At 39.9% G+C, this 535,017-nt stretch overlaps 16 protein-coding genes and 1 long non-coding RNA gene across 33 annotated transcripts; 8 read left to right on the top strand and 9 right to left on the bottom strand.

The window, feature by feature from the left end:
• Positions 1–3,350: 3,350 nt before the first annotated feature.
• On the top strand, positions 3,351–49,970 carry pax7a (paired box 7a). Of its 6 annotated transcripts, none has more exons than XM_058631370.1 (9): positions 3,351–3,678; positions 4,821–5,056; positions 5,677–5,821; positions 6,180–6,308; positions 24,339–24,538; positions 32,489–32,654; positions 33,048–33,244; positions 45,362–45,611; positions 47,176–49,970. In XM_058631370.1, exons 1-9 carry the CDS (start codon positions 3,591–3,593, stop codon positions 47,289–47,291), a joined length of 1,527 nt encoding a protein of 508 aa, XP_058487353.1. In that variant the 5' UTR covers positions 3,351–3,590; the 3' UTR covers positions 47,292–49,970. The 6 variants fall into 6 exon arrangements, with proteins under 6 accessions (XP_058487353.1, XP_058487355.1, XP_058487354.1 ...); XM_058631372.1 differs by having other exon boundaries at positions 5,677–5,806; XM_058631371.1 differs by having other exon boundaries at positions 5,680–5,821.
• Positions 49,971–70,172: 20,202 nt separating this feature from the next.
• Positions 70,173–76,075, top strand: park7 (parkinson protein 7). Its single transcript, XM_058631384.1, has 6 exons — positions 70,173–70,378; positions 70,932–71,033; positions 72,618–72,677; positions 73,730–73,799; positions 75,185–75,271; positions 75,613–76,075. The coding sequence occupies exons 1-6, from the start codon at positions 70,289–70,291 to the stop codon at positions 75,771–75,773; spliced, it is 570 nt and encodes a 189-aa protein (XP_058487367.1). The 5' UTR covers positions 70,173–70,288; the 3' UTR covers positions 75,774–76,075.
• A 254-nt stretch (positions 76,076–76,329) lies between these two features.
• kcnab2a (potassium voltage-gated channel subfamily A regulatory beta subunit 2a) lies at positions 76,330–147,930 on the top strand. 7 transcript variants are annotated; one of them, XM_058631380.1, is made up of 16 exons: positions 76,330–76,409; positions 99,073–99,240; positions 101,610–101,651; positions 129,798–129,841; positions 130,088–130,125; positions 130,566–130,645; positions 134,062–134,106; positions 134,633–134,677; positions 135,109–135,152; positions 135,368–135,454; positions 136,722–136,807; positions 137,181–137,301; positions 137,571–137,665; positions 138,842–138,962; positions 141,834–141,922; positions 144,050–147,930. In XM_058631380.1, exons 2-16 carry the CDS (start codon positions 99,164–99,166, stop codon positions 144,137–144,139), a joined length of 1,104 nt encoding a protein of 367 aa, XP_058487363.1. In that variant the 5' UTR covers positions 76,330–76,409; positions 99,073–99,163; the 3' UTR covers positions 144,140–147,930. The 7 variants fall into 7 exon arrangements, with proteins under 7 accessions (XP_058487363.1, XP_058487362.1, XP_058487364.1 ...); XM_058631379.1 differs by lacking the exon at positions 76,330–76,409 and adding an exon at positions 83,748–84,056; XM_058631381.1 differs by lacking the exons at positions 76,330–76,409; positions 101,610–101,651 and adding an exon at positions 83,748–84,056.
• On the bottom strand, positions 147,928–206,949 carry megf6b (multiple EGF-like-domains 6b). The gene is given in 38 exon segments (XM_058631369.1): positions 147,928–148,757; positions 149,104–149,232; positions 149,702–149,830; positions 149,955–150,083; positions 150,782–150,910; positions 151,027–151,164; positions 158,099–158,227; positions 158,324–158,452; positions 158,544–158,675; positions 158,799–158,927; positions 160,254–160,382; positions 160,472–160,600; positions 162,896–163,024; positions 163,099–163,227; positions 163,527–163,655; positions 164,340–164,468; positions 165,319–165,450; positions 165,577–165,705; positions 166,016–166,147; positions 166,273–166,398; positions 166,517–166,651; positions 166,885–167,019; positions 167,317–167,445; positions 167,519–167,647; positions 167,724–167,855; positions 168,432–168,602; positions 169,190–169,312; positions 169,467–169,589; positions 170,759–170,896; positions 171,121–171,243; positions 171,535–171,657; positions 172,325–172,450; positions 173,442–173,564; positions 179,973–180,095; positions 200,382–200,486; positions 204,199–204,308; positions 205,100–205,234; positions 206,537–206,949. Coding segments are annotated over 38 exon segments (4,812 nt in total). The 5' UTR covers positions 206,635–206,949; the 3' UTR covers positions 147,928–148,692.
• Positions 206,950–209,111: 2,162 nt separating this feature from the next.
• On the top strand, positions 209,112–212,209 carry akr7a3 (aldo-keto reductase family 7, member A3 (aflatoxin aldehyde reductase)). Its single transcript, XM_058631285.1, has 7 exons — positions 209,112–209,590; positions 210,425–210,612; positions 210,734–210,838; positions 211,032–211,128; positions 211,335–211,434; positions 211,518–211,647; positions 211,847–212,209. The coding sequence occupies exons 1-7, from the start codon at positions 209,293–209,295 to the stop codon at positions 212,006–212,008; spliced, it is 1,080 nt and encodes a 359-aa protein (XP_058487268.1). The 5' UTR covers positions 209,112–209,292; the 3' UTR covers positions 212,009–212,209.
• Positions 212,210–212,601: 392 nt separating this feature from the next.
• Positions 212,602–215,460, bottom strand: mrto4 (MRT4 homolog, ribosome maturation factor). Its single transcript, XM_058631286.1, has 8 exons — positions 215,341–215,460; positions 214,309–214,367; positions 214,099–214,202; positions 213,437–213,518; positions 213,285–213,352; positions 213,052–213,203; positions 212,884–212,960; positions 212,602–212,786 (listed from the first exon to the last, which is right to left on the bottom strand). Exons 1-8 carry the CDS (start codon positions 215,366–215,368, stop codon positions 212,637–212,639), a joined length of 720 nt encoding a protein of 239 aa, XP_058487269.1. The 5' UTR covers positions 215,369–215,460; the 3' UTR covers positions 212,602–212,636.
• Positions 215,461–217,025: 1,565 nt separating this feature from the next.
• LOC131460640 (uncharacterized) lies at positions 217,026–217,756 on the bottom strand. Its single transcript, XR_009240401.1, has 3 exons — positions 217,669–217,756; positions 217,433–217,541; positions 217,026–217,351 (listed from the first exon to the last, which is right to left on the bottom strand). It is a non-coding gene; the product is annotated as an uncharacterized LOC131460640 (long non-coding RNA).
• On the top strand, positions 217,345–244,297 carry iffo2b (intermediate filament family orphan 2b). 2 transcript variants are annotated; one of them, XM_058631282.1, is made up of 8 exons: positions 217,345–218,177; positions 236,949–237,009; positions 238,241–238,336; positions 239,585–239,755; positions 240,733–240,881; positions 241,299–241,500; positions 241,652–241,750; positions 242,621–244,297. In XM_058631282.1, exons 1-8 carry the CDS (start codon positions 217,705–217,707, stop codon positions 242,867–242,869), a joined length of 1,500 nt encoding a protein of 499 aa, XP_058487265.1. In that variant the 5' UTR covers positions 217,345–217,704; the 3' UTR covers positions 242,870–244,297. The 2 variants fall into 2 exon arrangements, with proteins under 2 accessions (XP_058487265.1, XP_058487266.1); XM_058631283.1 differs by having other exon boundaries at positions 241,329–241,500.
• A 2,425-nt stretch (positions 244,298–246,722) lies between these two features.
• terf2ip (telomeric repeat binding factor 2, interacting protein) lies at positions 246,723–254,240 on the bottom strand. Of its 2 annotated transcripts, none has more exons than XM_058630605.1 (9): positions 254,191–254,240; positions 252,801–253,043; positions 251,317–251,462; positions 251,021–251,226; positions 250,283–250,390; positions 249,681–250,191; positions 249,468–249,571; positions 247,738–248,193; positions 246,723–247,570 (listed from the first exon to the last, which is right to left on the bottom strand). In XM_058630605.1, exons 2-9 carry the CDS (start codon positions 253,031–253,033, stop codon positions 247,349–247,351), a joined length of 1,986 nt encoding a protein of 661 aa, XP_058486588.1. In that variant the 5' UTR covers positions 253,034–253,043; positions 254,191–254,240; the 3' UTR covers positions 246,723–247,348. The 2 variants fall into 2 exon arrangements, with proteins under 2 accessions (XP_058486588.1, XP_058486587.1); XM_058630604.1 differs by having other exon boundaries at positions 251,012–251,226.
• A 6,797-nt stretch (positions 254,241–261,037) lies between these two features.
• Positions 261,038–293,150, bottom strand: pparg (peroxisome proliferator-activated receptor gamma). The gene is made up of 9 exons (XM_058632168.1): positions 293,044–293,150; positions 275,646–275,942; positions 275,380–275,552; positions 272,611–272,749; positions 266,901–267,100; positions 265,184–265,301; positions 263,844–264,037; positions 263,456–263,699; positions 261,038–262,496 (listed from the first exon to the last, which is right to left on the bottom strand). The coding sequence occupies exons 1-9, from the start codon at positions 293,144–293,146 to the stop codon at positions 262,249–262,251; spliced, it is 1,716 nt and encodes a 571-aa protein (XP_058488151.1). The 5' UTR covers positions 293,147–293,150; the 3' UTR covers positions 261,038–262,248.
• Positions 293,151–299,809: 6,659 nt separating this feature from the next.
• Positions 299,810–357,356, bottom strand: syn2b (synapsin IIb). Its single transcript, XM_058631265.1, has 13 exons — positions 356,398–357,356; positions 327,178–327,235; positions 325,594–325,685; positions 321,310–321,466; positions 320,471–320,560; positions 309,783–309,845; positions 309,506–309,648; positions 308,703–308,777; positions 308,054–308,156; positions 306,738–306,914; positions 306,334–306,400; positions 301,659–302,481; positions 299,810–301,306 (listed from the first exon to the last, which is right to left on the bottom strand). The coding sequence occupies exons 1-13, from the start codon at positions 356,832–356,834 to the stop codon at positions 301,153–301,155; spliced, it is 2,439 nt and encodes an 812-aa protein (XP_058487248.1). The 5' UTR covers positions 356,835–357,356; the 3' UTR covers positions 299,810–301,152.
• On the top strand, positions 310,727–319,526 carry LOC131460628 (metalloproteinase inhibitor 4-like). 2 transcript variants are annotated; one of them, XM_058631267.1, is made up of 6 exons: positions 310,727–310,880; positions 311,070–311,365; positions 316,719–316,816; positions 317,225–317,339; positions 317,577–317,701; positions 318,000–319,526. In XM_058631267.1, exons 2-6 carry the CDS (start codon positions 311,227–311,229, stop codon positions 318,195–318,197), a joined length of 675 nt encoding a protein of 224 aa, XP_058487250.1. In that variant the 5' UTR covers positions 310,727–310,880; positions 311,070–311,226; the 3' UTR covers positions 318,198–319,526. The 2 variants fall into 2 exon arrangements, with proteins under 2 accessions (XP_058487250.1, XP_058487249.1); XM_058631266.1 differs by lacking the exon at positions 310,727–310,880 and having other exon boundaries at positions 310,939–311,365.
• A 7,518-nt stretch (positions 357,357–364,874) lies between the features above and the next one.
• Positions 364,875–369,597, top strand: tamm41 (TAM41 mitochondrial translocator assembly and maintenance homolog). Its single transcript, XM_058631757.1, has 8 exons — positions 364,875–365,274; positions 366,452–366,634; positions 366,780–366,872; positions 367,944–368,094; positions 368,269–368,414; positions 368,505–368,670; positions 368,877–368,939; positions 369,308–369,597. Exons 1-8 carry the CDS (start codon positions 365,137–365,139, stop codon positions 369,400–369,402), a joined length of 1,035 nt encoding a protein of 344 aa, XP_058487740.1. The 5' UTR covers positions 364,875–365,136; the 3' UTR covers positions 369,403–369,597.
• A 1,234-nt stretch (positions 369,598–370,831) lies between these two features.
• vgll4b (vestigial-like family member 4b) lies at positions 370,832–407,545 on the top strand. Of its 2 annotated transcripts, XM_058631540.1 has the most exons (6): positions 370,832–371,003; positions 372,916–372,989; positions 393,814–394,042; positions 401,891–402,155; positions 402,345–402,462; positions 403,194–407,545. In XM_058631540.1, exons 2-6 carry the CDS (start codon positions 372,926–372,928, stop codon positions 403,448–403,450), a joined length of 933 nt encoding a protein of 310 aa, XP_058487523.1. In that variant the 5' UTR covers positions 370,832–371,003; positions 372,916–372,925; the 3' UTR covers positions 403,451–407,545. The 2 variants fall into 2 exon arrangements, with proteins under 2 accessions (XP_058487523.1, XP_058487522.1); XM_058631539.1 differs by lacking the exons at positions 370,832–371,003; positions 372,916–372,989 and adding an exon at positions 387,658–388,038.
• Positions 407,546–408,250: 705 nt separating this feature from the next.
• atg7 (ATG7 autophagy related 7 homolog (S. cerevisiae)) lies at positions 408,251–454,926 on the bottom strand. 2 transcript variants are annotated; one of them, XM_058631896.1, is made up of 19 exons: positions 454,488–454,926; positions 452,449–452,641; positions 452,240–452,294; positions 451,943–452,060; positions 451,725–451,802; positions 451,479–451,595; positions 450,666–450,806; positions 450,171–450,259; positions 449,010–449,131; positions 447,925–448,015; positions 447,668–447,812; positions 446,402–446,560; positions 444,083–444,277; positions 443,004–443,249; positions 441,276–441,391; positions 440,442–440,517; positions 437,383–437,463; positions 432,465–432,587; positions 408,251–409,303 (listed from the first exon to the last, which is right to left on the bottom strand). In XM_058631896.1, exons 2-19 carry the CDS (start codon positions 452,618–452,620, stop codon positions 409,271–409,273), a joined length of 2,157 nt encoding a protein of 718 aa, XP_058487879.1. In that variant the 5' UTR covers positions 452,621–452,641; positions 454,488–454,926; the 3' UTR covers positions 408,251–409,270. The 2 variants fall into 2 exon arrangements, with proteins under 2 accessions (XP_058487879.1, XP_058487878.1); XM_058631895.1 differs by lacking the exon at positions 454,488–454,926 and adding an exon at positions 452,754–452,892.
• Positions 454,927–457,201: 2,275 nt separating this feature from the next.
• Positions 457,202–459,053, bottom strand: hrh1 (histamine receptor H1). Its single transcript, XM_058631897.1, is given in 1 exon segment — positions 457,202–459,053. A coding segment is annotated over 1 exon segment (1,677 nt). The 3' UTR covers positions 457,202–457,376.
• A 34,212-nt stretch (positions 459,054–493,265) lies between these two features.
• On the bottom strand, positions 493,266–504,403 carry slc6a1b (solute carrier family 6 member 1b). The gene is made up of 15 exons (XM_058630587.1): positions 504,188–504,403; positions 502,474–502,906; positions 502,040–502,171; positions 501,700–501,800; positions 501,143–501,252; positions 500,585–500,717; positions 499,629–499,763; positions 498,867–498,970; positions 498,486–498,610; positions 498,112–498,224; positions 497,779–497,910; positions 496,432–496,534; positions 496,161–496,261; positions 495,152–495,319; positions 493,266–493,701 (listed from the first exon to the last, which is right to left on the bottom strand). Exons 2-15 carry the CDS (start codon positions 502,715–502,717, stop codon positions 493,588–493,590), a joined length of 1,815 nt encoding a protein of 604 aa, XP_058486570.1. The 5' UTR covers positions 502,718–502,906; positions 504,188–504,403; the 3' UTR covers positions 493,266–493,587.
• Between the last annotated feature and the right edge of the window lie 30,614 nt (positions 504,404–535,017).

Below are 535,017 nucleotides of genomic sequence, written 5' to 3' on the forward strand. Positions count from 1 at the left end.
CCTTGTCCCTGTTGTGTCACTGGATGACAGTTCCTCTGTTTTTTTGAGCTGTGTCCACTGTCATCAACTTCCCCCACTTTTAATTTTAGGAAGATATTCATTATGAACACTGTTTAATTACATGCAGACACCTTCTGTGTGCAGTTCACTTCAACTTCAACAGAGGTGAGGTCACCTGAGACACTACACACAGATGAAATAATACGTTCATATAAACATAAAAAGCGTCAAAAAGCTTTTTTTAATTGTCTCAGACACACAAGTGACGTATTTGTCTGAACTTTTTAGTGTAATTTGAGTCATTTTTTTCTTAATCTAAACTAGTTTTACATGTTTGAATGTCTCTCCTATCCATTTAAAATTGTAATCCCTTAAGCATTTCCCCTTTTCATGGTTAATATACCATTTGCTAGGTATATAGACAAAAGTGTTGTTTGTTTGGATCCAATACAAGAAGGAATACAAGAAAAAAAAAAAACAACCCCAGAACTATTCAAATGAAAATGTTTACATGCACTTAATGTCTCCACTTATCTCCTTCGTTCAGCTCTGAGAAAAAAGATAAAGTGTAAACTGAGGCCTCTCAACAAAGGTGTTTTTTTGTCTTTTGTGCTTCATAACGTGAACGGCGAAAACATTGGGTGTAGAAAAAAAAAGAAGAAGGAAAAATACATGTAGATGAAGAGGGGAGGTTCACCTACAAGCTGAAAAGAAACTTTGGTAATTGCCATAACGCAAATAATGAGAGGCTATGGGGGGAAAGTGTTTGAAGATCACTGTGATCAAGATAAGATTGGAGACACAGTATCATGAGGCTGTGCGTGTGTGTGTGTGTGTGTGTGTGTGTGTGTGTGTGTGTTGCAGCAGAGACGTACTTACGTGAACCAGGCACTGAGCTGAACCCTGCAGAAACGACCAGGATAAACGGCGTAAACTTCAGGGTGCTGTTGTGACGAGGACGGGTGTGTGTGATGCAGATGCTGTTTGTGGTCAGACAGCTCAGACACATAACACACACACACATTCATGCACATGTTGGGTCTACAAAGCTGGTGTTTAAGAGCAGCAGAAGGTGCCCAGGCATGAGTTATGTGCCATTTTAGGCAATATATCAACTGAACAACACATGAAGCAGGAGTCGCCCACTAGTGGACATGGTTCGGTGGAGTTTCACACTGTGTTTATATACATATATGGATGGGACATACCACTTTTTTGTGTTTTTGTGTACCACCATTTTACATTTTAAATCACTTTTAAAGACCCTTCTCTTCTCCTTGGCTTTCACCTCAGGATAAAAATAGTCAACCCGGACACCTCTTTGTAGTTTTTACCATTTTACTATTTTATTATGTCACTATTTTTTTACGGTTTTGCTTCTATTTTTATTGATTTTATGTTGCCGTGCCTTTAAATCTGTAGAGCACTTTGTTCAACCTTGGTTGTTTTTAAATTAAGTGGACTTGACTTGACCAATATCACAAACTCCATACCGATACAGTCATTTTAGGCCAATTTATGAACGCTGTGAACAAAGATGTAATTCTCCAACTGTGTCACAAATATTGTTCACCCAATAAAAAGAAATAACACGACTCAGCTAAAATGCTTTTGCTGATTTTTAATTTACATTTTCTTCAGCCTATGCAGAGTGAAGCATGCTATATTTTACCTTTTTTCTGTCCGATATCTGATCCAGCGATTTTGACCGATACCAATGATATACCAATATATACATACTACACATGACACTTTTCACTTGGGTGTAATTATCAGCAGCTGCATGAGAAAATCAAGGGTTATATGCGAAAGCAGGACCTGTCCTATTTAATTTTTATTTTAGTTTGTTTTTTTAAAAGAACATATACCTGTTGAAGCTCTCAGGCGGAGATGTGGGGCACTTGCATTCAGTATAAGAGAAATTCGCCATTGTCTGCCTCTCACATGATTGATGCTTGACTTAATCCAGTGCTGTCTGCGTCTTCCCAGGAGGGTGAGCCGCTCTCTTTGTGCTTCTCTGTCCCATGTGAAGCAAAGCAAAGCGGGAGAGTGAGGGTCACAGCTATTCGGCAGGGCACTAGATCCTTCCCACCGGCACATCTGCATGTGAAATCGCCATTTCACCCCTCCACACTCCCTAATTGTTGCTAAAATTATTTGTGAAATTGCCTTCCACCAGGAGTGTTTTCCACGGCAATTGTGACAATTTTATATGCACGGTGGGCCCACAGAGTTGACACATGCACCTCTTCTTTTCTGCCATATGTGCTCTTTTTTTTTACTCCAGCCTAATGGTGGCGCGTCGTTTTTTAACAATTACCTTTCAGCAATTACTCGTGTGTTCTCCGGGGCAAGTCGACCTGTTGTCATCAGCAGCGGGTCGATCCACTGTTGTAATTATGGCACAAAAGCTGTGGGAGCGATTAAGATGCTCACGCTGCGCACATTTACTTAATTGAAAAGGTTAACAAGGCAACAGTCTGTAACTTTCACCACACTGCTTTGTCCATTCACACACGACGCCATAAATTCCTGCCTCCGATTATAGATGGTGCGATTTTTTTTTTTATTTGTTTTTCCACGCGAAGCAAGTGGCTGCACGTGCATGTGGTCAGGTTTGACCGAAAATGTGCATTTTCGTTCATTTATTCTATTATTTGTTTAAAAACAAAACACGACATTTTAATTTATTATTTGCCTAAATACAATACGATAAATTCATTTTTAACTGTGTTCGCTTTTATAATTACATTGAACAATTATTTACTTTAAGTAGAATTAAAGAAAGAAAGAAAGAAAAAAAGAAAGAAAGAAAGAAAGAAAGAAAACCTAACATCCTAAAAGCATTAATATTCCACAGGTATGAACTCCACATTTTGAAAAATGCATTAATATTTAGATGTAACATTTTGAACAGGTTGTGATGTGTGTGCGCGCGCGTGCGTGTGTGCGTGCCCTGTGTGTGTGTGTGTGTGTGTATGAGTGAGTGAAGGGTCTTATTAGGGAGGCAGCAGTGAATTAAAAGTGGAATGCGCGGCTGTGATTGGTCCGCGCGCTCCTGGCTAAACCCACTCTCTTTCATCCATAAAAGAAAGGCCAGTGAGCCTATGGGAGCGCGCGCCTGTCTCCTCCTACGACATGCAGGAAAAGTTGGCCACTTAAACTACTTGTCCTCCGCCGTCAGACATTACACTGAACCCCATCCACATCCAGAGAAAAGAATAACATTGCAATCTTTCCAAATTCAGACTCGCAACTTTTGGTGCAACTCCTCCACATTGTGCAGCTTCTTTTGCGCAGAAGGCTTTTTTCAAATATTACTTGACTCTGTCTTGATTTATTTAATTTTTTTCTTGGTACATTCATCGCACCGGAGGAGAGCAACACTTTTATTTCCCCCCGGTGGACGAAGGGTTTATCCAGTGTCTCCGCCTGGGATTGGGATTTGACAGCAAACAGAGCGTCTATTTTTTTTTTTTTCTTTTGAGCGCATTTTGAAGACACCCCGTGTTTTGACTTGGACTTTGTTTGGACAGAGTGGTGTTTGTGTGTGTGTGAGTGTGAGTGTGTGTGTGTGTGTGTGTAGCTCCATGATGGCTACTTTGCCAGGAACGATGCCTCGGATGATGCGCCCTGCGCCGGGACAGAACTACCCCCGAACCGGGTTCCCACTGGAAGGTAAGACACATGACAGTATGATGTTTGAACTTGTCCTGCGCGCGCGCGCGTGCGTGAGTGTGTGTGTGTGTGTGTGACAGAACTCGTGTGTCACCGTGTGTTTGTGTTCGAGGTCACTTTGTTTCCGGCGACATGCAGTGAACCAACACGACCTCCAGTTAGCGATGATTTAACTTTACAACTTTCATTTTTAATTTTCCAAAAAAAGGCAGCATCTCACAGGTTTTTACAATTTATTTATTCATGTTTCAGTCTCATAAATAAATAAATAATCAAATCCTGTATTTAACCGCTTGTCTCAATAATCCCTGTTTTTATATAATAGCAATATGTAATATTTGTATTTATATCTTTAATAATTGATGCAGTTTTTTATTTCTTTTTTTAAATGGCAGAATAATTGATTTACTAAATGCAGGGCCTTTTCTCATTTATTTTAAAATGTTATTAGACACAACCCATCAATGATTTACCATTATTATAATTTAGATGATATGATAATATAAGACCTACTTTATAGTTTAAGGGGCTCTTTTGCTGCCTCGATTGTTATTCATACGCACACACGAACACGCGCGCGCACAGAAGCGATTTAATTGGTAATTTTCTTTCTTTTTTTTAAATAAACTTGTATACCCACCGCACTCAAGACGTCTGGACATATGGGCGTAAAAAAGATCACTTTGTATTTGCATGCATTTATGGGAGCAGTTTTCCCATTACGCCTCGTTCGTGCTCAAGTGCTCTGGAGCGAAACGCGCAAAAACCACGTAGCTCGCAAGTGACTCGAGCTGCGGGATTTGCTCAAGTGTCCTGTTGCTGCAAATGGCAATAACACACAGAGCAGAGAGACGGCTCAAAGGATCACATCAATATTTGTACAGCATGACTAGGAATAATCAAGGTGGGAAGTGTCAGCGTGTTTAGTGTTTCTCGAATGTGAAACTGCGTCCTGGAGTGTCCTCGGATTCATCTCGTCCTCCAGACTGACGCTGGATGAATTTGGCTCTCATTGCTCTCACGCGTCCTGCTAGAAGTCTGTCGCAAAACATCACACATGAGACAACGTGACAGCTCCATGTGAATAAAGATGATCATGATGTTTGGTTGTTTTTTTGTTGTTGTTGTCTGTTGTGGCGCAGTCTCTACGCCTCTGGGCCAGGGACGAGTGAACCAGCTTGGCGGAGTGTTCATCAACGGGAGGCCGCTGCCAAATCACATCCGACACAAGATAGTGGAGATGGCCCACCACGGCATCCGACCCTGCGTGATCTCGCGACAGCTGCGAGTTTCCCACGGATGCGTGTCCAAGATCCTGTGCCGGTACCAGGAGACTGGATCCATCCGTCCGGGAGCCATAGGAGGCAGCAAACCCAGGGTGAGTGGCGGCCCTGCACGAGCGAGTGTGACACAGTGTCATAGGGTCACAGCAGCGCGAGGGAGAAGCACATGACACCTGAGGAACTCGAACCATCACAGTCTGATGGTGCGAGAAAAAATACACACACAAAAACATGTTAAAGCTCCTCAACAATAATAATAATAATTACTATTATTATTGTTATAATAACTATTAATATTATAAGACCCATCTAGTTTCCATCATAACACATTTTAGTTATTCATTTTTTTTCAACATCCATCATATTATAGGATTGATAAAACTAATAATAATCATAATAATACATTAAAAAACATTGATAGGTCAGAGCCCATAATAATTGATTTGCATGTACAGCGTGCAACGATAAATAATATTATATAATATATATATTATAATATAATATTCCACATACTTTTCCACTGGTGATCATTATGCATCGTGGCAATATTCCTATGTAACAATTTTACACAACTATTACATTTATTCTGCAGATTTGTTTTATATTACCATCTTGTTTTGCCAATCCTTTTTAATTAAAAGTGCATTTCCTTCCTCTCTTCACCCCCTTTTTCCTCGCTCCCCTCCTTCACCTTCACACCTTTTCGAACCTAAAGCAGGTGGCAACTCCTGACGTGGAGAAGCGGATCGAGGAGTACAAGAGGGAGAACCCGGGTATGTTCAGCTGGGAGATCCGGGATAAGCTGCTGAAGGACGGGGTGTGCGACAGAAGCACAGTTCCTTCAGGTGAGGCTTCATCTGGTAAGCTGCACTTTTTCCTTTCCCCCCCATTATTACCAGCGAACACTGCAGCGTCAGCCATGAATGAACTTCAATGTCAATCCAACCTGTTTTAAACCCCAATTACTGATAATAATAATTATTATTATTATTAGTATAACAAATGTGTGGAGCAAGACGCAAGAAGTGTGGTTCTCTCTATGTTGTTGTATTGATACTTAAATATTGCTCATTTTGTTCTATAATTTCTTTTATTTATTATTATTTCAACGCAGCTGAACTCATGTAAAGCTTTACCTGTGCTACTATCTTTGTTGTGAGGTTTATTTCTATGGGTTTTAAGGGGCTAATCACCCATTTACCTCTTTGTTGCCATTAGTGAGCTCCATCAGCCGCGTATTGAGGGCCCGATTTGGCAAAAAAGATGACGAGGATGACTGTGATAAGAAGGATGAAGATGGAGAAAAGAAAACAAAGCATAGCATCGATGGCATCCTCGGTGATAAATGTAAGTTAACAGATAGTAATATGGCCCTTTTTGTATATATATATAGGCCTATATATATATATATATATATATATATATGTATATGTCTGAAAGTAACTCATTATGAGCATCGCAGATTGTTATTATATTATAAAGTAAACTTCAGCAGGGAAATGCTTAATTCCTTCTTCACGTTCCTCTTGGGAAAAAAAGCTAAATGGAGAATTTATTCCTGCCTCTTTTTTTTTGTTTTGTTTTTTAACTCCGAGCCAGCAGTTGATCATTTACTCAATTATTTATGAGCCTTTGGCAGAAGGTATTTAACTGCAGAAAATTAATTTGTGTAGCGAATTCCTTCCTCATCCATTCACTCCCTTTAACGAGCCCTAAACGACAGCTGACAGTTTGACCCATTTCACAATCGATGTCAGCGCGCTGACATTTCACCACTTGTCAGTTTAAGAGGAAATCAATGTCCATATTATTATTGGATGTATTAGCGATGCTGCGAGGAGGGGAATAAAGCCTTTTTGACGCAGGTATTCGCTGTCAGTGATGATTTCACGAGCTTTTATATCTAAAAAACAAAACAAAAACCATAAGATGCTTTTTGTTGTGTCATGTGGCTTTCACATTCTGCGGCATGTTCTTTCTTTTATTATTATTTGACTATAAATGAGTGGAACATAATTGATGTTTTTGACATTATAGGACGATTTTTCTTATTCTGCATTTATTCAAAAGCGGAGAAACATGTGTTTATTGTTTTATTATTGTTATTATTTAGACTATTTGGATGGGACTTTTTTTGTCATGTGGAGTGAAAAGTGCGCACATCCTCACAAACATTCAAATATTCTGATGATCATAGATGTGTTTAGAGATAGTCCACACACATGCACGCGCGCACACACACACACCCCTTCAAAAGGAGACTGCCCCCCCCCCCCCCAAAAAAAAAATCAAACTTGAATTTGGACTTCACAGTCAAAAACAAACAAAAAAACCTCACCTTCTTTGACGCTTTTCTAAAGTTCAGAGTCCGAGGTACAAAAGTAAATCCCGGAGAGAGAGGGGAAAAAATGGCAACCGAAAAGAGGAGAATGTGGACGCGTCCATTCACGTTGAAAAAAAGCGGGTCAAAAAGAGAGAGAGAGAGAGAAAAGTTTGGACAAAGGGCAAGAGGAGACATAAAAGAAGATGAATTATTCAGTGCGCCCCGCTGGTAGATAGTTTTGTAATTTTGGATAATGGCGTCTGAGAAGAATCGCTTGATAGCGTGAAAACGGTCTCCCCTTTTTTCTGTCACACCACACTTTTGTGTTTGGAGAAAAATTTCACCTTTTTTGTAGCAAATAGCGCCAGTGTTGCACGCAGTTAGTGAAGCGCGCTGGTGACAAATGAACAACATGGTGTTTTTTGAGCCGCTCAGTAAATTATTTCTGGATAAAGTGACTTATAATATAAAATATGACATTATTGTTATTATTATTATGTTGGTGCAAAAAAAATCCCCACAACGTTTTTCTCTCTGCTATTTATGTTTAAGTCAGGACAGAATTATGTGGGAGTATTACTGCAGTTGACAGTTTTACCTGCATCCGGATGGCATTTTAATAAGGTTAATACTTAAATGAAAGTGGGGACGATGGCTGCTGAATAGGTGGCTGTGTTCGTGCCGGGTGTAATAGCTCGCAGGCACAGTGAGAAATGTATTTATCCCCAATCAGCCGCTCACTCTCCGCGTCTGAGGCGCAGCTCTTATGTGGAGAAGGCTTTTAAAACAGATTAAACAGAGCCTTTTATTTCTTTCTCTTTTTTCCACTTTCATCTCAGAGCGCAGCTCACAGTGGGCTCGCCCTGGGCACTAAATTCATGAGATTTTTTTTTCGTTTACTTATCCAGCTTTTAAGATGTTATATATTTATCTGTTTGTTTATTAGGTCTGTGTATTTTCTCAGCGCGTGTACACGACGGATTTATCCCAGCTCTGGCTTTATTAATGCAGATTTGTGCAATTTGTTTTGAACTGTAATTTCTCAAGAAGGGTGCAGTGGGAGGTGACGCAAACCCAGGGTTAATGCGCTGAAAATAGTTTATCTTTTGATATTGTTGGGTAATCGTTGGTGATCAACGAGCGCACATCCTGCTCCACCCAAACACTCTGTGCCAAAGTTTTTATACGCGCAAAGAATCGGGGAAAGGCTTCTTGAACAAACTTGGACATCCTTGTGTTTTGCGCCACACTCGAAGAGGGAGAATTTGAAGCAGCTGTTCCGCGACGAGCTGAGCTGCCACATGGATGCTTTCAACCTGAGCGGCAGATGAGACACAGGACAGACACAGACAGGAGACAGGAGATGGACACTTGAGCAAATCGCAGTCTTACCTGAGTTCTTCAACCCTAATTAAACAGATGCCACGTGGGATTATTCCCGAGCATCAGGGGAGGGAAAGTGACAGAGCGATGGAGACGTGTGACTGACAAACCAGGGGACTCAGGTCAGGAGGAGGAGAGGAGGAGAAGAGGATGAGGTTACTGTTAGGTTAATAAATTATTACCTACACACGTAATTGTTACAGAAATATTTGGAGAAAATATGAATCACTTTCTGCATCGGTGTATTGTTTATCTGCGAATGTTTTCAAATTTATACAAGAAATTACGCGTTAATATCAAGTTTATTGCTCATATTGCCAATTATTATTATTAATATTAAGTGATTTAAGGTAGGGCAAAAATACGCCCCTCCATCTTTTCAACGTCACAAACACACGTGGGCCCTCACTAACGGACACACACACGCACGCACGCGCACTTTAAGTGTATGGTAATACAATGTAACTATATTTCGGGTCTAAATCCGTGCTGAATGAGAAGGACAGGGGAATGAAGCGAGAGACCACTTCAAACAAATCCATCTGGAACAGTGTGTGTGCGAGAGATTCAGTGAAAGTATGGGCAAGTTATTTAGCTATTAATAACGTTTTTTCCTCGGGCATTGAGAGTGACTCCATCTGCACTTTCTCGCAGCTATTTGGCGGGGTGGAAATTGAGGGAGACCCAAATGTTGGGCAGAGATAACATACCCATCATAGACCAGACCCTGCGCTGTGCTTCACTGCATTAAACTCGGATTAACCTCCTCCTGTCCCCGCAGCCACTCAAGCCATATTTCACTGGAATTTATATCGGGAGGCATTCTTTTTTTTTTTTAAATATATATCTATATATATATATATAGATATAGATATATATTAATATGAAGGGGACAGTGTGTGTGTGTGTGTGTGGGGGGGGGGGGTGCAGGACATGATCGATACATTAAAATAATAACAAAAAATAAATATAGCTCTCATAATTTTATGGTTCGATATGGTAACAGTTTAGTAAAGATTTAAAAAAAAAATCAAATCCAACGTTTCAGATTAATATATATATAAAAAATGCTCAAAAATAAACACTAAATCCGTTCGTTAATCACACTATTAGCCAACTCTGACCCGGGCATTAAACAGTAAAAATGGTGTCAATCTAATCAAAGTGAGTTATGTCAGATTACAGTGTACACTCCGACATAAGTCCCATTAACATCAATAGCAGGTAATCCAGTATACAGCCTACTATGGCTGTTGCTTAGTAACGACTAACTTGATTAAACGCTCTCTCTGTTAGAGGCCTACATACGTCTAAAATGCTGTGACAAATTCCAATTTTAGTTAAGTAATTGAGCAGAACTGTAGGGTTTGGGTTTTTTTGACACACTAAATTCAAAATAAATAAAATTATCATTTATTTCTCAGTTAGGCTACTTTTTTATTTGTTTCCCCGCGTGACTATACTTTAATTAAATAAGTATATCTTTATATAGCTTATTGCAACACGCTTTGTGTTTCTATTATTTCTAAAAAAAAATTTTAAAAAGATGATTGTCAGCGCTACTGCAGCAATTCCCTTAAAAAAATAAAATAAAACATGTTTTATAAATCAAATTTAATGGCGCCATTAATCGCAATATTCGATCCGTGTGACAAATTCGCAGGTAACACGAGCGAACTGTGCAGCGGGACAACACGAAACCCGCTGTTCAGGAGTAATGAAGAGCACATCAAGTTTTAAAGGAGAGCACTTAAAGCTTGTGTAGTCTTATGGAGAGAGGTGTCAGTGTCGACAGCATTAGGCTAAATAAAATCCACCCCCTCCCCAACAAAAAAAATGGTGTAGGCTTAAATTCATTTTGTGCTGGCATTTTTGACTTTGATCACATCAGAAAATATTCATGGAAGCACAAACAGTGGCTGTGCCGCCATTATCCCGGCTGACAGTGATACCTCTCAAGGCTGTCTATTAATTAAAGTGGCGCTTAGCATGTGGGACGACTCCCTATCTGGGCGCAAAAAAAAAAAAATGGCTTTTTCCATCTCTTGTGGGGCTCTTGAAAAGGAGCAATCTTTCCTCTCCAGCTTCTTGTGGGAAATTTAAAAAGTGTACAGAGGAAGACATGGGGATTTCTAGCTCATTTATAAAGACGAGTTTATAATCCTTTCCTGCTTAATAACTTAAAAGGATTCAATTTCTAACCCCCCCCCCCCCCCCCCCCCCTCCTCCACCCCATTTATGGGGTTATGATCACACATTGTTACACGCAGATAGTAGCATTTCAAGGTTAACATTTCCTGCTCGAAACATCAGAATATAAGCTGTAAGCCCATAGGTGCCCTTTGTTTCGCGTGCACGTTCTCCTCCTCACAAATGCCCATTTTAGATGATGTAAATATTAATGTGATAACAACAGATGCCTCTAAAACCAAAAAAAAAAATACATATGATATGATATTTAATTATAGCATATAATTCAAGCATCGAGAATTAAAAGGCTTATGTAAACTCCAAGGACTGGATGTCTGGTTGGGGGTCTCAAACCATACGAGACAAATTAAAGAGGAAGTGTTGCCCTCCAGGTATCCTGTCACAACAGTAGGGTTTTCTTCAGCGCGTCTGCGTCTCTGTCTGCGTTTTATTTCGCCAATTTTCACTCTGGGGCTCCGGGATCCCGCGCTTTGTCTGCACCACTGAAGTCCAGCATAAGTAAATAAATATAGAAGTCACAGTTTTCCTCTCTCAGGTTCATGCCAACAGGTGTGGGTTCACTGGTAAAAGCATATGTGGCTGATTTAGCTTCTTTTTTTTTCTTGGTGGAGTTTATCTAAAAAGATATGGCGTTACGATTCATTTTTAATCTAAATATCATGTTCCATGGATCAGATTAATAACCTATAATTCTACATTTCGTGGTTTTCTTTTTTTTTTGTTCAAAGTTATTTTTGGGGGGGGGGGAATGCAGATTAATCCAGAAAATGCTGCCCCTATCATACGTTTTAGGACCATATTAAACCTGTTATATTTAAACGAAGTTGTGACTCAAATATAAATATCATTGTATACTATTATTATTGTTGTTGTTGTGGTGGTGGTGGTGGCGATGTGGGGGGGGGGGGGGGGACGGGGTTCAGCCTCAAACATTCACGTTCCCCCACTTTTAAAATGACGCTTCCCTGCATGCGCGTTGTTGGCGCTGCTGATGGTTAATTGGCTGGAAGAAGATGAATGAGGCTGACAGGAATCAGCTGTCCACGGATTCCCCTGTGAGTCTGACTCGGAAATCATAACCTGACCAGCTTTTCCTCCCCTGAAACCAGCTCGTTGAACTTGTCACATCTAATTAGGGTGTTAGAACGCACCGAGTGCATCGGTGGGAAACAGTAGGTGGTTGCAGCGGGGGCAGCCAATGAGTCCTTTCTGGGTCAGATGGTGGTGGTGGTGGTGGAGGGGAGAGTGCAGCCTGGTTGGATGATGTTTTTTGTTGAATTGGACTGCATGCGGCTTTTATTTCTAAGTTGCATGCAGCGGGCTAAAGAGGCAGGTCTGCCCCATGTAGCCTTGTTTTAATTGGGTATGAAATTAATTAGAGCAGACATCTATTAAAGAGTTTTAAGTTTAGCTAATTTTTTTTCTCCCCCCACAGAGTTTAAAGGTATGACAGTGGATTAATGGCTTACAGCCAAAGTGACATTTTATTGCATCCCGTCACTTCTTCTCTGCAGCTCGTCTAACAGGTGTCAGGCAATTTTTCAACGAAGCAGAAAAACCAATAATTTCATATAATTCAGTTTTTGACTTATTATGTGGCACAGTGTAAAAGCGTTGCTTTACTGTGGTCACATCACAAACACATATCTGAAGTCGAAAATTGGTCTTTACAAGAAACATTAATTACATTTTTTTAACATGATTATAAATCTTTTACACACACACATTTCATTTTATGAAAATATATTATGCTGCCTGAGTGCATGGCCTTTATCTTCCATGCAAATGTGAAAAATACAACTTTTTATATATACTTTTTTTCAATGCAGATTCACTTGCACTCTTTTTTTTTTCTTGTATTGGCACAAAAAAGCCCTGTGATGTCTGCCTGCTCTGTGACAGCCTACTCTCACCATTGTTAAAAGAACAGCCACTAGAAAAGGACGAGAGAAAGAAGAGGGAGGAGAAAAGGCCCTTCTGTTATTTTCTGTTTTTGAGACTTGCTGCATGGGCTATTCAGGCAGGTTGATGAACTCCTCCAAAAAGTTTATTAAGGGGCCGAAAACAATAAGAACTAAAGCCTTTGGGTGCCCGGGCAGACAGTTTATAAACTAGCTGCTATTGTGCCTCAAAGGCAGATGCATGAATACTTTTGAATAGGGGCCTTCAAACTGACACGATCAGGCTGGACAGCAGCGGGTTTTAAAGGGAGATGGAGCTTCTGCAGCGGCAAAGAGCCGCTGCCTTTTTCTGCATTAATGTACATCTGCAAAAAGAAAGGGGAGGAGGAGGAGGAGCTGAGCACTGTCTGTCATGGTCATGCTGGTCTGCTGCTTTTCCCTTGGCCTTTGCACTTCATCTGTCAAAAAATATATAAATTACATATCATTTCATGTTTATTTATTCTGATATTTAGTCTGAATCAGAAGCGTTTAAAAAATAAAATAAAAATGCTGATGTATGAATATAGAGAGTGCACAAACTGAGTTACTCAATTGACGTTTTCTCTTTAATGCATAATTTTAAACAAATATTTAAAATAATCCCAACCGTTTATGCGCCCTAAAGCAAGACAGAGCGACGTGGACTCACTGTTGATTCCTTTGGACGGGACACACTGCTTAAGCACACTCAAGAAGATACATTATTCCTCTCCTTTTCACCAAACAATAGACTGTCACTCTTTATCCTCCTTCCCTCCTCTGTTCCTCCCTCTGCAGCTTTCCCTTTTAGTCCGCTCACTCTCTGGCTCTGTGCCTCACAACATCAGAGGGAGTCCAGTGATTTGTGACCCCAGCAACCCACACTTAATCTTGCTAAAGAGGGGGAGCATCCAGTTTGCAGCTTGGCGGGCCCCAAATAGACCAAGCCTGCTCTGGCAGGTGTCAACATTAGCAAACAATTGGTCCCTAGTCCCATGCCCTGTACCCCAGTGCGACACTGAACCTAAACTATGTGAGGCACACTGAAAGAAACCACATAATAGGGAATGTGGATGGGGAGGAGAAGAGGGGGAGGACAAGGGAGAGATTACACTCTCAGACAGCTATTAGCAAGGATGAGGCTTTTCTAAACAAACAAAAAAAGATGGCGATCAATACTGCGTTAGTTTACAAAGTGGAGTCATCACTGTGGCTTTGGAGTATTTATTTTCTGCTCCATTGTTTTTTTCTCGACTTCTCAAACGTCTGTGGGCTGTATTGGCAATCCAATTTAGTCTGGAGGGGGTCCCTTGGATGCCTATTTCTTCTCCCGGGCAGATGTGCGCTTGCTTTTCGCGGTGGACACTTCATTCATAGATTTAGCCCTGTAATGAATCCCAGTAGTGGACACTGGCCTGCTGTCCACAGGGAAAACAACTCACAGGGACGACAGTCCCTCTACTTCATTAGACACAAGTGTCTCAGCAAAGAGAGCAGAGGAAATGAGAAGAGAATGAGTTGACATGTGGACTGCTGCTGCTCTTGAGTGGGAATGTAACTTGACAAGAGGGTCAGTGTTTTTCCAAAGGCCATTTATTTATCGCTCACTGCTGATTCCTTGCAATACCACAAGGAGAGACAAGTGTTCTCAGTGGGGAAGATCAGTCGCAAAGGTTTTAATGGGGGAAAATAACCTATGGACAGAAATCCCTTTTAATTGCTTTGAGATGTCCTCTTGCCGTCTTGATGCCTCGTCTCCAAATAAAAAAACAAATAACTTCAGGTAGCAGCCGCTAAATTCAACCTCCTGCTGCACACATTGTTAGATAAGCTGCCATCCATTTGCTACAATAAACAAGCGTAATTTACAGACCTCTTGACCTTAACACACAATGGCGACTGTTGTCGCAAAAGAACCAATAACAATGTTAACAGGCAATAAAATGATTCTGAACATTTATGGCATTAGGGTATTCAAACTCCAAACTTGTCCTCATTTAGTTTGGTCTTGACTAGGTGAACTGCCAAGGGGGGGCAGACAGTTTACAGAGTAATTTCAGCTGTAATCAGGATTTAATTAACCATGTAATTTCATAAATTGAAGTTATTTCGCCTGATAGGTTATCCACCCAACAACCAATGTTGCTGCGGGTTCACTGACGTCAAATAATGACTAAGCCCTTAAAAACTCAGAGGTCCAGCAGTAATTCTGCAGGACAAATCGGTCAGGAGACACAAGTTTGCACGTCCGTGATTGAAGCCAAATAAAAATGACAAAAACAAAAACAGTCAAGCATAGAAATCACTGCCATCTTTGGCTCAGACTGACTGAACGTAGTGTGCTTTTAAAACCATGTAATATCAAATGTTATTGATGTCATAATACCACTTAATGCAGGTTAAACTTATATAGTAATTTAGTTAGTATATTTTTTGTCAACCATTTGTCTGCATTTATCACTGGTAATCATAACATTTATTTTTGTGGTTTAGAAAATATAAAAACATGTCAGGAACTGGGGGGGGGAAGAGATCTTTGTCTTGGTGATTATAAGCAATTGTTTCATTTCTTCCATAATAAAGCGGAGAGTAGAATGAGCGGATGTAGAGCAAATCAGAACATCTCAAGCTTTATTATGTCCATGTTAAATTTTGCAATGGATGAGCAGGTCAGAGTCATAATAGTTTATTGAAAGAAATGTACTTTCCTTCAATTTGCCTTGGCAGCTAAGGTTGTCAAACTCTGACAGCTGGCACAGATCAGTGCAGTGTGTTGCATTATGGCCGTCCACTGGTTACCATGGAGCGGCATTAGAAAAGACAAAAAGCATTTCTGGCTAATTTTATTACAATACAGGAATAGCCCACATAATGTGCAACAGTAATTACGTTTAGCACAGTCCGTGTTCTCCCCCAGTGATGAATGAGAGACACCGACCATGGTCTGCTAGTTTAAAAATCGCCATTAGCCTATGCTACTTAACGCCAGAACATTTCACATTTTATGCTCTTGATGTGCTTCACCACTGAAATATTCATTTGTTTTAATTGTGTGCGGGGATTTTTTTTTTTCCACAACCACAAAGACAATAAACATGTTCCCTCACTGTTACAAATCAGAAATGTGTTTTTTTGCCACCAAGTGAAAATGTGAACGCTGTTGTCCAAACAGTGGGGTGGAGCTCCTGTCCTATAGCCGACAAAATAACAACTTCAAATGTTGTCCCCTATTTTCTACTAATGGGCTTATTTCTGCATCGTCAGTCATTCCCTCCTTGGGGAATATGTAGTCTCAGTATAAAAAGCTTTGCTACTGTGCCACATTACCAACCCTCAGTATGGAGGAATATCTGAAATTAATGCCAAGCAAAATAATGCTCTGCTGTTCCCAGAAAGAAAATTGCTCCTTACAGGAAATACTCAATTTCATTTTTGGACTTAAAAATGCCTCATTTGGAAAAATGTGTTTACTTACAATGTACTAAATGTCAGTGGACTTTAACACAGTTTAGTATGTTTTTTTTTTTTTTAACACAGATCTTTGTAAGTTTTTTTGAGGTTTTTAAATTAACTGTATGGTATTTATTTATAGTTAATTCACATTGCTCACAGTAGTAGGGATAAAATAACATTCATTTACATAGACCAGAAAAACAAAAATCAGAAGTTTCATTCATATAGTTTTTTTAGTTAAGCTCACATTAGTTTTCTCTCAGTCTTTACAGCTCTTCTCTCCTCTGTGGTGTCCTCTACATCACTAAACTTTTACACAATATTTGCTGCCGAGCCTCATCCTGAAAATTGGGAAACTTCCCTGGGGCACATAAAAATGTCCGCTGTGCATTCCTATACTGTGTCCAGTAATCTCTCTTTGGCCTTGTTGAGAAAATGATTTGTTCCTCCAGGAGACCTCAGCTCATGGCCCTGAGACATTACTGTTTGATTTCCTGTGTAGGTTTTCAGAGCTTTTTGCTGGGGGACGGCAGCTCTGGCTCCAATGCCATTTGGCAAAGACCCCCAATGGGCTTCTTTTTACTTTCTTGTGCTCTGTTAATTTCATTACTTTCGCTGTGACCTTAATTAGCAAAGACTTAAGCTCAGGCGATGACATTCTGCTCTATATGAGAGGAAGAAGGAACCTGGTGGGGAGGTGATTGGCAGCATCATACTTCCTAACAAGGTTCACATTTTGTATCCCAGTCTTTAAGGCTCCATGTGGCGCCGTTAGATCCTCTGTAATCTGGCTTTGTTTTAGAAAACTGCACAGTTGAAGAGCATGGGATGAATTAGCAAGTAAATGCACATTTATCCTTGTAAAAAAATGTTATGTTTTTTTTCATTATATAATCGTGCATACATGCTGATATTATGTGCACACAAATAAGTCTTAAAAAATAAATATTAAAAAAATGAAAAATACTTAACACCAGAAAAAGAGAGCCCTTGTGTCGGAGCCAAAAGCAAAAATTATACTGTCACTAAACTGCAAGTTTTAGTTTTAGTATTAAAGAAAAAGAATCCCGCCCTTCACGCTTTCACACTCAGGCAGTGCAGAGGCATGGGGAGTCAATATGTCAGCGTTTATGGATGCCCTGCAGAGCTGCACAGTGCTGTCAGGCCCCTATTCATGCTCTAATGGCCCCCTGAGGAGCTCGTCTCTCCAGGCTGAAAAGGCCGGGAGGCCCAGTGGATGCCCTGTTGTTGAAGGTGAGCGCTCTCATGGACGCGCTGCGCCTTCATCCATATGACAAGAGCCATAAAAGAGCATCGCTCTCGCTGCTTCTCCCTGTCTGTCTCCTCTGCTTTCTCTTGTTCCCCCCCGCCCTCTTCTCTGCCACTTTTCTCCCCACCTCAAACAGAGAAAAGCAGGCTAATTGTTTGTTGTGAGAGCCAAAGATGATAGAGCCTCCCATCTTTCTTCCGTCTTTGCATATTTTCCCCCTCTTTTTTTCCAAGTGCCTCTGTTCCTTTTCTAAAGAATGTGATTCTGTCCATGAGACAAGGGAAGAAAAGTGTTGGAATTTTCTTGAGGAATGCTGATGTAAAAGCGTCTAAAACTCTGACACTGCCAGTGAGAGGTTGTACAGTTGCAAAAGAAGGCAGCCTTCTCTTAGAATTTTCATCAGATAGTTGTTGAGCTTTTTTGAAGTTTTTAACAGCTGTCTATTTTTGAAGAGTTGCTTTTTTATGGATTTTCTGAGCAGGTTGTTGCTCTTGTTCACAATTGTAACTGGAATTTTGGGGAAAATGCCTTTGGCCCTCATTCACCTGTTAGTAGAACAACATGAGGCATGAGACATTGAATCACATGGCAACCATCCATGAAGGTGAGAATTATTTTATTTTAGATAGATGGATCTTAAATACCCTTATAAAATGTATATAGTTACACATCTCATCCAGATTGAATTTTGGCTAAATGTCAAACCAGTGCCTGGAGAAGGTCACTGATAACCAGTGGAAAAAATGATTATGCTTTCTGACATGTTACCAAGTAACTCGATCTAAACACATTTGCGCAGTTTTTTTTTTGTTTTGTTTTTTTACAAATTCTTTGGTATGGTGATCATAATATAACTGCAGAAATAAACATCCTCATGTTTAGTTTTGTTTTTCTTTAGCTTGGTGATAACAACAGGAAAAGATTATTCATATGGAATTTGTCTTTAAACCATTCTGGTTATCGCTGTCGTCAATCTTGTATTCACATAAGGTTCCTATCTCAGATACATCCTTTGGTAAATGCCTTGAATCACATACCTCCTTTTACTTGGCAAACCCCTTTGGGATGAACAGGCAAGTGCATTAAGCATTGATGCCACACCATTCTCAGAAAAATGCAAATTGGGAAGTTGTTAGCTATTTGATGTTGCTGCGCGATCCCCCACCCCGCCCCCAAAACATCGCTCCACTCCAGTGTTAGTGGTTGAATTGCATGCAGTCCTGGGGACAGGCTGTTTATATGCAGGCCCGGAGCAGCAAAGACAGCAGAGAGACAGATGCATGTCAGAGATAGCAGATCCCATCTCAGGCAGATGCCTTTTATCACAGGCCTGTTTGCATAATTAGGCCTTTTGATATTCACCCCCTCTGACTGACAAAAAGTATAATTGCAGTATCAACTACGACAAAAGGTAGGCACAAAATAAACAAGTCAACATAAATAGGGAGAAAAGAAGCGGTGTTATTTTTGTCCTGTGGGGAAAATAGAGGGAGGGAAAAAAACAGCATTTTGAACTAAATCTGCTGTCAATCACAGTCAACTGGTGTGACTCGGTGCTCAGAGGCTGGTCCTGTAAACGCTTGCAAAACACAGAGCATGAGGCCTGATTGTAATTATGCTGGAACTAATATGATTTTCAAAATGAGCCATTATGAGCTAATGCTGCACTGCCAAAGCCCTGTCTGTTTTTGTCCCTCTGCATTGGATAGTTCTGCAAAGGTATGGCTGATATCAAGGCCATGGGCTTTGAAATGTGACATCTTTGTTTTGTAATGAATATTGCAAGTATTTTATTTTAGAACAGAGCCAATAAGTTGAGTATTATTATTATTATTATTGTTATTATTATTATTAAATTGCTGAATACACTGGATCTTTTTGACAACCTGGTAGACATAGAGTTTATTACTGTTGTTTTGCATGTCAAATGTGGAGCTGTGCAGATCACTTAGTTCATTGCTGTCTTTAAATGGACAGCTGTGTGTTTAATCAGCATTACCTCTGCATCTTGGGGGTAAAGGTGGAGGATTGAGGAGCTTGAAGGGTTGAAGGAAGAAAATGAGGAGTGCAGGAGGAGGTGCAGAGGGGGTCAATATGAAGAGGGTTTTGAGGAGTCAGGGTGTTGATGAGGATCCCATCTGCCTGTAGTCTGAGGAGTATGTGTGTGAGGTCAGAAACAGAGCATCAGAGCAGGGAGCAGGCTTTAAACCTCAGAGTAACCTTAAATCTATTAACTAGTCCTTTAAGAGTATGACTCTGTTTTATCGAAAAGGTCTGGTCGGAATTACAGCCTCATTCAAGCGAAAGCACAGCAGGATGGAAGGGAAAATGTGGTTCTCCACATCTGTGGGGTTTTTAATACAAACCCTCCCTCGGTGATACGAGGCAATGTTACTTGTAAGCGTTTAACCACTGTACAATCAAGACTGGGAGTGAGAATAACGATGCCCGCATAAACACATGACTCTGTTTATCAGTCATGTCCTGAAATGATAATCAATCCAGCATGTCTATACATAAGGCAGACTAAAAAAAAACTTCATTTATAACAGTGCACATTATTTTTTACACAATGCATAGTAGTGTAAGGAAAAGTTATCATAGCCGGAAAACATTTCAAACTAAATGTTAATGTGAACTGTTAAGTTGCTCCAATGACCTGAGATTACTTTGTTTTGTCAAATTATCTGTTAGAATGAAGCAGTTAAGTTCTTCTCCATGTATGCTATAATTACTTTTTATAATATATGCAAATGTGCACATTTGGGAAAAAACTGTTATCTTTCTTGGCAGATGTTATCAGGTATCTTACAATCATGTTTGGTGTATCAATATAGAGCATTTGTATCAAAGGTCAGTGACTGATCCTCCCCAAACCCTGTCCCAGAGCCATGTCTTTCATAAGTCATGGCATTTTTATGACAATTTAGGTTAAGATGGTTTTTACCTCAATAATACCCAGTGTTATCATCAAGCTTAATCAAGCACTTACCCAGACAAAGCATTGTGTTGCCCTGATGAATTCTCATTTATAATGGGCACAATATTAAATCAATATCAGGGCATAAGCACAGAGGGGCCCCTGGAGGAGAGTACATGGCAGTAATCATGCCCACTGGATGGCACATAATTAGATTCTAATTGGATGGTAACTAATGAGACAAGGCATGAGCGGTTTATCAATACCCCTTTGAATGGAAATTACATCAGTTGTATTATACAAAGGTCTAATCAGAAAGTACCTTTTTGTGCTGAGTGGACAAATGAGCTGCTGACCTCGACTGTCCTGGAGGGATATTTGTTTGCATATCTGCTTAGTGCTTTCCAGCCACTAAAATCACTAAATCACCCACTGACAAATGACAGACTTGTCCTTTGCTGTAAAACCAATGTATATGTAGCTACTATAAGTCTGCTTGGTGTAGTAGTACTATGAGAAGGTGCCTAAGCTCTTTGGAACTTCTTAACTTTACTTGGCACTGTTACCCATTTTAGCTTATGACTTAAATACTTCTCTATATGAAATTTGAAGAGTTTTTTTTATTTTAACCCTTTTTATCCTCTTTTTAACAGTTACCAAATATGAATTACCTCTTGAAATACCAGCCAATTATACTTTAAAAACAAACCCACAATTTGGAATTTATTTACAAATTGTACACAAATAATAAACAGGTTTTGGTATCACAAAATTAAATAAAATTAGGCTATATAAATTGTTTCCCAATGTTAATAAACACAAAAATATCTCTTTAAGGGAAAAACAAAAATAGGTACACAAAAACAGTGTACTTTTAATTTCTTTAAGTCCCGTTTGACTTTTCATGTAACCTTAATTCGTGCTTCTGAAGAATCAACTTAAAATGAACCTATAATTCGTAAACGTCAATAAAATGTGGGCCCACACCTATTCCTGAGTCGTAGCTTGGAAGCGTGGAAGCCGAAAACGATGGTGGCCGTTTCACTTGTTATACAAGCGGTAAAACACAATGCACGTGCAAAACGTAATATGGACTCACGAATCCTGGATGTATATAACGAACAAACTGGTAACTGGCAGCAGTTAAAAAGAACGCAGCAGTAGACAGTCTGTAACACCTGTGAGACCAGCAGGCTCTCTGTGCTGGGGGGTCCAACGGAGCCTTCCCGGTCCTCTCGCTCTCATTCACGGTTACTTCTCAGTCACGGTCACCAAATGTCCGTTGTCCTGAAACGAATAATTCAGCTAAGCGTAAGTACATACAGCATTCCAAAAAGAACTAGCAGTAGCTTATTTTAGCAACACCTTTCACACGTAAAGCTAACAGTCCGAAACATGAATATGCTAATGCTAACGGCAGTTAGCGACACACCCGTTTTTTTAAACTATAACAGTTAGTCACAGCATATTAGAACACATGCATGTATATTTACCTCCAGTAGAATCGCAGTAGTCCAAACCACAGCATAACTGACCGTCAGCCACTTTCCGGCTGCCCGATGATAGCTCTCCCCTGCGTTAGCTCAGTGAGTGCTACGGCTAAATCCTGCCCCTCTACCTGGGATGATAATTAGCTTGGCTTCTAGGTCATGACCTTCCAATAATAGTAAAGAATACCGATGATTGACAGGTCATGCTGTACAAACTATGTTAACTCCACGAACCATATTATTTTAACTGCAAATAATGAACTGTGCATATTATGTCGTACATTTTAAACATCTTGTTAATTTAAACAGTTTAACATGTATTTGTATTTTAACATATTAATATATACCGTATTTTAACATTGGAACTGAATGGATCTGAATTTTATGAAATTGCTTCTAAATTAAATTTAGCCAGGGCTACATCAGATCAACGTGGACAGCAGCCAGTGTGTGGCTGCATATACATGAGTTTTACATTCAACCCCGATCCCAGTTGGCCCCATGCAGCGTGTGCCATCTTCCATTTTCCCTTACTCATTACAGGCAGTGCTGTCGACCTTGTGCTCCTGGTTCATGTACAAGAGCAGATGTGTTGGTTCTGTGGGGCTTAATTGAGAGCAGCAATGCAAGCTATTGTCTTTTGAGGTTTATCAGTCATTAGCCTGATAGCATGCTAAATGTGACACAGATTATCACAGCGGTTTACTTGCAAAATAAAGTCTGAGAAAGTACCTCAAACAAAGCAAGGGGAAAGAAAATGATTTGAGGAGGGGAAGACTTTGGTGTACTTTCTCACAGCCTCTGGAGTGAACTCATACTCGAGGGGTTCTCCCCATAGGACACAGAGGTGACTTTGGAAAGTGATCTGTACACTGCTGTCTGCTGGGCTGGTCTCAAGTGTTGTCATGGCAAGTTAACGGGCAAATGGATATACGCATCCTCATGAAAACCAACAAAGGGATATGTGGCGTATGTACATATTCAACTTTGTATGTTCAAGGGTGTTCTGCAGAGGAGAGAGCCTGTGCTTCAAGAATCAATCTTTATTAAAAAGGATAAGACTGGAGAATTGATTTAATGAATGCGGCCTCATGTCCTGCGGCCACATGTAATCCACAGAGAATCACTGAGCATGAGCTCAGGGGGACAAAAAATGTTCGTCGAAGACTCATGGAGTGGCCTGTAATGATAGTCTCCATATAATCCCCTAATTCCTTGTTTAATTAAACTCTGGAGCTGGCCTTGAGACTCTGCCAGCTCTGTTGCTCTTTTGTTCTCACAGTTGTTATTTGGAGGCTATAGGTTTGAGTATTCTTTTGTCTTTCGTCTGGACAGAGCTTGAAACAGACATCAGAGCCATAAAACATTAAATTAGTCAGCAGGACCTCACTCAGGTGAGACATTCAAGTGAGTATTATAGTTCTCATTGGAGATGAATTGCAAAGCGACCACTGTCGGAAGCGTAAATCTCTTCTTACACCCTCTTCTTCAATATCTCCCTTTCTTTCACCCTCTCCCACACTTTCTGGACGGTGCGTGATGCAATCCAACTGGGCCTGGAGCAACGCTGGCACATCACGCCGCCTTGTCACTGTCTCAATGAGGAAATTATGAAAATGTGAATTTTGTGACATGAAATGAAAGGGCCATGTAGTTTGAATAGACATGCAGAGGAGGTGAAAATGATGCAATTTTCTAAATTCAGTTATAACGGTAATGTGCAGTGGTAATGCTTATTTGCTGTCAAGAATTTCCCTGTTGGCCTGGATTGTACATCTTTGTGCTGTATCTAAATTCCTCGAGCAGAAACGCAGCTTAGTTTGAATGCCTAAAAAGTAATGTAAAATTATGTTCTGTTTCATTTAATGACAGCACATGGAAACACACAGTGCAGAATGGTTTTGGTGTGATATTGTGTTCTATTTTATACACTCTGACTGTGATGTATATGAGCAGTCTGCCCAGGGCCAGTGCGAGAGAAAAGCAGGTTGAAGAGCAGCAAGGTGTCCTGTGCAGATTAACCCCACTACCCACGAACACTCTCGCTCCCCCCCTCAGCCCTCTGCCTCCACAGCCTCTGGGGCCCCTTTCACTGGCAGGATTGTGTATCAGGGCCTCTTCTACATTAAATAAGTATCCACAGATTAAGATAATATTCCCCCAGTTGTGTATTGACAGAGGAGTAGCTGTCATTTGAATCTTCTATGTTGCCAGTCTCGATTTCTTCAACAACAAAAGAATCTCCAAATAGCAGATAACACTGTCAGAGCTCATTTATGATCATTTTTACCTCACATTTGATGTTATGTTACTCAAACGTCCCTCAGATAATTCTCACAAAAGACTTTTTGTCATTCCACAATCATATACAGATGGTCCTCTATCCCTTTTTCTTCTCACCTCAGGTAACCGCACAGACGAGGGTTCGGATGTAGATTCGGAGCCTGACTTGCCCCTGAAGAGGAAGCAGAGGCGCAGTCGCACCACCTTCACTGCTGAGCAGCTGGAGGAGCTGGAGAAGGCCTTTGAAAGGACACATTACCCAGACATCTACACCAGAGAGGAGCTGGCTCAGAGGACAAAACTCACAGAGGCCAGAGTACAGGTCAGACTCACTGATAAGTGCCAGAGAACTGGTGTACGCACATAGCTCTCTAACAAACCTGCATGAAAACACATGTTCTCATATCTCCAGTAATACCTTGCCATGCCGGACAGTTTTTCCTCAGTTTGTCCATGTTTATAGAAAACCCATGCCTGAGAAATCTTAGGGATAGAAAGGAGGATTTAGCATTTTAAAAACTAAACAGAAACACATTTTATCCAGAGGCAATGAACCTGATATTTTTGGATAACTCCCAGAGCAAACTGTCAGCAGTTTTTATTGGAACTACATCTTTGGAGGAAATTAGCTCCAATCAAAACTGTTCACAGTGTGATAAGGAACAGCGACACAGAGAGTCAGGATGTCTATGGAGATTTTTAAAATTACATTTAGCTCCATTGCACTGGGTTTGGGATATTGGATATTTCAGGACATGGAGATGACAATATGCATGCCTACTGCTAGAGGTAAGTTGTGCCACATTTAGTCAGTGTGTTCTTTGCTATCTGCGTTAAGTGATCCCTTAAACATATAATTGGTAGCTATGCTCACCTCAAAGAACATTGATGTACTGCAGTAACTTCATCCTGAATATCACTGATGAGACAAATAAACTGCACAAAAGATTAAAGTGAACAGTATAATTGCACATAAAAACTAATTGCACATAAATATTTCAACTGATAAAAATATTATTTGACAACAACACAATGTAACATCCATCAGTGGAAACCAAAATCACCGTTGAGGGCTGGATTCAGAACAACTGAGTAAATCAAATGAAGTGTTCCAATAATATTTGTGAGCTGTGTATTTGGCCTCTGCAGTGGCATGCAGAACTGTTGTAGAGGCTCATACTTGAACACCTTGTGCAAGCCCCATGAGGCTTTCACTATATCAACAGCAAATACTGACTGAATTCACACACACTTACAAAATGTTTTGCTTATTTTTTTAACCTACTGCAATAATGCACTCATCTGTCAGAAAGATGCAAACCATTTTCTGTATTGCACCATGCATATATGGAAATTTGCTGCTCACTGTGAGACTTCATGTTCAAGAGTTTGGACAGTGATACTCCTCCATCTTCACACCTCAGGATCGGGGATCTGTCTGCCAGCCGCTTGCCCTGTGGTTGTATGTAAGATTGAATAAATATGTGTACAGTAGAGTTATGGCAACAGCTGTTCTTTCAAATACTGAGAGAGGGAGAAAAACAGAGGAGAGAAAGGGAATGCATTCCTGATGGATTTCTCATTTCGGCCTTTGGCCAGGATCTCATCCCCAACACTTTCAAGCTTGCCGCTGCTTGTAAAATCTTCCACATATCACACGGGGTTCCTCATCCTCTCTGGGGAACCTATGCCCCGACAACAACATTAATCAATCAGCCGCTAGTAAAAAAATGGTCTGGGGCACCGCTCTCCTCTTACCACAGTCGTTCACACTCCCTCTGAACCCCACCAAAACTCCTCGCTGCATGCTAACTGTTCATCACACTGGAAACATGCAGTTGGGGGGTAACTGATTCCACACATGTCTTTGTCCATCTTAAAACCCCCAACATGCAAGGATGTCCAATGTCTGAGCAGTTAATGCCTCACTCAAGGGAAGAGAAATTTATCTTGTGTCTCTTATGGAGCATAATATTTGTGTTTCGTGTGAGCCAAAGGTGTAGAATTAAAATCTGCATCAATAAAGTTTAATGAAAATAGACAGTCTAATTATATCATTTAGGAAAAAAATGTAATTATGCATTTGTTTTGACTTGGTTCCCACAGTACAGCCATAGCTTGTGTTAGCCACACAACTGCACAACCCAAAAAAAGGTATTTTATCATAAATGTTACATGCATCATTCATATACAATTTATAGTCATCATTAACACCTCAGATTTTAAAGAATAATCCATGCATGTTTAGCTCCATGTGTATTTATGGAGACTGACAAAAATATCTAAAGACGAAAGCAAGAGAAGAAAGAAAATGGAGTGACTGTTGTCTCTTTACTGTGAGATAATAGACTTAAATGATATCATGTGAAAACCTGAGGAATTTGAGTCATGGCTATAATTTGTTAATGCTGTTTCCCTCATAATCTAATTCTCAAAGTCTTTGAAAGTCTCAAAAGGTCAACTCAAACTTAATTTTCTGGGAAGGTTAAGAAAAAGCAATGCCCACAATTGCTCCACAGTGAGGATAAGAGTTTGTGACAAGATATGCTATGAATTTATCCGATTTATCCGAGTTTGATTGTTTTGTCAAAGCACCCCTAAGAAAATTTAAATTCCCAAACTACTGGATTGCAAGCATTTTAACATCTAGATCATGAGGATAAAATAAATACAGATAATTTTCTGGAGCATGCGTGTGTCCACCAACTGGGCTCTCACATAGGTGCCCAAATAGGGCAAAAGAGGGGAGACCCTTTGGCCTGTGAGCAAAGCTTCTCCAGCACAGCTGCAATGACGCATCTTCCAGATGTTGTTTGAGGGAAACTATAGGCAGCGGGGGTCTCACAGACTCATAATTTAACTTGAATTTGTGTCCACAGTCATGCTTCATCTCTCTCCATTTGTCATTAAACATGGGGATAATGTGGAGTGGAGTTTGCTCAGGTGCATTACTTGGGTGCAAACACGGCAACCATCACAGCCCAATGCTGAAGTGTTATAAATTAAACCGCTAAAGTGTTTGGCTTAGCACTGACACACAACCTAAACTCATAAACAGAGCTAATTCCCCTGTGTCTGCCATTTTAAGACCTTTTCACCATCCATCTTTATCAGCACTGCTGCCCCTTTCAGCAGAGCCACCAGTGCTGCTCCACCATCACAGGCCCCACAATGGTTTTATCACCCCGACTGACAAATTGTGGGATATGATCCATATCTCTCGGCAATTAGTTCCAGACTGTCTCATTGGGAGGGGATAGTGCCAAGTCTACCTTCAGCATATGCTCCGCTGATGCAGTGCACACTGTCACTTTTCATCTGATAGCCCCTCACTTTTAACCAAGGCTGGCGGCAAAGCCATTCTCTGAGCTATTAGGAAAGAGAGCAGCGTTTGTGTCCGCTCCCTCCGAGGAGTGGACCAGGTGGGGGGAGCGGCTGGGTGGGTGCAGAATATAAGCTGCAGGCCGCTGTAAATCAGCACTCACAGATTAACCAAATTACATTCTCCTCTATTTAGACCAAAGTTTTTTAAGAGACCAACTTCTGAGTCTCGGCTGAGGCTCATCATCTCAGCATGCCGCCACTGGCTCGATTTACCAAATCTGTCACATAGATCCTCTTTCATTACCAATAAACATTCTACGCGTAGCTATTATAGTTCGTGGAATCTAATAAGGTATAAGCATTGCTTTTTTACGAAGCGTGCAAATCAATTTGGTAAAAAGTTTCTCTCTTTATCTGTGGCTTGTGCTCGCCTGTTGATGTATGGAATGAGCACAGAGTCGGAACTGGTCCTTCTTAGCGTTTTTGTGAAAGAGCAGTTCAGCAAAACCCAAACCCACACTGATGCTTTTTAAACCACTTTTCAATGTAACAAGTGAAAAATGTAATCCCACGGCAAGGTATCAAGAGGTAATACGCCATTTTCTGATTGTTATAATATTAGTCAAGTACCAGCGGCAAGAGAGCAAATCACAATGGGAGCTGAGTGGTGACAACCAAACCCAACAGGCAACGCTATTCCCGCCAGTACGGGTTTATGTTTCATAAAGGAATAAATAGGATTTGTGCAGATTGCAAGGGAGAAATTGTTGCAATGCATCAGTGTGAATGTTCTAACAGTTTCTTATTATTAGAATTTAAATGACTTTGGGTACAGTGCTTCTGTACTCCTGATACTTATCAAGCTAATCCCACTCTCCCCTCAAATTCATACTCCTAGCTACTTTAATTAGCATAGTGCCAGTCTGGAAGGCAAGCAGGGAGGGAATCAGAGAGAGGGGAAGAAGGAGAGAGGAGAGGGGGGATGTGTGCGGGTTCGGGGGGGGAGGTATTGCGTGGTATGAGACAGAAGAGGATTTGTATGTTGAGGCTGGTTGCATCACCCCGCTGTGTTTTTGTGGATATGAAGTCAGCAGCACATTTTGTTTTGTCATTATCTTGGCTCTGAGTATTTATCTACCGAATGTTGCAAATTGGCTCCTGAAAGGTGTCACATATTCTGTACTTTGTCTTTGACAAAATGAATAATTGGAGGATCGACTGAACGGTGAATTTCTTAAATGTGAGCCATCCCGTGTAAGTAACAAGAGAGCGGGGGTTTTAGCGTGTGAGGAAAATTGTCACTGATCATTGATAAGAAAATGCAAAATTCATGGAAAAATGGAAGCTTAAAGGCAACGGAAAGACGCCAGCAGCCAAACTTAAGCTTGAGACTAAAACGCGTCACAATACTGAATGCTGTGTTTTGCCAGGTTTTTCATCCAATTGTATGTTTGAAGTTTTCATCCAAGACCTCCTTCTCCCTTTTGTCCTCATCCAACTGAGTCCTCCTTCAAGCCTCCTCCTTTTGTTTCACAAGCAGAGTTAAGCTTGACTTCTATAAGTTGGGTTTACTGCTCCGGCGGTTTCTATCCTCCCTCCCATAGTTTCTCCACAATGATTCAGAGATATGCTGCAGATGTGTCCAACAGCAGTGTATACAGGGAAACCCTTTTTGTCCATGACAGCAAGACAAAAGTGAGCCCCTTTAATTTGGCTGCACACTTGTAGGTTGTGAGGGAACATGAAGGAGCCTTTGCCACTGCTGCTGCTGCTGCTGCTGCTCTCTGTGCTGCACTGAGTTAAACCGGATTGAGGAAAGTGCAGGATAATCTGTGGGCCAAGGTGACTTTGTGATCAGGTTCCAGAGTGTAGCCTCAAGTCCTCAGCTTTAAGCTGTGTGTTGGACTCTGTGAGAGTGTATGTGTTCATGTCCGAGAGTCCGCTCACAATTTATGCATGTATGTGATACTGTATGGGCAGCTGTGTACATGCACAATGCCACTTGTCTCCAGTCTGTGCTGAGAGACAGATGATTGTTGGAGAAAAGCCCAGAGTGTGTGACTCGTCTCTTGTCCCACTTTAATATACAGTCTTTTGTCAAAGTGGACACATTGCACCTGGTGTTCATGCACAATAACTGAGTAGAGCTGCAACCTCTACCTCTGCTAGTTTAGGTTAAAGCCTTTTTAAAGCCTAATACTACTACTGCCAGTTCCTGTAAAGTTGCTTGTTGCTTTTTGTCCAACATTTCTACCTAGCAGACTCTATATACAAGTTTAATAGCAAGGATAATACATTATATTGTGTTTCTGAAGCAAAATGACTTTCATTACTTAAGTGTTACTTAAGATTATGTGTTTTCCCCTCATATCATCAGTATCTTCTGCATAAAAAACACCATTATGCATCAAAACAATCCACAACAATATGTAACAAATCCTTCATTAGGTCTCAAACTATGGTCTGCTTTAGAGAACATCTTATGGATGTCTCACTAAATTTCACTCCGGTCCTTCCTCCTCCTCCTCCCTATGTCACTTTTGCAACGTATAGATGACACATACTGTAGTGTAGGAAACATCGCAGTTAGTGCCCGAGTGTGTCCATGGGCCACAGTGAAGGACCTTATCAACTCCTGTCCTTCTGCCTAAGAGGATATATGTCCTCATCTGCAAGCTGTAAAATGTCTGACTGTTTCAAACGACTACAGAGACACATCAAAAGTGTTTGACTTATTACATGTGGCTTCCTTACAATGTTTGCTTTCCACAACTAACCTTTCCTAACAATTAACATTTATTTACATTTAGCCACATAAAGTAAAAACAAGCCATTGTGACTTGAGGCAGAAGACACAATAAAAAACCTTAGTCTATTGATTTAAACAAACCAATAATCTCTCCTAACTATTTTAGTCTTAAACGTAGAGACGGGTTTCAGACTGTGGTCTCATGTCTCATGGTGTCCTGCACTCATGCCCTTCTGAACAGCTTTCATGAAGTCCAGGCACTAATTCCATTATCTCCAAGTAATTTGCAAAACATTTCAGCACTAACACACTTACATCATTTTTTGGATTATGATTACTGGCCAGAGGTAGTGGCATATGACACACAAATAGCTGATAAATGTTTGTCTAATGTCTGGTCTCATGAGACGAAACAAGCCCTGTGTTTACAAAGGATTTTGTGATCGAGAATGTGTAAATATTTACCTTTGCATTCAAAGTGTTTCTATTTATGAATTATTATGATAAAGGAAATGTGGCAGTGCAGCCTCAAATCTAATGTAACAGTATTTTGTAAAGTTAAAGAAAACACAAAAAAACAACAGACTAGCGACTTCACCGCTGAAGTGTTTTGTGTCGTCCATGATGGAACACCTCCTTCCTAAAGTTTGGATGACAACAGGGGAAGGAAGTGAAAGTGGACATAAAAGAGGGGCTGGGTGAGTGGATGAGGTCGGAGGTGAAGTGGCCATTCGGGGTGGGGTGAAGGGGAGTGTGTGGAAGGAAGGGGTGTGCCCCCGTGTCCCCTCCCCTGTCCTAGGCAGCTGTTTGTCTGGCCAAGATGCAGCTTAGTTCAGACCATGACCACGCTCCACTACATCCTAATAGCAGACATTTCACTGGAGCCATGCACCACATTTGTTTAGCAATATGTGATTGAGGGACTCAAGCAGGGTCCTGAGAGGCTGAGTTGGTCTGAAATAATGAGATTTCCTGTTGGTTTTTCCCAGTTGCACTGTTGAGGTTTGCTCAGCCCAACCATCACCTGTTGCATCCCGAAAAAGGAAAAAAAAAAATGCATTGCCTGTGTGGAAAAGAAAAAAAAAAACACATTCGAATTAAGATCTCTGTTGGACTGAGATCCCTTGTAGGCCTTTTAACAGTTTATATGTATGTTTGTGTGTACAAAAAAGAGGCAGCCCCTGAAAAGCAGTGAGTATGTCGCTGGGTAAGTCCCCTTGAAAGTGTCCTTCTTTAAGACCTGTTTAAAAGGGACGCCCCCTCTTTGTGTCCACTGTTCTCCGTGGCGTATGGAGGAGCTTTTGTCCCCCCCTTTCATGTGTCCTCACAATAGCCCGGGCCGTTTGAAACACAACAGTAGATGAACTGCTCTGACAGTGTATTAAACTCTGATGAATTGCCTGTGCGAGGCATAGATCACTGTCCTTCAACCCTCAGCACACAGTGAAGCCAGGGCCTTGTCTTGGTTAAATGGAACAGGTTGGCGACTCTTTTCAGACTCGTCTGATTATGTTTGTGTTTTGTTGAAGCAGAAGTCTTTTTAAAATGTGTAAATCTTTGTGGTTCAAAAGAGTTCTATTTTCCCCCCCGTTTCATTCAGGGAGCTGACATTGTGTGTCTGCGCTTCAGTGCTGCTCATTTTGTAAGCGTTTTTTTGCTATTTTCCAGACTCGGGACTCTTGTGTTTGACTCTTAAAGTTAAAACACTTTCTGCAAAGTGACTTTTAAAGCTCTCAAAACAAACCGTGCTGAAGCGGCACATTTTTTTACGCAAGCACACTTAATATTTCTCTGCATCTCCAGAGAAAATGATGGCCTCTCGCAAATCTTTCACACACACAAGCTGTGTGTTGTGGAGACTACTCACCTACGTCTGACCTTTAAATGACTTCTTCCCTCTGAAGGAGGCTTAGGGCAGCGTGTTTACACAGATCACAGCTCCAGCCACTTAAGAACAACAGGGACAGACCACTGAGCCTCTATTGCTGCTCCCACAGGGACCGCTGACTCTCACCACCACTCACACTAACTGGCCGATTAATCACAGGTGGCAGGAGCCAGCACACTCTGCAGAGGGTCTGCTCAAGTCACATACCCACCACTATTAGTATAAACTCAGCTTTCCTGTACACACAAGACATAAGTAACCAGCAAAAAATACACAATTTGTTGATGATTTGTTTTGTTTCTTTGACATAGGTGTGGTTCAGCAACAGGCGAGCTCGGTGGCGTAAACAGGCCGGGGCTAATCAGCTAGCAGCCTTCAACCACTTGCTTCCTGGAGGATTCCCACCCACAGGCATGCCGACTTTACCCACATACCAGCTGCAAGAGTCCGGCTATCCCAGCGCAGCGCTATCGCAGGGTGAGTCTCCGAGCGAAGATCTTCCACTGAAAACATACAGTACCCAGTACGAGGTTAATGTCATTTTGGTAAAGATTACATTAGTGGTTTATTTATTATTTGGGGGTTTGCCATCCATATTTCATGTTCATGTTAACGTCATTACAGACCATGTGCTGCATATAAGAGCCATGCAGCAAGTAGTTATCTTTACAATCACTGCTTTGTCCACCTATTTTTGTATGTTACAAGGCTAATTTTTAATGTACAGCGATGAATGTAATGGATAAAAAAATGAGCAGGCGTTATAATCTGGGATTTATGACCTCATGTGTCTGCACAGACTTTAACGTGATTTGTCTTTGATTTGTTCTCACTTGTGCACTCTTTTGTGTGTTTTTTTCTGTGTGTCAGAGGGCAGCAGTACGTTGCACAGACCTCAGCCGCTGCCTCCGTCCTCCATGCACCAGGGAGGTCTGAGCGCTGACGGCGGCTCTGCGTACGGCCTTTCATCCAATCGCCACAGCTTCTCCAGCTACTCTGATACTTTCATGAGCCCCTCAGCATCCAGCAACCACATGAACGCTGTCGGCAACGGGCTTTCTCCACAGGTCAGTCCATCCGTGCTTTACCTCATACTATACTGTACCACATATTGTCCCCCCCACAGGTAGCTTTACCATCCCTCTGCTTTCCTCCGCCGTTCACTGCTCAGAAATGTAATTGTAATTTGACTGAAATTAAGATTCAGAAACGGCATGTTCAGCAAAATAACTGCCAGTGTGGGCTTTTATGTTCGCCTTCCAAAGCCCTGGATTTACTCTGGCTTTCCTAAATTGCTACATTTGTAAAACAATTGGATTAACATCAACAAATTAAAATTCATCTTGATAGCACTACAAGTGCTCAAGCTGCTCCAAACAGCGGGTTCGACTTTCCTGGGACGTCTAAATCCTGCACAGCACAGCCAGAACACATGCAGATGAAATAATTAACTAAAGCTTATAAATGTACACCCATAATCTTCTTCATGTAATTGTCAGCAGTGGGAAGACTCCAGTGCTATGTGTGATTTTCTTCCTCTCACTGCTGCATTATTTCCTCACAAGCTCACATCGATATTTGTCACGATAAATAGATACTGTTTGTGCCATCTTAAAGCGTAATCCTCTATGTGAACGTTTATTTTACTACTTTACTGCTGGATCTCACATGTTAACCTCCGGTAATGGGCATTAAACTGCAACTCTACGGCTTTAAGTAACACGGAATTAAAAAAAAGAAAGAAAGAAAATGGTATGGTATTTATTGATGCACATTAGGTGTACATAGTGAATTATGCACAATTACCCATCAATACTGGCCACTCTTGCCCACCCTCACCAACAAGATGTGGTTAACAGGCAGAAAATAAGATTGAAATGGTGTGTAAAGAGTTGAAAATGAATTTCAATGCTGCATTTGTCCACAATTACCCCGTCGTTCACACGTGTTTTATTGGGAGTTTTTTTTTTCTTTCTTTCTTTCTCCTTCTTCTTCAAATATTTCTCAAAGCAGATTGGAAACATTCTTGGTATTACCCTCTTTCTTCAGAGAAAAAAGAATTAAGGATTTTGTGACAAAAAAGAGATTTTCTTTGCTGCTGGAGCGACGAAGGATAACATGGAGGCTCACAGCGTGTTTGATTGTTAATCGTGGCACAGGGGCTTTAACTGCTAATGCTCTCACTGCAAACCTGCACAAAAACACCAGGAACAGTCTTTTTTTCCTTTTTTTTTTTTTTTTTCATTAATGGCCCTCTCTAATACTGGCATGGGGTACTCTGGTGCTTTCTCTCCCTCTCTGCACAGGCATTCAAGAATGTTGGGATATTAAACATTTCCTGTCATAGTGAGGATTAGAACAGGAGCCTTTGGGCAACTGTACGTCATGGATTTTCGGTATTCAATTATTTTATCAAGTGGGTTTGATGAAAGTCTATAAAAATCCGATATTAAATGCAGTTGTTTTTTTTTTTATTTGTACTTATTCATTTTCAAGTTAAATTGTGTATTTCTTTTTTACATGCATGTGGTGTGGGTGTTTTGATGTGCCACGTCGTGTTTCCACTGCAAAGAATTGAAATGTATTGAATGCATGCAGAATGCTGTGTGGCATTCCTATCAGTCTCTCAGCATGGAGATGAATGTTCCCACTGACAGCGAAATCAGAGTTCACTCTGTGGTGCAGTGTCCTGCTGTGCCACAGTGTGTGTGTGTGTGTGTGTGTGTGTGTGTGTGTGTGTGTCACTGCTGAAACGTGTAGCTATCAACACAGAAAAACCCACACACCAACAAACACTGAGTATTCCCCGTCCGAGTTAGACCTTGCGTTGTACTTCCAACTTGCATTTAAAGACATTTCATTCAATCTGTATAAGTCAGTGTCAGCTTTGGAGAAGTGTCAACACACATTTGACTGCTTGCGTTTGATTTTTTTCCTGATTTATAGCATGTTTTGCCTTTCCCGGTTTCAGAAAAAAACTTGAGCAGGCAGTCTACCGAGATGGAAATGAGAATTTGATATTGTAAGTTACAGACAGCATCTGTTAGCAGGAGATATGCTTGTGCATTTCTATGTATGAGCTATTTCTTCATGTGTCTGGCACTGATGGCCTTGCTGTAGAGATTGACAAAAAAATTCTCTGATTCCCGGTAAATGGGCTGTGGTGGCAGGACGCCAAGCCTGTAATGGAATCCTGCAGCGTTCAGCAGTCCCGACAGGAGCCCGTGTCCATCCCAGTCCCATAACCTACCCCGACAGCACACATTTGCCCATTACTGTGGTGGAAAAGCTATCCACACTCAAACTGGTTGCTGTCATTGTGGGGGTATACAACGTGTTTGACTGAGGCCGAGGGAGACAGTGTATTAGAGGTGGTGAGAGTGAAGCTGTGCATGGCTGGGAAAAAAAAGTATGAAACCAGAAGTGTGTTTTGTTGTTGGGCTTGTTTCATTTAGCGGCACAGCAGGTGTAGGAGAGAAGGATAGGCAAGGGCATGAAGGACAGGCATGCCAGTATTTTTCAGCCAAGTATACCCGGAGATTTGAGCTTATGTTGGCCTTTTCAGTATGGACTTTTTCATTTTCTATATTTTCTTCTTTAGAAATGGGCTTCTTTAGCGGCTGCAGCAATGCCTCAAAATTGAATTTTGCATTATTCTGACTAGAAAACAATATTTGCAGATGGTGTCGCTTAAGATTACAAAGTCAGGCTTTAAGAGCCCACACAATTATCAGGTTTTTATATATTATTTGTAGCATTTGGCCAGCCATCCTCACTACTGCATGACAGGGACACTTGCTGGGAAAGGAAAGGAAACAGTTGGGTTTGCCTGCTGACAGGGACCTAAAAGAACCAAACCCTTTCTCATGCAGACTAAAAGTGGCAAATGCACTGTTTCCTGGTGTTACGAGATCATTCCGGACCTGTGGGTTAAGTTGGAAGTCAGAGATACCTATAGGTGTCGTGGAAAGAGATTTCATTGCCCGTTTGATGAGGGGAAGTTTGCAAAGTTTTGTGAGGAACTTCTGTTCTGTTTTGCAGTTTTATGAAAAAGTTGTTGTGTTATGGAATGACAAGGATGTGTGTATGTGAGGATGGCCCTTTGGGCTGTGTGAGTGGGCCGGGCCTCCACACATACACATTCACACGCGCACACATACACGGGATCAGAGGCAGAGCGGCTCTCACCCCTGCCTCCCTTTGATCTGTGTCCCCAGGCCTGCCTGCCTGCCCGCGCGGCACTGTACCGTACCACGCATGCTGACACCATGCTCACCAGAGACTCCCCACAACTGTCTGAGAGAGATAAGCCAGGGGAGACTCCAAACTGTGCTGCTCCTCTTCCATTAGCTAGTGCAGACGCTTCTTTTAAAAAGCGGGATGAATTATTTTTAAGAAGCAAGCTCTGCCGTTGCCAAAAAAAAATGGAGAGGGGAAAATGTACGGAACAATCTGGAGCTCTGGCTTCATTCCGCCTCCCTCCCTGACTTCTAACAAGACATTCTGCACCTGAATACCAATGAGAGGGGGAGATTCATGTAGTCCCCCACATTATTAAAACTTGGGCATTAAGCCTCTCACCGGGCACTGTGTCAGCTGGCAGGCTCCACTGACAACAAATCAAAGGGGATGAGCACATAGCCCGCATTCATAGCTCAGCCACTCGCAGTGCAAGAGGGGGAATACATACTGGTTAATTAGAACTCCCATTAAAACAAATACTGTTTCAATTTGGCAAGTATAAAAAAAGATGTAAGAGGCTTTCAGAAAAAAGGGACCTGCTGTCAGCAGCTGCCAAGAAAATCCAGGGACTGTAAATCATATCCACTGGCTATACTGTTTCTGAACAGATTATTAGTGTTTGCTGTTGTTTTGCAACACTTTTGAACTCGGAGGAAAGATTCTCCAGAAACGCACATGTACAGTACAGCTGCACACACTGTGGTCGATGTGTCGTGCTGGCCTGCGTCAGTACAGTACGTATGTGATCATTTAGCTTTTATGACTAACAGCACTTATCAGTACAAACTTTTATGACACTTTATGGAACCAAAGAGTGATACATTATATTCACTGATAATGAGGTTAAGTAGGAAACTACGAGAGCAGAATAAGATGACAAATATAGGGGTTTTATTAGACCAAAATATTTACAAAAACCAAGAATAAGTGATAATACTTTATGAAATTGCCCTAGAGTTTATGTCAAAATAAGCTATGACAGCTCTTTTGACCAAGAGAGACACACACACATCTTCTCTCTGCCTGATATTATATACTATACCGGCCAGTCCGTAGACAATTACAGGGGGGAGAGATGGTCTTCTTTATCTGAGGAGGAGTGTAGCAGGCTGCCATAACGCCCCCCTGGCTGTCACAGTGGTTGAGTCCAATCAACCAAGTTCATCTACTTAAACAGTTGCAGTTCAAGGATCACCTACAGGACACTGTCAATGGTTTGTTAGCACTTTACATTTAAAAGATTGTGTGCACTCAATCTGAACACTGTAGTTCATTAGTCCAGTGCAGTTCAGTAGTCCAGATTCTGAGTGTTAAATTTGAAATTTGAACAGTATAAAACATATTTAAAATAAATAAAAATCAAGTTTTTGTCTCAATGTCCAAAAACTCCAAAAACTGGCCAAAAAAATGGAAACTATTTACAGGCGCTTTTTCCCCCACTTTTTTCCTATCTGGCGACAAAGACACTGATTCGCCAGCTTCCTACAACAGCGCAAGAGAAATGACCGAAATAACCACATGTTGGCTTTGACGACATGTTTGGCAACTTCTCAGCTTTCAGAAACCGTCAGAATTTTTCCGATAGCACAAACCCTTTGCGTAAATACGATAAAGCAAAGTGAGCTTGAGCAAACGTGTCGTTTGCGATACGCAATACGCTCGGTGTCCTGTTGTTCAGCTGGTACTCGCAACTGCCACACTGCTTTAAATGCAAACCTCGTTTGCAGGTACCTGAGACAGTGCTGCAGTTTACCAGCTGCCTGTAAAAACCTGTGACATTTGTCGCTCTCTGCATCATTTTAGTCTCTCAAGCACCTAATTACAGTCATTTTTCTCTCCATTCCAAAATATTTTTGGTCAGAGCTTTGTGTATTCAACTATTTTTCCTCTACCAATGTTCCTTACCTCTATTTGGCATTTTGTCATCCTACGATGCCTTGCCAATAGTAGCTTTGCTCTCTATTTCCCTCTCTCTCTCTCTCTCCCCACCTTCCTCTCTTGCTCCAGCTCTCTCCCCTGGAGAGGCAGCTCTTCTCCCTACGCCCAGATGAAAGGCTACGGCGGACAATAAAAATGCTATTTAAATGCAAGGGTGTTTGTGTGCGGGTGAGATATTTCCTGCTGAAAGTGAGCTGCTGCAACCTGATAAATAGTAAATATAAGGGAATGTGATTTACATTTATCTTGCAGAGGCAGCCAATATGAATTTCAGTAAATCCTAGAAGATGGGGATTTAAAGGAGGAAAATGACTGCGACTGATTCACATGCTGTGTCCCACGCAGCTGAAATGCCTATAAGGTGGAGAGTGCTACTGCCTTTATTAAAGTATAGGCACAGACATCGATCCTATCTAAAATGCCTATTACACACAGACGTACACTGTGTCGCATTCTCATCTGAGGAGATATCAGCCTCACACACACACACACACATAATTTGAAGGTTACTTGCACAAAAAAAAAAACAAGGCTACAGGGCAGGTGAAGTGTCTGGTGTGTACACCGAGTGACCCACCTCTGAGGGGTTCAAGGGTCAGGGTGCAGAGGGTTATGGGACAGCTGAGGGAGAGAGAGAGAGGGCCAGTTTCACTGTGAACCTGCCCATACGAGCCAGAGGTTTGGGATGTTGTCTGGCTGCATGTGGTTCCCGTTAGTTCCAGATGCCACTCTGACAGGTGCATAAGCTGTGATTAATACTCTCTCTGACTTTTTCTCTCACCCTCGTTTTCTCGTCCTGTCCCCTTCTTCCCTCCGTCTCTCATCATCTCTGGATGTCCCTCACTGGTTGCTCATTAACTCAAACACTCACTTTCACATGGACACCTATAGTATATAATTTAGATTGTCCAATCAACGCCATCCAACAATTTGGCATGTTAAAAAGGAAATATGTGGCTTTATTCCATGTGTGCCTTTTCTTTTTCTTTTTTTTCCTCCTCACAATAGGATGAGCGTATGGGAGGTGGTCGGGTCCTCAGCTGGTTGTCTCATGCACAAACTCGCCCCTCTCAGTCTCCAGCTGAGAGCTATTTCACTATGTATTTACATGTAATTATGGCTATGAGGTGGAGATATTAACACTGTCAAGAACAATTTGACCTGACATTTTTCGCTAGATCTGGCCCCTGCTGTTTTTAGCAAACAACCCCCTTCTCCTCCTCCTCCTCCTCCTCCTCCTCCTGCTTTTCTTCCTCCTTCACTCCCTCGATCTGCCTCGCTTTTCCCTCTGTGGCTGCTCCCTCAGACGCACACACACGCACACAGGCCCTGCCTTGCTGAAACCATTCTGCTGGAATCAGAAAATCTGCCGTTTAATTTAGAAGAGGGGTTGGTGCAAGGTGCGGAGAGTCAAAGTGTGTGTGTGTGTGCACTTTGAAGGGGCCTCTCTTGTTCCCAGTGGCTGAATCCATCCCATAGTTACTCAAGCATATCACTAGCAGAGAATAGAGGATTGCTCCCCACACGTTCTCCAATTGCAGTCCAATAGACGGCATATTAACCTCTGGTTAGTGCAGGGCCAAGTTTCTAGCTTATACTGTGGGATGTTTAGGAGGGAGGGAGAGAGGGAGGGGGGGAGACCTTTCTCCTGCATGAGCAGCTGCGTTTTCTTTAACACTGATCCCAGCAATGAACTAAAATGGGCTGAAAATCATTTAGCATGTGCATTTAGTAGAGTAGAGTATACACTGATTAATTAGTTGTCACTTACGGATTATTTTTAATGAGTTGGTTGAGTAAGTTTACACATTTTTGTTCTCCAATAAATGTCATTAATTCCCTTGATTTTTTCATCCAAATGTATATTTTGTAACCCAATGTTAAGTTTATACATTATTCAATACAATACAGTACAAGGTTACACAAATCGATTATTACTTTGCTGTGAGAAGAATAGAATTCTTATTTATGTCTGCCCCTAATTTACAGTCAAAGAATCAGATGGTATCTCAGTTACTATTAACTACACCCTCATCTACACCATTGATTACATTAACAACAACAAAACAAGCCATAAGTGTTCATTTTCAGACCCAAAACAACCCATATGTTAAACATCTAAAAATTTAAACATCCAGTCAAATTTCCAATGCATATTTTATCATTTGTTTCTCTTTATACATTTTCAAAAAAATGAAAAATATTTGTGCAACCCTTCAAATTGTTCTGTTGAGAACGCCATGATTTTACTCCTGGAATTCATGGCATAGATAATCCTGTTCTCTAAAAATCAGCCATAGGAACAGGCAATAATGGTTGGCCTCTAGCATAAATCTGACAATGGACAGAAGATGTGTTTAAAACCTTGAAAAGGCCCTGTGATGGACTGGTGACCTGTCCAGTGTGTACCCGCCTTTCGCCCTCTGTGAGCTGGGTTTGGCACCAGCGACCCCTCATGTGGAGGATAAAGCGATAGAAGATGAGTGAATGAATCTCTTCTGTATGTTTTAACTAAACACGGGGAGAAAGGATGCAGGCGCGGGGAGGCTAACGGGATGTGAGGAGTGACAGCTTGTTCCAGTGCCCGCTAATCGTCTTCATCTGTGCCTGACTTGTCAATGCCCAGATTCTGTCAGTGCCAATCAGCCACTTAATTGAACACAATTAGCACCCTACCGTAACCCCCCCATATGCACCATATTCTTCAAAGGCCAATTTCTCTCCCTGCAGCACCAACACAACCCCCCCCCCCCCCCCCCCCCCCAAACCACCCTTCCACCCATGCTTCCTCTCATTCTGCTCCTGTCTCTTCATCCTCTGGCACTGGTGGAAGACACTTTTCACTTTTTATTAATGTGCTGCGGCCAATTAACGCAGTGGCATGCAGGCCAGAGACAGTCATCTGGTGCCTGCCACCATCGCAGCTCTCCGCTGTGGCCCCGCGCCACCCCTCACGCCACCTCCACCGTGACCAAAACGCTTTAATTCAATTTATGCAATCACTGTTATTTTTAAATAGTCATTTTGTCTGCTCAGATGAGGGGCCTTGCTGCCCGCTGGGCTGGCCCACTCATGTGAGGTTTGGGGGGGGGGGAAGGGTGAGACATTCAGAGACGTTCAGAGCAGGAGTCGACAGACTTGGGGAGTTAGAACCACTGATATTTTTTTATGTGTGATTCCTTTATTTTTTTATTTGATTCAGATTATCAGGGGTGTAAGATTTTATTTTTGTGAAAAAAGATTTGAGTTCATGAAAATGTTCTTAAAGAAGTTATCAAACATCTAGTTTGGCTCTCCAGGAAGCTGTGCCGCTCTCTCTAGTCACTGGATCTGTGTGACTCTTGGGTCACAGAATTAAACACCACTTTCTCCCTGTAATCACACCCTCAGGACTGGCCTTCAAATATTGATCTTAAATTCAGTGTCATCACTGTGGATCTTTAATCATTCCGCCGAAGCGAGTATCAGCCGGGCCGATCTACTAAGGTGCAAGATGCTATTCTGCACCACTCAGATAACTTACAGACACTGGAGTGCTCATTTTTCCCTGTCTGCCCCGGTGACCTCTGCCTAACTTAAAGGTACATCTTGGGGGCATTTTGATTTGGGCAGAACGGGGAGCTATCGGTGACAGAGGAACTAATCCAGTCTTGCGCAGATTAAGAGTATTTGTGGAGTGGGGTGTGTTGGCGCTGGCGCCGGGAATGGAACAGAAGGGGCTCCTATCAGCTCTCCAGGCAGGCTAGCCCTCAGGCCAGTGCAGTCCTACAGGAGTCTTTGTACTTCCCAAAGCCTCCACTTTTGCTCACTCTCACTCTATATCACTTTCTCTTCTCTCTTCTGCCCCCACCCACTCTATTGGCTCTCATATTGTCTCCACTCCAGTTCCTCTCTTTACATTTGTGAATATCTATGGCCCTTTAGTCCATGTGCCCAGTTATTGTTGTCTCACGCTGCTAAAAAGACTATAAAATATTAGCATTGAATTGTCCCACTGCACTAACACAAACAGAGAAGATGCTCCTGCAGCACATTCTCATTCTCGACTGACTCTTCTCCCCTTTTTAGTTTAAATGTCCTTTTGTCTCGCTCGCAGTGCTTCTCTGAGCTCTTGTCTGTCACATTGTTTTATTCTGGAAAAGAAATCCGACAAAGAAACAACTCGTCAAACATTCAACCCAACAAAAAAGAAAAAAAATGTTAATTTGACTGTTGAAGAAATTAGGGAGGTTTGAAAGGGCCTCTTTTTGTGTCTCAAATGTACTATTTATTTATCTGAAAGGATGCACATTGTATCAATTTGCACTTCCCCACTCACTGCGCCACAGGCTGGAGGCTCTGAAGTTGGGAGAATTAATTACTTTTTTATTATTATTTATAAAGTAATCTATCTGTAGAGAGGCAGCAAGGAAAATAGACGGAGAGAGGGTGAGGGGAGGCTTGTGTGTGTGTGTGTGTATGTGTGTGTGTGTGTGAGAGAGAGAGAGAGAGAGAGAGGCAGGGAACGCCCCGGAGCATTGTCCTTTAAACTAGGTCCTGGCTCACATTATCTCTCAAACCAGCACTCACACAACGTCAAACAAAAAACACCAACTCTGGGCTGCTGAGAAAACGCTGTATGCTAGGAAAGAGAGGATGGGTGGGGGGAGAGGAGAGAATGAAATGTCCTCTTTAAGAGCGTTTTGCTCTTTTAGCTCTAAAATATTAGAATCATTCAAACTCCACAAGTGCTGGTTAAATTACCTGTGTCTCTACTGAGACGTGTTATGTAAAAATCTTAGTGACATTTTGGTGCCTCGGGCTTCGCTTTGTGAAAATGCGTCAAATAGTGTATCAACGCTAACCTTGACAATCCCAAATCATGTCTCAATGTCTATAAGGCTGAGCTGAATGTAACAAAAAAGCTTTTCATTCCTCTCTGACAGTAAAAACACTGACTAGGACTTTGAGGGGGATTTTAATCAGCAGGAAAGCTGCACATTTTTACCAGTATTTAATATCTATAACGTGTTGTTTTACAAAGTGTCCAGCTGGTTTTATGACCTTTATGTGACAAAGTATCACTTCAACTGGAAGATCTTCATGGAGACATCAAGGTGGCAAATAAAACTGGCCGGTAAATAAGATAAAAGTATAGGGATGACATTTAGAGGCTGAACTCAGATTGTCAGGATGGTTCACTGGCATTAGGGTTTGTTTTTATTTTTTTTATAAAACAACTGACACACAGGTGACAAACACATGAATACTCCGGAGAAGTGTATGCCTTTCTCCCCCCACCCCACCCCCCCTTTGAGCAAAGCCTTGTTCATTAAGACAGGATCCGCGTTTTCTTTTTGGGGGTGAGGATAACTACCGTCATCGCAGATTAAAACACTTGTCTGACACTAAAGAGGCCGATCCATCATAATTTGCTAAAAGAGCAAAACTGCAACATTGTCGACGATAAGAAGAAGCCTTTTTTTTTTCTTTTTTCTTTTGAAGAACTTTAATGAAGCATGGATGATGATCGAGCAAATTGTTGGCTTCTCTTTTTTCGCGGGGAAGCGATGTAATCAAGCTCCAATTAACCACTGACTAAAATGGACTCCTGGCCTCCAGCGGTCTCTCAGGACACTCGCGTTCTCCTCAACTGCCTCAGTGTGTGTACGTCTCCACGGCCCATATGGAGGGGGAGCATCACATGTGTCCGGCATGAAGAGGGGCCATAATTCTCCCTGTTATGGATCCATGTCATATGCTTTGTCCGCAGATGTGGAGGAGATGATAGAATTAACATGTGGAAATGACTAAGCAGCCTCTATGTTTTCTGATGTGCTGCGAGTGCTTCACATTTCCTGGGAGGCCTTAATGTAAAGATATGATTAATTTGCAGAATACGCTTAATTTCTCCCCTCTGTGGGATTCTCCTGGCTTAGTGCGTCGTTTGCGGACCATTTGGCCCCGAACATGCATTGGGTGCATGTGTGCAAACATATGTGTGCATGTGTGCATCACCCCTGTGTAACCACCTCCATGATGGGCTAATTGGTTTAGCAGCCAAAGGGGCCAAAGGGCAGCGCAGCATAGCGAAACTCAACATGAACCTGATGTTGAAAGGAAGCCTTCCCTGCAATAAGAGGGGAGCATGTCTGGGACAATTCCCTTTTTACCACCCTCTTACACACACACACACACACACACAGACATGCCACTTTCCCATTATCAGCTAAAAAAAAAAAAAAAAAACTTGCAGCATGAGAAAACAAAATTCTTCACAGTGTTCTTCGGACTGGAGAAGCACTAGAGGTAATCTTTCCCATTTTAACATAATTTGAAACCGTCTTCTCGCAAATGTCACATGCTATTACAGTAATCTAGAATATTGAATTGGAAGCTTTTATGCACTATGAATAATGTACACACTGTAATGTGCAGGCAAGCCCCAACCTGCAGTATCAGCGGGCCCCTCAGTAATGTTTGTGGAGCCCACTTTGTGTTGGGATCTGAGACGATCATTTACCAGTTCCAACTCCATTACTATTCATGAGATGGGTAGGCTAGGGGCGAGGGATTATGGACTCCCTTGGTGCTTGTTGTGCTGTAGGCTCAGGCTCAGGCCTCGGGCTCCAGGACAGAGGCTGTCTGGCATGGATGGTGGGTCTATTATCACCCTGGGACCCTTCTGTCCCACAGCACAACACTTACTGGCACTGCCAGCTAATGGAAACAGTCTCTCTTGTTCCCTTTCTCCTTTTTGTGACCTCACCACCCTTCTCATATCCTTTCCTCGGCTCTTGGAGAGAAAATAAAAAAAGATGGGGAAGTTTTCTGCCTTTTCCCTATTTCAAAGTCGAAATGGTTTTATTTCTAGCAGGATCTTCACCGTGAAGCGCTAGGATGGCGCTATATTTTCATGGGGGGGGGGGGGAAATGTACTTTCCCTCAACTCTGTCATTGCTTTGATCCTCAATTTTCCAAATGTATAACATCCTCTGTTCCCCCCCTTTGCCCCCCTCCCCCAGGTGATGAGTATCCTGAGCAACCCCAGCGCCGTACCCTCCCAGCCACAGCACGACTTTTCCATTTCCCCCCTGCACAGCAGCCTGGATAGCTCCAACGCCATCTCAGCCAGCTGCAGCCAGCGCTCGGACACCATCAAGGGTGTGGACAGCCTGGCCTCCTCCCAGTCCTACTGCCCCCCGACATACAGTGCCACCAGCTACAGTGTGGACCCTGTCACTGCAGGCTACCAGTACAGCCAGTACGGCCAGAGTGAGTACACCCCGGAATTGAACATATAATTTAGAACATTTCTGAAACTGACATGACCTTTGCAGGGAAGTAAATATTCAGAATTGAAAACAACGTTGTGATTAAATATCGATGAGAATTAAAAGTTATTCTGCCGCTAAGGAATCTAAAATTGATTTTAGTTTGGGATGGCAGACGTAGGTTTAAACTACTCAGTGACCTTCTTAACGGGGAAGAATAGCTCTAGTGCCTGGGAAATTCAGAGGTTTTAGAACATAACTCAATAGCTCCAGAACGTGATACTCCATCTTTTCTATTCAACTCAGAGGTTTACTGAGAGAAACTTAACCATACAACTAAAGACTTCATAACAGAGAACAGATCATTTGCTACTAAAATAAAATCTCATCAAGGCAATATCAGTAAATGTATGGTTAACATTACCAGTTTATTGTCTTAAAGTGAGTAAGCTATCTGCAGCATTCATAGATATTACAACACCCCTAATGTGTGGGAGTGTCATCAAATTAGTGCTGTAGCAGAGTTGTTTACTTTTTTGCGTGTTGTGTACGTCAAACACCAGGCGGTCATTTGTTTCTACCGTCCTTTTTAAAGTTGACTAAATTTAAAATCCCTATGAAGTGATGCCCGACTCCCGGCTGAGAGAGCCTCATGACCTTTGCACCCTGGTTGGTTGAGGCAGACACGTGCTCTTGATAAAGACCCCTCACCCCTCCCATCGCACCACCACCATCCTCTCAGAAAGCTGCCTTAGTCACACCCCACTCCACTTGGATGGGAAAGAGGAGAGGGCCACTTCAAAGAACGACACACCCTCAGGGGCCACAGTGTCCTCTTGTCCACCTCTCCCTTTCCCTCTTTCACTGGTCTCCATCTCACACACACACACTCATACACCCACAGGGCAGGAAAGAGTTTGCTTTATTAGATTAGCATAATTGACTGATGCTGTCAGCCATTCATAAGAGGTAAAATGAAGCACACATCCCCAGCAGGACGACCAGCATCGGCAACATTTGTTTGTATTTATGTGCAGGTTCTGGTGGTGAGCTGTTGTATTTCTTCCGTGTGCATGCGGTGCATGGGCCTGCGCGCAAGCGCGTGCCAAGCAGTCCCATTTGGCGCGTGTGTGCGTGCGTGCGCATTTTGTCAGCAGCACTAAACTGATGGGAAGCGCGGATGTGAGCTGATGTGGGGTTAATTAAGATGGTGATTGAGCACAGTGGATGAGTAATGAATGGAAGGGGAGGGGAGGGGAGAGAGCTGCTGTCGGAGGACGAAAATGATCGGCCATGTGGAGTGTGGAGGGCATGAAATCAGAGATGCCAAGTGTAATGAAGACTGGCACGTCAAACACACGCGGGGATCCGTCTGAGTGACAGCATGGAGACTCTACCAGGATGCACATGCTCCGTGCCAGCGCTGTGCCAACCTCAGACAAGGGGAAGGGGAATGTTTGGTTTTTTACTCTCCCTATGTGAATTGTTTTTTATTTGACTCACCTGTTTCTGATACTACCTGTCTGACATGTCTTTGCTTTTTCTCTCTGTGATTTTCCATGTAGCTGCTGTAGACTACCTAGCCAAGAACGTGAGCTTGTCTACTCAGAGGAGGATGAAGCTCGGAGACCACTCGGCCGTTCTGGGACTCCTGCAAGTGGAGACGGGACAGGCGTACTGAAGCCCTCTGGACACACCCTGGACCTCTCTCTCTCCTCCACCCTCTCTGCCACCGTCCCTCTACGCTCCATCAAGTCTGGAGTCCAACTCGCTCTCTCTCTGCTGCTTGATCTGACATCAGTGCACAGACAAACAGCTTCGCTGTATATCGGAGAATGTGGCAAGTGGGCGTGAGAAAGGATCATCTGGGAGTAAAAATTAAACTTTTCACACCATTGTCAACCACCAGGCGGCTCTTCAACCTCTTCTTCTCGATATTTGGGCACTTCTGCCTGCTCCTTGTACTCTTACCCCCACCCAACTCCAGCCCCTGTTTTGCTTTGCTCAGAGGACCAGACAGAACCTCAGATGACCCAAGAATTGTGGGCTGCCCAGGACCGGGGTTTCTCTTCGTCCGACAACACATTTTCGAGCCATCAACAACATGTATTTTGACCTTGCTGTTCATAGTAGTTAACAAAGCCAATATCATTTGAGTGACCTATTCTTGTTCCTTTTTTGATATTGTTAAGATTATTGTTGCTGTTATATGATTATGGTTAGTGTGATTTCTGTTGTTCTTTGATTCCATTCGTATCTCTTTTCTCTGTTAGATGTCGGTGTGTGAAACACAGTGGATGAGACAATTTGGAAGCGAGTGTGTTGTTGCCGGGTGTGCATGTTTCGTGTGTCAGCACAGACACACACACGCGCGAGAATAGGATGATAGTTTTCCAAGCTGTTGTTCCTCTCTGCCTGTTCCCCAACGCTCTAATGTTCATGAGCGGTTTGACCTTCCCCCACTTTCATATTCATCTTGACGTTTCCTAAAGAACTTGGCCACACTGTGGGAAGTCTGGCTGGATCAATTCTGCGGGGAATTAAAGCAGCGTTTTGGCGGCCAATAGCTTTCCCCTTCTAACCTCCATCCCATCCTTAGCCATGGTCCGTGGGGAGGGGGGCATTGTTTTGCAAAAAAGGATTGGGGAAATTAATGTATTTTGTTTGGAAATATGGACCTTGCCAAGATGAGCCAACACAAGTCCCCCCTCTACTCCTAAATCCTCAACTGCTAGGGAATACTGTGTGATTTAAACAGTGTAAAGCAGATTAAATCACACCAATATAACGTCAAAGCTAATTCACAGTGACCCTTCTCATTACCAGCCAGGATTCCTGTCTTTATAGGCCAATTAGCACATTCTGTAAATGCACCTTCAGTCGGTTTCCATTTCCAGATGAAATAATCATTCCTTCAAAACATTCCTGCGGCTCTATTTGCAAATGTACTTAGCATTCCAGCAATTTTTTTTTCTTTTCTTATGAGATTTGAGAACGCGCACACAAGCTGTGTGCCATTCACACGCACTCTGGAAAAACCCATATAATCCAGTCAGTTGTGAAAGGGCACAGGTAACACCACTGATATGCCCACCTCTAATCCCCCAACTCTGACTCTGACTCTGACAGAAATGTACAAAAACAAGAAGAAGATGAAGAAAAAAATTCAAGAATAGTGAATATGAGACATTTTTGTAGCACTCATAGTTGACCCGACATGATCCAGGACCTGCTGATCACCTTGAGATGTGTGTAGTTTATTTCTTTGTTTGTTTTTTTGTTTCCATCAGTACGTGTGATATTGATGATGTACACAGAATTCTTAACTTTATCTCAAGACAGATTTAGGTCCTTTTAGTCGCGCCTTTTAAAAAGCTGAGAAATGTACAATAGGTGGAGCAAAAATTGTGTATTGCATTGTTTATAAAGAGTATGTTTTATACTAAAACAGAGCTATGTTGAGTATTAGGTAAGCAAGGGATCTGTGGAAGTAAGTTTTTTTTTTGATTTTGAGTTTTCTCAAATGGCTTGTTTTTCTGTTGTTTTCGTTTTCTTGTATTTAATGGGTTGAATTGGTGTTTTGACCAAACGTTTTGTTTGCTTTGGGCCCAGGCAAGAATGAATTTGTATAAATTAGTAAAAAAAAAAAATAATATGAAAATTCCATGACATATGTTACAAGTAAAATTGTTTGAAAGAGGATCAAACTGAGCTCAACGGAGACGGACTCCACTGGACCACAGGACCACTGTATATTTGAATATGTGGCCAGATGAACGTGTTTTTGACTGCCTGATCTTACACAGACTGATTGTGCAGAGACGGATTGAGACTGAACTGTGAACTCTGAACTCCAGCGATGATATGAAGCTGATGGAGTCAGCCTCAACTGCTTTGATTTGTGGACCAATAAAGATTCAGGAGGAGATTTCAAAGTAACGCCATTGCCGCACTGAATAGCAGCAGCGTCCACTGCTCTGCTTATAGACGCCTCACTCACGTGTATATTTTAAAAAGGAAAACTTTTAGAATTGTCTTTAGTGTATCGAACACCCCCCCCCCCCCCCTTTCTAACACTTGCGTCGAATAAACATTTGGATATTTAAAGCGTTCTGCTCCTTATCCCCATTCTGTCTATTTGACACTTAACCCTTTTTTGTTTAGTTTCTTTCTGACATCTGTGCTTTGCTTTACTCCTTCTTCTGTTCCGCATGTGTATATATTATCATGGTATAATTTATTCTGCTGTATGAAGTATTAGACTAGTGGGAAACTTGTATTGGTATTTACTACCTTCAGCCTGTTGGTGTGTTTACTGTAACACTGGCGTAACTGTTATCAATTAAAGGTCCAAAATTTCTGCCATTTGTCTCTTTTTCACTGCGTGTGTGTTGATATTTGTGTGTATGAAGTAATGTAATTAACTATTTTGATAGTAAAGTAGCCATTTAAATCATGAATCTTAGGGGTAAATTTACGAAAGATCATACATCTCTGCATGCTTCTCTAATCACCGCACATGGGAAATCCCACCCTGCTGAGGTCCTTGAACGCACCTTCGACGTGCCGCTCGGCTCAGATTGAGCGTCTGCTGAAAGGTCTCTGTGGTGTGTGCGTCCATGAAGCCGTGAGTTGCAATGTTTTGCTTGTGTGTTGCACTTTGTTGGTGTTTGGGTTTGTCCATGGGTCTGTTTGATGACCTGGCAGTTGTTTTTTTAACATCAATTATGTGGTGTGATGAGTAATTAGTCACTAATGACGTGGAGCTAGCTGCTAATTAGCAATAATCAGAGAAGTTAGCCTAATAGCATAGTTGCCTAAGTCATATTTGAACGTAGGACGTAGGGAATAAGGTAGGGTGATGCAGCAGTGGTAGGAGAGTTAAGTTAGGCAGATATCACAATTACCAAAAAAATCACTTAGGCAATTATGCTATTAGGCTAACGTTATGTTGCTATATTGCTAATCCCTGTTGTTAATATGTAGCTGTATTTCTGTTGTTATCTGGATAGCTCAGTGTATTTCTATGTCTAAGTTGTACTTTATTTTCTAATCAGTCAGTATTGTGTTGTGCTTGTATTGCAGCAACCACACATCCTCACACAAACTTCGATAAACAGCTTAAACTGTATTAAAGGACTCTGCCTCTTATTAACGTACTCATCAGAACAGTACAACAGTGTCCCGCCCGACACCCCGAAGTGATTGCTGCCACCTAAGATCCCTATAGTCTGTCATACAGTAATAGTGGTGAGGTTTTTTTTCCATGATAGTGGAAAAACAAACAAACAAACCCACAATGAAGATAATTGCATGAACATGTGATTAATTATACGAGCGCATCACATGCATAGATAAGTGCTTGGCTCATGTTCGTGTGGAGCCAGCAGGAGCCACCGGTGACTGTTCAGTGCCGGTGATGTGATTAGGAAGTGGTGAGAGTTCTGACATCTTGAGGGAGTGTGTTGTGTGCTTCTGTCTGCAGCTGTGGGAAGTCATTCATTTTGCCCTCTGACCAGCAGCGCTCTCCTCTCCCACTGCTGGCCGAGGAATGTTGTCTGCACATCCCTGTGGTATGGCGTGAATGCGGGGGAACTAACATGGTGTGCAACGGAGTCATCCGCTCTGCCGTATATTACACGATATATTACACTGCAGCTCATTCAGCACTGTTGGAGGTATGTCCAACACATCTTAGCTACGTCAATTTAGACCTGACCTGATTTTATACACATTTCACAACCTGTTGGAGGTTGTGAAAGACCTTTATTTTATATATATTTATACCACAAAATAAACACCAACTCTGCTCATTTACAATGAAATTAAACTAACTAATGACATCACTCATCACAAGAATGAACGTCATTAAAGGAATACTTCACCAATTTGCATTTAGCTTTGTATTACTCTGTATTACTCAGTTTCCCCCTAGTTGAGAAATATCTTCATTCTTTTTTTTGTCATGTGCCCACCAGTGACACTTGGTCCGAGGCTTGAAACTGCAACTCTAAGTCCGCACTTTTTAGACGCCCTCATAGGGGCACAGGACCTCATTCCCAGAATGTAAACGGTGTCGGCCATCTTTGCTAACAGTTATGCTTGGAGGCTTGCTCCAAGGCTTGGAGCAAGTGTCACTTTTGGGCACGTAACAAAGAAAAGAATGAAGATATTTCTCAACTCAGGGGAAACTGAGGCTGGGAAGCACAATTTTTCCAAATATGCGACCCCTATTCTAGTAATACAAAGCTAAATGCAAATTGGTGAAGTTTTCCTTTAACATCAAAACTGTAGTCAGAGATAAATTCGATGCCAAAGAAGCTACCTATCATTCATACTTCATAATTTGTTATGTATTTGAGCTCAGCGAGTGTGAATAGCTGCAGAGTGTTTAGTTTTCCCGTTGGATCGACTGATTCCAATCAGGAGACAGATTATCCGCTGTGGCGACCCCTAAGGGGAGAAGCCCAACATAAAAAAAAAAACTGCTCTGTTATCACGATGTTAATATTATCAAGGCTCAGTTAGATCTGATGCAAACAAAACAAAAAACATCTTCAGTGTCTAATCACATGTTATTTGTATAGAGTGGGGTCTGCGTATTATATAAACCATATTGCCTGACAGGACTTTCACTGCATCCTCTTAAAAATGTTTATACCCATTGTTCGGTGACATTTTTCCTGCCAAATGTAATCCCTCGTATCTTCCTCTAAAAAGTTTGGGTTCTGGTTGTCCACATTAGACCTTGGCATGTGCCATGGTTGTCCCCTTTGCTCCAGCTTGTCCCCTTAAGGTGCCCGCCCGGGAGTTCTGTCTCCCTCATGGTTTGCTGTCACTCAGCGTGGACAAGGTGGCAGCTCAGGCGCTGCTGTGTGGGAGAGCTTTATGACACTTGCCTCATCTCCTTCTTTGATCCCCTAATTGATTGACTACAGGAGCAGAGGATAAACAGAACCCACAAGAGCCGATTCCACTCGCCTCTCTGGAGTGGTTTAGATAAAGTGCAGAGGCCCAAGCCTCTCCATTCTTCCTCTCCTCCCGCTACAGTATATGGACATGCGGCCATTGAAGGTGGCTCCATGCCATGGTAGCTTAGCTCTGGGCTGTGTCCTCAGGTCTGTGGCTCGCATACTGTCCCGTTGCATAAATGGAGTGGCGGTAATAGGTTTGTTTAGATCACAGGGATGGAAATGAAACTCCTGAGCCTCACTGGAGAGACCAGGAGGCCCCTATCGCTCAGGAAGCAGGGATAAAGAAGTCACAACCTTAGCCTGGTCATACTCACTTTCAATATGAGCCGTGGAATAGAGGCTCTGATTTAGATCTAACTTAGGGCCGAGCTTCCCAACCTGACCATGCAATGATAAATAACTTGCTGCTGAAGAGCAAAAAAAAACCATGAAGAAGAGAAGATAGACCACAAATGGCCACTATGGGCCTTCAGTGAAGAAAATAGGCAAACTTTTACCCCCATTTTAAAACAAAAATATGTTTGATTTATACCAGATATGATAATGATATTCTAATTTTTACAAATCTGTCTTCGGAGAGTGAGTTCGCAGCCGTGTGCAGGTATGCTAAGAAATGATTAAGAGATGTTCAGAGGGTCTTGGTTTTATTCTTTGAGATTATGTGTCACAAGGAGTAAAAAAGCTCCCAGCTGTCGCCATGAAGGCACTTACAGTATAATAATCCCCCCCAAATCCTGTAATTATGCCAGCATACGCCGTGTACCTGAGCCTCAGCTTTGTGCTTGTCACCTTAAGGGTCCGACTGACACAGACGCACAGCTTGGTGTGCATATATCTTCCCTCTGAATGCGTGTTTTGCATAGGGAGGAAAATCTTATTTTCAGAACATTTTAGGCATTTTGAATTTCATGGTCAGGCCTCTCAGGTATTAGACAATCTGTCACATGAGTAAAAAAGTAGAAGCTCAAACAGAGTATTGTCGTATTTTAAAGTCATGAGATTTACCCACAATTTTTTTTTTACCTATATTTTGCACGTGATTGGTTTAAATTGAGTTTATAAGAAAATGACTGATTTATTTGTCGAGTACTGCAAATGCACATCACGCACACAGAGAGTCACACACCGGCGCGTCGGTGCAGTTTTTAAATAACAAAAGGGGGGAAGGAAAAGTGCAAGTTAAGTTGTTAATCTAAGAAATCTGAGTGAGATAAAAATCGCTGTGAAGCCAAAGCTTAATTTACATTTAAAAATCTGAGCGGTGCTCTCAAACTAATTAATATTAATAACAAAAATGGAAATGAGTGCAGTGGCGGCCCTAAGTGAAGAACAAGCTGGGTGCATTCAGTCAGGAGATTCATATAAAAGCCCTTTCTCAGGAGAAGTGGGCTCTAAACAGGCGTGACGGCAGGGCATAGACTGCCATACACAGAGACAATTTTTCTAGATAATAGCCTATCACGCAGGATACAATTTAAATTAAAAAATGCAATTTTCACCTTGAAATGAACAAATGATTACAATTTCTATACAAATTAAGGCATCCAGGCTGTGCCTCAGTACTGTGCCAAGGCCATGAAACCTGACATAATTACCATGAAATACATTTTCAAATATTTGTATTTTGTCCATCACTTTAAAACATGCCACTCTGCCTTCTGTGGGTTTGTGATCTCACCTTCTGGGGGGAAATACATAAAAAAAAAAGTGAGAAAAAAATCATCAGAGATGAAAAGCTCTTCAACAGGAGAGATAAAAAAAAAAAAAAAAACAGCCTCCCATACACCCGGCAAATCAGCGCAGCTCGGCACAGCGGCCCCCAGAGCTATCTCTAAAAGCCAAATTACTGCTCCTTATCTAAGGCATCATATCTACTAGTTATCTGCTCCTGAGATAGGCTTCTCACCCTCTCTCTCTTGTGCCTTGTGCTCAGGAATCGCCAGAAATGCTATTTATTTGTGATTACAGACGCCCTTTGAATAAAAGATGTTTGTGTTTGAGATCCAAAGTTTCGGCAGATTCTGAACTCCACAGATTCTTCAGAGGAGAGCACTGAAGGCAGAACACCTTATTTGGGCAGGGTTGCTAGGGGTGGTCTACTGCAGAGGGAGAGAGGGATGAAAGTGTAGCCGATGGGAAATATGAGACAAGACCTCAAACTTTTCCTTGCTCTTCATATCACATATGCTTTCGGAGGGGGGATTCATACTGAGATGAGGTGTCGAATTGACTTTAAATGCAGAACCTTATGTTTGCAACACACAGAGGTAGGAAGTTTTGGCATGTATTCTGTGGAAAGCCGCCAAAAGCTGCAAAGTTTGAAGTTTTTTTGGAATATCTCTGCTCGGAAAATATAAAGTGCAAGCGACTGAGGAGGAAAAAACATGAAAGTGAGCGAGTAAAAACATAACGATTCTTGCAAATAAATGGAGATTAAAAGTGTGAACGACTGCAGGTGAAGTGCGGGGTAAGCATGAGTGGGAGTGTTTTAGGAGGAAATAAACAAGATGTGTCCAAATGTCGAACATTTGACTCAAATTGTCATTATAATATTCAAACTGAACGACTTTTAGGCTCTTTTTCAATTCATGAAGGTTAAAGAACATCCTCACTTCATTTTCCCATCATGCTGTCATCATGTTTATTCACACATTTTTCCCAGAACTGAAACAACACAGAATAAGTTGATGACTCGTGTCAGATTCTTTTTTTTTTTTGTTAGTAATGCCTCTGTTTTGGACATACATATCATGTATATGATTCTTTCCCCCTTTTCATTTCTTACCTTTCCTCCCTTTCCCTCCATCTGTTGAAGTCCCTCAGCCAAAGAGGCGCACATCAGATTTCAATAGTTGACCTCTTAATGCTGAGGTCAGTACTGCACCGGCAGCGATTTCACACTCAAGATGAAAGGGAAATGAACACTGAGGATGCGAGGGGTGACATGGGGGCCCTGACCACACCAGCTATTGCCACTCTTACCGCTCCACTGCACCGGGCTCAGATGTGAGAGGAGCCGAGGAGGAGGCGGCGCCAAGTTTGAAGTTTGCCACCTGTATATTAATGGTTAAAGTCACTGAACCTAAAACAGATACACGCTGATTGATTTTTGCTTACTCAGCGGCACTATTGATTTCCCACGCGACACAAGAAACAGAGAAATGTACAGAAGCCGACATCTGTCGCCGTGTGTGGAGGGCTGACCTCCCATACAAAAGGCCCCGCAATCGTTTTCCTTTCCCGCCGGTGAGCCGTGGAACCGTCTTAAAAGTGTCCTGATGCTCAGTGTCACACTCCCCGGGCCTGCCTGCTCACTTACATAGGCTCATTATTGGTGCATTTCTCAGAGGCCATTATTGAATGAACACTGAGACAAGACTAGCAGTGAATGGACAGTTTGGTTACACCGCCGTGAGGCTTGAGCTCCTCGGAGTAATGTACCGCTTAAGTACCTGTCAGCTTTATAAAGGAGGGAGTAGACTGTGTAAATGTGTGTGTAAATAGAGTGTCAGATCAGGACCCCAGGGAGCAGAGGTAGGCAGTGTGAATACGTGTGTGTGTGTGTGTGTGTGTGCTTTTTTTGCTCCCTGACACATATGTGTGTGCATGTGAGTGTCACAATAATGATCATTTAACCCTCCTCAGCATTCCCCAGGGCTCCATGTTCCCCTCTTTCGACTTGATATTGCTGCAGCCCTCCAACACCCCCGCCTCTCTCCCTCTCCCTCTCCCTCTCTGTCTGCTCCTCACGGCTGGGCACAGTTGGGGAGCGGCTCCTTATTCATTCATGAGAGAAGCACCGGATAAATAAAAAGGTTCATTACTGTGCTAAAGTGTTACTAATGACATGTACCTGCCACTGAGCACCTCCAAAAATCTAATGTGACACACTAGAATGGAAAATCTATTCTGCCGCACCGAGGGCCTCCAATGGCGCTCGCGCACACTCTATGGAAATTTTCTCCCCGCTTGCCCTCCAATTGTGTCCCTCTAAAACCAATATTTACAATCCCATAGCCATTATGTCCTACTACGCCCTCTGCGCCTGCTGTTGCGACCTCCATATTAGCTGAAAATTGGACTTTGCAAACTTAGCAGGGGAGAAGAGCCTCTTCTTATAGATGAGAGGGGGAAGCGCTGGGGGAACTCAGCGTGAGGCTCATGGTGCCTCTCAACTCCCCGCTGCCCCCAAAACCTTAAACTAGCAACACCCGACAAATGACAAACACATTTTTTAAGTGCTCATTCCAGGCGGAGTCAAACGTCTGACATATTTAGATGTTAATAAAAATGGTAATGTGCTATGAAATGCTGTAAGAGATCCCCTTTAATCAGCGGAAATAGCCGCGAATGCAAGAATGGAGACGATTTCAACATCACTATGTGAAAGTGATGCCAAAAAAAAATGTTTTTATCATGTAAAATGTACTCTATGTAAAATGTAATAATCACATTCCATTTCATATATTATTATATTTTTTTGTGCTTTTTTTAGCATCTCTCGGAAAATAAAGAGTCATGTTATTTCTTCGCTGCTGCTTTTTTCCTCCTATCTACAAAAAGACTTGTTGCATCTTTCGGAGCTCGGTGTTTAATTGAATCACAGCTTCCATCAGTGTCTCAGCAGAGTCTTAAATGACTGTTTGCTCTACATGTCTGCCCATTTCCACTGATTAATTCATATGAAGCCAAACGAAATGTTCTGCCTTGTTTGTCATGTTGTATCCCAGCTCCGCAGTCTTTTTCCCCCCCCCTGTATCAGAAGGACTTGCAGTAACAACCTGGTAATACAAAGAGGAGGATTCATATAAATAATAATAATACATTTCGTTTATATATATATATCTCACTGTTAAATCGCATTAAAATGAAATACATTTGTGGGTTTACAGAGGCAGCGTGAACGCACAACATGTGTCACCGTTAAAGGCCTGAGATCCAGGTCATTAAAATGCATCGTTTGATTGACAAATGAATGGATCTCTTAATATAGAGCTGTGACACAAATCACTCTCATTCATGTTAAATATCTTTATATTTTTTAAGAGGCTGCTCATTCTGGAGGACCACGCGCGGTGGCTGCATCACAGTGGATAAATGAAACCCACCTTGTCAGGTGTGTTAAAATGCAGGAAAAGGGAAACAACAGCAAACAACAGGAAAAAAGAGTGTAAGACTAAAGGCATTCCAGAGCAGAACAGATGTAACATCCCTGCCTGTGAGGTCCCATGCAAATTAAATTATTATTCAGATTATTAAACATTAGGGATGCCGGGTGTCCACACACACACACACACACACACAGATAAATGAGCAGCAGAAGTTTCAGTTTGACATTTCAAAATAAGGCCCACTTATCGTGATACATTTGTGTGGGATTTTTTTAAGGTGCTCTTACATCCTGCTGCTGGTGAATCTGATACAGAGTCAAGCGAGTGTGAGAGGGTTAAGTAATTACAATAACAGGAGGAAGAGGAAGTGTTAACTGAGAGAATAAATATTCAATATCTCCTGACTGATTATCGTATTTGTTAAATACTCAGCGATGTTGTTGGACCTCGTTACAGCCACTATAATGATCTCCCCGCCCAGTGTTTCCCCAAGGGTCCTGTAGACCACTCTATCCATGGTATAAAGCATTTTAAAAAACAACAACAGCTGGAACAAAGTGTCGTACAACAAATAAAATATAGAAACATAAGACCTCATTACAGGGGTGTAAAACTCATCTTAGTTCAGGGGCCACATACAGCACAATTTGATCTCAAGTGGGCCAGACCAGTAAAATAATAGCATAATAACCTGTAAACAACAAGAACTCATAATTTTTCCCTTTGTTTTACAAATCCTATTATGAACAACTGGACATTTCCTGAGAAAAATAAGTGCAATTTCAAGAATATTATGCCTTCATTTACCATTTACACATGTGCATTAAACCCTACAGATCACATAAAGGCACATAACATTTAGTCAGAGGTATCTGGAACTGGTCAAATATAGTATTTCACATTATATTATGTAAATGTTCACAAATTCATCCTGCGGACCGGTTTGGAGCCTCTGGTGGGCCGGTTCTGGCCCACAGGCTGTACGTTTGACACCCCTCAGCTAAAAAACAGACAATAAAACAACAAAATACTGCAGAAAGTGTAAAAACAACACAATAAAACTGGTAAAACCAACTCATGCTGTGTTGAAAGCCACAGAGTAAAAATGGGCACATCATATAGACCAGTGCAGTGATTCATGCAGGATTTGATGCTGCTGTAAAAATAAAAAAATTACGATTTCTTTGCAATGTGGCTGCGTAAACCCGAGCCAATTTGATATTGTGGCACTTTTTCCTGGTAAAGTTTCAAATACAGGACAAGACTCGTCGTTCGCTTCCTTGTAACACAAGAATCTAAAATTATAGCTGGACTGTGCGTACGTTTGTGTCGCCGTGTCCCCTCAGAAAAGCCGCTCGCCTCCTGTTCAGTCGGTGATTGACTTTTTTCCCTCAGCTCCCCCTGCAGCAGATGAAGGAACAGAGCTTAAACCTGTTACTGTCAGCTTCTCACCTGGATCATAAGAACTCCTGCAAACCAATATCCCCCCTATTCTGTGCTCAGCCACCCAGGATTCACAGCAGCAGCTTTTCACAAAGACCAGGGCAGAGCGTGCTCCGTGTTATCTTATTGAGTTACCTGTAGCTAAGCTCTGAGCGAGCGCACACAATGGCAGGCAGTTAATGACAGCACAGAACCTAACCCCTTGTCCCCGGCCTTTCCCTGAGCCTCATTTCCGCGCGGCGGCTGCCATTTCACAGCTGTTAGCCACAGACTCTCTTTGTCATGATTAAGGACAAATTAATAGATGCCTCCTGGTAATCAGCTTTCATTAGGCCTGTCAAACCATCAGTGGTGTTCGCTCAGTGCACTGGACAAGGGATGATCACCTCCCAGTTGAGCGACATCGCGGCCGACTGTGCTCGGCGGCGGCGGCGGCGCTGCCACTCAGCCGCCGTATTTGTGCGCCTGGTGTGGCTAAAGTGTGGGTAACCAGTGCATTAGCACGCTCCTTCGTGGCACAAGTGCTTGTAGTTTGCTGCATTAACAGTGCTCCATGTGGAGCAGCAAGATGGAGGTCATCGTGGGAGTGACATAAAGAGTAGTCTTTCTGCTGGGTGTAATTGGCCCCAGCATGCTGAAAATGGACTGTGAAATGTAAAGGGGGGTCAAATAATTGATTTTCCCCCGAATGCAGAATCCAGGGCAGGGATGTTTAGTGAGTAATTTACAAGAGCAGTTCAGCCCGGGCTGACTGGCATATCTGGTGAAAGTTCCCAGGGGCACGAGAAGAGATAAGACACACCTGAGACCCTGGAGCAGATGGACAGCAGTCAGTGTGCCGCTACTCAGAGGGCAGAGAGGATCCACATCAAACTCACCTCCACACATCTGTGTATGCAAAACCACACACACATATACGCTCAAAGGATAATGGACATCGGCTATTGTACGTAGAAATGGACTTCTCTCACTCCGTCCATCCCTCTCTCTCGCTCTCTCTCTTGCTTGTCCTGATAACCTCCTCTCTTGATGAAATAAACTCATCAGAGTTCCAGTAAGTTTGGCATTGTGCGAGAGAGCTGAAGTCATTTCAGTATGTAGATTTCAGACTTAAACCCATAACCGCGTTGCATGGTGCATGACCACCCCCACCTGCTGGAAAGAGAAGGCTGGGGTGTGCATGATGGGATAGGGACGTCTGTAAGACAGGATATAGCCTGGCCCTCTGTATGTTTAGTGATTTTTTTTCTCTCTCTCTACACCACAGCCTAAGGGAATTAAGACAATAGCCTTATGTCAGATGGCATAATCTAGTGAAAAAAAAAAAAAAAGGAGAAGCCAAAACTGGGCTCAAATACACATGTAAGCTAATTGAGAAGCAGCACAGTTACATTTGGTTTCATCTTTAATTAGGAGAACGCCTCGTAAAGTAAAAGACATCACGATCGTCGACAGCCGCTATCTTTCCAATTCTGCGTAAATGGAAAACACAACGTTTGGCTATTGTTGCACCAGAAAGTCACAAGCAGGTAGGTATTTATGCTCGTCATTTGTATGGCACGCACACACACACACACACACACTGTCACCGCTCTTCAATTTTCATAAGCATCTTGGTAAATTGCACCAAACAATTTTAAAGATCAATTCCGGCGTCAGAAACAATGCACACAAATCCCATTTCTTCAACACACATTGTGCTGGAGAGGGGCCCCTGTTTGCATGAAGGTAATTACAGTGGGATTTGTTGTTGCGATGTGCCCAGAATTCCCCAGCTTTAGATCAGGCTCAGGGTGCTCCACCCCATTAATACTCCATATGGGGAACCCAGCTGTGATCAGAATTGCAAGAGCTGGAGGGGAAATCGATTTCATTTGCAGGATTATTGATGTAACCGAGATGCCGTTTGTATGAAACATAAAGTCTCATTTCAGAGGTTATGGATAAAAGTGGATTGAGGGGCTGTCTGTTTGTTTTATTCAATGAAACATTACAGAAACAGAGAAGTCAATACACACACTGATGTACAGTCCTCGCCCACACTGCACCACATTAAAGCATCGAAAATATCTTTTATTTATATATATATATATATATATATATATATATTGTTTTCTTCTGTTTTCTTATTTACCTGCCCATACCGACACGAACTATACTGCATACAAATGACATATTATGTGATAAAAAAAAAAAAACTGAAGGTGGAGAAATAACTGTGATATAAAAGATATTTTAAAAGGGAGAACATGGGAGAAATTAACTAAATAAAAGTGATTTACAGCTCTGCATGAGGGTTTTAAAGCAGGGTTCAAAGCGTCATATAATGTTGGCAGTGAAGCGCTGACCTGGCATGAGGCCTTTTCCCCCCTTTGCCAAACTTCCCCTTCCACCTGTTCCCTACATTTTTAGGAGGCTTTATAAGTCAGGCTCGCTCATATATTAAAAACAATATCAGACTTTCCCAGGGCTCAGATGGTCTAACAGCTGGATCTTTCAACTGAATCCATCCTTCTCTCCTTCTGTTCCTCTGTCTTTCTTTTGCCTCCTTTTTCTGTGCCCAGTGAAAACCATTGTAGTTCCCACACATGCAGTGTAACAGCAGTTGCAGTGAGGGCAAACCAGATGGGACAGGGGTTTTTGGTGTGTGTGTGGGAGGGGGGGGGGTGAGAGAGATTCACAACATTCCTCTGATGACAACAGCGAGGTCAAGACAAGGTAAAGTCCTCCTCAGTAAAATACTTTTTCCTCACTCACTCTTGATTCAAGTTTATAGCTCGGGAAAGACGCTCTGCTTCTGATAACGCCGACACGTGTAATACATGTGTTATGTCTACTGTAAACGATGTGTTCTTTCAGCAGCTAGTCCTGCTCATCAGATAAGGGTATCGAGGCGTTCCTTGTCCTCGTTCAGAGTCATGCGGTCAGCTGGCTCCCATACGAGCTCCACCCAAGCTCGGCGAGCAAGTCGCTTACAGCCGTTCTTCACAAACCAGGGTTGCAGGGTTGAACAGGTTCTCCTATAAGTAGGTCATTAATTGGACACTGAATACACACACGTGTGGTCTCCCGTGTCAATCCTGGCCCGCACCGACTTTTGTTTTCAGAGAGAATAATTACGGCTTTTAAACAGTCGCAAAATGGGCTTGTTGCGGATGATGACGGAAATTGCAGAATTCCATCAGAGAGCGTTTGTATTTTGACAAGGAGAAAGCTGAGCCAAGTGGAGGAGAAAAAAAAAAAAGAAAAAGAAGAGAGAGAACATGCCATTTTTGTGCGGCATGTCTGTAAGGGGGCCAGTGTTTTGATATATGGGCCTGTGTGGAGCGCGGATGGAAAGTGGGTCCCCGTCTGGGAGAAAAGGACTGAAGCTCTGTTACGGAGCTTAGGCCTCCATCTATCCTAATAAAAAACACTTAAGCCAAACAGCCTCCTCTTGCTCTCCCTGTGTCTGATCCTGGGAGCTACCTGCAGGCCCTCCACAGAGCACATTTAATAATGGTCTCCACCCTGAGCCATGGACAGTTGTAGAGGTCTACCCTTGGAGCAGCAGCAGCAGCAGCAGCAGCAGCATAGCATTCTGGGAAGGCTGGGGGTTGCGCCGTAATGGCGTGAAGGGTGCGGTGAGGGTCTGCTGAAGACATTTTGATAGAGCGATCGTGACGTGTTTGGTATTCTTCCAAACTTTGTCCAATTGAACCGCACTTTCAGCTGACACGTTTCATGTGTGTGTGTGTGTGTGTGTGTGTGTCCCTCTCTTCCCTTGTTTTCACCCAGCCTTCACTGTTCTTTGATGGTGTTTATGGAAGCGGGTTTTGAAGTGGTTTTCCTTTGCCACTGTAATCCAATGTTTGTGTTTCACACAGACCCTGATGTGAATGAGCGGGGAATGTAATGAAAGACTTGTGCTTTCGCCAATTTGAACCTGAATTAAAAGTGGCATTTTTTATTTGTTTTGCCTTGTGTTTGATTCCCGGTAATGCCGACAATCAACAGGGTAGAGGAGTTAAGTGCATTATAAATTACTCAGAGGGAGCCACCTCGCTCTTGGAGCTCATCCTGATGCTGCTGCTGCCACTTTGGGTTATGTGAGGAGTAAAGTACTTTAGAAGAGACCGTGGAGCTGCGCCACAGCACTCCTTTGCATATCAAACAAACAGCAGGGCATGCTGGCTGTGCCAACCCAGACAGCTATTTTACATGTACATAGTGATGCACATGCATGTGCCTGTAAAGGTGCTACTTGAAGTCTATTGAATGTCGCCTGTGATATGTATCATGCTGACACAGTGTCTGAGGCTGAAGTGGGTTTGTATAGACGGGCTGTTTCCAGCAGAAGGAAACACAGGTAATTAAAACAAACGCCCTCACAGAGAATATGAAGAGGGATTTAACAAACGAGAGAACTAGAACACAGTTCCCCAATCATCTGTATTGGTTTTCGTGTTTCAAAGGAATGACATTGTGATGATAAATAGCTACTTTTGAATAGTACATGCTTTTATTCCGAGTGAAAAAGGCAGAAAGAGGGAGAGAGATCAGGATTTCCATGCTGCAATCCCATGTTTATAGTCCCCTTTACTGTGTCCTCAATCCGTAAGGTGACGATCCATGACTCTTATTTTCATAACAAAACGTTCTGGGGTCCAGCAAACAGACTGTTGTATGGATGTACTATTGATTTCACATTCACACGTCCGGACTTAAAGAGACTATAGGATTGCCCATGAATCCCAAATCTGTGTGCTACTCACAGTCTGTCAAGTTGACATCCACTCTTCCTCTGTAAACTGGCAAGATTATTCACTCAACAGGATCTCCCTCTCTTTCATCCTGTGAACTACAGGCCAATCCAGCCACTGACAGCCAAGTGATAGCATACAGATGGAAATGAAGGCGAGCAGAGGGGAATGGTGCTGTTTGTCAAACACTGGAGAAACTTCCCCGGGTGCAGGGAGCAGCAGACTGCTGCTGCTGCTGCTGCTGCTGCTGCTGCTGCTGCTGCTGCTGCAGACTTTAATTTAATTAAATTTTTATTTAATTTAACTTTAATTTGAGGTTTCAGCACCCGAAATCTTATACTTAAACTATACTTAAAAACTCAGCAAGATCCGATTAGCACAAGATACACGTGTGGTTACAGTCATCTGCTAGACGAAAGGAAATATTTGCATGTTTTATCACAAGCGTGTTGCACTCCCCTCACAGTTCCATTTGCTATAGACAAATACAGTCATATAAAAGCAACTAATAAGTCTAATAATACATTAATAAACAAGTCTAGTGGCTGACAATTCTGAAAGAAGAGAAACAGACACACACACACACACACAAAGTTAAATATCTAAAGCCACTAAGGACACTGATGTCAATCACGTAACAACCAAACTGGTCTTAAGAGCTGATTTGAACAATAGTAAAATGTGCTTCCTTCTTCTCCTTGGGCGACAGATACTATGCCGCATTCTTCCCTGTCGTCCACCGAGCAACACAAAGAATGCTTTCTGCCTCTTCGGTGGTAATGTTGGCTTCTGCTTGGAAATGGCAATTGTGCTCCCCCGGATCACAATTCACAGCCACTGGAATGAAACCAATTTGAGCTCCTTTCAAGATAATGCAAATAAATATCAGCCCTGATTTGCCTGTTCCCTTTTTCTTCATAACTTTCCTCTATTCTCTCTCTTATCAGCACACAGAGCATTTCTCTCTTTCTTAAGGGTCGAATGAAAGGTCTCCCTTCTCTTGAGAATCAAGGCAGAGGAGAAGCCTGGTCCAGGACTGATTCATGTCTCACACACTGGTGGGATGTTATGCATGGATAATTGATTGTTGAAGCAGCATGGCCACTGTTGGATCTTGATGGTGCTGCCGAAATGTCACCTTACTGATGTTACAGCAGTGCCCATATTAAAGAGACTGGTCTCAAAGGCTTCCATCCAAGCACAGTCCTCTCCCACTGTGCCTGGGAGAGACAGCGCTGTTTGTCAGGCTTCTATTTCAGAAAGACAGATCTTGCATTTGCAACCTTATCTGCACAGGACAGTGCACCCGCTTCCAGAAGTGCATTGAACATTTCCAATCATAGGAATATATCACCCTGCTTTTAAAGTGGAAATCAAAAGTGTGGGAATACTGAGGGGAGGAAAACAGACATAAGTGAGATTGCATGGGATTTATTTGTGGATAGTTTGCCTCCTCCAAAACCCGGATAAATTACACGACGAGCCGCGAGCATTCCCTCCGACGACAATAAAGGAACCATCACTTTGGCGGGAATGTTTTCATACCAATTTGGAGATGTGTTGGAGTAAATTTGTTAGGAAACATCTCCGACATTAAGTCAAATAATGCAGAATGCTGTTATATGAAAAGTGGGGGATTAGGGCGAGTGGAGTCCGAGTTAATTTCAGAGTTGGGATAGTCAACCAAGAGCTGAGGAGAGACTGGTAAACTGTGTTAATCTATAAAGGCTTATGCAGGTAAAAAATTGAGTACACCTACATGCCTTTTTGCCTCCATAATGGTTTGCAGATGGAGACTATTGAGCGTCCATTTCCATTACAGAAAGGAACAGAAAATGGATATTTTACCATGGTTTTTTTTCCCGAGCGCTTATGGTGCATTGTTCGGTGAATGAAGCCTACAGCTGTCATCACTGCAGAGGCCTGAGCAGGAAAAACCTGACACTTTGTTGCACCGCGTAGTATCCTATGTTGTAAATACAAGAAGTAATAATAATAATAACAACACATAGGGATAAAATGATTGTTCTGTTTCAGTGTTTCTCTGAACAACACCGATATTATACCATGTTCCATACTGTGTATCGCAGGACAGCCGTTCCTTGTTCTGCCTCGCTGCCATACTGAAACCATTCCGAAACGCAGGGCTTCCCCCCATAATCAAGTGTGAATGAACATGTAAACTTAGCCAAGTATTAACAGAACTTGGCCTTTCTTCCAGACACAGCAGTTCATGCTGCTGCTGCTGCTGCGTGAATCCTGGTTTGGCGTGACAGAGGTAAAAGTCAAACAGCTTGTGGAGTGAAGAGGACCCAGAACAGACAGGCGGGGGGGGGGGGGCAGGCCTTATACTGTCGGGCAGAAGGCTGCGGCAGAAAAAGGCAGCATTAATAGCCACCATATGCCTGCATATTCCAGGGGTCTCCGGCGTAAATTTCATTACCCCATACGCACAAGACGGAGCATCTAAAAGATGTGTGTAACGTGGCCTGAGACAGCTACCGTGTGAAAAGCAGACCGTTATGTGTGAGAGCCATGGTCTAATCTGTCATGCTGTGTTTTTAAAAAGGGAAAAAACGGGGATAGCAGCTGTTTGGTTCACCTGTCCTGTCCTGTACACGGCTCTCCATCAAACCAGGGGCTACTGTCCTCGCAGGCCTGCACCCGCAGACGTGTTCCTCCACAGTAATCTCGGATGTAACACTCCTATCAAATGTGACAACAGTTACAAGACACAGCCAGTCTGTTTATCAGGCTTGTACAATTATATGGTGCTCCATTTGTGTAAGCACACGGGTTATAGTGAGGAAGATATCCATAAACATAGTGTACAGGCATTAGCATGCTTTGTGAGTGGGAGGAATCAACAAAAGGAGACACTGTTGTGGACCGTCAGGTGGCCGTGTAGGCTGCACTACACGGCCGTAGGTATTGGTGATGATTTGTAAGCGCCTCGGCTGAGTGAGGGTGAGAAGTGTTCCGAGTTCACTGTGGGAAAGTCGTGCACACAGCGCAAGAATGTGATTGAATTCAATTTGACTGTTTGCACATATGTTCTCTTGTTTAAGAGGGAAAGTTACTACGGCACTGCTTAAGCCACGGATTATCTGTCTGTGTCCTCTGCCTCTTTAGCTTCAACATGTATTCACCCACTCAGAGTCTATCACACATCCACAGAGCTCCCTAAGAGAGAGAGAGAGCGGACCTTAGGGAAGCCCGAGCAGGGGGGGACCTCAGCAGAGTCGAGCGGAGCCGAGCAGGGCTGTGGTTGAGCCCATGGGCATGGCCCTCTCGCTCTCTGGCAGCCACTTTGTTAGGCACACAACACTAATCCTCCTTGTGTCTTTATTGCCCTCTATGTAGAGGAGCAGGCCGGGGCTGGGGCTGTGGGTGAGAGGGAGGGAGCACTGCTGCAGGCCCAATATCATCATCAGCATTCCTGTTTGAAGATAGGCAACACTGTACAGCATTAAGGCATCTAATAGACACAGGCTAAGGGCAAAACAAAATCGCGCTCACTGAGACAGGGAGGGGAAATAAAGAGAAAGAAGAGCCACTTTTGTAAACCATCCCCCCCTCCCAAAAAAATACACGCTGGGGCATAATTTGAGGATAGGCAGATTATTGCAACCAAAAATGACTGTGAGGCACTTCTGCTTCATGTTGCTACACATACTCAATAATCTAAACAACACATTAATGTGCTGCCTTAATTTGTAATACTGCCTCTGTGGTTGAAAACCATTTGTCATGCATTGGATTTGTGGGAATCTCATTTTGTATAAAGCGTTTAACACAGAAGGTTTAATGAAGGCTGAGACATCCGCGCGCATCTTTGTTCACTTTATCAGTTTAGTTCATACACATCTGAAAACTTCTGATGCTCTGACAAAAGACAGCTGATTGCCTTTCGCTGTTGCCTCACAAAGTCAACTTTTGTATTATTTTCTTTTTCATTATTTGCAGAGATGATAGTTGAAAAATGTTCTCAATCAGTTGGCCTTGCTTTTGAACGACCCCACACAAAGTTCAAATCACTCTGCTGGCGCCATCTAGTGTCTGTGCCCGGCTGCTGACTGGCGACACAGGTGTGTAAAATCCAATGTCACCTTTTATCCCATCAACTCGCTGCCCCCCAGCTGTTACCTGGGCACTTGGCATCATAGGGTAATGGCATCAAGATGCAATCAAGATTATATGCTTGTCACTCATCCCGCTGCACTCATTGGCAGACAATGTGTGAAACAGACACAAGATAAAGCCCAGGCGGTAAAAGATAAAATGCTCCTTAATATTCATCAGTTTTCTGGATGCAGCAGTGCCATTAGATCAGTGGGAAGAATAACCACAGAGCAAAAGGTTAGACACAATGAGCTGGAAGGCTGAAGAATGCAAAGAATAAATAGACAGAAAACACAAGTTTCATCTAACCATTGACTGTCAATTTGTGACCTTCTTGCTACAATGATAGCCACTGCTCCACCGTGTGGCCCCAGCTCAATTCATTCATCTTCTACTGCTTTATCCTCCACATGAGGGTCACACAGAGACAAACAATTGTCCACTATCACACTCACACCTACGGTCAATTTAGAGTGTCCAACCTGGAGAAAACCCATGCACACACGGGGAGAACATGCAAACTCGCTGTAGTTGTGTCAGTGTCAATGTGTCATATGTAAAACATTGGAGGAATAAACATCAGGGTTTGTGTAGGTTCAGTTTATTGGTCATTCTAAAGGATTCATTTTCAATAAAAACCATGGAAACCCAACCCTCTCTTTTAATGTGTTGTATTTAGTTTCCAGAAAGTGTTTTAATTAACTCTATATTATATAAAAATGCATTTTTGACCACTTGACCCTTGAGACGACAAAAACAGACACATTGTTTCCCAAGTTGTTACTTAGACTCTTTGTTGTCAGATGTTACTTGTGCGTCACAATATGTGTGTGTGATTCAGAGTGATCATGCACCTTGATCTGTGATTAAGGAATTAGTAAACGCATATAAGTGAATTAATGTATGGAAATTAGCCATTGCAGGTTTGGTTCAGTTGATCCCCAGTTGCATATGTTGGTAATCACCACTGCCTCTTGGATTCACTCTCAGGCACGCAATAAACAACGTGCTGCCAGCTCCCCCACGCCTTTGTCTAATCTGCTGTTTCACCGGGGCTTGAGTTTGATGCACAAATATGAGAGTGGAACTCAGCAGCAGAATGTACACAGACACATTATCTGGGATAGATGTGAGCACGGCAAAGCCCCAGACATTAACCCTGTGTGTTATACTGGGATACATGATTCCCTGACTGTCTTAAGAATTTGCTGCAGGAGTTCTCAGACAGACTCAGAAGAACTTGGTGACCTGCACAAACAGGCTATGTACTTTGTTTACCACCTGCCTGTTGTTCTTTTTGAAAAACCACATTCCTTACCTGACTGAAATGTAATGGGAATGAGTCTGATGATTGAGCTGTTATTAAGTAGCAGATCTCATAGATTTTCAGAAATAAAAAAATAAAGCACAGCATGGATATTTTTTTTTTTTTTTATTTATTGAATCTTGAGTTAATGCTACCACCTTGTGGAATAAATCATGTACTGCCATGTAGAGACCACACTGCAACTGTGTGCTATAGAAACATTTGTTTAATAGATCCAGAGCTACTTATTTGTGCATGTAGTTAAATGGTCTATCCTGGTATTAATCCTGAACAAAATGAACATTGTAAATGCTATTAAGTGAAAGTATCATTTTTTTTTTTTATTTCATTTTTTCAGTCTGTTTCAGGTGTTGCGTATGAAACTTTGAGGACAGAGTAACCTGAGGACCTGTTAGCAAGAGGCGCCTGCAAAATCACAAGACTGTTGATTTGAAATTGTGTTTTTCCACATCAATTTTATAAAATTATTTCATTTATTTTTCATTGCTCTGAAGATTATACCAGCAAGTATCTTACACGCTCAGTCAAAAATGGTGATGTGGACTTTGGTCAGGACATTAACCCTGAACAAAATTAACATTGTAAATGCTATTTAATGAAAGTACCCCCCTTTAATTTCAATGTTTCAGTCTGTTTCAGGTGTTGTGTATGAAAACTGCTATGAGCCAGCAGATGAGCATGTATTTGTTACAACTGATAGACTGAAAGATGTGGGTTAATGGTTTTCACAATACAATCCAACATTGCTTTATCGGTGCCACATCCTAATTATAAGCTATTGCATAATATATTACCATACCACAAAAAAGGACGAAGCACAGGCTGTGAAAGGGGAATACAGGCGCAGACCTGGCAACCCTGCTCCTGTCAAATCCTCGCTCTAGAACATGCCAACTCCTGCTGGAAGTTACTCGCACTCGTCTTCAGTGTAATCGTCTGCTGTCTCTCACACAGTCGCCATGGCAGTAAAGAGAGCGTTAGTGATTCTGTCTAAAGGTGCAGAGGAGATGGAAACGGTTATTCCCGTGGACATCATGCGCAGAGCCGGGGTCTGTAACTCTGTCTGTGACATGCTGCGTGTGTTAGCAGCTAGCTTAGCTAATGCTAGTGACACAGAGCAATACACAAGCTTGGGCAGGTAACTCGCTGGTTTAAGTTAAAACTGAGCAGTCCTGTAGTTCAGGTCACAACAATAACAATAATAATAATAATAATAATAATAATGAGTGAAGTATCTTATTGGTAGCTTTTTGAAGACAATTGAGTATGTGCGTATAGAGCTAACGTTAGCGTGGATAAACCTGCTAACCTTTGATCTAATGATGACAATCACTGCTTTACCAGTCACATGTTTTATTTTTCGTATAATTTAATAAGCTCTTTGGTTAACTAACATAACCCGTGTGGACAAAGGTCAGGTTAAATGTCAGAGAAAGGCGGTGCAGCGCCACCATTTGATAGCGTAGAAAGAGAGTCTCTGAAACGTCATACGCAAACAGGTTGCCACCATGTCCCACATGTATGCTAATTCTGTCCCTCCTGTCATTCTGTTTTGTTTGTTTGTTTGTTTGTTTGTTTGTTTGACACACACCGAACCTATAGATTGAAGTTACGGTTGCGGGACTTATTGGTAAAGAGCCAGTCCATTGCAGCAGAAACGTGGTGATCTGTCCTGATGCCAGTCTGGAAGATGCCAGAAAAAAGGTTGGCCATTGCATCTGCATTTGTGTGTTATGCATAGTTCAACGTTTGACAAAGCCAGAACAAATGTATCATTCGAATTTAACAGATGTGACACAAACATCTACACAACAGACAATAAAACATGAGCTTTTATTTCTTCTCTGTAAAAAAAATAGATTAATTAGAGTAAGTATTCAGAGAGTACAAACCTTAATCAGAAAAAACGTTATTGTCATTGTCCAACTCGCATTGCACAACGGAATTTAAAAGTCATGGTACACACAGTGCCACTACACGCTAGGGGTGTGTGATACTGCAGAATTTGAAATCAATCAGATATCGATACCAATATCAATACTTTCTACTCATCAGAAAGTGGGGGCCGTCAGCGGGTTGTTCTACAGTGCAGGCTACAGGACGGGTTTGTTTATGTACAACACATGCCTCATTGTTTTGGAGAGGAGAGGAGAATTTTTGTGCTTTCATTGGTTTAACTGAATTCTAAACACAAAAACAGCTGTTACAGTCAACACTTGTTCACAAAACAACAATAAACAAAGCTATAACTTATGCAACTCACTCTATGACACCTCAGAATAATCCACTCAAAAGAATATTATAGTTATGAATACAGTTTGCGAGCATGACATATGTTTGTTTTATAACTTACACTCTTCTTTACTTCAGTCTAAGGTTTTTGTTCAGAAACAACAACATAGTAAAACACAGGCCACTGTAACTCTACTTTTTTACAAAAATTGCATTTTGCAATGTCATTTTCTGGCCTAAGATAAGAGGAGTTGTACTCGGTCAGATCGCCTGAGGGAATTGAATTATTTACTGAATGTAGAGAGGAGAAAATTTAACAAAATTATCTATCTGATCACGCTAGTATTGATCTGATACTAATACTGTCTTTGATATTGATAGTCAATATCAATATTTGGACTAATTCGCCCGCCCCTACTACACTCCTCGATCCTGCAAGGGTAAAAACCACAAATATCACCAAAGTCTAATCCTTTTTTTTTGCCTAATCTATGTACATGTTGTGCAGTCAAATGCAGTCAAGACTGACAGAGAGCGAGAGAGAGACAGACAGGTTTCTAAGACGATCCAAAGCAAACCTCAAAATCCACCATGAACTACCTTTTAACAAACACAAGCTGCTTGAAAAGATCCTCACAATCCTCTAACATGAACATTATCTGAAAATCTTTGGGCTGATTCTAAACATGCTGTGTGCTGCTGCTGCAACGGTTCTAAAAATATCTCAGAACCTGAGGTGATTTAGTGCACGAGTGGATGAAAATTCATAAATCAAAAATAGAAAGACGTGGCTTGATGTGGCTACATGCTACAGAAAGCATTTTCACTGTAATAACTGACCTCATGTATCTACTAAAGACGGACGTTACCATATATTGATATAATGTGCATGGCTAAAACGTGGATATGGCCTTTATTGCTTTTTTTTCAAAAATATTTTTAGATATTTTAAATCATTTTTCTGTATTGTGTGTATGTTTTATTTGTCAAAATGATAACAACGTTCCTACAATGTCAAAGGTTTTCAGTTTGCATTTATTATGGTCTGTTCCTCAGGGTCCTTATGATGTGGTGCTTCTGCCAGGGGGAATGCCAGGGGCCCAGAATCTGGCAGAGGTGAGAAAAACAAACACTCTCTCTCTCTCTCTCTCTCTCTCTCTCTCTCTCTCTCTCTCTCTCTCTCTCTCTCTCTCTTCTTTCTTTCTCTCTCTTTCTTTCCCTCTCTTTCTTTCTCTCTCTCTGTCTCTCTGTCTCTGTCTCTCTCTCTGTCTCTCTCTCCACACTTGAACTGCTTGTGTTCCATTCCCGTGTTAATTTCCCTTACCATAGATAAATATGGATCTATGTTTCCCACAACCTCGATGATGTTCTCAATGTCTTGTTTTGTCCACAGACCAAAATGATTTCCTTGTTATATGGAGGAAAGAAATGAGAAAATATTCACATTTAAGAAGCTGAAAAATCAAGAAGCTTGTTTTATTTATTAAAAAAACTCAAACCGATTAATTAATTCTCAAAATAGCTACTGGTTGATTCAGTAATTGATTAATAATTATAATATAATTGCAGCCCTAGATAGGTCAGTCATTTGGTGATGTGAAAGAGATGTTAAACTTTGCATTATTATTGTTAAATAACAATAAGAAAAGTATCAGCCATTTGGTGTGTTAATACAGATGTTTTACTCAAACTGAAACACTGAAAGTAATTGCTGATCAGGTATAATACAGCAGAATACAGTTTTGTATCACACAATAAAAACAAAGTTCTTGATCTAAACTTAACTTGGATTTAACTCAAAAGTTGGCCGAAAGATGACATCACTGAGAGCAGCTTTAAATGTTAATTATTAAATGATTTCCTCCTGTTTTGAGATAGACCATAGGCCCATGTTTCCTGAACAAGATCAGCATAAAAACTGGATGAAAATGTGTCCTCATTATTCAAATTCATATGTATTGTTTCTGGTGTCGATGGTTGATAATACCTTCATAAAGAAAATACATTTAATCAGAATTGAGAGTGCAGCAGAATTACTGTTTCTATTTATGACATTATTCTCTCTTCCGTTGAAAATGTTGTCAGTTTGTTTTCATAATTATACACAGAGTGATCACATGGCCTGCAAATGACTCACACAGCATCTGCTTCCCGTGCTCTCTTTCCAGTCTCCTGTTGTTAAAGAGGTGCTGAAAGAACAAGATGGCAGAAAAGGCCTGATTGCAGCCATCTGTGCAGGTACAGTATTTGAAAACAAACCAAAGTCGTCACATACAGGGCCAGCTTCTGTTATTCATGCACTTCTTGTTGACTAACTTGTGCTTTTAATTAATTAGATTTAATGATAATTCATTTAGCAATAAATTATCCTTATGTGTTCTGTAACATTTTTGACTAGAAACAACATGATAGTTTGGTTTTCAACATAACCGGGCGATATTGTATATGGGATTTTGGTCATTAGTGACCTTTTGGCATTTGCAAAGAAAAGTGTGTGTGTTTGATTAATAACTGTCCCTGAATGACCTCTCAAGCTCATTTGTTTGACAACCTCTGTGTCGGGAGAAAAGGACACTGGAAGGACATTTTGAATAGGACGGGGGACCAGTGCGGCAAAGTGGATTGAAGGGTGTCCTAGAAAATGACTGAAATCCTCTCTGGAATATATGGTTTAATGAACCTGCCAGCGTGAGGGCTCCTTGCAAGACTTATTATTTTTGCCCGAGCATGAAAATGATCTTGCCGTGTGGAAAAAAAACCTCTCTCCAAAAAGGATTTGATTGAAAACCAGATTCATAATAAGGTGCAAAAAAGAATAAAAAAAAATATCAGGCTAGGTGAATCATTATACATTTCATCTTTTTGAGGTATGTGATAATTTGGTCATGCTCACAAAAAACTACAGAAAAAAAAAATGTTATTCCTCTCCAATAACATGAGTGACAACCTTCACAGACACTCCTCATCTGACTCTGCTTCTCAGAAGGTCTCTCTCGCTCTCACTGTGCCAGACTGGTGTCCTTTGGGTGGGGACTATTTGTAACAAGAGTAGCTTGGCTTTAACTGGCAGTCTGCTGTTGTGCCAGGGGAAAGTGTAATCTTTAGACTGCATGGGACGACAGCCAAGAAGCATAATCAATATCTTTCTATTTATTAACAGTTTTTGTATGAGCTCACTGCAGTGCTAGGACACTACCAAAGTTAATGCTGCAGCAGTGTCTTCCACCACTCCTTTTCTCTCCTTCTCTCTTTGGATCTGAGGTTGAAACTGTATACTGGATGTGTTTATATACTTGGAAAACAATGGAACACTCGAGGACACCTTAAGGACAGCATGTTGTCATCAAATATTTTGCCCTCAACACATTTGTTCATGTTGCTAAATACAATCTCTAAAGGCAAATGGCACAGTTTTTCCTTGGCTGAGTGATTTTATCTTTTGTGTTTTGCTTGAAGGGAGAGATTTGAGGACACAGTAATGTTAGCCTTGACCTTGGCTAACCTTTTTAAAACCTGCACAAGGTGAAACACCTGGACTGATACAAGCAACAGAACATTCTGAAGTGTCACTTTGTAGGAGGAGGCTGTTGAAAGGCCCTTAAACAGCTTTTGCCCTTTCATAGGTCCCACTGCTCTTCTGGCACATGGCATCGGCTACGGCAGCACAGTCACGACACATCCTGCCATGAAGGAGAAGATGATGGCTGGAGGTAAAAAGCAAACAAATACACCACCATAAAAATGAGACTAGATACACTGCTGTTCGCTTTAACATAACATAGTTGTAATTAGTAGTAAAGGGCAGCAGATGGCGCTGTAATGGCTCCGTCTTGCTTCAAGACAATCATGTCACTGTGCAGTCTTGGTGAGTGCACCACTCAGAGGTGATTCAGGAATTTGACAGAACATACTAGAACTGGGTCAATTGAAATAGCCTTAATCTACGAGGAAGGGCTTGTGTGTTTGTCAACTTGTCACTTGAATCTCTCATGTTGTGATAATCTTTGTGTGTGTGTGTGTTGTGTTTTTTTTTTTTCTGTTGTTTTTTTAGACCACTATAAATATTCAGAAGCTCGAGTGCAGAAGGATGGACATTACATCACCAGCCGTGGGCCAGGAACCAGCTTTGAGTTTGCCCTGACGATTGTAGAGGAACTTATGGGGACTGAGGTTGTAGCTCAAGTCAAGGCTCCGCTTATGATGAAAGACTGAATGTTGCTGTGTTCGCCTCCTGCCTGCAAACAGCACTGCCAGCTATACAAGCTCACCACTACTGAGACAGCAAATCCAGTGTAGCTGGCACAAAAAGTCAAAGGCACTATAGTGACTAATCATTCTCCCTGGGAAAATGTTGGCGATTCTGTTGTCTTCCTTTTCTTAGTCTGCACTAAAGTGTACCATTATGTCACTGAAACACAATATGGATAAATAGATTTTGTTTAATTTCCCACAAATTGCTTAATTGTCCTGGCTTGTTCTCTTGTTACACTTGCCATTAAAAACATTCATGTGTCCATCTGTCTGCTGTGTATTAATACTGGAGGTCACAGTGGCTTGTTTTCACATGCCTGCAGTGGCTTCTATTGAGGCCTAAATATAGGCTACAAAGTATAATGTATTGTGAGCGCTGCCTGGAACGCGGGAAGTGGAATCCGAATAGATTGGCAGACAGCCTGGCTAATGAGAGGCCCCGGCCGGGCTGCAGTTGTATTCCGATTGACCAGTAGCGGCTCGTGCCTAGCCCGGTGGGCGGGGCTTTAAGGCAGCGCGTGGTAGTTGTGTCAGAGCAACAAAATCCAGAGAGCTGCACACGCTCACTGTGAAAGAAAGAGACGGATTTCATCAAAGGTAAGAGCGTCGAAATGTTCTATTTTAGACGTTTGTACATTTATCAACGACAGAGTTGCTTGTACGTTGGGTGTGCTTGCGCTGTGACACTGCCGTGTCTGCTGTTTAAACAGTTTACGCCACGTTAATCACGGTAACTAGCAAATACGGCATCGCAATTGACTACTTAAACGCGACAACACACGTATTAATCACTGTGTTTAAGTGAGTGTGTGTGTGTTTGGAAGACGCTGACGGTGGTGTATGCTGGAGTGCTGTGCCTGAAGTAAGCCGCAATTCCCGGCTAAACGTATTGGCATACGCCGGTCTGGTGTGCAACGTTTACCCGATACAACGGTCATTAACACTGGCGTTGCTTCCTTTTTTTTTGAGACGGGACGCAGACAAACAGCCGTGCGATCGTTCTACAGATGTACGCAGACATGGAGACGTCAGTGCCCACTGCTCTCCATCCTCAGCAGCAGCTGCAGTCAAACTGTGCTGCATTCACTGACTGTAGCTAATACAGTGCGGCAGAGGCCAGGTTACTTCCGCCTCTAGCCCGTGACATCTCCGTGACAGCAGAGGAAAGAAACTCAGTCAAACACTATGGACTGACAAGATCATAGTAACACACATAACATCATTAATTACGTTTTTTATACATATAAGTCCTTATTCTCGCTATAGCTGTGCTGTATGTCCTTACATTTTATTGTGGAGTATGTTCTGATGTTTTATTGCTTATAATAATGTATGTAGTTACATTTATATTGTGTATTTTATCACCTGTGTTTATTTATTTTTCAAATATTTTAATAGCTTTTGAAGTGTAAAGACGTTTTTAAAAAAATAATAATATTATTATTAGTTTACCTGACTGCCCTGGAGCAGCATTTTGCAACATGGCTTTGGCTTCATCGTAGACATAACCTCTTAACTCAAGGCCTGTCAAGAACATGCTCTTCTTTCTTACTTGAGTTCTTTGAAACAGGAAGAGCACAAGAGGTGCTATCATCACCTCTCTCATTTTACATAGACAGGAAATGTAGTGCAAGTTCTTTGCTGGTCGGCAGCATTTCAGTTGCTCGGAAGCCACCTCTTAGTCATCCTGTGCAAAGCATGCCGAATAAATGGCTAGTGTCACTCAAATTCTGTAGGAGGACAACCAGAGTGGCCTTTTCCAGTGAGGTGAGGCAATAAAAGAGGAGAGAATATTGCTTTCCGTTAGAATGACATACTGCCAAATCATCCAAATGAGTGCCCACCTGTTCAATTATTACCTCTGGGTGCACAGCTGTAAATGCCTGGGCTCACTGTTTGTCCTAAGATGTTAGTTTTTTGATGTAACATCACTTCATTGTGTCCCAGAGCTAATATTTGTGTTTCAAAGTAAAGCACAAATCATTCACGCTCCCTGGAATACTAAAATGAGTGTTTAAATTGTGTCTCAATGACGGTTGTATAGCAGTCCTATTCATGGTATGTTTTTCAATTGGATATTTCTGGAACGTCAACATTTTGCACTGTTGCACATAACATGTTTGCATTATTCTGCTTGAGCAGCTGTACAGTGAAGAGCTTGAGGCTCGACTCCCTATTTCTGGATAGGGCAGAAGAGGGAGCTGTGTGTGTGGGGGGGGGGGGGGGTGGGGGGGTAAGGCAGTAGTCACTATGACTGAGTCATTGGTTTAGCTAATGATGTAATTAGAGTGCTGCACTTTGCATCCCCTGATTAAATCCCCTACTTGCAATGGCCTGCATGCAATGGACACTGAATTTTCTTGCCCCAACTGCTTCAGCAAGGTAATAGGCAGTTTGAAAGTCACTTTGATTTTGTCACAAATCAACAGGCTGACCCCCCGAAAAATGAAGATTTAAATCACCAGTTGAAGACCCATCGTCTGTTGACTTAGATTCTTCAAATTGAGCAGTTACGTTTTGGGACATTCTGGTCCTCGGGGCAGCCATTCCCAAACGTAAAAGTACCGGGGGGACTGCTTTGAAATCTGAAAATCCCAAAGGCCCAACCAAACCTTAAACCCCAACTCTGATCAACACATGAGACTAGGATCAACAACTCCCATATATGTTATGGTTTTCATGTGTACATGGGATACAGAAATTAAGTGCAGGTTAATAATCAGTCCACCACACTTTAGCACATGCATATGGTTAGTATAGCTGTGCTCCATGTAGTATTTGAAAGGTTTGGCTTCACAACAATGTGCTCACTCTCAAAAGTGTGTAATTATCCGTCAACACAAATGACAATTAACAAATTAACACTGAGTGCAAATACTGAAATATTAGGCCTGTATGCTGGCTGGTGGGCTGGCACTAGATAATTACACATAAAATGTCAGAATATCGATATAGATATTAGGTCAGATAAAATAAAAATAACACATAATTTAAATGCCATGGCTTTGTTTTATTCCTTTTAAAAGTATTTCTTAAAATATATCGTACACATTGTACAGCAATTGATTGCAACAAATGAAAATATTTATATTTAATGACCTTTAACAGCCCACCTGCAGTATTGTCATGGCCACAATTTGGGAATCACTACTCTAGGGTAAAATCAAGTCATAGGATAACTTGACTTCATTCTTAAATCATGTGACGTTAATGTCACTGGCATTACACAACAGAATAAATAGTAAAATATTGTTTACCCATAGTGTAGTTACTAAGTATTAAATTTGCTATCGCTGAAGACTCTTCAGTCCTGGAATAACTGGTAATCACATAATTTATAGTCTCTTGTCAAGAACAGATCCAATTGGGATTCATATGTTGTTGTTTTGTTTTTTTATGACTCCCCACAGCCAGTAGTTGTTACTTATGCTGTACTTTCTACTTTTCCCTGGATAAATGTTTTATTTTTGCAACATAATGGGAAGTTAGCCACAGAGTGTAAACCAATCAAGGCATTTCCCTTACATACCTTTTTAGATTTTCTCAGTGTAATACTGGTATCATCTCCCTCCTCTGTGTCAGTCTGATACTGTTACCGGCTCACTATGTCCAATTGGGCAAGTTTAATATCTGTTGTTCCTGTGACTTAACATGCATCTGTCAAATCAGGAGATGATTTAGGATTGTTTTACTTTCTGTGTTTTTATAAGTTTACAGACTTGTCTCTCGGAGCATGTAATTGTTTTTACTTGATGCCTGTGACTTGCTCTGTTCTCTATAGTAATCCCAATGTGACTGTGCAGAGAGTGCCGTGCTAAAAGCCTAATGCTAATGGTCCTCTCCTCTGCAATACTCATAGGACCTCGGTCTACTCGGTATGGTTAGAAAGAATAACCAACCCCATGACAACGGTTGTGTTAAGTGTTATATGTTATCTAGAGTGATAATAATGTGCTGTCTCCGTTTTGATACATGAATTCTTACTGAAATCCCTTTGCTCAATGGTTAATTATATGAATGTCAACAGATAACAGTTTTACATGCATTTGTAGTCTGCAATACTTTTTGAGGAATGTACCGCCTGTGACTTTAAACAACATTTTAGAAGGATGGCTTAAGACAAGAAGGTTCTGACTAATTGGTGAGACACTTAGTGAGATGTTTGCAGTCAGTCTGGATGTCTCAGGCCTTTTTAAAGCAGATAAAAGTTCATAAAACATTGTTTTACGTACATGTAGGGAAAGAAAGACGGTTGCTACTGTTACTTTTGGAGCCTCAAGCATTAATAACTGCAGACATGAGTTAACATTAATGGATATTGAGTATGCTAAATACTCCCTTTAACATGCAGGCAGCATGCTTACTGCTTAGTCATACGGCATGTACCCAGTCCTGACAGTTTTGAATATAAAGTTGATGGTTTAGGAGGTTTGGACAGCCATGTTTGATGGTGTGTTCACAAGTGTATGTGGACAGAATCATACAATTTCATGAATTTTCCAAACAAATATATTAAATGTCATAAAATGAGGACTGAAAGAAGTATGTGTGGATGTGCTATCAACATATGTCATGGATGTAGATGATGGTCTCTTGCTATGCTATGTCTGGTAGACACCATGCCATGCTCAGTGTCACGATTGAAGGAGCGAGCTGTGGAGCTGCAGTCTGGCTGGAAGCAGAAGCTGGAGATGCTGTGTGACTGAGCTCGGAGGGAAATGGCCAGTGACAGTGGTGCGCAACAGTGATGCTAAGGCTGTCCCCTCAGGCTCTCTGCAATGCATGCATGCACACACAGGGCAAGGCAAACCATTAACATAAAGTTAGAGGAAACTGATCTGAGCGTCATACCGAGAGCAAATAACTACAGTGGTAGATCGGGATAGTGTTTCTTCGAGGTGGAGGGATTATAGAGAATGCCATGTTTTGTGGATTTTTCATTCCCCATCATAGTAGTTATGCCACCCATTATGGCTGTTATCATGGCTGACTTTGTCTCATTAGGGCGGTTTAGATTGTCTGAGATCTTAATGACTTAATAAAATTAACCGTGTGCAATAACTTAATAACCACATTCCTACTGGTTAAATAGGCAAGCAGTCATTTAATAATATGAAGTCTGTAGAGCACATGTTTGCCTTATATTGGTCATACACACAGGTCACCAGCTCACTTTGACAACAAAGTGAGCTGGTGAACAAGTAACACAAGGCAAAGCAGCTCACCACCATTAATCCATCATCACTGGGGAGAAAAAGGTGCTTGGTTTATTTTAGCCGTGATGTCCTGCTGAACATGCTGTGACAAAATGTATATGAGCTTGTTCTGGATGGCGGGGCGGAGGTATTTAACTGACCCCTTGTGCCGTTTGATCAGCTCTTGCAGCACAGGGGAAAGACCTGCCAGCTGCTCGACAATTGCAAGAAATCTTCCCCGAAAGGATAAGTTGCAAGTAGCCAGTGTAAGTGTCACATTCACTCACAAATCCGCTCCAGCAGTTCTCTCCAAAAGAGCGCAGCTTTATGCGTGTCCTTCTCCAGCTGCGCATCAATGGTGTGGTGGAGTTTCCACTGTTCATACACCACACAGGCTCCCAACATGTAACTGAGAGGACTCATGGAGTTAAATTTTCATTCACAGGTGCCCCAATCTCTCACACCCTTCACCCGTGCATTATTATAGAGGGGTGGTTGTGTTCCACCCCTCTATAATAATCCGGAGCACAGCATAAATTATAAATCCCAGGCCCGCCTCTCCCCATGGGCCCCCCATCTGCATGGGCCCCCGGTGCGGCTGCACCTGCTGAACTGCCTTTAGTTACACCATTGCTGCCCACCCACTCTGTCTTTTTCTTGCTCGCATCCTTCATTCAATTTTCAAAGAGTAGTCTGTTTCATAATGCTATTTATAACGTCATGGAAACTTCCATCTGCGTTTTGAGAGCAGTGGTTTTTACAGCAGATTTGTGCTAGGATTACATGCATGTGATGAATAGAATCTTAAATCCTCAGTTACAATTCAAATATTCGGGGGAGTAAGTCGGAGTATGTATCCAAGGGCACATTAAATTTGTCATTAAAAACGAGAAAACAAAAATATTTTAGAAATCTTTCAAAAACTTGAACAAATTTGAGGCTGCTCAGTGGGCTTCTTCTCTGAGAGGTCAGAAATTAAGCATAACATTCAACCACTAAAACAATTTTTTCTCTTCAAGTATGCAAGTAAATAACTATAATTTGACATATTAATCAAGAAATAATTCATGGATAACAATAATAATTATGTTTTAGCATTAAAAGAGCTTCTTCATACTGGGGTATTAAGCATTACAGAAATGTAAAAAAAGCTTTTTATAATTACCCGTGCTGTGGCTTTGGGTGGTTGTCTAATAAATGTGTGAAGCACTGTATCTTACAACATATGTTAATCATCTACATATTTGGGCCACACACCATGTGAGGGGTTTTTATAGTGCAGTGGTAAAATGTAGCATCTTTCCAGTCTGTTTCACTCTCACCCTCTAAACTGCATGAGTCAGTTACCCATGGGGATGAGTTGATCCGATGCTCCATATCGGGAAATTGGTCTGAGAACGGCCAAAATCACTGGATCATATATTGTCAAAAGTAAAAAAGTAGTTTTTACTTTTTTGTACTTTATAGTTTTTCAAACTCTAAAGCTTAATTTTGAAGTAAATGCTGGCAATATATTGGAAAGAGAGATGCCCAACACCACCGTCATGTGACAAGGAAGTGAAGGCTGCAAATGTCGGCCACACAGTCGTACCATTTTGTATCTGACATGGCTGGTTAAAGCAAGGTGGAAAATGCATTAGTTCAAATATCTTTTTAACGAGTTAAATGACTAGATTGGACTTATATCGACTTATATTGTCAAACTGAAGCAGTTGTTATGTTCACACCCAGCACCCTGATTGTGTAGATGGCAAACACACTTGCAGCCGTGGTTGTGTTGGCCTTAAAAGTAGGTGAAATTCATGTCTCAATTCAGTGGCACAGTATTTTCATTCTTATATAAAAGGCACATTAAACGCACCTACAAAGGCAGGTTCACAATGCTATACACTCAAGGCTTGTTACAGAGGGTTGTTGTATGTATGCATGTTGAACGTTGGTGCAATCCCTTACCGTGTGCAGTCTAATGGAGCTGTTGATGGGACAGAGGACTGGTAGACGGAGGGTCAACCCTCCAAGGCCCGAGTACCCATTAGCGTGGGGAGGGGACTGCACTGCTTTTATGCACAGCGCTTAAGAGGGCACAGACACAGTGTAACTAGCAAAATTGGAGTCATACACACACTAATGCACTCTGGCCACGCACTTAGACCGTGCCCTATAGATTGTGTAAAGGGGCCTATAGACTTTAAGCGTGGTTACTGTAATATGAAGACGTGAGATGCTTTATGAGGAGAATGACACTGATACTGATCACTTTATTAGGAACAATACGCTAAAACGGGTTCCTTTTATAAGAACCAGCACATTACACTGATACCGCTGACAACACACAGGTGTGATCTAAAGTGCTTGTGCTTGATACAGACTGCAGGTGCCATACTGTGCTTGTCTGTTTTGCATTCTGGCATAATAGGACTTACTCATTGTTTTTTCAGTATCTGCATAGAGGTTGGCAGCACTGCACAGTCACTAACTTTGAGCTGCAAGTAGAAACCATACATTTTAGTGTGAGGAAGGAGTGTCATGTCATTGGTTTTAAAATTACCTTTTGCTTACCCTCCTCTGGCCCACCCTTATTTTTTGTATTACTTTTTTTTACCATTTTACTGAATGCATACCTTCTTGCATGCTGACAGTGCAAAGGGAAGTGTGTGTGTGTGTGTGTGTAGAGGAAAGAGGGAGGGGCATTTCCTTTAATCCATCTGCTCTGCTCAGTGACTCTCCAAGCTCACACATCTCTTCTCACTGTGTGTGTCTCTCTTTCTTTCTCACCCCTGTGCTCCCATTCCTCTTCTGTTTGTCTTGCGTCACTTTTTTTTCTTCTGTTTGTTCTCATGTCAGACATACATGTTCATCTCACTCAGGCACATAGTCTCTGCCTCACAGGATTCCATATTCACCAGTCTCCTATCATTCCACACCTCCCGCTCCTCTCTCTGTTTTCTTGTTCAATCTCTTGGATTTTGGCCACCGCTCCTCCATCACAGCCCCTGTACTCTGCTTGTAGTCCCTGGTTCACTGCGTCAGGAATCGGCAGCAGACTGAGGTGGGTGTTTAAGAGCATCTTCGCTAGGTCTGAGGCTACATCTCTCTCTCCCTCTCTCTCTCACACACACACACACACACACACACACATCCCTCTCTCTCCCAGCCGCTCTCCTCACTTCACTCCGTCTATGAGAGTTGGGATGATTGTGCTTGTCTGTTCCGACTGGGGAGCAAATGCTGTACTATGTGTATGCAGCTGCGTTAATCATTGTCACACACTAGTTATGGTAGCGAGTAGGTAGCATATCAACCTCTCAAGATCTCCCTGACGGTCTTGGTGCCGTCAGCACTGCTGCTGCATTAGAAACAGCCTTTGCATTCCATTATTCTGACATGTATTCTGCTCTCTGTTTTTCTGTCTCTACTCCATTACCGATCTATGTCTGAATGCTCGTCATGTTCGATGCATGCCCCGTCCTTTTGAATTCTTGCCGCATACTTTCAGAATATATAAAGAACTACGTTAAAATTGCCATGGTGAAAGATATGAGTGCAGAGTGCACATGCATACTCGTACAGGAGGTCTGATTCCTTTTTTCACCGTACTGGCGCTGCCGCTCCTGCTGCAGTAGTAGTTCCATCTGTTGCAGCTGCCACAGACCGCAACACACACCCCTGAAGTGAGGCTTTAACTGTTCTCTCCGTGTTGTGTTGTGTGTCGCTGAGAGGTTGTGACAGTCATCTGTGCTTGACCGAATGTGTTACCGAGTCATTTGAATGCGTTTGTATGTGGGTTTTTCATGCCGAGGCTGATTGTTGTGGGCCAGTTTCTCTGCATGACTGTGTTTGCTTGTACACACTTCAGTGTTTGTCTACCCACGGGCTTCGGTCCAAGAACAAAGCACAGGAGAGGCAGGTTGCAGGGGTTCAGTTTGGTGCAGTAAGCTGTTGAATGCTCTGTGAAGAGCAAAGAGAAAAGAAGGCAGATTCATGTGCTGGTGTGTCCTTTCACTGGGCTGATGCATCAATATTGCAGGAAAAACGTGACTTTCTGAAATGTCTGCAGTGACATTGTCCTTGAGTGAATGAGCTGCTTTTAATGTCATACTAACCTATAATTTGTCAGCAGGTAGGCTTATAGCAAGATATTTAGTAATGCATTTATCTTGCACTCTTGTTTTTATCCAGTCAAAGAAATGTCTGATATCCAATGAAAGCATTAAGGGCGATTATTCTTTTTTAAATGTGCAGAAGGGAAGTGGCTTTGATGTTCTTCTTTATACTAGCTGTGGTGGAAAAACAAAGCAGATACTGGTACTGTCACAACAATACTTTTCATCACCGCATGAAAAGAGACATTTTGACTGCATCTTCTTTCTTGTATTGATATATTGTGCGTTTGTGGTCCCGTTGTCACCAGTAACAGCTCTTTTGTGTAGTCTCTTGTCTCTAATATTAGTGTTCTTCTGTTTGCATGTATGGGAAAAAACAAACAAAAGTTGGTATGTGCTTAAATATATGATTCAATGTTGCAAACCCTCGACTGACTACTATTTAAATAACGTACAATACAGTTGCTTCTAAGATGTTGCACAGCCACGGTGCTTTTCCCTACAGTTCTTGCAGACAGCAGCCTCCTCGTCCTCGCTGTGCACTTTTGCGGGCGTGTTGTAAACACACAAAATATTGGGACTTTTGACATCTCAGGTTCAGTGTGGTTTGTCAGTATTTCTGGAAATGAAAAAAAAAGATTATATGCTGGCTGTGTCATCCAGTGGCGTCTTTTCCCCCCAACACAAATGTGTTGATGTCAAGCTGACTGCAATTTGAGCATTAAAATGTAAAGCAAGTGGAACCATTTTAAACTGCAAAAAAAAAGAAAAAGACACGTTTTGAACGAGTCACCGTCATTGACTTTTGTCACCTGCCTTTGCCGCTCGTCATCTACACAATAACAACCATGACAGACGTGATAACTTTATTGGCTGATGCAAACATCCAAAGTATGTTCATATTCTAGATCTTTCAGTGAAAACAGCTAATTTTATCTAGTTTTTGTTTGGTCTGTCATGCCTTTGCTCTGTTGCAGATGACGTGTGTGTATAGTGCGTAACTTAATAAATTAAATCCCTGCTATGGAGACGGTTACTACAGAAATATTCCCACACTGTGCTGATTAGTGTGCTGGTTGGTTAATAATAGTGTTAACTGGTCTGAGTGATGAGAACAGCATATGACGTGTGATTGGTTTGAAACGATCATGATGGGTGAGTAGGTCAGTTCTATCATTTACAGATATTGGTGTAATATATAATTTGTGAGAGTAGACAAATGATGATACACAGCAACACTTCACCAACAGTCCATATGAATGACAGCAAAAGTATTGCAAGTGTGAGTAACAATTTAACACAGACTGAGTCATTGTGCTGTTTGTGATGACTCAGGTATTTGGGGTCGTGTCTTTATTTAGTGCAAATGGTGGACATTTGCGGTATACCAATATACACCAAATTAAGAAGGTAGACTAAAAAAGACGTTAGGGTTGGACTATTAGTTGAAGTTGAAACAACAACACTTTGGTAATTCCAAAGGGTTTAATGTATATTTTCTATTTTTGATGGTTCTATGTTCTATCCATGTTGAAATCTATTATCATATCTTTAAGTTTTCAATGTCTGTATTTGTGTATATAATAGTTAAAGGCCAATTTAGTGAATTTAAAGGATCTATCAACAGAATTTGAATACAATATTTAAAATGGTGTTTTCATAAGTTGAAAATTTGTCTGACACTCAGTTGGAGTCTAGATGCCACAAAATCCCACAGACTGGTCATTCAGTGTTTTGATTTGTCATCTATTACACAGTGAATATTTAACAATGGTGATGGACAGGTTGACAGATGAGGTCAGGCACGAGTCTCCAGGGACTGTGTTGTTTGCAGATGATATTGTAATCTGTAGTGAGAGGAGGTGGAAGAGAGCCTGGAGAGGTGGAGGTGTGTGAGACAGAATACCTGTGTGTGTGTGCGTGCCTGCGTATTGCGGAGGGATAGGTCTACAAGACAGTTGCTATGATTTATGGCTTTGAGATTTAACTTCTCAGCCTGTGTGTTTACCTTTTTTAGCTTTTTATATCACTGACCGTGCATGGTACTTGTCCTCTGAAAACCTTTCTTCTTCTTGCCCCCCCCTGGTGCTTTTGCTCCTCTGCGACACTAAAATCCAGAACCTGGGTTTGTGGATAAAACAAAACACTTGAGTAAGTGAGATTTTGAAATTCTGATCAATATTTTTCTGCATTTTGTGGATGAAACAACTATTCCATTAATCAAGAAAATGATTGACAGATTAATGTATAATGGAACTATTGGGATGCACACTTTGAATTTTCTTTTCTAGCCTTTAACCAATGCCTCAATTGAGTATTATGTTAAAATCATAAGATTAACATTATGTTATGAGGGATTTAATAATAAATACAGTTCCAATAAAATTAAATGTGCACACATGGCCATAAATGGTGAAACATGAGGATTCGGTCATCACACACCTGCATTGCAGCTGCGACACTGAACTGACCCTCAGTCATTCGGACAGTCTAACCTCAACCATGACCTCGTACATGAGGTTCAGCCTCATTAGGTCCAGGCTATGTTCTAATGAGGACTACTGTTCCTTTACAAGGTTAGTCTCTGCCACAGCTGGGACCATTTGGATCATTAAAATACCATAATACATAAGAACACCCACTGAGTTGTATCCAATAGTTATTAATTAGCATAATTAAAATGCTAAAGAACAAAATTCGATGGGCAGTCAAAACCGAACCGAATCCCAAACCGCTGTGTCCCTCGAGTGAGGTAATATATTTTAGTTAAAATAATCATTCATTAAATTCCAGAATAAAAAAACCAAAACATTTACTATAGTAATTGTTGGTGCAGCGCTGCTGCTCACAGTGTTTCACATCTTCACAGTCTTACACATGGCCTGCTGTTAGCATCACAGTTTACAACGGTTACTGTAACAGCATAGATTGGCACACTGACTCACTGTAATGCATAGATGCATTGCACCGCCACGCAGGATCAAAACAAACGCTAGCGCCCGAGTACTCGTAGAAGCACTCTCACCTTAAAGCGTAGCTGCTGTTGCTTCGGGCACACGGATGTCTATCTGTAAACACAAACACCTCCACATTAATTCTACAGTGATTTTATGTGACACAGACTATGTGCAAGCCCAACACTTGCATATATATATAGCACGCTGTTAACATTAATGCCTCAGGAAACCTGGTACTAGCCTCATGCTTGACCACACATGTGCTAAGGGTCTGTGTAGGTTGTTATGTGAATGCATGTGTGTTTGTGTAAAATAGAAAGAGGGAGATCTTCCTCCCGTCTTCCCATAGATGCTCAAAAAGCCCCAATGTTAAAGCATGCTTTGATGCATCCATACACTACCGCACAGTCATTGTGTGGGCACTTGCATGTAGCCATTTACGTTGTCCTACTTCTGATGGAAGTCTCAGTGTATTCTTCTATATGCCTGCTTAAGTACTTCATTTTTTGTTTTCCTGTTGTACATCAGAACGAGGGAGTTGCATGTTCAGAAGACCTGTTCAGTAATACTAGCTGTAGATTCATTTTTATTAAGCGATGAGTTGCTGGAGTCAAAAAGGGTTAGTGAAGGATGTTTTCAATCTGCACTTTACACTATTGTCCTGAGGTGGTGTTGTGTATGTCTATGTATGGAATGTGACCCGGCCAAGTCATCCACGAGTGAGTCTGATCTGCACACATGTATGTGATCAGGAAGCTGGCAGCCATGTGCACTTCATGCTCATCGGTGTTTGCCAACTACTTTCAACGGGAAGTAGTTAAAGCCAGCCGGAAAAGTCGCTAGATGTGGCCAGAACACGTCATACAGTAATTAGTATATTTGTGACATCTGCGCTGTGCAGTCAGTCTCTCTCTCTCTCTGTCTCTCTCTCTCTGTGTGTGTCTACAGTCAGACCAGCTCTCCACCCGCAGTGAATAGAGCCAGATGCAGCTCAATCTTGCAGCAGAACTATTGACTTTCCTCCTTGGAAAGTAGCTCAGGTTTGCAGACAGGCGGATCTGAAAAGTGATTTAAATCTAGCAACAAAATCACTAATATGGCAACTGCTCATACATGAGGATTTTATATAATATGGAGTTAACAATGATGGCTAAAGGAGGTTTTATTAGTGCAGACAGTAACTAATAAAAAAGGGCTTTTATAATCTGTTGCTGAAGATGCCTGAAGACAGCGGTGTGGTGGAGAGCAGTGGACTCCTTTCAATTGAGGGGGCTTTAAAAATGTTATAATAAACTTGGCAACAGCCTTGTGAGGTTGACTGTCTTATTTCCTGTGCACAGCACTCACAATAAGTTGATTGTGGTGAATTTATATTATTGCATTAATCATGAATGAAGAAAAACATCAATATTCCACGTGAGTGACTTGAAAATCCTGTCTAATTCACCAGCATACAGTGATTGTGATCTGTTTCTTAATCTGTCTATTGGTAGCTGCGTCTTTCCTCAAGATTTATTCTTCATTCATTCACTCATTCATTCATTAATTCATCATCTGTGATCTTATAATCTAGATTTTTCAGCTTCTTAAATGTGAATATTGTGTTGTTTCAGAATCATTTTGGTTTGTGGACAAAAAACAGAACATTATTCCCAGGTTACACTGATCAGCGTTTTCTGGACCAAACAATTACTTAATCAAGAAAATATTTGACAGATTAATAGAGAATGAAAAAAATCGTTAGTTGCAGCCCAACTCTGACTCCCCGCCTGTTGCTCCTGGTTGGCTGTAAAGCAGCATCTCTAAGCAATCCCACTGTGTGGGAAACAGCTGACCAGAACAGGGGGATGTGTTGACATACAGTGTGACAGTTGCAGCTGTAACCGATTGATTTTATAATCCATTGAACATTTTAAAAATAACACAGTTAACACCAACTCCTGTAGCTACTCTAGTTTGAATACTGCAATAACATGGTATGATCAACCCTGTGATGGGATATGTCGGGGATTTTTTTGGCCCATTGTCACCCACTAAGCTTCTTGTACCTCCAGGCACAAGGACACCCCATTACCAGTTAATTTAAATAGAAACACATGACAAACAAAAGCTAGGCTACGTCACAGTTAAGACATAGGGCTGCTTTTTCTATTTTTATTGTGCAATGTGCAGCACAACTGTACCGACTCATGTTCCTGCTTTCCTTCTTCCACAGTCATCAGTGACTTTGCATTACTGCCAGGTTTAGCAGAAGGTGCTGTGAATGCAGCTTGGCCTTAAATCCACTCTAAATCAATCATAAAATTATATAATATAATAATAACACCAAAGGATCTGAAAAGTGGTGTGTGTGAAAGCATGTTGTGTTCTACATTGTACGTGACAACGTTTTGAACAAATTTGACTGACAGACAAGCGGTGCAGTGAAAGTCCGGCCTCACATGACTGACAGAGTCATTTTATCTGACACTGTGATGGTGTCAGATAAAAGCCTAAAATACTGGATGTTCTATGTCTATGTTTGTAGGTGATTGATAGCCTCGTCCTTTCTCGAGTCATGTTCAAACGCAACCACTGAAAAGAGGTAACATTGTAAAAAGTGATGAATAGCAAAGCTGTTTTGCATACAAGTCCTCCCTGGACCCGCCCGCTCCGGAGTGCCTCCTCAGCATTTTCTCCTCGATGTCTACTGCAGTCAAATACTCTATCCTCTGCTTGCTTTTCCTTTCTCTCCTGCATGTTAGAAGGCAATTGTTTGGTTGCTAGTTGCTGCTTCTCCCAGGGCCTCTCAGCCTCTGGTCAGAGCCGCCAGCCACTTGCTGCATTCGTGCCAAATTTCATTAAGAACTCTGGACCGCACTTGCAATGTTTTCTCTGTCAGTTAGAGACAGCATGTGTTAGATTAGCATGGTAGCACCCTGAGGGAGATGATTGAATCCTGTGTGGCTGGTAAATGAAATACCCACGCTATCACGGGTTTGAAAGTGAAGACATTAGGACTAAAAAGCCTTGTGAATTATTGAACAACCTATTTAAGTTATTGGTGTAATTGTATGAATAGAAAAACCAGTGTTCAACATATCCAGTCTCACAATGCTGCAGTGGCTCTCTGCCATCTGCAGACACCATGGACTCCTTAGCTATATCTGGCAGATGACTTAAATGCCACCACCGGCTATATTGTCTGTGTTTATGGTTACTGTTGCGTCAACGTAGTAACCTCGCATAGAAGCAGACCCTTCCTGTCAGATGGAGAGATGAGTAAGCTTACTCCACTTGTGCTGGTTATGTTTTTGTGAAAGGCTGTTGTACTGAGTCATTACCAAAATATCAGATGTCCAGCCACAGTTCTATCCATAAAAACATTAAACCCCTCCTCTTTGTGTAGATGCAGAAATATCATAGATGCTTAAGTGTTCCTTTGCAATCTGTGTTACAGTTTGTGTTACAGTTCGCGATTCCGTCTATAATTCTCTTATCACATCATTTGCTCGCGCCAGGACCCTTTCACAAAAGACACTTGGCCGTCGGCCCCCAATTAAAACGTGACTTGCCATCGGGCTTAACAATTTCCTGGGGGACCGAGATACAGTTTAGTGCTGTGTAAAACAACTGATGGTCTAATGATTTTACAATCTATTGCTGCCCTCTTGATCCTCTCCAATGTCTGACTGGATTTAGATGTATTATTTACCCCTGAAACTCAGCCTCTCTCTCTGCCCTGTAAGTAAGGTTTCCACTGACCGAACCAAAAAGTTAGTACACAGGTTGTAAAAAATAAAATAAAGGATGGCTAATTCTACTTAGATGTTTCCATTTCTTGGTCCTGGTATGCAGTCTCATACTGTTTTGTCTTACTGCAGCACTGAAAATCATCTTTAATATCAGTAGCATAAGTGCTTTTTCTTCTGTGACACATCAGAATGTCTTCTGTGGAAAACAAAAGCCTATTTTGAATGGACTGCATTTATATACGGTGCATTTCTAGTCTTAACGGCCTCACAAAGTGCATTGCACTACAAGTTACATTCAACCATTTATACAGTGTTCCTCTCTAATACTCATACAGTGTGGTGTTCATTTTCTTTAGAAAGCACTGTAGTCAGAGATGGACGCATCCCTGCCTTCTGAGGCACAGCCTCTGACGAGGGTGAATAGAGTCTGCATAAACGTGATGCATATGTCAGCAGAACAAGGTGTGGCATTCCAGTACTTTTTCAAAATCTGAAAACTTCTTTTTATAAGATAGTACATCCCTGAATTATGCATTAGGACAAGGTTAACTTGCCTTGCATATATTGCCTTCTGCTCTTTCCCCATGTTCTTCAGTAATTGATCATCTTTGCATTAGCATTAAAGAGGTACATTGCATTAATGTTTTATTACACACGTCTAGTTTTTCGCACGTAGGAAAATGTAAGTCACACACTATGCCTCAACATTTAGCTCCTCAGCCCTTGTCCATGATTGATGGACAGGTGCAGATTTAATTCCATGTGCTACGTCGAAGAATGTGACACCATAAAGAGACAGAGACATATCCCAACATAACACGGGTCTCTCTTTATGCTGAAGGAAAAGTGAGATGGTTTCATATTTCTGCTGCAGTGTGTGCTGCTCCGTGCTCCTGGTTCACTGCAGCATTGGAACTTGGTTCTCTCTCTGCAGTGCTCGCAAAGCTCCCCACAGGCCCAAATTAGCCGTACAATCTATACAGCTGTAATATTCAATTTGCTTGTTTTGAATTTCCATAGGGTGCTGACTTGTCTCTGCAGTGGGTTGTGTTTCTGTTAGCAGCATCTGTAGCACCATGTTTTAATGTCGGGGAATGACACAAGCCCTAAAGGAAATGTTGAACAAGGACACGCATATTGCTGATTCATCTTCATGCTGTCATTGATACAGGCAACCAGGACCATATATCTCATACAGTACTGCTTATCGAGATACTGAGACTCAATGATACTTTATTTGTACTTTCTATAATAAGACACCAAGGATGCCTGAATGCAGAGGTGTGTGGTGGAGAGCTGTGTGGAAGAACGTTCTTAAGTCCATGGTGTCACGTGTATGGATTGTTGAATTTGGAAGTGTTTTGTGGGCTTGCTAGTGTCACCCCTTTAACTTGCAACTATATTTATTTTATTAAAGTGGGAGATTGGTCCAGATAAGGTAAAGATGTCCCTTAACTGACAGGGCTCCTGAGCAATTTTTGTATTGGGTGCTGTGGTGCACCTAACTTTTTCATTCATTCAGCGATGCATTAGCACTATGATCGAGCAAGTCAAGCGTAAGTCCACTCTTCCCTGTGCACACAGTAAAAGCAGCATTGGTTGTCAGATCACCAGGGCAACTACCTACAAAAACACAGTGCACATGGTGAATTGTATTTAATGTAATTCGTTTTCTAATTAAAATAACTGACATCCCAACCTTTTGATTGCAAAAACAAATTGCATAACGGCATATACCCGTGTACCATGCAGACTACACCTCTGGTATAGGCCTATTTCTCTTCGTCTTGAATTACCGCCCTGCACATCTCGTTCGTTCATCCCTGTTCTCATGACTGCCGCACACAGAGAGGGAGCATTGTACAGGAATATCTGGATTAGAGCCTATCAAAAGCAAAGGCTTTTCTCTTCTCTGTCTTTGATTGGTTTTGACCACAATGTCATTCTTGAGTGTGTGAGTGTGAGTTTTTGGAAGAACACAGGCTTCACATTACATTACAGAGGATGAAAGTCCAAGGCGGAGATGTATGAAATGCAAATGCAAAAAAATAAAACATGTACTCACACTTGAAAGGTTTGTGGTCGCACTCTAAAGCCCTGACTGATGTCAGATCAACTAAGGTACAAGCGTATGATATACATGAAAATATGAAGTACAGACCTATGGCTTAATCCTGTTGGTTCTCTGATGTATATTGCCTGACTTTATAGAGCATTGCAGATGAATTCTGATCTATAGGCCCTGTCACATCAGATGATGATGGGCACAGCTTAAACTTTGATTATAATACATGGTTGAACCTCTGTGTAAATCAGCTGTGACTGTTCTAGAATGAAATGATTTCTGACAGCAGAGCTCTCAGATGTGCTTTTAATTGCTCTAAACTGGGGGAGGGCGATTTATCAGAACTTTGCTGCATAAATAGGCTATTTATGTAAATTACTGATGGTTCTTTTTCTCTGCTGGCACCCAGTGACCTACACTGCCTCTGTAATCAAGGGGCCGTCCACAGCTTAACCATTTCTGAAATCACAATCTGTCTGAGTGTAAATGTGATGCACTGACATAGATTCACATCTGTACATCCTCCTGACTTACATTCTTTGATGAATGTCATTGAAGAAGACGAGGAGATTCTGTCTGATTCCCTTTTTGTAGCCTGGCGGAGAACACGCTTAGCTCTTCCTTCTCTCTCTCTCTGCCTGACTGAACTCCCATGTAGGATATCCCTAGCCGTTCTCGTCTGTTAGACTGTCTCCCTTCTTCCAAAGCCATCTGCTCAGGTCCGTGTGTGTTTTCTGCAGCTGCCAACATACTACACAGCACGGTGCTGTGCTTTTCAGGCCAGCGCTGACTGCCTGCCTGCCTTGATCACGTAAGCCCTGTCTCAAGAGGGAATTCACTCAGGCTGTGTGTAGGTGGATTTGTGGATGGAGAGCACGAAAAACTGCTTTTTGTGATTTAATTTAGCATTTTAGACTATGGTGTATGAAACAAGCTTAAAGGCTATAGAGATGCTTATTCTTCGTGACTTCATCTTGCCTGGTAAAATCAACATGGCTCCATTTTTCCCTTTCAATCAAGTCTTCCCTAAATACCACTGCCCCTCTCCAGCTGTAATTATAGCTGTATTATATTATATCTGGCTTTGATGGTTTGAAGCTGAAGGTAATTATATCCGAAATTTGAAATGTTCAAATGAAATGAGCATGCAATATTATTTTTGCAACATATTCCATCCATCCATCCATCCATCCATCCATTATCTACCACTTTATCCTCCACCGGAGGGTGCTGTGCCGAGCTCAGCTGACATAGGGCGATAGGCGGGGTCACACCCTGGACAGTTCACCAGTCCATCGCAGGGCCACAACATAGAGAAAACCCACAAACACACGGGGAGAACATGCAAACTCCATGCAGAAAGGCCCATGTTCCGACCGGGGCACAAACCCGGGTCTTCTTGCTGCAAAGGCAAGAGTGCTAACCACTTCACCAACCGTGTGCAACATATTCCTTAAAATAAATATTATGGGTATTAGTTTTGTGATTATTTACTTATTTACACAAATCTATGTATAGCTATAATTATATTGTCACTTGCCTTGGGATGTCATGTATTGTGTGTTTAGAAAAGTTCAAAAGATCTTCCTAGCATGTTCTTTAAGCACACTGATCATATCATAATTCCTGTATATCCACTGTGGTGTAGTGTAGTAAAACTATTTTTAAAATGAATTATAACCATTTTACAAGTCTTGATGATTGAGGCCATGTTCAAATCGGCAAAAAACATTGAAACAAAAGAGGTTGTGTTGTTACTTGCTTCAGCATACTGGTGAGGAAATACTACACTACTACAACAACAAGCATCTCAGAATTGAGTCATTCCATTTTTTTTCATGAAAAAATTATTATAATGTAATAATGACAAGCTTTTTTCTTTGAGAAACCAAAAGAAACATCTTTTCCTTTTCACTTCCCACACCTTTTAGAGTTTGTAGCTTGTGTCAGAATGGTTGGACACAGGCTGGTTGTACTCAGACATGACCGCTTTTCCCTCCATTTTCTTTGCACTTTCGTCCGTCTGTCTGTCTGCAGTTTTAATCTGTGAAGTGCACCTTTGCCCATTAGTGCAGTAAATCTGAGCCTCTAACTTGAGCCTGGATGAGTTTGTAATATACCGCATTGCTGCAGTCGTCAGGAGCAGCAGCAGCAGCAGCAGCAGCAGCAGCAGCAGCAGCAGCATCCTCCTAAACTGCAGCTCACTACAGTCACCTCTGTGAGACTGGTGCATTGCTCTACAATATGTTACAGTAGTCAGTGACCAGGTGTAAACATGTGCTTTGAACTCACACGACTGTATGTCATGTGGTGTCGTTTCTAATTGATACAACCATGTGGTTAATTGTACAGGTCTGTTCTCTTCAAATGTGATGCACTGTAGTATTTTTGGTATGTCGTGTTTTCCATATATTAGAGTTGTGGGTGTTGACCAGTCGAAGTTGTTTACCTGATATAATGCATATTTGCATGATTATTATTTATATACATGCTCACAACTAAAGTAGCAGAAACAGTAGTTGTTCCACAAGTTTGCTGCAGTTGTCCTAATGTGTCACAAGCTGAATGTTGCTTGCTAAAGTCACCAGTGCCTTTGATTTGGATTGGTATTCTGTCTTTGGTGTACAGCAGTGGTGGCAAAGCAGCTGAATTGCGTCATTAGAGCTGTAACAATGAATTGATTCATCAATTATTCATCAATTACTAAGTGAATCGCCTATTATTATTATCGCCTATTACTATTTCGTTTAACAATTAATTGGTTTGTGTGTGTTTTTTAAGTAAAACTTGAAACATAATTTCAAGCTTTGGTAAACAATGATCAATATTTTTGGACAATTTAACCAATCAATTAATCAAGAAAATAATCAACAGTTATTGATATTGAAAATAATAGTTAGTTGCAGCCCTATATAATGTGGTAAATTGACAACTATCATTTATTTGGTTGTTGTTGTTAAGGCAAGCCTATTGTTTTGTTTTAAACATGTTCAAATACATGAAACAGAGACGAGTAGCAAAAAGATACTGAGGCATGAATTCAGGAATCATATTTGGCTGAGATTTGTACCTTTTCACAGTTGAATAGGCGATATAGATCCCGGCTAATGCCAAAAGTAATCTCACAGAAACTATGCAATTTCTATCCGTCCAGATTAACATCAAATCCTAAAAGCAAATTGTCCTCTAATCCACGTGTGACAAATGATCCAGGAGAATTTGTTGTAGATCTCCTGTCATGCATCACCTCTCGGGGTCGTGCCATCATCATCATCACCTGATAAAAGGGATGAGCAGTATCCCATCATAGCATAGGGGAAATGAAAAGGCAGGGTGAGTTAAATGGGACCTTGGGAACATGGCACTCCATACTGGCTGTCTGGGAAATTGATGGAAGGAGAAAGTCACCTTCATGTTATCACTACCATGTCAGTTATGAGGCATGACTCATATGAGTGCAGCCATTGGTGAAATTGGGATAGCACGGGCTGCTCAGCTTTCAGCTTTGTCAGGTTGAGAGGGGGCCACACTCTCAGCCGATTTCATTTCATTCAATCCAATACAGTAAACCGTTCTGAAGCACCACCAGTGTCTCCATCCAAGGCTCTTAAAGGTCTTTTACTTTGGTGTCATTGGCAGCTGCTCTGTGTTTTTCCTGACCCTCATCGATGCCCAGCTCTCTTGCAGTGGCCTGTTTCTTGGGCAGACACAACAACAGAGGCTATATTGGTCTGATGGTTCTTTCATTCATCTCATCTCTTGGTCTCAGAATGAGAACATCACTCCATCTAGTGGTAGATATATGTAGCAGTGATTACACGGGAGAATTTATGTGAAGGAAACTCACTCACCTCTTTTTTCCTGACTGCTTTTTCTTTTGCTGTTTAGGTGCAGCAGTCCCACATTACAAAGTAAAAACAAACATAATAATCTGTTATTAATATTATTATTATTATTATTATTATTATTATTATTATTATGACGTTATTGAACTGCCTTTTAACACTTGCTATTTACCAACCAAAACCTCTTTTCTCTTTGCTTGAGTGAGTCTTCTTGACATTAAACTTATCCCCAGGACTATGGGCTGGGTTGTTTAGTCATTATGGAGCCTGTACCCCCCCTGTTTTGTGAAAGGCTCAGTGAGCTGCTGTTTAATTACCCTCTCTTATGCTCCTGACCTTGTCTGGGACATGCTGATCGTTATCAAATGTGCTTAATATTTTAACGGGGAGTGGCAAAACAAGCTTGCTACTGCATTTAGCTGTATGTGGATTTGTTCGGTCCTCAGTCTTGTCAACAATGTAATCTCTCTCAAATGAGGTAATTCTCACGTGGGATCATCATATCTTTCACACTACGTGGGTGGACTGAAAGGTTCATAGGCTGACCATGATGCAATGGTTGAATTTGAGCGAATAAGGTTTACTATTCAGCATGCTTCTTCCATCGGTGTTGCAGCGCGTGGATGTCCTTGGTGTGGATGTTGTCTTCCTGATCAGAAAAGTCCTCCACAGCAGATAATTGTGCCTCAAAATGGTTGACCCAACACTCAAGACAGAACGTTTATTTATTTTATGTGACCACGGTGCAATATGAATCATCTTGCTCCGTGTGTGTGTTATATCAAGTATCTCATCCGTGTCCACTCACTGCCATGATCTCCCTCGCCTCAAGTCCTGCATCAGTTTTTGTAGCGTTGTAGCTCTCGGGCTGTAATTGGGCTAAGATGTGTGTGTGTGTGTGTCCTTGGCTCTATGCACATCCCGTATAAAATTTGGGACAGCTGGTGTGTATTCCCAGGGGGAAATTGGTTTACAACAAGGTGTCCGATGCTGCTACATCCTTCTTGGGCAGCAGACAGAAGGCTTTTGCACTCCTCTGGTTTTCTCTGACCCTCTCCAGTGGATTTCTATGATATTTTATGTTATTTCTGGAAAAATATCCATCATTTTGGAATAGAGTGTAGGCAGTCGGTGCAATTAGTGATTACTATGAACACCAGTGAAGTGGTGACAGCACTTAAAAGTGCTGTTATACTCCATATCAACACTCGTGCCACTTGTCCAATCAAATGACTTGGTTGCAACTGGTCGGAACTAGCTGTTGTATAATAAGTGCAGTGACATTTTGCGTTGTATTATTGCTGAAATAAAGCCCCCTTTTGCTGTGTAACAAATGTGTTCCTATCTCTGTTTGTTTCTAGAGCCTCTGGTCATTGACAGACTGTAACCTGTGGTCCTGTTCAGAGAACACCATCCCCGGCAGGCTGGCCACGTCCCCTCCCTCCTGCCTCCATGTATCCTGAATCTACCACAGACTCCCCTGCTCGCCTCTCCCTCCGACAGACTGGCTCCCCTGGCATGATTTACAGGTGGGTTGATGGATATATGGTTTATGCAAAGACTTGACACAGTGTTGTTCATTTCCATGCACATTTTCCATTCTATGCCTACTTTGTTAAGAGTGTTAAGTTTATCCATATTCGTGCTAACACTTTACAATTGAAGATGGACAATTTCACGTTGCCCATACTTATGTGTAAATCTAAAAATGTGTGCATGCACACATTGGGCTGCATGCACTGTGTCATTAATAGCCATACATTACATACTCACCATGCTCACATTTGAACTGCCCTTAAACATGATATGACGCAATGAATTACACACATAAACCAGCTAAACAGAATCTTACCTAATTAAACCCATGTGATCTACTGTTTGATCACCTTGTGAACAGTGTGTACAGTCATGGTCAAGGTCAAATTTATTTATAGCACATTTGAAAACAACCCCTTTTGCCCCAAAGTGCTTTACATGCTTAAATAAAGGAAAGGAAGCAGTGAAATGGAATAAATAGTAAAGTCACCCAATAAAAAATTAGTAAAAACCCAACAATGCAAACAACACAAAAAAATAGAGAAGAAACAATAAGACCCATTAAAAGAAGAAGAATGAAAACTAATAAATAAGAACAACTGGTAGTAAAAGCCAGCGCAAATAAAGTATTGTAAGTACACAGAAAGTACACAGTCACCCTCTGTTACAAATACACGAATGACGTCACATTAATTCCTCGATTTTGCCTTTTATTAAGGACATTGTGATTCATGTTTATTCCTGTTTTAACTTATTTATTTTTTTTGGATATGTAAAGTCATTAGTTGCACTTTGTATACCTTACTGCCAAATCTGTTTAGCGTTCACTCGGACGTAACAGGGGTATGAAGAGCCACTGCACTCTGATAATTCACCAGCAGGTAGTGCCAGAGGTTCGTCAGCTTGTATCACTGAAAAAGCATCAGTTCAACTCCTCTAGCTGCCGCTGTATGGCAGTGTTAGCCATTGCCTTTATTAAAGCCAGATGGATTCTGTCAGCTGATGATGATACTTCACTGATGCTGTTTGACAGCTGTTGGCCTCTTTTCACAATCTTCTTCAAGTGATGGCAGTCATATTATTGTGTGGCAGTAATATTTCATCTGAAGCTAATTGTATAATATAATAAATTATTTTTCTTCTTTTTAATTAGAATAATTTAATGTTACTGTCATCTGCATTTATGATGTGATTTTTTTTGGCAGTATCACTAGGAAGCAGTGTTTTTAAAATTAGATTAAATAAATCAGTCTAAATCTAAAAGAAATTGTCCTTAATTTGTTTCTAACAAACTTTTCAGCTCTCTCTCTCTATATGTATGTATGTGTGTATATATATATATATATATGTATATGTATGTATTGGTATATATGCTGTGTTTGTGTATATGTTGTTTTGATGACTATCGGCACATAGATTATTAACAAAAAAAGTGAAGAAATCACACTCAAGCTGATAGAAATCATAGAATCTCTTGAATAAGGCTGGGTTCAGAAAACATATTTTATGGTTCATATTGATTTATTTTGAAGATATGATATCAAATTTATAAAATGATGCCATTTTATTTTCTGTATCCTCTGCTCAAATCCGTGGAGACTGTCACTGTCAAGTCTTGTGTGATTGTGATAGTCTGGCGTGAATCCATTCGATTCTGGAACTCAGCATCTGGGTTATACTAAGCCCTGCTCTCAAAACAATTCCAAATGCTTCTTTTAAACAAATAGACACTTAGAGAGGATTGTATGGTAAGAGATTTTTAATATTTTCAGATTTTGAAGACTGATGCTGGGAAGGAAATATCACAGCGTGTTCAAACTGTAAAGATTTAAAACCTTTTTTATTGTGCGTTTCTCAAAATATGCACACATACTGTAACTGTAGCTTCAATACTTTACATCGGTGTCAGCAAGTACATTTGGCCTCGGGATAATATGTTTTCTAAGCAATTGAATGCCAGGCCAAAACCTGTTTTTTTTAACTAATCAATATTGTACAAAAGTGGCAAATTTAAGAGATGCGGTGGTTTAAAAAAAGTGACTTGAATTTGCCACAGAATGTTACTCGTGTCTTAAAAATCTTTGATTCAGTTGATCTTTTTTCAGACTCAAGGCTCTGTTGTTTTTTGGGAAGGAAAAACAAACTATTGAGGCCCACGGACCGGCAGTTGCTGACCTTGTGCCTTACATTAAACACCTTCCATTTCTATTTCCTTCCTCTTTCATATTTTGTTCTTCATGTAACGTGACAGCAGTCAACATCCCTCATCACTTTTTCTACATTTCCACATTTAATAACTTCTTCGCTTTCCTGCTTTAATTAATCGCTTTCCTTCTTTCCTCCTTTCTCCTTCTGCCTTCAGCGCTCGTTATGGGAGTCCCAAACGACAGCTGCAGTTCTACAGGTACTTGTCTGTCCAGTTTTCTGTCTGTCTTCAAAGGACAGGGTTATTCATGCTGAACTATATGTTTTTATATATATATATATTATTTTTTTGTGCGTTACGTGTGTGTGTTTGTGTTTCTAACAGTTTTGTGCATTTGCTTTTGTTTTATTTCACTGTAATAATAACCTTGCTGTAGAGGCTCTCTGCTCTGTCATTCAAAACCCTGCGTCCATTAAACCTCTGCAGCACAGATAACACTTATCATCCACTATTTAGCTGGCAATGCACTATGCAGCTTAAACCTGAGAGGGCTGGTGATGGATTTTGCTGCAAGGTTGCTCACAAAACCTTTGAATCAACACTAACTGTCTGTGTTTTTAATTTTTACCCCCCTTCCTCACTTTTTAGCAGTGAAACTTGAGACATCATGTGATTTTTAACTGAACTTGCAATTTCGTGACCATTGTCATGATTTAGCAGAAAGATTTCCTGTATTCCTAATTTAATAGTATAGTGCAGCATCTTTTTCCCTTTACCTCTTAGGCTTTTTTTCTACATGATCCGTCTTGTTACGGCCAGAGAAATTTATTTTGATCAATGTTGGTGGGTAGAGTATGTGATCATGCTCTAATGTAGCTGCTGCTCACTCCTGTGGTGGCGAGCTTTAAGGTGGTCAGTGTTTGTGCAGCTTTAGAGTAGTATCGTGTTTTATGGTCTTATATCAGGACTTATTTTTGCTGATCTAGTTATAAAAACTCCTGACTATGTGGATCGGCTCGTAATGAGCTCACCATTGGATTTTTATCTTGGCGTCTTGCACATTTCTGTCCTTTTAAAGCACAAACCGTCCCGCTAGCTGCTCCCCTGGCCTTTGTACAGAGGATCAATTAAGCCCCTTATCTCTGTGTGTCTATCACTCTGTCAGTCACACTGTGCTGTGAAGGAAATCTCTCTCTTTTTACAAATTCTGCAAACTTTATGGGCTGGCGGACCTTGACACTGTATTCCATGTGATGGAATCCAAGTGCTGCTTTGTTTTGTCTCTTTTTGCCATCATAGTGATCAATGTATATACACTCACTGGCCACTTGTTTAGGTATTATGTGTATCTAATAAATTGGTCAGTGTGGTTTTCTGCTGTAGTCCATCTGTGTTAGGTTTTGATGTATTGTGCGTTCAGAGCTCAAGATTGTGCATACCTTGGTTGTAATGAGTGGTTTATTTGAGTTATTATTGCATTTTGATCATTTCAAACCAGTCTGGTCGTCGTCCTCCGACCTCTGGCTGTGTTTGTCCAGAGAACTGCTCCTCACTGAATATTTTCTCTTTTCAAGTTCATTCTCTGTAAACCTCAGAAAAGTGTGTGTGAAAATCCCAGTAGATAAGAAGCTACTGAAATTCTCAGACCGGTTCAAAGTGACTTAACTTACTTTATTTAACCATTCTGATGCCGGGTTCATATTTGCATGTTGAACAGGTGCACCCACAGCAGTGACCAGGGAATTTATGTTATGTGCATTGTGATGAAATGTTATTTTTAAAGATCCATACTATTTGTAATTATATCTCAGACATTTATGATTCTGCACTAAGAATGCTTTTAGTAAAGTATTTCCGGGTCTGGCCAATAGCCATCGTTAAAGCTTTTTACAGTTTTCAGGGGGCTAAGTACTTTTCTGACAGTTAGGGTCATTGTCTGGACCACAGTTTGTGTCCTCTGTCTGCATTAGCAAAAAATAGAACTGCAAATTCTTGTAAAATATTGTAAATATTTTGGGGTATTACATACCCGTTTTAGTTGACTACATAGCAGAATTTTAAAGTGCTAGTTGGAGGTAATTAAGTTAAAATACTATGATAAATTAAAGTAAAATTTCTACAGAGAGACATGAAGCAGGAAGTACTGACATAATAGCAGTTTGACCGATAATGACATATACACTATGATAATAAAAATAATAATGCATGTATTGTACATGATCACATATAATATTGAATAATTAGACTTAAATGCTGAAAATGTATTACTTTTTAACACTACTGTATTGTTAATAATATTTCAAAAGTGAAAATCTCAGCCAACAATCAATAAATCTGTCTTTTCCTACTGACTGTTGTACTGTAATCGTATATTTACAGATTTTAGGTGTCCATTAGGGTTTTAATTTGGCAATACGGTGGATTATTCAAGCACTTGGCCATTGTGTGTTTTTCGATTCATTTTCATGCGAGCTACTCTGATTCTGACCTTGACCTGAACACACGGATACTGATGTGCTGCAGGCTTTTTTTTCTTTTATCTGTGTGCATACGTACAGTACAGTACACTATATATCTGCTTGACACTGTGTGTGTGTGTGTGTGTTTCATGTGCACACTCAGACCCTCATTATTGTCCAGCTCTTAGTATTCTTTCCTGTGGAACAACAATCAGAGGCTTTTAGCGCAAAAGCTTTGGTGAATAATTCAGGGCTGATATTATTTGCTGCGGTTAGCAGAAACAAGACAGGCCGCTAAATGACATAAATGGATTTCTACCATGAGATCTCATAGGGAGGGGGAGAGGTGTTTGGTTGTGAGGATAGAGAGTATGGTCCAAGCGGTGAGGGGAGGGAAGAGATGCACTCTCTTATTCACTAATTGGTTTAGACGTTTCCTAGTAAGACACTCCCAGTTTGGGTGGATCCGCTTCATCACTGTCTGCAGTGTGTGTTTATAAGAGCAGACCGGCACCCCACGATCCTGCTCATGAGCCGACCCCCAAGAAACCGGGTGAGTTTGAGCAAAGGTTTTCACTCATGACCACAATGAGAGTATGTTTGTTTGTGTGTGTGTGTGTGAGTGAGTGAGAGAATGGCAGAGTGATGAGGTGTGTGTGCGTGCATGCATGCTGCCTAGCTTGAGGTCTCCTTCTTTATTTACATCTTCTGTCTCTACGCAAGGAAAACCAGATGTTTTAGTTGAACTTTAATTCATATTTGAAACTAAAAGGACATTTTTGAGAGCTAGACCCGGGGTATTGCGTTCAGCAGCTTGGACAAATTTTTTGTTCCATATTGGAATTTTTCGCTGTTGGCGTTATTTACATCTGTATTTAAATCAATATAAGTTTTATTAGATGTAATGGTATACTTTTATGACTTAAAAGTCTTGGTTTTTAAAGGCTTGGTGTCATTACTGTGTCTGCTCTGAGAGCTGTTGTTGGAGAGACAAAGGGAGCGCTGTGTTGCATTTGTCAACAGTTTTACATGATCAATATGGATCAGACCTTTCTCAAACTAAATATTTCTATTAAGCCATTATTTATGTGTGAATTTACAGTGACCCAAACTGAGAGTAGTTTGCTTTTAATTAAAATGCTGGTTTAAACATCATGATGAGTAATTTCAGATTTATCTGATCTGTCTGGCCAGAAACTCCCTATTATGTCTTGTGCTAATATTTGTCGGCTAATTTGGTTAAAAATGCTCAGTCATATCATAGGTTGTTGTTGTTTAAGGCTTTGTATGTTTCCTGTTTAGTCACAGATTTTACAAATTATTTACTATTCTTTATGTAAATAATAATAAAAATAATTTAGAATGTACTTTAAGTATTTTGATGGCATTCAATTGGCCTTTATATTAATATAATAAATCATAATGTAAAATAGCAGTTTTGATATTGTGTTCTGTCCTTGCATAGTAAAAGTCTGTGTGTTCTGTGCTTACAAGCACATTTGGCATTTAGCTGCGTTCTTGTAGTGATGATGGAATTGGCACAGTGCTGCCCTCCACTGAACAAGTTCAGAACAACACTCTTTATAGATTCATTATGAAACAATCAAATAATTCCACCAAAAAAAGTGTGCGTTCATGGAAGTAAGAGTTAATGTTTGAAACAAAAACCTTTTGTAAGGTAAAGATATTTTAAGTTCTATAATTACATATGAAGTCGTCACATGAAAGTCTTATTTCAGGATTCTTAAATACATTTGTGTGGAAAACACTTTTATTTGACAATTATATTGACTGCTATAACAAAGTTTGTCCCTATGCTTTTTTTAAAAAAATGTCCAGTCTGGTCACAGAAGTTAAACCAATGACAACAAGGCTGGGCTATTATTCAATTATAGTATATATTTATCATGATATCATTTTTAAAAAGGCATTTAGTATACTGTACATATTGATTTAATATTTGTTCACTGTGCAAACACTTCACACATAATCACTAAGACACAACATATAATTGCTACTGAATGTTTTGCCCTTAGATTTGTGAAATGTGTCTCTGCTTAATAAGAGTTTAAGACCACCACATAACTGCTTTCAAAAACCTAATAAACCTAATATATAATTATGATATTTTCTTACAATAATTCACAATATTGACAGGTTTATAGGTTTTTATCTTGAAATAGTTCAGTAAGTGATTGTTTCTCCTCCTGTTGCTTTGTGCATGTCTGAATGCCTCCTTTTTGAATGTGTCCTTGTTAAGTCCTGCTCCTTAATCACCAGCCAGTCACCTGAATGCTCCCTATCAGTGTAACCCTGCCATTGTGTACCTGTTGAGGAGGGTGGTGCTGCACTATGTTGTGCGACTCTGGTTACAGGATGCATGGCCATGCACTGCCCCAAGCAGGAGAGCTGTTTTTTTTTTTTTTTTCATGGTAGCAGTTGCTATTTGAGGAGGTGGCTGTGCCCTGTCAGATCCTTGCGCTGTTAGTGTCCCTACCTTATTCTTCACCTGCACGGGTCGTCTCAGCATCTCAGAAGGAGGAGGAGACGTGGGGGGGCATGTTTGCTGGGGGATACGCTAGTGGCCCCCAGGGGCCTCCTGGCAGGCGAAAGTCCAGTTATTGTCCTCCTGAAAACCTGCAGATCCCCAAACCTCCAGCGCCAGGCAGCGGTGTTCGTAAGAGCAGCAGCAGTGGCAGCGGCAAGATGCTTTCTATGTCATACAGTGAGAGCATCCGGAGCGGCATTAACCGCTACCACTCAGACCAGGGGCTGAATCAGCCGCCGGCCCGGCCCACCGACCATGCTGAGCTGCAGAGACTGCGGGAACAGAGAGTTGCCGCTCAGATTAAGAACATGGAAGACTTCCTGAAGATGAATGGACTGGCCCTGGAGGAGTGTGTGTCCTATCAGACAGGAATGAAGTACAGGTAAGAGAGAGGCAAAGCTTGACGTGGACTCGGATAAACCAGGGACTCAAACAGTGATGGGTGCTGAAAATCAGCAGGTGGGATTAACTCTGTGGCTGAAGGTGATCCCACACGAAAGGTGTGTGTCACTGCATTTGTATTGCGATTTTGTTGGCCTAAAAATCATTCCTGTCAATGGAAAGAGATGTTAGGAACGTCTGTGTCTTTCTTAATGTCACCACAGTCTTACTCCATCTTCTGGTCACTCTGCACTCATGCAAAGGTACTGGGGCTCAGGTTTTATTTTCATCATCTAGGTCGGTGACATATTTGCTCATCTACATGGGAAGGACAGACTGCTCCATAAGGAGTTACCTGGCCCCTTAAAATCTCACTCAGACTTTTCTTCTCTTCTCCCCTTGATCATATGTAGTCGCCCTTCTCAGGCTGTCCTCTCCCCTTTACAGAACAGGACAAACTACTGCCTCATACATGAACGTACAATGTTAGAGGAGAAAGTGTGTGTGTGTGTGACGCTTATTGTAAGAATGATTTAAATAATCTCAGCATTTTTGCATCATGCAACTGGTGTGATCATGACTGAATCAGAGGGGGAAAAGCATGTGTTCCATTTTGAATTATTCAAATAAATGAATGAATTAAATATTCCTTTAAGCTTGGCAAATTGTTTTGTTTTAAAGCAAAACAAATCATTTAAAATGTCAAAGTTGACTCATAAATGCTTTAAGATTTTAGAAGTCAGAGCCTTTCATAGCCACACTGGTGCAGAACATTATGTATTGATACTGTGCCAAAAAACATTTTTCTCAATTTGTTATTACGCAAAGCTTCTTTTTAATAGTTCTAATCCAAGACTCAAGTTATGCATGTAATGTGTATGTTTAGAAATTTAAACATGTGCTCCTTTTTTGCTGTCAGGAAACCTAACCGGTCATTTTATGGACTGATGGTTTAGAGCCCGTGCAGTGCAGCCGGGCTGACCGGCTGTTGTGTTGGTTACTATGTCCTGTTCCTGTTCTCATTGACATGGATAGCTGAAGTCACATCCAGGCATGGCTGCTGTTGTTTTTGGTCTGAGACCAGTGACCTGAACCGTGGTATGTCTAACTGCTGTTGCCATACCTGGGGCGACATTAGTTTTACTGTCATCTGTTGACAGTGTTGTGTATCACCACTGTTCACATGATAACTTGCGCAGTTAGTGTCAAGGTGTGTAAAGCTCAGCCAGTTGCCTATGACAGGCTTGAGTGCAGCTTTGTGAGCGTGCATGTAGAAAGAGAGTTAATTATTGCAAAGAGCATGTGTTTCTCTTCACTTCCAAACCTCACTGAGCCTCCGACAGTGACTACTTGTGACACACAATGACTACTAAACATGGTGGTATTTTGATAAATGTATCAAAGTCAAATCAAAGTGTGATTGAATGCACAGTTAATTCTTTGTGGTCTTGAATTCAAGTATTCGTGTTGGTTTACCACAGGAGCAGTAACTCATCTGGCAGAGGAAATCCTGCCAGGATCAGCTGTTTCTTGTACTGTGATCGCCTGCAATACTGTAATTACTACCGCAATTGGGTCAGCAAGTAAATGCAGCGTCTGACTCAAACTCATCATTATTTCAGGTGCGTGGTCAGGAAGCGAGGCTGGCATTTCTACTTACACACATACAGTGTAAGTATTATTTACAGTGCTACCGCCCTACCGTCATTCAATTTACCGATTATTAATCAATTACAATTATTTGGTTTTAGCTTCTTTTTTTGAATAATTAAAACAAACTTTCTGATTTTTCGTTGTCTTAAATGTGAATATTTTGTGGTTTCATTGCTCAATTTGAAAAAGAATTTATTAAAACTGAAATATTTTGGTTTGTGGACAAAACAAGACATTCGATAGATTCATTCATTATGCAAATGATCGTTAGTGTGAAGACATATCCTACACGTAACTTCTGATCTGCAAGGATTTTTTAATTTCACCACAGGAATGTATGGTACTGTATTGACAATGAACTGAAACACTAGTCAGTGAAGTTGGAACTAAGCTAAATACTCCCGTCATTGACAGAATTCAAGATTGTAAATATTGTGCAACTTGATGGTAAATGATAATCATATTTTATGGTTGAAACTAGAGCTGCAACTAATGATTATTTTCATAATCGATTAATCTGCCGATTATTTTCTCGATTGATCGAGTAATCGTTTGGTCCATAAAATGTCAAAAAACTTTAAAAATGTTGATCAGTGTTTGTCAAACCTGGAAATGATGATGTTCTCGAATGTCTTGTTTTGTCCACAAACCAGAATGATTCACTTTGAATGATTTCTTTGTTATATGGAGCAAAGAAATGAAGAAAATATTCACATTTAAGAAGCGGAAACAATCAGAAATCTTGTTTCAATCATGAAAAAAGCTTCAAACCGATGAATCGATTATCAAAATAGTTGAGGATTAATTTCGTAATCGATTAATAATCGATTAATCGAGCAATTGTTTCAGCTCTAGTTGAAACTAAATATCTGCAGTGAGCAGGTCCATTAGTGTCCAGGAGAACTTCCCCTAGTGTCATTGTCTTCTGTATAAAGAAGCCAGGCAGCTGGTCAAGGAGTTGGCTTGAGTTGTGTGAGGCAAACAGGAAGCCTCGCGTCTCCTATTAGTGCTACAGTATATGGTGGATGCCTGGGAGATATCGATTTCTGGAGTGACTTAACACTAATGGACGTGGTAATGACCTCCACTCAGGCATTCATAGGTTACATGTTAAGATGTGTTTGACCATAACCTTTACTTGATGTGTCTCTTTTTAACCCTCTCTGCTCATAAAAGCTGGGATGTGCTGGGGGAACACGTACCATCACCGCCACATAGATTCTCCTCATCTGTCCTTAAAGCTACTTGACAAATATTAACTCTCTCCTCTGACAGAAAAGTGTTTTTGCCGCTGGATGTTAAACCGTTTTACCAGATGCTTTTTCGTTTGTTGTTGGTTAGGCAGTGCACGGTGGCTTTATTTCACGCCTTTCATGGATGGATTGACTGTCAATTCGCTAATTTTGATAATCCGTTAGATTGGGACTGATTCATTTCGTATTGTGTACAATCTGACATTTAAGAACATCTTCATTTAGGGTTTGGGCAACACTGATCCTCGCTTTTCAACATTTCAACCAAGAAAATAGATGGATGCATTGATTATAAAAACAATCATTTGCTACAGCTAGGGCTTGGAGGTATGATAACTCGATATTTCCTCAAAAGAATGAGAATACACTGTAAATACTATAAATACACTCTATGATCTGTATTACATGCTTGAAACACAGTTATCTTTTATTTCGGATGATAGAGCTTATTTCTTTGGCTTTTTAATGTTAAATAAGATTTGTATGTGTATTCGATTTTTTAATCAATATACAATATTTAATTTTAATATTTAGTGCATTTCACTAATTTATTCAGTATAATAAATATGATGATGATTATCAATGATTATCAAAATCGAAGATGATATCTTGTCCGATGTCATGACTCATGATATAGATATGATATCGATATGTTGCCCGGCCCTAGTTGTAGCCCAAGTTTATTTGCCGGTTATTAGATTTATTAAGGCTCGCTCTGCTTCTAATGATTTTCAAATGTCTTCATTTCATGATTTCACGTATTAGAGTCAATCAATCCATCGGTAATTCAGTCTTTTATAACATTAAAATAATACCTATGCTCATCCTTTGAGTAGTTCTCTGTCAATACCAACTGATCACCACTAGATGATGCTAGAGTTCCACATTAGCAACCAAGCAAATACAAGGAAACACCCATTCCAAATAGTGGACTTCCATGACTCATTCACTGTGCATACTTATACACTATTAACTGTTCTTGTCCAACCTTTTTTTTTGTTTATCAGTGTCCTTATCAGCATTGCCTTGTATTGAAACATAAGCAGTTCATGAACAGGATTATTTAAAATCACTGCCAATTACCCAGTGGCAGCATGAAGTATCTTTTCTTTTACGTTCAGGCAGGGATTTGAACTAGCAACTGTCCGGTCCCTTCCCACTTGGCCAGGGACTGCATCATCCCGACATTCAGTATTACCGTTCTCTATTTGCCAGTGTCGCTCTGATTTCTCTCTCGTGCACATTTAACACCAGACATTTTGGTGAGGACATAGATCTTCAGTGAGCCACTCTAAACTGTTATATGTTTTTTTTATTCCTCTTAATCTCAGCAGCGTTTCAGCCTAGGCAACGGTGATGTTTTTTTTCAGGCAATCCCCTATTTATGAGCTAAATTTACAGACTCGGATCTACAGCTGCAGCTGGATACAGATGAACGGACTGCAGCCTAACCTGTTCATGTGTTAGTTTATCTTTAGCCAAGTCTAATCTTACTACTCCTGCGAAAGCTGCTGAAATGGCTGGTCTTAATCTCTATCACCAGAGTAGGTGTTGATCTTAGTCCTAATGTATTTGCAATGATATGGATTTGGTTTCCAGTGGTGACCTCTCCTGTTCCTCTCTTAGCTCACACTGGCTTGACTAGCTGATAGCTTGTCAAAATGTTCTACTCAGTGATGGAGTGTGAACACGAGAGGCGTGAATGTCAGAGATGACAAAAAAATCTGTTCATTAATTCGTTATGTACTGCTTTATCCTCCACATGAGGGTCACGAGGAGGTGGAGCCAATCGTGAAAGGCGAGGTACACCCTGGACAGGTCGCCAGTCCAGTCCATCGAAGGGCAAACATACATAGGCAAACAACCCCCCTATTCACACCTATGGTCAATCTAGGGTATCTTATTATGCACCTTTGCATGCATGCATGCAACTGTGGGAGGAAACTGGAGAACCCTGAGAAACCCACACACACACGGGGAGAAAGTGCAAACTCCACATGCATGCCTTTTAAAATTGACAATTCTTATAAGCCTGATATGTCATCGTCCCAATCAATTACAATATAAGATTTCACTAATTTGTAAGCCTGTATGTTTGGCTGTATTATCTTAGTTTTTACTGTTGCTTTTATTTGACAAAAGGCCACTCCTTCGGTTAATGCAGTTTCTGTGTTTTATTATGTTTACAAATGATTGATTCCCTAATTTTCAGTAAATGGTAGGAGTAGTTGAAAGGTGTTGGCATAATAAGACTGATCATTTTTTGCAATGTTAACTTTCATGCGTTCATACATGCGTTTTGCTTTGTTTTGGACTTAATCTGTACATATATATGTTGTGTGTGTGTGTGTGTGTGTGTGTGTGTGTGTCACTGGAGGCTGCAGGCTGATTGCTCTACTGGGTTTTTGAATACGCAGTAGTGACAGGAAGTAGGAGGCTCGCTCCGCTGTCCTCAGCCTTTTAGACACTCAGGCTTTAGAGCTGCGTTGTTGTCGCTTCACATCCCATAAATGTTGTTACTTAACAACATTCAGCATGTATTTCCTGAACTGTCAAGTTCCATCTCCGAACGGCATGTGAGTTTTTGTTTGTTTTTAAGTTCTCTTCGGGTCACATCTATTGCTGTCGCTCGCTCATGAAACAACAGAATATAATGGATAGTTGTGAAACCTGGCAGAAATATCCTGCTTTGTGTTGTTTCGTTGTCTCTCACAATGTTTTTATAATAAATTACAAAGGGAAAAAAAATGGTGGATGTCTTGCAGAATGTGCAGTACTTTATACACATTTAAACTTTATGTGTTGCATATTCATCCATGTAAATTCAATTCAACATTTGACATTTTTATTTCACACTTTGTCTTTGTTAACATATTTGGTCTTTGTGTTGGTGAAGTCTGACGTCAGGCAGCACCCAAAGGAAATCTCTCAGAATACTTAAATGAAAGGATTTACTAATGGCACTAGCTGCATTGTTTCCATATGTTCCAAATGTGGTTGGCAATTCAGTATCACAGAATCAGCCGCTGAGACGAGAAGGGAACATTCTGTTCCGTAACCTTTTGGTTTAACCTTGTTTATTAAGTGCTTGTGTGACGGCGCCATTAAAAGATTAAGCTTGAATAGTGTTTGCTATAAACCATGGGTCATTCATTGTAAACATGCATTCTTGGCCGCCCAGAGTCAGTAACTGTAACAACGGATTAAGCTTTTCAGACCACATTTCTAAGCTCATCAACAATCTGTTTGTTCAGTCAACTGTTTTTCCGGTATAGTGTACTCTATCATACTGTATTTTGTTATTGATTTTGATAGTACTGCTAAACATGATGAGTGCCACCAGACAATCCAGTACAATGTACTGGTAAATGACTGCACTAGTTTTAGTTTTAATGTTTTAGTGAGAATGAAATTATAGATTCTGTATTGTTGTAAAACGATGCATGAATATGCAAAATCTTTGTATACAAGGATTACAAGAGCTTACATTAGCCTCCTCTTTGAGGTTTTAATGCACAAAATAGGTTTGCACTCAACTTGATCAGTATCTAGCCAGTTGCTAAGGCGCCGCCTTTGTGAAAACAAAGCACATTCACTTCCATTGTGCCCCTCATGCATAGTGATTTAATATTCCGTTGCTCTTAAAATGCACAGTTCAGTAGTGTTTTTTTATGGATATTTTATGGATAAATGTAAAATAAACATCTGGACACAGGATTTCAAGTTGCCAAGTGTAAGCCACTGCAGCACGGGCAGTTAGAAGTGTTTCTGCCCAGTGTGAAGATTCTCTCAGGTATGACAAACGCACACAGGCAGGCGGGAAGCTCTTCCGTCGAAAAAGAAAATTTTTCTGCTTTCTCCACTCACTCTCTATTACCTCACATTAGTGGGTGTACTCACTGGGCCTTTTAAGCAAGCCTTGTTTAACAAGCTGTGATAGTGAAATCCCGACATGGGTGTTGAATCACTTCTGGTTTGTGATGGTCAACACATTTACTTATCCTCTCTGTCATAAGCCGAAGCCATAAGGCATCATTATGACTTTGCATTACAGAGCAGGAGTTCCCCAGCCCTCAGCTCTCCTTCTCAGTTAGATTTGTCAGCAGGGACAGCTGATACGACAACTCCTCCTGAGCCCTGTTATCTGCAGGGAATCTGCCGTGTTCACTGGAGAATTAGGAATTGGAGCAGCACACGCCGCTCACAGATGCGACCCGTGTCTCTTTCTTCACTCTTCCTTTCCAAAGGAAATCCCTGAATCTCTTAAAAAAACAAAAACAACAAAAAAAAAAAACAAAATCAGCTTTAACCTAACCCTATGTCTATTTTATTTGTATTTGTAAAGCAACCCTTTAAAAACCTCCAGTGCCTCACTTGAAGCAAAAATAACAGATGAGCCACAACTACGTTAGATATTTTTGCTTTGGTTGATTACGTCCTCATTACATTGATGAAACAGTCTGCCATTACAAATGTTTAGACACAGCTTCAGGATTCATTTAGCTGCTAGAGAGGCATTACCACATCTGTCAGTCAGGACTGTCAGTCTGTCTGACCTCACATCATTTTCTATTAAGTCTCCTAAGCTGTTCACCCACTCACAGACGCACTTATTCCTTTTTCCTCCCAGCATTCATCTCAGGCATGCTTTCCTTTTCACCCGGTTAGTCAAAGCCTCACCAATGCTGTTTAATTAAACCTTCACTAAGTGGAACTTAAACCTCTATTGAACAGCTGGCCAACAGTAACACACGATACAACAGCGGTCATTCTCTCGGTATAGGTGAACGCCACACTTGATCTTGTCCTGGCATGATGCCACTGAAACCTTTTTTTTAAGGTGCACCGATGAAGAAAGATAAATTTGTAAAAAGTAGAATTAAACTAAGAATTAAGTAGCTGGACTAGCTGTGAAGTATTATTCATGAGTGGAGGAGTTAGTTCTGTTTACCAAGCTTGAATCACTTGGCTTTAAGATGTAATGTTTAAGTGCAGTTTTCAAAGGACTTATTTTCAGAGGATAGCTCTTCCCCACAGAGGGCTGCAGAAAGCCAGTGTTTGCTGCACTTACTCGGAGAGATCATGCCAGTTCATTTGCCAGCAACAGCTCAATGGAGGTACTGCCCCTGAGAACAAATTAGTGAAAGACCACATCAGATGCTCATTGTGGTGACAGTCAAATTTGGGAGTCTTTTTAGTTGCTAAAGGCATTCTTTGTGTCTTGTCTGGGCCCACTGTGCAGAAGTGATTCAGAGAGCCAGCGCCTATTTTTAGAGCTAATGCTGCTGTTGTGGTGAAGGATCACTGCTCATCACTGTACTCCACAGAGCACCTCTGTGATCAGACTAGTTTCTAACGCTCAGTCGATCACAGTAGTCGTCTTCCCCTCTGCTACAGGGCTCCCTAGCTGCTGTATGTGGGCTGTAGTTTAAAGAGGTCACTTGTCTGAGGTAAAACTCCTGCACCACTTGAACAGACTCTGGAGGCTTCATTATGGTATGGCATCATTGATTGCCAAAGCCTCTTTCTGATCAGGGCTGGATGGAGGTGCAGAACAAGACCAATTATTGTGTGTGTGTGTGTGCGTGTGTGTGTGTGTGAGCACACTGCTGCAGAAGTAATTCTGTTTTTGCTATTAGTGTTATTTAATTCCATTGTGGTCACGATGAGTGAAAAAAAACACATGGGCTGTATATGTATAGCATTCCTCTCCTCTTCCTCCCCCACATGGTGAATGAAATCCACGGCCCTATCAGTGCTCTGCCTTCACTCACACTGATGGAGTGTCTAAGAGGGATTTCAGCAGCTCAGTAGATTTTTTTGGATAACCATGAATCAGGCACTTAATCAAAGCAAGGAGGGGACATTGTGTTTATGTGCGGTGTGGGAAGACATGGATTTATATCCTTTTATTTGTAACAGCACAGCTACCTGACAACCAGCTTCTCCCACACCAACAATGGGGAGGTGGTAGGATTTGGGTCTCAGGTATTGTTCAGTTATTTCTTCCTGAATTGACACAAAATTGCGTTTTATCATAAAAGAACAGTTGTGCATTGCCTTGACTCCCTGTACTATGTGCACCCCAAACACAATAGAGCTTATCAGTAATTTACCAGTGGCACAGTAAACGCATTATGTAAAGATCAGAGTTTTGTAGGATCCTTTTATGAATACATTTTTCTCGTGATTAATGATGAATAGGTGTTATTTCCAGTTTTGCTCCAGCAGACACGAATGAAATGTCACAAAGCAGCTTATAGTTTAGGCCATTGTTCGTTCAATAATTGTGTTGAGAAAAGAAAACCTCATACAAGTGTGTTTGGTTCAGAATGACCTTGACTGCGGCAGACCAATAGGCACTTTCTCCTCTTACTCCTCTGCAGTGTTATCTGTTGTATCGTGCAAGTTAAAATTTCTTTTAGAGACACTGGCACAGTGGAAATATATGAAGAAAGAATGGCACACAGAAAATACAATTCCCCTGCCTTCACCAATGTCATTTTTGTACTGCAGGTTATGTGTTGAATGGGGAGGGGGGGCAATGTCGAACAAGGCCACAAGGTTCTAACAAAAGATAGGTAACATGTCTTGCTAATCATCTTTTGTTGCTTACAACAATAGCTATACACCCTGTCAAGCATGCTCACTGCGTTGAGGTTTTCTTTATTATTATTATTTTTTTTTTTGCTTTTCTTTCCTTCAACAGAACCACATGTCAAATGTCTGTCATCTTTAATGATCATGTTTTCTATTCATCTGGTCTTTTGGTCCTCTCAGTTTTCTTGATACGGTCAAAGAGAATGAAAGTAATGCTGTCAATCTGCAGAAAGGGCAGATGAGCCTGCTGAGAGCATCATAGTAAATGTGACAGGCCTCGGTTATTGGATTGAAAATATTTATTTCTCACTGCGCTTGCATAATGTCTGTTGTGGTGCATAGCTCCTAGTTTATTTAATAACCACAAGGTTATTATTTATAATTTTAGTTTTAGACATTTTTACAGGACGTTTGAGTGGGGGATCAGAAATGACGGCAATATGTTAAAAAAAAATAGAGGCTGTTCTATTGATTCATTTAGGTGATGGATCGTAAGTCAGTCAGATGATGCATGCCTGTATTGATTACTGTTCCTTGCATTGCGCATTAGTCAATAAATGTGTAGATATTCAGACGCTGATACTGTAAATCAAGGATCAACAATGGAGATGTATGACAAAATATCAGTAGTCACATGGTTTCAGAAGACATGGAAAGCTGTGACAGTTTGACAATATGCTGTATATGTTTTTAATAATGTCACTACTTGATTTGTGACATGGCCGAGGCTTGATGTTGTTGACATGTTTCACGTTGGATTTCTGTCAAGCTTGTAGTGAAGAGCAGAGGACTGACACGGTATCTGAGCAGCCTAAGCTCCTGTCCCTTTCCTCTCACACTTCTCCGCACCTTACTCATTTCATGACTCTTGAGGCCCCCCCCCCGCAGTAGAGGGGAGGGAATTGTGGCATCATGTTTCCACAGCAGTGGAAATGCAAATGCGTGGTCTGCGGACCATGGACCCTGTCGTGGAGAGACTCTGTCAAGATGAGCAGATGGTCGAGGGAATGGCATCATCCCCAAATCTGTTCCCCTCCGTCTGACCCAACGTCAGGACATAACTCTGCAAAGGTGACAAGAGCCCATCGATCTTCCCCATTTCTTCTGCCAGTGCTGTCAAGGTTGATGCATACATACATCCCTTCCAAACTCCTCACTCTGTCTTTGTTACAAGAAGTAGCCCTCTTGTGTCTTGCGCTCTGCACACAGTGTGAGATTTAAATCCGATTTCAGTTGAATTAAACCACCTTTCCCCTCAGGGTTCTATTTAAGTCCAGGAGACCAAAAGGTCATAGCTCCAAGAATAGGGTTGTCAGTTAGCAACAGCCTGTATGCTGGATTCCACTGATGGAGGTCGCTTCTTCTTTACTATACGTGTCTGTTCCTGATGGCATCTCTTTTAATTATCTCCTTGGCGCACTGGCTGGTCCACTTAGATAAGCTTCAGTATTATATTACTGGGAGCGGGGTGTCTCATCTAATGTCTCATCAATCCATAGTCATCGTTGCATTGAGTCCAATTATTGTGGTGTTTACTTTCACCCTGCAGCCACATATTTTTTTTCTATTAACTCTTACCTGTCAGCTATAATAAAATATGATTGAATCATAATATACTAAGGTTTTGAGCATTATCCTGTCTCTTTTTGAATTTTGTTCACTGAATTGGCTGACCTTGTGTGGTTTAAAAATATAATTCAAATAATGAAGTCTGAGAACATGGATTTATATATGCAAAAACAAAGCATCTCAGATATGTCTGTCACATCCCTGCCTTTGACATAACATTGTTACAGATAAAGTTACATAATGAATATTTCATGGGCAGTTGGGCAGACCCACGTGCCAGTGAGCATGTGGCTGCCTCCTTCTTTCCTATATTAAACTCTTTTAAATCTATCTGCAGGGTTAACAGATGGATAAAGAGGGAACACAAAATATGCAATATCCTTTTTTTTTTTTAGGAGCGCTGCTGTAAAAGCAACAGATTTCAATGCTTTGCTCCGTGGCTCTAAATGCTCTCCTCAGCTTCTTTTCATATCCCTCCCACCACATTGTCTCTCTCTCTCTCTCGCTCTCTCTCTCGCTCTCTCCCTCCCCCCTCCCCTCCCATCTCGCCTATGTGCACCATGCTGCTTTATGGCGAGCACAAGGCATACAGATGTAACTTTAATCCAGGCAACAGTCAGAGCAGGGAAGTGTATATGATGTTGCCCCCTTGGTAACATGCAGTAGTATTTGGTGGATTATTGCGCAGCCAGCGCAGTAGTGAAGGTGGGCTTTGAGCGGGAGATGGAAACGTCCTGGAACTGTTCTTCATGTTTCATTCTCTCCATCCTTTTGTCTGGATCTTTGTGTTTCCACTCTTAAAGCTTGGAAGCAAAGAGGTGTTATCTCTAGCACGGAGCTCAGCTTTAAAGGAAATTGCAGGACTAAATCTGCTTGTCAGCTTCTGATCAGACTCCAACTAATAGATAAAGCAAGAGGAGGAGGACACGCGGATGCATCGAGGAAAAACTCGCCACTATCCCTGATTTTATTTTCAACTCTGGTTTGTAGAAGAATTCGATTTTTCTATTCACTGAATTGTGCTGGAAGAACATTTTATGTTTGTCAACTCTGCACTGATTTGAAATTGATTTTTTATTTTCCCACCGGTGGAGGAAATGTTGTGCTTGGATTTTGATGTCCTATAGAGGAGGTTTTTGTTTTCACCTGATCAGCAGTCCTTCAGTGTGTGAATACTTTCTGATCTGCACAGACCACATGCAGGTTTTGAGACTGGGATCAAGTTGATCGCATCCTTACAGACTGAAGAGTGTCCCTCTCCTCTGTGGATCCTCAGACTTTGCTTCCTCTAAGGAGTATCAGCCACTTGGACTAATAAAAAAAAAGATTCAAGATGCAGGTGTCATTGGTGTGCACGGACCATCGTGGGGGAGTGAGTCGGAACACAGAGGACCGGTTAAACCGGCAGAATGCAAACAGCCCCAACACGGGCACTCGCAGCAAGTTCAGAGCGGTGGCAATGGTGGCTCGCAGTCTGGGACAGCTCTCGGTTCAGAGTGTGCCTTCCTCCAGCGAGCAAAGCATGAGGACGGGCATGAAGTATAGGTAGGGCAAGTAGAAACTGTTAACTGGCAAACGTAAATATGGCCCTAAAAGAAAGTAGAGGGTTGGACACCTCCAGTAGTATATTTTTAGGATATACATAGACCCACAGTGCAGTATGTTTTTATAAAATGAGCCAAACCTCACCGGTGTTAAGATTAATGACAGTTAATCTTGCCACAAATCAATGACATATAATAAAAGGGCTTCACAATAATCACCCCCCTTTCCTTTGAGCTGCACATTACTCTTTGTCTGGTATTTATACAGATTATCCTTTATATTAAGCTCCAACTTTTTTGTAGTCATTTACGCAAAGCCACAGTAGTCAGACGTTACCATTAGAGTAATGTCTCTGTCATGTTAAAAAGCCTCTGTAAGTAGAAAGAGAACAAATCCTGATGCTCTGTACAGTGATACATTTTACCCAAAGCTTTGTGTTCTGATTTGATGCTGCAGTGAATGTTTATCCTAACCCTTCACACTGCGTTGATTACTGATTTTTTTGCTTGATGGTAATGTTTACAAGTGTGTTGCTTTCATTCTGTCAGCATGCATAAAAAGTTGTATATTTTATTTAAGGGAAACTATAGCGCCCGTTTGAGCGTGGAAACCCCCATTTACGGTATCTACCATATTCCATATTGAACATTAAGCAGGGAAAGAATTTGTGTGGAAATGTCTTCTATTTTTTGTATTTGCCTTCTGCTTCTTCTTCTTCTTTCAGCCCCTTTAGGGGTTGCCAAAGCAGATCTTCTGCCTCTATCTTGCTCTATCCAATGTGTGGTGAATTATTCAAATTATTCAGGCTTTTATACAGGGGCGAAAAAAACCCAAACACGTATGAAGTGGGATATCTTTCAGGCATATGCAGGAGCTGTGAGTAGAGGCGTAAATGGCAATTGGACAGTCACGGGGAGAGCAACTAATCTGTTGACAGTATCAGTGAAGATATTAGTTTCTGTGCGTGGTAAGGTAGTAACATTGAGATGTGCAGTAAGCTGCCGATTAATGTGATGCGTCTGCCTCACCATTCAGTCTGTCGGGGGTTAATAGGCAGTAATAACCTGCAGTCAGTGTATTTTCCCATCTGTCAACTCCACCTATCGTAACAATTGTTTGACATGAAATATTCATTCTGAAAGATGAGCTTTCGGCAGAAAGCTGCATGTTTATATGTATCATGTTCTGGCACAACCTGCAACCATTTCAATATGTTTACAGCTTGTCATAATACATGGTTAGATATATTTGTTTTTTTCACAATAGAAGAGCCTTATGTGAAATTCCTTCAAAGCAGATTTATTTTATTTCTTTTTTTGGGGGGTGTTTGTGATGAGGTGCAATTAGTGGTATGTCGATTGTTGACTAAGGAGCTGCATCTGATTTGCTCGCGGCAGGCCACACTGTCATTATTGAGGCTAATTATATTGAATGAGTGAAATCATTTTCATCTGGGGGGGGGGGGGGGTGAGCGTCTGTTCGTGTGCTTTGCTTCTGTTGTGTGGACTAAAATACATAAGGCTGTGTGTATGCGTGTGAATCCGGCCTGTGTGATGTAAACTGAAGGTAATGCAGTTCTATATGCAGCTGCCTTACTGCATAACTGCTTACATGCAAATCTTAGGCTCATATGTTTATGAACTGAGAGAACAGAGTGCTTTAAGAAACTGAATGAACGAGAAGGGAAGGAGAGAGCGCTAATGTTCATTCTGGTGAAGGCACTATGCCCAAGAGGAAATCAGGCTGGAATTATCTGTCATGTCAGTCAAATTTGCCTCTTTGGATGTGAATCTTGCAAGCCCCTCTAACGGCAACATATTTCTCTTATCATCCGCAAGCCCAGGATTTGTTTTCCTCTGTTAGAATTTTTCATTTTTGCCCTTTTGAGAGCTGAAGATGTTAGTTTTGCAGCTGTACTGCAAAAGAATATAGTTAAAGGTGTCTTAACCACCGAACAAAACTTTGTGCGATTATCCACGCTGCAGAAAAGCTGCTCAACATTCAGTCTGTGCCTCATTTGCATACAGTTCGCCTATCTCTTTCCTTGAATGGCAGTCTTGAGATTCAATCACGACTGTCGGAGTACATCCGCAGGCAAGGTGGCATTTTCCGTTTGAAGTGACTTTATCCACGAGACCAAGGAAAGCATCAAAGTGAATGTCTTTTCAAGGTGTGGAGGGATTGCAGCAGCTTTAGTGCACTGCCTCAACAGAGAGTGAGCTGTTCTGAAATTCGATCCTTGGTCTGCATGGCTGGACGGTTTAAAATCATCAAGCTCGGCTATAAGAGCCCGCACCACCTCCAAGGAATGATTAAATGGCTTCAGTCAGGACTGAATTAATGATGCACACAAAATGGCTTATGATTATGTAAAGTAGTCTCTCTCAGGGAATGGAAGGATATCTGAGACTGGTGAGGCCTTACGGGTGGGGAGTCGTTCCTGTCAGAGCCATGCTTTTCAATCTGAGAGCAGCTCTTTACTCAATTGATCAAACTTGGGGAAGTTTCTCTCGGGACTGAGTTGCATTTTTTTGGGCTTAGTTGTATAAAACAAACTGCTGCATAGTAAGACTGCATATCACTTTTCAGTTGGACTGATATTTTTGAGCTTTGCTGCACTTTGTTTCCGCTACAGAAAGCATTCTTTACTGCAGATGCCGTGTAATTCGGAGCACTAACCTCCTCCTGGGTATAAATCTACACATAACTTGCCTCAGTCCTGAATCCTCACATTTCTGGAGGTCCACCCTGTTGGTTATAGCATTGACAGTAAGTCACGGTCCCAGTAAATAGCTACTGGCATTGTTGTGTAAGTGGATGACATTTAAATCCCACCACAGCAGTGACTGAGACAGGAGACACTTTGTAAAAATGCCAATTTCTCTGAGTTATCATTTGTGAGTCCACCTTTAAATGAGTTGATGTATCAGATGGCAAAAATGAAGAGAGAAATGTGAGGAGGTTGGCAGCACAGTGAGACTGAGCGATGATTTAGGGTTGTTTAAGGTTGGGTGACAAAAGCCGTGGGTGTGAGACTTGTGGGTGCATGCTGGGATGTTCGTCTCCAATCTACGGGTTCCACGGTGACTCTGAAATAGGCCGTAATAATCAAACAGAATTAACGCAGAGCCGCAGTTCTCTTTGTCACTATGATGTAAATACTAAGATTCGTGTAAGCCACAGATTTCAACCGTAGCCACTTAAGGTATCATCTTAAATGTGCACACATTCACCATCTGCTTGCTCTGTGCGTGTGGAGAGAAATGACCAAATTATGGGCTGGATAATTTATTGATTTAGGATTGAGTTTCACTGAATGCACTCGGATTCTTCTGTGTGGCAAGTAGCATGGTGGAGTTATTTTGAAGTATTTAGCTTACGTGTCTGTAAGTGTGTTTGCATGAGAGACACGCACACGCGTGTGTTATGCTGAAGGAGAAAACGAAGACAGCTGTTGTTTCTTTGCTTCACTAAAGCATGCATGTGTGTGTTTCTTAGTGCCGCTCTTTTTCTGTGCATTTGTTTACTTAAATGCTTTAGAAATAGCCTAGTGTGTATTGATTTTGTTGTACAGTTTGAAGAATAACACATTCTGAATTCACTCATTCATGTTATCAGTGTTGTAGTCACTCGATTCATATTGTTTCATAATAGTGTAGGCGTACAGTTAAGGAAGGGGTTATTTATTTTTATAAATGATTGTTAATGTTTTGACAATTAAATATGTACGTCCAAGGGAAGTATTTTAACCTTTAGTGTGCTGTTAAACAATTTTAGCACTGAAAGCATTGAGACAAAAGTCATATCTGAACTGAAAATGTAGTTTTTTTGTTTACCAGCAAGATATTCTCCTTACAGGCTTTAATCAGGTCTGCAACAAACAACAGTAGTTTTGTTCTTACACTATCATTACTTTACATTGAAAGTAATGTAATGTACATTACTTTCAGTCAATTGTTTGGTATATGGAATATGCGGAATATATGAGATGATTTGTTTGGTCTGACCAGCAGTTCCAAGAGATATTCAACTTACAATTAGAAAAATATTTGAATTCTCAAAGATCAGACCAGGGTATTAGGGCCACTTTTCTTAAAAGAAAAGAAAAAAACATTTATGTTTTTTAAAATAATTGCCAACTAATTTTCTAAACAGAATAATGTGTGCAACCTTCCTCCAGTTAATTAAGTTCAGATTTCTTTCACCTTTTAAAAATAATGACTCTTCAGTTGGAGAGACTTTCAGTGTGCTTTGATCAGTGTGCTTGTGTGAAAGCATGCTGGGTAGTTAGAGCACAAACATACAGTTTAAGAACCGTTGCGTTAGATGTGGAATTCCCCACTGGTTGCAGTAAGTCTCTCTCTCGCTCTCTCCCGCTGTCTCTCGCTCTCTCTCGCTCTCTCTCGCATCTCCAGCATATAGCAGATTTTATCGCTATGGGCAAGTGGCAGATTTATTCACAGACAAGAGCTTCTGAATACATCTAAGTTAGAGGAAAAGCAAATTTAGCCTGAAGAAAAACCCACTGTCCCGGCAATCTGTTTATAAATCATATTAAACTGTCTTTAAGGGTTTCATGGCTTAATGGCTTTATGTTTCCTGCTGCTGCTTCATGTATGAAGTTTTATTTCCACACTCAAATTAAATCACATTTGATCTTGTAATCTTGAACAATAAAAATGAATATGTAAGATGAAAGTAATTGCATGACATGGTTTTTTACAGTGTTCTATTGCTTTCGGGCTTCTCTTGATGGAAGCCTCTCTTTATCCACTTTCTTGTGGGCAATGTTCAACTCTTGCCTTAAAACCACATTTCAACTTTAAAGCGTTTCTTTAGTCGCAGTTGATTTTTTTTTTTTTGTTGGCAGCAAGTAAGCAGAGGCTGGTGTGATGTGCATAACAAAGAATACAATCATTCATCCGATAACACCGAGGTAGACTGGAGGTGGTTGGATAAAGAGGAATCATTATGCTGTATCAATTAATACATAGGAGCAGATATTAATTAACATTTAATTTGGGGTTACTGATGATACTGTGTCCAAGCAACTTTTCAGGCCAAAGTCGTTTCTCTTTTCTTGTCTTATTGGGACATCTTGAGATTTTCTGTTGCTTCATCCCCTCCGGTATTTCTTTAAGTTATAATAGATGTTTCATAAACCTGAATGGAGGAAGAAACCACCTGCTGTGTAAGTGAGTGTGTGTTTTTTTTTAGTTTTGGTAGTATTAATAGTTCAGCTCATCATGTTTCTTTTTACAACCTTGTGACCCTGTTTGCTCATTCATCACCCTCTTCCATCCCCTGACTTCCCAAACTTCAAACTACTATTTCTGACGCTGTCGTCCTTATCCCTCTCACTGTGTGCTCACTTGTACATATCCAGTGTTATTCTTTGGTTTGGATAAAAGAACAGTTTCAAGACATAGACATAGGCATGATCAGCATGTAGGTGATGCCCTGTATACATGAGGCAGTGGGTGTGATGCATCCCATAAGACAAAAGCCAAAACAAGAGGATCAATCAATTAGATAAAGAAAAATGGATTCATACCAGGATTTGCCAATGTGCTGTAGACTTGTGAGTCATTAATGTGTTTTAAATCTTCTGATTCAACATAATGAAAGAAAGTTACTCTTTGAAACTTTGCGAATTGTATTACTTTTTTTGCACTTGGTATTTACTTTGCAGCTATGTTGTCCTCAAGACTGTTGGTTGTAGGTGTTCTTTGTGGTAATATACCGTCTATGTACACTGTAACTAGAACGTTAGTAATCATACATGTCTCTCTTGCTCTTATAATAGAAAAAGTAAAATAGGAAATGATGCAATCCAACATTCATAAACTCATAGAGTTTAAAGATCCTGTAAAGAAAATTCTCCTTTTCTTGTCTTCTTACATATAAATATGTTAGAAAATAGTGGCTTTGATCATGTAAAAAAAAAAATTCATGTGTAGAGTAAAGAATTGCGGAGTTAAAAATGTCCTCTCCAGGAGTCTTTTCTCAAAATATGGCTTCATGACACACAGGAGCCACAATTAGCATAACTCCTCCTCAAACACGGTGTTGATATACAAGCTCTCTGCACCTTTAACTGTGATCTCCCGTTCACTCGTGAGTCACTGCAGCTGCTCTTACACTTGCTGAGATCTTTGTCCTGCATGTCTTACCAGAATATACAAACACACAGAAAACACACAGCTGTGAGGATACAGGTGCTGCTGTTAAAGAGGGAGGGAGGGAGGGAGGAGGACGGCTGCTAAACTACCTCTGTTTATGTGCAACCTGTCGTTAAACTGCCACCAAAATGGTGACAATGTCACTCCTCTACATGTTATCGCAGTTTTTACGTTAATATTACGTACAAACATTGACGAACTGCGACTTTCGCAGACTGGTTCCCACAAAGTCAGAAATGATATATATTTTTTTAGATTATCCATCTGTCGGTCTCTCTTTTCATCTCATTGTTATGATCCACAGTATTTCCACACCCTGAGGGAATGTCTGACTCTGGCACAAGCTTTCACTTCAACTTAGTCAAGGTGGCTGTGACTTCCCAAAAGGTCTTTTGATTGCACAAAGATTCATGCACTTACATAATTAAATGTTATAATATATATTATAATATAACAAATGTGTTTCAATAAATGACAAAGATGAAAATGTGCTTTCTGTTGTTAATATCCCTAACCCACTGTTTATTTTCGTAATCGTATTTCCCTCAAAAGACAATAATCCAGCAGTCGTTAATCTCATAATCACCAATAATAGTAGTCGTCTGGTATTCCCTTGGTATTGTTGACCTTGGTGGAAAGAGAATAATTTGCCCTTTTGTTAAACAGCTGCCAAAGTCAGCAGCAGAGCTGAGTGATGGACTCGGACTCGTAGAATGCATTGTGTCAAGTAACACGGTCCGCGTGTAAACAAGCCACAAATAGATCTGCAAGCCATCCTTAATTAAATAAACCAACATAATAAAATGAGAACACTTGTCCTTGTCCCTTTGGGCTTAGTACTGATTGCATTAGAGAGGTGAGTAAAATGTTACCCAGTTTTTGACGCAAACGGGCAAAACTGGTCATGTGCTGTGGTCGCCACATTCTGGGGATCCTGTCTGACTTTGTCTCTGCGGCTCCAGTGGGTTTGCTGTCCTGCACTGTACCTGCCTCCTTCATTATTGAAGAGGTTGTGATAGAGATGACTTTACCACTGTGGTTCATGTCTGCTGAAACTCAGCGGTAACCCGACCCCCTCGCAATTACAGGACCCAGTAGAGGGTCACTGCAGTATTCAAAGCCAGTCCAGTAAAATATTGAATACAACAGTGTGTTGGCAAAGAGACGGTGAGAACAAAGGCAAGGGCATGAGATGTGTATTCTGAGATCCTTGTAACTTATTTTTAGGCCTGGAGAAGTGCTTAATTCTGCTGGTACCACACGTGCTGTGTTCATAGTTACTGTAAAACATGCTCATGCAACACTGACACAGGAAGTTTCCCTTTGTGATATGCTCTAACACATGCTGATAAAAAGATGCAACTCAATACGCATGACATTTGTTCTTACTTCATCTAATTAGACAGGTTTTTTAAGTCTTCAGAATCACCATCTGGCCACTGCTCTGTTGACGTTATAAAATTTAGTTTATCTTTGTTTAGTATTTAATGCTTTTTTCTTCCTTTCCTTATTTCTACTTGTCTACCTTGTTGTGACTGTTGGCCGCTGTAACACTGCAAATGTCTTATCTTGTCTTATCTTAAATTGAAAGTTCAGAGGCTTCACCTGCAGCCATGCTTCAGTCACAGTGGTGTCCACTCATAATGTGCTGTACTTTATCTCATATTATCCTCTAAATGGAAACATTATTGACAGAGTTGCCATGATGTGCTGTTGAAGAAACCTGAAACTAGTGATTGCGACCATTAACTCATCAGGAAAAATGTTTACTGACGTCATAAATCGAGTGAGAAGTAGACTTTTTTTTATTATTATTGTTATTTTGTTTTTTGTTACCAATGAAATTACTCCCTTGTGGCTTTTAAATATACTTTTACTTCCTATTTGGCTACAGAAGAGCTGAGGGAACTAAGTCCATTTTTTATATACGGTCTATAGGTTTACTATGTATTTTTATATTTAAATCTGGAACTGTAAAAGACTCGGATCACTGTAAAATGTACAGTAGCACAACTGTGTTTTAGAACCCAACCTTGCGAGTTTTACAGCGTCTAAAGAGCACAAACGCAGTGAGGCAGCAAATACAGTGTAGATATTTTGCACTAATGTTCGTCTGTCATTAAAAACACCCACAAACAAACTCCGCTGACAATTTCACTCAGTAAGCGGCTTTTGGTTTCGGAGATGCAGAGAAGAAGCCCCCTCGAGGGGGTATTTTACTCGTGCAATTAAGAGGCAGTTAATTGTAGAGCGGCTCCAGTGGTTTGCTAGAGGGGACTGGTGTTAATGTTGTCACTACAGTGCAACATGAAGGCATGTGCTCCCATCAGAGTGTCTTATCACTCTGTGTTTGGTTTTAACTTTTAAGTCAGCTGGTTCCTTTTTCGATGTCATCACCAGGCTCTTGGATTCTAACTGTAACACGATTACAGACCTCACTGACCATATCAGATTTCTTTTTAATGAGACTCTTTGTAGATAATAAGTTGGACACACTAGCAAAATGCATGTAGTGGATGTGATTTAATTGTTTTTGATTTTTTTTCCTCTAATATGCTGCCTCCTGACTAAGAATATCGAGTAAAATAATATACAGACTCTTCAGTGGTATGTGGAACTAATGTATCGGGAAAATTTTTTCTAAAATAGAAGGTATATGGAGATCCGACACAGAGAAACTAAGAGCACTTAAAGCTGTGAAGAGCAAATTTCCAGCTTCCTGTCCAGATTTTCATATTTACTTTAATTTAGTTTTTGGACTTTGTGTACAGACCACACTGAAAGATGTGTTTTGTTACTCGTGGCAGTAGTCTTATCATAGCTTCACAAAACACCCACACTCGCATATACTGTAGCCCTACACACACTCACAGTGTATGTGTGTAGGGCTACATGTACGGTATACAACATACCTGACCTCTGTCTTTCACTACTCCTTTTCATTTCAGCCTTCTGCCTATACAGGCAGTTTTATAAAAAAGCATGTTGGAAATCCTCCCACATACTTACTTTGACTCTTGCTCATGTTACATCATTCGTGTTTGCAACATTTCTTTTTCTTTTTAACATTGCCAGCATATCGTAAATCAGGCTGACCAGAACTAGAGCATTTTTAATTGTGTGTTTTAATAATTTCTTAGCTCATAAACATTTGGAATTGTTTTTTTTTTTCTATTGGCTTCTCCCTCTATCATCAAGTTGTATATTTATCCAAGGATACACTGACATTTTGCTCTCTGAATAAACTAAGGGAGACAAGTTAGTTCCATTATGATGTTATCTTTTTACCAGGATCCTTTAGGCGTCACATCAAATATTAAAAGCTTGTATTAAAGAATCAAAGACCCAACCAAAACTGTCATTATTAACAGAGGAGGGGCTGTCTGGGCTGCGATAGGCTCTGAGATGCCAGCTTTAGCTGTTCTGAGTAGTCGAGCTACCACGTTGCTCAAGGGGATTTTAGTCAGATGGCAGTTGAGGCATCCTAGTGTGCTGTGTGAAATTTCACTGGATGTCATGGTGGGACTGTTTAAGTCCCACTCCTTCTCTCCTACTCTTTCCTGACATTTCTTTGCACACACAGTGTATATATATATATATATATGTATGCACACACACACACACACTCTCATTGTCAACTCCTTGTGGTGTCCTTCGACTGTGATCGTAAGCTTCCGCTTCATAAAGGACACACTGTTCATGAATTACAAAAGCACAAACTACAGTATATTTGATCATGTAATGTACTGTGCAAAGGTCTTACACTATTAGGTTTGTTGTTATAGCAGCGCTATAATGGCCATATAGTATAATTATTTCTCAGTCACTTTATTGGCACTCAAAAAAACATGCAAACCATGTATTCAGTTTTAATATAACACATTTGATGTATCCGACAATAGGACGACCCTGGCTCTCTTAAAGCTAGAGTGGAATCCTAATTTATGTTACTGGTAAAACCTGTGTATGTCTGCATTGGAAAAAAAGTCTATTATGCTTTTATATAAGACTATACATAACTTTGTCACATCATTCCAGTCCAAATGCAAATGATCTAAAACATTGTGATGCTATATTAATCTATCAACCAATTAAACATTACCATGCTGCTGCTTCATGTCCTTTTCCAATTTTCACAGCCACCAAGATATCACAAATCACTGCCACCCCTCAGTGCTGAATAATGTGAATGTTTTTCTCTCTGTTTTTGATAGAAACCTTGGAAAGTCGGGCCTGCGTGTGTCCTGCCTTGGATTAGGTAGGAGTTTCTTCTTTGTTTAGACACACTAACATACTTTTCTGCAGTTTTGAGATGGACAAGTAACATGTTATCTTAACGGATAACATAAAAACAACGTACAATAAAATACAAGTTTAGTAACAAGTTATTTTGCAGTACGTGCAGTACACACAGTATATAATGCGCCGTGACTTGCTCGTCTGTGTGAACACGTGTGTCTGTGTGCTTTAACACTTACACCCACCTGCCTGTCATCCTCTTTAGGAACATGGGTGACGTTTGGTGGACAGATAACAGATGAGGTGAGAGCAGATGGATTTTTGTCATCTTCCATCAGTCAAGGGTTTGGAAATGGAAACCAACCACATGATCTGGCAGCTCCCGGGAGGCTGTAAACAAACTGCAAAAGAGAGTTAACAGCAATTTGCAACAGCTATTTGTTACATGAAGGCAATTCATTGCATCTTGAGTGCTAAATTAAGTGTCAGCTGTTTTAATAAACAATTTTTAATCATTAAAATGAAACTTCCTGATTTTTCGTCATCATTTCAAGGTTTGACAACTAATCAGTTAGTTGAGAAATGATATGACGGATTAATCGATTACAAAAAAATAGCTGTTGTTTGCAGCCCAACTCTCGGTCTTCAATTTCAAGAAATTGAAAAGCCATCGCTCCTCACATGAGTAATCTCTCACCCCATTGTTTCCCCTGGCTGTTCCTTCTCCCCTGCTCTATTAACAGATGGCAGAGCAGCTGATGACTCTGGCTTATGAAAATGGCATCAATCTGTTTGACACAGCGGAGGTCTACGCTGCTGGAAAGTGAGTATATCCTGTGCCATGGCTCATTTATCACTGAGCGGCAACACAGATTATTATGAAGCTGCTGCTGTGATTAATTAAATTACTATGCAGAGATTACAGACTAGTTTTTGTGCTTGAGTATTGACATCAATTACATGTTATATTTGATGTATTTTGTTGTGTGAGTCTTCGAGAACATCTGCCACCAACCCAGTACAAACACAAGTGAATGAAATTATGTTCAAGCTGCTTCAGAATTGAAAGTAACAATGTTTTTGGACAGTTTAAGAAAGGAAAATTAGATTGTTTTGAATGAAACATTAATGCCATGTGTCCATCAAGTTCCGTCCTCTTCTTGTGTCGTGGTTTACTTTTATCCTAATGAACCAGCTCCTTAATGGATAGAAGCCAGCCTGCATTAATCCCCAGTGCTTTGTTCCCCTCCCAGGAAAGTGTTTAGAAATTGGCAGTGTACATGTGTGGAAACTTAACTTCTGCCAGCAGATTTCTTTGCATTTATTTCCAATTGTGACAAAATGTAGTTGCAGTGGACTGTTAATGGACAGTCAATGACTATAGTCTCTCTCTCTCTCTCTCTCCTGGAAATATTTATTTAATAATTGGACTTTTGTTGTTAACTCCTTCTTGTCATTGTTGTCATAACATTCCTGAGAGTTCATGTTCAAGGACTAGATTTAAATTTACTGGACAGCTAGTGATGATGTTTATATTTAACCTCCCGACAGCAGCCCTGTGTTGCCTTATTACTATAAGTAGTGATGGTTTAAATTCTAGCTTGGATTAATCTGGCTTTGTAGTAAATTGGGCGCTTTGAAATAATCTAAGGGATTATCCTTTTGCGAACACTATCTCTTATTAACAGCACCAAGTCGTTTTTTTAATCCTCCCAAGAATATTCTGGTTTATGTTTGGCGAGATGCACCAGATTACCACTGTCTCAGAGAAGACGTTTCATATTCCTATCTCATCGAGCGCCTCGATGTCATCAGACGTTCACTTTTTTCCCTTGTTTTAGTCGTCATGCTTCCACGAAACGAAACACAAATCACTGGAAAGCACAAATCTGTTTGACGTTGCAAATGTTTTTGTGACAGAATGTCACTTGGCTCCATGTGTGCTGCACAGGTGTTAATCCTAACAGCTTCCCGCGCAAACCAGTGCTGCCACTGAGGAGCTTATATTAACTCTCCTGTGCACCCACACATAGACACAAGGAGTAGAACAAATCACACACTTTGCAAATCAGAATGGAGAAAACCTTTTATGTTAATTCCTTGGTTTGACTTCCTGTGATTTCAGTCTGCCTCAGAGAATAAGAGCAGGTGTCGGTAGCGGAAGTACAATCGGCTGCTGTGGTGTTAATTCTGTTTTGCGACTGTGAACAGAGAATTGTAAGCCGCGCTTATTCTCCTCGACCTGCTTATACACCGCATTTGGCACGTTCCGCCTGTTTGTTTGACATATTTGTCCTGGCTTAGCTCTACAAAGAAGGAAAAAAAATAATGTTTAATTATAATTATTAAGTGTTATTCTAACCACTGAATCCATCCCAGCTTGAAGGCCTTCTCTGAAATATAAATAAATACTTTTAATTGCTTAAAAAAACATTGCGCTCATCCCATGTAGCGATTTACAGCATTTAAAACTGTGTGTCGTTTGCAGACAAAACAAACAAATCCATCTTCGTTCTCATTCAGACTCATTCATTTTTGCTCCAGATGCAGAGTAAAAGCATGACACTGTGTGTGAGCCCAGTGGCAAATTGGTAGCACAATTACACAGAAATCTGAGAGTAATAACATACTACAAAGCCACGAATAATCCAACATTATGTCATCACTTGTGCTGTAAGTCATAACACCGACTTGACACTGAAATAGAGATCTAATTATGGATGAGGAAAGTTAACCTGCTCAAGGCGCCAGGCACCTTATGTTTCAACTCTCAAATGACTCTCTTTTCTGAAGGGCAACACGCAGACAATCATGTGGGGATTTGCCAGAGACACACATGCACACACTGTTACACACATGATTGCTCTCACGGGAGAGGTGAATTCTGGCCGTGTAGAAAAGTGTGCGTCCAGCTGGCAGGGACTGAAGCAGCTTGTACAGTCATGGTGCAGGATCTCTACTTTACTCCTGCTGCTTGTTTGACTGTACCAGATAATTACATCATAATCTGACACTAGACTAATCCAATCAGAATGGCCACAGCTCTGTAAATACGATCCAGGTTAAACATTAGGTGATAGTCGAGTAGCTTTTGTGTATTACAACATTTACAGGTTACAGCAGGAAAAGTAGAAAAGTTGGTGTTTCTTATAACATTATTGAGGACTCTGTTCACTGTCTTTTTATTCTTATTAGTATTATTATTATTTTTTATACATGTGCCTTTCCTACTGTGAACAATAAATCTGTTTTATATCTGTTTATATATCAGCTCAAGCATTACACAGACTTTGTACTGAGGAGCAGAGTTAAGTCCTTTAACACACCTGTTCAGCTCTTCTGGATTATGTCTTGAAAAGGTTGTGGTGCATCCTTGAACGTTTCAATTAAAAAAAAAAGCTTAAATGGTTTGACTTCTCCAAAATCTGACCATTTGACTCACTCGTGCACCACTATGCCAACCAGTCAAAGGTATAACATTCACAGGAAGTACTGTATACAGACATGTCAACGGTATACTGCAAGTTATTAGTAGTCCTGTTTGAGCTCATTATAAAACTTCCCGATTACCTCGCCTGCCTGACTGGACTCACTACTGTCACAGTATTGACACAGCCACACTGTGACGGACAGCATCACTAATGCGCTGTCATTTTCTTTTTTTAGATGAATTCTGGTCATTTTGAGAGGAAATCACTTGAAAAATAAAACATTAATAAGTTAGCTTCTTGTTATGAATGCAGCCATAATTAAACCCACCCAAAAAGTTGTAGTGGCTGTGTTTTTAATGTAGTTTTCAGAATTGTTGATATACATTGTGTACATGTATCTACATTGAGGAGTTGTATTGTGAGGAGGGGGAGTCCGGGGAGGATTATTTGTTGGGCTGAGAGTACTGAGATATCTGACTGACAGGTTTCTGCACAGCTCTAATGAGCCCCGTGTTGAAAGTAACGTCACTCATTATCACCCTGTGGCTGCTAATGAGTGACAGGGGCAGTTCTACAGAACAGCTGGGCTGAGGGCCCCGCAGACTGACTGTCCAGGCAGCTACTTTACTCTCACCAGTCACAGACACATGTGCTTTCCATCCAAAGCTCCATTTTGTATGATACATTACGTCGTCAGGGTTGTTTTTTAATTTTTAGTATACGGCTTCAAATAATCTCTGTGACAGTCGAGGTGTTCATATCTTTCCTGGACTATCTTTATCTGATCCTCTCTCCGTCTGCTTTGCAGGGCGGAGGTGGTGCTCGGAAACATCATAAAGAAGAAAGGATGGAGGTATGAGACACCTTTTTTAATTTTGTTTGGTGTTTTAATTTCCGTCCCAGCCAGGCTTCCTAATCTCTCATCATCTCCTTCCTTACTGGGAGGCTGAGTGTTGTGAACTGGAAAGGTAAGATAGGGAGATGAAAGATTAATGAGGGCCTGTGTCTATCCACACACTCCCGTGTCCCTCCTCAAAGATGCAGAAGAACGGTTCAGCTCCACGTGCCTCGTCTTTGTCTGTGTCCTGGATTGGCATTTGTGTAGCTCTATCACGTTAAGACGCCCACAGCACTCATTCACTGGTGCTGGCCAAGTTCTGGCACAGTCACACTTACTGTGGAATGTGGGTGAGTGTAACTTTGAAGGAATAACTTTAAAGTGCGCGGTTACTCAGAGTATGTATCCGAGCCTTGCATCCTACACTATAGTGGTACAGTCTGTGTAAACACCAACACGGTTTTTTTTTTTTTATTTCTGCGATGACTCTCAGCGTTTGCTTGCTGTTGTGACATATGTGCTTTCACTTTCCATTTTCCAGACGTTCGAGTCTAGTGATAACAACGAAAATCTTCTGGGGTGGAAAGTAAGTTTCATCTGCTTGCCTCTGAATGAGAAATGCTCCTCTTGCACAGTTTTTTTTTTTTTTTTCTCCACTTAGATGATTCTGGAGATAGGATCATGTGTCATCTGAACTGATCTGTCAGGTGCTCTCAATAAACCTGAGACATTTATTAGATCATATTTCACATGGGGGCATTTGATGTATTTCATGCTGGATGGAGAGATAGTTATTTTTTTTATATATATATATATATATATATGTATGTGTGTGTGTGTGTGTGTGTGTGTGTGTATATATATGTGTGTGTGTATATATATATATGTATGTGTATATATGTAAATTTGTGTGTGTGTATATATATATATATATATGTATATATATATATATATATACATATACATATAAAAACATGGGTATATGTATACTGAGTTTTGTTTTTCTGTTTTATCCAGAGCAGAGACCGAAAGAGGTTTATCCCGAAAACACATTATAGAAGGTAAGAAGGAAAGTTCCAAATAACTGGATTAAACACTTCATCAAAGAAACACGCCTGACATACACTTGGCTTCGTTCAAGTTACCAAGAAACATTTCTTGCGTTAACACGGTAAACTGTTTATAACATCATTTCTCTTGGGCGTATTTGAAGATCATGTTAATGAAAGACAGCTGAGATTCACTACTTATTACTAACCCTGCTTCTTATTTCTAGGTTTAAAAGCCTCTCTAGAAAGACTGCAGTTAGACTACGTGGATGTAGTTTTTGCAAATAGACCAGACCCTAATACACCCATGGAAGGTAATTGTTCTTTTTGCCTCCACTTTGTGTTTAATCACTTTTCATTCATTTGCTTTCTTCTTTTCATGCTCTCTCTCTCACTCTATTTAACCATGTTTTCCTTATGTTTTGTCATATTGCACATAACAAATGCTCTTCTTTTCAGTCTCCATGGTTACCGCAACGTGAAGACTTAAACCTCTTGTAACTAAAATGTCTATTTTTAAATGTTGTGGGTTGTCCTGGCGCTCCTGCCTCCACAGTTAGAATTGGGATGGATACTGATCCTGAAGACCTTTTTAAATGGCAAAGTGCTAACTGTGTGTAGGCTCAGCTGGTCACAAGGTATCCATCCGCTCTAGTGTTGGAGCTCCTCTCCGGGTTCGTGTAGGTCACAGGTCATCTTCCGTGCCTTCATCGGCTGATGCTTCATCCACTCTGGCTCTTTCACAGTATTTAAGCATCTTGTCAGGCAGGAGTCGTGGGTGGTGTTTGATGTAAAAGTCCAGTGCAATTCTTTTGCCTTTCTGGCCTTTTTTTTTCTTTCTTTTTTTTCCATGGCTTACAGTTGACGTGGACAGCTCTGAATCTTCAGTCTTGAAATGCATAGTAGTAAAAGCATGTGGTGTATTTAATTCTAGCTATAGCGAAAGGTCAATAAAGGAGGTCAGCAGCTTTTCTGTTTCTGTCCGTTTACAGACAAAACCTTTTAAGTCAAGAGCTGGGGTTTTTTAGACCATGAGCTTTCATAAACGGTACATCGACAGTAGTTGGATAGATGAGTGATGACTGAGACCTGGTACACCCCTGTATATTATAGTCAATGATTCCCTGCTCATTATCTTGCATGTCTGACATTTTGGCCGCGTACAAGCAAATTTAATCATCTATGGAATGTATTGCAATCGAATAATGTCAGATATATCACTGCTGTCACACAGGGTCCGATCTGTTGACTTTAAATATAGTGAGGAGTTGACAGAAAAACAGGACTTTTTCTATAGTTGAATATTTTGTGTGATCTGATTTTTTTTTTTTTTGCTTATTTTTTGTTGCAGATAAAAAAACAGACAGATCTTTTTGATTTAGATCAAGTATTTTAATTCACAAAATCAATTCTCAAGTCCATTTGAATTTTAAATGATAACAAACAGGTTTATGAGAAGATAGAATAAAAGAAACTGATATAAATCTATTAAGATCTCAGGATGTTGACTGCTATACAGCGAGATATAGAGAACATAATGACAGCAAATTGTAACCATTTTCCGTGTATTTTTATTTGCAGAAACGGTCCGAGCAATGACCCATGTGATAAATCAGGGCATGGCCATGTACTGGGGAACTTCCCGCTGGAGTCCAATGGAAATAATGGTGAGTCCCTTTCACACTCGGCACAGAAGGCATCGTCAACTAAGACCCATAACGTCTGACTTCTGTCGTAAGCAGGAAAAGACACCATCAGCTTTAATTCTACTAACTATCCACAGTATCTGTGTCTCGTCTGCTCAGCAGCTTGCTGTTCATTCTGAAAGTTAGGTTAGGTAAACTCCTCTACTGCTCCTGAGGTTTAAGCCTTTAAGTCCACACATACTTGGTACAAATATTATATGTACTGTAAAGAAAAATGGGGTTTTTTTCCCCATCAATCTCATGCTGAACTGTTAACAGTAGGGGTTTAGGACACCGTTCTGTTTTGCACTGTTATGAGCAACGTTGTGTCTCTCTCTTCCATGTTTCCCTGTAGGAAGCATACTCGGTGGCACGACAGTTCAACCAGATTCCTCCCATCTGTGAGCAGGCTGAGTACCACATGTTTCAAAGAGAGAAGGTGGAAGTGCAGCTACCTGAGCTCTTCCATAAAATAGGTGAGCGATCACAAGGCGTGTGATTGAGTATTATCAGATATCTCCAAACACGTCAAGATCCAACGATATGACTAATGACTAAAATACCTCCTTGACTTCTATGCTAGCGCCCCCTACAGCTCCCCATCCACATCTGCTGTGATATTCTATTAATTTCACTGTAGAAGAGATTAAATGATGTATATATCGGTTGTCGTCCCAAGCACTGATATATTAAAAGTCCAGTATCGTGCATCCATACATTAGTGATCATGTGTTTGTGTTCTCAGGTGTGGGGGCCATGACATGGTCACCACTGGCCTGTGGGATCATCTCAGGGAAATATGACGGCAGGGTGCCTCCCTACTCTCGGGCCTCTCTGAAGGTAGACAGACTTTCTTACTCTCTTTGTGGTTCTCTTTTTTTCCTCTCACTTTAATGATCTGTGCTTCTGTCACCATTGTGATGTTTGCTGGTTGTTGTGTTCATCGTGTGTTTGTGTCTTTCAGGTTCTGTAGCACTGTGCACGCTCCCACGTATCTGTGTTGTTTCAGTGCCATGTTGAAACCCTGCACATGTTTACCTCTTCACTATCAGTGCTGTTAGACACTGTTTGCCCTTCTGGTGTCACCTTAACGCGCATGAGCACAAACAGTGCATGTGCACAACGGCGCACTCACACAGAACAGTGACAGTGCCCCGTGTTTGCACAATGAAGGAATTGTTTTTATTTTGACTCTTCACAGCACAACACTGAAACGGAATAATTCGATGAATTTCCTTATTTATCGAAGCAAGTAATGGAAAAAGTCAGTGGAATATTTCCTTTTAAATTACAAACTGAACTCAGTAAATGGATGTGGTTTGATCAGCAATCACACGCCACACATTTGTGTCTAATTTTATCCAAAACAAACAAGACTCTGTCATTCCTCGTTACGACTATGAGCATAAAAATAACCCACCCCTCGGTGACACAAGCTAAGCGTTGACTTAGTGCAGTAGCATGTTGTGTGTGTGTGTGTGTGTGTGTGGACTCTGTGTCTGTCAGTGAGACTTTTTCCTGGCTCATGAATTCAGCTCTACACTTTGGTGTCGTGTCATAGCTTTGATAATTATGTGTGGAATGAGCTGCATCTTGTTTAGTTCCATGTTGCCTGTAGATGTTTGTGGTATTTTGGCACTTTATAGTCGTATTGTGTTACAAATGGCATTATCGTACAGTATAAGTATCTTTTCTGATCCTTGATAATATTAAGTTTTAAAATGGTGGTGTTAAAAATAATTGTTTTATTCAGATACTATATCATTTCAACAAAGAACAATTATGATTAACTTTTCTCTGATGTTTGTATCTTTGTAAGTATCATGAACTCCAACCTCTTCTTTTTTTTAGTATTTATTGAGCACAGTGGGGGGTTTTTTTGTTCCCCCTCTCTGAGGTGTAGACAGCAGGAGACAGAGTCACGTGTTTAAAAACAGGCCCTGGTGACACAGGCGCTGCGGTGCAGCCGTGTGAGCAGGGCTGTGTTTTTGAGCAGGTGTGCTGTGTTTTCGACAGGGTTACCAGTGGTTGAAGGACAAGATCTTGAGCGAGGAGGGCCGGCGTCAGCAGGCGAAGTTGAAAGAGCTGCAGGCAATCGCAGAGCGGCTGGGCTGCACTCTGCCCCAACTCGCCATCGGTATGCTGATACACTCTGCCGCTCTCTCTCTTTCTGTCTGTCTGTCCGTCCCTCTGCCTCGGACGGACCGAGGTCAGCGCCGCTCGCCGCTGCTGCTGCTGTTGCTGCTGCTGCTGTTGCTGCTGTTGTGTGGCTTTGACAGTTGCTGTGTTGTGTTGTCCTGTGAGTGTTGTTTTTTTGTTTAGAAATGAAATGGACAAAAGTGAGAAGGAAACTTAAAAAAAAAAGGAACGAGCCAGAAAATAAAGGACAAGCAACGACTTAAACTCTTACAGGACAACCAGTAACATAAACAGGGTAACACTTTACAGTACAGTAACAACATGGTAAAAGTATGGTGATCATGAGAAGTAATACAAAAGTAATGGCATCTTATTTCTTATGCTCTTTATTTTTCAGCCTGGTAAAAACAATATCATTCACTCAACCTGCTCTTTTTATTATTGGTGTTTACGACAGAAATGAGATGCTATCACCATGATATTATTTTCCTATCACAAAATATTACTGTAATATAAAGTGTTACCAGCGATAGAATGAACAGTGTGTCCTCTCACATCGCGCCTTGAATATATTATGACCTAATAAGGATCTTAAAATGTAATGCAATTGTTTAAAGCGTGAATGTTTGTTTATGCTGGTCTGGGGTTTTTCCCCTCGCCGTTAACGGGTATTTGACATTTCCCAGTTTCAACATAAAAACGAGCGTCCCAGACGTAAATCCACTGAGTGACAGATATTGATTCAGCGCTGAGGAATAAAGTGAGAACGTGCAAAGCCCCAAAGACGCGCACTCCCTGCGAGGGCTCTTAAAGCATCCGACGTGAGGGACGTGTAAATCTGGGACTCCGGTTCCCATCAACGCAGATCACAGCAGATTTTTCACTCTCGCTGTAATGCAATGTCATAGATTAGGTTTCACGGTCCATTAGTGGATGGCCTCCTCTCTCCCAATTACCATAAATCCTTCCAGGGCTCCTGAAGGCAACACCAGATTTATATCTGCAGTACCTTGTGGCGCTGGAGTAATGAACGAGGCTGTGTGCAGGTCAGACAATCGCATACATCTCCCCTGTCATACATTTGAAAAAGGAAAGGGAAATTGTTTGTCTCTGTTGGATTTTGACATCATTAGTTGTACATCTTTTCCTGTGAAATTGAATTAAATGCCACAAAACATCAACAGCAAAAAAGATAATCCAGTAAATGTAGCCGCGAACCGTCCTCCCATCACATTTGGTGCAAATCCTCTCAGTACTTCAGTGCTAATCGTGCCGACACATAAATAAACAGGTAAAAATATAGTCTCCTTGGCGGAAGGTGATGAAAACAATGTGACCTTTCTGCCTTTGGCTCGTCACGGTCGGCGAGTGAGTGCGGCTGGAACAGGCTCTGGAGTCAGACTGTGGTTGAACTCAAGAGAATAGAGTCAGTAGATGATGTGTGAGTATGTCTGTGGCCTCAGGGAAGAGTTTTCTAACATCAGTCTCGTGAAAGAGCTTCAATTGTTTTTGTTTTATTATTATTCTGATGTTTTTTGGTGGAAGATTTGTGCAGAGCCATAATCTCACTTATTTTTTTACATCATTAATCTCGGTCCCCGTATGCTGTAATCTGTCGTCATGTGTATCATCCTCCCTAGCAGAAGCAGACGGTTGTGTTGCGTAATACATCTTAAAATTCTAACTATAATGATACGACAACAACACCACACAAAGTTTGTGTGAGAGGGTTTGTGTATGCGTATCTTTGTGAGGACCAAAATAACTGGTCAATGACAGGGAGTGAGGACATTTTATCTCCTCTTAAAAGTGCTTTTTGAGGGTTAAGATTTTGTTTTAGGATTAAGGTTAGGCATTTAACTGATGGTTAAAGCTAGGGAATGCTTTTAATTGTCCTCACTTTGAATGCTGCTTAAACGTGTGTGTTTCTTTACGATCCCCCCAAATAAATCACATTTCTATGTTAATGGCAGGGAGCCACACTGGCAACTAACAAGTAGACGAATTATCACATTTTATGGTCCAAGATCCAACACATAAAAATTATAATTTTAAGAAATTATGGTGAGCTGTAAGTAATTAAAATTAGGACCGACAATTTATGTCTTAAAATGTGATAAAACATAACTATTGAATAATAATGTATAAATAGTAAAGCCGTAAAACATTGTTTAACTTAAGCTTCTGTTACATTGTAACCAAATAAATATTGGTTGATAGACTAATCAACTACTTGGAGAAAATACTCTTCAGATTAATCAAAATGAATTAGTTGTGTCTTTGTTAACCCTTTAATACCTACGCCTCAAAATGTCCATCTGGACTTTTTTTTTGTTGCTTATTTTAACCATAAAAGGGACAGAAAATGTCTTGTGAGTTAAGTGCTTTTGCCCATTTTTTTCAGAATGACTTTTTACAATTGAATACAATTTACTGCATGCTAAAATAGTGTATTTTCTCTTCTCTGTGGAGACAAAGACGCTGATTCGACGGCTTCCTGCAACCTGTGCAAGTGAAATTACCGCATTAACCACGTACTGACTTTTCAGAAACCGTTATCTGGTAATGCAAACGTGACGTCTTCTATACGCTCGGCATTAAAGGGTTGAATCAGCGTCTCTAAAAGTACATTTTGCTGATAATACCTTTGCTAAAGTTTCACTCCTTTCACACCTGGAGAGTTTCAGTGTTGAGGATTTTCTAGTTTCAAAGGCAAACGCCGCTCATTGTGAACCAAAGTGTTGTGTGCTTGCGGTCGTGTGCAGATGTAGTGCTGTGTGTTTGAATTAGGACTGCTGTGTTATTAGTGTGTGATAGTGTGTCCATAGCCATGGTGGAGATGTCATTGCTGTTTACTGGTTCCCTGCAGCGTGGTGCCTACGGAACGAGGGGGTGAGCTCTGTCCTTTTAGGGGCGTCCAGCACTGACCAGCTGATGGAGAACATAGGAGCGATACAGGTGAGACTACTCTCTGTGTGTGTGTGTGTGTGTTTCCATCAATACGGCGTTATTTATACAACACATATCATCCAAAGGAACCCCCCCCCCATCACACATCAAATTAAAATATAAAAAAATGCAGCAAAGAAACAGGGAACGAGGAACTGAGGAAAAGCTACTCATAGATCTCAATAATCAGCGATTAGAGGCTAAAAATTCAAATGGATGAACAAAAAAAACAGCAGGAATCAAAGAAGAGAAAATAAGTAAATACAAGTTTGAAAACTAAAATGAATGTTGAATATGTTTCAAATGATGAAGTATAAGGCAAGGTAAGTTTATTTGTAAAGCAACATTCTTACACAAGGCAATTCAGAGTGCTTTACAGAAGCAAGTAAATACATTGGAAATTAAAACAAAATCAATTTAAAAAAAAAAAAATCAATTACAGAAATAAAAACAATTTAAAACATTAAACATTTTTAAATCAAGCAGACAAAGAATTTTTCATCTGTTCTGCGTTTGCCCGTGATAAAGGTTCAGATAAATGGACAAGGCACAGGATTAAGAGACATTCAGTCACTTAGTTTGAGAAAATGTTACCTGACCCGTTTCATCAGCTCTTATGTGATTTTACAGTCCGTAGCAGCCTCCTCCTCTTCCTCTTCCTCTCGGTACAGCTGAGCCTCTTGGGCAGTTTTTACCGCTGCACACTTGGGTGCTTTACTGTACCGAGTTAATAAGGTCAGCCGAGTATCAGTTGCCAGGGGGATTGGAAGCAACTGACGGGCTCTTCTTCCTCCTCCTGATAAGATGCACTCCTTTTAATGGGGTTTTCAGACCGGTGGTGGGGGGGGAGGGGGGATACCTCTTCTCCTCTTCTCCTCACATTATGTCTGGCCTGCAGTAAAGATCATCACTGCACTTCTTTTCTGCTACTGTGTGTGTGTGTGTGTGTGTGTGTGTTTAGCCCATTTGATGTTTGGGCTTTGAAATGCTACGCTCACATTTCCCCAGGGCTTTGTTCTTCTCATTTTACTGGGAATTTTATGTCTCAGACCCCGAAATAGACTCGGTCCACATTAGTATTATTATTTAATTTTTTTTCTATGTGTGTTCATGTGTTCTTGCTGTGGATAAAATTAGAGACTAAATTACTTTTTTTTAACTTTTCCAACACTGTAATAATTTGCATTCAATTAAATAATAATTAAATTAATAATAAATAATAATTAAAGGTTAAAAGTTTAATAGAACATATTTATGGGAAGAATCCTGTGTCAATAGGACCTGAAATGAAGCACTCAATTCAAATTTGGCTCCTTTTATTCTCACCATTCGGGTTTCAGCTGAGGGTGCCTTCATACCAAGGTTGTTGCTCCGAAACTGCACATCGTTTTCTCTCCTAGATGGGTTCTAATGCACCGGCACATTTACCCACGAGCCGGTCCGACTAAAAGCGCTGTTGCAACAGAGAAAGACAAAACCTATGGAAACGCAGACTGTATGAACGTGTTTTATCTCGACTCTGAGCATAAACAGTTGATTTGCTGGAGCCAGGAGAAGTCAGCGACAGTGATGAAAAGAAACAAAGATAAATTGCAGACCAGGGTGACTATTCACTGGAGGTAAAGAATGTTAGCGGCAGCTTAACATTTAATTCAAGTCAGCCTTCAGTACTACTTAGTGCTGATTTTCCATTGTCCATTTCCATCCGTCTTGCCTGATTTCACAGCACATGCAGACATGTAATCACATGTACCTTAGCTAATAATTTGCTATACTCAATCATTTTTTTACTAGATATATAAAGCTTAAAGAGAGGGAGCCAAATACAAGAGGCTGAGCCCCCTAATAACCCCCCTCTGGTTCCGGCTCTGTGTTTTCAACGTCCACGTTTAATTTGTTTATTTATTTTCCTGGCCAGGTAACTTGAGAAGTGTGGTACTAATCAGTTATTATAATCAGTTAGCATTATTTTGTGGGCCAAATACAATTGCATGGTGGACCGGATGTGGCCCGCACGCCTTGAGTTTGACACCTGTGACCTAGAGGCTGAGATGTAACACTGTAGAGGATTTTGTCTTAAAGACGGTTAAACGTGAACCAACAGTGACCTTTCTTTGTCGCCGTCTTCCATCACAGGTTCTTCCAAAGCTGTCGTCCTCCATCACACACGAGGTGGACAGCATCCTGGGGAACAAGCCGTACAGTAAAAAGGACTACCGCTCCTAACACGTGGCGCGGCGCGGCCTCGCCCGGCAGGGCTGCTACCCGAGCTGCAGCCGCAGCGCACCCCACCTTTGCCTGATCCTCTGTTTGCTTGAGCTTTTACTAAGCGAGACCCTGGCGCATGAGTCTGGCCACACCAAGGCCACGCAGGGCAACTCGCTTAGAGTTACAGGGATAAAGTTAAGAAAAAGAAAAAATGCAGTCACCTCCACAAGGAAATGAAGGGATTGACAAAGAAAGACAAAAGTGGAAGAGGGATTTGCGCTCATACTTAAATCAGTTACACATTCAACTCAGCTGAACGTATTTTAAAACCATAGAGAAAAATACCTTTTTAAAAAAGTCAAAAAAATAATAATAAGCACACGCTTGCTTGGCAGCCAGAATTCTGTTTTTATTTGTTTGTTTTTTGCTTTTTTTTGTTTTTCTCCTTCCAAAAATGAATGCAACTAAAAGGAAGACGATGTTCACACTGTATGAATATACAAGAACTACTCTGTTGCACATGTTGTACCATTCGTTCCTTGGACGTTGTGATTACAGCCGTGTCTCTCAAGGTTTCTCTCAAAGGAAAAAGAAAAAAAACTGTGTTGTTGACATTATCAGTGTAAGAGCCTTGAATGTGGGCTTTAACAATCAGCACTTTAGTATTGTCAGTATAGGTGCTGGGGGGTTGTTGAAAGGAGAGGAGAGAGGTGGGTATTACCGTAGTTTCTTCTCACAGCCATTGCACTTTTAGAATTGCATCTCCTCGCGACCGCTCCCCTCTCCTCACCCTCGCCTCACCCTCGCCTCACCCTCGCCTCGTGTCTTCACTGGCAGCGCGTTTGTCCAGCCTGAAGCTCTGACACTCCTGTTGTCGAAAGAAAAGAAATAAGTCCTGCTTTGGACAGGGCTGAGAGGACGAGGGGGTTGAAACGACTGCGCTCTGGCTCCTCCTCCTCCTCGTCCTGACCGGTGAACTGTCCACGACAACGAGTCAGAAGTGCAGGCTGCTATGTCGGGGGGGGCAAATGCCACTGAAGAGATAAGCGATTTATCCCCCCCCCTTTACAGAGGGAGCTGCAGCCATCATAAATAAAATGCCCCCCCCCCAGTGTGCATCACTGTGTTCTCCCAAGCCTCCATTCTGTTGCTCAGGCTGAGGAGTTACTGTGCAGGAAGTGATCATCATATCCGAGCTGGCTCCACCTCTCTCCTTGATCAAGTTTTTGTTTGAGTTAATTTTTTGCCTTATTTACAGTTGCGTCAGACTGTGCTGCGGCTCGACCGCTGTCCCTTTGGCCGACCGGTCTCACGGAGGCGGGCGTGTTGCGGGCGAGGACGAGGTGGCGTTTCCGGTGAATCAGAGCGCGGCAGCAGCTCAGGGAAAGGAGCAGGTGGTTTTTCAGTGGAGGTTATAGTAACTTGTCTGTCTTTCTTTCACGCGTGGACACTGGGGGAGAGGACCAGTGACATATTTTAGTGTGGCTTCAGCCAAAGATCTTCTTTGTTTTTCTCTCTCTCTCTCTTTGATGACACACTTTAACTTCCTGCAAGGTTATAGAAACTCATCTTCTTGACGCATGTGCTGTCCAAGTTTGTCATCCATCTATGGTCTGGACTTTACTCCATGTATATCTTTACTTGCCCATGCTGTTTAAACTAGTTAACAAAATGTCCTTCTTATACAGAATGCATAGTACACACAGCTGAATGCTTTTAGGAAACTTAAGGTTTGTTTATAAGCGACACACAAGCTGGAGGCGTGTGTTCAAGCAGAATTTGATGCCGCCCTATTATCACTCGTTCTCCTGTGGGTGCTCTCTTACTGTGATTAAAGCACAAGTGGATAGCATGTGAGACAACCTCGAAGCATGGACTCTCTTCACCTTTGGTGTACAATACCTGCAGGACAAGCGAGGTGATACTGCTCCCCCCCCCCACTTACTTACTTACTTACTAACTAACGCGTGTAGATAACAAATCTTTACTAACAGCTGAAAATATTGAGGGAAAAAAAAAAAATACACTTAAGTACAGTTAAGGAAATTATATAAATGAGATGCGGGTGCTTCTTAGCGAGCGTAGAGGAAATAATCAAAGTGAGCGTCATTTGTGTGGATGAGATTGTGTGAGTGTGTGTGTGTGTGTTGGGGAGGGGGAACAATTAAACTAGTCCCTTGCTGTTTTAGCCTGTTGTATTTAGTTGATCCCTGTATCTGTGTCTTGTGCGTCTGAGTGGATTAAAGTGGTGCAAGCCGATATAATGTTTTCTCGGAGGAAGAAGAAGAAGAAGAAAAAAAAAGGATACGCAAAAGAGCATTTAGTTTGTTAGTTTGTGGAGTTCCTGTGTCTTAATATTTCCATCTGCAGGGAAAAGTAGAGGAAGTTTGAGATTTCAAGGCCACGTTTGACTCTTTTTTGGGTCGGGGTTTTCCTGGAGTTAGAGAGGACTGAAACGTCTGTCCGTCAGAGATGTGAAGCTACAGCCAACAAAATGATCTTTGTAAAATCTCCTTTGTTCTCCACTCACAGGTAGAATTTCCACTTTGTTACGAGCAGCTACAGTGCAGTGAAAAATCATCAATCATCTGTCACGATTTATGAGATGAAAGGCGTTATTAAAACAGTATTGAATATTTAGTGACATAAATGCATGTACAGTACAAACACGTTTCATCATAGAGGTTTTTTTTTAATGCTAAATCAATAGTTGATTATAACCAGAGAGCTGTTTTTCATTGGGTTATTAAAAAAATGTAATGGAGAAAACGATTCTTGAAAGGATATTAAATGTTTCTGTGTTTGCGATGAGACACTGAACACTTGTAAACATTAAATTACAGCAGGAAATTATTTGTGGTATATAAAAAAAAATCACATTATTCATTAACAAAGGTTAGAATGAATATTTCATAGTGTGGTTTTATCATTTTCTGTTGTGTCCGTTGACTGTTGGCTGTAGTTTATACAGAAAACACTTCTAACTCTGGGCAAAGTAAACATGAATATGCAGATTTTACCCCCAAAAAATATATCCCAGCTTCTCCTTTAAATAATATCGCTGTGCATTGTTTTTGTTAAACCACAAGTGTTATTCCACACTGTGCTTACCTGTCCTGCAAAAAAAAAACCTTTTGTGCTGTTTTTAAAGGTTAACGCACACATTAGAAATGACTCTCCATGTTTTTTTTTTTAGTTTGTTAGTTAGGGACAAAGTCATGCTTTAAAGTGGTCCTCGTTTCATCATACGTGCTCTTATCGTTGAAGAAATGAAACCAGGCCCACGCGGTGGACAGAGCTTATTTTACAGAAGGTTCTGGGTTATACAGAGAATATATTTTTTATGTTTTTGCCTTTAATGCAGTAGAGGTCAATAAAAATAGAAGTTTTTATTTTTCTTCATCACGCTGCATTTTTCCTATCTGTATCGTATTGACTTTAAAGACAAGACGAAAAGAAGCAATTCCTTTGTGTTGTGTGTGTGTGTGTGTGCATTATGAGGGGAAAAACATCGTGAGCGCCTGGTTATCTCCTGTACATAGTTTGACCTTTTTATGTATATATATGTATATATATATATATGTATGTATATATATAAATATATATATATATATACATACGTATATATATATATCTGGTTGTGATCACCTTTGCCTTTTCTCTCTCTCTTTTGTTTGTTTTTTTAATTTGATTTCCTTTGGCAGGCGTTGCTATCTGCACTGTGCTTGTATCTGAAAGTTAGACAGGATGTACAGCTTCGATCTTCAAAGAAAAAATGAAATAATGATAAAATAAGAATGATAAGCCAACGTTTGTGCGTCTCTTTATTGGCATTTATGTGTTAAAAACGTACTCATTTTTGGGATGTTGTAGTCTAGATTTGGCAGAGCTGTAACGAGTATATTCAACTGTTAAATATAAATATGAAGCAACTTATACACAAAATCATACCAAAATATTTAGATACAATGAATGCTAGCTGTATGAACCAAAAGAAAAGTGCTTTACTGTGATATTAACACCTGACGTTAAAGCACCATAAGACTGAGGGATAGTACTTCATTTTGTAAAGACGGAAACAAAAACTACTTCATTGCAATGACAAGTTCTATAACATGGATTCCTCAGTGTCAAATCCAGCAATATCATTCACTTTCTTACAAAATTAGAGGTTATTTTATATATGTACAGTAACGGTACCCATAAAAAAAAGGTATTTCAGGAACAAAAATACCAAAAGAGCAGTAAAAACAAATCCTGATGCTGCACTCTGATGATGTGACTCTCATCCTGAAGACAAAAGCTGCTTTAATGTGGTTTTTTTTTTGTGGTTTTTTTCTGCCAACACTGAGAAAAAGCAGTGACAGCACAGGTCCACGTTACAAGGACACTTTGGTACACAAGAAAAAGAAAATGTCCAGCTCAGGTCCAAAAAAACATGGAACTGCAGTTCTCATCAGAGAGTCTATTTCCATGAAACTTCTCCAAATACATCTTGAGCTTTCACTCACTCGAGTCTTTGAGCTGGACGGAGGAAGAGGAGGAGGAGGAGGAGGAGGAGGACGGAGCTGCTATAACGAGTTGTTGTGCCGAGAGTCTCCTCTGCTGCTCCCAGAGGTGAGACGTGGAGGTCCACCTGAAGACACACACACACAAAGAGCTGAGTCCACCTCTCTCCAGACACACACACACACACAGTCATGTTCGATCAGGAAGGAAAAAAAAAAAAAAGACGCCACCAAAGAGAAAGTGCAGCGACGGCAGTTCTGCCTCCAAACGCAGACAGACAGTAACTGGACGCCGTCAGCACTTCAGCCTCTTATTCACTTTTATTTCACAGAGTCAGCGACTTGTGTGCTGACTCCAGAGTCAGCAGAGCGTGTCACCTGACATCCGTGAGGATAGTATGATGAAGTGAGGAGACTCTTCAGAAAGCAGGGACGTGTTTTTGTGTTTGTGTCCAGCGTTAGTCATTACTGTACCTTCCTGACAAGAGAGGCCGATCCAGCTGTGCATGCAGCTGCAGCGGCCGCTGCGTCGGTCGCACTGTGCTCCGTTCTGACACTCGCACGTCTCGGCGCAGTCTGGCCCGAAACGATTCCTTCCACAGTCTGACAACAAAACACAAAAGAGCAGAAGTGGATGAGTCTTTCTACAGTTGCCAGTTTATTAGGCACACCTGCCTTATATAGTATAACATGTGTTTTTATCCTGTCCTTATTGACATAAATGAGATGAATTATAACACAAAACAACATTTTACTAAAATACTGTCAAATTGAACTGCTTTAGAAATTAATTTTACTATAAAACTGGAATATTTCACTAACACTAATCACTATACGACATATTGTTAGTTGTATTTATCTCATACAAAGCCTTATATATTATTGTTATAAAGACAAATCAGTTTCATATATCTGCACATATAAAATGTAACAGACTAAATTAAAAAGTTGTCAACGTTGATGAATAACTTCAAAATGGTTCTACTAGTACTACAAATAAAAAAACTTGTATTTAAGTTGAACACTAGTTAGCACTTTGTTGTTAGTTCGATCAAAGTGACTGAGTGATTACCGATGTCACATCTGGCTCCAGTCTTCCCTGAGGAGCAGAGGCATCTTCCCGTCACGGGGTCACACGGAGCGTCGTCCTCACAGTCACACGCCTTCGCACATCCCTGACCGAAGGTTCCCCGTTCACACCCTGAGGAACAGCCAGAGAAACCAAAAGTAAAATAAAGAAAATGGGTCATTTAGACACAGACGTGTCTGTCTGTGTCTGCTTCTATGATTGTAAAGAGGGGAAAATCAGCAGTAATGTGACCGACCTCTGTGACAGTGAGCTCCGGAATATCCTGGAGGACAGAGACAGTGGCCAGTCACGGGGTGACAGGAGGCTCCGTGCATACACTCACACTGCAGCTGACACAGTGGACCATGGAGACCAGGAGGACACGCTGAAGACAACAAGGTTTAAAGTCCACATTTAGGATTTCAAATATTTTCACTTTGAAAAGTATCGCAGTGTCTCAAGGGATCAGTGTAGACTCGCTCCTGGACCGGTCTGAGCTTTTTTTCTATTTTTGTTTTCATCACACTTCTTATTTTCTTCCCTTTGAATGTTTGTTCTGCCACCTTTTATCTGTGTGAGCTCATAATATTGCGTATAAACGTTAAGACTGCGTTTGTAGGATTAAACATAGTAGTAGTTTGTGAAAATGTCACTATATTAAAGTCATAAAATTACAGTTATACGCATCAAGGAAACATGTTAAATTGAAATACTGTTTTTACTGATGGTGAACAATGGCAGAGCAATGTTTACCCACTGCTGCACACCCAAGGAGGCAGAATAACATGATATCATTTAACATAATAAAGTATATTGTTTTCTTCTATGTGGTTAAAGAGCAGCTTGCATCCATGATGTTGCATCACTGCCATCTTCTGGAAATTTACTACCCAGTACTTCATATTTTCTCTCCTCTCTCATTGTCGTATCTCATAATGAAATCCTTTTCCGCTGCTGCTCTAAATCACTGACACAAAATCTCTGCCTGTAACTGACACTTGAAAATGAACCAAAGAGGATCAATGTTAATTTTTCGGTCTGATCTGTAACACACTTGTTTGATTGAGTGATTTCAGTTCGCACCGTGTTCACACAGATGTCCGTAGAAGCCTGGACCGCACCGGCACATTCCCCCCACTCTGTCACAAGTGCCGTTATTTTGACAGTTACATCTTAGCTGGCAGTTGACACCGAATCTGCCCGCGGGACATTCTGAGAGGCGGACGAATAAAAAAAAAGAAAAACAGGGCGTCAAATTCAGGATCATATTCTGCAGTGATGAGCCCCAAGGAAATGCCACAAGACAGGTTGGACTGCTGTGCTGTTACCTCTGTCGCAGTGAGCGCCCGTCCAGCCCAGACCACAGGTGCAGTTGCCACTCACTGAATCACACAGCCCTCCATTTTTGCAGTGACAACGCTGAACACAGTCTGCCCCAAACCAGCCTGGAGGGCAGCCTGACCCTGCTGAAAAATCCAGTAGAATACCATTAGAAAAAAACCATAAGAACCCATTAGAAACCAAAAAATATTCCTAATAGTTTCTCTGACTTTTTTCAGCATTGGACACACACACACACACACACACACACACACACAAGGTAATGAGTGCCTGCTGCTGCAAGGCATTCTCGTGAGAACCTAGAGTTTTTTGTCAAATTTTGGACGACATACTATACTATGACTTTTTTTTCAAATTTTGGACAACATACTATACTATGACTTTTTTGTCAAAATTTGGACGACATACTAACCTATGACTTCTTTGTCAAATTTTGGACGACATACTAACCTATGACTTTTTGTCACATTTTGGACGACATACTATACTATGACTTTTTTGTCAAATTTTGGACAACATACTTTACCATGACTTCTTTGTCATATTTTGGACGACATACTAACCTATGACTTTTTGTCACATTTTGGACGACATACTATACTATGACTTTTTTGTCAAAATTTGGACGACATACTAACCTATGACTTTTTTGTCAAAATTTGGACGACATACTAACCTATGACTTTTTGGTCAAATTTTGGACGACATACTAACCTATGACCTTTTTGTCAAATTTTAGACGACATACTAACCTATGACTTCTTTGTCAAATTTTAGACGACATACTAACCTATGACTTTTTTGTCACATTTTGGACGACATACAAACCTATGACCTTTTTGTCAAATTTTAGACGACAAACTAACCTATGACTTTTTTGTCAAATTTTGGACGACATACTAACCTATGACCTTTTTGTCAAATTTTAGACGACATACTAACCTATGACTTTTTGTCACATTTTGGACGACATACTAACCTATGACTTTTTGGTCAAATTTTGAACGACATACTAACCTATGACGTTTTTGTCACATTTTGGACGTCATACTAACCTATGACTTTTTGGTCAAAATTTCGGACGACATACTAATCTATGACTTTTTTGTCACATTTCGTACGACAAACTAACCTATGACTTTTTGTCACATTTTGGACGACATACTAACCTATGACCTTTTTGTCAAATGTTGGACAACATACTTTACCATGACTTTTTTGTCAAATTTTGGACGACATACTAACCTATGACTTTTTTGTCAAATTTTGGACGACATACTAACCTATGACTTTTTTGTCACATTTTGGACGACATACAAACCTATGACCTTTTTGTCAAATTTTGGACGGCATACTAACCTATGACTTCTTTGTCAAATTTTAGACGACATACTAACCTATGACTTTTTTGTCAAATTTTGGACGACATACTAACCTATGACTTTTTGGTCAAAATTTCGGACGACATACTAACCTATGACTTTTTTGTAAAATTTTGGACGACATACTAACCTATGACTTTTTTGTCAAATTTTGGACGACATACTAACCTATGACTTCTTTGTCAAATTTTAGACGACATACTAACCTATGACTTTTTTGTCACATTTTGGACGACATACAAACCTATGACCTTTTTGTCAAATTTTAGACGACATACTAACCTATGACTTTTTGTCACATTTTGGACGACATACTATACTATGACTTTTTTGTCAAATTTTGGAAGACATACTAAGCTATGACTTTTTTGTCAAATTTTTGGACGACATACTAACCTATGACGTTTTTGTCAAATTTTGGACGGCATACTAACCTATGACTTTTTTGTCAAAATTTGGACGACATACTAACCTATGACTTTTTTGTCAAATTTTGGACGACATACTAACCTATGACTTTTTTGTCAAATTTTGGACGACATACTAACCTATGACTTTTTTGTCAAATTTTGGATGACATACTATATAGTAAACTAAGACTTCTTAGTCACATTTCAGATATTTGAAGAAACTATACCCCAGGTGGGACTTGAACCCACAAACCTTGGCTTACAAGACAACTGCCTTATCCATACAGCCACTTGGTCAATTGCTGTCAATTGCTGTCAGGCTGCTAACATACTGACCTATAACTTTTACGTTATTCTTGGATGACATACAAACCTATGACTTTTATTGTCAAATTTTGGACGACATACTATACTATGACTTTTCTTTCAAATTTTGGACGACATACTATACTATGACGTTTTTGTCACATTTTGGACGGCATACTAACCTATGACTTTTTTGTCAAAATTTGGACGACATACTAACCTATGACTTTTTTATCAAATTTTGGACGACATACTAACCTATGACTTTTTTGTCAAATTTTGGAAGACATACTAACCTATGACTTTTTTGTCAAATTTTTGGACGACATACTAACCTATGACTTTTTTGTCACATTTTGGACGTGATACTAACCTATGATTTTTTGGTCAAAATTTCGGACGACATACTAACCTATGACTTTTTTGTCAAATTTTGGACGACATACTATGACTTTTCTTTCAAATTTTGGACGACTATGAGTTTTTGGTCAAATTTTGGACGACATACTAACCTATGACTTTTTTGTCAAATTTTGGACGACATACTAACCCATGACTTTTTTGTCAAATTTTGGATGACATACTATATAGTAAACTAAGACTTCTTAGTCACATTTCAGATATTTGAAGAAACTACACCCCAGGTGGGACTTGAACCCACAAACCTTGGCTTACAAGACAACTGCCTTATCCATACAGCCACTTGGTCAATTGCTGTCAGTTGCTGTCAGGCTGCTAACATACTGACCTATAACTTTTACGTTATTCTTGGATGACATACAAACCTATGACTTTTATTGTCAAATTTTGGACGACATACTATACTATGAGTTTTTTGTCACATTTCGTACGACAAACTAACCTATGACTTTTTTGTCAAATTTTGGACGACATACTAACCTATGACTTCTTTGTCAAATTTTGGACGACATACTAACCTATGACCTTTTTGTCAAATTTTAGACGACATACTAACCTATGACTTTTTGTCACATTTTGGACGACATACTAACCTATGACCTTTTTGTCAAATTTTAGACGACATACTAACCTATGACTGTTTTGTCCCATTTTGGACAGCATACTAACCTATGACTTTTTTGTCAAAATTTGGACGACATACTAACCTATGACTTTTTGTCACATTTTGGATGTCATACTAACCTATGACTTTTTGGTCAAAATTTCGGACGACATACTAACCTATGACTTTTTTGTCAAATTTTGGAAGACATACTAACCTATGACTTTTTCGTCAAATTTTGGAAGACATACTAACCTATGACTTTTTTGTCAAATTTTGGACGACATACTAACCTATGACTTTTTTGTCAAATTTTGGACGACATACTAACCTATGACCTTTTTGTCAAATTTTGGACGACATACTAACCTATGACCTTTTTGTCAAATTTTGGACGACATACTAACCTATGACGTTTTTGTCACATTGGACGACATACTAAAGTTTGGACGACATACTAAAGTATGACTTTTTTGTAAAAATTTCGGACGACATACTAAAGTATGACTTTTTTGTCAAATTTTGGACGACATATTATACTATGACTTTTTGGTCAAATTTTGGAAGACATACTAACCTATGACTTTTTTGTCAAATTTTGGACGACATACTAACCTATGACGTTTGTGTCACATTTTGGACGACATACTAACGTATGACTTTTTGGTCAAAATTTGGACGACATACTAACCTATGACTTTTTTGTCAAATTTTGGACGACATACTAACCCATGACTTTTTTGTCAAATTTTGGATGACATACTATAAAGTAAACTAAGACTTCTTAGTCACATTTCAGATATTTGAAGAAACTATACCCCAGGTGGGACTTGAACCCACAAACTTGGCTTACAAGACAACTGCCTTATCCATACAACCACTTGGTCAATTGCTGTCATTTGCTGTCAGGCTGCTAACATACTGACCTATAACTTTTACGTTATTCTTGGATGACATACAAACCTATGACTTTTATTGTCAAATTTTGGACGACATACTATACTATGACTTTTCTTTCAAATTTTGGACGACATACTAACCTATGACTTTTTGGTCAAATTTTGGACGACATACTAACCTATGACGTTTTTGTCAAATTTTGGACGACATATTAACCCATGACTTTTTTGTCAAATTTTGGATGACATACTATATAGTAAACTAATTCTTCTTAGTCACATTTCAGATATTTGAAGAAACTACACCCCAGGTGGGACTTGAACCCACAAACCTTGCCTTACAAAACAACTGCCTTATCCATACAGCCACTTGGTCAATTGCTGTCAGTTGCTGTCAGGCTGCTAACATACTGACCTATAACTTTTACGTTATTCTTGGATGACATACAAACCTATGACTTCTATTGTCAAATTTTGGACGACATACTATACTATGACTTTTTTGTCACATTTCGTACGACAAACTAACCTATGACTTTTTTGTCAAATTTTGGAGGACATACTAACCTATGACTTTTTTCGTCAACTTTTGGACGACATACTAACCTATGACTTTTTCGTCAAATTTCGGACAACATACTAACCTATGACTTTTTTGTCAAATTTTGGACAACATACTTTACTATGACTTTTTTGTCAAATTTTGGACGCCATACTTTACTATGACTTTTTTGTCAAATTTTGGACGACATACTTACCTATGACTTTTTGTCACATTTTGGACGACATACTAACCTATGACTGTTTTGTCACATTTTGGACGTCATACTAACCTATGACTTCTTTGTCACATTTTGGACGACATACAAACCTATGACCTTTTTGTCAAATTTTAGACGACATACTAACCTATGACTTTTTGTCACATTTTGGACGTCATACTAACCTATGACTTCTTTGTCACATTTTGGACGACATACAAACCTATGACCTTTTTGTCAAATTTTAGACGACATACTAACCTATGACTTTTTGTCACATTTTGGACGACATACTAACCTATGACCTTTTTGTCAAATTTTGCACAACATACTTTACCATGACTTTTTTGTCAAATTTTGGACGACATACTAACCTATGACTTTTTTGTCAAATTTTGGACGACATACTAACCTATGACTTTTTTGTCACATTTTGGACGACATACAAACCTATGACTTCTTTGTCAAATTTTAGACGACATACTAACCTATGACTTTTTTTGTCAAATTTTGGACGTCATACTTACCTATGACGTTTTTGTCACATTTTGGACGACATACTAAAGTATGACTTTTTTGTCAAAATTTCGGACGACATACTAAAGTATGACTTTTTTGTCAAATTTTGGAAGACATACTAACCTATGACTTTTTTGTCAAATTTTGGACAACACACTTTACTATGACTTTTTTGTCAAATTTTGGTCGCCATACTTTACTATGACTTTTTTGTCAAATTTTGGACGCCATACTATACTATGACTTTTTTTTCAAATTTTGGACGACATACAAACCTATGACCTTTTTGTCAAATTTTGGACAACATACTTTACTATGACTTTTTTGTCAAATTTTGGACGCCATACTTTACTATGACTTTTTTGTCAAATTTTGGACGCCATACTATACTATGACCTTTTTGTCAAATTTTGGACGACATACTAACCTATGACTTTTTGTCACATTTTGGACGACATACTAACCTATGACTGTTTTGTCACATTTTGGACGTCATACTAACCTATGACTTCTTTGTCAAATTTTGGACGACATACTAACCTATGACTTTTTTGTCAAATTTTGGACGACATACTAACCTATGACCTTTTTGTCAAATTTTGGACAACATATTTGACTATGACTTTTTTATCAAATTTTGGACGACATACTAACCTATGACTTTTTTGTCAAATTTTGGACGACATACTAACCTATGACGTTTTTGTCACATTTTGGACGACATACTAAAGTATGACTTTTTTGTCAAAATTTCGGACGACATACTAAAGTATGACTTTTTTGTCAAAATTTCGGACGACATACCAACCTATGAATTTCTTGTCATATTTCAGGGAACATAGTAAAATAAGACTTCTTAGTCACATTTCAAACATTTGAAGAAACTACACCCCAGGTGGGACTTGAACCCACAAACCTTGGCTTACAAGACAACTGCCTTATCCATACAGCCACTTGGTCAATCGCTGTCTATTGCTGTCAGGCTGCAGACATACTGACCTATAACTTTTACATTATTCTTGGATGACATAAAAACCTATGACTTTTATTGTCATATTTTGGACGACATACTATACTATGACTTTTTTGTCAAATTTTGGACGACATACTATACTATGACTTTTTTGTCAAATTTTGCATGACATACTAAACTATGACATTTTGGAAACATTTTGGACGACTTATTAAACTATTACATTTTTTATAAATTTTGGATGACATAATAAACTATGACTTTTTTGTCACATTTTGGACGACATACTAATCTATGACATTTTTGTCAAATTCTGGACGACATACTAAACAATCCACCCGAATGTTACTTTACCAGCACAAGTCCTGCACCCGACGACATCGGCAGCAACAACAGCAGGCACGCTCAAAATTCCGCCGTAGAATTTTCTAGTCAGTACCACTATTCAAAGTTATTCATGCGGTACTGACACACATAATGATGACAATAATTATTAATTTATTTATACTAACAACAAAAAAGTATAGGAATAATTGGAAAGAAACAGGGTTAAAGGAATACTTACCGATTTGCATTTAAAAACCTTCTTGCTCTATTCATTTAAATTTAAATGTACTTTAAGAAGTTCTGAAATTAATTTACCGAAAAAAAGACTCAAAACCACAGTAGTAACAGCAGAATCAGAGAATAAAAGCACACTTAAAAAAAAAAAGTGTGTTTTGAGGGCAGTTTTAATGAGGTATGAGTTCATCATCCTAGTCTCAGAGACACAGACACAGACTCACCACGTTCACAGTTCTCTCCTTTCGTCCCAGGGAGGCACTCGCACTGACCAGTAACCGGGTCACTCTGGGATCTGTCTCCACACACTGCCACCCGAGCACAGTCAACTCCGTAGCGCTGGGCTGGACATGCTGTCAACACACACACACACACACCCTTGTCCCTCACTGTAACACACGTTTATCTATTGTATTCACAGACATCATCACAGCCTCCACTGGACTCACTGATGTTGCAGCGTGCTCCTATAAATCCTGCCGGACATTCACAGGCTCCAGTGGACGGCACGCACTTCCCTCCATTTTCACACTTGCACACTCGTTCACAGTTGGGACCATAACGACGATCGTCACATGCTAAACGTGGACGACAAGGTGGTTTCATTGGTTCTGAATCAGTTTTTTTTTGCCCAAAAGTTTGTGTGTGTGAAAATGCCTCTCTACGTACCTTGCTCACATTTGGGACCCTGGAAACCTGGGGCGCAGTAACACGAGCCTGACACAGGGTGTCAGTGTTGGTTTGTCTGCGAGCACTGGCAGACGTGGTTACAGTTGTGCCCAAAGGTCCCTGGAAGACAAACTGATACAGAGAGCACAGGTACACACACGTTGTCTGTTAGAGACATCGTTGTTTTCATCAAAGCATTCACATGGATGGACATGGAATTTGAATTAAGACAAATGGACGTCCTGTAGAGCTCACTCTGTTCACAGCCGTTGCCAGTGAATCCAGGAGGACAGCCACACTCTCCAGTAACATGGTGACAGGACGTCCCCGCAGCACAGCTGCAGTGCTGCACACAGTTCGTACCGAACGTACCAGGCAAACACACTGAAAGAAAAGATAAGAATAGCGTCAGATGTGGAAGCATCACTGTGTCACATGAGTTGGATGTGAACACCATGACACTACATTCAGTTTTACCACCATAATGACAAGTTGTCTTTTCATAAAGGTCTCTATTCTAGCTTTAAGGTAAGAAAAAAATAAGGTCTAATGAATGAAAAGTGAAAATGTTTCCTGTAATTCTTTCCACTAAGCGGACAGAGGACATATTTAAAGGGCTATTCTGAGGGTTAAGATTTGGTGTTAAGGTTAGAATCGGGTTCAGGTTAAAGGTTAAAGGTCAGGCATTTAGTTGTGATGGTTAGGGAAGGCATATTTATGAGTGTCCTCACAAAGAATTATCTACAAGAATGTGTGTGTGCGCTTGTATTTATCACCTCTTTAGGATCTTTCCTGGCATAAACTCTGACCTTTTTTAGGACCAGTAGTCCTCATGGAGACCAAAAGTGGCAGAACCTAATTTTTGTGAGGAACTGGTTAAGATTTGAATTGTGGTTAGGTTAAAGTTAGGGTTCGGCAGGAAATGGTTATGATTAATGATAAAGATTATGTTTTCATAGGATACAGGGATGAGATGGGGGTGTGATCAGTCACAGGAGGGGGTTCATTCATGTGCTCAATATATTCTTTATGTTACTGAGCATCCATTTATTTATGTTCTGTTTAAAGTCTGCCTTTTTGTTTGGTCCATGTGATGATGTGTGTATTTCAGGTAGTAGTATTATTAGTATTAGGACTAATTATTAGGGGAGCAGGATAAACATGTAATATAAATAAGGGAGCGTGTAAGTGAGAGTAAATAAGTGTCAACTTATGTTAGGTGTTTCTTTTCCCTTGCGTTGTTGTTTTGTTATTGCTTGTTGACTCCAAGTTCCATCCATCCATTTTCTACCACTTTATCCTCCACATGAGGGGGAGTGCTGTGCCAACCTCAGCTGACATAGGACGACAGTCCATCACAGGGCCACATACAGAGACAAACAACCATCCACTCTCACACCTACACTCAATTTAGAGTGTCCAATTGACCTAATCCCCAAATCTGCATGTTTTTGGACTGTGGGAGGAAACCGGAGAACCCTGAGAAAACCCACACACACACACACACACACAGGGAGAACATGCAAGAAAGGCCCTTGAACCAGGTCTTCTTTCTGGTCAAAATCAAAGGCGTCCTAACAAGAATAGCTGTGCAAACCCGTGTGTAATTTTTTGGAATTGTAAAAAAAATCATTTTGAAAACGCAGACTAACTGTGTCCACCAGGTGTTGCAGAAGCTCCACTGCATCTCAGCGTCTCAAGGTTTTGTACCTTTGTCACAGAGTTTTCCTCTCCAGCCCGGCGGACACTGACACTCTCCAGTGACGTGGTGACACGAAACACCGTGCACACACTGGCATCGCTCCTCACAGCCAGAACCGAACAGGCCCACCTCACATGCTGGTGCAAATCAGAGATTATAATTAACAAAAAAAAGTGCTGCAGGTTTTCACAATGCAGTAGTTACCATGACAGAGTTTCAGACTCACCTTTCTCACAGTGCTCTCCAATCCAGCCGGCACTGCAGCTGCACCGTCCAGTCAGTCTGTCACACTGGCCACCATTCTCACATCGACACTGCTGCTGGCAGTCCGCCCCGAACCGACCCGCTACACATTCTGTATGATGATGATGATGAAGAAGCAGAAACATACACACACACGTGTGAGAAAACACAGAAGCATGACGTGACATAGAGACCTGTCCCACTTCTGCTGAGCACTGAGTGACAGGTTAGCAGCCACAGAGTTTAGAGGGTGAAGACATTCCAGAAACAGGATTAGTGGTTTCCTGAGGAGGGGGGGTGAGCTGGGCCTGGCCTGGCCTGGCCTGGCACGGCCTGGCACGGCCCAACAGGGTGAAGGTTGTAACAGACTCAGGGGAAGGAAAGTGTGTGTGATATGGAGCTCAGAGAGAGAACAAGCTGGAATGTCATCCCCGGGGTCAAAGGAGACTTTAACAGAAACAATGAGCTCAGGCAGACTGATGGATCTCCAGAGCACTGCAGTCAAACAAGCACAGGCTGCGCAGGTTTTAAATATTTACTTCAGTGTTCAGGTAATGTGATTATTCTGCATTTGTGCCCAGACTAAACAACATCATCGTGGCTTTGTTATACATGAAGTCCTGATGGATTTAAGTAAGTCTGGGTTCGGTGTCCATGTGAGTTTGTGACAGGTGGTGATCGAGGGTATTAAAAGTGAACGAAAACTAACGAAATAAACGAAAACTAAAATTGAAAAAGCATTCTTTGTTAACTGAAATAAAATTTAAAAATGAAACTGAACTGAAACTGAATTGTGTGTTTATAAAACTTACTAAAAACTAATTTAAACTCAACTAAAACTAAGCATTTATAAATACAAACTAGCAAACCTGCGCTAAAAACTAATTAAAACTAACTAATTAAAAAAAAAGTCAAAACTAAATAAATGCTAAATAAAAACTAAAACTAATGAAAAAGCCAAAACTATTATGACCCTCAACTCTGCAGTATAGCAAGATTAAATCAGAGTAATATCCTAAAAAAAGAATTTATTTTTAACACATGAGTGCATGTTGACATGCTGGCCATTACAATGTGATGAGTTGTGTACGTTCAGGCTGTAGATCTTTTATATTAGGTGATTTAATCAGGTTTCCAGGTTCAGATGTAAAAGATAATCACATCAAATGAAGACAGAAACTCTAAATTAAAGGCACAGTATGCATTATTGATCGATAATAAATCTAAAAAGAGTCGGAAAGAAAAAAGAAGGAGAAAAACAAAACAATAAAACATGTCAATTCAGAGATGGCGAGTGTCCATGCTCATTTTTATAATCTTTCATATTCTTTTAATAATCTGCAGGTAAAACTCAACAATTGAAAACTTTCCCAGTGATCCTACCTACTGCAACTTTATCAAATCTAAATGAAGAACATATGCATACAGGCACAAGGTGCTGTAGACTGTTTCTGTGGTTAAAGGAAAATTTATATTTTATCCCAGCTGGGCCATATTTTTACTCCTTTTTTTCATAAAGTAAAACCACTGCAGTCAGACAATTATTCTGGAATATGGTGAAATAATAATAGTGAAAAAGAAAAATCACCTGCAGTCATTCGATCATGACGGTTAAACACAAAGGTTGGTCAACTTCAGACAGATTTCCTGGTTGGTGTTGGATGTACCGTACATTCATTACTCAGGGATTGATTTACTGACAACAAACTAAAACATCTGCAGAACGCGTTGAACATGTCAGACATTTACCAGAAATAGAACGATAAAAAGACCTGGACTCATTTCCACCGGTGTCTGTGGTGTTTACACAGTCATTAAAACGGAGACAGCGTTTAAAGAGCGACGTTACAGATATGCGAACGTCAGGAAAATCAAAGGGAAAAAAAAAGTCACAGAAACACTTCATCAAATCCTTTGTGTAACAAATGATTATTCGTTTGAAATAATTCAATGATAACAACATATTATTATATTATTATGTATTTCAATCCCTATTTAATTTGTGTTTTATCTCATTTATTATTTTCTCTTATGAGGATTTTATTTAATAATCTTTAACTCCACCCCTGGTGTTTCCTCATAGCGTAACCTCATATTTTGTCATGTATGATGAACTTTGTGTGTGTGTTTTTATACAACAATGCTATAGAAACGATTGCTAATCATCACGTTACATAATTAAAGACTTGTCTGATCGTGTCCTGTTCCTCGTCTTATCGACCTCGGCGATGTTGGTGTTCTCCGAGCCGCGAACAGTGTTATTATAAATGATGGCCAAAAGCACAAGAAAGTGGCTCGAGTTGTAATAAATGAGAACTTTAATTTTAATGATCATTTGCAGGTGGGTTTTTTCGTGGTAACACACATGGAAACTCTTACTCACAGCTTTCTCTTCCCTGAGTCTTACCGAGTTCACAGGCTGTACCCGTCCATCCACTGGCACATGCACATTTTCCACTGGTCTTATTACAGGTGGCTCCATTCTGGCACAAGCAGCGCTGTCGACAGTCCGCTCCATAAAACCCTGCAGGGCATTCTGGGAGAAGAAAAGAAAAGACAGTTATTTTCTACCTGTCATGTATATGATCAGTCGTGTTTGTGTAAACTCACCTTCTGAGCACGTGGGTCCGGTCCAGCCTGGTGTGCACACACACTGCCCAGTGGCCGGGTGGCAGATGCCGCTGTTACCACAGCTGCAGGTTTGGTTACATCCTTCGCCGTAGAAACCTGTCGGGCAAGCTGCCAGCAGGGGGACAAATAATACCGTTACCTCTTCATGAACTCTGCTGATCAAAAGTGGAAATTCCAGGGTCTGGTGAGTGACGGGGGGCCACAGCGTGGGGAACATCAGGTTCTTTTTTTCATGTCTGTCTGACTGAGCCGGGTTTCCCCCAAAATAACTCAAACCAACTATGTTCTCCTGTTCCAGTGTGATGATTCAGCATTGAAAAGATGCAGAAATGTCCTGATATGATAGAATTTAAGGCTAAATTTACACCTCAACATGATGCCAGCACCTGTCAGGAAGTGACACTCACTCAGGTTGCAGAATGGACCGATCCAGCCGGCCGTACAGGAGCAAACTCCGCTGACATGATCGCAGCTCCCGCCGTTGAGACACAAGCATTTCTCCTGACAGTCGAGTCCAAAGAAACCCTGAGGACACGCTGGAAACACACACGTGGACCAACGCTTAAAAGCATATAGAACGAGAAAAAGGCAATTTATGAAGAAACTGCAGTGGGATTGCTGCCCTCTGCACGAGCTCAAGATTGAGGCTGGTTCTGGCAGAAACGCTGGCCACTGCACCGGCGGTTAAACAAATGCTCCATTATTTTTTTGTTCTGGTAAAAAATCAAGTATAAAGAATAAAATTTATGAACTGGAGAGCGAGTTTAACGAGTAGAACAACCTCCAGTCTCAAGTGTTGGCCGTGATATCGTCCACACAAAACACACCAATGTCAAATATGAGAGGCTGACAATTCCAAGAATTTTTATCGGTAACTGTAAAAAATTAAATATAAATGAAAGTGGGTTTCAATTCCTTTGAATGAGATTTTTTATGAGAAGTATGAAAAAGTGCTGAATGGACTGAATAATTGAGATGAATATTTTAAAGTTTGAATGAAGTATGTGGAACTAGTAAGAAGCTGAATGTGTTTGTTTTTGAAGGTGTTTTCATTTCAGAGAAAAATGTGCAACAAAAACATTGAATATTTCAGACATTAAGAAATATTCCAACTAAAATAAAACAGAAGCAATAAAGATTCCTAATTGAGCTGCACGTTTTAAAAGTTTGAATGAAGTTAAAGTAGAAGTTCATATTCACTCAAGAGAAGTTTCTCTTACGCTTTTCGCAGAAGCTTCCAGTCCATCCCATCTGGCAGGTACAAGCTCCGCTCACGTGGTCGCACAGAGCGCTGTTGTCACACTGACACCGGTGTCGACAACCGAGACCAAACACACCCGCGGGACATTCTGAGGGAAAATTATACACACACATTATAGATCGAGAGACATTTGTGTCAATTTACAATCAAAACCGAGACTTCGAGATCTGTTTGACCTTTAAAACGACTAATGACTTGGTGGAAGCATAACCCTTTAACACCTAAGCCTCAAAATGTCCGTCTGGACCTTTTTTTCTTGCTTATTTTTCACCATAAACATAAAAGTTAAACCATAAAATGATCCTGTGAGTAGGTGTTTTTGCACATTTTTCCAGAATAACTTTCAATATGGCATTTATTTACAATTTACTGCATTAACAATTACTAACAATTTAAAATGAAGGAAAACAAAACTTTTATTTAAAAAACAAACTTTGCACAGCCGGTTTTACAACTATCTCCTCTCTGGTGACAAAGATGCTGATTTGCCGGCTTCCTGCAACAGTGAGAGTTAACCTCTCAGCTTTTTCCAATAGCACAAACATTGCGTAATTACGATAATGCAAAGTGCAAATGTGCAAACGTGTTGCCTGCGATACGCTCAGTGTTAAAGAGTTAATGTTTTATCAACAAATATGTAAAATATCAAGAATAAACCAAATAGGTTTTACGCCAGTGTGGATGAGAACTCCCTGTGTTATTTCCTCAAGTAACAAAAATAAAAAGTTGATTTAACAGAAATGAAAACTGGGTGAAACGAGGTGAGAGCCACCTCATGGTGATATCAAGAATGGCACTCTGCAGAATGACTGCAGCACAAACTGTTCATAATGAATGGATGAATATATTAAATGAAATACAAATTTCACACCTGGTGACTTTAAATCATGACAGAATGAACAGTGTTATAAACTGAGAGAGAGTGAGCGTGAGCGTACTCTGTTGGCAGCGTGTTCCCGTGTAACCAGCCTCACAGTTGCACTGGCCCGTCGAAGCGTCACAGCTGCCGTCTCCGTTTCTGCAGTCGCAGGTTTGCGCACAGTCGGCTCCCCAGTGTCCTGCATCACACGCTGCAAAACAAACGTCAGGGTCGGCTGTCAAAAACATAAGCACAGATCCATTTCCCCCACATAGTCCTGTCCTGGTGAGGTAGCTGATGTTAGGCTTCATCTGAGGTAGTGTCTCACTCGACTTACCCTTTCTGCAGTTGTGTCCAGTCCAGCCAGGAGGGCAGGTACACAGTCCAGTCACCGGGTCGCACCGAGCGTTGTTCTCACACACACACTTCATTTGGCATTCTTGACCAAACCGTCCACTCGGGCAGGCTAAACAATGAAAGAATGATTGAAAATAATCTAATCCAGTAATCTAGTGAGTCATCTCTGCTGTGTCTGATCCAGTGTTTGGCAGAATCACATTTGTTCTTCTTGGTAAAAACATGTCCACAGTTGGTTTCTCAATGAACTCTGAGATAAAAAAAACACAACTGTGCTTGTTGCCTCCCTTTCCTGTCCACACTGCACCACTGCATGAGTTCAATATTTCACACTGCTGCCTTCCACCTGGGTGATAGCACTGTTTAACGCTTGTTGCTATGGAAACCTACCCCCCAAAAAATGCACTGCAGATACTCACAGTTTTGGCAGAGTTGTCCCATGAATCCAGGAGGACAGAGACAGGAACCGTTGTGTTTATCACACGAGGCGCCGTTCTCACACGCAGGACACGTTTCCCTGCAACCTGGACCCCAAAATCCCTCCTGACACACTGTGAAAACAATCATATTCATATTGAGTTTTTCTATATGTATATATATATATATATATGTATATATACAGTATATATATATATATTAAGCTATGAAAAACAAAGAAAAGAGCATTTGCACTCACAGCTCTCGCAGTGTTTTCCTAACGTCCCTGCTGGACACTTGCATTGTCCTGTCACCTTGTCACATGGGGCACTCGTGCAGTTGCAAGAATGAACGCAACCTGTCCCAAATGTCCCCTCTGGACAGTCTGATACAAAGACACACAGCGGGACATTGTTTAAAAAAAAAAGATGGGTCAAATGATTCTAACTGCAGTTAAGAGGTAAAAGTGAGACTTAAGTGAGACTTAAGTGAGACTTGCCTACCTTGATCACAGTTCTCCCCGTGACGACCAGGAGGACACTTACGCTGACACTTTCCTGTCACATGGTCACAAGACACTCCTGGGGGACAGGAGCATGTCTTCTCACAGCCAGCTCCAAACTTACCCGGGCTACATTCTAGAGAAAGATTGGACAGGACAGATTGATTACACATCACATAAGGACAACTGAATATACAATCCTACATGTGCCTTAATGACCAATTTTTGGATTCCTTTGGACTTTTGTCAAGAGTTCTTTTTGAAAGTCCAGAAATAACTCTTTCTAATGCACCTGCATCTTAGAAAGTTGGATACTCTTATTACTACTGAAATTGCAGCATTGTGGGCGGAGCATTTTGGTGTACTCGCCTTCCTTGCAGGTGTTGCCCTGGTAACCCGGTTTACAGACGCAGGTGCCATAGCGACGGTGACACTCCAGAGTGTTCTGCTGGACACAGTGACACTCGTCGGAGCAGCCGGGTCCAAACATCCACTTAGGACAAGCTGGAGAGGAAAGAGAGTCAAATAAGAAAAGTTTAACTGAATGAAAGAAGAGTTTTTACAAGAGTGTTTTCTTTTACTGCCACAAGTAAACAGTTATTAGTTATTAGTTACAACCAACAACAACTTACAAATTATTATTTTTATTATACGAAACACGATCATTTACAAGTTACAAGAACATGCTATGTTATAAAACCAAACTACTCAACAGGATTTGATGAGAGAACAAATTCACTGGCATGTAAAATGATAATCATATGCAGAAAGGTGTCGTGAGCAACAGTTGGCGTGACTTACGAAGGTGGCAGAAGCGCCCGTACAGCCCTGGATCGCACAGACAGGCTCCATAGGTTCGGTGGCAGCGTCCATTATTTGCACAGTTACACTTCTTGTTGCATTGTTTTCCATAGAAGCCCTTTGGACAACCTGAGCACGGCACATATTAAATAAAAACCCAATAAAATGCAAATGCTATCACTAAAACTTTGAAATAACTCACCATCCTGGCACAAATCTCCACTGACTCCTGGAGGACAGCGGCAGCTCCCAGTCACAGGGTCACAGCTGGCTCCGTTTTTACACTTAGAGGGAAAGGAGCAGTTTTTGCCAAAGAATCCTTCTGGACAAGCTGTGACAGAAATGAAAGGGTTAATCAACGCAAGTGTGTGTGTGTGTGTGTGTGTGTGTGTTGAGTCGGCGCTCACTCTGGTTGCAGATGACGTCTGTCCATCCATCCGGACAATCACAGCCGTTCTTCCAAAGATTACATTTCCCTCCATTTGAACAGTCATCACATGTCAAACTGCAGTCGTGTCCAAAGGTGTCGTCCAAACACACTGAAAACAACATAAATAATGAATGAACCACCATCACAATTCTTTAAGACTGACATTCTTCCTGGTGTGTAAAAGGCCACGAGAGATTCCCGATTTACTTGGGAAAAGGATCATCTTTAGTCACATTTTGCAGTCTCACCATTAAAGGAAAACTTCACCCATTTGCATTTAGCGTTGTATTACTATAATCAGTAATACAAAGCTAAATAAAACTTGGTGAAGTAGTCCTTTAAATATCACTAAATCCTACACAGTGGACTTTGAAAACTTTGAGAGAAATTCACACTAAAGTCTTTAGAGTCCATTTAGTCTGGACAAAAACACGAGCCTTGGACATCCTGCTTCAGACCAGCTGCCGGTGCATATAAGCCTCAGTGTATGTACCGACAGTCTGGGAGCATGCAGCACAGTAATTAACCTCCACCATGAGGTCGGTTCCTGCTTGCAGTAAATGAGTCTGCCAGACAGCTTCTAGTAGCCCCAGAAGCTACACTCTGCTAATCAGATACAGGTTCCTGTTAATGATTATGAGTCGTTAATGGTTCAGGAAAAAAAACAAAAAAAACAACAACTCACCAAATTTCTCTGCCAAGTTATTTTCGGCCCTGAGTTCCCCCTCGTCATCTTCGTAGTCATCGTAGCGCTCCAGAGGTTGGCTGTAGTCATGTAGTAACGTGATCTGAGGGCGATGGAGAGGCAGCTCCATAGCACCTCCACTGGAGAGGGCCTCAATTGCATTTTCTAGTGCTAAAAAAAGACATTAAACAACATTCGGAGTACATTTTGGTGAAATAACGTCTTTCTTGGAACAGTATGGTGGCACATGAAACGTGTATGCAATGAAAAAAAAAGGAAAAACGTAGGAGAAAGTCGTCTAATTTATTAGCTGGGCTTAGCTTGACTTTGTTTGACTTATACCTCATGACTATGAAGCACATTATTTGTTCCATTAAAGGTTTTTCCTTTTTTTTTCAACTTTGCTAAAAGTTTCCAGAGCTCCACCTCTGCTGAAACCTGCTGTTAGTGGCATAGTCAGTCTGTTTTTCATTGGAGGAAAAGTACAACAGTAAATAACAAAATGAACAATTCCATTTAGCTGCTTCAGGTTCATGGTCCTGGTATTGTCATACCTTACTGAACGTAAATTCTGTTATTAATGTTATTAGACACACCTGTGCATATATATATTATTAAAACACGACTTCATAATGGATTTTTTTGTGAATCTGCAAACGGCAAATGCTTTCAGGTCAAAAGGTTGTTGTTGTTGTTGCATGTGTTTGGTGTGATTGTGACTTCCTCCTCCTCTTTTCACCCCGATAGCTGATACTCACGGGTGCACGATTGCCGGTCTTCGTCCAGACGGAAACCCGAGTGGCAGTAACACTGGAAGGAGCCCGCACTGTTCTGGCATGTGTGATCACAACCAGCGTTACTGGCCAGACACTCATCCACATCTAAACATCACAGAAACAGAAACAGCACAGGTGTAAGTGCTTTATCTCCATCGAGAGGTGAAGCAGAGCAAAAGCCAAGAATGCTGCTTACTTTCATTGTGCCCGTCTCGTGAGTCAAACGTCATACACGCCTGGGCTGTTAAGTTACACTTACCATCACAGCTACATCCATCCGAGTTGAGTCTGTATCCTGCAGAGCAGTAGCACTCATAGCCTCCGGGGTAGTTGGTGCAGTCCTGCTCGCAGCAGTAGCTCCGCTCTCCACACTCGTCGATGTCTGCCAAACACAGCAAGACAAAAAGTTACGAGGGCTCTGACCACAGAGGAAAAACATTTTATAGGACATTGTAAATTGAAGTCTAACAACCAGATGAGGTCACGGTCACAACGTGAGAATAAAATGAGTGTACTTCAAAAAGCTCTCAGCCTCACCCAGAAAACATCACAGGAGAAAAATCACTCTGACCTTTATTTTTCAAAATATTCTCCTTTAACTTCAGGGCACTTGGTCCACTGATGTTAAAGCTTTGCTCTTTCTTAGAGGAAGAAGGTTTTGCATTTGAGCCTCCAGAAAGAAATGATAACTTTGTCATCACTGAAAATGGGGACCACCCAAGCAGGATTTCAGTTTAGGAAAAATCAGACGGCACCAGGTCAGGTGTGAAAGTTGTGTGGGCTAACATTCTGCAACTGCCAACAATTGGAAATTATTCTTCCTGGATATTTTCGCCAAAACACAGAAACATGACTTTGCCAGCAGATACCACTTGCTTGAACGTTTGTTGGGAGCTGGAGTACCAAGTGTGTTTCCATTAGTATCTTTGATTCTTTGTTTCTGGATGAAAACGGCCAAACCTGTGTCTGGGTCTCAAATGCCCTGAGGAATTTGGCAGGATGGGCCTAATAATTAGCCAAAAGTGTCCTTGAAATTTCCATTCTTTTCAACTTCTGATCTGGTGTCAACAGTCAGGGCACCCATCGAGCAGACGTTTTGCTCATCACCCAAGGTGTCAGTCAAAACTGTGTGAACTGAGCCAACACTGACGTCCAAGGGTTTCTGCTGCGTGTCTGATGCTCACGCATCTATCATTCATGACCATGTGGAGAATGACCTCCGCTTGACCCTCCATGGGCGTCTTCATCGTGGGTCATCATCAGCTTAAAAATCAGCAACTCACTTCTTTTCACATTAATAGTGAGAGGAATGCAGATCCTTTTTATGCAGGTGTTTTAGCAAAGCTCTGGCTTCTATCTTGTCTTGTTTAGGATTCCCTCTCAGTTACTCTTAGTTTTTCAAAGGGTGTAACTTAAGAAATAAAAAAATAATTTTGAATTTCTGTGGACAGTGATACAGAGCTTTATGGTTAACACTCATGCCCTAACATTTTGAAGTAGCACTGACCAAAGTAAACATCTGAATGTGACATATCTCGACTTCTTCCTTACCAACACAGGTTTTAAGGTCCACGTCTAATCTGTTACCATGGTTACAGGAGCAGACAGGACCATTGTTTGAATGCTGGCAATGGTGTGAACATCCGCCGTTGTTGTTTTCACAGCTGTTCACAATCTCCATCTCGATTTCTGTCACAGAGAGATAAGTGTGTGTTAATTACAGTCCTTAAGCAGCTCAGACCAACCAACTATATTGTATATACACACACGTGTATATATATATATATATATATATATATATACACATGTATAGACATATATATATATAGATATATATAAAAACATGTGTGTTTATACAATATAGTATATGATATATATATATATAGTAGATACATATGATTGTTTGAACTGACTGTAGCACTGTTTTCCATCAGAGCCCAGTTCGTAGGCTGTGTTACAAACGCAGGCGAAAGAGCCCAGAGTGTTGTGGCAGCCGTGAGCACAGTTGGCTGCTTCTGTCTCACACTCATCAATATCTGTTCAAGGAAAAAAAAAAAAAAAAAGTGAATTATAATGGAGAGCATCTGGTCAGCACACGTTCATTTACATTCACCACCACATGTTTCTCACTAACCAAATATACGTTTCTGTGATGAAAACTATCTTTCACACCATTTTAGTGTGAAAATGCTGGCTTGCAAATTCTATTTCATCTTCCTACATGAAAACTTTTTTGATTATGTCTCTCAAATTGATTTTTTCTTGTGGTGATTATAATTGTGTTGAATCCCTTTATGTATCCTTATTATCCTTAGTGGTGAATTGACCTGCACAGGTTTTCCCGTCTTCATTAAGGATGTAACCAGCTTTACAGTCACAGTGAGCTCTGCCACCATCGACTCGACAAAGGTGCATGCAGCCTCCGTTGTGATCTGCACACGGGTTCTGCACTGAAACACAAAGCACATACACACTCGCATTTACATGGCGTCAATCCAGTGAAAAATGATTCTGGCACAGTGGTGGCAAAAAAGGGTAAAACGCTGCCTCTCTGTATGTTAATGTGGCCGGATTTAAAACCACAGTGCCACTAGGCTCTTTAAAGCTCTCTCTGCATAGTTGTGTGTGTGTTTGACTTGTATTAGCCTGTCTGGCATCTTGGATTCAAACCCTCAGCACTGTAGAAATAAGAGGAGACTGTTCACAGCCAATAATTACAAAGTAAAAGCACCTGAAAGACAGTCATTGAAAATACATATATGTATAATTTCCCACCTCTCAAGAGAAGAATACTTGACCACAAGGCTTCGGAGATTATGTCTAAATACTACAAGGACATTACAAAGAAATTAATGGATTACATTAATTTAATGTCTCATCCCATGAGCGACAGTTAATCCCGCTCCAGCATAGGCTCCCTGTCAGATAATTACAGTTGGAAGCAATGAGTTTTCATGTTAATTAAATCCTCACAATCACACCTTCATAATCTTCCAAAGTACGCACTTTTACTGGCACTCCTCCCTCCATTTATAATCCCTCCTTTCTGTCTTGTGTCATGTGTTGATGTGTACGTAGTGCTGTCTTACACCAGACTTTGGAAACACGGGCACTCACGTTTGCAGTGCTTGCCATCCTCCGACAGCAAGTGACTCGGCTTGCAGCGGCAGCGGAAATGGGCAGCAGACTGCTGCACGCAGTAGTGTTCACATCCTCCGTTGCTGATGGCACACGAGTGCACCGCTGAAAAGGCAAAAGAATGAAAGAGTGAGTGGCACTGAGCTGCAGGGACACATACAGAGGCAATGGCATACAGTAGAAGAGGGGAAGTCAGTCCGTCTAGAAACTTGAGACATCATGAACTCACACAATTTGGACCGTATAACTCCCACAATCAAGATGCATCATCACCAAAAGGGCCAAAAAGTGTCAGAGATCTGAAGGACAGGGTCTCTGTGGTGGACAACATCATCCACTGATGTGTTTCCCTCTCTCACAGCAACAGATGAGACCCCAGAACACTTTTTTTTCAATACTCAAAGACTGGAGTCAAGATCCATACATGCTTCAAGAGTACTCAGTGTTTTCCAGCTCAAATTTTATGCAGCCACATGCAAAGTGTGTGGAACAAATCTGACCCCTGCTGGCAGATGCAAGAGCTGGATAAGATGAGTAAAGTGGTTTGGTATGCACTGTCCTCTGTCATGCTATCAAGTGCAAACACACTTTCACTGACTTGATGTATTGGAAATGCATTTTTCAGACCTCAGATTTGTCTCTGGGTAGATTTAAAAGGACTTTATATTAAAGGCCTCAAAGATTCAGTCCATCCACATTGTGCACATCAATTATTGGTGAGATCATCCATCTCTTTATGCGCCTGGCATCACACGAGAGCCTCTCTGGGACAGTTGGGTCTCAGCTATGGTATCTGCTCTGTGTGGCTGGAATCAGAATTAACAAGGATGGAGGTTGTGTTTCTTTATCCTGTGTGTATGTGTCTGCATGTGAGCGTGAGATGGGCTGCAGGTGTGTGTGAGAGAATGGTTTGTTTAGGGAGTTGGGAAGAGGGAGTCTCCTCATTCATGGCTGGTTGTAACAGTTGGTCTACTTACTATATGTGTATGTACAGCTTTTCACCAGATGCAGCTCACCTGACATCAACCTACTACAGTGCTATAATCACATCATCCTAACAAATGCAGACAAAACTTATATTCCTCCCCTCACTCACGGAGGCAGGTGCGGCCGTCCACATGCAGACGGGAGCCCGGGTGGCATTCACAATAGTAGGAGCCTCTGGTGTTAATACATCTGTGCTGGCAGCCTCCATTATGGACCTGGCATTCATCAACGTCTGTAGAGGAAAGAGGGAGAAAAGAGAAAAAAAACAGAAGCAGAGAGAAATTAGCGTCATTTCCCTAAATCCTCTCATTACAAGGGGGAAAAAAAACCCTATTGAAAGAGGCATTTAATGCAGGCTGTGGGTTAAAGTTTAGTCCCGAGAAGAGAGAGGATGATGGATGAGAAGGGAAAATAATCTACAAGTGCATTGCAGCTCAAACAAACAAATTCTCCATGTGGTAGCAACTACTAAACATCTAAAACCAAATTTAAATTCCTCTGCTTCTCTCCAACATCCCCTGGGTGCAGCAGACATTTGGAAACTTAAATCTGAGGATGCTAAACATACACATTCCTCTCAACTAGGCACAAATAAAAGAACGGGGTCAATTAGAGAAAGGAGTAGTAAGCGAAACGTGACACCTCGCAACCAGATAACAATGGAAATGAAAACACTTCTTGTTTTTAGGGGTCAAGGAGTAGTAATTTGTTTTGTGTGTTCCGCAGCAGACCCTGAGATCTGAGCTGATTGTTTGGAGTTACGTTAGTGGTCTGTCTGCTGACATCAGCATCATCAGCAAGCCCCCCCCCTCCCCCTCCCCCTCCCCCTCCGAGCAGTGGCAAGTCACCTGTTTGCCTCAGCGTTGCTAAAATTATCTGAGGAGTTACTGGAAATGTTGCTGACTCAAACAAGTGACATAACACAGTGAGAGGGTGAGTGTGGATGGCTCTTGGCTGCTGAGGTCTGTAAAACAGCTAGCACATCATAAAAGACTATTAGTCAGTGCCAAGTTGAATGTCTGTTTGAGAAATGTGTTGTTCCGTCCAGTCCTGACTCCAGGCAGCCATTATAGCAACAGAGTATTTGAAGAATTCAGAGAATCTCTGTGAAAACTGTAAAAAGAGGTCGCTTTTATCCCTCGTGTCTGACCAGGCAGCGCACATTCAGTGTTGTAAACAAGTCAGTAAACATCTCTGTGCAAATAAACCACATGAATGATTTCTCAACATTCATTAGAGTGCTCCCGCCCCATAAATAAACACACAAACTAAATGAGGTGAACACATAAACACAGTCATCATCCTCCTCTTCCTCACAAATACTTCACACACTGATAAAGTGAAATTAGATGAAGATGGAGCGAGAGATAAGGTAAGACTAATTATTATTATTTCATGTATTATTATTTTTGTTATTTCCCATGCATGTATTAGTATTTTCAATGTATAAACTAAATATTTAATACATGAAACAGGTCATCAAAAAAAGTAAATAAAGAAAAATAACTATTGGATGAAAAAATTAAGTTTTCGTGACTTAACTTTTATCAGTTTCTGAGAACAAAAATGTGTAATTTGTAATGAGTGACTGGTCAATGCCAATTATTACAAAATAAATGCAAATATAAGCGCTCTAAACCTCTTAGCAAACCTATTAACAAATGATTTAACAGAGAAGCAGCAACATTAGCATACGTTTTATGTTTATTTTTTTATTACCAAATGAATCATATTAGCTCTGTGTTTAGTGTCCACCATCTTGTGGCTCATGATTAGAGATTAGAGATTAGATTAGAGCTTTTGATTATAGTGAAGTGTTAACCAAAACATTCAGGGTCCAGGCTGTAAACCAAATATAATCAGCTGAAATTAGAAAACAGCCTCTTCCACGTCAAAAAAAACCCCACTGTTAATAGCAACTTAATTAAGATATTAAATTATTTCCACGGCCAACATCTGTGAGGTCATTTTTTTAATCAGAGAGACAAAATTTGGCCTCCATTGGAATCAGAATCTCCTCTTACAGATCACATCACTGCACACACAATAACACACGAGCTGCATATGTGACCGGTCACCGAGTACTCGTTCATTGTGTGAATAGTTGACTTACTGATTTGAAATTGATTTAAATCAGATCTTTTTACAAATCCCAAAACCTGAAAGGCTTCTGTTATAATACACGATGGAGGGAAAGTAGTGTTGTGTTATTATAAATGATTAGGAAATATCAATGTCACTATAGTGCACTAAAGTCATTCTACCGTTCACATAAAAATTGACAAAAATTGACAAAAATCCAGAATATGAGCATAAAGGGAATAAAATCTACTTGATGAAATGGTGAAACCTGCCCAAGACATTTGTTTTATTGAATATCCTATGATTAACTGTACGCCCAATAATATCCCACAACATCCTCAAATACTGTTTTGGGGTGAAAGTGAGTTTCTAAATTTTCCCTCTTCTTTGACGATCTGCAGCCAAGTGTAGTCCAGGGAAGCTGGCAGGAGCCCTCCTTTCATTTTTCCATCCATGCTCCATGCTCTCCTTTGGTTTGGTTTCTCATGAAACGTCTCCAGCTTTTGCAACTGCGGTGCAGGGCAATGAATCCTCTCCCGTTCTGGGTTTTCTACGTCCAGAACATGATCACTCTCAAGCTCCGAGCCAAAGCCTCAGCAGCCGTTGGCTTTTACAGAAAGGCACATCAATTCTCAGCCCGCAGCCACCTACAGCACCGCGTCATCCTCATGGAAAACATCGAGGCTTGTGTTTGATACAGTGTTGTGTTTATCGTGAGCTTGAGATGAATGTTTTATGATTTATTTTATCTCCAAGAAAGATGAAGATCAAATGGGATTATGAGCAACACGACTGCAATACATGTTAAAATATGCTTTATCGGGTGCATTTATCCCCGAGCACTGTACTCGTGCCAAACATGAAAAGAAATTTTCGTAATAATCTTTCTAAAAAAGTGTTTTGGTCTAAGGCTTCTGTTTGTGTTAAGCATACAAAGAGCCTCTCATGGTTCACAATTCATGTTTTCATGTGCTCTAATCTCTGCTGATAAAAGTGACCCTCCTCTGCTCGGATCACAGACTGCTTTATGTGGGCAGTGCCAGACCGCCGTATCACCAACACTGATTAACCCGTCTCCCTGAACTATGAATGAGCTCAAACAAATACTCTCCACTTTGGTCAAATGAACATTATTTATATTAAATATTATTTATAACAATTATATTTAATTATAAAGTAAAAAATAGAGTATTGCATTTTGGATGTGAAATCTTACTCTCACTTACCTGCCGCCTGGTAGCCCAGATTGTAGCCATGGTATCCATGGTAACAGTGCGGCCTATAGCAAATCCTCCTGTAGTAAGTGTACGGAAAGTTGGCGGCAGATGTCAAACATGCCATCACTTCAATGAATGCAAAGAGGAAAGTCCCCAGTCGAGACGACAGAGCCATGGCGAGAGAATAAAGTCTTGCAAAACATTCAAAGTAATACTTTAAAAATGCTTCAAAAATCTACTGCACTTCCAATAAAGATCTACGTGAACTATGACCAGTGACAGTTTTCCAGTAAAGGCTCCTGCGCTGATGTAACATGGTAAGTAGTTCTTATTCCCTCTGCCTGTTGATTTTTATGTCCTCCTCTCTCCCTCCATCTCCCTCTGTTTCACCCTCCCATCGAGCAAATCTAAATGTCCAGCACATTAAAGATCCTCCTCCCCCCTCGTCTCTACACTCTTTCCTAAAGTAAAAGGTGCAGCGCGTGCCGCACGGACTACAAAAAAAACTAAACAGTCGTGATTTATTTCTTTTCCCCCTCAGTATATTATACTATTGTGCCACAGTGTGTGCACGCGTGACAGCACATCATTCACGAGAACAAAGAACGTGTGCAAATGAAAGGATGGGTTGACATTTTTCTTTTGATATTGACATGTATAAAAAAAGAAATCCGCCACCAAAGGAATGCCAGAAGTCAAACACCGTGGGTTTTTGTTTTTTTTTTTTAATCCAACATCTGAGAAAGGAATGAGCTTTGCAGTGAAAATCGTCTTTTCAGGAGCTGAGCAACTGTGGTCTCTCATCTGCTGCCAACACATACGTTCAAACACAGCAGCAGGATGGCAGCAGCACTATCAAGCCTCTAGTTCATGGTCACGATCGTGGGCCACAGAGACCCTCTGCAACATGCCGTGATGACTTTCATTCACTATGACTGTTCCTCTTCATTAAAGCCTCTGTAACACACACCTGTCCTGTCACTACATCAAGCCACACAGCTATGTCAGGTGTGCTGAACAGACTTGCAGACTCCACACACATTATTCATAAAATGCATATTTGTGCAGACGTCAACATTATGCGGACAACTGTGTGCCAGCCAGGCGGAGGGGAGGGTGGGGGGGGTGAAAGAAGCTCAGCATGGACGACAGACTGCAGGCTCTGAGCCATAACTGTAAAACTACTCACCGGATCAAGTATCAGAGAGCTCACAACGAGTCGAGCAACGGTGAGATGTTTTTCTTACAGAAAATGACAGAAACTGCTGCTTTCAGGTTAACAAGAGCGTATTACACCTGTTGATCTTGGACGAAGTTTCTCACCATTACGACAGGTGACAAATACGGGCAGACCATTACACACAGCTTCACGGTCGTGTTGGTGTGAGCTGCAAGGTTAACGTGGCGTGACGGCTAAAATGTTGACAGTGCTGTACGGCGCACGCAGCACGGCAGCAAGGCAGCAGTTGATGTTGGCCTCTTCTACTGAACGTTCGCTCTTTGTATCAACGGTGCTCATTCATAACCAAACAAAAATCAAGATGATACATAAATACAGAGGAATTTGACCGGGATCTTTAGAGAAGGAAACTCTCCACAAGGGATTAAACTGCAAATGACTTTATTCCTACTAGACAAAAGATGTGTTTGTTCATATATTGTCGACGCCAGCAGAATCGGCATGTTAGCATACCACAGCAGATGTCTTTCATTGACAAAATACTGCACAATGCCAAGGACAGGATTCCCCCCAAGTACTGATGTGGTTGCGTGCAGTCGGACTCTCCTGAATCATTTACTCTTCACAGCTAAGTGAATGAATGATGTCTCTCATCCAGGCTAATTTGGGCTCTGCTCCACCATCCTCCCCGCTTCAGGTCTTCATAAAAGGAGGACAGCGGATCAGTCTTTACAGGCGCCGTCCCGCACAAGCAGCACCACCTTCCGCCAATTACAGACAATTAGGACGATAATGCTGCGGGTAGCTGTTCTCTTCCCATACAGACTAGGAGCAGAGGGCAGATAGCTATGAAAGCAGCGCTGTGACAACATCCTCATCACGTCTCCGAATAACCACGACCTGAATCAGCAAACAGCCATGCTGCCGGGGCACTCCGGCATCTCTCTTCTAGGCTTGGCCGATGTACAGAGGAATCATTATCCTGATGAAACCAACCTCTAACAAAGATTCCATAATCAGAAACATCAAACTCTAAAGGAACAAAATGAAAGTTACTAATGGGAAAAATGTTGGAAAGAGGCTCAGGTTTGGTTTAGCACTGGTTCAGAGAGTTTGGTTTGGTAACTGCACTCTCTTCCACAGACGACCGTACGAGTAATTCGAGCGGCATGAGCCAAGATTATTTCATCACCTTCAGTATACAAGATAAGTGATGCCGTACTATGGTTCACAAGAATTCAAAGTATCTGATTTTCATATTCGCTCAGTGCCGCACCAAAGTCATAAATTGCAAATACCAGGTTTTGTGAATATTGAGGACGGCCAGGACACAAACCTATAGGGGACCAAAGTGTTCAGAATAAATTTAAAAAGATTCAATGACCAAACACAAACAGAGAGGAACGCTGAGTGTACAGTTTCATAATCAGACCTCGACATTAAATCTCCTGTCATACATAACAATAACTTTAAAGGACACTGCGTTGATAATGTTTTGTACCAAAATAAATAAACATCTGCCATAAAGAAACATAAAGAAGCAATTTTTAAACCTGTAATGTGATGCAAGCTTTACCACAATGCTTGTAAAAAAAAAAATGTTGTGTCTTTTAACATGATGTAGTCATAATTTCGCGGACGACAACAAGGGCCCAGCACTCAAGCTTCATCAATTTATGATTTAGGACAATCTGGCTCAAGTCTTTCAGTTGTTACAGGACCTTCGCGTTTCACTGTTTCATGATTGACGGCTAATGTTTAACTTCATTTTAACCTAAAATCCATCCGTCCATCCATTTTCTACTGCTTTATCCTCCACGGGAGGGTCGCGGGGGACTGTTTTTTACTGTTTTTGGACTGTGGGAGGAAGCCGGAGAACCCGGAGAAAACCCACGCACACATGGAAGGGAGAACAAACTCCATGCAAAAAGGCCCTTGTTCCAACCGGGGGTTAAAACCGTTTTCTTGCTGCAAAGGCAAGAGTGCTAACCACTACACCAACCCATGTGGCTCCCATGACCAATATTTATTTATTTAAATATATTATCTAAATGTATTCCATCTCATGGCATAAAATCGTCTGAAAAGTCTGCTTCCATTAGAGAATATAAGATAGAAATGATAAAAACTGATCAGAAACCCAACACGACCACATACTCACCCCGACATGTCTTGCCGTCCTCGTGCAGTATGTGTCCTGGAGGACACCTGCAGTAGAAGCTTCCGATGGTGTTACAGCAGAGAGCCTCGCAGCCACCGTTGGTCTCCTCACACTCGTTCACATCTGAAGGAAAGAGAGAGACAAGGTTTAGTTTACCGTCACTCACAGTGCAGCCAAATACCGCCACAGAAAGGTCAAACACGTTTAAAATGCTTTATGTTTTGGTTAAAAGCAGCCATGGGATCCTTTTTTTTTCTTTTCTTAGCAGAAACGAGTAAGAAAGGATGTATTGTTTTCAATGTCCAACTTTGGAAAGTATGGAAAATGTTCAAGTGCCTGGCAATTTATGACAATTACTGCAGGAAACAGTCTGTGCTGTTTCCATCCTTAAACCTTTCTTTCCTCAGTAGCAGCTTCAAGCAAGATGAAAGTGGGGAAAAATGCACTTTATATCCAAAAAGGACAAGAAAAAAAATAAATCAAGTGATAAATTGAACGGGACAATGGGAAACATCCAGCAGTAACACGTTGTCCTCACTGCTTCTCACTTTTAAAACTTACTCCAACATAAAACAGGGAATTGCGTTTGTCTGTCAGGCAGAATTTCCAAAACACAGTTTTTTGTTGTTGTACTTTTTCCATCTCATGTCCATCAGCTGCCAAAAACTGTCATCAGCAGAACCAGATAGAATCTTTCCCTTTCAGTTCCCAAACTACACATAATGACTCGGGTCAGATACAGATGCTGACAGTTCAGCAAATACCATAATTTGAGCTATTAATGTTAAGAATGAAAGGAATAGTGTTCAGTTTTATGCTGATTTTTCAGGACAAAGATGCTCAGTGCCTCCACTGATGTTACATTTCGCTCATATGGGAGTTTGTCGGCAGAGATTACGCTCACAGTGGGGTTTCAAACTTGACGACACTGGGCCGGCTTCACTTCACCATGCCAGTGGAAGGAATATTGGCCTTGAAACTGGAAGCCATGGAGGAAATTAGGAGGGAGCATTCACTTAGCATTAATCAAGCTTATAAATGTTCTCCATGTCTATAAAAAAAAGAGTCAGTCAGTGTACAGAGGGAGGAGGATGAGTGCAAAGAAAATGTTTCGCCCTCTAGCTAAAGGTTGGTACATTGCGATGCCAGCAGTTAATCAGCCAATTAAATGATTTCCCCTTTAGTTTACAACATCTGGAAATGTTCACACCAAACACACTGCATTCTTTCTATTCCCAAATGTAAACTGTCATAAAGCCTTAACTGGATGCAGCATGTAATATTATTGTATACGTCACGGATACATTTATTTATACTTTTAAAAGATCTTTCCTACCAGGTTAATTATGTCAACATGTCTAAGCAGGACTAAATGAACTGCAGCTGAGGATATTTTGGTCGTGGCATCACAAGAGCTTGATTTCACGAGTCTGGGGTTTGAGAGAGAGAGAGAGAGAGAGAGAGAGAGAGAGAGAGAGAGAGAGAGAGAGAGAGAGAGAGAGAGAGAGAGAGAGAGAGAGAGAGAGAGAGAGAGAGAGAGAGAGAGAGAGAGAGAGAGAGAGAGAGACATCGGGTTTAAAGGAAAGCTACACAGAGGGATGGTCAGCGAACAGGGTGCAAACTGAAGTCAAGGCCAGAACTGAAAGCCCTGAGGGATCCTGAGGTGAGATCTGCAGGATGTGTGTGTGTGTGTGTGTGTGTATACGTGAGCATGTCTATCTCCCCCCTGAGGCCACACACCTGTGTGTCAGCCACAGAAGGTCTGACGAGGGTCAATATCAAGCTCATCACTCTTGAAGTCTTTCTGCCCAATAAGTGAGCAGGAATGTCGAAGTGCTCAGGGTCAGGGATGAGAATATGAAACATGGAATCTGATCTTCTAAATGTGATTTTTCTTTTAGGAGTTTCTCTTCTACAGTGTCCAGATGAGTGAAAAAAGGATCATGCGTTTAAGAATAAACTCTTTGTGGGAAAACTGTGTCTTATGCTTTAAGGATGTTTGTTTTATATTAGCATCATAAATGTCATTTTCTTTTACAATGATGAGCAGTCGAAACTTCTGCCCCCGCAAAAAAAAGAAAGAGACAAAGCAGATCATTGATCATGTGTGACTGAGACACATGGAAAGATGACTTTTCTCCATTCACTGTCTCCACTACCATAAACGTATTCTCTAACAGTGACATTCCAAGCCACAAACGTTTCCCCGAGTGTTAAACTCAATGACCTCTGAGGATAAGCGTGAGTCTGGGGGTTGGAGCAGGGGGCTACACCCTCACCTGACTGCAGGGGGCAATGGAGAGATCAGTTTACCATACCACTGTTTAATCTCCAGCAGGGTGATGACATTCAACTATGGCATCAAACAAGACCTGTACTCTCCTTAAAAAGGAGGAGTGCTTTAAGATTGACCGCTTCACATCAACATCAACATCACCAAGGCTTCTTCTCTCTGACCTGAGACCTGAGATTCTGGAGGGGGGGGGGGGTTGGTTTAGTGTGCATGTTTTCCAAAAACAGATCAGATGCCTGAAACAAGATGTGAGTCTGCAGCAGGTCAGTGTGTCGAAGGCCAAGGATCAGGGTTAACTCGCGCAGAGGAGCGCTGCGTGGAACCGTGTCACCATGTGGTGGACATTCATGTGCATCATATTTTTGGAAGAGGAATCCTGTCGAGACCATGGCGAATAAAGAAAGACAGAAGAAAAACTCAAAGCAGTAGAGCAGTAGATAAAAACCAGCCAGACTCTGTTCACATGGTAAACAAAATCAGTGAGTGCAAGTATTTCTTTGCAAAAATGTAATTGTACTATTCCAAATAAAAGAATTACAACCAACAAATGAACAAATACAAAACATACTGTTATTTGGGAGAACCTGAAAACAATTACTCTGAAAACTATTTTTTTTTGGTTGATATGATTCTAGTAGTTTTAGCCTTACAGTATAATAATTGTGTTGACTGTAAGAGAATGGTTGAATCATCCTTCTATCATTTTGGAGGCTGTAGTTAGTGGTTTTGTATTTAATTGGAGTATATTGGGGGTTTAAGTAGCAGAGGTGAGCCACGCTGCCTGAAACCAGGAGCACAGATACGTCAAACTAAGACTGTTTTTATTGTAGAAACTGTCAAGGTCATTGAGCACTTATTAAAAACAACATCTGTCCGGATCAAAGTTGCTTACAACATCAGGAAAACGATTTTAGGGGGAAATAGAGAAAGTGTTTTGAATATTCTGTCACCCTGCTGTACTGTTTTTGTACATTATCCATCCACACATATCTTGAGTGTCATGCAGGGGAGCAGGAGTCAGTTCTAGGTGACACTGGGTAAGAGGCGGAGTCTATCACAGGGCCATCATACAGAGACAAACGACCATTCACACTCACAATTTAGAGCATGTCTTTAAACTGTGATAGGAAGCTGGAGTACACCAAAAAACCCATGTGGACAGAGAGAACATCACAAAGAGTGAAGGGTAAGTAGAATGCTCGGCTTAAAAAAACAAAACAAAAAAACACGGCTGTGAAACGTGAATTATTTCTCTGCAGTGCACAAACTGTTCCAAAGCAATCATGGGAAGAATGGAAAAAAAGAAAAAAAAAAAGAAAAACTTTTGATTGTGCGTTTCTGCAAGTTCAGCTGCAGCAAAGCTCTGGGTTTACATTCCTCTCCTCTCAGTGTTGTGTGACCTCCTGTGATAAGGATGACGGCCACTGCTCTCAGGAGGACGGTGCTGATGTTTCAGCAGACGACGCGCGGCTACGACCGGGGGCCAATGAAAACCACCAGACCTCTGATGTTATCTCGGGAGTCATGGGCCGGAAAATTGCAGGACTCATCGAGGATCAGGAGGGGAGAGCGCCGAAGATAGCAGGAACTTGTTTCCTTTTCAGAGCCCTGGTCTAAAAGCGCAGCGGTGTAATGATGTGCTCTGCTGGCCCTTCATTCCTAATATCATTCCCCGCTGTCCTCACAGCTGCTTTCATTTACCAGGTGCTATGAAGACGGGGATTGGCTGGAGGCATCGTGAGACACGTTTGAGTCAGAGGCTTCGTTCAAATGATGACTCAGGAGAGGATCTCTCGCTCTAACACAGACAGCAACACCTTGTCTGACTAACAAACTGATCATCTATGAACTGGAACTGACAATTTACTTCACAGGAAAACTCACAATCACCTTTGACTTCCAGTGTAACCCACAGTGAGAATGTTTATTGTAGAAGACACACATTTGCTTTGTTCTGCCCAGTAGACAGAAAGGTAAGTGAAATGGTTAAAGTGAAATATGCTCACTAAAGCTCACCAAAGTCATTTTATGTTTCAGTGGTTATTTAGCTCACAGATCTATTTTTAAAAAAAAAACGTTTTATCCAAGCTTCACCTCTGTAGGAGCAAGTACTTTCCAGTGTGTCCTTTAACGCTTGTTTTTCTGCCAGACTGCTGTATCTGTGCTGTGTACACGTAAAACTACAAAGGCAACCGCGAGCAGAGATCGTGTAAGGTCAAATCCAAGGAGTTGCACAATGAAAATGTCATTGTGATTAGTAAAATCAATCAAATGTGTACTTTTCTTTTTTACAGTGCACTTTTTTCAAGAACCAAAGTCTTTGATTAGAAAGAAGGAGCGGTGCAACGGAACAGATCAGTCAGTCATTATCGATGCAGGACAAAAGAAAACATTGAAACAAAACTTAAAACTGCATGTTTCTATTTCTTTTTTCTCCCTTAATAAAGGTAATAGTTTAAGCTCAACATTGCCCCCTGCTGTTAAACTGCCTACTGCATCAATAACAGCCCACGTTTGCAGATGTATATTTTTGAAATTAATAGTTTTATATTCAGAACGTGAGTAAAACACCATAGTGAAAGTAGCAACACCCTGCTGCTCACCCTGGTTCACCACACGGACTTTAACCACAAAACTGTGTATGCTGTATTAAGCATTTGATAAGTTCTAGTTCTATTTGATGCATTCAAAAGTGCCAGTTTTGGGAAGGAGTTTCTCTCTGCATCCCTGTAATTGTGGCAAGTGTGGCAGCAGAGTTGTTCTTAAATTACTGAAATTAGTGAGGTAAAAAAAAAAGGGAGAAAAAAAACCTGTACTTTTAATGACCAAGGATGGAGCCACGGTCAGACTTTTACGACGTGTATCCACTGATGTTTAAAATGTCTGTGCCTCACTTTACAAACCTCGAGTGAGTCCAGGAAGTCATTAACAATCTGGCTCAAGGTGGAGTACAAGGAGTAAAGGGTGTTACAGTAAAGGCAATAAAAATGTCCATTTAAAAAAATAAAAAAATAGCTCTTAAAAGACACAGACTGCATATTGCATCAGTGAATTTAATGTAAAAAAAAACATCCTCTTATCAAGCCATAACAGCACGAGATTTTACTAATCAATGACAAAGTAACTTCTTTTCTGGTCTTACATTATAATAAAGTGAATATTCAGAGGTGTGTTTGATATACAACGCACTTAATTATTACCAATTAAGGTATTATTTTTTTTAAATCAGTCTGTAACAATAACCATCTCAATAACGGTGATATAATTAAATGATTCATTTCTGAAAGAATTAATTTTATCGTGGTTTTAAACAGAAAATGACAAATTAACAAAACAAATTCACATATCTGAGCTAAAAATTCGAACCAATATTGTGTTATACCTCAATGCGCGTTTGCACAACACATGAACAGTATATTGATATCATGAACCTCTGTTTTTCTCACATGAAAACTAAAGAGGAACAAAACTCAACATTTGCTGCTTATTTGCCTGTTTGAACAGTTGCAGTTTGCCGTTTTTCAGCTCTTCTCCCCAAGGTCATTGTTAACCACACACAAAAACAACAACAGACACCCAAGAGGATGTGCTGAGGAAAAAAAGGAAGCTGACTGACGGACTCTGGGTAAAATATTCAAATATATTAAAACTGTGTGGTGCAAGTGCAACTTATTACCCCGACAACCGAGCCTTTCATTTGTATTATGTGCATATTTGGCCATTGGGGAATTGACCGTGACATCAAAGACGCTAAAATCCTGTGAGTTTGTTTAGTATAATATTCTGCTCCACTGAGCCGTGAAGGCCTCTAATCTTTGATTTGATGATCATTTCAGGGAAGTTTAGAAGTGTATGTGTCATGCATGTTTATAAGTACAGAGGGGGGGGCTACATACCCCCCCCCCCCCCCCCCCCCACAGATCATGGCAACTACCAAGTCAAATCACATCAGTAATGACCAGAATTGCAGTTGCAAACAAAAGTATTGTTGATAGAGACAATCCTGCATCGTTTTGACGGTGTTGTCACATGATGTGATGGAGAATACGTCAGACCCTTCAGAAGCATGTGTATATAATGCTTTGTGACCTCTCTCACCCATTTTTACTAGGGATGCACCGAATATTCGGTAACCGAATATATTCGGCCGAATATTGCAAAAAAAGCCACATTCGGCCTTCGGTGGAGTGAGTTAAAAGCAAGGCCGAATAGTGGCGTGTGACGCAATCAAACAACGACCAGTGACGCGGTGACCCGGCGCCTTCGGTAAAATGTCGGCAGTGTGGAGATATTTTAAAGTGTTGGAGAGCGAGAAAATAATTGCAGTTTGCAACGAGTGTTCAACCAAACTATCTCGAGGGGGTGTCTCTGCAAAGACCTTTAGCACTACTGCTTTAATTTTTCATTTAAAAGCCAAACACCCTGAACAGCATGCTGAGTACGAGAGAGAGACGGCTGCAGCAGCTAAAAGGAAATCTTGTCACAGCACGCCCACTCCGTCCGTGCAAGACGTCTTTGAAAAGACGAAAAAGTTTGCGAATGACAGTGCCAAAGCAAACGGAATCACAAAGAAGGTAATGGAGTTCATGGCTTTGGATGATCAACCGTTTAGTGTTGTGGAGGACATTGGCTTTCGGAGGCTTGTGCAGTACATTGAGCCCCGTTACACGATACCGAGCAGACGGTATTTGAGATGTCATAGTTAGTTTCCTTTTTATTTTGAAGCACTGCTATTGACAAATCTGTTCTGGCCTGGGATATGCTGTGTACCTGTATAAGTGTATGAGGTTACAAGCACACACTTATTGCGATTTACTTGAGCCTTCTGTTTACATTATTAGCCTGCTGTGGCTAAGCAGACTTGCCAAAAAGACAATAATTCATTTGTTGTGAGTTTATCCACTGCACTTTAGTTTTTTGGAATACATGTTTTGTTTGAAGGCCTAATATAAATGAAAAATCTTTGTGCTTTTTTTTGAAAAGAAAAGCCTACTGGAATGTTTAAAAATGTCATTATCAATAAACATTTACTTTCTTGGAATAACATGTCTAAAAATTTATTCTAGGCTATTAATGCAATATAAAAAAACTAACAACCGCATTCAATATTCGGTATTTGGTATTCGGTATTCGGCCACACATTTAAATTTTATTCGGCTTCGGCTTCGGCCACAAATTTTCATTTCGGTGCATCCCTAATTTTTACTGTCAGTATAAGTTATAGACTGCAAAAAAAAGTAGGTCAGCTGTTTGTATCCAGAACTATATATGGTCTATGTAAATGAATGGGAGGAACAAATACCTTGTGGGCCTGGGGGGGGGGGGGGGGGCCTTTGACCTGTTGCGTGTGCTCTATGTGCAGTACCTGTTAGGACCCGTCTTTGACCAGAGAGTTTTGAGCGCGGAGGAAAACACATGGGGGCCGGGCAGGAATCCAAAAATTACTTGTTGTGGTTTTGAGGCCGCCTTGCTCTAAAAAAATAAAAAATAAAAATGTGCTGCAGTGGTTTGCACAGGGCAGACGGAAAGTTGCCAGAGGCCGTTTATCTACAGGGTGAAGGGTAGATACAAGGGACAGATACATGACAGTTCGTCATGCTCGCGGTGTACAGGTGGGATAAACACGGAGGCTCTGAGTTCTGCTTCACATGCTCTAATGTGACAGTACATAGTTTTATAGTAGTTCAAAGACACAGCACTCTTTAGCCCCCAGGTGATGTTCAGAGGCAACGGGCGCACGAGTTCTAGCTGCACCAAAATCAAGCAACAGGGTAATATAATGCAGTAAATGATGGGATGAACAATTTAAGACACTGGAGGTATATTAATAAAAACTCAGACATTCAGTGCATTATTCACTGTGTAGTGATAGAGCTTGATAATTAATTAGATAAGATTAGATAGGTCAAAAATATTAGGTAAGTATATTCCACGACCTGGCGTAGATTAGTAACACTACCTCTGCCATAGGGAAGGACCAGCAGCTCCTTTATTACCTGAGGAAACTCAGGAGAGCCAAACTTCCTCAAAAAACATTTGATGAACTTTTATCGAAGTGTGCCAACATATGGGCTTGTAGCGGGGCTCTCCAGCTGCACTAAATCTGAACATCAGGCACTTCAGAGAGTGGTGAAATTGGCCGGGAGAATCATCGGGACCAGCCTTCCGGAGATCTCCTCTGTCTAAACCAGCCGTTGTCTAAAGGAGAGTGCACAATATCCTGCACGATCCAGCAGACCCTGCACATCACCTGGTCCATCTGCTGCCCTCAGGAAGAAGATACAGGTCCATCCAGGCCAGAATCTGCAGACTGAGCCACAGCCTGTACCCCCTAGCCGTGAGGTTGCTTAATACGAACTTTACCCCGCTCTCTCACACCAAAATATATTAAGATCACTGGTTTATCGCCTCTCTGACTGTGTGTGTATATATATATATATATATATATATATATATATAAAAATAAATAAATAAATAAATATATATATATATAAACAAAACAAAGTGCAGTGATCCCTCGTTAGTTCTACAAACCCTTGCGGGAGGAATAACTTTACCAGTATAAATCCATCATAAAAGTCTAAAGCAGTCATTTACAAAGACATTTAAAAAAAAAAAAAAGGAGACTTATTAAGGTTGTGCACTTAAGGTACACAGAGTTTTTGTGTGTCCATTATAAGCAGTCAGTTAACTTGACTTTTCCTGATGCACTCGTGTTTCTCCTTGTTGTCAGTTAGTTATTGTTACAATTGCTTTGACTATTTGATTTATATCGTACAATAAAAACGCTGGGTTGGTTTTCTCTGAGTTGTATTCTGTGTTGCTGCCTGCAGTTCCATCAAAGCAGAGCTGTTTCTGCCAATGTCTGACTGAAATACAAGTTAAATGTGTCAGTGAAGCAGGCCAAGATGAAGAAGACGGGGCTAAAACAGCAGTAAAACTCTTATTTATACTTTGATTTCAGAAAATGTGAAAGTCGATTGAACCTGTCTTATTACATTAACTTTTGATAAACATCTGCCTTCCACACTTCACTAAACACCAGTCAGACTCTGGCTGAGCAGGAAAAGGAAAACTCTCTAGTTCCCATGTGGAGATAATGTGAAACATTATGTTATAAATGGAGGAAAAACACAGATTTGAGGTGAACACCATGACCTGATAAAGAGGTAAAAGTGCTGACTTAGTCAAATTAGAAGAGATGAAGTTTTTTTGATGTACTCAAAGGTAGCAAAGGTAACGGGAATCAGGGAGCCACGGGCAAATCAAGGAATCAGTCTACACTACTATTCCTCTAATTGTATTTTGCAAACTCTTGTCAGTGCCAATTTGCACTAATTAGATGCCCTCGCCCCAGCCTGACCGGCAGCAACCTTTCATCAGGAATGTTGTAAAGAGTCTAATGAGACGGGGTTGGAGCACAGTCTCGGCACAATTACGGGAGATTAGGGTGCTGGGCAGGATGCATTGGCAGGTACGTGGGCAAGGATGTAACCCCACCCCTCTGAGTGCAACACACTCCCTCTCATTAGAGATGCCTTTCCTCACTTCACACACACAGGGTTCCTCTTTCTCTCCCTGTGGCAAAAACGGCTGGCGGACTTTTACCAATCATGCTTCAAGTTACACGACAGTAACAAAACTGTTGCTTTTTTGTGTTCCACAAGTTAAGATTGTCTGTTTTTTTTGGAAGTACTTTATTTTGCTACATTTATAAAGGGTTGCCTTCAATTAAAAACAATTAATGTGAGATTTGTGTTTCCTTTTTGCACGACACAAGAAAAAAGTAACTCCTACTTGTATTTTAAACAAGCTACTTTTTTACTTTAAAGGTGACATCGAATGCTGGTATAGCACATAAATGCTAGTTATGGAGGTCTACTTACATATATTAACTTGTTTTCATGGTTAAAAACCTTGTAGTCGCTGCAAACGAGCCGATCGAAATATCTCCTCACTGACGCTCTTGTCAGCCGCGCTGTTTCAGATTAAAATCTCACCCCCAGAATGTGTACTGTGTTGTGATTGGCCAGCCAACGAGAGCTTTCCCACTGTCCTGTGATTGGCCAGGTACCTAGAAGTGACGTAATTGGTAGGCGAGCTCTCAGATACACAGCTCCCCCTCTGGCACGGTGGATGCTCTGCATATCAGCAGCTACAACGAGAGTAGTTCTTCTTCTTCTGCGGTTGAATGTACGCAACCGAATGACGTAATTGGTAGGCGAGCTCTCAGATACACAGCTCCCCCTCTGGCACGGTGGATGCTCTGCATATCAGCAGCTACAACGAGAGTAGTTCTTCTTCTGCGGTTGAATGTACGCAACCGAATGTGCCCGGACTAGTGCCCACACCAGGAGGCGCTACGGTGGTGAGAGGAGTGGTGAGGTATACTGATGACATCATCAACATACGGAAGTGCCGATCCGCTTCGCAGAGCCCAGGAAAACAATACAACACTATTTTCTAAGCATGTGGCTGAACTGTTTGTTCTGAAACTTTAGGGTTTCATAAACGAGGTAATGACGCAGATACACACACAAACGCAGCGTTAATTGGAGCTTCCGGTCTATGTCACCTTTAACTTGAGTACAGACTTTTACTTGTACTTAATACTCAGTATTCTTTCCACCTCTGAATATAATTAAATAAAATGTTTCCCGTCAAACAAATGTGTATTGACTGCTGCCAACATACTATTATGTAATTTAACTGAATGTGTATTGGATAGGACTGTTGAAATACTGGTGTGCATTTTATTCAGCTTGTGTATTGACATAATGATCAGTCAATCCTTTTTAATAATACATTGTATACAAAATAATACAAAATCATTAGTTACAGCTTTATGAGAAGTAACTTTCCACAAATTTTGAATGAGGATTTGCTGAAACACCACCAGTTCTTACACGTCCACGGACTTATTTCAGCTGCTGTAGAAGTCACACTACCTGACTGCTGACAATACTCAAAACTCTAATAAATAAAAACACTTTTAAACTTGCTGAGGTTGTGACATAAAAAGGTTATGAAGAGCAAGCAAACATCTCCAGCTGACCACCTGTTCTTAAATAAGCCCTCATCACAAAAGTTGAACCTTCTGTTTGAGTTTCTTGTAGGTCAGAAAACTGAGACGTCGTAATTTTCTCCAAATAAAAGAGCAGACTTCAGCCTGTTCACAGCCATTTTAACTGAAGCACGTTAAACCCATTAGAGGGGGGGGGGACCGGCAAACTCAAAGAATGATTTAGACCGCTTGTGATCTTTCTAGACATTTACTATCACAATATCAGCCATTCGACCTTTACCTTCTCTCGAAGCAACAACTAAATTTTGAGCAGATAAACATGGTAATCGTTACTGACAGGTTGTATAACCTAATGTTGTGGTGCCCAACACTCTTTGACCTCTCGGTGGACGAGTGACGGTCTGCTGCAGCTGGCAACCTCCACAATTTTACAATCCCACCACTTCCACGTCTCTCGTGTTCAAATTTAGCTCAGGGTAAGAGGACAAAACGGAGGGTAAAGGTGAATTATGGGTGAGGGTGCAAGTCTTTGAACCAACACAACACTTTCCAGTGCTTAATGTACAACATGAGACAACAAGAAAAATGTGAAGCGTGATATTCCAGGAATCCTTAGCTAAGATGAAGCTGCCAAAGGTATTTTCTTCAAATAGTAAAGACCATGGTAATATACCTGTCAATCTCTCTCTCACTCACACACACGAGTGCAGAAAACATTTAGGAACCACTGATGTAGAGCATCATTCCATCCAAGACTTAATGAAAAATTGATATCAAATACACTGTGTTTCATGTGGTGAATTGTCTAAAGTGGTCAATGACAATGTGTTACTTTTTCAGATGTTTGTCAGACTATCTATCCAACTTCCTCACAGTCACCAGCCACATTGTTGAATTATGAAGAAAATGGATCATGTACTACATCAGCGGTGTCAAACGTACAGCCCGTGGGCCAGAACCGGCCCGCCAGAAGTTCCAATCCGGCCCACAAGATGAATTTGTGTAAACTGCTGCTGTAAGAATGCTGCGGCCCCTTTAAGAGCCGAGCAAGTGTTCGTGCAAGGAGAGACAGAGAGTGAGCGCTGCGTGTGTATGTGTGTGTGAAGAGAGAGAAGCCAGCGTACGGGCAGAGTTAGAATTAGTCACTATGAAGTGGGGTAAAGAATGTGTTGTGTTCCAAGTCTGTTGAGAGAAATAAACACTCAGACTCCCTTGTCTATCTGTAGATGTAAGGGTGTTAACATGGAGCCACAGCTCCAGCCCTAGAGGTCATATCTCCCCTGCGCTTCCCCGACCACTGTCCAGAAGCAGAGCAGAACAGTTAACACTACATTGAAGATAATAATTACATTTATGCAGTTATACATACAGTAATTCCTAATTTGTCCCAGAGGAACACATCTATATAGGAATACTACATAGATGTGTAGATCTTGATATGTTCTTATCGTATGTAAAATACTAGAATTTTTACTTCCAGATACCTGTGACTAAATGTTTCGTACCTTTGTAGATCCACTGTGATCTGTAAGATGTAATGCACATATGTAAATGATAACATTCTTGTTGTTAATAGGTTATTATGCTATTATTTTACTCGTCCGGCCCACTTGAGATCAGACTGCTCTGTATGTGGCTCCTGATTTACAATAAGATTGACGAGCCTGTGCTACATCAATGATGAGGGTAAAAAGAGACTGTTCTGTCATGATGATGGCTGCATGCATGTGTCTTTCATTTGGGGGCACTTCCTCATTTAAGTGCTTAGCAAGCTCAGCATGAAGGTTTCTCATGTGTGTGTGTCTTGATCAAGACTTTCAGGCGGTTTTTTTTTCTTATAATGGGGAGTTTCGCACAACCTCTCATATTCTGCAGATACACAACAAAGGAAAAGGGTAACATAAATAAATAAATAAAAGGGCTTGTTCACAAATCACCTGACAGTCAAACGTGCACTCTTGCACAGGATGAGAAGCATGTGTGAAACGGTTTCGCCATATGGTAAAAAGATGTTCTTTATTGACCCTGTGTGGACCTGCATCCCCTAAAAACATGACAGATGCCTGCTGCTCTCCCCCGTCAACCTCAGCTTCTACAAGAACTGATGAACACCAGCGATATTAAATATAGCATCCCTGCTGTTCATGATCAACGCGTCCAGCCACAGCCTGTTCTCTGCATGTTCATGTTCAGTCAGGGTCCATATGCTGCTTTGACATCTAACCTTTCTGCTCAAAGTAATCGCAGCACAGAAGGAGACAACATTCACATAGATGAGCATAAATTAAGTCATAAAAGTATACATATACACATATATATATACACACATATATGCACATATATACACATATATGTATATATATATACACAAACACACATATATAAATGTATATATATATATACATATATATATATATATAAACATATATAAATATATATATTTATATAAATATATAAATATATGTATACATATATACATATATATGTATATATATATACATATATATACATATATACATATACATATACATATATATATATACACACATATATATATATATATATATATATATATATATATATATATATATATATATATATATATATATATAGTTTAATTCAAGTTTAATTCAAACATGTCAAACATCAGGCCCATGTGACTAAACTGGAATTTGACATCTGCAAAAAAAGCCGCCCACATTTTTGGACAAATGTAGCCTTGATGTGGTACATTGGTCATCTTATCTTAGCATAATATGCATGATACACATCATGAAGAGTTATCAGAATTCAACACATGTGAACCAGTTACGGTGGTGGAAAAAAGGCAGGTTACAACAGGCTGCCGGACTGACAAGTCTAAAGAAAGACCAAGGCTGAACTTAAATTGCAGTGTGGGACAGCTATTAGAGGAGGAACAGAGGTGCTGCAGAGACAAACATCTAAAATCCCTCCCTCACCGTCTACAGCTGTCCACGCAAACTCACCTCTGTGTTAACAGAAACTGAACCTCATACTTTTCAGGCACATGAAACATACGACACAGTGAAAAAAGATGATTTCACTGATTTACCCACTTTAGTTTCCTTTAATTTCCTTTTTCACATCACACTGTAGCAAGTTATGCAAGACATTTAATGCTTCAACCCGACGACCCTCCCTGAATCAAGTCTGTGTATATCAACAGTTGTAAAACTCAACAAGTGTCCTTTAACAAGCCAGTGAATTCTCCCAATAGCTCAGGGGTTGTTGTTCTGACCTTGAAACCATGCTAACAAGCACTGACTTAACGATAAAAGCCCAGAGACAGAACTGTTTGGTCTCGTCCATTCATAGTGAAAATATTAGGAGGTAAAAGTACATTGAGATTGTGTAAATAAAGGAATAGCAATTGTAGAGGATGTTAATTTTAACTGTGTTATTACGGTTATGCCTTGTATTTTCTAACCTGAGCATACAGTTTATAAATTGCAGAGGTGGGACAAAAAAATGGAATATTTACATTTTCTTGAACATTGATGGGTGAAAAGCTGGTTATGATAAGTGCGTGAGACGTGCCATTTTTTAGCCAAATATTTGAAATGCCTTTCCATGGCTTAATGTAGGCCTAATGTCAGTATTCTTTACATTTTAGGTTCTGTTTTTTGGAAACAATTCAGTTGTATGGGACCATAAAGCGGTCCCTTACATTATGTATAATACAGTTACTGATAAAACTCTAGCAGTTCAAAATGACTGTGTTTTTCACATATTTAAAAGGTGGAATATCTGGGAAATCATCTTCTATATTCATACGACTCGACTTAAAACTTGCTTCATTTAAAACAGGGACTCGACTTGCTTTATTCTTGCAAGAATGACTTTTGGACCTGCTTGAGACTTGAAGGTTAAGACATGAGACTTGTTTATGACTTATTCCCATCTCTGTGAAATTGTATATAAAATAGCTACTGATGTGCAAAAAAGTCATATTGTAATAGTACAGTATTCGAACTGTACAGACATATAGTAGAATAATTGGTAACAGTTAAAACAGTAAGTGCATCAAACCTGCACAGATGTAAAACATTTGTTTCTACTATTTTCTGTAAATATACAGCAACATTTCTGATGTTATTTGTTCAGCGTCGCACATCCCTGTGCACCCACTAGGTGTTTTCTCAGCACCACTTTCACATCGTGCTCCAACAGGCACGGAGAAATAAGTCTGGTCTTATTATTTAGACAATAGGAAGATATTCACAGCTTTCTTCTTTAGCTTCCACTACGGATGAGTCAGGTAAAAAAAATGTCTCTGTCAAAGTTTAAAACTTAAAGTCATAAATAAATTAAAAAGCTATTAAAGGTATGTTGTCATAAAGTGCACGTACATTTTTCTGTTATAGCTCAAAGCAAGTTTTCGTGAGGTTGCGGTGACTTTGACTTTTGACCACAAAGATGTCATCAGTTCATCTCCAGACCCGAGTGAATATTTGTGTGAGTTGTAATGGAATTCCTTCCAGCCATTTCTGATATAGAACATTTTACGACAATGTGATGGATGCAAAAGTAACATTGACCTTGACCTTTGTCCACTAAAATCTGATCACTTGACTCCTGACGAACACTTAAGGCACATAGCTTTCACTAGAACAGAATGGCCGGAGGGAGGGATGGACAAATTTAAAAACAAACTGCCCGCGGCCATGGCTGATGCTTGTGCAGAGGCAAAGAACATGCCGGCTCTCCTGACATTACAACTCCACAACAAACCCAAGATATGAGCTTATGGGATGGAATTACTGTTAAAGACAAAGTAAAACAGTAAAATCAGTAAAACAATAATCCTGATATTATGTTAGACGTATGTGAGTAAGGAATATAAAAAGGTACAATGGAACATTTTCACACACTGCTACAATAGATTTAACTTTGGTATCACTGCTCCTGGTATTTGTATTAAATAGCTCGTAATTACCGCACAATCCATCAGTTTTATGTTTCTAATATAACGTTGACCTCGGAACAGAAAGATGACGCAGCTTTGAGATATTTAAAGGTTTCTTGAACTAAGACATGTTTCGTTTCATGTTACAAAGAGCGTCTGCGTGCCTTTCTGTTTGTCTGCGGCTTAGCCCAGATGTCAGCTGGTATGAAGACATCTGCCCTGCCAGAGGTCTAAAAGCCTGGGAGGCTGTTCATCCCAGAGGATACCACTTGTCTGCTGATGACAGGCGGGATTACCAAATACATCAGACAACGCAGGAGTTTTAAAAAAGAAAAAAAAACGGTACTGTCGGTAAGACAATTAAAGAAAATCTTAAATATTTCTCTGCAACATTAAATATAAGTTAAGTATCATTATATGTGTTTCACGATGCACCTGCTTCATGACTTGACACCAAACAAGGGTCATCAAGTTTTGATTCAAATGTTACTACATGACATTGTTTTTCAACGGAGCCACAACCGAGTGACAAAAGCTTTTAAAGATTTATAGTTTGGTTAAAAAATGCAAAAAGGTTTCCCGTATCCATCCACTGAATCAGATCTCCTCCAAAGTTCAACGAGTTCTACCTCAGGCCATGTTCCACCCCTCCACAAAATGCCATGATTTGGCATAATGAGTAATACTACTCGTGGACAGACAGAAAACACATAAAACAAAACGTATTTAGTGGACGTACCAAACTTTGACAAAACCACAACATGAGAATAAAAAGAGAAAGTTACAATACTTCGTTGAATACCTGATGTCATCAAATCCAACAAGTGTCTGTTAAATCCGCTGTCATCAGAACAATCATTTACACCAGTGCAGTTACTTATCCTAAGAGGTCTCTATTAGTCATGTCAAATTTTGAGTCGGTCATAATGTCTGATATGGCAGGAGTCGTTGACTCAAATGGGATTGATTGTTTTTGAAAGGACTAGAGGATAGCATCCTCCAGGCATCAGCTCTTACTTTAACACATGGATTTACACCACAAAAAAAAAAGAAAAGGAATTACTGTCTGATAAATGACACAGTGCCACAGAACAGAAAAACAGATGATAGACTCATACAACTATTGCAAACAGGGCCCTTAATTGCCCCCCTTTAAATGACATAAACACGCACACACACACACACACACACCAATCGCTGTACACAAAACATGGACAAACCACATCAAAAGCCCTTAAGTGTATATCGTCACACGCTACAGCGGAGGAATGTGGCTGAGGAGTGTCTGCATCGATTTAACGATGAGTGAATCTTTGAGGGAAGCGCGGCTTCTCTCTCCACTGTGGCTTCAGCGTCTACGTTGACTCGAGCAGTGACTGACAGCTGTGTGAAGCATGTGCACCACAGCCGCAGCAGCTGAATTATAACATCAGCGTGCTCTCTGCAAAACCACTAGGATTATTTATACAGGCCACAAGAAAGTGACAGCACTACAAGGAAACTGTACATGGTCCGACCACCAGAGTGTTCTCCATTAAGTCTAAATATATCAGAGCCATCACTCAAAGAACTGATCTTTCACCAATGATCTAATTTGTACTCAGCCTGCAGCTATTCCCTTTGTCCTCAGGACTCTTGAGTCTGATGTGACCTGCATTTGGCCCATGATGGACCGTAAAAAAGGGGGACAGCTGTGAGAGTATTCCTGCCTCCGTCTGACTCCCATCACTCGCAGCCCCACACCCTGCAACCTGCAGCCCATTCAGAGCCCAACACAGGGCAATATAAGTGCCACAGTGTTTACGGACTAATAGCCTCAAATAGGGGGAGGGTGAGGGCGCGGGGACCTGCAGCATAGCTAACCACCAGTGTTGGCCTTACGTGCCCATTGTTGACACCTATCATTCACAATGCAGAACAATGCTGGCAGATGTCACTGGTAAGGGGGATAAGCTGATGTCTGCACTCATATCACACGAAGAGGCTGCTTTAGAAAAAACTGTGATGAGATACATATACACAGATTGTTTAATCATTATTTATTAGATTTATTATCATCATAATTATTATTATTATTATTATTGTTATTATTAATAATAATAATAATAATAAATAGCAGCAGAATGCAGATGTAACCAGTCAACCACTAGCAGCCATTTCCTCCTCCACAAAAAAGAAAATTTCCTTCAAGTCTGTCTGATTCTTTCTTTCAAAGAGACTCCATTTCTTGCATAATCTTTTCAAAGTCCTGATGCTAATGATAATGTGGTGCAGATGTGACAATAGATTAAGTATTTCCTTATTTGTGAAGCCCAATCTAAAATACAATTTCACAAAATGCTCTGTTTTCCTCATCTTGACAGCTGATCATCGGAGATTTTGCTTTAATAATAATTACGACTTTATTCTCGAAAAAAAAATCCTCAGTTTGGCCCCAATAGAGAAACTGAGGTAAAAACAGTAAACGCCATGAAAATACACCACAGTGCTGACCAAAATCTGGCTATGAGAATGGTGTTAATCCCCCTTTTTTAGCAGCTTCACATGGGTTCAAAAATAAACCCATACACATGGTATTTTCAATGTGAAAGAATGTTGGAGGGGGCAATGTATACATTAAAGCCAACATTAATATTTTAAGTATGAAGGACTGTGGTGCTCCCAGTGATGCCAAAAATCTTTTAAGATTCCGTTTCACATATTGACGTTGTGCCAGATCCCCTACTGTACATACTGGAAACACAACAGGCATCAGAAAATGCTTTTATATGCATTCTTTAGGTGATGTTCTAAAAACATGAGAACATAAATACAAGTACTGAAATGTGGAAACTGAGAGAAAATGTGTATTTTTTTTTTAAAGCCAAAACTACAAAGGAGGAGACATGACATTTGATTTATAGACTGATGAAAATACAATAAAAAGTAATTTAAAAAGTAAAACAAAAAAACGAAATAAATACATAAACTTCTACTGCAGATGAATAAAGAAAGAACAGTTATGGCATCAGTGTTGAAAGAAGATTAACTAAGATTTGTATTGTTTTGGATTTGAGCTGGCAGTGTGTAGAGGATTACTAATGTTTCTCAATGACCAGGACAGAGTGAAGGATGAGTACCTTTGTAATCTCACTGTACATGAGCGGTGAAGCTTCTCAGTTGGTTCCCCACACTGCCCATCATTATATGTCAGGGAAAAATGCAGCACTGCCCTGCAGTGACTGATGAACTGCTACTGTTCAGACCATGGATCACACACTACATCAAAGCACTCCGATACTCGTCATTTACTCATCCGCTGAGAAAACCGAGGATTCAAACCCCATCCGTCACTGCCAAGTCTAAAAACGTTAACTTATATATGCATCATTTTGAGTGAAGCTACACCATGTTTTTGTTTTTGCAGCGGTGATCAACAAAACAGGTTCAACAGATGGTTTACATGTTCTCAATGACCTTCATTTGCCCCATCTTGGCCCTAAGCTGTGCTCAGCAGCACCTCATTTAGCATGTGTGCTCATTGATCCTCTGTCCTTATGACTAAATCTTTCATTCAAGCATGAAGTGACCGGGCGTAAGCCAGTCAGTGTGAAGTCTGGTCAGACCAGTGTTAACAAAATAAATCCTAGATTTTCCCTTGTCTCAACATAATTGTCTGTGTTGTCCCGTGGGGCCTAACATGAAGGACAGATGGAGGATTCTGGTGAAAAAGAGGAATTTCCTGTCATGTGGAGTTATCAGGAAAAACAACAGTCCTCCACTGTTTTACTTTAACAGCTCAAATTTGACAATGGAGTTGCTGATTAAATAGTTGGGCTGCTGGTTTAAAAAAAAAAAGAAAAAAAGCCACATTCTGATGTGAGGAGATTCCCATTCACTCGAAGCGAAAGGCGATCACTCCAACACAGTTCAGTGCGGAGACTTGGACAGCAAACTGAAATGGATCACGGACGGAGGCTCAAGCAAAGAGCCAAAAAGGTGTTTTAAATCAAATGGTGAGTGGTTATCAGTTTCAATTAGTCTGCAAAGAGTTTGTAAAAAAACTAAAATTCTACATTTACTGTTTTCCAATGTTAATATCCCACCACTACCACTCACGTAAAATGCCGCTTCCAATCATATTAACAGAAACTAAATATTTTCTTACTGTTACGTTCTACTCACCATACTGGCAACTCGGTCCGTTGAACCCTGCGAGACAGTCACACAGCTGGGTGGATCCCTCCCGACATCGGCCGCCATTGAAGCAAACGCCGTAGCGACACACAGCTGCACATGTCCATGTGGACAGGTGAGGCAGTAAGGAGATGAGAGACAAAAAAAGAATAGGTAAGCATAGGAGAGACACCGGGCTGTTACCGTGACTTGTCAACATCTGTGACCTTTTTTTTTAATCAAAGCCCTGTCATCAGACAGGAATTCATCACTTTACTGTGTTTGGGCAGAGTCAAGTTTTAGTTTTTTAATTTAAATTTAAAAAGAGAGCCAGTATCAGTTTTCCCCAACAGGAGGACATGGAGTGATATTAGTGATTGTTCAAGTGGTGTAACTAGTAGTAATTATCTTGATGCACCTGTGTAAGTTGGGAGGGGGGGGTTCATAGCACCCCGGGGCAAAAGTGTGACTCATCCACTTATTGGAGCCAGCGACCCTGTGTCCATAAATTCTTTAAGTCAAACTGTTCTCGCTCATTTGGACGTGGAATTCAAAGCATTCAGGGCAGAAGCAGCGAGAGGCTCAAAAACACGAGAGTCCACCTCAGAGGTGTACCATCGCATTCCATGCACTCACATAACACGTTCATTATGGCAGTGCTTAGAGGATATATGTGTGCTGAAGTCTGCCTGCTGGAGCGTTCACTGTATCTGATGTGTTTTGAGGCTAATAACCCTGTGAAGTAGGACAGCTGTTTGAGCCAGGCCTGTTGTTTTGCGCTCTCCTGAGCCGAGTACAGTGCTTAGTGATGACAGGTCCAGAGGATTGATGTCTATCATTGTTTCTCCTGACTGGCAACATGTGGACACTGGGAGTGAAAACACAGTCCTGGTAATCACAGGAGGAATTTGAATGCCAGTCCATCCTGCGTACGGTTGTGAAGACATCCTGTGAAAGACAGTTTCACGGAGCATCTCCTGCCAGATATGCATTTTTCTGCCCATCTAACACAACCAAAAGGCAGTATGAGCGATCACACCAGGTGCTACCAGCTCTGATGCCAAGTTTTGACCATATAGGGTCATGATGATGATATCTGTGCAGTGCACCCAGGAGAGTTTCATCTACACATTTCAACTCATTAAGACTCTTATTCCTTATACTGCTTGTTTCACCATATATTCTTGCATAGCTTGGTTTTGGCTTTGCAAAGAAACAAACTTCAACAATCCATTTGAGATTTTATATCCTCATCAGACATCTCAAAACATTTTTTTCCACAACGGTATCCATGGGTAATAACAAACTATTTAAATGACACCACCGGTTTTGGTATAACTCTCCATGTTTTGTCTCAGCTGATTGATTTCCTCTCTCTGGTCCTCTGTGTGCATCTGCATCTGGGCCTAAATGTGATGTCGTCCCCACGCCCGCTGACACAGAGGTTGCTGTGTTCCATCACACACATAAAACACACACACAACAAACATCTCTAAAGACCACCCATGGACAGACAAAGGACCGCTTCCTTGTTTCCCCCCTGGTGCTGGACCTACTTCACATGTAGCCACCTTCAGCAGCCTGGTCCCACCACAAAAGAAGTTCAGTTCCGATTTGGCAATTACCAACGACGACAAACTGGAGGTGCCATTGTTCCTGCTCCTCGGCCCCAATCATTAAGCATATTGTCGCCGTCAATCAACATAACTGATTGTTTCCCCTTTAGCTGAAGCTCACCTCATCCATCCTCACCCGGCCCGTGGCTACAGGCTACGGGACAAAGGGTTTAACTCATTGATTGAGTGGCCCTCCAAACGTTCAAGTGGAGGAAGACGCCATCACAAAGTCAAGAGCTCTTCACCTTCAGGAGAAAGAGATAGTTATCGAGCCAATTGGAGCCTTTTCAAAACACACAAAGGTCACCTCAGTTGAACTTGGAGAGTATTCAAAGACTCCAGTCTGTCTCTACAAGTCACACAAGACGTCATTAGATGTATTGTAGACTTAGATCTAAGATAAATAGATGTGTTCATTTTGAACTATTTTGATGAATAGTTTTTGCTCAAAAGTCACACTGGACATTCTCTGGCACCAGCTTCTCCACGGTGAGGATTTGCTGCATTTCTGTTTTTTATCATTGAAAACAACTGGTCCCAAACAGCCGCAGAATTAAATGTGAGAATAACCACACGAGTGCTCTGCTGCGGTTTATTTTTACAGCAACAAATACTGAAGAGCACAACTATTAATTTGCGACAAGAGGGTGTCAACATCTGCACACTGTGTAGACGGAGAGAAAATACACAACTGAACTTCAGGGAAGACAAACTACTCAGCGGCTACCGCAGACACTTCTCAGCCACTGTGCGCTGCATCAACATGATTAGACCCTCAATTCCATTCAACTGCCTCACAATAACCACAGGTCGTTAACCTAATTACCCTCCACTGACATTTTATTATGGAACACACACAGAGAGAAAGAAGGAGGAAAGACAACAAGTGCCACACAGTAAATCACTATCTCTACACAAAGCATTCCTGTCTCCCCATCTTCCCCCATTTGAAGGGGTTTTCAGGGGATTTGCTCAGGCAGATTTGTCCTTTAGGATGTTGAAGATGTTGAAAACATCTCCACAGATTATACTGTGCTGACTGAGGTACAGTACAGACAGCTCATAGCAAAGTGCATGGGAGGGGGGGGGGGGGGGGGGGTTGTGGTGTGAGCTTCCTTTTATCCTGGTTCAATGGCTCAGAGAAAAGGGTGATTAGCTTGTCCCATCTCAAAAAGTGGTGCCACGTCTTTGGTTACAGAGATAAAAGCCCTGCCTCATGTTGAAGAGAGCGGCCATTGTCACGACAAAAGAGAAACAGAGCCCCCTCCATCTTCTAAAGTGAGGGGAGACGCTGTGCAGTCATGAGGGATGTCTCTTAAAGACATTTCTTTATGAGTGTTTTAAAACAAACCAGACTCACCGACGAGACAACCCAATGCTTCCTAGTATCATTTAATACCGTAACCTTCACTCGGGATACAAAGAGCCCTTTGAAAAGAAAACGCCATAATAAGACACTGATGACAGCCACATCCAGGAGATCTTCTCCTGCTACCCCACTGAGTAATATGTCTGCACCGGGGGTGTAAGAGCCCGGCGTTGAACATGTTTCCAGGCAGGGTACAGAGAACAAGGAAGTGGGAACTTGTCAGTCAACCGGAGAGAGGACAAACTGTTTACAGGAAGCCTTTGCCAAGGGTCTGGCTATGGTATGCAGGCTATGCAATTTGGATCACTGGCAGTAAAATCCGATCAAAGGAGGCTTCTTGGCCTCAGCGGTGTGAAGCTAAGCTTCTCCACAAGGAGATGAGCTCCGGCATCAGACCTACAGTGGCGACCAGTGGGTCAGATTTACGGTGCAAAAACTCATTGTTGTTTTTCGTTGTTCTTTCTCATGTAAAATCAGCAGGTGGCGTCGCTGCTGACGGGAATTATTCTGGGAGATTCACTGCGACAGGTTTAAGACGTGCTTTTGACGTCACATTTCTGTCTGACCTGCACGTCCTTAACTCACTCAGGAACCGCTTTTGATTACATGAAAAAAAGAAAACACACACGCTAATACACCATAAATCCAAGTTATTTCTCAACAATGGACAATTGTTTTTGCAGAGTCCACATTTAAACCACGTGGGAGTGTCGTAATAACACACGCGCCTTTTATTTAACATAAGACTATGTTTTAGGTCACTTTCCAAAATGTGACGTTTACCTGACCTGAACCTGATATGTGTGAACTTAGAAGTTAGAAAAGTGTACGGGATACTTACGATAAAGACAACCCGCTTCTCCATTAAGATGAGACCATCCAGGGCAGCACTTGTACACAGTCTCATAATCCTGTCTGTAGACCTGTCTGTACGCTGTGTAGTACGCCGTCCTGTTAAAATGACAAAGTACCTGTTAAAAATCATTCACACTGTGTGTGAGAGACTTTACATGCAAACAGAAGGATTATCTGAATGAATATTTGGGTTGCTTCAACTCTTAATGTTTCGTGGGGTTCAGTTTAAGTGGATTAGGCAAAAATAAACACATAATCTGTTCAAACGGCTCCCAGTCTTTTTGTTATTTTTAATTTCGCAAACAGTTTCCCAGACTCTGAAGGCAGAGGTGTTTTTTTTTGAGTGCGACACGAGCAGACGACTTCAGAGAACGGTGCTTCTCCCTCTACTTTGGGACACCTCTCTCGGCTCCATTATCATTACACATTGTGGGACAGTAATTGTGGCCTTGTCCACCTTCAAAGCAGCCTTTGTCTTTGTAACATGGTAAATAACCAAAGAAAGCGAGTGAGACCAGCAGTGGGAGAGACAGAGATGGGTTAAAATGTTAGCACTACCCTGACCCTGCTTCAAAGGAATCTTGTCTACAGAAATGACTGCAGGTTAAATAGATGGTTACTTCGGTTAAGTGGGGCAACACATTGCACTTAAGTGTATAAGAGGTTCAAAGTGCTGACTACAGAACAAGAGGAAAGAGGAAGGAGGAGATCAAGAAGTCAGAACTCATCCTGTTTGAAAATGCCCTCCGTGATTAATTATTTTTGGTTGCATGACACAAAACTTTTATTGATGCTTTGTTGTAGCCACATCAGTACAAAGGGGTTTTAAATGCAGAGGAGGGAGGGAGGGGGAGACAGACAGACAACAAATGAGGTGCATTACTCACCTTCTCTCATATCCCATGCACCATGACTGACCCACACAGCCCTGCTTCCACACTTTAACCATGCGTGTGAAGGCCTGCACACACGGCTGCCTGTGGGCAACCAGTGTCATCTCTCTGTCCAAGCACACATTGGGCCTGGAAGGAAAAAAAGAAAACTGTGGTAAAAACACTTAACATGTCAATGTTCTCTGTATGAGCGCATGGCAGCAGGGGAATTTACGAGCACTGCAATAGACGGATGGATTAAGTTTCAATAATGATTTTTTTAGCTCTCAATGACAACATCGGTCCGTAGGGAGGCTGCTTATGGTGTCTGGTGTATGTAATTTCAAAGATTTGGAGAGTAATCCTCATACATATAATGTTCCGTACTCCTGCACATCACAAGATACTGCCTTTAGTTAAACTTAAACTCAATATTCACATGAAATGTGTTACAGGAAGGGTTTTCAGGGGGTAGAGAGGACATGAAAGGAAAACAAATAACAATAACATGCCAAGTTTCAGGAGTTTCTATGCATGGGAACCCCCTCAAAAATGAGCGGAAAGCCACGGATATAATAATACTAATAATAATAATAATAATAATAATAATCTGAAGGATTTCAATAGGTTCCTTGCACTTGTGCTAGGAGCCATCCTGGCCCCTGCCATTCGTGGCAAGGGCCAAACATTTTCAGTGTTTAGCAGATAACAGCGTAGAAGATGCATGTTTTCACTTGAACGTACATAAGTCAGACAGAATGTCAGCAGAAAAGGACAGATAACGTTTTTTTTAACCCGAGGAAAAAAAAGAAAGAAAAAAAACAGCCTTCCACTGTGATGTGTTTTCCACTTTTAACGATGTCTGCCTGGTTGAGGCACACTGATGTCTTCATACCACTAGCTGCACTGCACAGGCTACATGATGACTCGGCGCCCAGACAAAAATAAGTGCACTTCTGAAATATGTTCTCCTTTGGCAACTCTCCAGTTACAGGTGAGAAGGCACACATGAGATCTGCAAGAATCAACTAGCTGCTCATCCCCATAAACAACAGTATGCACCACCACCTGTACACATAATTGCATATGAAAGACCTGATAGTTAGTGGCAGTTAACAAGAGAAAAATTCTCATTACATAATTCCAACTGTGTTTTTATTATTATTTTGGGGGGTTTAAAATACCTCTTACAATGAACTTTCTAACGGTAAATATCCTCTGACAGAGGTAGGAATAGGACAGTGATATCATGCATGTACATGTAAATAAAGAAGGTGTCAGTGCACAACATGGATGAAATACACCACACCACACGTATTCTGCCTCTGCCTCAAAACTTGGCTCATGTGAACCGGCACTTTTCTCACGGTCTCACGTCAAAACAAATGCGAGGCTGTGACACACTTTTAGTAAAGTTGGAATGTTCTTTCGTGTAATTAAAACAGTACTCACATGTAGGGCTGTAGATTGTTGGCGGTGCCATAACGCACTGCGTGAGCCTCTTGAATAAATATGAGGAAAAAAGAAAAAATAACACTGTCCAGTTCCATGTTGTTGGATTAGACTACAGGTCTAAATCACGGGTGAAAGGCAAACTCATCAATGAGTATAACTGAAGACATTTACAAAGAAATAAATCATCTTAGTGTGAATGTCTAAAAAAACCAAAAACATCCAAGCGGTGTGGTATATGGAATTAAACGGCGCGTAAAGGAGCTTCCGCGTGGAAATGACCACTGACCAAAAACGAGCCAGCCATCACATGCCGTGTGCCCTCGCTCTGAGCCAGAGAGAGACACTGACCGAAGACTACAGTTCACCTTTGCTTCCTGCAACAGATGTTACGTTTACGGGCACAGACTCAGAGAGGCTGAGCGCTTTTCCTGCCTCTCTCCATTCACTTGGTGATGATTGAATGGGTTTGGAGTGGTGCGGGGGGGGCTGCTCGAAGAGGGCGCGGGAGTGAACTCTAGAGTCCCATCTATTATTCATAGCTTCTGTTCTGTAGCCTCTGATACTAACTCGGGACGCCGCGCAGCCTGAAAACTGCACTGACACAACTAAGAACTGAAGACGTTTTTCTTGGTGTTCAAAAGTTAAGAAGCAGCTCCGATTTTTTTTGTTACACTGTGTTTCATTGCAGGCACGTGCTACTGCGACTTAAATAAATAAAAATGATATAACAAAATGATCTTTTCATATGATTTTATGATCTTCCTCCAAACATGTGGTGTGTATTTGATGGGTGCGCACAGGACTGCGAGCGCACGCGGAGCTTTTACGCACAGACATGGACAGAGCAGTGCAGAGGCTAGAGAAGTGATAGTGCAACTGGCGGGTGTGAATCAGCCATGTGGTCACTCTTTAGGGCAAACAGCTGATGGTGCGGTCAAAGGGTCAGCCGCCAGGACTGACTACTGCTGCTGCTCTCCAAACAAAGCTTTCATTGCAACTCATGTGTTCATGACCCCAAAGAGTCCCAGGTCACTGCTGTCCATGTTGTTTTACTTAGATAGGCTCTCACGCGCCAAAGTCGAGGTATCTACATATTTTACTGCAACAAGTTTGTCACGTTTTTGTGATATATGTTAACATGAACTGTCCATCTGACTATAAAAAAGACCACACATTTGAAACAGTTTCATTTTCATAGTAATGTCATGCACTTTTCATTCCGAATACTTCAATATTAACTTATTTTACTTTTTATATTATTTGTTTCTATTTTGACCCTGAACTTCTGGCTTTTACTTCTCATACACCTGCTATTTTATTTACTTTTTTTTTTTTATTCTATATTGTCTTTCTTTGAATTTTAACAATGGAGCAAATACATGGCACAATAATTTCACAAATCAATTTCAGGTCCCAAAATAACTACAGCATCCTTTACCTGTTGGGAGTCTGTAAAAGTGTGCAGTTTGTGCAGTTCATGCAAAACATAAACCTCTTTTTTAACCAATCCCCTTTTTAGTAAAATGGTAGGGGTGCAACCAGTAATGGTTTTATCATCAATGTATGCCTGAATTAGTTAATTACTTGTTTTGTCCATCAAGTGTCAGAAAATGTTTACTGTCAGGACTAAACCAAGAAGCTAAAATCTGTTTTATTTTATGAAAAACTTGGGAAATTATATTTATTATATAAAATATATATTTGTTTAATTTAGTAATGATTAATCAATCAGATGAATGGTTGCAGCAACTTAAAATACAATTTTGCTGACATCTTGTGGTTAAAATTGAGAATTTTTACCACTAGTACAACTCACTGCAAGAGAAACTCATAAGCATTTCTAGTGAAATGTTAGGGCTGCAACTGAAATTAATTTCACTATTTGTCTGTCAGATACATTCTTAGGAACACATTTTATTCTTGTTTTTGGATCATTTATTTGATCTTATTATTTCCAGCTCAGATCCTTCAGTAAGGATAAAACACACTGTGTACAATGTGCCACTGAAACCCATACAAACTGCAATTTTTGCTCTTACTCCATTAAAGCATAATCCATGCATTTTACTATATCTGGGTGTCAATCTGGGCTTTTTGGAGGGGAATAAACTACTTCCACTAGATGGCACTGTCACAAGCGTTGACTTAACCAGGCTGTAATAATTCAACACAAATAAATTTACTTTGCAAATAATATTAAAAAATTATTGATTTTTGTTTGTTTCATTTGAAAACATGGTGGCATCATGACCCAACCTGGCATTCAAAGGTTAAAAAAAGTGTATTATTATTATTATTATTATTATAATAATAATGATGATAATAATAATAATAATTAGTATTTGATAAATAATTAGGTCAGATATAGCTCAAAAAATCAGCTCAAAGAAAGACATGACCCTAAATGTAGTTACTTCTTGAGTAAAATATTAATCTTACAATGGATGGTGATTTCCTGACATCTTGTGGTTAAAGTGGAGAATTACACACTCCATGTTAAACTACAAATGCAGTGCGCGTGACGCAACGAAGAGACTCGAATAAATATTAACAAGTAACAAACAACAGGAAGTTGTCACAGCAAATGGACTTAGCCCCCTGCGTCAACTACTGCGAAGCAAATACGACAATTCACCCCCTTTGAATTTTATTTTTATAACGCGCGTTACGTTTTAAGAGTAGCTAAGTAACTTTACGACGCTCCCTAAATTGCTACGACCTTTGCCCCGCCGACGTTGCTGTAGTGCCGTAGCATGCAGTGTGTAACACTATCTAGTAAACTTGTCACACTCAGACAGAGTCTCACAATCAGAAAAGTTCTCACAGAGTTGCCGAGGTTTGAGCTTCATCGTAGGAACATGTCGAGCCAAGTGAAGCGGCCCGTGTCTTTACTGGGAACTATGGCGTTCGGTGGTCGAGCTGACGCGGAGCAGAGTCTGCAGATGGTGCAGGCTTTTCTGTCCCGGGGACACAACCACCTGGACACAGCCCTCATGTATGTGGACGGCAAGGCAGAGACAGTCATAGGAGGCATGAAACTCCCCAAAACAGGTACAGCAGAAGCAAACAATACACGACTGATTTAACAACCTGCCGCTGGGGGTTATGGGAACTTTAAGTGACCCCCTAACTTCCGGCCCACCACCAGAGACTGATTATTACTGATTATTCATATCAACCAACATGTACTATGACTGCTCTATTAGTAAATGACACACATAACTGGTAATAAACTAGATATATATCATTATCACATTGAATGACATAAAATATGAGATTTTTTCTAGCCTAGTAAGTGAAAGTTGATAAGAAGGCTGTTAATGATGAACTTCTTTATTGCCAGAATAACAACAAACAAATGCTCTATTTAATCATCAATCATCTGAGGGGAACAAATCTAATTGATTATATGGGTTTTATGTCTAATTTGTTCAGTGCACAAACACAATATTGAGGAAAAGTATATGAAAATAATATGTTATTTGAATGATTGTCCTGCCCTTGGTGTTTGACAGTGTCTCTTACATTTTTCCATTACTTTTACACAATGAAATAATCTTTGATAGGCGGTTAAATTTAGTTGATCTGTTAATCTGTTACGCTTATCACAACATTGGGAATTGCAATTACTTTTGTCATTACAGGAAATGTTCATATTGCTCCATTAGTGATGTGATAATAAATATACTTAAACTTACACTTAAAATAAGTTAATAATAGTGATTTTCTATTATCGTGACAATCGTGAATGGAGAAAAACCTACATATTTCACGTGAGTGACTAGACTAAGAGTCTGGGTCGAAATTTAATTGGTTTGCTGTACCTTCAAGTGTAATGAATTTGTTGTTTCTTTATTTAATAGTTTTTTATTGGTTGTGTCGTAGTAAGCATAGCTACCAAAGCAAACCCCTGGGATGGGAAAACACTGAAGCCAGAAAGTGTGCGCGCTCAGCTGGAAACCTCCCTTCAGAGGCTCCAGACTGACTGTGTGGACCTTTTCTACCTCCATGCTCCCGACCACCAAAACCCCATTCAGGAGACTCTCAGGGCCTGCAATGATCTCCACAAAGAGGTAAGGCCTTATTGTCTAGGAGATAAACCTCTAAACAGGTCACTCTTGTAACATAATAAACCACTTAACACACCTCTGTCTGCAGTGTATACATTATAAAATATGTTTTATTGACCCTTAGGGAAAATTCAAGGAGTTTGGCCTGTCAAACTATGCATCATGGGAAGTGGCTGAAATTGCATGCATCTGCAGACACAACAACTGGATCATGCCGACCGTTTATCAGGTGAAAAAGCACTTTAGTGTCCTTTCAGTTGTCACTTTAAACTGAATTAGCCTTTCAGTGCACAGTTGTCATGTTGCACTCAAATAAGTGTACGTTCAACGCTTGGTTCTGCAACCTTTACTGTATAATAGAGAAATCAAAGAAATGGCTGTTTTATTGGCTTCCTAACTTGAAGTCTTCCGACCTCTTACAGGGGATGTACAATGCCACGACGAGACAGGTTGAGACGGAGTTGCTCCCGTGTCTCAGAAACTATGGAATGAGATTCTATGCATATAATCCTCTGGCAGGTGCTGTTCATCTGCTTTCTGTGGTTTCATTAAGATGATTCACATGACTGCTGAGAAATCTACCACCAATGCTCTTGAGCTAAGCTATCATGACATTTTACACATGCTTTTAGATTTAATTGTATCATGTAAATCCTTAAGTTAGTGAAATCATGGCATAAATGACTTGAAACTGAAGCCTGACATTACTGCTCCTCCTCTACCAGGTGGCCTTCTAACAGGGAAGTATCATTACCAAGACAAAGATGGATCCCAGCCTGCAGGACGATTCTTTGGTAATTCCTGGGCTGCAGCATATCAGGACAGGTGAATAAATGACACTCTACCTTTCTTCATTGCATATTCTATGGTATTATTAGTTTGTGAATATTTTTTGTCTTCTGTGCAAGATACTGGAAGATGAGTCATTTCCATGCCATAGATTTGGTTATTAAATCCTTGGAGACAGCTTATGGCTCAGAAAAACCCACCATGACTTCTGCTGCCATGCGCTGGATGTATCACCACTCCCAGCTTAAGGTAACGTGTGTGTGTGTGTGTGTGTGTGTGCATGAAAAGCTGCATTAATTCAATTATAGTTTGCAGGTTGTTCATTGTGAGCTCATTTTGTCTTAACTCCATTAATAGACAGTAGTCGCGCGTAGCACTTGGGACTGATTTCAACTTAATATGAAACGCATCATCAAAACTGCTCTGTGGTCATCATCTGCGGTTACAGGGAGATCTTGGAGATGGAGTTATCATTGGCATGTCAAGCATGGAGCAACTTCAGCAGAACCTGGCTGCTGCAGAGGAAGGTCCTCTGGATGAGAGTGTGGTCGCTGCCTTTAATGAAGCCTGGAACCTCGTAGCCCATGAGTGTCCCAACTACTTCCGATGAGGACACAAAGTCGTAATCTAAATTAGTCAAATCTATTTCCATGAAAACATTTAATAGGAAAAAATGTGCTAAAATCCTGCTCATCTTAATTGCTTAATTGTACTACACTCACTTTTCTTCTGAATGGAGGAATTGGAAACCATTTTGTATTAATGCAAGTAAGAACACACCCTTAATAAAAATGTAAAAATGACAAAACGATTTTTTTAAGGTAAAAATCATCTTTCTTGAGTCTGCCTTCAAACTGTTGCATTAAAAAGAAAAAGAAACTCTTACATACACAATGTTTTCTCTTGCACATAACATGGACTATACAAAAGGTACGTGCTAATGTTTGTACTGCAAAGAAAAGTACTGGTCATCATTACATGTACAGGATTGTTGACTCCAGGTATTAGGGGTTTTCTACAAAACACTTAATTCCAAAGCTTAAATTCAAGCTGAAGAGAAAACATTCTTGTTTGGGGTTAAAGATTGACAGAAGAAAGTTTACAGAGTCCATTGGCATCACAGAAGTCAGGATGAGTGGGTTCAACATCAGTGTCCCACTGCTGTTATGGTTGGCAAAAATTTACTTAAAATTAGATGTACAGCCCCCCCCCCCCCCCCCCAGGCCGATGCAGTCGTTTTATTCTGAATCATCACCATCATCGTTGTCATCTTCGTTCTGCTGCATTGACTCTTCTTCGGCAGCAAAGTTCTCAATCTCCGTTGTTTCTGAGTTCCACACACATTTGATCTGTACTCTGAATTCTGCCATCTCAAAACCGAAAAGTTTCTGTGGAGAAACGGAACGAGATCGAGTTTGAATCGTCAGTCAAATGCAACACGGGCCTCTGGACGACATTGTCTGAAGTGAAATAGTCAGAACTCACCAGAATGCGAGCCTGTTCTGGAGTGAGCACATCTCCGTCCTTGCAGACATCATGCTCTTTCAGCAATGTTACCACTCCTAAAATAACAGTAGAAAAACAAATAAAAACTATCACACTGACTGTAAGTGACACATTTTCTTATTTGCCTTCAAACATATTTGATCTTGCCTTTCTTGAGAGCTGTGGGGAGTCCCAGTTGCCTCAACTGTGGCTCCATTGAGTGAGGAAACTGTTCCAGAGGTCCCTCATCCAGAGTTACGTCCATCTGTGCCTTGTTGCCTGCCCGTGCGTAATCCATCTCCTTGAAACTGTTGAAATACCTATCAAATAGGAATACCATTATTACATTTTGTAACATTTGATTTATCATTATTGCAATGGTGTACTGAAGCGATACGCACTCTTGTACTTCATCCTTTGTTTTATTTGTGAACAGCACACCTACTTCTCCTCGTAGATACTTGGTGACCTGCATATCATCAAAAGCAATTAATAGTGAATCATATGTAGTTGAGGTATTATCTTGCTTGACGCTATTAAAAATATCACCTACCTTGTGCAAGTTATCTTTGTATTCGTCCGTTTGTCCTTTACCCAAGGCAATCATCATGACTTTATTTTTGCCAAAGAAGAATCTGTGATACAGAGGAGTCCAGTCAGATTAAATCATGTGACAACTGCTTACTGCGGCTAATTAGACTTTAATTAAGGGTCATAGCATTAACAATCAATCAATCCAACTTGAGATTGAGGTCATCTCCAGCTTTTTACATTTTTAAAGAGGTTCTCCCAAGGAAACGCAAGACATTTAGGGCTGAAACAGTTACTTGATTGAGCAATTATTAACTACGATTTTGATACATATAAACTTACATGTAAATATTGTCTGGTTTCTTTGCTCCATATAACAAAGAAATCATTAAAACTGAATCATTTTAGTTTGTGGACAGAACAAGACATTTGAGAAGACATTTCCAGGTTTGAGAAACACTGATCAACTTTTTTGGACCAAACAATTACCCAATTAAATCAAGAAAATAATTGAGAGATTAACCAGTTATGTAAATAATCGTGAGTTGCAGTCCTAAAGACATCACAACAGTTTTCGGACCACAACAACTACACTACATAGACTTCCTGGTGTTGAATCAGTGGAGCTCACTCTTGGAATTAAATGAAATAACAAATCCAACCGCCTGGTTAAGATGACATTACCTGCTGTGTTTCCACGCAGTCCTGACGTCTTTCAGCTTGTTATTCCTCATATTCGCCACAGAGAATATGAACAGATATCTGTAGGTGTCCACACATTTCCGCAACTGCAGAGATAAACATGAGCATTTCACGACAAATATGTTTACAGCTTGTTACAACAACACGTTATTAACAAATAGTTGATATAAGACCAGGGTAGAAATCACTCACCTCCTCAATTAGTTTCTGTTTCGACTCCAGCCCTTTCTTGGCCGTCTTTGTTAATGAAACTGAGGAAAGGATGACATGAAATATGTCAATACATTTGACCAATTTCAGTCTCAGTATTACTTTTAACCTCTGAGCCACAACTTCAGTGGAAAGATATGATTCAGATTAGACACATTTATTGAAAAATAACATCAAACACGAATTATAGAAAAATATTTTTCTTCATCGATAAAATACACTGAGGTGCAAACACGGAATCACTTTAAATATTTAACCTTAGATTTGTGAAATAATCCTGTGATTAACAAGTATTTGTTGTTTTTCGGCCCAATAAAAACACTTAATTTAACTTTAAATTAAGAACAAAATCAGTCCTAGCTTGCCTGACATTTATCGTGACAACCTTTAGGTTTATTATCCAGCCCAATATATTATTGGACACAAATGGAATCAAAATGGATTAGACCTATGGTTCTCAATCTGTGGTACAGGAGCTTCCTCTGGTGGTACTTGGGAGGAAAATCGGAAATACTGGTTGTACTCTACATATATATCAGGGTATGTGATAGTAGTGGAGCTGAGTAATTTTGACCACAGTGTGTAGAAAATGAGACAAATATTAAAATATTAATAAATGAAATGATAATCAATATCTCTCGCTCCATCTCAATCTAAGTGAACTATACCAGTGTCTGAAGCTCAATATTTTCACAGGTGGTACTTGGTATAAAAGGTTTGAGAACTACTGGTGTATATTACACTATTTTAACTCAATTATGAACACATTAACACAAAAATAAAGACACTATTTCTCAAAGTTAAGCCGAATTCAGTCAAGAAACAAAGATATTTCACATCATGCTTTCAGATGAGTCGTCGGTGTAGTCCGTGGTGAGCACATATTCACTCCCTCATAAGGAGAAACTACCGTGAGCTTGTTTCTTTATGCCTATGCTAAGTTCCAGTTGGTGCGGTAACATACGCGAACAGATAACACGCGAATACACTGAATGTGAGTGGATATTTTCTTACTTTTCTTGTCTCTCTTAGATTTCGGCATGGTTTCTTCTCACGATGGCAGAGCAGCAGGCGCACACGTGAAGTGAAAGGACCCCAAATGTTTCTGTTCATTAAAGGTGACCAAGGCGTGCCTGACCGAAAATAAAATGAAAAGACTTTTAAATAATAACAATGTAGAGGTTTTTAGGGACAGTGGTGATTTCTGCTACAGTGACAACACGCTCGTCTGATGTTGATCTTGATGTAATTATTAATTTGGGCGTAGCCTCAGAGAGAAAGAGGAAAATAAGAAAGTGTATCTATATATTAGGGATGAACGATATTGGACTTTTTTTTGGATGTGCTAATATGTCAAGATGCTTGGGCCAATAACCAATACCGATATTCATATTAACTGCACAGGTCATTTCATCTCTTCTGTAAATAAGATGAATGTTTTTCATATTAATGTCACAGCAGATGTAGAGAGATATATACAATTTCCTAATTGTGTAAAATAAATCCAATAACAGAAACTGTGCCGATAATATTGTGCCGATAATATCATGCATCCCAAGTGTGTGTGTAAATATATGTATATGTACATATATGTGTATATGTGTACTATATATATATATATATATACCTATACACATGCATTAAAAGCAAGTATGAGTATCCCTAATATTCAATATTAATATTCAAGGTGGCTATAATTGCTAATATGATTTTGATTTGATTTATATCATTTTATTTTTTCCCCAGTTTGCGAGGATTCAAATATCACTACATCATATTAAAACTGTTGCGGTAAGAAATAGGTTAATACTAAGAATTCAGAGGGCATGATCCTCAGTTCAGCTGCACATGAGTACATTATATTATATCATAACATATTATGACATTGCATTGCCTCTACTTTGTGGGACAGCTCTTTAATTTAAACGACATTTATGTGCACTTCTAACCCCCACTAACTTGTTTTGTGTGTGTAACATGAGAAGGTTGCTGTCGTCTGTCTAAAGTGATCTGAAGGGATTCATCCACTAGAGGGCTCCTGAGCCACAGAAACAACCAGCCGCGTGGCACTGTGGGGCTCAGTGGAAGTGGGTTCCTTTTTCATCTGCATTTATTTGAAATAAGTGGAAGATTAATTAAGCTTCTACTACATATGTCCAAGATGAGTTTCCTGTTTTGATTAAGTTACATTTATTGTGCCACTTTAGGCCAGTGATTGGCATCTAAAGGGTTATTATTTGTGTTTATAAACAGTTAAATCAATCAAGCAGCCTTGAATGATTGAAATGTTTGTATTTATGTACAAACAACAACACAACAATTTTAATACAAGGTAAAGAAGAAGAAGAGATACAATAGTGTAAAGATAAAATTAAATTCTAAGTTCTAAGTTACTGTTTTGGTTCAAGTAAGTTAATAGATATTAAAAAAAAAACATTAATGTTATAACAGATTGAATAATAATATATTAGGACTGGACAAAAATGACATTCTATATTTAGCTCCTGTAGAAATGTTGTGACAGATCATCAGGATAAAATGTCAGGCGTCCTTGATATGATGTGTATGACAAAATTAATAGCAGACGTGTTGTTGTTGGAGTCTGCGTCATTCTATTAATTAGGCCTGCTGCTCTGTTTATCCAGGATGCGATGCCTCTCTTTGCCATGAGGGCGAGAAAGAGGGAGGGAGGGAGGGGAGGGGAGGGGAGGGAGGAGCTGATCTATGATTGTGTGGTGCCTAGTTTAGTACTTTTGCAACATGATCCGCGCACACAGCAGCAGCAGAGAGGCCGGGCTCTGCGCTCCTGCTCCCTGCCCTCCAGCACATGGAGGCTGAACAAGAGTGAAGAAAGTGGGGAACGGTGGCGAGGAAGGGAAAGAAGGTGGACCGTTTCTCTGCGGCTTATATGAAGAAGCATCATCATTCGTCACCAGCTGCTGCTCCTCTTGACAAGGCACAGCGAGATGAAGGTGAGAGGAAGTGGTAGTGATGCAGCTGGTGCTCGCTGCGGTCTGCGTCAAACCTGCTTCAGGAGATGATGGTGATGATGATGCCCTCAGTGCCTCCTTAAGGACTTTTTTTATATATATATAGTGTTTATTACCTGTGAATACCCACGCGGCTGGGGTCCATGTTAGTATCTCGGGATAATCATCCAGCAGGGACAGTGATGGCCACCCCATCTTCTCCAGCCGCCCTGACACTCTCAGCATCTGCATTGTGAGACTGGAGGAGTGAGAACATGCAGAGACCACAGTAATAATAGTAAATCTAAAAAAACAAACACAACAGGGTTTTTGTTGTTGTTGGTCAAACTAAAGAGAGCCACAGTTGGATTACAGGGTGTTATTGTTGTTGTTGTCGTCGTCCGCCAACATGAACTCGTTCTTCTCCGACACTCCGCCCGGTCCCGTCTGCAACGTCGCCGCCGGGTCTGGCGCGGTGACCAGCGCCCTGAGAAATGACCTGGGCTCCAACATCCATGTGCTGAAGACCCTCAACCTGCGCTTCCGCTGCTTCCTCGCCAAAGTGCACGAACTGGAAAGGAGAAACAAGATCCTGGAGAGCCAGCTGCAGCAGGCGCTGCAGAGGACGCACTACCGGCACCTCTACTCCCGCGAGGTTGCGGTGCAGACGGACGGTCCCGAGTCACGGCTGCCGGGAACCATCTGGAGTTTCACACACGTCCGGAGGCAAGGAGAGCGCTTTGAGACGCTGCACGGGCCCGGGGTGACGTGGACGCATCCGGACGGAGTTGGGGTCCAAATAGACACGATCACCCCAGAACTGAGGGCTCTGTACAACGTGCTGGCCAAAGTCAAGCGGGAGAGAGACGAGTACAGGAGAAAGTGAGTCAAAGTACACTTTGGGTGTGAAACTACTGCATGTGTCATTTGATAGTATCTCGATAATTGTTAAAATGTACTTATTTAGAGCAATGTGGCTAGGTTTTGGGCCAATACAGGGGCGTGACGAGGAACTAGTGAAATGGGCTGTGGGCCCCACTGCTCTCCCACCACCTCACTCAATCACTTTCTACAGCCTTATGCTGTGATAATATATATATATATATATATATATATATACAAATATATATATATATGTATATATATATATATATAAAATACACAAATATATATACAATATACAAAAAAGTCAATGCACAGAGGTGATATTTGCACAGGCCAGGCTGAAAGATGCAATAGACACGTTTGGCGTGTAGAGACAAAATCGCACCCCATCATGTCTATCGCACACATTCCCATCTGATGCTCGAGTTGAAATATTTCAACTTTTGCTGTTTCACTGTTATGATCGGGAGACTTTCGCATGACAAGCACCATATGGAGCTCCAGCAGTTAACGGTGTAACTGAGCTCTGTATGGTGTTGTGAAACTCACATGACGACGGTTTCTTCTCCGCAGACGTTTCCACAACAGAGTGCAACAATGCTTTGGTTGCTGGTGAAAAGAAATGCACTTTACTTCTGTTTAAAATATGGCGACTTGCGGCCAGCCCTCCCATCGCGTCACAAAATGTATAAAATGATCCCGACAGATCATGTTCGGTGTCAGCACAGCATTACAACATTCTAAAACGCTTAATGTCCGAAAACAGCGACCAATCATCACCAAACTTCTCATGGATATGTCTAGACATGTCCACATTCACCTAAACCACCAAAACCCCAATATTATGGATGCTGTCTCCATTAAGGATGCTTTTTCCTCTCCATAGGTGCTCATTTTAGTGAAAAAACTTAATATATCTAAATATTCTGTAAGAATCAAAGATCCACGGATACTTAACATAGACAGCGTCCATAATATTGGGGATTTGGCTTTGATTTTTTTAGAGAGGGTGAAAGTGGACATGACTAGGCATGTCCATGAGAAATTTGGTGATGATCATTGTTTTCATTACATTATGCTACCTTAAGTGTTTTATAACGTCCTCGAGGGTCAAAGAAATCTGAAAAAATTCAGTTTTAACACACTGAAAAATCATCAGATCACATGTTTTTGTTAAAGACGGCACTCAAAACGGATCAGAATTTAATTATCAAAGTAGTTGGTGATTCATAGTAATTGTTTAGCAATCGATTAATCAATTACAGTATCTGCTGCAGCCCCACTGAAAATTGTACAACGTTTTTCTGAACCCATTCAGACCTGGTACTTCTGTAACATCTTCTCAGAGTGTTAATACTTCATGGTCACACACTGTGCATCTATGTGCAGCGTGTTTTCCTATCACACACCTTTCATACCCTTTCACACACACACAGCCGTCAGGAGCAACGCGGGGGTTAAGTGTCTTACCCAAGGACACACCGGCTTGTTGACTACCGGAGCTTGTAATCTAACCCACAACCTTCAAGTTGAAAGCCGACTCACTCTACCACTGAGCTATAGTTGCCAACAGGGTCTGTGTCTTTCCATTAAAGCAAGACATGGGGGTACCCTAACCTTTGAATCAAAAGTCAGACGTATTCACTGTCTTTCCTTTTTGACTCCCTGCAGCATCAGTGCACCTCATGGTTCATAGATTTTCGGCCTGAAATCATAAAGCGTTTGGCAGCAAGTTGTCAGCGTGAAGCCGATAATAGAATGAGTAGGTTTCTCACAAAATCACCATCACTGAGGACAAACATAATCAGCCGTTCTCAGGGCCCCTGTTTCCTGCTTCACCTTCCCTGTTGTCACAGAGACATATCATACTCCACGTGGAAAGATTCAAGGGAGGATTCAAGTGAATTCTTGCCGAGCCTCTAATATGAGGCATGCTGCTGTCATTGTTGACTGATTCAATGTGGTATGTTGTGGTAGGTGTGGACACAGCCAATGTTGATGAAAGGATGAAATAGTCTTTCACAGGTTAAATAGTTTACAGTGGAGATCAGAAACAGAATTAGTCAACAGAAGAGACAAACTATTCTCAGTTTATTATTAAGTCTATATATTTAGTAATTTTAAAAGAAAATGCCAAACATTTCCTTGTTTCAGCCTCTTCGGTGTGATGAATTACAGTTTTTTCCTGCTTCATATATATATATATATATATATATATATGTATATATATTTATTGATATACAGTATCTGTGCGACGTCACCTTTGGCTCTGGGTAACCATGATGGGCTTTTATTTTTGCAGTGACAGATGGGACCATGAGTCTATTTTTAATCTACCCTTTACTTCATGACTTCTATTTTGAATGTGGTCATTTTTTTTCGTGCTCTGCGGTCGTGATTGGTCGATCTCTGCCGAAGCTCATCTGTCTGTAAAGCAGAGAAATGACAGTCATCACATTGAACCACTTACACCGAGGCTAGTGTTTCACATGAAGGATGTCGGGGGGGGGGGGATGAGTGGCAGCTCAGCATTTGCACAAAGGCGTTCACCGTGAACTCAGCCGATCCTGTTTTTCACACACTTTTGAGGAAATTCCTCTGGATGCTTCATTGTTCCTCTGTCTTAGTCATATTTGTTGCACTTCCTTGAGGACTCTCTGTAGCGTCCCAGACTGACCCACATCACTGCTGGCTTGGCTTGGCTTGCTACTGGCGGGAGACGTGCCAAGCAACCTCTTGCTTCTGTGTGCCGTCATGATCCAAGCAGAAAAGCATTCGAACAGGCCTCTGTCTGGTCGGTGAGGTCGGCAATGACGAATGCCGACTCCTCTGCGAGTGCACTGACTCAGTGGCACAGAATGTGCGTGCTCTCCCACCCCTCTGGGAAACTGGATATCCTGTCCAGTCATTCCCTGTAACCAGTGTATCCTTTTTTGTGCATTTCTGCTTGAGAAGATGAACAGCAATTCCTGGGACGGCAGCCAAACTTTGACAAAAAAAAACAAAAAAACTGCAGCTAAAGTAAAAAAAAAAGAAAAATCGGATCCCTTGACTTAATAAGTAATTGAAACAGGCATCACTGTTGCTATTTAATTAGGGTTTTGTTTATCAGAACCCAAAGAATGACTTCACTTTGCCCAATCATTGTTTACACATATATAAATGAGGTTGTTCAATGAGTAAACATAATAGATAGAGCTCTGTGCTATTCATTTATTACCTACAGTAGATAATATAGTCAACATTTCTCTTAATGACACGAGAACGAAGTGTTCCTTTTTATTGGCCCATAATCACGGTAATCAATCTCTTTGCGCCCTGACGTTTGCTTCCCTTCTCTGCACTGAGCTCAACGTCACTGCTCTCTCACTTCGCTGCCCAGTTGTTTTTCTCGCCGTCCGCGAGTCAAAATCCTCTTTACTACAGTCACGTTTCAGCCTTCAATCCCCGAGCCCAGTGCTGCCATGCCTCCTCTGTTCTGTGCTCTTTTGTGTTCAGCCATTCCTTCGGCCCCTCCACCCCTCCACTTCTCTCTGTGTCATACAGACTGCTTTGTAAGGCCTTCTCAATCCTGCTGGAGGAGCCCCCCCCCCCCCCCCCACCATGCTCCCACACCACCCTGGTGATTTATTAAAGCTTTACAAGTGCAGGCACACATGAGGAGATGGATGCCCGGCTGGTCCATTTCTGATTTGGCCACTTCCACTTGCATTCATTCCATGAAATGGGAGGTTGTTTTGATGTTTATGTTGCACCTCTCTCCGACCAAGACGCTATATTTTCTGACTGACTGAAGCAAAACGATGTGATGGTTGTTTGTAGCACAGTCACAATACACTGAAGTTGGATCATTAGAGTTCAATATAGGTTAATAAATATGAAGCATGCAGAGATAAGTTAGCAAATGTGTTTCTCAGGATAAAACCCCTGAAGAAAAACATTTGTAGTGCACTCCTACACATAATATGGCAGCTAACCCTAACCCATAGCCTATATAGTGCCACAATCACCAAATCTATATCAATCTAATCTCAATATTTAAATACAAACTTATTTTCAACTGAAACACAGTTGTAATTAGAGCTGCAACTAACGATTATTTTCATAATCGATTAATCTGTCGATTATTTTCTCGATTAATCGAGTAATCGCTTGGTTCATAAAGTGTCCGAAAAAAAATGTCCGAAATGATGATGGTCTCGAATGTCTTGTTTTGTCCATGAGCCAAAATGGTTCACTTTTAATGATTTCTTTGTTATATAGAGCAAATAAATGAAGAAAATATTCACGTTTAAGAAGATGAAACAATCAGAAATCTTGTTGAAAAAAGCTTCAAACCAATTAAGTAATTGTCTCAGCTCGAGTTGTAATCAACCAAGTTTCATTCTTTAAAGCAAATAAACATCGGCCACAATTCCTCTGAACACTGTATTTGTCCTTCATATTCTCACGTTCATTTTTATCAGGTGTACCGTGTCAGTAATGTGGGAGAAACCAATTTGAGACATGGACCTCTGATAAGCTGGCGCCATTAAATAATCACAATAATGGCCTGGGTGGGGCACTAATCATAATCATCACATGTACCAGTACACGGTCACGGTCATCTTGATATGTTCAGCTTACTCAGCGTTGTTAGCATATTAACAGAAGGTTATTTCTCAACAGAAGAGTCAATACACAACTCGAAAACACTCCAATGTTTCCCCAGAATATACATTAATTTGCAATTTTTGTCCTTTGAGGGTGAAAACATTAAGGTTCTTTCTAATTTGCTGGGTGTTTTTCATGTGCTGGGAAAGCCCTCTTAACCTTTCAGTCCAGATTTGGATTCATTTATCAGATTTATTGTTGCTTTATCCCACCGTTGTACTTAATGTGTGGCTATATTGTATGCAAAAATGTGGTTATTGTTCATACACTTGTACGAAGTCATGCGAACATACAGTTGTTTGAGGACAAGCTTCATAAATCAGACGACCAGCTGACTTGGACGTCCACTTGGTGTCTTAGTGGCTAGACTATGAGGTTACATACCTTTCACACTGACAAATGGCTGTAGGACAGAAAGCGTAAGGTCAGCACCGGTGTCCTCACTCAGCCGCACTGTTTGTATCTCACCGTCTCGCGTCGTTGTGAAATGTATCACTCGGGGGTCAACGAGTCTCTACCGGTAATTGCCATCAGCGTGCAATAGTGGTCGAGAAGCCGTGAAAACAGCGGCTGACGCTGATGAACATATCTGACAGTCATCAGCTCCCTGTAACAAAGAAGAAGAAATAAAACAGTTCAACATTTGCATGTTGGACGTTTGGTGCAGAGATATTTCAGACAGCTTCATCCATTATGCATATTACTCCACCAATCAGTAATACGGCCATTTCTTCTTCCAAGAGAAGCGTGTTTGGGTGTTTGCGAGTTTGCAGAAGCTGCTATAGACAAATACTATTCAAATCATCGCACAATGACAGCACTTCTAATTCAAAATGTTATACCATTGTACACACAACAGTTACTGAAGTGTTTTTACCGTATATTTGAGTGAAAGAACACATTCAGTGAGAGCTGCCGTATGCCAGGGCTGGGATTTGAACCAGAGAGTCATGGTCACTGCTTCAGTCTTTGCTAATTGGTTGTTTATGCCGTTACTGTGCGAGGGCCAACAGCAACAACTGTCCTATTGGAGGCTGGATCACTGTAGCTGCAGCTGATACTGGATAATAAGTGAGACAGAACTGTCTCTGGGCCTCTGGTTATCTTACTTTACATGCAGCTGAACGTAGCTGCGAGTAGATTAATGCACTAGAAATTTCTGAAACTTTATCTCGCCTCCAGTGCTCTGCAAAGCAGAGAAGAAAACGGTTATTCCAAAGCTGAATTGTGTTTCATAAATCGTATTGTGACCACTGAAGTGCATCACGCTTCTCAGATTAGCTCTACAGCTTTGTCGTTGCCTCTGACCTGCCCCAGTGTATAATCCAGGCAGTCTATTTGGGGGGAAGGATTTTCTTTAAGCCATCACCTAGCACCGAGGCTCCAACCTCCAGCCAGCCTCTGCACCACATCCTGGCACGCAGCCGCTGCTGTGAGCTGGGGCCTCTCAAAGTGGAAGACTTCCTGCTGCTGAGATACAGTAAGAGAGACAGAGAGAGAGAGAGAGAGAGGGAGCTCAGTTCACTAAGACCATCGTCAGTGTGTTACTTTTCTCCTGAGTACACAACATCGTCGTCAAATCCCTGGTATTACAGATCATGACATTGAGAAACTAATTTTGTCAACAAAGGATAAAGACTTGGGTTTAACACCGGAGGGTCAGACTGATTATAAGATAAAGCAGCAGGATGTTCACAGAATTAACAACATGAAATGATCATTTGTTATTTTCATGTATAATATCTTCAGGGAAACTAAACAGTCTAGTTTGAAGGCACACAGATGAAATACTTGTGCGTTTGTAGGGATCGTTTGGCTATAAATGGTCACAATTTAAAAAGGTGAAGTGAAAAGCACTACATGAGCATTTGTAGCAGACAATAATATCAGAATAATGCACCATTTCATGCCCTTTTTGTTACTGATGCATTGTTGGTTGTGTTCTTTTTGTGGGATAGGGACCTTTATTTACTTGTTGTATCAGGACAAGAAGAAGGTCAACATCAGTGGAAAAAAAAACAGAATTTCATGGTCTGTCAGGATGAAATTGGAAGGTAACTCTGGGTAAAAGCGTGGTGAGAGCGCGTCCCCCTCCTCTCTTGTTGTGCCTTTGTTCTCTCAGTGCTTGCTGCAGCTGTGGTTGATTATTCATGGCTATCGATACAGCTGAGAGCAGCGGTGCGTTGCCATATTTAAAAGTGCAGGAATGCACCTGTCTCTCAAAAAGCCCTGGCTGCTCACACTGTGCTGTGGACTGAATGAATCAGTGTGTGCAGGAGGTTTGTTCAGCGGGTTGTTTTGGAAAAGCGCTGCTGTGCCTTGCAGCAGCTGTGGTCAGGACGAGGAAAAACCCCCTGGCGCATGTACAGTTAGGTCAGGTAAATGTTAATAGATTTTAACAGCGGTCTCTGTCTTTCTGTCCAGACATGCACTTTTTTCCTTTTAAAGACCTGGGTGTGCTGACACATTATGGACTTAATGAACGTAATAACCTGTGTTTAAAAAACTCATTATTCCAGGTGTTTGCCAGACACCTTTGAAAACAAACACGCACACACAGGTTTGTATGTTATATAATGTCGTGCATAGATCGGTCTGGGTGTTTTGACGTCGTGGGTATTATGTCTGTCTCTCATCATACAAAGACAGTTGGGTGTCTCCCCCCCCCTTAGCTATGTGGAAATACTTAAGGGATAAAGTGTGTTAATCACCCATGTTATTGTGTTCATTCATAGGTCTCGTGGTAAAGGTGTTTGTTCTATAAATAATATCAGGGAACACAAAATCAGGTCTCTATTTGTTGAGGACGAGAAACATGCAGCAGACTGCTAATAGTTAAAGGTCCAGTATGTAAAGTTTAGGTGGATCAAGTGTATTCAACAGTTTTTATTAGTCTGTTATCACCTGAAACCTTAGCTCTTTATGTTACACCAGTAGCAGGTTCTCCACCGTGAGTTGCTGCCATGTTTGTACAGCACCTCACAACGGATAAATCAAACACTCCCTCGAGAGGGTTTTTCATCTACCTGAAGGACACTGTAGTTTCTCATGTATTGTGGGAAGTGCGAGGCAAAAGAGATTGATTGCAAATTGCAACTGCACCGCCAGATTCCATGAAATACTACACACGTTTTTTTTTGTTTTTTTTTAAAGCTGTACATCAAAGACAACATTAAATATTCCTGTCATTTACACGCCTTACATTTTGCAGGGTATTAATGTTGTCCGACTGATACCAGTACCAGTATCACAGACCCGAGTATCTACTGATATCGAGAATGTCATGCATGGATATGTCTCAGTGTTTTGACATGGGTGTTCATTACATGTGTCTCTGTTGTCTCACATGCTTGACATCAAACGTGCTGGACTTCAGAGACAAACATGTCAAACATGTGATAACAATATAGGTCCGAGTCCTTTTTCTTCTTTTTTTTATTTTTTTTTACAAAATTTAAATAATCTATTTTGCTTCTTTTCTTCCCTCCACATAATCGACATAGCTCACACATTCTGGTCATATGATGTTGATGAGGTTTGTCTTTCTTTACATCCTGTGCTTAGTGAAGCATTTATGGATAGTATCAGATTTTTTTTGTTGCTCTTTTTCCACCAAATCTGATGCAGTGACTTTTGGCCCTTTTCCACTATGGTCCCAGCTCGCCTCGACTCACCTCGCCTCGCCTCGGCACGGTTTATGTTGGATTTCCACTACAAAATAGTACTTACTCAACATGGGCGGAGTCATCACTGCATGGCTGCATGAAACTGCCGTGACTTTGTTTAACACGCGACACACACACACACAAACGAGTGACTAGTAGCTTGTAAAGCAGTTGTTTTCACTGTAACTGAATCATTAGAATCAGTTCATTAAAACTATCTGTTCAGTACTTCCTCCATGACCGGAGCACGGACTCCGTCTGACACAGTCACTGGACTGAAATACAGCGGCGGGGTTTGTGATGCCGCTCGCGATCACCAGTGCTGTCGCTAAATACACGTTAAATATTGATATTTTATATCAATAATTGTGGGAGATTAACTGGGATCTTTAAGTCTTTTTAACTGATCTACAGTTCGGCATTGTGATTCTTGTGTCGGACGTCTCTTCCTGTAACGGCACTCTGACCAATCAGTGGCCGGAAGTCTGGCAACGTCACGACCTAGTATCGCCTCAGCTCGTTTGGAACCTTGGTACTAGGCTACTTAACCGTGCCGAGCCGAGCCGGTGGAAACACGTCATTTGACCAATATTGTCCTGATACCTGGCTCATCCCTAGACTCAGAAATCTAAAATCACAATTGGAAGTATCAGTACTTTGTAAACATATAAAAGGGATGACATGAAACAGTCACTTTGCCATTAGTTTGCATGTGAATGAATGAATCATTGTTGTGGTCAAGAAACCAGAGTGAATAGTGAATAGAGCAAGTTTCACTGACACATTCACTCCTGAGGTTCTTCCTGCAGGTGCGTGTACCCAGAGGTAAAAGCAATATTTGTTTAGTAATGATTTCTCAACCGTCTATTAAGTCTTACATAATTTGTACACGCCCAAGTCTATGAGGATCCGTGCCAGGAGTGAACGTCTTCAACTTCTTTTCTTTTATGATGGGATATCACTCCCAGTGCGGCTCCACCCTGACATGGCCTGAGCATGCATGTCGATGTTTGTGTTCGTAGGTTTACAAGCAATTGAACAAATCCATGTCATTTGTTCAGCAGAACATCAACCTCAAAGCCCCTCCATTATGGGATTTTGAAGAAAGCCTGCAAGCAAGTGTTAACACAAGTGATGTCTTTGCTATTTTTGTGCAGTGAAATATCTGATACTTGTATTGTATGTTAGATGAATAGCCGGGGGCTCGGATTATGACAGAGCATGCGGTAAAGGAAATCAGTCGGAGCATAATGACACAACAGGGCCGGAGTGTGCTTTGTGGGATGGGTGGGGTCTCTTGATTTAAGATGACGACTGCGGGGAAAAGTGATTTTCTGTCACAGCGCTCTGCTAAACCCCCCCTCCCCCAGAACTGCTGTAGAAATAAGCATTGCAAGAGTTATTGTCCCTCTGTGTGAAGATCATTATTTAATAAAACATCACCTGTCATGAAATGTTAGTATAATCCAGGGATTATCAGTTATTTTCCACATTATCATACCGTTACATACATTGTCCACATTCAAAATAAACTTAAATGTATCCATGGTTTAAATTGGAATGAACAAATTGTGTTTAAAAGGGAATAAATCCATTGGTGCATTATCTTTTATTGGTGCATTGGTCATATTGTAATGTAGTTTGGGGAAAAAATCTTTTGGCCCTCCAGAAACATTTTTCTTTTGAATGTCAGAGTCTCATATATTATCTGGTCCTTTATTTAAGTAACTTCAGTATTTATGACATTTAGGTTTTTTTTATTCATGAAATATTTTCAAGTTAAGGGAATATAAGCAAGCAGTTTAAGATTTGTTGGGGGAAAACTAATCTTATTCTTATTCAACTCATCAATCAGCTGATATACATCTTACTAAATGTCTCTTCTGCAGAGGGAAAGTGTCATTGTTGTACTACAGTATATTATTGTATTAAGAGTTTTGCAATCATTGTAATCAAGGCATATCGTCTTTTGTATGGTTAAGTGAATTTAAACTCAAACTCTTTTGCCCATTCTGCCAGCGGACTGTCTATTCAATCAAACTGTTAAATCTGGAGTGTTTTTACAGTGACAACTCCTTTGTGTGTCTCTAGTTTGAAGAAACCGTTACTGACACGAGTTACTTTAAGACCAATTATCTTATTTTCTTTCTCAGGCTGATCTTTGGTCATACCTATTAGCTCAATGTCTGCTGCTTACCTGACAGCAGCATCCATCAAGCCAGAGAAAAGAGGTCTAGTTGGGCTTTGGTGAGTTAAGCAAGCGGGTAACGCATGTGCACAGTGCAAACAAGTCGTGCTCACGCCCATTTTGTCAGGAAAAGTCATTGTTGCCAGGTCTGCACGGAGGGTTCGACATGTTACAACAGTGATTCCTAATTATCAGTCCATCAATGTGCAGGGAGGGTCCACAGGAGTTGCACCAAACCCTCTATTCAGCTGGAAGCTTTGATCATTGTTAATGAGTCGGTGATGGCCTCACCTTGTTTTCAAAGAAAGTCTGAAACGCGGTTTGTGCCAGGTTCTTAGAGCTCTTCATTGTGTTGCAAGAAAAAAAATGGTTTTGTTAAGTGTCTGTCTGCTGTAGCTAATTAACAATATGAAGTTTGATTTGTTACCGATTAATGAAGATTCCCCCGACACAAAGTTCTCAGAAGAGATTGCGTGCAAAGAAATATGCTGCCGTTAGATGAACGTTAATTAAGGTTTGGGTCAGGTCAGGCTACAACATCTCAATGTGTAACTTTTAGGGCATTGAATTCACAACTCATAAGTGTATAATCAAGTGAAAACTGTTTAGTTTGGACCACACGGTTGGTGTAGTGGTTAGCACTCTTGCCTTTGCAGTAAGAAGAGCCGGGTTTGCGACCTGGTCGGACCAAGGGCCTTTCTGCATGGAGTTCGCATGTTCTCTGCCTGTGTGCGCGTGAGTTCTCTGCAGGGTTCTCCGGTTTCCTCCCACAGTCCAAAAACGACATCACACCCGTTCTGCAACAACTTCACACACACAAATTCCACATGGACTTTTAAATTCTCCTCCACACCTTCAAGGCCATCCATAACCTCGCTCCCCCATACCTCTGACCTCCTCCACATAAACACCCCTTCCCGCACAGTCAGGTCAGCCTCGTCAATCAGCCTCATTGTGCCTCCTGCCCGACTGTCCACCGTGGACGCCAGAGCCTTCAGCCGCTCTGCCCCGTCCCCCCCTTCTGGTATGTGAAGGCCACTGTAGTTGATGTGCGTGAGAAAGGAGTGAGGGGAGGAGTCCTCTGTTCCTCAAAGTGGTCCAGTTAAGTCCACTTTGTAATGTCATGCAATTATTTGTGTTTCCAATGTCAAAAGTTTGGAGGGAACACCCTTCCATTGGGGTACCAAACACAGTTCTCCAGCTCCTATAGGGCGGAGCTACTGTAGAAAGAGAATCATCACCTTCGTGCGAATGTAGGGGAAAATGGTGGTGTTTTTCCGTGCAGCCTTCCCGTTAAACAAAACGTTGTCTTCTTCTTGTGACAAACAGCCACATGCCAAGAAGAAATGTTAGCTGTCCTCCATTGTTGGTTACTGTGTCACATTCCTCTTATTCATGAAATTTTGTTGGCAAGCTGTATTGTGTCTCGCTGGCATGACGTCGCGCTGTTTACTTAGCTGGCACAGCTCTCATCACCTGGTCACACACCCTGTGGTGGAAACGCAAGCCAGATTCCATTCCGTACTGCACCACGGTGAGCTGAGCTGAACTGTGCCGTCTGATGGAATCAAGGCTTTAGATGTTTAAGTAATATTTTGTTGCTGGAATATGTAACAGCTTGTCTACTTGTAGTAGTTATCTATCTGTATCATCTGCTGGTAATAATATCACCATTAGGGCCACACGGTTGGTGAAGTGGTTAGCACTCTTGCCTTTGCAGCAAATAGACCCGGGTTTGCGACCCGGTTGCAACAAGGGCCTTTCTGCATGGAGTTTGCACGTTCTCCCCGTATGTGCATGGGTTTTCTCCGGGTTCTCCGGTTTCCTCCTACAGTCCAAAAACATGCAATATGGGGATTAGGTAAATTGGACACTCTAAATTGACCATAGGTGTGAGAGTGAATGGTTGTTTGTCTCTATGTGTGTGGCCCTGCGATGGACTGGCGAAATTGTCCAGGGTGTGACCCGCCCATCGCCCTATGTCAGCTGAGATTGGCACAGCAACCCCCGCGACCCTCTGGTGGAGGATAAACCGGTAGATGATGGATGGGAATAAATTTATATTTTGTGCGCAGTTATTTCGTGGGAACGAATTAGTATTTCGTGGCCATGGAGAGTTTTTTTTCTGGGCAAATGTGATATCGTGTGTGGGTCAAAAAAGTAGCCAATTATAAGCTGAATAACAGAGGAATGTTGCAAAGATGCCTGTACTTCCTCTCTTAAGGAACAGTGTAACAACAAACAAATATGCAGGGAAATATATCTTTAAAAATTTAGAGATATAGATATAGATACCATAGACAAGTAGGAAGCAAAAAGCTAATCTCCCAACACTGAAACCTACAGTAAATAAACATTTGACGTATTATGTGTTTAACATAACCTGTAGTAGTTACTAGTAACATTAGGTAGCTCCCTGAGGACCAATGATAATGATGGCTCGGGGAAATGTCTGTGGTTACTTAGCAACACAGACAGTCGTCCAGTTTGGCCTAGTGCTGTCTGCGTCCTGTTGCGGTTAGGTGGCCTATATTTAAGAGTGACCCTGATCACTGAGGGATCACAGTTTACAGGGCTGACTGAGCCCAGATTTAATCAGACCGATGGCACTTTGCACGGACACAAAGGGTCTGAGAAGATTTGGTGTGATTAAGAGAAGCAGAGGAATTCAAAAGCTTTGACCTCAGCATGTTGTCCGTTCAGTTGAGATCCCTGAGCAGACACACAATGGGCTCCTCCTGGGCTGCTTCTGCTGCAACATTAGTGTGTCACACATGTCTCTCTGTGGAGTCTGGGGAGACTATAGATTACAGAGCATCCTGGCATTCAATCGATGCCCTACTACAGCGATACTGCCTTTATTTTTTCCCCTCATCACGGGAAAGCGTCACATTACTCACTGTTTCACATCTTACTGCCACAGACTCTCCTTCTCCCATCCAGCAAAGAAATATTGCAAGAATCTGCACTGAAAGTGAGTTATGGTGCGCAGCGTATACTTGCATGTAGACGATGGGGCAATGTTCCTTTCATGGAAAAGGCATTATATAAAGACACACATAGAGATCCAGGGGAGGAGTCACGTGTGCTCTGGCCTCTCAGGACGACATTTATCAAAGCTGCCAGTTTCATACAAGCAGCAGAGCTGAAAGGGAATGTTATCCTGCATGTAGCCAGATTTATTGATCTTTCAATCGTTATCATGCAACACTTCCTGTTGTACTATTGTTTACCCTCCTGAGATTTATTTGTAATGTTGCTGCTAAAAATGTCTTCATATGATATTGGTTTAGATTCTGGTTTATTTTTCAGAGCCTTGTTTTGTTAAAGACACAGTGTCACCTTTATCAGACACACTGTGTGTTTTTAAAGTGTGAAGTGTACACTTACGCGGCCCAGATCTGTGCTGCAGGTGCACCCATGGTATTTGACATGGGAATAATAAACAATTCCTCATATGGACATCCTGGGGGGGTGTTTATAGGTCACATATTTAGGCATTTTTCATCTTCTTATGTGTTGTTATTGTTATAAGTTATGATTCATTTTACATTGCATTTTTAGTCGTGATATAAAGTAGCCATAATTGCACAGAAGTCACAAAATAAACTGTTTTTCTTTTCTTTTTGTTCATAAAAACGAGCCAAGTGAACTTTGAACTGTGACATATTTCCAAATTTCACAAATTCAATCCGATTTTAAACATTTAGAGTAGTTTTTGCTCAGGTGTCTTTATATAGTTGGGGAAACATCAGATTGCCTAGGTTGTGCTGAAAAAAGGATATAAGACACTCTTTATTGCACATTCTTATAGCCTCTATGTATATACTGTACGTTTTAACATAATAATAGAAAAAAAGCAGCCAACATGCTCTGTGTTCTAAGAGTTAAAACAAGATATAGATGTATTTTATAGATTTAACACAAGATGGAGTCTTACCACATAAGATATCATTGAAATATTCTGCTCTCGTTTACTATATATCTTCACAACAATTTAAATTTTAGTATTATTTCATTGAAGGCAGGTGTACAACTAAATAGGGTGCTTAATATTCATTAATGTGACTGGATGATATCATTACTGTAAAATAATTTGTTCCTACATTGTCTACCAAGTTATCCTCCACATGAGGGTGGCGGGAGTGAGAAAGGCGGAGTAAACCCTGGACAGTTACATAAAGTGATAAATAACCGACGGTCCATTTGAATAAATTATGTTTTTGGACTGTGGAAGGGAGACAGTCATACCCACAGAGAGCCCATGCACACATGGGGGAGAACATGTAAACTTCAAAATAGTCAATAAATGAGATTGCTTGTAAATGTCTGAATGTTGTTGCAAGTATAATAGTTTCCCCCAAAATCGTATTTTACTCAACTGAACTGTAATAACTTAAACTGTTAAAATCAATAGTTATTAAAAATTAGTGTGCTTGAGGAATATGTGTTATTTAATAACATTAACAATGGTATGATCACCAAATGTATGTATTTGACACTTAATCTTAGTCTGATTGTGATTACGTTCCACTCACTCCCGGTAACACTTTCCAGTGAATCATATGAAGAGGGTGTTGTCTGACTGGGAGATTTTATCACGCGTGAAAGAGTGCTTTACTGAATGATCTGCAGCCACACCTCAAAGTTTTCCCTGTGTGCTTTCTGGTATTTACAGCCTGATTATGGCAACACAGTGTGAACCCACTGACAAAAACATTTCATAATTGAAATAATAATAAAATGTTTTTGAGCTCCCAGAATTCAACACTGATTCTGTCAACCTTTGAGGTAAATCATTAGTGCCATTCAACTATCACCATGGGCACGGTGTTAAACACACTCACGCACCCATGTTCACGAGAACACGGGTGCGTCACGTTTGGATGTGTGCATGCCGTGTTGAGATTGCTGCGTGTCCTTAGGCGACTCATTGATGGGAAAAAAGTGAAGAGCTCAAAGCAAGCGTAACTCCCAGGCATACCACACAAGGCAGGGAGGGTTCTTTGGCAAGTGCTGCAGGAATGCTATTGTTCAACACACAAAAATTCTATGAGAAAATGTCAAAGTTTGATATTGGATGCGTTGTTTTTCTTCCTCGGAGTTGCGCTGCACTTAAATCAACTGAATTTCATTCATCGATAAATGCATAAAAGTCATGAAGTTTTTGCCCCAGTTAAAATATTGATTTGTCATTTGTGTGCCTCTCTACTGTTCAGGATTCAACCCTGATATAAGAAAACAATTAGTTGATGTTTCTTATTAGATTGGACTAAGGAAACCACTTTATTTTCTTTTAATCTCATTTTAGTTTGCATCGTAGGCTCAGGCTTTTGATTTATTAGAGTGAGAATGAGAGGGATGTGTCTGGCAGTAAACAGATGTCTGTGAGATGACACAGGCTCCAACCCTCCTGCTGTCTTTGTCCTTGTAAGGAGACTCTGGGTGGGTTCATTTGCCTGAGTCAGGCCAAAGGTACAGGAAAACCAGAACCAAAGCCTCGACCACAGAGGCCACACAGAATATCTCTGCTGTGCTGCGGTGTCCTCTTTGTTTGTATAAACCATTTTAATCTGGATGCTTTGAATACAGTCAATGATTTCCCATTCACCTTTTATGGACTGCCGAACTGTAACCGTTTCAAATAACGTGGGAGCTTCAATGACTTCATTCACCTTTGATAGATGAGATAAACAGCCTTGACATATTGTTGTGACAGGGAGAGAGAGAGAGGCTTTCCCTGATCAGGGTGATTTAATTGTGCTCTCATTAAAATAAAAGTTATTTTGGCCACTCAAGACATGACGACCCCACTGATGCTGCTGCTGCTGCTGCTGTGAAAAACATTTTTTTTTGTTCTGCAGAGGATGTGACGCATTTGTGAACTCCTGTGACCTCAGCCCAAGTCCTGCGGTAGACGGTCTAAGTGTTGTGGATACAGTGAAGCAGCACTGCCAGCATTTTTAGAAGAATGCATCAAACACAGTGAGGGCTGGTGATCTGGTCCAAGAAACGCTCTCTTAATTAGACCGCGTTCAGCGAGCGCTTGAATGGAAAGGGTTTACCAGAAAGTTCATTTCTAACGATGCACGGCGGCGTGTCGTGAGTCGTGACACCAAAGTCTTTGGGTAATTATTTCCCCCGGGCCGTAGTGGTCATCAGATCTGAGCTTCCAGTAACTCACAACTCTCTATTTCACACATCCACCGCCATCACGCGTGTTGCCCCCACGGCGGCTTTCTGTCATGTGACACAGTCCTGTGGTTACTACACATCACTGAATGAGTTCCCTGTTCATTCTGAGCCTCACACTGTCTTTTGGGAAGCTTCCATGACTCAGCACATCTCCCCTCGGAACAAGATGAGTGTGTTTTAACATCACGTTGAACTGACTGACGTAGAGTAAGCGGCGCTGAGTCTTCTGCGTGTGCAATTAAAGGGTTTTTAACATAGCTGCCATGGTACAGTGAAGCGATATGATCCACGGCCAGAGTCAAAGAGAATATGCTGCTAATCATAGCTTGGAGCCACCGAGGGCATCCGGCCACTTTATTTTTAGCTGCACCAGCGCCATTGCTTTAGGAATGGCAATGTCACTCCTTTTTTTGTCCAGTCAAAAATATCTCATCATATGAATGTGCCCATCAGGATGATATCATTTCTTAAATGAGTGCTATCGTCGTGTTATTCTTGAACAACGAGCTTCAGCGGTGCTTTTGTTGATGATCACCGTGTTAAGATAATCACTTAAAACTATAGTGTGTAACACAACTATAAACTGTCTGTTATATAAGCTCCGCGCGACTCTCTCCACGTTTCTCACCATAGCATTTATCGTATTGTTTAACTGTCTGGAGCCAAACTAACCAAACAACACTTAGGTCATTACATAAACAGGATCAGAAACCTGTTAGATGACAGGGAATATAATCTGATAAGTTTTGACAGTTCTGTAGGCTTCTTTGTTTTTGCTGATTGTTTTTGTCTTTGTTTTGTATTTTAAGGTTTTTGTACCATTTTTAACTTTGCTGTTGAACCTTTGTTTTTAATAGTAAAGACCTAACCAGGGACAGGGGTTACAAATTAGCCTTGTATGCATGCCGTCTGTTTTCATGATATGAAATCATTTTGAATGCATTTGTCCCTGCTCAATAAATGTGCGTTTAGATATCGCGTCACCTTTCCACGGTGCAACATTGCGCTAGTAAAGCGAGAGCGCTGCAAACAGATTGAGGCTATAAGTGAAAACACAGAAGAAGAAGTGTCCATGAAAGGTTTGAGAAGTGAATTCTATCGCTCAAATAAAAAAAAACATCGTTCTGCGTTTTTACAGGGTTAAAATGCTGCTGCTGTTTACACACAAAGGCTTCCTCACTCACATCTGATCAGATATTACTTGACAAAGCCTTTGTTCAGACGAAGACCACGGCACACAAATAATGTCACATCATCTCTCTGTTCAGCAAAGACCAAACAAAGAATCGGCAGCTTTAACATCCGTGTGAATGCGTCGTCAAAGTTGAAACCAGAGCGATGCTAGAGCCATTAGACTCAAGTCTATTTCGTCTTCTATTACTTGCAAATATACTTAACCAATTAAATGAGCTGTTTGTTTTAGTGTGACTCGCCTGTGTCGCTGGGGGACTACAGCATGATATGATGAATTATTCAGCCTACCTCAGGAAGTATTGCATTCGGGTCGGGAGATTTAGTTAAACTCTATATTTTTTGCTCCGTCAAAAACAAGAATGGAGAATTTCATTCGCTGTCGAGTGTGAATTTTTGGCAGCGAGCTCTTGTAAACAGATCTCCCACTCATGTGACTTCATGAGGAATGAAACAGTGAGTGTGAAGATATTCAGGCTGCAGCAGAGACACTCCACCCTTATGTATGTGTGTGTGTGTGTGTGTGTGTGTGTGTGTGTGCTGAAGCTCAAATGTTCCTCTGCACTCATTCACAGGTTTAGGAGGTATTCATGAGCAATGTTTGTGGTGTTTGGCGAAGGATGGGGCTTTTTATCTTTTATTTTTTTTATTGTGGCAGCAGTGGGGTTGTAAAGTGTACAAAGGAAGAAATGGACAAAAGATTGGGAAACAGGAGGGGGGTGGGGGGGGTTAGTGGGTGTGGACCCGCATTGTCAAGGGCATTTTGTAATCAGAGATGGGAGTATTATTCCCACAAAAGCACCATTACCTTGTATCGTGGCTCCCAGGGGAGCAGGAGCAGCAGTAACTGACCAGACTCTGTGCTCTGTGTTGCAGATGGGAGGAGGAGGTGTCCAAACGGGAGCAGCTGGAGTCCAAGGTGGAATCCCTGCAGCAGGTTGGGAAACAAACGATAAAATAAATTCCATCAACATCAAAGTATTGCACACAGACTATTTGAAATCACGCCAAAGGTCATTTACGACACACGCGACAGGGTACGACAGATATGATCCGAGAGCGTACGCTCACATACTGTGCATTTTCAAAATAGCCGCATCCATAAGCGTTTATAGCTTTCATTATGTTGATGCAGTGTGAGGACTCAGCAGAGCTGGACTAAAGGGAGCGATACTGTACAGCCAGGAGGATGCGTGCGTGTGCGCGCTTAGAAAAACCCATATTACAAACCCATCAAGAAGAGTCAGCTGGCTGAGATAGAGATATGATCGTAAAATATCGCCTGCAGTCTCCCATTACTGTCCGGAGCTGGCACACAGAAATAGATGTAAAGGGAAAAAGTCTAGTCACACATATCACAACACGCGTGTGGCCCGCCGTGTCGGCACCGTTCCCTCTGTCTGCTTTTGTCTGCACAGATCGATTGGTGACAGAATTTGTGTTTGTCTTAGATTCTGGGTCAGCAAAAAAAGCCAGATATAGAGAGGGAGTGCCGTCCCCCCGAGGGCTTTAACCTTTTAGAGCACGCAGGCAGATGTCGGTGTGTACGGGCGAGCCGGATATCTGCTCACTCGTAGTAATTTCACTTCAACCAGCCAGTTATGTGATGTGGGCCTATAGCCAGACAGTGGTCACACGGTGTACTGACTTAATACAGAGCCATAAACTGGCACTTTTAGTGAAAGATTTAAGTCCACGGGGTTAATATCATCCAGACATAACCTGGAATTTATTCATCTAATCCATACATGGACATCTTTCCTTTCCTTTTATGGCACCAGGTCCATTTGCATGAGTCTGATATGAAGAGGAAATAATAAAGAAGCTTTTTGGATCTTATCAGACTATAAACAGGCCTGCTCTTTCATCTACTGGACTTTAATCCAATGATATTTGCACAAACAAACAAACAGTGTCATCGATGACACAAGCCTTGTCATTGTGTCCTTGACAGTTTCACTGTATTTGAATAGATTTTTATCAATTGGTTGCTGCTTTTGATCCACTTTTCCTTTAGTGATGGACATGGAACTTGTGTGACTTCATTGTTCACTGTCAAACTGTGATATGTATCTTTGGAGATGTATTCGATGCTTGTTAATCCACCCAAACTCAAACTAACCTGGAAAAACAAAGAGTATTTAGATTCCGCTGTTGCTTTTACCCAGAGTGCCCAGGAGTCGTCAGAGATCCAGGATGACCTGAACGAGAAGGTGGACAGACTGAAGGCTGAACTCGTGGTCTTCAAGAGCCTCATGAGTGATGTAAGTATTTGTTCAGCGCCGCGGCGATGTCATCGGCGCTGACAAGCGCTTTCCTGAGGTTGACATTCACACAGGTCTGAAGGATAATACTGAACATACACGCCCTTCCTTTCTACCTTATGTGAATTCAGGACATGCATATATAATCCCACAAAGCCCCAAAGACAAGCGTTCATTGAAAATAGCTCAAATGGCAGCTGTAGATCAGGAGTGCTTCCTGTTCTGCACAGCCCTGTATTGTTCCCTGGCAGCAGGTCTGCTTTGGTTGTGATGTACTGCTGTAAAATACTGCACTGGGCTCACTCACAGCTTGTGCCCGCTCAGTGATATAAATATAGACGGTTGAAGGTTTTGTTTTTGGAAAGGTTTGTTGTTGATTCTGCTTATCTTCACGTTGGCATCTGTGCTTTTTATGTTATTTCCGTGCTGTACTTCATTGCCCGCGTGCGAATCCAGAGACGGGTAAGTTGCAGTCGTAGACCTCTGTGCGTGTGTGGATGATTTAAAGTCTACTGTAGTTGTAGACACACGTTATGGAAGAGTGTTGCATTTATACGAGAATAATTCAATCACTAGAACTCTGGTCTGCATTCTTAATTAACAAGACACAACACTAAATGGTTATCATCTTCTCCTTGAGGCACCTTCAGCCGTTGATTGTCAAACCAGCCAACCTTAAATTTGGAGTGCCCCATAACTTAGGCAACACAGCATTTAAATTACACATTAAAAATAAACTGCCTTTCTCAAGTGAATGCAACAATACACTTCCCTAATGTCTTTGGATGTGTTGATCCCCCACAATCCATGTGTGCTCCACTAAGTTATTAACTAAGAGAATATACTCTTGTATGTATTATTGTAATTGTAAAGTAGTTTTATAGTTGGTGATATGACTCAAGAAGGACTAAATGTGATGACTTATGGACTGTTTGTAATGTAGGTAACTTTAAGATCCAAATCTGAGGCAAAAATGACCCCAATAACACGTCAGTGACACAGTAAATATGATTTTGCTTTGGAAATGACCAGTAAGTGGATTCAATGATTAAATGTTAACCAACGCCACTGAACTGAACTGTAGCTTCTCATTCATCCACGTCATAATTATCCAAAAGTTTCAAGAAAATTACAAGTCATGTCGCTGCTGATTCAGCGTTTGTGCAATATGATATCCACACTCTGCAGGAAGTGTGTTTGGATTGTTCACGTCCCTCTAAAAACCATCCTGTAATCATCCCCGTACAGCAAATGTCTGACCTGGACTCCCAGATTCAAGAGAAAGCCAGACGGGTGGACATGGACATCTGCAGGCGCATCGACATCACGGCCAAACTGTGCGACGTAGCTCAGCAACGCAACTCAGAGGACATGTCAAAGATGTTCAATGTCAGTCCGGCCAGGTCGCTCCCAGAGAAGGTGAGAATCAATCCGTCTGTTCAGTAATCACAGAAAAGAAAAGACAAAAAATGCATGAAAGGATGAACATACACATACATATGACATATACATATGCACACACACAGAAACCGAAAAGCTCATGTGGTGACTTCACCTCACATAAGGTCACACATTGCGCCGACATAGCTGGCAATAGCCCAAATGAAATCCACTATGAAAGATGCTGGAGCTTCTTTATTGTCATACTCATCAACCACTTTATTAGGTACACAGAGGGTGTATTTTATTAGGAACACTGCTGCTACAGCAGAGATGATGTCCTGTATACCCCTTAGTTATTAATGGTTATTCGAGTTACTGTTGGCTTTCAATCATTTTTGAAAATGTCCAGCTGTTCATCTCTGACCCCCGGCATCAACAGGGAATTTTCACTTGATATTTTCTCTTTTTTGGACCTTTCTGTTTGTCATCTTTCGAGACAGTTGTGCATTGAAATCCCAGTAGATCAGAAGATTCTGGCAACAGGAAACATTCAAAGTCCCTTTTCCTCACCATTCTGATGAACTTCAGCAGCTCGCCTTAAACATACAGTAATATTTACATTACTAAACATACTGAGCTGCTGTGACCGATGTTTGCATTAAAAGCAGTTTAACAGGTGTACCTAATAAAAAGGCTTATGTTCCTATGTGTCTGTGTTAAGTTCATGAACACAAAGCTGTGTCTCATTAAATCTTAACCAGATACAAGGACTATAAATTAGTTTTTGATAGGTGTTGTTCCATTTCTTGTCATTTTCCAGCACACATGCAGTATGTCTGAAAAAAATCTCCATGAACAGCATCCATGGAAATACCGTACTAGCTCTTGATGACCTACGTCAATAAAAAGTCAATACATTCTGCATCAGGGTTCACGAGGTTCTTCTTGGAGCTTAAAGAGGAATTGTGTGTGTGTGTGTGTGTGTGTGTGTGTGTTTGTGGTGTGCTCGGCAGGGTGCGATGGCCTGCTGCAGGAGGAAAGAGCGAAAGGCAGTATCTGACGAGGACAGCTCCGAAATGGATGCCGAGCCCAGCCCTTCGGAGGAGGAGGTCCCCGGGACGCTCAACATCACGGACGAAATGAAACGCATGCTCAACCAGCTGTAAGCAATGCCACACACACACACACACACACACATACAGGTGAACATCAAAACGGAGTGCTGTCTACTGTGAATGAAACTGAATATGCATTGCACTTGCAGTAGTTTCCTGCAAGGTTGTTGTGATGGATTTCTTCTCCCTCTGGTGTTTGTATGTAGTACTGTGTCTGTGACAGCACGCTTTAGCCTGCTAATCATTGTCAGTAATAACAGAATTGTTTTCTAAAGAAACATTTCAGTTGTTGCCTTTGTCGTACGTTTCTTTACTTTACGTCTATTCATTGTATCATTTGTCTTTTCACCCTCTTTAAAAGCACATTGTCCTCGTCGCATGATCTCTTTGCCTGAGTCTGGTGTGGCTGTTATACTCCGTCCCTCTCTCTTTCTCTTTCCATTCTGTTTCCTTGTCCTACGCAGACATTATTCAGATAACTCCTCTTTTGCCAGGCGTGAGACATTTGAAATCGAGGACGACTGCGACAGTCTGACGTGGGAGGAAAATGAAGACACTCTGCTGCTGTGGGAGGACTTCAAAAACTACAATGTGCCGCTTGCCATCACTGCAACCAACGGCACAACCAACGGCACCTGCGAAGGCAACGGTGAAGTCGCTGATCCAGTGAGTCCCTGCTTGCATTTTTGTCCTGTTGCACACACAGCGTATGGTTTTCAAGCTCATGAAAGTCAGAGTGTAGATGATTGCTATGCTGCGTGCTGCGTAAGACATACACTAATGCATGATGAATGATGCCCTGTCTGTTCTCTCTAAGGACTCCCAGGATGGAAGTCTTGGCAGCCTCATTGATGAAACAGAGTCACTATTTAAGACCAGAGAGCAGGAGTACCAGGAGACGATCGGCCAGATTGAGGTACACAACCTGTGTGAGAAATAAGCTGTAAAATAAAACCCTACAAAGCCATGTTTAGGGTTTAGTTTTTGTCCATTAAATCTTTGGATAGCTTGGGTTTTTTGTTCTTTAAAAATATTAAATTTAAGGTTAAAGGTAGGGTTGGAGGTCCTGGAACAAACTGTCCAAGTCCAAGCCCCTTTCTTCTGAAATCCCTCTGAAGCTACACCTCAGGAGCACAAACACACAAACACAGATGCACGAGCACTGCACAGCATCAGTAACTTTCTGTACTTTTCGGTGACACTAAGTTTTTTGGATACTTGCTCAATTGACAACCACAATGATGAAAAACAACAAATACTCAAAAAAACACAAAGACATAGAGTTAACCTACCGGTCCAGTAGAAACAGAGCCACCATGTCATCACTTTGCAGATCTTTCTGGGCTTTCAGTTGTTGCCAGTGTTCAAACACAGCACTGATGCCATAACGTAATGTGATTGGATGGTGTTTTCAAAGGCCTGTCCGTTCCACAGCTGAATTTTGTGACAATGCATTAATTCATTGGTTACAATGGGGTTGTGAAGAGCATTTTAAGCAGTATAATGCCTTTAAATTTTCAAACATTTGCATAACCCAAGTCAAGGATAAGGTCTATTTTAAATGTTAACAAACGTCCTGATGGCCTCACACATTTTTAGAAACAGAGATGGTACAAAATTAGCATTATTATAGTATAGACGTATTATCACATTTTGTCCCTACTTAATTAACCCTAGTTAGTAACATCCATTTATTAATTATCACCATACTAATTTTCCATTGTTCACAAAAATATGAGAAAGATATAACTGTTTCCTTTGCACTAACCGTTTCGTCTTCTTTAAGATGGAACTGGCCACGGCAAAGAGTGACATGAACCGCCACCTGCACGAGTACATGGAGATGTGCAGCATGAAGCGAGGCCTGGACGTGCAGATGGAAACCTGCCGACGGATGATTAAAGGTGGCGGGGACTCTCCTTCCTTAAGCTCTGTGGCCAGCAGCGACTCAGGGAACACTGACGAGATCCACGATGAGATTTCGGACAAGGACGCCGAGGCCGAAGTCTCCGTTAATTGTCCCGTCTCCTCCTGACCACCGCTTGTTATCACGGGGGTTAGATGTGTAAAGAGCTCCGAGAGGAAAAACCAACCTAAATCTGGACCTGTTTGACCAGTTAAAGTTCTGACAGTCATGCTCACTGATGCAGGCCCAGAACTGGTGCTTTTACACTGTTTCTCTTTGGTGTGGGGAAGTGCATCTTTGATTTACAAAGAGAAAAAGGGTGCATATAGAGTCCAAGCTGTGCTTTTTTTTCCCTCACTGCTGCCTCACTGGATTGTTGTCCAGAGCTTCACATAATTTTTGGGGAGGAAAGAAAAAAAAAAAAATTCTCAAATGTTTTAAACTGGCTGAGAAGTTTTTTCTACAAATTCTTACCCTATTAATGTCCTTTTTTTCTAAAGGAATTGAAAATAGTACATATTGTGCTTCTTGTTCGGTGAACAATAAATACATTATTGACACAAATAAAAAAAAACCTACAACACACATTCAGCTTTTAAATTTTAATATTCATTTAAGATTGCAGGAGGAAAGTTCCCCTTGGTTGGATTTACGTTAAGTTTTTTTGTATTATTTACGCAAGTCCAAGTGGAGAAATTTACAGTGTCTTCTGCCAAGGAGGCAAAACAGAAGTAGAGATAGAAATGGTGTTGGAGTTGTGCTGGTTTCTGAGGGAATTCTGCAGGGTTGCCAAAGTTGACAGAGAAACGGAGCACAGCCTTTTTTGATGCATCAGTGCACTACTGAAGTTCTATGCAATTTAGCTGGCCTTACTTTCAGACTGGCTTTCACCCCTCTTCAGTTCAGTTGTCTAAAACCAGTACAGTTTGCCTTTTCCGCAAAAGCAGGTGTTTTTTAAATATAATTTTGTGCTTTTGAAAAAAAAAAAAATATATATATATATATGTAGTTTTTTTTTCCGTTTGTTTTGTTTTTATTCTTAAGGACAGGAAGAGTTAAAACTGGAGCAGTGTCCCCTTGAAAGGGCCTAATATTTACGACAGTACTCGCTACTGAAATGAGCAGGGCATTGTTCTGTCAGATGGAACTAAAGCTGGGGTAGGCAGGATTGTGTGTGTGAGAGAGAATGTTTGTCATTCAACAATAGTTCCATAACAATCTCTCAGCATCATAAAATCAAGTCATCTGAGAGAGATCTCCACTTCTTCACCTCCTCCGGGTTCTATTTATAGCCATTTGCAGACTGACCAATCACGAGGCCGTCCAGAAAAAAAACAGGAGTGCTTCAAACAGTCCTTTGCACAGCAGCTATTTTGAGGGGTCACAGTGGGAAAAGCACAGGTGCAAAAAAAAAAAAAAATAAAGAGTTCCATTTGCCTTCCTCAGTTTCAGACTAGCTCACTGTCACACCATCGTCAAAGTGATCCGATACACGTGTGTTTTTCCACACTAAAATATGTCAAAATGGCTGCTGTGCTGTGTTTTTACTAAGCAGATAACACGTACACGACACTTGAGTGGAAAAGTCGCTGTTCCAGCATCAACAACTGCCTACTCTGCAAAACAACCCTAAAACAAGGGAGTCAGAAAGTAAACGCAGTAAAGTTTGTGACAGTATTAGCGGAGCATTCCAGGAATGGAGAGGTTGCCCCCCCATGATATCATCACCACAACATTTGTATTTTAACAACCTGGGATGACTTATATTTTTTTCGAGCAATCCTGCATACTGCAGCTTTAACTTCCTGTGTCGTCAATTTGTACACATGAGGACATTTGAGTCATCTTAAATGGCTAAAATGCTTTTGTTTTTATAAAAGAATTCAAGTAACCTTAAGTGGACAAGGGTCTTAAATCCTTTTAAGCAAAACCAAAGGACATGATGATACTTTCTTAGTGTATTTTGGAGAAAAATGTCTTTGTTTATGTGTTTATGAGTTATTATTTCCTGCTCTCCTGCTGGGGACTCTGTTCCAGACAAGTAGCACATCCTGCTTTGTCTCTTCCGAATCGTGGCTCCACAGAGCTGTAGGCATGTGATCATACTGTATACCCCAGAGGCCTTTTTGTTCATATTAGTCATTTGAAACGGTTTGAGATGTCTCAACAACTTCACTTTCCAGCGATTCCACTGGATTAGCGTGGAAAATTGATAAGACGCATGGGGGGACAGAAGTGATCTTTTTATTTTATCACCTCTTTGAAATCTAATGTATGTACAGTTTGCTGGATCGAAGATGAAGCACGACTTCAATCTTGCAGAAGCAGAATGGTCAAATTTGGTTATTTCAGCATGTTTATGTGGCGTAAAAAAGGAGCAATGTTTTGTTGTTTTTTTTAACCCATTCTAATCATTGATTAATTTGGGGAGAAAATGTATCCCCCCCCTCCCATTTTGAATCCCTCTATGTTAACCAAAAACTGTGTTAATGTTGCCATGTTGTGCTTTTATTACATTTCCAGAATTAGTAAACTTATTTTGGTCGTTTATTGACCAAAGCAGGTCACACATAATAAATACTAACTTAACTGTATGTGACGCTGATGGGGAAACAGTGGGTCTTACTCACAGGAGGAAAAGGTTACCTGTAGTTCATGTCAATTTGTCACTTTCAGGTTGTTATATAAACACATTATTTATTCATCGTAATTCAAAATACAGCAGGTCTTTAAGCCGTCTTCCACATCACCGCAGCCATCACACTAACCAGCCAACCAAAGTGTGTACAGTAACATTATGACGAAGACTTAAATCAAGCCCATTCTTACTAACTCTGGAAAAGTGTCGCATACTCAGTCTCAGTATTTGTGCAGGCCCTGCCACAGACGTGTTAGTTTGCAGTCTTTTTTCATGTGATGTGGAAAACTACTGTACTGTGTTTCAGAATCAGAATTTATTGCAGACTATTCAACAGTATATTTTCTCCCACACTCAAAGCAGGTTAAATCCCACTCACGTTAGTTACAAACACTGCTGCAGTCCTCCTCCTCGTTGAATGTAGCTTAATTGGAGGTATCCTCTAACTAAAGACCTTACAAGTAAACGCTGAGCAAAAAAATAAATAAATAAAAATCGCCGTTTAAATCCAGGGATATATGGTTTGTTGTTACTTAATGGAGATGTTGCTATGTTTTGCTTTACTAAACGGGTTCTTAACTGACCAACTTACAGTATGTGACCTAAAGTGTATGTAAATGAGGTCCTGGTGGATGTGAATGTTTCATACTAAAAAGGTTTTATACAAGTGTTTTTTATCAGTGCTGCACTGGGATCATAGGGTTGTGATAACTGTGTTAACATATGGTTTTACATATTCTTTTGCATACCCGTCATCATCTTCCCCCTCCACTTTTGCTTCTATAAACATGTTGGGGGAGAAAAAAAAAGGTAACCCAATACTTGTGGCCATATTTGGGTAAAAATCCACCAACGTTATCAGATTCTGGTCTTTGTGATTCATTTGCATCACGGGTACTGTAACATCCTGTTGGTCCTTTTAAGTGGTCGGTTAATTTAATCGCTTTTATATCTTTCCTTTTTTTTTGTTCAAACAATAGATACAATATATTCATGTGGGTCTGGGGCAGAAAATTATGAATGTACTCAATTGATATTGGAATAAAATTAAATAAAATGGTGGATTGGATAAAAAAAAAAAACAAGATTAAAGTCTCTGTTTTTGTTTTTTACATACTTTGTGTTTCAATGTATTGCATAATAACTTGGTGAGTGTCAGGAAATGTATCCACGATGCTTTTTGTCCTCATAGTATAATATAATCTGCAATCTATATAGTTCATGTTAGTGTAAACTGTTTTATTTAACTTAACACATGAGCATTGCTCTCGAAATAGGTGATTTGCATCATGTAATCTACATAATATCATATAGGTTTTGTGGAAGCATGGACAAAGTCTATCATTTCATTTAAAGGGACAATCAATTTTATTACATTAAGGTCAAATTACGTGTCATACGTGTGTGAAAACTAGCATGAATTCCAAATGTCTCAGAATTTTGAGATTTTAAAGTCAGAATTCTGACTTCAATCATCAGAATTTTTTTGTGTCCCTTATACTCTTCCGTAGAATAGTTAGAAAAGTCACCTTGTTATTACAATTATTGCTGAGTTGTCACTGAACATTGGATACTGAATGCCATTCATGCAGTTAAGTGTGGGCTGTGGCCCTCTGGTGGGCTTTGAAGGTACTGCAGGTGCCGTGCACCCCGACATATGACAAGAAAGCAGATTCACTGACAAAAAAAAAACTAATAGAATTTGATAATTTATGAAATAGATAATTTTCCAGAATTTATTGACAATTACTAGAAACATAAAAATACACATAAATGATAAAAAAAAAAGTATTTTCATGTTGACATGCATTTAAAGATTATGTCCCCAAACTGAATGGACTCTTAGGTAAAATTTAAATAATTAAAACCTCAAATGTGTTCAAAAATGTGTCAGGTTAAGTCAGTTGTCATTTTCATGTGGAAAGGATGAGATATTTGAACGGTCTAAACTACTGCTTACATCTCCACTTTCATCCCTCCATCTCCAGAAAGACTATTCTTTTGGCCACCTCCATCTCACCGTATTTCTCCTGCAGCTGCTGGCGGACAACGGGATCGGCGGAGAGCAGCAGACCGTCATCACAGCGATTCCAACATGGTCTGGAAATGGTGGAGGGATCCATAAGCAACTCCAGTGCGGCAGAGAAGTCTCCACTTGTCTTCAACAGTGCTTTGGTCACACTAACTAAATCCTAGAAGACAAACAGTAGAGATTTGAAAAAAGTAAAAGAGAGAAAGAGGTGGTTTATTGCATCTTTTATGGAAAATCAATTGTTTGTATCTATTCTCTTTGAATGTGTTTCCCAGTGTAAATGCACAGTATGTCATTTCTCTCAAGCAAAACAATAAGAATACTCACCCCATTAGTATGGTTCATCAATGCTTTGATTCGTTGCACATCCTCCTCTAACTGGACCTGAGTCAGAGAGGGTGCAGTGTCTTTGTGCACTCGTGGCTGGGGTTTGGACAGAACGGTGGTCCCGTCACCGATAAGTGACTGAGAATCTTCTTGCTGAGATTCACTCTCAAATATGAAAAGGTGAGCCCTGGAAGCTTGAATAAAAGCTTCAGCAGCGGGAGGATCAGTGGCTTCAGACTCAGGACGGCCCGTCTCTGGTACACAGTCACTGCTGAGAGTCTGAGCCTGCTGAGCTCTTTCCTGAATGCTGGGTTCAGGATCAGATTCAGGGTTGGACTGTGTAGAGGCCTGGTTCACAGCTTTGTCTGAAGACCGGGAGGGTGGGTTTATTGCTGTGGACTGCGCCACTACTACTTCTGCTGGGTTTTGGACATCTAGAGATTCATCATCAGACGTCTGTAGAACAACAACATAAAAATAGAAATCTAAGGGACAGGATTTTTAGTTGAACAGTTTGGGGCCTTAACGCTTTACAAGGCACTCATTGAAATACTTAATGAGAAAAATACATTTTTCAAAAACAAAGGTCAATCAAGGTCAATAAAGGTACCATGTATGGTTCTTTGCCCATCTGTGGTAAGAATAGATATGAGAATATGCAAGAAAAATGCTAATAAAGTGAAAGGAACATTATTTTACAACATTGTTTCCCAATCCTGGTCCTCAGGGACGTCATGTCCTGCATGTTTTAGACGTTTCCCTGCTCCAACACCTGATTCATTTCTTCAACTTACCATCATTAGTTTTTGAGATGTTACTGTCGATGCAGGAGAAGACCAAGCCATATGACCGTACTTTAAGCCCTTCAGAATTGCACTGGATTGAGCGTCGCAGGCCTCGCTGATTTCAATTTCACGATGACGCCTTCTATGACATAGTGGGGTCTCTGCTGATTGGCTGGGTGAAATCCATGCGTTTCTAAGACCTCGTGGTAACGCGTTGGGACATGTTGTGACGTGTTGTGACGCAGATTTGTATGTCTTCGGACGTTAACAAATATAGTTCTTTGCCCGGTCAAGGGTTACGAAACATCGAGAAATAACAACCAGAGGAGCAACTAATGACTAATTCGTTATCAATTTATCATTTTCTTAATAACTGATTAGATATATGTATATATGTATATATATATATATATATATATAAATATATATATATATATATATATATATATATATATATATATATATATACACATATACACATCAAATGTCTTCTCCACAGACCAAAGATATTAATTTTACTGTCAATTTACTCAGCAATCAGAGAACATATCTGCATTTTTAAAGATCCAGTGTGTAAGAGTTAGTGACATCCAATAGTTTGACTATAGATCATAACAAATTGAGGACCCCACCAATCGCCCCTCTGTTTCCCAAAGAATGTCAGCGGAAGCTGCCGCTAATCCCAGCCGACATTGCAAGAGGCAGACTAAACCCAGACAAACACCCATTTATTCTCACATTCACCACTATAAAAAATGTAGAGACTCCAAATGACCTAATCCTAATCTGGATGTCTTTGAATTGGAATGGAGAAACCTGTGTGCAAACTCCACACATTAAGGCCTATTTAGAGACAGGATTGGAACCAGGATTGGAACCAGTGACTTTCTTTGCAATGAAATTAGCTGCATAAAAAACAACTTGCGTATGATTAAGAAATCATACCTCAGTGTCATCCTCAAACTCCTTTGTAGCCAACTCCAGAATCCCCAACTTTCTCTTCTCCGTTTTCTTCTCTCCTTTCTGTGGCAGTGACTCCGATTCTTCATCTGAAAAACAAAGAGAGAAGAAGTGATTCTGCTTCACTGAATATGTTATTGACAACTTTTTTGTGCAAAAGCTTGTTTTCGAACGAGTCAGAGAAGATAAATAACAAACCTAGTTGTGGTGTTTTTGACACAATAGCTTCTACCGTCTCCCCTTGGTGACTCACTGCTTCTACTGCCACACTCTTTCCTCTGGCTCTCTTTGAAGCCGGGGAGTCTAATGATGTTTGTTTATGAACAGCGGGCTTGACAGGGGATTGCTTTTTCTTTGCAGGCTGAGGGGATGGTGGTGGTTTCTCAGAGGAAGCTGATGTTGACGGTGATCTGAGTCTTTTGCTGACAGGTTCATGCATTGGTGACACCTTAAATTCAAGCTTCCTACAGGATACTCTATGTCCAGGGGGGGTCCCCTGCTTCTCTTTCTGCTTTTCTGGGCTAACAGTACGAGGTGAATCTTCTTTTTGTGGAGAGATAGTTGCTTCAGTTTCTATGCTCTCAGCTGTAGTGGGGTTAGCATCCATCTGTGGACTCAAACAAGGCTCCTCAGGCTGGGGAAGGTTTGACGTTTCAGCCTCTGCATTTTCTGGGTCTGTGCTTTCAGCTGCTATGGTCTGGACATCCTTCTGCAGAAACATCACAAATATGTTCTGCTCAGTAAATGATTAAACAGCAAACAAACACCACTGATAGACACATCATTTATTTGTCAGAAACCTGTGATAAGTCTGTCCGAAGAGCCTCTGCTGCTGGTGAATGTGTCTGAGGAGGAGCAGCATTTTCACTGCAGGGTTGTGAAACATCCGATTCTTCATTTTCCTCCTCCTATAGAAACAAATGAGAAGCTTCAAACTACACTAGTTGGAATATTCTGAATATGTTTTGATAATTATCATAGTAATACAATTTAAATCAAAGGATGTACTATTGAATTGATAACAATATGCATATTTACAGCTTACAACTTCTTTTTTTTAGTTATTTCAAAGCTGGTTAGATAACAATACATGCTTTAGCTTTTCCACTTAAAATATAAAAGCAAATTTAGCTTAAAACATTTCAAGTATTTTTGACAATGTTGAGCTAAAATGCAAATAAATGCATGACACAAAGTTGAACACTCAAACCATCATTGTTCAATTGGCATTATTTGGCTTTTTTTTTGAAGGCATCAATAATAATTTCACATGATTGAAGTCATTTGAGGACAGACACAGACCACCTCTCAATATAATGCTGTACAAAATGCCACCAAATAAGCAACTTAAGTCCAGCACAAAGCACAAATAATTATTAACACCATGAACTTCACAAACAGTTGAATTGCACTGGTTTAGATTCCACACGTATTCTGATACCTGCACATTTTAAGTACACCCTAAAAGAAACGTGCATTATTAAGAAAGAGAGGGCAAAATATCCGACAACACCTTCCGCAAAAATCACCTCACTCACTTCCTCTGTTGTTTTCACCTCCTCTGCGTCAGACGGTTTCTTTGCCAGTCGTATACGATAGCGGTATTTCATCGACTGCCAGCTGTGAACCGTCACACGCTGCTTCTCCATCTCCTGCCAAAGCCGGTTTCCCCCGGTGTCGGCCTTGTGCTTGCTGACGTACTTTAAAATGGCTGCATCCTCTTCAGGAGTGTAGGGAACCCGGCCTAATTGTAGAGGTAGAAGATTCAGTATGTGCAAAATCAAAGGCAGAGTAAATCCTGACAAAAAGGGAGAGGTAGTTGTTGATATTATACCTCCTGTAAATCGAGCAGAGACGTTTTTGCTGCTGTTGAGTCGAGTAGAGTGTCTCGGGACGTCTTCGGGATTTAACCTGTAGTCCTCTATGTTTAGTTGTTGATTCTTGTCGATACAGTCCTGAATGTACATGGTGGACACATACCTGAAGAGAGAACAGTCAATGTATTTTAATGTAGTTCAACACAAAATCGATGTTAATACACTGTGATGCATTGCATCACTGTGCTAGATCATACATGAATTCGGCCACTAAAAAGGTTGAATAACTGTGCATATAGTAACTTTGATACAAGAAAAAAATGGATGCAAGTCTGAGATGTTACTCATTGAATTAAATTCTTATTATAATTATTATTCATTTACTTCTTTGTACCTATGCCTCTAGTGTCTCATTTACAAATTGTTAAGACTGTGTTTCCTCTGCTCATTTTAAGTGTGATTCTCATTTTTAATTATTTGTTCTGTCTTTTCCACATATTGATTCGTGTGAATGGGGTGTCTGTTTTTGAGTGAAGCACTTTGTGCTACAAATATAAAGTTGAACTGATTGATTTACTATCATCATGTGTAAAAACTCCAATAAATGAGATGTAACTGGTTGTTGAGGGGACATCTCAAGTGCAATAAGGATAGTCCATGCATGTTGGCTGGTCTTAGAAAAAGAGGGAAACAACATATTTCAAAGCAAGAAGGTGATCCAGGAATACCAAACTGAATAGCAACAAAAGCAAGGGTTAGTTAGGGAATTACTTAAAAGCCTTTATTCTAATGACTAAGAAGAAGCCAACACATTTCAACCAGAGGTCTTCACCATTGCTATATTAATAGATATGGAGGAAAAGAACAGAGAGAGAAAGCTAAAGACAAAACTATGATAAATGTGCAATAAAACATCAATTTGAACATTGAGCCGTCACTTTTGGTGTAGTGTCACTAACAAGCACAGCCTAAATTTTAATATATGACCAATATACAGTTGAACAAACCAAACATCATTAAAGACGAGTCTGGAAAAAAGTACAGCATCACTAGAGCGGCAACTAACAATTATTTTCATAATTGATTAATCTGTAGATTATTTTCTCGATTAATCGGTTGGTCCAAAAATATCAGAAAACCTTAAAAAATGCTGATCGGTGTTCGTCAAACCTGGAAATGATGATGTTCTCAAATGTCATGTTCTGTCCACAAACCAAAATGATTAACTTTTAATGATTTCTTTGTTATCCAGACCAAAGAAATTAAGAAAATATTCACATTTAAGAAGCATAAACAATCGGAAATCTTGTTTTAATCATGAAAAAAGCTTCAAACCGATTAACCGATTATCAAAATAGTTGTCGATTAATTTAGTAATCGATTAATAATCGATTAATTGTTTCAGCTCTAAGCATCACATATTTATAGTACTACTTTTAAGCCGCTGTATGTGGCCTGTATTCCTAATAAGAACACTCTCTAATCTTAGTCCAGCACATACCAGTGAGCAGTAGTTTCAGGAATGGAGACTCGTTCCTCTGGGTCAATCAGGAGGATTGCTCCTGGCTGCTGGACATTGCACAGCATCCCTCCTCCAGATGTGATGAGTGGCTGCAGCTTGCGTTTGACATGACCTGGGCGCAAGTAGAAATACATTGGTTTACCATCAGTTGTGAAGAGAACTTGGGAGATGTCCGATTTGGCGACATCCTCCTGAGGTTTGGACGGCATCATTACATCACACCTGGTGAAGGAGGAGATGACATTTCAGACAGAGCTTAATGTGCTGCTTTGTCAGTAAATAATGAATGTGCATCATTTAAGTGCCACAATTAAATTCCAACCATGACTATTTCAATGTTTTTCACAATTGTAAAAATATATACAAAACAAACCTCAGAAAATAGCAAAAACCAAAACCAATAACAACAACTGATAATGGGTTAATTTGTGCAGCCTATGTACTAAGTACATTTTCTTAAGTATTTATCTTAATGATTATATAATCTGAATAGCACTATAAAAGTAAGCATTTAATTGTTACATCAGGTGTGTCAAACGTCATCATTACGTGTCACCCACCACTTAATATCTTTTTATAATGAAAACGTGACCTCCTCTTCCTTTAAACACAGTGAGGTAAATGAATACATACAGAATATAATACTAAATGTATTTTCTATAACAGTAATAAGACATGTGTTTGTAATTCTCACATTATTAAATGCATTACATGCTTGCTAGGTGTTTTAATTACAGTTGTGCACGTTATTATTTAGTTGATTTTAGATTTATTTCTGTTTTTGCACCATGTATGTTATTATTCTGAACGATACATCATTCCATTGCAAAACAAGCACTTTTACATTGAAATGAAGTGAAATATAATTACGAATATCTTTTATTGCACTAGATTTAAGGTCATATTGTCCAACCACAACTGAACAGTTGTTTTTTTCCCCCCACTTTTTTCTCAAGTCCTACTAGACTTAAAGCTCAGTGGTCCCCGGGTCATTTGAGTTTGACAGCCCTGTGTAATATGGTCATTTAGAACATTTACCTAACGACAGTTTGTTGAATTGAGACTCACTAATAACCTCACACTTCGCTTATAAAGTCATGTGCTAATAAGGCAGCGACACAAAGACTAATTCGAACATAAATAACCGTTAACTACAACAACGTCGTGAAAAACTTAACACAACACTGTGAACGTTATCTCAGCTCAGACACGCCTCAACAAACACCTACAGTTCGTAGCTAGTCTGGACGACACCTTCAGTTTTCACGATTAAAGGCCGTGATTTGTCATGAATATAGCTGCTTAACCTGTTGTCATAATAGATAATTGCATACATTATTTTATATTAGACGGTTAAATTAATCGTTACCTTGTGCTTTCCCGCCGCAACAGAAACCAAAACAAAGCCAACTTCCGGGATCTCTTCTTCGGCGCCCTCAGTCACTGTCACAATACCGCCCCCTTCCGTTTGTATCTATATTGTACCATATTACATTTTACACATAAACACTGACAGTCCACTCTCTGTCTATGTGCTGCTTGTGACAATGATAGATGATAAAAGTGCAGCAGCTCCATCTTAATTAGGAAGTAAAAATAGTCCTTTTTTATTATTGATTTGATTTGAAAGTTTGTTTGAACATGTAAAAGAAACAAATTAACATTACAGACAAATAAAGTCAAGTAAAAAATAAACTGAATGATGTAAACACATCCCTTATTAATTAACATATTTAATCAGCTTCATAATTTTGTATAGAGAGCTAGATGTTCATTATAAACATAATATATAATTAATTCATGTCACTGGCATTGATTACTAACATAAGCTTCTACTTATCCTACATATAAACATACAGCACATATATTCATACCAGAATGTATATACAGTATCCTCTTATTGTTTGCATTTAGAAAACAAAAACAAAAGGAACCAAGAAATATCTAATTAAGTAATATCTTCTTTCTTGTACCTTTGTTTCCACCTGATTTTTATGCCAGGTTTTAAACTGTTAAATGTTCTCACCACACAGAACATGAAATACAGAAACCTTTCTTGGTTGTACAATTGTTTTTCCCCTAAATTGATAATTAAATATTTTTTTTGAACATGATTTGTGCTGTTAGGTATTTAACAATGTCAGTAAACATGAACAATTTAGACTCTAAGAATAGTGAGTGTATCATATATATGACCCTTAATCCTCCTTTTTTGTTTTTATTGTCTAAATCTTACAAACAACATCTTAAACTTTACTACAACCATGTTCGCTGAGGTCAGGAGATCATGGGAAGGAATTGGGCCGGCCTGTTTACCCACTCACCTTGCTGTCACACTCACGACAGCTTCATTATTGGTACTGGCGTCCTTTGTTTCTCTCCTCGTCTCAACCAGCTGGAACAATACAGCAGTTTGTTTATGGACAATCACTACTACTGGGATGGAAGGACTCCCACAGATTATAATCCATCTATCACCTGAACCTCTGCCCTGAAACAAGCCTCTCACTGTTGCGCTCATCTGTTAATGTCAATCTCCCTTAAAAGAGAATGTGTGGCCAGATCATCAAAACACAACTCAGGTTAGTGTGGTTTGTCAAGGACAGAGGAAAATTCCCCAGCTGTTGCAGGTGCAGTACATCTGTCAGCCAGCAGAGGGCGTCACTGTACTGTTAAACTGAACACCAGTGCTGTCGGTCAAACAATTTGTATTATGTATATGTTATAAGAATGGATCAATAATTGTTATGATAACTGAATTAAAGTGAGTTGTAACCAAATCTGTTAAATTGCCTTGTGCACACGAACCCTAACCCTTAGATTTGAAACCTAAAATAAAAGAAATCCCCGCAGGATAAAACATGTTGACACAAAAGCATGATGAATCCTCGTGTCATGTTGGGAAACATTTTCAGAATCCAGTGTTGTTTTTTCATCACACTGTTATCAATGTGGGGGGGGGGGGCAGGTCATTCTCAATGACTGTAAAACCTGCTGCATTATACATTTTTCCTGTCTCGTCAACCTCTGGGCAAATAATCAGCAGATGTATCCAAATTAAAAATGTTGTGTCCGCAAATTTGGGAAAGTGTATTTGAAATGGTCTGTAAAGATCAGCACAGTGATGTGCAGGTATTGTAAAGAAGTATCTAGAAGGGATACTTGTGTAATCTTACCAGAAAATTACTTTGGTAGAAGTTGAAGTTTTTTAAAATATTACCTAAGTAAAACTCTTAAAGTATATGACTTACTTACTATAGTAACTTACTATACTTAAGTATCAAAAGTCATTTTCTGATATAAAATGTACTTCAGTTTTAGGAGTAAAATGATAAAAAAGTGAGGACTGAGTAATGGTGGCTCAATGGTAGGGCGAGTTGTCTTTCAACTGGAATTTGTTGTGGGTTCAATTCCTGCCTAGAAAAGTATAAACACAGACCATTACCAACTCTTCTTCTGCTGATTTTAGTTAAGGGTAACAAAGACAGTTAAGGGTAATGTAGTGGATTAAAAGTACAGATACATGAATTTTGTAGTATTTGTACTTTGTCATATTACAACCCTGCCATTTACAATATTACTTGAATTTACTTTTAGCAACAGTCTTAAAGTATATGACATTTACTGTCCTTAAGTATCAAAAGAACATTTTGTGATATAAAATGTACCTAAGTGTTAGAAGTAGGAGCAAGACACTGAACCCCACATAAATGTCTGTATGAAACATGTGTGAGTGAATAAATATCAATAAATAAAATCAGAAGAGTTGGTTAAATGGTCTGTATTTACCAACTCTTCTTCTTCTTTTGATTTTATTTGGAAGTAATGAGTAATGTTAGGGGAAATGTAGTGGAGTAAAAGTAAACTTTGGTAGCAGTAATATAAATAACAAAGTAAAGTACAGATATGTGAATTTGGTACTTAAGTACAATAGCAAAGTATTTGTACTTCCTTACATCAACAACACTGAAAACATGAACCATGTTTTTATTTACATTCAATATAATCATTCATGCTGCAGTGGCTCTAGCGTTGAAGGTCACCGGTTCAGATCCAAATTATTTTGTCTGTAATGATAATATAGTGTTGATAATAACCTGTGGTTACTCAGTGACATTTAGCAACAGTTTTCCCTTTTTAATTTGGTTGCTGTTTATGTAAAAATGTTGTGCAATAGTTGGTTTGTCTGTCTAAAATTGGCTGATACTTAAAGAAGTATGTTCACATTGGTCACATGTCACTGTGTTAACTTTCCATTCATGCATCAATTAATGATGATGACATTTCCATGACTGAGTCACGTTTGAAAGCGTTCCAATTTTTGGCGACTTAAACTTACCCTTAGAACACAGAGCATTTCAGCTGCTTTTTTTTCCATTACTATGTTTAAACGTACAGTATATACAGAAGCTATAAGATGTGCAATATAGAGTGTTTAATATCCTTTTTTCAGCACCACCTATAGGCAAAACATTTTTTTTTCACCAACTATATAAACACACCTGAGCAAAAAGTACTTCAAATGTTTGAAATTGGATTGAAATTTGGAAATACGTCAGAAAAACGGTCTATTCTGTGTCTTCTGCACAATTATTGCTACTTTATATCACAACTAAAAATGCGATATATAATGAATCATAACTTTGACTCAACAACACATAAGAAGACGAACCCCCCCACACACACACATTTTCTAAAGACTGAATATGTGACCTACAAACACACCCCCCCAGGATGTCCATATAAGGAGTTGTGTATTATTCCCACGGCAAATTACAGAGGATGCACCTGCGGTACAGATTTGTGCCGCATGAGCATGAAGGGTCTTGCTTCAGTAAATTGAGCAACATGACAGTGTTTTTTTTCCTTCTTATTTTTAATTTAGTTATAAATCAAATATTTAACATTGTACAGTGTGTTCACCAGCATACCACCATGATGTCATCTCTGTCACATGTCAATCCCATTTCTTTGTGTTGCGTCAACTTTCCACTCAGGTGACAACTAATGAGGTCCAAGGGCAAGTGAGTGAAGGATTGAATGAATAAATGAATGAATGAATGAATCATCTGGAAAACATTCACCTGCTGCACCCTGTCATTTGAAATGAAATCAAAAGGCAATCTCTGGAAAATCTTGGTGGGTGGAAGCGCATGATGTTTCAGAGCATGTGAGAGTTTACGCACTTTCGTAACCGAATATTTGTGCGTGCGGGCAAATCCAGACCACTTCATGTTTTCATGCTGATATCTGAAGTGGCACCGTCAAATATCTTTTCTCTATTATTTTACTTTGTTATCTAATTTTTTACTTAGATATATTACTGTATTTATGTAAATATACGTGTTTTATGATTGTTTGTTTTGCAGGTTGATCTGAAATTAAAAGAAAGATACGATATACTGTACATTATAGTAACATACTATTAGTAAATTACTGAAACACATGTTTTATCCCATGATACCACTGTAATTATTATTATTATTTTGGTAACTTATACTCTTTATAGCTTAATTAAAAAATTAAAAATTAAAATGAAATGTGATCCTTATTCCTGATTTAAAAGCATATATATGTTTACAAGCTGTGTTCCTCTAACACAGGGGTGTCAAACTCAATTGAATTTCAAAGCAAAAGTGTTTGTTTTGTCATCGAATGATGTATACGTCACAATAAAAAACATATATGTCTATTAATATCAAAACCAGAGAAATAAGTGTAAAAATAAGTAAATACTAACATGGACGACTGCAATTTCAACACCAAACAAGCATAAATATCATTTAATGTCGAATGTAATTCATTTAATAATGTGATAAATCACAAACCAATGTCTTATTATTACTATTATAAAGCCAGTATTCTATAAACACGCTGGCAGCTGTGTTGTAAGGAAGAGGAGGTCATGATGATTAAGTTGTGGGCCACATGTAATTGATTGGGGGCCACCACTTTGACACCTCTGCATCAAACTCCAGCAGGTGTATCTTTTCAGACTCGTCCGTGGACAAATATTGACCCGTGTCAGGTATCATCACACAGTGATGGGAGGAAAATTCCTTTCTGATAGTCAAACAAACAAAGGAGGGTTTTAAAAAATGAAGCTGCTGGTTTTATTTTTTTAAGGAACTCAAAGGAAAACAGAGCTTCCAACGAGTAAATCATAAAGCGCTATCTTTGGAACGTGGCTCTGTGTGGACAGACAACAGCAGCAACTGAACGAAAAATAAATAAATAAATAAATAAAAGATACTTTCGGAAAATGATTTGGCAGATTGGCGCAGGAATCTTGGCAGAGTCCAGTCAGCAGAGACTGGCCTTAACAAAGTGAGGATATGCTGACTCAACATAAAGAACACATTTAATTACCATCATCATCTACCGTCCAACAGGACCATCCGCCCCCACATCAGAAACCCCCCAACACAAGCTGCCAATTCAAAGGCTTATTTTTAGGGGCCAAACGTCTCCTTCACTCTTTCTCACGTCCCTTTCTCTCAGCCTTGACACTGTCTCTCTCTCCCCTTGTCCCTTGTCTCACTTTTCCTCCTTTGTACACGTCTTCCTATTATTCCTGACCAGATCATCACAATCAGATCATTTATAATTAGGGCCCGAGTATGAATGCTAGAGGCCGGAACGGCTCCTGGCACAAACTTGTGCGAGGAACCTATTGTTATCCTTCAGATTATTATTATTTTTCTGTGTCATTGCCGTCATTTTTGAGGGGGTTAACGTGCGGAAAACATCTTGAAACTTTGCACAGAGTTCAGGTCTGGCGAAAAATGTGATATCGGCATAGGGCTCGGACCCGTGCGTTGCACTAGGGAAATATAGCGCCCCCCTAAGGTTAAACGTGGAGGACGCAAACCAAGATGAAGTTGCACCAAATTTCACGAAACTTGGTGGGAACTAGTAATAGCCCAAGACGAACAAAAAAGTACATACTTTGGTGCAAGTGAATTCTGCTTTGAAAACAATTCAAAAACAAAATGAATTTAAAAAATACAACTTATGAACTTTTTTTTTAAATACATTTTTTTTTAAAGTTCATAAGTTATGAACTTATGAACTTTTTAAAAAATATATATATATTTTTTTAAATGAACAATGGATGATCAGGCTATTTGAATGTAGTGACAAAAACCCGTATTTCCTGAACTCCCTTTTTGAACTCGCCTCAGTTCCACAGATCTTAGCTCATTTATCACACTTGTTTCCATGTGTACCTGCTTTGATTCAGGCTCACTGCACTAGCTCTACTCGCCTCGCCTCGGCACAGCACGGTTATTTTGCTTTTCCATTGAATGAAACCTGCCAACAGCTAATCATTCGGAGTGGCTGTGGAAGTTTAAGCTGGCCACTACAACAGAATATAACCAGAATAAACAAACGTCCTGGTTATATTTGAATACAAACTCATTCTGCCCACCCCCCATCTGGTCCCCTAGCCACTTACTGTGTCCCCTAACCTGAACTGTCCAGGTTCTGTGTCATAACAGGAAACCCAAATGTGTGCCTGTGGGTGTATGACTTTCTTCAAGAGACTCCGCTGCTCCAACAGCATTAGGAAATACCATGATCTAACCTGTCACTGAGCTTTATTAAAAAAAGAGAGAGAGTTTAAAGACGACCTCCTATTCTATAACTGCAAGCCAGCACTTTTTTAAGACTGTCCTGTGATATGATGCAATAGGACAACTCTGTGTGCATGAACATGTGCCATAAGCTGAGGTGACCTGATTTATGGACGAGCTGAGGTGTGATGTCATACTCACCCCACACACATCCCCACTCTAAGATGTGTTTTTACAGGTTTTCTCTGTAAATTGACCGGTCAAAAAAAAAAAAAAAAGGGTTAAAGTCTAAAAAAAAAAAACTGATCTAAATCTGTATGCACAGATTTAAGTCTTCTGGTTGAGTTCAGCAGAGTTCATATTTTGCAATGATGTTCTCAGTGTGTGTGTGTGTGTGTGTGTGTGCGTATAACGGCCATAAAAAAGGACTTCCAGCAGCTTGAGTCACTGGTGTGCTTTCAAGAAAAGACGTTACCTGGAACTGGCCGTGTACGGAACACGTGCAAGAACATAATCACATCACTCCAAGCAAGGCAGAGACTTCAAATAAAAAGTTAGAAAATATTTTATTTACAACAAATTTTCCTCTGAGCTGCATTAAACCAATCCCTTTGTCCCCCCCCCCCCCAAAACCCCTCCCAAACACATAAGATTGATCAGACATAGTTACACTTTACGTTAATACAATATAATTCCATCATAGAAATTATGACTCAGTTTTATACAATTTAAAACAAAACAACTGAAGCCGAGAAACCAATTGCTTTTGGCAAATCTGTATGAAAACAATACGAGTGAACAGATATTATACAGTATAATGTGTATAATTGAATCTGTAAGGCATAAATGCAGCATAATAGTCTTTCATATTCATTGGTAACGTGCCCTTTTATGTTTACGTCACACTTTCTCACAGTTCACAGGCGGCTGAGGATGAAATATGTTACAGGGCGTTAATCAGATTTGTGTCTTTGGATAAAGCTGATTTAGAAGAGATAGCACCGTCAAAACAAAACAAAAACGTCTGTGCATTGTCTGTCTGTCTGTGTGCTGAGTTACAGAAGCACACACACACACACACACACACAGGTGCAGCCTATGACAGGTGGAGAGCGACATGTAGATAAGATGCTCCTGAACGACACATGCCGTCCTGTGTGACACTAAATATTCACAGTTAATACTTTTCTCCCTTAAGGCACGTGAAGGGGCAGGCTGCGGCCGAGCATTCAAACGCTCGATACGCGAGCCTGCCGACAGCGTTGTGTTTAAGTTGGCAGCACAACTTAAACATGAAAATGTCTCCAGGCTCAGCGGTGGCTAAATGACTGCAATCTATTCACATGTTGCCGTCTCGATCTAGTACTCACATTCCGTCTTCCCTTGATTTCTCATTCCACGCTCGTCTCTTTCTTAGTTTTAGTCAGTCAACCCTTTATTTTTTAACACACTGTTTCTACTCATTATTGCTTGCATTCATTCATTCATTCATTCATTAGACGTCTCCTGCTCCATCCTCCGCAGACAAATAACCATTCACTTTCATATCAAACCCCTACAGTCGATTTAGAGTGCCCAATTAACCTCGGCATGTTTTTGGACTGTGGAAGGAAACCGAAGTACCCATAGAAAACACACACACACACACACACACACACACACAGAAAGAAGATCTCTTGGTCTGACCGGGGGTCACAAACCCAGGTCTTTTTTTTGCTCTAAGGCAACAGTGCTCGCCACTACATCGCCGTGTGGCCCCTCAATTCAATTTCTTTAAAATAAAATCTATTTTTTTGGTCATTTTTTTTTATATTTGCAACTTTTGTCCTTTTTTTCTCTCCTGGTGAATTCTAATACAAGTCCTTCATGATCTCCTGCAGCAGCGGGTGTAAGCACATGTCCACCTCGGTCTTCTTCAGCAGCTGCATGAAGTGAACGTGGTCCGTGACGATCTGACGCAGGTCGGTCATCTTCTGGAGCAGCTTGGCGAACAGCTGCAGCGAGTCCGGGTGGTTCAGCTTCAGCCGCAGCTCCAGCGAATGAAGCACCGTCTCCTGGAGCTGCTCGATGGGCTTCACATTCAGGAGGCCTGGACGGTCTGAACGGTGGGGGTTTACAGACAGACGTGTTGTTAAGACACAGTAAAGTAGGGAATAAAGAGACACATGTTGATCAAAGGACAAAAATAGACAACAAACACCTATGACACTTCTATGAATGACTTATTGCTATTTACAAAGCCTTGCTTATCTTTATTTCCAGCTATAATCTTAGTCATTTAAGTTAATAACTGACATAAATGTCCGATTTTTATCTTGATCTGGTGCAAGTCCAGACTTTATCAAGTAGACACACGCAAACCAGCAATAGTAGACCGGACCTGTTCATCAATATCAGGGGGCAGAAGGGTTTGTTGGTTTGTTGTTTTAAACCCTTTGTTTAATTTAGTATACAGTCAACAGACAAATGTGCCTCTTCTTTTCTCCATAAACCCAATATTAATTTGATTTTACTACATCATTGTTGACACATGATGACCGACTCATTCAACTGATATATAGGTCAAGGCTGGTCAGAGATAGTGTGTATAATGCAGTGAATGGATAACTTTGATTTCTCACGGAAGCCACATTACCACACATTACAGTGCTGCGTTTCTGCCGGGACGGACATGTTACGAAACATCCCCATCTCAGAAAGGTGAAGGATTTACTCTGTGCCAAATGTTTGATGTAAAACCTTGCTACCATCCTGGTTTTTTTCCTCAGTATTTCATTATGAAGCTGGGGCCAAACTGGTAAATACTCTATTAACCCTTTAACACCGAAGCTTTTCAAATGTCCGTCTGGACTTTTCTGCTTATTTTAACCATAAAAAGGGCCAGAAAATGCCCTTTTTTCCAGAATAACTTTCAATATCTGGCAGTTATTTACAATTTACTGCATGTTAAAATAGTGTATTAACAATTTAAAATAGGTTTATTTAGGAAAAACACTGCAGTTGTACACAAACACCAGATTTTGGGGATAATCTACTCAAAGCCAAACAGTCCCTCACCTCCGCTGAGGATTATAACTGCCAGGAACAGTGCCATGTCGCTGTCGTCCAGCTCCAGCGTGTTGAACTTGACGGAAAACTCAAACTTGGGCTCCATCATTTGACAGAACGGTTTTCTGAGACTCTTGAGGAACTCCCGCGTCATGAAGATCTGTCCGTAGGAGATGAGGGTCCCGTCTTTGTTCATCAGAGGAGCCATCATTATGATCAAGACTTCTATCACACCATACTTCAGCAAAGTTACCTGGTATAAAAAACAAAGAGGTTTAAGGGTGATGTGAGGTTAGATCCTCAGTGATGTTAGCTGGTGGTGTCACAGCTATCATCACACCTTAATCCATTAAAACAATTACAAAATGGATAAGCAGCTTATCTTTCTTTAGATTACCTGATCGTTCAGATCCAGGTCAGTGAATCCTGGGATACTCTTGGCGAACTCTGTGACTTCTCTCACTGCTTCGGCTGAGCGTGACTGACAGCTGTAGAAGAAACGTAGCTCCACGGCGTCCGTCAACCCATGTCCACTGATGCTCGTTGTTTCCAAAAGGCCGCACTCTGACGCCATTTGAACTTCTGTGATCCCTGGAAAACAGAGACATGTGCACGGAAATAAGCAAAACATCTTGTGAAGATGAATCCAAAGGCCTGAATTATAGTATTTTCTGAAGCTGTTATCCTGCAAATAAAATGATAAATGTATGGTAAATATGCCATCATGCTTGCCACACCACCAATTTGACTGGCACCGCTCTAGCTTAGCAAATGAATTCAATCCAATTTAATTCAATTCACTTCAATTAAATTTTATTTGATTAGTGCTGAATCACAACATCAGTGGAGAGAAAAATAAACTCCCTTTTAACAGGAAGAAATCTCTGACAGAACCAGACTCAAAGATGTGCGGCGATCTGCCTCGACCGGTGAAAAATGGGGGTGAGAAAGGGGGGAGAGAAAGGAAAAAACAATTGTCATTTAGACAAGCAGCAGCAGAGATTGTTGATAAAAAATTATACTGATATCAACTTTAATTATAGCGTAATAATAATAACAACAATGGTGATGATATGATATGAATGATGTTTTCATTATCAACTCCTTAAAGGCTGCCATTTTGGACCACGATGTTGTATATAACTGACATAAATGTCCGATTTTTATCTTGATCTGGTGCAAGACCAGACTTTATCAAGTAGACACACGCAAACCAGCAATATTAGACTGGACCTGTTCATCAATATCAGGGGGCAGAAGGGTTTGTTGGTTTGTTGTTTTAAACCATTTGTTTAATTTAGTATACAGTCAACAGACAAATGTGCCTCTTCTTTTCTCCGTAAACCCAATATTAATTTGATTTTACTACATCATTGTTGACACATGATGACCAACTCATTCAACTCTTGCTCTGCTGCACTTTCTCCCAAATAATCCGCCATGACTGGCCGCAAACTGATATATAGGTCAAGGCTGGTCAGAGATAGTGTGTATAATGCAGTGAATGGATAACTTTGATTTCTCACGGAAGCCACATTACCACACATTACAGTGCTGTGTTTCTGCCAGGACGGACAGAAACACAGCACTGTGGGCTAACGGACAAAGTAAATGCCTTTTAGTTTAGCTATGCTCATTGAAGACTGTACAATGATTCTCCATCACACTTGGAAGGGAATAGTGAGGCGAGAGATATTCACATGCAATAATGCAGCTTCACCAGCAAATGCTACTAACCTCCGTGTCCCGCTGTAAGAACAGTGGCCTGCTGTTGGTGCTCCTGGATGGGAATCTGACTGCAATTAATAAACTGCTCTCCTTCCATTAGAGACTTCATGTCATGGATGACAAAAGGCTGGAGATAAAGAGGAGGAAACACGGAAGAATTAGTGGGCAAATAGCAGCAAAGTAAATCAATCTTAGCTGCTGGCTGAGGCAGACAGAAACCCATCTTCCAGATAAATGAAGCTTAACTTAGTCAGAGTCAAACTTGCTCTTGTTGGTAAACTACTGGCAAAGACATGCAGTGGCCTGAAGGTTATACACTTCAATATTCCCCTTACATAGTGGTCCAGTCAAATCAAGTCAAGTCAACTTTATTTCTAGAGCACATTTAAAAAAAAACAACCAAGGCTGACCAGAGTGCTTTATAGATTTAAAGGCACAGCAACATAAAAGGTATAAAACATAAAATCAATAACAATAGAAGTAAAACAGTAAAATAGTGACATAATAAAATAGTAAAATGGTAAAAACTACATAGAAGTGTGCGGGTTGACTATTTTGATCCTGAAGTGAAGGCCAAGGAGAAGAGGTGGGTCTTTAAAAGCGATTTCAAATGTTAAAAAACATTTACAAATTCTGTGGTTTACACAAGTACACAACAGAGGACTCCCTCAAACAAACAAGCTGATTCAGTGCCATTTGGGTGCTATCGCGCTGATGAACAGTCATAACAATCAGACCAAACGCATGCAGAGCAACCTTGAACTTGAGCGTTGGGCTTATCAGAGACAGAAGCGACTGAAAAGCGGAAAAAAAATCAAGAGACGCTGCTCGTAAAAAATGAGTCTTTATATGGAGAGACAACAGCAACAAGTACAAAAAGACAGAAATAGAAATAGTCGACTGGTGGTTTACCAAATTTACCAAGTTTCTTTACAAACACCTCAAAAATTAGTTTGGATTTTTGAGCAGGCATATGGAAGCAATTATCAATGTTTTAATCAGAATGCTGAAGAGCCACATTATTCTGTTACATAGCTCAACCACTGTAATCTGAGATGTGTTCTAACAGCTAGGAACTGTTACTGCCAGTCACCCACTTTGTGCTGGAGCAGCAAAAAGTGCCTGAATCTCACCAAATTTATTATTAATAATAATAATAATAATAATAATAATAATACAACTGTATTGATTACTATTGTTCTTTGAGAAGCTGCTTGATTGTTTTAAAGAGAACCCGATGATTTTTTTGGTCGAATTTGCAGAGGTGAACTTTTTAGTTTGGCTTGTTTCTGAAGCATTTCTTTATGCTTAACCAAAAATGTGCAATATTAACAAGAGAGAGTAAAAATAAGCTTATAAAAATGTAGGTCAAACTGATCCTGCAGCTGAACAAGGCAAGGATGAAGATACAGGGGCAGTCTCTCTGGAACCCAACGTATAAGAAGAATGCTCGAAGCTACACTCGCTTCCTTGAGGAATTCCCAAAACAATTGAAGTGAAGCTGCAGTGATCAGGCACCACCCTCACCCTGCCTTTACTCGCTCTGTGCTGCTGTTGTGAGAGTCACGTGGCGCTGATTAGGCTTCATTAGCGTTGTGTGATCTCATCTGGCAAGTGGCTTGGAAGTACTCAACATTATTATAACGCAAACCCAAATCTTTTGACTGCTAAAATGTCTTATAACTCGACTTAAAGTAGAAGACGACGAGGCGCACACACAGCTTACCACATTGTCTCCGGTTTTCCCAGAGAGGATGGCCCTTGCCTTGGCCTTGGTGAGGGGGAAGTATTTCAGATAGGCCTCGTACAGATGCCGGGCCAGAGCCCTCAGATCAGCTGCCTCCGGGTGCATGTGTTCCATGTCAGACGAGAACTCAGCCAGCAGTTTCTCCTTCTCTGCTTGAGGCATTCGGCCAAAACGAATTGCTACGGAGGGGGAAAAACAAGAAAAAGTCATTAGTAATACACAGATTTAGTGTTTGGTGTTTGTGTGTTTTGTGAGTCCTCCAACAAATTATTGCTAAACCTTAGAGTTTATATTACAAAATGTTTTCATTGTCTGCTATTGCAGCACTTACATTCATTATCATCTCTCAAAGAAATACTATCTATATCAAACAAACAACTTATTACTAATTAATTAGTCAGGAGACTGTTATAGTCGGAAAAAAAATGATATGGCACAATTCAATCCACTTTGGTTGAAATATTGGTTTAAAATGTTGCTCAATGACTTTTTCCATTATTTATCTTATTACCATAGCGTTTAGTAAGAGAATTTAGCAATATTTTTTCATTTGCCCAGATGTTAGCACATTAAAAAGAGTTTTGAAAATAAAAAAGAACTAAATCGAATCCCCAGTGTTGAACATTTCAAGACACTTGCAAAACAACAAAGATCCTCCATCATCCAGAACATCTTTCATTGAAAGGGAAAATCCACTGTCGACGACACATTTTTTTACGAGGTGTGTCTAATGAGGTGATTACAAAATGCACCTCCCTTTGATCAAATGATGTCACGCTGCTGCTTCAAAACCTGAAAAACTATCGTGTACAACTCACGTGTTTGTTCCTGCTTATTTCACCTCATCGTCCCTGATGATAATTCTGCGTGCTCTTACAGGTACACGTGCCAACAAAGGAGCTACATGACTTTGCAATATTTATTGATACTTGAATTTAAAGGTCCATTGTGTCAAATTTAGTGTGTTCACTGACAGAGACTGAATATGCTACACATAGATGTGTTTGTAAGGATAGAATTCCTTTAAAACTAAAAATAGCTTTTACATTCTGGGCTTCTCTGCCATGTTTCTACTACAACCCCAAACAGACAAACTAAGCAGAGGGTTAATACAAAAACAAAGAAGGACAACATCTGGTACACCGAGACCAATGTAGTTCCCTGAAGTGTTTGGGAAAGGGAGTTCGTTACAATCGTCTTACACACGAGAACCTTTAAGTTCTTGATTTTATCCATTTAACTTAAATCAAAATCAAAATAAACACCTGTATAAATATATAAAAATAATAATATACTTTTTTTGTATAGCACCTTTGCAGCTCAAAGTGCTTCACAAAAAAATAATAATTGTAATCTACCCCCATGTTGCAGTAAGTGGATCTACCTGAAAACTGACATTAAGTTGTGAAATGGTTAAACCCTCCTTTTTTTTTTCTACATGGAAGTCATTAATCCCTCCATTCAAGTCCGCACTCTGCATTTACTGCCGAGTGTGCGTGTGAATGCGTGATTGTGTAATGCTGACTGAGTGATAAATGCACACCTTAAGCAAATGAATGTGCACTAAAGAGGCCTATGTCACTACCCGGGCAATGAGCCATCAGCAGTGACACAGCAGATTAAAAAGATCAGTTTAGGTCTATATACACCCAGATGTTAATTATTGATAAAATAAAAACCCACGCTGAGCAGATTTTCAAAGCACCGGCTCAACCTCAAAGAAAAACAGCAGAGATATATCAGGGGAGGTGGGGACTGGTAAAAAAACACTCATAAAGTGGCAGGAAAGGGGAAAACAAACTACTTTAAAGTGAACTGTTTGTATTGTTAAATGCCTTAAATCTTCACTCTCAAATTCAAGTTACCTTTTTTAGACTTAAAGGGAAATAAAGAAGGTGAAACTTTATTTGCACTGTGCTGTACAGATGAACCCCAAACAGACTTTATTTAAGATTGATTCAGTTTGAAAGAGATTGGCTGTCTGCATTGTAAGTAGTTCAGTCCAATTTGTAATATATACAGTAACTAAATACTCTAGTTCCATATGACATGTATTTATTTAGAGCTTTTTTTTTTTTTTTACTACAGTTCTGCAAACCAAACCCAGTCACATTCTCATGCAGCTATATATATATATATATATATATTTTTTTTTTTTTGTATTTTTTTATCACACATCTTTTTGCACCTATTCACATGCTTGACAGAGGACACTGGGTGCTGGGGATCAAGCTGCCAACCTTGATGTTGTTTTTGATACTGTTTATGATAGTTCTTTATGGAGGCTGATCCACAGCCTCCATAAAGAACTATCATAAACAGTAGTGAGCTATTTTTAAAGTTGTACTGGTTCTGTATTATAAATATGGTTGAAATCTAAAAGTGTAGTCTAGTTTTTTTCCCCTACAAGATAAAAAATAATCTTGGGGAGCCACACATGTACTGTATTTCCCCTGGTATATGAATTGTTTGATTAAAAAGTAATCTATTTTTTCAGATTATGAAATGAAAATGTGTTCACTATTTGTGGTAGTTTAAAGCCTTTTGTAAAACAATTCAAAAGTGACCCTATACATTGTATATGGTAATTAAAATTGATTGTGGTCCAAAAAACTCATTTAGCAACCACTGGATTACAGATTGCTGAGCTGCCAAACTGAATTTCAGACGAAGAAGAAGATAATCTACAGACAACAACAGTTCCATTTAAACAATAAATATGAGGTGTGATCGGGGTATTGAATATTTTATTCTTCTGCTCCTGTCGCCCTGAGTGAAGAATTTGCTTCTCAACATCAAATATCAAGGATGTTTTCAGTCAACGACAAAGGTTGGAAATGACCTCTAAAACTACACAGCAGCAGAGAACGAGGAGATGGAGGGTTTGACTGCAGCGAGCGCATGGACGATAAGGACGATAATGACGATAAGGACAATAGTGTTTGCTAAAATGCTGACAATTATGAAAAAAATATTAACTACTTTGTTTTGGTGGGTGGAGTGACTCAGTGGTTAAGACCGATACCCTGTGTGCGAAAGACATCATGGTCGCAAGTTCAACTCCACCCCTGGCTGATTGTACTCAATTCCATTGTAAGTCGCTTTGGATAAAAGCGTCTGCTAAATGACATGTAATGTTTTGCAATCACCAAAACCTGTGACAGATTTCTGACTGAGATGTTGCACGGAAAACACCACATGAAAGATAATCTGTAGAGATAATAACCTCCGGTGGAGCCGAGCAACACTGACGCTGTTCTGGGTGTGATGTCCCAATACCAATTTTTTTTACCAAAAACAAAACAAAACTGTTATTGAGTCTGAAAACTCAATACCTTAGAATTTTCAGAAGTCCGCTATGGTCCGTGTGGCATAAATGTCATCATCCACTGTTATGTGTGGCTGTCTGCAGTTTCTCTCTCTCTCTCTCTACCGCTCTCTCCCTCCCCTGTTTTTCCTCTCCACTCATCTGTGCATCATTTCAGTGATTGCATCCCTGCGCTGTGAGTGGAGCAGGAGAAGGCGTCATCATGGGGAGGGAAGTTTAAAAGGGGGAGGGAAAAAAAGAGCCCTCCTCAGGGTGTAGTTTATTTAATCTATTCTTCTTTTTCTTGGTTGGTTCAGACGCTACCCACTTTTTGTTACTTTTTGCCAGAATCTCCAACACTTTTCCTTTGAAATTTTTGTGAATACATTTAATTGCAATTGGGTGCGGTCTCCTATTGAGCCATTGCTGAATTGTCCTAGGGAGGCCGCAACACCCATATCTGTGCATGTTCCATGTACACACATCACACAGACTACAAGGAGGAAGATGATAGCGATGGGCTCTTGCTAAAGGTGAGGAGGTCCGCCTGTTCCCACACTTGTACAACCTATCACTCTGGAATGTCAGATTGAATATGCATGTGTAAAATGCACTGTCCCTGGGTTCTGACAGTGATTCTGTACCAGGCTTTATGACTCTAGTTGGCAGACTAGTTGCTGATGTTTTATGGCATTTGTCATCCAGTTGCATTATTGCCATATTCTTCTCTTTTGTCCTTTGTCGCTGTACATTGAGCAAAGGTTGTTTGGTTGCAAACAGGTGCAACCAAACTAACAGAAGAGTCAGGCACATGTCACTCCAGAACGACCTGTCCACACCTCCACAGTCATGAGATCCGACAAAACAAAACAAACCATGTTCTAAGGAAGAGCAACAAAGAGAGAGGAAAACATGTTTGAGTGGATAAAGAATTGTATTCTTCAGTTCATGATTTATCTATGCCTTTGCAGCAAAAAGACTCGGGTCTGCAACTCGCAGATTTGGTGATTTAGGCAAATTGGACAATCTAAATTGACCGTAGGTGCGAGTGTGAGAGTGAATGGTTGTTTGTATCTATATGGCCCTGTGATGGACTGGCGACCTGGCACAGCACCCCCCGCAACCCACATGTGGAGGATAAAGCAGTAGAAGAATGGATGGATGGATGTTTTCATAACCTCAGCTTAAATTCTGACATTTCCACAGACCTTGAAGGCAGCACAATCAAGGAGTATTTGTTTACTAATATCTGCACAGCACACAGTGGTCCACTCCCATCACTGCTGTCTAAACATACCATACTTGAAGGAATGAACACAGAGCTGCAGGTAAGGGTGTGGTGATCATTCCTTTTGCAGAGAGAAAATGTAAGAGTGTGAAAACAGTTACTGCCTTTTCTTGTTGTTATCATGCAGGTATTGTACCTTTTTTATGCACATGCGGTGGGAACTGAAACAAGGTTTTGAACACCACAGACGAAGAAGCACGTGGCAGGTATATACTGCAGAGGTGTGCACTGCTGCATTACCACCACAAAAGACCTCAAAGACCAGATCAGCAGCAGTGTGGTGAAGGTGTGTTTGTTGTTCTCAGAGGACATCAGAGGGAGAGGAGTTTCTCAAAAAAAGGGTATTTCCTTTGTCCTTGAATTCACAGAAGAGTCAGTTGTTTGACCTTCAGGGTTTACGTTAGCCGGTATATGCCGGCTTTCGGCTGTTGTCATGTGAATTTGGCCGGCAAAAAAAAATTGTTAAAAGGCCAAAATGTCAAAAAATGACAAACAATTAAGTCAGTGATTAAGGGGGCCGTCCTCATAAAAATGGTGTTTTAGGACCTGAAACAGTATTTTTTGAAAAAACCTCCCAGAGTGGGAAAATCTCCATGTAGCCAGTGAACAGGATACTTCAGGAAAACGATGACGTCATATTCCCAGCTCTCTCTTGCTCTGTCATTCATTATCTTGTGTTTGGAGATTGTTTGACAGTTTTACCAAAGATCGGTCAATAAAACGTGACTAAAGTCAGCCTGAAAAGACGTTAGATATCACTAGAACGCGAGATTTCACACACGAGGGTGAAAAAAATATCGACTAGTAAAATAAAGAGAGGAGAAAACAAAACAGATCCCTCAGGAGAGGAGCAGTGTTGCTTTAGGAGGAAAAGAAATATGCTTATATGCTTATCAGTGTAAATACTGTGGTGGTGGCAACAAATAAATTAAAGATTGGGTGCTGTTTAGTATAACACTGCTCCCCTCTCTTTTGAACAGGTATTGTGTAATTCCACACGATGTTTGAAATATTTCCGTATAAATTAAAAACGAGGTATACAGCCCCGTCTTAACTGACTGTTTTAAAAGGTGTGCACGACAATGTTATCTTACCGTTGTGCGACATGCCGACGTGAAGGCACTTCTGGAAGCGACAGTATTGGCATTTGTTACGGGACTTCTTGTGAATGCGACAGTGAAGGTCACAGTGATCGTACACCAACTTTAACCTGATCGTGCGTCTGAAGAAACCCTACAAGAAAGAAAAATAGAAAAGATCACTTATGGACATTGTCACTGCAAACATTTATCATTTAATTTACTGAGTCTGCCCCTTTTCTAAGAATGTGTGCCACAACAGTGCAGATAATTAATACCAATTCCAAATTTGTGTTCCATTTTTTCTGTAGGGTCTGTGATGACGGTACAAAAAAGAAAATAAAACACATCACACAAAATACAGAAGACATTACAAACAGAGGAAAAGTCTTTTAAGCATACACACATTTGGTTAAGTCATAAAAGTAATATTGTATCACTGATCCAAGTTACATTTTGTTGAGGCATGACGGAAACGTATTTTATATTAAGATTGCTTTCTAATCTGTGAGGAAGTCCGACACACCGACCAGAGGTGGATTTAAAGTAGATTGTTATAGTGGATTTGTGCTTTGAGGTTTTCAACCTTAGGACCAGAAGAGCCATAACACTTATCTCAGCTATTAACTACACAGCCTCATACAGTCATACTCCTACAGTCACGTGTTTGATGACGGCTGTGTTTGTCTAAGGTGACTAAGAAAGCTAATGAAAAAAAAAAAAAATAAAAATGAATAGAACAAAAAAAAAAGAAAGCCAAAACGGTACTGGGATTGTATTCATGCTTTTCAAAAACCCACAGGTGGCTGGAGGATGGTGTGTTTGACATCTGCATTCTTACAATCCACAGATGTCCCTATTTTAAATGTAGGGTTATTTAAAGCAGGAGGAAGTTAAAGGGGGTCAAGACTCCACCTCAATAAAGAATGTTTTCTGTTTAGAAACAATTAAGCGTTTGCCTGCTTGGCTGACCCCCTCTTCTGGTGAGTGTCCCCTGAGAGCGAAGCAGAACAATGACTACTGTGCTTTACCTTCACTCAGCCTCTGGAGGTACAGTGCGATGTTCACAAAGTGGACAGAAAAACAGAAACCTTTGTACATTGTAATGGCTCCAACACAACAGACCCGACGGTGTTAAAGATTAGGTGATTTCACGCTATTCACGGCTGAAGTGAGTGGGTGGTTACATTGGTTTGGCCTGAGTTACGCTACAAGTCATTTTATAAGTAAAGTCAAATGAAATATAATGTTGACACCTTCCAAGATTTAGTAGAAAAAACAGCTGAGCATTTGAAATGAAAGGTAGATAATAGTATTTTTTATTGTTAGTATTATTGTTATTATTAATTTTTAAACTATTATGAATACTGTAAATCCCATTATATCATTAATTCCCAGAGACTGGATCAGCACTCACAGATGTGTTGTGGGAAATTTATTTCGCTTGGCAAATACATTTTGTTTTATTTATTAAAGAATAAAAAAATAAATAAAAAAAAACATGCCAAAAATGTTATTGTGATTTATTTATCCAACAAATATCTCTCACAAATGGCTGGTTTATCTATATAAATAATTGTGAGTGTTACATAAATGGCTGTAAAACAGTCAGAAACATTGTTATATTATTTGCTCCTGTCAAAGTTTATAGTGTGAAGTGGGTTGATTTACTCTGTTACTTTTTAAAAAAAGTGGGTCCCTCATAAAAAAAGAATGGGAAACACTGCAGTTAAAGACATGTTTGTCTGTATTTCAGTTCTTGTGAGATATATACATGTACCAAAATCCCCTCATAAAAAGTTTCTTTAATTATTAAAACATTCTAAAAGTTTGTTCAGGTTCATTTAGTTTTATTCTCAGATGGTCAAAATATTCAGAAATATTTAAATGATCTTTACTGGATATCATCTAGAAGGATTTTTTTGCTGACAATGCTGGAAACAGAACACACGTAGTTGCTCTTATTACTACCAAAAATGAAAGATGCATAGGTAGGACCGCTGCGGTTTCCCCCACTTCTTTAATGACAAAAAATTATAGTTACTCTTCCTATACAGACTCAATATTTCAAAGAAAATGGAAATGTGTGAAACTTCCCCCCCGCTGTCTATTAGTTATTTATACTCTGTACAGATGGAGAGTTTAAGGGCACAAAGCACAAAAGACTTATGTTGAGATCGTGCGTGGTGGAAAGTGTATGAGTTGTGGTTGAAGTGACAGACATCAGAGACATTAGTGCACACTTCTCTCCATGCTTTATAGCTTCTTTGTTTTTTTTCTTTCTTCTTATTCCACCAACAAGTTTCAGTGACACATAGTGACAGAAAATGGAAGGCTGGCAGCGAAGCAAATTGTTACACCCATTACCATTTCCTGACATGACTCAAAGGTGACGTGACGGTCAATTTTATTTTTTTTGGACGTGCATTATATTTTGAGAGGAGCAATCAATCAAAAGACACTAACCCTAACAAACAATGGACACACTGACAAAGTTAAGCCTTGAGTTTTAAACGTCTGACGTCCAATCAGCTGGGTGTGATGTGCCATGCAATCTATCTATTACTTTTCATTTAAAATTCAAATTGTGAGTATTTGCTTCTTTGGTGTCTTTTGTTGACATAAAATTAAACAGATGTAGGTTTTAAACTGTTGGTTGAACAGAAAGGCACCTTGAAAAATCGACAAAACAATCTTATTAAGTGTAATCTAGTTATATTAGCTTTCCCTGATTGGCTCATGTGTCTTACTTTCATCTTGAATCATGATATCGTTCAGTCCTACCTTACAGCCCTCGCAGGCATGGACACCATAGTGAAACCCAGAGGCTTTGTCCCCACACACGCGGCACTCGATGTTTAGTGACGTCGCTGATGTGTCGTCTTGGAGCTTTGAGAAGACGAGACTGTCAGAATACTGAGGTGGAGACTCGGGCTCCAGCTTGATTGAATCGGATACTAGAAATGATCAGGCAGAAAAGTAGAAAATGTCAAGCCTCATCTCTGCCACCTGAATGATTGCAGCATGTTTGGATGAAAACCTGGACTTACTGGGTGTGCAGGGCTCTGTCCTGTAGCTGTGCAGGTTTGTGTAGTCCATGTGCGTCAGGTGCTCTTCACTCTGCGGTAGACTGGGGTCGTACGCCAAACCAATGGAAGAGATGGAGGATATGAGTGGGGGAGACAGAGGAGAAGGGATGGTGGCAGAGGAGATGGAGGTGTAGTCTAATGTGGACAAATGCTTCATGTCGAGCGAGTGGGAGCTGTCTTCCAGTTCAGAGAGGTCCACGGCGTTCAGACTGAATCCAACAGGCCAGGCTAGGAGCTGCTGGGTGTCCACCATGTCTGCTGTGGTAGAGAGAGATGAAGCAGTGATGAGTTCGCTGGAGCCGTATCGTATGTTGACTCTCTGTGGCCTTGTTAAAAAAGAAAACAACCCCACAAGAACTAAAAGAGAAGAGGGGAGGAAGAGGGAAAAAGTTGTACTGGCAGAGAAAGAAAGGGAGGATGAGATAAAAAAAAACATTTAAACAGGAAGGGAGAAAGAACGATGACAATGAAATTGTACATAAAGAAACCCACATGCTGCACATCATGTTAATGATTGAACATAAACAAAGCAGAACGCACGCCCTCCCACACAACCACAGCAAAGATTAATCCCAGTATTCGAGCTCGTTCTCGCTCGCAGTTTGTCAGTTATCTAGTAAACAGAGAGGCAGACTGTGCCACAGGGAGTACAAGGCGAACTCTTGCACATCTTTTCTGCTCAAAACACCGTCTCCCTTTGCTGCTGTTTGGGTGGCTCACTGTGTGCTTGCCCAACCAAAGGACACAGAAATCACAACTGTGTCAACCTCAGTCTGTCTGAGGCCAAGGATGCAGAAGTGTTAAGAGTAGAACGTGCTGTATGTTCTGCATGTCATGACGCACAAAATAATTTAATAATTGGCACAAAATAATATACAGTCTTTTGAATTCAGTGATTATGCCCTGCAAAGGAAGACTAAATAACTATTTCAAACTGATACAGACAGCTTTTTAACTTTAACCTGTCAACATAAAGTTAAATGTATTTGTATAGTGTAGTGATGGTAGAACATTAACAGCATTCATCTTAATGGTGATTCCATACAAGCCTTTCTAGGGCTGATACCAACCTTCAGAAATCATTCATTCAGTCATAGATTTGTCAAATAAATAAAAAGAAAGAACGTTCACAAGAAAAATACAGTTTTGGTGACTTAGCAGCATTTATGAAGGATCTGAGAACAAAAATGTGCAATGTGTAATAGTTTGCCAATTAATAAATAACAATCAATCAATGGAGATTATTAAAAAACTGCAAATTTCAGCATTGGTCCATGTCTACACTAGGTTTTCTCTTTGCCACCGGATACGATTTTCTATTTAATAATAATGAAATGAATTAAGCCAAAAAAAGAAAATGTATTATTTTATATCCAAAACAGTGTAAACTGTGTTTTCCTCTGAGTTAAAGTACCTGAGTCTTTACTGGCATCTTGCTATAGCTGTATCTTTATGACAGTGAACAATACCTACGATGTATTCATTCCTCTCCCTGTAATTGACCAGACAGTCAGTTTCTTTCTTCTCTCATAATGAAGATGTAAATCTTGACAGACAGGTGACACTCCTAAAATATCTGGCAACTGTGATGATTAGTATCCACTACTCAAACCTGTGTGAATAGTACATGTGTTTTACTACGTATTTGCTGCCTTCCTAAGTATTTATAACAACAGGTCTATCTATATATGAGGTTTCCTAAAATTAAGTGAAGTGCTAAAGTAGACTGGGGACATGTCAGCCTCACCTAAACGCCAAAGAAAATAGATTTAAATGAACTTTTTAATAGCATCAATTCATTGTTGGTTTTGTGCTTTATGTGATATTTGTTGACACTGATGTGGAATATAGGTTTTCATCACTTCATGTTTCTGTTCCCAAGTTTCCTGTTTTTGCTTCGTTTTTGTCAAAGCACTTTGTAAACCTCGTCAACAATGTTTTTTTATTATAATAAATACATATGTCATGTTTGATGTCCTATAACACAAAATCCTCGAGATATTCAGGTCTGTGCAAATAAAAGACACTGTGATCTTTCCAATATCTAACTGACACGGTCAGGCATTAGAAGAGAGAAGTCAGCTGAGATGGTCAGAGTCCAGTCATCAGAGGTTACTCGAGTGCACACAAAAGACAGCCACATACAAAGCTATGTCATCATGGGTAAATGTGTACAAGGCTTTGGGGTAAAATTGGTAGACATTTGTCAATGTTTATGTGGCGTTTTACAATTAGGGCTATTTAATGTAATTTTGATTTAAATGTTCTTCAAAAATAGTGCTACATAAGTTTGACAAAGATTTATTTAGGTTACTTTAACAAAGAATACGTTTGTCAGTGTATTCTCAAACACAACAGTTAGAAAAGAAGATCTTTTTTCTGCTACACATATCATACATGATGGGTGTGTCTGTGGCACGGTGTCAGATTTGCAGGTATTCCTCTGAATCTGATTTCAACTCTAGAGAAGAGAAAGACTAGCGTAACCGCAGTATATAAATAATCAATAGAGGAGAAGGTGCACTACACTACATGGCCTGACAAACAACCTTTTGTAACCAGTGCCGAATCTCAAAATAAACGTCCTCTAATTAACCTTGAGTTCTGACTTCGGAAAGAAAAATGCCACAAAGAATGTGATAAATTATGCAACAGGGCAAAACTAAAATTAACAACACATGGATGGCACAGTCACACAGGTATAAAAATGGCTTGAAAAGGCTCCAAATACCTGACACAACATCCCTGTGGAGAAAAACATCCTCCTTTCTCAGCTACTTATTGTTTCCTTTTACTTGTTTGGCGGATCCACTTAAACGTGTGTGTGTGTGGATGTATGTTCTTCCACTGCCTTGGATGCTTTGCAGGGGGAAAACGCAGACTATTAATAACCAGTGAAACCTGACTATTCTTTCATTTGTGGGCAGGTTGCCAGTCAATCCGAACCTAAAACAGGCACAGCGCTGGAGTCACTTGTATTGTCCTGGTTGGCATCAAATCAAATAGGGACATAAATCTAGTGGGGTGGGGGAAGAGAGATACTGAGGGAGATAAAGTGAGAGTGGTGACAGTGAGTGGAGCGACTCTTCGAACAACTTCAGGAAATCCAACAGCACTCCAGAGGGTTTAAGAAAAACCCATTATCTTAGGAAATCCATGCTCTGTACTTAGCACAACATGCAAGAGGAAAAAGTTCCTGCAGCAGGCAGTTACACAAACATACTTCGATAATGTTGTCATCAAAGGTGAAACAAGTTTGTGCTGCAATTTCTCCCCATGGAAACTCTGTAGTACCAACATGTTCCTATCTGTGTGTGCTAAAAAAAAAAAACAACTGTCGGACATGAAAGACGACAAATGACTACAAGCAGTGTGTATTGTGTGTGTGTTTATGAGAGCATGTGCGTGACAGTTTAGCCGGTGTCTCCTGATACTCCTCAGATTTCCACATGTCAGAACTGGTCCTCCAGGTAAGAGCACAGTGCGTAGGAGTACTTTCTATCAGCTACTGCTCAGTGATGACATAATACCAGAACACCGCCAGCAGACTGGTAGGCAGGCAGGTCTGGCGAGTTAATGTAAACAAATGACACAGTCAAGTACACCAGACATAGTGAGGCATGAGTGAAAGAGGCGGACGGGCAGGCGGGCTCACGCTGAATATACATTACGAAGTAAAATGAAAAGTGATCTGTAAAAAGTGAGATGCTGCTCTCACAGGGCAAATGCAGCAGTTCTACAGGAGGTCAAACAAAGACATGTGAAATCACTTCTTCAGGGACACAGTTGCAAAACAAATGCAATATTCTTTTCATATTTCCTCACAACTGAAATGATTCAACGTGGACAGCAGCAAAGGCTGGGGATCAGGTTTCTGCACAGAATGTGGCTGAGGTCCCCTTTCTTTGTTGTAGCTGTGAATGTAGAGTTAAATTTAAGGAAACAAGCTTTTTGGTCAGGGGGTATACAAAATGTCCTTCAGAAGAAAAAAACGCAGCTCATCAGAGGTTTGACAAAAAAACCCACAAAAGCTCACAACTAACGAGAACCAGCAGTCAGAAAATACCCAGCACACACTGCAGACAGGACACGAGTCAACACAGTAGCTGCTCTGGTGCATTTGGTAATGTGGGAGACAAAAGAACCAGTCCTGCTGCATTCAAATATTTATGTACACTTATCTTTTCTGCTCTCCTTGTCTATGACGGGAACTAGGGAACTAGAACAACTATGATTAAAGCACTGCTGTGCTGGAAATGTATTTTGATATTTTTGTCTTGGGTACACGTTTTGATGACGCTTTTAATGGCGTATGGTTGTCACACATTCTGTAAAGTAAAAGTAAGTAAAAGTAAGTAAAAGTATAATAGTAAGTAAAAGTATAATAGTAAATAAAAGCTGTCATAAATTATTCTCAACACTAGTGTTGCAACAATTAATTGACAAATCAGTTATTAAGTACTAGACAAACTATTTTGACAATGGAATAAGCTTAAGTTTGAGTAAAATGTGTTAAATATGAATATTTTCTGTTGTCTTTGCTCATTGCTCTGTGGACAAAAGACTTCAGACTTTTTTTTCATTAGTTAATTAGTGAAAAAATAAGAATATAATGATTAGGTGCCATCCTATTTAAAACCTAATTAATTTTCCTGCTCTTACCTTTATGACATCCTGAATAATGTATATGTAAATGTATATGGGACAATTCTCTCAGTCTCTCTCTCTCACACACACACACACAGAGTGAAAGAGAGAGAGTTGGTGCTCAGTGTTCAGTGACTTCCTGACCTTGTCGTGGAGGCAACATGCGGTTCAGTGTCAGTGACTAAAACAAAGATGTGCCCGCCTGCATGTCTGCCTAACTTTCTTTGAAATGATGAAGCATGCTCATAGAGTGAACATTTTAGTCTGGTTATTCCTACATCAGGTCAACTTCGGGACACTGAAAATATGTTTATGAAATGAGCTAAAGAACTGCTGGGGGCTTAAAAAAAAAAAAAGAAAGTTGCATGTGGTGTAGAAAAGCTGCCATCCTGTTTGACTCGTCAGGAAGCTGCAGACACTTTGCTTGATCTTTGTTAGTGTGAAGCCACTGCGGGGCAGGACAGCCATACGAGCCGTCACTTTCTGAACCTAAATGAACCGGTCACGGAAAACCTGGTGCAGTGTCAGTCAGCGGTCTGGACTCTACTCGACAGAATCGAGAGTCTGCCTGCTTACGTCTTAAAACCCACTTTCCTGGTTGGTACTGAGTTTACTCATGAAACTTCAAAGCAAGCGTGAGGTTACAAACCACCATTTCCATCTGCGTGGCACAGCTTTAAGTAAAACTGAACCCAGACAGTCTCTCTGTGATTTCTGTTTGATTGTTTTCTTCTATGCTTCGTCAAAAGCTAGGGGAAAAAAGAGGTGATAAGCATCAGGTCAACCTGAGGTCAGACTGATGTAGAAGTGGTGAAAAAAATGTGCTCAACACAGCCATTTGTGGATTTTCATATGTGCAAACAAAGGTCTGAATCATTATTCAGCTGAGAATATCTGCAATTGGTGAACCAGATTTTCCACCTCGGTAGACAATAAAGATTGATTCTATTCTACTCTACTTCATCTTAAAGTATTAACGCTTTTTGTGTCTAAATCAAACTCACGTCTGGTTAAACCACACAAATACATAGAGAAGAACAAAGACACTCCATAATATATATGGGTGTGTACCAGACATCACATGTACTATCATACGACCTGTTGACAAATGAATTAAACACTGAGAAAAGTACTCTAGTTGTTTTTCTGAGTTGGTGCAAACAAATACCACACTAAACCCAAGCAAGCTCATGTCGTGATAAACAGTGTGAGCGAAGACATACTACATGTCAAATAAAACTGACTGACCTGCAGTATCTCTCACTGATAAGCCCCAATGTCTTAATTGGCTAATAGATGAAATCTCTTCAAACACCATGATTACACAAACAAACCTCATTGCCACTACCTGAAGGCTTTATTTAGACATTAAGGACACTGCCTTGACTTAACCAGTTCCTCGGAAATGAGGTTCTGCCTCCTTAGGACCAGGTTTTGGTTTCCATAAGGACTACCGGAGCTGACAAGGTCAACATTCTGCTACAAATGAGGTAACAAAGTAGTAAAATGCAGCTATTCTTATTAGAGAACTAAAACCATTACCATAACCACAACCATGACCAGTTAATGCCTGACACTAACCTTGTGACTATACACATCTTTCCTCTAATAAATGACACTGCTGCCTAATTAAGACTAAGGCTTTTTTCCTCATAAGCATTAATAGTCCTGTAAAAGTGAGTATTCATAGCAGAATAGGTCTTGAAGAGCTGCTAAAAATGAACGTGTGCGCGCGCACACACACACACACACACACACACACACACAAAGTGTCAGCTCACCCTGTTTCTTCAGTTCAGTTCAGAGAGTGTTGGTTTAAGTTCACTGACCAACAAAGTGACAGTGACAGGAGAAGAGTCTGGTGTTTGTGTGTGTGTGTGTGTATAGTCATGCTTTTCCTCAGGAAGTGATGACCGATAGAAAGAGAACTACACACATTTTCTCCCTCTAACAGACTCTGGACTCAGCAGAAGTTCAAACAGCTAACTATCATGTGCTCTGTGTGTGTCTGTGTGTGTGTGTGTGTGTCATTCCTAATTTCTCCCCATGCATCCATGTCTCTGCATAATTGTAGAACGTATAGCTGTATATGTGGCTTTATTCAGTATACAGCAATTCAGGTTGTATGTGTGTGTCAGTGTGTCCCCTAAAGTGGGTTTGTGTGTGAAGTGGTAGACATCATTTGCAGATGATTTCCTGTTTCTTCACTCTGACAGGCGACCTCATCATGCCTCTCTGGTTGCACTTCTCCCCCTCAGCTCAGTCACTCACTGTGTGACAGCAGTGACACACTTACTTCTGCTACCTCATGCAATACCAACACAAGCCTTAAATTTATGAAAAATATGTTATATAGATAATTTAAGAATTTGGTCCATCAAAATCTATGTTGAGAGAAAATCAAGCAAATGCAGACAATTGGCAGAGGTATTGAAACTTAATAAACACAAATATACATGTAAGTACACATTTCCATGTGAAACTACATGTAGAGCTGAAACAATTACTCAATTAATCGATTATTAATCGACTACTAAATTAACTATTTTGATAACTAGTTTGAGGCTTTTTCATGATTAAAACAAGATGTCTGATTGTTTCAGCTTCTTACAGCTGCTCCATATTACAAAGAAATCATTCAAAGTGAATCATTTTGGTTTTTGGACAAAACAAGACATTCGAGAACATCATCATTTCCAGGTTTGACAAACACTGATCAACGTCTTTAACGTTTTCTGACACTGTATGGACCAAAGGATTCCTCGATTAATCGAGAAAATGATCGACAGATTAGTTGATTATGAAAATAATCATTAGTTGTAGCTCTAAATACATGGGAGAAATAACATTTCTGCCTGTACTTGCAATTATACACACGTACAAGACTCTAGGAACATATTATGAATCAGACATGAAGGGAGAGAGAGGAGTGAGGCAGACTTAACAATACGCAGACACAGAGGCTCAGCTATCTCTGCCACCATCAATCATTCACTCCTAATCATGTTGTTTTGACAGAAACGGGGTCAAGTTGGAACAGATAGGGTTAAGAGATGTCAGATAGGCTTGGCAGTAGATCAGACCCCCCCCAACTCCCACACCGCAATCAGTGCACGGGGAATATAACCAATCCCTTTACCTTCTTGAGGAAAAATAATCCGTTTTTTATCAGATGATAAAAACAACAGCACACAGGGTGTGGCTGCATCCAAAATTCCTATTCAACATCCTTGTTTAATGCAGGGAAATGGAATTTTCTAATTATTCACTGTAGTGTGCAGCAATGACAACACAAAACAAACAAAACACAAACAGTGGGTAGAACATTTAAACACGTTTCAGGCACCAGTACTGCATCAGCTCTAATGAGAGCATGGATACCTGATCTGAGCCTATCGGGACCAGGTTGAGCAACGTTTGGACAAAACCACCAACAATACAGAAAGCTTGTCAGGTTCCGGTCAGATTTGGCCAATACTCTCTCAGACTCGGTCAGGTTCAGACAGTGTGGCCCAAGCCGCACTCCAGTACAAACATAGCCAACAAACACGAGTGGTGGAGGAGGTTAAAATGGTATAATGGCAAAACAAATGGATCCTGAACCGTTATTGGGGAGAGGGATTTGCACCATCCCCAAAGCCATGCAATTGTTTCTCAAACGCTTTGCACCTGACACATACATAAACACTGAAACTGGATCTGAAAAACCTAAAAACTGTGAAAATGACTCATAAGTGCAATTGTTTTTCACATCAAGCATTTTCATGTTTGCTGCGTGTGCTACAAACAAAAGCGAATCCACGAGCACACAGTCTCTCTTACTAAGAAAGCACCAACTGAGCTGATCAGATGCAGACACTGTGGTTGTTGGCGGATTCTTGTTTGTCTACTAACAAGGGTCTGTATCATGTTTTTTGCACAGACTACTGAGAACCAGTTCAACCTGAAACCTATGAGGACTGGGCATGGAGTTTCCACCATACAGACTCATTCTGAATCTGAAAACATACGTTTCTGGACAGTAAACAGGGTACAATAACAATAATACAATAGGTGATATTCAAGGAATACATCAACAGTTATGCAAACAACATTTCCCTTTATTTTTGCCAAGAGCTAGATAAGAAAATCAAAGACAAGAGATAAAAGCAGGAAGTGGGAACAGTTTTCCTCAATGTGTCCAAACATTTAGAAACACACCTACCGACTATATATCTAATTTGTTTATTTCAAACAGAAGCATGCATGTTAAAGTTATCAACGCTGGTTTATCAGTAGCTTGACTAATTAACAGCTAAATGTCACAAGCTGGCAATGTTGGAAGCACTGATTGATCCAGTTAAAGGGCAGTTTCACCCACTTTTTCCCCACTTGGTGAAATGAAGAATAAACTTCAAATCATTATAATGCTGCCGAGTTTGTGTAATCCGACCAAATTTGACCAGATTTTTTTCTTTTATAATTATTTATTTAATCTTTTACTGACAGAGACACTGTAAAGAGCAGTGTAGGGCTTTAATTTTCTTTGAGGGAAGTGACTTTGACATCGACTTTTTGACAATTTTTTATTTTTTTTTCAAACCCCAACTTCCTCTGGTGACATGTGTCTCAGATTCATTGCCTGATGATCAAATAACACATTTAACTCTAAAACAAAAAATTGTTTTTTTTGGGTGAAGTGGCCCTTTAAGGAAAATTCTCAAGCTTCAACAGTTTTCTGACATAACTATTAATTCTGTTGGTCTTGGTCACACCCCATCATTATTATAACTATTAATGTTCCACTTATGACTAATAACATTCATAACTTGCACACAGGAGCATCAAAACCTGCACATTAAGACACACAAGACACAAATAGCTAATCTACAATGATTTTTAAACCATTTTAATTTAAAACTTGACTTAAACAAATATGGGCTGCATCAGGGCTCCAGTGGTCCAATGGAACCACTGCACATACAATCCTAGACAAGTTAAGGGGCAGAGCCCGGAATCAACAAAGAGACACGTCAGACATGTGTCCATGGTCAGCCAGCCCATATTAGAAAAAAAGTACTTGGCAACACCTGTGATAGACTGTTTTCTTTGGCTGACCACACTGTGCAGAAGAAGAGGTCATCTCTGTCTGCTCAAAATGTCAACATGCTAGTCTGCTCAAGCAACAAGTTTCAAGAAAAGTAGACAGCATGAATAAATTACTGAATAAAGTCACTGTAGTTCACACAAGTTTCAAGTAAAATCATTCAGCGTAGACTCCTAAAAGTGTAGACATAGTGTCTACATTCACTATGACTGTGGCTTCCACTGGGTGACAAGTTGCTTGCATTTATTTTGTGACAGTTCTCTGTAATTATCTGTTATTTAAAACTGCAGTTTTGTGGACAAACTTAAAATTAGAATAGATGTTACAATTAAGTAACTAGTAATAACTAGTATGTATCAAGTAAATACTTGAAATTCAACACTAATCAGCTAAGATATCAACACACTGGAAAAAACAAATTGTTTAAATAGTCAAATTTCGTCTGAAGTTTCTATACATTCCCTGAATCTAGGACACAATCCAAGCAACATACAGTTTTGTATCGAGCTGTGGTTACATGGAACTCATTTGCTGAAATACACAATAAAAATAAATGATGTGAGACTTGTCTGGATGTAGCATAATGCATGTGCATCTTTGCTTTCATACACACACAGCTCCTGAATAATTTAGGATTAAGAATTTTTGACATAATATTCTTTTCATATCAATTTTTTTTCCTAATTCCATGCAATTTTTATTTGTATTTATCTATCTTAAATGTAACTCGAGAACCTAATGGGGAGTTAAAAAAAACTAAATCTTTCACCAAGTATTTGTCTATGATTGACACACGCACGGATGTTCACTGCTGTCAGGATCATAAAGTGATTGGATCATGAACTGTGCTGACCTGCTGATATGTAACTCTTCTCATGCAAACAAAAGGCACACATTTAAGGACGCACACACACACACGCACGCGCACACACACACACGTCATGCCACATCTATTTGCACAAACAAGGCCATGTAAGTGCACTACATGCCCATAAAGACTTGTTATTAAATTGAGATAATGGTCAAGGCTACACAAACAACAGGGTGACTTCAGATGCACGAAAACGCTCTGCATTGCCGCAGCACGAACTGTATACATTCATGTTGACACTATATGCTGCTCTCTGGGAATCTGTAGTTACACAATAACCTAAGGACATGAACTTTCTCCAAGTCCTCTAAATAGTCATGAGTTGATGAGCCCCAAAAGATTACTTGCTGGATAAAGGGATGGACCAGTGCTTTCAAAACCATACTCATAAACAGCATTCATTGTGAGGACACTCGTAGACATAATGTATTCCTGAGCCCCTTAACTTAACCTTAGTCAAATGCCTTAACCTAAACCTAACCCTTACCCAAACCTAAACCAAATTCTAACCTTGAAACTAAAAGTTTAACCCTCAAAATGCCCTTTCACCTTTCAGAGAACATGAGAAAATGTCCTGAATACCCTAACCCATGTCCAAACAAAGACACCCATACAAGAACACACACACACACAGAAAATATGTAAGTATGAGAACACGTGCGCAGCATAAACAAAGCACAGTTGGGGACACTCCTTCCATTTATGACGAGAACAAAGTCAAAATCAATTTATCTCTGTCACTTGCACAAACTGTCATTCACATACACACAGCTCACCATGCCCTGGTGCACAAGAGTTGGGGAGAAAGGAGATGGGGAGGGGGCGGTGAGGGGAAGAGGACTTCACAATAGGTAGTAGGGAGGAAGGTGGGAAGGTTCATGCCCTGTTCCTCAAAGTGGAGCGGAAAAGAGGGAGTGTGCTGCCATCGAGCTCCAGTTTAGTTTTGCTGGACAATAACAAAACAGCACATGACGTACATCTCATTCACAGAACATACTGGAAGCACAGCGTGTGTGCCATAAGAGGTGTGCAGGCGCATGAGAAACGGATACTGAATTGTCCGAAACTGGCAAAATAAGTGTCAAGAGTTTTACAATAAACAACTGTAACTCCAGTGACTGTCCAGTCAGCTTAGCAACAATAACACAGCTACAGCAGGCCTGACAAACGTGATATGGCCGAGTAACTAGTTCACCTGTAGTATTAAATACATAAAGGAATTGATTGTTGTCCCATTCGTGATTAACACACCCTGATCCTGATTTTACATAAATATCTAATTGTGATCATTTTGCGATATGATTTGCGTCAAGAGAGGGAATGGTAGTTTTTACATGTGTGATATTTGTGCCGTGAGAAACAAAGATGTTTTCCAAAGTCTGTAGAATATGATGTGTAATAGGTCAGGACAGTATTTAATTAAATTAAAAGAATTAAAAGTAATACTGCGCCTCCTGGGATTTGAATATTGCAGTATGCCACACTGCAATTTTGATCAAATTTCGATTAATTGTTCAGCTCAATTGTACATTTTTTGTTTTAAAGATATGGTGCAAAACTTTTTTGTTTTGCACCAAGCTGATCTGTCACGAGATCAGCATGAATCTGCATGCAGCAGCAAAAAGTGCATCACATGACCAGTCACGTACACTGAACGTGAATGTGTGTGCCGGTGTAAACAGGATGCAGATTTTCTACTCTGTAGTTGTCACTTCATCCCACAGAGTGGAAGTGAAGTATTGTTTTTGGTGGCTTTGTGTGTGTGTGTGTGTGTGTGTGTGTGTGTGTGTGTGTGTGTGTGTGTGTGTGTGTGTGTGTGTGTGTGTGTGTGTCTGTCTGTCTGTCTGTGCTTCCACACTTGCACATGCCACTATGACCAACAGAGGCCGCCAGAGGCTTGTTGTGTGAATAGGTTGAAGTATGCCATCTCTGATTGCCTTGTTTTGCTTGCGTTCAATAAGTACAATGAATATTGAGAATAAGAGAAATGGTGAAAAGCAAGCATACAGGTTTTCTGCAGGTAACTGCAATAGTGTGGACCAGGGCTGAACAATTAAATCAAGATTGCAGTTTGAAAAGGACATACGAATATTCCAAAGGCTCCAATTAAGTGGTTTAACTTTACATTGTTTGGGCTGTAACAAATAACTGGAGAGGACACGGTAATAGAGACTGCAGTGTTTTGGTAATTACTCAGGGGGGCGATAAAGGTTCCGCACTAGAGGTTTAAGTATTAACCAACTCCGCGATTTTAGCTTAAATGTGAATATGTTTTGTTTTCATCCTCTGTGACAGTGAACTGAACATTTTAAAGTTTAGAAAATGCAAATCAACATTTTAAGACACATTAATTAGTTGAGAAAAGTATCAAGTTAGTTTTTCTCATCTTTAGGGCTGCAACTCAGAAATTGATTAAGCGAAGAAACCAGGAAATATTCACATTTAAGAAGCTGAAAAAAGCCTCTAAAATCTGTTGACAATAGTTGAGTGTGGTAGGTAATATTTGTTTTAAATCTATAAGTGAATATTTAACTGCAGCTTGAAGTAAAAATTTAAATAGCTGTTTAACTCAAATTGTTCCACCCAAGTGTAATTCTACACCACATTTGATATAGGTATAATTTAAAATCTTAGGATACCACCCAGCTCAATTCTTATTTTCAATAAATCTGAGTAATTTTACAGTAAACCCCTTCTTAAATAACCAAAGTGAAAGCATTAAAAATGGAAAAGGTTCACAGTCTCTGTTCCTGTTTTATAAACCTAACCATTTGGCATTATCAGTATGTGCCAATTTTAAATTGAGTGGGTGGATGACACATATTGTGCCATCGTCTGATCATCTCCTACAAGACCTCAACTATGACGTCACAAGCAATCCCACATGCCCGTGAAGCATGTGCACACGTGTGAGTCAGACTTGTGTTTCCATCAGAAAGAAAGGTTTTGACCCGAGGAGCTGCTGCTTGCTCCCACGTCTTTCTAAAAGAGAAAATAGGGACAAAGGTTTCTGGACGTTGCTACTGTCTGATGAATAATATCCATGTTAGAGGGCACTGGTGACGTTATTTCAAATTATCTCAATAGATTATTTGTGAAATCATTTTGGATGATGTACCGGTAAAAGAAGAAGAGGAGCGGAAATAGTGTGGATCTTACAATTAATCTTGCCTATTCCAATTCAGCCCCTATTTTCTACATTCTGCCTTTGTTGTTTGTTGTACTAGTTACTGTATGTAACTAGTACAGTGACAGTGTAAGGTGACATTATTAATATGTAGGGATGGGATGATACCACTTTTTTTGTTATATATTAGTCTGATGAAGTAATTTTAGACCATTTATGAACGTATGACACTGTTAACATTAACAGTAATTTGTGCCAAGTCATTTCAAAGACATAATCCTCCAACTGTGTAACAACGTGTGTTCTCCCAAAAAGAAGAACAGCCCAAACATGACTCTGCTAAAATGGTTTTTTTGCTGTTTTTTGCAGTTTTTTGTCTGTGCATTGGGAAGCATGTGAAGCGTTTTGGATTGTATTAGATTTTACATTTTTATCTGTCTGATATCCGATCCAGTGATTTTGATGCATATTAATATGACGGGGTAAAAAAATAGCCAGATTAGATAAAGATTATACCAGAGTGAATACCAGCACATGTAGTAAAACCAAAATAAATTATACCTAATTTCCTATACATTTCAACATCTGATAGCATTAATTTCACTTTTCTACTTTCATTTATTTTACTAATAACTTCTCTCATATGACCTCTTCTTAATATTTCCAGATTAGAGGAATTGACCTGGATGTTGTGTAAATGGTGGCAAGAAAAAAAATGAAGATTCCTATAAAAGATCTTATTTACAGTGGTGAGCACAGAATTACTCCATCACTGACACGGATGGCAAAACCATCACTTATAAAACCATACCAATCTTGTCTGGTTATTTTTTTTACTTATTTAGACTACTGTGTGGTACCGCTTCCTGATCCACTATCTCTGGTTCTTGTTCTGCCAGAACCTCCAAAGAGGTCACATAGTCTCTGTTCCTCTCTGTCCTTCATCCACAGAGGTGAGAAGTAAAAACCTCCTTTGATGTGACACTGAACTTGAGTTAACTGCTGTCAAATACCAAACAAAGAAGAAGACCAAGCAGAATGTGAGTCACTTCTTGGATGTGAAGTGTTATGACTGAAGTGTTTCATCTTCACGACGTCTCGTCATTGTCGAGACCAGGAAAATGTGAAGAGCTGTAAAAGTAACCACTGCACACTGCAGGAGATTTGGTGAAATGTTACGTCAGGTTTCCTGTTGGCAGTAGGCATACTATATTGTATATATATATATATACATATATATATATGTATATATATATATATATTGTAAAACACGTTTAAATCTGTCTGATTTAACCATGTTTGTCCCAGAATACAATTATATTGTATATATATATATATATATATATATATATATATATATCGAATTGTCTTTGTGCTGCTCCTCACACAGCCCCCTAAAAGACACGCAAAGTAAATGATGTATGGATGGATGGATGGATGTTCAACTTTCTCTCCAGGTTACAGACTTTCCAACTGTTTGGATTAGCTCTAAATCTACAGCACTGCAAAAATAATAACATTTAAATTACAATATCCTGCTCTGAGAATAATACTTTGTAAGGTTATGCAATTAAAAAAAAAGCAGACACACATTGAAAGTCATGTTCAAACAGAATGTGACTGAGACTTTTCTCTTGTGTGTGTGTGTGTGTGTGTGGTCGCCAAAATACTATTCTACGTTAGACAGTAACTTAAGAACAGATTGGCCTTGAGGTTAATAATTACAGCTAATTTATAAAAAAGCAGATAACCTTGAGGTCAAACTACATCAATGACATCTGATAAAACCAAAAACCATAGGTGGGCTTTTTAAATCAACATAATGAAAAACTTAAAACAAACCAGGATGTCGACAGTGTACAGGAACTATCTGTGGGTTGAACTGACACATGCCACTCACTTTATTCATACAGACAGTGAAACATCAGTAGAATATCATTCATTCTTTTGTGCAGTGATGTTTGTTTAGCTTATAGCTAGCTTGTTTAGCTTGTGTATATATATATACATATACACATATGTATATATAAATAATACCCTTTAAAGCAATGACAAATAGCTGCTCAGACGGATATTCAACACTCGAGACGAGTCCTCCTGCGCTACTTCTTTAAAAACTGGAACTACGTCTTCACACCAACTCAAATAGAGCTTTGTGTGGAAATATGCTGTAGACAGAGAGTTAAAACATGACTTTCAGGCTGTGTGAGGGACAACATAAACACTGCACGCTATCTTGCGACACTCCTTTCATTTATCATTTATAACAACAGAGCAAAGTCCCACTCCGTCTCTGTCTTTCACACACAAAACACACACATGCACACCTCTTTGGGAAATTATGTAACTTAATAAGCAATAATTCACTGATTGGTCTGGCATCGATAAGCAGAAATGACAAGAAGACAGCGAATGACAAGACGACTTTAACAGAGATGTGTTTTCTTGTGATTGATTGAATGTTTTCTGAGATGATAATCAGGTCGATCTCAATCCACTGGTGTGAGACACGACTGTTAAAATACAACATTCAAACACGTGCCACAAAAAATAGACCGACAAAGCATAACGCCAGCAAATCATCAAAGAAATGATTGCAATGTAACAAGGAAAGGAAATGATCTCCCACAAATGTATCATGAATTCTGCAACTTTAAAATCACATTATCACATTCATAATCTAACCTCTGAGGATTCTCTAAAACCTTGTAATAATCCCAAACTAGTTTTTGATAGTAAACACAAATCATTGTTGTATTACCAACCAAAACCAAAATTGTGATTTTTCTGCCATCCCATTTTTAAAGTGATGGTTAAGTAGTAAAGAGACTACAGCGCAACTCCTAAAAACTAAAATATGTCAACATTATGCACCAACAACATTCACTTGATATAACTGATGTACTGATGGTTTAAAATAACTTCAGATGATCAGATACTGTAAGTGTGTTAATGCCGTGCTGTCTGAGCTTTCAGCGGCATCACAACAACAACATGAATTGTCGTGATAAGTTATATTCTGTATATGTCAAGTCAAGTTTTAAACATGACTTAAAATAAAAGATTGAAATGTTTGGAAATTAATAGGCGTCTGGAAAGTCGTTCACTACAAACCAAAAATCACAAGCAAACTAATTATATGTATAGAATGCCACATCTTTCTGTGTTTACTCCGATTGCTCTGATTTAACCAGATTATTTATATACAAAGCAACACATTTAAAATTGACCACAAAGAGGATTAAGGACTAGACTCACTGTTGGAAATGACTGAGTCTGAGTCTTGTAAAACACACTATTAAGTTCTCCTTTCATAAGCCACACAATAAATCAAGATTAGGAAATTCAGCAGCCACACGCGAACATCACTGATTAACCAGTGTTGGCCCATGTGCTCGTGTCCTAATACTGCTGAGTCACTAAGCAACATTTCCCTGTCAGTTTACAAAGCACACAAGTAGCTGAGCCTGAGAGTTGCACACTATCTGGATATCGCACAGAACAAAGACAGTAAAGAAGTTCAAAAAAATAAAATAAATCTATGTAAACAGATAAATAACTTGTTTTTCATCGTGTTTATTCATACAAAAGAGAGTTGCTCTTGAAGCCCCCGGTGTCTCGTACTCACCTGGGAAGTTGAGACCACTCTGACGGCTAAAATCTCTGCCTGGTGTTTGCATGTCAAGCTGACACTTACGCTCTGGCCCCGCAGACACACTGAGGACCAACATTTGACTGAGTGCACTTGACAGTGCTGTGGCTGCCCCACCTCTCCTCCCCCTCCATCACCACCACCAACCCTGTCACACTGAGAGAAGTGTCCACCTCCATGTCTCACCATCACTGAGGAGGTTTACTACTACTACTACTACTATTATAAATACATATACATGTAAAAATATATATATATATATATATATATATATATATGTGTGTATATATATATATATGACTTTTATCATCATTATTATTGTTGTTAAAAGTAGTAGTAGAGGATCTGTTTTTAATATATTTATGTATTTGAAGAGTGTCTTTATTTAGCATTAATGCCACCATTAATGCCACCAATGATGTTTATGGTTTCCATGATGATGTAGGAGTTACTCACACACACACACACACACCAATTATCTGATCAGCCAAACCATAAAAACCTCATCTCTAACATAACCACTTCATGTCTAACTCCCTCATCCCATCTCCGGCCTTAACCAGAGGCTCAGAGATGTAGTAGTAGTAGTAGTAGTAGTAGTTGTGCCTCACTGGGACCAGATTTTGGGACTCTGGTCCTGACATGTCAGAGGTCAGAGGCTATACACACACACACACACACACGCGTATACGGTAGGTGACTGACCTGTGTGTGTCACGCGCAGAGGACACTCTCCCCTCTGAAGTTTGAAGGTCCGGTGAACTGGTTTTTGTGAGTCAGTTGAGGACGCGCGGGTCGTGTCGTCGCTTCCTCCACACACTCACTCATTCACTCACTGGTCCGGCCGTGTGTTTGCAGTGGAGGTTTGCGGTCGTGTAGCCACCGCTGCTGCCGTAGCCGCCGCTGTAGTTGTAGCAGTAGCTGCCGTTGCACCTCTCTCCTCCTCCTCCTCCCGCCTCTTCGCGCTCAGAGCCTGGATCGTGAGGACACACGCGGAGGCATCAAATTACCTCCGCAGCTCTGATTTAACTTCGCACGCTGTTTTCATGTCGCGGTTTTCTTTGAAGTCAGTGTTCAGTAATTGTCATTAAACGCGTCTAAACGTCGACTTATAAACAGAATGCCTGGTTGACAGATTTGTACTGCGGACTGGACCAGAAGAAGAACTGTGGACAGGTGTTGTGCCGGAAAGTGATTGCCCGCCAGAAACTGATTCGGGTCCGCTGGCGCGAGCTCATGCAGCCTATTAAAGCTGTATTGCGGAATTTATTTATAATACGTGTACAGCTGTTTATAAACCTTTTTTTCAGTTTTTATATAAACCCACCTCAACAAAAAGTACTAAATCATTTTTAAATTGGATTTAATTTGTGAAATTTGGAAACACATCACAGATTAAAGTTCACTTGGCTCGTTTTTATGAACAAAAATAAAAGAAAAACAGTGTATTTTGTGACTTATACACAATTATTGCTACTTTATATCACGACTAAAAATGCATCATAACTTTGACTCAACAACACATAAGAAGACAAAAAATTTTTAAAGCCTGAATATGTGACCTAAAAACACACACCCCCAGGATGTCCATATAAGGAAGGAGTTGTCTATTATTCCCACGGCAATTTACAACTATGAAGCACATTTGTGCCGAGTCATTTCAAAGAGATTATTCTCCAACAGCCCAAACATGAGCTAAAATGCTTTCATATATATATATATATATATATATACAAATATATATATACCAGGATTTTAGGATTGTATCAGATTTTACATTTTATCTGTCTAATATCCAATACAGTAATTTTGACCTATATCAGACCGATACTGATACTGATACTGATAATGACCGATACTGATTCCTAACCCTATAGTGGGAAGGGTTCATTTTGGTTATAATTTAAAAACATTATAGCCCACAGTCAGTTAAACAGGTAAAGGTGACTGAGTGCGAGCTCCAGCAGATGTGTCTCGGATTCTTGCAGACAATCTTTCACCTGTCGTCAAGCCTGTGATTTTTGCCATGTTAGAATTCCACTTTTTCCAAAGACGTCGATGAATATATATATCTTCATAGATATATATATATATATATATATATATATATATATATATATATATGTTAACTAATATGAACCTCACAATTTCTAACCAGACACAGAAATCTATAGTCCCGCCCATGTATTTTACCCCTGATGTTTTGTGTGTGTGTGGAAACTCTTCACATTCTTTCCTTCCCACTTATCTTGAAATCACAATAGATGTGGAAAGTGTAAAAAAAACAAAAAACCAGCTGCACGTGATCTGGGAGTGTTGCTTAGTTTGTCCGTTTGGGTGTGAAATATTTGACATATTGGCTGGCACTTGCTCTGCCACTTTTACCCCCACAATTGCATCTCATCTGTGGCGCAACAATGATTCTCAATATAAGAATATTATAATATTATAATATGTTTTAAGAGTTGGTCGTCCCACAGCAAAGGAATGGACTTTCTGACATTATGTCATGAAGATCCTGAACCACATCCTGTGTTTGATTGTAATAAATGTCTCATTACATTACATTACATTACATTACATGTTATCCAAAGCGACTTACAATGGAATTGAGTACAATCAGCCTCAGTTATGTTGGATAGAAGCAGCTTTTCTTGATACTATGTGATGCTTAATATCCAAATATTTGTAAATTGTCCACTAAAATAAAAGAAGAAATATGAATACTTATATTTTTTTTTATTTGTGCTCCTCACTAACACTGGATGGTAGTTGGATAAAGACTCTATTATTGTCCCCCAAACTTGAATCAAAATCTCTTAACTTGTTGAAAGAAACACTGGCTAAAGACAGAAAAAGAGATGATTCAGAGAAAGTTTTGTGCATATTTTCAACCAGTAAAAAACACAAAAGACATAAAAACCTGACAGATCATGCCAAAGGTTACCACACAGAATGTTGTTTTAAACGCAGCATCATGTAAATGGATTTCCAGCCGCAGTGATTTCAGCTGACTTTGACCCGATCTTGACTCGGGACTATATGGGGAGCTGGGAGTCTGCTTATTTACAGACCTACACACTGAATCCTCACGTTCCCTCGCTGTCTCTCAGATGTATAGTCATCCTCTCCACGCACAATTTCCTCATGCTGAACTTGAAAAAAATAAAGAAATGACGCCCTTGAGGGTTTTGCTGTCACAAACAAAACAAAGTAATAATATTGAGCTGTTTACACACATGAATCCCAGCAGACTGCAGCTCTGCTATCTGAAAATGTTCACTTTTTTTTTTTACCAAACCCTCCTACACTGTCTGTCGTGACACAATAATGAAAATACATGGACCTGATGGGTCATGTTTCAGGCCCGGCGGAGCGAGCGTAGCTGATGAAAATGAAACCCTTGAAATCAAGGCATTAGCAACACTGCTCAGCACCAGGAAATAGGCCAAGGTGACTTGACTTCCCCCCTTCATCCTCAAGTGATTCATGAATTAAACTGGATGTAATGACATTTATCGGGTGTAATTTCCCACTCTTCCTACAACCATTCCTCCCCTGACCTCGGCCTGGCTTCAGCAGGTTGGGATGAGCACCAAGATAAACAGCGACTGGCTTATAGACTTGCTTTGGTGCATTCACCGCCCACGTCCGTGTCCCTATGAGCCGCGTTGGTGGAGACGTTCCCACAGATCTCCACTGACTGGCTGTTGAAACGGAGTAAGAGCAGAGCAGAGTGTTTATGCTTCACATTATCTGTTCCGACAGAACGCTAAAAAGCTATGAAAATAATGTAGTATCAGTTGAAGAAGTCCCTGATTTGACCCTCCAACTGTTTAAAGAATGAAAGAGTGAAATATTTAATGTCATTTTAACATAAAATAGACATGGATATCAGATGATTGTGTTATTGATCATGTGTTGACATACATCAGGAAATGTACAACAATGACCAAAAGGGCACGACCTTTTAACATCGTCTATTAATAATTTATAACAGCAATAACACTGATATTAAGGCATGTGGTTTTTGACTAAGATAATTTATAACTCTGACTTGTTTCAGATATTCTCCAACAGACACTTATTACAAATTATCTATATATGTATATAAACATCTCAATGGATCAGAGATGTACTGTGTATTTTTCTATTCCCACAAGTATATAGCGCCATCTGCTGGTTTAGCACAACTACAGTGCTGAGTGCAAAAGTCTTGTGTCACCCCATTGGCTGTGTTGTTGGCTTTGTTGATGCAAGATTATGGTTTTTATATCCGTTAAATGTTGTGAATTTAGGCATTTTGAGAAACAGGGAACAACAGGGAGAGATGATGAACACACCATGGCCGGTATGACACAGCAAATAGAAAGGACAAAACAATAGAACAATATTACATAAGTGAACCAAAACAGCCTGCAAAACAAAACAACAATGTGAAAAATAAAAAAATTAAAAAATGGGGGGACAGAGGAGAGGTGGAGGCGACAAAAGGGGGGTGTCACAGGGCAGAGACAGAGGAGAGAGAACACATAAGTCCATAAGAATGGCACAAGTTTAGGACAATAAAACCATTAAATAAGTAAGCAAGAATAAGAGGAAGAGAGAACACAAACCAACAAATTAAGGTCATTGCACAAAAACAATGAAACAATGAAACAAGCGATCTAAAATAGAGGGACAGAGGAGAGATGAGGGACAAAAAGCGACATGGCAGCAGGTGTATATGTGAGAAATGGAGAAAAACAATTAGCAGAGGATGATTAAGAAGGACCAATTAAGATTAAAATGAAGATGAAGGTCAGCCAAGGTGTCTTGCCTAACTAGTGCTAAGAAGACATACGTCTTATGAAGTTTTTTCTCAAGAGCTGCAGCACAAAAGTCTGTATCTCCTCCTTTTTTTTTTTTTTTAGGCACATGTAAGAGCAGCGGATCAGCTGACAACAGAGCTCTGTCCGGTTAAAAACAACCAATAAGCTCTTCAAATAATCCTAAAATAAGACAGGGAGCCAGTGTAAAGAGGCCAGAACATGAGGGATATGCTGTCAAAGTTATAGAGAATCACAGAAGTCCAGTAGTGAAGTGAATTATCCTCTCAAATAGCTTTCAAGGTAAGAGCCTAATAAAGCCACAGCAGGAAATCTAATGGTGGCTTAAGATTTTTACACACTACTCTACCTCATTTGTTTCTGAATATGACACGAGACACAACAAGCATTTTGAGTTTTGATTATTCAAAATATGAGCAAACTCAAATCAATACATAATTCACATTATTTAACATAACAAATGTAATTTTGTCCATGTGATTTGGGTCAAAGGTCATGTCCAGATGTCACTCAAATTGAGCCATAACGTCTAATTGTCTTTCAAATAAAAAGAGAGAATGATTCTCCAAATGCAGAACTGAAATGATGGATGATAAATGAAAAGCTCTGATCATCTAAGGTTTTCAGAACGTTGTAAGACTTGTCAAACACGCCGTGGAAAATTGCTAAAAGCCTTCATGGTTATTTTCACAAACTCGACGATGACACAGCAGAAGACTTTGTAACAACCGTAATCACAGAGTGACAAGTGCAACTACTCGCCGCGGGGAAATTGATGTGAAGCTTTAATGAAAACCGCTGAAGCGCGGGCGTCAGCAGTGTTGACACGCAGTGAATAAAAGGGGACACGATGGAACCACATCTTTATTCACTTTAATCTGTACAGAAAAAAGAACACCATCATCATCAGTCACCAGATCATGCAAAGCAGTATTGCATTACGATTAAAAACACAATACAAAACAAAGAATATACTCTACCATAAATATGGAACCTCGAAAAAAATAAATCAGTCAATATATTACAAAAAATAAACTCCTGAGATGACACGTTCATACATACAAATACAATGTGTTATAGTTTACTTGCAACATTAGTACTTAACGATGATGAAGCGGAGAGGCTGGTATACCGTTCATATATATTATATATATATATTTAAATTTTTTCGACACATATGAAACTGAAAGGTGGCAACGTAACAAAGAATGACCGGGTCAATTTATTCCAGGTTGCTCTGAATTCTGTAATCCTGCAATCCAAAACCCAACACTTTTAAAATACAGCATATATAAATCTAAAACCCGGCATCTAAGTGCAGTAAACAACAACCTGGAGAGTCGCCACTGAACGGAATCTTACGTGGGAATGTACAGTAAGTGTTAAGGAACCAAACGGATACACAGGTCCTGTATTGTATGTATGATCATATCTATTATTTATAGCACGTCGACAGTGTCCGACAGTCGTGACAGACGACTCGTCTCGAGTGTCTTTTTCATGAGAATAACCAACAAAGTACAATACTGTTGATAAATCTACACACAGAGGTGAAACAGGAAAATCACCAGTTACAGCAACAGACGCTGAGCTACTGATTGGAACGCATTCATTTACCTGCGAGGGTTGATTTATTCAGTCAGTCTAAAACAGAGGTGTCAAACTGGCGGCCCACGGGCCACATGCAGCACCCCCCCCCCCCCCCAAATCGATTACAACTTAATCTCATGTTATAAAGAAAACGTGGCCCCTGATCTCCTCTTACTTGTATTTTTATAATACTAACATGTAATGTATTACATTCAACATTAAATTACATATACATGTATATATATATATATATATATACATACATACATAATAAGACTGATTATAGTTGTCAGCATTATTATTTACTTAATTTTTTAGATTTATTTTGCTGTCATCGATATGCTTTTATTGTGAAGTATACATCGTTCCATGTCAAAACTAGCACTTTTACTTTGGAATTCTGTGAAATATCTCCATGAATATCTTAACCGAGGACATATTACGTTATAATTTTTAAGATCCTATTGCCAAATCTGCTCGATTTTCCTAGCCCCGCCCCCTCTTGACCAGACTAGAAGCTCATTGACCCCCAGGTCATTTCAGTTTGACACCCCCTGGTCTAAAATGTTACGAGACATCCCCAGAGTCCCGAACGCTCCAGAATCTACGAGAGCACAAATTGATCTTACCTCAGTGAGCTGACCAATTTTCAAAACTGTTGTTGTAAATGAATGAATTTCAAGCTGTAATGGACTCAGGTCTGCACAACTAACAAGCGAAGCTGTGAATAGCTCACAATAAGGCTACAACATCTAGAGAGAGAGAGAGAGAGGGGGGGGGGGGGGGAGAGAGAGAGATAGAGAGAGGCAACGGAGGGTAAAACTCAAACACTGATAGAGCTCCCTTCTGCTCCAAAAGTCACACCGAACCACTTGGAGGAGCCATGCATAACAACTGAGCACAGATGTACACACACACACACACACACACACACACATTATTTCCAACTCCCACAGACGACAATTAACTTTGGAGACAAAATAAAGGGGAGGAGGGGGGGGGCAGCAGTGACGAGCAGTAACCAAGGACCAGAGGCACAATGGCTGGATTTACACGAGAAGTCAAACGTTTTCACCTGATGGGAAAACCCATCAAATAATGTGATTATATTATATTATTTTATTTTTAAATGTGGATAAATCCAGCCACTGAGTGAAAGAGTTATGCCACTGACAGATGTGAAAAGTGCAACTCGATTTTTCAACATTGGCTTATGTGTTGATATTCATTTACTGTATAATATATATATCTATATATATATATATATATATGTTGTATGTACATTCCATTTGTAGTCATGAATAATATACTGTTAGTGTGTTTTTTTATAGGGTTTGCTCTGGGAAAAATAAAGATTTTTATTTCTTTTATACTCCAGTCAATCTGTTTCTATTCTATTTCAATGACGTAACTCCTTCGGTCCATTTGCTCTGGCACAGGATCAATTGCTGAACATCCCACCCGGCCGGCCTCACTGTTACTCACACAGAGGAGCCGAAGGTGGAGGAGCAGAGGGACTCGGACGGAGGGGGGAATACAGTACAGTTAACACACACATTTTTAATCTCAGACCGGTTCACATTTAATGTCAATCGAGTCGCTGGCCGAAGACGATACAGGGGCCAGGATTAATCAAAGAGGGCCTGACTATGGCTTCGGGCTGTATCTAGTCAGAGAAAAGGCTGGCGAAGGACTTTCGGAGATTGCGAATGGTCTCTGCCTTTGCCTCGTCTTGGCCGTCGCCTGCAGAGCTCGAGACCCCGCGGAAGAAAGAGGAGTCGCTGAAAGCGTTGAAGGCATTGGTCAGGGACTGGGACTTACTGGGAAGAGGGAGGAGATGAAAAAAAGGGAGGAGGAAGTACAATGGAGGGGAAGGAGTGAGGAGATAAAGGAGGTATAGGGGTAGGGGGAAAAGAGCGGTATATGAATATTAATAAAGTGACCGAGGAGCTTGGTGAGGAGCAAAGACACACAGGGAAATGTGTAAGAGGTCACACACGCAATATTTATGCAACAGTCCTTGAGAAACTTCATTTCAATTAGTTACCAACTTCACTATCAGAACAACTGTAATGTATCATGTTCTGGTTCTGCATCGTAAACATTTAATTATGGCCCACTGAACTGCACGCCTTTGCATTATCAACAGTGTGTTGATAAAATGGCTCTTACTTCAGCAGAGGATGGGTCTTTTGCCCTGAAGCTGGCTGTTCTTCCACAGCAGCGGGGGCCTCAGCAGGGGCCTCAGCAGGGACCTCAGCGGGGGCGGCAGCTGCTTCAGCTGCGTCAGACTCGGGGTTCTTGGCCTGGAGCTGAGCCTTAGCTGGAGACTGGCCGTGAGGTGGGGACTGGCTGGCTCTGACTGGGGACTGAACTTGTGCTGAGGAAGAGGCTGAGGCAGCGTCTGAGGCCTGAGTGGCTGCTTGGGGATCTGGCTGGGGTTTGGGGGAAGCTTTGGGAGGAGGCGGGGTTTGTGGCTTTGGCTGGATGTGAGGCTTTGAATTCCTGCGCACAGGTGGGATGGGCTTTGCAGGTGGTGTGGGTTTGGGGGGCAGCTCTTTGGGTTTGCCAGGAGCTGGTGACGGGGAGCCTTGAGGCTGGGGCTTGGGCTGCTCTATTGTAGGAGATTGGGTGGAGGAAGCGACTGGGGCTGGAGCGGAGGCTGCGGCTGCTGCTGATTTGGTTGAGGGAGAGCCTGGAGCTGCCACAGCCGCTGCTACTTTAGCTGGGGATGATGGTGAAGTTTTGGCTGGAGATGGGGTAGAGGAAGAATCTGGAGCGGACTTTGCCAGAGATGGGGCTCTTGTCATGGGGGGAGGCCTCGGCACAGGAGGTCTTGTGACTGACTGAGACTTTTGGACCGGGCCTGGCTTCTGAGTCTGAGCTGGTTTCTGAGCTGGACCTGGACCAGGTTTCTGGGCCTGATCGGGCTTTGGTACAGGTTCAGACACTTTCTTAACCGCCTCTGATGACGGGTCCACGCTCTTTGATTTCACTGGAGCAGCGGAGAGACGGAGATACACGAGGTTAGAACATCATCACAACGCCGTGCAAACACACTGAGGCAAGAAAAAAAAATAACAAAGCAAAAATACAAAAGAGGAATAAAACAAATATTGTTATTGTGTTAAATAAATTCAGCAGCACCTGTTGTTTTAGTGAAGCAGTTAGAAAACCAGACATATCACCAAAGACCAAAGCAGAACATGATAATGAGCTTAGGCTAAACATGCCCACTGAAATAATGACCTCTCACATTCATAAAACCCGACCAACTCATCTGTCATGAACAAGACTGAAGCAAAGCAGGCTCTGAATGTTTGTGGTGCAGTGTGGCCAGCAGGGGGCAGCAGATAAACAGTGAGTTACTCCTCAATAAAGCCCAAGTGTTAGTTGCTTGTGTGCACGCTGACTTATGTGACCATTAAGAGGGAGTGTGGAGGAGGTGTCGAGAGGAAAAGAGGAGGAGATGACAATCAACGGTAAACAACAACATGAGAGATGATACAACTGAAAGACACTGTCATTGCTATTATACTATTACACTAAAAACACAGGCAGGCAAATCAACTCATCATGCAGCACAAAACAAACAAGTGATTATACATGCCGAGTAGAAAATGACTAGCAGGGATGAGTTTCCAAAGGATAATAATTCCCTTTCCTGGCTGCAGGTTGCACATTAGAGTTGATTGTGTAAATGATGTTTTAAAGCCTCTTCTTAAAAGGCTTAATAATAAAGACTGTGTAGAAAGTGTAGATTCATTGTAGATATTTGTAAATCACAATGACAATAGATGATCTCATCATGAAAATTCATCCCATACATTCTTAGAGAGTCATTAACTTCAGGCAGCTAAATGGCCACAAGTCTTACGTTATTTTTTCAACGTTTGTCGGAACTCACGATGCATAGAAATCAAAGAAAATACCATTTGTACAAACATAATTTGTAAAGGGTGACACAGTAAATATTTGCTTGGACAGAAATCCTTGTTTTAATCTGATTGGAGTCGAGGTTTTGCTTCATTATTTGACAAATACTCAGACAACTGTTTCACCTGAGGAGGCACTTAAGAAGCCAATCGACTGGATCAAATCTTTGTAATAAATCTCTACTGACTACATTAGCTGTTCTGGATCCAAGCAAATAAGCAATCTTGTGAGACAGAAAAAGATTTTCACTTAAAAGAACTTTCAGGTCGTCAGTTGAAAGGGATTTTTTTTTATAAAGAAATTATGTATTTGATACCGTACTTTGTTTTGTCTCAGGAGTTGTGACACAGAATTATAAACAGTTGACTTGAAACCAAAGGCGACGCCAAGCCAAGTCATTCACAGAGCATTCAGATCTTGCAAATGAGGCTTTGTTTCATGACAGAAGGAAGTAAAAAAAACTTTCACCAATTTTCATCACAACGATACATAGAATTTCTTTTTTTTAAAAGACAGCCAAGCATTGCCCACAGAAACCCAGCTTAACTGGCCACAACTCAAATTACCACAATAGCAACAATAATAGGAGAAAGTTTAAGATGGAATAAACGTAAGACCATCCATTTATGCATAAGCTCATTTTTAAATTATTATCTATGAAAGGCCGGATTTCCGGATTTCCTTTCAAAGATAATACTTCTGATTTTCGGCATCTTCACATAGTAGGCACATGTTCATCGCGATACATAAAAAGCTGGCATTTCTGGGACAACCTGCAAAAACACCAAAAACACCACAGGTTTTTCTACACACACATGCAAAATTAAAAAAAAACATGATTACTAAACATGCAAACACACACACACACACACACACACTAAAAACTCCACTAATAATTACTTTGTTCACCGTGTTAAATACTGTTTAACAAGCGCTTTTAGTCGTTTTTTTCACATGTAGTTTTCACAACAATCAGCTCTGGGGGCACACATCACCGTGGTAACACAGAATTAAGCTATGGCTCTAGTTAAAGTCAGCACGCTGCTTAAGCTGCTCTGTCGTGTATATTTGATTCAGTCAAATGTTGATGAGAAACAAGGTCACTTAAAAATACTTAAAAAAGTACAGCAGACACCTTTTTCTATCGCTGTCCGCAGACTAATGCAGCGCTAATCCTCGTGTAATATCGTGTCTGATATCACAGCGACACTCTGCATTCTTTCCAAACAACAAAGTTAAGGATTGCAGATAAAGTGCTTTACCTTCCTCTTAATGGACTAGACTTATTTATTTTCTTGCCAGAAGTCAGATGGGGGGGTGAAATGAAACTGTTCAATACTAAAATCAACAGTCTACCTCTGTCCAAAAGTGATAAAAAATGTGCTCACCTTTTGTAGGTGGCTATGTTTACATGTGCGCATTTACTTCAATGTAATTATTTAAAGCATCCTGATTAGAAATTACAACTCCTCTGTTTGCGTGGAGGTTAAAATGAAGTAATGTGATTATAACGTGCAAATAAATGCATCAAGCAAGCAGTGTTCCTCGTCTTTTGACCATCAGGATGTTTTACACTACACTTAAAGTCATGATCTGAACAGCTGTATGAACACTGATCGGAATGACACTGGTGTGTTTACACGACGCACATGACAAGCGGTTTTAATATTTAATTGGTAGACAGGATATTCACTACTGCAACGTCATTCTTCCTAGTGAAAACTACAGTTACATATATCTGCAATTCTTTCATTTTTACTCATCAAAACGACGAGTAGAACCTGAAGTGCATGTAAATGATCTGTAATTATCGCTTTGACTAGTCGAAATGACGTCACATTTTATCTGTAATGGTAATTCCAGAGAGTCTGGATTAACTAATAACTGGGTGATTGAGTGTTAAAAAGGCTTTAGCTGTTAGCTTCTTTCCTCTCATCTAACTCCTGACAAGAAAATGATTACATTCAAAAATGTCCGCATGCGTCGCTAACTAATTTCCTTCAGATGACTGTTTAAGCGTCCGTTTCATCATAGCTATGGTGGCAGTAACCGGACGCTATAACTTCACTCCTCTCATCCTCTAATCCTCTCATCTGCGCTCTTGAAAAGAAAATGAGGAAGAGCATTTCCCTAAATATCAAAAATGTGTTCCTTCAGACGACAGCTTAAGGATCAAGTTTATAATAGCAATGACGGCAGTCTGGGATATAAAGTAGGGTTGCCAACCGTTCTGTAAGAAAATAAGGATTGTTCTTTATTATTGATAATCGAGTTAGAGCAAAACCATGACAGAAAAATAACCGATTAGTGCGACTTAATGAAGATTGCGCGATGTGTATGAGGGGGAAAATAACATCCTGCTTCTGTCTGTCATTCATTATTATCCAATAGAAAGTGGGCAGCACTTTTAAGTGGTCGTCCAACTCACTGTGAGTCCTGTGTATCGTAGCAACGGAGACACGGCGCGATGTAAAGGTAAAATGGTGGCAAAAAAAAAGCAGATTGCAAATGATTATATCGATTTTTAAACTCTTTTGCTTGATTACAAAGTTACATAGACAGAAATACTATTGCTAAACAGTGAAATTGTCAAAGTGAAATTGTGTAAAGTGCAACATATTCCTTATTTTCTTATCAAGAAGTTGGCAACCCTTATATAAAACTATGTTTACTAACAACATAGGACCTCAAACTACCATATTATGCTCACTAACTTTAAAATAAAATATCCCAGTGAATGTTTTCATTAATGGCAGTTTGATGCAAAAGGCATTTACTGTTTCAAATTCCAGGGTTTACGTTCAGACTTTTGAGAGTGAACTGGCCCACGGCTGATTCAGTGTTTCCTAGACATGCTTTGTGGCTGCAACAGCAGCACTTGTGTTACAATGGAGAGCAGGGTTCAGACAACCTTGAGACGGAGGGCGCTGGCCTGAGGTCCTGTTTGGATCTGCCACTCCTTCTTTGAGGGCAGCACTCTGGGAGAGAGAGACGATGGAAACACAGGGAGAAAGAAAAACAGAGAGAAAGAGAGAGAGAGAGACGGGGTAGAAAGGAAATCATGAGTAAACTCGATTTGTGCGAGAAGCAGCAGTGAAAGGTTACAACAAAATCTTTTCTCCCTTGGCATCAATAGCTTCAATTTTTAATAAGCAACACAGCTTGGAGAAATAGCGCATATTGTGTTCCCATGGTGAATTGAAGCGTGTGATTCATGAGCTATTATTACCATTAATTTGTGTTGTGACCCCAGTATAAACACACAAAAAAGCGTTTGTGTTTGGCAACGCGCTCAAGCGTGCTTTCAGCGTTTACCTGCTGAGGCTGCACAGTGGTCGGTTTCCCACTCTGAGGAGAGCGAGCGGGCGAGCGGGAAGCCGAGGACGACCGGGCGACCAGTGCCTGGTTCATTTTAGTGAGCACCACCTCAGAGATGAGCTGGCGGTCCTCGGCCTGGTGATCGCCGATTAACTGCATAGATGAACCCACAACCTGGACAAAGAGGGCACAAGCAGTAGATGAGGATATTTGGATGTTTTGATTGATATGTTTGTCATAGTGTGTCATAGCAGACGTATATTAAAGGATGGAAATGGTTTTCCGTACAGAAGAGGGGTTTAGTTCAGTGTTGTCAAACTATAAATGGTAAGATAATGATATACTTAGACAGATTGTCATTTCTAATGCTGTAATACCGTGTAAGAACCAATCATCATGTAAGTGCTTTGATATTTTGCTGCATCTCACAGGGCTAATGTAATAGAACGACACATTCACTTACACGCACACTGACAGAAATCCCTTTTTTAATTTCACTATCAAAATGCCTTATCATTGTAGCAGCCAGGCGGAATAAGAAGTGAGCAATCAACACAGTCAAGGTTTTATTTTGTTTGGTTATAAAATCTAGACTCTAAATCCATTTGCGATGCTGTCATTATTAGAGGTCAAAAATATTATAAGGTGAGATAGAGTATGATAATTAAAGTTTGATTTAATCAGGTGTGCAGTGTCACCAGGGTTTTTCCATTTTTTTTGTTTGCCTGAGCCTCCACAGCGTCCTGCCTATTTTAACCTGCTTATTCACTGCCAAAAGAAATGCCACTAGTTACTGTCGCTGCAACCAAGTTATGACCCTAGATAATGATGCTACATGTCCACTCCATAACCTGTCTCCTCAGATTCAGCTCTGTGTCATAGCGTCTGCATTTAAATCCTGCTGTGTCATTGTTTGTAGTTATAATATATTGATGCAGTCTTCTACTGGCTTACTCACCCCTACCTCCCCCCCTTACATCCACTTTCATCATGAATTCAAGACTCGAGGCTATAAACATGAATCCAGTGTGCTCAAAATGAGTAGACACAGACAAATACTCATATACAACAAATATGATGACGCCCATTAAGAAGAGCCACACTCGTACTCTCTGTTCAAGTTAAGTTAAATCGGTTTATTCCCAGATAAAGAAAAGTAGCCGTGCAAATGATGCTACACAAGATACATTTAAGAAAGTGCTCTAATGAACTCCTTCGAGTTGATGTCAGCAGTAAATGCAGACATTATCAGACAGCGTGGCATATGCACAGTGTTTGGTCATTTTCTTTTACACAGTGTGAGTTGTTCTCACCTCAGTAATGTAGTCATTACCGTCCTTGCCGCAGATGGCTTTAATGGCACAGATGTCCAGCCCTCCAAAGATCTCTGAACAGGTATCGACCCACAGCTTATACCTGTCACAGGGAAAGGGAAACATGATGATAGAGTACTGCACTGGGCCCCGAATAGCATTCCTAAACTGTTCACTGGAAAAAGCTGAAGAATAAGTGGACTTTTCTACACAACAAACAGTATTTGACACTTAAACCTGTAGGAGCTGTTTGCTTATTTTTCGCATGTACAGTATGTGTTGCAGCTGTTCTGTGGACATGTTCTAGCAGAGAAAGCAGAGGTGTAGCGTGTATCATTAAAAGAAGCTGTGATACATAATTGGTAGCTCAGTAATTGATGCTAATGTCCATGATTACAGCTCCTGTGACAGGTCGGAAAATGAATGAATGGAAAACAAATTATATTTTAGATTTCAACCCTGTAGTCACTGAAATGAATTCCCCTTCCTTTCTATGTTTACAAATTGTTTAATGTGTCATCAGCCCACAAAAAAAAAAAACCTCTGTGTTTTTACTAATTTGAGTGAACAAATCTGCAACTGTGACATCACAAAATAATACGTGACACCAGGGCAGCCGGAGCGTCACTAACGAGGAATCATCGCTCACTTGTCAGTCATGGCTACTTGCTCCAACATGGCAGATCCTGTGTTGCTCTTCCAATTACCGGAGATTGATGTTCGCCTAGGAAACAAGAGGAAATTGCACATTGAATTATTGGAGACAACTTTCAAATGAGGCCACACGGTTGGCGTAGTGCTTAGCATTGTAGCCTATGCAGAAAAAAGAACAAGGTTCACAACTCAGTTGGAATAAGGGCCTTTCATGTTCTCCTCGTGTGTGCGTGGGGTTTTCTCTGGGTTCTCCAGTTTCCTCCCACAGTCTAAATTGGAGACTAAATTGACTGTAGATGTGAATGTGAGAGGGAATAATTGTTTGTCTCTGTGTGGCTCTGCGATGGACTGGTGATCTACGCCGCCTTTTGCCCCGATGTCAGCTAGGATTGGAGAATAAAGCAGTAGACGATGAATGAATGAATTAGCTTTCAAATTATCTGCAGAGACAGAACTGGACAATGTTTCAGCTCAACTCCAACATGAACGAAATTTAGGTCAAAAGCCAGTGACCGACATTAGGAAGCAAACATAGGCTGATTAGCTGGCCGGTCACCACATTGTCTTTTTTTAAAAGGCGAGAGCTACAGGTTAACACAAAACAAATGCACATTTACACACAATAAAAAGCATAAATATCAAAAGAGATCTTCAACTGCAGGTTGTCTGCACATTACTGTTCCTATGCCTACTTATACTTTTATATGTGCATACAGTTGAGTACAGAAATGAACATGATGCAATAAATGACAAAAATAATGTTCCCTGAACCGAGCTAACAACCACGAACACACTTACATGTATGCTTTGTAGTCAATGCCGATCTTCTGGACCCTGATGTCGTACTTGGCGTCTATAAATGGCTCTGTGGTGCAGTAGGTCTTGGTGATGGCGACCACACTTGCAATGTCCTGGAAATCATTTATATTGTCCACTTTGACCTGTAGAGGAATAGTAAAGAACAAAACACTAGTTACTGAATGTTAAAGTAGGCGGCGCAACTGTTCCGGGTCAAACTTTTCATGCATTCACACGATCAGCGTAGCATGTATAGTGTATAAAGTCATTAAATTACCTTTCCCATTCCAGAGTGGGCATGTCCAATCTTCACCACCACTGGGAAGCTCGGTGTTGTGATCTGAAACGAAACAGAATAATTCAATCATAAGTAATGACGACAACTATAAACACAAAATCAAACTTCACCCATGTTTACCTGCATTTCTACACAGAAAGAATGTGTAGATTGTTTTATTCGCCATTATTTATGAAGTGTGGTCTTGAACCAGTGCTACATTAGCATGTAAAGGAATTTAGAATCCAAGATTTTAATGTTTAGTTCATTTAAATTTGCACATATGGATCTTCTACAGGACGGAGAGAACGCAAAATATGTAATGTCCCTAAAAAACAGCTGTCAGGCAAGTGTGCTGGAGATAAACAAACAGATGTGAACAGATAGAAATGTACCTTCAATTTACAGATAACACAAAATAATGTAGACGCTGGAAAATTACAGAACATTTTTGAGATGTGTAAAAGAATCTCGTAAAGAGCACTGTGGCCTTTCATGTGGTGGTTTGGAACCAACACTAGAAATCCTTGTTAAATTGTTAAAATACAGAACTGATAAAGTGAATTTGAAATGCCTGTCTTTCTTTTAAATCGATGTTTGTATTAATAATCCTGTTTTGTTCTTATTTAGGTGGCACCAAAGACTATTTTCCGCATTGTGGACAATAAAGTCTAACCTATTTGTATAGCACTATTCATACACAGGGCAACTCAGCGTGCTTTACAAAGGCATAGAAATACATTTGGAAAATCACAGAATAAAAGCAAGACATTACAAGACAAGAATGAATTGATAAGTAAGATGATTATTTAAGAATTTAAATAATAATGTTTTCAGGCCTGATTTAAATGAGCCGACAGTCTGAGCAGACCTCAGCTAACCTAATCTAACCTAACCTAACCTAACCTTCAAAACCAGCCTCTAGACGGAGAGAGAGAGAGAGAGAACATCATAAAAGGGCAGCAGAGGAGGCAAAGGATGTGTAGTTTTCTTTCCTGTGTTCAAGGAGGCTGTCCCTAAATTGTTGAGTACATAACAGGCTCCCTGTGTGCGACCCTCTCAGCATTCAAGACCAGAGTGAGAGGCGATCCAACTATTGTAAGTTTCTCTGTGTGTTGTCAGAGAGAGAGAGACAGAGAGAGAGAGAGAGAGAGAGAGAGAGAGAGAGAGAGAGAGAGAGAGAGAGAGGGGAGGGAATGGCAGCAGCCTAATCTTCATGTTATTTCCTCCAGCTTGAATTCAGACGAGTATTTTCATGTCATTAAAAAAAACCATTTCTATCCACAGCTGCCGTTCAGTTCAACAGAGGTCATCTTACTACTTCAACTCTAGCGTCGCATCTGCAACTCCCCCCCCACCCTCTTAACGGGAACTTAACGGGACCAGAAGAGGCTGCTGAGAATTCATCGAGCAGTGAAGCTGGTCAGAGGCAGCCAGACTTGTTATGGCCATGTCCCGGGAGCGGAGTGCGTGTCTGGGGCTCTGGGTGCTTCTTCTGCTTGGTGCAGGATTAGAGGAAGCAGTAGAGGGATGTAGCTGCCACCCAGCACACCCACAGCAGTTATTCTGCAGCGCCGAAATAGGTAAGTTATTAACAGGATGTAATAATGTCTTGGGGCTGACTCGGGTAAAAGTTAAAAATATAATAATTCAGGTTATTCAGGCTGTGAATGCAGTTGCCAGAAAGTGTGTGGTAAAAATATTACAAAGTAAACCTATGGATTGAGACAGTTTTTTTCTGGTATCTGATTAATTATTGTGGTTTTCTTTCAAATGATATGAATAGAAAGTATCAGTAGAGTGCAAAATAAAAAATCAAAGATATTAAAACAGTAAAAGGACTGGATCATTGATGAATATCTGTTTTTTTTATTAATAATACAGTTAAAAAGACCAAAAACACACGTAACCTTGGTGCTCACTTCTTTATCTTACACTTTAGTTTTCTTATTTATAAAATAGGCAATGTCTTGCATATAAAAACAAACTAAAAAACAAAGTGGCCTGCTTTCTATCTGTCTGTGTGTCCGGCTGTCTGCCTGTCTCTCTGTCCCCCCTCCCGTCCCCCCCATCATCCACTTCTTTCTTGTCTAAGCACAGGCCAAAACCAACACTCTGCTCTGACTTTGAGCACTTGGCTCCAGACTGTGGAAAGCTGGTGTATGTGGTCCTGTCAAAGGTTACACTCCAGCAGGGGGAGAGTGCAAGAGAGGGACGGCGTAAAAAGAAGAAATTGCTTTGATTTAAATCTCATTTTCGAATTGGTCTTCGTCTCACTTCAGATTTTTTCGAAAGCATCCGCTCCTTCAACATGCTTTGTGGCATGTGGCTTAAAAGAAAAAAGAAAAAAATGGAAGCTGAGACCTGTTTTTCAAAACCTCCATTACCCCAGTTAGATCTGGGTTATGGGAACACAACGGCCTATTTAGGGCAATGTTTTTTAGGACAGTATCACATGCTCAGTCTCATGAATGAGATGCAAGTTTGATTATTCTATTTTCTTCAATGAGATTTTCGGAGAGCGAGAATGAGTTTCATTGCAAAGAAATTAGATGTACTGGTCTCTACTGAACAACTATTATGACACCATAATTTATACAGCAACGAGACACAGCAGATCAGTCAATCTCTGGATTAGAGCTTGGATTAGAACAAGTGACAGTGAGGTTGTAATAATGACAACAGACACCATATATGAGGCCTTTAACCTCCAGAAATGCAGAAGTAAAAGACCTATAAGTGTAATTTATATAGAGTAAAAAATAATGTAATAAATTAATTTGCATTTATTTAGCATTTTTAAGTAGTTTACAACCTAATTAACCCTGCTTTTTCCATTACTATGCTAAAACGTATATACAGAGGCTATAAGAATGTCCATTTTTCAGCACAATCTATAGGCAACCAGATGTTTTTCACCAACTATGTAAACACACCTACACAAAATTAGCCAAAATTGTTTTAAAATTGGATTGAATTTGGAAAATTTGGAAATATGTCCCAGTCCCAAAGTTCGCTTTATGAACAAAAACAAACAAAACACAATCAACACTACTCCCAAAAATATGCAATATAAAATGAATCATAACTTTGACTCAACAACACATAAGAAGACAAAAAAATGCATTTTGCAAAGCCTGAAGGTGTGACCTATAAACACACACACGCCCCCTAGGATGTCCATATAAGGAGTTGTGTATTATTCCTACAGCAATTTACCAAGGGTGCGTGTGCGGCACAGATCCATGCCACGTGAGCACGAATGGTTAATAACTTCCAAAGACGGGATAAAATTAAAAATCTGAGACCACAGTCACTGCTTGAGCTCACTTTATGTTACTTTCATTAATATTTGTCCTCATACTCAAATACTTTCCTTTTGTAACACAGTAAAGCAGACATCTCATGACCGTCATATCCGCTGTTGCACGTCCAAACAAGTGTATGTCAAAACTAAATAAGTGATCTTAAATTGTCCAATGTCATACTATACTAAAGTTAACATAACAGCTAGTTCTACTCTAATTTAAATGAGGTACAACAAGTTATGCTTTTGACTGATTTCGACAACAAAATCAGTTGTGCTTGGTTAGAAGAGACAAGCTGTATTTTGTTTACCTCTGTGCAAAACCAATAACCCAAAAGCTGCTGACAGTTTCATGTAGTAAAACACTCGTATATAATGTCAATATAAACTCCTGTAAAAATCATCAGAAGTTCGGTCGGTTAATTGTTGCTGGTAAGACGCAACATTTCAAATGTATTTTTTCAATGAACGAATCTCAGAAAACTTCTCATTTGGTGGTTTCACTGTCCCGGTTGTCTTATTGACTGGTGGTGGCCTCTCGTTGACCTGACAGTGTTGTCAGAGTTGTTGAGTCGCTTGAATAAAGCTGTACATCTGAGTAATATCCCATCTGGACAAACCTTGGACGATTCCCTCACCGTGGGCGCGTATTTCAGATTGTGTGTGAGTGCGTGCATGTGTGCTGGACAGAGGCCAGGCCATGCCAACACAGTCTAATCCATCTCTCTCTTTCTTTCCCTCGGTCTTCCTACTTCATTTCCATGTCTATAGGCTTGGTCTAATGGGCTGCATACTAACAATATCAGTGTGAAAGCCCGCTGACAGTCCAGCTTTGTGAGCATGACAAGGGTGCCGATTCATCTGGGAGGGGGGAAGTTACTTACTACATCAGTTCTCATGGTACAAGTTTGCAATATTTCTTTGGTTATGTAGCTGCGAGGCACATGTACGGTCACTTTGGCTGTGCGGACATGCCTGTCTTGATTCCCGTTTGTTGCACAGATGCAGCACTGGAAGTGAGTAGGTAAATGAACCTGATCAGTTCAAAAAGATGTCTACTATGTTGGGGGTAAACATTTGTGAGAATCTGACTCAGTTGTAACATGTAACCAAAATGTCATCCAAAGTGCACAACCTATACTCAGTTATCATTCAGAGCTTTTCCAGGTTCAAAGTTTGCATTAATAAATGATTAAATAATGAAAAAGACAATTTCATACTTGGCTAGTTGGCTACAGCAACCTCTGTTATGTTGCTCTCTTACAGGTTGCAGTGATACTATTTAATAAACCAACACTGAGTACTGTTTAACCATCGGCACATCACTTGTTATTAACAGGTTACCCGATTGGCTCAGATAATTTAACGTAATCTATTTAGAGACGTACGTGTCATCTCGTCACATGACATGCACACCAAAATACTGACATGTAAGCAAAGGGAGCAATAATATGATTGGAAAAATCGTGAAGCCAGTTCATGTGAGTTTGGTTTAGCACCAAAAAAGTGAAAGCAGGAGGCTCTGACTATGTATTAGCAGAATTACTACTGGTGTTGAAACTAAATGAGCTTATTGTTTATTGATGATAAGGGCTAATACTTCTACAGCCTAATATTACTTTTTTTAAATTAGTTTTTGAAGTGTAACACAGTCTGCAGAGTACTTTCAAACTGCAGCTGTGAAATTTTTTTTACATTTCCATGTGAAAAAACACAAAATGGCACCTAAAAAAATAGTAATAACAAGTAAAAATTGTACTCATTAAGCAAAGCCCTGTACAAATTCAACCATGCCTTTTTCTTATCCTACGAATGAATCAAAGAAAGCATTAATCCTTTTGCATGAAATTTCCACGTCACACCTACATGTGTGTTGTTTATAGGCAGCTGTGTCCTTCAGAGGTCAGACATAATAGCAAAATAAAGTATTATAGAACTACTCACTAACTACATTACAGTGTATACTGTATTTATGCTGTTGTAAGTAAACCATGCCTTATTCATCCACATTCACTTTCTTTTATTTGTAGCACTGCCTTTCCCTCGTATGGTGTGTTCAACAAACAAACTGGAGGAAAAAAAAGAAGAAAAAAAAGTCTCTTCTTTTTCCTCCTGAACCAATTTCACAGACCACGCTGAGCTCCTCCTCCTCTTACCAGCACACAAAACCGTGGTGTAGTTATGTGATGAGTGGGGAGCAAAAACAAGGGGGTGGTTTTCTTAGCTGTATGAGAGGGTGAGTGGGTTAGAAGAGGAGGGGGTGCCAGGTCACACGTTCTCTCCCTCTCATTAATCCTGTAGCTTTACTCTTTTTCTTTCATGGCAACAAGGTCACGAGCAAAATATCTGTCTCTCTACTGTTTCTCTGTCCGTGTTTCTTCGTCTTGCAAGAAAGGAAATGACAAGACAGGATGTAGAGATTATAATAATATTCCTTATGTGGGTTATAATGTGGTAATATTTTGTCATTTCCGTAGTTACCCTGACTTCATAAGTACAGTATGTTGTGTAATACTTTGCTTTTCCGAGTATTAATGCAGCTGTGTGACTGAGGCTGAAAGGCAGCGATACCAGTGATCTTATTATGTCTGATTTATTCAGCTGCAGCGGAGTATATAGAATAAAAACAGATCCGTTTCGGTGACAACGATGATAATAATAATAATGTTTGATTTAGCTCTGTGTTGACATATTATTCTGTGGCCTGGATAAATAAAAATACTATAAAGTCAGTAATATTTTGATGATAATGAATCTCTTAAGGAGACTTGCCATCCTGTTGAGAACCACAGACCAATTACCCGGCAGTTTTACCCTTGTACTTGATTTACAGTGTGGGATAAAATTTTGTGATGATCACTTTGGCTCGGCTTTAGTAAGCGGGAATGTCACGTGTGTGTTTGTGTGTGTGTGTACTTGTATTTGTTACCTCAGTAGGAGATTCTCTGCAATGAACACTGGCCTTGTCTGTATAAGTTGACCAGAGGAGATCAATTTTGAGGCTCTGGTTAAAGTCACGGCGAAGATGTGACGTGTGGTTAGGGTTATGGTCAGGGTTAGGCACTAACCGGTTGTGGTTAAGGGTTAGGGATAATGGGTTGTTTTTGTTTCGCCTGGAATGGAATTCAATGCAGTGTCCTGCATGTATGTGTGTGTGTTTGTTCAGTTAATGGGAGTGTGCTAGCAGTGAGCTACTTGTCATTCCATGTGGGTTTTGATTTCACCGAGAGGAGAGGGGGACACATCCTGTATCACTAGTGAGAGGAGCTGCTAATCTATTGGTCATCTATCTATCTATCTATGTATCTATGTATGTATGTATGTATGTATGTATGTATGTATGTATGTATCTATCTATCTATGTATCTATGTATGTATGTATCTATATATCTATGTATCTATGTATGTATTTATCTATATATCTATGTATCTATGTATCTATCTATCGATCTATCTACCTTTGTTAGGAACTAGGGAGAAGATAAAACCTGCCAGTAACCATAAATCAGAATGTTCTCTATTGTCTCTGGGGTGTAATTCACCTTCCTATCTTGTCTCGCCGCTTGCTTTACACTTGTTATATCAATCAATTTTGATGCTACCTTCTTCTATGTTGTTTTTTTTGGCAGTGATCAGGGCAAAAATCTCTGGAGAGAAGATTGTGTCACCTAGCAACAGCTCCTCACCTTACATGAAGATGATCCAGTATGAAATCAAAATGATCAAGGTGGGATCCCAGGACAGCAGTAGACGCCGGTGCAGTCATACATCACTCTTTTCTGTTTAGGCTGTGTTGTGTGTGTGTGTGTGTATAGCAGTAAATATGCAGGGTTTTGCCTGAATGACATGACTCGACAAGTAATGGATTCAACTTCGTAAATATCCAAAATCATGTTGGATGGATGAGAGCAAACACAGACAAAAACCTCGACCTGAACTTAAACCATTCTACATTTGGGAGTGGATTTAATATCAGTTTATGACTGCGGCATTAAAAGTCTCATAAACGTTGTTCTAGTCCAATCGTTACTCAAGGCTACATTGCTGCCACATTACTGTATACCTTGATATATTTTCTCTTTTTCTTGCAACTCAACCCCGCACTTATTTGTCTGTGTATTTCTTGGTTTTTCAGATGTTCAAAGGTTTTGACAAGGCCAAGGACATCCAGTATGTGTACACTCCAGTCTTCTCCTCACTGTGTGGAGTCAAACTGGACTCCAACAATAAAGCAGGGTATCTTCTTTCAGGTATAGTTACGTAACAGACCGTCCAACAAGAGAGGCTGTTTAGAGGCAGGAACAGGACGCTTCACCTCAAAGGCTTATTTAAAGGAACAGCTTCACTTCCTGTTGGTGTTTTACTGCACCTTTTATTTAAATCTATACAAAAATGCAAGACATACCAGCTATCTTCTCATGTAATTGACAATTGAACCAAAATTCTAGTCCCTAAGATTTGTATAATGCTTTGTTGTCTCAAATCAGGGAGCATGTGGAGCGATGGGAGGATTTCTATTGGCCAATGTGACTTGGTCGAAACGTGGGACAACTTATCACTGTCACAGAAAAAGAATCTCAACTACAGATACCAGATGGGCTGCGAATGCAGGGTGAGTAAGGACCGTTTCATCTTTTTTTTTTTATACACTTCTTCATACATATTTATTTCTCCTCCCTTTTCGCCAATCAGTCTTGGAAAATCCACATGCGGAACAAAGTAGCTGAGCCGCTGAAGCACAAAGATCTTCTCATCATCTCGAAACTCTTGCTCTGAGACAGATTAAGTGTCTTCTGATGTTCACACCAGCTCCAACTCCTTGTCACGGCTCACAGGAGGCCGATTTTGGAATTAAATAATAAGATGTGCGAACGAGTAAGAGAATAAATCAAATACTCTTCTCTCCTCAGATCAACACGTGTTACACAGTGCCGTGTGCATCCACAGGAGACAACGAGTGCTTGTGGACTGACTGGCTGTTGGATAACAGCCTTAACGGGGAGCAGGCTCGGCAGTACGCCTGCATCCGACGCTCTGACACGACCTGTAGCTGGTACCGGGGTGGACCTCCACCTGAGAAAGACTTCCTGGACATAACTGATCCCTGACCTACACATATGACCCCAGCGACGACTTCCCTGTAACTCAGATGTAATGTCTTCAATTAAACAAAATTGGCTGATTTATTTTACATTCAAAGGGAGCTTAAATCACCACTGAGCCTCTTTTAGCAGAGGCCAGGTGGATTCTACAACAAGGCTAGGACAGGTTTTCAGCAGTCCTCTGAGTCACTTCCTCGCTCTTACACACAGCTCATTTCCCTTGCTGTTTGCCACAGAAAAACAATAAGACCATCCACTGCTGATTAATAAATAAATGTCTCATCTCCGAGGGTCTGTCAGTAAAAATTGAGAACCTCATTTTTTCTTTGCATGGCTTATAAAACGTTATGTAGCACTTTAGGCTCTACCTTCACTGAAGGAATGTAAGGAAGTTGGACAATTACTGTATAAAAACCCCATACATTACATCTTTACAAATCGTATCTGCATAGATTATGCAGGTAGACTGCAGCAGTGGCATTTTTATCATCAAATAACTGTTCAATGCAAATGAAACTGCTCTGTACATATACATAGACAGGGCAACACTGTAAATTCCCCTGACCACACATGACCATAATGCTTGTCCTAAAAAAATCACAGTAGTTTGAGTTCTTGAATATCTGAGACTGTAAATATTGTACTTTAGTGAGATTAAACATTTAAAAAGCAAAGTAGATTTTGTCTTACGGTATATAATTTTTTTTTATCTAGTGATGTTTAGTTCCCTTCATGTGCAAAAAAGAAAATCTAATCCAGACCTTTAACAACAACAACAACAGCACTGCCATCTGTACGTATAAGTCCCTTTAAAAACAAATGATGTAACAGGACAAGGTTCAATTCACTCTTTTTGCTTCCTAAGAACAGGAAGTGGTTTAAGTCCCACAGCAGATAGCAACATTGGCACCAGACTTTAACAAACAAAGAGAGATAACTCTTCATAAATGACCTGTAATTAATGATTGACAGGGATGCAAACTAGGGGGGATAATAGACAAAACTCACATTAAAAAATTCCTCCAGTTGCAAAAAGATTGTACTTAACAATCTCAAATTGCACCACATGGTTGTTTATTCTAGTTTTGCTGAAACAGCAGTAAACACTGAACACAAACATTAATGTATGGCTAATAAGAGACGAGGAAGTAATACTTTTACAACATGAACTCTCCCCGTTAACCACAGATTATTTCATTTTTCTTTAACTGCTGAAATGTTATAACCAAGGCTAATAGTGTAATCAGTGTTAACAGTGTAATTGCACATGCTTGTGAAGTTGAGCCACTTTAGCTACAGAGAAACATCACTTATGATGTAGTTTAAATGAACGCTTGCAACCACATTATGGCGCTCCAGAAGGAACACCGTAGTTGTATCGGAACGACCGTGTGCCAGTTTTTCCTGTTAGAAGTCGTTATATTCTACACAAGCTTTATGTTTTAATATAATCGAACAGCAGTTGCAGCAGCTGTAAAGAGCAGCAAACGCATCAATTGTTCTCTCCATCCTCTGTCCTTCCCTCCGACACTTTTTTTCGTCCACGTCACGAGTTTGCATCCCTGGATTTAAGTGCTATTTTAATCACCGTTATTGAATATAATGATTAAAAAAAAAAGGAACGTAACAACCCCAAATCTGAATTGATCCCTGTCTTCTTGATGAATTACTTCGTTAAAGTCATACAGATTAAAATGCATTATTTATTTTTTGTGCATTGGTCAGTATGTCAAATTACATATTGGGTCATAATCAATGATAAAATAGTTTTGTGATTGTGTTTTTCCAAACATTCCATGACTGATCTGATCATAATGTGTTAAAACTGTATGGCTTTAGTAAAGTGCTATCAAACTATTTCATGTTTTTTTTTTTTATATTGAGCAAATTGTTTGGGTTTGTATTTATGTCTCTGTTTCTGTCTAAATAGAGTTTTCTATTTCCATGTACCAAAAAATATTGTATATAAAATGTCTCAACGGGATGAGGAGTGTCACCGACTCTTATTTCTTTTCATTTATTGACAAAGACGACAGCTTATATTTCTCAAAATATTAATGCCATTAGTTATTTTGGTAGCACTGTTGTGTTAAAATACCTCAGGGCATTTGAGACATTGAAATATGAGAATAGAATAGATAAGAATCGAATGGAAACTAACTTGCCAAGAGAAAAAATAGCAAAACTACTGAATATACAGTACAACAGCATATTCTGTGTTGCTGAAAATCTGACATGTATACTCTGCTGTGTGAAAACAAAAATGAAAATATTCTCACCATGTCTTTGTAGTTGGGGTAGAAAGTCTGATCAATGAGAGGGAACTTATCTGAGCCAAGCCTCTTCTGATTATTGATCAGCTGAGAAAACTGCAGAAAAGAACACGCAGAGAGACAAACAGAGCAAAAAAATGAATTTACTGCCCGTGAATCAAGGCGACAGAATGAACGTAACCTGCTTTAGATCAGTGGCCAATAAGCTGCCAGCACAGTTTTAATGGCTGATAAAGATTTGACCTGACTGCGACAGAGTATGTGTGTGTTTGTGTGTGATAGACTGACAGAGAGAGAGACAGTTTAATAAAACAAAAATTGCACATGTTTTGTTTTCATAGGATAACTGCATGTATCCATATGATCACTCAGTAAAATATCATTGATATCGTGTATAAAAACTGTGATAATCGTTAGGATTAAGCACTGGAATTAATGTGTATGCAATTGAATGCATAATATTCATCATTTAAATGGTAAATTGCATAAAATGTTAATATGGTAGCCCTCCATATTATTCTCTACCCTTCAGGTAGCTCTCAGTCTCAAAAAGGTTGGTGACCCCTGCTTTAGACCATGTAATAAACTATTAAAGAATTGGGTGTGTATTGACACTGCTACTGAGTGGTGTTTTCTTTAGTGTATGTATAATAATATCAATGTTACTGTGTTTTAATTGTGCTTGTATGCATGTATGCTTGTAAGCAAATTACAACGATGCTCCAAACGATCTTTAAAACCATTAAAAACATTGTTGCACACATCCGCTGCAGGCCCCAGTCACAATAAAACACTGTGTGGATTTTAGCATTTTGTTCATTAGTCGAGCTGAAAACTCTGCTTACGGCCCAAGGTTTGTCACATAGATTGTAGATGGAGTCCAGAGAGTTGACCGAGGGGACGCCGGCGTACTGCAGACCGATGATCAGGTTCCTGAAGTCCTCGTTCTGGGCCATGCTGAAGGCGTGCTGACGCACCAACACAAAGTCAGGCCTGAAAGACCTGGTGTGAGATAAAATAAAGTAAGTTTTATTGAATTGCAATAACCCTCATACTGTCAAATCAGAGTAATAATACCATCAAAATGAATAATTCGCAGCTGCTTTTAGACATTCTCCACTTATACTGTATGTGATTATCATAGTCTTGTGACCATCTCTCATTATAGTTATTTTTATTGTTATGGCTGTGATTGTGACACAGGTAAGGAAATAACTATGTAGTTAGTTATTAATTTTTCAGCTGTTTTAATGACGATTTATCTGTGTTGATTCTCATTCATCCAGGTCGTCGTTATCCAAAACACATTTCACCTCCTTTTTTTAGGTTAAAATTACTAAAACTGGACAGTGGAAACAACATACTAACCCTAACCCTAATAATATATAATCATCTGTGCAACTGGATTTGCCAAAAATGGGTTGCCAAGTCACATGAGAGAGGAATTCTGTTTATTCTTAGATGCTAAACACATGAATCTGGTGGTACCTGAAGCCTGAAGTGGGTAATTAACCTAACACTTGTTTTCTCATTATGTATAATTAAACTGTCATAACTACTTACACTGTACAACTTTACCATTTATCATTTTCCAGCATCATTGAGACTGAAGCAGAAGATCAGAAAGTACATTTAATAAAATAATATATAATATCACTATTTCACCCCCTTAAACACACCTGGACACATTTTTGTGTTTTTGGTTTTTAATTTCTACAATATTTTATCCTTTTTTCATGCATATTTTTACAAATTTATGCCAGGTTGTGCATTTTTTAACATTTTAACATGAAGTAAAACACTCACACTAACACACCTACGCACAAAAATGTGCTCATTGAAACCCATGACAAAAACTTTTAAATTTTTATTTTAGTGCTCTAGGTGTGTTAACGTGAGCATGTTATGATAAATAAATACAAAACACAACTCATATTAATAAAATAAATGTTTCTGCTAACCTTTCACATATACCAGGCTGCAAAAATCAAACCAAATGTAATCCAGTTTGCATGAAATACATTTTGTTTGCACACTTTTATTATTATATAGAAAAATTGAGACCTGGAACTGATTGATGACTTGATGTATGACTTGATGTGAATTATTATAATAGTATTAGTACACTGTCCTCCAAAAAAGACATATTTGTACACTGGTGGGGGGATTGTGTTAGATGTATGGGTCAACAAGGCTTTTGGTTTTGGTTTTTCTTTCCAATTTCTTAACAACAATGGGTGTTTTATGAAAGCACAAACAGTACCAGATGTTTATTTTTGCCACCAGGATGACAAAGCTCAGCGGTTGTGGTTTCCAATTCCAAACCTTTATTTTTCCACAACCATAAAAAGGGAAAAAAGAGTATGAACGTCTTCAAATGAACTAACGCGAATGTAGTTTGCCAACAGCAAAACTTGTGAAGATACAATAACTGTATAAAATGAGAGTGAGAACCATAACTTAACTAAATATATTACTAATCCCCAGGGAAGCTGTGCATTCAGTTTTATTTTTCAGCTGTGGTTGAACTGCAGGATTACAACATGTGCGAAAGCAATTTGAAAATAGCACCTCATGTAAACTCATATTTTCCAGTTTCTATAACAACCTTATAATTTCCCTTTCTAAATACTTTCTTGATACATTTGTGGATCTCTAAAACAAAACAGCAGCCATCTCCTGTAATTTCTTCCTTTGTCTCTGGGAGAGAGAGAGAGGAAATATGAGGGGGGAAAAACAAGGAGACAGTGAGTACAGAGTAAAAGAGATGTAGAGATCAGTGAGAGAAAGAAAAGAGACAGAGAGAGAGAGAGAGAGAGAGAGAGAGAGAGAGAGAGAAAACGCTGGCACAGAGTGACCACCACCGGCTCTTTATGCACTGAGAATACTAATCAGACACTCCGAGACACTAAAAAAGACTCTGGTCGGGAGAACACAGCAATTAATGCCACTATAATCACTTCATTACAGACAGTAGACAGTGGAGATCAGCATGGTCTCGACCCCCCAGTTGAAAATTCACTATCAGTCATGGCAGCATTGGCATGGTCGTCCTAAAAAGCCCTCACTTTGTTCTTTAACAAAAAGTAAACAAATTTAGAAGCTATGTTTGTTGTGAGTCCAAACACACATTTTAACGCTTATAATGCAATAATACCCATATAAATTACAGTTGAAATATTATGACCTTCATGGTTTTACAACTGGTCAGATTAGGGCCACATGTAATAAATAAATAAATAAATAAATACATTAATTAATTAATTAATTAATAAATAAAACAGCATGAATCTGACTTTTTCTCTCAGAATTCCGACTTTTTTTTCATCAGAATTCTGACTTTAATCTCACAATTGTGACTTTTTTCCTCATAGTTCTGACTTTAATCTCACAATTGTGACTTTTTTCCTCATAGGTCTGACTTTAATCTCACAATTGTGACTTTTTTCCTCATAATTCTGACTTTTTTTCCTCATAATTCTGACTTTAATCTCATAATTCTGACTTTTTTCCTCATAGTTCTGACTTTAATCTCATAATTCATTGCTGTTTTATTTATTTTTACATGTGGCCCTAACACTCTTCAGTAGATATGCACTGCAATACACAATTAAAATTTTACAATAAATAAATATAGAAAGAGTAACGATCACATGCTGTTCCCAGCAAGAGACATAGACTCATATCTTTTTGCAGCATCACTGCTTTGACTTTAATGTTTTCCATCAGTGAATATGAATCAGAGTTTCCCTCCACATTCTGCATGACATCAGGCAGTAGAAGAAAGCTGAGTGTGTGTTTGTGTGTGATCTTTTTTTTCCGGACCAGCCTCTCATAAACCATAATAACAGACAGAGACGCTGATACTCAGTCTGACGCTGCTGTCTTTGCTTCCTGCTGGTTTTGTTTCCTGGTGAGCAGTGGGAGTTACAGTCTCACTGTCAGTCTGTAGCTGGGAAACTGGTGCCTGTGTGGGTTTTGTGGTGTGTGTTAGTTGGTTTGTGTTATTGTGTGCTTGACAGTACATTCACATGTTTGTATGTGTGTGCTGTATATACTGTGGCAGTCTGTCTGTAATGTGGCTAATGTGTCTCCACCCTTTTTTCCCCCCACAAATCAGAGGTTTTAGCAAAAAAAAAGAAAAAAAGAAGGATATTTATAATTTTCAAAACCATTCAAAGGATTCTCTGCCTCATCTCATAGAAAAAGCCAGCTCACTAGATATTCAAAAAATAAAACTAATTTTTGCATTTTTAGTTCATTTTGAAGTTAAAACAGGGTTTTTGACCTCTTGACTCAAGCCTTGTCCTATTTTAATCCACCCTGTGTGGTGTTTTATTGCAGTATTTGCTTTTTAAATTTTATTGTGAAACACTTTGAGCTGCAATCCTTGTATGGAAGGTGCTTTACAAATAAAGTTTAATATTATTATATCGTTGTTATTATTATAAATAGAGTTGTGTATAATAGGAATGGGGTAGGTACATATACGGTAAGTTTATACTTCTGCCTACTCCTTTTCAAACATGTGACGAGATGTAAATGTCAATGTGCTGTCATTGTAAATGTTGCAACAAAACTGACTAACTGTAATGGAAAAAAACACTTATTCCTTGTATTTCTTGCACAGTTTAACATTCACACCGAACTGGGTAATGCCCACATGGAACTGATTTACCAATCTTTCTGTTCCTGAGACCAAAGGCCATATTTCTCCTTCCACAGTTTCGCCTTTTGTGTGCTACACTGATAAGTTCATGAGCTGAGAACCAGCTATAAAACTATGTATCTTTCTCTGTGCCTTAAGAGCCATTTTGACTTGCCTCTGAGGTGTTTGTCCATCTTCGACGATCACTCTTTGCAAAGACGTAAACGGCGCTTCAACAATCCATTTGATACTCAAGCTTTGATATCCTCATCAGACATCTTAAGACTAACTAACTAACTAACTAACTAGTATACAGTCGGACAGAGTGAGTGGCAGCTAAGGTTGCATCATCCTCTTTAAAAAAAAACATCTAGACACAATAACAAAGTTTTTATCAGCTCTAATGTATCAGAAGATTTATAGCTAGTTGAAAATTGAGACAGTGTGTGTGTGTGTGTGATGTGTGATGTGTGATGCTGACCTGACCACTTTGGTCCCACTCCTGATGACCAGCATGTCCACGTTACAGGTTCCATTTGAGTGTGAGACGAGGTTGACCTCGGAGAACTCGGCCTGTGAGGATGGGAAAAGGGACATGGGACAGTTGAAGCACAGATGGAATATCCAGAAATCACACTAAATATTAAAAAAACAGTCACACACATCTATTTCGTGAATGGATCCAAACTGAAACAAGTCATGCAGAAATGAGATGATTATATCTTCAGTGTTCACTGCCACTTTCATACCAAAGAGATCCCCCCCACCCCCCCCATTAGAGTATTTTTTACTGTGAGAAAAACAGTGTAATAAGATGAGGAGAGAGACTTTGGTTCTGTTGCAGCCTGTATTTATTTTGTATACATATACAATATAGTCAATCTGGAGTAAAAAACCTACATGCTATGTGGTTGGTGTGGGTGCAAATAAGAGAGAATTTCTCTGTGACTCATAGCTGCTGACTCCTGTTTCCTCCAGAGTCTATTTTTGCTTGTGTGGTGAGACTTGGGGGTTGTAATTTAACTGTCAACATCTATTAGGTGTGAAACTCTTCTCAGTGGAATCACAGAGTCTAGTCATTTCAAATGCAGTAACCAGAAAAGGGAGAGCTGCTTCTGAGGTTCACCTCACGACAAACAAATACATCACAGTAACCACACTATGATACGAGGATATTTAACACGTTAGGAAATGTTAGACTTAAATATACACCAAACATTAAATACACCATTAATAACAAGACAGCTTTGCCTTTGTAAAACAATAATTATAAAGAAGAATTAAAAATGAAAGAATTTAAAAATAAGAAAAGTAGTAGTAGGAGTATTAGGTGAAACTGAAAAGAAAAAAAAATTGAATCTTTCAAGAATTAACTTGTAACATTATAAGAATAAAGTCGTAATATTAAAAAAAATGAAGACATTTGTAATATTATGAAAATAATGTCGTAATATTATGAGAATAAAGTTGTAATATAATGAGAATAACGTTATCACATTATGAGAATAAAGTCGACTTTATTCTCGAAAGATTCATTTTTTTTTCGTTGTCGTTTGGCCCTAATGCCCCGTCGTATCATTAGGATATATAATATTAAAATCATTAACATCAGTGACAACTCTAGAGCCACTTTATAGATACATGGAGATGTAGAACTCACTAAAGGAAGAAGTTAAAGGATTATCTAAGACTTGGGAAACATTGTGTTTATCCTAAGTGTTTGACCAACCAACCAACAGACCAACATCACCACCGCCACAGAGCCTTGTTGTCAGCATGGCTAATATGTAGCCTGTGGTAGTCTAACTCCCTTTTGGTCGTCATTATATGTTAACCACCATGCAGCACTTCCAGTATATGTGCTATTCAAAGTCATTTGTGACCCGCGACAATTAAGTAAAGGCAGATAATTGAGCTTTATCTCAAAGAAATGTTCTTCTTTATAATTCAAACTATGACCATTTTCCTTTCAAACATGTTAATATGAGGACAGTCCACTTTCATCTCTGTGCTCTTCCCCTTTTTACCCTCTGTGAATGATATTATGATTATAATGATATCATACCTGCTCCACTCTGATGTCGTAGTCTCCAAGGACCTTCTTTCCCCTGAACACTTTGACCCTGGGAACAAAGAAAGAAGAGATTCAGACTATTACCAGCTGTCTGTGCTGCCCTCTACTGGACATGACACTCCCCATGGATCAAATGAAAGAGAAAATGGACGCCTGCATGAGCAATATTCATGGCACAAAACTTTCTCAGCTGTAGGGGGGGAACTTGCTGCGTAATGATAATTTCTGAACAGCTTAAAAAAAAGATACAGCAAAGCAGTGATGCCCGAGCTGAACTTTGCAATTCGTGTCTGTCAGCGGGCGGTGACATTAGAATCTAATTAACCCTGCAATTCGGCTGCCATCCTGCAGTTTGAGTGATAAATGTGCCCAATAACAGCCTGGACTGATGTCGACTTCTTAATATCTTGGTTGCTATCTTACATCAAAAGTGATGCAGACATAAATTGCCAGCAAACACACACACACACACACACACACACACACACACAGAGGGTAAGCAGACAAAGTGACAGAGAGAAGGAGACAAGCAGGGACACACACGCACAGACAAATTGCTCAGGATGTTGCATATTGAAAGGTCTTTGCTTTATGCGCCTTGAGATAATTAAGTTGTGATGTGGTGTTATGCAAACAAAACGGATTTGATTTGTACACAACACTGTACGTGCTTCCATCATCCCATAGATTAAATCACAGGCCATGAGACTTGATAATGTGGCTGGTAGACACCTCCCCCCCCCCTAAAAAAAACAAAACAAAAAAACACATGTCAACCTGTAAGAAGGTCCAACTTCAAGGCTCTATGTGTGATTTGGAATAGTTTGTAAAGTATGTATAGACTTCACTTCTAAAACAATAATACTGCAAAATACATTTTTTTCTCGAAATATCTGCAGGTCCTTGAAGGTACAATTTATCCGCTGTCATAACCCTTCGAACAACATCCCTCCGTATGTACCTCAACCTGCCATAAAATAATACGGTATGTGCAAACAAGGTTGCTCACCATACCACAAATTAAAATGTGCACAAGATTCTTTCCATATAACCTCATAGCATTTTTGTGTGTGTAGTGCAGCACAGAGGCATCTGGCTCGTTAGTTTGGTTCATTAGGATCATACCATCTGTGAGAGAAACACTCTTGAGGGTACAACGCAGTAGTTCTCAATAAGAACACAAGCAGAAATTAGTGACAGTAAAATTACAGCAGCACTTTTTTCAGCAATGTTGGAAGGTTAGAGTTGAGTAGATATTATTACATTTCTTTTTTATTACCTGCTCAGGCGAGGTTACGGGGGGAGCTGAGGCGATACTATACGTCAAACATCGTCAGACTGCCGTCCACTGAAAACCTGAGTTAATCTCCAACATTCAGCAAAGGAAACCCTGCGATCGCGAGCATCACAAACCCTGTCGCTGTATTTCAGATTCTAATGATTCAGTTACACTGAAAACAACTGACGTAACTGTGTCGCGTATAAAACAAAGTCACAGCAGTTTCACATTGTAATATATTGTAATGGAAAACCAATCAAACCGTGTAGAGGCGAAGCGAGGCGGTACAAAGCAGTGGAAAAAAATGCCATTTAATGTTGCTCTGATGACACCTTAACTTCCTCTCAACCAGAACCAAACATCATCACTCTGTTATAAACACATCATCCAGTGCAACTTTAGTAAAGAATTTAAATGACAGTTTCGCACATCATCACAATCATTAAAAAAAAGCACAGGTGCAGGAGCAAATGAGGCTCCGCATCCAGCTTGTGTTCAGTATCTACTACAGCGCACAACGCAAAACAACAACCAGAGACATGGGGTGTCAGACAAACACAGTAATAGACAATTACAGGCTAGTGATCTACTGAAAGGCTGCTGATGTAGCTCCCCCCCATTTAATTCCATTAAAAAGCATAATGCAGCTGTCACATCGCAAAACACCACCATTTGAAAATGTGAATCAGAGCAGTGGGTGAATGTCAGGGAGAAGACTAACAGGACAAAAGTGCTCATGAGCCAAACATTGTAATTAGTTTTGAAGGGTGGCACTGCAGAGCGCCGTGTTCCTTTACGTGTAAGATTTACAGTAGAGGGTTTTATTGGCAGAAACTGAATATGCGACCCATGTTTGTAAGTTTGTATGTGTATAATCTAGGGCTGCAACTAAAGATTATTTTCTCAAATTAATCGAGTGATCGTTTGGTCCAGAAAATGTTCATCAGTGTTTCCCAATCCTGAAAATGATGATGTTTTGTCCACAAATGAAAATTATTCAGTTTTTATGATTTCTAAAGAAACCAGAAAATATTCACATTGAAGAAGCTGAAAAATCAGAAAACATTCAAACTGATAAATCAATTATAAAATGAGATGAATCATTGTAGTCCTGGTATAATCACTTTAAAATTAAATAATTATATATGTATTTTTTATTAGTATTTTAGTACTTTTATTTTACTTTTACACAGAAATTACACACGGGCGCTTTAAATATGTGTTCAAAGTATTTATATCTGCAATGAACCCGTGATCAAAATGATTCCACACCGCCACCGTTCACCAAATGGACTGAATTCATCCGGACAACTTCTTAAAGTTCTGTCTTACATGTCTCAAGGACTTCACTTGTATCATAAAATGAGTCTCCGCTGGCGAGGATAACTACCATAATCAGGGCGCAATGACTAGCTGCAAATTAAAGTATGATACATAATACATTATGACAAGCCATGTCCCTTGTCTCTCTCTCTGTCTCTCTGTCTCCCACACACTTCAGTGCTTTTTTTCGCCCCTTCTCTGTCTCCTTGCAATGCTACACTTTTCCCTCTTTGCCTTTCAATTCATACTTTCTCCGCACCCATCTGTTTTCCTCTTCACTCTGGTTATCATGATCAATTTACAGCAAAGGCACGTTAATGGAGTAGATGCATACAAATGAGCAACGCATAACAAGTGGCTGCATTTTAATGCATTGAAAGGGATGAGAGTGATTGGACACATGTGTTGCTATGGTGGTTTATGTAGTAAAACATACTGCAGTTGTCTGAGTCAATGAGCAGATTAGTGAGGTCGAGGAAGGCTGTGTTAAGTAAGGCCACCTGTGAAGATCCTCCTTTTTCTGGCATAGAACACAGTCGTTCTGGCAGCGTAAGACTTAACATGCTCCGTCTTTGTCAGTTGATCCAGTTGAGTAGAGATGGTGTAAAACAAAGATCTGAAGGTGGTGGTGGGGGGGTAAAAGGGCACAAAAGTTGTAATAACAGACCTGTCGGCTCTTGTGTGGTGGGAGATAATATCTGGTGGAAAATGAGAGCACAGTGGAGGGAATAACACTGAACTGTGCAGGCTGCAGACCAATATCTTATCTTATCTGCAGTTTCTATGGAAACTTTCTGCTGCATGCTACTTGTTACTGTCAGAATTGAAAAGAACAGCATTTTAATGTTGTGGATTTGGATGTGTATTTTGTAATCGGTCTTTGAGCATCTGTTAAAAGTGCAAAATAGATCAAATGCATCATTACTATTATAGTTTTTTACTAAATGTCATCGGACAGAAGTCTGGACACCTTATGTTAACTGTTAAACCTGGCATCTATTGGATTTACAATATGTCCATCTTCATTTGTGATATACCGTATATATATATATATATACTGTATATACTGTATATATGATGAGGCACCTTGATAAGTCCCCTGTGACGACGTCCCTGCCCCCTTTCTTGAAGATCAACGACCACTTTACCCCAAACCGAAGAATTCAACTATATTAAGGTTGGATATTTTTTTTTTTTTATTGTTTAGAGTGGTGAGAGTGTATATTATAGTGGTTTTGTTGATCTACTAGTTTATGTGAGGGCTTATGTGTTTGTGAAATGTAGCCTATAGGCCCTAGTTGTGCACAGCACCAGGCCTGCAGGTCACCCTTGTAAAAGAGATTTCTATCTTAAGGGATTTCCTGCTTAAATAAATGATAAATACAAAAATAAATGAATAAAAAAACAGGAACAAATCTCTATAATGTGATTTAAGCTTGGTGTGATGCTGCAACCTGGTAGTGTGAAGGACTGCGGCAGATCACAACCAGTCAAACCCAGCGGTTACCACATCTACATGTTCTCTCCATGCCCAGTGATCAGTCATTCCCCCTGTGATTGCTTCTCTGTGCAGAAGGTGGCCGGCACAAGCAGAGTTCTGATTGGCTACGCCGACTCAACATGCACAGCATACAAAGCTTCGCATTACTGTGGTATTGGCTCATGTGTTTTGCCTGACGTAAAGCTGTCGCGGGAGGCGCAGGAGGAGGTAACGGCACCTTTGGCCATTATCCTCCTTTTCTCAGCCCAATGACAATCAAGGTATCCTGCACCTTCCTCAGCCACACAGCAACTGTGCCTTGTCACTGTGTGGAAAAAAGAGCACAAGTTGTGACAGATGTGGCACTACACTGTACAGCAGGGATACAAGCATCGCTAAGGCTACAGTGACTTATATAAGATCATTCGTTTTCTATTTAAATCACTTCTACTTCATGAAAATGTGCCATAAATACATGAGAACATCCACAAGCAGCACATCTGCTTCATTAAAAAGGGCTTGTTAGGGCAACGCGGTGAAACCAATAGCAACCAGGTGGACGGCTTACTCGAGGTTTCACTGAATCCCATGTGAACGTACAAAGAGATTTACTGACCTCTGTGTGTGTGTGTGTTCGTACATGTCTGTAGTGGGCTGTAAGGACATATTTTGATTTAATGAGGTTATTTGAGCAGATCCTCAGAAACCTAAAGGGCTCTCTGAGGGTTAAGACTTGGTTGCTATGACTGTTTATGCAAGCATGGTTATTGTGCTCCTTGTCCTTGGAAACCAAACAGGTGTGACAACATTTTCTTGTTCCTCGCCCACTCTCCACTCTGTTAGGTTCTTTTTTTAATTATCACATCCTGCATTTCCTTCACACTTCACAATTTCTACTTTCATTAAGACATGGTCTTACATATTTAAGGCATAACAACATTTCCCTAAGGTGTTTTTTAAAATACAAACTGTAGAGTAGAAATTTGTTCAACAAATTTATTAGACCACCACCTAAAGCCACAGCTGCCCTAAGTTAACAGCAATGGTAGTTACCAAAATAATTATAATCAAAAAATATATATATATATATCTGTCTATCTATCTATCTATCTATCTATCTATCTATCTATCTATCTATCTATATGTCTCTATATGTCTATAGATATATGTCTAATATGATATTTGTCCACCAGCTAATTAAGAAGTAATTCCAACATGCTGACTGAATAAATACATCTATAAACTGTGAGCCTGGATTATCTGATTAATCTTATCCCACACGGGCAATAACCCATGACATTATGAAAACTGAACTAAAAAGACTGGAACCCCTTATTTATTAACACTTTAACACAGAGCGTATCGCAGACGACACGTTTGCACAAGCGCACTTTGCAATTATGCGGCGGTCAAAGCCAACGTATGGTTATTACGGTAATTTCACTCGCGCTGTTTCAGGAAGCCAGCGAATCAGCATCTTTGTCACCAGAGAGGAGAGAGTTGGAAAAACGTATAAAATGTTTTATACTGTTCAACTTTTATATTGAACAGGCAAAATCTGGTGTACATGTACAACTACAATGTTTTTTCTTCATTTTAAATTGTTAATACACCATTTTTACATGTAGTGAATTGTGAATAACTGCCAGATATTGAAAGTTATTCTGGAAAAATGGGCAAAAGCACTTACTCACAGGACATTTTCTGGCCCTTTTATGGTTAAAATAAGCAAAATAGGCCAGACGGACATTTGGAGGCTGAGGGGTTTTCCCGGTCACTCTAACCCTTTAACACCTAACATAGACTTTGAAGTGTTCTTAACTAGTTCTGCTGAGACAGTGTTTTTGTACATTCAAATCTATTTATGTGCGTATTTTTAAGAGCTCTGGGCTGTTGTGTGCACAGACGGACAGCACACTGAAAGTGACAGTAGCCAGATGAACATCTGGATAATGTGCTCATAGAGTCTAATTTGTGCTGAGCCACAGCGCGGTTGTCTGCAGTGATTTGTCTTTTCTTCATCTTTCCGCAGACACCCACTCTGTCTCGACTCACCACGGGACCAGGGCTCACCTTAGTTTCACCTTGCTAACAGATGAATCACTGCGTGGCAACAGATTTTGTTCTTGGCCTCTTCTTCTCATTGTTTTCACTCGACTTTACACGTCAACTTGCCCAACCAACCAGTGCACATTTAAAAAAATAATAAAATTTAATGATGTCCGGTTCATTCAGGAAACCCGATTAGATTGACGCACCACTTCTCCAAGACAAATGAGGCGTGGCGAACACTTAACTGTCAACCACTGTCTCCTCTACTCTGCATCCACGAGTGGACAGCTCAATTTGTTTTAAACACAAGAACACAAATCTCCATCCTAAAAGCCTGCAGTAACTGAAAGCCACTGACTGCAGAGGAGTATCTTCCCTTTGAAGACAAATAAATGAAAGGCAGTCTTTAAATTGAATTTTAGCCTTCAGGATTTAACCACGCATATGCCCAGCCGAGTCATTCTGCTGAGCATAATATACAAACAATAGCCAACTTTTCACAGTAGATACAAAATGAAGAGCAAGTGTATTACACGACAGAAATAAATTGTTCAAATTTAAAGTTGATTGTGCCTTCATGTTTTTTTGTTGCTGTTATTGTGTAAAGTGGAATAAATAAAGTTAAGCTATTCCATCCTGTCCCCCCCCCCCCATGTTACCTATTTAGGACATTTCTGGCATAAAGACTAAGAGATGACTTCCTGTTTACTTTGACAACCAAACATTACCATATAAACTTACATAACAGGATATTTTAGGCTGTATTTATAATATTTAGAGGCCAAAATTTATAAATAACAGTGACATGCAGCTCAGAGGAATTAGGTACTGGTCAGTTATTTGTTAACTTAAAAAACAACAGCATACATACTGTATGGCACACGCTTCCTTGAAATCATTTTTTTTGTTGAATGTGGATTAAAGCATTTGGCTGGAGGGAGATGAGGCAGACTCACATTGTTAGTCGGGCAGAATACATTACCAGCAGGTGGAGCTGGGACAGGCATCAACAATGGCTGATGACATCAGCTCCATCTTTAGAAGCAGCAGACTGTTTCCTAATGGGCCGGGTGGGGAGTATGTTTTGGCTTTGCCACAGAGAACACAGTATTTGTCTAGGAGGAGGAGCAGCACAGTCCCACAGTACAAATATAATATACAGCACTCTGAATCTTATATGGTTATGTGGACGAATGATATTACGTCTTCAGACTTACCTATGGTTTAGCAATGAGATAAAAGACAAAAATAAAAACACAGTATGACCAAATAATTAAAATACATTTAGATGTAATTGTTTCGATGTTTTGATTTAAAGGAAGCCACTGAGTACTGTAAATCCTGTTTCTATGTTTATTGCAAATGATGCTAGTATATGAGGAGTTAATCTTAGGGGTAGAAATACGTGATACTGCAAAAATTTCATTATGTCCTCATAATGACAATAAAAAATTCTTGAATCTTGAATCTTGATACATGGTCCACGATAACAATAATATCACGATACATCAATTCTGTGATAATCAACATAGCAAGACAATCACATAGCGATACATCTGTGTAACTGAAGAGAAACGAAATGTCTGTGAAAAGTTAAAAGTGCAGGATTTATCTTATTATTCACAATATAGAGAACAAAGTGCATCAAGTCTATGTAGTGAACGTGGATCTCTATATTTATCTTCCAGTATCCCGCTGTAAACACCCTCTTCTTAATTTGTTAATTAAAATAATGATATTTGCCCTGGCATATCAATTATCTTATTGCACGCGGAAGGACAGCGCTATATATCACCAAAACAATATGTTGACCCACCCTTGAAGAATCTATACAACTAATTAGTTTTTATTTTTTAAAAATAGTCTGTGTTCATATAGCGCTTTTCTAGTCTTGAGGACCACTCAAACCTGCTTTACACTACAGTTTTTGCCATTCACCCATTCACCCATTCACTCACACTTTCATACAGCTTATCTGTATGTGCAGGGCATTTTTCTATCATCTCATCTTTCATACCCATTCACACGCTGCCAGCACAGCTGTCAGAAGCAACGTGGAGTTAAGTGTCTTGCCCAAGGACACATCGGCATGTAGACTAGTGGAGCCGGGAATCGAACCCACAACCTTCTGGTTGAAAGACGACTCACTCTACCACTGAGGTAACATAAGTTGCCAATATGTACTAGGAGAAACGTAATACTTTGAGCTGATTGCAGGAAATATTACGTACCACGAAGGAAAGAATTCGTGGCACTATTTTTTTTACATGTACTAATACAAGCTAGTTTATTTGGGGCTTCGGTACAAAATAACAAAGGAGAAATACAAAGAAACAATTCATCCATTGGCATTATGAGCTTCGCACCTGCACTACAATGGTGCTTCCTCTGCCACAACGTGTCCTTGATGTTGTACTTCAAAGCTATTCACAGCACATACAGAAATGTTCCAATAAATGTTCCATTGGTCCAAAAGTATACTGAAATCTTCAATATTTTCATGCACTCCTGTGTTAGACTGCCTATACATCAAACTAAACCATACAGCTAATAATGGATGCCATGGCAATTTACAGCTCCAGTGCATAGATTACAATCAATCAGTCCTGAGTATTGGCAGTAATTCAGACACTGAACAAGCACAAGCCAGTCGATTCCTCAGTAGCTGTTTCACAGGAGTGAGAGTCAAGCCTGTGAATATGGATGAAGTTGAGCAAATGTAAGAAGCAAGCTTATTACACGAAGTATGAAGTATTTGTGGTTTAAATTAAATAGTATTCAAGTACATTTTAGACTTTGACATGAATGAGTTGCCTACAGATTCTGATACATGTGATATGTTCTTGTAGTATTTACCACTACTGTTTGTTTCTAGCAAGGTTTGAATGCTGAAATTATAAATTGCATCCAGCTTGTTTTGGTGGAATTGTGCCCGCTGTTCTCTGTCTGCAGAGAAACATGTTGCAGGCTGAAGTTAAAGGATGTTAAAACTTCACAAGGAAAAAATAAATTCAAAAACTGGTTACATGTGTCAAGTGAGACAAGTTCAAAAGTTAATATATAATATAGCTATTACATAATAAATACTACTTTTCCCTTGTTTTAGTGAAAGAGCTGTAAAAAAAAAAAAACACTCCAAGATTGAGAAATGTTCAGTTTGTTTTTCTCCCTATCATTAAAATCCTTGCAAACCATTATGGCGTTGTTAATTGAATTCTACACTATGACATGTACATTTACAAGAGAAAAGGGTAAATAACTGCAGTTCATTCTGGACTGGGATTGGTGCCACTTGGCTCAAAAACATTTTGTCCTCAGCAATTTAGTTCCAATCACCAACAGATTGGCATTTAAGTTAGCCATATTTAGAGTTTTGCATTTGTATTGCACTCTTGTCTATTTCTAGTGCTGTGCTTGCATTACATTACAGTAATTGCTGTTGTGTGCACAGAATATTGACCACAATATGAATCTGCTGAAGGTGTGCAGTTACTTCATATGGTTACAACAATAAGTCTATTCATAAGTCTGTTTATTGTGATCAACAAACATCAACAAAAACACTGATGATTATTCTCAAGTTATCTCATCCATCTCTTTTAATTTTATAATACATTTTTGGCAGTGCGCATTTAATATCCTGACTTCAGATGTAATGTACTGTTTTTATAATGGCAGGACTGCAGCAATGATCTTTCGCCTAGATTTAGTTAGTTAGTTTTTATTATTATTCATTTTCACTGCTGTAACTTCCTTTATCATGCAAACCACAACATATAAAGACCCAGAAATCATTAGCATAGCTTATAGCTAATAAATGACCATAATTTAACACAACAAATTGTAATCTGATTAAATACTGTGGATTTTTGTTACTGAATAAAAAAAAAAGAATGGGTACGTTCTGTACTGCCTGTGTGGGTGATTGCATGGCAGGTCATCTGTTATCACAGCTGCTCGTAGTAATAATAGTTTTAAGGCTGCACTACGGGGGATCTGCAGCTATTCACGCTCTATCGATTAAGTGTGACATTGGATCTATAGGTCTTCAGCTTGTGGGGGCTGTGTGTTGCTATTAAGTAACCAAACAGATGATACTGTTTTGCTTCACTGGTTCTGGATGAAGTTCTCCCACAGCGGAGGATGAGAGGAACAGAGGAGATAGTAACTGTCAGAGGCAGAGAGGGGACTTAGAGGATGAAAAAGTAAACTGAACTGCTTGCCAATCAATGTCTAATTGATTTATTAATTGATTAATTAGCTGTTGAAGTGGTGAGAGGCGGAAGTTGGGTTCATTAGAAAGTAAACCTATACTGCAAGTTAACATTTGTTCACAGCCACATACAGTGTTGGAGATTCTTCACCAATAACACATAGAACTACCTTATAAGGATATGGATATAAAAACCACACAAATTTGGGACTTGAGAAGCTCAACTGTATCAGTAATGGAGTATAAAGAACGTTTGTTTGTTTACAATATTCTGCCTCAAAGGCGATGGAGATTATTTATCAGGTAATACAGTTCAGCTCCATTAAATGAGAATACCAATGTGTGTGTTTATAACTCCTGCTTATTAATCCGGTGCTTATAAGAGTGAGGCTTTTAAGAGAACGTCTCTCTATGTGCTAATAAAACTTCAGGTGCACAGAAATGAAAGGTGACATAAGCATAAAAAGAGATAATGAATGACTGGTTGAACTCCTGCCTATGCAAGACATTGAGGAAAACAGTGGCAGTGATCTTGTGTTCAAACACTGCTATGTACTGTAAAGCCTTTCATGCAAACTGTAAAACAAGACAGAAGCTACATTTGTGTATAGTGCCACTCTTTGTGAGAAATGTGGAGTAGATTATTCGTCACTTAAACATTCAAAACTAGCAAAAGTTAAGGTTGGGCTGTTTTTTAACTAAATACAGTAGTTCTAGTTTCCTAAACTTGACCAAATCTCGGATTACGATTCATCTCACATAAGAAAAACTCTCCTAAGCCGTTTTTTCCATCATGGTACAGTTCAGTACAGTACAGTACGGTATGGGTTGGAAAGGTAAAGCCCTCGGTCATTGCGTTTTGACTGAGAACAGCACCTTCACTTGATAGGCGGGGTGTGCGCTGTGCAATGAAACAATGAGATTATTAGAGATAGACGTTAGAGGTGCAAGTAGGCACATTATGAAAACTTTGGACAGATAAAGCCATTTCCCTCTATTTTAAATCTTTATGGTAAACAAAGCTAACTGTCTGCAGCTCTAGCCTAATAATTACTCTACAGACATGTAATACAACTCTGCGAGGATGCAAGTAAGATAATGTAAGAAGAGAACAACTACTTTTAGCTTGAATCTCCCTGAATAAACTTGGTCGTATTGTATCACACACTATTGTCACATGGAAACAGCAGTCGTCCTAATCCATACTGCAGAGACACAGTGGAACCACTAAAGTGAACGAAAATAGAAAGCTAATAGACAGCAGTCTGTTGTGTGTCATCATTTGTGCCAAGATCCAAAGCTAAAGACCCATTAAGGCTGCTCGGCACTGCATGCCCACAGAGCACATGCGCACAAACACAATGTCCTTTAATGTGATGTCCCTACTGTTCTCTTTAATGGCTTTTCACATAGTGGCAACACCAATGACATCTGCTTCAGTGATGCAGTGCTACTCATTAATTGAATCTTGTGAGGTGCCCAGCAATGTTGTGACTGTGTGTGGCTGTGTGTAATTGTTTTTGTGTGTGTGACATTAACACTGACCTTTTCAGGATCAGTAGTCTTCAAGGAGACCAAAACCTGGCCCTCATGGGGAACTGGTTAAGTGGTAGGGCTAAGATTTGAATTGTGGTTAGGTTAACTGGTTGTGGTTGGTTAATGTTAGGGATAATGCTTTGTTCAGACTGTCCAAATAAGTCAATGCTGTGTCCATATGTAGCAGAGCTGAGCAAGTCTGTGTGAGTGTGTGTGAGAGAGAGAGAGAGAATGAGAGTGAGACAGTATCACACTGAACCTTCCGAATGTCAGCGAGACAATGTTGATGTTGTTTCTGCCTCCAACTTCTGAGAATGTGGTGAGAGAACTAACCACGCACAGAACTTTTGCATTTTTAAATAAGGTCTTGTAGTGTATGACAACTTTTATGGGTCTTATTAATATAATATAATGAATTGTTATACAATTGTTATTGCTACAGTTATGCAAATATGTACTTGTAAATATGGATGTATATTTTCAAAGAACAGAGGCAGAATATACTGTACATTAAACACAGGTTAGAGTGGTCAACAACAACAGCAGGGAAAGAGATACAGTATATAGTCTCTTAAGTGCTACACTCAGGCTGTGGCATTCACAATAAGGGAACAAACGACATCCAACACATATTGCAAGAGTAAAAGTTGAGTCTTTGTAGCCCACCAAGCATCTGGCAGCAGCAGCAGCCCCCCCACTCAGATTCACTAAGAATACTCAACCTCTCAGTTCACACTGGATTAAATGGATTTGAGTTCTGTTTTATCAGTACATGCAGACTCACCCTTTGCACCAATAATAATGAGTCAGGGAAATAATATAATGCAGCTGTAGTGGCAGTACTCAAGCAGTACACAGACAAGGTTTCTGGTCCCTGATTTTCCTGCTTCATTTGTATGTGTGAGATTCTCACTTTCACTCTCTGCCCCTCCTCCCTCGCCTTATCTTACTCCTTCCCGTACCATCTCGCCACACCTCAATCACTATTTTCTCTGCCTTCTCACTCGGTACATTTCCACACACAGTTAAGTCAAACTATGGTTTTATCTCCATAACTGTCCTTGTCCCAGTGTACGGAGTAGTGAGGAATCGATTGATTGAATGAAGTGTGTCCACCTCCACTGTGATGTCTTATCCTTCTGTGTACCAGCTTGTACTATTATTTCTTGATTTAAACCAGGAGCCTGACCTGACATTTTGATTTATAATCAATAGTCAATCAAAAGTCTTCCATGAACTGTTAAGAATCACAGATACGTAAAGAAAACAAATACCGGAACTGCCGGATTTCTGACCCTGAGTGTAACATACATGCAGTAGTAATGATGCTCAATCTGGGAGTGTCAGTCTGGTTTTAGTTGGACTAACCCAACTATCCGCCTCTCTCTAATGCCTAATGTAACCCTGCTGAATGTCTAATGTAAATCTACTGAGTCTCTGACTCACTCTCTCATCACTTGCTCTTTCACCCTCTCATCCTCCTGCCAGTTTCCTACTGTGTGTGTGTGTGTAGATCGCTGAGCCATGACATGGCTGAGTGCAGCAGCTTCAGGGCTGTCGTGTGCCACGGTGCTGAATTGCACCACAGAGGCACGTGTCGCAGATTTTTCCGGGTTGCCATTCAGTTCTGACCTGTCTTTATCTTTCACACTCAAGCACATGATGCCCACACACTTTGACGCAATGCATTTATTTATAATCCTTATTATAGTTTACACATTACATATAATAATACACATTATACTGTCTCTGCCTTTCCTGATTCTCTTATAAACGTGTTTGTTATGAACCAAAACACCAACGCAAAGTCATGACACTGATTCATTTCCTGGTTCTTCACTTACACAACTGGAGATACAAGTCTCACAAACACACACACACGCGGCCCCGTTGGGATTTACCAGTTAACGCCCCATTATAAATGAAACAGAACGTTTGTTCTCATTGTGTTTACTTTTAATTAAAAGCCTCCGATTTTATTTGTAGGCATTTCTGATAAACTCAAACGTGTATTGGTGGATGACAGGGAAAGTTTTTGTATTTATTAAGTTGAATTCCAAAGTTAGTCCTATTCACGCATTCAGTCAGTCTGATCATTTTGGCCTCTTGAGAGCGGATAAATAATTGTGTTCTTACTTGGCAGAAGAGGGTTCCCTTAGGTTGTGCTAAATTATGACTAATAAGATTGATTTTCCGTGACCTCCTAATTTGCAGCTCTATGTCTTTTTAATCTTCACTGATCGAGTCTCATGACACGCGGTGGATTCGACAGTTCAACATAAAAAAATACCTTTTTTTCTCTCCTTCTTTTCATTTATTTGGTTTTAATGAGAGTACAAATTCTCTTAAGTTGACTCATGTCAAAGTCAAAGTGAGGATGTTAAATACAGCACTGGGTGCAAATACCTAAAATACTCACAGATATAATCAAACAATTTCCGTTATTTTTAGCCAGAGGATGGAATGAAGAAGCAAAATACACCTGATGGCGAAAAATAAAAGAAAGACAACACAATCTGTGTCAGATATTTCACCTGTGGAACCTTCTTTTTCCTCACACTATAAGAAATGATCTGTCATTACACCAAATCCAAAATACATACACACACTTTTTATGGTACACTGACTCGTTCCTCTCCTAATCACTCCCCAGTAGAGGATTCTAAGAGAACACAGATGACAAGCAATATTTTGGCTTGAAGTTTTTTTTCCCATCAGCTGCCTCTCATCTCTTTCATTTTTTCATTTCAGCTCCTTGTCTGCAGGGAAATACAGAAGAACGTGTGACAGTTTATAGCCACTGGGCTGAGACGGATAAGGTTGGGATGTGATGATTTAAAAAAAGGGGCAAAATAAGCAAGAGTGGGTAATAAAAAAGGAAACAAGGAAAGGAGATAAGAGTAATTTTCAGGCTTTCAGTTAAGACAAATATGCTAATTTGTTCTTTGCACTGTGGTTTTCTGTTTGTGATTCTGACCATGGGCGGGCCTTAGGAAGCTGCCTGCTGATTGGCTACGGAGTTCTGAAGCCACATCCGACATCCGACAAAATAATTGTAAGTTTCTAACGTTTATAATCTGACAAACGTTAGATACTTACAATTATAAGTTCCAAGCCCGAGACTACTTCCGGTCCATTGAGCAAACAAAAAACACAAAGAACAAATCAGGGCGTGCAAAGAACAAGTGTAATTTCAAACAATAAAATACAACACTTTTGAATGATTAAATAGATATTTAATTTGCTTCTTAAATAGTGTTGTTTGCTTCCTGAAAATATTGGCACAAATCTAAGTCCATATTGGCACACTTCACACACTAGTCTTGCCCTTTAAAGGTACAGTGTGTAAAATTTAGCAACATTAATTGGTAAAGTTGTATTGTATGTAAGTAGTCTTCAGTTAGCATCCAAACTCAAAAGATGTTTACTCTATCCATTGTGGGCTATTGTAAAAACATGGTGGTCCAAACTAGCCTGGCGGCTTATGTAAAAACAAAATTCTCATTGTGAGGTAATGACAATTAACAAATGGACCTTTAAAATTGCATGCTATTTCAGGCTTGTGTCTTAAATCAGGGGGTTTGTTTAAGACAGCAGCATCTTCAGCTCAAACAAAACCCAAACACCCACAACGGCTGCGTGACCTGTGCGTGAGTGAGAGGCTGCAAGCAGATGATGGAGCCAGACAAGCCTCAATACTGAAGAGACACAGGTTCTGACAGGTGAACGTTAACAATTCTAAAATATTAATATGGTTCTCTGCTCCTGCCTACCGTCACATCATACACAACATTGCAAGTGGATACAGCAGCAATCCCTCACTGTGGGTGTTTGAAACAAGCTCAGGAGGGAGGATTTTTTTTCTGGTCACGACTCAAAGACGGCACGCGCCGCACATGCAAACATGTACACACTTAGACGCACAAACGTGTTCAGCCAAGTGTTCATTTATTCCTGTCATTATTTCTTCAGCCATTTAAAAAAAAAAAAAAAAAACCTTCTTGCCGAGTTGTGTCACGTATGTGAAATGGAAAGATGTGAATTTGTGGCGAATGTGAAGAAGGAAGACTTCTGCATAACAGCACACACACACACACACACACACACACACACACACACACGCACACAAATCCGCCTACACAAGCCAAACACACATCCTCCTCAATTCCTTTTCAGGTTAAGAAAAAGCCTCTTTCTTTAATCTCCTCATTCACATTCTCCTTTAATCTCTTTGCGTGTTGCGGTAATTATTTAGAGGATATTTCAGGTGTGGTGGCATCTACTCCTAGTCTAATACAAATTCAGTCATTTAACCAACTGAGTCTTGAATTTGCAGATAGGATGAAAAAGTGAAGTGGAAACGTTAAACACTATACACTGAAAAGGAAGAGATTTGGTCTTTGTCGTTAGTCACATATTTATAAAACATACTGTTTCTAAATTATGGATGCTGGCTGCTGTACACATTTTTTTGGCACCATTCACTAATACAGTTTTCAGTATTTTAGATGTAGATAGCAATTTATGCTAAAGTAACACATGGTAATGTTCATTTGTTGAGTAGCCAACGATACCAGTGAACTCTGAAGCAGGACTTTTATTTACAAATGTCTTCAGACCAGGTACAGTAGACAAATATGATTACATTGTTTTATTTTTCAAGATTAGAAATGAAAACTAACCCTGAAAAAAAACAACTACAACATTGTTGTTTTTGTCATTTAATATTTACCTCCGCTGGAGAGGTTATGTTTTCAGTGCTGTCTGTTTCTCACTTTCACTTTCTTAAATATTGCACTTAAATAGGTGTTATAGGTGTTTAAAGAAATAATGCAGAGATAATCAACAGGAATAGATAAGTGTGTGAAGCAGATCTTCGGTCAATTATATGACCTTGTTGGTATAACACCATGTATTGTTATATTCTGAGTGTTGACAGTATAGTGAGTGTGTGCATGCATGCATGCATGAGTGTTTGTTTGTTTTTATGGAGCATAGAGAGGAAGCGAGGCTCCACTTGCCCATTGCAGTTTATGGCGTCTCCATGTTGACAGTTTGACACTCACACCTACAACAGGACTGCATGTCATAAATGAGAGAGAAGCAGAGAGACACACGAGCAGCAGATAAAAGAGTTGCTACTTGGTGACGGGAACTGCACGGTGCATTTATATGAGAGTTGTACATATTAACTTCGTTGCTCCGTCCAATTTTATATATCTATGCGCCACTTACTAGAGCAGCGGAATGAAAGTCAATTAAGTGATAAAATTCTAGTTATTCAGCACAAGTACAGTCGGTGTCATGTCACAAAGCTCCCAGCATCACATACAATATTTCACAAGGACACCGAATAATTGGTGTTGTCTTCTTTGTGTGAAATTTGTCACTGCTCTCTGCTATGTGCGGGCTGCACATACTGTAGAGGCCAGTCACCAGTCTCACATTCTGCACTAATAAAGGTACATCTAATCTTATCTTTTGGGAGGTTAGATTATTGTTGGAATCCATAGATGGCTTCAGTTCTGCTGCAAACATTTTGTGATATACTTCCTGACTCTTTAAACTGCTGTTTCCTTATTTCCTGCCAAAATACACCATAGCACCTTCCACAATACGGTCAACTGAGACATTAAAGATCACTGAGATTGCTAAAGTGCTACACCTCCCTGAATCAGTCACAGATAGTCTCAGGTATCTTTTTTTTCTTTCTGCTTTAGGTAGGTAGGTAGGAGGTATTGTCTGCTTAACAATGAAGCATTTGCATTTGTTAACGGTTTGGAGAAGAGGAGTTTTTTTTAAGTATTGCAGAACTAATGGGAGGACAGATGCCAGGTTTTGTGCTGTACACATGTGTTAACCTGGGTTTGCAGTTTCATTGTGGCTCAGTGTCTTTATGCCCTTCCTGTGGATGTCAAGTAGCCTGCTGCAGGAAACAATGAAAAGAACGCCGCAGAACCAAGGTCAGGCCTCTGTGACGACCTAAACCACGTCATCCTTCACAAAACACTTAATCTGATTAGTAGTGCAGGAGCCCCTGTACAGCTTCACCTTTCAAATTAAGTATACAATATTGTACCTACAGATAATGATGATGGCCATTTAAGTTAATCAATTTAAATAAGAGAAAAATTATGAGACATCTTTCACACAAAAGTAAACCTTATAATCATGAAAATGTGCTTTACCAGCATACAACATTATCTCTATTACTATAAAAACACTCCCATTTGCAGCATGAGTTGTAGATGCAAAACGAGCTGTCCAAATATACCATAATAGATTGGCTTTTAGGGTTTCTTTGCAAATTTGAAATGAAAGAAAGTGGCTATGCGTCATTGCTGTGCACCTCGACAGCAACACTATCCTCACCGTCTCCACACTTTCGTGCACACTTTTGAATAATTAACAAGATAATCATCATTTTGGAGATGCTGCCTTTATCGCGGGCAAATGCCACATTTCAATTTGTTCTCATGCCCCTCGGCTCCTTTTGTGAAAAGTGTGAGTGCTATAAATCGATAGTGCATGTCCTCGTGTGACGTCTCGCTGCCAATTGCTCTCTTGAAAAGTGTGGATAACACAAAAATAGGACTGTATCGCACTATTTGTTATAAAACCAGGTCCCGCTTGAGATCTAATATGTGGACAACAGCAGGCGTTGTAGTGAGCCAAGCAGCTCAGACTGGCTTTAGGCCTATCTGATCCACTGATGTACCGGAGCCTTTCATAACATGGAATCAACCAAGACGGTGGGAGGAAGAGGAGGCAAGAGTGAGAGCAACAGACCGTAAGAGAGACGAAAAACATTGACCTTTGTCTAAAATAGATTATTGTGACCCTCCATAGACTATATTTAACCAGGTAAGAAAAGTCTAATTTTCAAGAGCGATAGAAGCATCAGTACATTTAAAAGTTGCATCATAAAAACCAACAATACAGAACTAATGTGATACAGTGATTATCATTTCTTGTATTGACGCTAAATTCCCTTCCATCTCCTTTCATGTCTGTCTCACCTATAACCAGCCTTTTCTGTTATAATCTCTGTCTTACTTTTTCTTTTCACTCCATGTTTTCCCCTTCACCTCTCACTTTCTGTGATGTCCATGATTCCCTCCCGACTCCAAATCTAATAGCGATCCTCATCGACCCTTTCTTAATGGAGCACAAGTATAATGGCAGGCTGAGGCTTTCCTCCTCGTAGCAAATGGAGAAAAAAACTGAACAGGCATGACTCTCTAGAATCTACATTCTACAGGAGGGGAAACCCATAGAACCTCAAAGTGAATTTTCTCCGTGTTTTATAACACAGTTAAACCCATGAGTAGACCTATCGGTACCCTCTGTTCGCTCAGCTTACTGCGGTGCACCACTGCTAAAACTTTAAAACAAATGACATGTACTGTTTTATATATATATAGTATGTGTATATATGTTAACAACATGTGTTTACAAAGCAGATATTATTGGAAAACTGACACTAAGAAACTGCACCCATTAACAAACACAAGCACTTTTAATCACCACAACGACACACTTTGTGTGCCAGCATTTAAATATAAAACATCCTCCGTTTCCATGACAACTAAGGCAGCAGAGAGATATCGTGTACACATCTTTCTGTCACCGTTAGATCTGAGCTAAACTGGGGTTTGTTGAGAGCACTTAAGAGAGCACTTAAAAATATGTACCAAAAGGTTCTGTAGATGTATGCTCGCTGCTTTATTCAGGATGCAGATCCTCGAGAGGAATTACTCAGATTCGTGTTGATATGGAGGATAATAATAATATGCATACCTTCGCTGTGACTTCAATGATGCCTCTGCTGTTTGCTTTGAAAAAATTAGTCAGAGATGTGATTAATGAAAACACAGTAGCCATGGCTATGAGCCCGGGGACACTTTCATTACAAATCTTGTAAATCCAATTAAATTAAATAAAAAAAAAATATTACTGCATGTCAATATTGAAATGAGTGTGTTTGAGGTGGTTTGTTCTTGTATGTGCGTGTGTGAAGAGGCCACTGGCTGCTCTATATTGACATTTGTTGGAAATTATTTTTATTTACATTACATTAGACGTCATTTAGCTTTTATCCAAAGCAACTTACAATAAGTTAACATGGAGATACAGTGCCTTTACACACAACACCTATGTAAACACTCCACTGGCTGTTGGTCTTATCACTTAAATGTGTGCAATGTGCACACACATGTACGCAAAAAACGGGTAATTCTATGTTTGCGACTGACTCATGGGACTCATCAGAGCTTCTACATTAGACAACTTTTCCAAACTGACGATCTGACTTTCACACCGTCTTCACACCACTGCCGTCCAGGTGTGTGGGGGTGAGAAATTTAGCAATGTTAAGCCTTCTTGTGGCCGCTCATATCAAAAACTCATTATCATGCTCATAAAACACCTAAAGAACTTGAACAGAAATGAGTGAGAAGCCAAGATGTACTGTACGTCTTTTGTGAATGTACAATCAATTGTCCTGCTTATTTTTGTAACTGTAAAAACTGTGGCAAAACCCCACTAGCACCTTTTCCTAACCACACGTTCCAAGTTTACCACAGATTGTCTGTTGCCATAGCAACAGTGGATCGCCTCAACAGAGGTTGTGTTGCACATCAGTCTTCGTGAAGGCCCTCTTAGATGTCTGTACGCCATGCGCCTCATACCTCGTAATGAGCTTATCTCTGGAATACTGCAGCAGAGTCTCACACACACACTAATGTCTTTGTAATGTTGTATATCAGCAGTATCCACTTTCTCTTTGTGTTTTTCGTACAACAGATATTTGTGTTTCCTTAGTCAGATTGATTCATCTCCTCGAGTTTCTCTTGAAAAAAGGGTCTTTTTTTTTGGAGTCTCTGAATTCAACTGTAGTTTCAATGCACACCTACTTTATGATCAGAGTAAAAGCCTCAACAGTGAGATCGATATACTGCCTTGGTATCAAGTATTTTTTTTGGGGTGAAAGGCAGTCAGACTTAAGGTCATAATGGAAAGATTACATTAAAGAGGCCTGGTCTGCCGGAGCATCGATCTTTCTCCTGCTGCACAAGACAAAAGATGGATTTTCGCATCATTATTGATTAGTGATGTTTACATTATGCATTTTGATCAACAGCACAGTATTTTTTTATTTTGGCTGGTGAGGGTAGTCGGCTCCATCTTCTACACTCACCCTCACAGTCTGAATAAAATGCCTTTAAAGTACATTACAGACATAATTTCAACTGCAGTACTGAATATTTTAAGAGTTGTAAGGGCTGGGTCATATTTACTGTATTGCACGGCCAGAGCTGCTTCATATTTCCACAAGCGAGTAGAATGCCGCCATTCTGCAGACCACTGCAAAAATGGGTAGAAATCTGTGTGTCAAGCTTACTCTGACGGACCTCTACGGACATGTGGATGCGGAAAGTATGACCCGGGCTTAAGGACCCACTTCCAATGAAGGCAATGATGGAAGCATATTTTAGTGCTGGGAGATAGGGACAAAAAAATTATATTTTGGCCCGTATTTATACTTTGCGATTATATCATGGTCAGAAATACTCAGTCAAGTTCTTTCCAGTGTAAACAGTCTTAATCACATGACATCCAGCTAACTATGCTTTTGAAATACTGTATTGTTACTGTATATTTTAAATTTGCCACATTAGATAAATTTCACAAGGCTGAATCAACAGAAAAATAATGTTTTTCATACAACAAGGCTTACTCTAAGGTCGTAACATAACTATCTAGCAGATAGCAGGTTGACTTTGCCTGTAATGACAATGGCCAGAACAGCGAGAAATACCTGTTTTAATTAAATGTTCAAGTCAAAAAGCCAAGTTTAGGTATAAATTCTTCAAATCTTTTCCCCCCAGTTACCACTTTTGTTCTTTATTATGATGAGACAGATGATCTTTGTTTTGGCATCATTTGTGCAGGCTGCAGCTTTACAGCTCATTAAATAACTATTTTAGAATGAAGCCCCTCAATCTGTCGAATCTTCTAGTTTAACAGCCTTGTACGTGCAAATTTATGGAGATATCAGAAAACAGTATGGGCTGTGTTTGTCTGCTGCAGTTGAGAGTACGGAAAACACACTGTACATAAATTCTAATGCACGGAGGGGACAGTTTCCTTTTGTAACATTCAAATTAGCTAAAAGGCTAATGTGAGGTTGAGCTTTAGTCTTTACAAGGGTTAGAGATAAAAGCGCTTCTCTATGTTGATTATTAGTCAGTGGGTAATGACAGAGTTAGTGCCACTGGTAGGCAATTCAATTGCCTGGTCCCCATGGTATAGACTCAATCCAATAAGGCACCATTAAAATACAAACACCGAAGGGGAGGGGGCAACAGGAAGGTGGGATTTAAAGATTGCCATTCAAACTATAGTATATGCTGAAAATGAATGCAGATTATGGAAACATGGTATTTATATTTATTTTGACAAAGATTTGATGTTTATGGCTGGCACGATGTTTCAGTGAAGATTCCGGCTTTGAGTGCATTATTGTGTCATTTGAGGAAATTTGACATGTTTCCACTAATATTCTATCATGTATCAATTAATAATCACTAATTAATTCAAACCTACATGCTTTCTACTATTATGTGGATGTGTTGTTAAGCAAACTTAGTAAACACACAAAAAAGTACAGCATGACCAAAAAAAGTATCATTAATGATGTAATCTATTAAATGATGACAGAGAAAGGAAAGAGGAAGCAGGTGCGTATGAATGTGTTGACGCTGTGTTTGCAAAATGTTGATGGATGTACGCAAGGTTCCACCTCCCCACCTGCTCTCACTGTGTACTTCTGTCTCCACCAACTATGGAGGTACACAGACTCACACAAACTGCACACACACACGGGTTTACATTCAATTTAGGTCAGTGGCATCAGGCCAAAAACGTACACACCATTACAGAACGGTGTGTTTATTTCTCACCCACAGGAAAACAAACCTACAACAATCAGTCAGTTACTCAGTTAGTCAGTCAGCTGATCCACTGCTTAATATCTCAACAACCACTGGATGGGGCTGTCATTAAACAGGTGTTCGTGGTTCCAAGAAGATGAACTGCACCGACATAAGTGATATTCCAACTTTACCACTACAAGGTTGTTTAGGACTTGCAGTTTTGATTAAAATGTCCTCAAATGTTGGATTGTCCGTCATTAAATCTCACTCAGAAATTTAAAAAAAACAACAACTCCTAAATTACTTTGCCGATTCACTGACTTTTCATTTAGTCGCACCATCTGGACTCACCTTCGAGTGTCCTTTACTCCCAGTACAATAAGAAAGACGCATGCAAAACAACCTACAATAACACTGTTATTGGAATTGTTTTAAGGAGCAATGTGTACATTTTAGTCATATGTATTGGTGGAGTTGCATGTTGCAGCTGAATATTCCTCACATCGCCCTTCCCTTCCAAGTGTGTTGTAGAACACATGTACGCCTCACACTCACACCTACGGTCAATTGCATGTTTTTGGACTGTGGAAAAAAACGGAGAAAACACACATGCACGGAGAGAACATGCAAACTCTATGCAGAAAGGCCCTTGTTCTTACCGGGTCTCCAACACAAAATTGTTTAGTTGTGCATTGTGAGCTATTTTATTTTATTAAGTTAAATTATTTGACATACCAACCAGTTAAAGCTCAAACCATATCTGCAGGTCAACTAGCTGGCATTCACATCAAACCCCTTCTCCTCACAGAGCTGTGTTTCCAACTGCAGGAAAACCAGTCGCTATATAGAGAGCAAAGCAAAGTAAAGCAAAGCAAAAAAAGGATTTGGCCTTTGGGCTGAAACTGCTGAATCACCATGTCATTTCTCATTACTTCATGTCATGAACCCATAACACTTCCTCTGGAGCTACATGGAGACGGACTGTCATGATAAAAGGCAGAGACGATGCAGATGAAAAGGAAAGAGATGGTAAAAACAAAACAAACACATGAGGCTGCTCAAACATACACTCACACACTGAACTCACTCTTTCATCCAGGCTTTATTGCCAGACTCCCATTGTGGTCTCGTCTTGTGGCACAGTTAGAGTGAGCCATCATAGTAGCACAGTTGAGAGCTTAGAGAAGCAGCCATCAGATGCAGACTCATAATACCTGCAGTAGAGAAAGCGACTGCCAGATATGAAATGCCAACATTATGTGGCGTATACCCTGTATCTGCAAGTCTGGCCTTATTCAGTCTGTAATTCATGCCAAATGTTCCTTTTATGCAGATTTAGTCTTTTTTTTTTTTTGTTGACATTAACCATTTTAAATTTAAGAAAAGGAGAGTTTCAAGAAAATGCAAATGGTCAAAGTGGCTTTGCCTCTACTCATTTCTTCCAATGTTTTTGTTGAACTGATTATGTGGATGATAGTATTTACGTGCAAAGCACACGTGTTGTTTTCAACTAGCACAGCCGTCATTTTCATGCCCAGTGCCCATTTTGTGGAGGTAGCAAATGTAATTAGGCTCATTAGAGCACCCATCGGTTTGTTGGTCTTAAAATTAGGTCTGGTTAGTCACAATGTTGGCAGGTTGTTATCTGGAGGCAGCAGAAGGCCGCTGTGCCATTGACCAACTCTAAAAAAAACTGTACTTCTATCTCTTTCTCTTCTCCATTAGTAAACTGTTGACTCAGCTGAGAGTCGAGTACGAGCAACCAAAGCATCTCGCACAGTAGTGCCAGTGCTACGATATGTATCGTAGATAGTGTGAGACTGTGCGCTCCAGTCTCATCACCATCGACTTCTACCGCTTGGTTCTTATCTTCAAACCTTCCTTTGGCACAAACCTTTCTTTTTAAATATTGATTTTTAATTTGGCATTTATTCTGCTGTCACACCTTCACCTCACACACAAGCAGATCCATCTCCTCAGCAGAGAATCGTTCACTTATCGTGAATTTGCCAGTTAATGAGAAATGTGTCAGGCACAAGTGCATCTGGATTTTATAGGGATTGACAAGCGAAACTCTGATTGGCTTAATTGATGTGATACCCAGAAATGTATTAAAGTTATTAAATACAACCCCCTTGCACATTGTGCCGCACTTTGTGCCGAGATTACACGCTGTGTAAATAGCAAAATTGGCCCTAATGTGCCTTTAATCTCATGGGCTGAATTGTATTGTGGGCCACTGTTTAAAAAACTAATTCAACCTACTGTTCTAGTCATATCGGGGGATCTTGGTGTATCAATAATACATTTTAAACCTGATAATACCAATATTGTGCCGATAATATTGTGCATCCATAGACTGTTTCATTGATTTAGGTCACTTTATAATGACATCTTCTGATTTACAATGCTGCAGCTATGTTCTGTATGCTTTGAAAATCAAAATTAAAATGCCAGGACTCTTATGTATGAAGTATGAAGCCATGCGTTCCCTAGTGCTTTTACTCTCAAACGGATACCTGTTGTGATTAGAAAAAGACCTGCTTTCCAGCAGAGGTGAGATTCACCAGCAGAAGTGAGGTGTCTAATTCTGCTTTTCTGTAGCAAGAGGAGAGAGATTAAGGGGGAGGTGCTCCCACATTGCTCCCCAACATGCGGCTTTATCCCCAGTTTCCCTATGTTTTCTTACTTCCCATTCCCAGCAATGTGTGCAGCCTGTCCTTGTATGGTTCTTGCTCTTGTCTGTGTGTCTTGTGTACTCAACTCAACTTGTTTAATCAACTAAACCAGTACACACTGTCAGCTCCTTACACATTCACCGTGGTGAAACGCTTTGGCTACATTCTCAGTCTTTCAATCCTTTTATTACCTTGTATGTTTCCCCTGATTTCTAACCTCTGTGTCTTGGCTGTGCTTGAGCATTCAGCGCCTGCCAGGTTCAGCAAACTCTGTTTGCTGGATTCAACAGTTTAGATGCCGGGCTGCATTGTATTTTCTAAAAACGTACCACTGAGTCATTAATCACTGTCTCACTCAAGGCTCTCCTCTGAAGTGAACCAACAGCATTGGCTTTCAACATACATTTTAGAATTGATTTTCAAAACGGCATTATTTCGAAGTGCAGCTAAAGTTGACCCCACAGCACAGATCTCTTTACAGTTTATGAGCTAGACGCCGAGCTTACACAATCTAATCAGTTACCCAGATCCAGTTATGTGACTGGAGGGAGGTTTCCTTTAACTCTGAGATGCACCGACTCCCTATCGATCGTTAGACTATCGACATCTGTGTCAAAGCCTTAATAAACGTATATTTGCTCTGTGTCTCCATGTGTACATGTATCAATCATTTAGCCTCAACATTAGATCAGGTAACTCCTTTTAATATTCATGTAAATAATGTGTCTGTGTTTGAACGTATGTGCTCACCTGTTTTAATCAATATTTTTTTGCATTTGCTTGATATATCTTGTTTTTATTGCCCTGGCAAGCACCATGTGAGCAGAGTCACTGCCCATATTCGGCCAGTGAATAACAACTCTCAGACTTCAAGGAGTCTCGATACACTTGGAGATTTAAAGGGTCTGTCAAATAAATGTAATGTGGTGTATTTTAAATAGGTGTATGTCAACTGCTGGGGTCTTCCAACAATCATTCCATTCACTTTTCCCTTAATATTGTTTTGTGACTTCCTGCTAAATGAAGGATATGATGATGAAGAGGATTGCCAAGCAAACATCCATCCATTTTCTACCCTTTTATCCTGCACATGAGGGTCACGAGGGGTGCTGTGCCAATCTCAGCTGACATAGGGCGACAAGTGGGGCACACCCTGGACAGTTCACCAGTCCATCACAGGGCCACATACAACAGAGACAAACAACCATTCACTCTCACACCTAATCTCACACATAATCCCCATATTGCATGTTTTTGGACTGTGAGAGCAAGCCGGAGAACCCAAAGAAAACCCATGCACACACAGGGAGAACATGCAAGCTCCATGTTCCGACCGGGTCTCAAACACGGGTCTTCTTGCTGCAAAGGCAAGAGCGCTAACCACTACACTCACCGTGTGGCCCTATTTTATTATTTATTCTGTACGTGCAGATAACAGCTACTTCAACTGATCAGAATGAAGCTTTGTGATTAATCAGAGAGGGGGGCAGTGTCAGAGAAAGTCCACGGTGACTCTGTTTTTCTGGTTATTTTACTGCGTCTGACGCTTCACTAAGTAGCAAATCAATAACATTTAGTAGGCTGCTTCTTTAAGGGGAGCTCTGTCTGGAAGCATCCCCATCCCAAGGCTAAACATTAATATTGATGATATGTTATGAGATTTTTTTTTTTTTTAACAGCAGAATGGGCACATTTATGAAAATAAAATGATTCGAGCTGCAAATCCATTGCATTACAATACATAAATGTTTTAGTATTTACTTATTTGACATCACAGATGTTGCTCTGTTCCTGCAATATTTATTTGTATGACAGGTTTGGGGATTTCCTCTGGATGTGCCAAGAATCAAAACATGTTTTTTCCATATTGTCTATATAACGATATAATACATTTTCCAGTTAGTGAAATGGCATTTGCTGCATTTTCTACTGGTTATGTTGCTCAAGACAAAGGCATTAACCTAAACATCTCATGATCTATTAATTTTCTTATTGCCAGTTTTAACATAATAATTAACATTATTAGTCTGAAACAAAATATTATGTCTACATGCGAGTGTGGTGTAAGGTTATTAAAGAGAGAATTAAAGAATGCAGGCTGCAGTGTCTCACATCCAGACGTCACCACGTCGCAGCAGGATTACCATGCCTCTAACATTCATTCAGTATGTGTAGTGGAGCCTCAGTACTCATGCATATACATGCATAATGCATCCTTGTAGAGATAATTCTGTGCTGATTATGTTAAAAATAAAATCCATCACAGTGAATGCTGAAAACCAATACATTTCGGTACATTTTTTAGCCTCCTCTAACTCAGACATTACGTGGCACCAGTTTATTTAGACTAAATTATGGCTTTCAGACTCTATAGAGGACCCCCGTCAATTAAGCTCAGTTCAGAAGTTCAAAAATCTATGCCAAAATAGCGAATAGTGACAATGCATTTAGTTACATTTGCATTTTACATTGTGCAGACGCACAGATATTATTTGATTCTTTTTTTGGCACTAAAGCATGTTTACATATTATTGTATGCCAAACATTACCTCATCTAGAATTGGAAATAGCTTTTCCTAATTCATTTGGCAACTAAAAAAAAGACACTTTTTTAAATTAGTGTAGAATCACTTTACAAAATCATTGTACAAAGATGTTCCACCCATTTGACCCATTTGTCATGGAGCGTCTGACCATTTTAAGAAGATTTTAAGACTTCCTGTCAGTATTTTATTCCTGACTCTCAGTTTCAAGGTCTACATATTCACTTGTTCTGCTATGCCTTTGGCCACATCACAAGGTTGTATGTGTGTGTGTAAAACAACACATAATTATTGCCATATGAGAGCACTGCATGCCAATTAAAAATGAAAAGGTCAAATGTGTTTCATGTGTCTGCCACTTTATCATGCGGGCATCAACACAAGCCTGACAAGATAAAACCAAGTCCAGGTGATATCAGCAATAAACGGTTGTAAAATCCATCATCGGCATTCACACAGAAAACCTTCACAGCCTGAAAATGTGATTTGCAGGGAGAGCAGCGAGAGGAACAGCAACGTTATTTCAGTGCCGAGCGCTCACATTTCACAAGTAGAAGGCGACGTTTTATTCAGAGCTACACGCTTTGATACGAACAGTGTACGATATATGAGTTGATAGCATAATAGTAATATCTGGATCTCACTGTCAAACGATGTAAATATCATGCTCTCTAATACTCACACACGCACACACATTAACATACGCATACACACTCAATGGCGTCAGAAAGCGTCAGAGTAACACACAAAAAGAGACAGGTGACAGTGGTGGGCGGTGGGATGTGTGAATCCGAGCCCCACAGAGATGCAACCCTGTTTGTTCAGATTAAAGGAGGCATTTCTATTTTGGGAACAGCTTCTGTGAGAGGATGCCATAAATTTTAACACAAAGAGGCACAGTCAAAAACAACTGAATGAATTCATTATATGTGTGTGTGTGTGTGATTACTGTGTTTGAAGGCGTGAATTAGTGATCCCTTAAAGACTGCACAAATAAATCAATATCAAGCTCGCTAATGATCATTTGTAGAGCAATGCAAAAATGTAAAAACAAGGTGCATGTTTGTTACTGGTTCACTAAATTCTCAAGACTTGATTACCATTCACGTCAACCACATTTAAGTCAATTGGACAACACTAAACCAATCGTTGAAGCTGCTTGTATCTTACCACTCATGCTGGGGCTCATCAATGACCAACAGGATCTTGAACTTCTTAGAGAGAGATGGTGAGGGAGCCGACTGCTCCACAAACCCGGCGGCAGATGCGGCCGTCTGTTTGACCGCGTTGGTGATGGAGCTAAAGGAGCTGAAGAAGCCAGAAGAACCGCTAGAAGACTGGGCCTGTTGAGGCGGCTGAGCCGGCTGGGATGCACGTCGCTCCTGAGCTGCAGGGGAGCTGGCTGGCACTTGGGATGGTGCTGGGGCTTTGGTTGGGGACTGGGCAGGGACAGGTGCCGTGGCAGGGGCTGCACCCTGCTGGGAAGGTGAGGTGGTAGTAGGGGGTGGAGGTGCAGGTGAGTCCGGCCTCTGGAGGTCTGTCATGTAGCCATTGGGCAGGTTGGACATGAAGGTGCTGTCAGAGAGACGACGTCGGAGGAAGTTCATGATTGCAGTTGAAAGTGGTCCCTTAGGCGGTTGGTGAGTTGCTCTCTAAATGTTCCTCGAATTTTCCTGGCTGACTGAATGAGAGCAGAGACAGAGACAGAGATGGTTACAGAGAGAAGCTCCCTGATCAGAGGTTAGATGAATGACAGTAAATCAGTCCAAATAACTGAGGGCTAGTGATGGAAGGCTGCTTCTGTGTAGGAATGGAAAGCAAGGTGAAAAGGGTGGATGAGGCGATGGATGCAGCTCTGGTCCAGTCTTCAAGAGACAGCTCTCCAAAGCTACGCCAGCAAAACAGCGCGTGCTTGTGGTGTTCCTCCTCCTGAGCCTCCTCACAAATGCGAGTGTGACGTCTGAGGGCGTGTGTTTGAGGGAGAGAGAGATGTGGTTTCGTCCCTCCTGTGAGGTACTGCTGCTCTTCCCCCCTCTCTACTCTGCCCGCCTGCCTCTTGAACTGCTGCAAGCTGAATGTGCTCAAAAGATGCAGCTCTCTCTGCTTATCTCACTCTTTCACTCGCTCATGCTGCCTATGCCCTTTTCTTCTCACTCTCTCACTCTGCACGCTTACTGGCTGTCTCCCTCTCACCCTCCCCCTCCCCCTCCCCTCCTCCTCCTCTCTCCTGTCATCAGCCCCGTACATCATAGGCGTGTGTGTGTTGTGCTGCAGCCTTGTAGAACTGCGTGCCGTGTGCAACCAGTGGAAGGGGTTTCCTGAGATCCTGCTTAAGGTGGAGTTCAGATGGAAACACCCTCCATCTGGCTCTGCAAGCCCCACCTCCTGCATCTTCCTTCCTTCCCTCCATCTATACATCCATCCATTCATCCATAAATCCCCTACTCCACCCGTCTTTGCCTCATCTCTTCTCCATTGTGGGCTCTGCAGTATGTGACATTGTTGATACAAATACATCTTTCATTGAATATTGCCATTAAAACAATCTAGCAGGAGTAGATGGAGGAGTCTTGATTTGTAAATTTAAAGCTTAGGTAGAGAACAGGATGAAAACAGAAAAAGGAGAGCAGATGTAGAGAGATTTATCAATCCGTGTTTCTATCAGCTGATCAGTCTAATGAATCCCTCCTGTGATGGTGCCACTAACCAAAGGGTAACCAAGGTCGATTATGTCACCATAAGTGTGATTGCATTTTCTCTGAATAATCTTTTCATCTAAGTAATGTAATAATCTGTGTACAATGAGTGTTAGTGCACTAAGATGTTCCACTGAGGCATTAACAAAATAGTGTTTAAATAAATATACTGTAGATACAGCATATTTCTTTACACAACAGTATGCTTCACACTATTTGCTCACTGTGGTTATTTCTAATTCCTTAAGCCTTACCTTCTCGTGTCTCGCGCTATTATACTTTCACTAGTTCATGGCAGGATAATCAGGTCAGGTTTCTCCAAAGCCGTCAGCAGCAACAGAGTACATCTGCACTGTTTACTGCTCGAAGCTTTACTTCAACAACAGCCAGAAGATGACGGGTCAGAGAGGCAGAGAGACGATTATTCAAGCGGGAACTGAATTCCACACGTCTCATTCCCACTAAGGAAAAGAGCTTGGCATCAGTGGAGAGCAGAGGAGAAAAAAAAAGACCCTTACAGTGACTCTATTTTGCCTTCAATGGGCAATTACTCTTTAAAGGATGCAGAGCTGTTTCGCTAATTTAGAGATATTCACTAGCCCACTTAGTGGATTTGAAATTCAATGTCAAGCACTGAGATTTCTGGAAGCTCTCTGTCTCTCTCTCACTGATATACTCTCTGAAAAGATGGAAATACGTTCCTTGACCTTTATGCAATTGAAGGGTTGATTTATTTTTTTCTCTCTGCAATCTGAACTACTCACACAGCCACATCCTGAACCCCAGCGACTTATAATTTCAGGCTTATTCGTTTCAAATGAGACATTAGAGACGGCCTCTGAACTATAATTCACCACGTATTCTAGGTTGTTGTACAAGACACTTGGGACCTGTGCTTTTACATGAAAGGATTCCTCGAAATTTAAAATTTATGGTATGTACAGCATGAGAGAAAATGTGTTGATGGCAGAAAACCCACTTTTCCTGCCATGAAAAAATATCATGATAAATACTGTACATCCATGCTCATAAATCTATCTCTGGACACGAACATACATGAATCGTGTAGTAAAATATTAGTTCAGTCCACAAATTGTTAATGCAGGATGTGTATTTTGTAGCAAGCCATGATGAGTCGAGCCCAGTGAGGGGGAGTTGTGTTTAGTCAACCAGAAGAGAGCCAGAGTGAGTCACGGAGCTGCAGTGTGTGAACTGTAGCGACATCCTAAGCTCGTCCTGGCTTATATGTTTCATGACACAGATACTCAGCCACAGAACGCATCTCAAAACGGCCATTATATAATGCAGAGTGCATTAAATTATGTAAGTGACAAGATTAAAGAAGTACACCTGATCTGTGCTGAAAGGCTGAAAGAAAGGTGTTTCTTTTTCCACTGGCACATCTTCCAGTATACATACACGTGTTCATGCATATACACAGGATAAATTATTTCCATAAACCATCACCTGCTTTAAAAAAGAAGAAGAAGAGGAAATCCAACAACAAAAATATTATACCTCTAAACTTTCCTTAGGTTGAACACGATCAACTTAGACTGTATGGTATGGGTTTAGTGTTGAGAACAGTTATGCATTGCTCTGCTTTATTGGAGAAAACAGGAGGATTCACAATTATAGAGCCAGGACACAAGAGACACTGTTCACCTGTCAAAGATAGAATAAAAACACACCTGTTATTATTAATATTCAAGACAGTATAATCTATCATTAAATATTAAATGGAAAATCTGAACATACAGGCTGTTTGAATGTTTGACAGGCCAATTTGCAGTTGTGAAATGTTTTGATACAACCTGAGTAAAGTATAGAATGTTATTCAAATTATAAAACTAATTTCCAAAGTACAGGTTGTATTACATAGATAAATTATTTTTTTTAATAACAGGATTTAATGGCAGTGTTAATACTGAGGAATAAAAAAATTAATAAATAGAAGTTTTTCTTGCAGGGAGTAATATCCAACACACAATTGAAAACACAGGGGGGAAAGACTGCAGGGAGCAACGAGGTTACGTTGGCCCCATGCTGTCTTACAATGCTATATCACCTCACGAAGTTTCTTTCAATGCAAATGAGTCATGATGCCATGCCTCAGCTGATACATCAGAAACAGCAAATAATACACTTTAAAGTCAACAGCCTCCAAAGCTACTTCAGGGAAAAGCGCTGAGTCAGCCAGTCCATTAAAAATGATAGCTCTCTGAATAAAGTGCATCAGCGCTGCATTGACGGATGGACAAAGCTACAAGATTAAAACACCCACATGAAACTTGGGTATCTGTAGCAGATCCCCCACAAACGCCCTTTAACTGGGCTTCTGTGCACCAACACAAACATTTTTTGATGTTCCTCAGTGTTTCAGGGGCTGATGCTGGTATTTGTACTAAGCCTGCTGTTGTTAGTTAAGGCAAAAATAAACTTTCAAGACTTAAAACTGCCACTGGAACAGGTAGAACAGAAGCTGGTTCATAAACATTTCAATTGATAAAAGTGACTGAGGCTAACAAGCACTGCCAGGCAATACAATGTAGTTTGATGTCTAGATCAATTATCTTGTGTAAAATGTCACGAGATATCAATAGAGGAGTGTAAGAATTAGAGACACCCAATGGTGAGACCGCAGAGTGCAACAAACAGAATAATCCTTCCCAAGCTTGTAGATAGGATGTAAACACAACTCTCTCCGCACTCTCTGCTGTTTCCTTTGTTTATGCAACAGGTTCATGTGGACAGAGTCATTCTGTGTCGTAAGCTTCCACTTAAAAACATGAAATGCACATCCATTTGGGGTGACGCAAGATGGCAGCCGCTGTCAAAACCATTCCCATGGCTAAAGATTATTAAACAAAAAAAAAGCCCCAACAATTTTCAATGGTTTTAAAGTGATTACACACTTACACAACACAAACCTGGTGGATAGTATTGCCCATGGTCATTATTTGCAAGTGTCACGTAATGAGAGAGTATCCTCAGCGGGCGTTCATGAATATGCTTTGTAGTAACTACATTTACGTGGTCACCAAAGGGTCGTTTTCACAGCAGGTATTTTTGGAGATGTTTTAGCAGTAGCCAATATCATTATGGGTAGCAAGGACAGTGTGACAGTGAAACACTCCGAGGCTGCCAAATGGAATTGTGCCATCATTAATTTGATGATTTACACTTACTCTCTTTTCCAACAGTGACACGTCAAAATGCCTGCCATGAAAAAAGGCTTCTAATCTGGCAAGTCGTCTAATTCTAACAAAGACACAATTTCGATCAAGACATCTCAGTTGAGTATTTGACTCATATTTACAGAGCATAGACTGATTATTACCTCCACTGCTGCTAAAACTCCAATAGAACTTTATAATTCAATTAAAATATATCTATATAATGCTACTAAAATGGGAATATTCCATACATACTGACTTTCTGCCAATTTATCGAACACATACCACATGTATTGAATGCCTAAAAATGTTTTTATAAATAATTTAAATAACCATTCCAGTATTTGTGCCACTGGTAATGACACTATTTCAAACTAAGCTTAACTGTGCAGTTGAGTTGGTCTTTCCTTTACTTGTGCCTCCCTTATTATGAATATTTTTAGGTTTCCTGCTTGCCTGGTGACACTGCAACCTTTCTGTGGGGTAAGACAAATGCAGCAGCCTCTGTTCTTCTCCTATTGCAGCGCTCTGGAGCAGCTGTGTGTCTACTGAAGGAAGTGTGTTTGTGTGGTAAATGGTGCATTTTTTGTTTGATGTTCTATCACCGGGGATAATGGACATCTCCATGGCAACAGGTGTGCAAAGGCTGAAAAGAGTCTCTTGTTTTGTACATGTGTGTATCAGTGTTTGGGATTTGCACCATTGAGTGCAATTTTTTTTCCAATTCTTGCAGTTACTGAGATTGCAACCAAAGGATGGGGAGACAATTGTGTCCTAACAGTAACAATGAATTACAAGCTAAACAGCAGTCTGGGTTTGTCCGAGCTATGTCCTTTAAAAGGTCTTGACATCTAAAAGAATTATTCCTGAGGCAATCGTGAGACAAGTACACTCTATCAAAGAAAGCTTTGCCTTCAAATTAGAAAATCAGCTTGCAATCATTGCGGGGGGAAAAAATTATCCAGTTTAATTAGATGTTCTTGGTACAGACGAAAAATAATGACAAAGCCATCCTTTGCTTCCATTCTTATCAGTGCAATCGTGTTCACACAAACATGATGAGGAAAGATGGAGGTGTGATGAGACGATTCTCACTGCAGTTTGCAGATTACATTAACAAGTCCGTCTCATGGCCTGGAACATTCTACTTTGTCTGACAACCTCCATGAACGGTTTGGAGCCGAAAAATGGTAAATAGTGGCATAGTACATGTAGTAGAATATTATTTATCAGCTCTCTTGACCTGTAAGATTGTCTGATAATAGGTGGACTGTTATATTCCTCAGAGGTGTAACTTAAGACAAAATTGGGAGGGAAAACAGCTGAGAAAAATCATCACACAAGCAGCATGTATGTGGCAGCACTGCTTCCTCTCATCTCATAAATCAACAAAACCCATGTATGTGCTTCTTCATCCACAGCTACTCCGATTGCACCTGAGGTTTGAACAGCTATAAGAGCTAATTCACATTTCTAAATGGCTCCATACATGTAAGTAAGTCTCACAAATTGACAATGCTCAAAATAAACAAAATAATATTTTCACAAGAAAAGGAAACGCCCTCCACTTGATTTGACCCAGTGATATCACATTACACCTCTAAAAAAAACAGGATGTGTCGAGTGTCCTTATAAACAATAGTCCTTCATGATGGGTCTTTACAATGAGAAATATCAACAAATAATGTTTTCTCTGCTCTTGTCAAAGAGAGAGATATCAGGAGGACATGAATAGGTTTTAAACAAATAAAATACAAAATGGTTTAGAAACAAATTACGGGCACAAGTTTTAATTACCTAGACGGCAGAGTCGTGCCATACTCATAATGAGACCACTTTCTTTTATACTTCGCATCATAACAACAAATCCAGTTACTCTGCGTTGTTGCTGCTTTGTAAAGCCAAATACAGCTCTACATGCTTCATGCTCACTCACACATAAAAGACTCAGTTATTACAAAGTATGCATAATCTATGGAAATACACAACACAATGAATGTTATGAGGATGACATTATCTATACAAGTAAGTATAATCAGGCATAATTCTAAGAAACCAGTGGGAGGGAGAAAAAGCCAGAGACCAGCAGAATACAAAGTATGGGCAACGCAAGAGACATGATCACAAGCGATAATGTACAATTCAACTTTGTCAGTCTTCCTGGTGCTTCTCTGTCCCGGAATTAACATGGCCCTTTAACACAGTGAGTCAGCTTGTTAGTGACCATTCAGTGTCTTTATCAATATTCATGTGGCTGAAAGACGGCTCACAGCAATTACTGAGAAAATAATATTTGTCTTACTCATGACAATCCTATAATGAGCTTCAGACATATGTCGAACTGTCAAGAATCTACATTCAATATTAATGTATTCAAATCGATGTGAACATAGGGCCGACCATGTAAGACTCGCGACTATTGCCGCAGTGAATACAGATGATCAATCCTGTTGGCTTTTACTGCTGCAGAAGAGTTTCAAGTGAAAACTGTGCCTAATTTTTGTCTTAGTTTTTAAACTGACTTTTAAAAGGCTTTTTCTTTGATGGTTTAATTTAATAGCTCCGGTAGTCCATTCATTGTCATTGTCCTGCTACATTTAGAGACCACAGAGAAATCAACCTTGTGTTAAAAAGCTAATTATAATTCATCAATCCTCACTTTTCATACACCTGGTTGCTTAGATTTATGCTTTACATGCAACGTGTGATACTACATTTAATGAAAAAGAAGACTACTGCCAGAAAACGCAAACCAAAAATAAAACGGTGTGTTTGAATTCCGTCACAACTTTATTTGTGAAGCACTTTGACTTTACTGGGACCCACTTTTTAAACTATAAGAATAAAAATCATGACAACTGTGGATTTGTGCATAAAATAACATTTCTGGGGATTCTGCATATTTATAACCAACGTCAATAATGGCTGCTCTAAATTAATCATCAATCAATCCATCAGACTTTATTTATATAGCACTTTTCATACAGAAAACTAAAGCACAAAGTGTGTCACACAATAAAACCAAATGGAACAACAGAACCCCCCTAAAGACACATAAAGGAGACTCAACTGTCACGAAAACTCCATCATCATTGACGAAACACTAATGGCCGGATAAAAGTAAATAACAGAAAGGGAAAATAAAAACAAATTAGTTTACAAACAAAAGGACGAGTACTAAGACCAAAGAAAGCAAATACTAAAGCAGCTTCAAATAACCAAAGAAATTAAAATACTAAGAGAGTAGAAGGAGGATGGAACGTATCATAGACAATAGTGTAAAGACTACAGACTAAAAAGGCAGGGCACCAGACAGATAATAATAAATTAAAGCATAATTAGATAAAAGAAGTTTAACCAAAAGCTAGGCTACAGAGGTAGGTCTTGAGTTTGCAGACTGTTGTATTAGCCTGCATTAGTTTAAGCTTGTTGTACATTTATGTGTGGGCTCATGATAATTAGTTCGCGTGCACATTCAATTATACAGCTGCGTGAGAAGAAACATGTTTCGGCTTCAAACTCACCTCATGGATTAGCATCATAGCACCTTTGGCATGTATCTTAACCTGGTGGAGAGCCGCCCTCTGCTGGCTTCATTTAACGTTGACATAGTTGTAAAAAAAATATGAAAAGTGTGGAAAAATATATCCATAATTAATTACTCCATTTAATAATTAACATAATTGGGTGCAAAATACGTCGTAAAGTAGTCATTTACTCACTTTTGTCCACCCTCAATTTTTCACTCATTTTCCCATGAGCCCCTGCGCGGCGCGGAATCTGTGACGCACATTTTAGTCGACTGTCAAGTCTCACAGCTGACCCAAAACACGATGTGATCGGACGCCACAAACGATCATATTTATTCATGATCAGTGGCTTTTGGTTGCGTTCTGTGGTACCGAGTCCATTCGTCTGAAATGCATCTCTTAATTCATGCATCCGAAACTTCGATTTACACACTATTTTGTTCGTTATCTCGGCCATAAACCAGCTGGTGTTGCTGCTGAATAATAAGTCCTCCAGGCGAGTTCAAAATGACTCTTCCTGCTTTGCACAACACCGGCGTCGTTTACCGAAGGATTCTGTCACAGTTTCCCCAGGACATTAGTTTAGCTTTTGCCTATGGATCTGGCGTTTTCAAGCAGCATGGGACCAGCCAAGGTCAAATGGAGGTAAGACGAGAGAAACATAATCTGTCAGTCTTCTGTTCCCAAACTTGAACATTTTTGATCAGGCATCTTATACGGCATTAGTAAGATGTAACTGATATTTATTGCCATTTTTTTTTTCTGATTAACGAGCTCTTTTACAGAAATAAATTGGCACTCAAATGTGTTAAAATCTCAATTTTAACATCACTACTACTACTAACAATAAAATGGAACAAAAAAACCTCAAATAAAACACGAATACATGTCACACAAGTTGTGATAGAATAAAAAAAACATTCTAAGGAGGGAGGTATAGAAATGTAAAACAATTAAAGGTAGTAAATTAAATACAATAAAACCAAATACCAATTATGTCTAAAATATGTATAGCTGTCCTTTACTCTGTATATGTATCTTCATCCTGTGTTCTGTCTAGAAACTACAGATGTGACGCTACAATTTCTTGTAAACGTTCATTAATGTGTACTGTCCCTATTAATGAAAATAAACAAATAAACAAACAAATCATCAAGCAAAACTTTATGTTTCAGTCCCTCTTGTACTTGATTCCATTTATTTGATGCAAAGACACTAACTCACATTAACTCGGCATTAACTCACCAAGCTCAGTAGCTCAGTAGTAGATAAGTGGAATTTCCTTATGAATAAAGCTGTGAATGTGTGTGAGAATGTGGCTTCTCAATTTGTAAATAAAACATCATCATATTAGTCCACTACAAGTATCCATTAGAATACTGTTTCAGATTAATTAAAGAGATAAAATTACATAATTAGGAGGATTTTCTACAACTTGGCAACCCCATCGTAATGACTATATATAATAATAATAATAATGTTAGTCATGCTTTTGTCAAATAAAATAAATACACTGTGCATCACAATGTTCCAACTTCTTGTATGGACAATATATGTATATATATTTTTTATTATTTTTAAAAAAATAATCAAGTTCTTATCCTAATTTTAAAATATTGTACTTGTTTACCCGGCATTGTCATGCATTACATTACAGAAAACTTAACTTAACCATGTACAACAAGTTGTGTTATTGTTTACATTATTGCTCGTTCAATTCAAAACATAACAGGTGATAAAACGCTATTTTAGGGAACATGTATCTTTATTTATTGTCTAAGAAAATGTGATGTTGCTTAGTTTTCACTTGTGATTTGTACAGAAAAACATGATGGATTTTGTTTTCGCGGTGGACGACCCAGTGACATGGCACACCATGAATCTGCTGCAAAACCGCAAACACTACTCCATTCTCAAATTGCTGGGGCCCACGAAGATCCACTCCATACAAAATGACCATGGGGCTGCAGTGTACTACAACACACTGGTGCCTGTCGATGGGAGGGTAAATGACCTACAGTATCCTAACCTACAGATTTAGGTTATCAACCTATTCATGTCAGAAACTGATGTTCTAAGAGATAGAAATTAGATTTGTATACTTGTACTTTTTTTTAACTGCAGTCTGTATGCTCTCTTCTTATTTACAGATCATCAAATATGGCGTGATAAGCACAGAATCTTTAATCGAGGACCTGATGCACTGGAAGACCATGTACATTGCTGGACGTCTTCACAAACCAGTCAGTATTATGATGAAAGACTATGACCCTGAATCAGTTGTGCATTTAGTTATTGGGTAAAATGGGTATTGACTTCTCTGTCATCTTCCTCTTTTCTTCCTTGCACGGCAGCTCCATCATCAACATCCTTTGTCCAATATAATCACTATCCCTCCTCTGCACGTGACCAAACCATGTCAGCATTGACCCCCCCTAACTTTATCCTAACCATTCAACCTGAGCTGTCCATCAAATATGCTCATTTCTAATCCTGTCCATCTCAGCATCTTCAGCTCTGCCACCTCCAGCACCACCTCCTCTCTGTTAGATAGTGTTAGATTCCCTTTCACTTTTATCCTTCTGTCACACTCGTCTCCACCCACCCTCTTTTTCACCTCCCATGTGCATCGTCCATTGCTTTAGATGTTTGAGCCCAGGTATTTAAACTTATCCACTGTAGCTCCCTCTACTCCTTGCATCTTCACCATACCACCTGTCATTCACACTCAGGTATTCTGTCTTGCTCCTACTAACCTTCATTCTACTTCTCTCCAGTGCATACTGATCACCTCTGTTCTCATCCAAATTCTCATACCACTTCATCCAAATTACTCCGCGGGGCATAAGGGCCGACAACACTCAACATCACACCTTGCCTCAAACTCGTGATTCTGTCTGACACTCTCATCACCTGCAGAACAATCTTCAAAAAACTCTTCCTTCAGGATAACCCCTAACCCCCCTCAATTTCTATTGCTTCTATTCCACCTGGTGTCTTGCACACACACAATATATCTACCTTCCTTCTCTCCATCAAATCAGTCGGCTCTCTCTCCCTTTACCAGTAATAGTCCCTTTTCTCACTTCAACACTCCTACCTTTCCCTCTGTCTCGCTGCCTCATAACACACCTTCCCCTCTGCTCTTCCTTTATCTTCAGTTTTCATTACTATAAGTGTCAGAAGGAGAAGTATTGCAGGTCTAACTGATCATGATCTACATTCTTAGTTATCCTTCTTATCTTATGAGGGTTTGCTTTAATGTGCATACACAAAACAAAGAGTATAACGCAATGTGTGTACTTCTGTGTCAGGTGAAAATGCTGGTGCAGAATGAGAATGGAAAGCTCCGTGCAGCTTTGGTGGCCAACCTGAAGAGTGCTGTGATGGCCTCCTTTCTCATGCTGCCAGAGAGCTTCAATGAAGAAGACCTTTTCATGCAGATAGCTGGCCTTTCCTATGCAGGTACATAACCAATAAAACCACAGTAACATATTAAAAAAAGCACATTTATTACATGCTGAACCAAAATAGACACAGATAGATTAATTTCCTGTGTGAAAATGCTACAAATGTATTGAGAATAACCGAACAGAGAGGTAAGTTTAATGTCTAAATATATTTGCCTTTTCTTTGAAGGGGATTTCAGGATGGTGATCGGAGAAGACAAATCCAAAGTGGCCAATATCGTCAAAGACAACATTGAGCACTTCAGGAGTCTCTATAACAACATCCTGCAAGACTGCCCTCAAGTCGTCTACAAACCTCAGCAAGGAAAACTTGAGGTGAGTTATTCAGGCACCACGGAGGTTTCATGAAAATCCCTGTGGACATTATGCAGAGTATCACTGTTGATTTATCACGTGTGCCTGCAGGTAGACAAAAGCCCCGAGGGACAATTTATCCAGCTGATGGCTTTGCCACGCACCCTCCAGCAGAAGATCACAAAGATTGTGGATCCTCCGGGAAAGAACCGAGATGTGGAGGAGATCCTGCTGCAGGTGGCCCAGGATCCAGACTGTGGAGCTGTCGTTCAGCAAGGTACAGGGGAAAGACGGAGAGAGCGTTAGATTGGTTGGAGGACACAGGCAGAGATTGGATACAAATCAAACAGGATTTCATCCCATGCCACCCAAAGGCCAATTGCTGCGGGTTGAAATCTTTTGTTAGTATATGGATTGATATTCTGAATAAATGTGTTATTTGTTTTTATTTGCATATTTCAACCACATTTTGTTCCTTCTCAGGAATCTCAACTATTGTAAAATCCTCCAGCATAACACAGAGTATCAAAGGAATCGCCACAGCTGGTAAGAACTCATTTCATTCTTTTTTTGTTTACTTGTTGTTGTTTTGGAGAAATCCTGGAATTACTCAGAGGTGTCAGGCTGTATCGTACCTCCTTTTTTTATGAATATTTGAGAGCTACAGCCAGCAGTAGTTTGAATGTCATGTCATTTTGTGACTTTATACAGTATGTTTCTTAAATAATATACCTTCAGCTTTACACGACTTAAACACAAAGATTAGTAGACGATCTACAGAAAGAAAATATGTGAATTAAACGAACACAGCAGCGTCACAAGGATCTTACGTTTATTCTTCACTTGAACAAGTGGGGGAAAATTCTAATAAGGCTGTTAAAGGTCAGTGTACCATGTCTCTTGATCTTCCTCAGGTATTTGGAAGTCGGTGTCGTACAGCTCTAAGAAACTTTTAAAGATGTGGAAGGGCTGGAGGAGGAGGAAGCCGTCCGTGTCCCACATGTCCTGAACCTGCCTGTGGATGCGATGTCCATACTTTAATATTATCCCCTTAACTTCTGTCCATGTTTTGTACGAATGGGATCACGAATGATGTCCTGATGAATACCTGTATAACTGCTCTTTATCATGCAACTCATAAATAAGTTGTGGAATAAAGGGTGACATTTCACGAGTGAGACTGAATTAAAGCTGACTTTTTAGAGTTGTGCGGATTGGGCCTTTGTTCGTGTTACACACACACATGCAGTGACTAGGTGTAGGTGAGTATTTCGTATGTGAACTGTGCTTCTAAAATGGCTAAGATTACATCGCTGATTGCCTACTTTCATCACAGTATTCAAAAACAGGGAGTCATTGATTCAACTATGGACTAGTGTACAAGGTTTATAAATTAAACATATGCACTTATTTACTTATCTGTAGAAATGATTCTGTTTTGTTTTGGTGGCATCTGTCAGTTGTCAGTTACTATTTCTAAACAAAAATTGGGTCACACTTTTTTGGGAGAAGCTGCTTACAGTAGCACAAGTCTAGTCCGTGTCATCTTTTGTTTAGTTCAGCAAGACGACATGGGTTTGGTCAAGTTTTTCATGTAACAACATCTGGGATTATTCTCACATCAGTAGCATGATTTGAGTTTTTTTAGTTCACAAAATATATTCATTGAGCAAACGTCATCATCCGAGAGAATGTGATTTACAAGACAACACAATGTATCTTAACATCATTCTCCAGTGCACTATGGAGGGGGTTAAATGTCATTATGACACAGCACAGTTACACGTTGCTTGTTATACTATAAATATACTATTTTTATTTTTTTATTTTTAAATCAATTATCTTTTTATTCTCCTGCATTGCAAGCTTTTTTCGTGTTAAAGTGAGGTAAAGCCTGTGGCACAGAGCAATTTACACCAAATACATATATTAGACAAAGTGGAATTTTGAAATATCATGATTTACTTGCAGATGACATAAAAATGAGTAATATTTGAAAATATATATAAAAAAGAATCATTTTATAAAATTAGTCATTGTTTATTTGGCAAATCACAAACTGAATTCACCTTTATATATGACTTAATACTCATAATTTTACAATTTTGTTTGAAAGATTAGATTTTTTTTTCTTAGTAGTAATGCATATCCAGATTAGCTAGTATTTCATAAAATATCTTCATCACCTGTAGTGTGTGAGTGAGTGGTAAACACCTTCCCCTGGAAGTGACGCAATGCCTTTAGTCTGATAATATATGCTGATGATGTCACTGCTCCACTCCTCCGCCAATCAGCGCGCTCCACTTTCACCACCTGCTAGGAACTGAATTCCATCATTCCAGGCATTCCTGCCCTCCTTCCTCCTCCTCCTCCTCTTCTACCCTCCCTCCCTCCTCCTCCTTCTCCTCCTCCTCGTTTACAACCAAGTTAGTCCCGACAGCTCTGATACTATTGTCTTCCGTCTCACCACACTGTGAGACAGCCGCGGGGTTTGTTTTGTTTTTGTTTGTACGTCTGTGGGACATTTACACACTTTTTTTTTGGAATTATTTATCTCTTGTGTGGATAATATCAGACTGGAAGAGACTAAAGTGGCGCATGAAGGAGGAGGTATGTGCTTTAAATAGGAAGTTGTGTTTCTCTGACACGCTGCAGTGTGTGCGCGAGTTAAGACGTGATGGGAGCGCGCTCCTCGCCTGAGTCACGGCTTGTTTTTAATCGTCTTGTTCGAACAAGGAGACGTTTTTGTGGGTATGAGAGGTGGAAGTTTCACTCGCGGTGGAATGAAACACGGGCTCTGGCGGGTTCCCAAAACTTTCTCATGTCAAAGAAGACCTCTTTAAGTACATGCTTCTCGACAATAAACCTTCTTGGATTGAAGTGATAAGGAAACTCTGAGTCAGGCTGATATAAATACTATCCGCGGCTGCTGGGAATAAACATGGACGCACTTGCTACTACAGTAGCAGTATAATCCAGTCGGTTTCACTTTGGTCAGCCAAAGTTTGGCGCATTTCCTTTACGCACTGCAGCACCAGCGTTGTCACACAATGTGTGTGTGTGTGTGTGTGTGCGCGCGCGGGGACCTGATCACTTTTACTCTTCAGCGTGAACCTGCACAACTTGTTTCACGTGGAGTTTTTTTTACTCTTACTTTACACTCTGTTTTTTTCCCAGAGACATGAGAGTTAGGCATCTCTGGAATGTGGAAAAGAGGGAAGAGAAGCTGGCTTTTTTCATTCTTAAATGCCTTTCATGGCACAGTGAGGCTGAGGGCTCAACATTACAGAGCAAAAATGTAAAAAAAAATGATTAAACAAAGTTCAGAAAAGGGGCTTCAGTGGAGAAAGCATACATAAACTCTAATAACACCAACCTTATCTTATTATATCTTATTAATCCTGTTGCCTTAAAATAAGAAAAACGTTGTCAGCATTTTCTTATGACCCTAAGGTCATGCTCAGAAAAAACAAAACAATAACAAAATGACTCAGAGTATTCCAGTCTCGGGTACAGTATGTACACATTAGTGTCTTAAACAGATTATAATTTAGAGCTGAAACAATTACTTGATTCATCGATTAATAATCCATTTCTGAATGAATCGTCAACTATTTGATCATCGATTCATCAATTTGAAGCTTTTTTCATTATTAAAACAAGATTTCTGATCGTTTCTGCTTCTCAAATGTGAATATTTTCTGGTTTCTTTGCTCCATATAACAAATAAATCATTAAGACCCAATAATTTTGGTTTGTGGACAAAAAAAAAGACATTTGAGAACGTTTGACAAACACTGATCGACATTTTCCAACATTTTCTGACCTTTTATCGACCAAACTATTACTGTAATTATCGACAGATTAACCGATTATAAATAAATAATCGTTATTGCAGCTCTATTATCAGTCAATCAATCGTGTGTTTATAGAGCAGGATACAATACCTGCAAGGTACTCAAAGTGCTTCACATAAAAAAGAACACACTCAATAGGTTAGCAGGTGTAAAAGACACAATAAAACTGTGAGGAAAACCAATAAACCAATAAAATAGGAGTCAATATAATAAGAAAATGTACAATTAAGAACCGAGGGGGAAGTGTCACTGTGCTGCTGAATTTTAAAAGCCATTCTGAATCAATATGTTTTGAGTTTAGCAACATCAAACTACCGTTTATGTCTTGACTGTATCGTTAAAAATCTCTTCTAAGTAAGGTGGAGTGAGGCTGTTAATGGCTTTAAAAGCAAAGAGTAATTCTAAAATGAACCGGCAGCCACTGAAGTTCGTATAAAACTTTTATTTCACTATGCTCTGTAAAAGTTAAAGAGGGAATATGAATGGAATACTCAATCAGCAACTCGTGTAAACTTGTGTAAATATAATACCAGCCTTAGCCCTCATAAGAAAGTTCATTACTTTATTTGTAAGTTGAAACCTTTCTGTCTATTAATTCCACTTCAGCTTCTGCACATACTGCTATACAGTGATTGCTTACAACACTCCTCCCCTCTGTCCCACAGGCATCGAAGCATGGAGACACCGCTGGATGTTCTGTCAAGAGCAGCATCATTCGTTCATGCCAATGAAGAAGAGAGTAAGTTTTCTCACAGTGCTGTATGCTTCACTCTTCTATGGGTTTGTTTGTGTTGTTTTTTTTTTCTGTGTCTGTGCTATTATTGTGGAGACAAAAATGATTTGGATAATTAGCGCTGCGTTACATATTGATGAAGTGCAACATTATGCTCGGCTATAAGCCCCCAGTCCTGTTTTCTGACACCAGACAATAGGTGTCTTTGTGCTGTGCAAACGTGCAGATAGACAGGCAAATAAGCGCTCAACTGCCACCAACGCTGTCTTTTTAACCAGCTGCTTACTTGTATTAACCTGCTTTCATTGGAATCAGGGTGGGGTGATTCTCCTTTTGCACGTGATTTTTGCTCTCGTTCTCCAACCTTCGCTCTATCTTTTACTCCTTCCTTCCTTTTCCTGTTCGTGTCTGAGGCGTTCTGGAGTTGCTGGAGGACAAAAAAAAAAAAAAGAAATCCTCCCAAGATTAGGGAAAAATCTTTAATCCTTCTCAGCAGGCCCCTCTGCAAGCAGCAGGCCTCAGATCCTACTGAAACCTACAAGGACACTTTCACAATTTATGTGCTCAGTTTCGAGACTGGGAGTTCAGCTGTGTTTTTTTAGCATTTTCTGCGTCAACTTTACGTATCGTACGTCAGGTATTTAAACGCTCGTTGTGCGGCACAGCGTTTAACCCGGTATAACAGGATTTGTCTATCCCTGGTCCTGGGAATCCACTGCTTTGCATGTTTTAGACGTTTCCCTGCTCCAGCACACCTGATTCAAATGCTCGTCATCAAGCTCTGCAGCAGCCTGACAACGAGCATTTGAATCAGGTGTTTTTTTTTTTACTTATAAACTTGTAAACCATTAGACACAGATTTATTAACGAGCTGTACCGTCGTCCATGTCACCAGCTTGTTCCACTAGTGCCTCAGCTTAAATGAGCTGAATATGTCCATTCTTGTACTTGTCAGTGAAAATGGTTGGGGCATGGGAGCTCTCCCACTCCTCCTCTTCTCCCCTGCTCCCCCGTGGTGTTATTGTTTTATTTGTCCCCTTGCTGGTGTCACTTTTTGTTGTGGGTCATGCATGGCCTCTTTGTCTAAAAGACAATTCGCTCGACCCGTTTCCACAATAGCACAGAAGAAGGACGGTCCAACCTCGGAGCTAGTCAACCAACCAGCCAGTCTGCCAAACTCACTACGCTTCTGTCAGCAGCGACTGCAGGCCAACGGCAGGCAGCTGAACCAGTAAACTCTGCCTGCTTGTTTGTCTTTCTTTTGGACGAGCCTCTGTAATGCCTGTGCAGCACTTGACACCAGAGCACTTGCCACAGAACAGGGAGAGGCTCAAGCCTGTCTTCACAACAGCCTCTTGAACTCAGAGGGACAGAGTGAGGCTTGTCGGGGCCAGTGCTGCAGCACACAGTGTTCAGAGCTTGAGAAATGTTCAAGGTTGTTTTTTTTTGCTCTGCAGATAGTGATGGCAATATCTGTAGTTCTAGTTCTAGAAATATAAACAAACGCTACCGTGAGTGGCATTAAATGACAGCACGTTAATGGTGCATCGGTCCAAGGTCTTTAAAATGGAAAATGCACTGCAGTCCTGGAATGGAATAGTTGGCTTTAGACTAGATGACTGAAAGCTGTTATTATAATCCTGTTGATTTGGTTCTCTCTGAGTACTTCTAAAGACACAAGACATGCAAAATTGGAGACTCTAAATTTAACATCTTTTTTAGAAGGTGAATACTGGAGATATAATATGAGCCAAATGTGTAATTAAAGTACCGATCAATATATCTATCCAGCCATCCTCTACTGCTTTATCCTCCACATGAGGGTCGCGGGGGGGAGCTGTGCCAATCTCAGCTGACATAGGGCGATAGGCGGGGTCACACCCTGGACAGTTCGCCAGTCCATTGCAGGGCCACATAGAGACAAATAACCATTCACTCTCACACCTATGGTCAATTAAGAGTGTCCTATTTACCTAATCCACATATAACATGCAAACTCCATGCATAAAGGCCCGTGTTCCGACTGGGACTTCTACTCTTTTGTTTTCGTTCCTGTCGCACACAAAAGGACCTAAAGAGTGCTAACCACTATTCCAACTGTGTGGCAGATATATATATTATATATAATATAAATTAAATGTTTAATTTATAAATTAAATGTATGTTTTCTTTTCTGTACGATAATGGTCTTGCATCTTCATGTCAGTGAGCAACACTAATCACAGACCTTGAAGATAAAGACCCTGCGTTTTACTCAAAAGTCATGCCTCGTGAACGGGGACAAATGTATAATATTACGTGCCATCACCGCCTCCATAGCAATTTCGGTAACTACTTGGAAGATCTTGCGGTGTTCCCCACCCTTCCTGGAAGCACACCTGTATTTGCGTTTAACCTTTAACAATCTTTCTTTGCTCTGCACACTCAGCTGCAAGGACAAATCCAAATATTTTGGTTCGTACGGTCGTCGCACCGGCCAGTCATTCTAAAAGGAGGGCCGGTGGTTTAGGTCCTTTTGTGTTTGACAGGAACTACAACAAAAGAGGCAACAGGTGCCAAGAGAAGGTGGTTGACTCGAGATCTGCGCCGTGCCCTCTGCTCCATTTCTGTACACTGAAATACTGCTTGTTTGTTTGGAGAGGAACGCACACAATCACAGACGCACACAGACTCCCCCGCTGATTGTTATGGTTTCCATGGTTTGTTCAAACACGGACATTTGTTTCATAGCTCTTAGTGAGGGGTTTGCGCCAAAGGAAGAAGTCTGTAAAAATGTGGGAGAGTAGGAAAATATCAGAGATTCACACGATTCAGGATAAAAAACACAGTATAAACAAGAGGAGAATATAGCTTATAAGCAGTGAGTAAGTAAGATTAAATACCAATATACAGTTTATAAACAATCAATACATATAGGGGATGTTTTAAACGTGGTAATAAAGTAGAAGACTACACACAAAACATGCTGTCCTACAGTTGTTTATTTAGCTCCGTAAACACACAAACTAAAACAGAGAAGAGCGTGTTAGTGTTTCTACAACTGTAGGAGGTTTGCAGGCCAGACAGGGAGAGACTGAGGCGGACCAAACATCAGCGCTGTATGCTGTTTCTAAAGTTTTCATAACGTAAGATGCAGAACAGTATCTGTATTAGAACCTCAAAGGAAGTACTTCTTATGATATGAGGAGAATCTGTCGGATAATTTGGGCACACCAACAATCCAGAGCTTCAACGCAGTCAGGAATCCTGAGGCAAATCAACTTATAGCTTCTTATCTTGTTTATCTTTAAAGTCTTTGGTCCCTGTCAGGATCCAATGGGAGTAATGACCTCTGACACTTACACAGTTAATTTTCTCAAGATCTAGAACTCAGATAGTTAAAAAAAAAATCCTGCAACTAATGACTATTTTGATAGTCAATTAGGCATTGATTATTGACCTGATTCATCAGCTAATCAGATAATAAATAACACTGTTATTCAATGGCTCTATTGAGTTCCTTAGCTTGAGGTTGTTTTAGGCACGTGTTCTGTAACAAAAGATGTAAAGTGAGTTCATATCTTCCCTGCACTTAATAGTGAATGGAGAGAAATGCATAATATGACCCCCGTCCATAGCAATTTCGGTAACTTACTTGGAAGATCTTGCAGTGTCATCCACCCTCCCCGGAAGCACACCTGTATTTGAGTTTATCCTTTAACAATCTTGCTTGCACTGCAGACTGCAGCTGCAAGGACAAATCCAAATATTATGGTTTGTGTGGATGTTACAGTCATTCTTAAAGAGGGGCCAGTGGTTTAGGTCCTTTTGTGTTTGACAGGAACTACAGTGCAACACAAACAAGCAAAAAATTGTCATCTGGAAAGCAGCGCGTGCAAGTATTTGTACTACTACGTATACCGTAGGTGGCAAAGTGACAAACAAATTGGTGGACGTCTGTTTTTCGCAGTCTCAGCATAAGAAGCCAAAAGAAGCCGATGATGTAGCAGACTACTGCATCCGTCAGCAACTAATATTTTCCCTACATCACTGACTAATAATTGCATCCCTCTATCCTTCAACTGGTAAAATATATAGTTAAAAAGATCTTGATATAAACAGTATATGAAAAGTAAATTGAATAAAATAATATATGAATAATGACACTGACAGACCTTGAAATACACAACTCAACATCATATATATACCATCAAACATTTTAGACATGTTAATGTGTAAAACACTGTATAATACCCTTTAGCAGAACCCAGACTAGTCAGAGCCTGTGTCAGATCAGCACTGAAAGTGAAATGTAAGACCTTGTATCATTGCGCTTTGACGTAATCTGTCTGGAGGCGAACATAATTCTAGGTGGGAGGTAATTTGACCGAAAACTAATGCCCCCGCTGGGTTGGGTGGACAGGCTCGTTGGGTGTGTGCGTATATAGAACCTTCTTCAACAGTGAATGGATTTGCCCTTAGGTCTGTCCAGGTTCCTGACGCTCGATTCATGGCTTGTTATTTTAAACTTCAACACATGATCTGGACTTTGCATGTCTTTGTCTCTTTGCTTTGTTACAACAAACCGAGTGCATTGATGAAGTGTTGGCATTCTTTTCTACAGGATCGTGAACAGCAGTCTGAACTCTCTTTTACACGGTCAACTGTTATATTCCGGCTATATGCAGAATCTGGCGTTATGACACTTTTGTGGCAAGTGGAGCATGAATACTCATATATGTTGTTTCATTTAGCCTACAGCTGTTCAATAGTGTTAAAGGGGTGGTTTGAATCACTGCTTCTGGCCAAGAAATGGCCCATAACCACCTTTAAAATCACAATTTATGCACAGTATTTTGTATGAATCTTCTGTGTAATTATAGAGTTTAAAGACACTGATGGGTGGACGCTCATGGATTGAGGCTGTCTGTATATACAGTACAGTATATATACAGAGGCTATACAAATGTGCAATATAGAATGTCCTATATCCTTTTTTCAGCACAACCTAGGTAATCTGATTTTTATTTTTATGTGTTCAGTCACAATCTGTCTGCATGGAAGTGTTTGGGACAACAGTATAGCAGTTTTTTTCTTTACGTTGATAAATGGGATACCATGGCCATGATGTCATTAGCTATGCGATGAGTTATCTCTGCATATCAGTGTGCATGAATGTGGCAGGGAGTGGTGGTCAAAACATCTGCAGGTGCAGGAGATAAATCTCGTCTATGAGCAAAGGTTTTATCAGAGCAACGATCACTATATGCAATAATACTCATCCCACTTGAACATTGACTTCACTGGTCGTGTTATCTCTCACACTCATTTCACCTCTCTCTCTCTCTGCTGTACAGTATGTGTCATTCTGTATGAATCTTGCCGTTATCATTGACCTCCCTTAAGCACTAACTAATCATAATCAGGCACTGACAAACGTGTCAATAGCCTGTAATAAAAACACATTTGCAAACGTGTTTCTGTATTAAAATGAAAGACTGGATGATTTGAGAGTAATAAATCATGAGGCAGGCAAATATACAGTATCTATATATAGATATAAACAGTATATATATACAAACCTCATTTACAAAAAAGTAGATACACTTTAGAAAAATGCAAGTAAATCCTAAACTGTTGGCTCTATTTGTTAAACAGATAGTGATGCCTGCAACACACTGAAAGAAAATTGGGACTGATCCTGTTTGCATTTAAACACACCTTTTATTCATTTAGGAAATGGAGATACTCATTGCTGCAGTTGCAAATGTGAAATGTTTACACATTCTTACTGTACACAAGACTTGAGCTGCTCAGCAGTCCATGGTGGACTTGGTCTGATTCTCCTCCTCCTCCTCTCCTCCATACGTTTTCACTACATCAGGCACACACTCTGTGTCTAGGAAGACACTGGAACACAGTGTTTGTTGTTTTCTAGCTGTTAAGACGTTTAAAACCTTAATTAATTGGTTTCTTCAACATTCAAATTGTGGCTTGTCACATCCACTGGTCAGATGTCAGAATTGGTCGCTATACTGTTTGTTGGTCATCGCTAATGCTGAAGAAGAGCAGGGTTTGAAATTTGGGAATTCATTCATGATGTGCTTGGTGAAAGTGGGTCATGTGAAAGCCTCCCACTCTTACCAGTCTGTCTTCTATTGTCTCGGCCTCCCACTTCATCACTCCATGCCCCTTATACACTTCCCTCTGTGGTCTCACTCACTTGTGCTTTGACCGTGGCACAATCACGCATGCACACGGCTTCTTACGTCACCAACACCGCTTTGTTAGCATTGTGGTTCACCGGGCAGCCGTTAAGACTCGGGGGTCAGGAGGTCACCATGGTCACAAGGCTAGATGTCAAGTGTCAATGGGTCACTGGGCCATGTCACATGGTTATAGACAAGTAGAACTTGTTTTCCTATCCAGGCAACATTTCTGTGTTGCAGTTGTGCTTAAGATTATACACTTTTTTTCTTTAAGTATTATTATTTTTTGCTTGTGGACAAACACTTCTTTCATGTCTACCATAGCTGTGAGTAGCTAAATAAAAGATTATGTGGTATTTTACTTCAGCTGCTGTTTATTTCTGATATGTTTTGACAGAAACTAATAGTGGGGGAGTTTCTCTGTTAAATCTGGTTTGGCAAATGTAACTTCAAGACATTACAACTGCAAAAACCTCACGATTTGCAGATGGATTTGTCACCAGCTGCTTCTTAAGTGAAAAGGAAAACTATAATATTACAGAAAACCCTACATCCCCAGTGTCTGTAGATCAAATTTCACATATAAGAACAAAACACATAAATCCAATCTAAACAGTATTGTCAGTATTTCTGGACAAATCTTTTTTTTTTAAACCACTGACTGGAAAAATGAAGTAATGAAGTATTTGACATTTCCCTTTCAGTAAATGCCACACTCTGCTGTTCCAGCGAGGGAACTCTCTCAGAACTGTGCTGACCACACATACTTTACATTCCTCCCTTTTTGATAGCACTTACCATAGTTACTCAGAATGAAAGGGGGGGAGGGATCGGACTGACTCGCATGACAAAAAACATTAGTGTTTGTAATGCAAAGTACCTATGATGGCATAGTAGTGTCGGTGAAAGAAGTCAGTTAAAGATTAAGCGTGAGACGTGCATATAGCATGCCAACAAACTCACCTTTCTCGGATCAGTGTGTATTGTAATCTGCAGCTTTGTTGTCCAGTGATAATGTTGTGTTGACGACGTGATCACACTTGAGGCTGTATAATCCAGGCACAGATGGAGTGGCACAGAGCCTGCATGTTGGAGCAGCCCTAGCCAATAAATAATAAGCCCTTGGGCTCAGTTTGCCATCAGTTCAAAAAAAGTTGTCATACAAGCTCCCGCTGGTTACTGGACACGGCGATCCTTTTACACGACTGGAAATAAGACGTGGTGTTGATATATTTGTCAATTAACCTGACCAACCTCAAAGTCTTTTGTTTAAGTTGGATTGTGTATTCATTTGGCCACATGGGTTCATAACTGATTTTATCTCAGCCTGCTTCTCAGAGCAGAACAGATTTGCATCCCAGCGCCAGATTGGATTGGTTTTGGTGGTGGTCAGCGGAGTTGGAGAAGAGCTGGAGACAAGAGACTCAGGATTGGATGAGGCCGCCGAGGAAGAGTTTTGGTAAATGAATAAGACAACAATTTAGGGCAGCATAAGAAACAAAAACAATCTCTAGATAAAGTGCAGCATTTGTATGAGGTCAAATTTAAAAGAAGAATCCACTTTATATAGAGAATATTTAAAAAAAGTGCTGTACATTAACATTACAATAAGTGAAAAAAAGTGAAAAACACAATGGAAAAGAAAGGAATGGTCACAACAAGAGAGGGAGGACAACTTGGCAGAGTCGAGGTCACACCTGTGTCAGATGTCTTTGCTGTAAGAGGACACTCAAACACACTGTCGCTGGCCGATCTTGTTTCTGTCACTGCAGATAATATAACGTTAATTATAAGATGACGGCTGGTAATTACATGCAGGTGATCCAGCGGTTCGGAATAAAACAGTCAGCCAATTACACTCGACACTCAGACTCAGACTCACCACACAATAACAAAACAGCGCTGACTCTGATGTAAATCACTCACTTGACTCGGGGATCAGCGTGGAATCAGCAATCTGAAGACGTTAAGCACCTTCTTCATCTCGACGGACAAAAAGCATTTAGTCAACGTTCCCGCTGGACACATAACTAAGCTGGTGTTTGCCACTCAAAGCCACTGTAAACTGATCGTTGATAGTCGCAACATACTGTGCAAAAGTCTGAGGGCGCCACCAGCTTTGTCGGTCAAATTCTGGGATCATTGGCGTTTGCATTGGAGTGATGTAACTGAAAGTCAGTCTTTTATTATATATTAGCAGCATGTCAATGAGTTTAACTCAAACGGCATGTTTTTGTAAAGCTTAAGCATGTCAGGTTTTACCAGTAGCATCAATTAGGGCTCCACTCCAGGCTTAAGAGAGCCATGTTTGTGTACTAGTGTTCAAGTGTAAGAGTAGTTCACACTAAATACTTGACACCTGTAGAAGCAGTTTATGTGTGTGTGTGTGTGTGTGAAAAATGTGTTATTTTGAAACTGCATACATGTTTTTCCCATATTTTCTTCTATTTAATCATTGAGGTCACATACGGTGTCGATCTCTAACACAGCCCATAGAAACATTATCAAAACGCAGAATAAAAAGGATACTCAAGCGGAAATAACTGCACGGACTAAAATACATCAGTGAGTATTTAACCAGAGTATTTGTGTTAGTATTAATAGTAATAAGTATCTGTTTTGTGCTATCATTTCATTTCCATTGAAATTAATCCTTAATGTATATATATATATATATATATATATATATATATATATATATATATATATACGTATATATATATATATATATATATATATATATATACATATAGTGCTATAATCAAAATTGCAATTTGAAAAGGCTGCAATTAAATCTAAATTGTTTTAGACAATAGAACAATGCAATACATATTATATTCTCATCCTTGCAATCGAGTAGTTGCTATTTTGATGGCATTTGATGGTATGTAGCAATGCTCAATTATTTACCAATTCTCAATAAACCACATTACAGAGAACATCTTTTTAAAGATTTACCAAAGGACATGGCTGAGTGTGGTTCACTGCAGCTGGGATGATCAGGCCTACTGAAACCTTTTTCTACAGGACCAATCAGCTTTCAGGATACACACACACACACACACACTCATACCCAAACATAGAGAGAGACAAACAAGGAAAACGGAACGTATGTGTAACAAAGCTGAGCTGAAGCTTGACTTAAAATGCCCTAGTTCAGGTATAGGTATTTGTATTTAAAGGAATTGCATTTCAACACGTGAAAGAACGAGTCACGGTTGAAACTGAGCAGAGCCACCACAGCAGGTGTAACATTACAGAGAACCCATGGTCGGGAAAAATGACAGAATAGCTTCATTTCCACACAAGCACCTGTTGTTATCTTTGTTTTAGTGGAGCAACCGGATATTTCCTGCTGCGAGTGTTGAGGATATTGTCATCCAAACACACCCAGAAACCTGACGTTGTGTGTGTTCACCTTTTACAGCCTCAGGGTTTGTGCCAGTGTGTGTGTGTGTGTGTGTTTGAATTGAGAGAACATAGTTCGGGGGGGTAAACGTTTTCTGTACATTATGTCACTGTGTAAACACGTTGATATTTCAACAGAGGGTGCCATTAAGTATTCAAAAACTTGACTTTTGATCTGACTATGGAGCTTTTCTCCCACCCTGGTTTGTGAAGAGCTCAATATTACTTAATTTTACGTTGAAAGATTCTTTCAACAATTCATAAAGATAATTCAAATTGTCAAATAAGAAATTAGGAAATTGTTGTTGTTTTTTCCCACACTTTGCCGTGATCCTATGGTCTTTTGTTTAGCCAGTGTTTGTGTCACAACACTGGAGCGTGTTAATAAAGCATTAGGATGAATCACCACCTAGCCTGCACGTTGTTGTTGTTATCCAGACACACCCACTCCCCGGAGAAGCCCAGACCTGTTCAGAGAGAGAGAGAGAGAGAGACAGACATATGACACTACAGGAGATGAAGTAAGTCTGGCAGCACCTTGTCCTTATAGATTATTCAAATAAATAAAACAGGACAGGATGTGTGAACAGTGGTGAGAGGGAAGCAAGAAAAGGCGGGTTCCACTGTGTGAAAGATCGCTGTGGTGGGGTGGGTGTGAATAATAACAATAATAATGATAATAAACTTTATTTTATAACACAAAAATGTTACAACAATAAAACACAACACAGGGTTGAATGAAAAGTAACTCTGTTTTAACTTTGAAATGAAAAAAAAGATGCAAATAAAACAGTAAAATACAATAGGAAAAGGCTTGATTCAAGAGGTTAAACCCCTGTTTTAACTTTAAAATAAACTACAAATGCAAATAAAACACAACACAGGGTGGAATAAATAAGGGCTACTTGAGGTTTAAGTCTTCAAGTGCGCTGGCTTCCCTGATATCTAAGGGTAGTGTGTTCCAAAGTGAATGTAGATCATGAGCGAGCAAGTACTGGGCATTATTTTAAGTGTATTCTTAAACAAACTTGTGTCAATAAACACGGCTCATGTTATGGAATTTAGTTGAATGACTGCTTTTACACAAAGGTTTGCCTTTCATCGCTGTGGTTTTACCAACACAGTCGTTGCCGCCCCCTTGGCTTTTTCCTCACTAATGGTCATCGTCAGCTGTCACGAGGGAGCACTTCACCTTGACACTTAATCCCCGAGTGACGCTGAACAAAACAAACCTGGGGAGAAAAGGCCTTTTCCACAGTGGGCTAAGTTATGTGTAAGAACTTGTCCCTTGTGGAAGAAAGAGGTGGAATCATACTAATTTGTTGTATAACCATTAATCTTCTTAGAATACTTATTCAGTTTTTCCAGCCTGCCAGGCCAGGACAAAGATGCTGTGTTACAGAGCATGTTTGCCTTTTATAATTAAATTCAGCTTTTTACAACGACCTGAGAAGAAAAATGTGAGTGTGAATTTATGTCTGATGTACAAGTCATAACATACTACATGAGCATTTTAAAGGGCTAGTTTTATTTGATCTATTAGTGTATATAGGCAAGTTTAATAGAGAGTCCATTAATTTGTGTTCTACACTCGGTGGCCACTTTATTAGGTACACAGGGCACCTAATATAGTGGTAGAAGTGGCACCCAGTGTGGTCTCCTGTTGCTGTAACTCATCTGCTTGGAAGTTTGAGATATTACACATTATTATTAGAGTTAGTCTTCTCTTTTTATGTTGGTTATAACAAGTGGTAATTGAGTCACAGTTGCCTTTCTATCATTTCAAATATGTCTAGTCATTCTCCTCTGACCTCTAGCATGAGCAAAGCATTGTCACACTTTTTGAACCGTTCTCTTTGTAAGAGATGGTTGTGTGTATAAATCCCAGTAGATAAAAAGCCCGCCGTCTGGCACCAACAACCACGCCATGTTCAAAGTCATTTAAATCACCTCTCTAACCCGTTCTGATGCTCAGTTAGAACTTCAGTAGGTAATCTTGACCATGTCTCCATGCCAACCAGCATTGAGTAGCTGCCATGTGATTGGTCGATGAGACCATTGAACACGTGTGAATTGTAGTGCACAGACTAGTGAGACACACTAAGTCGATTTTAAGGCAGTTGAGGAACCAAAGCTCTCAGTGTTCAACGGTCTGAGGAGCCATTTAAGTTCTTAAATTGCTGCAGAAGCTTCAGGGAGTTGCATCAAGTTAAATGGAGACACAGGTTGGTTCATATTACATGATAAGATACATGCAAAGTAATAAAGAGTTAATTATCAGAGTCTAAGTCAAACTGACTCAGCAGTCTGACTGGCATCCCCACTCTTATAACTCTCTAACCACCACAGATGAAGTCATAGTCACTTCAGTGATAACAAGCAATAAGAAGATACTTGGCTGAGAAACTAGAACCACGTGCCAACAAATGAGTTCAGTATTTGTTTCTGTGCTGCGAGCCAGTTACATGCTGATTGGAGTTTTAAACAAAACCTAGTGCCAGGAAACAAAACGGCCTTATTTCTAATTACATGTTTTCATTATTTGTTTTCCTTACTATCAGTGTTTGCTGTTTTTACTATTTAGGCTTTGTATATGCCAAGACTTTACCCATGGACTCAGTTAAATTAAGTTAAAGGTATATCGCCCCCTCTTGACCAGACTAGACACTCATTGGCCCACAGGTCATTTGAGTTTGACCATCCCTGGTCTTGTACTTAATTTATCAAGATGTCCAATGCACCTGTCACTCAAAATAGATGTGTGTATTATTTGTGGGGTATTTTTAAGTCTTGGTAATAGTTTATATATGTTTATATAATGTATAGGTGTACTTTGTAATATGTAAACTAATATTTAAAGTTTTTAAGGGGCCTTAAGTCATCTATAGTTAAGTTAGCCATTGGGAGTTAAGGCCATAAGGGGGCAGTAGTCCTCAAAAATGTAAACAAATGCATATAATAATACATTATAAGCTGATCAATGTTAATTTGTCTTTGGTTTTTTATGTTTTCAGACACATGCGTGTTGTAATATGAAGCACTGGCTGTAGTCTCTGTGTGGACTCTTGCATGTGAAAGTAAAAACAATGGCTTTCCAGTGAGAAAAGAACCATGTTCCATAGTTGTGAGCCATGGTGAGAAGGGGAGGTCAGGAGGTTAGAGGAGAGTTTGGGGGGGAGGCATTTAGACTGGTGTGTTTTTTGTAGCAGGTCGTTGTAAATGATTTATTTTGAACATGCATATGCTGCTTGTTTTGGGGTTGTGGGCTGTGTTTGAATGATTTAGGGAGGGCTGAGAGACGGGGTGAAATCCTCTGTGTCTTAATCCGGTTTGAGGTTTGAGTTATGAGATGCTAGTTTAGTCGGAAAAGGAAAAACAACAACTGTGACTGTGTGTGCTGATATGCATAGTCTACAATAGCTTTGACCTGCATGGAGTCCAGGATATTGTATTGTGTATTCTTTTGTCTCTGTGGGTGAGGAAATTTAAGTTTGACTCCAAAAGTGGGTCATACCACTTAAAGGTCTACAATGACATCTCACAGGTATTTAGTATTTTTGTCTGAGCCTTTCATCAGATCGCTCATTTCCGGGCCTGTGTGTTTTTGTGGGTTAAGTCTCCCAGGAAAACACACACATGACAAATGTGCGTTTGTGTGTAAGCTCACACTTTGAAGCGCAGCCACACCCTGCTCATTATATCCTCAGTCAAATGCCCAGAGGAAGCTGCTCACTCCTCTTTCCACACAAACCATGTAATGTGATGACAGTCATATTCTGTTCATCCATAATGACCATACTCTTTTTTTCCCCCCTCCTTTTATCCCACTTGCCTGCTGCTTTTTCCACATCCTCCCTTTTTTGTGGTCTAATCCTGGGTGTAGGCCTGCTCAGGCACCAGCAGGGGGCGGAAGAGACTCACTCTAAAAGTGAGCCTTGGATAACTTTTTCAAACCATTAAAATAAGTAATGCATGTTATAACAAGGCAAACCAAATTATAAACTTTTTCATACCATATTAGAATGGATATTCCATTATAGGCCACCATGGCTGCATTAACTATTATTTTTATTATTAATAATTTAGTCATTATAAAGAAAATATTTCTTAAAAAACCTTGCATTTACAAATGTACCCACTCCTTTTCTCTGTTTCTTTCTCTCAAGTCTTTCAAGTTTTAAAGCCTCTTTGCCATCACTATTAATATTCCTGCAATGACGTAAAGGTACAGCCATGATTTCCTTTTTCAATATTGATCAATAATCGCATAATAACTTTTCAGCATCTCTCCATCTAGCACTTCATATTCTGTGAATATGAAGTGAAGCATAAATGTAAATATTCTGTGCTGGACTAGCCTCCCACTTTATCCCTTTATCCCAAAACTGAAAAATGCTTGTGTTGAAGCAGCACTGTCTTATAATAAACGCAATGTGCTTGGCAGGATTGACAAAGTGACAAATAGAAAAACTTCACTGCTGATTTTATAATTAAACATAAAATAGAGAAATATATAGAAGATTTAATATAAAAACTAAAAGAATAAGAATCAACTGCAGGAGAGATAAACACATTAGCACATACTGTATTCGAAAGAGATGTTATTATCTGCCTCCTGCAGATGCAGTTAGCTTATATCTAATTATTATTATTAGACTATGTATTATTGCAATTGTAATTAGTTTTTATTTGCACACACACACTAAGTAGTAATCGTGAATTTGGCCAGTAGTGAACACACACACAACCCGCACTTATCTGCACTTAGGAACCGGTCTTGCTCAGGGGCACCCGAGCCCTTTGAGCTTCCCCAGGGTCTGAACCAGCAACTCTCCAGTTACAAGCCCCAAATCTGTAATACAAGGAGTTGTGACACTTTTAAAACTGTACTATTATCCCTCATGGTGGACACCACTCTCACCCTTCTTACTCCTCCTCCTCCTCCTCTTCTTCTGTGTGTGTGTGTGCGTGCGTGCGTAAAAACATCCCTGATATTTGAGGCGCTCCAGAGATTTGCCGCGCATGCGCAGTGCCGCGCCGCGAGCAGCACCAGCTGCAGCGTAGAGCAGTGGTGCAGTCATACCGAGCATAGCCTGCGTGTCAGTGCAGTCGACTTACAGCTGGCTGTGAGGAGAACTGACGCTACCCGTTCTTTTTTTCCGCTCTCCAACACGTAATACCTTTACCCTGTGTTATCAGAAACTGTCCAAACCACATAAGAACAATCGGGAGTATTCAGGCGTGACACTCTCCGCGTTGTTTTTATTTGCTTTTGTAGAAAACTAAACTTGGAGGCTGGGCCTTTAGCTTTCTGAGCGTCGCTTGAGCGGAGAAGAAGAGAAAAAGAAGCTGGTCTTTGTGTGTAAAAAGTCGATAAATGCTACTAACGAAAATGGACCTGTTGAACTACCAGTACCTGGACAAAATGAACAACAACATCGGCATCCTCTGCTACGAAGGTAAAGAGTCTGCGCTGCTTCGTTTGTGGGCGTTTTTTTAAATTTAACGCTTGTTTTTCAAAAAAAAAAAAGTTGTTGGTGGTCGCTGCTACCGAGTGAACGTTAGCTTACAGACAAGTTTCCCACTCTTGCTTCCCACGAACCAGAAAATATGTCCTTTTAACAACAACATCATATCAGTTTATTCAACATTTCCTCGAGTGAAACTGTTTATGACTTTGACGCTGTTTGAGCGCTGTTAACGTTCTATAACGTGCCTGTTAGCAACGTTAGCCTACATGTCAACTTCTAGCCATTTGTTTTGTAGTCCACAAGAGTGGGAAGTGTGTTTATTAATATGTATTATTATGTTCTGCATTGTTTATGACCGCTTTGAGACAAAAAGCTGGAATAACAGTCGCATGTGAGCGATGTGAAAAAGGCAGGGCTTTCTCCTGCGGGTGACTCACTTAACTTTCAGTTAGTCTGATTATTCGTATAAAGTCTGAAATGTCTGCCATGTAGTTGAGTCATATTCTGTCAGAAACCAGGCCTGTTAAAGGAAGTACCATCTATCTGGAGCTGTTCACTTTGTAAAACAAACAGACTTTTACAGTAGTAGAGTTAATGTCACTGTAAAATAAATCACTCACTGAGCTCACCTCACACACCACATGTGCCAAGAACAGAAATGTTTAAGAAAAGAAAAAAGCTATTACCTGCATTTTGAAGTGCTCCAGTCAGAATACACTAGATATAACATTCATTTAAAAAGTACCAGTTATTGTAGTAAAAATGTTTAAAATGCATAGTGTCCCAGTTTATTAAATATGTTTAAAAGTATTTGATATTATGTAACAGTATTAGATGCTGAGCTGAGTACATTTAATATATATATATATATATATATATATATATATAAGTAATATTTATTGTACTTTGGGTTAAATTCCTAAACTCAATCAGGGATTTTCTGATGCCTTCTTGTTGTTCTGAACACAGGAGGATGAGTTCTTTGCAAGTCTATGACTTTTCGACCAGTTTGACTCCCCATTCGTCTGCTTTTCTCTTCAGGGCTCACATATTATCATACCGTCCTTCAGGGAGATTAATCTCATTTCCTTCTGCCATTGCACTGCTCTGCAGCTCAACTAGGACATGACAGAAACATGTCGGGATTGCTTTTAGGTATTTCAGTCTCAGAGTTATTATTATTATTGTTATTGTTCACATATCTCCATTTGAAGTGGACATAAAATCAATAGAAGAGCTGCAGCAAGGCTCTTCTCCCTTTCCTTCATTGCTTTAATGAACTTGTAGCACTCCTGTTGCAACTGAATTTGTCCATCCTTGCAAAGACGTTTTGGTCAAATCTCTAAGCCTCATTTATTATGAGTGGATGAAAGCAAAACAGATGTGCATATCTCAACTGACTTCTACTAAAACTATTAGCAGCAGAAGCACATAATGTTTTTTTTTCTCCCCTGTTGATGAGCATGTGATTAAAGCCTCTGTCATTGGTGATTTATTTTTGTCCGTCTCTAATGCTTTTTGGGGGCTGCTGTGTTGCTGCCATTCCTGTTTGGCAAACAGCAGGTAAGATTGTTGCTTTTAGGCATGTTCTCTCGGAGTTTTGCTCTGGGAACACATGCCATTCTCATGAAATTTCAGTGACAGCTTTCTTTGAGCTCACTCTTGTGTGCAGTGATAGTAGCAGATAAGACTGGCCTGGGATTGAAGCCAATTTTTTTTGTGGGGGGGGGATGTCTGTGTCTCTGCAAAGCTTCACCTTTCTCAGGTTACATCCTGTCTCTCACTGAAGATAATTACAGTGAAGTAAAGTGAAGGGGTAGTGGTATGGTGGTGGGTGCTCTTTAGTGTTTTTTTTAACACTTGAAATATCTTCTGGGTTGGAAGTTAAATGTAAAAAAAAAATTCAAATAGGCTGCATAACAAAAATACTCACCATGAATGTGACACAAATGAATTCAGATGGATCTTATTTAAGAGTCTATAGTGTTTGTCCTGCAAGTTAAGACTCAAAAGACTAAGAAACCATGATATTTACTAGCACCACCCCATATCTTGCATTGAGCTGGAAGTTAACACTGCTTTCACTCAAACATGTGGGACTGAATGAGTGTCTCTAGATTCATCTCAGTAGGATTAGCACCTCTATATTTTTTTTCAGGATTTTGTGTGTGTGTGTGTGTGTGTGTGTTGTTTTTTGCTGACTGAGCTACAATTTGACTCCATATGCCTCATGATAAGAAAACAGAGATTATAATAACAGGGAGAAGGGCCAATCAGTAAAGGGTGTTGAAGAAAAAAAAGGCCTTCATGTTCAAACACGCTGAGCTCAGAAGGGGCAGGGGGAGCTGTGTGATATTGTGGGTGTGCTGACTTGGTGTTTTATGCATGAGCAGCAAAACTCATCCTGACAAACATAATCAGATATACTGTCCCAAAGGCTGTATTTCTGCTCTAAAGTGCTCACACGCCTGTCATCATCAGTGTTTATTAGCAAGTGTAGATGTCCCATGCTGCCAGTAGTCTCACATATGTGCCTGGACAGTGGACACCTGTATCATGTGTGTTGATATGTTGCATTTCTAAAATCCTACTTTTTAAATATACTGTATATCATGAGACACATCACAATCTGAGGCCTTCAGATATATTTCAATTAGATGGATTGCGCCACCATGACGTCTTCAGTGCACTTCCTTTGTGTTCCCTACATTATAACTCTGTCAAAATGACAAACAGAAATTGTAAAGTAATTGTAAGCATCATGTTAATTGTGATTATTGCATTTTAACATGACAATTTGGTTATTAAAAACATTAATCTTGACCATCTATTCTTTCTTCTTCTTGCCTTCATCTTTATAGTCCTCTTATAAAAGAGAAAAGAAAAATCAAATGTAACATGGCCTTCCTGTGTTGCACTTTGTAGTCGGTGGATGTATCACAATGTGACGATGGTGTAGGTTTGTATATATTCAAATTGGTTTTTGAATAAATAAAAAGTAATACTAATAGTATATTAGTGCATATCTAACTGCCCTAGCAGCAGCGACACGTTTGGGGATCATAATATCATGCATATTATCAAATGATTACATAGAATAAACAGTTATTTTAATAAACTGATGAATACAATGTGTAAAGGGCAGCATTGCAAGCAAATCCTAATTTTAAACTACTCTGTTCTGCAAACCACACTGTCTGGCTGCTCTCAACTTTGTTTTTCAATAATGTTAAACTGTGATTTTACTATTGGAAATTGTTTTTGTTTTGTTTTCCCCACCCCCTTTCTCCCTGTAAAGCCTCTACCAGTAGTAGGCCTGGCAGTGAGGGATGCATAGTAAAATGCTGACTGTCCCTTTTTTGCTGATAAGCAGGGAAAAATGGAACAAGATTGAGAACCTTCTCAAAACCATGCACTTTTGTCAGGCCCTCTCTTTTGTCTGTCTGTTGTGCTTACCTTTCCTTTCCTTTGTCTCTCAGAAAGATTCAAACAATCTAACACCCAGAGATATCAAATCTCATTTAATAACACAGACATTATTTTTTTGAGAGAGCTTTTTTTTTTTCTTACATGTCCTCATGGGCGTTACAAGCCCAAAACCTCTATAAACCTAACAACAAGGATAAAGGCTTACCAGAGGGCCATGTTCATGTTACTCAGCCAAAATAAACTCTGCCAAAAATAATAATTTTGCTGCTTTGCTAAGAGAGGACATACTCTCATCTTTTTCCAGTATCTGAAGGGGTAGAATGAAAGAAAAAGAGGGGGAAATGGAATCATAGATAGGCTTACCTCCATTTGTAATCCAATCTCATCCTGACTCCAAGCTGTTTGAAGTTCTTTCAAGACAAATAGGCTTTGATCATGTGAACCTAATAAACTGAGAGAGCAGCGAAGGGGAAGGAGAGGCGAGTTTTAGTTTTTTGTGATACGACACTACGTGTACTTCTACTGAGTGACTGCTGGAAATTGGGAGAAAATGTCAGTACTGCAGGTATCTTTGTGTACTGAATACATGTGAACAATAAATAGTGTATGCCATCTCTCCTGATTTTTAGGAAAATGTTCCTTTCTATCTTTGTCTTTATGTCACTGCATCTTGTGTCTGCTGCTCAGCATGTAAACCGGAAGTCAATATGTCCGTGAATTGATGTTTATATAATTTATTGCAGGGCTGGGTGAATTTTAGACAGGTGTATCTACCTGGCTGGCAACAAAGTGTAATCAGCAGTCAAACATGGTCAAATGTCTTGTTTAGCTATCAGGTGAAAAAAAAAATGCTCACACATTCAACCCTTGTTCAGTGTGTCACTCCCATACCTCTGATAAGCGGTTATGTGTCCCAGATCCTGATTGGACAGTGTGGTGTCACCTTCTCTCTTCTTTTATTGCCACCCCTCTGTCCTGCTGAAAACAATGATGTCACCCTTGTTGCCATGGCACACAGTGGGGCAAGCAGGAACATGCTAGAGGGACAGGCAAAGAACCACCAGCCATGCCTGAACTAAAGACACATAGGGGTGTTTGGGTGAATAGAGCAGCACACATTTTATGACATTACCAAGCTTGTCAGTGCGCATGTTTATGCACTACTGCCCCCTGAATGACTTAATGATCTAATTATTTTCGGATCACCTCAAACTAGTGTGTAGTCAGATTTTATGACATCATTGTTAACCCTCCAATACAGAGCTGGACATACATACATACACATAACTTCCTCTGCTTTTGAGCCAGCTCAGACGCATTTTGTAGTAAATAGGTGGTACCAACTGTGTGTGTTTTCGTTTGTTTTTTTACATCTAATGAAAAGCAACACTTTAAATATACATCTGCAGTATGAACAAAAACAAGTGAAGCCCGACGATTATTTGCTTTTAAGTATTGTGCTGTAAGTAATGCATTTCAGAACCCCAGCAGAAAAATCACATTTAAACTAATAACAATAAATAGGTCTCTACTGTGCTGCTACTCAGCACTGATGTGTATTCTGTTTGACTTTGCCATTAATATTAGCTGCAGTTTAATGTAAATGTAAATCAAATTGAAAAGAGAAGGGGTCAGCTAGTTGCAGTTGCATTGCAGGGGGCTGGTGTCTATTGTTGTTATGGACATGCTTTTAGTTATTATATGAGTATTGTTAGAGAAAGCTGGACTTGTGTGCTTTAGTCGAGGCTTTGTGTTTTGTTTGGGGAAAATTTCAGACAGATACATGAGGCCGAAGCAGTGGAAAGTCCCAGTGCTGAGATGGAGCCAGTGGTAGTTTTCCTGATTCTTTTTTTCTTGTACTCCCACTCTCTGACAACTCTGTAGGTCCTCTGTACCAGAGGGAGACAGACACTGTGAGAAATAGTTCACAACACACACACACACAGACACACATGCAGAACCCATCCACAACCATTGCTTCCAAAACATCCATAACCAGATATTTCTGCTCATGGCAGAGGTTTGTGCCTCTCTCAGCAAACTGTATGTCAACAAAAATGAAGTTTGACCTGGAACACAGCCTGTACAGTAAACACTGTCATAAAGTAGTTTTGTGGTCTCACTGTTTAAAGATGCAATAAAACAGTCACCTTCTATTTGAAAACGCTGTAATTTTGACTAATTACCGTAATTTTCACATATGGCTGTGGACCCTTTTTTAAGTGTCAGCACGTGAGGCAACAGCAACTGTCTCTTCAGTTTTAGCTGTGTTTTAAAATTGAACAAAAAGTTAACTCCCCTTTGTCTTATTCCTGTGTTGTCTTCCAACCTCAGGCGAGGCAGCTTTGAGAGGGGACCCCAGACTGCAGTCCTTGTCCTTATCCTCGTCCACATCCTCCTCCTCCTCGTCATTGTCCTCCTCTTCTTCTTCAATCTCCAGCCACAGGACAGGTCCTCCGCCCATCAGCCCGACCAAGAGAAAACTGAATGGGGACCAGGGGGACAGCGACATGGATGACAATGAGCATGTGGCAAAGATGAGCCGACTGTTTGCTGCTCAGCTGTGAGTATTTATTGAAAACCATTATTGAGCCCTCAAAATACATTTGTTTTCGAGATATTCATTTCCTGACAAAAATGTGGATTCAATTTCCTATTGCTTCTCTTTTCTGACTCTCTTTCTCATGCAAAAATTAACCTGTGATGAAGCCTTTCTACTTCCTAGAAGCCACTTATACACACAGAATAGTCACTGTATTTAAAAGAAGTCATTTTTTTTTTTACTTGTGGATGCCCGTGTTTCTCTTGGCCACGTGTTTGCGGGAACCTTGCTTGGTATAAGCTCTGCACAGACAGGCCTTCTTAGAAGTCCCAGTTTGGACTCCAGGGTGCTATGCCAGGTTTAGCTGGCTCCACAGTGTTCTCCTTATAGCCACAGACCTCTGGAAGCTTGGAAACAGGGACTGCACAACAGAAAAATGACTCACATCGTCAACGTTCCCACATTCCCACTTCCAGAGATTCCAGAGATTCTAGAGCGCTTACTGGTGGTGAAGGACTGCTGGGCCTGGGGCGGTCATGTCAGAGATTTCTCTATCCATCTGTTTATCTCTCCTTGTGCCTGTCACTCTCTCTCTTGTCCAGTTTTACTGAGTCAGGGATGGTACTGCAGCCACTGCTCTTTAATGCAAACGTAATCAATGAGGCTTTTAAAACGTCTGCTTTTCTTTGTCATTTCATTTCATTTCATTACAATTATAGTGTGTGGTGACTGTATGTTTCCTTGCCTGTGTGACAAGCCAGGAATATACTTCTCTTAAATCAAATTGTTCTAGTGGAGCAAGGGGAAGGGTCTTTGTTCCTTCATCTTGTGACTCTGGGCACACATAACAAAGGGTTAGATTGTGCTTTTGTGACATTAGTGCAGAGTCATCTTGTTTTCTGGTATGAATATATCAGTAGTGGGAAAATTAACATTGGACTCGGCAGTCAAACCAAGCAGTAAGCCCATCTTCCCACTTGTTGCATTAGTCTGTTGTGTTGGTCATTTTTCAATCCCTGTGAGACATTTTTTCCACACACCATGCGGTTAACTTCTGCATGCACTGATAAGCAAATGCTCCTACTCATGTGTCACAAGTTGGATTCTGTTTAGTAAGTTGGTGTACCACAGCACAATAGGACTTATTGTCATATCAGCTTTCAGCTTGGTGTTGCAGTTTTTAGGTTCTGTGAAAGCAGATCTTATACAACAGTATAAGAAAAAACACTGTGATGCCTTCAAGTTGCCCTTTGTTCCAATTATTTTCTGGGAATATTCTGTGACAAGCCACTCCTTTTATTTATATCTCTTTATTTACAGTATTTTGACAGAGTTTAAGGTTAATTCTTCTCAAGAAAGGTCAAGTAGTACATACATTGTATAAATCCAGATTCAGAGCATTCTAGGTTATAACGCATCCCCAGGACTTTTTTTTCCTCCTGGAAAGCCATCGTAAAAGTGTCTTATTTTAAGTCATTTAATTTTGGGTTTCTCTGAGGGCATTTTTTTCCTGGCAAAGGTAACTGTTGAGTGACTTGTGAAACCTGCCGTCTGTCAGCCTATGAAAGGTTCTCCACCTTGTTTGAACTGTCGTTCAAAAACAGTGATTATACAAAAGTGGACAATGATCAGTTGGTTTTACAGGAAAAAGTCAAACTAAAAATAACCAGTAAAAGAAAACACTGCAATGCGCCTCACTGTCAACTCATCTTTATTTAACATGCATGAGCTTTCTGCACAATTTCACCAATTTGCCAATTGTAGGAGCAGTGATTTAGTATAATTTGAAAATGACGGACTTGGTTCCTTGGGAAAAAGTTAGACAGCAAACCAGAAAAAGTCATGCACACACACACACAGTTCACATATCCTGAGATGGTTATCTGACACCGTTCTAGCTGTTGGATTTTGCTGGCTGCTTCTGTCTTATGTAGCTCATGTTTTGTCTGCACTGATAGCTCTGCACAGTCATTGGTGTCCTTCATGTTTTGAAGCGTTTTGTGTTTTTTATGTTTTGCTTGAATGGCAGTTTTCATGTATGCTCTCTCTCTCTCTCTGTGGCTAAATAATGAGTTGCTTGTTGCTGCCGTGTCTTTTGTCTGCAAGTTCAGTCATACTTTCAGTGTTGATACTGATGAAAAACACTTGACACCCATGATGCTGGGTGGGGCCAAGGTGAAAGCTCGGGTTTCCTTTTGTTGTCCAATCAGGTGAAATCAGGGGGAGGTGCAACTCGGATGAGATAAAAAAAAAAAATATGGGACAGTGTTACATGCGAGATAAATTAACAGATCTGTCTTTAGTGTAAGAATGTTGATATGGATTAGGGCTTTGCAAGAATCCAGTGAAACGAAATATATACCCTAATAGAGGTACTATAATCAAGGTGATATAATGCAATTTGTCTCCCTCACAAATAGTCTGTTTTATGTACAACGCTCATAATAAAAAAATAACAATGTTATATGCATTAACAACATACAGTTTTGTTGGAGTGGTGAGAGGTTAGAGAAAGTATAATGGCCAAAATCATGCTCCCAACCAGTGGTCGGAGGCTCAAATGCAACAGTAATCCACTGTTAAGGACATTTCCAAATCAATATTGCATCATGCCATGAAATATCATATTTGAGCACTATTGATCCCCTAATGTGGCTGTGATACTGAGCACTGTAGGTCTGCATGCACTCTGCATGTGTTTGTGCAGGTTTGTGCATGTGTAGCCGTGTGCTGTCTGTACATGTGTGTGTTTGCTTGTCCATGTGTGATCATCTTTGTGTGTGGCTGTGACTGGGCTCCTTGTCAGGCAGCAGGGGCTAAGTTCTCGCTTTTCTCTGAGGAGTAGGAGGAGGAGTCTTAAACAAAGAAGCCTTATCCTGTCCACTGGAGCCTGTGGGCTGGAAGCTTGCTGCAGCCTGTTCACCCGCCTGCCCGCTACTCTACAGTTGTAGACCCCACGAGTATAAAAGTACTGTTGCTCAGCTGTTTCACCCCCTCCTCTCCTTAGAAAGAAGAGTAGACACAGTACACAGTTCTTAGATATTCAGATGTTTTTTAACACTAAACATTGGATCCTTTAGAGACTGTAGATTCCAGGTCATGTTGTCAGTCAGTCTTTGCAGATTTATTTCAGGAACATTGTTGCTGTAAACCCATTAGCCTGGTCATAAGAATGATCAGTAGTAGGTCGTTGTCTTTTATCTGTTAGTACAGTTCATTGTATAATTTACTCTGAGGTTGTAATAAATATAGTTGCAATAGTAGAGTGATATACCACTAGTGGCTGCATGGTTTAAAATGAAGCTAGAAGTTTTTTGTCGTATGTGATTGTTCTCTCACATTCATGGTGTTCACAGAAGACCTAAAAAGCAGAATCCATAGTAATCATGTTACTGCAGTACTAGGACTGTAGTACAAAGAAACTGCAGCTGCTTCTCACTGGGAACATCGTCACAAAGTTGTTCTCAAGGAAGTTTCTCCAGAGGCCAAATGAGGAGAAAATAAGAGACACTCTCTCTCCCTCTCTCAATGTTCATTGTTAGCCTCTTGTTTTACAGAGGACTATTTATATAGTGTGTGAGCATGAGAAAAGCGGAGGGAGTGCGTGTTCTTTTTCTTTTGTGTGCAAATGTGTGTCTCTCTGTGTGTTTCTTTGCTTTCTTGTTGTGGTTATTCCCATATCCGATCTCTCCCGGCTTTTGATAACAAAGGATTGTCTTCAGTCCTTTTTTCTCTGCAGTCATTTCACAGGCAAATAACGTGCTTGATTTTGATCAGCGTTTCTGCATGAGTGAAAACATGAAGGATTTAAAACAGCTGTGTCCGGGCTCTGTTTGGAAATGTTGTGGGAAGTCTTTCTTACAGGCTTTTCGAAAGTCGTGGGATTTGCCAGAGCAGTTTCATTAAGCTTATGTTATATTTTATGGTATAGGGAAAAGGCACTTGATTCATAGCAATAATATATATGTGTAGTACACATAGTAACATAGTATGTGCATTGTATTGTCTCTGCATTTAAGTATTCAAAGAATGCACTAAGGATGCAAAGATTATTATTAATATCTGTTCACTCCCATGACTACAGCCTGAACTGATCAGCATAAACTCTTTTGAGATGTCGTTATACTTCTTTACAGTCCGGGTAAGCCCTGTGGCTCTCTCTCCCTCTCTCTCTCTCTGTGTACATTTTGTGGGTTTCTGCAGACCTCGCAGAGCTTGGGCCTGGTTGTAACCTGTGGTTGAGCCTTCATCATGTCTCTTTTTTTCTTTTTCGTCATCTTCTTTCTGTACCCTGATTCTTCCCAGATGTTTCCTGTGTGTATCTCCCTCTCTCTCCCTCTCTCTCTCCCTCTCTGTGTGCCCAACCAAAGATTTGTAGTGAGGTTTTTTTCCTGCCGGTTCTGGTGCACAATTGTGAGAAAAATCCCAGAACTTTTATAGCCCCCATATCTTTGCCTCATAGTAAAGTATAACTAACTCACCAAATTCGCAGCACACTTTTGAAAAAACTATGTCGATTATTTGCTCAGATTTATATTATTCCATTTTCCTTCCATTGTGGCGTTTTGCAGAAAGCTAATCGTTATGTGAGTGAGGATAAATTACTAGTTGTTACTCTTTACAAAAATAGATGCACAGCTGTGTTCGGCTGTGTGTGTTTTTTTTCTTTTTCGTTAAACACATGATTGCAGTTATGATCCTTAACTTGAGGTTAAACTTGAAGACAAGCCACGACGTGAATGGTTACTTTAAAGGCAGTATTTAATGACAGATTCAAGTAGACTAATATTGTTAAAGTTGTACAACTATATTATTTATGTATTGAGGGTTTTAAATTAAGGGATCTTTCTTTGAGTTCCCTCTACAGTGACTGCTACTGATGCCAGACTGCTCATATCCCAGATTACTGTAGAAAACACTCGAATAGATTGATTCTCTAAGTCCTTTTGTCCAGCTCTCCATCTGACATTTTCCTTCTTCTTCCCAGAAAAATCTCTTTATTTAAAACTGTGCTTTCAAATACCCTGAATAACATGTTGTTTGATCACCATAATGAGATTTTTTACAGTAGGTCATTACTTCAATTTACCAAAGAACCTTTTCAAAAGACACTTTCAAGTCAACTTGCCCTGCATAAACTTTTACTGGCTTTGGGCCACTGCACCATCTGTTTTGTCAGATCCATCCTGTTGCTTGACGAAGGCAAATGTTTCATTCTATGGTCTGGTTGACCTTATAGGAGTGCTGTTACGATCACTTCAGCAAGCAACAAAAACAAAAAAACAGTTTTGCCTAAATATGAGAAATCTGCAGTCAAAATGCAGATACATACGTACATAATTCAATCTGTCTGTGCCTCCTGAAAGTGCAAGAGTTTACACTGCTATGTGACTCCATTTACTCCATGAGTGATTAGTAAGCCATTCAGCATTTATTGTGAAATGAGTTTGAGCTGCACCCCTAATTACTTCCACTGTTTTTTTTTCTCTCCACCCCTAAAAAGAATCAGATTGTCGCCCCTTGTAGACACTGAGACACTTTTAGCTCTCATCCTCTCCTCTAGCCTCAGAACTGGCAACCCTGTCTTTAGGCTCTAGCTATTGTTACCACTGTCTCATGCCCATGTGTCTCATGTATAGCCCTCGCTGCCCGCCCTTTCCCTCCGCTCCCTCTTTCCCCAGCTGCGACCTTAACAATAATTGAGAGGTGAGTAAGAGAGGCGACCGAGTGGGTTTTGAATGCCTGATGTCTGGCATGAATTGTGGTTTCGGGGTTTGGTTGGCAGTCAGGAGAGGGAAAGGCGGAGGCAGTGATGGATTCAACAGCTATGCCATTCATTGGTTGGATTCGTTGTTCCCGTTCACTGGCTCCTGTGATGGCACCTCTTGTTTGAGGATGTGGGCATGTCTATTCATTGACAATGATTATAACTTGGAACAACTTCTACCAACTTACTGAAGACCCAGCTTCTGGAAGGTGACAATGTCTATGTACATTTTATGTAATTTAAGTTTTTGTGCAATGGCATATAAGAGTCACATAAGAGGAAATCAGCTTGTAGCGTTTGCTTAAAATGTAATATTGACAACATAATCACTTCACAGATAAATGTTATGTGATGGACATTTTACTTTTACTACTATAAAAGAAGAAAACAGAAAATTATACCACTTCGGAAAACATTAAAAGCCTGCTGGTGAGCTGTCAGCTCGGGTGTATGCAAGTGCTGCCAAGTCTCCCCCTCTTTAACCCTCAGGAAGTTTGCTGCCAATTGTGAGAGAAAAAGAAGAAAGAAAGACAGAGGGGGAAAAAAAAGAGAGGGGTCTCACAAACGAAGGAAACTACCGACCTCACTCTTTTTTTATCGTAGAGGTCTGGACCATTCACATGCAGCCTCCCTGCCCACCTCTCCTCAGCCCCCCCCCCTATTCTGCGGCGACTATTTATTTGTGGAGGACGGTGCTGTGGGCTCCAGATGCTTGACCCAGCAGTCAGGTTGCCTGGTCACATGCATCTACAACTGTTTGCCTGGACATGTTGTTTTGCATGTAAACAAACCCTAAGGAGAGACTGCAGCCTTTTTTTCCCCCCTCCGAGTCGGCTGTGTATTCTCTCTCTCAAGACTTTTTCACATGGATGGGAAATGCCTCCGCACACGATCCGGTGAAGAATAAAGGCAGAATTTTTATGTCTTATTCCGCCCACCATTGTTTGACTGCTGTTTATTTAAAGTAAATGTAATTACCTTTTCCCATCACAGGCTTCATTGTCTATGTTTAGCGCGTAGAACAGAGGAAGTCGTGGGTATGTGTTGAATTGTGAATGGATGTGTGTAAGAATGTGGGTGCATTGAGCTGGAGAGAAAAGCAGAGATAGCAGGAGGGTAGTACAGTAAATCTTGCTCCCTGTAACTGGGCCTCAAATTGAAAGAGGGGAGTGGAGCTGGAGCTGCAGGAAGGGTGTAATACACAGTCAAAAACACACACAGACCACATTTGACGCACACAGCAAAATAATTACTACCTGTTTAACTGTAAGCAAGTGTGCACAGTATCAGGCAGTGACTTCACTAGAGTTAAAGTCATCATCAGAACTGGGGACTGGAAAAAAAGCCATCATGTTTGTGTATTAAATTGTCATAACTTGAATCCATCATCTTTACTACTGGGGTTTGTGGCTTTATCTTCGTGCACCTTTTTTTTATTGTGCTTGTCATTGTGGACATAGTGTAGGATAAAAGTCGGGGAATAATAAAGCATAAAATAACATGCATTTGTAAACGGCAACAATGTAATCTGGCTGCAGACTCATTGTAGAGATGAGGATGTTCTTTGTTCTTAAGAAAACACTCCCTCTAAGCGGGGAGATAAGTTTATCCACGTTGAATGTCAGTGTTCCTTTTTCTTTGCCTGGCAAATATGAGTGTGTTAGAGCGTGTGCTCATGCAGAATGGTCTTATCAACCCCCTCAGCAATCAGAGTGTATATGTATGAGATCAGTATTCATAGCATCTGCTGCTCCTGCAGTGTTTGACAGAGAAACCCATTCACTATTGTCATTTTGTTTTGTTTTTTATTTTTTCCCCCTCTCATCACATTATTTTTCCGAACCAATTTTTACCCTTCTGTCCTTATTTATCCCTGAACTGTTCTTTTTTTTTTTTTATTCCTCGCTTCTTCCACTCAAGACTTTCCACCAGTCTTATTTGGATCTTGTATTCTTCCTTCTTCTTGTACTCATCCTTCACACTTAACTCCAGGTCTGACTGATGTGTTATCAAATGTTTTTTAAAGTAAAACAGTTATTGCTCGTCTTGCTTTGTTTCTATGAATGTAAGCTCTGTAACTCTCTCTTCCTCCGTCTTCCCAGGAAACCTAATGGAGACTATCGCAGCTCTCCTGTCTCCAAGGACCACAGCCGGAGCTCCATTGAGCGAGTGGTGGTGCCCGGTGGCTTGGGAATTCACAGCAACCACCTGTACAGCCACAGCCACCATCACCACCTTGCCAGCTTAGCCGCTATGGACCAGCCACTGGCTCTCACCAAAAACAGCATGGTGGAGTCTGCACGTAGCAGCACAGCAGCGCTGACACAGTCAGTGCCACACACAGTCAGCGCTGTGGAGCGCCAGCAGGTATCGTGCACTTCCCCTTTCTTTTACATCACCACACTGACTGTTTGCCAAAAGTGTTTCAAAACCTGTTTTGGTCACTGAATCATTCCTTTAAGCTGTAAACCTCTTGCTGATCCTCATCATTTCAGTTTTTTTTTGTTTACTCCTCTTACACACAACAGTGATTTTTTTTTTGCCTCTCTCTTTCAGAATCGTCCTTCAGTGATCACATGTGCCCCAGCCAACAACCGCAACTGCAACCTGTCTCACTGTCCTGTCTCCCACAATGGCTGCTCAAGCCTCAGTAACAACTACAGGAGAATCAACAGTGAGTGCACTCATGCGTTTTGAATGAACGTGTGACACAAACACAGGCTTGTTTGTTGTTTTCTTTGGTATCAGGATTATTATCACCTGATTGTTACTGGGTGGCCTTTACTTTGTTAATTCTCTCTTAGAGTGTACTAATTCTGAAACAAACTTCTTATTCCTAACCAGTGCACTTGTTGAAAACATATGTGTGACAGTGGATTCACTGATAAAACATCAGCCCATACTCTCTACATTCAGACTGACTTAAAGAGAATCTGTGCAGTTTTCTCTCAGCAAGGTTTCAGTCTCTGTGTTGGCAGCACATCAACTGTAATTGAGCTACAGTAGCGTCATTTATTGCCTATTATCTCTATAAATGAGTCATTTTAGGCCTCGGCCAAATAAAACGTCTGTTTTATTCGTTCTCTCTGTGAGTGTCAGTCATGTTTTCTGTGGTTTGATAACTTCACTGTGGCTGTTTTTACGACCCTAGTGAAATCACTATGATCTCAAGTTAACAATGGAATTTAGAACAGGGATATAATAATAATAATAAAAAAAACTGCCTTGAAAAAGTGAAGTAGATGTTGGAGTTCTTATTTTCCATTGACCTAAAATGTACGTTGCCAATGTGAAAACCGATGTTGGGCAATGAATAACCCACTGCCTATTATCCAAATGAGCTTCAGAGACATTTCTGATTTCATTATGGGAACTAAAAGTCTCTCCATCCCTCTTTTGTTTCAGCCAACACAGCCTGCGACCCAGTGATTGAAGAGCATTTCCGCCGCAGCCTTGGGAAGAACTACAAAGAGCCAGAGCCTGCAGCCACAAACTCAGTGTCCATCACGGGCTCGGTGGACGACCACTTCGCCAAGGCGTTGGGGGAAACCTGGTTGCAGATCAAAAACAAGGGGAGCCCCTCATCGTCTGGCAGCAGCCCAAACTCCTCCCCTGACAGTCACATGATCAATCACAACCACTCCCCCTCCGTGGTTTCCTGAAGGAGGGGGCGGGGTTTAAGAGGGATCTGCCGACGTTCCCCAGCAATCACCCTGGCTCCAGCATCCACGCTCTCATCACTCTCTGTCTGTCAGCAGCATCTCAGAGAGGCAGTGCCTGCCTGCTGGTCTGCTAAAAACATCTAAAACACTCTCTCTATCTCTCTCTCTCTCTCTCCCCCCTCTCTCCTCACCCCCCCCTCTCTCTACTCAGAGAGGAATGATTCAGCAATAACTTAATTGTCCGTTTTTGGGCTTTTCTGGCCCACTGACCACTGTTATGCTAATGCCAGACAATAATCAGTAAGGAGTGATGAGAGTTGACCTAAAGACTGACCATAGCATCAAGCTGCTCCTTCCATTCATTCATTCATTCATTCATTCATTCATTCATCCATTTATTCATTCATCATCCTTGCATATCAAGCTTGGAGCCGAGCGTCTGTAGTTATATGTACATAAAGAGAGAGGAAGGAAGGTGTTTTAATTATTAGTTGTTGTTTTTTTTCCATCCTTCTTCTTTGTTTTTGTTTCTTTTAACAGTAGTATTGTGGACCGCTTCTGAATTATGGGATGTCAGATATTTGATAGAGGATGATGATGACAAAAGGAAAAAGGAAAAAAAAAACAATTCTCAATCCACCTGACTGTGCTACCAAAGAAAACTTTACACGCTGATCAGTCCATCAGTGCACCCGCATCAGAAAACAAGCAACAGCAAACATCACAAAGTATCATCTCTCCCCTTCTCTCCCCTTCTCTCCCCATCGCTCCCGTCTGTGTATGTGTTCACACGATGATGTCACTGTATGTTTATACTCGGTCTGATTTGCACTACTGCCGGAGATAGTTAATGCTGGCATGTTAATATTGCAATCTGGCACTGGACACAGTGGGACTGACAAAGCTGATTTGGGGACATGATCTCACATTAGCTCTAGGCTATTTATTGAACACAGGGTCGGCTGGTACAGGATTTCTATTGGCATACAGTAGCTGTTAACAGCCAACATGTTTAGTTATTGTTAACTACATGCACCCTTCCTTAGCAGCACTAAACTGAAGATCAGAACACATTAAATCACACTTTGGGGTGCAGAGAGAGCACTCTCTCCATGTTCAAAACAAAACAAAACTGGCATAAACAATTAGGTAAACTGTGGAGGAAGTGGCCACTCTTCACTTTGAGTAAACACATCATCACCATGGATACTAACACAAGCATTAGTCACTCGGCTGCCCGCTCACTTTGTACTAAGCACATCACCTCCAAGTCCTTCAACTTCCTGCTGACAACTCGCTGTGAGCGAAGATGTCGTTTCTTTACCGTCACAGAGTCACGCGTTATAAACGTCACATGCATCCAATTAGTGAATGAATCAGTGTTGATCAGTATCAGCTTTGTCCCTCCCAACACAATCATAACCCAAACTGCATCACCTGTGTAAATGTGCCAAATAATTGCATGGTGATTATTATTTTATTTTATATTTTTTTAACGAGCACAGTCGGGTTATTATTATTATTATTATTATTTTCTGTGGCCATTATGTGAGGGAGTGAAAACAAAGAAGTACAGACTGCAGTGTCGATGTGTTGTCGCAGGTTTAACTGCTGACTGGTTGAAAGAAGAAGAAAAAGAACTAAACAGTCTGGTTTGTTGACCGGGGGAGAGAAGATTATTCAGATCTCTTCAAACACACCTTTGTTTTTTTTGTTTTTTTTGTATCTCTCTTTGAACACAGGTGTTGTAATTATCTTACACCCTCCCCTCCCTCCATCCCTCCCTCCCTCTGTAGACACTGTGGTTTGGTAGATTTCTCTAAGGTTTGAAGGGTAAACTAATTCTTTTTACAGATGCATGTTTTTTTGTTCCGTTTTGTTTTTAATAGCTGGTATCTATTAGTGTTTTTAAAGCATTTCAATCTTAACTACTATTAGCGTTTTCATCCGGACGTTATTTGTTGCTTCTTTTATCGTTAGTAACAGACATAGACACTATACACTCACTGCTGGGTCAGTTGTACTCCATATTATTGTTGTTATTGGTATTATTACACTTTTTTTTTTGTATTTGTCGTTTTCCATTAATATCAGTATGGTAACAAACACCTACAGTGGGACGGCCTCCGGACAGGCTCTGTTGTTAAAAGATGCTCACTGCGTTTGGTAAACCTCGCCTCAGCACCAGAGTCGAGTTGCTCGTTGCCCCCCCCCCCCCGCGTGTGTCAATTTGGCTCTGGGAATGCGCTGCTGCCTGTTACAGATGTTGATCCATCAGGTACAGGATGCTACAGCCTTCACCCGTGACTGAGCTGAGACACCAAACTGGCACAAACTAGTCTGCAGAGCCTTGTTTAACAACACTTAAGCCTGATATTAAAACCTGGTAAATGTTTCGAGTCTACTTAGGCACCGTCATAAAATCACCGTCTTTGTACCAGCCTTTACAACGGTTTATATCGAGGGCAAACAAGCACACAAGGTTTCCCTTTAATTTACCTGGATTTATAACGTGCTGTCAAAGCTCTCTTGAGTTTTTTGTGTCCAGATTTGGTGTCAAAACATTTTTTTTTCCTCCCTACTTTGTTTTCTGAACGTCATTGTTGCTGCTGCTGCAGTCTGAAAAAAACAATTATTTTACTCTTATAAAAGAAGCCTGCGCCATACACTGTGGCATACATTCCTCCTCCTATAGGGAACTTTGTACAGGCCTTACACACACACACACACACACACACACACACACACACTCCACATCTCTCCATATCAACAGACTGAGCTAATAACCAGCCAGGGCCACGTGTCTTCGAGCTTCCCCCGGCTGACCTCTTTATATTGTGCGTGTCTAATAACAAGGTGTCCACGAACAATCCCGGTCATATGACGAAGCAACAACCGATGCCGTAAAAAAGAGATTTTTTCCAGGACATTCAGAGCCAAGGACACAAGCTGTGGCCGGCGGGCGGGGGGTTGGGGGGGGAGTACGAGTTTCGAGTGCACAGTTATTGTATGTCTGAAGTTTACAGTTGTAAGATTCATTTTATTTTCAGTACATCTGTCAGGTGAAAACATCTGGGTGGGTCAGGACCCACAGGTAAATTCAGAATCTCTCCCGTGAAATGGTCCTGTCGCAGAAATGACAGTGAAATAGTCAAACTTTTGTAAAATACTGATCTCGAAAGTGTCCACACATTCCATCCTCTGCTGATCCAGGACTGATGGTACATCTTCTACAGATTGAAACTCAGATTACAGATTAACTCAGCTGCCAGTGGATTCATTGTGTTGTGCCGTGTGGCGAACTGTGGGCGGTGGATGTGGTTTATTTTTGTTTTGCGTTTGTTTGAAGGTGACGGGGGTGGAGCTTCGGGAGCTGAGCTCCTGTAAGCGCGGTCAGTCTGTGATCGGCGAGATGTCTCAAAAGTCTTTTGCAGTGTGACTCGTCCTCTTCTCAGACTCAGTTGACCCTGATTTAAGATTGGATGTAGAGTTTGTAGCGTCGTAGAAAAACATGAGGGAACGGGGGCTTGGTGTCCATAAGCGTTTTTTTGTGTGTTTTTTTTTCTATTGTAATTTGTTCTCATTCATTTATTGTTTCACTACCAGCCTGTAGGTAGTAGGAGGCTCTCTTTTCTGCTTTGGCACACACTCCCTACACACTGTAGGAAAATCACTTAATAAAAAAAAAATACTTTTTTATAATAGGTAACTATAAGACCATCATTACGCTGTGCGTAACGAATGTACAGAGAAAAAAATCGTAGGTATTTTTTGAGGAACAATTAATTTGTTAATGATATGTAGCTATTTAATTGTTTTTTTTGTTGTTGTTGTTGTTTTCCCTGTCCTTACATTGTAATCATTTGCATTTTCCTTCTTTTTTTTGTGAAAAAAAAGTTGATCTTTTTTGTTTCTATAGAGTTTGTCATGTTAGAGTAAAAAGGTTCAAGTGCAGGAGCACAGTAATAAACGTTATGAAACCATGAAAAGAGCCACTGGTGGGTGTGTCAGTGACAATCGCTACTTCCATTTGGTCCACGATGTTTTGCAGTTGTTTTAAAATGTGTTTTTCTTCCCCCAACCCCGTCGTCGTGTGAGACACCTGAACAAAAGATTTCACTTGTGAGCAGAAAAGAGTTTGACCTTGGTCAGTTCACATGTTTTGCCACTAGCCCAGTGAATTTTATTATCCAAACATTTCCATTGAACGTTGACAGATCATCGTCAGTTGTGGGCTAGCAGGCACATTGGATCCCTGCATTGTCAAATCTGTCATTTAATGACAATAATTTTGGTTTACAGATGGGAACCGAGTCTGGAGAACCCCTACCCCTTCCAACATGTCCTTCATATCTTGTGCTCAAGGTCACCTGGAGATGACTCGGTTCCCATCTTAAAAACGTGAAAACTGCAGATAAATCAAAGAGTACCACATTCTCCAGGTTCCTGTTTGAAGTGGAAGTAGCATGTGCTTAGTGGTAGTAATACTCTGAACTGTAAGAAAAAAAAGAAGTGTATTAAGAAAACAACAGTGGATTTTGTGGCTCTGTGTCTCCTTCTACTAAAAAGGTTTTGGCAGGCCACCTTTTTTGTACGTAAAGTAGCCTTGATGAACAATAAAGTGCTTTTAAACCACAGTCCGTGTGTGTGGGCCTGTGTCTCATTACTGCACTGCTGTTTTTTTCGTTGTTGTTGTTGTGTGATGGTTATATTTGGATCCAATCTACTGCAGGATGTGTTGTTATAGTGAAAGGAAATGCAGAAGAAAGTGATTGATTACAGATAAAACTCTCACAGGTGTAAATGGTGTAAGACGCACACTTTATTTTAGCTCCATGGTAAAAACGTAACAGAATTAGGGCCCAAAAAAAACAAACACTCGGATAATTATGAACAGTCTGAATCCTGAGTTTAATCCCGCGTGAGGATAAATCTGGAGGCGAACGTCTAAACAGTGTAATTGTATTTGTAAATTCTTCACTTTCCTCCCAATTTAGACTTCAGTGTCTTATTTCAAAATTGCACTAATCACCGTCTTTAAGTCTCCAAGCAGCTGCTTTTTAAAATATTATGCTAGCAGATCAAACACAGGGCACAGAGTGAATAAAAAAAGAAAGAATATACAGACAAGCACATAAAGAAAATGAAGACCTTCTGTTTCTATTGTTGGTTCTTTCGGCTTAAACTGCTAAGCCGTGTACATGATTTGTGGCAATCGTACATTAACATCTGTGCATGATTTCTCAGAGAAACAAACAAAGCTGGTTTTAGTATTAACTACTGTATATAGCGCAGTCACTAGTAAACACCACAGGGAGATGGATGGATTTGCAGAGTTGTCGACGACGGTGTTTTTTTGTTTTTTTTGCATTTTTCATAAAATGGTCAAAAGCTCTGTTTTCTTCTTTTTTTTTCTTCTTCAAACTGAACGAGTGAGCAGATGTCGTTCGTCAAAGCCAAGAGGCTCTTCAGCAAATCCATTACATGCACTGATGGAGACAGTGAACCTGTGACTGAAGTAGATATTTAAAGATAGACAAAATAGAAATGTGGAGTGTTTCAAAGAGCTGAGTGAACGAACCGCCTCCATCCTGTTTCTGATGTTACATCTTAATCACATTATTCTGCCACTGATCATTTTTTAAACTCTTACACTGAATCAAAATGTCTTAAATAGTTATTATGAAGCTTGTTTCTGGGGGAATATACTTTAATGACTGTTTAATTCACTGTTGTCCACTGACCCGTCGGTGACTCACTCGCTTTGCCCCCGCGGGGGTTCAGTTCAGCGGCTCCGGGTTTTGTTCTTGTTCTCGTCCTTCAGATGCTCTCGTCATCGCTCATGTCCCAAATCTGTTGACACACACAAATATGTTTTTGATATTAACAATTCATTCAGACGATTTCTCATCAAAACACATTTCTTTTACGTGTTTTTAAGAGCGGCAGATTCTGTCAGTGAAACAAGGTCATAACGTCCACAATCTGGTCCTGTAGGTTTTCTTCTTACAAAGCAGTTTTTCATTCTTGTGCGTACTCAAACCTCGGAATACTGACTTTAAACCCACAATTCTGACTTTAAACTCAGAATTCTGACTTTAATCTCCGAATTCTGACTTTAATCTCAGAATTCTGACTGTCCTTAATCTCAGATTTCTGACTTTAAACTAACAATTCTGACTTTAATCTCAGATTTCTGACTGTCTTTAATCTCAGAATTCTACTGTCTTTAATCTCAGAATTCTGACTGTCTTTAATCTCAGAATTCTGACTTTAAACTCACAATTCTGACTTTAATCTCAGATTTCTGACTGTCTTTAATCTCAGAATTCTGACTGTCTTTAATCTCAGAATTCTGACTTTAAACTCACAATTCTGACTTTAATATCAGATTTCTGATTTTAAACTCACAATTCTGACTTTAATCCCAGATTTCTGACTGTCTTTAATCTCAGAATTCTGACTGTCTTTAATCTCAGAATTCTGACTTTAAACTCACAATTCTGACTTTAATCTCAGATTTCTGACTGTCCTGCTTAACGTCCAAGTATGACATGATGACTTGATGTAGGTACATGCTGTGCAGTCCACAGTCATGTGGTGTCATCAGTGTGACAGTAACAGCTCGTACTGGACATAAACATCAACCAAGAGTTACACACCAGCACAGTCATGGATGTTTGAATTCATTTAAAAAACGACTCAGCGCCGCTAACTAATTACAAAATGCACATTACAGACGACCTGCAGCTTTCACACCAATTTGAGTAACATCTTTCAGAATGATTGCTTATATACAAACACACTGCTCTGAACCTTACCTAAACTTAATTAAGGACCCTACTGAAACTCAAGGGATAATTAGGGCCCGAGCACGAAACCCAGGGGCCGAAATGGCTCCTGACATGCAGTGCAAAGAGAGACCATTGTTTTCCTTCAGATTATTATTCTACCCGTGGCTTTGCCGTCATTTTTGAGGGAGTTAACGTGCATAAAAACTCTCTGGAAACTTGGCTAGGAGGTCAGGTGTGGCAAAAATGCGATACTGGCATCAGACCCATGTGTTGCACCAGGGCTCTATAGCGCCCCCCTGAAGTGAAACGTGGACGGAGGAAGCCAAAACTAATTTTTTATTTTTCCTCGAAATAAATCACATATTTAAGGGCCTCAGCATGCCCGACAACTCGTACCTTCGTATGTCATGTGAAAGTGGTTGGGTGAAGGGGCGTGTTCTATTTTTTCATCATTAATTCATGTGTTAATTACCTTTTTTTTTGGAGGAAAATATGAAAAATGTTTCCCCAAATTTCATAATGCTGTTGTCTTTGAATGTCTGGATTTTTCCCACAAACCCAAGAATATTCCAATTAGTGTCATACAGAAGAAAAACAAAACAGACACTATTCCCATTAGAGAAACTGGCCCCTAACACTACAACCAAGTCATGACCTTCAGAAAAAGCTCTTAAAAGATGCTGCTAGAGCTGCTAAAATGTCCTCACGACACCCAAAACGTCCACACAATGAGGGTTTTTGAAGAATCAGAATCTGTCCTCACAACTATAGAGAGACATGTACACAGACACACACACACGTGGAACCTCCTTCACAGTACTGCGTCAGTAAACAACAGTGGCCTTCTCATGGCAGCAGATTCTTCACATTCTCGCTGTGTAAGACGTAATTCACATACCTCTAACACTGGAATGTTTCTCACACTCACACACACACACACACACACACACACACACACAGGAAGAGAGAGTTTTCACACATACTTGCAGCATTATTTAAACAAACTGCTTCAGCACTCGCAAGAAACGGGAATTCCAGTGCAACAACTACAACTGAAAGGAAAACGGAATAGAATGTGACACTGCCCACAAACCACACACACACACACGATGACCCATTATATGAAGAAAGTGTTTTGAGAGCAGGAGAGCATCTTTATGCAAACATCTGCGTAGCTTTGCTGCAACTGACGTTTTGTTTTCGTAACCAAATTTAAAATTAGTCCAATCGGCAAAAACATCCAGCAGCAACTTTGGTGTCATTTTAAACCCTTAGAACACAGAGCACTCTTTTTTTTTCTCCATTACTATGTTAAAACGTACAGTATATATATAGAGACTATATAGAGTGTCTTATATCCTTTTTTTCAGCACCTATATAAGCACACGTGAGCAAAAAAAGTTTTTACAATGGGATTGAATTTGTGAAGTTCACAATGAAACTGCACGATTATTGCTCATTTATTTCACTCTATATAAATGAATCATAACTTTGACTCAACACCACTTAAACATATTTTTTTAAAGCCTGAGTATGTGACCTATAAACACACACACACACACACCCAGGATGTCCATATAAGGAGTTATTTGTGTATAATTCCCACAGTAAATGACCATGGGTGCACCTGCGGCACAGATCCGTGCCGTGTGAGCACTACGGGTTACTTAAGCTTTAAGTGTTGCACATTGATGCTCACACACGACTGTATTTTCTGTGTGAACACCAGTCATTTGTGCAGCTCTGCCAAAAGCTGATCAACCTGTTGCTCGGCATGGGATAACCTGCACAACAGATGCACGGAAAATAAAAAATGGCAGGCAGCGAGTGGATTTTTTTGTTTCCTGCTCCGAGTCGCGGGGCAGTGTGGAGAATCAGGGACAAATTTCATATCAAAGCTGGACGTTGGGCTTTTCCGCTCCACTGCTGCTGGGGAGCGAGCATCAAAAGGGATGGAGAGCAAAGAGCTCTTTGAAATGAAGCGACACTGGAGCCCCTCGCTGGAAGGCTGCCACGCTGCTCTGATGGCGTGTGTGTGTGTTTTGAGAAATCTTTTGTGCCGAATGAAAGAGAAGCGGGGGCAGAAAAAGGAGGCGATCCGAGGGGGGGGGGGGGGGGGGGGCGGGGGGGGGCCTTATGTAACGTGAAGAGCTCCAGCAAAACTGAAGCCCAACTACTTTACTGCACTAATGCGTGTGCAGATATTTGTAAAATACTGTTTTTAGAGAAATGACGTCTTATTTTGAAGAAGACAAATGATGAATAATAGAATATTTAGATCAGTGAAATCCAATGTAAAGATGATCCATTTTTGTATTTAATATGATTATAAATTGATATATCGTCGTCCTTCCCCGCGCTAACACGATAATCGATACGCCAGGGCAAATATCGATGTTTAAATTAAAATATTAAGGCGCTCTAAAGTTAACAGTCCCTGACAGTTTCAGTACGCGATGTCTCCTTGTTGCGGTGCTACTCAAACGAATGAGTGTGGAACTTACCTGGCTGAAGAAGAGGGAGTTTACAGCGGGATAATGGCGTATTGTGATATTATTGGTATCGTGGACCATGTATCGTATCGTGAGTCCTCCTGTGATTCTCACCCCTACTTGAATGTCACACTACGCCACTATTTACACTCGTTTTTTTTTTACACTTCTTATTTGTGTACATACAATCGTCTAATCACACTTTAGCAACCATGACTAAGCCCCACAGCCTGAATGGTATTGTAATTATACATATACAGTATATATATATATATATACATATACATATATATATATATATATATATATATATGTATATATATATATATTTGTACTGTATGTATACAAAGGTTATAGAGAGCTGTTTCTAAAGCTGGGTTTTCATCAGCCTGTTCTTCTGTGCATTTTCAATTTGAGCAGAAAATAAAACCCGAATAGAAATATAGAATTTGGGGGGAAAAAAAAACTTTGTATGCTAAAAGTCGAATAGAAACAGATTTAGCCACGAAGAATGATGCAGCAGAATCGCCCATTTTTGTTAAAATTACAATCTGTGATACATTTTAATATTTTTTGCATCCCAAAAACCAAAAGTACGGATAAGTCTGCAATCTGACTAACTCATCACACACTACACTGATGATGAAAGCAATAACCGAGGCACAGTCGACATGTACGGTCCATGTGCTCACAGAGATTTCAGGCATGGCAGATGCAGAATTTATACTTTTTTTATTGGTCCAAATTATGTTTGAGAAAAAAAATAAATCCTATTAGAGTTCACGAATAATTTAGCAGCTTTGCCTCGTCGTTTTCAGTGGATTTAAAAACGTTTAAACTCACAGAAAATCAGCTTAAAACGTTACACAGGCAACATTTGTCTTCATCTTCAGACAATGTTTCTCTCCTGATAGTAAACGTGTTGTTTGTTTACCAAACACACAACTTTTCCTTAACATATTATCAATAACAATAACTAGTTTAACATTTCAAATGTTTGGACTCAGTTCATTTAAAGATGTCAGTTTGGGCTCAGAGAATTTGAAAGACTCCAAATCATAGATGGGAAATAAGTTACTACAAATTGTTAATTGTGAGTTGCAGCCCTAGTCTGCATGGTGCTTCCTCTGAGTGGCTGACCCTCACACTACACACACACACACACACACACACACACACACCATGACAGCATCACAAAGGGATTGGCTGAAACACAATCATCGACACATCTTTAACTTTGAAGCAGCCTTATCACTTCAGGACCTTCAGGTTAGGAACAAAAAAAACGACAAAAAAAAAGAAGCTCCCGCTGGGATGTTTCATAAAGTCCAAGACTAAGCTGCATGTAATCGTTGTGTGAATGTGTTTGTGTTCATAATCAGCTGGGCGCCAGCCAATATGACATGTAGAACCCAGGCTAAGTTGTTGACACAAAGCTGGGGATGTGATCAGATATAAAAGGTTTTTAGCCGATGAAGCTGCAGCAGCCAACCCTCTGCTGCTGCTGATTACAAATACAGCGCGAGCCTCAGCACGAGGGTTTGAAGCAATATTTACCACACTGGTCTGCTGCAGACTCGGAGACAAAAGCGCCGCTTCTGGGGAAAAGTGATACCAAAAAGTACAACGCACTTGCTGCGCGGCATCACAGTTTAGTGAGATTAGTGCCATTTCAGGAACACTTCCCAGTTTCCGGGCACACGGCTCAGGGGCTGTGGATCCTCAGGCGCTCTGATAAAAACACACCAAGCCTGTGTGTGTGTGTGTGTGTGTGTGTGGCCTCCAGTGGAAATCCAACCTTAAAAGCCGCTCAACCAGGCAGCGGTACACAACCACTGATGAGCTCAGCTATTAAACGCACATCTGCTTTACATACTAGAACTGACACCAAAGCACAAAGCGCGGAGTCAAGCTTTCATCACAGAGACTGGCTCCATCTGATATGCAATTAGTGGACCACACAGAGTGACGTGGTTTACGGCTGCTGGATACAATGGTGACTGTATGCCGAGGAGAAATGAGGAATCCTGCCGACGTGAATTTTTTTTCCGGTAAAGTTTACAAAAGCTAAAAAACTGATATCGGTCATTAAAAATGGGTGTGAGGTGCACGGTCGTCCAGGCCGCTCTCTGGAGAGACTCATGGAAACCTCGCCACGCTGACTCCATTTGTTTGTAAAAGACGTTCATAAAACGAGCCGCAATGTTTAAAAAATGTCCCCCGCTGCCAAGTTAAAACTTCATTTGAGCTTAAAAAACTGTTTTACATCATTTTTTTATTTATTGCTGCTGCATATTTTTATCAAGCAGGCGAAAAGTTAGATGAAAATAAGAACATTTACTGAGAAGTTGTTGGTCCAACTAAGAGTTGGCTGCTTTTATGTGGAGTACTTTGAAATTAGGTAGTTTTTTTATTCATCTTAATTTAAAGTTCATGACAAGATATCCAACAGGACATGCACACATTCTGATCTCTATTGCACTTACGGAGGCTACTACGTTCGAAATTCATCTTAATAGTCTGTAGAACACTTGAATACACTGCAGTTAGTTCAGACTTCATAGTGAAAATGTCTTCTTTCCTCTAAAATGATTTAACATCCGTCAGCCGGGCGGCTGCGTTTGGTGATTCATGTTAATGAAGGGATGGATGCTTCCTCTTTCATCCCGCTCAGAGGATCAGAGGAGTCCCTCAGGGCTAAGGGGCCGTCCACAGATTTATGACAGAAAGTCGCTAGATGTGTCACTAGTCCTGTGTCAAAAGACGTTTTACGCTTCTTGCCGTTTCCGTCTGGACGACGTGGCCTAAATGTATATTGAGAAGGTGGAGGGAGAGGAGGAGCATCCACGCTGCTTCTTCTACGATCAAACAGAAATCCACTTGTTGGCAAGTCAATGCAAGAAGTAAATATGTTATATTTTCCTTGAGTCTTCTTTTCATTTCTTTGGAAAGAACCTGAACAACGACAATAGCGCACACACACACACACACACAGACACACACAGCGGAGTGGATTTGCATCTATATGCGGATTCAGGCCAGTTAATATTCATAAATCATGTCGTCGTTCTGGGGATTCAGGTTCCGGCGTGGAAGAGTATTCAGCTGTGAAATGGCATCACTTTGAAGAACAAAGGTGTGATAAGGTCTAAAATCACCTGAGGTGCAACTGAGGGAATAAACCTAATCTGGTTTAGCTGGATCAGGAGCCTTTCATCTGCGGGGAAAAAGATGAAGAAAGAACCCTCTGGCTATTCCTTTTTTTTTTTTAAATCTACATTTGGACTTTATTCAAACTATGTTGATGGAGATAAAAACAGGAGAAGCTTGAGTAACACTTTCTTTTACAGATTAGTAAGAAAATGGTGATAGTACTGTAATGGGGGGGAGGGGGTGATATTATGTAACAGCATCCCAATTACAAAGTAATAAGGAGATACAATTACAACTATTTTGTTTAAGTAACATTAAAGTAATAGTGCGTTAGTGAAAATGACCCTGAGGCTTCACTCAGTGAAATACCTTCACATGGAAATGTTTCAACATCAAAATGACTAATTACCATATTATAAAGTCTAGTGTTACCTGTAAAACTACTGCATCTGTTTCTATCCTCCAGGTTCAGTAAGGCTTACATAATATCTTGGTATTTTCCACATGGTGCCCTGGTGTCGCCCTCTCCTCTGATCCTATTATAATGTTACCAGCTACAACGGTGTTGATCGCATTATTGTTTTTTTCTAGCCAAGTGAATCTGTGTGTGTGTGTGTGTGTACACAAGGAGTATGCAACGCAATGCAGAATCACTCTGCCTGTATCAGACAATACAACACAGTCTGTATAAACACAGAAGGCACCTGAAGTGGAACTCCTGCAAAGTCCGACATGTTGTTGCTGACATTTCTGAAGTAGATATTGTGTTGCCTGAGGCTTTTATATATGAAATAATCAAATAAATCCATGTAAATCCAAGCATTCATTTAAATGAGGCCTTAATAACTGGAGTGAATTGTGAAATGATAGGATTTAAGACGTGATCAATAAGAAATGTATCCTTCGACATGTGTGCAGTTTTCTTTGACTAATGAGAGGAGTGAAGGAGGGGGGGGGGGTCTAATGACAAAAAACCTGCTGTCAATTAGTGGTCAGAGGCTTAAATACAACACAAAACAGTCAGTACTATCAGAAAACCAAAGTACTACACTGTTGTCTACTGAATGATTATTTTGACTGGAATTGTGACTGCGATATGAGTCGCGATATCGTTATTCTCATTGTCATTAAAAAATGATGACTGTGCTTTAACAATGTTTCGGCCCTATATCACGCCATGAAATATTGCATTATTTTAGTGTGTTTAGTGCACCTAACAAGTATGGTTGAGCCTTAATACACTGATGTGTATGTTGAGACTGTGCATGGATTTAAATAGCCATCACATTAGTTCTTTAGTGTGGTGTTGTGGAATGTGCACTATAATAATAACATCAGCTGGTTCAGTGTATCTGTGTATCTTTGTGTGTTGCTGACAGCAAATGTGCATAAAAAACAACAATCTCAACAGGCTGTTTTGTATTTGTGGGTTTCATAGCAGGGTGGCAACGAGTCTATTTAAAGCCCTAATTATTCATCTGTCTACCACTTCTGATCTACTGTGACTCTTGCACAGTTTAGAGTGAAACATTTCTGGAAATGTAATTGGCTAAATAAACATTCAGCGTCTAATCTTGGTCTGGGAAGACAGTGTGTCATGTTCCAGTAAAAAAGGGTTAAGAGTGGTAAACCCTATATTGTAGTCGTTTTTCCAGTAACACACTTACTGTAAATAATCACACACACACACACACGTGCAGGTAATTGCAGCAAATGCTCACAGACAGAGAAGCTGTTAAGTGCATGACAGCACAGAAGAATGACCTCATGCATCCCAACACAACTCCAGCTGCTGCTGCTGCTGCTGCTACTGCTGCTGCTGCACACGGCATTCCCAGCTACATTCCTGAATTCCCCTCAGACATTCCTGCACAAAGTGGCGGGAATCCGCAGCGTGGTGATTTCAGTGGCGGAGGCAGTTTAATGCGGGGTGAGAAGGTAAAAGGTCAAAGCCATTAGAGAGTCAGGGAAATGACGGGGCTGTGACCTGGATCTTTGGTGTTCCAGAGCTCCGAGTGCTTCAAAGTGACGGCGAGAGGCAAACGGATGTGAAACGAACGGGTTTGGTCTTCATTTCACGTTTCGATTTTCTCCTGCTTGAGCACTTCTCCTCGTACTCATGCAGCTGTTGTGCGCTCAGAAAACTTTTCCCCACTCGTTGAATTTTGTGAAATGACCACCAACCGACAGAAAACCCAAGTATGGCGTTAACAAACAAAACTGGCGCTGCCTCATGTGTTTTGTAGTGGAGAGTGCTGTTGAAGTCGAATGTTATGCAGTCATGTGGCTTTTTTCCCTTTATGTGGGTTTTCCCCCCCTTTAATTAGCAACTTGTCTATTTTCCAACATAAACAAAGTCTCCTTAAATTTCTATTGTAACCGTATAATAGCACACGATTCTCGCTTATCCCTTAAACATGTGTAAGCACACATTTTTAACTCCCAAACAAATTGAGAAAGCAGATAAATCAAGATGAACGTGCACATAACCACGTAGAAAAAGCATTCAAAAAAATCCAAATAATATTCTAGATATGGCCACGACATAAGGTGTAAAGATGGAGGCCACATTGATGCTCAAATAAATAAAAACAACAACCAGATTTGATGAATATTGGCCATTGTAAACATCTGTGATGTGTTGTGGAGCTCAGAGTCAAGAGATACAAAAATAACCTGATGCCAATTTAAGTGCTTTCAGCAGCAGATACCACCAGACACTGAGGGGCCATGGTCTCTCACAAATCACACTTTTTTCTCCTAATTTCACTGACAACTAGTGTTTTAAAGGACTCAAACAAATGAGTTTTAAAAAAAGACTGGTGGTCATTTGAATTCTCAAGAGTTTACCAACGTCTTATCTACCGCACGAGCTGTGTTCTCTGGTCCAAAAATGAACTGCTTCCAATATGAGTAAACCACACACACTCTGTGACTCTTTGTTCTGTGATGCATGTCAGAGCACGTGAAGAGAGCCTTTGTGCTCTTCATGCCGACCTTGGTTTTTCTACTCATCACCGCGGTGCAGGCGATGCAAAGCCAGGAGGACTCTGGAGCTTCTAATGCCTTCTGTTTAATAAAGTAACGTCTCCAGGCGGAATTTACAATTCCACTCAATAAACAGAGCTTTGGCTGAAATTGCTTGGCAGTAAAAATGCTCATTTGAAGAAGCAGCTCCACACAGGCCTTGATGGATGTAAGATGTTGTAACTGAGCGATCCAGACTCAAAGCTGTACTGTGTGTATGTTCGATGTAGACGTAAACGGGGAACACACTTTCTAAGTGCTTCAACCTTCATAACATCTAGACATCCCACTTAGGACTATACTATACTACTTTCCCACTGCTCAACCTACTAAATCCTGCATTTAAACAGGTTTTTCACTCGTGGGGTGAAATGGGGTTTTGGGAATGTGGGTTTTTATCCCCTTCGGCTCCAGTCAACATCAAGCACAGTTTAATAGAGCTAAGGCCATAGTCCGACTAAAACATGCAACCGGACAACTTGCAAATTCCCAGTAAGACGCAGCCGTCGTATGATTTCCGGCAACATTACTGCAGTTTATACGTCGTCTCCCTCTACTTCCGGGTCAAAGTAAGGGGAGGACATTTTGGTGCATGCACGGAAGTCCCACTCGAGTCCGACTAAGCTTATACATGCAGGAGTAATCAGACTATGAATCACATTGTCCAGGTATGTTAGTCCGATTATGACCACCTCGATTTTTAGTTGGACTAACTTGAAATTAAGAAAACCAAGCTCTTGTCTTAGTCTGACTAAAATCAGACTTTTCGCTGACTGTGAAAACAAAAAGGTGAAAAAGCCAATTTCTTCTTCGTCTGTTGTAGTTTTTGGTAGAAATGCACCATAAGGGACGTAGTGACCCTTGATGATGCTGCTTCTCTACTTCCACCGACTGGTTTTTGTGGAAAAACTAATAAGTGTATAACAACTCCAGGTCTCTGTGACCTAAACCACAACACAACATCAGAGCCTCTCATGTTGCACGTCTTTTCCTCATGTTCAGGAAAACTCTTCCCACATCAAATGTCTACTTCAGAAAAAAGTAGGTCTGGACAGAGATCACACAGAGTTTAGGTGCTCCCCTCCCTCCCTCTCTCCCTCCCTCCCTCTCCTTCCCGTTTTGAGCATTTTCTGTTCCTCCATTTCCTGCAGCAATCCTCTGTGTTCTCTCTAGTGTCCTCATTGTTCCAGGGCTACAGCTCTCGGGGGGGAACGCTGTGAACAGACTGGGTGTGTGTGTGTGTGTGTGTGCTGGGTACACACTCTATTCATTGGGATTTGAGGCAGGAAGAGGACATGATTGGAGACAGGAAGGGGAGGGGCCTACATCAAGATACTAAGCCACCACTATTAAATCAAGTGATTATTTAGTCAGAGCTGAGTAATTATGACTGCACTAGAGAAAGAAAATCATCATATCCGACACCTGCTATACCGTAGTACCAAGACTAACAACAATTTGTTATTTTAAAGGCCTTTCTGGGGAAGGACATTGTAAATTAGTAACTACAAATGCTGTGACTGCATCTTATTTTTAAATTTCAGACACAAACCTACAGATATGTACTGTACGAGCAAATAAAGGACCGTCACTATTCCTTATACGTATGTGGCTAAGAAAACCCATGTTTTGAATCCTTGAAGTACTTAGTAAAATGTGGAGTAAGTGGGGGAGGAACGCTGAGGCAAAAAGGTTAAAGATATAGAGAGAAAAGTGACGTCAGAGGCAAAGTGAAGGATGGGAGTGAAAGTGGTTTTGACGGAGTCAGAGATGTTTTAGAGGAAATCTGGTGGGAACAGAGTCAGCGTGCAGGTCCCAGCTGAGGTCACGTCCCCCAACTGTTTTCATAAACTCCTGAGTCTTGGGGTAATCAAACAAAAGCACTGGCACTCACTCCACTCCACTTAGATAGCAAAACCTGGAACGTCATAACACAGTGATGGCAAACGAGGAAGTGATGCAGCACACCCTTCCCTCTTTACTCCACCTTTTCCCATTTCCTTACAAAAGGGCAGACGTTTGATCCTCTTGCCTGTTTTTCTTTTCTTTAGTAAAAGTTGCACCGAGTGCATCACCACCACCACCACCACCACCCCTCTCTCCCCTTCTCTTTTCACAGAGTCATAAAGGCCAGCTACAACAACAAATAGAGTCTCTCAGGGCTGGGTGTGGTGGCCTATGGAGCGACAGCTGGGTCCTGTTCTTTCTCCTTAGACACTGATGGACGGCTCGCCCTCGTTTTCAGGACAACTTCCTCCATGTCCTTCACTTTTTTCTTCAATATTTAGTCATTTTGGCATTCATTTTTTCAGGATCCCTACCCTTTCACCAGCAACTCTAATCTGCTTTTCCCTGAAATGATTTTCTCAGAATAAACCCGCCATCTTTTACAGAACAGCTCGCGTTCTTCATCAAATGACATTTCCGCTCTCTCCCGTGAATCCTCTGGTCTCTTTTTTTTAAAGTGCAATTTCTCTGTCTCTTGCGCCATTTGTCTGTTATTTCTCCCACTTAATCTGTAAGTCTCCATCTCCCCTTTCCTCTCTCTCTCTCCCTCCCTCTGTCTCTCCTCATGGGCCTCCCTTTTCCCTCTGACACATTTCCTGTATATTTGAGAAGGTTATCAACACAATTTATGAGTCATACAAGTGTTTCACAATGTTTGTCATCTGCGTAAAACATGCCACTTTGTAACATTTGGCTAAATTACTTAAGTTTGACATTTCACATACACCCACACACACACACACACAAAAAACAGGATTGGACCCACTTTATTGATAAAGTGAGATAAAACTGACATTTTATTTTGATGCTATGAGGTTGTGTTTTTAATGAGAATGACATTATTTATTTATTGTCTATGTATTAAACATACATAGATAAAAAAGATAAGAAAGTGTGTGTATGCAAGTATAAACTGCAAAATGAACTCTTTTAACAGTCAAACTCACCAAATGGCAATAACAGCTTGTGTTTGTGTGTGTGTGTGTGGACCTTTTCTGGCATAAACATTGACCTTATCAGGACCAGCAGTCCTCATGGAGGCCAAAACCTAGTCCTAATGAGGCAGAACCTCATTTCTGGGGAACTGGTTAGGACTAGGCATTAATCGGTTATGGTTAAGATTGGGGATAAGGCAATGTTTGTTTAGGCTGCCCGAATGAATGGAAGTCAATGCAGAGTCCCAAGAAGAATAGCTGCATGCATACATGCATGTAAGTCTGTGTGTGTGTGTGTGTGTGTGTGTGTGTTGCCAGTTGAGACCTGCCCTTGGTTTAATTAGATCTTTGAGTCAAAACTACGCGTCGTGTGGTCAGAGGAGCAATCAAACACAAGTAGCACGAGTAGAGCCCCGCGAGGCAAATGCACATACACGAGCATGTATTCAGTCATCCATGGACACGCACACACACACACACACTCCCTCACGCACACAACAAACACCTCTTTTGATCTGATGCTATGATCATCACACAGTCAAGGTCTTTCATTATAAAGCCTTGTTTGCTCTGTGGATCAATCACTGACATCTTCAGAGAGGGATGTAAACTCTTATCTTTTTAAGATATAAACTGTGACAGTCACATTTTGGAAAACGCACAAAATGATTTTTTAACATCTGAGGGAAAAACACTTTTGGCCTCCATCGGTTCCACACAGATGTTCCTAAATAGTAAAGTGATAGTGGCTTTAATTGTTTTAAAGTCACACTGGTAAAACACTCTTTTTCATATATTCAGGATGAGGTGACCGTCAGGTTTTCTTTTTTTAACCTTAATTGAAGAGTGTCATTTAAGTGCTTTTCATTTCATTAGAAAAACAGCTCACAGGAAATGATGCCGGGCCAAGACGTGTGTGTGTGTGTGTGTGTGTGTGTGTGTAAGTGTTTAAGTCGGTCAGACAAAAACACGCACACACATGCAAATGATCCACAACACAATAGAAAATACACACACACACATGCAAGCATTATTACCGTGTGTGTGTGTGTGTGTGTGTGTGAGAGAGAGAACTTATCTGAACCAGAGGCTTGATGATATCACTGCCCTCCATGTGCTGAGCAGAACAGCATGAGGGGAAAAAGATAAGAACTGGCACTGTAACCAGATGTACATGTAAGAGTGTGTGCATGTGTGTGTGTGTGTATATGTGTTGTTGTTTTTTTTGTTAAGCCAAAGCTACAAGGCAGATTACCTGTAACTCGCCAAGCAGACAAGCTATAAAAGATTCTCTCTCTCTTTCACTCACACACACATGCGCACGCACATGTTTGTGCAACTTTAACCATAACCTAACCACAGATAAAATCTTAGCCCTTAACTTTACCAGTTTCTCACAAATGACTTTCTGCCTTAATAGGACCAGGTTTTGGTCTCCATGAGGACCAACAAGGTCAATATTTATGCCAGAAAAAGTCCTAAAGAGGTACAACACACACACACACACACACACACACACACACACACACACACACACACACACACACACACACACACACACACACACACACACACACACACACACACACACACACACACACACACACACACACACACACACACACACACACACACACACACACACACACACGGAGAGCTCTTATCTCAACCTTTGATGCGGCTACAGAGTTTCTCTGTATCAAAGATAAGTCGAATCAGGAACTGAAGAATAAACACTCCTGCACTTTAGATAGGACTGAAAATACTTTAAGTGAGCATGTGTGCACATGCAGTGGCCGGACATGCTGTATATGTATAGACAGTGGTGGTCTAAGAATATAATAATCTTGTTTACATGTTTACAAACCCAAAGATGGAAGCAGGACCGAATGCTTGAAAAGCAAAACATGCCAACAGTAATGTATAAAAACCAGTATTTTGCTCAAATGAGCTCTCTAAGTATTTATACTGGGCTACGTAGGCATTCAGTCGGTTCTTAATTATCTGCCACGCTTTTTATTTGATCTAATTAAAACCGGCTGTATCACCGTTTTTCACTTCTTCATAAGTTTCCATAATAAGCCGTTGTTCACTCGGCGACACGCGTCTTCTCCATTTCTGCGTCAGTACATGTGCGATCGACCTCGGGGTCTACATCAAAGAGTCATGAATGTGCACTTACCTGGATAAGTTACACCTGTCTTAACTAAGCCACGCCTCCTCGTCCTGGTTTGATGTTTGTGCAACAGACTAATAAGCCGGGATGAATTTAGAAGCGTAGGTTATATCCTGGATTTCGTAATTCTAATTCATGCAAGATAATAAAAGAATATTTAAATCATGATCTCCAAGCTAAAAGAAATACAGAGTGGATGTGTGTGTGTGTGTGTGTGGGGGGGGGCTTTTCGGAAGTGAAAGTCTATTCTAAAAGTGCCGTGCTGACACAGGTACAGAAATAGTCGTCATCAGTTGAAGAGTAGGAGCTAAACAGGGATAGACAGACTACTACCCAGTCTGTCTCAGTCGTATGTCTAATGGTCTATCCTTGCATACAGCCAGCTGCCAGGGCCAGAAGAAGGCATCACTCTGGACTGACTGGCGCCGGGGGGAGCAGGAGCCATGTATAGGAGCTGGGCCACTATAAGTTTTCCCTTGTCCTTATGGAAAAGATGGCTTTGTGGATATGATTTACAGTACAACTTATGAAAATAACTCTCCTACGATTGATGATTGGTATTAATGTATAGGCCCATTTTAGACTCAAGATTTGGGATTGCTATCCTGGTACCATGTGTCCACTTTGCCCCCCCCCCCCACATACAGACACGTCTTCACCGGCTCAAGCCCCTTTGTACCAGTGTATTATTAATATGCAGCCCACCAAAGTAATATCCCAGCTGAGTGGTGTAATGTGCATGTATTTGTACTTTTTTAAATATGTCCTGTATGTACGGCATTTAAATGAAACTGGTATTTTGCTGAAGATAGCAGCCTATAATAAGGAAAACATATGGGAGGAGTCAAACATGGCCGCAGCCACCAAACAAAAAAAAGGGTGGGGTGATTAAAGAGACGATGACATCGTTGTCCCACTGGACTCGCGTCCTGAGAAGCTGCTTTGACACAGAATGTCTGGTATTTCACACGGTGACAGGATGCAGTGAAGCAGGATTATTTTGAACCCTAAGCCAGAGATGAAAAACAAATCTGCCCAGTGTCTTATTTAGTAGTGAATAAAACACAAGGTTTTCCTTGTTTTTGAATTGGATTTTCAATTTGACACAGAGACTGGGAAACTGCCAGAAAACCTCTGCATTTGTTTGTCATTATGTGATGTCAGCCCACCAGGAAAGGTTTTGTATACAAGTAGCATGAGTTGATACTGAAATACTGACTCCTGGAGAGTTGTTGGGCTGCTGTAAATACACCTACACACATATAACTCATAAACTTCCCTCAGAATATCAGAAAAAGAGGGAGAAAAATGCCATAATGACCACAGATATACATGACATACTATAGCCTGTTCTTTGTTGCCAAACTAAAGAGCAAAAGAAGTGACTGCATCTTCAAGAGGTTATTTAAAATCCAGAGACATCAGGAACCAATATGACAGTTTCCAGGTAAAGAATGATGCACATGACTACGTACGACTAAATATACACAACAGAGAACAACCTTCAAGCCCTACGGGGAGGGTGAGGAAGGTTTTCAAAGGGAGGGTTAGAGGTCAAGCCACACACTGACACAAAGCTTCTGAATTTAGCCTGCAAAGAAGAGAGATTTAGACTCACTATGTATAGTGTCGAGCGTGTCTGTGCATGCGTGCACATGAGCAATAGTAACTATGTAAGGGAAGGAAGGACGGGAGGTGCGATGCGACTCTACGGAGCGGACATGCATCGCTTTAAGTTGAGCACATATTTATAATTAGCATGTGGAGCGGGCACGGCTGGCGTACATACGTAACATAAATATACACATGCTTAGGCATGGTGAAACACGATGACACTAGCATACAGTATATATGTGCATGCACTGTACGTGCACGCCACTCTTACTTATATAAGACAGGGTAAACAATCATGTGACTTGAATAGAAGACGTAGTAGAAATTGAAGTACTTTCATGGGTCTGTAATGTCAAAATACTTTCCTTTTTGGAAAGAAGGTGGTTGTGCACATCAATCAAATTAATAATTATAATTAACTGAATTAATCCTTAGTGCTCACGCATGCAAGTGCACCCATGGTAAACTGCCATTGGAATAATACACAACTCCTTATATGGACACCCTGGGGTGTGTGCGTTTATAGGTCACATTATTCAGACTTTAAAAAAATGAGTTTGTTTTCATCTTCTTATGTGTTGTTGAGTTACAATTTTTAGTAGTGACATAAAGTAGCAATAATTGAACTTTGAACTGTGACATATTCCCAAATTTCACAAAAATCCAATTTGACATTTTGAGTACTTTTTGCTCAGGTGTGTTTATATAGTTGGTAAAAATGAATTGGTTGTGCTGAAAAAAAGGATAGAAGACACTATGTCGCACATTCTTATAGCCTCTGTATAAACTACACGTTTAAACATATTCATGGAAAAAAGCAGCTGAAATGCTCTGAGTACTAAGGGTTAATCTCAGACACTACACTGACAACAAACTGGCAAAATCCAAAAATACTGAAAAAATATAATTTACTTGGGTTTGTTCAGGGAAATCTAATGAATAGGGTAACTACATAACAACAGAGTAACTGACAACTTTCTCAGAATTGTGTCTCTTTACCTAAAATCAGAGACAAATTGCAATCCTTTCTGAGAAGCTTCAGCAGCTGCTGTTTAATAATCAGTGCTAAGCTGAATACAAAACACCTTCTCTTCTCCCGGCCTTACACCATAAATCAATGAAAAGCTCCTCAAATGTGGCATTGAGTTGTTCATTTTTTCCTGTGGTTTGTTTTTCTCTTGAAACAAGTTCAGGAAAATTGTTTTAAACATGGTTATGATCTGAGAAATGGGCAGGATTAAGAATCCATCAATGAGTTTTTACGCTCTCCTAGAAGATCACAACCTTATTTACAGACAAACAGACATTTTTTGTTCAAAAATGTTGAGGAAAAATAAATAAGAGTGAATCATATTGCTTAATTTGTTCAAAACCAATAGGTTTTCATTTTAAAAAGGTATTCATTTTACCAAGACAGAGCCAATGCATATCATGCCTGAGGTGCTGGAACCAGATGTTTGACGTCTTTATAATAATTTAATATAACAATCATAAAAATATGATTGTTATATATAAAAATCAGTCGATTAACTTAAAGCCGTGCTTGAGACCTGTCTGTTTTATTTGGAGCGTTGACTACAGCTCACCATGTAAGATCATAAATAAGGTGGGACTTTGATATGAACACAAAACGTAAAGACGTAAAAACTAAAGTGTTTTGACAACATAGCAACATGAAAAAGGTATTTGTCATTTCATGGAAAAATAAAAGGAAATGAACAACCTAAAGCATCAGGGATGAACAATAAGTCATTTTCAATTTCAAATTTCATATTATGCAAACATTTGGAAATCTATCTCTCTCCCTACCTCCCTCCCTCCCTCCAAGGCGGGTGTGCAGTGTGCTAATGAAAAGGCAGGTTTAATATGTTTTGCTCAAGTCCATCTGGTAATAATTGCAGCATGTAGCAACTGTAGCTGTGTTTGGATAAAGCTCTGACATGCTTGGGCCCCTCTGACGCTCCGGGAGTCAACGTGTGTGTCTGTGTGTGTGTGTGTGTATGTGTGAGACAAAGACCATGTGACTGACGAGAGGGGAGAGAGTTGCGTTAACTGCGTGCGTACATGCTCCCACTTGTACATTTTCCAAGCTGTTGGGTCATAGACCAACGAAAGTAAATCAACTTTATCATCCGTGCACTGTTTTACGTAGAGAAACACAGAGCAGAGCAGAGCAGAGCAGAGCAGAGCGAGGACGGTTGGGTAACCTCTGCTCCTTCGGGGCAGTAGCATGACTCAAGGTGATGATTAGTGGCATCTGATGATAGAGGACAAGCACAAGCCAAAGGCACATCTGTACAAACACAGGTGTCTATATTTTACTGGTGTGATGGAAATCACGCCAGAAGAGAGAAGAGAAATGTCACAGCCTCATATTTAATTTACATCGAGAATCAAGTCACCAGTTAAGCACGGTTTATCATCTAGAAAAAAAGCTTGTAAAACCACTCATTAAACCTCCTTAAATGGGACTTGACCAAGACAATGACTCATGATGAGTCGCCCTAAAGAGTTCTCTAATCATCAGCATCAGACTCAAAGGAGTCCTACTACTCTCAATTTCCAAGAAAGTTCCATATTATCGAGGCAAGTTTTACAATGATTTCACTTCACAACACAAAAGTGAGAAGATGATGTTATAAAAACACAGGTTACACCCTTCATTAGTGTTTTTGCATCAATAAATCCTCAATATAAGCTCTCGGCATGTTAACTAACTCTGTACTAAAAACTATGGGACGACATCATATCCAGTGTGGGATGATTTTTCTGCGTTTCCCATTGAAAAACGTCACTGTATTCAAATGAGACTGATAAAAAACTCTAGTCACAAGATTGGACCAAAAAAGGAGAGAGTGACAAGTGACACTTTCTTCTCCCACGTTCAACGCACACGTCGCTTATCTTGTGACTTACTGGCTGTGCCAGTTTGAGTAGGTGGGAAGGGAGGGAAGCGCAAACTCTGCAGAAAGACCCTTTGTGCTGAGAGGGTCACACATCCTCTGTTTGGGCCATTTACAGTCAGGAAGATTAATGGGAACGCCAATATGCACGCGCACACACAGCATCACTTACTGTAAATGACCACAGGAACTGGGGCTCCTTAAATAATATGCACGCGACCAAATGTAGTTTCCCCTTAAAAACATCTGACGAAGACATTTATTGTTTATTCAGTTCGATTAACTTCCACAAAGATGGAGATACTTAAAAGCCGTAAGCAGCAGGTTTGTAGAACATTTGTAGTGAAGTTGGATTTGCGTTATGGTATATGTGCCTTAAATTCTGGCAAAAGTCCATATCCTGTGTTCCCTGCTATATTACATAATAGGGATTAGCCTAACCCCTATGTGCCTGCATGGATAAAGTATTTTATATCATGTAACATATTGTGTTACATGGGCATAGACAGTGGGTGGGCATCATAGGGAGAGGTTCAGCATCCTGTACAGACGATCATTTCCTTTTCACGCTCTGTGTGTCTTTGTGAGTGAGTGTATGACATGCACCTGTGTGCTGAGTTGTCTGACACAGCTCTTTACAGATGAGATTAAAGTTAAGGCTGTTCAGTCAATACCCTGTTCTGACGTGTCAACACCTTGAGTATATCTGTGCAATAGCTCATCATAAAACAGACAAGTGAACATACAAATACAAGGGAAAAGGATCATAACAAAGAGTAGTAGAGTAAGAGGAAAGAGGGAAAAAAAAAAGGCCAAATACAGATAAGGACATTAGTATTTAAGAATCACTGCAACAATGTTCTTATGAGGCTAAAAATACAGCATGTTGCATCGTAAAAACAACAAGGCTTCAGATAACACCAAAGTCATACTACATTTTCCACTCTTGCTCTTTGAATTTGAAGCCTCAGCTGGGCTTACTTCACAAAGACGCCATTCACAGTGAATTGTGTACATGTAACACTCAAGTACACACACACACACACAAGCGCACGCACGCAAAGTCAAAATTTTTACCAAACTTGAACTCCCCCCAAACCCTGCAGTGACCGCATAAAAAGTAGTTCTCAGGTTACAAACTTGCCCGAAATAGACCGTAAGTACATGGTACTGCTATCTGGTGACGTAGATTATAGTTTAGAATGGTTACACACACGTTCATGGCCAAAAACACACAGATACACATGGCCTGTAATGAATTCAGTACCACGCAAACGACATTTTAAAAATAAAATTACTATGAAAATAACTCATTTATGTCAACTGCCATCCTGAGCATTTTGTAGTAAATGACCAGTGTTGCAGAGTTGCAGATCAGTCATAAGGTTTTCAACCTATTGTTGTGTCTGTCTAACTTTCTAAATAAAGGACACATAAAAGAAAGATATTGTTACCGACAACAAAAGTCTCTGAAAGTCTTCCCGTTGCACAAATTAGGTCAACTGAAACAAAGCAGCAAGTCAATAGAAAACGATCATCCCGCAATGATGACTCACAGCTGTATACAACTCCAATATATTCACATAAAGGTATCCAACAAGGGCTCTTTAGACCTGTAATTTTTACTTTGAGAATTATCATTATTTCAGGCCAGTGCCACTTAAAATATGGGTCAAGACCCACAATGAACCACAGGCCTGTTTCTAGTGGGAACTCATAAAATAAATAATAATATGCTTTCACAAGCAAGGGAATAGCTTGAAAAAAAAAAGAAATGTGGAGGGATGTCCTCCAAGAGTAGCTTTAAGAATAGCTCATCTGTGTGCAGGAAGCAGGCGCTAAGACGTCTGGCGCTGGTGGGCTGAGCAATCAAAACAATCTCTCCATCTTCTGATTGAGTAGAAAGGGACTTACGTCAAACTCTGAAAACACACTTCATTAGGGAGAAATGGGGGCTGAATAACCAACTCAACCCTCCCACCCCCACTGATGCTTCCTACCCACGCCATCATACTCACATCTCCCACTCCCCCATGATTACCCACTGCCAAAATCCTCCACTGCCCAGACTGAAATTTCATATCCAGGTGAAGAGAGAGTTGGACGAGCCTCACCAGGGGCGAAGCTGCTGGATTGGACAGTATTGGCTCCCATTACTTCAAGCCTGACCAGCTATGTTGAGCCACTTTTCAACACAATGTTATTCCTCTGGAGAGATATTGTGCTGTGGAAAGCTTGTCTTGTTGAAGGGTTTATGAAGAAGATTTGTTATAGTCCCAAATAAATACAAGCAACAGTAACCACTCACATAATGAAGGTTGCAGTCAGGACAGTCTGACCCTAGAACACCTTCAGCAAGTGGTGTCAGCTCATTAAACCTCTGTGGTTTCCATATCAGCCACAACCTTCTACCTTCTACTAAGTGTACATCATCAGGGCACCCCAGGGAACAGTGGTTTACACATCTCCATGTTGAACTTCTATTGTGGACTGAGGTAAAGGCCACACCAGTAGGAGCAAACCAGATAGTTGCATCAAGTACTCGGGCAACCATCAAGAAGGACCATCGCTCGACTTCCTGAGAAGACTCAAGTTGACAGGTTGGAATATTGTGTGAGTCTGTTGCTGCAAGCACCAATAAAACCATGAAGACGGCTGCGTGTGTCATCAGAACCAAGCTGGTCTCACTTAAAGACATAGTAGACAAAAAGCCTTGGAAAACTGCTGGGGGTCTTCTGCAACGCAACATCAGGACCACATCAATCTATTAATCTTTCCAAAGAACAACACTGAGAGAACGATTTGGGCTGATAGCAGAAGACAATAAGACAAAGAGGAAAGAAAAGCGGGCCTAAGACAGTGCCATACGAGAGTAGAACATGTAGAAGGACAGAAAACCCTGACATTTCTTTTTCATGAACTGCCTTTTTCCCCTTCAATCTTCCATTTTTATTCTCTCCATCATCATCATTCTCTTATCTACACTCCCCTCTTCCCTCATAGCCCTCTCGCTTCCATGCTTTTCTTTTCTCCCGTCCTCCATCTGTGTGTTATGAGTAGTATTTGGGGAGAAAGTACGTGGGATTTTCCCACAGCTCTGCAGGACTAGAACCCAACCCCCACCACCCACACACTCATTTTCTGACTCGCCCCTCCTCTCTCCCTGTCTCATGTCAGAAGGGAGGCTTGAGGAAAACCACTCATACTCCTCTGCTAAGTATTTTGGATGTTCGCTGGAAATTTATGCCACGCTCGTTCCATTGACATCAACTATGAGGTGCTATGGCAACACAATAATCACAGGAAGGTTTTCAAGACGAAAATATCTCTGTCTTTGAATTAAAGCCGTTCATTTCCAACTGAAACAATTAGAGAACCACTGCTAATGAAACGCTGACGATGGTTTCCAGATGACGAGGCTGGTTTCAAACAGTACAGAGTCATTTTTATGGATTTGATGTACAGCACTTTGGTCAACTCTGTTGTTTTTTTAAATGTGCTATAGAAACACATTTGAATTGGAATGGATTTCACAGGGTCAAACTCCTGACACAGCTCTAAGACATTGTTTCAACAGGCAAGGAGCTGGTTTTTGGGATGTCACAACTAGTTCTAGTCCTTCCAAATGGCCTCACAGGACTGTGTTAAGAAATGTTTTCATTCAAATGTAGAATATATTTGAACAGAACTTGTTCTGACGATGCAATTAAAGGAGCATTTCTATTGAACTCATGCTTTACATACTGTATGTCCTCATGTCTTATTTGCCACATCTGTTTTTAAGTTTGCTTGATTTCCCAGCACATTGTGTTTAAATCCATATATAACACAAGGGTTGATATGGAGGCCTGTGTCTCTTAGTGCAGCGTGTCGTAACTTGCTCGCGCAGGTGGAACATGTGGGTGGAATTTACCTCTGCTGCCTGCGTCTCCTGGTGCAAGAGTGTTAGTCCAGTCAGGTCTTCCAGGAAAGAGTGGGAGGAATTAAAAACCTTGGACAGGAAGTTGAAACCTTCTCTCTCAAAGTGTTCCAGGACCTGAACAGAAAAAAAAAGAACAAGGAAATGGTTATTTTTAACAAGAGATGTGAAGTCCATTGTTTGGATAAGATAACAAAAAAAACCTTTCTGACTGAAATATATAAACTCCATTATAATACTAATTCTCTTAATTCAAGGTCCATATTTAATATCATAATGTGGAGCCTGTGCTTCACAAACATACTTTTTAAATAAAGGTTAATGCTCCAACGGTGGACCAGCATAGCCATTGCTTTTGTAAGGATTTTCAGGGGTTGGCACAGAGTAATGACAAAAACATGTAATGTATGTAATGCAAGGGCACTTTCCTTTAAAGGCATTTGTACTAATGTATCTGAATTAAAAAAAAAATGCTAACACATTTCCTTCACATTCACATTCAGACAAGGAATACAAAAAAACCAAAGAAAAAGTATTTCATCAGGAAAAATCACATGCTCTGTGACTCCTTTCTGAGTCTGAGTATACTCGTGCTAATAATTCACCAAGATAAATGGAATAGAGCCGTACATAAAAAGAGGGATTAAAAAAGAAAAGAAAAGAGGATAAAATAAAAATCCACCTTTGTTGCTCTGGCCTTCAGCAGCAACTCTGCAAAACCACAACTCAACACCTCTGCAATCTTGCCCGAGTATTCACTTTGATCTCCTTCCAGTGCTAAATTCAAATACCCACTATTTCTTTCCAAAACACACAAAAGACGCAGACACACACACACACACACACACAGATCCTCTGCCCTCTTGACTACCTTCCAAAAATTGGCCAAGCCTTTCATGGATGCCCACAGACCCTCCTCTGCAGGTGTAAGATTACCTCCACCTTAGACGTCAGCGCACCGCTGCCGCTTCAGCGTGTTCGCAGACTGACCTGGCGTCTAGTGTTGGAGCCAGACACACACCACACATAAGACATACTGACATGTCCCTTTTTCATCCTTTCAACCTCATGTTTCTTTCTTTCACTTTTATTTCTGTCATTCTCCACTTCCATCTCCGTTACATGACAAAACAACAGCGAAAACCCCCACTCTGTTGAAATGTAGCTGTTCATGGCACAGAACTTAATGACTGCGATGATGGCCTTGTGATAGCATTATAAAGTGACACACAATTACATGCACATGAAACGCACACCATGTGTCGAAAGTTGTATCGGCTTAAGTGATGTTTTAAGAATATGTTTGCTGCGTTACATCACCATTAGACTGCTTTTTTCTGGCTAGAAACTGAAATGCTCACTCTCTGACACCTACAGTATGTCCATGGAGAAGAATCTGCATTTTGACGACTGCTGCCTTATTCGGTTAATGTGTGTCACTTAATTAAATCTGAAAGAAGGACTTAAACCCTTAGAACTCAGAGCATTTCAGCTGCTTTTTTTCCATGACTATGTTAAAACATACAGTATATACACAGAGGTTATAAGAATGTACAATATAGAGTGTCTTATATCCTTTTTTCAGCACAATCTATAGGCAATCTGATGAAAAGTGTCTTTCATTTTCACTAACTATAGAAACACACTTGAGCAAAAGCTACTTAAAATGTTTAAAATCAGACTCAATTTGTGAAATTTGGAAATACGTCACAGTTCACTTGGCTCGTTTTGGTTTATTTTGTGACTTCTGCAGAGTTATTGCTACTTCGTGTCACTACAAAAAATGCGATATAAAATTTTTTACGGCCTGAATATGTGACCTATAAACACACCCCCCCAGGATGTCCATATAAGGAGGAATTCCCACTCTGAGGATATTGTACACAATTTATTAGATAAGCCTTTTAAATTGTTAAAAATCTTGTATTTCCTTGTCTGACAGTCACGTTTTTCCATGAAGGTGCACACCCATGATATGTGTCAGTACCTCAGACAGCCCCATTTCAAAAAGCAAGAACTATCTATGTGTTAAGTAGTGTAACATCACACAAAAAGAGTATAAAAGTGATCACACTATTTGCATATCTGTATTATTATTAACATTTTTTAAACATTCGGCATCTATACTGGTATGTGGCAACAACCTTGACAGAGTTATTGACATCAGGATTTTACATAGTGTTTTAAACATCTGTATATTGTGGTAAACACATGTATAGGCACTTGTCCTAAAGCTTCCTTCCTTCCTTATTAAACCACATTAATGTCGACACTGTATCTTTACTTAACAGTGGTAATGTTTACTTATTGAAATTGTGTGTGGATTGATACTGTGGATATTAACTGGAAGTATCACAAACCACAGGCTGTGTAAGTGTGTGTGTGTGTGTGTGTGTGTGTGTGTGTGTAGCGTCTTTTAACATATCAAACATTCATGTGGGTGGTCCTGGTGGTTAAAAGGGCTTTGACTGTAGCTGTAAACATACAAATAGTAGAAACAGATGTAGTGTTACTGACAGCGGTGGTGAGGATGCAAGGGAGAATTTTTTTTAAAAGACAACAGGTAACACTTAACGCTGGTCAATGCAATTTTTCACACACCTATGATGGTTAAGCTCGTTAATGGGTTTGCAAAGATGTGAAGAAGGTGACTCAGCGGGTCTTACCCTTTTCAACATGCATGGTCATATGGACCAGTAAGTTTCATCTTTAAAACAAACTGAACTCTACCGTGATTCATTCAGTAACCTCAACTTCCTTTTGGATTTTAGAGTTACAGTAAACTGCTCATAAAGTATGTGTAGATAAGGTGCTGTGGTTGTGAGGACCATACACATGTACATACGTGTCAGTGTACTGATAAATGTTTCCCACAGCCCACTGTGAGCTCTTTAAGTAGGCTTGATTTAACCGATGAGTCTTAAGAGCAAATCCTCACATTTAAGACGCTAAATGCTTTGTTTTCATCATTATTCATACATGCATCTTCTGCTTAAAGTGTGGAATTAATGATGATACAAATTATCTGACACAATCACGTATTTCTTTCAAAGGTTGTGTGCAAATTTACAAAAAGGCACAATACAAAACACAATAACGCAGTCCAGAAACCAGATTTGAATCTTCAAAGGGTCAATAGAGCAAAACATTTATATATGTTTTTCTATTACATATGTATTTTTTCCCCCCCTATAAATAACAATAGCCTATTTTGCAGTGTTAGTACAAGAGTTGTAGTAAAAGGTGTCTGGCATGGTTTTAGACAATGCCACGTCAGCTGTGATTTACTCTCTGGCATGTAGCGATACTGGCTTGTAGCCCTAAAAAGAGTTAGGAAACACACACACACACACACACACACACACACACACACACATTGCACACATGCAGAGTGAAAAGCCTCGGCTCTACAGGAACTGCTCCATCCCAGACAGGGGCTGAATTGTTTTGTTTCCATAGTGACCTGGCAGCACACAGCTGACTGCAGCAGGAGTACACACAGACAGAAACGCACACACACACACACGCACAGAAGACAAAGACAGGCACTCACATGCATTACAGTGGACAGACTAATAGCTGGACAGAGGGACATACAAAGGGAGGAGCAATATGTGTAAGGGAGAGCAGGAAGGGAGAGGAGAAGGTAAGTCAGAGCTGAGAGATTTGGGGAAGAGGGAGAAGTGAAATGGGAGAAGGCTGGTGAAGACGAAAAAAGAGTGAAAGGCAGATAAGCAAATGCAAAGCAGAGTGGTTAAAGATGTGTGGGTGGAAGAAAGTGAATTAAAACATATTCATTATTATCCCTTCATAACCCATTACCCACCACTGCCGCAAAAGATTGTTTTTCCTAAATTAGGATGTGTGATGCATTGTTCTCGACCGTACAGGCTTAACCCAGTACATCTCAAACCCTGTGCAGAGCGAATAATCTCATCAGTCACACACAAGCAGAAATATGACACCTTGAGCTGGGGTGGAACTTCAGACTTTTTTTTTTTTTTTTTTTTCAGAAGCAGCGTAGGTGGAGAAAACTTAGGACAGGCTCGCAGGCTCCCTCCCCCCTCTGCTTCTTGGTTTCTTGCTCTGTCTGCACATGAAAGTGATAGATCTGGGGCTGTATGACCTCTTTATAAGCACAACGACTGCATTGAGATCAGGAGAGAGAGAGAGTCAGAGAGAGAGAGAGAGAGAGAGAGAGAGAGAGAGAGTGAAACAGCCCCCCCCTCCCCCCTCCAAAGCATTCAGTTGCTTTTTACTTTCTCCCTCTTTAAACTGTGGTTTTCTTATCCCTGCACCCTTGTCTCCCATCGAACTGTCACGGTGCTCGGCGCTGCTAATTGCACCTGGGCCACCCGGGGCGCTGATAGGCCGCTTGTGGACGTCAATGACAATGTAGTAGAAATAAGACAGAGGCAATTTATCTTATCCAATTGGCTGATTTGGGATACATGTACCATTCAACAACACACACACACACACACACACACTGGAGTAGTGGAAGCTAATTCTACTCATACGTCACTGACATCAATGAGCAACTGTTGCCTGATTGTTACCATATGTTTTTTACAACTTATCTGTGTGTGTGGGTCTGTGTTCAGTCCTTCTTGAGGAAGAACATTTCAACACAGCTCTGCTAACTTAACAATGTGGACATGGGAGAGACGGGAATCCCCCAAATTTCTGCAGAAGGCTATAATTTGTTATTTTTTTTGTTTTTGTTTACTATAGTGACAGAATCTAATGTGTTAGGGGTACATGAGATCCTGTTGATCTGCAATAACGCGTTCACCTTTCAAACTAATTCCTTTTTACCTTTTTAAAGAGCATCAACATGTTTTTTCTTTTTGTTAAAACAGATTAGAAAACACATAATAGGAGCGATTCAGCTACAGTTCGTGCCACTTACAGTGGGTGAGCAGGCAGTGCATTTATCAAAAGCCAGGCTCGCAGGCAGGACATTGTCGAACCTCGACAGAAAGCCTCGGATCTGTGGAGAGAAATCAGAAGAGGTGCACTCATGTCAAAAACCACATTCATTAACTTCAACAACAACAAAAAAAAACAACACTGCACATTTTAATTATGTGAAGACAAAGAGTCTAACCCCACAAGCCGATGAAAACAAAAGTCAACTAACAAGAGAAATAATTTGTTCTTTGTTTGGGGTTTTTCGTGTCTCTGTGACAGATGGTCTATAATTTGTGAGGGGAAGTATATTTTTTGAACATGTAATCCTCATAAAACAAATGTAAATGGAACAGTGGCAGAGTATTAAAAAAAAAATATGTTGTTCTCTTGCTTTTCCTATTTTAAAAACCATGCCGAGAGCGCCCTCTGGTGCCACAAAGACCAGAAAAACTCTCCTGATAAACATTTGGAGCTGAAACTGAAAAGCCTCCTTTCACCATCCAACAGTTAGATACAACTAAGAACCTTTATCACTGACCATAGAATCTTATAACTAACCTTAACCATAACCCGGTTAATGCCTAACTCTGAACATAACCACACCTAATACCCTTAGCCCTTCCCTAGGCGTTGTGACTCATTAGGATCAAGGTTTTGATCTCCTGACAAGGACAAGCATCTGTACCGAGGATACTCATAGACATACTACATTCCCTAGCCCCTTACCCCAACCATCACAACTAACCCTAACCCTTGATCTAAACCCAAATCTAACCCTAAAACCAGGTCTTAACCCCCAAAAAGCCCAGACAAAATGTCCTCACTCCCCGTATGTTGGTCCTCACATACATACATACAAGAAAAGAACTCACACACATACTCAACACTAGCAACACGAGTTGAAACACCACTTTTTCTGGGGACTGACGCACAAGAGGATTACATGACTTCCCGACTCATTATCTGGCAGCGAAACAGGCCAATATCGAACATTTGAGACCACTTACGACCAAATGTGCAGCGAGTGAACAGCAGTGGTAAGGTTTCACTTCTTTGGCTTTGAGATATTTGGGTGCAAACTTCAAGATATTTCTTCCCTCACCAGTCTCTGTTCACACAGGGCTATTGGGTTGTGACTGTGTGACTGATCATGATGAACAAGGGAATTGACGGAGGAATTGAGAGACTAACTGCAGACGGACACAGTACAGATGGACATAAGACGAAAACAGCGAGTGAGTCAGACCAGCGGATGTTTGTGATAGAGTGAGATGGACGAGTAGTAACTCTTAAGAGTTAAGGACTCTCGGTACGATTAGAGGAGAATAACTAAAAGAAGTCATCTGCTGTTCACTGCAATTATTCCATTTTTTACTTTGTATAAAAATACAAGGAACACCGTCACTGCTTTGTGGAGGTTTTAAAAGCACTTAACTGCTCCCTCAGTTTTGCAGCTTGATTTATACTGAATTGTAACATCAACTTTAAATGACACAGATATATTTATAACTTTAGATAGCAGTAAATCTGCCCGCACATGACATGTACAGCTAAAGGATGACATGTGTTAGTAAATATGTTTGCGGTAATCAAAATACAATAAGTACGTATCAACACAAGATGTCACTGTGACACCACGGAAGACTGCGAGCAGCCTCAGCCGACGACGCAACGTGATGAAAGGTGATGGCGGTGGAATGAATGCACACACACTCTCGTGCATAATATGTTCTCCGCATTTCTGTGTAGTCATCATTATCTCATTCCCTCACTTTTACGAGCTCATGCACACACCAAACACGCACGTACACACAGATCCACCCTATTTGCATGCCATTTTCCTCCGGATTATGTGGTTGAAATACCACGAGCGGCAGAGGAGTCAAAGCAAATGGCAGAGATTCAGATTCTCGGGGGGTGATGAATACTGACGATGATGCAAATGGAAGTGGCGAGATAAGTGTGCGAGAACATTAAGTAAGCAAGAGTGCACAGTTTAAACAGCTGCAGTCGCCCTCTATCCAGCAACCATTTCAGTCCGGAATATGCAATCATTATTTCAGTATTGCTTATTAAGCTTTTAAAATGTTTTGTAAACATAAAAGCATCCTAAGTAAAAAATATTATTAGAATGAATAAGTAATTATTAGAACACAAGAGCCACATCTCATACTAAATAATCACACACTTGTTTATTGACTGTTTTTTAATTTAATCAACTATAAAGGAGGACTTGGCATTCCACAGACATGGCTTTATCATGGACACATCTCTACTTTGCTTAAATGTATTATAATATTACACAACTACATTCATACAATGGCAAGGGGAGACAGTGTGCTTATGCTAATAATGCACAAACAATTATAATAAGTGTGTCTAATCAAACAGAGCCATTAAACAAAAGAAATATATAGATTCTGCTGAACGTCAGTTCACTCAAACAAGCTATTTTTATGTGTATCTATTCAGTGTGCGTCACACCATAGTAACAGTAACCGACTTGGACCTTGTGGGATGAAACATGAAATAATAATCCAGTCGTTTTTGGTGAGAGACTCGTCCATGAAATCATCTCCCTTCAATTCTTAATTACCGTTGAATTTATTTCCACCATGAAGACTAAAAACCTTTGTTCCTAAATCACCATATTTTTTTTCTTGTGGTTGAGGCAACTTCAGTGAAACTAAAGTGAGATTACTATAGCAACCCCATGAGTGGGAGAAGTATATAAAGTCAAACGCTTCATTCTCAGATCCCACTGTAGTGACGTTTACACTGCTTGTTATTCAGCCTTTGATTGTCGCAATGATGTATGATTTTAAATAGCACACCATGTTTCTGCAGTGACGCAACACAATCGTGGCAGCGCCATGTTTTACCTTAACACATCCCTCCCTACATTGAATAGGATGTGTGGGGGCTAGTGAATTTTAGGCTCATTAAAGATGAGTTGCAAACACTAAAGTTAGCACAGACATACTTTATATTGGATATCCCCTTTGTGTGTCTGTGTGTGTGTGTGTGTGTGTGTGTGTGTGTGTGTGTGTGTCTCACCTGATGTGGCACTAGACCCAAAGAAGTGGGAGGTTCATTCATCCTGTCATCACTACTACTGGCCACTGCATAGCCTCTGGATGGAGAGAGAAATAATATTATTTAGAGCGAAATAATATCATTCTTTTTCTATTTATCTTTTCAGATGAATGCAATTTGTTGGACGACGACAGAAAAACACAGTAAATGTCCCCAAATAACAAGTGTAACTGTCAAAAAACATATACTGAGAACTAAGAGGTGCAGTTCGATTAAAAAAAATTAAAAATCTAGTTAGATTTAGAAGACTGTATGAAATATCATTTCTAACAATGGAAATGTCTGTCAAACTGCCACAACATGAATCCTGATGTAAAAGATTTCTAAACCCCATAGTTAGGATGTCAAATTCTCCATTATAAGCAAATGTAAGGGCCTTCAGAAGGAAACGTGAGCCAGATCAACATGAACACAATTTTAAATCAAAAACGTTAAGCATCTACAGGACGACAAGAAATGAAATGCAGCTATCAAAGTAAAAAGGCTAAAGAAAGGCTTTGCTACAACTACGACCAACGGGGCTGAATACTGCGTACAGAGTCGTAAGATCAAAGCTGCCGAGCTTTCTTTAAAAAATAAGAAGCCACAAATGTAAAGGCAAACCTAAAACAGGTCTAAAAGTTTTAGACCTGGATTTATGATGCATTTAAGCCGTTGTCTGCAAGACAGAGTACAGTATGTTTCATCATGTTGGATTTGCTTCTCTTTACTACGTTAGAACAACCATAACAGGACTACAACTACCACTCCTAAAATCTATCCTCCATTGTTGTTAAACATCTACTTACGACTTACCCCTCACTGTGCTGCAGGATGGACACCATCATCTCAACAGCCAAGGCTCCAGCAATCATGGCGAGACCTGGTCTGCTGACTGTGCACTGCTGATCCAGGGTCCGGTCCCTAGTAGACTGTTTCCACACAAATACAAACAATGAGATAACAATCACATAAACAAGTGGTAATATTATAATAGCAATGACCTTGTTTATGTCCTATCCAAAGTGACCTAACAATGCTACAGTATTTCAGAAATGTGACCATCAGTCTCAGAGTCAAGAGTTGATAGTGGTGCTTCATTTATGAATCCATTAAACCAGCCTACAGAGGGAAAGAATAATTTGTAAAAGAGCGTTACAAAGATTTATAAAGACTGCTATTAACAACAACGCTGAACAGCTTAAGAGGTTTGGGGCAATTAAACTAATGCCACTTTGTCAAATAACTTTCTCAACAAAAAATAAGTGCAGTAGTTGGTGATTTTTTCTGTAATATGCTTTTTCTACTTATCAGTTGGCATTTTGATATTAGTAAAAAAAAGAAAAAGAAAAAAAGAACTGCATTTCCTTTTCACCCAGTTGCCTGTTTTTCCTTTGAAGGAGAGAACAATGAACCATTGAATCTTGCATCGCACTACACAAAAGAGCTGGATCAACAGAAATACTGACGTTTGAACCAGCTGCCAATAATTGTTTAAAAAAACACCAAAGTGAAAGGATGACAGAAACATGAACCATGAAAACCTTGTACGAAAATCAGCTCAAATTTAAATGCTCAGCTTAATTATGAGAGCTGAACAATGAGACGATGGAGTTACCATTTTGCTTCAGTCAACAAAGCTCAGAGAAAAACAACACAAAAACTAATCATATCATTACATTATAGTATAACACTGTCCTATTCATTCACCAGACTCCAATTAATATCTCACATTTAGAGTTTAGTGAAGACTATGCCTCTAATTCATATGTTAATACTTTTGTAACCTGCCAGCAGGCTGCAGACACATGGTGTTTACAGCAGGGTGGCACAGTTTCCAACAAATGACTTCGATAGCTGATGAATAGCTTTCAAAAACTGCTCTTATTAGAAGGTCATGGCATAGAACCAAAGCTGTAACAAAAGCGTCAAGGATACAACAAAAATGAACACAGGCAGAATTTGGATGACAAGAAAACGCTTTTCTCACAAGCCTAAATGTGTCAGGAATCGCTTATTTCTATTTAAATCCCATTAAAACACACAGTTTTAAAATAACGCAGGTTACTCAGCATAAGAAAATCCTTACAGACATTTTAAAATCTTTTTAAATCACAATCAAAAATGTCCTCATTTTTAAATGTCCAATGCACTGCTCTGTTTTCGGAGCAAATATCTGTCTCTCTCGCTGACGGATGCCGTGTTTACCAGCGGTTGCTAATGTTGTATGTTTGTTGTTATGTGGGCAGTGCTGCCAAGAGAAAACCAAAGCAATCGTCCAAAACAGAGTAAAAGGGTGCACAGAGTTATGGGGAAGTTGGATGACAATCCTGTGTACGACTCTTATAACAGGATGTACTACAGTACACCCACTCTTGCATTAAATCAATTATTATATAAAACATATATGATTATATGATTGCGACGGTTGAGGGAAACGTCCAAAGGCTCTACCTGATATGTGTTTATCATACGTTTCCATTGTGTTCACTTGTGTTGTTCTATGGGGATTGAACTGAGTGAAAGGATGAATTGTATGCTTACATCTCCTGGTGCCACAACATCATTACAAAAGTAGCAGCCCAGCTTATGCCCTGGGATGTTGGAGAACAGAGAGGATCCTGGCGTAGAGGATGCAGAGCCGGCTGGTGTGGAGGACGAAGACGAGGCAGAAGAACCGGAAGAGGAAGAGTCTCCTCCTGCAGAAACATTCTGACTGACGGGGGGCTTCTTCAGCCCGTGGCGCATCACGACAAAAGTGTCGAAGCCTAAAGCGGCGTTCACCACGAGCTGTAAGAAAACCACAAATATGGTTAATCACGGTGATGGACATTATGAAACAAAACAAAAGCAAAAAAATGATCTCATCACATAAATCAAATGAACTAAAATGGCTTGTTTTACTCAAACAATGCGCATGGAAAAGTGATTTCAGAAAGCAAATGACATTAAACAAACCATACAGGACATACATTTGAGTCTAAAACTATACAACAAACACACGCCCACATGAGGAAGCAAATTAGAAAACCTAATGGGCAGCCTGAAAAACACTTATCTACCTAAATAAGACATCGTAAAAGCTGCAGGCAGACAAGATGTTCGAAACAAATCTAAGATCACCCGGCAACTGATTTGATTCCATGAGATAACGTTTTAATTTCCTGGAAGAGAAATTAAACAGCTAAATATCATGATTTGGTTCAAAGAAGTAAAATAAGACGGATGTCAAAGATGCGTCACTGCCACTGAGCTGCACTGTGTCCATCCTTTGACCAGAGTCACCTGTTTGAAATTTGATTTCTTCTTTTTTAATATAACTCCTGCTATTTTTGCTTCTTGTTATTATTATTATTATTTCTATTATTCTTATATAATTATTATATAGCTTATTCTTGCTAATTCTATATGATGTAGTGAGAATTTAGCAGGTACATCCTTGATTCCCCAAGTGGACGAAAATGTCTAATAGCGTTTCTTAAACTTGGTTGACTTATTGTTTGCATAGAACCTCTGATAAGTGGACGTTTTAACTACCGACACCTGTAACCTCACTCCCACCAGTGTGCGACACTGTGTGCCGTTATCTGTACATATTGTACCGGACAACGCTCCTTCCCTACCTTCCTTTTGCTAGCGGCTATCACTGTCGGCAGCCAGCGGCTCTCTCTTGTGTCCATGAGCAAGAAAACCACGTCGTGCTCTGAAATTAGCTTCTCCAGCTGCTCGACGTCCCTCTGGGCCTGGGAGAGAGTCGTCTGGGAGAAATTGACCGGGTGACCCGGCATTGGGATGCTCATATTGTATCCTTTGGAACTCTGGAGGAGGATGGAAAAAATTTAAATTAAATACAGTTCTTATTAACCGTGTCTAACAAATGTTCCCACGAAAGTGTTGTTGTGTCTTGTTTTGTACTATAAAATCAAAAATCATGAAACATATTTTGGAGAACTGTGTCTAAATTTGAGCCTAAATGCGACACATTGTATTTATTCTTTTCATTTTCACTCAGTGCAGTATTTGAGACTTTGCAGAAAGAAAAATGTGATCATTTGCTTCCAACATAACAATCCAATTACAACTTGATAGCATTTCACCTGCCCACGGAGTACAGATGGGAACTAGGTAGAAGCTAACTCTGATTGTATTTATTTCTAGTTTTATTCCTACTATTTATATTTGAAGTTATGAATTGTTTCCAATTCAGGGGCTCCATTTTTCAATTTGCAAAGAAGACTGCTAAAATGCATCGTTACAATTTGTTGTTTTTGATTTTGAAAGTGACCGAATATTAAGCCCTACTGCTGTATGGAGGCCAAACCTTGCAGCACAAGTCTAGAGCATTGTGACAGCGTTGTATTATGAAATCAAATACTGCCTCAGTATACTGTGAAATTACCACAGCTGGTTCTCATTCCTCAGACAATATGTTCTCAAATCACCACGTCAGTTTAAAAAGAAGAAAAGAAAACCTTGATAAATTAAACATTGTGAGGTTAAATGACAAATGTGATTGGGCTTTTGCGAAGTCAAAAACGGTCCTTTTATCACATCATTGCCAAACACGCATGTACAAGTGTAATCATCACCAGTGGAGCCGACTCGACTGTGAGGCAAATGCAAATGTCAAGAGCAATTTTGTAGTCAAACGAAGGGTGGGAAATGGCATACATGAGGTGTGAGAAGAAATGTCACTTTTACTGAATCAGTGGACCTCTTGCCTTCACTCGCCACATCTCAAGAGTGGGAGTTGTTAAACTCTTGAATTTACATTTCACGATGATGTAAGCGTTGCTAAGCTTTCAGAGTGATTTGAGGCTGCAGCGATGGTAATCACACTCACACAAAAAAAAACTCCTTACATGACAACGTGGTTGTGGCCCTGTTGATATGTGAAACCATTTCTCACCACAGACAAAATAAGAGAGTGACCTAGTTTGAACCAGGTCCTCACCACTTAATGCATTTATGTGCTCTCTGCTCACACTGTCCACAATTTTTTTTCCCTTTTCACACCTGATGCCCCAGAGTGAAACACCAAGCACTGGAGGGAAAGAGAAGCAGACACTCAACCCACACTGATGAAAATAAAGGGTCTGTGTGCAGCTAATGTAGAGACAAAGTGTCCAGACACAGTTTGCCACCACAGGGGCATCCATCAAGTTTGCAGACACAAAGCTTTGGATATCAAGTTCAGGACAAGTTGTTTCTATTTTATGCAAGTATGTGTGTGTGTGTGTGTTAGAGGGTAAATCACAGGTCTTCTCGTCTCTGACATGATAACTTCCATGTCAAGTTGTGATTGGAGGCTTTGCAAGGTCAGTAACATTAAAACTGTATTTAAGGCCCGTGCAGATCACACAGGGAGTGACACAGTAAAGTGTGTGTGAAAGAGAGCTGTGTGTGTGTGTGTGTGTGTGTGTGTGATGCGTGCTGTTCTTAGTAATTTTCATCAGAAATCAAATGTTGACTAGACGCGGGACTGTGGATGTGCATGTAAAGTGAAATCAAAAAGATTGCACATTCATCCAGTTGAAATAGAGCCCAAAAGACATTTCATTATTACCTGATGAGTTATTAGGCTATGGCCAAAAAAGTCACACATTCATTATTATCCTATTTTGATTATATAAAAATGTAAATAATGTGTAAAAAAAAAAATCTACATCATTTTGTAATCTCACATGAGATTCTAAACCCAGTTTCCAAGGTGACTAATTCCTATGCTCGACTAATTAATCCACTAGAATCTCTTCCTCATTTAGAACCTTGTTACTTACCCATCTGACAGAAAGTCACATCTAATAAACACCTTTCTTTTAACATCGCTCTTTTTAAATAAAACACTATTATTAACTCTTTTTTCCCTGTATGCTTTGCCAATTACATTTCAAACACCGCCAGCTTTACAGTTTTAATTGACTTTAACGTTAAGCACTCACCACGCCTGGAAAGATTTTGGTGAGTCGGTCAACAGCAGCCATCGCTTTTGACTTCCCTCCGTCGAGACAGTCCTCAAACTCATAAAGAGGCTGCCGAACTGGATTGGAGTACGAGATCTTGGCATTGTCTACAAATGTGATGTGTCTCACTCCCCATCCCTGGAGACACAAATCAGAGACAAACACGTTAATATTTTTGAATTCAATGTGTTATCTGGTGCAGCATTTGTGAGAAGATTCAGTGAGTGGCCTCAGTGTATGTCGGAATGTACTTGCAGTGCAGTTCTAATGCTGTTAAGATGTCTCTGTGAATTCAAAGCAAACTGCAGATAAGGATATTTGCCAATTTATAATGACACATTAGCTGATTATTATTTATCAATCAGCCAGAAACTTCTGTGACTGCATCTCCACTCGAGAGCCAAGCAGAGCCACAATCAGTAATGAATCGAGATGTCTATTAAAATCTGTAAACACTTGGCAGAGGTTCAGTGATAATCAGCCATGCTTTTACTTTTACAGGCCTCTCAATAATAATAGGCTTAAAATTCTAAACACTCTGTGAATATCAACAGTAGCCACATGTAAAATAACAACAACAACTACAGATAATTGTTAGAAATTGTTGTTTTAAACATAGATGTTTAAGACTGTAGCACTTACAAAGCAACATTTCAAAAGCCGTCACACTTGTTTATTTCATGAAGAATGGACAGTTTCAATGGAAGTTGTCATCATCTGCAGCCAAGTTGATATTCTCAGGTGTATAATTGTTTTAGAACCTGTTGGCCACATGTAATCATCTCTGCAAACAAAGATCTGTTTATTTACACCTTTAGCTCTCCACCAGGTGTTCATAGCAGACATTTATTTAATTGTATCTCTTATCTTTGTCTCCTCTGGAGGTCCAGGACTGATTTTTCTATTAATCGAGATTAAGTCCCACTTAAATTAGGAGACATCTCTTGTTCAAGTTGTAAGAGTCTGGGGGAAATAAGTTCTAAGTGGTCTTAAGTGTCTATTTTAAGTGTGATGAGCTGGCTCTGGAGACACCGGAGGAGTTTCACACACTGAGACCAGTGCTATTTTCATTGCTTTCATTACATTTGCTGAGCACTGATGCTCAGCTCTGTGCAAAGACAATCTCTGCTTTCAGCTTAACGAGTAGTCAAAACATGTAAACATGACACAATTTAAACGATATGCCAAATTCCTGTACGCCTTCATCTCTCTGTCCACCATCTCTTTGTCTTTTCCCAACCTTACCATAAGAGTCCTGGCTACATTGCAGCCCAGAGTCCCAGCTCCCAGGAGAAGACACTTTGTGTTGACCACCTTGTCCAGATCCAAGGAAGGAACTAACCTCCATCTCATCAGCTTCAGGTTAAGATCCACTGAGGACTCTGCAAGTCTGAAAACAGTCAGCCAAAAGAACTAAGAGAACTGCGCTGTTGTGTCCTTCAATGTTCAATGTCAGGAATACTCTCACACATCCACAAACATTATTTATTTATTTATTTTACCTCTTTGGGTCCATGCATTCACTAAGGTTCACCATCCTGGGTCCCATGGCACCCTTTGGGTTTTTCTCCCACCCAACACTCTTTGGACACGCTGAAAAACACACATTAATGGGGTACAATGAACATGATGCATTACTATGTGAGACTTCACAATAAAACAGGTTCAGTGCAACAAGAAAACTCACTCATCTAGGATCGGATTGAAATAAATGGAAATAAATTGCAATATCTGTCTAATTTAAGAATTCAAAATGCCACAGAAAAGGTGAGGTGCAACGCCTGGCAACGATGAGTCATTAATCAGAGACCCAGATGAGTCAAATAACAGCAACATTTTAATTTCAGTATTTGGCGCAGGTATACCAATAGTTATTGCTCACAAGTCGCTGTATACTGCTTCACTGTAGGGCTATAGCTCCTTATACCAGTCAGCTTGTAATGCATCACACAGTTAAGAGTGGAAAAAGTTGGATATGGTCAGTTGAAATGGTCAAATTAAATTTCTAATTAAAAAAACAATTACATTTCCATTTTGGAGGTTAAATTGAACATTAACACACACATACCTTAAGTCTATGTTATTTTACCTTTAATTGGTGGCAGAGCTGAATCAGAATTGCTTTCAAAACAACACCAAATCCACATTTATGCAAATCCAAGCAGAATGCATGAATACATTGTCGCTGACTTAATTAAAATCCACAGTGTGCTGAAGGGGTAGACTGAGGTAAATAGAGACACCTACTCTAAACTCCACAAAACCTTCACAGATCACAGATCTATCCCCCTTATCCACTCTGCCATTACCATTTAAATTGCCTTCATCCCATTTTCAACAGATACAAAAATAAGAAATGGAGAAGCTGTGCAAGATTGTCGTGGCTTGAAAAGGAAGACGGAGGCCTCAGGAAACCGGGACTGGAGCTCCATATCGGTTACAATAAACACATAAATTCACACAAGTACAGATGGATGTACAGACAAAGACAGATGGCATACCAACACATACAGTACATGTTACATCATAATGTCATGTGCACAAACACAACCACACAACCACACACACATTAAGGACACCAGATTACCTAAGTGGTTGGAAAGTTCAGGTAGTTTGACCTGGATCATAACACTGTGCTGAATGGAGCGGCTTCCCTGCAGAGTTCTGTCCCGGAAACACAGCACCTCCACTGTGTCCAGCTTAGACCCCCTGACACAACACACATACACACACAAGAGAGTTAAACAATGACAATAACGCACAAACGACCCTAACCCTGAAAATCAGAGTGACTGATTGTTTGTGTTGGACAAAAGTTTGCCACTTACAAAAGCAACATTTACAAAATTTGCTGAAAACAAGCCACTGGCATCACACAAAACACTGCTATTAAATTAAGCCTGATGGGAGTTACCAGTTCAAATAATTAAGTAATAAAATATATTTTAAATATCCGCACAAATGCCAGGAAAAACTGGCAAGTTCTCTGTGGAAAACTGTAACATACACATATCTATATATATATATACATATACATATATATGTGGTTTGTCCAGGGTTTCACTATTAATTAAAGTGAAATGTTCAGCACCAGAGGCAGAGATAATTATTCACATTCTTGGATGATGATGCACTGTGAAAATTCAGTGATTACTGTAGTAATAGTGAGTTCTTGTCATCATATGTGTTAATTTTCTTTTAGATAAAATGAGGTATGTGTTCTCTGGCAAATGAAGGTGAACTTCCAGGTGTGGTGTCTTTCAACTTTGCCCTTAACTTCTCATGATTCACAGCCTCCAAATGTGGCAACAGAGTATTGAGTGTTTATCCTTCTGAGGAGATGTTTACATGAGCTAGCTATCTGTTTTTAAACATAAACTCAAAACACATTTTAGCCTCTATGTTCCCCTTCCTGTTCTTGGTATGTGTGTTTATGTTGTTTATGTGTGAGTCTGCAAAGTATTCTAAACCCTTTTTCAAAGGGAATGTGGCCCAATTTTTTTTTTCTTTTCTTTTACCCATAATGGGAAAATGACACATTGATAATAAATACAGCATGCTTCAAATGTATTTATATACCAATATAAAGTGAAAGTAAACTGTCATAAAAAAGAAATGTATGCATGACGCAGCAGCTGAAAAGGAATATATATTGTGTACATAGGGGAATACATTCCTAAACTCTGCTTAATGCTTTTGCTCAGAAGATAACGTGGCAAAGACAACAATACACACAAGTGGGGTTTACCATCGGCTAGCTATGAGAATCAGTAGATTTCTCAAAGGCCAGCCTGGATGCTGAGCCAGTGTGCACGGATCATAGAAACCCACGGTAACCTGGAAAAACCAAACAAGGTGTTTTTACATGGCAGTGTGTGTGTGTGTGTGTGTGTGTAAAACAACAGGCTCAAATGCACTGGATGAGCTACATCTATTGCAGTGTATCTATGAAACATGGCAAAGATCTTTCACATATCAAAGATAAATCTAGATCTCTTCTAAAATAAGTTAGACTAACACAGTAATTTATTTAACAGTTGATAACTTTAAGTACAAATGTTTAAATCCAAATATATTGATCTCACTTCTTATGTCAACTGCACTGTATTGATTTTTACAACTCAAACCAATGTTTTTTTTATATATCTAATTCTGTGAAAAATATTTTTTATATTTATTGTATTAACAACAATGCATAATACAAAATAACTGTGAGCAAAGTCATGCTTTTGACGATGACTACCTTTTTAGTATCTGTGAAGAACGTATCCCAGTCTCCGAGGGGAGCCAGCTGAACAGTTGTGTCCGTGTACTTCATGAGAAAGTAAGGACCTGCTCCACTTTTGATCCACAGGTCGTCATATGCCTCCTGTAAGGCTGTGATCTGCAACAGAATGAGGCCTCAGCGGGTGTACACAGCTCTGCACATCAATCATGTCTATCTCAGAGTGTTGAAAAGGTCAGTCATATACAGTATATATATATATATATATTTCATGGTAACTTGTGGTAGTGTCAGACACATGAGGTTCTTTGAGGCATAGTATCCGCACTTCAGAGATATTTTATTGTAACTTGAACTACACTTGTTTACAGTTTCTGCTTAGCAATTGTAGAATCAATGCCATTTGGCTGATATGTCCTTAATAAAAATACAATTCTGTGTAGATCCCCTTCAAACACATACAAATGAAGAGGGACCTCAGATAAAAACATCATCCAAGACAGAATTTGCTCTAAATGAGAATTTTCTATATACAAATAAAATTTGTTTAAAAGCTATGCCCTGGTCAAAATTGCAAATGTTGTTTATTCATGTAGGTCGAGTCTAAGAGACAAATGGGAGGAGGGCTCATGCTATTAGTAGCATCCATTTTTTATTCATTATACTGATTTATAACCTGTACATTCTGTCATAGGAAAGAGGTTAGGAATAGGCCATAAGCAGGACGGAATTAAAAATGGAAACAGGGATTATATTAAATATCTAACATTCCATATAAACCATAAAGAAACAGCGAACTGTATTTATTATAATAGTTGAATAACAGTTCACCTGTTTTGCTGAGAAAACTTGATCAAGGACAGAGGGTGGCTGGACAATCTTAATACCCTCGGGGAAGCAGAGTGCAGGGAAGCAGAACCAGTAATAGAAATGGTACTTCTTCAGATCCTGCAAAATAAAAAGAAAAGATGGTCATGAAATAGGATTTAGAAAATGTGATATAAAAACAGGAAAAGAACCAATGACCACGTCATTAATATACGAAATGCACAATTATTATATATAGTTTGTACGCACTGCAAAGGTCAGCAGAATGAATCTGCAGAGGATGGATGGGTCCTTCAGTGCAGCCCCAGATTGTATGGCATCCCATATCTACAGAGGACAGCAGCAGATGAAAATGTACATACATTCAATCGTCTAATTTTCCTTTGCACACCTATTTGACAATTTCTAATGTGTTTTTTTAAGGTATAACTTTCACACCTACAAATAATGTCCACTACACATTTTACCTCTTTGGCTTCCTTCTCCAGCAGAGCCTTCTTATCTGTGGTCTTGAAGGCATCGAGCGTGTTGGTGTTGTACAGTGTTCCAACAGCTGGACAACAATGAGCTGGAGTTGGACCATCCCTAGCAACAAAACAGAAAATTAAACATTTATACTACATTAAAGTAAATAAATGCACTGTATATGCTACATGTTGTTGTCTAATGTGAGGGCTGACGTAAACTTGGTTCAATCCCAATCTACATGGGATGTAATAATAATGTTTATGTAGACAATGGGCAATGTGTTGCATCATACTCACACATCAAATGCACTGAACTCCAAAGTCAGACGTGTGGGAAAACCAACTGTGTCACCTGAAAAAGTTTAATAACTAATTAAAACGTTCTGATCCTTCAAAGTACAGCCTGTATTAATGTTTCATGCTACACAACAATGCATGCCATGAAAAACATCAACTGAAAAACCATCGTTATATTATTTATGATAGCATCTGACCACATTGCTCACCATTGTAGTAATATCCCTTGATACATTTGGGGCTCTCGTCCAGCCTATAGTCATTGAGTTTCTTCTGAGTAAGCTGGTGCCAGAAACCTGCCTCCAGAGCGCTGCTGAAGGGAGCGAACTGCAGCTTGAGATCTGCAGGCGACGACGCTGCTCCGCTGGGATCAGAGGCCATCGCACCTTCACTAATAGGCCACTGCAACACATATTTTATAGACTGTTAAGTCTTTGTATATTTTCTGTTTATATGCCATAAACATAACAAACATGTAGAAAAAACTATTATAAACCGTCTTTGATTAACTGACCAATCCACTTGGAGAATGAAACTGCTTGCCACTCAATGACCACATAGCTTTCTTGTCTTTTTCTTTCTATTAGAAATTAGCTTCTAGCAATTAGTCCCTTTTAAGTACAAAACAAGGCTGCCTCTTATGCCTTTGTTCCTTTAGCTTTGTTTTCTGTTAAACACAATAAAGACATAAATAAGAAACCTGGCTTTTGAATTTGTTCTAAATATAGACCAATACATAACATCTCGAAGTTCCTACATAAACAATACAAGTCCAATTAATGTTCCACGTCTGTTAATTCACTGCCACAATGCACTAAGAGAAAAATCCAGGAACATACCCCTCAAACAATTTGCATTAAACCAAACCAACCTACTTGACTATTTAAGTTCTGTTACTGCGAGACCCACAAGGCTTTCAGTTTTTTTGTGTACCCACTTTAAAAAATTAACATGATTTAACATGGGAATCTTTGAGGAAGAGACTGACATCTGTGTACCCTGTCTGAAAGCTAAAAAATGTACATTGTGTAAAAGAGGACATATTCTGTTACAAAATTAGCAGTAAATTGTGGTGAAAGACGTTGGAGCTTAAAGAGAAGAAACCTGAAAGAAAGAAGGACTCAGACGCGAGTAGACTTTAAAATGAGTACTCATATTGTTGCCTTTGATGTGTAAGGCTCCACCGATTAATACATTAATTCATTACTAAATTAATTGCCAACTAATAATCGATTAAATGGTTTGGGTGTTTTTTTAAAACAATTAATTTGTTTTTTTTATTTTTCAGCTGAATGTGAATATTTACTGGTTCCTTTGTTCCACATAACAAAAATCTATCCATCCATCCATCTTCTACCACCCTTTCTACCCTCTCAATTAATTCCTAGGAAAAAATACAGAAAACATTAACCATTTAATTATGTTTAGTATAAACACCTGAATTGGACAAATGTTGAAAACTGGCAAAACCATTTTCACAGAATTTCATATTTAAATGTAGATCTTTAAGATTACAACAAGAGCTGAAACAATTAATCGATTACTAAATTAATCGACAGCTATTTTGATAATCAATTAATCGGTTTGAAGCTTTTTTCATGATTAAAACAAGATTTCCAATTGTTTAAGCTTCTTAAATGTGAATATTTTCTTCATTCCTTTGCTCTGGATAACAAAGAACTCATTAAAGGTGAATCATTTTGGTTTGTGGACAAAACAAGACATTTGAGAACATCATCATTTCCAGGTTTGACGAACACCGATCAACATTTTCTATGGTTTTTCTGATATTTTATGGACCAAACGATTAATCGAGAAAATCATCGACACATTCATCGATTATTATTATGAAAATAATCGTGAGTTGTAGCTCTAATTACAACTGAATATTTTGATGTTCTGGACATTGTCTGTATCTAGACCTCGCTTTATTTTCAATGAATAGCCCTGCTTTAAGCCAGGAACATTGTGGGGCTTTATGGGAAACGTTAACGTATGCTCCAGTTCCCTATTTAATGTGTCTAGGCATTGATACGTTAAGGCTTTAAGTTAGTGAGGAGTGAGTCAACACAGACTCACGTTAAAGAAAATGCATCATTTAACAGTTTTTACACGCGATCGACGTCACACACACACTAAAACACATCAAGACGGCAAACTGGACGAAGTCTGCGGTTGTCCAGGGAAATGATAAAGAAACCAGACACGCTTTTTTTCCCCAAAATGATATGAAAACGAACTGACTTACCACAAATCCTTACTTCCTGGGGAAGCTGATCATGTGACAAGCTGTCAACAAAGCAATGCACTGTGGGTAAGTAGCCCGTCAAACTAGCCTCTACTGGCTAGTGGCTAACCACGGTAGAAATCGCTCTCGTCTGGGCTTTACGGTGCAAGCACCATTGAGTAGATTATGAAGGACCAAAACAAAAACAAGAAAAGGACGACGATAAAGCAGGAGAAAACTGACAGGAACTTGTACGCGCCGTTTCTTTTCATGTCGAACTGAACCAGGATGTGAAGCTGTCGCGTGTAAAGTCACTCTGTGTCAGGGATCAGTTAATGCCACCGCCTTCAGCAGGACAAGTTACGGCCAAATGTACAATATATAATATACCAACATTCATTTATCCACGTAACGAGATCGATATAAAGCAATTACGAGCTCGTTTTCATTTGAAGTTTACAGGGAAATGAGCTGTTGGCTCCACCTGTATGGTGTTTTACCACGTTGAGTTAGGGCACGTCTCAAAATTACACTGCAGAGGGATAAAAGCACAATCCTCTGCTACCAAAATTGAATAGTTAATTAATTGACTTTTAATGAATTGTGTATGTTTTCCAAGTTACATGAACAATGTATATGTAATTTATACTTATAGTTGTTTAATATATACATTTACACTTTCTGTTATTTTAATTCCAAGCATCTAGCATTGTTTTTCTGGAAGCCTTCTTCACACCAGAATAAAACATGTCATACGTTTAAACAAAAAAACTAATAATAAAAATCTAAATCTTCCTTCTTTATAGTGTGGATTAGGTTGAAATGTCCTATAAACATTCAAGATTCACATCAAAACATTCTACTATTTATTTATTTATTGGCGCTCTCATATAGTTACTTATTGACGCAAGTCTCTGTCTTACATTGAACCATCACTAATTTAATATCTTTTTCTTCCCAAAACCCAATAGACACCTCTTAATTTTGTATGATAAATCTAGGTGCATTCATTAAAAACAAGTCACCATGTAAAAAACAAAAAAGATGACATTGCTATAAATGTGATGGCAGTTAGTTGCCATGCCTGCCAGTTACATTTTCCTTCATGCAGTTCTCACTTTTTGACAACATACCATATTTATTCCACAATTTCCCCATGACTATCGGACCCTAAAATACACCTTTTATTATATGTGTGCTTACAGGTTTGTTTGAAGTTAACATCATAAGAATAGTCATTTTGATGTTGTAACAAGAATGCACATTCCATCTAAGCAAAAAACAAGTGTGCTACCCTCAAAACTGCTGCATGCAATGTCAGCTTGTTTCATTGTTTGTTTGTTTGGTATTTTCTGGATGTGTTCCAATAAAATCATTTAGAAATAACTATACTGTGTGGTCCTTATGGCATTGCTAAGTATTGTATTACACAGTATTGTAATTCTACAACTGTGTTACAAATCTACATGTCTTCTCCCAGTTAGAAGCAAAACGCAGCCCACAATATGACAAAATGCTGCTGCTGATTTGTATTCAAATGTTTTACAGTCCCAGCGAAGCATGTGATATATCGAGTGACCCAGTATCGGACAGATACTTAGTATCATACTGGCTCATCTCTACCTTCAACCTCCTCTGGGGATACTGGAGCTTGATACTGGGGACTCTGGCAGCATTATTTCAGGTAAGACTTTGCAAACCCCCCTGGTTGTCATTACAAGGAGCATAATTTGAACACAATTAAATAATAATAAGATGATTTTGAATGCCAAACAAGACATTTATTCTCATGTACCTGTAATAACGCAGAGGGAATCAATGGAGGCCAAGACTACAGTGGGAATTTATCGGCAAAACTGTCGAAATTGAAAAACCGTATGTGCAGAAATGTCCAAACAGTTTATATGCACATCAAACCTTTATGTTAAACCTTTATGTAGCAAGTACCAAAATGAAATGAGCACTGTCTCAGTGGGACAGAATTAGACAAAATGAGTGTGCAGTTAGTTGCACATACTAGCAGGTATTCAGAGCTTTGATTTGTGGTACCGAAATATCACACCATTCTGATTATGGCTCCATTTTGTTGACAGATGTATTCAGTGCAATCACACAGACACACACACACACACACACACTACTTCACAGCACCTCTTCCCGCTCAGTTCCACCCAGCAGTGATTTGTTTATTTGATGAGTAACTCACAACCAGGCTGCGTGTGCTCATTATACACAGGAAACATTAGGTGTTTCTTGATCCACATTTGACAATTAAAATGATGACAACACCATGTCAGACATTAATTCAAATGTTAAAGATCTGAAATCCAGTTGTGGACAATATTAGTTTTTCACAATTGGATTAGGATAACGTTTGTACTAATGGAATACATATTGAGTGTTCTTCTGTAATGTTGTAATGGAAATTTGCCTTCCGCTCACCAACATAAAATCATAAAAGGAGACATTGAGATAGAGATAGTCATAAAGGTAAAATTGTAAAAGCATTTGTTTCCCCCAATGTAATCAACACCAATCAATACAGGCATCTGAAATATGAGTGCTTTTTCACAACATTATGAAATAAGATTTGGTGTTTATATGCCTATAAGATCTTTTTTTTTCTTTACTTATTAGATTTGCTGATTCACTCACTGATTCAACAAGAAAAAGCAAACCAGAAGATATGGGATACATAGCTTTAATGAGTACAAAAAAAAAAAAACTTCCCTCCACAGGTAAAATGACTGAACATTTGATTACAACATACAGTATTTAAGCACAGTAGACAATAGCCAAGATTTGTGTTTTTTTCTGACTTATTAACATCTTTATGATGAGAAAACAACATGAACAAGTGAAAAAAAAAAACAACGTATACATCTAATATAAATACATAGCTCAAATCTATTACAAACGAATGTTCAGAATGTTTTTGAAGACCCGTTTGAAGTTCCCATTGCAGAGTGGGTATATGAAAGGGTTGAGGGTAGAGTTGATGTAACCCAGCCATATGGTGAACATGTGAAGGTCATGGTGCACACATTCTCTGCAGAATGCCATTACCATGAAAGCTATGAAGTACGGTATCCAACACAACAAGAAAGCAGCGATTATAAAGCCCAGCTGCTTGGCTGCTTTGTGCTCCTTATGGATTCTCAGGCTTTGGATGCGCTGGCGTGATTGGTCAATAAACTTTTGCCAACTCCGTCTCAGAGTTGCTGCGCTATCTGGGTCCAGTTTGGCATCGTCGACCTCTTGATCAGTCCAGGGCAGAGCCTGACTGGGGTCATAGTGGCTATAGAGCACAGATGTGTATCTTTGCACGTCTGAAACCTGACTGATATCACAGACACCGCTAACCGAGTTTGGCATTGTCACGTGACATTCATTTAAAGACGTCTGAAGTCTGTGCTCACAATTCCGCTCTGTACAATTTGTGTCCTGCAGCACCGGTTGTTGTGTCAGAGGAATAGCAGCATCTGGTTGCTTGTCCTTAGGAATCAGAGCACATTTGTGTGCCTTTTGTGTCATTCTGAGTCGTTGTGTTGACATGGTAAGCAATGCTGTCTGCTGGCATGTTACAACAACTCTTCTGTGAGAGGTAGATGGAGCAGTTCTGGTTTTATCAGGATCTTCAAGGGAATATCTCTGATCGAGAGTGTTCTGGTCTAACAAGTGTTGTTTTTTGGAGTGTTTGAGTGGAGTCTCCCTCTTGGGTGATTTGGAGTCGTTATTCTCAGGTGTGTTCACATTTTGTTCATTCTCGTTTTCCCCAAATGAATCAGTAGGATGGATGATTCTCTCCCTGTCTCTCAGATGTTGTCTCACAGCCAAAAAGATGTGCGTGTAAAACCAAAGCATCAAAATTGAGGGTACGTAGAAGTTGAAGATGGCAGTAATAACCTTAAACCACGTGACAAAGCGGAAATCGGTGTCACACTTGTTCTCTTCCTCAGGTTTGAGGTCTACATGCGTGAAGGACCTCCATCCTAAAATCGGAATTATCCACATCATTGACAACAGCCAAGCTATGGAAATCATCACACTGGCTTTTCCTCTCGTTCGATACTTGAGGTACTTCAGCGGCTGCCTGACAGAGCGATACCGGTCCAAACACAGTATAAACAAGCTGAAAATTGAGGCTGTGCTTGCCACATAGTCCATAATCAGCCAAAACTGGCACACAGCCCGACCCAGCTTCCATTCATCGTCCAATAAATACACCAAGTTCAGAGGCATCACTGTGGTCCCTACAATCAGATCTGCCACAGACAGGCTGACAATGTAGAGGTTTCCCACAGTGTGAAGGCTTTTCTCTTTCTTCACAGCGTAGAGGACGAGCAGGTTCATAAAAATGGTGAGCAGAGAGAGAAGACCCAGAGAGACCCCCAGCAGGGCAGTGTGAAAACGGTCATGGAGGGTCAGGGTGTCATTGAGCCTCAGTGAGTCGCCATCAAGAAGCCCATTCCAGCTGTTGTTGCTGTTATTGACGTAGCTCCTGGTGTTGAGCTGCGGAGGATCTGTGGTAGCTGACAGACCAGATTCCATCATAGTTGAGATGGACGCCCATAAATCCAGTCACATCACGTAAATCTTTTGGGCCGATGAGGTCGTACCACTTGTGGCGTAACGGCCAGTGGGCAAAAAGTAATCCTTTGAAAACGTAACGTGTTTGGTGTTGATCTGCCATCCATTTGGTATTTAAAGCCAAACACCTGGAAAACAGAAAGAACAATACAAACCTGTGCCTTAATTACAACAGGGAGAACTTTTAAACACTGAAACACTTTTAACACGAAAGATGGTTCAGAATGCTCAGCATTCATTGGGTAATTGACATGTTTAATTAAATCGCTCCTGCTCTTTCTCTTTCACTGTCCAGCTGGCTTCCTTTAACACTCACACAAGGGGAAGGTGGCAAATCTGACTGTGTTATTGCAAAAAACAAGGCTGTACTTCTATCTATCTATCTCTCTATCTCTCTATCTATGTCTGCTTACTCACACATGAAATACCCAGGAGGAACGAAAAAGCCAAATAGTCAGTGGACTGAAAGGCTTCTATTTTTTGTTCAGAAAGTGACTCACTCTGAACTGTCATCCTGGTTTAGATGTGAAAATGGATCAATGCTGCATGAAAGATTCAATATTTCTTTGCTCTTGAAAGCCTATATTTTTACACCTCCTTGGCTCCACCAATCCAATAACAAGGGAGTCTGGAAACACAAAATATAGTGTGGAGAATGTATGGCTGTTGCACCTCCATCAATTTAGGGGATTTATATATAAAAAGAAGCCTTGTGCAGATGCAAATATTGATGTCGCTCTCCTTATATACAGCTTATAGTGCTAATATCAATATTTAGGAAGCTTATTACTCATCGAATTCACAAAAAGTTACAAATCATGATGAATGATGATGAATAATAGAGAAAAGAAAACCCTGACCTGTTGCGTGTTCTGTGCGTGAGAGAAGCACATGAGGTTTCTTATCACATCCAGGGCAGGAAATCATATTTATAGGACACTAACAGGTCAATGTGATTATCTCTAACGACCACTGTCTGTCCATTGAAACATGACGGAGTCTGTGTATTAACGTCACGTCGAAGCGGTGAGCGCAGGTCAGCAACCTGTTGTACTGCGACAGGTTCGTTCATAAAAATAAAACAACAATCTTGTCAGCGCTTATGCACGCTCCTCACATTTCATATTTTAAACAAATAGATAAGTAAATAAACAAATAAACATTAAAAGGCATTTTGTAAATACTTTACCAGATCACAAATGTAAGTAAATGTCTCCTCAATTTCAAATAAATAAATAAGTACATTGACTTACCACTGAACATCAATTCTCGAATTCCCAAGAGAGTCCGAGTGTATTCCAGCTTAATTGTCTCCTGAGTGGAAATCCGAAATCGAGGGACACGGACATGAGCTTGTATGAGAATGAAAAAGGTCTGTAGGTCTACCTTCCTCCAGCCTCCCCACTTCACTCCCCTCCTCCTCCTCAGGCTGCACACAGACTTTGGAGTTCACGTGAACAAGTACAGTCATAAAAATGGATTTTCACCTCACTAAAGTGACACGGTATGATTCGCACTGCCGTGATTCAGTGCGTGGGTTTCACTGTCGAGAACACACGCACATTGTGAGCGTGTGTGTGTGTGTGCGTGTGTGTGGGGGGGTATTACTGTATCCTCCCGATAGTATGTGAATATTATTGTGGGGAAAAAAAGTTGTATTGAAGAAGAATTGCAGTGACTCACCGATTGTGTATTTAAACGTGTTTTTTTTATGGGTAACATTTAAAGTCTTTGAATGGTTGTCTTCATGAACTTTATTGCTACACCCACCTACATCACACTGCATGCTGTGCACAATAAAGATACACTAAATATCACCAGTCCTTTCTGGACTTGGAGTCTATAATATAGCAACACTAAAGTAGCACAGAGACACTGGAAGTGTAGTGAAACCTCTTTACAATACAAAATCACACTTGTTTTAAAGCTTTATTGCAGGGGTGTCAATCGCACTATGATCTAAGTTGTAATGCACATGTGTTCATAGTAAACTTATGGCGTGTTTCCACCGGCTCGTCTCGGCACGGCACGGTTAGGTTGCGTTTCCACTAGATCAGGGGTGTCAAACTCATTTTTGTTCAGGGGCCACATACAGCACAATTTGATCTCAAGTGGGCCGGACCAGTAAAATAATAGCATAATAACCTATGACCAACAAGAACTTCATTTTTAAAAAACATGACATTTCTTGAGAAATATAAGGGCAATTTTAACAATATCATGCCTAAATTTACTATTTACACATCACACTGGATCTATAAAGGCACAAACATTTAGTCACAGGTATCTGGAAGTGAAAAATATTGCATTTGACATTACGTTTAGATTGTAATCGTAGTGTGAAATTTTAACAAATTCATCCTGTGGGCCGGATTGGACCCTCTGACGGGCCGGTTCTGGCCCCCGGGCGGTATATTTGACACCCCTGCACTAGATACTATGCGCAATGTTGCCAGACTGCCGGCCACTGATTGGTCAGAGACGTCAGTTCAGATCAGTTAAAGAGACTTAACAATCCTAAAAACGTGTATTAATCTCCAACAATAACTAGGGAGATGTCTATAATCTCAATGTTTCACAGAGCTGTCTGGTGTATTTAGCGACAGCGCTGCTGATCGCGAGTGGCATCACTAACCCTGCTGCTGTATTTCAGTTCAGTGACTGTCAGACAGAGTCTGTGCTAAATTTGCAAGTTGAGGTTTTAATGAACTGATTCTAGTGATTCAGATACACTGAAAACAACCGTTTACAAGTCACTAGTCACTCCTCTGTGTGTGTCGCGTGTAAAATGAAGTCACGGCAGTTTCATGCAGCCGTGCAGTGATGGAAAGATTTGGAGTCCTGGTTGTTTCAAGGTTATTATGCTATTATGGTCTGGCTCACTTAGGGTCAAATGTGGCCCCTGAACTAAACTGAGTTTGACACCCCTGCTTTATTGCAACTGATCCAATACTTGTTTCATATTATTGTTAGACATGTATCATGTAACAGTCAGTGCTTCCTGCCACCAAGGACCCTCTGGACCACCTCAGCAGCCATTGCCAGGGAAGTGTCCCCAAAAGTCTTCAAAAGACAGTGTTGGAAATTGTTATTTCTGTCCCTCAACAATGTTCTTACCTTAGTCAGGGTCTGCAGATCATATTCTGGTTGGATCAGAATATGTTTCCCTGATTTTTCCTTCCCGCGTTGTCAAATGCTACAACTTATCTTGTGGCTACCTGGAATTCCTTCTCCGAAAGCCCAAGCTCCCTTCTACTCCCTTCACCCACGCTCTAAAGGGAACACACTAATTATTATATGATGATAGTGGACATACATTTAAAGACTGATTGGACAACCTGGCTGTGTCCAAACATGTTTCGTAACATCCTCAGTGTTTCACTGGTTTCACTTTTCATGTCCTTATTTGCATTTCCCATCTCCCATCTCAGCTTTTTGTGTGATTTTGCTTTCTCTCTCTGATGCTAATTGCACATGTTTTTTTTGTCGATGTTTTCATGACTAAATTAAAATCTTGCCAAGGGACATCATTTGAATATTATCCTTCTGCCAAGTACTGTATGGTGATGGTTATTAATGGGCATTAGCTGTGAAAACAAGATAATATGGCTTTGGCACTGTCTTCTTTTTTTTGACATGTGATCCATGTCACTCCCTCGCAGGTGTTCTCAGTTATTTTAGGCTGATCAGACATTGGTGTGGGCATATAAAAACACACCTCCTTGGCGAAAGCCCTAACACCTTTTACAGGAATAGAGAGAGGAAGTAAGGTATAGCAGTATGGAACAAATATAATAAGATGAGATGAAAAGGTTGAAGGAAGGTTTGGAGAAAAGGACCGGGAAGGTCTGTGTTTCAGAGAGGTCAGAATGTGGAGGAAATGGTAATCTGTTTTGAAGAGCAGAAGGAGATGTCCTTATATCGGACACCTGGACCCCTCTGGGAAAATCCCAGCTTTCAACAAATACCATCAAAGTAGCTGAGTGAGAAGCTGCTCTGTGGCTAAAAGTTGGGCAAACTTATAGGAATATATATATATATATATATATATATATATATATATATATATATAACCACAAAAGAATTATGTTATTCTTTTGTGGTTCCTTGCCATACCAACACATGGAAAGCCACGTCTCTCTTTTGCTGGTCAACAGTGACATCTGCTGGTCAGGTTTGTAAATGCTGAAATATACAGAGCTATATTAAATAGAATCTGCAGCAGTATGTGAGACATTTACGGTCTTACTTATAGGATCACAGCTCCTTTCAGTGTTTGGAACATGAACAACCTTATCTAAAGCCTTTTAAAAAGTGAAGGCCACCACTCACCAGTAGATCAGTGTTTGTGAAGATAAGACGAGGAGAAAATCTCTGGCTTATCTCGCTTCTCATGTGGGATTAACTCTGCTGTTAGCGCTCAGAGTTGACTTTGCCACCTTTCATTCAGCCTCTGTAAACAAACGGTAATGATAAAGGAGACTGAAGGATGCCAGTCATTACATTCAGGCGACGGAATGCCCTCTACATTATACAATATTTACTGAGAGAAGTGTGGTTGACCTCTTCAATCCTCCTATCCCTGCTTGTTCTCCCTGTTCCCACTCTGTCCTTCACTTATATTCCTCCCTCACTCTCTCTTTTACTTGCAAATTTAGTCACTTCTTCACCACAGCTGCTCTTCATCTATCCAGTGCTTTTATTTTTTTTTGAGATATGAGTGCATATAATATATAATTCTGAGATATTTAATCTCCTTGATAGGAAGCTCTTAGAGCCTTTACTTCAGTGAAGAATACTGTTATCACACTTTAAAACTACTCTGCCACAAGTAAAATTGTAGAACTGAAAATGTTACTGAATACATTAACAACAAAACGTGTTACAAAATAAATGTCTAAATGTTATGTTATCGTGTTAAGATAATCATCGCTCACACAGTAATGTAAAAAAACTGATGTCTTTGTTATTGTAATACATTTTTTTTAAACACAAGTTGATTATTCAAGTTACACTAATTGGTTGGCTCTTCAAACATCTGAACATGGTGACATGCACATCATAATTCAAAGTACAAATCATCCAAACTGTTTATATGTAAAACTAAATATAATTCTTGATTTATTTAAATAACCATGTAAGAGTAATATATATACATTTATATTCCACCGCTTGGGTGATATATTCAGAGAGGCCATATTATAACAAGAATACACAGTAACCAAACAAATCAAAATAAAACAAACAAATAAAAAGAAAAATCATATCTTTCACCACCTTCCCTTCCAAGCATGTGGGCTATTCAATTGAAAACTCAGCTGGGCCACATTTTCAAACTGAATTTAACATTTAAAACCAGCGAAAATGTATGAAAGGCCTATAAAATATTGCATAAAGATAATAAAAAAATCTGTCCCTGAACAGAATCTGAGGTAGTAGCAGCTAGAGCTGAAACAAATACTCGATTAATCGATTACTAAATGAATCGTCAACTATTTCGATAACGATTAATCGGTTTGAAGCTTTTTTCATGATAAAAACAAGAATTCCGATAGTTTTAGCTTCTTAAATGTGAATATTTTCTAGTTTCTTTGCTCCAGATGACAAAAACTAATAATCGACAAATTAATCGATTATGAAAATAATCGTCAGTTGCAGCAATGCAAATATTTTTCTCATTCTTTCCTTTGTACACCTCATAGTGCATACAAACTGTGAAAAGAATGTGCACTGTATAGCCGTCAGAGAAACAGTGGTTTCTCTTTACAATTTAAGATACATTAGTCATATTTAATCCAGGTGCAACTCAAAGTGCATAAAGTCGAAATGGTGCACATTATTAGCAACAGCATTAGTTTCTCTGAATTAAGATCAATATTTGTCACACATGTTACAGTGCTACTGTAGGAAAGTATGTAGTAATATTTTAGGGTCAGATTATATTGTTGCAAGAGATTAATTAGATTCTTTGTCACACGCACAATTAGGAACAACATTTGCATCTGTATCACTGTCATGCTGGAGGGGATATAAATCTTTTTTTTTCTTTTGGTATTTCCTAAAATCACAAAATCTCAGGAAGATTTTCACCTATAGTTATTGTCAGAATTCTGGACTATTATATATTTAAGTCATGTATATTACTGCAATTTGGAAATATGACAGAGGATGCTGTGTTAAACAAGGACAGATATTTACTGAAAATCTTGTTAAAAAGCAATCACGAGAAGTCAGATGCATCAACACATGATTGAACAACATGATAGGAAGTATAAGTTATGGAACAGTTGACTCATAAGATAACAACTCTGTGTCATTCTCAGCAAGTGTGTTCTTTTTCTGAAGTTATCCTTTTCTATGTTTTTTTTCCCTGTGTTTATTGTTTACATGTTGCCAAAAAAAAAACAATAAGAAGAAAGTATATATAAAAAAACATGTTGTTGTCCTGATGTCAATATGAAAAGGGCTGAAAAACAAGTCATACATTGCACACTTAATAAATGTATATAAAAATAACATCATTCTGCCAAACAGAAATAATTGCACTGACACTGGACCTTTACATGTCATTGAAGCACTTAGTATATTTATAAAAATGTATTGTGGAAACTATATTTCATCACATTGCTTAATTGTGTTTTTTTTAATTAAAGTGTTCAGGATGAATGCAGCAGTTTAGAAAAGGAGTAGAACCCCCCCCCCTCCCCATTGTATCAACCACACACTCTATTCTGTGGACTTGATTTCAACATTTTGTCGGCCTGTCAGCGTTTTTTGCTGCAGCGTGTGCTGCATCTGATAAGAGTTTTTGTCAGACCGCATATCAGAGTCCTCTCCAGCGGCAGTCTTTTTGCCATCATTGAGGCGAGGTGACTGGCATTAACTAGAATGACAGGCCCACTTCATACGCCCTCTACATCATCTTCACTTTCCTTTTTATAAACCTCTCATCACTCGCTCATCCTCCCTCTTACTCTTACTCTCTCTCTCTCTCTCTCAAATCCCTCTCCTCTCCCCTCTTCCACTTAATTTTCTCCAATTTCCTTCGGTTCCCCCACCTCCCTTCCTCCATCTCTCAGTCTCTTGGGCTTTTTGCAGTCACATAGTCAGGCATGTGAGGTGAAGGACTTATGTAATCTGCTATCGCTGTACACTCTTTGTCTGCCTTCCAACCCACAACGCTGCTTATATGACGATAGAGTAGAGGCTACACAAGTCAAATGAAACTGTTGTCTTCATGTGTAGAAATCCATTTAAAAATGCACACATATCTTGACTTCTATATATGCGCACAGCTGTATTCTGTTAAGTCGGCTTGTTGTTGTTGTTTTGAAAAGGCTGTGTTATAGACACATACGGCTCTCCTTGTTTATGATATGTGATGGTGAACATTTGTAAAAAAAAATAGTTTTTACCGATAAAAATGTTTACTAGGAAAAAAAAAATCCCACACAAACCAAAAGCTTTATCCTCCCTTACTAAGCAGAAATAGAGAGGTGTTAACATACTGGATTATTCCATGCCAGCAAATAGCCAGCAAAGTGGAGGCAGGCTGTATTCAGTCAAATCCTTAAAGACCAGGAAAGCTCATCATGCAAGTCTATTCATCCTGAAGCATCGTTCATATTCCTCTAATTACACCTCTGAAAAATCTTGTCTGCATGAAAGGTGGCTGACTTAATGTTTTTGAATGTTGTATTATATAACATTAAAACAAGGATTTATGGTTATTTATGTTATTCTTATTTACGTATATAGATAAAGAGAGGGTATTGTATTTACATTTAATTTGTCTCTATAGCCTATCTCACTGCTTTAGTAAAGCTATAATTAAAAGACCACACGTGATGGAGATTAGATTAAAATATGACCAAAACCCAAGATAATGGCCAAACTTTAATTTCTCATATAGATTTTATTATGCACACTGTTTCTTGGCCATTTCATCAAGTTTTCATTCCGATATTCATTTGACACGCGATAGAATTATGTGAAAGTGAAAGAAATCAGTGAAACATTCATGTACCTTATTATTATTCTGAAATGAAACCACCAGGTTACGCTGAGATGCAACTCCAAAACATCAATACTTATTGTTTGTCATCTGCATACACTGCACAATTTGAATGTGTTTATGTGTGTGCGTGTGTGTGTGTGTGTGTGTGTGTGTGTGTGTGTGTCTAGGTGAAGGTGCCTGGGTGGTGGATTGACTTGAACCCAGGGGCAGTCCTGGAATAGACAGAGTCACTCATCTGTTTCTAATGAAGAATAATGCACTGCACACAGACAAAAGCCTGGCCCTTGCAGACACATATGAACACACAAAGACACACAAACACGGACAGGCGTGCATACAAATTACTTCACACAGCCATGCATTTCACACACATTGCTCATCCAACACATGCCAATGAATGCACACAGTAGGAACCCACAGGCCCCATTACACACACACACACATGCACGTTTGTGAGGACCCTCAGAGACATAATGCATTTCCTAGCCCCTTATCCTCACCTTAACTATCACAACTAAATACATAACCCTAATCCTAACCTAAACCCAATTCTAACCCTCACCCTAAAACCAGGTCTTAACCCTGAAAAAGCGCTTTAAAGAAGTGAGGACCAGCCAAATTGTCCTCACTTCAAGCAACAAATACAATATATTCTTTTTTTTGTGCTGTTGTGCATGTTAACATCAAATCAAAAAGTCCTGCTTTGGTGATGATATTAGAGGTCACTGGCACACGATTACAGAAAGCCTGTAATGTGTTTTCAAGCCAAAGGGTCAGCAGTTCTGAGCTCAGTGTTATTCTGCAGTTAAAGCCATAATGAGGTCAGGCGTGATGACACAGGGAAATGACACTGGGAGATAGTGGCGTTAATGATTTTTGACTTGCATCATATTAATAGATATAGATGTAATTTGGGAAAGTAATCATGCAGCATTAACCTTATCTTCCAGGAATACTTTTCTGACTTTTTATTTTGGTAGGTGAGTAATACATTAGTAATCAGGTCTTTAATTATCAATCAAGGTATAATAATTGAAGGTTATTCCTAAATATGCCTCTGTAGACCATGGAACCCAACAGCAGTACTTTTGATAACTGTTCTCCAAATGCCGAAAGTGTTGACTGTTACCATTTAAATAAAAATAAATAAAATGAAATACTTTCAACCTACTACACTAAGAAAACCATATTTCGATGATGATGGGGATTGTCAAGCATGGCACAATTTAGTAGAGGGTTCATTCCAACTAAAGAACTGTAGAAATCCAGTAATGTGTAATGTGTATTTTACTAATGAAATGGTCACAGTTAATTTTAGCTTTTTCTTTTCTTTAGTCTGTGTTGGTGTAGTGGAGCAAAAAGACCCGGGTATGGAGTTTGCATGTACTCCCCGCGTGTGTGTGGGTTTTCTCCAGGTTCTCCGGTTTCCTCCACAGTCCAAAAACGTGCAGGATCGAGGATCAGGAAAATTGGACACTCTGATTGTGTATCGAGATGCTGGAGGATGCTTTATGCATAGATGAATGTGTGAGTGAATTTACCATATTCACATGATATGGTAAATTCATGTGATTCATGTAAATTCAAATTCCCGCGACAACCCTTATGTGGAGTATAAAGCAGTAGAAGATGGATGTCTGTTCCTCTTCAACCAGTCATTTCATTATTCCTCACACTGTATTGTGCCATTTGTCCCTTTACATTGTATTTTGTCCTCCATTTTTCCCACAACACACAGTTTAACTTTACGCCCATCCCCCCCCCCCCCCCCCCACACAGAGAATGCATCAAATGTATATAATTGCACAATTTTAAGGGCCAGCGACCTTCAGTGTACATACTGCATGTTTTCAAGTCACACAAATTTGCAAAGCTTGTGCGTCCTGGGGCTAAAATGCATTATCACACAGACACTATGCTCTGAGACAGAAAGAGAGAGGGGGGTAGAAAGAGAGAGAGAGAGAAGGGGGGTAAGGTGTCGCAGATGTTATCTGTGCAATTCCTACCCCTGTCCATCATGTGGCAGTGTGCAGCTTCTTAGGAGCTGCTGTCACAATGGAGCAGAGCCAGTCAAAGCCCCCCCCCCCCCCTCTCTCTCTCTCTCTCACACACACACACTCACACACACTAGCACAGATATGTCTGGTCTTTATCTCTGTGTGCAGCTTGAAGCTTACAGCCCCCCGCCCCCCCCCAACCCGTTCTTCTGCTCCTCTCTCTTTGATGCTCTCTGGAAACACAGGACCTGCTAATGGAGACAAGAAAAAGGCTTCTCACTACACTGTCTTCTTGTCATTCATGCCAATTTATTACAGTGGCGTTTGGAAAGGAGAGGAAGGGGAGGGGGGAGGGGAGAAAACTAGATTTTCCATGTCTGTTTTTCTTTGCATTAAAAAAAAAGAGAAGGCATTTTGTCAGAGCACTGTGACAAATGCTGTAAATTGGCAGATAATTGTCACAATGATGTTATTGACATTTGAAGACTTGCCAAAGAGAGGAGAGACGAATGGTCCGTCTTTGTTTTTCTTTTACATGCGTTTTTTTTGTGAACACATTTGTTTTGGAGGGTAGTCTCATAATTGTCTCTCATAAAAACCTCTTTCTTCTGATGGTTAACAATCATTTATAGATAATGAGAATGAATTTTAATTACCAAGTGTATAAAATGCTTATGCACAATCTGCTTAGCTCAGTTTGCAGCATTCTTTGTACATATTCGGGGCAGCAGTGGCTCAATGGTAGGTCGTAGGTTCCAGCCCTGGGTCCACTAGTCAACATGCCCTGGTCAAGACACTTTACCCCTGATGGCTGTGCCGGCAGAGTATGATTGTGTATGGAGATACTGGAGGATGTTTTACGCATAGATGAATGTGTGAGTGAATTTACCATATTCACATGATATTTGTTCATATTGTTAGTATTTCACCACAATGTTTTCCCAGTAGCTTCGTGGTGAGGAACATCCAGCGACATGACAACACCTCATCTTCTCCCTCAGATCAGATAACGTTTGGTCATCAAAATCTTCAGAAGCTTGTAGATGAAGTTAATTGGAACTAAAAATCTTTACAGCCTACATAAGAAATGTTGTAAATACACATTTTACATGGTCAATACTATGTGTAAAAATATTTCAGCTTCTAAATCTGAATAGACATGGTTGACATGTCCAAACACATACACACTCTTCCTGTTACCTCCTCCGAGTCAGTGTGCCAGACTGTGCAGTCAAATTCATCTTTGTTTCACAGAGTGACAGTTTGATTTATAATGTTTTGTTGTGTGGCCCAGATAAATTATCACCATTTATGGCTTTATTTCACCTGAACAATGTGGCTGTCATCCAGAAACGGCCCCCAAGTGTTATTTGGCTCAGCGCTTGAACATTAACCATGTGGACTGTTTCTCATGACAATGGGGCGGGTGATGGATTTGAGATTATTAATAAGTGATTTTGAACATACATTACATTACATCCTACATTAGTGATCCAATCAAATTAGTGTGAATCTAGACCTTCATTTGGTATAGCATGTCCATACTGATACAACTAGATGTATGGATTCCCCCATTAATGTACAGGTGATGAGTCACTGCCTTGGTTCAAACTTGACATCACCGTGTTTATGTGGCCGTTTGGGTCACTGGTTTTTATTTTTAAACAGAGGACAATGAGACATGCTTTCTGCAGGCAGATTTCCTTCAAAAAGGACATGAGCAGAAGTGACAGACACCCTGCAGATCAGAGAGAGGAGGGGTAAAATATGTCCTGACCTTTTAACTTCCAAAATAATTTGTTGGTCAGTGTGGCCTGAGGTCAGAGACCGCATGAATCTTTCACTGCAGGAGGGGCAAGAGAGGTGATGTTGTAAAAATCAGGAATAAAGGGACCTTTATGTTCTGAGACAGTTCTTTCTGTCAAATGAAAGTGAGTTATAGCACCCTAAAATGTGAGTGTGTGGAATTCAGCATGGATGGTTAATTGAAAGCATCTGTCCTTAGCAATACAACACACCTTCACCCATTCTAATGCTGTATCTTGCCACATTCATAAAAAGGGAATAAAATAGTTCATGCACCAGCCTGTTTGCCTGTAACTGCTCCAGGATTCAGTGTTCCTCCTTGGTTGGACAGACTGACAGGCAGACAGATGCACACAGTCACACATCTTTATCCAGAGCATGATCAACCTGAACCCTCTGGATTGTGGGAGGGTTAAACATCACCTTGGGACTTTCATAGTTGCTGTAACTGCTGCAGGGCTCCATTAATATGAAAATGAGAAGGCTATATGCATTACATATTCCATTTCTGGCTCATATGTAGGAACCTGTTCCTCACAGTCAGCCTTGACAGTCTTGAAAACTTGCACTGAAGCTTATGAGCACGTATCAATAGATCAGCAGCTGCTGCGTAAGCTGTGGCATGTGACAGTTTTCTATCGGAGTTAGAGTTTACTTTTTCAGGAATCTGTCAGTAGCTCTTGTAGGAGCTATAGGTTCACCAGTTCTGAGACCTCTAACTATCACAGTTTGGTCTTTGTCAAAGTTGCCAAGATCCTTACAATTCCCTAGTTTCTTACTTCCAACACAAGAATTGAAGTTTCACTTGCTCCCTAATATTTTCCACTGCTTGACAGTAGCTGATTTTCTGAGATGTTCAAGATATTAAATAAGAGAAATGAAGATCCCATGGGAGCTACACAGTGGAGCAACGGATAGTGTTGTTTGCCTCACCGCCGGAGGGTCTTTCTGAGTGTAGTTTGCATGTTCTATGTGTGCATGAGTTCTCTCCAGATACTCTGGCTTCGTCCCACAGTCCAAAAACATGCAGATTAGGTTAAATGGACACTGATTTGATCGTAGGTGTGAGTGTGACATTGAATGGTTATTTGTCTTTGTGTGTTTGTCCTGCAATTGACTGGTCACCTGTCCAGAGTGAGTGTGCCCCGCCTTTTGCCCTTTTACCCTATGTCAGCTGGGACTCTCATGTGAATGAATGAATGTAACCAACTGAATACCTCTTGCCATATCCCGCCTGTGCCTTTTGTTGTGTAGGAGAACCTTTATGCTAGTCTTTGGATAACATAAAGATCTAAAAGGCCCTGTAGATACACTGTTAGTTTCTCTTTTGGCCTACTGTAGAAACATGAAATGTAGAAGACCAACACCTGATGCAAATATAAGGGTCTCATGAGACAATGAAAACAGCAATTCTTAGATTTAGATGTTCATATGTGAATAAAAACATAACTGTGAATGTATATGGCATTTCTACCAATAGACCTCCCTAAATCCTCTCTACTGGGAATTTTTAAATTACACAAATTGCACTGAAAGCTATTTTTCTTCATGACTCATTTTGAAATCAGCTCCTATAGTGTTAGATGTTGGCAAGAATGGAAACCAGCCGAATCCCGAGTCTCAGTGGCACATGATTGCATTTGCAAACCACTGACATCAGCCTATTTTTGTACTTAAATGGTTTAGCTTAGGTGACTGGAAAGGTTTATGTATATTGGTTAGCTATCTCAATATTTAAAGAAGCATATTTCCAAGCTCAGCACTGCAGTAGAATTATAGTGGAAGAAGTATTTAACTAAAAGTGAGACAACACAGAAAGATTTAGCTGAATAATCCGACAGACAAATAGGGTACTCAATTGTTGTTTTTTTTTTACCTTATCACATGGTGTAATTGAGCATTACTTAAAGAGCTATTGTAATAACCTGACAATGCATGATTGGTCTACTACTATTCACTACTATGCTCAATATTCCCTGACAGACAGCTCATTTACTTAGAATAAATGACGACAATCTTTTCCCATAATGTTATAATAATGCTGTCATTGGTGACCTAGATTTATGGTGGTAAACCATTAATCATACAGGCTCAGAGGAGAGCGGCAACCTGCTGTAAACCTAAGGAGGCTATTCAGACGGGGTACCAGGGGAGCCCCTGTCTCTCTCTGGAACAATAACACACATTACTAACTGCTGGGCTCATGGAAGGTTACCTCTCTAAAGTACCACAGGGATTTGTGTGTGTACGTGTAGACGTGTGTGTGCTTGCAGTGAGTGTGTGTGTTGTGGCAACACGCTGGCCCCTCTGATACACAAAGGACACGTCTTGAAAGTGATAGATTAATGGCTGGTTTCTCCTCAACCCCTGAATACACCAGAGTATCTGTACCCATGCCTGGGTGGTAGAAGTCAAAGTTTGAAAAAATGAATCAAACATGAGCTGAGAAATGCAAACAAAACCTGCAAAATCTAAAGGTGAAAGATAAGTCTGAGCAGTGCATAGAGCAGGGTGCATGGATACAATTCCATTTTCATGTGATCACGTTTGCCTTTCATTGTAATAAACAGCCAAATAATTATGTCCAAACAGACTCTTTGAAGTGATCGTTGTATATTTAATGAATGTGTTGTTTAAGTGAGTATAAATACAGAATACAGAATTATAATCAGTTTTGTATTCAAAGCATTTAATGTTCCGTACTCACAGTCGTGATGTAAATATGGTTGTCTAGTGATCACGGTCCCTTTAATTGACTAGAATGTTAAATAACGTAACAGCATTGCTTTCTTGTTGTGATGGACAGAGCCATCTGGATTCTCAGTTGTTTTCTATTGCTGGAATAAACAAGACACGCACTTGCGTGGTAAATGTGGGAAATTGTCTGCTCTTGACCCTGATGTGATTTGAACAAGCAACCTTGTGATACTTTGAGTGTTGCGTGCCAATGGGCTAAGGTGCACTACCACACCAAGGCCCCTTTGGAGCAGTGCCAGGTCCCAAAAAGATGTTTCGACCTCCTCTTACGGCTTCACGTACCGGTGGACCATGGTGAACAGGTCCACACGTTGGTCTTAGGCCCTACCACTGACATTTGCGGCATATTTGGAGTTGATGTGGGTATTTATTGCCCATTTCACTACCCCTTCAGATATATCCTCTGACTGGGGCATACAGTTTACATCTGAACTTTACATCTGGAATGTTGTTGCAGAGAACATGGGGGTGAAGCTACACCACACTACCACCCATCACCCACAGGCTAATGAACACTTGCAAATGTTTCCATATTGGTCAATGAAAGCTGTTCTGTATGCCAGCCTCAAAGACAGCAACTGGGTCGACAGACTCCAATGGGTTATGCTGGGCTTTAGAACAGCAACGAAGGAAGACCTCAATTCCTTGTCCTCAGAGCTGGTTTATGGCCAGCCACTGCGGACACCACAGGATTTCGTCCCCAGTGCCATGGTTCCTTGGTCTGCAAGCCATCAGTGGTCCATGCTTTTTGCACCTGTTCCCACTTCCAGTCATCGCCTGCACTCAATCTCACTTACCCGCTGAGCTTCAGTTGACTGACTACATTGCATCCACCACATTACCCACAGTGGACCCCTGCGACCACCCCATGAGGGCCTTTTCCGTGTTTTGGAGAGAGGGGACAAACATTTGGTTGTGGACATTGCCAGAAAATCACAACGAGCTTCGGTAGACCATTTCAAGCCAGCTCCCTTAGATGTGGCAACGGGGTCAACCGCTAACAATATCCCCACCCCCCAAGGCTCCTTCAGTGTCAGTTATTTTCTGCTGCTGGAATAAACGACACGTGCACTTTCATGGTCAATGTGAGAAATTGTCGGCTCTTGTTTCTGACAATTTCCACATCTTCATTATACATTTGATTTAGTTTTTGCCATAGTAGCAGTATGTACTATTACTATTATTACTTTAAATATTCAGATTTTCAAATAGTGACCACAATGGTGCTACATCTCATGATTAGTTCAGCAAGCAGTAGCATGCTAAAATGCTAAACTAAGATAGAGATCATGGACAACGACTGCAGCACCTGCAATATTAAGCATAATAATAAGGTTGTAGAGTAGATGGCTTATTTTAGCCTCACTTGTACTGAAAAGGTCTACAATAAGCTTGAACAAATTTGTTTCACTAACCGTTCAGGTTCTAAAGAAAGTATAATTTTGTTCTATATTTAACAATGCTGCTGAACATCCATTATATAGTTGTAATGTTGCACTCAGGCCAAGCTGTTCTGTATATGAGCCAGCAAACCAAGTATCCTAAATCAAAAAAGCAGAAAGAAAATAAAGAAATGCTACTACTAATGAGCACTCTGTCAACATCATTAAGAATTTGTTTCATCACAGTCCTCTCTGATGGAGGCATATTTCGTAGCACCTCTGGGGTAGAATATTACCAAGTTAATGTAAAACTAACATCATCATGCCTGTCAACCAGAACTGCTTACCAGCAGGGAGCCGTGTTCTCCATAAACCCTCTCCTACTGTTTCTCGTTTCAGATTAATGAACTTTAGTGTCAAGCACCACTTCATTTCATTTTGCACTCAGTAAATGGATATTCATCATTAATAGATAAACAAACATGGGAACTTGTCTTAACTGCTTGCTCTGGGTTATATAGCGTTTTGTAATTGAATCATAGCTCTTCACTGTGAACATGGAATTTTCTCAAACCACATAAATTAAACTTAATGTACTTTTATGAAACACATTTTATAAAGAATATTCTGCAAGTGTAGATATTTCACATAGAATGATTGCTTATTATCTTTTAATTTTTCCATCATTTTCATCAGTTTCCAGACTGAAAAGGTTGTCAGTTGGTGTGATGAAGCAGTCTTCAGCTTTATCTTCCTGCTTGTTTGAATGGCAAAGCTGGCATGGAGCCCTTATCATCAAAAATGTATACAGTCTTTGTTCATTTTATTACTAAACCTGTATTTGAAAAGTCACGTCTTTTGTTCCCCATAAATACTGTTGCCCACAGATTTAAGGCTGTAAGTGCCATAGAGTGCAAGTACAAAAATGTCTGATTTCAAATCTGAACATTTCATATTTGCCCATTATATTTAACATGTGTGACTGATCATCAAAATGATTTTACAAACATATCTTTCATGCTCTCTAAACAAGCTATGCTTGCCCAAAGCCTCCAAAGCCCAACTTCCAGCTGAGGGAAGCTCTGACATTAATGTGTATTAAACAGCCAGGTTAGAGGAGGCCTGTCCCATTAAGAATGGATGGATGAATGGTGAGAGATGGACAGCGGGGAGACTTGAGGTCATGCTCTCTCTCTCTCTCTCTCTCTCTCTTTGTGTCAGAGGCAGTCAGGCTAATCCAGATCCTCTCTTCTACTGGAGAATGAATCAGATCCTTTGACTCATTTGAGAAATACAGTTCACAGATAGTAGAGTCATCTGCATAGTTAAAGGGCATCTGAATCCGTTAGCTTACCTCTACACATTAGATATACATGACAAAAAAAAAATCCAGATAATCAGAATACATGTTTGCAATAATTTATCTATATTACTTGAGGTAAGGGTCTGGATGAGTATGGGTAGTATGGGTGAGAGCTGATGAAGGGGTTGGAGTGGGTATGTCAAGGGCAAAGGTCAAAGTAGTGTTGACCTTTCTGTAGGAACGAGCTCCCCATCAACATCCGGACAGCGGAAAGCCTCCACATCTTCCGCCGCTGACTAAAAACATTTCATTTCGACTCTACCTCGACTAAGACGACGACAAAAAAAACTAAAGAAAAACTTGCTTATACATTGCACTTAGCACTTCATAGTTTGGCTTACTTGAAGCACTTACTTACTTCTAGCTCTTATTTGTACCCAAATGTTTAAATGCACTTATTGTAAGTCGCTTTGGATAAAAGCGTCTGCTAAATGACATGTAATGTAATGTAATGTAATGTAGATGTTATGGACCCTGTTTAATGTGGAACTTGGAATCAGTGTTGCTTGCTTGATAACCCAAATACCTTAACTGGTATCAGTTAGATATTGAAACAAATGAAACAAATGATGAAGTAGTTATTTGTAATTTCAATATTACAGTTACAACGCATACCTATTACACACAATATTAATGTTAGTTACTTAATTCTATGGCACACACAAACGTGCATAATCATCATCCGCTCAGCTCTATACAGCTTCTGATAAGGGTAATTTATGTAAATAGAGGAATATGTGTGACACTACAGCCTGACTCACCATAGCCACCCCTCCCTTGTGACTTAATCATTTTCATCCAATCCAATCCTCTTTTCCCCCATCGCATCTTTACTGGAACGACACTCTTCATCACCTCTCCTCCTCTCATAAACAAATTGTGTCTGCTTGGTTCAGCAAATATTTAGAACTTCAAAAAGCATACAACACTTACATTTTGTTGAATCATCAATCGTCATTTCACTGAATTCTACACGTGACTCAAACCACTGATTCCACGGCAGTTCATACCGTGCAGAAAAATCTTTATAATTACTGTTTTTATTCTAATCAGGAGGTCCTTTATCTGAAAGCAAATGGAACTCCAAGTACTGAACCAAGAGAGCTAATCATGTGAACAATCAAAGGTAAATCTAAGCAAACAGGAAGTGACTACGCAGAGTCTGAGTCTTGTGAAGATGCCCAGGGCAAAACAAGAACTGTCATTTTTTTTTATACGTCATGATCCCTTTTGGTTCACTGAGTGTGGGCTCACTTACTGATTTTCTTTTGAACACTGTTCACATTCCGCACCACCCTTTTTCAAGCAGACTTTGTTTTATGGAAGTATGGGGGAGCCAAAGACCCCTTAATTGATATGGCATGTGGTTCAATCTTGAGGATAGCATTTAGAATGGGATAAGACACAATACAGCTTAATTGTTTAAGTATTTGCTAAAGCTCTCTGACATACAATGGTACGTACAGGCTCCATCTGTGGTGTAGAACACAATGAAAGTGGAGCATGTTCTTGCATCTTCTTATTTTGGGTGAATGGATTCAGCGGGGAAACTGACATAAAGATACAGTTCTGTCAGCGTGATTCATGATATTGTTATTGTTATTGTTGTTTTTTTTTTTTTTTAATTAGCCCCACTTGCTCCACATTGTTACCTCTTGCATTAGATGTTGTGTCAGCCCATGTCACCATGAAATGAACGTCCTCACTAACTGTAGCCTCACTATTAGAAATAGACTTCACTCATTCTTAGACACTGGACCTTTAATTGGTCACATGAGGGTCATAGGTCACTGGAGCCAATCCTAGCTGACACAGGGTGAAAGGCGTGGTACTCACTGGACCGGTCGCCTTGCCTTACATGATGTACCTTTCAAGGCTGAGGTGACATCGTGGCATAGTATGCATGACTTACATATTACATATACATATTACTAAGACTCCAGGACTTATCCTCATATATTCACTGGCAGAAAAAAGAGTGTGGTCTGCTGTTGATGCTGTTGAGTCAGAACTGATGAGACACTCTAGTCCCCTGACTACATGTCTGACCCTAAGTCATTCCATAAGAGAGACCTCTTGCAGTTCTCTGGTGACTCACATTTTTATTTTACCATTATCGTGTGTGATAATATCCGCTCCGACCAGCAAAGGGTAACGACAAAATATGTATTTTACAATATGTGACAAATCGACTTTGCGTCATGTGTTCGGCATCCAACTAGTTTAGTTTCTACACACTGACTTAGAGCGAATGTCCTGTGAGCCTGGAACACACAACAGCCTGCAGATAATAACAAGTGTAATGAGTTAACTGCAGCATGAAGAGTGTTGCTATCTGACTTGCTGAGCCTCAGGCAATGGGAGGTCCCATTTACTGATTTCATGATTATGCCTCTGCATTGCATATTGGAAATACATAAATAAATAAATAAATAATTAAATAAATAAATGGCAGTTTTGAAAGTACTTTGTGAAAATGGAAAAATGAAATTATCATTGTTTGCATTTAACCCTCATGGGCCCAAACTATTTAGTATCACTAGGGTTTACTGATGTGTGTTGATTGAATATAACAGGTTTTTAATTGATTTGCTTGATGGCAAAAGAAAATTCATTTTCAGCGGAGCTGCCTTCGCTCACACCATTGTTGAGTAAGACCTCTTGTTTTTATCGCAGTATCTGTAATTTATCACAGCGTCTCCGTCCATTAGCATGCAGATTGTCAGACACGATGGTAAATGTTTCCATTTGTGTCAAGATCTCGTTTGAACAACTGTGACAATTTCTCCCCATTCCCACATACAGTACAGGACATTTGAGGAACTTTGAAATGAAGGGGATGGCTCATGACAGCTGACAATTCCACCATGCTCAAACCATGTTCTGCAGATTAGAAAGAGGACTGTCTTACTTGAGTGAACCACCGTTGACTTTTGCTGCACAGTGCCTTTTTCATTTTGATCCAGTTCATCGGTTTAAAAGGTTAAAATAAGCATTTTGTTGTTGTGTATTTTTGGAGGGAGGCTACAACTGCCAGAGTACTGTTGTGTAAGACAACTTGTCCTCCTGTGACTGCAAGCCTTTCAGCATTGGAAAGGTTACTGTCCTTGGATTATTTACTGAATCCACCAGTAGTGGGTCAGTGGATCTAAAAATGGTGAACGTGCCTTTGTTGAGCACATTGAGTTACTTCACATTGAAGCCATTTTCGTCTTCTCACCTAAGTTTTAAATATAAATATTAAAACTGGTGTTGATATATACACGAGTCCTTTCACACAAAAATCCTTTCACACAAAACGTGTGAAAGGATAGGGCAGAAGCAATCAGACATGACAAGAAATCCAGAGAAAATTGAAAAGCTTTGAAGGCAGAAAACAAAAGCCATATGTATACACCCGGTGCCACCAGGCATCCGTCAGTGTGAAGACGAGCTGTGAGAGTGTTTGAGCACATACTTTGTGATAATAACTAATAACTCTGTATTCACGGACTGTAGTCTGGCTCTCTCCATCAGCAGATAAAGCTAGAGTAGAAGACGAGGGGGAAGAAGTCATAGTAATGCAGACCAGCGCAGCATAAAGGCATCATGGATCATCAGTTTCCAAAGCTGCTGGGCCTTTTCTTTTTCTCCCTGCACCACTCAGGGCATTCACTAACTTTATGAAAGGGGCCATGGATTAATTCCTCCAGCTACAACCACCCCCCTCCAACCCCACATTGCCCAGTGCACTATAAATTGCCCTAAATGCTAAAAGACTGGATACTATCAGAGGTTTCTTTTCAAATACCCATTGCCTTCAGCTCTGCTTGTGTTATGCCTCAGCTCACAGAAATCCCTGAGAGCCTGACAAACCCTGACACAGTGACACAAATTATAAAATATGCTTTTCTGTGCTGAAGATGTTTGTTGTGCAAAACGCTTGATATAGCAAGTCACATATATCTGCATTGGCCTTAAACAACACAGCTATTTCGACAAAAGGCTACAGCGTATGCTGCACATGAATATATTTTCTTGAAGTGGCAAAAACATAATGATCAGAATAGGTCTTATATTTCAAATTAACTAGTGACACATGAGCTGCTTGTTGAAATATAGAAAAGCAAAACAGGGGAAGTACAGGAAGCACTGGTGAAAAACATAATCCAGGGCTCATGGTGCAGAGGCACCTCGCACATTGCTGAGGTAATTATCTGCAATCAAAGTGGCTGCTACTACAGAGGGGGCTGGGCAAGGTGGAGAAGGGGGTGAATCCCTTTCATTTCACCCCACTCAAGGCTTTGACTGACCTTGAACCGACAATGATCTCTGGTAATTTACTGGGGCACAATCACAAACTGGTCCTCAGAAATGCAAGAAAGACCACGGCGAGCTCCTCTGATTACCGGAGGGCAACCACACACACACGAGCACAATCCATGACTGTGAAGCATTTGTTTTTCCTTCACAAATGAAAGACCACAGAGACAGACACTAATGTTACGGTTACGCTGTGAAATTGGTTGCTCCAGAAAATCAAGTCATGCTTCAGTGTGACATTAAGTTTGATGTCACCTGTTTGGAGACAAATACAGGACATGTCTTTTGAGATTTTAATGCAGTGCTACAAGTGGAGGTTGTTGTTCTTATTTTTGTTTAACTGACAAGGTCAAGTTCATCTTCTTTGAATTTGTATGTGAAGCATGTGGTAATGTGGTAATGTTTAATGTAACGCAGTTCAAATTTGAGCGAAGGAAAGTAAAATTCACCTGCCCATGACAGAGAAAATAATAACCAATGACCCGCGACATGACTCCTTTCCTCACCAATGGTCGTATACACGGCAAAGGAAGTGTAGGGAAGGGAGGGGGAGGAGGTGATTCCAGTAAACGTGGCAACACCAACGTTTATCGACATATAAATTGCTTTGTCCAGGAGTTGCAAATGAGATACCATATATAAGTACCTTATATATCTAGTACCTTCACCATGGGGGGTTTACCAGGCTTCAGATGTGTTATTTCGCTATAAAATATCCATGGGTAAATTTGTTCATTGCATTGGCCTACACCCATTCCAGTTCTAATGTTCTGGTCCAAGAAATGCAGATTGGTGTTTAGGATAAGTGGAGATTCTAAATGTAGGTGAGCGTATGAGTGTGAATGGATGTTTGTGTCTGTATCTTGGCCCTGAGATGGACTGGCGACCTGTTCATGTTGTACTGTTGGATCAGCTGGGATAAACACCAGCCCCCCCCCCCCCCCCCCCAACCATCAACAGAGCAGCGACAGAAAATAACTGGCTGACTGACCTTGTATTGTGACGATGTTATATATGATCAGTGACAGATACCTATGATGCATTCAGTGACACAGGTGAGTTATTTGACCACCCAATGACTATGTTGTTTTAAAGGGCGGTTTCACCCACCCCCCCCCCCACCTGGTCAAATGAAGAATAAACTTAAAATCATTATGATGCTGCTGTTCGTTTAATTTACATTCTATTAGAGTCAGATTCAATTTGACCAGTTTTGATTATTTCAAATATTTTATTCATGAACCTTGACAGAAACATAGTAAAGAGCAGCGTAGGGCTTTTATTTTCTTTATTTTCTTTTTCCAATCCCAGCTTCTTCTTGTTAATGAGACATGTGTCTCAGATCCACTGTCTGATGATCGAATAACACATTTAATTTGGTAATTGGTAAACATAATTGGGTGACATGGCTTTAATAGCAACTGAGTGTCTGTAGTTATGTTAGTCTTAAAGAGTAGTCATTGTAAGGATAAATGAGGGTAGTGAAAAGTAACAATGAATCAACAAAAACATGGTATGAAGTCAATGCTGCAGGATTTTACTGTTGCAAAGGTAAACTATCAATAAAGACATTTGACAAATGCACAACACCTGACAAATGTGCTTTTACAATTTGCCAAGGAGATGGCAATCTAAATGGTTTATTACATGTTATGCCCAAAACATCAATTACAACATTGTATGTGGACGGTACTATATTTATTGAATTTGTCATGTGTTTCAATGTTTTTTCTTCCCGGGTTCCTGGTTAACTTAAAGATGAACTCTTTTCTATTTATATTCTTTACATTTTAACCAGTTTAAAGAGAAGCTTCAATAGCCTCAAATTAGCTGCAATTAGCTTACCCATGCAAGAAAGGAAAGGTGTTGCAATGCTGAGGCTTTTCAATCTCGATAAAACACCTTGAATTTTATGTGTCTTTAATGTGTCTGAATTCCCTCAGATTAAATTCAGGTTGCTCTGCACAAACGCAGCCTTGACCATTTCTTTTTGATTGAGAAATAAATTAGCTGTAGTGTGTAACTCAGTCGCACCTTCTCACTTCTCACATTTCCTCACTTGGCATGTGATGTTTTGGACTGAATGGTTCAGAATCCTCCTGTGCGGTTGTCATGGAATGTCTTGCAATGTCTCGGCAGCCCATGGCTTATTTCCCCGTCTCTCTCTCTCTCTCTCTCCCCCTCTCTGTCTTAATCGCTCTGACTTTCTCTCTACATTTTGCCTTCCCTTTCCCTTTTTTTTGCTCCTTTCTCTCGCTCGCCTTGGCTGAGATAAATAGGAGGTATTTTACTCTGATGTGAGAACATAATGTCTCCTTCTCAGTGAAACTATTTGTCAGTGCCACAGTGCTTTTTGCTCCAGGCAATTGTGCGCCATTGTCTTGCAAGACTGCCTGGAGATATTATATTGCAGAACAGGAAGCGGGGATGGTGGGACAGGGGAATTTTGTGCAATGTGAGAATGAAAAGAATGCACTGTTCCAGTATTTGACACATGCGGTGGACTATATGATTGATAGAGTGGTCAACAGATTCTGATGTTTTGATCGTGCAGATCTTAAACATCGCCATTTCTGTTTTGTATGCATGGTTTTTCACACAAAAGAAGAATGTAGTAAATAAACTCTACTGACAAAGGCACGCATTTCAGAAAAGTACATTATCAAACTGGGTTTCAAACACATGGGTTTCAAATAAAACAATTTAAGATAAGCAGTAACATATGTGTGATCAGTACATGCATTACTAATTTTCCCTCATAAAATCTAAAATATCTATATATATAAAATAAAATTTGAATATTTATTGCATTCACAGTTGGTTTCCTTAAAAGCTGCAGTAACTGTGTATAATGAGGACTCTTGTTACTTTTCCATCTCTCAACCACTTTATTCCCTAAAACCCTAAAATCAGCACTGTAAAGAAGAAAAACAATCAGCCTAAAAAGTTAAGTATCAAATCAGTGGTTACATTTGTACTTAAACTCTCTGAATACGCTTGGGCCCTTCAAATAGCTCTGTGTCATTTGCCCGTGCTCATTCCGCCAATTAGGAGAGACCTATTAATCCCTCCTGATTAGCAGCTAAGGATTCTGTGTATAAATCCTGCATTTATCTTGAGGGCTAAATAGCCAGATACCTCCGCTTGTGCACATCCATGTGTGGTTCCAGCTGCACGAGCCAGACTGCGATCTGTGTCTTTATGATGGACTCTGATCAATTAAAGGAGGCAGTGCATCGACACATGAAAGTGTACCGAGAGTTACAAGGTTGAGAATCTGATCAGACTTGCTATTATAAGATGATGAAAAGGTCTTCATTACATGAGCCTTCCTAACCAGTAACACAACCACAGCTGACCACCAGCTGTAGGCTAATCAGTGGGAATCTACATCCATGTTATGCAAGTCACTACTGCAATTTTCTCAAGTGCAGGAGTCTCAGCAGAAACGTGGTGGTTGACCAAGCATCAGAGCTGAACGTCAAGGGAAAGACATAAATGTAGGCTATAGTTTTCATGTTGTAGACTGTTGTTTTCACTGGGCTCTATATAAAATAGGTGAAAAGTATGTCAATTAGTGATTTAATTTAAAATACTAAAACATAATACAAATTAACCTTGTGAGAATTTAGATAATTATGCAACTTGTAAAACCAAATTAGACATTTTTTTTGTCTTGTTGTATAATGCATAATGTCTTTCCCACTTATGCTCAACATCCTGTGTTTCTGGAGGCAAATATTTAGACATGTAGATGTGAACCAAAGCGCATTCTGGCAGCGAAGCATGCCTTTGTGTCCAGAACTTGCCACCTTCCCAAGCCTCCCGGTCATTCAAATGGTAAACCAGCAGAACCGACCCTTAATTCATTGAGTAGCATTAACAGTCCAGTCCAGCTCTCGCCACTTCAGTCTGACTCACTGTTTCCCACTATTTTCTCCAAACAGAGAAAAAAGGAAAGCATTTACCATGAGAAAGGAGACAGAGGAGAGTTAGAGAGCTGAATGTGGCACGCTTAATCTGTAATCTGTCTCTGCCATTTTTCTTTGAAGCATGTCCTGTTTTTTTGTGTCTCTGTGTGTGACATTCTTGAATTCTTCAACGTTGTGTAAGTAACCACATAACTCAGTGGAGACTTGAAAAAGGTTTATTGGAAAGTAACAGTTATAATTTAAAAAAGAAGAAGAATGTAATACAGAATATTATTTTGTTTGACAGTGTCTGCAGAGGTATAGCAATAGCAAACAACAAAACAGACAATTATTATTTAAAAAGCAGTTTCATTGTTCTGATGAATGCATGGGAACACGCTGCAATGCAAAGTCCCCCAACTTAAATGACCCTTTGTCACTCATCTCTCGCCTGTGATATGATCCTTCAACATATCTGTTACAGATGTATCTTTGTCATCACACTGCTAATACTAAACATGTGGTTAACATACTGTAGTTTACTGGCCATAGTTTGGTTTGATTCATGGTTTGATTTAATGCAACATACTCCCTGGAGGTCAGAGAACCTTTGTTGTCAAGGTTACAATGAGGAACAGACATGGCTGGGGTTGTTGAATAGTTATATATTGGAAATTGCATTTTCCTAAAGATGCAGTTCCCTGACCATGATAGTCTTAACACTTTAACACCCAGCGTATCGCAGACGAAACCTTTCGGCAAGCACACTTTGCATTATCGTAATTACGCGACAGTTTGTGCTATCAGAAAAATTCCAACAGTTGTTGGAATTTTGCACGTCAACATGCCTGTTTTTGGACATTAAGACAAAAACTCACACAAATGTTACTTTAAATATGTTGTATACTGTTCAAATTTCAAATTTAACATGCTTTTAAATAAAGCTTTTTGTTTTTCATCATTTTAAATTGTTAATAGACTATACACAGAACATTTCCTGTGACATTTTGAGCCTTACCACACTTCTCCCAACACTAAGAAACAACAAGATTTTAGTCAAACATCTCTACAAACCACGCTTTGTTTTTTCAGTGCTTTTTCAGTGCTTATGTCCCACGATTTCATGATGGGGTGGGGGGCCTTAAAGAACATCTGTCTGCAAACATAAAGTGACTGCAGGAGACGTGCTCCTGGCATTCAACAGCATGTCGGGTGGTGAAACCCATGTTAATATCCAACTGCCTCTCGAACATCCACCTAATTACACGAGATCTCTCTCAGCACGCCCTTCAGCAACATTCAAATTGAAGCATGAAGCAAAGACAAGCGCATGTTCTGCTCCAGTGGTATGGGCGATGGTGGGTGTGGGGGTGGGGAGAGGGGACTGTATACTGATCCAGTATACAGTAGATGGCACTCACAGTTGATTTTCATTCTTACTGAAATCAATGCCTGTCCTGCAAGTCCTTGCACACTACCCTGAATTTGAATGGCAATGGATATCAAAGGAAAGGAAAAAGAAACCTGATGGTTAATACTGTGTCTATTTTTTAACCATGAAATGAGCAGGAAACGATGACTTAAGTGATCATCTTCATAGAGAATTCTGCAGGGCTACAGATGGGTGTATCATGGGTCATGTGTTGGGATCTGTAACAGAACTCATAGATGTTTCCATACATATTATATATATAGACTTTGCACGCCTCAATAGTTTGATAATACTGAGTGATTGGCTCGCATCTGAACTGTCATGGAAGTAATTATACTGTAAATAACGTTTGTCCGTGTATGTGTGTGTGTCTGAAGGCGTGACAGCCTAAGGCAGGCAGGCATGACATCCTCTCTGCATAAGCAGCATTAGGATGAGAGGAAGAATGACTGGGGGGCTGTTGACATATGATGCATCCCGGGTTGATGTTATGCTCTGTGCAATAAATCGTTGCAGCATAGTGGAAATTTATAAAGGAGTGCTTTTATCACCTCTATTTTATTCCTACTTTTGTATACTGTGTAATGTAAAGGAAGCACCTCAGATTGAAGCACTGCAATACTAGTGGAAAACATTCATTTGTGGGAGTTCCTTAAAGGAATTCTTCACCGATTTGCATTTAGCTTTGTTTTACTAGAATAGGGGTAGTATTTTTGAAAAATTGTGCTTCCCAGTTTCCTCTGAGTCAAGAAATATCTTCATTTTTTTTTTTGTTATATGTCCACCAGTGAGTCTTGGTCCGAGGCGTGATACTGCAATGCTAATTCCGCACTTTTTAGACCGGACGAGACCTCAGTCCCAGAATGTAAACAGTGCCTGCCATCTTTGCTAAGTTCTTACGCTAACAGGACCAAGTGTCACAAAGAAAAGAATGACGATATTTCTCAGCTCAGGGGAAAGTGAGGTCGGGAAGCACAATTGCAAAGCACAAAGCATCAAAAATACTATCCCTATTCTAGTAATACAAAGCTAAATGCAAATGAGTGAAGTATTCCTTTAAGTATTGTGGTCATGTGACTCACTGCTTATACTCATGGATGAAGGTTTGTTGCATTTTATTGATGCAAGCATCTTGGCTATACCAAAGTTCTTTTTAGAGTCTGTAGTTTTGTGTGATTGATTTTGACTACGTTATAGATGTTTCGGCAGCTGACAGTTTGATTTAAGGCTGTTGTGGAAAAAGGAGAATTAAAAAGATTCTTCCCTTTACTACATGCACGCATGAAACATTCCCTTACATTGAAAAACCCTCCTTGTTGTTTCCTCCTCATTGTTGAGGAGGAAGTGCCTCTGACATGCATTGCACCGCCGCACCCCTGGTACATTTGGTGATAAATGTGGTGTGGCAAAATGCCCCAGAGCCTGGAAGACATGGGATTCATAGGGTTCGTTGGTTGAGGCTCTGGCATGGCAATTACTAACTCATCAGAGGAGGAGAGGAGAGGAGAGGAGAGGAGAGGAGGAGAAAGAGAAAGAGAAAGAAAAGGAGAAGAGAAGAGAAAGAGAAAGAGAAAGAAAAGGAGAAGAGAAGAGAAGAGAAGAGGAGAGGACTCTGTCTGGGGCTCTTTACTCTTTTGTGCCATGAGAAAGGAGCTGTTTCCAGCTGGAAGTCACAGTCACTATTTTGTCACACAGGCCTCCTCTGTCTCCATTCATCACTAAAATACGGAATTCATTTTGATTGACGAACACCATTTAATTCAAACCTCCTACTGCTGCATACCTGCTTCTGCTGTAGAGCTGATACAAAAGAAAGAAAGATACAAAAATATTTGTTAAGTCTTTGAATCACTCCTCTCATTCATCTACATGTTGTCCATCTCTGTCCACCCATCAGAGCTGTTACTTGAGGTGGACAGTGCTGCTGTAAATCTTGTATGTGGGGAGCTACACTTGCTTTCTGGTGGCTAATTGTCAGTGTGGTGGCTTTTACAATTCTGCCTCAGATTAAAAGAATTATTAATAAAAAACAAAAAATCACATCATGAATAATTTTGTCACAGTATATGCGTTAATAAATACTTATAGAGAATTGGAATTCAAGTAAAAATCCTGACGCCTGACGAGTTAATGACTGTTTTGATCAAAGCTGTTTTGCCACTGTTGTTTGTCACTGTAAGGTTTACAGTATAACTATGTGTAATCTCGACAAAAGGCTCATGATGTGAAAAATAGGCAGACAGACCAAGTTGCAGCACATTTGTATGAAATGAATGCTGTATCAGTGTCTAATATGCTCATTCATGACAATAGATTCTCGTCTCTAACAGAATGTTGAAAATGCCCCACTGTAATCAGAGGTGTTTTTAGGTCCCGTCCTGTAATATGGAAACAAGATACTAATAAAAAAAACCTCTATTGATTTCAATTACGTCTGTATTGTGTGAAGGAGTGAATGGAGGTTAACATTAAATTAAGATCTTTAAACGTATTTTCTGTCACACAGCACAGTGGATTGAAATGACACGGCGTGTTCAAGATAGATACCAATTCTGTACCACTTGGACGTCATTTCAGATGTGACAAATATGCATCAAAACCCACATGTTGTTTGTCTGTGTGTGTGTGTGTGTGTGTGTGTGTGTGTGTGTGTGTGTGTGTGTGTGTGTGTGTGTGTGTGTGCGTGCGTGTGTGTGTATGTATTTGTATTACAGCCAGGGCTTGGCAGAGTTTGCGTGCAGGCAATTAAAACTGTTCATTAATGCTTTGTTAGACAACACTCCAGCTAATCCCATCATATGGCAGGCAGTGATAAGAGCATTTGCTTCTCTCGCTGACTGTGTGTCTGTCAGTCTGCTGGGAGCAGATACGCTATCAGTGGCCTGAAAGTGATCAGAGAGAAAAGCCATGCAGGCTCACTGATATTCTGATTCAGCTCTGGTCATTTGGACTGAAAGGGAAAATGATTGGCATCGCACATATATCCTTTCCAAACAGTCGGGTCACATCTTATATCTGCTTTAAGAGAAATGATTCAAACTAAAAAAATAAAAAAATAAATAAATACATGGTTTTGGTTTTATTGGGTAAATTTTGTTTTTAAAATTTGTAATTTAGATTCAACATAATATTACGGTAACCTAATGGTTATAACAACTCGGTTAGAGAAGGATTACGGTCACAATTAAACAAAGAAAAAATGGAAAACAATGAACAAACAAACAATTGCCTTGTCACTGTTTCTGAATGTTAATTTATCCATACCAAAGCTGATATTATATATCTATTGTCTCCTGTTGCATAACCTCATTGCATCTTTTCTACAAAGCAGCCATGGAAAAACACAGCCTCGCAGCTATATAAGAAGAATAAATATCCCCATCACTCGACATTTTCACGTCGAGTGATTGTGATGCAGTTTGAGAGTCTGCATGCTACTGGGCGCATTAGCCGAGCTGGCTGGCAGGAAGGGAGAACAGATTACCATTTCCACAGTGTGCGTGTTGTTGAGGGCCCGCAGCTGACTCCTGAGCTGCTGCTGCTGCTACCTCTGCTACACTGGAGCTGCCATAGCTGCTCTGCTCAAGTCTGTTTCATCACCACAAATAACACCTCCACCCTTTGCTGCATGACCACATCTCTGAAGCAAATATCCAGTGTATGTGTACTCACAAAGACGTAGAATGCACACACAGACTCATCCTCTCTCTTCCCCCCGACACAAACTACACATGTGAAGATAACGCCTACTTCTGGTTTCCGATTTATTGTTAATTCATGGAAAACCACTAAATATACACCAGTGGCACTGGCCAAAATTGTCAATTTTGCTTTTAGGAAGACACACATTTTATATACTTGAAGTCCATATGGTAACGAAAGTGGTAATGATGATGATGATGATGAAGAGCAGACATAATGAAAATAACTGCGCTTACAGCTGTGCTCAGGGTTAATGTGAGCTGCATGTTTCCATCAAAAAAGGGAAAAGTCCTACAAGGACTGGTGCATGGATGATGTGTAAAACCGAGACAATCACCAGTGAGTGCTCACCGCACATGTAGCCAGGTGTGATTTAGAAAAATGCCTGCGGTGACTGTTCCTCACGTGCAGCTATTAAAGATTTCACATTTCTAATGTAGTGTTTGGGGAGAAGCCATTATCAGCTTCTACATCTCTGCCGAGCTGAGCTCGTCGTTTGCCTACAGCCCACAATTATAAATTCTACATATTCAGTGCATTCACATTAAAATTTTTGCCACTCGATTCGTCGGACTGAAATTGAGCCGAGTTTGTGAGCTACTTCAGGCAGATAAGTGGAGTTTGCTGCTCCACTCGTGTGACGCTCAATATCTGCCGCAGCCTTATTAAATTCACCGCTTGCGTTACACATGGATTTGAAAGACAAGCACTCAGCTCACGCTTTAACTGAAAGCTGTTTTAGTTTTGTGCAATAAAGATCACTTGAATCATTTAATTCCGAATTTCTGTCGGCTTTGCTGCAATTTTGCGATTGGATTCAGAGATTTAAGGTGTTATTAGCGTTCAGTTTGAGGGAAACAGATCTCGGTAGTATATCTGCTCTACAGAGGTTGTCTTACTGCAGCAAACTCAACATTTACTTTGCCCCATTTGTGTCTCTCTGAATGTTGTTTAAAGGGTGAGAGTGAATTTAGGCTAACTGCTGGGAGACGGATGGCGCGCTGTGACTGTCAGCCAAGTAATGACTACAGTGTTTGTGCCGACACACCTCACAGTGCAGGTGTCACAAAGATAATGTTGTAGCAAGAACCGCTTTGTCAGAAACTATCATCAACAGCATATTCATTTCCACTTATGTAAGAAATTGGGGAAAAGCACAACACGTGCCCATACACCAACAACAACAACGCTGAGGGTGTATTTGAAGAGCACTTTTATACCTTTACACATGTGTTGCTCGTGTCCATTTAACAAATAAATCCGGATCTGTTTTTGTTCTCTTTTTCAGTGGCATTTAAAACAATTCTTTCACGTGTGCAGAAGAAGTATTACATGACACAGACGTTATAATCTATAGTCTTTATTTATTTTTGCAGATAACATATATTGCAATCATGCTTTTTATAGATATAACACCATCTAAGGACATTTATTTTAATTTTTTTTTTTACATTGAATATTTTACATTAGGCCCATGAAACAGCTAAAAATATACAAAACAATATTCTCTGACTAGACATTTCTATTACATTAAAATTTGTATTATTATTACTCTATGTTGTTATTGTAATTATATATATATTTTTTTACATTTGAGAGAGATATGTGCTTTAGTTTCTGAGATAACAATATTATTGCAGTAAACAGCAAATAATATCACATTTTGTTCAACATTTAAACAAAGTAAAAGAAAAACTCAGGTTGTACGGACATTCACAGATACATGTATTACACAGTTCAGTTTACAACATCATTCAAGAGAGAAAACTGCAGTATGGTAACTTTGTACAAAATTCACAGAACCCTTTATCATTGCACATTTTTAATTCACGTCTTTGAAAGAAAAACATAAATTAAAGAAAATAAATGGGATTCCTGTCGCATGTAGCTGCCACAGAAGTATATTTTCTTCATCTTTCTTCATATGAATACACGGATATCTGTGGTCTGTCATAATATCAGTTTCTACAATTCTCAATATTGCCAAACAAAGTTTGATATGTAATAATAGGTTTTCTTTTACCGTATATCGGAGTAGATTCAGTGGTGTTGGCCTGTACAGTATCTGGCTATGTCCTGTTACGTTAACAGTGCTTTGACTGCACCAAAGTTTCTCTCTCTAAGTCTGGAAATCTGCACTTGCCACAGGATAGAAACACATTATGGCTTCTACTACAATGACTGAGTGAGGGCCATCACAGTTCATTTACATTGAGAGAGAGTATGCTATAAGCAAATAGCATATATAAAAAGAAAAGAGGCAACTATTTGGATCAGCTTTCGAGGGTGCCCAAGTACATATATATACCAATTTGTGTGTTTGTGTTTTGTCACTGCTCAATGTAGGATTTTGGATAAATTGGAGAAAATGGCAGTAAAATTGACATTGGTTACATTTCTCTTTTTTTTTTTTATAACACAGCATTAATCATTTCAGCATATAATGGTAGTATCTGAGAGAATTTGGTCACGTCCACCTTTGTTCCTGAGGAATGGGTTACTAAGCAGATAAACAAGTAAACAGTTCCTGTTAGAATAGTGGTAGCTGTCATAGAAATCCATCAAAAATCCAATGCAGATCCCTGAAACTAACTCATTCAGTCTAAAATATACATCTGAATTAGCATTGGCTTATTGCAACACAGCTCTTTTGTTCCCCTTAACTGGGTTTTTAGAAGGAAAATCTACATTTTGTGAATAACAGCCAGATATATCATATGCACAGTGCAAACACAGGATTTCTATAATGGCTACTCCCTAATTGTTACAGGTGGTAGTTTACAGATCCAAATTGTGCTTGTAGGCGGATGCTGCATTTACTACCTCATTGTTCTATAGTGAGAAAAAGGGGATGCTTGATTTAATCCAGTGATGTAGTCAGTGGGTCAAATGTCTGCCCCAAACTTTCAAACTTGAGTATGATTTGGTCCTTCTCACTCTCACACATAGCAAACGACCTACAATTATTCTACAAAAAGATTCAGACGACATACAAAGTTATTGTTCTTTAGAAAACAAAGAAACAATTATAACAGTCTCTTGCTATGTAATACTATGGAAGTTATTTTTGCTATGCCACAGGTTTCAGTCGAGGAAAAAAAAAGGAAAAAAGAAAGAAAGAAAGAAAGAAAGAAAGAAAGAAAAAAGACCTGGATGCTTCGTATTCCATAACTTGTGCTTTTCAAAGGATGCCCCAGACATGGGTGGTAAACACTTCAGATAAACTGCAGGATCCTGCAAGGGGGTGATCGTCTGGCTGACGTATATGTCCTACATACAAGCAGATTTGTCCTTACCTCTTGCACATTCCCAGATTTTCTTTTTCTGTAGATTGGTCCATATATAAATTTAATTTCACAAACTTCAAATTGTATTTCTCCACCTACGACACTGCATTCATTTAACGTATTTATTCATGTACAAGCAAAATGCAGTCACCGATATTTTTTTTCTTTGTACAGTAATTGTATTTTTAGTATATTAATTAATCTTCAAAGTAGCACAATACCTACAATGTAATCAATGTGGGCCAAATTTAAATTATATATATTCAAGAGAGAGTAATGTCCTACGTTATGTCTCTGTCTGACTAACTTTTTTTTGCATAATGAAATTCATAATATCACAACAACTTTGCTGGATAGTTTGTTTTTCCTTTTAAGTTCCATAATTCTGTATTATACAAATAAACAAACAGAAAATCCCCTAAAAATAACTGTGTAATCAGGTTGGTCTCACGTGTCCCCAGGAGGTAGGTGAATAAAAGCAGACATGGACGTCTGGTGGTCGTTCCCAACCTTGATTACACTTTTCTGTAGTAGAATGCCAGTCTGGCTGTTGACACAGGGAAAGGCAAAGGTTTCTAGATGTAGGCTTCCTCATTAGCTGGGTTCTGACTGTGGTTTTCTGTCTGCTGGTCCGGGCCATTTTCCTGAGTCTTCACAATGACCACAGGCTTGATCATCAACCGCAGACGCTGCAAGGACAGGAAGCAAAGCAGAAACAGGAGATTTAGCACCACAGCTGAATATGAAATTACAATGGGACTGTCATATACCATCAACGGGGACTAAACAGCTGCGAAGTTTGCGATCAAACCCACAGGCTGGAAGAAAACACACCAGCTACACAGCTGTGAGCTTGATGAATGCGTCACCTCGGGCTCTGAGAGCTCTGAGAGCTCCTTGGTATGATATGAATCTATAGCACAGCCTTTGCAATATGGCTGTTACAGAAATAAAGGCTATTATTTATGACACAAACAAAACGTTTAATGAGCCAAAAACTTAAGATGAATCTGCCGTCTGTGTTCCCGGCGCTGATAAGTGCTGGACCCGTGCACTGCGGCATCGCAGGCATATGTATGGAGTGTTTGTGAATCTGAATGTCTGCCTGGGTGCATAACGCTAATCAGTCGGCTGATTGCTACAATTAGACATTCAGCGATCAGATGGTACCGCGGGATCTGACACCTGCACATCGTCCCCGACAGCCTCTGTTGTACTGTCTGCAATTATGGCCCATTTATTCTGTCAGTGGTGGCTATAAAGCTATATCTGTCACCACGGGCCCTATAGATGTAAGGTTATTATCCGGGCTCATTGTGAATGACTGCAAAGCAAAAAGCTCTAAATGCAAATAGAATGCTGTAAAAAAGGTATTATCTGCCAATGATTAGGATCATATGATCAATAAAAATGCGGCGCACTGTTTTGTTGCATACAAATGACTGTAATTTACTGAGACTTCTTTGGGGTTTGAAGCCATTCGGAATTGTTCAAGAGAACAAATTAGAAACTCTATTTTACTAATCCTTTTATCACTGCTTTACCCGGCAAGGCAATTTATCACGTCTCTACCCAGCATGCATGTGTGTTTGCTCATTACAGAGCCATTGAAACACAGTGACTCGGTGCGGGTTTAATGTACAGCGGTACAAAACAAATTTAAATTGAGCAAAACTGAACATTCTCACATTCATCCTAAAGAAACCCTTTGGCTGTGACACAGCTGTACATTCTGGATTTCTGATCACATCAAATTGAAACAGATTATGAATATAAACACTGTAACCCAAAATGTTTTAATTTATGGTTCCCCCCATGGTTAAAAGTGATTTACTGGAATTTCCCCAAGGCGATGAATCCATCTCTTTAAAACCCCAGGGCTTGTTTATCATATTGAGTATCTTTAAATTATTCCTACTTAACATTGGCACCTTCTCCATATACAATTTCTAAGAAAAAATAAATCTGTGATACAAAGTAATTCACTTGAGCCTGAGTCGCTGCTAACTGCCAAATCAGTGTGATACACATATTTTAAAATAACTTAAATTATGTGCCGTGCAGTGCAAGTGTTTAATAACATAATTATTACCAATGCAACGCGTCGGCTATCATCGGGTAGATTCCCTGTGATCTTACCTCTTTGTATGTGCCTTTGAGTGTGAGGAACATGTAGCCCATGTAGCCTGGGATGAGCATCATGGAGGAAAGGGCCATGCACCAGCCCACACCCTGACCCCAGGCAGGGAACACATAATCACCCAAGGTGAGTGGAACCATCTGGACTGCACTAAACAAGAAGACTCCCTGTGTGGTAAAAAAAAAAAAAAAGAGAGGAGATGTCATTATTATGCTCTTGCTCAGTCCAAACTGCAGAAAAACTCTAAAAGCAGTGAGTTTGCATAGTCATGCATATGCTGTACACCTCATTTGACCTTTCACTGGTTTACACCTTATTCTAAGCTCTAACATCATTTATTCTTAAATGATCTTCAGCCATACTTTTAACCCTTTAACACCTAAGTCTCAAAATGTTGGTCTAGACATTTTTTATTTTATTGTTGTACACAAACACCTGATTTTGCATGTTACATCTGAAATTTGAACAGTATAAAATATATTTAAAGTAACTTGTTTTGAGATTGAGATTTTGTCCCAAAAACAGGCCAACAAATAGAAACTTATCTAGAGGGGTTTTTCCAACTCTCTTCTCTCTGGCGACAAAGATTACTGATTTGCCAGCTTCCTGCAACAGCTTGAGTGAAATAACCGTAATAACCACACATTGGCTTTGACATGCACCTTCTCAGCTTTCAGAAACCGTTGGAATTTTTCCTATAACACAACCCCTTGCGTACTAACAGTAATGCAAAGTGCGCTTGTGCAAACGCGTCGTCTGCGATACGCTTGGTGTTAAAGGGTTAAATACTTGATGAGGCTTTGGCAAGACAGTGCTAACGTGTAAATGCTATGCAAATATAAAGCAAACTGAGCGTTAAATTTCACTTAATAATTGTAGTTAAGCTGCAACAGGGTTTAAAGTTTACTTTCTGATGGGCTCTCATAAGCCTGAATACTGTAGGGATGTTAATCCCTCTTTGGTACATCCTTGGTTTTAAACTGTGTTTTATCCATAAATAACACTTACAGCCACAATGAGTGGAGTGAACACGACCCAGCAGGCCTTCCACCACCGACAGGGCCTAAAGCCAACCATTTCCTCAATGTTGTCATAGAATTTGTCCACACCTGGAAGCAAAAACAAGATGTAATGAATCATGTTTATTTTTTTTTATCTTGTATCAACAAACTGTAGAAACAGTCCACAGTTCAGTATGTTCTGAAACGTAACGGGTAAACATGGACTTCAGGTGAAAAATAATCCCGAAGGGATTACTGGAGCACAAGTTTAGGCTCACCATAGAACCATGAAATTGAGATGCACTCAAAGAAGACGAGGAAGAGCAAGCACATTCCACTGGCTGAGTAATAGTCAAATAGCTTGAATACGTACAGTCCACCCTGTAAAAAAAGAAAGAAGAGGGAAACAAGAGTTCAAATTTGACTGTGACTATTTTGTTTGCACTACCATATCTTTTTCTTATTATTATTCTCATCCAGCTACTTTATTTATAATTTACTATCCTATGTTTTTATTGATCATTTTTGCTTTGTATTTTTGGGAACCTATTTCTTATATATCTTATTCTTGTACATACTTTCTCTATATAACTTTATTCTCCACATTTCTACCTCTTATCCTACTAAGAATTCCGTTACTGGTAATAATGTTGCATTGTTACAGAGTTCCTGACAATGAAGAATCTTGAATCTTGAATGTATTGACACTGAGGCCGTGGCAGATGAGTGTTAGTGACATTTCATTGATAAGAACTAAATATAAGTGCAAAAGCTTCCTTGTGGAAATTGCATTGATAAGATAGCGACAGATCCAGTGTAGACACATTTCCTTGACAACACTTCTTGTCTGTCCACAGTCAGGTTGTTATAAGATTCAGTTTAAACCATCCACTCCAACCTGAAGCTTGATTTTTATTGATTTATTTTGTTTTATCGCCCCACAGCAGCAATTAGGGTAATTGCCTCATCCTAATTGAAGTGCAGATGTGGTATGATGGGAAATTCAAATTGTCTTACATGACTTCAATGTACAAAACACATTTAGCTACTTCTTGCTGACTTCTTCACATGTTTTTTATTCTATTTTTTAAAGCATTTTTGCTGTACAAAGTTTGTTGTTTACAAATTATGTGTTAGACATGCTGTATCATAGCCTTAAAATATAAAACATGCCAATCCTTCTGAAACACTTCAGCTGATAGAAATTATTGCATGCATGTGCCAAGACAAAGCGTTCATCATTCTAATGTAAAGAATATTAAATCATCTAGATGTTTGTGGGTTATAGATCATTGAAGCTGTGCTTGTGTCTCGCTGAGCTGAGCTTGCAGTTTAGTAGGTCACACCTCTGTGTTTTGGGTGACAAGTCCATGAAGAATGTTAAACGGTCCTGTGACAAAGCAAAAGTGCAAAGGTGACATATTGGCTTTGGGATTACTAAAAGTTTTTTTTTCTCAGCTGATGAGTAAACAAAAAGATAAGCTCAGATTGTGGTTTACAATCACAACAAAGCTTCTTAGTGAGATTCGGCCTCTACAATGATTTTGCTCTAGAACCAGCTAACCAGTAAAGCCTTGGATATCTCTGAAATCACATCCAGTCATGATGAAGAAGAAGGTACATGCCTGTGTGATGTTGGACAGTCCAATAATGTAAGAAATAAGGCAGACAACCGCGATGAAGATCTCTCTGCGTTTTCGGAGAACGTGAGGGAATTCGTCAACCAGTGCAGTGATGAAGCCTTCAACAGTGCAGAACTGGAGAGAGTGCAGAGTCACTTGTCATGTCATGTCATACACACACAAAATGTCACAATGTAAACATTAGTTCCATTGGCGAGTTTTAGATCTTATAAAAACAAAGACAAAATATAAATGTTTCCACTGATACATGATCATTTTAACGCATATAATAATTGTCCAAAGGCCACAACTGGGACTTATTTTTGTGTTTTTTACCTGGCTGTCAATTCCCAGCATGAGCAGCATGGAGAAAAAGAGAATGGCCCAGAGGGGAGAGATGGGCAGCTGGGTGACGGCCTCAGGATAAGCCAAAAATGCCAGGCCAGGCCCTGATTAAAACACACATGATTCAGATGATGTTACAAGTTATACTAATAGAAGATGAGTGAGAAAAAAACAGGTCTGAGAGAAGAAGAATTTGGGGGAACATCACACAGCACAGAGCCATTTGAACTCATAATAAACCTAGAAAATAACTGAGGAAAATAACATAGCAAGCAATTTCAAAGTTTAATTTTTGTACAGTTGGAAAATATCAATTCAGCCCGTGCTTAGTGTCACTGTTGAGTTTCAAAATTGATTGCAATTACCTGAGGCTGCCACATCAGCGATAGGCCTCTTTGTCACATTGGCCATGAATCCCACGATAGAGAAGATGACAAAGCCAGCGAACATGCTGGTGAAGGAGTTGATGCAGCACACAATGACAGAATCTCTGTAGGGGAGAGACAAAGCACAAGGCAGTCATTGCATTGTATCAATTCCTTATCAACCCGTCACACATTGTTGAGAGGCGTGGGAGGAAGGGACGGAGCCGAGCCATTTTGCATCCTGCAGCAGTGTCGTAGCGGAATACACTTATATTGACCAGTTGTTTTAAAATGGCAGTGAGCTCCAGCAGTTTGGACTGATTAGACATAGAGTGACACTTTTTTTTTTCATTGAATTGCAAAATATGATTAATCACCTACCTGTACACGTTGTTGTGGAAGGGATTGTAGCTTCCAAGTGCGATCAGAGAGCCTAATCCCAGCCCATAGGAGAAGAAGATCTGAGTGGCAGCGTCCAGCCACACCTGGCACCCAGAGATTAGAAAAGAACTCAAATACATTAAACAGGTGTGCACACAAACACCTGCAAAACACCGGATTTGACCTAATTTTGATCCAGTCGAACTGGTTACACATGCACAAAAATGGTGTGCCTTATCTTGTATCAGAACAAACAGGGAAAGTGTGTTGTCTTGTAAACTAAGTCCTAATAAATGCTAACCCCATTAGATGACATCTTATTGTGGTCAGGCCTCATCTCGTGTACTGCTGGAACATTAATGATGTGGTTCAGTTTTGTATTCAAAGCAACAAACACAGCATAATCTATAATCCTAATCTAAAAAAGGTTTTCACGATCGATACACCCCAGCATTTTTATCTCTTTGAGACCTAATTAGTCTGCCTCATAAGAGTGTGTTGCTCTGCTGCTTCATGAAAAAATGTTTGGTAAATCACTTTTATGGCTGTGACAAATTTGCTCTCCCTGAAATTAAATAACTGTGATTGTTGTATCATGACTGTTCTATTTGTACAACTGGATATTCTGCACACAGTGAAGCGATGCACAGTGATGCGACCTTGAGAACGTTACTTTTGTAATGGTGGACAACAAAAGCTATAACTTACTGTATGTGTTTCTGATATAAATCATTGTTAACATATGGGGTGGGGGAGCCTTACCTCAGACTCCTTCAGTTTGTTAAAATCTGGTGTGATATAGAAGAGGACCCCATCCATTGCACCCGGTAGAGTGATTCCACGGCAAAACAGGATAAACAGCATGAAGTAAGGGTATGTGGCTGAGAAGTACACCACCTGCAGGGCACAATGTGACAAACAAAAGTTTCAAAATCACAGCTTTACTTTTGTGCAACAACAAATCTTGTAGAAGTGAAACTTGAGTTCAACAAAGAGTGACTGTGGCCCCGCCCCCACACAGCAGCACAGTGACCTAGTATGATGCCTTTCCCCAGAGGCACAATGACCCCGCAATGGTTGGGTTCATCTCACTCCCAGCACGCCATTTGACTCCTTTAAGAATTAATTTTACACTTTTGTTATTCAAGTTAAACAAAAAAAATCAGATCATTCATGATAAAATCTCCAGAATGAAACTAAACAAAACTGGCTGATAGTTTGTCATCAGCACTGAATCATTCAAGCAGTTTGTTGTGATTTTCAAAAACTGTTTAACCTCAATGATGCATTGAATGATCTTGTTCTTAAATATTGTACTCACAGGAAACTGAGCAATGAACCCTGACCCTGGGCAGTACATCTGAAATCTTGTGAAATAATTATAATAATTGTAATTGGGGAATAAACCTTTACTGCTAATTACACAGTGACATATTTAGATGTCACATGGCCTTTGCAAAGCAGCCTGTTAACAAAAATAATTAACAAACGTAGACAATGGCTTAAGGATAATAAAAAAATGACAGTCCGTTTCCACACAGGAAACTAAAACTAGACATAAAGGGTTGAGTGATAACAGTGTTCCTTGTCAGAATATTAATCCACATGTCATTGTACCATTTGATGACCTTGAGCAGTAAATCAAACGTCTTGCAAATTCAAATCACAGCAGATTTCATTTTGTCTTGGATGTGTATACGTGCTCTTCTCCCACTCACTTTCCCAGTCCAGCTGACCCCCTTCCAGATACAGAAATAGACGAGCACCCATGCAATGGCGAGTGTGATAGCCAATGGGACCCTGACCTCCCCAGGCTTCTCCAAACCATCGGTCATCTGGTGCATGTTGCGTCTGCGGGCAAAGAATAAAGCAGTCTTACTTCAGTGCACAAATGCGTCCTTTAGCTCATACATTGAGCACGGTTGGCTGCGTGCACAAATATGCATACAAGTGTGTCTGGATATTTGCAAGAGTCACGGCTCTCTCCCCTTAAGCTTTTTAAGACACAAGAGGCAAAAGAGCCTACACATGCAGTCATGTCTTCGGAATTTTTCTTCTTTTCATCATTAGGCTTGATTTAGGCCATGTGTTGTATGTCATGAGATCAGTTAAAGGAATGTCAGAGTCTGGTATGGTGATGCTTTTAACAGACTCTGAGCCCTGAACTGACCCTTTACTCTCCACGGTCAGGGAGATGACCTTTCTGTGGAGCTAAAATCTGTTCACAACAGAAGCAGTGTCCTTGTGATCTAAGGAGACTCTTATGTTCAGCTTACTCCCAGAACTCCACCACAGCGCTGGTTAAGTTCCTGCTGTCTGCAATGCTGTAGTTGGTAAAGCAGCGCTCAGTGTTCCAGGGATTTCCACAAGTCTGCCATGGCAGGTCCTGGAAATTAAGAAAAAAAAGAAGAAGGAAAAAATCACACAGACAGCTCTCTTTGCTGGGACCACTCTCCCATCGCCGGGGCCCATTCTCTCCATCTGTCGAGCAGCCAAGACCATGATACTCATTTGGGACATTGGGATTTCATGGTTTTTTCAGAGGAATGAATGCCTGATCACCAAATGCATTTATCAATACCTTGTGTAAGGCGCTAATTATGTGGGAAAGGAAGTAATAAATGTCATACTCTGTTAAGGACTGTGCACTGTTGGTGCTGGCAAAGAGAATCTGCCACATAACTAAAAGGGTTACTACGTGAAATAAAAATAGAAAGAAATGCTCTGCTTTGTTCTGAATTAAAGGGCCACTTGTGTGAAACTCCTCAGTAAAAATGTAGAACACATAAAGAGACCCCTCCCCCCAAGTTGAGTATAAATATCAAATACTCACAGCAGTGAAGGAATTATACAGATAGTAAATAGCCCAGGAAATGATTACAATGTAATAGATATTGAGCCAGAAGGACAGAACAGCAGCAGCCAGACCCACACCTGGAACAACAGGAGATTAAAGGCATGATGTTAATTTGTTCTGAAATATGTCCAAGAAAAATGAACATTAATAATAACTTATATTTATAGGCTGTCTTTGTTACTGGAAATAAAGTTATGCTCGTTATTACATAACCTTGTTCATGTAATATGGCCTTAATGAGGCAGCCTATTCACAAACAGTTAACAAGCATAGTTGAGGGCCTAAAGTATAATACAATACAATCGTGCCTTTTTACCTTTGAACATGGGAGCCAGTTTCCACACTCCAAGCCCTCCAATAGAAGTGTACTGACCAAGAGCCGTCTCCAGTAAGAACAGAGGCATGCCAGCAAATATGAGGGTCAAAAAGTAAGGAATCAAGAAGGCCCCTGGATGAGAGGTGAGAGGTAAAGCCGCATGAGTGAAATTCATGTAAACCACAAAAACTATTAACATTCAACATAATCCAGTTTCTTGGTAAAGGGAGTATTTGGTTTCACTCTGCGCTGGGATCATGGCGCAGGCTCTCGCTTGCGCGCAATTACGCACGGCTACCATTGAGGTTGGATGGGTAGATTGTGTACGCTTAAGATTTATTTAAATGTAAGACCTCCGGGAGTTGTTGATGTCGTGATAACTGCACTCCTGTTGTTGTATAGTTATGTGAAAAAAGCCAAGAATTCCTGTTTACCTCCTCCGTTTTTTCCACATAAATAAGGAAATCTCCAGACATTCCCGAGTCCGATTGCGTATCCGACACACGAGAGAAGAAAGTCAAATCTCCCAGCCCACGTTTCCCTCTCCGGTATCTCCTTTTTCTTCTGCACTTTCACCACCAAGGTTTTGGGTTTGTCGTTTGGCGTGTTGGTGGGCGCGTCATTCACCGTCTCCGTTAAGACGAGTCCGTCCGAGGCTTTGGTCCCGTTGGTGGCCATGATCAATGTGCGTGTCCGATAGTCCTGACCAGTGGAGGCGAGGGGGTTTCAGCACCGGTCCAGACAAGCAGTAGCTTCTTCGTCCTGTTCACCCAGCGCCCAGACAGCTGCCGAGCGGAGACGAATAATCGGGGCAGTGGCAGTAGTTAGGGACAGAAGCGGAGGCACCTTAGTGGCGATCCAGCGACCCTGGAAATAGAAACAAAAATGTTTGATTAAAAAAAATATATCACTGGAAATAACAAGATTACCACTAATAGATGAGGTGATATTTATTGTCCCCATGCAAATTGTTTTAGATGATCTCTGAAAACAAATGCCACATCTTAATTAGGAGAATTCCATTTGCGCAATTCGACTTCTTCAAATTCGAAGATCTTTTTGGTGATTTATGTATGTATTCATTCTTCTTTTTTTCTTAACATAGCAAGAAACATATTGTGCTGATATTTCACAGTAACTTTTGAAATTTTACGCTTTACATTTTTTTTAATCATATTTATAATACATTCATTTAAAATGTAAATGTACATGATTGTTATTATCCTTACATTTTAGTTCCAAGACATTTAAATGTGTCTGGCAGAGAAAGAGGGAGAGAGAGAGAGAGAGAGAGAAAAAAATGTAACCCACATCCGCGAAGCATGAAATAAAGACTTCTCATGCAACGAGATTTGCTTTTAATTGACTGGAGGTGAAGCATGTTAGCAAGAATTTAGAGCCTCCTCTTGTCCTTGATTCATGGTGCTCTAAATTCAATTGCCCACTTCCTACTGCCAAGGTACAAGACAAGAACAATGAAACACTTTTAGGAGTCAGACGCAACGGTCATGTCTAATGAATCACCTGGAGAGGCCAACAAGTTCCACAGCCTAAATTGACAATTTTTTTTTATCAAATATCTACAGAACATAGTAAAGTTATGTGCAATTTATTTGACTTTTTTCTGATATTATTTATTGATATTAATTGGGAAAAACAAGCCTATATATCCCTATTTAAATCACCCTTACCCTCTTCCACACAATTTCATAAAGTACTATAATTAAATGCACCATATTCAGTTGTATTCATTTTAACTTTTATCATCCGAAATATGCTAAAACAAATCCACTAAAATATGATGTGGCGCGCGTCCCCGTCATCTCGGGTGCGTAGTTGCGAGAGAATGACAGGCAACATGATGAAATTCAAAAATAATTATACTTTTATATAGTTTTAATCACATTTACTGAAGGAAGAACTTTGTGCACATTTATATTTGGCACATTTTGGCACATTTTGGATCAAATACGCCAAAGAATACTCTCCGTCGCCATCAAGTAAAGTGCAGCCCTTCATCCGTGCACAATGCCAAATGAAGCGCATCTGCATGCGCTATGCCAAATTCCTCAAATGTGGATAAAGTACACCAGGAAACACGAATGAGCTCTTGTCTCTAAAACAAGATCATTTCCACAATATACTTACAATACAATCCTTTTCCTTTCCGGATGTGTTTCCAAACGGGGAATCCGAATTTAATAAGTTTCCTCCCCGCACTTTCACAGATGAAAAGCGGTGTGAAAACTTTCAATCCGACGAAAGCAGAGCCAGAGACATATGATCCTGAGGCGAGAGGATGGTGTGGACAAAATGCGTCTTTGACTGCGAGGTGCTGTCCTTAAAGGAGTGGTGCTGAAAGAGAGGAGGGGAGAGAAGACGGGGAAAAGAGCTGCCGCCGTCTCAGCTGAAGCGAGCAGGGACGTAATATGGAGCGCAAGATCCTCACTCCCATCTACACAGCGTCAATGTCACCTCAAAGTCGACCCTCCCCAACTCCAACATTTCCACCACTGAGATGGCTGCAGGTTTGAAAGAGGAGCATCCTCTTGTCTCAAGGTTTTATATCCTTACTCCTGCAGTTTTTTTTATATATATTAGCAATTTCTTCACTCTCTCTCTCTCTCTCTCTCTCTCTCTGTCTCTCTCTCACTCTCTGTCTCTCTCTGGCTTACTCAAGGCCCAGTAGATGCACAATAGCATAGGTTACATAACATTGTGAAGATTCCATCAAGTTGACACAAACATGTATGTATGACACTCTCCTAAACGTCCCTCAATCCAAATGTTTTTAAATAATGGGAATAAAATTAGCCTGTTTTCTTAAATCTTCAGGGGTTTTTTTTGGATCAAAATAAAGAACTGCTACATCAAATGCAGCCACACTAAAGTTGCAGATGCAGTGGATGATGCTGGAAATGGCTGCTTTAGCTCCTGGCAAAGCACGATAAGACGGTCTTAGCCAATGAAGGGAGTCAGGGTGTATAAGATAAATTGAAAACTGTGCTTATAATCGTCTTAGCCCGCTGTCTTCCAAAATGAAATACCCTTGTGGAACATCCCAAATGAGCAGTCTTAAAGTCGATTTTAACCCCCACATGTGTATAAATTATGCAGGTCTCACTGGGAAATTCCACTCTTGCAAGTTTGAATCGTGACAGACAACTGATTAAACCAATGTCAGTATATAAGATATTATTAGTATAGTATAAAATCAGTATCATTTTATTATGTCTTTGGAAATGACAGATGTGTGGTTGATGCACACTGCAATATGCTCATTATCGTGACTTTTGATCATTTTAGCTTCAGTTGAACGTCAGGTCACCTCAGTGTTTGACAAAATGTTCCTACAATTTTTTTTTTCTCCCGTTGAACTGCTTAAATGCTTCTCTTCTTATATATTCTCTCTTCTCAGACCTCCTCTAGTTCTCCTCTCGTGCCTAGCTTTCTCTGCTATGCCATGTTTACCTTTGCCAAATCTTTTCCTTCCCTCCTTTATTGTCTTTGTCTGCCGTGCTGTATAGGCTCTGCATCGCTGATACAGTACTACTGAAAAGCCACACCACTGAGAGGGGAGGAATAAATGCCCAGATGGTGAACCAATGAGGGGTGAGCTAACCCTCTAATGATACAAAACGAAATTTAGCATTTCTAATCCCAACTGGCTGATTGGCCTGCAGGCTGTGGCACCTCTGATGTGCAAAAAGCCTGCTGTTGGCCTGCAGCTTTAACATGGGGGTATTTTCAAAATGCCACAGACAAGAGCTGGTGGTGCTGCTGTGTTCGTGGCCCTGGCCCCACCTGATTGTGAGCCTGTGTGCAGTGGAGCTTGTAATTACAGAAGGAGGTGGTAGTAATAGAGAGTAGAGTACAGGCAGACAGCCAGACAGCTGTCCCCCTGCCAGTTTCACCGCTCAAACACAGGGGACAAAAAAAACGATGCTTTGAAACTGTGGCGCAGATCATCGCTCATGTGAGAAAGACAAAATGGTGATGCAGATGATAATAGAAGTGATAATGATGACAGATGCGCGTCATAATGCAAGCGTATTTCATTTACACATCCTCTGAGAAGTTCAATATGCTGCCTCCCACCTTTCCACGAGGCTTTGCATGCGTACATGCCGAGACTTTGTATGTAACAGTACCGTGCAAAGGTTTTAGGCCACCATTAGCTTTCTTATTTGGACAATGTTATAATGAACATCCATCAATCCACCCATCCATCTTCTACCACTTTATCCTCCACATGAGGGGTGCGGGGGGCTCTGGTGTCAATCCCAGTTGACATAGGACCTAAGGCAGGGTACACCCTGGACAGGTCGCCAGTCTATCACAGGGCCACATAGAGTCAAACAACCGTTATAATGACCATAGAGTATAATTATTTCTCAATCACTTTATTGGAATTTATTCAGAAAATACAGGGAATGTATATGCAGTGCTAAAATAATAAGAAAATAACCACTTCTACAGGTTAAATTGTTAAGTACTTAGTGTTACCTACACTTCCACTTGAATATTACGACCCAGGCTCTCTTAAAACTGGAGTTTAACCTTACTTAATGTTCTTGATAAAACCTGTGTTTGTCCCACTATTTCATGTCGACAAATATCTGTCTATCACACCAGATTTATTCAAGACATGCTTGAGCATGACAGACACACATGTTGTATGAGTTTTAAACACACTGACAGTTTGCTGATACATGAGACCAGCTCTCAGTCGCCTCATCATTTCAATCCAAATGTCAATGAAAATGAAAACTTTGTGTCAAATGTCTTAAAAGCAATTTCAAATGTGTTATTTTGTGACTAAGGTTCTTCTGATTAATTATAAGAGACACCAACTTAACAAATGAGGCAGCAGCAGACTAGCAGCTCCTGCATCCCCATGAGCTAAAAACACAGATTTTCTCAATGAGCTTTGGTCTGGGAAGAGTGAGTAGTTTACAAAAAGCTGTCATACTTTTTGTCTTTTATTGAGTTGCTAAAATGCGTTTTTTCTTGAGTCCCTGTGTTTCTCTTCATCAACATGGTTGTTGTGTATTGTAACCATACAACCAAGACCATCTCTGAACCAGTGGGGACATGCATGAATCATCTGCTGCCACTTTCCAAATTAATTTAAAAACCCGCTAATCAATAAATAGTGCATCAACGCATCTCAAATATGACCTAATTATAATTTTTTTGTTTTGTAAATTGCTCTATGATGGCTTTGTACTTGAGAGCTTAAGGAATTAACGTGTGTTTGTGCATGGGGAAGAGAGATAAGGGCTAACAGCAGGAGCTCTATGCTGACGCTTTACCATTTCACTTGAAGCTGTAAACCTTCTCTTCTTTTTGGGTGTGACATTGCAGACCCATTTAAAATGTGTTTGCCTCTTCACTGGTCAGTTAGGCCTCTCCAGAAGAACTGTAGCATGGCATTTGCTGTGAAAGGATGGAGACCAAGTGATGAGTCTGAACCCAGGGTGCATTTCTTTTTGACAAAGAGAAAATGTGTGGAAACACAGCAGCAGCAAAGTAAAACAAATACTCACTTCCCTCATTCTTTTCACATATAGGGAGACATGGAAGTTGATGAGTTACAGTAAAGATGTTCCTGCCTAACCAGCTTATTTATACTGTACTATACAGACCTGTTAATGGACATTTGATTTTAAACTTATTCCTGAAAAATTTTACATTTTTCCTTCAATAATTTACCATTAAATAAATGTCTTGTGCCAAATATCAGAGATGTGTCATGACAGATGCATGCTCTGTAAATGGGACAAATTGTTTTGACCCCTGTTATGATTACAATATTATGGTAGCCCAGTTGTAGAGCGATTTGCCTTTGAACTGGAAGGTTGTAGGTTTGATTCCAGGCTTCACTAGTCTATATGGCGATGTGTCCTTTGGAAAGATACATAACTCTAAGCTGCTCGACGGGGTTTGAAAGATGTGTGATAGAAAATGTGCTGTGTGAATGGGTGTGAATGGGTGAATGGCAAAACTGTAGTGTAAAGTAGCTTAGAGTGGCCATAAAGACTAGGAAAGGTGCTATATAAATACAGACCATTTAACATTTATCATTAGAGACTGAGGGGACAAAGGTTACCAAAATGTAGCAGATGAATATGCAAATGTCATGTCATTCATAATGTATGTGGTAAAAGGTCAGTTAGGAATGAACACTTCTTTTCCATGACTGATATCAGTGATGTGTACCAATGAATTCACAGGGTCATTGTGAACTACATGTAGCAGGAAATTATTTTAGGCACGTTGCATTTATAGAATGACCTGCAGGTGCAGGTGTAATGTTTACCATATTATGTCAAATCTACATGTTTGCTTGCATTTGCATTTAGCAAGAAACAGGTTTACCTTTATTTTTTGCCAGTTCCAAAAGGCAAATCACATAAATCGGTCACAGACTAGAATGACATTAGTGATGCAGATATATGGTCCCAAACTAATGTAGTGTTTAAAAATAAATCAGACTTCATAAAGTGTGTGAGTGTGCCAAATTGTACAAATGTTTATCCAGCATTTGATTAGGAAAAAGTCATGGATATAAAAATATATCCCTTCAAAGGAGACACTGTTGTTGTTTACATGTCTGTAAAGATTGTTTACAGTCGACCTGTCCAGCACAAATAAATCAATGAACCTTGTGGCTTTTAAAGCATTTTCTGTGCATTCCTGTGCAGTATTTGATTAGCCAAACTCAACATAATGGAAGCACCAACGGAAAAGTCATGGCAACATAAAAGTCCAACATGTCCCTGTGTCATTTGTCCCTAATATGAGCCATAGCAGTGGGCAAACCAGAGCTGTCATCAAGACAACAATAAGTAACACATGTTTATAGTTTTTTAAAAATGTAATCACATCTACTAGTAAATACATGTAATAAAATATATTTTAAATACCCTAGGTTATAATATACCTCTCACTTTAATTGATTGACTGTTGACAAAATTATAGGAATTATTGATTTACCATTAAAAATCAAAGCGACGCTACAGTATACACGCTGTACCCTTTATCCAGAGGGCTCGTTGATTGTACGATAAGAATATCAATATGCTTTGGCCTCTGGTTATTTGGTTATTTCTTACAGAAGTCAATTTTTATGCTTGTAGACCTGTAATAATGTCTCACATCAATCTACTCTTTTGTACACTGTCACTTCAGACCAGAGTGTGGGGGGCATAAAGATGCTGGGTGACTGAGTCTGATTGGATTGTAGCCATCGAAGCTACAGAAATAGGAATTATAGAGGGCACAAAGTCTTTGAGAGAGAACTCGCGGTCGGAGATATAACATGGACGTGTAACTTGGTTTCAGTTGGTTTGTGTTTGTGAATCTCATGAATTTGAAATAAAGACGCTCGGCTTTGACTTACATTTGCACATAAATGTCATCCGTCACACACGTAATGCTGTGTCATTATTATATCAATCTACAGTGCAGTGGAATTGGGAGTTATTCTGTGAGGCTCGACTCTGCCTCTACATGTTTTTGCCCTTAGTCGATGTAACTGAAGCAGACAGAATGTGATCCACTCGTCAGGACTGATATTTAGACTTAATGGCTTTGAGAGAAGCTGCAACCTCCACCACCTGCACCCTCATCACGTGGCTGGCACATGTAGCCTCCGCAGAGAACAGCGAAGAGAAAAATGGGGAGATTTGAGTATCTCTAACTCCTTTTTGCCATGCACAAACATGCACAGTTTGGAGAATTGTACATTGTAAATGTAAATTGAGCCAATTATCAGAAATATTGAATGATGTCATTCATTTTTTGTCAAAAGTGAAAAGGCTTGCATGTTTCATTTACTTTTGAAAACAAAAGTGCCTCTTTTAACGCGACCAACTGGAGAAAAGTAAATTCCTCCATTTCAAAGAACCGTTTTAATGCAAATCCCTGCTGTGATTAATGAAACAGTCACTGATGTGTTGCTAGGCAACACATCACAGCAGCAAGCTGATTGCCTTGGTTGGTCTCAGCCTTTTGCTACATCTATATGGACCAATTTGAGGGTAAAGATCATTGACACGGTCACCTCAGGAGGTTAGGCCTGAAATTATTTGGTTAGGATCTTGGGAATATCCCTTTAATCAATTTTTAAAGATTCCAGAGCATTCAAATACGTTGTAGTTCCAGGCACAGTATCATGAGGTTAGAGACTGTATACTATTTGAGAAGATAGGTGATTGAAGAAGACAAAGCCTCACGTACAGCTGCAGTCATAAAAACACAAAAAACACTGACAGATGACGGAATGAGTGATGTTGAGACTGCACCAAAAACTGAGGAGTAAGAGGTCTGAAGCAGAGAAGCAGAAGTGGAGGCTGTGTAGTGTCAGAGCTGGTGTGAGCTCCTCGAGCTCCTGTGGCTGCAGCAGCAGCAGCAGCTGCAGAAACAGGCCTCATTAAGTTTTATAGAACGCAGATCATGCATCTTTAGATGAGGTTTCCAGAGGTTAATTTGAATTTGGTTTGCTCCATCAAATGCTTCATGTTGTTTAAGCCTGTAGCTTTCACGGTGTCATGACTGCCTACATCAGTAGCACGAGAGTCCACATAGTCTGAGAGTCATTAAAACAAGGTGTTTATTGGCATAAAACAGAGTGAGGGTTTTTTCTTTTGTTTGTTTAGGTAGGAAAATACAGTATAAATGTTCTCCCCGTGTGTGTGTGGGTTTTCTCCGGGTTTTCTGGCTTCCTCCCACAGAATAAAAACATGCAGATTTGGGGATTAGGTAAATTGGACACTCTAAATTGACAGTAGGTGTGAGAGTGAGAGTGAATGGTTGTTTGTCTCTATGTATTTCTGTGATGGACTGGCAATCTGTCCAGCGTGAACCCCGTCTATCTCTCTATGTCAGCTGAGATTGGCACAGCTGCCCCTGCGACCCTCATGTGGAGGATACAGCAGTAGAAGATAGATGGAAGGATATTTAAATGTTAATTATTAATAATAAATAAGGCAACAAAACAGTATGGGACAATATTAACAAGAAAGAATTTCCGTGTTTGTTCCAGAGAATAAAAATGTGTCCCTTTGAAGGAGACACTGTTTTTGTTGACATGTCTGTGAAGGTTCTCAGTCGTCCAGATTGTTTACAGTTGACCTGTCCAGTTTCTTGCGTCTTCTGTCACCAACATCTCTGAGGCTTTCTGGCCTGCCAAAAACGCAATTTCAGAAGTCATATGAATTTAACATCACCCAGATTACAGCTTCAAACAATGTGATACATTTCACAGTGAACATTATGAACGACATGTTACTAAAGAGGGCATGCATACGTGCAATTATGTAATGGATGTTTCTAATGGATACTTCGCACTTTAAAGATTGTGTTTCCTAAAAGTCCGGATATGCAAATATATGAAAGCACAAATAAATAAATGAACCTTGTGGCTTTTAAAGCATTTTCTGTGCATTCCTGTGCAGCCCCCTCACACCTTACTTGCCTTGTTATCCTGGCAGGTCCAGGAGTTTGCTATTCTGATGTCTGGTGTAGGTTAGTTCAGCATAATTGACTGTGTAATGATCCAATCACACACACCTTATACACACCAGTGACCTCTCCAGCAAGGAATCAGAGGTTTATTTTCCCTGTAGCACTGCTCCATCCGAACATTTGGAAAGGTGACATGTACGTATGTGTAGTAAGATGACATTGAGTTTAAACATTTTTCCTCTGACATGTTATCATGCAAATGTTATCATGGTTCCTGAATAAAATCAGGTGAAATGACTTCCTGTCTCTCCTGGCGAATCATGACACAAACTGATCCACTGTATGCGAGTGTGTGTGTGTTTTGCTGCCATTTTTCTCCTGCTTCAGAATAATCAGTAAGTCTATGCAAGGTTTAATTATTAGGCTGATAAAAGTGTGTCAGACATGCAGTTAACCATGTTCCAAGAACTGTACTATTATTACTGGGTGTCCTCTACAGTATGTACATACACTACACTCCCTGAATCTCATCATTAAGGTCTAAGTCAGTCATGAACCAGACATTTATTTGGGACATTCAAGAGAACCAATATGTCAATATGGTAAAAAAACAAAAAGTGTAAAACTACTGAAATGTGTGCATTATTAAGCAGAATATGATCTTTTCTAGAGGTCTCAAACTTGATACTTAATTTACACTTAATATCAAGTCATAATGAGTTATTTCTGATTTATTTTTAATTAATATCAATTTCGCATCATAAATCTGTTTATATTGCGAAGTATTTGTTGTTCCATATCAAAACAAACACTTTTATTGTGAAATTTCATATCATAAATTTAAAAAAAAAAAAGTTCAATGTCTTTTTCTTAAAATGTTAGACTTTTCTTTTTCCATTTGACCAAACTAGACACTCAGTGGCCCCCTGTTCGTTTGAGTTTCAGGCCCCTGATCTAGTCTATATTTCTAGAGAACCATCAATTTCAGCTATAACATTTGAAGGCCTGTCACAGGTTTAGATGGATCTGTAGTAACATCATGACTAAGAGGAACAACCAAGATGTTTCTATGCAGCAGACATTACATCTAAAACAGAGATTTGCTTTAGTTAATGAATTTTAATGGTGGAAACAATGTCATGATACTGGTTAGTAATGTTGCCTCACAGCAATAAGGTTCTGGTTTCAAACCTGCCCACTCCAAGTATGTTGGCTCATTCATGTAATGTCAACAGGGTTTGTTCCAGCCCTCATACAACCCCCCCAAAACATAAACAGTGCAAATAATATATGGATAAATAAAAAAATTATGCAATCTCTTGCAGCTGTGCAAGCTGGTAAAAATCCCATGGGAGCTGTAATTTATTTGTTTTTCTTCTGTCCCTAAATGTAGTCCCAGTTTCTTCATGTTTTATTATGTTTTTGAGCCATTATCTATGCTTATCCTTGTGCAGCCCGTGGCCTTGTCTGAGTCTGTTTTTGTGGATGTGTTCTGTTCCAACTGGGCATGGATTTTATTCACCCTCGGTTGTCACAAGTCAAAAAAGCTGTAAACGATCTCTTTTTGCACCTTTTTCACTTCTGGCCACTGTCTGTGCCCCAGTACATTCTTGTACTATATCCTGTTTTTTTATGCCTCAAGTTCACAATTCTGTCTGCCTGACAAAAACCCAACATTAATTGGAATCACTCCATTAAGATCCAGCTTTAGACATTTAACTATTCTCACCTCAGTCCAAACCTCAACCTCAGTTCCCTTTATACTGATTTCTTGTATCATGCATTCAAACCCCAGGAATGAAAATTCAAGCCGTTTGTAAGGAATTTTGCAGTATAAATGTGTGCGGTGATAGGAAATGGAGGAGAGCAGGTGTCAGCAATCTCTTCATGCTCTTCTACTTATCCCCTATTCACTCAGGCTGTTTCTATGGTGACAAATGAATAGGTTTGCCACATGGATGATTGCTGCCAATCCACCAGTCATTGCCCTCATAATGGACACACACTCAAGTATATAATAGTGAATTAAGACCGAGCAAAAGCCTTGTACATTACTAAGGAATTTAAAACATCTTTGTATCCAGTTGACGCTGCAATTCAAACTTAAATTAAATAGCTGCATTAAAAAATGTAATAACTGGAGCAATAAATGTTTACCTGGGGTAATGTCTGTATTACATATTCATAAATTAATCACCATGCAGTGGGAATTTCATTTTGAATTAGTGCACAGAGTAGGATACTTCCAAAAAGGGAAAAAGAAAGACTTGTGTTTCCTTACGCTTGTAACCTTGCTAAAAACCTCTGTTTATTTCAAGCTTCATGCTTAGTAAGCTTGTGAATAATAGTGTGGCGTCACCCACAGTAGCTTTCAATTATAAAGAACACACAGATATACTTTTTTAATCCATTAATGCATTTGCTATCAGCAGCCAGAAATACATTTCTGATTCAGCAGCATAACAGAATTTATGTTGACACTTAAGTAAGTGGCACGATATCAAGCGAGTTTAACCTCTTAAAATAAATGCACAGAACAAAAACAAGCTTCTGTGCACATGTTTTCAGCACCACAGTGAAGTGGACAGCTCCACTTCAGGTTGGCCAGGGTTACACATACAGTCGTGAAAGGCCACCATTGGTGTTTTAGCAATAATTATTAATAATGACCGTAATAATAATTAACAATAATTAAAAATAATTGTTTTTCAATCATTTTATTGTAACCCATTCAGAAAACAAAAAAAAAACCCAGCTCAAGTGTATTATTTAGTATTTAATGTGACCTATAATTACACTGAAACAATAGCACAACACTGGCTCTCTGGAGTGGAACCCTAATTTATGTATGTTTGTCCTACTCTTTTATGTCGAGAATTAGAATTATTTAAGACACGTTGTATGCATTACTTTAAATACAACTTTCAGTCTAAAGGGGGCATGTGGATTATTGCAATATCATATATATTTTATTCAAATATATCTGATTAATTTTACATAACCAAACAAAACAACAAACAAACAAACAAAGCACATATATTGCCCCCAAGTGTAAAATAGAAACAGATTTTACTTAGATTTATTTACACAAATTGCACATACGTCTAAATGACATCATGTAGCCTACATACTTATTAGTACTATGACCAAGGAAATAAGTAAATACATAACCAGATAAATAAAATCAAAAAAAGTATGGTTGCTCTTTCTGTAGCAAGCCAACAATATCATGTGATGATCTTGTGTAGGACAAATAGGGTATTGGAATACATTGTAATTTAAGAACTATACAAACCATTATGCCCTAAAATTTGTGATTAAATGTTTTTTTAATAAAAAAAAAATAATCCTCGTTTTTTTATGTACATACTGCATACTTAAAGGGACACATTGTGCAGATTTTTACTTTTGCATTCAGGACAGGGGATTGCAGTGGTCTACACTAAATCACTGTCCTTAGTGTGACAGCATGTCTCTGTCAGCATATGTGACAATTAGAGTGTTTCGACTTGAGACAGATGCATGACTGATGACTATGCCAGCATGTCTATTAAGGCTGAAACATGTAATCACCAACATCCAGCCATTAACAGATCAATCCAACTCTGCAACTCAACTTTACCAAGTGGTGAAACAAAATCTTTAGTAACTTAATGATGGTGCATTAATATGCTATCTACTGTATACTGCATCTCAGGAACAACTCAATTGTTTTTAAAAACACAGAACAAATATTTTTTTTTTATAAGAGATTAGGAAGGTAATAGTCTTATTAAAGACCTCGGCAGCTACAGGCTACATCTCACCTGATGAAGACGATGGATGGGGCTGTCATCTACCTGCAGGACAGAGCTCTTCCTTACCTGGAGAAGTCTTGGAGCTCTGTGGGAATCATGTTTTTTTGATTTCTCTAGTGCTTTCAAGACCATAATATAACCAGCACTTCTGATTGGCAAACTGGAGGAGGCTTGAGTAGATTTCCACCTCACATCCTGACCAATTGACCCAGGTATGTGAGGACTCTAGATTGTGTGTCAGACATGGTTTCGGCCGGCTCCATTCCTCTTCACCCTGAACATTGCAAACTTCTCCGTCAGCTCCCCCTCCTGTTACCTGCAGAGATTCTCCGATGACTCTGCAAATGTCCGCTTCATCCCAGATGATGACAACAAGGAGTACAGAGAATTGATTCAGGACTGTGTGGACTGGTGCCTGCAGAACGTACTCTAGATCTATGCAGGAAACCTGAAGACAACCAGTGGAGGTGGTGGAAAAGAGGAGGGTGATAACCAAGCTATCATCTATGATGGACAACCTCTCTCAACCCCTCCAGGACACCATTACAGAACTGGGCAGCTTCTTCTTCATCTTATCTTAAGCCATAAGTAATGTGTGATCAAAGATGATCATATACAACAGTCTGAAGGCAATGAGATATCACACACAGATAAAGGATAATTGGTGTGACAATTTGTGTCTTTGAACACCATGTTTCTGCTCTACTTCCAGACTTAGAGTCTTAAAAGAGGCTAAACCGAAAGTTCCAAATTAAATTCCATTGTATAGACTGTAGTCACCAGACATGTTCCTGTGCAGGATAGGTATCCATTACAGAGAAAATGGAATTTGTGTAACAACTGGGAAAATCAATCACAAATCAGTTTAAGACATTTTAGAAAGAGACATTAGATAATAAAAAATTAGGACTGAAATAATGTTTTTGTAAGATTAGGTCAATGATATGTAATTGATTCCTGTGCAGTAAATTGTAGAATAGAATATAATTTTATTTAAATAGGGAGTTATACAGTTAACATAGTTCCAATACAAATGATGCAACTCATGTGCTGTACGTAGAGTTCATAGCTATTGCTAGTTTGCAACTCTTGTCCCTAGTTGGGCTTTTACATGATCAAACACGTTTAAACTACACTAAAACACAGAACTACATGCTAACATTACATAGCACATTAAAATGTAAACGCAAATACATACCAACTACAAGCTAAACTACATTTACACACAATAACAATTGTCCAATGATAAATATAAGACATAATCAGTACAATAAAATATGATAAAACTTGCTAAAATTACACTTGCAAGTCAAATAAACCTAATATACTGAAAACAATTAATGGGCACAGCTCTGTTTTTTCTTTTAGCCAGCACTTAACCTTACCATGTAGCAAGCACATATATATATTCTTTAATTTTCAACAAACCTAATGCTTTTATTTATCAGCATCTTAAAAGTAGACAACTAATGAATGGAGTTAATGCTCATTAAACAGACACAAAAGGACATTTCTTCACATCAGAGCTTCTAAATAGACATTGAGTACGAGGAGCAGATATGTAATGATGTGGCTCTGAGGATTGTTTGTCTGTCTGGCTAACGTGTGACGTTGATCAACAGTGACAAGTGAAAAAGTTCCAGTGGGTGTTTTTGTGGCCGAGACAGCCGCCGAAGCAGAGCACGCACACACAGGGACTGAGTTAACCTTGCCTGAAGAACCTACAGGCCCATGTGTGTGATAGTGTGACCCACTGTGACATAATACATCACTGAGCCCATTTCTTACATTTCAAACTGTGACTTTTAAAATAAATTGCAAAAATATTCATCGTAGCAAGACAACATCACGTTGTGAACAAGCAAGAGGGCATTTTAAACTCAAGGCAAGACACATCTGAGAAATACAGAGAGTAGATGAGTTCACACATTAACACTCTTGCCATATTATAATTCACAGTTTATCTGGATCCCCTGCTAACAATATTAAGCTCCAGTGAGAATAATTACCTGAATAATTACTCTCTCCTGTCAGACATACAGAGAGAGCGAGAGAGAGAAACTGAGACTGAGCAACCAACCTGTCTTTTAGTGTAGTATTTCTGTATCCAGGAAACTTGAAGCTGTGACGTGCAGACACAGGTAGATTGGCACAGGAACAGTATTTCGTTTTCAAGCGAAACATGTCATCATGATTAAAATACTTTACTTTGAGCAGTAGAATCCACTTCTGAGACTCTGTGTGGGGAAACTCATTGGTGTTTTCAGCCATCGTCTAACAGAAGGAAGCTGGTGTTGTGTGATTCTTCTGCCTCACCTGCTTAGTCATGATGTAAAGTGTGCAGCACAAGAATGTCATCAGAGACATGAAGACAAAACACAGAGAGAGTCGTGTGGAACTGATCTGGCTTCATTAGCATTGTGTGACAAACATTTGAATGGAACAGACGTTTATGTTTATTTAGAAGCTGCGTACTGCAGCTTTAATGATGATATTCCTTGAGGCCCACCCCCTCTGCGGAGTTTCATGGAAAATTGTCTGAGAAGGAAGATCAAATGATTTCATGATCATGTGATTTTAAGACACTTGAACCACACAGAGCTTCACTCAAATCACGGCTTGAATAAAACATTTTGGGGATTTGGTGAAACAGCTTAAGTAACTTATCGCTGATAAAGGGGAAGAACTGAAAGAAACAATCATGATGAAATAATATTTGGATATAATGATGATAGTAATGATCAATTAGAATAAAAAGAAGAACACATTTTATTAAGAATGAAACAACAATATGTATGTAATATACAATAGAGCAACAAAACCTTTTATAATTTGGATTTATTTGGAGTTGATCCATATTCTAAAGACTTTTCTGGGGAATTAGCAAATACCAGAAAGGTGTTAATGTCTATATGTTGTGCTGTTGAAGTAAATGTGTTGTTGTTAACAGAGATTAAGGAATGTCATTTTTAGTCAGACACAGATAATATGACTTGACCATAACCCTAATGTTAGGTGTATGAAATGTGCAAAATAAGGGACGAGAGGAAAATACAACATAGTAGAAAAAAAGAGAAACAAACATGGGACCTAAGAGAACGTAAAGGATGCTCATGAAGAGATACAGGAATGAGGATAATGGAGGATAACAGGGAATGGGAGGTTAGGTTAGAGGGGAAGAAGCAGTTGAGAATTAACATAATCAAGGCGCTGCTTCTGGCTGAACAGTTGCATAACTACATCAGAGAGACGTTGCCATGAACAGTGACAGTTGCCTACTAGGCTCTGACTGGCATGCTTTAGTCATAGCATTGGGAGGGAAAAGAAGAGAGGGGGTATAATGTGCGACTAGGAGAAATAAAACAAGGGCAAGTCAGACAAGACAGACAAGACAGAATACAACAGGAGTAGAAAAGAGGCATAATAAGGTGTTTGAAAGGAGGGGTAAATGTGAGAGGAGAGGGATAAGGAAGAGGGTGAGATGATAATAAATAATCATGAAAATAAATAAAATGATAAAACAGAAAAGGGGGGGAGAGACAGAGAGAGGGGAGGGTAACATGGGCACAGATGATGTGTGATGCTGAGTCATCCTGGAGTCATAGCTCACATCATGCTGTGATTTGGAAAACGGTAAGAAGAGGACAGTCGACCCAGGACTGACCCTGAATTACAAATGAAAGTAAAAAAAGAGACAAACCTATACACATCTGTAACTGTCATGTCTTTCATTTTAAGTGCATTTTTGGGTCCCTCTGACATCCAAATACACCTGAAGCCCTAAGTTTTGTACATTGACAACACATGGCTAAAATAAACTATAGTTTCCATTGGCAGAGATGCCTTTACATGATCAAAACTAAAATGGAGCCAAGTTACAATATTGTTGCTTTTATTTATTTTTTTATCTGTAGCTTCTGAATTCATTGTTCTGTGATAGACCTTGATCAATCCTTATGTTCCCACTTTAACAGTGGATTCATCTCACATGCTTGGCAGGGACAGTGTGTCGTATGCTGGAACTTATGATTGGATATTTTGTTCCTTCTTTCAACCATGAATGGATTCTACCATGATTTCTATTCTCAAAATCAATGTCCATGCTTCATAAACTTATAGTCCTAAATCATATAATCTATCTGTACTGTGACTGTGAATGATTCACTTCTATACTCTCACTTTATTCCACGACTGCTGACATAAAGAGTGTAGGTTCTTTACAAATTAGTTACAGCTAACATAGTAATTGACAGATATGTATTTAGTTTTTTCTTGTTTTTTATCAAAAATGTAAGTGTAATAGAGAAGCAACCATGGTTCACAGTGTTTGTCCATAAGCAAAACCTTATCTGCTCCTTATCTTGTGCCATCAATGTCTGAAGGTGGGAACAGATATCAGATATGTCAGTGGGTGCTTTAATTGGCTGAATATATATTCGTAACACTAGATAGAATAGAAGTTTGTCCAGATTTGCAGATCATTGCATCTCAGAAGTTGTAAAATAAAAGAGGAGAGGGATTACTACAATAGCTGTATCTAAGTCATTGTTTCATACACTGCTGTAAATAGGAATTAACAAATACATCTTGTATACATAGAAACTGCAGGCCAGGTTATCAGGGGGCTGTTTCACCCTTCAAAAAGTACACACCTCTGTTATGAGACCAACGTAGCTATTCATGAATGCATAACGTAGATTTTTAGCCTTTACTTTTAGTAGAAGCAGCTCAGGTACTTTGTGAATTCAAACAGGATTTCAAATCATGTCAGTTCGCTTGTAAATATTTGCATATCCGACAGAATTTGGTTCCTCATGAGTGTGAATTGAATTATGATGCCAAGAATGACACTCACGTGCAGATGTAAGATTCTTTAAGTGCAACCTAAAGTCCTGAAATAACAAAGAACTGATGAATGGATCATTTGGAACATTTTCATTAGTGTGAGGCTTAAATATCAGGCCTTTTTTTTTTTTTTACCATAAATGTGCCAGAAAATGTCCTGTGAGTAAGTGCTTTTGCCAATTTTTCCAGAATACCTTTCAATATCTGACAGTTATTTACAATTTACTGCATGATAAAATAGAGTTTTGTCTCAATGTCCAAAAACAGGTCAAAAATTTCAACTAGGTACAAACATTTTTCCAACTCTTTCCTCTGACCACCGTAATTACGATAGTGTGTCGTCTTCACTTTCATGCTGTTTGGCCTTTTATTTCTCATGACTCCAAATATGACAATAACTACATCTCACTGCAATTAACCCCAAGAGTTAAGAGCTCATGAAGAGTTAATATACAGGAAAATGAACATTTCACAAAGTAAAGTATCACTCATACTTATAAGGGGCCACACATGAATGAATGAATCACATACTATGTCAGATAAGGTGCAGCAGAAACAGGAAAAACATACTGTCCACCGTCCGATGAAGAGATGTGAAAGGATGTGATGTTGGCGCTGTTTCCACAGGGTCTAAAATAGATTTTCACCATATTCTACTCACAGCAGAGGAGAGGCACTTTATATAAATATATATATATAAGAACAAAACAGATAAAATCACCCCAGGCATCGAATTAGGGCCAAACCATCCTCCTGTTGTCTCCCCTCGTCTTATTTCCGTGCAGCCACTCATGTCGTATAAAACCAAATAATCCAGTCATTATCGCGAAGCACATCATTATACATTAATAGTCTATCTATGTTGACACACCATTAGGCATAGGGAATTTGGATAATGTGCTATAGTACCGCTTGTAGATTCATAAGCTGCTCCTGCATCTCAGGGGACGTATGTGAGAGCCAGTGAGAAAATGAGGAGAGTGAAAGTGAACTATACATGCAATGCCATTTATAATGACTACAAAAATGACTAATAACCATCATTATTTTGATTTGATTATGATAGGTGAGTTGTTACATGACAGGACCCTGTTTATGGGGCAAAGATTGGACCATTTCATTCATTAAGAGAGTGAGGAGAAGAGAAGAGGAAGGATAGATTTGGGGAGAAATGAAAAGAGAGAGAAAGAAACAGAAGAAAAAGATTTTCCTCTGGATTTAAGGCTGTGATTCAAGTCTGCCTTCATTCACAGGCCTAGAGCAGACACGGTTCACAGCACTGAGACTGGACTATTTTACACCCGCATAAGTCAAGTTAAACTTATTTTATTTCCAGACAGGTAGAAAATAACACAGTTTTAAATGTTTTTTTTGTTTGTTTGTTTGTTTTTTTAACATTCAACGTGAATTTCTTTTGCCATTCACCAAATTACCTTTCCTCCTCTTCTCATTAGTGTTCCTACAAATAATCAGGTCCACAATCTCCCTCACTTTCCTATAAACTTAAATTGTGTTGTCTTTTCATCTACAGTATATATGTATGTATGTATATATATATATATATACATACATATAAATTGCTCTCTAAAACTCAGCTCTCGTTTTTTATTAAATATGGCTCACAGTATGTGTGTCCTTCACAGTGTTTTACATATGAATAAGGTGATGTAGATAATTATATATCTGCTGAACACATCTATGGGAGGCACTCCATTTTCAGCTCTCTCACTCTCTCTCTCTCTCCCTCCCCCCCTCTCTCTGTCACTCTTTTTTTCCAGGTAATAGTTGGATTATACACAGACACTGTGGGTGGACAGAAACCTAACCGACTGAAAGCCTTTTTTTTACTCATTATCTGCCAGCAGACACAAATTATACCCTTAAAAAAGATATTAAAATGTTGCAATAGTACATGGAGTTTACAAGGAGACATAATACATGTGCAAAAGTTAATTAAAAAAAGCTGCTTTTGTAAACTGTTCCAAGCCGATGGAGCAAGCAAAGCTGAACACTTATTTTGTCAATTCAGTGTGGACGTTTAGGACATTAAATAAAAATAAGCCCTTAGAGCTTATGGGTCATCATTTTCACCACTTCTAGAGATAATGTAGGAGGCAATAAGTGTGGAGTTTTGCCTGCGTGTATCTCTTTTGGCTTCAAAAGAAAGACAATATTTAGAGAAAGAAAAAAATATGAGGAATTATTCAACTTCACTGCTGAATATCATACTCAAATTACCAGTAAGTACCACACACACACACACACACACATCACATAACTTCCTAAACCTCAAGACACATGTGACCCCAAGGAACCACTTCATTTATTTTTTTTCCACTGCTGGCTTTACATGGTGACCTTTCTAAGTGATAGGTGTGTTGCATAGGGTCTGTGTGAAGGAGCAGTGACTCACAAGGAGGGAGGGAGGGAGGGAGGGAGGTGTTGGTGCCTGCAGCCAAACTCATTGACATGCATGTTTTCAAGTCCCTGTTCTCCAGAGCATGTGTGCATCAGTCTGATTTTTTCTTGTTATTTAGGTGTCAGCTGTTTTTTGTGTATAGTGCCGTCTCTGTCTAGTTTTACAAATTGTTCAATCTTTCGCGAATAAAGCCATAATATCATGAGAATAAAGTCATAATTATTATTCTGCAACCTGCATCAATATCAGGAACATATTATCTTTAGCATCAGGACTTTTGAAAGATTGTGAAAGAAACTGAGTCTGTTTGGAAGAAAGAATCACACAGACTTGACAGAAGAGGAGGAAATGGCCACTAGTGGTCGACTGTAAGGATAACATTGGTTACATCTGCATTCTGTTCCTATTTAATACTAATAATAATACATTTAATTAAATAATGATAAAACAAATCTCAAAAACTTTTTCTCATAATACTATGACGTTATTCTCATAATATTACGACTTCATTCTCATAATCTTATGACTTTTTTCTCATAATCTTACGACTTTATTCTCATAATCTTATGACTTAATTCTCATAATCTTATGACTTTATTCTCATAATATTATGACTTCATTCTCATAATTTTACGATTTTATTCTCATAATCTTACGACTTTATTCTCTATTTTTTCTCTTCAGTTTGTCCCTACAATACTACTTTGTAGTTTTCTAGCACAATGCTCCTGCTGCCACCCACTGTTCTCTCGAGAAGACCTGAAAGGTGGATGTTTATGATGTCCTCCAGTGTGGGGAACTGGTGAGAGGGAGGCTAATGTGAACAAGGTTAGTTTACAAAAAATGTGATGCACCAGATAATGTGGATATTTATAGGAAACGCTAAACACTGAGCACTGTTTTATGTAAGATCAAGAAAGAGCGAGATGGTAATCACAAAACCTGCCATTAATATCTCTCACTTCAGAGACCATTTCATTTTGTTAAAGTGTTGTACTAACCCTCCATGTGATGATCTCTGTCTGTGGAAAAGATTTAATACACTGCCTCACATTACAGGGCTGTCTGGACCCTGAGATAAGAATATTCAGACTGTAATGGCTTTTAATAGTTTTTTTTTATATATAGTTTAGCAGGAAATGTTGCAACACAAGCTTCAAAAAGGTCAAATAAAACTGTTAACCTCAATTATACATGTGCCTTACAACGGGGGCAAGAGGTCACCGCCATGGTGATGAGTTTCGTTTTCGAATTGCCAGAGGTGTTTTTGGTCAGATAGTGGACAGAGGTGGATTGGGTTAGTGGCAATTCAGGTAATCCTTCAGTTGATGTTTGTGTTGTTTACAAAGAGCTCAGATTCGTCTCAGCAGCTGCAGACGTTAAATCTCAACATGTCTTCACTATTTTGTTTTTTTCTGCCAGTCATAGCGAAATGAATCTTTACCCAGGTCATTTGATTAAAGCTTAATGAAGAGCAAACTCACACTAACCTGACATTGTGTGTGTGTGTGTGTGTGTGTGTGTGTGTGTGTGTGTGATATTTGTAGTCAAAAATTACCCAGGGGCTGAAAAGTGTTAAATATATTGTATGGAAGAAGAATGAAAAAAAAGACAGCACTTCAATCTGGTTGATTCAGGGTCGAACACAAAGGGATGTGAACGCACAAATAAGAGGTGGGTAACCCTTAGTGTTCACACGGTACGGATCTGTGCCACAGGCGCACCCTCGGTAAATTGCCATGGGAACAATACACAACTCCTTATGTGTTGTTGAGTCAAACTTAGGATTCATTGTATATTGCATTTTTAGTAGTGATGTAAAGTAGCAATAATTGTGTCAAAATAGATCGTTTTTCTTTTGTTTTCGTTCATAAAAAATGAACTCCAAATTTCACAAATTCACTCGAATTGTGCACTTTTTGCTTTATGAAAATGAAAACAAATGTCAGATTGCCTATAGGTTGTATATAAGACATTCTTATAACCTCTGTATATACTGAGCATTTTAACATGGAAAAAAGCAGCTGAAATACTTTGTGGTCTAAGGGTTAATAGTAGATGCATGATTCATCAGCTAAACCTTGAATTGACTAAATGCAACATTACCACTTAATAAGTTTGAATCACCATAATGTAGCACCCAGATTTGAGTTTATATCAATAGAAATTGTTTCTATGTGAGTGAGTTTGGTTTGATCTGGGATCTCTTGTGTTTTCCTACACATGGAAATCAATTGTTCAGTTTCAGCTGTTCGATCTAAACAGTGGAAGAGCAGTGGTTTGTTAAAAGTGTAACATCAATTTGTCAGCTAAGGTATATAGATACTATACAACTATACAAGTGGTGTTGATGGAAGACACCTTCAAATCCAATACTTGGTCACAGCTGTTTTAATTGTCCACTCTGGAGAGTGGACAATGGAACATTAGCATCACCATAAAAAAGAGCATTAGAGCAGTAAAGGAGGGCAAGAGTTATTGGTTAATGTTAGGACTGTAAAAATGTGAAGAGGTGCGCCGCTACCCGTGGAGCATTTCAAACTGTGTGTTCACATTATTTCCAGAATGATTTGTCAATGTGAGCAGCAGTGTTTTGACAGTTGGCTGCAAATCTCATTCACAAACTCACAGTCATGGTCAGGTAAATTATAAAAATATAGTGCTGGATATTAAAGTTGGTAAGAAGAGAAGTTTCATTAGGAGGAACAGTCTGTGTTTAGGCAAACAAGAGATCAGTGATCAGTAAGATGCAGAGAAGGTTTACACTCAATCCTCAATCTGTTAACAAATCAACCAACGAAGCAATCCAGGGTTTCTGGACTACTGATTGTGTCGTAGGTGTGAAAACAGTGATGCCACATCTGAGAGAGTATTGACTGTGTCAGGAATCAATAACAGAAAAGTGTGGAGAGTGGGAAGCACAGTAAATGTCAGGGAGGCATTAGAATCAACTCTAATGAGCATCGTATACTTCTCTCTAATAATTATTTAAGTGGTTCATGTTTGTGACACTGCTTTAAATAGTTTGTTTTTTCCCCAGTGGTAAAAATCTCTATAAAACTCATTTTGAAAGGTGGACATTCATAGAGATTCACAGACTGTTCACACTGGAGAATGCACTCAGGTTGCTTTATTTGACTTTGCTCACAATCAAACAGAACAAAAACAACACAACCTCTTGGCAGATGTGGTAGTGGTGTTATATTATCCCATGTATTTAAGAAAATACTAAAATGTCCAGACAAATCAGTGACCCATTTAAAAAGTCCAACACGACCTCATATTTAAAAAAAACAGAAATGAAACTGAGTAATAGAATATATAGAAAATAAGTTGTGTTTGCTTTACACTGTATGTGTGTCTGTTCTTACATGTGACACCTGCACTGCAGAAGAAGACTTTCCCAAGGTCAGGGATTAATTTAACAGAAATTACACAGCTGCCAAAAGCCATTAATGCAGAACCATGCAACACACAGTTGAGTCTACACCAATGCGTGTCACACAGTAGCACACAGCACTGAGCAAACAAACCCATTCTGTGTGTACTCTTTGTACTAAATACACAGACCAAGATGGACAAAAGACCACATGTTTTAAAAAGAAACACATTGATATTCTCGCACTATCACTCTAATTTAATGTGTTCATTTTCTTCATTTCACTCAGTATTTATTGGGGAAATGTATTTTTTTTTCTTCATTCAGATGTATTCATTTTTGCCTTCATTCAACTAAAACATTTAATTCAAGCCCATGAAATCTGTTGATGGACTATGAATATGTAAATATATATAATATTAAATGTACAAATAACTTAACCAGGCATGAGAAAAGCAATGTAGTCAGTCCTTAAGTGCTTCTTTCTTTCTCTGACCTACAGTCTGTTCATTCCCTCAGTCCTAAATTCTAAAATTGTAACGTCTATTAAACTATGAAATATTTCTGACGGTAATAAAGCAGAATAAAAGATGCAGAAAGAAATTTGTTTTTTGTTTGTTTGTTTTTTAAATAGCGTTAATAATTATGTAATAATAAACACGATCAGATTGCATCAAAGATCCTCATCATGGTGATGATGGATGGCAACATTGTTGTGTATTCCAGACTTCACCTCGTTTACTTCCCACTGAAGAGGAGAGCGAGAGGACGATGGAAGGAAAATAAAGATGCCTGGAGTGTCCTCAGGCATCGTCGTCTCCCATGACCCATGATCTGAGGACTCAAAGAAGGTGCCACGTCGGGCCTGGTTTGGTTTGACATCCTTACCACTCTGACACACACACACACACAGAGTTAATGTGTGCTGGCGTGTCATTACAGAGAAAACACTGACATGTGGGTCAAGGTTCAACATACAGTGTAATAGCTTTTCATTGACTCTTTATAATGTCAGTGGAAATGAGCGTGTCCATTACAGAGCATGCACAGCAACAAGGACAAGTGAATGAAAGAAAAGTGTAATTATCTGAATACATTTCATGATATTGTGTCGCATTTATTAAATGCGACAGACTGATGTAGTGTCACAGTAGAATGACCGATTGATTGATTTGCTGCTTGAATGTCTGATTGATTCATTTGTATAAAATAGACTGACAATTGTACATGGATGTGTGTATATCACCTTCAAGCCAATAGACTGTAGATAAAAATGAACACAGTCTCCTTATTTGGAAATTGAAGCCAATCTAGAAGTGTTTGAAACCTGTGGGCCTTTCTTCCCTGGTTGAATAAAGACATTTGTTTTTATGTATTTGAGAAAATGACCTTTACATCCCACTTGATGTCCATTCTGTAGAAGAAAATATAGACAACAGAAGAACTGCATGGACTAAGTAGTATTCAACACCATTGAATATTATTCTATAGACACCGGGTTGCAGGTGCTAAGATGGTCAGTCAGGCCCACCCACTATTTTCCAAATTTGGCCAAAATAATTAATACAGGGCTTCAAAGCAGGAGTTCACAAATTAATAAGTGACGTCATAGTGGGTTCATGTGGTTGGACCATCATGTTTCTACACACAAACCACAAAGTGGCATGTTTTATATTATTATCTGTAAATTCTCCTACAAGCCTGGACGCTCAGGGTGAGTCAACAGTCAATGTTTTTCAGTGCATTATGCAATTTCTCCATTACATTGTTTAAAGTCCTGCACATTTAAATATTTGTGTCATCTTTTACAACATTTCCTTTAATGCCGGGGTTCTGTATTTCTCGCTGCATTTCCATTTTGATCTGTTTATAGGCTGGTAAAGCTGTGTCATTTCTTTTTCCTGGACCAGTCCATGTGGCAGATACACGCAGAAAGATTCTGTAAATGCTCTTTCAAGTCAAGCTTTTATCAGAGAAATTCAGGGTGGGACTTTAATTCTCTCATGGCCCACTTTCATGTTTGGTTTGCTGTGCCTTTGCTCTTCTTATACTCCCACAAAGATGTCAGACAAATGTAACACATAAAATACAAAACTAATACTAATAATGAAATGTTTTTAGCGTATTAAATCATTTTAATAGGGAATTTTGGTATTGATTGGATATTCTTATTGTAATAATAACAACAGTGGAATGCAGGTATTTGTCATCAGCTGTCATTGGGAGCAGACTCTGGTGATTTCATTCAAAGGACAATGGACATTGTTACCCTTTCATGACCTCCAGCCTTTTCACTACCTTCTTCCTCAGCAGGTACGGAAGCCATTTTCTCTATGTTGCCTCCTTTCATTACACAAAAGATTACTCTCACTCGTGCCCCTTCCTTCTCCATTTCCATTTCCACTTCTTTTTCCTTTTTCACTTCACTCATCCATGGTCATCCAATTTCCATGTATCTCTTATTCTGTCCTGACAGGGTTTGGTGTCTGCAGTACCCTGAGGTCGCAGTATTTCACCCCCCAAATGAAAAAAAATGATATGCATATGCAGAGGCATATTTGATGCTTTTCGTGGGAAGGGTGAGTGCTAGGATGACATACGCTTTTACATGATGTCATGTCAGGTGCTGTGATCACACAATAACAGACATGTACAGGGAAAAACATATATATATATATATATATATATAAACAAATATATCACTGTGAGGCACACACACACACACACACACAGATGTACCCACACGCATATTTACTCATGAAAACACATGTGATCACATGCTGTGTTTGCACGCACACACATTTAGAAGAACATACACCGTGTGCTCATTGTGTCACCTCTGGTGTCATGGCTTTTTCAGTCATGTAGTTTGAAATTTGCTGCCCCCTGCTGAAATTAAAAGAATAACCAGTTTTATGTCAGAGCCTCAGGGAATCAAACATGAAGCTAAGATTGAGAATACTCGGTGTAGGCACAGAATGGATAACATGAGTGAGCTTGGGCTGGTTTTAATCATCACAGAGTCAGATTCACAGTACATGAGATCATTTCATGTACTGTGTGTTATATCACAGGTTTGGCTATTCCCAATCTAGCTCAAAATCTCAAATGTATTTGATTTGTTCAGTTAAATGTGAAAACACTGAGCACAAGAATCATATTCATCTTATAATTCTTAACTGGGATTATTTTCAGGGCGATTTAGCAACACTTACTTTATTTGCACATATAAGGCTTTCTCCTCTCTCTGTCTCCTCTCCCTTGTCTCAGATTGCTCCATATGCATTTGAGTTAACCTATTACAATACTTGTCTCCACGTCCCTCTTGCTGGGTGCGTATCAAGGATGCGAGACATCATTTGCTTTGGATTAAAGCCAAAAAAAACACAATATGATATTCACAAAGCTGTCACAACGGGCAAATGTGCTCAGAGAAAATGTTTGCACTGACACACAGAACAGAAACGTTCACACAAACTGGCAGTGAGCTATAACTAAATGGTGATCTTTTTATCTTCTGGACAAATATAACGTTCAGTGTCTCGAGTGCACGACTGAAGAAACAGAGGACTGAACTCTTACATCCAAGCCTACTGTACTGAGCTCCACATGTGGTCAAACATGTATCAAAGCATGACGTTCATTTTTATGTGTTATGTGTTTATCTGTTTGATAAGAAATCAGTGTTATGCACAGAGTCATGAATGTGTAATTGTATATTAACTGTCCTCTATGTTTTTCCATTCCATCAGCATCAAAAGATCAGGCTAAGAATCTTTAGGCAAGACTGACTTTTGGTGTTGTGGTGCCAGGTCTTGGCTCTGTCCTGAAGCTCCGTCCCAGAACACAATGCTTGAGTCACCTCATCTACTCTGCCTCATCCATAACCGCAGAGAAGAATGCAAGTTCTCTCTCTTCCTGTCTTTCTGACTGCTCTTTATCTGCTCGGCTTTCTCGTGGCATCTGTATCAGCTTTTATGTAAACCTGCCTGTTTGCTCTGTGGGATTTTATAGCAGTTACTGTATCATAAGATGGGATGCCTTTCCTGGTTTGTCATAGTCTGTGTGTCTATCAGCTGACACACTGACTGTCTCGCACTGCAAAGTGTCTGCATCACTGTTGAGTTTAAACTGGATATTATACTCACCTTTGCTTTCAGTATATAATCATTCAATCCAATTTTATTATTAGCAACTTGTGATGGATGCGTTCAACCTTAGAGGTGTTTTTAAAAAGTTACTTCTTAAGAGTTAAAGAGTTTTTTATACTCATGGTGGAGGAAGTGATTTAGAATCATGAGCTCAGCAAGTGTTTCTAAATAAACATGAACAATGGTTGTGAGCTGGTAATGTCTCTCAGGAAGCCACACATTTGTGCCAAGTGAGTGAGCATTCACAGTTTTAGGACTCTGGTATCTAAATGGAAGTCATTCATAATTCATTTTCTTATATATAAAAAATAATATATTCAAATATAATATGAAATATAGTCACAATATCTAATAAATACAGTCTGTGATGGACCAATTGTGTGTATTAGACTTTGTAAAATATCTTAATTTGTCTGATCATATCATTTAAACTGCCCAGCTCAATGGATTAAGTTAAAATAACAATTATAACTAGAAAATTCTGCAGCGAAATTTCGAGCGTGCCTGCTGTTCTTGCCCCTGATGTTGTTGGGTGCAGGGCTTGTGCTGGTAAAGGAGTATCATTTGGGTGGATTGAACCTTTAAAACTTGAAGTATTTAGACAAAGTGGTAATTTGGTGGAATCACCCTTTAAAAGAGACTGACTCTTAAGCTGTGAGCATCCAAACTGGGCTGGGTTGTGATTATTTCGTCCATCGTCTCCCATTCATGTGTACAGTATGTGGAAATTATTTGCAGTTTTTTGCAGTTTTTGTCGCCATGGTTGCTCAAAACGCTTAGAAAAGTAATAGCCCGCCATTCTCGATCAAACCGCACGTTTTGATATACGATGTACACTTTGGTCCACTGAGTGGTTTGTTTAAAGTGCCTAACAAGTAAAATTGGATTGGATTGGATATGTTGTCCAAATCTTGACAAAAAAGTCATACTTTAGTATGTCATCCAATTTTGACAAAAAAGTAATACTTTATTATGTCTTCCAAAATGTGACAAAAAGTCATAGTTTAGTATGTCCTCCAAAATTTCATAAAAAAGTCGTAATTAAGCATCTCGTCCAAATTTTCACAAAAAAGTCATAATTTAGCATGTCTTCCAATTTTGACAAAAAAGTCATAATTTAGCATGTCTTCCAATTTTGACAAAAAAGTAATACTTTAGTATGTCTTCCAAAATGTGACCAAAAAGTCATACTTTAGTATGTCATCCAATTTTAACAAAAAAGTAATACTTTAGTATGTCGTCCAAATTTTTACAAAAAAGACATAGTTTAGTATGTCTTCCAAATTGTGACAAAAAAGTCATAGTTTCATGTCGCCCAAATTTTGACAAAAGTCATACTTTACTACGTCTTCCAAATTTTGACAAAAAAGTCATACTTTACTACGTCTTCCAAATTTGACAAAAAGTCATACTTTAGCACGTCTTCCAAATTTTGACAAAAAAGTCATACTTTACTACGTCTTCCAAATTTGACAAAAAGTCATACTTTAGCATGTCTTCCAAAATGTGACCAAAAGTCATACTTTAGGATGTAGTCCAATTTCGACAAAAAAGTTATACTTTAGTATGTCGTCCAAAATGTGACAAAAAAGTCATACTTTACTACGTCTTCCAAATTTTGACAAAAAAGTCATACTTTACTACGTCTTCCAAATTTGACAAAAAGTCATACTTTAGCATGTCTTCCAAAATGTGACCAAATGTCATACTTTAGGATGTAGTCCAATTTCGACAAAAAAGTTATACTTTAGTATGTCGTCCAAATTTTGACAAAAAACTCATAGGCTAGTATGTCGTCCAAATTTTGACAAAAAAGTCATACTTTACTACATCTTCCAAATTTTGACAAAAAAGTCATAGGTTAGTATGTCTTCCAAAATGTGACAAAAAAGTCATACTTTACTACGTCTTCCAAATCTTGACAAAAAAGTCATAGTATGTCTTCCAAAATGTGACCAAAAGTCATTTATTACTACGTCTTCCAAATTTTGACAAAAAAGTCATACTTTACTACATCTTCCAAATTTGACAAAAAGTCATACTTTAGCATGTCTTCCAAAATGTGACCAAAAGTCATACTTTAGGATGTAGTCCAATTTCGACAAAAAAGTTATACTTTAGTATGTCGTCCAAATTTTGATAGAAAAGTCATACTTTACTTCGTCTTCCAAATTTTGACAAAAAAGTCATACTTTACTACGTCTTCCAAAATGTGACCAAAAAGTCATACTTTAGTATGTCATCCAATTTTAACAAAAAGTAATACTTTAGTATGTCATCCAAATTTTGACAAAAAAGTCATTCTTTAGTATGTCTTCCAAAATGTGACCAAAAAGTCATACTTTAGTATGTCATCCAATTTTAACAAAAAGTAATACTTTAGTATGTCATCCAAATTTTTACAAAAAAGACATAGTTTAGTATGTCTTCCAAATTGTGACAAAAAAGTCATAGTTTCGTATGTCGCCCAAATTTTGACAAAAAAGTCACACTTTACTACGTCTTCCAAATTTGAAAAAAAGTCATACTTTAGCATGTCTTCCAAAATGTGACCAAAAGTCAAACTTTACTACATCTTCCAAATTTTGACAAAAAAGTAATTCTTTAGTATGTCGTCCAAATTTTGACAAAAAAGTCATAGGTTAGTATGTCTTCCAAAATGTGACAAAAAAGTCATACGTTAGTATGTCTTCCAAAATGTGACAAAAAAGTCATACTTTACTACGTCTTCCAAAATGTGACAAAAAAGTCATACTTTAGTATGTCATCCAATTTTGACAAAAAAGTAATACTTTAGTATGTCATCCAATTTTGACAAAAAAGTCATACTTTAGTATGTCTTCCAAAATGTGACAAAAAAGTCATACTTTAGTATGTCGTCCAAAATGTGACAAAAAACTGATAGTATAGTATGTCGTCCACAATGAGCCAAAAAAGTCATAGGTTAGTATGTCGTCCAAACTGTGACAAAAAAGTCATACTTTGGTATGTCTTCCAAAATTTGACAAAAAAAGTCATAGTTTAGTATGTCGTCCAAATTTTCACAAAAAAGTCGTAGTTTAGTTTGTCTTCCAAAATGTGACGAAAAAGTCATAGTTTACTACGTCTTCCAAATTTTGACAAAAAAGTCATAGGTTAGTATGTCTTCCAAAATGTCGTATGTCGTCCAAATTTTGACAAAAAAGTCATAGGCTAGTATGTCGTCCAAATTTTGACAAAAAAGTCATACTTTACTACGTCTTCCAAATTTTGACAAAAAAGTCATAGGTTAGTATGTCTTCCAAAATGTGACAAAAAAGTCATACTTTACTACGTCTTCCAAATTTTGACAAAAAAGTCATAGGTTAGTATGTCTTCCAAAATGTGACAAAAAAGTCATACGTTAGTATGTCTTCCAAAATGTGACAAAAAAGTCATACTTTACTACGTCTTCCAAATTTTGACAAAAAAGTAATTCTTTAGTGTGTCTTCCAAAATGTGACCAAAGAGTCATACTTTAGTATGTCATCCAATTTTAACAAAAAAGTAATACTTTAGTATGTCATCCAAATTTTTACAAAAAAGTCATACTTTAGTATGTCATCCAATTTTGACAAAAAAGTAATACTTTATTATGTCTTCCAAAATGTGACAAAAAGTCATAGTTTAGTATGTCGTCCAAATTTTCACAAAAAAGTCGTAATTAAGCATCTCGTCCAAATTTTCACAAAAAAGTCATAATTTAGCATGTCTTCCAATTTTGACAAAAAAGTCATAATTTAGCATGTCTTCCAATTTTGACAAAAAAATAAAACTTTAGTATGTCTTCCAAAATGTGACCAAAAAGTCATACTTTAGTATGTCATCCAATTTTAACAAGAAAGTAATACTTTAGTATGTCGTCCAAATTTTTACAAAAAAGACATGGTTAAGTGTGTCTTCCAAATTGTGACAAAAAAGTCGTAGTTTCGTATGTCCCCCAAATTTTGACAAAAAAGTCATACTTTAGCATGTCTTCCAAAATGTGACCAAAAGTCAAACTTTACTACGTCTTCCAAATTTTTACAAAAAAGTCATTCTTTAGTATGTCGTCCAAATTTTGACAAAAAACTCATAGGCTAGTATGTCTTCCAAAATGTGACAAAAAAGTCATACGTTAGTATGTCTTCCAAAATGTGACAAAAAAGTCATACTTTACTACGTCTTCCAAAATGTGACAAAAAAGTCATACTTTAGTATGTCATCCAATTTTGACAAAAAAGTAATACTTAAGTACGTCATCCAATTTTGACAAAAAAGTCATACTTTAGTATGTCTTCCAAAATGTGACAAAAAAGTCATACTTTAGTATGTCGTCCAAAATGTGACAAAAAACTGATAGTATAGTATGTCGTCCACAATGAGCCAAAAAAGTCATAGGTTAGTATGTCGTCCAAACTGTGACAAAAAAGTCGTACTTTAGTATGTCTTCCAAAATGTGACAAAAAAAGTCATAGTTTAGTATGTCGTCCAAATTTTCACAAAAAAGTCATAGTTTAGTTTGTCTTCCAAAATGTGACAAAAAAGTCATAGTTTACTACGTCTTCCAAATTTTCACAAAAAAGTCATAGGTTAGTATGTCTTCCAAAATGTCGTATGTCGTCCAAATTTTGACAAAAAAGTCATACTTTACTACGTCTTCCAAATTTGACAAAAAAGTCAAACTTTACTAAGTCTTCCAAAATGTGACAAAAAAGTCGTATTTTAGTATGTCTTCCAAAATGTGACAAAAAGTCATAATTTAGCATGTCTTCCAAAATGTGACCAAAAAGTCATACTTTAGTATGTCATCCAATTTTGACAAAAAAGTAATACTTTAGTATGTCGTCCAAATTTTTACAAAAAAGACATAGTTTAGTATGTCTTCCAAATTGTGACAAAAAACTCATAGGCGAGTA

Source organism: Solea solea, chromosome 6 (genome assembly GCF_958295425.1).
Source record: "Solea solea chromosome 6, fSolSol10.1, whole genome shotgun sequence".
NCBI classification, from domain to species: domain Eukaryota; kingdom Metazoa; phylum Chordata; class Actinopteri; order Pleuronectiformes; family Soleidae; genus Solea; species Solea solea.

What these genes read in the sequence shown, in the direction of transcription:
- mrto4 (XM_058631286.1), bottom strand. Translation starts at nt 215,368, where the DNA reads ATGCCGAAATCTAAGAGAGACAAGAAAA. An exon ending in ATCTAAGAGAGACAAGAAAA is followed by an intron (nt 214,368 to 215,340) that starts GTAAGAAAATAT and finishes TCCTTTCCTCAG; the next exon opens with TTTCATTAACAAAGACGGCC. An exon ending in ACAAAGATAACTTGCACAAG is followed by an intron (nt 213,353 to 213,436) that starts GTAGGTGATATT and finishes GATGATATGCAG; the next exon opens with GTCACCAAGTATCTACGAGG.
- akr7a3 (XM_058631285.1), top strand. Translation starts at nt 209,293, where the DNA reads ATGCAGTGTGTAACACTATCTAGTAAACTTGTCACACTCAGACAGAGT. An exon ending in CATGAAACTCCCCAAAACAG is followed by an intron (nt 209,591 to 210,424) that starts GTACAGCAGAAG and finishes GTTGTGTCGTAG; the next exon opens with TAAGCATAGCTACCAAAGCA. An exon ending in TCATGCCGACCGTTTATCAG is followed by an intron (nt 210,839 to 211,031) that starts GTGAAAAAGCAC and finishes GACCTCTTACAG; the next exon opens with GGGATGTACAATGCCACGAC.
- pax7a (XM_058631370.1), top strand. Translation starts at nt 3,591, where the DNA reads ATGATGGCTACTTTGCCAGGAACGATGCCTCGGATGATGCGCCCTGCG. An exon ending in AACCGGGTTCCCACTGGAAG is followed by an intron (nt 3,679 to 4,820) that starts GTAAGACACATG and finishes GTTGTGGCGCAG; the next exon opens with TCTCTACGCCTCTGGGCCAG. An exon ending in CAGCGCAGCGCTATCGCAGG is followed by an intron (nt 32,655 to 33,047) that starts GTGAGTCTCCGA and finishes TCTGTGTGTCAG; the next exon opens with AGGGCAGCAGTACGTTGCAC.
- pparg (XM_058632168.1), bottom strand. Translation starts at nt 293,146, where the DNA reads ATGTTGGTCCTCAGTGTGTCTGCGGGGCCAGAGCGTAAGTGTCAGCTT. An exon ending in GACAGAGCCCTGCACACCCA is followed by an intron (nt 275,553 to 275,645) that starts GTAAGTCCAGGT and finishes GATCATTTCTAG; the next exon opens with TATCCGATTCAATCAAGCTG. An exon ending in AGTTATAATCCTCAGCGGAG is followed by an intron (nt 262,497 to 263,455) that starts GTGAGGGACTGT and finishes CCCACCGTTCAG; the next exon opens with ACCGTCCAGGCCTCCTGAAT.
- vgll4b (XM_058631539.1), top strand. Translation starts at nt 387,957, where the DNA reads ATGCTACTAACGAAAATGGACCTGTTGAACTACCAGTACCTGGACAAA. An exon ending in CGACTGTTTGCTGCTCAGCT is followed by an intron (nt 394,043 to 401,890) that starts GTGAGTATTTAT and finishes CCGTCTTCCCAG; the next exon opens with GAAACCTAATGGAGACTATC. An exon ending in CAACTACAGGAGAATCAACA is followed by an intron (nt 402,463 to 403,193) that starts GTGAGTGCACTC and finishes CTTTTGTTTCAG; the next exon opens with CCAACACAGCCTGCGACCCA.
- atg7 (XM_058631895.1), bottom strand. Translation starts at nt 452,798, where the DNA reads ATGTGGTCATTGAGTGGCAAGCAGTTTCATTCTCCAAGTGGATTG. An exon ending in CAAGGGATATTACTACAATG is followed by an intron (nt 452,295 to 452,448) that starts GTGAGCAATGTG and finishes AAACTTTTTCAG; the next exon opens with GTGACACAGTTGGTTTTCCC. An exon ending in AGGAGACGCAGGCAGCAGAG is followed by an intron (nt 409,304 to 432,464) that starts GTAAATTCCACC and finishes GTGTGTCAACAG; the next exon opens with ATTTGGGACATGAGCGATGA.
- park7 (XM_058631384.1), top strand. Translation starts at nt 70,289, where the DNA reads ATGGCAGTAAAGAGAGCGTTAGTGATTCTGTCTAAAGGTGCAGAGGAG. An exon ending in ACATCATGCGCAGAGCCGGG is followed by an intron (nt 70,379 to 70,931) that starts GTCTGTAACTCT and finishes CCGAACCTATAG; the next exon opens with ATTGAAGTTACGGTTGCGGG. An exon ending in TGGAAGATGCCAGAAAAAAG is followed by an intron (nt 71,034 to 72,617) that starts GTTGGCCATTGC and finishes TCTGTTCCTCAG; the next exon opens with GGTCCTTATGATGTGGTGCT.
- slc6a1b (XM_058630587.1), bottom strand. Translation starts at nt 502,717, where the DNA reads ATGGCCACCAACGGGACCAAAGCCTCGGACGGACTCGTCTTAACGGAG. An exon ending in GGGTCAGCTGGACTGGGAAA is followed by an intron (nt 499,764 to 500,584) that starts GTGAGTGGGAGA and finishes TGTGCCCTGCAG; the next exon opens with GTGGTGTACTTCTCAGCCAC. An exon ending in TGCTGGGAATTGACAGCCAG is followed by an intron (nt 497,911 to 498,111) that starts GTAAAAAACACA and finishes CACTCTCTCCAG; the next exon opens with TTCTGCACTGTTGAAGGCTT.
- tamm41 (XM_058631757.1), top strand. Translation starts at nt 365,137, where the DNA reads ATGACTCTTCCTGCTTTGCACAACACCGGCGTCGTTTACCGAAGGATT. An exon ending in AGCTGGCCTTTCCTATGCAG is followed by an intron (nt 368,095 to 368,268) that starts GTACATAACCAA and finishes TTTTCTTTGAAG; the next exon opens with GGGATTTCAGGATGGTGATC. An exon ending in CAAAGGAATCGCCACAGCTG is followed by an intron (nt 368,940 to 369,307) that starts GTAAGAACTCAT and finishes GATCTTCCTCAG; the next exon opens with GTATTTGGAAGTCGGTGTCG.
- syn2b (XM_058631265.1), bottom strand. Translation starts at nt 356,834, where the DNA reads ATGAACTTCCTCCGACGTCGTCTCTCTGACAGCACCTTCATGTCCAAC. An exon ending in ACCCCAACTACAAAGACATG is followed by an intron (nt 309,846 to 320,470) that starts GTGAGAATATTT and finishes GTTTCGTTTCAG; the next exon opens with ATCACAACACCGAGCTTCCC. An exon ending in CCCACTCTGGAATGGGAAAG is followed by an intron (nt 309,649 to 309,782) that starts GTAATTTAATGA and finishes ATTCCTCTACAG; the next exon opens with GTCAAAGTGGACAATATAAA.
- LOC131460628 (XM_058631267.1), top strand. Translation starts at nt 311,227, where the DNA reads ATGGCCATGTCCCGGGAGCGGAGTGCGTGTCTGGGGCTCTGGGTGCTT. An exon ending in ATGAAATCAAAATGATCAAG is followed by an intron (nt 316,817 to 317,224) that starts GTGGGATCCCAG and finishes TTGGTTTTTCAG; the next exon opens with ATGTTCAAAGGTTTTGACAA. An exon ending in AGATGGGCTGCGAATGCAGG is followed by an intron (nt 317,702 to 317,999) that starts GTGAGTAAGGAC and finishes TTCTCTCCTCAG; the next exon opens with ATCAACACGTGTTACACAGT.
- iffo2b (XM_058631282.1), top strand. Translation starts at nt 217,705, where the DNA reads ATGAACTCGTTCTTCTCCGACACTCCGCCCGGTCCCGTCTGCAACGTC. An exon ending in AGGTGGAATCCCTGCAGCAG is followed by an intron (nt 237,010 to 238,240) that starts GTTGGGAAACAA and finishes GCTTTTACCCAG; the next exon opens with AGTGCCCAGGAGTCGTCAGA. An exon ending in ACGGTGAAGTCGCTGATCCA is followed by an intron (nt 241,501 to 241,651) that starts GTGAGTCCCTGC and finishes GTTCTCTCTAAG; the next exon opens with GACTCCCAGGATGGAAGTCT.
- terf2ip (XM_058630604.1), bottom strand. Translation starts at nt 253,033, where the DNA reads ATGATGCCGTCCAAACCTCAGGAGGATGTCGCCAAATCGGACATCTCC. An exon ending in TTCGGACAGACTTATCACAG is followed by an intron (nt 250,192 to 250,282) that starts GTTTCTGACAAA and finishes ATGTTTCTGCAG; the next exon opens with AAGGATGTCCAGACCATAGC. An exon ending in GTCAAAAACACCACAACTAG is followed by an intron (nt 249,572 to 249,680) that starts GTTTGTTATTTA and finishes TTTGTTTTTCAG; the next exon opens with ATGAAGAATCGGAGTCACTG.
- kcnab2a (XM_058631377.1), top strand. Translation starts at nt 104,382, where the DNA reads ATGAGCCGACCCCCAAGAAACCGG. An exon ending in CAGACAGGAATGAAGTACAG is followed by an intron (nt 106,783 to 129,797) that starts GTAAGAGAGAGG and finishes TGTTTTTGATAG; the next exon opens with AAACCTTGGAAAGTCGGGCC. An exon ending in ACTCTCGGGCCTCTCTGAAG is followed by an intron (nt 137,666 to 138,841) that starts GTAGACAGACTT and finishes TGTTTTCGACAG; the next exon opens with GGTTACCAGTGGTTGAAGGA.